This window comes from Carcharodon carcharias, chromosome 21, assembly GCF_017639515.1.
Source record: "Carcharodon carcharias isolate sCarCar2 chromosome 21, sCarCar2.pri, whole genome shotgun sequence".
In the NCBI taxonomy this organism is placed as follows: Eukaryota; Metazoa; Chordata; class Chondrichthyes; order Lamniformes; family Lamnidae; genus Carcharodon; species Carcharodon carcharias.
Genome location: NC_054487.1, coordinates 38625377 through 39118677, shown reverse-complemented (window position 1 = coordinate 39118677; position 493301 = coordinate 38625377). Strand labels below are relative to the sequence as shown.

The following is a 493301-nucleotide window of genomic DNA, read 5'->3' as shown; positions in this document are numbered from 1 at the left end:
GCTTGCAGACAGACCGAAGGTGTTCTGCAAAGCGGTCACCCAGTCAGTGTTTGGTCTCTCCAGTGTAGCGGAAACCTGATTGGGAGCAGTGAACGCAGTAGTCTAAATTGAGGGAAGTACAAGTGAAATGCTGCTTCACTTGAAAGGCGTGTTTAGGCCCTTGGACAGTGAGGAGGGGGTAAGTAAAGGGGCAGGTGTTGCACCTTCTGCGGTTGCATGGGAAGGTGCCATGGGAGGGGGGTTGAGGTGTAGGGGGTGATGGAGGAGTGGACCAGGGTGTCCCGGAGGGAATGATCCCTGCAGAATGCTGCCGGGGGTGGTGGGGGGGTGGGGGGGTGGGGGGGGGGGCCGGGTGGGTGGGGGTGAAGGGAAGATGTTTGGTGGTGGCATCATGCTGGAGCTGGTGGAAATGGCAGAGGATGATACTTTGAATGCGGAGGCTGGTGGGGTGATAAGTGAGGACAAGGGGGCCCCTATCATGGTTTTGGGAGGGAGAGGAAGGTGTGAGGGCAGATGAGCGGGAGATGGGCTGGACATTGTTGAGGGCCCTGTCAACCACCGTGGGTGGAAAACCTTGTTTAAGGAAGAAGGAAGACATGTCAGAGGAACTGTTTTTGAAAGTGGCATCATTAGAACAGATGCAACGGAGGCGAACGAACTGAGAGAAAGGGATAGAGTCCTTACTGGAAGCGGGTTGTGAGGAGCTGTAGTCGAGGTAGCTGTGGGAGTCGGTAAGCTTGTAATGAATATTGGTGGACAGTCTATCACCAGAAATTGAGACAGGGAGATCAAGGAAGGGAAGGGAAGACTCAGAGATGAACCATGTGAAAATGATGGAGGGGTGGAAATTGGAAGTAAAATGAATAAATTTTTCCAGGTCCAGACGAGAGCATGAAGCAGCACCGAAGCAGTCATCGATGTACCAGAGAAAGAGTTGTGGGAGGGGGCCGGAGTAGGACTGGAACAAGGAATGTTCCACGTACCCCATAAAGAGACAGGCATAACTGGGGCCCATGCAGGTACCCATAGCCATACCTTTTATTTGGAGGAAGTGAGAGGAGTTTAAGGAGAAATTGTTCAGTGAGAGAACAAGTTCAGCCAGACGGAGGAGAGTAGTGGTGGATGGTGATTGCTCGGGCCTCTGTTCGAGGAAGAAGCGGAGAGCCCTCAGACCATCATGGTGGGGGATGGAGGTGTAGAGGGATTGGTCGTCCATAGTGAAGACGAGGCGGTTGGGGCCAGGGAACTGGAATTTGTTGATATGATGTAGGGTGTCAGAGGAATCGCGGATGTAGGTGGGAAGAGATTGGACAAGGGGAGACAGAATGGAGTCAAGATAGCAAGAAATTAGTTCTGTGGGGCTGGAACAGGCTGACATGATCGGTCTGCCGGGACAGACCTGTTTGTGGACTTTGGGTAGGAGGTAGAAGTGGGCCATCCGAGATTGGGAGACTATGAGGTTGGAAGCTGTGGAAGGAAGATCTCCAGAAGAGATGAGGTCAGTGACAGTCCTAGAACCCTAGAAACAATGGCTTGATGTTCAGTGGTGGGGTCATGGTCCAGGGGGAGGCAGGAGGAAGTGTCTGCGAGTTGACACTCAGCCTCTGCGAGGTAGAGGTCAGTGCACCAGACAACAACAGCACCACCCTTGTCAGCAGGTTTGATCTGAGGGAACGGAGTGCAGCAAGTTCAGAGAGAGATAGGTTAGAGTGGGTGAGAGGAGCAGAGAAATTGAGACGACTAATGTCACGCTGACAGTTCTCAATGAAAAGATCAAGAGCAGGTAAGAATCCAGAGGGAGGGGTCCAGGTGGAGGGAGAATATTGGAGGTGGGTAAAAGGATCCGTTGAACAGGGAGAGACTCCTGCCCAAAGAAGTAAGCACGGAGACGAAAACCGCGGAAGAAGAGTTCAGCATCGTGTCGGTCCCTATATTCATTGAGCTGAGGGCGTAAGGGTATGAAATGGAGTTCTTTGCTGAGCACTGAACATTCAGCATCAGAGAGGGGAAAGTCAGGGGATATGGTGGATACACGGCTGGGGCTGGGATTTGAAGATGGGATGGGGACAGAGGGATGGGCAGGGGTGGAGGGTCCTGGATGAGCATTGGTGTAGATGAGTTGTTGGAGCTTGTGTTCCTTTTCACCTGAAAGAAAGAGACAAAGTTTCTTGTTGAGAAGCCGGATGAGACGAAGAATAAAATGAAACTGGGGGCACGTGCAGCTTTGAAAAAGGGTGCGGCGGTGCTACTGGAGGGAGAGGTCGAGTGTGTTCATATGGCGGCGCATGGCACTGAGTGTGGATCTCAGGATGCGACAAGAACAGCAGTCCGAGGAACGTTGTGTGTCCCGGAGATACCTGTAATCCTGGGTGGGTTCGAAACATGAGGGATGGAACTTCAGTTGAAATTCACGTGGGGTAAGTCGGAGACAGAGACAGTCACTGAGGAAGGAAATATAGCTGTGAAAGCAAGTTTTAGTTAACACCTTGTCAAACACCAGGAGAGAAATGGAAAGAAATGAAGGCAAACAAGGCAAAAGGGAGAGTCGGAAATCCTGTTGGAGAGAAGAACAATACTTCTTCAAGGTAGGCATTCCTTGAAGAGAAGTGGCAGTCAATTAAACGCTAAGATATTGATTGGTTGGCTTCAGAGAAACAGGCTTGAAATGGGCCACTTAACTATGACTCAAGTTAGTAGTATATGTTATAACGATAATTAAAGAATTGGATTAGCAGGGTCAGTGAGACTAAAATAAAGGAAATATAAATGGCTAGATACTTTTTAAATAGTACAAACACCAAAGAGGAGCTTGTAAAGATAATCTGACAATATGAGCAAAAAGACAGGCCATAGTCATTTACTGAAAAATGTTCAGCAACGAACCAAGCATCCACACGTGTGAGACAAGCCACAACTACATCTCATTTGAAAATATTCCTAATTATACATAGGTTGGTCACTCCAGAACAAAGATTACTACCAGAAACAAAAACAAAAATTGCTGGAAAAACTCAGCAGGTCTGACAGCATCCATGGAGAGAAAGATAGAGTTAGCGTTTCAAATCAATGCTCCCAATGCGGCTTCCTCTACATTGGAGAGACCAAACGCAGACTGGGTGACTGCTTTGTGGAACACCTTCAGTCTGTCTGCAAGCATGACCCAGACCTTCCTGTCGCTTGCCATTTCAACACACCACTCTGCTCTCATGCCCACATGTCCGTCCTTGGCCTGCTGCAATGTTCCAGTGAAGCTCATTGCAAACTGGAGGAACAGCACCTCATCTTCTGATTAGGCACTTTACAGCCTTCTGGACTGAATATTGAGTTCAGCAACTTCAGATCCTGAACTCTCCCCTCCATCTTCACCCCTTTTTGATCCCCTATTGTCAAATATTTATTTTTAAATGTTTATATATACATTTTTTTCCCACCTATTTCTATTATTATGATTTAAATTTATTTCCATTCTTGTTTCATCTCCACCTTTTAGCCTATTTTGATCTTTTCTCCCACACCATCCCCTCCCCCCACCCTGTCCCCACCAGGGCCTTCTGTTACTTGCCCATCCTGCTTTCTACTCTTAATGTCACCATTAGCACCTCCTTTAGCCAGTATCACCATCATCAACACCCCTCAACCTTTTGTTTATGACATCTTCTGCAATCTCTCCTTTGCCTCCACCTATCACTGGCCCTCTATCCAGCTTCACTTGTCACACCCCTCTTAAACAGTATATATTTCACCACATTTCTACTTCTCTTTAATTCTGAAGAAGGGCCATATGGACTCGAAATGTTAACTCTGTCTTTCTCGCCACAGATGCTGTCAGACCTGCTGAGTTTTTGGTGAGGTGCGGTGGCCTCCTCCTCCCATCTCTGGGGTCAAGGGTGTCCCTCCTGGCAGCCACCTCCTCCAGTAGGATGACGAGGCACTTGTCGGAAAAGCAGGGGGCCGAGTACCCACCCGACCTGCCTTCCCGCCTTCCATGTCCAACCGCATTCGACTCCATTGGGAACGCTGAACACACGTCCCTCTGTGGCAGGCTTCCAGGGGCTGCCTGGGCCGCTTTCAAACTAGCCGCTGGGTTGCCATTGGACCCAGCGGCTAACAGGCCCCCGCCCACCCCTTCCCGGCCAGTGCAGCGCCACGTTTCACGCTGGGCAGGCCTTAATTGGCCCGCGAGCGTAAAATTTTTGTTTTTGTTTCCGATTTCCAGCATCTGCAGTATTTTATTTTTATATTACTACCAGAAAGTTCAGTCCAAAGTATTCTTCTCTTCAGCCACAAAATCTATTGTGGTTTCCAAACTATCGTATTTAAAAATTAAAATCAGCAAACGATAGAGTTACAGTTCAGTTAGCAACTGTAAAGAAAAGTACTTGTGAGGTAATTCCTTTTCTCAGCCTGTTTAGTTCCAATGCTTTGTTTTTACTTGCGATTTCCAGCATTTGATTTTTTTATTCATTTTATTTCTGTTTCATTCCATCTTTTCATTTGACTACCCCTCTCATCATATACCATGTGAAGTTTTTTTCAGGTAGCTTGTCAGATGTAGTGATTTTCACAAAAGTTTCACAATACTCTTCATTTAGAAAACCCCCAAAATATGCTTGTATAGTACACTGACTTAGGTATTATATGGCTTGCTGTCACCTGCACAGTGAGTTTTAGCAATCAAAAGGAAAGACACCAAATGGAAGACTCAAAAGAAAGAGGAAGGATATACTGTCAGCTGCACAATAAGGCTGCTCAAATGTTTGCCTCAAGGACAAGTGCCTGAAAGACTTGGCTTGCTCTTCCTGTCACTTAAATTGGGAATAATGTTCAAGCACACTGGATTATAAAATGAAAAACGAAGGGACGAAAAATAATAATTATGTCTTTTTACAACTAAGCTGTGGCTTGTTAAAGTAATCTTAATGTGCGTAAAATAGTAAATTACACAATATCTACCTTAATGATAATTGTTTCATGAAAAACATCTTACAGAGTTTGAGGAAAAGCTTCTGGGCAAACTGGAGCTTTGATTTTAAGGATTCAACTTGCCCAGGCTAGCTTTAGAAATAAGAGAACCCAAAAAGGAAGAGAATGATATCATGTTTTATGTCAGAAACCCCTTTGAAGATAATACCTGCAACATCTGCTTGTAAAAACAAATACATTCCTGTGCTCAACTATTATAGTCAAAAATAAGAATGGTGGAATGTTGGTAGAAAAGACTCAGTGGGCAGAATTTTAGGTCATCAGACTGGGAGCACCTGGGAAATGGGCTGCTGCCCATGATCGCAATTTTACGCTCGCGGGCCAATTAAGGCCTGCCCAGCGTGAAACGTGGCGCTGCACTGGCCGGGAAGGGGTGGGCGGGGGCCTGTCAGCTGCTGGGTCCAATGGCAACCCAGCAGCTAGTTTGAAAGCGGCCCAGGCAGCCCCTGGAAGCCTGCCACGGAAGGACGTGTGTTCAGTGTTCCCAATGGAGTTGAATGCGGTTGGACATGGAAAGCGGGAGGGCAGGTCGGGTGGGTACTCGGCCCCCTGCTTTTCTGACAAGTGCCTCGTCATCCTACTGGAGGAGGTGGCTGCCAGGAGGGACACCCTTGTCCCCAGAGATGGGAGGAGGAGGCCACTGCACCTCACCAAGAGGGCATGGGAGGAGGTGGTAACAATGACGAGCAGCCATAATGTGGTGCAGCACACATGGGTGCAGTGCCAGAAGCACTTCAATGACCTGCTGTGCTCAAGAAGGGTGAGTGCCATGTTAGCATGGGTCAGTGTGCAGAAGTGTTAAGGTGTGACCATCCCCCTGTGGACCTCAGGGATGCAAGGGTCTGAGTTCCATATGTCAATGATGCAGGAGCTGGCCAAGGGGGTGAGCCCTTGCAGCTTGGACTGAGTGCCTTGCGGCTCGAGGACCACGACTCGGATGTGCCCTGTGAGGTGTTCTTCAGCTGGGTTAGCCAGGCTGAAATGGCGCTGCAGGTAGAGAGTGGACTAGTCAATGCTCCTCTGTTCTTTCAGGGGAAGACAAGCCATAACCAGGCAGAGAGAGCATGCACAGGTGGAGGGAAGCCCAACCCCCTGTTGCTCAGCAGGTTCAAGCAAGACACCCTGGAGCTCAAGAGCTGGCACGCCACCCCCCCAACCCCATGCAACCGGGCGCGGAGAGGTGGGGGTGCCAGATGAAGGTAAGAGTGCAGTGCACAGAGGTGAGACTTTCAGATTGTGCAACCATTCTAGTGTTGTCTCTTCGTTGATGTGACCCTCGAACCTGGAGTCCACATTGATCATTGAAAGACGATGGCAGCATGATGTAGGTCTCCATGGTGCCGGGCATGCACAGTGACAGTGTGATGAATTTAACTAATGACATGTCATTGCTCTCCCTTTTAGGTTCACCAGCAGGCATTCGCTCTGCGGACCCCAAAGGGCCACCCCTGACATCGGAGGACCACAGAGCTTCTGTTGCACCTTTTCCACACCCACTCTCTGAAGCAGGTGCCAGCGCAGGTACCAAAACCTCGGTGGGCCTTAGTTCAGCGGCTAGTATCTTGGTGCACATTGGTGAGGGCACTTCACACTCGTTTGAGGGACAGGTAGAGGCAGAGGGTGCCCAGGACGCTGGCAGTCAGAGGATGGCAGGGGACCAGGACAATGCTCAGTCGAAGGCTGATGATGAGCCTCTGGGGTCGTCCATTAGGCAGCAGATTCTGGATGTCCAGCGAGGTGTGCGGGAGGATCTGGCATAGATCCATGATGGTATGCGTGCCATGGTCTCCGTTATGGAGGAGTCCATGTAGAGCATCAGCACTGCGTTGACCCTCAAGGGCGAGTGCACTGCCCCCTCCATTGAGAGACTGGTCTGGGAAAGAAGACCTGAGAAGTTTATGTAAATAGTTTGGAAGTGTCAAAATGTGATAAATTTTGTTTTTGCTGTCATGGCCTGAGTGTGCTTCACCTTTTTCTTTTATCAGTGCAGAGTACACCAGTATGTAATGCTGGACTTTATTGTATAGGCATTGAGTGCTCATTATGTTCAAATAAAAGGGTCCTTTCAGACATCCGGGATGGAGGTGGCAGCCATGGCATGTGGTTGAAGCTGATCTTTGGTAGCCTAGCTGAAGGAGTGTTGGATCAGGGCATCCCTGGTGTCCCTGTCTCCCTGGAGGTTACCGAGATCTGGCTTCATGCCCTCAGTGTTCTCCTCACCGTGCTCCTCTTCTGACTCTCTACTGAATTCATCATCTGTGGCCTGTGGAGTTGGGTCAACATCCTCTTCCTCCAGTGGGTTCCCCCCTTGCCAGTGCCAGATTGTGGAGAGCGCAGCAATTGACAACTATCAGTGACACCCACTCTTGGGGGTATTGTAGTGCACACCCTGAATGGTCCAGGCATTGGAAACACATCTTGCAAAGACCTATGGTTCTCTCTATCACCATCCTTGTGGAGGCATGACTCCTTTGTAATATTTCTCTGTCTCTGTTCTTGGGTAGCGGAGAAGCATCATGAGCGTCCTTTTGAGGGGATAGCCCTTGTCACCCAGTAGCCATCCATCCAATCGGGCTGGAGCACTGAAGAGCCTCGGCACCTGGGAGTGTCTGAGGATGTAAGTGTCATGGGCTGCCTGGGTACCTTGAACAGACTTGCAGAATATACATCCTGTGGTCACAGACTATCTGCACCTTCATGGGGTGGAAGCCTTTCCTGTTGATGAAGGCACCTGGCTGACCTACTGGCGCCTTGATGGCCACATGTGTGCAGACAATGGCACCCTGGACACGGGTGAACCCAGCAATCTCTGCAAAGCCTCTGGCTAGGTCAGTCTGGCTGGCCTCATCTGTACAGTAAAGAATAAAGGTCAGTACCCACCTGAACAGAGCTTCTGTCGCCAGCTTGACACAATTGTGGACAGCTGATTGGGAGACTCCACACAAATCCTCCACTGACCCCTGGAAAGGGCCGGAGGCATAGAAATTGAGGGGCAATGTGACCTTCAGAGCCACTGGCATGGGGTGTCCAGCCACACAGTCGGAGCTGATCTCAGGTCCCATCATCTGACAAATGGAGGTCATGGTCTCCCTTGAAGGGCGGAGCCTCCTTCGGTATTCCACCTCAGATATATTGAGGTGGCTGCATTGCCGCCTGTAAACTCTGGCAGCAGGATAGTGGCATCTTCTTCAGCCCCTCCTGCCTTGGACTACCTGTTGGCTCTGCGTCCCTTGTGCCTGCGCCTCTCCTCCCACACGTCCCTCCCCTGGAAGCTGCATTGGGACACCTGGCCTCCTCTCCCTTCTGCCCCTCTCTTCCTCCTCAGGGGAGGTGCCTCCAGTGGAGACCACAATCCCATTCCCAGGGTAAGGGAAGGCTGTCTGATACCTTGAAGGGTCTACACAGTCTGAATCCTCTGGGGGCCTTGGAGACACCAATGCATCCTGAAGTGAAGCCTGGAATTGCTAAGAATGAAGCCCTGAACAGAGATGAAGCTGCCAAATACCAGTAAGTCACTCGCAGCAAACTATCTACCAAACTCCTCACTTCTCACACTGGCAATGCTGCTGACCCTTTTTATCCCGCTCTTGGATAAGGTTTGTGAAAATGTCGGTTGGTCGCCTGCTATGTGTTGAACGCAAAATCCCACGGGCAATGAAAAATTGCTATCGATTGGACTGTTAATGGCCTGTTAACTGATGGCGGGTGCAACTCCGACACCCACGAGTGCCCACATAGCGAGTGCGTGATGGCATTGGGACACTCGGCCAACCTCATTGCACACTATTTTACACCTGATCGGGTCAGGCGCGCGCATGCCCGCAAGACTTCAAATTCTGCCCAGTGTGTTTAGTACTAATCTGAGCAAATGTAGCAGCAAAGGGTTTGAAAGTAAGAAAATTGCCAATTTAAACATGTTAGAAGGGGTTAAAGTTCACTGCTAAGGAACACACAGAATTTGTAGTGTGTGGAGTCTTTTTTTTCATTCTGTTGACCTGGCATTGATGAGCTTGGAAAAGGAAAGGTTTTGAAATATCACTGGTTAAAACAATGGAATAGTTGAGAGGTGCTTCCTCCAAGAATATGAAACCAAAGACCATTGCTGAAAATATTGTACAAAACTGGAGGAAAAGTGCAAATGGCATAGGAGGCGCAGCAGGTACACTCCCAGGCAGTAGATCTCCAACGCAAATGTGCATTTATATGGCACCTTTTGACATTGTAAAAGGCGTTTCAGAGGAATGTTATCAAACAGGATTTGCCTCAGAGTCAGATACCTGGGCAGGTCGGTGGAGGAATAGGCCTTTCAGGCTAACCTGGATGATTACTATGGTGTACCATTTCATACAATTATAGAAACGTACATCACAAAAGGAGGCCATTTGGCCCATCTTGCCAATGCTGGCTCTTAGAAAGAGCAGTCATTATTTAATTCCAAATCTTCATATTTTTGTCCATAACTCTGGGTTCCTCATGGTGAAGTGCCTGAACTCCCTTTTAAAATAATTTATGAAATCAGCTTCCATCACCTTTTCAGGTGGAAGGGATCCAAATCCAGGCAACTTTGAGTGAAAAATTCCTCCTCCAAATCTTTTTATAATGATTTTAAATCCAAAACCCTGAGTTATTGACACATTATTTGTCAGAGGGAACCTTTTTACAATACTTACCCTATTAAAACCTCTCATCACCTTGAAAACTCTTATGTTACCTCTTAATCTTCTCTGTTGTAGAATAGTTTTAAGTAACTTTCCAACCTGTCCTCAGAATTAAAGTCCCTCCCCTGAGTGACATCCTGGTAAACCTCCTCTGTATTTCCAACAGGTTCAGTCAGCTGCTTGTACCTCATTGAAGTGTGATTGCCATAGTGATAAGATTCTGGATGCAACCGCAAACAATTAGGATACACTGTCGCTGAGTGAAATTTCTTGTAAAATATGGTTTTTTTTTGCCATTTTATGTGTATAGTGGGCAAATTTTGAAATGTTTTGTAATGTTCTTTTGGATATTTTATGAATAAAGTATATTTTTGCAAAATAAATGCATTGCTGGCACTTGGCCATAAGAAATCCAGAGTTATGGACAAAAAAATTAAGATTTGGAATTAAGTAATGTCTGCTCTTTCTAAGAGCCAGCAAAGGTATGACGGGCTAAATGGCCTTCTTTTGGTGCTGTACGTTTCTAGAATTGTATGAATGGTACACCATTGTAATCATCCAAGTTAGCCTGTAACAACGATACATCATCAGCTAAAGAGGCTGTACTAGCTTTCCTAACTGGTGCTTCTACTGTGTCTGTAGCCCATAGAGGTGAGTTCAAAGTTGCAGATGTCACTGTTACAATGTACTTAATGACAAACTGTAGTAAAGGCAATGATTAGTCCAACCTAACCATACCATCTTACAATGCTATAAATGTAGAAGTAAAAGCCTCCTGAATATGGGTGTTTGGTCCAACAGCCTCATTTGCAAAATAAAACATGTCCATACATCTTACGACTTAGGAGGGATGACTGCATGCTGATGCAAATAGACGGTTGCAAAGATCAACCATAACCTATGTAACCTTATAAAGAAATTAAAAAGTAAGCAAAATTATTAAAGAGATTGACAATTCAATATGTTTCAGATGGCTTTTTTAAAAGTAAATGAATGAAAACACAGAAAGCCTTCCAACAACCCAAATGCTGAAAAGCTTCAAGAGGACTTATGTAAAATAAATTGAATCAAATGATGATTATACTTATTTTTGGTTTCAAAGTACAACATTTTCCCACACAAGAGCTAAACTTGTAAATAAACACTGTAAGCTAGTATGGGGGCGGTGTCAAACCTTGCTCTGTTGACCAAAGATTTAAGTTGTGACGTGGATAAAAAATGCACTTCTCACTCCAAAATAAAGCATTTCAGGACTAATGTTGACTGAATCCTTGTTTCTCACACAGCAGGAGGGATGGATTTTTGGGAAAAAAGAAAATGAAGTGTATTTATTGTTTTAGTTTGCCAATCCCAGTCGAGATGTAAAGTAAGATTCCTCTTCCCCACCCCCACCTCCACACACTTGAATTATGCACGCAAATCTCTCCATAGAAAAGCCATGTACTCGCAAAACTGTGAAAAGTGCCTCAGGAGATTGTTTCAACAAGAATCCCAGTTGATAAAATGCCTTATGTTATGAGTTAAAAGTTACTCCCAAGCACAGGGGCTTAAATCTCAAGTATTTTAACTTAATAGTTTGGGGAGGAGCAGGGCTCATCCTAACTAAAACAAAAACAGAATTACCTGGAAAAATTCAGCAGATCTGGCAGCATCGGCAGAAAAGAGTTGACGTTTCGAGTCCTCATGACACTTCAACAGAACTGAGTGAATATTAGGAGAGGGGTGAAATATAAGCTTATGGGTGTGGGTGGTGTGGGGTGGGGATGGGTGGTTTTGGGTGGAAGAAAATTTCTTCGGGTGGGTGGTGGGGGAGAAAGTTACCACTTGATGGCACTATTGATGACACATTTCATCACTTTGGTGACGATCGAGAATAAACTGATGGGACAGTAATTGGTCGGGTTGGATTTATCTTGCTTTTAGTGGACAGGACATACTGGGCAATTTTCCACATTGTCGGTTAGATACCAGTGTTGTATCTGTACTGGAACAATTTTGTTAGGGACCTTTCAAGGGCCTTTTCTCTTCCATTGCTCATGGAACTGATTGGAGACTGTCTTATCCCACCTCAAAGAGCAATTATGGTCCTTTTTTAAAAATTCATTTATAAGATGTGGGTGTCATTGGCAAAGCCAGCATTTGCTTCCCATCCCTAATTGCCCTTGACAATGTTATGGTGCGCCGCATTCCTGAACTGCTGCAGTCCACCTGGTGCAAGTTGTTAGGAAGGGAGTTCCAGGAATTTGACCCAGTGACAGTAGATGGTAAACTCAGCTGCTGTTGTACGCCAGCAGTGGAGCATTTGCTGCCCTTCCCTAATTGCCCTTGACCATGTCATGGTGAGCCGCCTTCTTGAGCTATTGCAGTCCATCTGGTGCAAGTAAACTCATAGTGCTACTAGGAAGGGAGTTCCAGGACTTTGACCCAGCCACGGTGAAGGAATGGCGATAAATCTATGTATTTGGAAACTGATGTCAAAATCAAAATTGGCTCATCAACTGAATCAGGTGGATGCCTTAAACATCTGGCAGTATAGGCCCTATTTAAAGTGGAGCTCAGCAGTCTTTGTCTCAAAATCATGCCCCTCTGCCAGTGAAACAATTATCCATATTTTTGTTACCTTTAGGTTGAATTCTGGTCTCTGAAGTTCTGCTCTTCAGAACCGATAACTTTTCCAAAACTTCATTGCCTGGATGCTATCCTGCATTAAGTCGACCTTCCTTATCACCCTTAACAAAAACAAAAATACCTGGAAAAACTCAACAGGTCTGACAGCATCTGCGGAGAGGAACACAATTGACGTTTCGAGTCCGTATGACTCTTCATCAGAACTAAGGAAATAGAGAAATGAGGTGAAATATAAGCTAAAAACAAAAAAACTGCGGATGCTGGAAATCCAAAACAAAAACAGAATTACCTGGAAAAACTCAGCAGGTCTGGCAGCATCGGCGGAGAAGAAAAGAGTTGACGTTTCGAGTCCTCATGACCCTTCAACAGAAATATAAGCTGGTAGAGGGGGGTGGGACAGGTAGAGCTGGATAGGGGGCCAGTGATAGGTGGAGGCAAAGAAGAGATTCACACTACGTCCTTATCACCCTTCCTTGTATTCCCAAACATTTGTTTGTTTTCCTCCATGCATGGATTTCAAAATCATCAATCTCATTTACGAATCCTACTGTATACTTGTTCTCTTAAGTCAATAGCCTCCTTGAGGCCTACTTTCCTAGATGCATCCTCTGTGACCTTCTTAGCTCTTTACTTCACCTTTAGCTGCTGCCTTCAGCTATTTTGGTGTCACATTCTGGAATGGTCTCCCTAAACCCTCTAAATATAAAATGTCAAAAAATTTATCTACTACTTCCATTTACATCAATCTTCTGCTTTGCAAATATTTCCTCCTCTTTTTTATCCATTTGTATCTGTTGTCAATAAAGGAAATATATGCGTATAGAAATGATGGACTAAAGATAATGCATTTGTAGAAGTTAGTTTTCTTTTCTTGGTTGACTTTGATAAGTGGCTCTGTGCTGTATGGAGAGAGAGATCTGTTTCACTGAAAAAAGAGTTAACTGTGAACTTGTAGGTGATAAGAGGTGATATCAATCATCAGAAGAGCAAAATCCAAACAAAATCTGATTAAGTTTACAATCAATGTATGAAAAGATATGGAGCCAAGGCATGTGGATGGAGTTAAGGTACATTCAACACTCTAGCAATGTCCTCTGGCTCCACCCATAGATTGCCCCCTTGGTCCCTTATGGGCCCTACTCTTTCCCTGGTTGTCCTCTTCCCATTGATATACTTATAGAATATCTTGGGATTTTCCCGACTTTTACCAGCCAGAGCTTTCTCATATCCCCTCTTTGCTCTCCTAATTGCTTTCTTAAGCACCACCCTGCACTGTCTGTACTCCACTAATGCCTCTGCTGATTTGCTTCCCTTACCTGCTGAAAGCCTCTCTTTTCCTTCTCATTGTAACCTGAATATCTCTGGTCATCCATGGTTCTCTGGGCTTGTTACTCCTTCCTATCACCCTAGAGGGAACATGTTGAGCCTGTACCCTCCCTATTTCCTTTTTGAACACCCCCCCACTGTTCCTCTGCAGATTTCCTCATAAGTAACTGTTCCCAGTCTAACTTGGCCAGATCCTGCCTTATTTTACTAAAATCCACTCTCCCCCAATCCAAAACATTTTTTTGCAACTTTTTGATTGCAACTGTACCATGTTGTGGTCGCTATCGCTAAAATGCTCGCCTACCACCACCTCAGCCGACTGTCCAGCTTCATTCCCCAGAATCAGGTCCAGCAATGCACTGTCCCTTGATGGACACACTACATATTGACCTCAAAAGTTTTCCTGTACACATTTCAAGAAATCCACTCCATCTAAGCCCTTAACACTGTGTCTATCCCAATTAATGTTGGGAAAGTTGAAATCACCTAATATAATTACCCTATTGTTATTGTTTTTACACACCTCCACAAATCTTGGGCAAGTTTGCTCCTCAATTTCCCGCTGACTATCTGGAGATCTATAATAAACACCTAATAAGGTGGTTGCCCCTTTTTTATTCCTAAACTCTACCCACAAAGCTTCATTCAATGCCTCCTCCAAGATATCATCTCTCCTTACTGCAGTAACTGACTCCTTAACTAATAATGCAATGCCTCCTCCTCTTTTACCCCCTTCCCCTGGCTCACCTGAAGATTCTATATGCTGGAATGTTGAGCTGCCGATCCTGCCCTTCCCTCAACCACATCTCAGTGATGACTACTATATCACAATTTCACATGTCAATCCTCACCCTTAACTCATCTGTTTTACCTGTAATACTCCTGGCATTAAAGTAGAGGCCATCCAACCTTGCCTTACTCCCTTGAAGCTTATTACAGCTATACTCCCTCTGACTTGATTGTTTTACTATATTATGATGTGTCCCGATTCTGCTAACACTCTGTGTCCCCATCCTCTGCTGAATTAGTTTAAACTCCTCCCAACAGCACTAGCAAACCCGCCCGCAAGGATGTTAGTCCCACTCTGGTTCAGATGTAGACCCTCCTGCTTGTACAGGTCCCAGCTTCCCCAGAAACGGTCCCAGTGATCCAGGAATCTAAAACCCTCCCTCCTGCACCAACTCTTAAGCCACGTATTCATCTGCACTATTCTCCTATTTCTGAGCTCACTAGCACGTGGCACTGGGAGTAATCCAGGGATTACAACTCGAGAGATCTTGCTTTTTAGTCTACTGCCTAACTCCCTGAATTCTTGATGCAAGACCTCATCCCTCTTCCTACCTATGACATGTACCATGACCTCTGTCTTATCACCCACCCCCTTCAGGATGCCCTGCAGCCATTCAGCGACATCCCGGACCCTGGCACCAGGGAGGTAACATACCATCCTGGAGTCACGTTGATGGCCAAGGTAGCGCCTATCTGTTCCCCTGACTATAGAATCCCCTATTACTATTGGTCTTCCTTCCTTCCTCCCCTCCTGTACAGACAGGCTGCTTGTGGTGCCACAATCTTGGCTCTGTCTGCACTCCCTGGAAGAACCAGCACCCTCATCAGCCTCCAAAATGGAATACGGATTTGTGAGCGGGACCCCAGGGGACTCCTGAACTACCTGCCTGTTTCTCTTGGACTGCCTGGTGGTCACCCATTCCCTTCCTTCCTCAAGTCCCTTCATCTGTGGTGTGACCATTTCTCTAAACATTCTAGCCACGATGTTCTCAGACTCCGGGATGCTCCACAGTGTCCCCAGCCACCATTCCAGCTCTGAAACCCGAGCTTCCAGGAGCTGCAGTTGGACACACTTCCTGCACACATGCTGGTTCCGGGCACTGGAAATGTCCCCGGCTTCCCACATGGAGCAAGAGGAGCACACCATGGCTTTGAGCTCTCCTGCCATGACTTATCCCTTTAAATTAAACCTTTTAAGTCAATTACTCTAGGGCCCTTCTTTCCTGATCCTCGTTATTGTAGAGTATACAAACTGTAAACCACAAAAAGACCTTAAACTATAAGCAATTAAAGTAGTAAATACCTTACCCACTACTTATCAATGATTCCTTTCCGTTGTAGCCTCTACTGCTATAGCATGCTCTGAAGATTTAAGAAGTTGGATAGCAAGGAAAAAATGCACCTCATCCCCTATGCATTGAATTCCCACTTTGCACCAAATTCCAAATACCCACTCTGGCTGTGCCCCACTCAGGATGTGCTCATTCTCCTGTTCCTGTGCAAGCACACTGTGAGGGTGAAGGTATTGAACTCGGGGAGAAAGACTGCGAGGTTCTTAAGCAAATTGATATAGGGAGTGACAAGGTATTGGAGGTGTTGGCAGGCTTAAAAGTGGACAAATCTCCAGGTCCGGATGATTTGTGTCCCAGACTGCTGAGGGAGGCAAGGGAGGAGATCGCAGGGGCTCTGACCTGAATTTTTAATTCCTCTTTGGACACGGGGGAGTTGCCAGAGGACTGGAGAGCAGCTAATGTGGTTCCGCTATTTAAAAAGGGTTGTAGAGATAAGCCAGGGAACAATAGGCCAGTGAGTCGCACGTCAGTGGTAGGGAAATTATTGGAGGAATTTCTGAAGGAGAGTATCTATCTCCACTTGGAGAAGCGAGGTTTGATCAGGGATAGTCAGCATGGCTTTGTCAGCAGGAGGTCATGCCTAACAAATTTGATTGAATTTTTTGAGGAGGTGACCAGTTGTGTAGATGAGGGTGTTGCAGTTGATGTAGTTTATATGGATTTCAGCAAAGCCTTTGACAAGGTCCCACATGGAGACTTATAAAGAAGGCAAAGGCACATGGGATACAGGGTAATTTGATAAGGTGGATTCAAAATTGGCTTAGTTGTAGGAGGCAGAGGGTAATATCAGAAGGATGCTTTAGTGACTGGAAGCCAGTGTCCAGTGGTGTACCACAGGGATCTGTGCTCAGTCCCCTATTGTTTGTCATTTATATAAGTGACATAGATGACTATTTGGGGGGTAGGATGAGTAAGTTTGCGGATGACATAAAGATTGGCTCGGTAGTTAACAGTGAGGTTGAGTGTCTTGGGTTACAGGAAGATATAGACGGGATGGTCAAATGGGCAGATAAGTGGCAGATGGAATTTAACCCTGAAAAGTGTGAGGTGATACACTTTGGAAGGATTAATTTGACAAAGAAGTATTCAATGAATGACATGGCACCAGGAAGTACTAAGGAACAAAGGGACCTTGGAGTGTGTGTCCATAGATCTCTGTAGGCAGAGGGGCTTGTTAGTGGGGTGGTGAAAAAGGCATATGGGACACTTGCCTTTATCAATCGAGGCATAGATTACAAAAGTAGGGAGATCATGTTGGAGTTGTATAGAACCTTGGTGAGGCCACAGCTGGAATACTGCGTGCAGTTCTGATTGCCACATTATAGGAAGGATATGATTGCACTGGAGGGGGTGCAGAGGAGATTCACCAGAATGTTGCCTGGGATGAAATATTTAAGTTATGAAGAGAGGTTGGATAGATTTGGGTTGTTTTCGTTGGAGCAGAGAGGACTGAGGGGCGACCTGATCGAGGTGTACAAGATTATGAGGGGCATGGATAGGGTGGATAGGGAGCAGCTGTTCCCTTTAGTTGAAGGGTCAGCCACAAGGGGACATAAGTTCAAGGTGAGGGGCAGGAGGTTTAGGGGGGGATGTGAGGAAAAACTTTTTTACCCAGAGGGTGGTGACAGTCTGGAATGCACTGCCTGGGAGGATGGTGGAGGCGGGTTGCCTCACATCCTTTAAAAAGTACCTGGATGAGCACTTGGCACGTCATAACATCCAAGGCTAATGGCCAAGTGCTGGTAAATGGGATTAGGTAGGTAGGTCAGGTGTTTCTCACGTGTCAGTGCCGACTCGATGGGCCGAAGGGCCTCTTCTGCACTGTGATTCTGTGATACAGATCAACCGTGACCTCACTGAATGGTGGGACAAGCTCAAGGGGCGGAATGGCCTTCTTGTTCCAATGCAACCCAAATGGCATTATTCTACTGTCAAAAGCCATATTATGTTGAATAGCTTCCACTAGGTATCTGATCCGGATTGGTTGCAGATATATTCTGGGACTGTGGAAAGAAAGTAATGGAACATGTGATCAAAGAACACATATTTGTGGAAGCTAGTTTCTATTTCTTGGGGAATGCTGCTCTCTTTAACAGGGCCTTCCCTCTGATAGTGTAATGCCATGCATTTTCCTCACTGAATGATAAAAATCCTGTCAAGAGCCTAACCTGTATGTTTAATTGGACCTGATCTTAGCAGACTGTGATAAGAATGATGTGGCAGATGAAGTTCCACCCAATCCACCTCCAGTAGCAAAACTGCTTTGGAAGAATCTTCAAGCCATCTAAGTGCAAGTTAGTCATTTCTCTTGGTACTCTTATTGAATGTACTGTGGCTGTAAGAGGAAAACAATACAGGTCATTATCACTAACTTCGAATTCAGACAGCACTGCATATCCAAAATGATTAAAGACAAGGGACAACCTCAGAATTTGGACTCTGTCCTCCACAAGTATTAACCTACAATTTTTAAATAGATCGAATCAACCCAAGAGGTTCACGCTGAAATGATCAAAAGTGATTTACTAAGTCAACAGCACCAACTGCTGGTCAATAACTGTACTGCTGTATAAGAACATAAAACTTCCTTTTGCCTCCCCAATAAAGAGTGTGTTATACTTCATGACTGACTATTAAACAGCAGGAAAAAACTGACTCTTTGCTGATTCTTAGTAGGAATGACTTACTCTAAAGTGTTCTCATTGAAAAATAAATTTTCCAGAGAAATTAATTGTTTTTAAGTGAGTAAGGTCCATTTGGGTAAACTAAAATAGTTGAATTTGAGTAATGTAGTGGAAGCTTTTTCTATATGAATTTCAATATAGATAAGTGTGAAGTATTAGATTAGAAAATTAAGGAGGTCACATCATACTTGGAAAATAAGGTCGGAGGAGCAAAGGTATCTTGCAGTTCAAATACATAAACCACTTCAAGTAGCAACACAGCATAATAAGACCATTGAAAAAGCAAACCAAGCACTAGGTTATATTTCCAGAAAACTAGAATTGAAAAGTAGAGAAATTATGCTGAAATTGTATTGAACCTTGGTTAGACCACACCTGGAATATTGTGTACCTGGTCACTATATTATAAAAAAGATATAGATTGGAGAGGTTACAAAAAAAAATTACAAGGACAATAGTATGAGGTTATATCTATCAGGAAGGGCTGAACAGCATCACTCTTTTTCTCTTGAAAGGGAAGGCTGAAGGGTGAGCTACTAGATGCCTTTAAAATGTGGAAAGGTTTTTTTAAAGTAAACACAGAGTGCCAGATTTTCAAAACGGGATTGGAAACCTAACACCTGGATGAATTCCGGGTCCATGTCTCAACTGCGACACTCTCGTGACAGTATTTTTGAATGCAAATGCCCCAGTTGGGCGTGAGGTGAACTGTGGAACCAAGCACTTCTGTAAGGCAGAAGCTGCCTCCTTGAGACCGGCAGCAAAGATAGGCGGCAGCCATGTTGGGGCCTGCCACTGTGTTGCAGAATAGAGCAGGCAACTGCTTAGATGGCCAGGAGCTGGAACACAGAGGAGATTGGCCATGCATGCAAAATAAAGTTACAGCACTCAACCCAGCACGAGTTGGCCCATCAAACATTGGTTTTCCACAAACAGAAATAAAATTTCTCATGTCCCCACAATGAGCAGGACATTTGGGCCCTAATGCGTACCAGGTAGATTTGCCGATTTGGCTTTTGCAAATCCCACGCTTGCCCTCCCTGGTCCATTAACAATCTTCTAAAGGAGCTTAATCGAACATCAACTGGAAACAGGCAGGTTTCCCATTCTCTCCTCTCTACCAGCCCTTTGAAAATTTCAAACTGTCCCAGAGGTGTCAGGGTCTATATCAGGATCAGGATCCAGGGCTGTGATTTTGAAGTCATGCCCACACTGGGTCCAGACCTCACTGGTGTTTAAAAATATGACACATAGAGTAGGGCTGGTTTGCTCAGTTGGTTAGACTGTGGCACTTAATAACACCAACAGAGTGGGTTCAATCCCCATACTGGCTGAGGTAGCTCTTGGGACCTATCCTCTTCTATTTGCTCCAAAGTGATGTGGCCTCATGGAAAGACTGTTAGAGATTGAGAGCTGTAGAGAGCCATGATTTAGATAACTGATGATACCACACAAAGAGAGATAGAGAGAGACCCACCCACACACACGAACAATGTTTCCACTTTCAGGGAAAAGCAAAACTAGAGGTAACAATATAAGAAATCAAATAGGGAATTCAGAAGAAACCTCTTTTCCCTATGAGTGGTGACAATGGGAATGTGTTACCACAGAAACAATTTGTGGCGAATAATATGGATGCATTTAATAGGAAGCTAAAGGAGCATTTGAGGGAGAAGAGAATTGAAGATTATACTGATAGGAGTTATTTGAGGAAGAATGGGAGGTGCATAAATGCCAGAATGGACTAGTTTGGTCAAATGGCTTGTTTCTGTGCTGCATATTATATGCAATTCTGTGAAAAGGAAATTCAAATATGTACATGATTTGGTATCTGTTTACTGTTGGTATCTCTCTGTTTGTAGCTACTCCTACCAGGAGATCTGCTGTCATGGTTTGGTCAAGCTCATCTGTTTTGCGCCATCCTCATACATCCACTGTAGCTCATATGTAACCCCTCTGTGGCGTCCATCATTGAACTATGTCTAGGTTGACCCCTCTTTCTGCTGCTCTCCATTTTGCCCTCTGATCAAATGGCCGAAATACTGACATTTTCTTTTCTGGATGTCGCCTTTTAGATTTCTTTTTACTTTTGCGATTTCAAGTACCTCTTTATTTGTCTCATGGTCTGTATATGGAATTTTGAGCATACGTCCTATCATTCACATTTCAAAGGCCTCTATTTCTTCCACAGATCTTTATTTATTGTCCAGGTTTTTGAGGGAAGTGAATGCCTGTATCCACTGAATGTGGCATCTCATGCGTTTTTTCCTTGTGACAAGCTTGCGTTTTCTTGTTTTTAACACATCCTTCATCTTCACAAATTAATTCTGGCTATCTCTATTCTTATTCTGACTTCAACATCCCATCCAGAATCTCTGTTATCATTTGTCCGAAATAAACAAACTTATCCATTTGTTCTGGTGTGAGACCATCCACTTCAATAATCACTCTCAATCCTTCTTAGGTATTCCTTCTGATTACCATTGTTTTTGTCTTATTGGTGTTCATACTCAATCCATATTCTAAGCTTTTAGATTTTACTTGATCTGCGGCATTTTATAGGGCCTCTTCTGATTTGGCAAATAATGTTGTTTCATCAGCATACTGCACGTTTGTTATATTCTTATCTCCAGTTTTTACACCTGGGAGTACATCCGACTCTGAATATTTGTTCTATGTACAGATTGAATAATTCTGGTGTCAGAACATAGCTTTGTCATACTCCTGTCTTCATTTGAAACATGTCTGATTGTCCATCTTCTAGACTGATGCTTGCTATTTGGTCTCAATATAAGCTCTGAATAAATCTCACATCTTTACTGCCAATGTCACATTTCAGCAGCATGTCTATTATACTTTTTCACAGTTGGTATAGCTACTGTAAATATAACCAAACTTTAATTAAGAGTGTGACCACAGAACTAGAGGACGTGTGAGATAAATGAAACAGTTTGGCTTTAATTTAGCTTTTAGGAATTCCTTCAAATCAATCACTAATAACGAATTTTAAAAATAAAGATGCTACAGTCTGAATCTTGATGAACTTAATAAGAAAGTCACAAGCTTTGTCGGTTGTACTTTATTCACCCACCATGTCCAACCTCTCCCCAATCAGGGCCTTTAGCCCTGCTCTCCCTTTCTCTCCTAGCTTCTAACTCCTGCTGTGCATTTCTCTTCACACTCACCATGTACCACCTTTCCTTTCCATGCTACACCATCATTGCCCATGCACAGATCACTCACAATGGTTTCTGAAAGTAATATTATTTATTTACTTCTTCAATCCAAACTAATAAAATTTTATGCTAACATGACTGTTGAATTTCCCCTTGAATCCCAAGTATTAAGTAAAAATCACTGAGCAGAAATATTGAACATGCTTCCACCCCATCCCCCATCTGCTTTTCCCACTCCATTGCCATTTACCCCCACCCACATCCTGGGTTGAGCGATGAATGAAAGCCTGGTGGTAAGGTACAAAAAGCAGTTCTTCGACAGAAGATTAAACTGCTATGTCAAAGAAAACTGCTCTACCTGTCAAAGGGTAGAACATACCCCCTTCCTATAAGTTAAGAGATTTTGGCCCTCATGCTCTTAACAATGAGCAAGATTTCAGCAAGCTGCTATCAGAACAACACTTTGGGCTGCTCTAGGAGGATTTCAACTCATTCATTTTCCTGCTCACCTTTGCTGGTTGTGTTTGCCATTATAACCAACCTACTGTACCCACTGACTGCCAATCACTCCCTACAATTTTCCCTTACAGATAGCCCAACTCTCAAACTGCCTGTATTTCCTCTCCCTTAATGGTTGTTGTTCTTATTGGCTGACCACTATCTATTCTCATTCCTAATGTTAATTCTTTCTCTTCAGCATCTTCTTGACCATTCCCTCGCCCCAACCTTCCTTTTTTCCTCCCATCTTTTTGACCCTGTGCAAATAACACCACAGGAGATCAATTATATTTTTAAACTCTTGCATATATATATATAAAACGCCCACTTCTTGTAAACATCATGCTTACTTCTTATAGCACTTGCTTCTCACACTTGTTCCATCTTACTTGGCTGACACATTTTTCAGTCACAATTAAACATACCTATTCATTTTATTTAGCTCTGATCGAATCCTCCAAACTTCAAAATCAAGGTAAGTGACCCTGTTGTAAATAATGTATGAGACATCCTAGCTTTGGCTCCATGATAGGTGGTGCTATTGTCCACAACATTACACATCTTGTAGCTTTAAAAATCAGATCTGTGGCCGATGCTGTCTGCTTGGTGCTGCCAACTCTGTGCCCTGCAAACCCATCATGCCACCCACTCTCCATAACTGGAACTCACCCCATGCGACCAGAATCTGAACCACAAATCGCAAACCAAGATGAACTTGAGCCACAGCCCTGGACTGAAAATACCTACAGTGCTGGCCATTACTGGGAACCAGTTTAAAGTTTTTCCTTAAAGCACTTTCACCACTCTTAAATTGTCACTATCAAAGAACTTTAAGATGATTTAGGTAAAGTAGGAAATACAACTTTCCTCATGGTGGATGAGGGGAAGTGGGAGAATAGATTGCAAGAAGAGAAGCGCTTGGAGAATCCTGTATGATTTAACATTGATAAAGTTGAAAATTTATTTTAAATAACAGTGGATTTACCTTGATCAGTTATAAACTGAATGCTTTTAGAATCAAGATTTTCTCTTTTCCTCAGATGATTATTGTTTTTGTCACAGTTGGTCATTCAACCAGCAATACCTTTTATTTACTGTTTCACACAGAGCAGGAGATAAAGAATATAAATACATTTACGCATATGCAGTGCATAAGGAAAATTTAAAAATTATTTTCACAAAATCCTTCAGATCTTCTGATTAGATGCAAGCTCAACTGGAAACGAAGTAGACGCCCTATTTGCAGCGCCCAACATAATAAGGAAGGACACCAAAGCAAAATATTGCAGATGCTGGAAACCAGAAATAAAAACAGAAAATGCTGGGAATGCTTAGCAGGTCAGGCAACATCTGTGGAGAGAGAAAAACAGAGTTAACATTACAAGTCAGCAATCTTTCAACAGTTCTGATGAGAAGGGAATAATTGCATTAGTTTTGAAAGGAAGGAGAACGAGCATGGGAGCCAGAACGAGTGAGTAATGGTTGAGTGGGGATCAAAGCAGTAAGAGGTGAGGTCTCATGGAAGAGATGAATGAGCTTCAAGAGGGCAAAATGGGAGAAAAACTGTGAAATGGTGACAGTTTAGGGCTGGACTGGATGTGAAACTGGAGTAGAGAAGTGAAAAGATGTAGTAAATGAATGAACCCGATCTTAGAAATGTAAAAACCCATGAACTCCTCATAATCAGTGCTTGTTAGAGTAAAGGGTAGAGGGGGTGGGGAAAAGGGTTTCATGTAATGGATGGTCTTGGAGGAAAGGAGTTTGGAATTTTGTTTGCCTTCCAAGATGATTTTTCAAGTAATTGGTGTTTTTACCTGAAGAATTGAAGTTCAGGACCGCATCATGGGTATGACAGAGGTCAGAAATATTGATACTAGAACAAGTGCATCAAAGACTGGTGCAAGGGAGTTTAGCAGGAAACAACAGTGGAAGTGTTGTGACAAGGAGATGAAGTTTGGAGTTTGACAGCAACTTAGGGAGGAGCTACGGCAAAACTTTTTCCCTTGGGAAGATAGAGAAATGGTGTGCTTCGGGAAAAGGGGGATGTAGTCAGAAAAAAAGTGGAAATAGTCTGAACTTGGTAATCAATATCTACAGTGCAGAGACGCCACAAGAAATGATGAGGTTTTGCTGTGGATGAGGGTATTGAGGTTTATATGAAAGTAAAATTCAGAGTACAAAAGTGCAAAATGGTTGAGGAGAGGAAGGTTGTGGAGTTCTCAGTACAGAGACTATGGAAAGAGAGAGGGAGGATATCTTGCTCAGGAAATTTGCGAAGGTTTTAGGACAGTAGTAAATGACAAGGATTTGAAATGAGTTGAAGGGATGAAAGACAAAAATAAACGGCCAAAGAAGAAGATGCTAGAGGAATAGGGTAGTGGCCAAGGCCCATCTTAATGATGAGGCAATGCCACCAAAACAGCAGCTTGAATGGGGTATCATTGACCATGGATCATGTTTCTGCCAGTGCCAAGCTATCAATAGATTTGTGAATGGTCTTGTTCATGAAGGAGCAAACTTTCTGGAGAGGTGTGTGATTGTCAAAAGGAGACAGCAGTGGAGGCAGTGAGCAAAGTTGAGAAGAGGTTGGAGATTTTAAAACCAGAGAACTGTGATAGGTTAGTGTAGAATTGAACAGTTGGGCTATTACTCTTGGAGAGCTACTGATTGGCGTCAGTAAAGAATGCCAAGGAAGATGCAGAGGAGGCCCTGGTCTTATTTCAGAGAGACTTGAGACGCACATGGGACTAGGTTGTGTGTTATTCTGGGGAATAGTGTCAGGTGGGAGGAATAATAAATGTTGTTTCCTGCTAAACTCCCTTGCACCAGTCTTTAATGCCCTTGTTCTAGTATCAATATTCCTGACCTCTGTCATACCCATGTTGCAGTCCTGAACTTTAATTCCTCAGGTAAAAACGTGTAAATTCAAGTATATCTGGCACTATGACCTAGCCATTAATCACTCAACCAGGTGCAGAAATGTAGGTCACACTATCTGTGCACTTCAATGTCAAATTGTTTGTGAGATCAGCACACAATTTGTTAAAACAGTTTTCTGCTGAACAGGGATGCTTTGTAATGCAGGCCAGGGACAAGGGTGAAGATTTGAAAGGTATGTGAAGATCTTCACCCATGTCTTGAGGATCTGGGGAGATGTTGTTCTGTTCTCCATGTTCATAGTACTAAAATGGCAGAAGAGTTTAAATGGTCATGAATAATTAGGAGATGTTGCAGTGGACTAAGTGTATCTTTCTGGCTCCATGCTGATATATTTGACGCCACATTTGTGTGTCTTTTGATGTATTGTGATTTAGTGCTGTATGCATGAAATTTAGAGACCAAAGGTAGTAATGGTTCAAGAGTTGTGAGTAAATCACTGTCTATTGTAGTCACAATGGAATGTGGAGTGTGATGCACCTAAGTTCTTACAGTAAGTCCTCACTTAAAGTTGTAGTTGCATTCCAGAAAATCATGAATTTAAGTAAATCATGAATTCCCTTGGGAATTAATGTTAAAGCCGCAGTTAGGTTCCTTCAGATATTTCTGGCCCAGGAGCGTACAAGTTGAAATACTGTACTGTATACTTCAGCACTGTGCATTCTTAGCTGGAATAACTTGCAAAATAAATCACTGAATATAATGAATACAGTGAATCATGACCTCAATAAAGAATCATGTAATCACATTAGAATTATAGAGTGTGATTTACCTGAGCAGTCATGTTGGCTTGTGTAAAATGAGCTTGTTAAAGATCTGATTCTCCGGTTGTTACAACTGATGTTTGTATGATCTGCTGTTTAAAGTAACAAAACAGAACAGGAAAGTAGTCCCCATGGTGCTGAAGAAAGGAAAAGGTGAAGCTGTTGTTTTGTGAAATACAAAGAATACAGCGGGGCCTAGGAATGGCTGAAAAAGAAAAAAAATCAGGAGAAAAGAGATTTGGGTTTGGGTACAAAATTGGTCTCAACTGGTGAAAAGTTTATAATGAAATTTGTAACTTCTAAAAACAAATTATAAAAAGTTACTTGATGGTATTTTGGTTCTATTTTTGTGTCAATCTTCTCTACATTTAAAAATATTTAAATATGTCATTTGCACGGTATCATTATTCTAGAACTTGCTCAGTAATCTGCGTCTTCTATCACTTAATATCTACGTTCATTGTTGTGCAAGTCAGCCTTAAAGAATGGGAACAGTTGGGTGCAATTTGGAACTAAAAATGAACTCCAAACACAAAATCCAGTAAAACACGAACAGCAAAACTAATGACTAAAATGGTGAGATTATTTTCAAGGTGGAAACTCAAAGAGATGAATCAATTCCTCTGAGCAGCAAAATCAAACAGTCAGACATATTTTGTGTCAGCTTCCTTGTACAATTCTTATGGAAAGGTTTAGCAACATTTTACTTCATAGCATAAGCAATGTACTATAAGTCATATCCAACAAATAGCTGAAAATTGAAATGTATTCATCAGCAACAGATTGACAGTAATGGCACCTCTCCAGATAGTTTTGTCCTTGGTGAACAAGACTCTTGTCGTTCACCGATGTATTGACACTTGCACTGGCAGAAGTGTGGCACATGGTGAATGATTCCTTTCCCTTGAAACTTCCCAAACTAAGACCAGGACTTTCCAGCCCTATTGCAGGCAGGACCTGCTGTGGGTGAGGCAGTGCCCCAGCCAGAAGTCCATTGACTTGAGACGGGACCGGAAGACTTTGTCGGCGGGCGGGTGTGGAAAATCCCGCCCTCAGGGTGGAATTTTACCAAATTTGCACTAAGTGCGGTGGCGGCCAGGCAAAATGGTGTCTTACCCACCAACAGCAACGGCAGATTTTCACTCCGTTTCATCCAAACCACCCACATTACTTATGCATTCCCAAGAAACACACCATTTCTATGGCGGGCCGGCTCTGATTTGCCCTCCCGCATTCACCCCACTGCTGCATCACGCCAGGCGCCATGTTTACAAGGCAGCTGCCAGCACACTGCTCATCTCTAACAGCTCACCACCGCTGCCCAGGAGACATGGCCAGCAAAGGAAAAAAGACCGCAGCCCCCCAGCTTCAACAATGGATCCCTCAAGCAACTACTGGATGACGTGGAAGTCCGCCAGGATGTCCTGTAGCCCCGCTCTGGCTGCAGGATGGGCAGCAACATGACCAATCTGGCTTGGGAGGGGGTGGCAGCAGTGGTCAGCGCCAATGCCCTTCAGAAGAGGACGGTCACCCAGTGCCGCAAGAGGATGAATGATCTCCTCCGTTCCGCCAGGGTAAGTCACTCTTCTCATCACTCTCAACTCACACACTCATGAACCCAGCACACATCCACAGGGCCCTCACTCACTGCCAATTCAAGGGACATCACCATTCACTCTCTCTCACACACACCATCATTGTCCTCAGCCCGTCCATGGGACCACTCACCACCCACACAGGCCAGGCACACTTATCATCTGGCCCAAAAGATGTCCTGCTTACACTTTCTCCATCTTTATCGATGCAGGACAAACTGGCACGCAACAAGGGGGAAGGTCACAGACCAGTAGCGGAATGCCCGAAGTCAACGTCCTCACAGACTTTGAATACAGAGCCATCCAGCTAGCTGGCAATGATCTGGACCAGTCCTGTGCTGATGGTGAGATCGGTGCTGCTCTGCCAAGTGAGGATCCAGCGGTGCAACATTCATCAGACAATCATGCCATGAGTGTTGTGTCCTCTTTCACAGGCCTCTGCCATGCACTAATTATCTCTCCTTGCTTTCGCAGGTACATCTGCCAAACAGCTGACAGAGTCCATGACCCAGGGCCTTCAATAAAGCTCCGAAGAAACCGCCAAAGGGAATCTGAAGGCACCCTCCTCGAAGTTCCGTCACAGCGCTCACCCACACCCTCCACCAGCGCAGAGACACACACCTTGGTGGGACCTAGCTTTAGAATAGACATGGGATCACAATCTGGTGAGCACATCACACTATCTGATCCACAGCAGGCAGTGGCAGGGACTCCCCAGGTCCCCAGCATTCAGAGGACTGATGGAGGCCAGAAATGTGCTGAGTCCGAGTCAGATGATGAGCCACTGGTCTTGGTCATGTCACAGTTGCTGAAGCTGCAAAGGCAAGCTTGGGAACACCAGGAATGGGTGTCCGCTGCACTCCTCAGATTGCAAGACATGATGGAGGAGTCCGTCCACCTTCAGGCTGAGATGATAGCACCAGCATGCTAACGCACTGAGGTCAACACTGGTAGGATTTTGAGACCTAGGTCCAAGATGTCACTCTTGCATTGCTGCATGGGCTCAACTCCATTGCTGATGCCATAGTTAGCCTACAACAGTCCGGCGCCCTCCAAGTCTCGGCCCTCCAGAAGATGCCCACGAAAGTCATCACAGACAAGGCGTCAGTCAGCAGGCTGCCTCCACCTCCGCTGTAGCTGTCCGGGGAGCAGCGAGATGTAGAGACAGGGTTAGGAAAGTTAAGGAGAATTAGTTGCACAGCCTGTGCATGGGTGTTAATCACTTGTACATACTGTTCACTATTGTCAACAGGCTCTCAAGAATGTCTCCCTGCCTATGGCTCCTTGTTCTGGTGAGCAGTGTTCTTGTCAGTCAGATATGAAACTTTTCTGCACAAGATAAAGGCAGGTGTCTCAGTCCAAGGCCCCTTCCCTGTGTCGGCATCCTCCTCATCAGAGGAGACGTGCACTTCTTCCATCTCCTCCTCAGTCAGCTCCTCTTCTTGTTGCAGCGCCAGGTTTTAAAGGGCACAACAGATGATGACAATGCATGACACCCTCGGCGGACTGTATTGCGGGGCTCCACCAGACTGGTCCTGGCACCAGAACCTCATCTTCAGCATCCCGATGCTCCACCAAGTTGCGAGCTGCAGCATTAGCCTCATTATAGCATCGCTCTGCTGCAGTCTGAGCCCACCGCACGGGTGTCATCAGCTACGGTCTCTGCGGTAGCCCTTGTCCCTAAGGAACCATCCTTGCAACTTCTGTCAATCCTGGAACACTCTAGGGATCTGTGACTGACTGAAGGTGTAGGTGTCATGCACACTTTCTGGAAACTGTGCGCACACCTGCAGGGTGGTTGCATACCAGCTGCACATTTAGTGAGTGGAAGCCCTTGATGTTGATGCAGCGACAGACGCCTGAGCGTCACATGTGTGCAGTCGATTGCAACCTGCACCTTTGGGAATCCTGAGATCCGGGCGAATCCAATGACCTTTGTATCCTGGCTGTCCCAGTCCTGGGTGAAATGCACAAAATTATGTGCCCTCAAGAAGATGGCATCTGTGACTTCATGGATGCATTTGTGGGTGGAGGCTCATGATGTCCCACAGAGGTCACCTGTTGAGCCCTGAAGGGAGCTACTGGCACAGAAATTAAGCGCTGTTTCACAACCATTGGTAGTGGATGTCCTCCATGTCCCCTTGGCACCAAGTCCTGAAGTAAGTATCAGATTTGAGCCACCAGGTCAATAGACATGTGCAGTTGTCGGCAACACTGGTTCTCATTCATCTGCAGGAATGACAGGCGGCATCTATAGACCCTGGGTGTCACTAGGTGCTGACCAGTCATGGCTCACTGTCGCTCCTGGGCAGCATGCGCAGGAACCCCAGCAACCACTTCTTCCTAAGGTCTCTGCCCCTGTCTTTGCACAGCCAGGGGCCTCAGTCGCTCTCTCCTCTGTCTTCTCCACTCTCTGCAGGCCATCAGGGCAGACAGCTAGGTCACCATGCTCCATGCTCCTGATGTGGTCCTCCTGCAGCATGAGAGACATGGTTAGCATGAGTGAACTTAGCACCTTTTCTGGCCCTGTGTGACGGCCCCTTAAAGCTTCCTGAAGAGTGCTGGTCACCCCTCAGATGGCCACAGATGAGTGCGTTGCATGGCTCACCTGTCAACCTGTGACATGGGGGAGACAGCTCCCAACCGGATTGCTGAGATTGCAAGGGGCTGTGAGCACTTCCAGCAGTGACTGTTACATGGTCAGCATTGTCGAAGAGATTGTACAACATGTGCAGTTCAACTATTCTGTGGTCCAATAAAATGCTAGGGGACTCGCAGTCTGTGCCAGAGTTGGGGTGGGTAGGGGGGCGGTGGGGGTGGGGGGTAAAGTCTGGAGTGCTTGGATGCCTTCGTGTTGCTTGCGTGGGTGGGCAGGCTAGGAGCCCAACCCCAATCTTATCACAGTCGCTGCACCTGACCTGTCTCAGTTGCAGAGGAATGGTCAGTTTATACAGGTGTCCCTACTGCGTGGCCACTTCCCTCACCTACCCTGCCCCCCCACCTTGATTTCTTGTGCACAGGATCCAACGCCAGAGCAGCAGTTGCCCTCCCCAACCCCCGCCGACACAGCAACAGTTGCCTCCAAGGCTGGGCAGCAGTTGCCCTCGGAAAACCCCCTCTCCCGACAACAGTCACCTCCGAGGCTGGGCAGCAGTTACCATCATACCCCACCCCCTGCCCTCTTTCCCATCAACAGCAACAGTTGCCTTCAAGGCTGTATAGTAGTTGCCCCCGGACACCCCCCCCCCAACCCCAGACAACAGTTGCTTCCAAGTCTGGGCAGCAGTTGCCCCCGGACACCACACTGCCCCCCTCCCCCACAACAGTTGCCTCTGTGGCAGGGTAGCACTTCACCCAGGTGTCCCTGAAGCCTGCAAAGCAACAGGCGACCATGGCGAGCTCTGCAGAACGATACTGTTCACTCACCTCTAGTTCACCCAAAGTGAAGGCCACCAAGTGCAAGTCACCTATGTGCTGTTGTGAAACATGTCGATGTGCTTCCCCGCCAATGTGGATGGATGATCCAAGACCCTGGCGGGATGGCTGTTTAATGATATGCTGATGTAATATAATGAGCTCCCTGATAACTATTGGTGGGAAACGTGGCCCGTCATTGGCAGGCTGAGCAGACGATCGCGACCTTCCCACCATTGTGTAACCGATCGCGCCATATTGTCTGCGCACGCCACCTATCACACCCGCTGCCAGCAGGCACGGAAAATTCCACTCTAAGCTGTTGCAACAGTGGCCTAGCCTGTTATGGTACAGTAAGTACCATCAGTTTTAAATATTCTTGATTTTTAAAAAATCTTCCTTTGTAATTTAATTCTATAATCTGAGAGGAATAAGAATGTGAAAGGCATACTGTGCCTTACTTCACTGTGCTCAAGCTCAACAAACAGATAACTCCAGTACATTAAATCATAATAAGCAAGGCATTTGTCACATAACAATGGCCTTGATTCATACAGACTTGAGGGACAACAAGCATTCAGGTTATGACATTGTAAACAATTTTTTGTATTTCAAAGTTTCAAAACAAAGTTGTTCCAAGAATTGTTGCAAACAACTTTTACAAAGTAAGGAATGGAAGGGAGGGCAATAATGGCTTGAATAAGCTAGAAGCCCAATATACCCAGAAAGGATTCACTAGAGTGCAATATTTTCTGCTGTCAGAACCTAGTGATGCCCTCTAATGCTCTCACACCCCTACTCCAGGACACCCCAGTACAGATAAAATTGCAAAACCTTTACCATCACTATTGCCAGATTCAGTTACCACAACTAAACTAAGCTAAGGGTCCCCCACCAACCCCAGAATAATCCCTTAATGCTACTGTCCAACAATACCCATATTACTGCTAGACCCCACAATACCACTATTGCTAATCTCCAAATGCCCATCCCAACTTTCTATATTATTTACTATCTTTCTGTATTTTCTGCAGTTTAAAAAGATAACCAGTGAAAATTAACACTAAAAATATGAAGGAACTTATGATAACTAAACACGTTCAATTACAATTTTTACAGCAAAAAAATAGGCTGAATCACAGAAATGAATGCACAATACACCAGTAAATTTTCCATATAACCATATAAAGAAAAATGAATTGACTTATTCAGTATCATGATACTATATATAGGTTACATGGCATAAGAGCCTAATATAAAATAATTTATCCTCTGGCTCATCATGAGTGTTGCCAGTCTGTCTGTATGTACAGATGTCACATTTTGTTTCAGAAACATTCATGGAGCCAATTAAACTCTTTTTATGATGAGATGCTTTGCCTCAAAGAGACAGGCCAGATTAAGCACATCTCCATTATGTATTAAATGGTATAATACTGCTGCAATTATAAAACAGTATAATGTGCTTCACTGCAAACAAATTCACAGATGATACAGTACTAATATCATGAAAGTTGTACTTCACATTATTTCCTGCATGTCACACTTTCACTATCACAGCCTGATGATTAACAATTGCTTTTTTCTATTACAAATCACTCACTTAGATAATGCCTATTCACATAACTCATTATAGCAGCTGTGATTTCTTTGTTGAACATTAAAAAACAAAACACAAAATGTTTATCAATAATGCATTTCTTTTTGTGATCAGCCATGGCTCAGTGATAGAATTCTTGCCTCTAAATCAGAAAATTATAGGTTCAGATCCCATTCCAGAGAGTTGAGCACAAAAATCTAGGCTGACACTCCAGTGCAATACTAAATGAATACAGAACTGTTGGAGGTGCTATGCCTGGGTGAGATGTTAATCTGAGGCCTCAGTTACTCTCTCATATGGACGTAAAAGAACAGCAGAGCTATTCCTGGAGTCATGGCCTCAATTAACATCACTACAAATAGATTGGTCAGGAGGTGTAATACACAGCCTTTTAACTTCTCCCTTTGTACTGTCCAGGACAGTATTCACTCCTTCCAGGGAAAGCAATTTACTTTTACTTCTTTCAATTGTACCTGCTGTATTTGCTGCAGACAATGTGATAACCAAACCCATATTAGGTGATCACTTTGCAGAAAACCTTTGTTCAGTCTGCAAGCATGACCCTGAGATCCTGGTCACCTGCCATTTAATTCTCCGCCCCCCTCCCACTCTATCTTCAATCTTCCATAATGAAACCCAAATGAGCACCTTACATAATAAATGCAAAATACTATAGATGCTGAAGATCTGAATTAAAAACAGAAAATGCTGGCAAAACTCGGCAGGTCTGGCACCATCTGTGGAGAGATTGAGGGTTAATGTTTCAAGTCCAATATGACTCTTCTTTCCGAGAACCAGTGGGACTGAAATTGAGGAGAATCAGATGAAGTATGGGACTTATTTCGAGACCCCACAGCAGCCATCACTGAGACTGCTAGTTGTCCTAAGGGAGAAATCTGCTGATCATGCCAAAGCCTTCCACTTCACCAGTGGGAAGCAAGTTGTCACAAGGGAGCCAGAGGCTTGGTACCCAGGGCAAGACAAAAGACAAACTCTCATTTCATTGATGTAACCTGGATCTAATGTTGGAGGCCATGAGGGAGAGAGGGAGGTCCTCTTCTCATAGGGTGGCAGGAGGCCACCTCAACATGCGGCAAGGGCACCTTTCAGTTCAGCGTCATCTCCCTCTGCCCCCAATTCCTCCTCCTCTGTCGCCTCATGCTCCTGATAATGCCCTGATGTCTCCCACCAGGGCCTGACCATCCTCAAGGTCCACATTTCTCTGGAGTGCAGTGTCATAGCAAGCAGACCACCACAATAACTGAAACCTTACAGGAAGGTATTGGAGGGCACCGCTTGACCAGTCCAGGCACCAGAATTGCATCTTCAGAAGCCTGCTCAGTGGGTGTCCTGCTGAGCAGTTGGCATTGATTATAATTGTGTCTCTGCCTGGGGCTCCAGGGAGGGACCAAGAGCCATCTCTTCAAAGGATCTCCCTTGTCCCCTGGAATCCATCCATGCACATTGGGGTTGGAAAGAAGATGTGAGGCAGGGGATGAAGTCAAGGCAACTGCCATGAAGGAAGCTCTGGTTGTGGTCACTAACCAGTTGAACGTTGAGAGAGTGGAAGCCCTTTTTGTTGATGGATCTCACTGGCCGGCCACTGGGTATCTTGATGGCAATGTGGGTCAATCAATGATGCCATGCACCTGGGGAATCCAGTGATGGAGGCAAAACCTAATTCCCTTTGTACCTGCGAGGTTGAGTCTATTGTTAAAGGAATGTGCTGACCAGCTCTGGCAAAGAGGGCATCAGTGACCAGTGGGATGCAGCCACTTTTGAAATGCCACTATAATTGTCCTCCTGCCTTGTTTTCCTCTTCTATGCCCTCCTGATGTGTGGGGATCTGACCTTCCTGCAAAGAATGTTGACCTTCCTTGCCAACAGGCTCAGGATCTGACAGTTGTGGCCCCACACTAGCTGGAGCCTTTCTTCTGGCCAATTGTCCTTGATAGCCCCCTACTCTTCTGCCTCCACAATGCCAGGGAGGATGCCAATCACATTTTAAGTCAATGTACTGAGTGCCCAGTGCAATGCCAAGCAAACGTCCTTATTGAGTGCACGGTTCTCCTTTTCCCCACTGACCCTTTTATGGGACCGGTGGAATGCCCGAGGGCAGCATTGACCAGCTCCATGCTTTTCACCCATCTCCCCTTAGCTGTTTTGAAACCTAAGCTTCTACAGCCTTTAAATACACCCCTTTAAATATAACCCCTCTCCATTCCGCTTCCTTGAGCTCGAAATGAGCTTTTAAACTCAAGACACATGCTTTGTTTCTTTACTTGTATGATTACCATCATCCCTATTGTCATTTAAATCTCTCCTAACTTTGACCCTGTAATAGACCTTCACTTATATTCTCTTCACACTCCCAACCCTGCTGACACACTTTCCCTGCCTCTCTACTTGTTTAAAACCTGTTACATCTCTACACTTTCTCAGTTCTAATGAAAGGTCATCAACCTAAAACATTGTCTGTTTCTTTCTCCATGTATGCTACCTGACCTGCTACAAGTACTTCCAGTATTTTCTATTTTTGTTTTACATTTAATAACAGAGCAAGATTCTGTCGCACCTCAAGGATGCTTCTTTTAATACATTAGATTTACTGTTTATGATTATTCCAATCAATGGAAGCACCATTGTTCAATATATTTCTTCTGGTTGTGTTGCTAACCACATTGTCTTCACTATATATAACTCAGTTCCCTTTTTCGAATGCTCATTCAAACTTCACAATTCCTCATGCATTTCCAAGCCTAGTATAGTCAATAAAACTTCATTTGTTGGAATATTACAACAGGACTATCATTTGGTCACTTGAAAGGGGTCTTAATTATTTTAAACTCTGAAAAGAATTGCTTGTTTGAAATACGGAGATTGGAATTCTGAAATGTGTAATTTAGAAGCTGCTAGTATGGTATTCAAAAAATTACAGCAAATAATTTGGAAATGTCATTTGCTACAAACCAGCTACTTGTCTATTATTCCCTCATCACCAAACCCAGGAAGTAATTTTTTGCAATTATCGTCTTATCTCGGATTTAAAGTTTTAGCAAATAAAAAATTCTGCCTTTTACTTTTCAAATAACCTTTTTGGTTAGCAATCAGTGTATTTGGTGACAGATCTCTGCATCTGACATCAATTTCCCTCCAGCTGCTTCAGCGAGTGGTTTCCTAATTTTGAACATCCTCATCAAACCTTATAAAATTAATCATTGTACAGAATAGATCTAGATTATTATTTCAAAGTATGCCAAGAAATTAGGGCAAGAGGATGTCATGGCTCAATGGGGATAGTGCAACGTAACATCAAGCCCCACTGTTCCCCGAGCTGTGACAAATGTGAATAGTTTGACCAAATCACCATATTGCCCCAATTCCACCTAACTGTTTGTAAACTTAATAAGTAAATAGCTGTTTATTGAACAAATTGTCTTTAACTAGTGGCAAAAGAAAGAAATATGAACTGCTAACTTAACTCAATAACTTAAACTCTACCCCTTCTTAAACTCCTGTACACAAACACATGCAGACACATAATACATACAAAACATGGATTTTAAGGGTGAGATAAAACAGTTCAATAGCACTAATCTGAAGTATAGGGTTAGACGGGTTGATTTTGATTGATGTCTTTCAAATTCCTTGCAGTTTGTTGTTAATGACACAAGGTGGTCTCCCAGCACTTTCAATCTGTGGTTCACTGGTTGAAAAACTTGCTTTTCTGCTGGTGATTTTCCCCCCTTTCCTCTTGACAGGGTTTTCAGAGAAAGTAGGTTACAGAGATGTGAGAGATAGCCAGCTAATTATTATGGCAGAATTGCTGGAATCTTACAAACACAGGAGAGAGAGGTTTCAGTTCTTCCCTCTTTGTAGGCTAGGAGCTGTTCCCCCTGCACTGTTACCACACAAAACCCTGGTCACCAGGTCAGGAACCAATTAAAATACTGTCATCAGGCAGTCTAGAACTCCTTTCCAGCACCATCCTGTTCCTATATGGCACCCTCTGTTCCAGGATAGCAACATTGTAGCTATTCCTCATCCTGCTCTAATGAATATGTCTTTCAACTGCAGCCATGGTAGTTTTTAAAGTCACAGTCTAATTTTATAGCCACAGTCCAAGAAAAATAAAAAAATAGGTTCTTTACATGACCCCACCCTTAAAAGAGATGAAATACCATTTCAAAAATGTGTTTCACCACAAGGTATGTGACGCTGGGACAACAAAACATGAGACTTACATTCATTCATCCATCACCTTATACTTGTTTCAGTAATTTACACCCGGGACAATGCACCCGCAATCACATTATCTTTACTGGCAATGTGAACAATCTTCACATTGAATAGTTGAAACAATAGACTCCATCTAAACAGTGTCACATTTTGAGTTTAAAACTTCTCAATAATTGCCAGCGGATTATGGTCAGTGTAGATTAGTGTTTCTTTGTTATCATGTCGGACATAAACTTCAAAGTGTTGAAGAGACAACAACAATGCTAGAGTTTCTTTTTCTACTGTAGAGTACTTCCTCTGATATTGATTTAGCTTCTTGGAAAAGTACACCACTGACTTCTCTATCCTTAATTTATCAGCTTGTAATAGAACTGCACCTACCCCCAAGTCACTAGCATCATTTTGAAAGGTTTGGTAAAGTCAGGGATGGCCAACATGGATTCATTTATTAAGACTGCCTTCAGCTCTTCAAAGGTTGCTTGGCATTCTGCCAACCATACCACTTTTGCCTGGTTTCTTAACAAATTGGTTAGAGGTACAACTATTGTGCTGAAATTAGGCACAAACTTCCTATAAAACCCACACATTCCCAAAAACCACTTAATTTCTTGTTTGGTTTTAGGAATGGGAAATTCTATTAGAGCGTTCACTTTTTGCTGTTCTCGGCAACACCGGCCCTTGTCCTACAATTTGACCTAGGTAAGTTACTCTGGCTATTGCAAATTCGCTTTTGGCCAGATTTATGACTAAGCCAGGCAACTGCAATTGCTTAAATAGGTCCTCTAATTGCTTTACATGTTCTTCCTATGTGCTACTATATATGATGACATCATCTAAATGAACCACAGTTAGGTATCGGTTTAGCTGTGACTCAATTCACAAGTCTCTGGAGTGTAGCTGGGGCACATTTAAATGCAAATGGCAGATCTAGACATTGATAGAATCCACTTGGTGTAACTAAGGCAGGTATTTCTTTAGCCTTTGACGTTAATGACGCTTGCCTTCAATAGGTCAATTTTAGAAAGAAATGAGGCACTGCCCGCTCAATCAATGCAATCCTCTAACCAAAGTATCTGGTGCAAATCTGTCCTTGCTACTGCATTCACTTTCCTGTAGTTTATACAAAATCTAGTGGATCTATCCAACTTAGGAACCAACACAACCGGTGAACTCCAGCTGCTTTGGCTGGACTCGATCAATTTATTTTCCAGCATATATTTGATCTCTGCTTCTAACTGAACTCGTTTTACTGGGCTCAACCGATACAGATGTTGTTTTATCTGCAGAGTCTCCAGCGTACATGTCATGTTTAGTTAACATATTATTGGTGTATCGCTACAAATTTCCTTATGCATCCTAAGTAACCTTATTAAATCTTCCGGCTTATCAACCACAGACATAGGGAGCTTTAGAGAGATATCATCCAACTCTCAAAACCATGATTAAGACCTATTGCTGTGAGTACCCAAAGGATTGGAACAAAGGATTAGATTTCTTACTATTTGCTACCAGAGATTCTCCCAATGAATCCTTCCTTTAAATACAAGAACACAGTGTCGAACTGTCCCATTATTTTCATATTGGCTAGCCAAATTGTAGGCGGTTTGCTTTGTGCATTGTCTACTTCTCCTCCTACCTGATTTTTACTGTCTTTGTCATCCTCTACTACTCCTACCACTTGGCACATCTGCTCTTTCTGATCGTCTCCTCTGCGATGATAGTGTTTCAACATGTTTGTGACTTGACGTTTCTTCTTCCTGCGCTCAGGAATATCTATCAGATAAATCACTGCACTAACTCTCCTAACTATCTTGTGGGGGCCACTGAATTTCACTTTCAGGGGTTCACACTGCAAAGGCAATAATACCAATACTTCGTCTCCTGCTTGGAACGTTCTAATTGCAGCATATTTGTCTGCCCATTCTTTCATCCTGGCTTGTGAGATTTTTAAATGCTCTCGTGCTACTTTACTTGCTCCTGTGAGTCTTTCTAGAAACATGGACATGTAAAGAGGAGTCGTATTTCATTTTCAGGAATTTTTCTTTAATCAATTTTAATGCACGTCTTATTTCATGATCATAGATCAATTCAAATGGACTTAATCCAGTAGATTCATTAGGAGAATCTCTGGTAGCAAATCTAATCCTTTGTCCCAATCCTTTGGGTACTCATGGCAATAGGTCTTAATCAAGGTTTTGAGAGTCGGATGATATCTCTCTAAAGCTCCCTGTGTCTGTGGGTGATAAGCGGTAGGCTTAAGTTGTCTGATACCCAAACTGCTGATCATATCCTGGAAAATTTTAGACAAGAAGTTAGAACCTTGATCAGGTTGTATTTCAACTGGTAGGCCATAATGAGTGAAAAACTGAGTTATCTTTTCTACTACCATCTTAGCTGTAACTGTCCTTAAAGGAATAGCTTCTGGAAATCGGTGGTCATATCCATGATTGTAAGGATATATTGATGTCCTACTTTTGTTTAGGGTAATATTCCTACACAATCTACTAATACCCAAATGACTGATTCTTCAAAAACTGGTATGGGTATTAAAGGCGCTGGTTTGATTACATGTTGGTGTTTACCTACTACCTGACATGTATGATGTGTCTTACAAAATTGCATTATTTTCTTATGAAGCCTTGGTCAGGTAAAATGCCTGTTTATCGATGCTTAGGTTTTCCATATTCCTACAAGTCTTGCCATAGGGATTTCATGTGCTACTTGCAATATCTCCTTACGAAATTTGGGCGGTACCACTATCTGATGAACAACCATCCATTCCTCATCCACAGGTCTGTGAGGGTATCTCCACTTCCTCATCAGAACTTCATTTTTAAGGTAATAGCACTCTGGAACTCCTTCCGCCTCAGCTTCAGTGTGAGCTGACTATGCTAACTTGTTTAACTCTGGATCTGCTTTCTGAGCCTCAATAATGAAGACATGCCAAACACTTCCTTTGAATTATCCTCATCCTTAAAGAAAGTTTTGGCAACTCTAACATCTGCTCGTGGCATTACTTTGACCTCTGGTGATGCACTTTGTTTAGCAATTGCTCTGGTCACCACACAGGATGGCAGGAACTTGTTCTTGTAGCTGCTCTGTCTCTTTAGCCTCTCTCAGACTTTCCGTGATTATGGGCGAAGCTATAATCTTCACTCCTCCCAAGTCATTCCCCAGGAATAAATCAACTCTATCCACTGGTAATCTCTTAACCACTTCTACAGCCACTGATCCAGACAACAAATCACATTCCAATTGCACTTTGTACAATGGAACCAGGATATACTCTCCACTTATCCCATTTACCAATACTTTAGCTTTCATTGAACTCTCTGGAGAGAAAACAAGGTCCTTCTCCAGCAAAACGGTTTGAGTAGCTTCTGTGTCCCTTAATATAATTATGGGTTTAGCTGCATCATTTCATGAAGAAGGGATTATCTTCCCTTTAGACAAAAACCCTTTATAACTATCATCTACCTTATTCACTTCGCCTGCATTCACTACAGTGTTTACCTTCAGACCCTTATTTGTAGTTAAAGCTACAATTTTGTCCAAGGCATTTTCTATTTGAGTTCCCTTTTCAGACTAACTCTTACGAACGCCAATAAGTCCCATTGGCTTTCCTCGCAACTTCCAGCATTCTGAATGAATGTGTCCCACATAGCCCTTCGAGTTTCATCTCCACCCTCAGTACCTTCCTTCCTGATCTGGGGAGGAGATTTCAAAGTATTCCTAGCTCTTCATTCTTTATCCTGGCTACTTGCCTTCCTTTCACTCTTCTACTTCCTATTCTTTTCAAATTTATGCGGGTGATTAAAAAAAGGTTTAGTTTTACGGATCAACTCATAATTGTCAACCATTACTGCTGCTTGTCTAGCAGTTGCAACCCTTTGGTCTTCCATATGGGTTCTTATTACAGAAGGTAGGGAGCTTTAAAATTCTTTCAAGAGAATGGTCTCTCTGAGAACTTCATAGGTAGTTTCAACTCCTAATGCTTCTATCCACCTGTCAAAACTATTTTCCTTAATCCTTTCAAATTCAATGTAAGTTTGCCTAGGCTGTTTCTTAAGTTGCATCCAGGAGAACTTTTTTAGCCAGCATGTAGAAAGCCCAACAAGGGAGGGAGCAGTTCTGGACCTGATATTCGGAAATCAACTCGGTGTAGTAGTAGGGGAGCATTTTGGAGAGAGTGACCATAACTCAGTTAGATTTAGGATAGTTATGGAAAAGGATAAGGTTGGGCTGGAAATAAAAGTTCTAAGATGGGGAAAGGATAATTTTACTAAGATGAGATACGATTTAGCCCAAGTGGACTGGGAGCAGCTACTTGCAGATAAAACCATGACAGAGCAGTGGGAGGCATTCAAGGAGGAAATAATGAGAGTACAGGGCAAATATGTTCCTCTAAAGACAAGGGTGGGACCAAGTCCGGAAAACTCTGGATGTCAAGGGGCATAAAGGTTGGGATTAAGAAAAAAAGTGGAACTTATGGCAGATACCAAGGGTTCAATATGGCAGAGTCCCTAAAGGAATATAAAAAATGCAAGAAGGAACTTAAAAAGGCAATTAGGAAAGTTGAGAGTGCATGAGAAAGCATTGATGGGTGGAATAAAGGAAAACCCAAAGGGTTTTTAAAAAATATATCAAGAGCAATTGAATAACTAGAGAAAGAGTAGGGCCAATTAGGGACCATAGAGGTAATCTGCGTGTAGACCTGGAAGTCATGGGTACAGTCCTCAATGAATACTCTGCGTTTGTCTTCACAATGCAAAAGGACGATGCAGGTATAGACATCAGGGTGAAGGACTTTGAAATATTAGAAGAAATTAACATAGAGAGAGGAGGTACTAGTGGGTTTAGTAGCGTAAAAAGTGGATAAATCCACAGGCCCAGATGAGATGTATCCCAGGCTGTTGAGAGAGGAAAGGGAAGGGGCCCTGGCAGTAATTTTCAAATCCTCTCTGACCACTGGTGAGGTGCCGGAGGACTGGAGGACTGCTAATGTTACCCCATTACTAAAAACGGCAGGGATAGACCAGGAAATTATAGGCCAGTCATTCCAACTTCGGTGGTGGGGAATTTACTAGAAATAATTCTGAGGGACAGAATATATCTGCACTTGGAGAGACATGGATTAATCAGGGATAGTCAGCACAGATTTGTTAAGGGAAGGTTGTGTTTGACAAATTTGATCAAATCTTTTGAGGAGGTAACCAGGAAGTGTTGATGAGGGTAATGCATTTAATGTGGTCTACATGGACTGTAGCAAGGCTTTTGATAAGGTCCCTCATGGCAGACTGGTCAAGGAAGTAAAGGCTCATGGGATCCAAGGCAAAGTGGTATGTTGGATCCAAAATTAGCTGAGAGGTGGGAAGTAGAGGGTGATGGTAGAGGGATGCTTCTGTGACTGAAAGTCTGTTTCCAGTGGGGTTCTGCAGGGCTCAGTGCTGGGGCCCTTGCTGTTTGTGGTGTATATAAATGATTTGGATTTAAATGTAGGAGGTATGATCAAGAAGTTTGCAGATGACACAAAAATTGGTAGTCTGGTAAATAGTGAGGAGGGTAGCCGTAAACTACAGGAGGAAATCAATGGACTAGTCAGGTGGGCAGAGCAGTGGCAAATGGAATTCAACCCGGAAAAGTGTGAGTTAATGTACTTGGGGAGGGCTAACAAGGCAAGGGATTACATATGAACGGTAGGACTCTGGAAAGTACTGAAGATCAGAGGGACCTTGGTGTGCACATCCACAGATCCCTGAAGGTAGATAAGGTGGTTAAGGACAGGTAGATAAGGTGGTTAAGAAGGCACATGGGTTACTAGCCTTTATTAGCCAAGGCACAGAATGCAAGAGTAGGGAGGTTCTGCTGTGCCATTTTTAAACCGGCCACCGAGTCACCATTAGACCCAGCGGCCAACAGGCCCCCAGCCCCACTTGGTCCATCCTGACCAGTGGGGAGCTGCATTTCACACTGGGCGCGTCTTAATTGGCCTGCCAGTGTGAAATCGCTGTCGGGGGCCAATCGCAGGTGGGCAGCCTGTTTCCCAGCCGATCCCGGGCCTGCTGACCATGCCCGCCCACTGAACTCAAAATTCTGCCCTAGATTTCTATTAGTGATCCCCTATTTTTTATTTCCTCTTTATCAGACCGCCTCATGTACACGCATTCCCCCTGCCTCTCTCTCTCCCCCCCATTACCCCGCCTCTCTCTCCCCCAATCCCCCTGCATCTCTCTTCCCCCCCATTCCCCTGCCTCTCTCTCACCCCCCCGTTCCCCCTGCCTCTCTCTTCCCCCGTTCCCCCTGCCTCTCTCTCTCCCCCCGTTCCCCCTGCCTCTCTCTTCCCCTCCCGTTCCCCCTGTCTGTCTCTCTCCCCGTTCCCCCTGCCTCTCTCTTCCCCTCCCGTTCCCCCTGTCTGTCTCTCTCCCCGTTCCCCCTGCCTCTCTCTTCCCCTCCCGTTCCCCCTGTCTGTCTCTCTCCCCGTTCCCCCTGCCTCTCTCTTCCCCTCCCGTTCCCCCTGTCTGTCTCTCTCCCCGTTCCCCCTGCCTCTCTCTTCCCCTCCCGTTCCCCCTGTCTGTCTCTCTCCCCGTTCCCCCTGCCTCTCTCTTCCCCCCCGTTCCCCCTGCCTCTCTCTCACCCCCCCGTTCCCCCTGCCTCTCTCTTCCCCCCGTTCCCCCTGCCTCTCTCTCTCCCCCCGTTCCCCCTGCCTCTCTCTTCCCCTCCCGTTCCCCCTGTCTGTCTCTCTCCCCGTTCCCCCTGCCTCTCTCTTCCCCTCCCGTTCCCCCTGTCTGTCTCTCTCCCCGTTCCCCCTGCCTCTCTCTTCCCCTCCCGTTCCCCCTGTCTGTCTCTCTCTCCCCGTTCCCCCTGCCTCTCTCTTCCCCTCCCGTTCCCCCTGTCTGTCTCTCTCCCCGTTCCCCCTGCCTCTCTCTTCCCCTCCCGTTCCCCCTGTCTGTCTCTCTCTCCCCGTTCCCCCTGCCTCTCTCTTCCCCCCCGTTCCCCCTGCCTCTCTCTCACCCCCCCGTTCCCCCTGCCTCTCTCTTCCCCCGTTCCCCCTGCCTCTCTCTCTCCCCCCCGTTCCCCCTGGCTCTCTCTTCCCCTCCCGTTCCCCCTGTCTGTCTCTCTCCCCGTTCCCCCTGCCTCTCTCTTCCCCCCGTTCCCCCTGCCTCTCTCTCTCCCCCTGTTCCCCCTGCCTCTCTCTCCCCCATTCCCTATCTCTCTCTCCCCCCCCATTCCCCCTGCCTCTCTCTTCCCCACCGTTCCCTCTGCCTCTCTCTCCCCCGTCCCCCCTGCTTCTCTCTCCACCCCGTTCCCCCTGCCTCTCTCTCGCCCCCATTCCCCCTGCCTCTCTCGCCCCCCAATTCCCCCTGCCTCTCTCTCCCCCCATTCCTCCCTCCCCCCACTCCACCTCTCACTCCCCCCGCCCCCAATCCGTCTCTCACTCCCCCCACCTCCACTCCACCTCTCACTCCCCCGCCCCCACTCCACCCCTCATTCCCCCCGCCCCCACCTCTCACTCCCACCACCCTCACTCCAATTCTCACACTCCCTGGCCTACTCCACCTCTCACTCACCCCGCCCCCACCTCTCACTCCCAACACCTCCACTCCAATTCTCACTCCCCCCGCCCTACTCCACCTCTCACTCCCCCCGCCCCCACTCCACCTCTCACTCCCCCCACCCCCCACTCCACCTCTCACTCCCCCCGCCCCCACTCCACCTCTCACTCCCCCCACCCCCCACTCCACCTCTCACTCCCCCACCCCCCACTCCACCTCTAACTCCCCCCACCCCCCACTCCACCTCTAACTCCCCCCGCCCCCACTCCACCTCACTCCCCATGCCCCCACTCATTTCCCCCGCCCCCACCTCTCAGTCCCCCCACCTCCACTTCACCTCTCACTCCCCCCGCCCCCACTCCCCCTCCCACTTCCCTCTCCCCCACATCCCCTCCCCACCCCCACTCCCCCAGCCCCCTGCCCCCACCTACCCCCTCCCCCCTCATTCCCCTCCCCCACTCCCCCTTCACCTCCCCACTCCACCACTCACTCCCCCCGCCCCACTCCATTTCTCATTTCCCCGCCCCCACTCCGCCTCTCACTCCCCCCACCCCTCCCTCTCCCCACTCTCCCCCTCCGCACTCTCCCCCCTCCCACACTCCCTCTCCCACTCTCCCCCACTCCGCACTCTCACTCTCCTCCCTCCCCCTCCCCACTTCCCCCCTCTCCCACCCGCACCCCCTCCCCCCACCATCTCCCCCCCACCACCCCCACCTTCCTCCCCGACACCACCACCCCCACCTATCTTCCTCTTCCTCTCTCTCTCCTCCCACCCCTCCCCATCTCCCTCTCCTTCCGACCCGCACCCCAACCTCTCCCTCCATCGCATCCGCTACCCACTCCCTCCCCAACCCAACCACTCCCTTCATCCCATCCGCTATCCATTCCCCCAACCCCAACCTCCCTCCCCCATCCCATCCCCTTGCCATCAGCCCCCGGCCGACCCTCCCCCTCCCACTCCTCTCCCCACTTCCCCTCCCCCTTTTCCCCCACCCCCTCCCCCTCCGCACTCTCCCTGCTCCCCCTCCCCACTCCTCACCCTCCCCGCTCCCCCTCCCCACTCTCCTCCCCCACTCTCCCCGCTCCCCTCTCCTCACTCTCCCCGCTCCCCCCCTCCCCACCACTCTCCCCCCTCCCACCCCACTCTCCCCCCTTCCCCTCCCCACTCTCCCCCTCCCTTCTTTTCCTCCCCACACTCCCCCCTCCCCCTCCCTGTCCCCACTCTCCCTCTCCCCACTCTCCACTCTCCCCCTGCCCCTCCCCACTCTCCCCCTCCTCACTCGCCCCGCTCCCCCTCCCCACTCTTCCCCTCCCCACTCTCCCCGCTCCCCCTCCCCACTCTCCCCCTCCCTACCTCCGCACTCTCCTCCCCCATTCATCCCCTCCCCCTCCCTCTCTCTTCCCCCACTCTCCCCTTCCCACTCTCCCCCTCCCCACTCTTCCCCTCCCCACTCTCCCCCCTCTCCCTCCTCCCACCCCACTCCCCCCTCCCCACTCCTCACCCTCCCCCTCCCCACTCTCCCCGCTCCCCACTCTCCTCACTCTCCCCGCTTCCTCTCCTCACTCTCCCCGCTCCCCCTCCCCTTCCTCACTCTCCCCCTCCCACTCTACCCCTTCCCCACCCCTTCCCACTCTCCCCCCTTCCCCTCCCCACTCTCCCCCCTCCCTCCTTTCCCTCCCCACACTCCCCCCTCCCCCTCCTTGTCCCCACTCTCCCTGTCCCCACTCTCCCCTCTCCCCACTCTACCCACCCCTCCCTCTCCCCACCCTCTCTCCACTCTCCCCCCTCCCCACTTTCCCCCCCTCCCCACTCTTCCCCCGCCCGCTCTCCACTCTCCCCACCCCTCCACCTCCCCACACTCTCCCCCCTCCCCACTACCCCCCCTCTCCACTCACCCCATCCTCCCCCTCCCCACTCTCTCCTCCTCCCCCTCCCCACTCTCCCCCATCCTCCCCCTCCCCACTCTCCCCTCCTCCCCCTCCCCACCCTCCCCCTCCCCACCCCATTCTCCCCCCTCCTCCTACCCCCCAATCCTCCCCCCTCTCTCCTCCCTCCCCCTCCCACCCCTTCCCACTCTCCCCCCTCGCCACTCTCCCCCTCCCCCTTTCCCCTCCACACTCCCCCCTCCCCCCACCCCTCCCTCTCCCCACTCTACCCCATTCCCTCTCCCCACCCCTCCCCCTCCCCACTCTCCCCACCCTTCCCTCTCCCCACTCTCCCCTCTCTCCACTCACCCCCTCCCCACTCTCACCCCTCCCCACTCTCTCCTCTCCCCACTCACCCCCCTCCCCACTCTCCCACCTCGCCACTCCCCCCTCCCCCTTCCCCCTCCCCTCCACATTCTGCCCCCTCCCCCTCTCCCCACCCCTCTCTCTCCCAACTCACCCACCCCTCCCCCTCCCCACCCCTCCCCCTCCCCACATGCCCCACTCTTCCCCCTCCCTCTCCCCACTCTCCCCCCTCCCCAATCCTCCCCCTCCCCCCCAATCCTCCCCATCCCTCCCCCTCCCCACTCTACCCCCGCCCCACTCTCCCCCTGCCCCTCCCCACCCCTCCCTTTCCCCCCTCTCCCTCTCCTCCCACCCCACTCCCCCCTCCCCACTCTGCCCCTCTCACTCTCCTCCCTCCCCCTCCCCACTCCCACTCTCCCCCCACCCCACCCCTTCCTACTCTCCTCCCTCGCCACTCTCCCCCTCTCCCTTCCCCTCCACCACACACTCCACCCTCCCCCCTCCCCCTTTCCCCGCTCCCCCTCCCTCTCCCTCTCCTCCCCCACTCTCCTCACCACTCTCCCCACTCCCCCTCCCCACTCTCCCTCCCCACTCTCCTCCCCCACTTTCCCCGCCTCCCCTCTCCTCACCACTCTCCCCCCTCCCCCTCCCCACTCTCCCCCACCTCACTCTCCCCGCTCCCCCTCCCCACTCTCCTCCCCCACTCACCCCCTTCCCCTCCCTCTCTCCTCCCCCACTCTACCCCCTCCCCACCCCTCCCTCTCCCCACTCTGCACTCTCCCCCCTCTCCCTCTCCTCCCACCCCACTCCCCCTCCCCACTCTGCCCCTCTCACTCTCCTCCCTCCCCACTCCCACTCTCCCCCCTCGCCACTCTCCCCCTCTCCCTTCCCCCTCCCCTCCACACTCCCCCTCTCCCTTTCCCCTCCCCTCCACACTCTCCCTCCTCCCCCTCCCCTTCCCACTCTCTCCCTCCCCTCCCCACTCTCCCCCTCCCCACGCTGCCCCTCCCCCACCCCACTCTCCCCCTCCCCCTGTCCCCACCCCCTCCCCCACCCCACTCTCCCCTCCCCCTGTCCCCACCCCCTCCCTACTGTCCCCCTCCCCACCCCTCCCTCTCCGCACTCTTCCCCCACCCCCCCCACCCCACCCCCCCTCCGCACTCTCCCCCATTCCCCTCCCCACCCCTCCCTCTCCGCACTCTCTCCCATCCCCCTCTCCATCCCCCTATCCCCCCATCCCACACTCTCTGCACTCTCCCCCAACCCCCTCCCCACCCTCTCCCCCACCCCCCCCTCTCCGCACTCTCTCCATCCCCCAATCCCCCCTCCCCCCCAACCCCATTCCCCCCTCCCCCTCCCAACCCCATTCCCCCCTCCCAACCCCATTCCCCCCTTCCCCTCCCAACCCCATTCCCCTATCCCCCCTCCCCCTCCCAACCCCATTCCACTATCCCCCCTCCCCCTCCCCCTCCCCCTCCCAACCCGATTCCACTATCCCCCCTCCCCCTCCCCCTCCCAACCCAATTCCACTATCCCCCTCCCCCTATCCCTATCCCCCTCCCCCTATCCCTATCCCCCTCCCAACCCCATTCCCCCCTCAACCCTCACCCCCGCAACCCACCCCTACCCCATTTCCCCCACCCCCCAACCCAACCCCTACCCCATTTCCCCCACCCCCAACCCAACCCCATTTCCCCCACCCCCAACCCAACCCCATTTCCCCCACCCTCCCAACCCAACGCCACTTCCCCCACCCCCCCAACCCAACCCCACTTCCCCCACCCCCCCAACCCAACCCCACTTCCCCCACCCCCCCAACCCAACCCCACTTCCCCCACCCCCCCAACCCAACCCCACTTCCCCCACCCCCCCAACCCAACCCCATTTCCCCCACCCCCCCAACCCAACCCCATTTCCCCCACCCCTTTTCTCCCCCCAACCCAACCCCATTTCCCCTCCAACCCAACCCCATTTCCCCCACTCCCCCCAACCCAACCCCATTTCCCCCACTCCCCCCAACCCAACCCCATTTTCCCCACCCCCCAACCCAACGCTATTTCCCCCAACCCCAATTCAACTCACCCCAAATTACCCCCAGCACCACCTCCCCTTCCCCACCCCGCAACCCACACCCCATTCCCCACCCTCATTCCTCCTTCTCTGTTTCTCCCTATCCTCCGAACTCTGCGTCAACCGGGTCCCGACCATTCGGGAATGAACGCTGCACCAAAAGAACCAATAAATCCCGGGCTGTATGCCATCTCTCCAAATGTCTGGGGAGGGAAGGGGGGGAGTGGAGAGACACTAAACTAAAGAGGAACGTTGACTTGATGTGAAATGGCCGGGCAGGGCGATGTAATGTTGAGTGTGGAAGGTGTGGTTTAGTTGACTGTATTCTTTCCCTCCCCCCCGCCCCCAGGCCGGGTGGTGCGCTCCGGCAGCCATGTTGCTTTCCGTTGGGCTGAAAGTTGAGGAAGAAGTTTAAATCGGGGCGCGAGGGAGCGGGAGGAGCCGGCACCAAGAGGCAGCCCCGCTAAACCCAGCAATCATGTCCAGTAGCTGAGAGGAGGAGGGTAGCCGCGGAGAGGAACAAGTGTTTGCGTGTGAAGAAGAATGATTTCCAACCAGCAGAGCAGTAATCGGCCCCGGGCCAGTAACGTCGGCTCGATACTGCTGACCCCGCAGGAGAACGAGGGACTTTTCAGCTGCCTGGGGAGGAAATGCCTGGTGAGTGAGTGAGTGAGTGAGTGAGAGTCCGCATTCAGGCTGGGCCCTGCCCTGGTACCTGCACCTCCATTAGCACCGCCAGGAGGATTGCCCACAGTCGGTGCTGGCCCCCGCCAGCTCTTCGCTCCCTGTCCTGGGGGCTTCACGGGGTTTGGGAGCCCGGGGCCTTTGGTAAAGCAACGCCTGCCATCGAGGCCAGGCCAGCCCAGGAAGCAGCTCCCCTTGGAGTCGGTGCTAAAAGCCACAAGCTGCCTCCAGGCAGCAGCTCAGTTGAATAATTACACTGCGCAATGAGGAGCTGCCCTGGGGGAAAAAAAATCTCCACAATAACACCTTTCCAGCATCTCTCCTTTTCTTAAAGCTAATCGGGACCTAGTGTAAAAATATTCCCCACCTGATTTATGCTTTTACTGAAATCCTGGTACGGTCAGCAAATAATTTTGGGGTTTCCTGTCGGGGCTTTTGGCGTTTGACAGCAGGATTCTTGTACTTGTTTACCGAATGTCAGAGGAGTGTATTTGTTTGCCGAAAATTCAGTTTAAAATTAATTCTCAGTAAATATAAACCGCATGGTGTATTGGCAAAGCTTTACTGGACGCTGTGTTTCAAGGAAATTGGCATCAAAGTGGACTGTACAGAGTCCTTTTTACCGGTGTCGTATTAGTGTCAACAGGAAGATAGTCTTATAGGTTGCCTGGGTTGCCACTTACAAAGTACGGCAAAGCAAGAAGGGAAAATCCCCATGTTTAGAGTAGTTGCTTTCAATAAATAGTAAACCATTTAGTTTGTGTTTAGCATGGTGTTCCTGAGCATATTTAGCAGCAGTTTGCCAGTTTAAAATGCAAGACCTAATTACAAAGTGAAGGGTTTTAAATGTGTATGGCTTGCTTCATAAATTAGTGCAAAAGAGAGTTGCAAAGCATGGGTGATATGTCTAGAAATGTTATTTCTACATCTTCCACGCTGTCATGCCACGATTGGGAGAAACCATGTATTGAGTACACACGTCAGTGTGTTGCATGTTCACGTTTGCTTGTGCTCATAAAATGAGCTTCGCTGAATCACACCCGCCCCTCTAGCTACACACTCATACCATGTACCTTGTCTTATCTCTATCTAGTTTACCATGACCCAATATTCCTCTGGTGCACGCATTCCTCAAGTCTTCCATGACCCAGTTCCCAGCAGATACTCCCACCTTTCCTCTCCATTCTCTGTCACCTCACTGTCCACTGACCCCAACCTCCTGAATCCTTCCACATTTGAACACCCACGTGAATGCTGCAAAAGTTTGTTCACTACCTACCTGAATGGCTCTCCATCTGTGTGCCTGATATTGGTGAGGTTCAGGTGGATTCTTTGCCCACCTCATGTACTATCTTGTTCACCTGTCCCGATTGTTCCTTGGCTTTCCAGCTTGCTTACGTTCTTGCCTCTAGTCATTCTCAGGCTGACCTTGCAGTTAAGTGCTACACTACTGCTTGCCTTCCCTCGTGTGCTTCATATCCCCCCTGTAGACTTGTGTTTTCAGGCTTTTTTGGATGTGAAAGAAGAGAGCTGCCAAGAGTGAGAAGAAAAAGGAGTAGGGCATATGGCCCTGGAGCTTGCTTCATTTAATAAGATCACGGCAGACTCCACTTTCCCACCTAGTTCCCATATCCCTTGGCTCTTATGGAAATAAACAGGGGTGAAAAGAAGACTGGGAGAAAGAAGGGGTGAAACACCTGCTGGTGATGAGAATTGGTGGTGGGTGGTGGGGATTGGTGGTGGGTGGTGGGTAGGTTGGGGGGGGTTGTGGTGGTGGGTAGGTTGGGGGGGGTTGTGGTGGTGGGTAGGTTGGGGGTTGTGGTGGTGGGTAGGTTGGGGGGGGTTGTGGTGGTGGGTAGGTTGGGGGGGGTTGTGGTGGTGGGTAGGTTGGGGGGGGTTGTGGTGGTGGGTAGGTTGGGGGGGGTTGTGGTGGTGGGTAGGTTGGGGGGGGTTGTGGTGGTGGGTAGGTTGGGGGGGGGGTTGTGGTGGTGGGTAGGTTGGGGGGGGGTTGTGGTGGTGGGTAGGTTGAGGGGGGGTTTGTGGTGGTGGGTAGGTTGGGGGGGTTTGTGGTGGTGGGTAGGTTGGGGGGGTTTGTGGTGGTGGGTAGGTTGGGGGGGGTTTGTGGTGGTGGGTAGGTTGGGGGGGGTTGTGGTGGTGGGTAGGTTGGGGGGGGTTGTGGTGGTGGGTAGGTTGGGGGGGGTTGTGGTGGTGGGTAGGTTGGGGGGGGTTGTGGTGGTGGGTAGGTTGGGGGGGTGGCAGTGGTGGTGGGTAGGTTGGGGGGGTGGCAGTGGTGGTGGGTAGGTTGGGGGGGTGGCAGTGGTGGTGGGTAGGTTGGGGGGGTGGCAGTGGTGGTGGGTAGGTTGGGGGGGTGGCAGTGGTGGTGGGTAGGTTGGGGGGGTGGCAGTGGTGGTGGGTAGGTTGGGGGGGTGGCAGTGGTGGTGGGTAGGTTGGGGGGGGTGGCAGTGGTGGTGGGTAGGTTGGGGGGGGTGGCAGTGGTGGTGGGTAGGTTGGGGGGGTGGCAGTGGTGGTGGGTAGGTTGGGGGGGGTGGCAGTGGTGGTGGGTAGGTTGGGGGGGGTGGCAGTGGTGGTGGGTAGGTTGGGGGGGGTGGCAGTGGTGGTGGGTAGGTTGGGGGGGGTGGCAGTGGTGGTGGGTAGGTTGGGGGGGGTGGCAGCGGTGGTGGGTAGGTTGGGGGGGTGGCAGCGGCGGTGGGTAGGTTGGGGGTTGGTGGTGGGGGTTGGGGGGTGGCTGGGTTGGGGGGTTGGTGGCGGTGGTGGGTGGGTTGGGGGGGCTAAGGGGGGGGGCCTGGGGGCTGAGGGGGGTGCCTTGGTGTTGGGGGGGCGGGCGGTGGTGTTGGGGGTGCTGAGGGGGGGCGGGCGGTGGTGTTGGGGGGGGCTGATGGGGGGGGGTGGGCGGTGGTGCTGGGGGGGGTGCGGGCGGTGGTGTTGGGGTGTGCTGGGGGGGGTGCGGGCGGTGTTGTTGGGGGGGCTGAGGGCGGGGTGCGGGCGGTGGTGTTGGGGGGGCTGAGGGTGGGGGGGGTGGTGATGTTGGGGGGGCTGAGGGGTGGCGTGGGGGTGGGGGGGGCGGGGGGGGTGGCTGAGGTGGGGGCACCGGGCGGTGGTGTTGAGGGGGCGGGGGGCGGGCGGTGATGTTTGGGGCGCTGGGGGGGGGGGGGGGGGTGGTGCTAGGGGGGCGGTGGTGTTGGTGGGGGCTGGGGGCCGATGGTGTGCGATGGTGTTGGGGGTGCTGTGGGGGGGTTGGGTGGGATGGGGGCGGTGGGGTTGGGGGGAGCGGGGAGGGTGGGGGGTGTATGTGGGTTGGGTGGGTGGTAGTGGGGGTGGTGGGTGGGGTGAGGGGGTGTTTGGCGTGAAGAGAAAAGAAAGTAAATGAAGGGAGAGACTTTGTGCACCTACCAGTGCTAAAATGCTTAGGGAGAGGTTAAGGTAAGCTATGTTTTAAAGTGAAAGAGGTAGGAGTGAAGTTATTTAGGGAAGAAAGATTACTCAGTGGTGGGTTCATGACAAGAAGTTGTTTGGTATTGCAAGAACTGTAGCTGCATGCTAGTCTGTAGTGTTGGAGGAGATTGCTAAGGTAGGATAAATTGGGTCAGTGTGAAGGATAATTCTGCAATTTATTTGCTGGGACACAGCCAATGAAACAAAAACAGAAAATGCTGGAAATGCATAGCCAGTTTGTCAGCATTTGTAGAGAGAAAAAGACAGGTTAATGTTTAAGCCTGCATATACTTTTAATTTATAGAATGTTGGCAACATTGGTAAAGCTGCATTAATTAAATATCTCTAGTTGTTTTGAGAAGGAGGTGGTGGACAGCTTTTTTAAACCTTGAGGTGATGGTATTCCCAGGATAGTGTTAGGGCAGGAAATTCAGTATTTTGAACCAGCAGCAATGACGGAATGGTGGTCTACCTATATATCCAAGTCAGGATGGTGTGTGACCTGGAGGAGAACTTGGAAGTGATTGGTGGTCCCACAACATCACTACTTTTCTTGATGGGGAGAATATACTGTGGAGGGAGGTAATTTTTGAGCTACATGTATGTCAAAGGTTATGGAGGGCAGGCTAGAGTTAAAAACACAATTAAGATCAACCATGATCATCTTGAATGGCAGAGCAGGCTTGAGGAGCCAAATGACCTACTCCTGCCCCTTTCTTATGATCTATTATTGAAGAAACCTTGATGAGTTGAATATTTTATCTGCTGATTGTAGTCACTGTGCTCAGATGGATCGTGAGTACTGTGGAAAGGGCACCAATCAAAAAGGCTGGCTGTTCTTAGAACTGTCGCGCTCCAGGGTTGGTGAATGTTTCATTACACTGCTAACTTGAACTTGTAACTAGACTGTCGGCCTGCTAGTGAGCCACTTCTCAGTCCAGCCCCAGCTCTTGCTGGCACAGTGCAGTAAGTCCTCGTTTTAAGTTGTTTCATTTTGAAGTCATTTTTGTTTTAGGTCAGTTTTCCCCGATTTAAGTTATGATTTCTACTTCAGAGTCATTGCGTGCCATCATCGCTGATTGTCATCGCGCAAAATGCATTATGGCACATTGGCTCCCTTCACGTAACGTTGGGTCCTGTGACCCGATTGGTGGCATTGTTAAGGAGGCTGTACAGTATCTGAGGCAACATTGATTCTTTTTTTTTAAAAAAGCCCAGAGTTGTTTTTTTCAAGCAAAAAGTTGGATTTAAACTTGATTTGAATTTGGAGTTTCAGGAGTGCCTGCTGTGGGTGAGACTTTTACATTACTTTTAACCATGAGCCAGAAATGCTCAGTAAGTGTTAGTAGTGTGCCTGCTGCTGCAAAGAAAGCAAGAAAAGCCTTCAGCCTAGCAGTGTAATTGGATGTTTTAAAATCTCGAGGCTGGTGGCTTTTATCTAGTTTGAATTTATACAGGATTTCTTACAAAATAAAATAAATGATTAATTATAAGTTGCCTCAGCTGGGAATGCCCATTGCTGCACAAACACAGTACAGTATTTCAACCTGTACATTTTTTTTGGATGAGAGATGTCCGAATGAACCTAACTCCGACTTTAACATTGATTCCTATGGGAACCCATGATTCATGTAAAGTTGTTTCACTTAAAGTATTGATTTCAGGAACACAGCCACAGCCTTAAAACAAGGATTTACTGTATTGATATAGCTGTTCCAGTTAAGAGGTAACCTGTGAGATGTTGTTAGTGGGGATTCAGCAATGTTGGTGCCACAGAAGATCATGAGGAGTTTCTCATCTTTCTCTTTTTTGATACGGTCATTAGTGAACTTCTTACATGAAAGTTGTCTGCCACTGTCGGTGAATGGGTTTCTGGAAGAGTTGTGATGGAGCTAAACACTGGAAACATCAGCGAACAGCTTCATGTCTCACCTTATAACAATGGAAAGTTATTGCAGTTGTAAATGGTTGGACTGAAGATAATGTGCTCTGCAATTCACTCTCCAAACCCCCCTCTTCCTTTTAAGGTTCTGCAACCAAAACATTAACTGGTCTAAAAGCCTTTTCAGGATACTAGTTTTTTCGTGGTATGCACAATAACATGCAGCCCCTTCTATGAATGTTTAATACAGTAAATCTTTAATTGTGTTAGAATCTCTAATATACTATTCATTTTCTTTTTAAGTGCCAATAGATATATTGAATTGCATGCAAGGAGTTCAAAACCAAGCGTAGCAATTTCTCTAAACATCATTGGAGGGTGGGGGAATAGTTTGACACAAGGATGAGAGTAGTGGGGAGATTGGAAGAAATCAGTTGAGGGAACCTTGTTGGGAAAAATATTAGGAAAACTGCTGGCAAGGGTGCCTGAACTTGCACCTTTAGTTGACAGAAGTGTGGATGCACTAAAGCTATTCTTCATTCAGCACCCTCAGTTGCCTTGTTTGGAGGGGGAGTTTTACTGACTTATGGGTTTGTTGTATTTTCTGACCCCCTCAGAGGGTGGGTGAGAAAGAGGTCCTTAATTAACCACCTTGGGGAAGGAGGCAGTTGATGAGGAAAATCTTTAGTTTATTTTATCAAAGTTAACAATAGTATCTGAGACTGACAAAATTCAAACTCTCCCACCTTGTCCTTCTCAAACTGTCTGCTACCTTTGCCACAGTTGACCATGCTATACTCCTCCAGTGCCACTCCACCTTTATCTAACTGGATGGGGCTGCCTTTGCCTGTTTCCATTCTTATCTATCTTATTGTAGACAAGGCATTACCTGTAATGGCTTCTCTTCCCATTCCTACACCATTACCTCTAGGATCTCTCCATGGGGTGTCTCCAATTCGCATCTATGCTGCCCCTTGGCAACATCATACAAAAATACAATGCCAGCTTCCACATGTATGCTGAGAACACCAAGCTTAACATTAACCCCCTCCACAGCACTCTAGCCAGTCTGCCAGAAAACTTGACATCATCCAAAAATAATCTGCCTATGTCCTAACTTGCACCAGGTGTTGTTCACCACCACCCCATGTTTGCTGACTACCTTGACTCCCGGTTAAGTATTGCCTCATTTTTAAAATTCTCATCCTTATTTGCAAATCTCGCCATGACCTCACTCCTCCCAATCTCTGTAATCTCCTCCAAACCTACATCCCTCTGAGATATCTGTGCTCCTTTAATTTTGACCTCATGAGCATCCCTGATTTTTAATAGCTCCACCAGCTGCCATGTCTGTAGAATTCTCTTCACCCCGCTACCTATTTTGAACAAGGTTTTAGTCACTGCGCTAATGTTTCCTTGTATGGCTTGGTGTCGTTTTTGTTTTATAATGTTCCTGTGAAGTGCCTTGAGTGCTTTATCACATTAACTATATAAAGACAAGCTGTTGCTGTCTCTTGATTTCCATTTTATTTTGCATGGGAGGTGCAGGTTGCTTTTCTCCTGGCACAGTTCTTTTCAGCTCTGAAGAAAAATCATATGGAATTGAAACATTAACTCTGTTTCTCTTTCCACAGATGCTGCCAGACCTGCTGAGTTTTTCTAGCATTTTGTTTTTATTTCAGATTTCCAGCATCTGCAGTATTGCTTTTATATTAGATTGCATTGTCAGTGACTTGAGATTTGTTCATTTCAGCTAAGATATCCTGCAAGTGAGGTAATGACATCTTAAGGGTAGGGATACCTGTGTTTTATTTTAAAAGTGTTTTCAGTTTGTGTACTATCACTAAAATTGCAGTTTGGAAGATTGAAAGGGTTTTGGGCTGCTATGAAAGGGGAAGAACAATACCTTTAGCTGTGCCAGATGTCTGAGTAGGCTTTGGTTACATGTGGGAAAGTTAAATGTTCTTCAGGTAACTAAGTCACAAAGACTGCTTTTATCATCAGCTGCTTTACCTAATGTTAGAGTGATATGTTTAAAAAAGAAATCGACCATCTGTAGGCCAATCCTACAGATATAACTGTTAGTGCAAGTAGATGCTGGGAATATTACAATTTTACTCCCATAGATAGAAGTCTAGTGTTGGGATTTTCACTGCATTTTAAAATGGCATTCCTGCAACCCATGCATCTTTTCTAATGTAATACATGGGGACTTTGGCTTTTAGAAGAAATATTATTGTATTCCAACATGATGTAAATTTTATCATGTGGTGTTGCAGCATTACAATTGAAACTGTGTTCGCAGGCCCGTGGTACAAATGTCAATCATCCTATATTGTTAAACTCACTTTTATTGTCCTCGTGTCTTGCTTTTAATCTATAATATTTTTCTGGTTTTTCGCTTTCCTATCCAGAGTCAGTCAGCAACCAAACAAAATTTTCTGCAATATGTTGTTCCTAGTCAGCCGTTTATCTTGCTGCTAATTGCCTGCCTCTAGATCGGCTGTGTTCATGATGACTGACTTAACTAATTGCACAGCCTCTCTCATGTTTTTCGGCTTTGTAGGCCAGTGCTCGTATTGCTGTAATGCTTCTTGCCTGCCATCCTCCACACCCCTTAAAAGCTCTATTAACAAACTCTGCTGCATCTTCTCTGGCTGAATCAACTGCCAGGGACTTGGCGTGGTGCAGCATGTTGTGATGTCCTGCCAGCTATTCTGTCATCTGTATGAAATATGCTCTTAGCTGGCAAAGTCATTTGAATATAACTTTGGTGTTGCAAAATGTCCTAAATGGAGTTTATTCATGCTTGTCAGTTTTATTTTCTTGAAATTTGCATAAGAGATTAACTTCTTAGTTACCCTATTTTAGTTGTCAATGCAATGTTTCCAAAACCATAAATAATTTGTAAGTATTGAATTGCAGATTTAAATAATTATTATGCAGCTTATATACTTGGCTGTTACATGATGCAGTGGCAATTTTGAAATGGAAACGTGCGGAGAAGTTGGGTTGTAATTTTTTTTTTAGAAATTGAGATTGTTTTCTAAAAGTTTGCTCACATTTTGTTCTGTCATTTCATTTTAGAAAAATTCCCTTAATTTTATAACTGAAGTTTCTCAGTTAAGTGGCTACAACAGGTGTATTATAATTGTCGTACAAACTGCATTTACAGCTTAAAGGTTTTACTAATTAATTGTTTTGGGCACATTTCTAAATTCAAATTGGTGCAATCTACACATGCAAAATGTCTATATATAAGCATTTCATTTTGTGTACAGTATAAAGATATACAGTATTTGTTAGCTGGCATTCATTAAGTCGTACTGCAAGGAAACAGTGTTTGAGATTAGATTTGTGGCGAGTGCATAGAGGAATTTTTTTTATGGCTTCTAAAGGCAGGGCAATACAAAGTGATTTTAGAAGATTGGATTGGCCTCTGTTGGCTTCCCTTCAGAGATAAAAGTGAGGTAAACCATTGGAAGAATACAGGAACTTTTTTTTTAAGCCTTTTTTAACGAAGACAAAGGGAACTACAAATAAACAAAGCTGAGCACGAGTAAAATATTCTAGTAGCATAATAGCAATTGGTGACCAAAGGGGTTTTGAGATTCCTTTAGAATGGAAATAGGGTTGACTCGAAGGTAAGATAATAAAAGTTGACACAATTAATATCTTAATACCTGAATGTATTCACGGAAGGAGCATTAGCAGCATCCATTCACCATAGGAGGTTCTGCAACTAAATGTAATGGCTTTAATATCACTTGCTTGTACATTCTAAGCAGTTTAAGAGCTCAAAGCTAAAATCCCTAGAGTTTTGTGCTATAGTCCGAGTGCTAAGTTAGATTGAGAACAAAATATACAAAATGCTGACAGCCATTGAATTTTGGATTCGAGAGAAATGTCAACTTGATGCCTATTTTCAAGAAGCAATTTTTTAAAATAAATAAATAAGCTGAAACAACTATTAGTCGTTCATTAATTACTGAATCAAGAATGGGGTAGTCATTATATATAATTAGGAATACCTGTATGAGCAGAGCATAGCTTAATGAGTTGCAGCTAACTTGGCTTGAGAAGCAGATCTAGTGCCTTGAGATGCCACTTGCTGGAGTGAAACACATGAATATCGGGAATCCCTATGATAAACCTTCTAGAAAGCTTTTGATAAAATTCTTCGTAGAACAGGTTGCTACACAAGCTTATGGCATTGGCCATCCTTGGTAAATTTTAGTGGCAGGGAAAGAAATTGGCTGAAGGAGAGTAAGCAGTAGGTTCTAAAATGTGAAAAGCTGTTTCAGCCTAATCTGACTGACAAGTTTGAGTGCAGCGCTGGTTTTAGATTCCACCCAACTGTCAATAGAATAATACTGACTGGAGTGTAGAACTAATGATCTCTCTGTTTGGTTTTCCTGCCCAATATGTGAAAAGTTTATCAACTTGATTTTTGGCTGAGGAGATGCTTTACGTGGATATCTCAGGGATTGAAGAAGCTCTACTGCTTCTGATCTACAAAAAATTAATAGCTTTGGAAAGAATGCTTGGTCAGATTTGTAGAGCTGCTGAACTATTGAATGAATGAGTATCATCAAGTGGCCGAGGAGTTACAGAATGATCTAGATAGAAAATGACCTGAAATTTGCAGTAAATTAAGTGAGGCTATCAGCACTCACCCTTACTAAAGTGTAAAACTTCTGGTGACTACACATGAACAGTTAAATGTGGAAATCATGAAGTTGCTGTTAACAGCCCTACTCTTCTAGAAGCTTCGCTATAACAGTATCTCATTGAATTGGCATTGAAACACATGGAACAGTGTGAAGTTGCCGATTTGGATGATAAATATGTACTTAAATGCACTTAAAATAATAGAACTTGGCCATTCCATTGTAGGTATATTTTTTAATTGCATGATAAGTCTTGAATATTACCAAATGCTCTGACACTAAAAATTAACTTTTACAAGTATGGAATCTCATTCCTTTAGATTTAGCTATTGGGGAAAAACTTTACAGAGTGAACATGGCTTTATTTAACTTTCCCATTTATTTCACACTTAATCCCATCGTTCTTTCCCTTTTATTGTATGTAATTGTACAATTTTTGTATGTAATTTGGCATTTTGTACTTCCTGGTTCAGTTTCTTCAATGCTGAGTGTCAGTTCTTCAATCTGATTTGGTTAAGGAATTAGACAATTGCTTGTCCTGTTCATACAAGCCACAGATTCTCTTATAGAGGGCGCTACACACACATTTAGGCACCAGTGGCTTTATTAACTTTTTGAAAGCCTTTGTTTAAAAGAACAAAATACCAAAAGTAAAATAAATTCTGCATCTCTAAACCAAATATTTGGCAAATTGCTGTGTCTAAATTTTGCATTTCTAAATCAAATACTTGGCAAATTGCTGTGACTAAATATTGCATTTCTAAACGAAATACTTGGCAAATTGCCAAATGTCTCTTTTAGAATGCATGTACAATATATTGAATTAACGTATCAATAGAAATTAATATAGACCTAACTCTGAATTGTCATGCTTTTTGACAATTTTGTCAGTAAAGTCATCTTTAAAACAAAATACAGTCTAAGTGTAACTAAGACAATTTTTTTGGCTATTGATTCTTGTGATTTTTTTCATAAAGCTTCTAATACCACATTCAGGATAGTTTACCATTTTGGCTATATTAGAAACAATAATGGTTGCAAACATAAAACCTGTACCTTGGACCAAAGGCTTTATCTATAACTATACACTTGAACAGGTTTACTTAAAGCAAAATAACTTCAAATGACTATTTTAATGAGAAACAAAGTACTGTGTAATTATTAGATTTTTAACCCCAAAATACAAACGTAGCTCTTGCTTTTCTTGACTTTAATTTTTAATTTTTTTTTTCATGTTAATGCGATCCAACCAGGATAGGTTGGGAGCCGCACATGAGATATTAAAGAACCACGTGGCTCCGGAGTCGCAGGTTGCAGCCTTCTGTTCTACTGCAAAACATCAGTTTGTGTGTAAACGTAATGAGCAGCTCGTGCCGCAAAATCCTGCCCAATATTTTGAAATGGGCAGAACAATGGTTGATTTAAAAATTGATTTGTGTGGTCTTGCACCTTGAAAGAAAAAAAATTAGAGAACTTTAAAGAATTACATAGGCAAACTAGGGGAGATGCTAAGGGATCTGGGAGTGCCCACAAACTCAATTGACCATGTCAAGTCTCTGCAGTGTATGATATTTGAATTCCCACTGATTTCTAGAAATGGAGGTTGGATCGTTGGTGCTGTTCCTGGTGCATAGTAACAGCTTTGATTGGTCCAGCATTTAAAAATCCGCAGGAATTCAAACATCCATTTTATGCTGAAAACTTTCCATGCAAGGCAGTATCTCTGCATGCTTTTACTTTGAATTTGTAATTAAATTATCTCAGTTCCTTTGAAAGAAATTCAGGCTTTTGATCTACCTCCTGACTACACAAAGTTGAATCGGAGGACCTCCTCCTTGGCCAACCTATCCTTCTTGCTGCCACCCCCATGAAATTTGGAAACCCTTGCCCTATGTTTATGGTTCCAGACATTGACCAATATGTTACAATAGTACAGGTCTTAAAGTTGAAAAGCTTACTTTTGTGTTTTTTTTCCAAAAATTGTGTTCAACAGGAACACAGATTATACACTGCTGTGAATTATTGTTTTACTGCATTCCAAGATCATGCTTGAATGTTAATTTATTATGTGGGCAAGATGGTGAAAATGGAATAACTTAGCCATTTTCCTCTTCCATGTACAGTTCCATGACCTTTCATAGCCATATGAAAGGTGATCTTTTTTTTTGTGGGAGCCTATTTAACAATGGAGGATATCAAATTAAAACATCCTACAATTTTTTTTTTAGTAGGAACTTTACTGAAGATTTTTAATGCAGTCTATTCCTGTTGATTTGTTAGAAAAGAAAATCTTGAATTATCTGACAACGTAAATTAATTGCACATTTAATTTGAATTAACATATAATTCCAAAATCCAGGAGTAGTTTTTATAAACAGTTCTTAAGATATTGCTCTTGATGTCTGATAAGCATCTTTCATGTGGTTAGCAGTTGACTTATAATGTGGTGTTTCAGTTCCTTTCCTGACCACTGATAGCTAATCTTGAAACCATTTGATGTGCTTTTTTTCTGTGCATTTCGTAGCATATGGCATAATTATGTCCTAGCACATTGAGAGATGTTCTACCTTGTGGTTATGAGAAGGAAGTTGAATATTGATTTCTCGGTCACAATTCTGTTAGGGAAAATTTCACTTATGGTATGTTAGTTAAACATTTTTAAATGACAATAGATATCACCCACCACATTTGGAGCAAATCTTTTTATGATCATAATTGGGCAGTACATATTTATTTAAACATAGTACCTATATTCAAGAATACTTAGGAAGAGAATAATGCTGATTTTTTTTTTTTAAAAAGATAGGTATTCAGATGATAAATCTGCCTGACTGTCATCAAAAATCAAAGCACAAATTGTATGGGTTGTCTGAACTAGTGATGCTTTTATTTTGTGGAAAATCCTGACTACATATGCTCCTTTTCTGTAGCCAGCAATTTGAAATAAGAGATTATTGTGTGGGGAAGCAACATTGAAAAGAGATGGTAAAAATCTTTTTTTCCTCTATAAATGTAAGTCTTGAGATTCACATATTGCCTTTCATGAACACCAAATGTCCCTAAGCACTCTACAGCCAATAAAGTACTTTTGAAGGGTAATCACTTGTAATGTAGGAAGCACGGCAGCCAATTTGTGCACAGCAAGCTCCCACAAACAGGAATATGATAATGACCAGGAAATTGTTTTTTTTTTAATGTTTGGTCTGCACTGGAGTGCTGTTGTTGGCTGTGCTTCAGTTGGAGTTTGGTGACTGTGGGAGTTTAAGGGTTAAATTAAGGGTTAAATTCTACCTAAAGTCCAGCCTTTAATTTAGCAATTAATTAACAGTTGCTGTTAGGGTTGGAAAAAGGTGAGTTTTAGTCTAGCCTTAAAACAGGGCTCATGCAGGCTCTGCTTGCAACTAGTTAAATAGGTAACTGGCCTAATCAGGATTTCAGAGGCTAGGTTCGGAAAGTATAAAAGTAGGCTATCTTATAGTGCTGACTTTAAACAGCACTGGAGTGCTGTTTTTGGCTGAAGTTGACTGCTCAGTTGGAGTTTGATGACTGAGGGAGTTTGGTGAGAAGGGAGGAGGTGCTCCTTTTTCTATCCTTCCTCAAAGAAGAGAGGCGGCCTTGGTAAGTAGGAACTGGTGAGTAAATCAGAAAAGCGTGATTTTTTTAAACAAGTTGCTATACTTGGATTCAACTGATGCGCCAGGAATAAGTGAAATTTAGGGCCAATATAATAAAATAATATAAATAATCCCAAGTAGAGTAAAGTTAACATAAGGGAAGTAGAGTTAAGACATAGCATGGCAGCTCAGCTTTGTGGAATACGTGTCCTGTAATATGTGCGAAGTCATGGACGCTACTGGCGTCGTAGTTGACCATGTGTAGGAAATGCTGTCACCTGCAGAAACTTGAGCTGTGGGTTTCAAAGTTTAAATGGCAGCTGGAGTCACTGTGGTGCAACCGCAACGCTGAAGTTATGTGGATCGCACGTTCAGAGAGGTGGTTGCACTACAGTTTAAGGGCCTGGAGATAGAGAATGGGTAACCACCAGGCAGTCCAAGAGAAGTAGGCAGGTCATGCACGGGTCCCGCTCACAAATCAGTTTTCTGTTTTGGAAGCTGGTGAGGGTGCTGGTCCCTCAGGAGTGAAGTCAGAGCCAAGTTTGTGGCACCACGAGCGGCTCGGCTGCACAGGAGGAGAGGAAGAAAGGAAGAGCAATAGTGATAGCCGATTCATTGGTTAGGGGGAACAGACAGGTATTTCTGTGGCTGTAGGTGTGACTTCAAGATGGTATGTTGCCACCCATGTGCCAGGATCAGGATGTCACAGATTGGCTGCAGGGCATTCTTCTGGGGGAGGATGATCAGCCAGAGATCCTGGAACACATTGGTACCAATGACTCAGGTAGGGAGGGGGATGTAGGCCTGCAGTCAGAATTTAGGGAGCTAGGTAGAAAATTAGCAAGCAGTACCTCAGATACTCACAGTGCCACGTGTCGGTGAATACCCGAAATAGGCTAAGACAGATGAGTGCGTGGCTGGAAATATGGTGCAGGAGGGAGGGCTTTAGATTCCTGGGACACTAGGACTGGCTCTGGGGGAGATGGCACCTGTACAAGGGTTGCACCTGAACAAAGCTGGGACTGAGATCCTTGCAAGACGTTTTGCTAGAGCTATTAGGAGGGCTCTAAACTAACTCCAGCAGGGGTGTGGGAACCAAGAGAAAATATTAGAGGAATACTAGGGTGCACAAATTACTGGGAGGGACAGATAGCATTATTATAGAGAACAGTAAGTTAATAGGTAAAGTTGGGGTAAGGAGGAAAGTAACAAAGTCTAAATCAGGGTTACTGTGCATGTATGTGAATGCATGGGGTATAGTAAATAAGATTGGGGAATTACAGGTGCAGGTTGCCATGTGGAAATATGATGTTGGGGCAATAACAGAGACCTGGCTCAAGGAAGGGCAGAAATGGGTGTTAAATATTCCTGGGTTCCAGGTGTTCAGAAGAGATAGGAAAGGAGGAGGGATGGCAGCATTGGTTAAGGAGAGCATTGCAGTGCTGGTGAAAGAGGATGCCCCAGAGGGCTTGAGGACAGAATGAATTTGCCTAGAGCTAAGGAACAAAAAGGGCGCCAGCGTAGTCTATAGGCCGCCAAATTGTGAGAAGGACGTAGAACAAATCTGCAGGGAAATTAAAGGTGCAGCATTATGGAGTAGTTATAATGGGTGACTTTAATTACCCAAATACAGATTGGGACAGTGGTACTGTAAAGGATGGAGAGGGCAAAAGTTCCTAGATTGTGTTCAGGAGAATTTGTTCAGGAGAATTTCTACAGCAACATGTGTCCAATCCAACAAGAAAAGATGCACCATTGGACCTGGTTCTTGTAAATGAGATGGGCCATGTAGATCAAGTGTCAGTGGGGAAACATTTAGGAGACAGTAATCATTGTATTGTACATTTTAGGAAGATAATAAAAGGACGATGGGCAATCCAGAGTAAGAATAATTAACTGGACAAGAACCGACTTCGATGAGCAAGAATGGATCTGGGCCAGATAGACTGGAACGAAAGATTGGTAGGAAAATCTAACCGAACAATGGGCTACTTTTTTTTAAAAAAAATTGGTTTGGGCACAGTCAAGATATATTCCATTGAAAGGGAAAGGCAGGGCAAACAAATCCAGAGCTCTCTAGATGAAAAAGGAGATTGACATTAAGATAAAGAAGAAAAGTGCGCTTATGACAGGTGTCAGGTAGAAAATACAATTGAGAACCAAGAGGAATACAGAAGGTTCAGAGGGGAGGTGAAAAAGCATATTAGAGAAGCAAAGAGGGATTATGAGAAAAGACTGGCAGCCAACATAAAAGGGAATCCCAAAGTCTTCTATAGACATTAGATATAGTAAAAGGGTGGTAAAAGGAGGAGTAGAGCCGATTAGGGACCTAAAAGGGAATTTACACATGGACGAAGGGGCCATGGCTGAGGTGTTAAATTAGTACTTTGTAACTGTTTCTATCAAAGAGGTAGATGCTACCCAGGTCATGGTGACAGACGAGGAAACTCTTTTCGCTAGAAGGGTTCAAAGCTGACAAGGCGAAAGTGTTGAACAGACTGCCAGTACTTAAAGTTGACAAGGCATTGGGACCGGATGAGATGCATCCAAAGATATTGAAGGAAGTGAGAGTAGAAATTGCAGGGGCACTAGCCATAATCTTTCAATCTTCCCTAGACTCAGGAGGTTCCAAAGGACTGGAGAACTTAAGACATTATGTCCTTGTTTTAAAAAGGTTGTAAGGATAAGCCCAGCAATTACAGACCAGTCAGTTTAACTTCACTGGTGGGCTCAATTATTCAGGATAGAATGGAAAATTATGGGTTGATAAGGAAGAGCCAGCGTGGATTTCTAAAGGGAAAATAGTGTTTACCTAACTTGCTGGAGATTTTTTTTGAAGAGGTAACAGAAAAGGTCGATGAAGGTACTGCTGTTGATGTGGTGTACGTGGCCTTTCAAAAGGCATTTGACACAGTGCCCCACAACAGACTTGTGAGAAAAGTTATTGCTTCTGGAATAAAAGGGACAGTAGCAATATGGATACAAAATTGGCTGAAAAATAGGACGCAGAGTAATGGTCAATGAGTATTTTTTGGGCTGGAGGAAGATTTGTAGTGGAGTTCCCCAGGGGTTGGTATTGGGACCCTTGCTTTTCCTGATAATATTATTGATCTAGATCTTCGTGTGCAGAGGGCAATGTCAAAGTTTGCGAATGATAGGAAGCTTGGGAGTGTTGTGAACAGCAAGGAGTATGGTGTGGAACTTCAAGAGGACAAGTTGGTGGAGTGGGCAGATCGGTGGCAGATGAAGTTCAATGTGGAGAAGTGTGAGGTGATACATTTTGGTAGGAAGAACATGGACAGACAATATAAAATAAGGGGTGGAATTTTGAAGGGAGTGCAGGAGCAGAAAGACTTGAGTGAACATAATGTAAAAAGTAGGAGCAGGGGTAGGCCATTCAGCCCCTCAAGCCTGCACCTGCCATTCAATAAGATCATGGCTGATCTAGCTCAGGCCTCAATTCCTCTTTCCATAACCCTCAGCTCCCTGATTATTTCAAAAGTTTGTTTACCGCCTCTTTAAATATTTTCAGTGATCTAGCCTCCAGAACTATCTGGCGTAGAGAATTCCAGACCTTCACTGCCCTGAGAGAAGAAATTCCTTTGCATCTCAGTTTTAAATGAGTGTCCCCTTATCCTGTAACTGTCCCCTAGTTTGAGATTCCCCCACTAGTGGAAACATCTTCTCAGTGCCTACCTTGTCAAGCCCCCTCAGAATCTTGTATGTTTCAATAAGATCACCCCTCATTTGTCTAAACTCTAATGATTAAAGGCCTAATCTGTTTAGCTGTTCTTGATAAGTCAACCTCTTCATCCCAGAAATCAACCTAGTGAATCTCTTTTGACCTGCCTCCAATGTCAGCATATCCTTTCTTAAATACTGGGACCAAAACTGTATACTCCAGGTGTGGCCTCACCAACACCCTGTACAGTTGTAACAAGACTTCCCTATTTTTAAATTCCAACCCCCTAGCCATACAGGCCAAAATTTCATTTGCATTCTTAATTACTTGCTGCACTTGCATGCTAACTTTTTGTTTCATGCACGAGAACACCCAGATCTCTGTGCTTCACTTTTTTTGAGAGCCTCTCTATTTAAATAATAGTCTGTCTTTTGATTCTTCCCACCAAAATGCATGACCTCACACTTGCCTACATTAAACTTCATCTGCCAAGATTTTGCCCACTCACTCAACCTGTCTATATCCCCTTGCAGATTCCTTATGTCCTCATCACAACGTGCTCTCCCACCTATATTTGTAGGTCAGCAAATTTGGATACATTATATTCTGCCCCCTCCTCCAAGTCATTAATATAGATAGTAAATAATTGAGGCCCTAGGACTGATCCACTGGTTGCACCTTTCCAACCTGAAAAAGACCCATTAATCCTGACCCTGTCTTCTGTGTGTTGACCAAATCTCAATATATGCTAATACATTACCCCAATACCGTGAGCTCCTATCTTGTGCAGTAACCTTTTATGTGGCATCTTATCGAATGCCTTCTGGAAATCCAAATATGCTACATCTACCGGTCCCCCTTTATCAACTCTATTTGTTATATTCTCAAAGAGCTCTAGAAAATTTGTCAAACATGATTACCCTTTCACAAAACCATGTTCTCTTTTTGATTGTGTTAAGCTTTTCTAAATGTCCTGCTATTTCTTCCTTAATAATGGACTCTAGCATTTTTCCAACGACATATGTTAGGCTAACTGACCTATAGTTTCCTGTTTTTTGTCTCTCTCCCTTCTTGAACAGGGGATTACATTAACAGTTTTCCACCCTGCTGGGACCCTTCCAGTGAGTTCTGGAATATTTCGACCAATGCCTCCAACTATCTCTGCAGCCACTTCCTTTAAAACTCTTGGATGTAGGCTTTCAGGTCCTGGTGACTTGTCTGCCTTTAGTCCCATTAGCTTGTCAAATATTTTGTCCCTCGTGATAGAGACTGTTACAAGATCTTTCCTCCCATTAGCTCCTTGCTTATCTGATATCTTTGGAAGGTTTATAGTGTCCTCTGTGAAGACCAATGCAAAATATTGGTTTAAACTATGTGCCATTTCCCTGTTCCCAGTTATCAGTTCTCCAGTTGCACCTTCCATGGGTACCGCACTCATTTTAGCTACTCCTTTTCCTTTTATATACCTGTAGAAGCTCTTGCTGTTTGTTTTTATATTTCTTGCCAATTTACTTTCATAATCAATTTTCTCCCTCTACAAACCAAAACAGAAATGCCTGGAAAAACTCAGCAGGTCTGGCAGTATTGGCGGAGAAGAGCCTCATGACCCTTCAACCGAACTAAGTTGAAATAGGAAAGGGGTGAAATATAAGCTGGTTTAGGAGGGGTGGGGGTTGGGGGGAGTTTGTTGGGACAAGCAGCCAGTGATAGGTGGACAGACAAAAGAACAAAGAGGTGTTGAAGGTGGTGATATTATCTAAAGGACTGTGCTAATTAAGAGTAGAAGGCAGGACAGATAAGGTACAGATAGCTCGAGTGGGGTTGGGGGAATACTAAAAGGTAGAAATAAACAATGAGTAGAAATACATTTAAAAATAATGGGAATAGATGAGAAAAGTCTATATAAATTTTGGAAAAAACAAAAAGGAGGGGGAAGAAACGGGAAGGGGTTGGGGGATAGAGGAAAGAGTTCAAGATCTAAAATTGTTGAACTCAATATTCAGTCCGGAAGGCTGTAAAGTGCCTAGTCGGAAGATGAGATGCTGTTCCTCCAGTTTGCGTTGAGCTTCACTGGAACAATGCAGCAAGCAAAGGACAGACATTTGGGCATGAGAGCAGGGTGGAGTGTTAAAATGGCAAGCGACAGGGAGGTCTGGGTCATGCTTGGGGACAGACCGAAATGCTGAGTTTTTCCAGGTATTTCTGTTGCTGTTTTTGTTTTGGATTTCCACCATCCGCAGTTTTTTGTTTTTATCTCTTTTTTTTCCTCCCTCTATGAGCTTTTTAGTTATCTGCTGCTGGTTCCTAAAAAAAAATCCCAATCCTCTGGCCTACCAGTAGTTTTTGCTGCTTTGTATGCCTTAGCTTTTGATTGGATATTCTCCTTGACAGCCTTTTGTATAACCTCAAGTGGTATACATCCTTCTCATCGAGTCTTTCTTTTTGACTGAGATAAATTTTTGCTGAACATAATGAAATACCTGCTTAAATGTCTGCCACTGCTCATCCGCTTAGTCTATTTTCCCAGCCCATTTTAGACAACTCTTTCTTCAAACCACTGTAATTGCCCTTACTTAAGTTGAGGATATTGGTTTGAGACCTGAGTTGCTCACCCTCAAACTGAATTTGAAATTCTACCATTTTGTGATCACTATCCTCTAGAGGATCCTTAACTACAAGATCTCTTATTAATATTACCTTGTTACACATTACTAGATCCAAAATAGACTCTTCCCGGGTAGGTTCTGCACTGTATTGCTCTAAGAACTGATGCACTCTACAAATTCATCTTTCATGTTAGCCCCGCCAATCTGATTTGTCCAAGTCAATTTACAGATTAAAATCACCCATGACAATTGTATCACCCTTCTTGCACGCCTCCATTATTTCCCGATTTATACTTTGTCCTATAGTGAGGCAGTTCTTTGAGGGGCTTCTTCCCCTTGCTGTGCCTTATTTCTACCCAAACTGATTCCACATCCTGATCTATGCCACCTATCACTAACCACCACAGTGATACCTTCCTTTATTAACAAAGCTACCCCACCTCCTTTTCCTTTTTTGCCTATTTTTCCGGAACGTTGAATACCCTTGAGTATTGAGTATCCCAATATTGGTCACCCTGCAACCACGTCTCTGTAATAGTCATGTCCATATATTTCTATTTGTGCAGTTCACTCATATATCTTGTTGCAAATGCTGCATGCATACAGATAGAGAGTTATAGGCTTTGATTTGTTACCATTATTGCACATTCTGGTTCTAATTTCTGCTGCACTCTTTTGCTATTTTCTGCCCCTTCCTGTCACACTTTGATTATCATTTGCCTCTTCACTGCCCTGCACCTCTGCTCTCTTTTTGATTTTTTAAACTTCCCTTCAGTTGAACCCCCGCCACGCCCCTCCCCCCAACCACCACTAATTATTTTCAAGTCCTATCAACAACCCTAGTTATACGATTTGCCAGGACACTGGTCTCAGCATAGTTTAAATGAAGCCCCTCCCAATGGAACAGCTCTCTCCTTCCCCAGTACTGACGCCAGTGCCCCATGAATCGGAACCCATTCCTCCCTCACCAATCTTTGATCCATGCACTTACCTCTCTAATCTTAATTACTCTACGCCAATTTGCATGTGGCTCAGCTAGTAATCCGGAGATTATTACCTTTGTGGTTCTGTTTTTTAATTTAGTCCCGAGCTGCTTGTCCCTCAGCAGCCCTCTTTCCTAGTCCTCCCTATGTCGTTAGTACCTATGTGGTCCATGACAACTAGTTCCTTCCCCTCCCACTCCAAGTCTCTCTCCAGCCCAGAAGAGATGTCCTTAACCTTGGCACCAGGTAGACAACACAGCCTTTGAGACTCTGTCTTTGCTGCAGAGAACAGTATCTATTTCCCTAACTATGCTGTCCCCTATTACTACGACATTTCTTTTTTCTCTCCCCACTTGAATGGCGCTCTGTATCACTCTGTACTGTGGTCAGTTCGCTCATCCTCCCTGCAGTTTGTGCCCTCATCCACACTGGGAGCAAGCACTTCATACCTATTGACAACGGTACCAGCTGAGACTCCTCCAAAGCTAAATTCTGGATCCTCATACCTGCCTCACTCGTAGTCACACCTTCCTGTCCCTGACCACGGATCAAATTTGATGTAAGTAATCTAAGGGGTGTGACTGCCTCCTGAAACAGTGTCCAGGTAACTCTCCCTCCCCCTGATGTGTTGCAGTGTCTGCAGCTCGGACTCCAGTTTAACAACTCTGAGACGAGGTTCTTTGAGCAGCCAACACTTGCTGCAGACGTGGTCACCATAGATCGCACTGGTTCCCACGTGCTACAGCTGCAACACATCGCCTGCCCAGCCGTCTCTATTCTATTTGATTAATTTGGGATGTTAAATATTTTTTAAATGAATTTCTTAACTGTACTCTTTAGCTGTAATAACGTTTCCTGATTTAAACCACTTGGTCAATCAAAAGAGAAATGGAAGAGATACCCACCAATCACCTATTTGATTTCCTGTGATGCCACACTCTGGCTCTGACAGGTAAGAACAGGATGAACGTGCTCTCTGCGGCTGGCTTTTATCTCCTGCTGCTGCTGCGCTTCTCCCGCAGGTCCGCTGTCTGTGTGCTCCCTGCTCTCCTCTTGCTGTTTTAAACTGTATATGTGCATAGAAGGTGGCAGGACAAGTGGAAAGAGCAGTTAATAAAGCATATAGCATCTGGGCTTTATTAATAGGGGCTTGGATTCAAGCGCAGTGAGGTTATGCTGAATTTATATAAGTTGCTCATTAGACCTCAGTTGAAATGTGTATAGTCCTGGTTGCCACATTGTAGGAAGGATGTGAACACATTGGAGAGAGTGCAGAAGAGGTTGACAAGAACGGTTCCAGGGATGAGAAACTTGGGCTATGAGGAAAGATTGTAGAGTTTGGGACTTTTCTTGGAGGGAAGAAGGCGGAGGAGATTTGATAAAGATATTCAAAATCATGAGAGGGCCCGACAGAGTAGATAAGTTGTGCATGCTCGTAAAAGGATTAAGAATGAGAGGTCACAGATTTAAAGTGATTTTGCAAAAGAAGCAAATGTGACGTGAGAAAAAACTTTTTCACACAGTGGTTTGGGTCTGGAATGCACTGCCTAGAAGCGTGGTGGAGGCATGTTCAATCGAGGCATTCAAGCAGGCATTAGATGATTGTTTCTATTCAAATGATATGCAAGGGTATGGGGAAAACGTAGGGCAATGGCACCAGGTCATTATGCTCATTTGGAGAGTCAGTGCAGACACGATGGCCGAATGGCCTCCTGTGCCATTAAAATTCTGTGATTGAAGGATAAATAATGGCCAAGGCACCACAGATAACTTCTCTACATTTCAAAATAGTTCCATGGGTTATTTTACATCTACCTGGGAGGGTAGATGGGGCAAAAACAAAAATAGCCGGAAAAACTCAGCAGGTCTGACAGCATCGGTGGAGAGGAAGACAGAGTTAACATTTCGAGTCCGAATGACTCTTCATCAGAACTTCATTCAGACTTGAAAGATTAACTCGGTCTTCCTCTCCACAGATGCTGCCAGACCTGCTGAGTTTTTCCAACTATTTTTGTTTTTGTTTCAGATTTCCAGCATCCACAGTATCTTGCTTTTATCTTAGGGTAGATGGGGCCTTTGTTTAACATCTCATCCAAAAGATGGCATCTCTGACAGTGTAGCACTTCCTTACCCTTAGTACTACACTGGGAATGTCTGCTTTGATTTTTGTGCTCAAGTCCTGGAGTAGGACTTGAACCTGGAACCTTGAAGTACCAATATCAATGCAGTATTGGTATACTTCGCTCCATTATGCCTGGAATATTATGTCATGTCGGCTTTACCATAGATTTCGTATGAGCAATTTTATATTGACACTTAATAGTTAGAATGAGTGTCTATTGTACTAATAGAATTCTTAAATAGGATAAACCTTGATCTTTGGTTGAAATAAAATTAACAAAACTTGTTATGCTGCTAAAGGTCATGGGTAGATAGCTGGGTTTCCTCTGAAGTGATCTTTGTCGAGCGTATCGAGTGTATCTTTGTGATACATGACACTTGTCATCCCAAACCTGGATATTGTTCAGATTCTACTACAGGGTGGTATATGTTTCGTCAGCATCACACCTGATCTTAGAAGGAGGAGAGATCATTGATGCAGCTGAAGGTGGTTGGATTAATGATGCTTTCCTGAGGAAACACTCCAGTTATGCCCTGGCACTGTGATGATTGCCTCTGACTACCACATTCATCTTTCTGTTATGAAGAATGGGAGCCCATAGGAACAGATCAGTGCATGCTCAGCATAGATTAAAATATTCCCAGCAGAAGAGTATACATTGTAACAATAAACCCCTTGTATGTAGTGGATACTGTGGATTTGAATTTCTGTTGCGTGTTTTGTCTTGTCTTTGGAAGGTAGATTGGAAAGTACTGAAATGAGACACAGTCTATTTGTAAACCAACAATCTGTAGCTTATTTTACTTGGAACACAAATTAACAAAAATACAATTTTCCAGCAAAATGCACCCATGAATAATCGTTCTATGAGAGAGGATTGTAGAACATAACTTAAGCAAGTGTACACCTCTTGATTTTGAAATGGCCTTTGATAGAGTGAGCAGGTTCAAACTAATGAGTTTGACAACATTCCTGCCTCTGAGTCAAGACAGTGGGTTCAAGTCCCACGCCAGGACTTGAGCATGGTGATCAAAGCTGACGCTCTAGTGTCGTACTGAGGGAGTGCTGCACAGCTGGAGGCACCATCTTTCAGATGAGATTTTAAACCATGACCCGTCAAGTGGACGTAGAAGATCCCACGGCAGTATTTCCAAGAAGTGCATGGAGTTCACCCTGTTGTTCTAATCAATATTTATCCCTCAACGTGACAAAAACAAGTTACCTGGTTATTATCACATTGCTGTTTTGTGAGAGTTTGCTGTGCACAAAATTGCTGCTGCATTTCCTATATTACAACAATGAGTACACTTCAAAAGTGCATAATTGACTGAAAAGTGCTTTGGGGTGCCCTGTGGTTGTGATGGGCACTTTGTAAATGCAGTTTTTTTATCTGTGGTTTGGAGAGAGAAATTTGATTAAAGGCTTTGTATATGGGAGCTTGGTATCTGTACTAGTTTTAACAAACATGCAGAAGCAATGTATGGAGAAAGTAAAATGAATGAGCAGCAGTTCTTGTTAGCCTGAATGCCACACGAATGGATAATGAAATGATCATCAATGTGGGTAAGACCAAAATTCTGAAGGTATTTGGAGTGCAGGTGAAATTGAGTTTTAATAAATGTACAGTTTGATCTGAGAAATGTAATGATTGATGCCAGGTGCATAAAGGAGGTGACAGCTAGGATTACAATGGGAAGAGTTGCATTAATGAAAGGCAGGTAATGCTGACTGGACGATTTGAATAGACAACTGAAGCATTTGATATGGAGTGGTGCTGAAACATGCTTGCTAAGTGAAGAGGTGGTCAGTTTTCCAAAGAGCTTTTGAGATGTGAGTTTAGAGATGCATGGAAAAAATCATATATAAACTAATGGTGTTCCCAATGTACTAGAAGAAAAACAGGAAAAGGCAAATTAGATGTGTGTTGGGAGATAATGGGATTTTGAAAATGGTATTAGACTAATGGAAGGAAAAAGAGCAAAAGGAAGAAAAAGGAGGATGCTGTTCAATCATCTGAAGAATAGAAAATCACATGGAGAAGACCATAAGACATAGGAGCAGAAATTAGGCCATTCAGCCCATCAAGTCTGTTCCGCCATTCAATCATGGCTGATAAGTTTCTCAACCCCATTCTCCTGCCATCTCCCCGTAACCTTTGATCCCCTTACCAATCAAGAACCTATCTATCTTGCTCTTAATGACCTGGCCTCCACAGCCTTCTGTGGCAAAGAATTCCATAGATTCATCACTCTCTGGCTAAAGAAGTTTCTCCTCATCTCTATTCTAAAAGGTCTTCCCTTTACTGAGGCTGTGCCCTCAGGTCCTAGTCTCTCCTACTAATGGAAACATCTTCCCCACGTCCACTCTATCCAGGCCTTTCAGTATTCTGTAAGTTTCAATCAGATCCCCCCTCATCTTTCTAAACTCCATCGAGTATAGACCCAGCGTCCTTGAACGTTCCTCATACGTTAAGCCTTTCATTCCTGGGATCATTCTCGTGAACCTCCTCTGTATCCTATCCAGGGCCAGAACATCCTTCCTGAGATACAGGGCCCAAAATTGCTCTCAATATTCTAAATGTGATCTGACCAGAGCTTTATAAAGCCTCAGCAGCACATCCCTGCTTTAATATTCTAGTCCTCTTGAAATAAATGCCAACATTGCATTTGCCTTCCTAACTACCGACTCAACCTGCAAGTTAACCTTAAGAGAATCCTGGACTAGGACTTCCAAGTCCCTTTGCACTCCAGATTTCTGAATTCTATCCCCATTTAGAAAATAGTCTATGCCTCTATTCTTCCTACCTAAGTGCATGATCTCACACTTCCCCACATTGTATTCCATCTGCCACTTCTTTGCCCATTCTCCTAACCTGTCCAAATCCTTCTCCAGCTTCCTTGCCTCCTCAATACTACCTGTCCCTCCACCCATCTTTGTATCATCTGCAAACTTAGCCAGAATGCCCTCAGTTCCTTCATCTAGATCATTAATGTATAAAGTGAAAAGTAGTAGTCCCAACATTGACCCCTGCGGAACTCCACTAGTCACCGGCTTCCATCCTGAGAAGGACCCCTTTAGCCCCACTCTCTGCCTCCTGCCAGGCAGCCAATCTTCTATCCATGCTAGTACCTTGCCTCTAATACCATGGGCTCTTATCTCACTGAGCAGCCTCCTGTGCGGCACCTTGTCAAAGGCCTTCTGGAAGTCCAAGTAGATAACATCCATTGGCTCTCCTTTGTCTAACCTACTCGTTACCTCCTCAAAGAATTCTAACAGATTTGTCAGGCATGACCTCCCCTTGATGAAACCATGCTGACTTTGCCCTATTTTACCATGCACTTCCAAGTATTCTGAAATCTCATCCCTAATAATGGACTAAAATCTTACCAACGACCGAGGTCAGGCTAATTGGCCTGTAATTTCCCATCTTTTGCCTCACTCCCTTCTTAAAGGTGGGGGGGGGGGGGTTTCATTAGCGATTTTCCAGTCGACTGGGACCCTCCCTGACTCCAGTGATTTCTGAAAGATCACCACTAACGCCTCCACTATCTCTTCAGCTATCTCCTTCAGAACTCTGGGGTGTAATCCATCTGGTTTACAGAACTGAAGCAAAGAAAAATAGTTTAGAGAGGGGAGAGCTGAGCAGACCATTGGTGATGCTCTTTGTGCAAATGTAATTTCAGCACTTTTTGGAATCTAATTACAACATCCCTAAACCAGCTGTCTCCTAGATTTCCTGTCACAGACTACACATGTTCAGACAACAACCTGGAATCCCTTCCAAGATGGAGCTCTATATATCTGTCTGCCTCATATTTTCATTTTACAAACAGTCCTTATTTTTTATATAATGTCATTAACTCAAGATGGGTATTCCCATATTAATTTGAAATCCAAGGAGACCATCTAAGTTGTTGGTTGAAGACCTTTCCTTGAGGATATGACCATTTGCTGTTTGCCCTGCAGCTTACCCTATTGTCTCAAAGCCACAGTAATATGCATATACATAGTTTTATGGCTGTTTCCTTGGGGAACTTCTTAATTCTAAATAGTTTTAATCTGGGAGTGGACCTCCTTGTAAAATAAGTGTGTTAAGTGTATCAATAACATAATCCAATATAAATTAAACTAGCATTCCTTCCAGGCCAAATCAAAGCCCCTAAGATACTACAGTAACTTTTAACATAGACAACATTTCTTGTGCTTTTACAGTAGAAGCTGTACTAGTCTGAAATAAATTGGAAGTCCCAAATTAATAAGCTTGAATTTAGATAGTTAAAACTTCTTTGATATCATCCTTCCCCACCCCCATCAATATTTCCTGGATTTGAATAACAGTTGGCGATGCACAACTGAACATATTAGTTTAAAAAATACTACAAATGCTGAAAATCTGAAATAAAAACAGAAAATGCTGGAGATACTCAGCAGGCCTGGCAGCATCTGTAGAGAGAGAGAGAGAAAAATAAACATTTCAGGTCTGTGATCTTTCATCAGAACTGGGAAGTTAGAAATGTTTAAATGTTAAATTAGATTTTAAATTGATTAAATGGGGAAGTGTGGGAAAAAGAACAAGGAAGGTCTATGATAAAAGTGGAAGGGGAGAGACATTAAATAACAAAAAAATTGGTGGAGCGAAGCCAATGAGGAGTAGTAATGGGACAAGTAAAGGAACAAAAGGTATGTCCAGAGGAGGTGTGACGGCAGAATAACAAACAGCTGCCATCCAAAAGTAAAAATGAGAAAAACAAGATTCATCAAAACATGCAAAGTAAAAGTAAATGGGGAGCAGATTAGCCTGAAAGTGTCGAACTCAATGTGCCATCCAAAAGGCCACAAACACTTCATCCAAGTGAAATGGTTATTTGCGTGTCCTTTCAATTTAGTATAATGCATTCTCTGTTCACAATGTGGCCTCCTTTAATTGGGGAGACCAAATGCAGATTGGGTGACTCTTTAGGGAAACCTACGTTCTGTCCCCAAGCATGACCCTGAGCTTCCTGTGGCGCCTCCGTTTTAATTCTCCACTTTATTCTCACACTGACATCTCTGTCCTCGGCCTACTGCAGTCTTCCAATAAAGCTCAATGCAAGGTCAAAGAACAGCATCCCTCTCTTTTGATTAGGTACATTACAGCCTTCTGGACTCAACATAGAGTTCAACAATTTTTGTTGAACTCTATTATTCCCGGAATATTACATCGGCTTTACTGTTTTTGCATCCGGGCTGTTCGTTATTCAGCTGTTCATGTCTCTGGACACGTCATTTTTTTTCTATACTTGTCCCATTACTACCCCTCCAGCTCTGCCCCACCATTCTTTCGTTGTTTAATGTTCCCCGTCTACTGCTCAATCACGTATCTTTTTTGTTCTTTTATCACCCTTTCCCATTTGGTATGTTTAAACCCTATTTCATTTCTAACTTTTCCTTGGTTCTGATGAAAGACCACAGACCTGACATGTTAACTCTGTTTCTCTCTCTACAGATGTTGTCTGACCAACTGAGTATTTCTAGCATCTAGCATTTTCTGTTTCTGAACATTAGTTGAATTATTCAGAAGCAGTTTGTCTCTCCATCCCCAAACTTTGCAGTTTCTGCGTAACATTTGTATGCAGCCAAGATTCTGACTGGAGATTTTTTTAAGCCCCTTATGATCTAGTGACTCAATTAAAGGGCTCCTTTTACAAAGCAGGAATAAGACTGCTTTCATTTTTCAGACATGTGATCTCTCCCAAATTAGATCCGAGACCAAAAATAATCAGTGGCTTGTGAATACCTGGAGACTCTTCCATAAAACGTGGAGGTTAGAGCAATTGAAAATTTCAAACAGAGGTGTTTGTTAGATAAGGCTATTAAAGATTATGGAACCTAGTGCAAGTAGATGGCAGTTAAAATACAGATCAGCAGTGATCTGAATGAATGGAATACACCTGTTCCTATAAATCATTCTAAATTGATATTTGTCACTCTTTAATTAGAGGAAAAGAAACATATAATCAGTTTCCAAAATGTAAAATTAATCAAAAATTGATTAAATTTCATTAGTACTAAAGGCTTGGGAAAGCTGGTAGGATTACATCAGACTATTCTGCCAGATCTCTGTGCAGTCATGGACCAAGGAGTTTTGCATCGCACAGCCTTCCTCCATCTGGTCACATCGCTTCTTTAGCTCAAGATACATATGTGGAGAGTGCTGACATCACTTTCACATTGCTGAAGAATTGTAGGTGCCATCAGCAATATACCATGAACATCTGCATTCTCTGTGATGGCTCAGGCCAGCATGTGAGTTTAAAAAAAAAAGTCAAGGCATTCTTAGCATACTGGGATAAATCAATTAAGTGAACATTCAACTGTACGAAACTGTTGGGCATATATTTATCTTGTCTCTTCACATAAAATTGTAGATTCCCACTCATTTTCTCTCCAATGCAAACCTTAAAATCTAAGACGACCACTTATACTGAAGTACACGCAATCTTTCTCAGTCCTTTTACTGATCAATGCAAAGCTATAATCACTGCATCCTCAGGCTGTTGCCTGTGCACTGAAATACTCACCGCAGCTCTCGCAACATAATTTTATTATTGAAGACCTGTGGCCACCAATTTGACTCTTATCATTAAGTCTTGGTTGGCAGCCAAACTCGCTATACTAGGTTAGAAACTGGTTCTTTGCCCTGTGTCATATTAGCATAGGACCACCTTTGAAATTATACAGATGCTGCATTGCACTTATCAGTGTTAAATAGATTACTAATCCTTGACAATGGAAAAACCTTCCTGTTTAAATTTTCATAACTGCAACTAAATTAGGAACATAAGAACAGGAGTAGGCCATTCAGCCTGTCAAGCCTGCTCCGCCATTCAGTTAGATCAAGATTGATCATCTACCTCAGCACCACTTTCCTATCGCCATATCCCTTGATGTCATTAGTCTCCATTCTGTCTAGAACATGTTCAATGATTGAACTTCCACTGCCCTTTGGGGTAGAGAATGCTAAAGATTTGCCACCCTCTGAAGAAATTCCTGCTCATCTCCAGTCTTATCCTGAGATTATGTGCCCTGGTTTTAGACTCACCAGAAGGATCATCTGCATCCACCCTGCCACACTCTTTAAGAATTTTCTAAGTTTCATTGAGCTCACCCATGATTCTTCAAAACTCTAGGAAATAGAGACCCAGCCTCCTCAATCTCTCCTCATAAGACAATCCTGCCATCCCAGGGATTAATCTAGTGGATCTCTGTTGCACTTCCTCTATGGCAAGTATATCCCTCCTTAGTTAAGGGGCCCAAAACTGTATACAGTATTCCAGCTGTGGTCTCACCAAGGCGCAACATCTTTACTCCTGTACTCAAGTCCCCTTGCAATGAAGGCCAACACACTATTTGTCTTCCTGATAGCATGCAGGTGCAGCAAGCAAACTTTTACTCGTGAACAAAGATGTCCAGGTCCCTTTGGCCACCTACACTTCTGACCCCTCTCCATTAATAGTCTGCCTTTTGGTTTTTTTTCTAACAAAGTAAATGTGAGGTTATTCATGCATGTTATATTCCATCTGCCGTGTTCTAACCCATTCACTTAGCCTGTCCAGCTCCCCTTGAAGTCTCCCTATATCATCCTTACAACTTGCATTCCCACTCAGTTTGGCGCATAACCACTATTTAACCCCGATGGACATCTGAGAACACCTTTCCTTCAGAGACAATGCCCTAAAAGTTAATTAACCTTTATCTGCTATAATGTAATGTATGTTTGCTTTGTAATACAAGGACAGTTGACAGAAAATCAGCATTAATCCTGTACTAACTATTAAGACTATAGAAGTTTAAAAATTCCATGCAAACAAAGGAGGTGCACTTTTGATATAGTGACACCACCTCACTGACGTTTTGGGTAAAGTGGGGAATAGGTTTTGGTTCATAAAAGATGTGCTGCTTCTCTGCTGTTATTAATTTCTTGCTTGCACAGATAAAAATAATTCCCAGAGAATGAATAGCGAAGTAACCATAGCAGAGCAAACCTGCTCTGTGAATTTTTCTGGTCAAGGTATGCAGTGAGTTAGGTCTGTTAGACCCCATAGGTTCTTAACTTAAAATATCATGAGCTGCATTTTATTTGAATCTGTAGTCTTGCCAATCAGAAAGATAAGCCAGATATTCCCCTCCTGCATCTGCCTGGAATTGGCTTGGGAGTATGTAAAGTGAGGCCCATGGAGCCAGATTTTTAAGCTTGCCCTCCATTCCAGACCCACGCTATCATCCCCTAGTTGGGAAACGTGTTGGTTCACAACCTCACGTGCAGATGCTGTGACATTGGGGTCACATTATAAAGTTTTTCTATTCATGGTATGTGGGTGTTGCTGGCAAGGCCAGCATTTGTTGCCCATCCCTAATTGCTCTTTGAAATGACCTAGCAAGGTCATTTCAGAGGGCATTTGAGTCAACCACATTGCTGTGGGTCTAGAATCACATGTAGGCCAAACTAGGTAAAGATGGCAGGTTTCCTTCCCTAAAGGACATTAGTGAACCAGATGGGTTTTTGCAACAATCGATAATAGTTTCATGGTCACCAGTACTGAGACTAGCTTTATATCCCAGATTTATTACCTGAATTCAAATTCTGCCAGCTGCTGTGGAGCAATTCAAACCCATGATCCCAGAGCATTAGCCTGAGTTCAGAGACATTACCATTATGCCACCATCTCCATCTTTCCCCGGGGGAAATTTGAATTTCATCCCCCATGGTATTTTCAGGAGGGATTTGGAAGTGTTATGGCAGAGTGGATGGTAAATACCAAACTGCTCAAATCCCAGAGGGAAACTTGAAACAACTGCCATAATTGTTTTGTAATTTGTATATTTGTTTCAAGATGCATGCCTTGAATTCAGTAGTAATAAGTCTACCAAGTCTTAGAATTTTTTACAAAACTAAATTAAAAGTTTATTAATGAAAGAAATAATTTTAAGCATATACATAGGTCTACAAATTACTACTATGATAACTCCTAGCTCCCCTAATTAATCTGGCTCCCAGTTACTCCCCCGTTAAGGCAACAATAAGAACAAAATAGATTTTAACAGACCCATGCAAAGCACTTAGTACCCTGGACAGTGATATTCACAGTGAATTCTCTTAGCTTCAGTTCATATAGGCAGCAGCTTGATACAAAGAGGCTGGAGGCTTCTCACACTTGTGTAAGAAGAAGGCATTCTAAGATCCAACATAGCCTTCTTTCCTACATACATATTTTCCCTTTTGAATGCAAATTTCATTGTTTCAACATGTCCCTTTCTAATAATCTTTCATAGTACCAGTTTTATCAGTAAGCTTTGGGAAAAATAGGCACACTGTTTGGCTTCTTCTGGCTAAGTGTAACATTTCACCCACTCCTTTGAAGTTCAAACTACCCTGGCTTATCTTAAAAATGCGAATTTTCCTTTGCATCCCACATTAAAACTTCAGCCATGTTTACTTATTTAGCATTTCAAGCCTAGCTTCTCTTCTGATGCATCAAAGCCTTCAGACCAGCTGTCTTTAATTCAATAAAAGCACACACCTGCCCACCGCCCCACCTCTACGTTACAATAAACCCCAACAATATTATGAAAATTATATTTTCATGACAGGAAGCTTGTGGGAACCCTACCAGGTAAATCAGTTCATGAACTTTGGGGGAAACCTGCTGAGGAGTCAGGAACCTTTTGACAGGCAAGCTTAAAAGGCCTTGCCAATGCCTCTTCACATTCCCTCTGTCGCCACCCCCCAGCCACCCTATACATCCTCCATGCCCACTCTTGTAGTATCTACTATGTACAGAATCAGTGAGTCATATAGTAAGTGAGGAGCCTTTGAAATGCTCCTGTTACAGATAAAATAAACAAACATGCTTTTTGAAAGTGTCGTTTGGGGGTGGGGGGAAAAACTGTTCATCTTACTACCTCAAAAGCGCCATTCGAACACAGCTATTCATAGTATCAATAAATAAAGCTTTAATCCTCTTAATCTTTCCAAACAAACAGAAATTTAAAAAAACAGATCAAATAACTTATTACAAATAACTTAATAGAACCTCAAAGCTGCCAATCAAACAAAGCCCCCTTTTTAATCTGTATAAACAGACCCCTGCTGAGCTGAGTCCATTATCCATTCATGGAGCTCGGCCAAGCATTTGTGAGACCATCTGGTGGGATAAAAAAAGTCTGGCCATCTGTTCAAACTGCTTCTGATACAGTTGCTAGATGGCCTCGTTATGAAGGCTTGATTGAGCTCCAAGAATAGCTAATAGACTCATCTCAGGAAGGACCAGTTTGCACAGCTTGAAAGGGAGTGTTTGATTGCCAGCTTTGAGCTTGTGGTAAGTTATTTGTGGTATTTCAATGGCTGTCGGTTCATTTGAATAATAAGACAATTAAAACTTTATTTATTGATACTATGAATGGCTGTGGTTGATTGACACTTAAAGATGAGCAGTTTTTTTTCAAAGGAGATTTTCAGAACCTGTTTATTGCGTCAGTTTCAAAGACCCACCAATGGCTTATTCATTCTGTACATAGTGTATATTGGAACTGTGGGTATGGAGGATGCATGGGGGCAATGAAAGGGTCATGGCGAGGGTGGGGGGTGTCTGAGGGCTTAGAGGGCCTAACAGCTATGTGCGAGACTGGGCTGAAGTGCTAGTTAACAGGGGGTCCTTCTAATCTGTTAGCTTTGCTATTCACCCACCTTCATTCCCACTTCTGCCCTAGCCCACCTCGGGAGGTGGCAGGCTGACCCTAGCCCGTACCTAACATCTAGAGATCAAAATACCGGTTGAGTGGGCTGACTTTTAGAAGTCAGGGCTGTGACGTTGGGAAATGGCCTGACTCATGGTTCCTGAACTGAAGGTGACAATCAGGCTAAAGATGTCAAATGTACAATTGATTAGAACTCCTGAATCAAAACTTGTAGATTCAAGCCTCGCTCCAGATCTTGAGTGCAAAATTATTGCTGAAACTTCATTTGCAGTACTGTGAGCTGTATTTTCAGATGTTATCTTTCCAATAAGATTTTAAATCAAAGCTCTCTACTTCTGAAAGTGAGCTTGCAAGATGCTTTTGCACCATTTGAAGGTGTCCTGAGAGATCTTTGCATTATGGCCACTATTCTTTCAGTATCAAGTACTACCAAAACAATTTGGTTGTTTGTGGGCCCTTCAAGTGCACATTAGTTTATAGTATTTGCTTAAGTGATTATAGTAAGACTTTTTTTATTTGTGGAATGCTTTGGGACATTCTGAGGGCAGGTTCTTTCTTAAACTTGGATCTGAAGGTTTTCTCTCGGATTGAAGTTTTGCTTTACCATGTATCTCAAATGTTTCTTGGCAGTGGTATTGCTTCAGCAAAGGCTGAAGTATGTAAACTAGCTTGAATAATCCTCTGTTTCTTTAATCTTAATTTTCAACTGTCTTCAAAATTTTAATTCTTTTTGTGTTATATGTAGAAGCCATCAATTGTGTTATAAGTCATTGAAAGATTTTAGTGGTTTGTATTAATACTTAGTTTGAAATTGAGAATGTTTGTTTGTTTGTTTCAGATCATACAACATTCCAGGATGACTTAAAAACTATTCAGAGCTGGTGCTGTGTACTTCAGTATTTCATTGGTAGATTTATATTAGGTACATTTCAACAAGGCTGAGTTTATGTTCTTACTGTGTGTTTAGATTACCTAGTGTTTATTTGAAGCTTTACTGCAACACTAAAAGTTTTTATATATGTATTGGTTTTCCTGTGGTGACTCGGGCAGAAGCAGCAGTGCGGAAGTCTTGTGGGTATTTATTCTTTCTCAGCATTTCTGCTTTAATCTGGGCAAAGGGCCAGTGCGCACAAATTGGTTATCAGTAATGCATATCTCCCGTTCCTTCAGTGATCTGTAGTCTTGTCTGCCGGAAGTCGATTGGGTTTTTATTCTGAAAACGCCAGCTGTTCTTAAGCGCAAATATCCAACTTAGCTGAAGTTAAATTGGAAAGGCTATCACTCTCTCGACAAAGGTTGTCATTTAATACACATTGCTTCTATAAATAACTGTAAAAATGTTAGCTTCAGGCCCTGATTTTACCAAACTGTTTAAACATAGGAGAATTCTTGTATGCAGCAGAATTTCATTTCACTGTCAGACTTGGGTATCAGCAAACAGGTGCAAAGTTAATATTTTTGAGGAAAGAAATATGGGTTTATGTTTTATTATATTGATCACTTAAACTTGTGAAATAATGTAATTTTTAGTGTGATGTAAATATTATTGGGTAAATTTTGAGTGTAATCCAAGGTTCTATTATTTTCTTTTTTGTCCTTTTTTTTCAGTTTATAAATAATTTGTCATGTAACTTTCTGCAGTTAACACTAACACTGTCCTCTGCAAAATATTGAATTGTGTGTTACCATGTTCTAGAAAAAGTATATGCTTGTAATACTTTAAGAATCATATACTGATTGCTTCCCTCTCATGTATTACTTTCTGGGAAGAATTGGGTGCCTGCCTTCCTGTTGAGCTGCCTTGGCTCCTAAGTCAAAAATACATTTTTTAAACCCAATTTTATATGTCTGCAATTTTATGAAGTAGGTAAAATGAAATTTATGAAGTAGTTAAAATGAAGTAATCTTTAGCTAGTTGTTCACCTTTTTATTGTGTGACTTTTCCTCATGATCATTAAGCTCATTAGAGAAGGGCAAAGCTGTGAAGAGATTTAAACATGGGGATGAGAATTTTAAATTAGAAGTGTTGGTTAGCCAGGAGTCATTGTAGTTCAGCGAGCAAAAGTGCGATGGGTGAAAGAGACTTGGTGTGAGCTTGGATCATTTCCAATTTATGGAGGATGGGAGGCCAGTCAGACTTTACACTGGTGCAGTTGTATCTCAAAGCATGGGATGACGATTTCGGCAGCAGGGTGGACTCAGATCTTTGACACCTAGAATCAATCATGTGGTTCTTCATTGCACTACATCCAGTCCTTGACTATCTCGCTAACGAGGCCAGGATGCTGAGGATTATTCTGACCTGTGTCCTATAAAGTTTGGTTATGATTTTCTATGACATGTCGTCTAATATTTTATCAATGTAGTTAAACTGTCTATTGTCTTTGCTGCATTACTTGAACATGTTAGCATTGAGTCATCCACTAGGAATCTCTCTCAACTTTCTATAAATAATTAAATATTGTAAGGTGGAAATAGGAAATCTTTCTGATGGAGAACATATGGGTTGGAAGTTGAGCTCTGGACATATGGGTTGGAAGTTGAGCTCTGGATCAAAGACAATGGTTTTGATCATCCCATTGTTTTCACGTCAGCTAGGGCTAGATATTGGACAATCTGACTAATAGCAGAGGCAGTGGAGAGTAGAGTGAGGTGATGGCAGTGAGAGTGCTTGGGATTCTTTAGTGTACATTCAGAACTTGGCATTGCCTCTGAATGGTGTAAACGAGGGGCATTGAGACATGAGTGGGCCAAGGAGAGTACTTTGGGAAACTTGAGGTAACAATGTAGAGACTGGAAGAGATTCTCTGACTATGACTAACTAGATAGAACCAGGTGAAGAACGGTCCCACTTAGCTCTTCAATGGAGAAGAGGTGACGGGTAGCTGGTGTGACCAACTGTGTCCAAGGCCACAGACAGGGATGAGGAGGGATATTGTGCCAGGGTAACAGTCATAGGGTATGTTAATTATGACTTTAGGGCCATTGAGTATTGTGGTATAAACCAGATTTGGGAAAAATTCAAACATGGAATTGTGGGAAAATGGGCATTAGTTTGGGAAGGCAGAATAGTACAAAGGACTGGTTGAGAAGTGGTTCATATAACTTATGTGACTCTTTCTAACTAAAAAATGGTAAGAAAAGTTTGTAGGGATGAACATGTACAGGGACTAACAGTTCCAAACAGCTTGTTGAATATTACAATATAAATCAAATGTACGTATGAATTAGGATTAGAAGTATTGTTCCTGACAATTTTGAGATGCCATAGAAGGCTATTTAGGGTAAGAACCTATCTTGCGATAGGACAATGAAGGTAAGAAGTGATTGAGGTAGTCCTGCAAAGTAAAATGTTTAGATTGTATAAAATTATTGAAATATTTTTGTTGGAATATAGTTCAATTTAAAAGGTCAAGATAAGGCTGGTTCATTTCAATATGCAGTATTGGTTATAGTTTTGAGCAGTAATCAGATGTACTTTAAAAACTATAATCTTTTACAATTGCAATATTCTGGTAGTATGTGAAAATATTTGTCAAATGTTTACAATGGTTCTATGGTGTTTACTTTTAATGAGTTCTCTAAATTGACCTCCAAATCTTGCAACATTGGTTGCTAACTAAACAACAACTCTTGATCCTTCCAATTGAGCTGAGCCATATTGACCAGGAAAGGTCCAGGCTCATTGTAGCATCTGTACTGAGTTAACAGGTCTTAACTGGGGTAGATAAACTCAGACTCAGTGCACTTGAGTTAGGGATGATAAAATTAATCCAGATTCCCACTTCTCTCTATCAAGCATTCCATGCTGTAAGGGAAATGCATGGGGATCAGATGAGGATAAGAACTGGTGAAGCTGTGATATGGCCTGTGGCTGAGTACTTGAATAATCAACCAAGGTCTGTGGATAATGGTCACTGGGAAGAGATATCAGAGAGGAGGGACATCAAGAGAAAGAGCTTTTTTTTTGCTGAAAGGTTGGGAGAGCATTTAGGATTGAAATTCAGACAGTTCTAAACTTCAATTTGATATCGTCTAATTTAGCCTCCTCCCTGTTTTTTATCCTTAAGCTACTGTTTCGCTTATTTTTCAGAAGAATTTTCCTACCTTGCTAAACACAGCTTTACATTATTTTTTCTTCCAGACATTATCGTCAGCCGTTGTTCAAGTATTTGCAGCAGAGCGCAGTTCTCATTGGACAAAAAAATGCTGCGGAGTTGCCTGCCTTATCAAAGACAATCCACAAAGGTCTTACTTCATCCGAGTATACGATATAAAGGTAAGGGCATTTGCGAACCATGTTGACACATAAGCTTTTAATCCTGAGATTTGAGTTCAATATCTTCTAGATGAGTGATAGAAATTTAGATATCCTTGAACTTCAGCCAAGTAAGTCATGACTCTTGGTTTGCAGATCAAAATTGCTCATAAGTCGGTGATCCCAACATGAATAAGGAAGGTCATTCAGCTATTCTCTTGTTGCAAAAAACCATGAGAGCCACTTTTCATTATCCTGTGTTTTATACATGGATTACTGTGTGAAGAATTATTACATGACAATCCTAAATTTACCTTTTACTAGTTGAATCTGTCTCTTTGTCCAGTTCTCACTATTTGAAGTAACATTCTGAAATACCATTTCCTCAACTATCTTATAAAGCTCTACGATTATTAAATGCCTCATTACCACGGTGAAAAGCCTAACCCTTTAGCCTTTCCTCATGATTCCGATCTTTTGATACCTAGAATCAGTCATATGGTTCTTCATTGCATTACATCCAGTTCTTGACTCTCACTAACGAGACCTGAATGATGAGGGTCATTCTGACCAGTGTCCTATAAAGTTTGCTTATGACTTCCTATGACATGTCTTTTAATATTTTATCCATGTAGTTAAACTGTCTATTGTCTTTGCTGTATTATTTGATCATGTTAGCATTGAGTCATCCACTAAGACTCCAAGAATCTCTCTCAACTTTCTATAAATAATTAAATATTCATGGAATGTGTATTTATCTTTATAAGTGCTTCACCTTATCTGAATTAAATTTCATCCACCATTTTTCCACTGAGCTGCTTCATCCATTTCCATCCCCATTGTATCACCTGGAAACTTGACAACTCTTACATTTAATTTTCTGAATATCCATTTATTAAAACTAGAAATAGTAGTCCTCCACTGAACCTTGATAACCCTAATCTTTATTTTCCCCTCCCCATGGTGCTGAGAGTCTTCTAAAGACTGCTTTTTGTTTTGCGCTGGTCAGCCAATTTCTCTTTTCTGCTAAAAGCAAAAAACTGCGGATGCTGGAAATTCAAAACAAAAGCAAAAATACCTGGAAAAACTCAGCAGGTCTGACAGCATTTGCGGCGAGGAACACAGTTAATTTTTCGAGTCCATATGACTCTTCACCAGAACTCTTTTGCTATTTAGCCTGAAGCCCTAATGCCAATGGCCCTTTCTGTGGAACTTTGTCAAACACCTTTTAGAAGATATACCACATTGTAGGGCTTCCCATACCCATTTGGATTGTTGGGGAAGTTAATCAAAGATCAGGCAGGACGTTTCTATGGGTTCTATGGAGCTTTTCCTTCTGAATCCCTGTTGATTCTTGTTTACTACATTGAAGATAATCCTCTGGTTTTCTCCTGATAATTGATTTCATGCTTTCATTCTATATTAAATAAAGACCAATTGTTTTGCCTTTTTTAAATATGAACTTGTATCAGCTTGTCAATCTACTACTATCTCCCTAGTGTCAAGTTATTTCACAATAGTCAGCACCTTGGATCTCGTCTCAAGTACCTCAAATTAGTGTTGGATAAACGTCAATCTTTAGGGATTTGTTTTGAGTCCTCCTAGCCTATTTTGGATTTACATCTTATTTGTATCAAAATCTGATTTTAATCAAGTTATTTATTTGGGGAGGGCATGTCCTCCCTTATGAATACTTAGATATTCATTCTTTTGTATTGTTATTTATTCTTTTGTATTTTACTTCATTTGCATCTTTTCAGATTTTCAACTCTGACTGCCCTCTTACTTTAGCATTGAGAATTGTTTAGCCTGTTTTGCCTCTGCTGCTTTGCTTTCCCCCAAAATATACCTCTGGTCTTCTGGGCACCCTTGTAGCACCATTCTGTTTTTCTTTATCTGAATGAACTCCTTCCTTTCTGCTGGATTTGTAGAGGTCATTCTCCCTCTTCACTGCTTTTAAATTTTATTCATTTAGGCTAACGCTTCTTTCTTCTGAGTTTATTAGTTTAGATGTACTTATTTTGTATGCATAACATACACTTATTAGTTTTTCCCTTATTTTAAATTGTTATTTCTGACCCCGGTCTTTGATATCTCACGTCTCTTCCCAATGAAAGATGGCCATCGATACCCCCTCTGCGTATGCACATTGGTCAATGCTCGCGTAAAAGCCAATGATGTCACTCGCTGCGCCCATCTCATTACTTGAAGAGTGTATGCATTTGATTTATTTAACTGCAGCAAGCCAATAATGTTGCGCAGATTGTTAACATTGAGACCCTGGGAGAAACAGCAACTAGGAATTATTTACTTAAAGATGCTGCTTTAGGCATGGTGTTATCCGCACATCTTTCCCTGTACATTTCCAGTGTTTATGCAACATATAGTCTGCAACCTTAATTGCAGAGCTGATTCTGACCTGGCAGAACCTGGTTTTATTGCCCTGCTGCCAGGGATGGGGAATACTAGTTAAAGAAGCAGAAGTTGTAAAATACTGCCCTACAACTCCAGTAACTGTTTGCTAAATATCTCTGCTCCTGACCACTGCCTACATTGTCGTGCACAATAATGTAACGGAGTAAAACACCAGAACTGCACATGCATGACGTTGGCAACAAACGTAGCCTTTTCCAAACTTGCTCATGTAGTGCTTGTTATCCCTCAGGTGCTATGACTTCAATTTGCTATAAGCTTTCTACGTCATTGGTGAATGCAGGTCAACATGAGTACTGTCTCATGTGACTTTCTTGACAAACAGGAGTATGAAACGTTCATGCATTATGTTTATTTGCTAACTCTGAATTACTTCCATCTTCCATTAAAGCAACTGACGTTCCTGTTCCCCTGTATCCTTTTCTTTCCATAGAGCAAATTGCTTCTTTTTATGCTGACCTGGAGCATAATCTAAATGTAAGCTTGAGCTTTTTTTCCTTTTATTTGCGATATCTCAAAATAGGAGTTCACTTTGTAGTTAGCCACCTCCCACAGGATCAACTTCACTTACCTTCAAAGAGTCCCTGACTACACATCACCTTGTCTGTCCACTGTCATTTCTTGAATACTCTATACTCGTGAATATTAAACTCATTTCATCATGTTTCAGTTCCCATTACATCATATTTCATAATTGCTCCAATGCTTCCAGTTCTGCCATCTTATTTCTGACCCTTCTTGCACCTTAGTACTGATTTGCTTCCTTTTATACCTCTGTTTACATTTTTTGGTCTCTGTTTTATCTGCGTCTGTCTCTGGGTTTCATTGTCTTCATCCACTTGTTCTACCCTGCAATCCATCCGTCTGGAATTCAGTTTCCTCTTCAGATCGGTGTTCTAAAGTCACTTCATTTCTTCTTGGTTTTGGTGAATCTCATCCTAATTAGCTGTTGTGAAAATTGAAAAGTTGCCCAGGTTGGAGCTGTTGTGGGGACAGAGAAGAAATGAATCAGATTGTACACAAAGGAGAAAAAAGGTTTTGTATGCATGCTAATATAAGCCATGATGCTGGCTACTTAGTAGAAGTTTGCATAAGATTGTTTCTGGGGGAATGCTATTTTTCACCTTTCATGCTCCCAAAAATTTGCTAAATTGAACCTTGTTCTACCTTTGCAATGGATTGGCCTTATTTCCTTCCTACCCAAGTGAAGACTCTTGTTTGCTTCAGACCACAAGTTGTACAGGTGAATTCAGTGGTAATGTTTCCATAAAGAGTAAGCTTGCCCTCCAGGTTCATGCAGCATCACAGTCACAGAAACATCAATGCTATTTTATACTTGCAAAATTTTCAATTGATCAAGATCACAATCTTAGTTGACATCAAATGTTGCTGAGCATGAATGTATGAAACCAGTGTGGGCTAGAAATCGGCTCCATTTTAAGCACTATTTTCAAACCAATTTTTTACTTATGAAATAAGATCCAATGCCTTTGTACTTGCACTTTATCTGATCTAAGCTAATGGGTGCCAACAGTGCCATTACTGAAACTTTCTTCAGTTGTGTATAAAACTACTTTAGGTGCTGTGCTCTTAAACATTGATTTATTTCCAATAAGCCTCTTGTGTGACAAACATTCTCTGCTTGCAAGTAAATGCTACCAACTGCTCAGTGCATGAATGAGAGATATTAGCCGTCTGAGCAATTGACTGAATGTTTGGTTTGTACGTGTACAATACAATGAAATCTCTTCAGTCTCTTTGCTACTGCATGTGCCAATATGGATCTGAGGGTTCCCATCACCTACTGCAGTAATGCACTTCAGAGTTTAAAACTATCTGAATGACGGGAGCAAAAACCCAAAATATCAAACTTTGCTCCTCCGTTTCTCTGCATACCCATAATTTGGTCATCATGGCACACTCCTTGGTATCTTTTCCCTTCCACCAATGACCCACAAAAAAAAATCAGAAATGTGCTAATGTGTTCAGTCTGTGCCTCTGCTCAGTTTTTTTTTCAATTTCCTACCAAAAACCTTCCTGCCCATCTCTCTTGGTATTGCCACTGAGTCTTAATTCTACTGTACACTGAATTGTTCAATTAAACAAATGCACATTAAACTAACTATCTAATTTGTACAAAATTTCTGAAGAAATTTGAAGTAATTTTGCAATGAGGGCAGAAGGGGAAGGGTGTCTGCAGCACAAAGTGATGGCCACATTAAAACAAAAAATCTTGGAAACAGGCAGTAGGTCAGGGACAATCTGTTGAGAGAAATGGAGCTAGTACTTTAGTTCTGATGAAACGTCATTAAACTGCAGCATTAACTCTGTTTTTCTCTGCACAGATGCACTGAGTGTTTTCAGCAGATTTTGTTTATTTCAGATTCCTAGCAGCCACAGTATTTTGCTTTTTTAGAAAATATACCAACTTTATTAGCATTTACCATCTTTGATTCATGCTAACTTGGATTTAAGGGTATAAAAGTGACAAAGCTTCAGATATCCAGAGGAAATTTTCAATTAACCAATGAGTTCTTGTTCTCAAATTAACATTTAAACAATTTTTGTTTCTATCATAGGATGGGAGACTAATGTGGGAGCAGGAAATGTACAACAATTTTGTTTACAATCAGTCTCGATTATACTTTCATACTTTTATCGGTGATGTAAGTTATTTTATTGTTTTACTATGTGGTCTTGTGACATTATGCTTTAAAAAGTAATTCAATGGTCATGTAAAATTTTGTGCGATGAAGGATGAATATTCTAAGTTTTTCTGCTGTAACCAAAGTTTCTCAGCTGATCAGAATGTGTGAGTAAACTGTGTTGGCAGGGTTAAGAGGAATACAATACTTCAAAAATAGGATATCACCTGTTATCACTGAATCATGACTGACATTGATATTAGTTGATTACCATGAATTTCCTCACTGGGAATAAAATTTTATGTCTCTCCCTATAACTGTCTAATCAGCATCCATCATCTTCCAGCATTATCGATCTTCTACTCTTAGTATTTTATATTGACTTTGCATCTTCCTTTCTGTAAGTCTTCACATTGTTTTTACATCCAATGAGGAGCTGGAAGCACACTGAAGGATGTGCCACTTAATTGCAGAAATAGCCCCTGTAGAATTGAAACCACTACTTGGATCTGTAAAACCCTGTAATTCCAAAAAGAGTCTGACTACAACAGAAACACTTGGTCATATGACGGGCTTGGAAGCTCTCTCTCAGGCTAACTAGTTGGCATCTCTCCTTCCTACCTAGAGAATTGATTGTTCCTTTTATAGATTATTTTCTTTAAAGGATTATGAGGGTTTGTAGCGCCATGTCCATGCTGATCTTCCCATTGAGTCATGATGCCTGCCACACTTAACTAAACAAGTAAGTTCAAAATGGTTATCTAAAGCCAAACAGCGATTGATATCTCCCCCAACCACAGCAACAGGCACAGGAAGATTGGATCAAGAGTAAGCCTTTCAGCCCCTTGAGCCTGTTCCAGTATTCAGTTAGGTCATTTCTGATCTGTACCTCAACTCCATTTACCTGCTTTTGTTCCATATCCCTTCATACCGTTACCTAACAAATCGATTGATTGCAGTTGGGAAAATATCAGTTAACTTGGCTCCCACAACCTTCTGGGAAAAGAGTTCCAGATTTTTACTGGATCTTTATGTGAAAGGTGCTTCTTAATTTCACTCCTAAATGGCCTAGATCTAATTTTAAGATTGTGTTCTTGTTCTGGATTCCTCCACCAAATAAAATTCTCCTGTCTTCAGAATTAATCCCTCTTAAACCCTACACTGTTTCTCCTCCAAGACAGTATACCTTCTGCAGTTTGGTAGGTAAAACTTCATGGGATCAAGGCAAGGCTCTGTACAACTGAAACAACATTTCTTCAGTTTTGAATTCCAAGCCACTTGAGATAGACGCCAACATTCCAGTAGCCTTTTTGATTACTTTTTGTATTTGCTTTTAATGATCTGTCTATGTGGAAACGCACACATCTTGGCTGTTCCACAGCTTCTAGCCTTTTACATTCAAGAAAATATTTGATCTGACTTTCTCTGTTCCAAAGTGGATGTCCTCACACTTTCCCACATTAAACTCCATCTATTGTAGTTTTGTCCACTCACTTAGTTTGTCTCTGTTGCATTAAAATTTCCTGCTCTCGTCCATTCAACTTTGTAGCTAAACTTAGGGTCATCTGCGGGCCTACAACTCTCTCTCTTCATCTAAGCCATTAATATTTGGTGAAAAGCTGAGGCCCCAATGGGAATGGGACATTGTGGCCCACAGCTTCTTGCTGATATGGTACTAAGTTTTGACCAGAGAGGCAGCAAATGAGGCTGTATGTTGGCAGGGTGTGGATTCCCTGCAAGCAGTGTACTTAAGTCAAAATTAATAATTTTTTTTTTTTGTTTAAAGATGCTTTATAATTTAAATTTGGAAGCAGGTATGCCTCGTCAGTTAGCAATTGCCTAGCCCAGCATCTTTGCCTATTATAATGCTGGGCAGATTGTTTTGAACCAAGGGAAAAACTTGGGAGACCACCAAATGGATTCTGAGGCTTTATAGATGGAATGCATTAAACTGTAAAGCATTGGCGAAGTGAGACAGTTCTGCGCTTGCAAGTTTTACTCATTCAAAAAATAGAAGAAAATGTCATGGAATCACAGAAGGTTACAACACAGAAGGAATTAATTCAGCCCATTGTCTGTGCTGACTTTCTGAAGGAGCATTTCACTTCATGCCATTCCCCTGCCTTCTCCCTGTAACCTTGCACCTTGTTCCTTTTCAAATAATCCACTTCCCATTTTGAAAGTCTCAATTGAACCTGCCTCAACCACACTCACTCCCAGGCAGTGCATTCCAGATCCTAACTACTCGTTGCGTGGAAAGGTTTTTCCATGTCACCACTGCTTCTTTTGCCAGCTACCTTTAAACCTGTGCCCTCTGGTTCTCAATCATTCCACCAATGGTTTCTCCCTAACTACTCAGTCCAGACCCCCCTCAATTTTGACTGCCTCTATCAAATCTCTCAGACTTCCATGAGGAAAACAATCCCAACTTCTCCAATCTGTCTAGGTAACTGTAGTTCCTCATCCTTGGGACCATTCTCATGAATCTGTTCTGCACTCTATAATGCCTTCGCATCCTGCCTAATGTGTGGCAATGAGAACTGGACACGATACTCCAGTTGAGGCCAAACCAGTGTTTTAAATAAGTTTAACATGACTTCCTTGGATTTGTACTCTATACCCTTATTAATAAAGCCTAGAATGTTGTATGCTTTATTAACTGCTCTCTCAACCTGTCCTGCCACCTTCAATGATTTTGTACATACGTACACCCAGGTCCCTCTGTGCCTGCATCCCATTTAGAATTATGCCTTTTGTTTTATATTGTGTCTCAATGTTCTTGCTACCAAAATGAGTCACTTCACACTTCTCTGCATTCAATTTCGGCTGCCACTTCTCTGTCCATTCCACCAACCTGTGTATGTCCGTTTTGAAGTTCTACATTATCCTCCTTACAGTTCACAATACTTAAATTTTGTATTGTATGCAATTTTTAAAATGATGCCCTGTACACCAGTGAATGCCTTTTGGAAGTCCACATACACCACGTCAACAGCATTACTCTCATCAATTTTTTCTGTTACTTCATTTAAAAACCTGAGCATGTTAGTTAAACACAATTTGCCCTTCACAAATCCGTGCTGGCTTTCCTTAAGTTGCATTTGCCCAGGTGATTATTTCATCATGACCTGGGTAATAGTATCTTCCTTGATAAAGACAGATGCAAAGTACTAATTTTAATACCCAAAACATGTCCCCGGTCTCCATGTGTGAATCCCCTTTTTGGTCCCTGATTGGTCCCACTCCAACTCTTGCCGCCTTTTTACTAATTATATGCTGATAGAATTTAGGATTCCCTTTTTATGTTACTTGCCAGTCTCTTTACATACACTTTGCTTCTCTTTTTCAATTTCCCTCTGAACCATCTACATTCAGCCCGGTCCTTAGTTGTATTATCCACTTGGCATGTCATAAGCTTTTTTCTTATCTTAATTTCTAGCTTATTGCCATCCAGAGAGCTCTGGATTTGTTTGCCCTGTATGCACTCTAGGAACTCTTGACCCCTCTGCCCTTTTATGCTATGAATATCTCAATCTATATTTGAACAATTAAAGTTCCCCATTATAACTACACTATAATTCTTGCATCCATCTTAAATTCCATACAGATTTGTTCTTCCACATCTTTCCCACTTGATGGTGGCCTACATTTGAGCAAGCTCCTTAACTCTAGCCAAATAGATTCTGTCCGTGACCCCTCTGGGATATTCTCTGGCTCACTCCCTCTGTGTGGCTCTCTCTCCCTCTGTGTGGCTCTCTCTCCCTCTGTGTGGCTCTCTCTCCCTCTGTGTGGCTCTCTCTCCCTCTGTGTGGCTCTCTCTCCCTCTGTGTGGCTCTCTCTCCCTCTGTGTGGCTCTCTCTCCCTCTGTGTGGCTCTCTCTCCCTCTGTGTGGCTCTCTCTCCCTCTGTGTGGCTCTCTCTCCCTCTGTGTGGCTCTCTCTCCCTCTGTGTGGCTCTCTCTCCCTCTGTGTGGCTCTCTCTCCCTCTGTGTGGCTCTCTCTCCCTCTGTGTGGCTCTCTCTCCCTCTGTGTGGCTCTCTCTCCCTCTGTGTGGCTCTCTCTCCCTCTGTGTGGCTCTCTCTCCCTCTGTGTGGCTCTCTCTCCCTCTGTGTGGCTCTCTCTCCCTCTGTGTGGCTCTCTCTCCCTCTGTGTGGCTCTCTCTCCCTCTGTGTGGCTCTCTCTCCCTCTGTGTGGCTCTCTCTCCCTCTGTGTGGCTCTCTCTCCCTCTGTGTGGCTCTCTCTCCCTCTGTGTGGCTCTCTCTCCCTCTGTGTGGCTCTCTCTCCCTCTGTGTGGCTCTCTCTCTGGCTCCCTCCCTCCCTCTCTGTCTCCGTCCGTCCGTCCCTCCCCCTCCCTCCCCCTCCCTCCCTGGCTGGCTCTCTCGCTTTCTGCCCCTGGCGCACTCCTTAATCTATATCAACCACCACCCCCCCCCCCCCCCCCCCCCCCCCCCCACCTCCTCTTTATCTGTGTTTGCTGAACACTTTGTGTTCAAGAATGTTTAATACCCAGTCCCACCCTATATTCCTTTCAGCCAGGTCTTTGTTGTAGCCACAACATCATATTTTCACATGGCTATCTGTGCCTGCAGGGATCAATCTTGACGTTATTTACCATACTGCATACCCGCATACGTACACAGGAACCTTAATTTAAACTTTATTACTTTCCCCCTTACTCTGAACTCATCCAATAACTTAGTATTTCTGACTTTAGTTCTATCTGTCTCTCCTAGTATCCTGTGCACTTCAGTATTCCTCTCTAATATTAACTCCTGGTTCCCACACCTCTGCCAAGTTAGGTTAAACCCTCTCCAATAGCACTAGCAAATCGCCCTGCAAGGAACTCCTTCTCGACTGTGTTTAGATGCAAACTGCCCAGCATGTGCAAGTCTTATCTTCCCCAGAGTTGATCTCACTGTCCCATAATCTAAAACTCTCCATCCTGCACCATCTTTCCAGCCACGCATCCATCTGCTTTTATCCTCCTAATTCTATACTAATTTTGCGTGTGGTACCAGGAATAATCTGGCGGTTACTACTTTTGAGGTCTTGCTTGCCAACTTCCTACCTAGATGCCTAAATTCTGACTGCAGGACCACATCCCCCTTTCTATGTTGGTACCAATGTGGACCATGACTGCTAGCTGTTCACCCTCCCTCCCACTGCCCTCCCCCTCAGAGTGCTCTGCAGCTGTTTAGTGACATCCTTGACCCCAGCTTCAGGGAGGCAGCATACTATTGTAAGTTCACATCTGTGGCCTCAGACACTCTTGTTCCCCAACTATGTAACCTATCACTATTGCTCTACCAGTTTGTGCCCTCCTGTACGACTGAGCTTCCATGGACTTGGCTCTGACTACACTCCCCAGCTGAACCATCACTCCCATCAATATTCAGAACTGAATACTGGTTGAAGAGTGGGATGCAATCTGAACTACCTGTCTGTATCTTGGTCATCCATTCCCCTCTCCCTGCATATTCTTGAGCTGCAGGAGGACCACATTTATAAATATGCTGTCCACGAAGCGCTCAACCTCTTGGATGCACTGCACTGATGCCAGCTGCTGCTGCAGATCCAAAACCTGAAGCTCAAGTTGCTGCAACTGATGACACTTCATGCGAATACGGTTATTTAGGATGTCAGAGCTGCCCTGCCTTTCCTGTACCTAGTTAAATAATAAACCTTGCTGTTACGAATAAACCTTGCTATTTAAAGAAAAAAGATGTCACTTAAATATAGAAAGTTGAATGCTCTACTTAACTTTATTTGTTTTTAAAAAAAATTTCCAGCTGCTTCGACTAACTTCCAGATCCACCCCAGCTCCTGACCCTCTGCTTGGACAAGTCAAATATGCTCCAAAGACAAGGAAATCTAGGTTGAAGGTGGAGAGAAAATATTTGATGCTAGGGGGCAGAGTCTAAAATTTAATGGAAGACATTTCGGGAGCAAAATTGGGAATAACTACACTCCCAAGTGTGGCAGAAGTTTACAACTCTTTCGCAAACTCCATTGCTTACCAGACCAATTGTAAAATTTAAATCTGAGATTGGTAGCTTTTTTGTTAACAAAAAGTATTAATGGATAAGAGACAACAAAGTTGGGTAATGGATCAAGGGATAGGCTCAAGAGGCTAAATGGTTGTTACCTATTTCTATGGAAGAAATAGCATTATCCCTTCCCCAGCCTTGAGGGCTCATCACAAGAATAATGCCTAATTTTATTGACTGCACCATAGAGAAGAGCTATAAGTTCTACTGAAAAACAGGAGAACAATTTCTTCTGGGAGTTGTTTGCAGTACTGACTTCATTGCTCACTCAAACATTTAAATCAGTTATCTTGATGTAGGTCAGCACATAGTCTCTGCTATCTTGAAGGCTGCTAAAGTCAGATTGAGAAGTTGCATACATGATTTCTGAGCTTCTTTGATTTCAAACCTTAAACTTGCCCTTGCTCACTGGACCCATAGAAAAGGTTTTGCCAGTTTTGGAGAATATGGAGAGGGGGAACAAGTAGCTAGTGCAGGCAGTTCCTTATCCCTTTGTCCTCTACTCCTAAAAGCAAGGGAGATTTGGATCAAGGGCAAGTTCCTTGAGATTTGAAAACAAATAAACTCAGAAATTTGGAATGCAACTTCTGAGCCTGACTTTAGCAGCCTTTGAGATAGTAGAGACTACGTGCTGACCCTTATCAAGATAATCGATTTAAATGTTTCTACCTCCTACATTTAAAACAATGATTGCAAAAGTACTTTGTTTTTAAAGTGCTTTGGAATGCCCTGAGATCATGCGAGCTATATAAGTGCGAACTTTTATCTTTTCAGTAATTGTCCATTACACCACAGCAGTGATTGGGATTTATGGTCAATTTGGAAAACCTGCACATAGCATTATGATATCATGTACAAAGTTGTTCAAAGTCCTACAACTGAATCTCATCACTAATTTGGTTTGTGTATATATTCCATTAGATCAAGGACTATTTAATAAACTGACTCTCACTAAAATAAAAAGAAACACCTTGACCAGGAGGGCTGTGATTCTTGTTATTGGCACCAATATAAACAACCAATGACCGTCTCTTTTTGTGATACTTGGACACAGTTAATGGGAATCCCATGTGTTTACGTACATGTCCCACAGAATCTCCTTCTGTTTAGTGTTTAATGACATGTAGTTAGATGAAAAATTAAACAGCATTACTTTATTTTCGTAACATTGATTTTGCAATTGCCTCTCCAGGTAAGTCAAATTGGGCTTAATTTTGCAAGTGAAGAAGAAGCAAGAAGATTCAGATTTGCAGTCAGTGACATAATTGGAAGACGCCAAAGGAGAACTGGTATGTACTGATTGTGTATTTTAATGGTATGGGTAATGTGCTTTGGCAGTGACTCACTGCTTTTTTTTAAAAGTACTTTCAATGGTTCTAAATTGATTTTCTTTTGGAGGGGGTGGAGGAGATCCTTCGAGGTTCATAGTGGTTTACTAATTGGTCATTAATGTGAATTTAGTTCCCTTTCGTATAAATTTTTAAAACCTAAATTTGCAATTTTAATTTTATATTTTTGTTATTGGGTGGTTCAACAATGATGTTTCTCCTAAAAACTAAACCAGGATAGGGTACTACGTCTTATTACAAGCAAATGTCAGGTTCAATTAAAAGGTATCTATAATCGTTACAATAGCAGTTCAAACCAAAATTTATTTTTTATTTGACAGTTTCACTTAAAGCTCCCTACCTTCAAAATAATGTTCTCCCTTTGCAAGCAATTTAAGCTTTCAACTTCATAGACTGGCTTAACACTTTGACACTGAATTTGGCCTAGAATTGTTTCATTTTATACCCTGAAGGATTCACTTGAGTGACACACTTTTAGTATATTAATTTGTTATATTTTAGTGGAAGCAGTCAAATAGTGTTACATCTATTATAATGTGTACAGAACTATCCAATGTAAAAGTAGGCTCAAAGTCACTTTAATGAAATTTCAATATATATTTTTGTTTTTATTTCAACAGAAAAAAGGCGAGATCCACCACCACTGAATGGTATGTATTTAACTGCAGTTTCCAAAGCATTAACTAATCTAAGCTAAAGCAAAATATTGTAGATGCTGGAAACCTGAAATAAAAACAATTCTAGATAAACACAGCACTTGAGGAATCAGCTGTGGCAGGAGAAACAGAATTATTGTTTCAGATTGAGGACATTTCGTCAGACTGGAAGACATTAGAGATAAACAAGCAAGTCCAGAGCAAGGGAAATGAGGAGAGAGCAAGAAAAGAAGAAATGTAGGGGATATGGAAAGGGTGTAAGGTAGAAGTGATTAAATGACATAAATAATAGTGCCAGGCATTACGAGGCACTTCACAGCCTTTTGGACTCAACATTGAGTTTGACAATTTCACATCATGATTGTCACTTTTTTATTGGCCAGCAGCTTCTGGTAATGATTGTTACTGAAATTTATACCTTCTCTGGACCCGTTTTTTTTCATTTCTTCCATTATCATCTCCCCCAGCTTTGCACAATTGTCCTTTTTGTCATTTAATCTCTCCTGCTTCCCACCTTATTGCAAAACTCCCCTTTCATTCTTTGCTGTCTCCCTTTCCTTCTTTACTTGCTTAAAACTTGTTTTAAACTTTTTCCTGTTCTGCTGAAAGGACAGTATAATGGGCCAAGATGGGGATGGAATGGTGAATTAAAATAGCAAGCAAATGAAAGCTTAGGATCAGGCTTGTGTACTGAAATGAGGTCTTCAGCAAAGTGATTTAGTCAAAATGGGTGACTTTTAAAAAGCTTTTGAAGGAGGTGCAGCTCATCCAAAACTTTGTCAGACAGGCAGTGAAGAGATCGAGAAGTAGTGGAGGGGTAAAGCTGGGTGCCCTCAACGTACATTCAGAAACAGACTTATGTCATCAAGGGAATGCATATATATGAGGAAAATGCGGAGACTGAAAAGAGCTGCTTGGGGGGTGTTCCAGAGATAACTGTGTGGGGCTGGCAAGAGATGCAATTGCTGGAGATACTGGAGCTTCAGTTGGATAGGCAAGAGTGGAACCAAATGGGGTAGCCCTACTAACAACAATGGAGAGAGGTTTCAGAGGAGGATGGTGGGATGGTGCAATTGACTGTAAAAGACTGCAGAGATTGAGGAGCAGTGCATCATGTGCACAGTCGGAGGGTATCATTTGTAACTGTTAGGGCTGTTTAGGGTACTGTGGCAGGAGTCAGATCATGATTGGAGGGATTCAAACAGAAAGTTGCAGGAAAGATGGACACTGATTTTGGGAGTTAACAGCATGTTTAAAAGCTTGAAAAGGAAGGGAGATCGGACAATAGATTGCAGTGACAGTGGGATCAAGGGTGGATTTTTTGGGAGAGTGGTGGTCATTGTAGATTTGAAAGCAAGGGGCAAAATGTTTAAGCAAAAGGAATTATTTATAATGTCAGCTGGTATAGGGACCAGGAAGGGAAGTGGGTGTTCAGCAACTTAATCTCAGCTCTGTTCACCCTTTTGGAGTCAAGATGACCATGGCATCAACTTGAATTCATTGGGTTAAAGTTTCAGGTGTGATATGTTTGAAGATGACTAATGAGTGGAATTTGAGCACAAAGTTTTGTTGCATGTTGGACACATGTCTTGGTAGTGCAGAAGAGATGCATGTTGCTCTGGAGTTAACAGGCTCACATTTCCTGTTGGCCAGTGCAAACCTGTTCATAGGAGGTGACAACTTTGCTGATGAGATTGAACCATACATAGTGATCCTGTGTGTGGTTCTCATGTTTCAAGGCCATGTTGCAACTCTTCAGTGAGACTTTTTAAGGTGTCCTTGAAGTATTTTTCCTGGCCTCCATGTGAATGTTTCCCTTCAATGAACTCACTCTAGAAGAGTTTCCTTGGAAAGCACTCATCAGGCATTCTGGCAACATGACAAAAACAGAATTACCTGGAAAAACTCAGCAGGTCTGGCAGCATTGGCGGAGAAGAAAAGAGTTGACGTTTCAAGTCCTCATGACCCTTCCATAGAACTGAGCGAATATAAGGAGAGGGGTGAAATATAAGCTGGTTTAAGGTGTGGGGGGGGTAGAAGTTGGGGGGGAGAGGGTGTGGTTGTAGGGACAAGCAAGCAGTGATAGGATCAGATAATCAAAACATGTCACAGACAAAAGAAAAAAAAACACGTGTTGAAAGTAGTGATATTATCTAAACTAATGTGCTACTTAAGAATGGATGGTAGGGCATTCAAGGGACAGCTCTAGTGGGGATGGGGTGGAAAGACTAGCGGGGCATAAAAGATTTGAAAATAATGGAAATAGGTGGGAAAAGAGAAATCTATATAAATTATTGGAAAAAAACAAAAGGAAGGGGGAAGAAACAGAAAGGGGGTGGGGATGGAGGAGGGAGTTCAAGATCTAAAGTTGTTGAATTCAATATTCAGTCCGGAAGGCTGTAAAGTGTCATAGGTGGGGGTTGAGGAGTAGGGGGTGATGGAGGAGTGGACCAGGGTATCCCGGAGGGAACGATTCAAAGGATCATCCTCCGCCATTTCCGCCAACTCCAGCATGATGCCACCACCAAACACATCTTCCCTTCACCCCCCCGGCGGCATTTCGTAGGGATCGTTCCCTCTGGGACACCCTGGTCCACTCCTCCATCACCCCCTACTCCTCAACCCCCACCTATGACACCTCCCCATGCCCACGCAAAAGATGCAGCACCTGCCCCTTCACTTCCTCTCTCCTCAACGTCCAAGGGCCCAAACACTCCTTTCAAGTGAAGCAGCATTTCACTTGCATTTCCCCCAACTTAGTCTACTGCATTCGTTGCTCCCAATGCAGTCTCCTCTACATTGGAGAGACCAAACGTAAACTGGGCGACCGCTTTGCAGAACACCTGCGGTCTGTCCGTAAGAATGATCCAAACCTCCCTGTCGCTTGCCATTTTAACACTCCACCCTGCTCTCTTGCCCGCATGTCTGTCCTTGGCTTGCTGCATTGTTCCAGTGAAGCCCAATGCAAACTAGAGGAACAGCACCTCACCTTCCGACTAGGCACTTTACAGCCTTCCAGACTGAATCTTGAACTCCCTCCTCCATCCCCACCCCCTTTCTGTTTCTTCCCCCTTCCTTTTGTTTTTTCCAATAATTTATATAGATTTCTCTTTTCCCACCTATTTCCATTATCTTTAAAATCTTTTATGCCCCGCTAGTCTTTCCACCCCACCCCCACTAGAGCTGTACTTTGAGTGCCCTACCATCCATTCTTAATTAGCACATTAATTTAGATAATATCACTACATTCAACACCTCTGTCTTCTTTTGTCTGTGACATCTTTTGATTATCTGCTCCTATCACTGCTTACTTGTCCCTACAACCACACACACACACACACACACACACACACACACACACACACACAAACACCCGCCCCGCCCAACCACCTTAAACCAACCTATATTTCACCCCTCTCCTTATATTCGCTCAGTTCTGTGGAAGGGTCATGAGGACTCGAAATGTCAACTCTTCTCCGCCGATGCTGCCAGACCTGCTGAGTTTTTCCAGGTAATTCTGTGTTTATTCTGGCAACATTTCCTGCCCATCTTATCTGAGCTCTGCAGAGTATACCAGACATGTAAGTCAGCGAGAGAATCTCAGCATTAAGAAACTGGTCACACCACCTGTTCTTGAGTAGTTTCCACACACTGGTCTTGTGAAAATGGTGTAGCTTGTTTGCCTGCATGGAGTAAACTGTCCATGCCTCACAGCATAAAAGAGAGGACAACCGCTCTGTAAACCTTCTCTTTTGTTGAGAGACTAATTCCTCTTCGCTCCTCAGTTTGTCATAACTTGCCAAAGGCAATGCTGGCCTTAGCTATTCTGTCACTGACTTCATCATCATTGACTTCATCAATGTGGACTATTCTGGAGACAGTGCTGCTGAGGTAAATTTGTCAACTGAATCAAACTTTTGGGCATTTACTGTAACATCTGGCTTCACATACAGTAAATCCTCACTTAATGTTGCTTTGTTTAACATTATTTCACTTTAATGTCAGTAAGTTAATAGGGCCTGTACTCTAGTTGAGCATCCCAAGTCTCGTTTTAATGCCGTTGCCCTGCATGACCCAGTTGGTGTGGCCTCCCCAACTCCCCGACCTCTTGAGTTGCAGGATTATGGTGAGACCGGAGAGCAATGTAGATTCAGGGCCTAGGAGCCTAGGGGAGGTTTGGCTTGGTTAGAATAGGGAAGGGAGGAAGAAACTGAACAGATTATCACAATTGTTAGTAACAAAGAATCAATGAGTGCTTTGCATTTGTTGAAAGTGAGGATGGCGGGCAACAGAAAGTGGTTTAAGGAGGCGGCTGGTAGTAGTGGAGAAAAGAAGCTGTAGGTTATTTTTTATTTCCAGGATGATTCTGGAGTATTCCAGAGTGTTTACAGCCCACAAGCAGGGCCTTTGACTCAACTGGTCTGGAGGAAAGCAAAACCTGATTGCGTTTGATATGGTCCAGCAGCTCTGATGATGAATGGCTAAACCAGCTGCGCGCCAGACATGTTCAAGTCTGCACTCCTCCTGAAGGAATGAAAATGCTAGCCGTATTAGGGGAATGATCTGCAATGAACAGAGAATTTAAGTTTATGATATCTAAAGTTTTCTAAAATTACCAACTGGGGAAATAATATAGAGAATCCAAAACATTACCTATTCACATTTTGCTATTGAAATAATCCTTAGCAGCAAATCACAAGTAAGCCATGAAAGTTACCGTCTAGAAATGAATATTGCGTATGGGAGAGCAGCTTCATTGTAATCTAATTCTGGAGTTTCACTGATCTTAAACTTTAAACCTGCTGGAATAAGTACATGACCATTCAATGGAAAAAATATAATGTTTACAGTTTATTTTACGGAGGATTAATTGTTAACGAGGTGCAGCAAACCAGATACTTAAATTGTCAATGGCCAATTACTGAAAGTGGTTGTGGCATGTGCATTTTGAGCTTTGCGTGTGAGGGTTGCCCACCCTTCATATCAGGAAATCATGGGCAGCAATTTTGTTATGTATGCCTAGTACGGTTAGGCTTTCTGCCAGCAGTGCTGCAGAATTTACTTGTAGAGCATTAAATCTATAAACCCGTAATAATTTCAGATGGCACAGTTTACAAGTTTAAAAATTGTGAATAATACACTTTGTATTAAAATGGCATTGAAAGTATTTTTAATATTGCAGATATCAATGTAATGTAAAGATGCAGATGTTGAATTGATTAGAAAAGCAGAAATTTTACTGCTGCTAATTCTGAAGTCTCTTTGTTTCCTTGTTATGGTACTTGTTTTTGCATAAAGGTAGGCCTGAAAAAATTCCAAACAAGAATTAAATTTGCAGTAGTCTTAGTGATCTTATGCCAACACAATTTGAACTGCAGTTAAAAACTTTCTGCAGTAAAATGTGGCAGGCAATTTTTATGAAGGCCCAACAATGTGAATGAATGACAAGCTGATCTGTTTCTAGTGGTGATTGAGAAAAAAATGTTGGCCCAGTTCAGAGTGTCCTGAGATCTTTTGGCAATCATAAGGGGGTCTTAAGTGTAACAGTCACCAACAATGCTGCACTCATTCAGAACTGCACTGAAGTGTCAGGCTCAGCCTATCATAAAATAATTTGTCGTCTGCATACTAGTTGAGGTCAAAGATTTTAAAGAAAAAGCAGAATGGTAGGATAAGAAAAGATTGCATTGAGTATTAATGATTATGCAAAATGTGCTGATTTTGTAATTTCTTAAGATCTACTATTTTCTAAATGGCACAAGCCAACTACTTAGTTGAATGCTCTGATAGAATAAGCTACTTAAATTAACCAGAAAAAATAATTTTGAGCAGAAAAATGAACTGGTATTATTATGAAATTTATCTTTATGAACTCATGAGTTTTGAATTTAAGAGGCACTCCCGAGCCCTTTATCCCAATCTACAAAGATTCAATATCTGAGAAATTTGAGTGGCAGAATGTTCTATGCAGCATTTTCTGCTACAACTTCAGAGGATTTTGTTTGGTATCATAAGTGTTTCAAACTTATGCCAAGTTATAACCTCGGGTGAGGTTTGTGCTGCTGCTACTTGTTTTGCACTGCTGAAGAAAGTGTTTGATTACTGATTTGGAAAAAAGTTGCTGAGTAAATATGGCTGTGCTTAAGGATAGTGAATGTAATTGCTTCTGCTTGTATCTTGTGCACAGAAGCACAGATACAAACTAAAAAAGTATGTTTTTTAATATGTAACATTTACTATAAGTTGTTCACTTGTGGCCTTTCACCAATATTGAAGCAATTTCATCTGCCAAGTCATCAATCACAATGTGAAACTTCAATAGTCAAGAGACTTGAGTATTGTAGAAGTTCAGTCCTTCAACATTTCCCCCTTGCATTAATTTGAACAAGAAAATTGCCATGTTCGTTGGGTTGGAACTTTTAATAGTGCTTGTTGTGTAAATGTGCATAGTTCTGATTAATCATCTGCTAATCTGCCTCTTTAGATGTAAAATACACATGGTACTGTTGTAGATGTTTCAGAAGATTACTTTTGACTCATTCAGAGAACCACCCAAATACTAAATAGTAATTGGCTTTTTTCAATAGTACACTAAGTAATGATATTTGTTAAGGATTGATTCATGAGATGGAAGCATCACTGATAAGGCCAGCATTTATTGTCTATGCCCAACTAACTTTGAGAAGATGATGGTGAACCACTGTCTTGAATACACCTGAGTGATTTGCTAGGCCATCTTAGGGGCAATTAAGAGTTAACCAATATTGCTGTGGGTCTGGGGTTACACACGAGATCGCAGATTTCTTCCCCTAAAGGAAATTATTGAACCAGATGAATTTTTACAACGATCCAGTAGTTTCATGGTCACCATTACTGATACTAGCCTTTTATTCCAAATTTTTATTTCACCAGCTGAATTTAAATTCCCTAGCTGATGTGGGATTTGAACAGGTGTCTCTGGACCACTCATCCAGTAACAATCACTATCCTACTGTACTAAACTACCTGTTCTCTTTATCATTGTTGAACCTAGGAACAGGAGTAGGTTATTTAACTCTTCTAGGTAATTCTGCCATTCTATGCAATCACAGGTGATCTGTGACCTAACTCCATATACCTGCCTCTCAATCCTTAAAACCATGTTTCATTTTCATAGATTTTTGTTAACCTGTCTGCATATTTTAGACTGCTGTTCATCTTCATCGTGCATATTCTTAAACCTTTCCCTCCATATGCTCTGGCGTGCCTCTGCCCTGACATGAAGCTATTAATATATATAAAATATGATTGGAAAGTATTTTTCTTTCAAAATAGAGGTTCAGTATGTAGGTGTGTCTTAATTGGATTAAAGGCAGATAGTCTGGGTGCTTTGAGTACTAGTTTTGATATGCAAGAGAGTGTGCATTTGCATTTTTTTGAATAGAGCATTGAAGAAATGGGTTGAAATCTGACACCTATCTAGCAGATACCATGCCATATGTTTATATTGCTAATAAAATTGGTACTATGAAAGGGGTTTTATTGTTTGAAGCTAGTGATACAATGAGAATTTACATTCAATGGGCGATGGCAAGTATAACTTCAGTTTTCGAATGTGCAGGGCAGAGGCAATGTGAGATCCAAAGGCAGATGTAAGCCTTCAACTGCCTCCAGAGAAACCAAAGTGAAAAGAATCTCATTTTGAATTTGTACGGTGAAAATGAGTTGTCTGGTGTCTGCTTAAGTCTATTGGGTTGCTGTTGCCTTAATGGATATTAGTTTGGGAATTTGTTAAAAGTTATGATAGTAGTAATTTGTAGCCACGTGTATATATATTTTAACATGTATAAATTAATAAAATGTTTCATTTAGTTTAATGTAAAACCTTGATCTAGTGGTCTGATTCCTGAATTTCAAGTCACATCTCAAACATAGCACTGAAAATTATGGATTATGACAATTGTTTAAATTTTCCCTCTGGGATTTTTAAATAACTCAGCTTTTAACAACTGCATTGTAACAACTGGGGGCTCTTGATGGGATAAATTATATTTCTAATTCCTTGATTGGTTAGGAATTGGTGAATCCTAAGCTTACGAGTGTGAGGGACACTTTGAATTCAGGAGTTGGTGAGGTATTTTAGAAGTGGTGCAACTGCAAGATGGCTTTGGCAATTGCTAAGACTTGTCTGGGAGTAGAAGAGAGAACTCTGATTAGGTTGGAGAAAATAACCAAAAGTAATTAAGAATTGGCAGATAAGTTAAAATTGGGGTTATCTACAGTGACTAGAAAAACATTTATAGTTAAAAGTATAGCACAGCATCTACAGTTGGAAGTGAAACCTGACACTAGTGAGTCACAGCTGGAGGTAGTGAGACTTCAGTTACAAATGAATATTGCTTGAATTTGAACAAGGACAGGAGCTGAAAAAGATTGAATTAGGAGCAAGGGAATGAATTAGAAATTGTGAAGATGGAGAAGGAGAAAAGAGAGAGAATTCTAGCCAAAAATGTTGACAGTTAGGAAAGAGATGTCAGTAGGTAAGGAAGGATTTATCTCTAGAGTAGAACCCAGTGGGGATATGTTAAATTTGTGTAAGCTCTTCCAGAGTTTGAAGAAAAAGGTATTGAAGCATTCTTTATTACATTTGAGAAGCTAGCTTAACAGATGAAATGGCCACAGGAAAATTGGACATTATTATTACAGTCTAAGTTGTTAGGTAGGGCATATGAGGTATATTTCAGAAGAAATGTCAGTGAATTATGATGTGGTGAAAAAAACTATTTTTGAGTGCATATGAGTTGGTTCCTGAAGCATGCAGGCAGAAATTTAGGAATATGAGAAAACAGCCTGGGCAAACTTAAATTGAGTTTGAAAGAGTAAAACAAAAATACAGGCGTTAAAAATAAAGACAACCTATGCAGCTCTTAGGGAAGTCATTCTTTTGGAAGAATTTAAAGATTCAATCCCTTCGGTAGTGAGAACCCATGTGGAGGAACAGAGGATTGATCCTGTAAGACAAGCAGCGGAGATAGCTGATGATTGAATTACTTCATAGAGCTAAACCTTTTTTCTGTCACCCTTTCAAACTAGAAAAGGGTAAAAAGTGGGAAGGTGAAAGGAGGGTAGATAGGGAAGAGGAGGAGTAGCTGGAAGTTCCCAGAAAGTTTTTTCTCAAGGTAAAAAGGAAGGTGCTGAAGGTAGCTCACCTAAAGAAACACAATCAGATCAGAGAAATTTAATGTCACAGATGTTTAAGGAATTAATGAACAGTTTGGGGATAAAATGGTTTAAGTCAACAGCTTATCATCCAGAGTCACGAGGAGCTTTAGGAAGATGGCATCAAACTTTAAAAACTATGATAACAGCATATTGTCAGGAATATGCACAGGATTGGGATACAGGAATTCCATTTTTGTTATTTGCTATTAGAGATGCTCCTAATGCATCCACTGGTTTTAGCTCTTTTGAACTAGTTTATGGTCATGAGGTATGGGGACCACTGAAATTGATTCAAGAGAAATTGGAGGGTCAAATTTCAGAAACTATTCTCCCGGATTATGTATCAAATTTCAGGAAAAGATTGAATAGAACCTGCGAGGATTGAAAAGAAATTGAGTGAAGTAAGTTATTTAATAAATACTCCTGATAAAAGAAAGAAGCAGAGGGTGTGTCATTTAAATATGCTTAATAAGTACTTTGACAGGGAAAAGGAACAAAAGAGGTATTAGTGTTGGTGAATGATGAGAAAGAGGTGGAAGTGCAGGACTCTGAAATTAATTTTCCTCTAATCAAATTGGATAATGAGGGGGTGCTTGAAAATTTAAATAAATATTTTGAGTTACCTTCCAAACAACTGCCAGTGATTTGGAAAAGCTATTGCAGTCACACAAACCTATTTGTGGAAATAAGTTGGGAAAGACACATTTAGCTTTACATGATGTATATATAGGAATATCATCTTCAATAAGGCAACAACATTATAGATTAAATCTGGCAAAGTTATCACAAATACAAAAAGAAATTGATTTCATGCTTCAAAATGATATCATTGAGTCTAGTTGCAGTAACTGGAGATCGCCTATTATACGGTACCGAAACCGGATGGAGAACACAGACTGTGTGGAGTATTGAAAGATGAATGTGGTGACAGAAGCAGATTCATATCCCATACCACAGTTGGAGGATTGCATTGAGAAAGATTGCAATTGAAATTTATCTCTCAGATTGACTTGCCTAAAGGATATTGGCAGGTACCTTTGTTGGAGAGAGCAAAGGAGATTATCAGCTTTTGTAATGCCAAGTGGACTATATCAGCTTGACGTCATGCCATTTGGTATGAAGAATGCACCTGCGACATTTCAAAGACTGATAAAGTAATTGTGGGCCTAAGCAATTATATTGATCTAATTGTTTTCAATCAGACGTGGGAGGAGCATTTACAGCATCTGGAAGAATTATTTACTCAACTACAAGAAGCTAATTTGATGATGAACTTGGCTAAAAGTAAATTTGCAAAAGCGCAAGTTATGTATCTAGGTCATACATTGGACATGGTAAGGTGGCTTTGGTAGATGCGAAAGATCGTGGATTTCTCAGTGCCTACAACAATATGAGCAGTTTTGAGTGGGTTTTACTGGAAATTTGTACCAAATTTTAGCCATGTGGTTGTTCCACTGACTGAAAAATTAAAAAAGGACAAGAAGTTTCAATGGGCACAAGTGTCAGAAGTCATTCGATAGTTTGAAAACTGTATTAACTATGACACCAGTGTTGGCAGTACCTAATTATGCCAAGCAATTCAAGTTGGCTGTTGACGCAAGCGACGCAGGCATTGGAGCTGCACTGATACAAGAGGATGACACTGGAATTGAAAAACCAATCAGGTATTTTTCACCGAAGCTGAATGTACAACAGAGAAGATATTTAGCGATCGAGAAAGAGACTTTGAGTTTGGTGTTAGCATTGCAGCATTTTGAAATTTATGTTGCAAACAATTCATCAGAAACTATCGTTTATACAGACCTTAATCCTTTTAAGTTTTTGGACAAATTTTGAGACAAAAGTGCAAGGCTTTTTAGATGGGGCCTATTATTACAACCATATTATCTACGTATTATACGTATTGCTGGAAGAGAAAATCTGTTTACAGATGCATTATCAAGAGTTTGAAACCTAAAGGAAAGTGGGACATTTAAAAAAAAACCTGGGACGTCTTTCTGGGCTATCCTTTAGAATTATGACAGTTTATTTTCCGATAAGGAGGGGGGATGTCGTGAAGCTATTGATGTATATAATATTATTGGAAAATATTTTTCTTTTAAAAATAGAGCTTTAGTCTGTGGGTGTGTCTTAATTGGAATAAAGCCAGCTAGCCTGGGTGCTTTGATGTGTACTAGTTTTGAGATGTAAGAGAGAGAGAGTGCATTTGCATTTTGTTGAACAGACCATTCAAGAAGGGGAGTAATTCTGGCACGTAGTTAGCAGAGACCAAGCAATATGTTTTATATCACTAATAAAATTGGTACTATGAAAGGGGTTTTATTGTTAGAAGAGACTTGTGATACAATAAGAATTTACATCCAATGGGCGGTGGTAGGTATAACTTCAGCAGTTTTCTGGTGTGCAGGGCAGAGGCAATGTGAGATGAAAAGGCAGCTGTAAGCCTCCAACTGTCTCCACAGGAACCAAAATGAAAAGAACCTCATTTTTGAATCCATAAGGTGAAAATGTGTTGTCTGGTGTCTGCTTAAGTCAATGGATTGCTGTTGCCTTAATGGAGATTAGATTGGGAATTTGTTAAAAATTATGATAGTAGTAATTTGTAGCCATGTGTATATATTTTAACCTGTGTAAATTAATAAAATGTTTAATTTAGTTTAATGTAAAACCTCGAACTGGTGGTCTGATTCCTGAATTTCGAGTCACATCTCAAACATAACACTTAAAATTGTAGGTTATGACAGGTGTTTAAACTTTCCCTCTGGGATGTTTAAATAACTCGCCTTCACCAACTGCATCGGTAACAGTCCCCACTACTGCTTAAAGCTGCAACTGAAATAGTATTTGGAAAAGTACAACGGTAAAGTAAGCCTTTCACAGAATGAACAAATGACCTGTGAAACAGGGTGGCCACTTAGCCATCACTTCCTTCAGACTTGCCAGATCTCTACGATCCTCTGGTTTGTAGATAACTGGAGGGGCAGATGTAGGAGCAGGAGTAGGCCATTTGGCCCCTTGAGCCTACTCCGCCATTTAACTAGATCATAGCTGATATTCTACCTCAACGCAGCTTCCTGCAATATCCCCGTATCCCCATGCTGTAATTGGTATGTAGAAATCTGTCAACCTCTGCTTTGAACATACTCAAATGACTGAGCCTCCACAGCCCTCTGGGATAGAGAATTCCAATGATTCACCACCCTTTGAAGAAACTCCTCCTAATCCTGGTACTAAATGGCCTACCCCTTATTCTGAGACTGTGTCCCCTGGTTCTAGACCCCTCCCACCTCATACCCCCCCTCCCCCCAACCAAGGGAAACACCCTTCCTGCATTCTACCCTGTCAAGCCCTGTATATATAAAAAAAATTGTGCACTTCAATGAGATCGCTTTTCGTTCTTCTGAACTCTAGAGAATAGTCTTGTCGATTTTTCCTCATAGGACAGTCCCGTTGTCCAAAAGGTGCAAAAGAGAAAGTTAACATTTTGAGTCTAATATGACTCTTCATCCATGCTGATGAAGAGTCATTTTGGACTCGAGGTTAACTGTTTCTCTCTCCACAGATGCTGCCAGACCAGCATTTTGTTTTTGTTTCAGATTTCCAGCATCCGTAGTATTTTGCTTGTATAATTATCCTGTTGTTACTCCTCCAATTACACACATGCATTAAAGCAAACCAACCTCCCATACAACATTTAGCTGTATAGTTGAGTTTCAGTCAGCTTTCTTGAAGAACAAACTGCAGTTAAGAGTGGCATGGATAAGGCCATTTATCAGAACTCATCGTCTTTCAATTATTCCAAGGTAGGTAAATTCAACTCAGAATATTTTCGTCCGCTTGGGATACTATAAACCACAGTCAATTGTCTGAAAAATGGAATCTGTCAGGCAATCTATTCTTGTCTGATTTATTTTGTACAATGGAAGCTAATTTTGCACAGACAAGCTTGTTATTAAACCAGTTTAATTCCAATAGCAATTTTCAGTTTTATAGAACAACCCCAATGAGCTTCAGAGCTGAAACTGGACAATGGATAATGTTGGGAGGAAACTTGGATGAGATAACTGGTATCTTTAAGTTTTTGAATGAGGTGATCTAGTAAAATGGAGGGAGAGCTTTATGGAGAATGAGAGCATGGGCCAAGATGGCTGAAGGCCCTGCTACCATGGTTGGGAAATGAGTGGGAAGCATTTAATACTATAAAGGGCTGGAGGACAGAGCAGAGGTAGAAATTATCAAGTTACAGAGGGCCATATACAAGAATGATAAAGGTTTTGAATTTGATATAATGAAGGAATGGGTCTGGACATAGATGGAGAGAAACTGTTCCCACTTGTGAACGATCAAGAATGAGAGGGCACAGATTTAAAGTAATTAGTAAACGACACAAGTGATATGAGAGAATACTTTTTCATGTAGCAAGTGGTTAGGCTCTGGAATGTTTTGTCTCTGTGTATTGGAGGCAGGTTTAATTGAAGCTTTCAAAAGGGGATTAGACTGTTATCTGAAAAGGAAGAATGTGCAGGGTTGCTGGGAGAAGGCAGGAGAATGGAACTAGGTGACTTGGTCATTCGGAGAGCCAGCGCAGACACAATGGGCCAAAAGACCACTACTGCACTATAACAATTCTGTTATTCTGTGAACTATTGGAGATGGGTGAAAACAGAATGATGATGAAAATAACTTATGAAGCTTTTAAAATGTTGCAACCTACTCCAGTTTGAATTTGGGGAAGCTAGCAATGTGTGAAGTATCTGAACATAGAGGTGATGAGCGTTGGTCAAGATTGAAGTAATAATGGGGATCAGATGAGAGTCGAAATTAATCAACTAATTAATGTAAATGGACAGTCGTGGAGGCAACAACTGTAGCGATTGAAGTTCAGTTTGTTGTAAGACTGGAAACATGGATTGCATTCCTTCAAACCCCTCTCCCTCAGTGGAGCACATCGCAGTGTTCATATTTGGCTTATGAGAATAGGCTCAGCATTTCAGAAAGCCTATGTGGCAGAGATGAAGATTGGATCCCACTACCTTTCAGGAGCAATCTGCAATTTCAGTTGGATCAATCATTGTTAGAACTTGGGTCCATCTGGTTGTTAAGATAGTTACTGAAATTTGCTAACTATTGCATCAAAGTCTTCATTTCTAATGGGTAAATGATTTAACTTAATTTCTGCAGGACATGCACCAAAAAAAGACAACACTGGTGCTCTACTAAGTCTGAAAGCTCCCTTTCATGCAATCTTTCATTGTTCAGTGTGGCTTTTAAGATCTAATTCTAGGAGCTTGAGTTGCGGTTTGCCTTTCACAACAGTTTTCCATTGTTAAGAACAAAAAAACTGCGGATGCTGGAAATTCAAAACAAAAACAGAATTACCTGGAAAAACTCAGCAGGTCTGGCAGCATCGGTGGAGAAGAAGAGAGTTGATGTTTCGAGTCCTCATGACCCTTCGACAGAATCATTTGGTCACTTCAGTATAAAGCGCTCTAGATCATCCTTTTTCTTTTCTCTCAAAATATACTTTTGTTTTTCCAGGACTGAGGTGCAAGTTGCATTTTTATTTGTATTACTTTGTGTTACCATTCCCATGCTGAGAGTTTTTATTATACAGTTCTTAATTTTTGAACATTAGATACAATTTCAGTATTTGGGTAGGTTAGTCTGGAGGAGCTGAAGGAGTTATATCTTGAAGTTACTGGAGAGAACAACTTTAACTAGAAATCATAACAATGATTCTTTTATCTATGCTAGACCCAAATATAAATGAGTTTGTTGTCAAGACTGCCTTATCTTGGAGGATGCAATTACAATGCTGACTTAAAATGTTTGCTTCAGCCAAGAGACTAATTGACATTGTGGCTGCGTTGTGGGAAGAGAAATAGTCAAACATCAGGCTCACATATACTGCAGGAATGGAAGAAAGGAAAAATGTGTTCTAGCTTGTATTCCCATCTTCTGCACCCCTGCCCCCCCACAACCCTTTTTCTCCCAAGAACTATTACCTGAAGAAAGAAGTATGAAGGTAGGAAACCACTCAAGTTACAAAACCAATGATGAATCCTGTGTTTTTTTTTCTTCCTCCTCAGGACCATCTCTTCCTATGGCTACAGTTGACATTAAGAATCCAGAAATTACCAATGTTCGATACAATGCACAGGTTAACAATTTTGTATATGCCAAAGATAAGAAGAAAGTAAAAGGTAAAAAGAAGAAATTGACTAAGGCGGACATTGGCACACCAAGTAACTTCCAGTAAGGATTCTTGATTGATCAGTACTTAAATGACTTTCTTAATCCTTTCTGCATGTAGGTTCCAATTTCTTTTTAATGATTCTGCATAGAATGATGACTGACCACAGTACCCTATAATTGTTTGCTGGCTTAAGATTTCAGATCTGTGAAACTGCAAACCAAAGAGGAAGTTGCTTGGTTAATTTGTGCTCATAACTGTTTGTTTTGTAAGCTTCTCCATTATACCTCAGATTTTCTGTTTGCAAAATATTTTTAGCACCACTTCGGTAAATTAAAGAGAGCATCTCATTGGTAATAAAGAACAATGGGTGGAGTTGCAGTTCTGAAAGTTATAATCTTGGAATCGCATGCATACTGACAAAACTTGCCAAGTTATAACAGCGTTTTTGAGGATGGATTTTCTTTTAAAAACTGAAGTGAATAACATGTCTATATTTTTTACTCTAAATGTTAGAGCAAATGTAAGGAGATGCAAAACACAAAATATAAATCATTTCAAATAATTCATTGAGCTCTGCTTGCAAATGCAACATTCTCTAACACTTTTAGTTTCAAAACTGGTTGTGGTATATACATGTGGTTCCTGCCATTTGTACCACTTTTGTGTATCCCTCCACATGCTTCACTATTGTGTAATTACAACAAGTCATCTGTGTCCTAATCTCACTCAGTTGTCATTTCATATTCCTTCTGGGGAAAAAAAGGAAGGCAGTTCAAACAAATTGTACGATGATATAGTAGATGGTGTATAGAAAACACGTTATTCCAAACATGGTTTATGATTGCTGGGTTGTATATCCAAATCTGACTGATGTTTGTCTGCATAATAGTTGAGGACCACCAAAGTGCCACTAAATTACAGCATCTTTAATGAAAGGCTCAAGTGTATTAATGAAGAATTTGTTATTTTTTTCTTTGTTCATTTGAAAAAGGTAAAAGTAATGTTCTTGATGCTTACAAGTCATTGTTTCTTTCCAATAAAGAAAAGCAAGCATTGGTATCACTAAAGTTGAGGTTGAAACTTTAATATGTTGAAATTATGGAGAAGAAAAAGTGTTGATAATGATTTTATGCTAAAAGTCCTAAAAGAATGTTCTTAAATTAAAAAGTCATTTTTACTGAATCAAACTACTCGCTAACCTATTTTAATAAAGACTGCCACAATCATCTTTAATCCTTGAGCTAAAGAAAGAGGGTGGGGGGGGGAAAATCAGCCAGGGTTCCCACTTATGATTTCTTCCCAGCCTGCCCTTACTGCTAGGATGCATGTGAGGATTCCACTTGAAGGCCAGGTTGGTTTCAGCTGTGATTTCCAATAGTCCTTTTGGCCACCAGCAGCAGATGTTGGATCAACATGTGAAGAATAGCCTTTGAGAAAGGCACTTGAGAACCACTGTCCGTGAAATTGTACTGACCCGAGTCACTTCCTTCAGTAGAGAAAGAGAACAGAGGGAGGATGGTCAAATTAGAAAGAAGAAATTATCCTTAAAATGTTCCTTTGAATTCAGCTTAGTACTTTCCTGGTGTGTGCTGCTTTAAAGATGCCTCTTTTAAAATACATCTTGTATTCTGTATTGTAAATTTTCATCTGGTTTGTATCCTTCCTAATTACAGGCATATAGGACATGTTGGATGGGACCCAAATACAGGTTTTGATGTAAGTAATCTATTTTGAAATAATCTGAGGACATGTTTTCTTTTAAATATTTGCAAACCTTCACATATCTAGATATGAAGAGTTATTGTCTTGATCTCCAAATAGAAATTATTTTGCTTTAAGTGGGCACATTTGTTTTGTGTCCTGTTTGTAGGTGTGCTCATAGGCATGCTGTGCCTGGGCTTTATCCCTATGATTCCATGATTCTGTGTTCATGGAGAAAGCAGATTGAAAAATCATTTCTCCTTGACCTGCTTATTGAGATTGTAGAATTACTTTGAATGTGTCATGCAAAGGAATTGGTGATGTTTGATAGTTGGTTGCAAACTTGCTATGAGAAACAGGGATTCTTTCATGTGTTCAAGTTTTTGATTTGAATTAATTATCTTGAACACAGAAACCAACAACCTAAATTATTTTTATTTTACAGAAAATGAAGGAATTGTCACTTGAATTGAAGCCATATGTACTTGTTGCTCCTGTTATAACTTTGAAACAAGTTGCTTAAATACATTGATTCGTTTGGTAGCAAGAATTCAGCAGACATCCCTTGTGTTCAAATATAAAATGATAACTGGACAAACACCGCCCCCATAATTTTACAAAACAGAAAACTGAGACAACTGGAGTGTTGAAAAAGGTTGTACTTGCAGATGAATAACCATCAGAAATGAAAATTTTCTTATCAATATCAAGTATTCATTGGCCAAGTGCTAGATGCAGAGTAAAACAGATTTGCTTAGTTTTAAACCAGAATGCGATCACCATTATTGCATCTTTATAATCCTTCACTTGCCATATATGCTGTTCTTGAGGGCCTTTCCATACTATGGATCATAGTTTGTGATCATTAGTAGGAATGGATTGATGCTGTCGAATTAAACTGAAGCTCCTTGCTGAAAGCTGAGCAAGACTTTTCATGTCTCAGTGAAAGCTGCATTTGAACACACATCATGCAAGTAAAAACGTAACATTCTGGTCAACTGCATTGTACAATCCTTATTACTGAGCAATGCACTGAATTGAATCAGGACTTAGTGTCCAATTCTTGGATAGGTCCTCCAGTAGATTGACCCCTACCTAGCATTGTTGCATATTTAGTGAATGTAAACTCAACAGTTTTATAATATGATAATGAGGCTATGTATGAAAATCAGTACAACTCCTTTTAATTTTCTCCCTGTATTTCTGTTGCGTCAACTTTAATTGCCTAAATATCCATGTTCATTTTATTTACAGCTGAATAATCTGGATCCTGAATTGAAGCATCTGTTTGACATGTGTGGTATTTCTGAGTCACAGCTGAAGGACAAAGAAACATCAAAAATTATATACGATTTTATCGAGAAAAAGGGAGGAGTTGAAGCTGTCAAAAATGAGTTGCGCAGACAGGGTAAGTTAGCTACTTATTCAACTGTATTTTCTGGACCACAGCTTGTTGACCAATTTCAATGTTTGCCAGAGTTTGAGACTTAACAACAATGGTTTATCACAGGTCTTTGAATTGAAATTTTACTTTTTTTGGCACAATCCTCGCATTAAATTTTCTACAATTGTCTAATTGTTATATTTTGGAGGATGGGTGGGGGAAATGCTCAGCTTCCAGTGCCATCCTAGCCTGCTTGATTCTTTTGTGACCTCCACGTTACGCATTGATTTCAATCATAGTGTTATATTTTGAGTGTTTTTCTCTATCGTTCTTGCTCCAGATTTTTTGGACTCTATTTTGGCTCTTGTAGATGAGCCATAAGTCCCAGTACCTTGGAGATTGTCTTCACTAACTTTATGTAATTATTGGTAATGTGTCCTAGGCAACAAACTGAGTAACCTTGCTAGTAATTGTGGAACTGTGAGCTGCAAAGAGATGATGTTTTCAAACCAACTAGAACCCAGCTCCTAGAAAAGTAACACTAGTGATTACTCTATTGCATCTCTCAATTCTCTCAAATTCAGTATTTCAAACTTGAAGCTAATTTTTCAGAGTTTTAAATTATGCCTTAAGTTAGATATTTATATTCTACAATCAGATTCTGAGGGCCAAGCTTTACGAATTATGTATGAATTGACTGTCTTCTGTATTGTGATTTCATTTGGCCCATAAATCTAAGCCAGTTCTACCTTGGATCTTCTTAGTCTGATTCTTTTTCCCTACCCCTTTTTTAAAATATTTCTAAGTTCTAATTCTCTTTTGAATTATTAAATCCTCTGCCTCGATATCCACATGGTGAGCCATTCCATATTTGAATCGTTGAAAGTTTCTGTAAAGGAAGACTGCATGAACTGCAGTTTCTGCTGTCTATATTTGCTGATACAATCCAAAACAAACCCCACTATCCAGAAATTTTCCCCTCCCCTGACCCTGCCAAAGTTCCATGTCGACCTCTGCTACAAGTATTTAGCTGCCTTAATATAAAAGCAAAATACTGCGGATGCTGGAAATCTAAAACAAAAACAAAAATACCTGGAAAAACTCAGCAGGTCTGACAGCATCTGCAGAGAAGGATACAGTTAACGTTTCGAGTCCGAATGAGTCTTCATCATAACTAAGGAAAAATAGAAAAGAGGTGGAATATAAGCTGGTTTAAGCCGGGGGTGGGGGGGACAGGTAGAGCTGGATAGAGGGCCAGTGATAGGTGGAGATTGCCAAAAGGTGTCATAGACAAAAGGACAAAGAGGTGTTGACGGTGGTGATATTATCTAAGGAATGTGCTAAAGGGGATATTAAGGGTAGAAAGCAGGACGAGCAAGGTACAGATAGCCCTGGGGGGGTGGAGGGGGGATCAAAATAGGCTAAAAGGTAGAGATAAAGCAATGGATGGAAATATGTTTAAAAATAATGGAAATAGGTGGGAAAAGAAAAATATATATAAATTATTGGAAGAAGGGCGATCGAAAGGGGGTGGGGATAGATGAGAGAATTCATGATCTAAAGTTGTTGAACTCAATATTCAGTCCGGAAGGCTGTAAAGTGGCTAGTCGGAAGATGAGGTGCTGTTCCTCTAGTTTGCGTTGAGCTTCACTGGAACATTGCAGCAGGCCAAGGACGGACATGTGGGCATGAGAGCAGGGTGGTGTGTTGAAATGGCAAGTGCTAGGGAGGTCTGGGTCATGCTTGCGGGCAGACCGAAGGTGTTCCGGCAAGCAATCACCCAGTCTGCTTTTGGTCTCTCCAATGTAGAGGAAGCCACATTGGGAGCAGCAAATGCAGTAGACTAAATTGAGGGAAATGCAAGTGAAATGCTGCTTCACTTGAAAGGAGTGTTTGGGCCCTTGGACTGTGAGGAGGGGGGAAGTAAAGGGGCAGGTGTTGCACCTTCTGCGGTTGCGTGTGAGAGGGTTGAGGTGTAGGGAGTGATGGAGGAGTGGACCAGGGTGTCCCAGAGGGAACGATCCCTGCGAAATGCCACCGGGGGGGTGGAGGGAAGATGTGTTTGGGGGTGGCATCATGCTGGAGTTGGCGGAAATGGCGTAGATGATCCTTTCAATGTGGAGGCTGGGGGGGGATACGTGAGGACAAGGGAGACCCTATCATAGTTCTGGGAGGACGAGGAAGGTGTGAGGGCGGATGTGGCCGCAGAAGGTGCAACACCTGCCCCTTTACTTGCCCCCTCGTCCAAGGACCCAATCACTCCTTTCAAGTGAAGCAGCATTTCACTTGCACTTCCCTCAATTTATTTTACTGCATTCGCTGCTCCCAATGCGATTTCCTCTACATTAGAGAGACCAAACGCAGACTGGGTGACCGCTTTGCGGAATACCTTCGGTCTGTCCACAAGCATGACCCAGACCTCCCTGTCGCTTGCCATTTCAACACACCACCCTGCTCTCATGCCCACATGTTCGTCCTTGGCCTGCTGCAATGTTCCAGTGAAGCTCAATGCAAACTGGAGGAACAGCACCTCATCTTCTGACTAGGCACTTTATTGCCTTCCGGACTGAATATTGAGTTCAGCAACTTACATCATGAACTCTCTCCTCCATCCCCACCCCCTTTCCAATCTCCCTTTTTCCAATGATTTATATATATATTTTTTCCCACCTATTTCCATTATTTTCAAATGTATTTCCACCCATTTCTACCTTTTTAGCCAATTTCGATTCCCCACCCCCCCCAGGGCTATCTGTCCCTTGCTCGTCCTGCTTTCTACCCTTAATGTCCCCATTATCACATTTCTTAGCTAATATCACCACTGTCAACACCCCTTTGTCCTTTTGTCTATAACATCTCTTGGCAATCTCCACCTATCACTGGCCCTCTATCCAGCTCTACCTGTCCCACCCCCCCCCCCCCCCCCCCCCCCCCCCTTAAACCAGCTTATATTCCACCTCTTTTCTATTTTTCCTGAGTTCTGATGAGTCATTCGGACTCGAAACGTTAACTGTATCCCTCTCTGCAGATGCTGTCAGACCTGCTGATTTTTCCAGGTAATTTTGTTTTTGTTTTATTTAGCTGCCTTTCCATTTTTAATAAAAAAAACAATAGTTTCTGCCTCAAGTGATTTCTTCCAATTCCTCCTCTTAGTCTTGACAATTTTATAATACTGATCTATTGTCACTGGCTCCTTAAGTTGAGGAAATTGTCTTTGTCTGCACACCCAATTGCTACTATTCAGAATATTAAACTCCCTGAAGATTAAAACTATTATCTTCAGTCATACTTAATAATTAGATTCCCATTCCTGGTGAAATTAGCCTTTAAATGTTATCACTTTTTAATGTATTTTTTATAGTAAAGTGTTCAAAACCTTGCACAGTACTCCCTAACTCTGGCTGTTCAATTAGGTGTGTAAATTTATCATTACCTCTGTTCCTGTACTAATATTCAATTCATCTTAAAACTCAAAGTGCTAATGTTCTCTCTTTATGGTTTTATCTGCATTAACTGTTGAGATAATAAGATACTTGAACCTTTAGATCTTTGCACATCTGCACTTCAACATCTTTTATTTTGAAATTTAAACTCTGATTCCCTATTTCCCACTCAAAATGTATCATCACCTCAACATTAACTTCCTTCCGCCACCTGTCTGTCCATATCATTGGACCACCTTTTCTTCCAGCCAGTTTTTACTGCTTACCTGTGGGCCATCAAATTTCAAAATTGTTTCCTGCACACAACGCCTTTTATAGAAATGTTTATGTATGTTTACAATATTGTCTTTAACATAGTAAAATATCTCAAGACATTTCACTAAGTGTTATTAAACAACATTTGACACTGAGCCACACAAGATATTCGAGGACTGGTGACCAAATGTTTGGTCAAAGAGAAACATTTTGAAGAGCGTCTTAAAAGGGCAGGGAGAGGCAGGAAGGTAAAAACATACTTTGTAAAGATGGAGTGATTAGATTCGACAACATGCAAGAGGTCAGAATTGTAAGAGCACAGTAGTATGGGTGGAGGAGGTTAGAGATAAGGAAGGGTAAAGATAAAAGGCCTTTCAGGGAATTGAAAATGAGGACGAGCATTTTAAAATTATGACATTGTTGAACTGGGAATCCACTTAGGTCAGCGAGCACAGGAGTGATCTGTGAATTGGATTTGGTGCCAGTTAGGACAAAGGCAGCAGAGTTTTAAATGAGCTCAAACCTATAGTGGGAGCGAGGTGGGAGGCTGTCTAAGAAAGCATTGGAACTCCAAATTGTCAAGTACAAAATACCAGAACTGGTTACTGGGATACATCACTTCTGATCCTTCTATAATTTGAGACACAGCATCCATCCACCCAAATGTTTTTGTCCCTTGTCTGTCAGCTAGCTTTTTAGCTCAATAGCTACATTCTCCCTGCCACATCTATTTTGTATACAAAAGAAAGTGAGTGTCTCAGAATTCTAAAGGTATTGTACCTTTAGGCATCACTGCAAATATATAATATGACCTAGATCCCCTCACTGAGCAGGAAGGTGTGGATTGGATTCATTTTTATCCACATCCACCAACCCTTTCCCTGCACTGCCTCAAACTTCCCCTTTTTCTTCCTCTCATTTCTTAGTCCTTTCCTTCTCTTGTCCTAGTGTCTCCTCATTAGGGTCCCATTATTCTGTAACCCTGCTATATTTTAAAAATCCAAATGATCTTGACTACCCTAATATAACGTTAATAGTGACCAACTGCACACCTGAGTTTTTATAACAGCCCGATGAAATACCTTATGAAATGGCTTATACACAATCATATGCACGATCGCTCATTTAATTAAAAGGCTAAAATATTAAACAGAATTTGCTTTAACAAATTTACTGCTGTCCTTGATTGCATTTTGAAATGTTTACTAGTGAGTTTGCTCCCGACAGACATCTCACTATCTGTTTTTAACAAGTGTTGCATTGACTACCCTTCAGGCACAAAGTACAATTTCCATAACTAAGGAGGATTGAACTATTGTGGCCAACTTCTGTCAACATCCTCTCTGACAAGGATGCAAGCAACCAGAACTCAGAGTTCTTTTTATTTTAATTATAATACCAATTCCTTTCCTGCAGTAACCTCTGACTGCTCCACATCTTTGTTCTTATTTTGATTCTTAAGAAATAGCAAAATGTTTAATTTATTGCTGCCACCTCCGCAAATAGATTTCCACTTTCATCTAAAAGTAATCCACCCCTCACTTCGAATGTGATTATAAAAGCCGTGCTTTTACCTTTTAATAATATCTGCTAGACATTTTATTTTCTCTTTTAAATGTTTTAATCTATCCAATGCATTTTCTATATTCATTTTCTTTATAACTAGTATATCTTGTGGTGTTGAACACAAGTTGAGACGAAATAAAGTCCTTCAGGATAATTGGATTAAGTGATCTCCATTTTTAAATCAAACTCAATCTTCATATTTCTACTTAAGTTATAATAATTTCCTGTGTTTGCATTTATAATGTAAATTGTCTGTATAAATTTGTCACGCTGTAATACACCCTCTTCGTTGCAATGGTGCTACAGGATCATCACAGAAGGGAATGTACAGTTATAGCATGACCCTTGCACAAGGGCAGTTTTCATTATATAAAGTTAAGGAAAATGTTGACAGGTATATGCAGTGGTAAGATTTTAGAGTGTTATCAGTAGTTTTATCATGACTTCTTTCTGTTTCTGTGATTTTTATATCCCATTTGCCTGCAATCTACTTGTACTCTCTTTGCCTTTTATAGAAATGTATCTAATTCTTCACTCTAACTCATATTTCAAGATTTCCCCTCTCCAAAGACTTAGTTTGCTAACTTTTCCACCCAATTACAGGTCCAATATTTATCCTTCCACCTGAAAACCGAAAACAGCCAAAAACCGAATTTTTTTTTTGAACAGCTATGCAGTTAATCTATTTATTAATAAAACAATGTAATATCATCTTACAGGTGTACTAAGTGTAACCCTACCTCTTACCTGGTATGTGAGTTGGCAAATGGAGAAACAACCTCGTATTTGTAGACTATAGCTAGCTTAGGCTATTTTAACATAAGTAGCCTAGGCCTACTGTATATACAGATAGATCCGCTATCTGAAAATCAAAACGCAATTAGCCCCAGGGGTTTCGGATAAAGCTTACTCAGCCTATAGTTTGAAGCAGATCCTCTTTATCTTGCAGAACTTAAATTTTTTTTCCAGTTTACCACCCTTACATTTTTACTTCATATCCTGTCTGTTCTTAAATTGAATTTAACTATGTTATAATTACTATTTCCCAATTGTTCTCCTACTTACGCAGCAGTTACTTGCTGCCTCTTAATTTCCCATAACTAAATGAGGCAGTGCTTTCCCTTATTGATCTAGAATCACACTGACATGAAAGCAGTCTTGGATGTGTTCTAAAAAGCATTCTCCAATTTTGCACCATGCGTTACCTTTATCCCAGTCTATCCTGTTATAGTAAGCCTATAATAGAATCATATACCCTGTTTGAATTTTAATATTATTTGTCATATCATCTGCACCACTGCTTTTCTGCATACAAAGTACCCAGTTTAATCCTGTTTTCCTCTTTATTCCTTGTATCCTTTAATATTCCTTTTTTGCAAACAGTTATCGAATTCCCATTTTTAAGAATTTATAGATTCTGCTTCAAAGTGGTCTATAGCAAGATCCAATGCATTAGAAGCCGTTCAGAGAAGGTTTACTAGGCTAATACCTGGAATGGGTGGGTTGTGCTGTGAGGAAAGGTTAGACAGGTTAGGCTTGTATCCACTGTAATTTAGAAGAGTAATAGGTAACTTGATCGAAACCTTTGATTCTGAGGGGTCTTGACAGAGTGGATGTGGAGCGGATGTTTCCTCCTGTGGGAGAATCTAGAACTAGGAGTCAAGGTTTAAAAATAAGGGGTCACTCATTTAAGATAGAGATGAGGAGCAATTTTCTCTCCCAGAGGGTTGTGAGTCTTTTGAACACTCAAAAGACAGTGGAAGCAGAGTCTTTGAATATTTTTAAGGCAGAGCTAGATAGGTTCTTGATTGATAAGGGAGTAAAGGTTATCGGGGGTAGGCAGGAAGTTAGTCAGATCAGCCATGATATTGAATGGTGGAGCAGGCTTGAAAGCCCGAATGGCCTACTCCTGCTCTTAGTTTATATGTATGTTCGTATGTATTCAAGTCACTTTCTGGATGAATGTTTCTCCTAACATTATCTTTAATTTAGCATGGGGAAATCATTTGTTTCAACTGCCCCCTTAGTCCTTTTAAATACCAAGTCTGCATGCTAGATTCCACCCAATAGAAATAATCTACCACTGTCTCTTAACCATTCAAAATTTTGGATTGCTCAGTAAATTCTCCTTTCATCTTTTTCTGTTCCATTTATTTAAAAACCCTCTTTTTCATACCTTGCTTCATTTTGAGTCTTTGTAGCTTTTCCACGGCTTTAATATCCTTCCTATAACAGAGTGCCCAGACTGCACGTGAGGAAATTGTGTGCTCCCAGTGGTGTACTATAGGTTGAAGAATTGGGGCGAGAATGTTGTTCTATTTCTGACCCATGCACCCTTCGAGGTGGGGTTTTTCTACTTGGAGCGTTGAATTAACCTAATGATCTGGGTTAAGCCTAACAAATGTCATGTAAAATTTAACTTCTCTGTCTTGTTTTTGTATTTTGTGGTCCATTACATAAATCTCACCTTTTGTATTGGTATACCTATCGTTTTAATGATCAAATTATGTGCAGCTGTAGATCTCTTCTGCACTGTTGGCATATACATCAATTTGCTGTTTTTTCGAAATATACACTTGTTCACCTTCCTCTACATTGAGTTCCATTGTTTCCCCCTCTGCCCAGTCTTCCCTTCAGTCTGTCTTCCTCAAATTACCATGCACCTTTAATTTGGTGTCATTAACCAATTTTGTGGTTCCATATCCATTACATAAACAGAAAACGAGAGCAATCCCAGTACAGATAACTGGGCTACACACTAACCACATCTTGCAAGGACTCTAGTGTCTTACAAGTATGGTAAAACACCTTGGCCTTTAATTTTCTAGCTTATCTGTGTTTTTAGAAAGATGTAATTTTTACCACACTTGAGCCTTTTGCCTAGAAAAAGGAATTATGCCAATGTTGAAAATTAAGGTTACGTTTCGGATATCTCTTAATTTTCTTCAGTATTCTGGGGCCCATACCATCTGGGCCATTTTCATGTTTAGTCTCACTAGCTCTTTAGTGTTCCCTTTGAATACTAAAAGTGGCTCTTAGCATAAAATAAGTGTTTTTTCCCTTTTTTTCTTGCTTCTATAGGTTCACCACAATGGTTTGGTAGGTTTTTGATCAAAAAAGTGTGCTTGCTGGAAGTTTATTTTTTAAAAAATTACATCTATCGAAACATAGTGTGTGAGAAAGGAATGCACTAACAGCTGGATTTTATTTTGAAGGTTCCTGCTTCTTGGCCTTAAAGCACTAATGTTAAATCCTGGGATTTCTTTTCCCAATTGCATAATAATTAGCTTGATTGGTTACTCTGGCTGATTTTTATCAAAGCCCAGTTAATTTTGTTGTTGGTTTCCACTAGCAAAGTATATTTTATTTGTATAAAAACAAAAAACTGCGATGCTGGAAATCCAAAACAAAAACAGAATTACCTGGAAAAACTCAGCAGGTCTGGCAGCATCGGAAGAGAAGAAAAGAGTTGACACTTCGAGTCCTCCTGACCCTTCAACAGAAGGGTCATGAGGACTCGAAATGTCAACTCTTTTCTTTTCTTCAGATTTTATTTGTATATTGGTGCTTTGGTTACACTGATGTAAATGTGCATTTCGACCCTAAAATTGCTGATTTAGCCATCAGCCTAAAGATCAGCATAGCCAGTTCAGCATTGTGGGTTTTGTAATTTTCATAGCTTCTTTGTAGCTTGATTATTTGATTCTTTCCATCCCTGGTCATTCAGAGTACCTGCTTACCCAATGTAATGGGTACACTATCACTTCCCTAGAAACCAAAATCCTCTTTGCAGAAGATATCTCAGAAATTCTAGATTACAATGCGTTTGAGGCTTATACCCGTAAGTATTGTTGCAATTTGCTCACGAGTGAATTCTGTCCTTTAGTATGCTGTAATTTGGCTGATTCCATAGCAACCACTTTAGTGTATGAAAAGGAAATGGAGGAATATACTGTTGAGATGAGGGTCTGTTGAAGAACAGTATTACTGAAATTGGTGCTAGTTTTAGAGTGACTTATGTGGTAGGGTTAGGTGAATTTCTTTTTGGTGTCCTATTATCCCTAGTAAAGTCCTGCCTTCAAATGTTGAAGGCAAAAACTGCCAGACATAAGTGATATCTGGCTTAGTTCTTCATATGACTCTGAGATAGATAGGCAATTGAAATTGTCCAAGTGGAATATTCATCCTCAGCTGATTTTATAGAATAATATAAAATGAAATTGGGGTTTAATCTGTTTGCATTTCCAAAGAATCATCATCTCTGTAGCTCAGTAGGATATTTTACACGTTTAGCTTCCTTCCCCCTATCACCTCTCCAGCTATAGCTTTGCCAATTTTTGACATAGAAGACCCAGTGTTTTGCTGCCTCAGGTGGGGACTGCACGAGTCAGTTTCTGCATCCAGAGCCGAAACTTTTCATCATCCTCTAGGCCTTGGTGGGTTGAAACCTAACTCCATTCTTAAAAAAAAACTTCTACTGTGCAGATTTATATCGCAAATGGCACAAGTTTTCAGAAAAATGTGTAAGTAGGTCTATACTCCCTGTGAGATTCATTTACAGGAATATCAATATGTTAAGTCCACAGCCCAATTTTATTCTTGTACATCTGGTCACCATTACAGTTATGGGTACCTGGATCAGTAGATTCATGCACCTTTGTATCTTTTCTATGTACTGCATGAACGTTGCACCTAAATTGACTTACCAGTGTTTAGAACCCTGTAATTTGAAGATTCTTACCTGGAAGACAACCTTGATGAAACTTTTTAACCTCGACTTATATGGTTAAAAATAATAGGCGTTAGTGTTGGATCAACTTTCTTTTATTTGTTATGAGCATAGAGTATTTATTGGGCTTGGTCAGGATTCCTCTCCAAGGCACTTTGCTTCATTTAGATCAGGGATTACTGCAACCTCTGTTTCCACCCCTCGGTAGGATGCAAGTTGCATGTTTCACTGTGTAGATGTGCACGAAGTTTTTTTTTCTACATGTCCAAGCTCATTTTGTAGAAAGATCTTGGTGATACCAAATATATCAAGGCTGATAAAATAGAGAATATATTTTATCATTTAGCCAGTAAACTTAAGGTCCAGTTAAAGGTCATTTTACATGTTCCACAGCTATTGCTGCTTTTGTCAGGTTTCCTCCACTAACATCATCTGATATGGAGTGTCTCTTGCATGTTTTACCAGACATTGCTCTTTAAATTTGGCCAACACCAGGAAATGTTGGCAGATGTATTTTGACAGCAAGAATAAAACATCACAGCTAATGAGTCTTTCCTTCTACTAAATTGGTACTACTTGGCTGCTATAGTTTATACAGCATGCTTTGATGATTGGAGAAAAAATATAACTACTGGTAGACTGTTTGTTTATTCTTGGGAATCCTTCCCACTAAAATGTTTTGAGATAAGTACCCTAAAAAAATACTGGATTATTGTGAAGATCCGGAGCCTTTATACAGGGTAGGAACAGGGAGGCTACAAGAAGAGGTCATGCCTATCAAGATCATGCAAGTTTCTGTAGTGTAAAAGATTGCCATAATTTGAAGGTTTTCCTGGAAGTTAATTAGATAAGAGAGTTCTCTTGTCTAATTCTGTGGTCATATTTTTGATTCACAATGTTGTGGTTTAGAGAGACTCTTCATATTTCAATCTAACCACAAACTTGTCATTAGACTTCATTAGATTGTAATTTGATTGAGTCTTTTTTGTTTATGTTGAAAGCTATTCAGGTGTAAAGTATATGTATTATTATTGAAATTAGTCTAAAACCCATCTGTCCTGCTTTAAAATTCTTGAGCATGTAATATGTTTATATAGATATAAGCTTGTGTATTGGTATACCACTTGTGATTTCTGAAATGTTCCTCTCTTCTCCCAATCTCCTGTTCCCCTCTTAAAACACTTGTAATAGTGTCAGAGTGCACTATTACATTGCCAGTGCAGTTTATATTTGTTCACATATGATAAACATATCAAAAGTAAAATCAGTTTATAATTATACAAATATATTTTTTCAGTACTTTTAGAGAAGTGTCTTGGATTATATTTTATGCATTATGATTTTTTTTTTAAGTAGGCCTGTGGATTCACTTCATATGATAACTGATAACTAGTTGGAACAAGCATTAGTTCTAAATAAAGCTCCAGCATGCACTGTATGCTCAGTAAATCTAATTCTGTTGCTCAAACGGTAATAACACCATGGGATTTCAGGAGCTTATCTGTTAGAGATGATCGTACCTGGGTAGAAATGTTCCTTTGTTAAATAAACTGAAACCTAATGACTGAAATTATTATAACAATCCTAGTTTGTATTGGATTAAATGAAAACTGAAGTAAAAGTAGTAATTGAATCTCCATTTTAAATGTATTTGATGGAGTTGATTTTTTTATGTAAAGATCGTAGGCCTTATGACTACAGTATCCATTGTTTCTTGGGAACTCAACATATAGAATTATTAAGTGATTCTTGAATTCATACTAACAATTCTGTTGCTTTGTTTCAGCTCCACCTCCACCTCCACCTTCTAGAGGAGGGCCACCACCGCCCCCTCCTCCTCATAGTTCAGGACCTCCTCCTCCACCTCCTGTTCGTGGGCGAGGTGCACCACCACCTCCACCCCCATCAAGAGCCCCATCAGCAGCTCCTTCAGCAGCTCCCCCACCACCTCCACCTACCAGGCCAGGAGTAGGAGCTCCTCCACCACCACCACCCAGCAGGTTATATCCTCCACCCCCACCACCTCCAGTCCCATCAGGTCCCCCACCACCACCACCTCCACATCCTCTTCCTGGAGGTCCAGGAGCTGCTGGACCACCCCCTCCTCCACCACCTCCACCTCCACCACCTGGCCCTCCACCACCTGGCCCCCCTCCACTCCCTGCAGTGGCCATTGAAAATGATAGTGTTCCTTCACCTACTGGTAACAAATCAGCTCTTCTGGATCAAATCCGAGAAGGCACTCAGTTGAAGAAAGTTGAACAAAGCAGTCGGCCAGTGTCTTCCTCAGGAAGGGATGCACTGTTAGACCAAATACGGCAGGGTATACAGCTTAAGACTGTAAGTTATTTTTTCTTTATGATCTGTTTAGTTCAAGTAATGACTATATATCTTGAAGGTTTAATATTTTATGTTTATACTATGCAGAGTAATGTAAATACAGCAGAAAACTAACAAATACAGGGATAAAGCAGAACTTGAATTCTTTTGCTGCAACATATGCTTTGTTCATTAACGTTAAAGTCTGTTTCACTTTCAAAGTATTAGTGACTGGCACAAATATCTGTTGAATGGAATCTTGTCTGAGGTTCCCAGCATCACAGATGCCAATCTCCATCCAATTTGATTCACTCCACGTGATATCAAGAAGTGGCTGAAGGCACTATATACTGCAAAGGCTGTGGGCCATGACAATATTCTGGCAATAGTGCTGAAGACTTGTGCTCCAGAACTTGCAGTGATCCTAGCCAAACTGTTCCAGTGTAGCTACGACACTGGCATCTACCTGGCTATGTGGAAAATTATCTACATCTGTTCTGTACACAAAAAGCAAGACAAATCCAACCTGGCTAATTATGCCCCGTCAGCCTACTCTCGCTCATCAGTAAAGTGCTGGAAGATCAACAGTGCTATCAAACATCTTGTTTAGCAATAACCTGCTCACTAATGCCCAGTTTAGGTTCCACCGAGGTCACTCAGCTCCTGACTTCATTACAGCCTTGGTTCAAACATGGACAAAAGAGCTGAACTTCAGGGGTGAGGTGAGAGTGACTGTCCTTGACATCAAGGCTGCATTTGACTGAGTGTGGCATCAAGGAGCCTAGCAAAACTGGAGAAAACTCTCCACTGGTTGGAGTCATACCTAGCACAAAGGAAGTCGTTGGAGGTCAATCATCTCAGTCCTAGGACATTATTGCGGAGTTCCTCAGGGTAGAGTCCTAGGCCCAATTATTTTCAGCTGCCCCATCAATGACCTTCCTTCCATCATAAGGTCAGAAGGATGTTTGCAGACTGCACAATGTTCAGCACCATTTGCAACTCCTCAGATACTGAAGCAATTCATGTCCAAATGAAACAAGACCTGGACAATATCCACGCTTGGGCTGACAAGTGGCAAGTAACATTCGCCCCACACAAGTGCCAGACAATGACCATCTCCAACAAAAGAGAATCCAGCCATTGCCCCTTGACATTCAATGGCATTACTATCACTGAAGCCCCTACTATCAACATCCTGGGGGTTACCATTGACCAGAAACGGAACTGGACCAGCCATATAAATACTGTTCCTGGTCGGAGCAGGTTAGAGGCTAGGAATCCTGCAGTGAGTAACTCGCCTCTTGACTCCCCAAAACCTGTCCAACATCAACAATGCACAAGTCAGGAGTGTGATGGAATACTTCACACTTGCATGGATGGGTGCAGCTCCAACAACACTCAAAGCTTGACACCATCCAGGACAAAGCAGCTTTCTTGATTGGCATCCCATCCACCAACATTCACTCCCTCCACCGCCAACGCACAGTGGTAGCAGTGTTTACCGTTGACAAGATGTACTGAGAAACTCAGGTTCCTCAGACAGCACATTCCAGACCCATGACAACTACCATCTAGAAGGACAAAGGCAGCAGACACATGGGAACACCACCACCTGGAAGTTCTCCTCCATGCCACTCACCATCCTGACTTGGAAATATATCGCTGTTCCTTCATTGTTGCTGGGTCAAAATCCTAGAACTCCCTAACAGCACTGAGTCTACCTGCATCACAGTGACTGCAGCAGTTCAAGAAGGCAGCGCACACCACCTTCTCTAGGGCAACTAGGGATGGGAAATAAATGCTGACCCAGCCAGCATCGACCACATCCCATAAATGAATTTAAAAAAATCTACTGCAATCTGTCTTGGATGAGCTTGGATAATACTATAAAATGAAACTAAATGTGAATTCACTTGAGAGAGAGAGAGAGAGAGAGAGACTGATAAGTTGCTTAATTACTTTCCAACACAATATTGCTCTACCTTGCTGACTTGAGAATATTAATGGTTATTGATTGCACAGAAGGAGACCATTCGGACAGTCAAGTCTAATATCTAGTTCAAAGATTCACTAAATTCAATGAAGTCATGTTTTTGATTGATTGGTGTTGGGACTTGCATTGTAGGTCATGTCAGTTAGTAAGTAAAACCTGTAGCCTGTGTGTTTACCAAGTTTCTATATGTTGCATATTCTACACTTCAAATAATGTCAATTTATTTATAGGTAAATGACCAGGATTCTTCTTCTCCATCAACACCTACTCCTACAGCAGGAATTGTGGGAGCATTGATGGAGGTGATGCAGAAAAGGAGTAAAGCCATTCACTCTTCAGGTGTGGTTTTTTAAATAGTCACTGTTACTCTGAATCCCAAAGATTATATCTGACTTGAAAATAGCATTTTTAAGGCATCTAATGTGCAAGACCAGCTCAGGAGTACTTCTATTATTGCTACAAGTAGCAAAGAGGGTATCTTAGTTTCATAGGTCTGTGACTAACATTTCACCAAGCATCCAAGAACAATATTTTACTGCAGCAGGCTGTGATAATGCTCTATCCAACCTATACGTTAGCAAGTAACAAATGTTAGGTTGTGTGAGCAGCTATAAACACTATATAAATAAAACCGTACAAGTATTTTGTATGTCCAGTCGATGACCTTTGCATAAAACGTCCTCACTTCTATACACTGAAATCCAGAAAGACACTTTTTCGGTGCTGAGACTTTGTCTTTTTGTTCTCTGGAGCACATGCAGCATATAACTTAGTCTAAGGTCTCAATATGGGCAAAAATGCCATCCCAGAATCAACAAAAAAATTGCCATGTATTTTCATTTTGCTGTCACAATCTCTTCGGGTAGTAGATTTCATGGGTGACTTCCTTACAGAAGGTCTCTCTTTCTCAGCCTAGATATACCACTACCCACTCTACCCAAAACACTGCAGAGGCAGTGTATCCCTCGTCGCCAATTGCTATCTTACCCTACACTGGCACTTTCTCCTTTTAATCACCACTGTCCTTTTAAAATTCTAGTTGCCTACTGCCCCAATCTGAGATATCTTCCCTCTTTGTCCCTTGGGCTCTACACAAAGGCATACCACTATCCTTGGTGATGTCAGTCTCCATCTGAAGAACTCTCCTTACCCCTCTCCACTTAATTTGCTGTTCTCTTCTCGTCCCTAAACCTCTCCATTCATATAAGCTGTTTTACCCATTTTCATGACCATTGCCTCAACCAGGCCATTTTGTGTGGCCCCTCTACTTCAGTGGCCTGGATTTCCAACTATACCCATGTATTTCTTACCACTGGGCTTTCTGTTGCTTCTGTCAATTCTACTTTTTTGGTATTCACAAAGAGGAAATGCAAAAACTCCCTTCTTTCCATTTCCCTATGCATCACCTTGCCTTACACTATTGCCTGTTATTGCACTCTAACTTCTTACTGCCATGACTCAGACCCTCCATTTGCCACAATATTCCTGCAGTTATTAATTTACTGTACTCAGTGTGTGTCTATCCTCCTCCCTCTCTCTCTCAACCCTCCCCATCCTATCTCCTTTTTTCAGACTCCAACTACTTCTCCCTCTATTTTCACCATTGGCAGTATGCTTCCAGCTATTTTGGTCTCAAGCATTGGAAGACCCTCCATAAAGGTCTCCGTGCTTGCAATTCCTTCTCTGTAAACCTATCACCCCTCCCAATATTTTCTCCTTTGGTTTAGTGATTGCTCTTCCTTACAGCTGTATAAAGCACTTTGGGATATTTGCCTCTGCTAAAGATGCCACATAAATGCAAGCTAGTTGGTTCGAAGATGATAAAATGAAATACATTGAAGTATTAGTGCTTAAGAATTAACGTCAAATGGTGTTTGATGTCCATAAACTAAGTCCAACATTGTTTTCAGATGAAGATGAGGATGAAGATGAGGAAGAAGACTTTGACGATGATGATGAATGGGAAGATTAGATTTTCTTAGCAAGACTGTAACCTACCTGTCTTTCTGAATCTTGTAAAATTGTCCTGTAAATGTTCTGCAGATTTTGCTGTATATTTTGTTGCCTTTGCTCTTTTTCATAATCTGTGCAATACCTCATTTAATAATTCATTTGACAAAGCATTGTGGGTAAAGATATTCCCTATGCAACATTTGAGTTGGGACATATAAGAAACTACATATGAATGTGTTCATTCCAACAACAAAAGTGATTGAGTAGGAGCAAAGTTGACATGAACTTTAATTATGCTTGTTCAAAGCCAGAATAGCAACACTATTTTTTCAAAACCATGCAATTTCTGTACCTAAGAAGAAGCAACTCTTATTAATGCTTCGCATAGCACTATTAACTTTTTTAAATATGGCTCTTCTATTCGGTTTCTTCAGTACTTCATGTTGCTGAAGCTGATTAGAATTTTGAAGTAATATGTCACATGAATGCACAGCTTACAGACAACTCATTTGTGTCTTACTGTTCAGCAATACTGTCTTGGAGTGATTCAATGCAAAGATGCACAGCAACTTATGTGAGTGTTTTATACTGTATGCAGCAATACTGTCGATCATGACTATTTTCAGTTGAAATCCCCTTACTTATGTCTGTTACTTTATTAAATATTTATACTCCTGGCTTATTCCATGTCTGTTGGAAATTAGGTCAAGTCTTTTCAAATAGGAATCTTGTGAAAACTCTAAACACAATCGGGGGACAAATATTTTTTTAACCCTTAAAGTGCTGAGTAACAGCATTTCTAATCATTCATAGTGCATATTTAGCAGTGTAAGGGTTGTGGAAAGTAGCCTAATGTTCAGTTTTTATGGAGGTGAAGGCTGTGATTAGGAATTTGCATTTAATGTATTCATAAAGGGCTGTGCTTAATGCTTGTTAAACTGCAATTTGGGGAATATTTGGAAGTAAACTCGTAATAATGAATGTTGACATCAGTATCTTTACATTATAGTCCTTTTGATGACCTTGCATCCAAATCAAAGAGCAAACTCAATACAGATTTGCAATTATGGAATGGAACTTTTAACTGAAAAATGTCTAAAATAAATGTTTAAAAATCACTGATCTCTCTTTCCTGACTTTCAAGATTTATTATTGTTATTGTCTGTCTTTCAGCTGCTATAATTGAGCCTCATTATTTCCCACCATCAGTCACCTTTTTTCCTGTGCAGTCTATTATCTCCCCTTTTTGGTTTTTGTTGTTAGTGCAGGCAATGTATTTATTCTCTCCTAATTTCTGGAATCGCTGCTCAAGTATTTAGGATCTCTGACCATTCACTGTACCTGTGCAAAGTATTGCGATTGTCTTGTCTCAATTCTGGAAACCAGAATAGTTTCCATATTGGTATAATCTTCTTTCTCCCATTTGTAAGATCTTGTCTTCCAAAACTTAAAAATGTTGTTCTTTTTTTGTTTGTGCTTCATTTCCTTAAAGGATAATGAGATTATGCAATGTTAATAAAGTTCCAATGCTATATCATTTTTGAGTTTCAGATGAAATCCAAGTTTTTTAACTGTTACAGTAGTCAAAATTCTGTGAAGCCTGAAAAATCTACATTCCATCCAGAGAGAAAGGAACTGACTTGTTTTAGTTGATTCTTTGCCCTGATGTCTTTGTCTATTCACTTTAATGGAAGCTTTGCTTTTTTGAGTGGTACAGAGTCTAGTCGCAACAATGATGTGCAACAGTTGTCATTTATTTAATTGTTGCCTCCCCAAAACTCCCATGTGGCCATTCTTAAAGGTAATACCCTGATATTGCTCAACCATCATCTTTGTCTGCAAAAGTAGCAAATGTATCATTTAGAAAATGATTTGTTTTGCAGTAAAGGCTACTTCATGTGTTAGGGATTTGCTGTAGTGCACTCAAATCAGATTCCGTTTTGCGAAAAGGGAAAGAAATCAGTCATTCTTTATGTCTAGCATTTTTTCAAAATTTGCAAGGACAGCAAAATGAAATGGTAGACTGGTTTATTTGCAAACTCTATATATCCTAATTGTATTTTTCTCTTTATTTTCTCTTTAATTTCTTGCCTCTATCATCTTCTGTAAGCAGCTCCCGTTGTAAATAAATCTGAGTTGATAGGTTCATGTTACAAAAATTGACTTTCGCAGCTTATATTAACTAGCTTATAAGGTTGCATCACAACAGATCTTATGGTAAAAACGTTATTGGATAGTACATAAGATATATATCATCATCTGAAACATACTGCTTCCGTTCACCATGCACTCTCAATTGTAGGTTTGGCTGCAGGTTAATTTTTAATTGTCTTTTTTCACTTTGCAACAATTTCATAGTCTTTAGAATTTCACATCTCTCAGCAAACATTGACATCTACAGTTCATCCTCCTGTAATGTATTTCTACTGTTCTTATTTGGAATGAAATGAAAAATGCAGTAACACAAAGCTTAGCAATTTTCATTTGAGTGAAAACTAACAGATTAATTTGATAGTAATGGAAGCATCTGTAACTGTTTTAATTTTCAGAACAATAACCAGTGTGTCAACATGCATAACTTTCATGGTAGGATTATGATTCCCCTCATTTTGTACCTTTCAGATTTACTGGTCCATTGACTCGTTCACAATTGTGTAGTCTATCTTTGCCATTTGGACATTGCAAGAATTGGAATAATGTTTTTTCTCCACTATCATTATTGACGACTTATGGTCTGCCTCCTGAAGGTCAAATCCAGTGCTTAATTTTCAAATTCTCTGTTAGCAAAGAGCTATTTGTCACCTCCAGTCTTTTTGAAAGTTTGTGGATTAACAGAACCTTATCCATAATGTGCACCATGTATGGAGCAACTGCTCTGGAAGACTGGAAGACTGCATCCTCCCTTACACAATATCAGCAGGCATACAAATCTGTTAGGAGAATGGCCTGTGTTTTAATATTTTGTGATCCATCTTTTCAAAACTAATACCTTAAGCTATTTAAATAGCGAATCGTAACCCTAACAGGAAATGCACAAGGTCATCATAGGGCTGAAGGCCAATAAGTCCCCTGGACTTGATGGGTTGCATCCTAGGATATCAAAGGAAGTAGCTACAGAGCTAGTGGATGCACCGGTAGTAATCTTCCAATAATCCTTAGATTCTGGAAAAGTCCTGGAGGATTAGAAAACTGCCAATGTAACACCCTGATTCAGAAAGGGAGGGAGACAAAAAAACAGGTAACTATAGGCCAATTAGCTTAACGTGTCATTGGGAAAATGTTGGAGTCTATTATAAAGGATGTAATAGTGGAGCATTTGGAAGTGCATAATATAATCAAGTGTAGTCAGCATAGCTTATTGAAGGGGAAATCATGCCTGACAAATTTATTAGAACTCTTTGAGGAGGTAATAAGTAATAAAGATAAAGGAGAACCAGTAGATGTAATATATTTGGATTTCCAAAAGGTGTTCTAAGGTACTGCACATAAGGTTACTTAAGTATATTAGCATGGACAGAGGATTGGTCAACTAATAGAAGACCGAGTTGGGATAAGGGGGGCATTTTCAGGATGACAACCTGTAACTATTGGAGTGCCCCAGGGATCAGTGTTGGGGCTACAATTATTTACAATATATAAATGACTTGGCTAAGGGAAGTCAATGTACTGTTGCCAAGTTTGCAGATGACAAAGATAGGTGGGAAGGCAAGCGGTGAATGTGACGGTTTACAGAGGGATATATAAGCAAATGGGTAAAAACTTGGCAGATGGAATATGATGTGGGAAAATGAGATTATGCATTTTGGCAGGAAGATTAGAGGAGCTGAATATTAAAGAGAAAGCTGCAGCACAGAGGGATTTGGGGGTCTTCGTGCATGAATCACATCTAGCATACAAGCTCAATGGGTAATAGGGAAGGCAAATAGAATGTTGGCTTTATTTCAAAGGGAATGGAGTATAAAAATAGAGAAGTCTTGCTAAAACTGTACAAGGCACTAGTTAGACCACACCTAGAATACTGTGAACAATTTTGGTCTCCTTATCTAATGAAAGATATACTGGCATTGGAGACAGTCCTGAGAAGGTTCACTAGGTTGATCCTGGGTACGGGAGGGTTTTTCTTATGAGGAGAAATTGAGGAGGTTGGGCCTGTACTCATTGGAGTTTAGAAGAATGAGAGGTGACCTTATTGAAACAAAAGATTTTTAGGGGGCTTGATAGGGTAGATTGAGAGGTTGTTTCCCCTTGTGGGAGAGTTTAGGCCATAATCTCAGAGTAAGGGGGTTGCCCATTTAAGACCAAGATGAGGAGGAATTTCTTCTGAGGGTAGTGAATCTGTGGAATTCTTTACTGCAGATGGCTGTTGAGGCAGGGTCGTTAAGTATATTTGAGGCTGAGATAGATTTTTAATTAGGAAGGAAATCAAGGGTTTTGGGATAAAAGGCAAGTGCTGGAGCAGACTCGACGGCCGAATGGCCTACTTCTGCTCCTTGCTCTTGAGTTCCATATAATGTTTAAAAAGAAACCCAGGCTGAAAGTGCATTTAATAAATAACAATGCAAAAAGAACTCCGACGTCTTCGTTAACGTTAATTTATTTGTAAAGCAAAAAGACTGGACAGAAATGATGTACTTAAAAGGCGTCAACCAATAGTGTTTGTAGCGATTCCAAAGCCGTTTCCTATTTCCAGGCGAAACTGAACTGTTTCCAGTTTTTGCAGTTGCCACGTTGCTTCGCAACTCATTGCTTCACCCGCCAGTGTTCAAAACAGTGTTCTATTTTTGATGCCTCTCCGCCTCTTAGTATCAGATGAGAAGGGTAAAGCCCATCCTCCCACCCAGACGCGCACACATGACACTCGTCCTATCCAGCCCATGTGATCCATTACTTTACTGCCTGCATCTTACCAAAATTGTCGCATATCTGCCAAAATTTGATCTGCTGTCTCCTACTTTGGGTTTGACATTCTTTATATCTTACCACATGGTATTCTCCCAACTCTGCATTGTGCATAGATCCCGAAACACTAACCTTTTTCTTTTCACAGCTGTATATTGCGTTTCGCTGTTGCGGGTGTGAGAATAATACCGCTCACAGTACAAGATCTCAGGCGTAAATAACAGATCTCTACCCCAGATGGCTGTGAATACGCTTGAGTATTTTCAACACAGGTCGAAGGGAATCAAGGGAGTTGCGTATAAGGCAGGAAAGTGGAGTTAATGTAAAAGTTCAAGCATTATCAGAATAGAGGGCCTCCGTGACCTTTTAAATCTCCAAGATGTGGTTGGGACAGGCGTAATGCAGCAGATCTAAAAAAAGACTGGCGATATAATCTACATTTATACATAGCGAGTGTGTATGATACAGAATCTATAAACGGGATGGGTTTAATGTACAGGTCTATAAATAGTGGGGATTGCAATGTACAGCATCTACAAATAGTAGGAGTCGTAATGACCTGACCATGCCAACTTCCTATATGTGTATTGGCATAATTCACTCTTTCATTACGGCTCTTCATTATCTTTTCCCCTTCGAGTCATTTCCCTCCCTCAGTCGTTTTTTAAAGAGATTAAATTTTAAAATAAGTTTCTCACTTTGCACTCTGAACTTCTAAAGACGGGCTTATTTTTGATTTGATTTTGTTTTCTGGCACTGATTTCATAATGTTACTAAAACTGACCAAAAACTTTAATTTAAACTGACCTTTATTTAAAAGTAGAATTTTACCTGTGAAAATGAGCCAGTGAAAGGTGTTTTAAAGCCATGTCAGATTTTAGTGGAGTCTGGGGTGTGGGACAGTAAACAGAATGCTCCTGGGGCTCAGGTGAAATGTAGCTCTGGAAGTTGCGAGCACTGTATTTGGTCAACGGGCGTGGACAATGCGGAGAATGTTGGGCTTGGACCCCCACCCCTTGCAATGGGATGACGTGCCTGAAAACGATGCCGCCGTTTCTTTTCTCTTGTTTTAAGTGCTTCGGGTGACGTGTGTTACTCAAAACGGAACATGCTTTCATACATTGTTAGAGCAGCGAGCACATGATGAACTCAGCCCACCAGCCCGCTTTAAAAGTTACCTGCAAGAACCGAGAGACACATACCGCCGCTTCGTGGAAACTCGAGCGCAGCCGAAGTTGATCAGTCCTTAAAAAAAAGTTAGTTTTCTTCTTCATAAAGTTCGACTTTCTCCTTAAAATGTCGCAGTTCGGTTACAGGAAAGAACTGCAGAAGTATGAGGAAATAGACGAGGATGAAATCCTTGCTTCCCTGACTTCCGATGAGCTGAAGGAGCTGGAGAAGGAGTTGGAAGATATGGAACCGAATGAATTTGTTCCCATTGGGCTGAGGCAGAAAGACCAAACAGATAAAACCCCTCAAGGAACGTTCAGCAGGGAGGCTTTGATGGCGTACTGGGAACACGAAACACAGAAACTATTAGAAAATGAGAGACTTTCGTCCGAACTAAACCAGGTGAGCGCTGAATCCAGAACTTGACATGACATGACAGAATAAGGACTGCCTCAAATTTAAAATCCTAGCACGAAAGGAAGCCATTTGGCCCAACTTGCCTGTGCAAAGAACTATCAAATTAGCCTCAGTTGCGTGCCCTTTCCCCATGTTTCCTTTCAAGTATTTATCTAATTCCCCCTTGATTGTTAAAGCAAATTGCTGCTGATGCCGGAAATCAAATAAAAACAGAGAATGCTGGAAAAACTCAGCAGGTCTGGCAGCATCTGTGGAGAGAGAAAAACTTAACATTTCGAGTCCATATGACTCTCCTAGCAGAGCTCTGAAGAAGAGTCATATAGACTGGAAATATTAACTCTCCTTTTCTCTCCCCACAGATGCTGTCAGACCTGCTGAGATTTTCCAGCATTTCCTGTTTTTATCCCTCTTGATTGTATCCGTTTCCACTGTCCTTTCAGGCAGTGAATTCCAGATCATCAACATCACCACGTGAAAACATTTGCCTTATCTCCCCTATGTTTCTTTTGCCAATTATCTTAAATCTGTGCCTTTTAGTTACCCATCCTACTTCTCTTTATTTATTCTACAAGACCCTGCAATCCCAGATCCTAGTTATCAACCTCAATTAAACAATTGGCTAATTTTAAACAGTGTTTGGAAAATGCACAGCCTTGCGCTTAAACGTAAAAAGAAAACGAAACTTCTAGTTTGAACTATGTGCCCATGTAATAGGTAGAGGACCTCTGTGATTTGTAGCATTATGCTGTTGGGCTGATACAAATGCACTTGGTGTTATAGCTTTGTAAGACAGTGCTCTGTCAATTCTCTGCGGAACTATAGTGCGGAAGAACCTGTAAATACATTGACAGTCTCCCAAAAAAAGCGCTGCCTTAATTTCCAAAGGTCGGTGTTAGCTACCCAAAGGAATCCAGTTTTGTTAACAACCAACAGCAGACTAACTGGTTTCTAACTTATGCAGAAAAATTGAGAAATCTGATGGACAAATCTTGGAGATCGTCACATGAAAGCCTAGGGGAAGAGCTTTGAATTTGATCACATGTGTTTTATCATTGAGGATCTGGTATTTGCATTCATTGCACACCCCAATGTGCATCACTGATTAATGTGAAAATATGAATCTTTACAATAATCACGATTATCAGAATTTTGTGTGTAATGATGAGGTTGCTTACATGAAGGCAACAAAATTATGTGAATAAAATTGATTAAAGCTTTCAATTTGATGCATGCATTTTTCGGGGTCATCTATAATTGCTGTTACTGATTGTTGCTCCACACACACTCACCACTTTTTTGCAAAACATTTTTGATAGGGTCTAAATGGAAAAACTACTTGCATACTCCTATGTAAAGCCTAGTTATAGATGACACCTAGCTTGGTTGTTGTTCTATTTATTTGTGGAATAACTGAAGCCTGAAATATAATACAAACATATGATAACAAATGTCCAGAAAAGACCAGTTAGATAAGCTGTATCTTTTGCATGCCATGGTCCCTATCTGCCCTCTGAACCTCCTGCGTGGCAAAAAAGAGAAAAATAAATAGGCTAATTTTGGGGGGAAAAAAAACGGGAAATTTCTCTCAGAACTCAAAGTCAATCAAAAACGTTCCAAGAGCTCACAATGACACACCCAGCAATATCCAGTTACTTTTTACACACTATTGTGGCCTCACTCTAGACCTCAACCCACTCTTTTTTGAATGTTTATTTCCACTCACTGCACAAGCTGGCTACTTGTTCTATAATCACAACTCAGAAAGCCATGTTGAGATTCTCTAATAGCCCTTTCTTTGTCATGGTACTTATATAATCAATCCCTTCTGGCATTTTGTCTAAAACTGAAGTCAAACTTATGAGTCTGAATAATTGTCCGTGTCAATTTTTGCCACCATATTGGCTTCTCCCAGTTTTAGACCCCAGTGAGCTGTTCAAGATATGGTCAAGGAGTTTGAAGAGTACATCACCCATTTCTTTGAGCACCCTTGGTTGAATGCTGAGTGTTAGCACCCCAATCTGTTTTAAGATGTCTTTGTCTATCCAAGACAATATATGTATCTGTTAGGATTGCTATTAAAATTTTGATAGCAATCCTATAGTATATTGTTGGTAACTCAAGATTCATCTTCAGTAGTGAAGATTGATACAAAGCAGCCATTTAGTCCTCCATCATATCTTGGGAGTCCATCCAAATCTGTTCTGAGAAATCCTCTAAAGGCCCTGTGCAGTCCATTATATCCCTCTGACTATAAATACCATTGGAAAAGTCCTTGTAATTGCTACCACAGCTAAACACTGTCGTCTTCTCCAATAATTCATAATCCACAAGCAATTATCTATAACAGAATAGGGAAAAGTTAGAAATAATTAGAGAGTTTAAAAATCTATGCCAATGGGGGAAAAGTAACATTAATTTTAAGTTGTAATCCAATAGAATGGGTGAAGCAATATGTATACCATAGGACTTACGGTATTTATTTTCCAATGTTAATTTCAGTCACCAACTGAAGCTAGGAAAGAAGATACCGAAGATGACTACGAAACTGAAAGTGAAGGGGACCAATCAGAGGATGAAGTAGACATAGAAGAATATATATCTGAAGAAACCGAAGATGAAGATGACATTGTAACAGAGGAGCAAGAAGAAGAGGAGGCTGAGAAGGAGAATGCACAAGAGGCTGATGACAAAACTTTAGATATCAGATCAGTTAGCAGTAATGGACAGGATGGATCACACTCATGTAATGGGCATGTTGATGACCAACCAATCTTAAACAATATTATGCAGCACAACAAAGAGAAACTAACAGAAGATGATCCAAATCTCAAAGCAACTACCAGCTCACCAAGTGGAAACACAACTTATATTGAGGACACCCTAGACAGCATTAAGAATAATGATTCTGAAAAAACTGAAATCAATCTGAATAATATTGAGAACATAAGTATTGCGACGTTCACACTCATTGCAGAAGCTCTGAAATATAATACAGTTGTCAAAGTTTTGAGCTTGGCCAATACTCATGCTGATGATCATGTGGCATGTGCATTAGCTGACATGTTACAAGTTAACAGAAGCATCACTAATCTTAATATTGACTCAAACTACATCACAGGCAAAGGGATCTTAGCCATCATCAGAGCCATACAATACAATGGCATATTAACAGAACTGAGATTCCACAATCAAAGACACATATGTGGAGGGCAGGTTGAAATGGAAATAGCCAAACTTCTTAAAGAAAACGCAACGCTTATGAAATTAGGCTACCATTTTGAACTGCCAGGACCACGGATGACAATGACAAGTATCCTAACCAGGAACCTGGACAAACTAAGGCAAAAACGCCTCCAGCAACAAAAACAGCAGCAAGAAATGGACAAACTGCTTGGTATTGTGGAGCCAACAAACCGAAGGACGATTGCCTTGCAGAAGGATTCACCAAGATCCTCCCCTTGTGCTTCTCCAAAAGGCTCACCCTGGTCATCTCCTAAAGTCATCAAAAAAATCAATACTCAGAAAGCTGCTGTTCCTCCTCCGCCACCCCCTCCACCTCTTCCTGAGAAACTTGTACTTCCACAGCCACCACCCCCTCCTCCACTACCAATTCAGCCAACCCCCAGCAGAAACATAGCCGAAGCCATTAAGCTTCAAGAGCTGTCCAAGATGAAATCTCAGAATATCCACCAAAACACCAAAGTCAAGAAAAACAAAAGCAAAAACAAGAAACTAAAAGAAAACCATATTTTGAAGGAACTCAAAAATTCTTTAAGACCAATTTCAGACCAAAGATCAGAGAATGGGTCAAGACCAGCAACTCCCCAAAGGACATTCCATGATGAGCTTATGTCAGCTATCCGGTCGAGCAGTATAAAACAGCTAAGACCAGTAAGTTATAACAAGGTGGAAAATTAAAATTGTTGAGACAATTTATGTTACAGATTTATATAATTGAATTTCTGTGCAGTTGGCAGTGTTGTACATTTTAGCAAGGATTGTAAATATGATATCAAATAATTTGACATACTGTCTGATTCTGCTAACACCACTGTAGAGGGATCTATAAACATTTTTATTTCAGTCATGTTTAAGATTTGTTATTACCCCTATCATTGCTAAACAGATAATTTGAAATTATTTAAATTTACTGTAATGTATAATAAATAAGGTTGATCAAATTGAATGTATGATAACAAACGAGGGTTGATTGCTTATCTAAATATCAATTTCTATGCAATGGCCCTGCATTCATTTATTTAACAAAATCATTGTCACTAAATTCCACAGCCTGTTAACATTCTATTTTACACAAATAATTAAAGTGAGGCTTTTGAATATTTATGTCAACTGAATAAGGCTATATGATGTAATGGTTTGAAGTAAGGTCACCAAGTTTCTATTGCAAGGGCAGTCCAGTTATTGCTAAATTGACAGGTAAATAACTTCAGTCCTGTGCTCAGTAACTGTAACATTCATTTAGAAAGAAAGCCATTCAAAATGTATTTTTAAGAAATAGAGTTGCATCTAACCAGAGACATGTGATTAATTGAAAACTCAATTGGGGGAATCAAATCACTTTTTGCCATGTTAGTAATGAACAGTTCAATGCATTTATATGAAATTCTTTGGTCCACTATCGTGCCAACAAAATGCCTTAGCCCCAGCCTCAGAAGAACTTTGCACACAGCACCAATGGAAACTTTTTGCTTTCCATATCAGCAATCCCAGATTATTCACAAAGAAATATCAAAAACCAAATTCATTTTAATCACATCGTAATAATGAGTATATGTTAACTAAAGTAATTAATATAAATTTAATCATGCATTTTACTAAGAATATTAATGATGCATTTTATTTTTTAGGTTGAAGTTCCAGAATGTCTTCGATGAATATATCATTTGTTTCTTTCGTCGTGAAAGAATGATGCAAATCTATTCAATAGTGGACCCTGAAAACGTAGAATGGCTGCTGTTATTAAATAGACGCCAGCTCTGATCTACTCAGAAGCTCATTAAAACATTATGTGCACTTTCAAATGTGCAAGTGCAAGTGCAAGTGCTGAGTATTCTAGCATGTGAAGTGGATATTGAGTTTTTTTTTAGCATTAGTCAATGGATGCAAAGCGTCTTAATGAAAGAATAACTATCATAGAGTAAATGTATTTATATGTAAATATGTAAACAGATGGATTTTCTATTTAAGTAGACAATTTTCATATATTGTTAAGTGTTAAATGAAGGAAATGTTTCAACAATTGCTTTAAAGAATTAAATAATATAAACTCAATGACTTTTAGATGTTAAAACTTTTAATGCTGTCTCTAGAAGAATCTTTGATAAACATGGAATCCATCATTTAATATTCATTTCCATTGCCTTTGATAAATGTTAGGCAGTAATAAAGGTGTCTCTGGGCAATAGCAGTGCCTACTTTCGATGTGCCATTGAAGTATTGCAAGGTTTGTCCTTTATTACTCTATACAATGGTTTGGTCTATAAGCCCTGCCAACCCTCAGGTACCGCATCCATCACATGTGTGCCTAATCAGTGAGTGATGGCAGTTTGTCCAGTAGTGGAGGGATTTGGAGGAGGACAGAGCCAAGCATGATACTGTCTTGGCCAAAACTCATTTTGTTAAACCAGGAAGAACTGCCGCAAGACCACTTCGTTCAAGCAATTCAATTTCATCTGACAGTAATTAACCTGTGGCAAGGCAAAGATTAAATGTGCCAGACCATCAGGAGTTAACACCATGCTTTTTCATGTTGTCCATTAGCCAGTTACTAGGATGGAGGCTAGGGACAATCAGTCACTCTTTTTTTCTAAAAAAAAAATGAATGTATATAATTTTAAGATGGAACAATAACTGACTTTAGTTGTGTTTCATTGCAGGGGTTTCAAATTTCAAAAGAGAGACTCTCATCTGTATAGAATTATATTGTAAACCAGCTATTTGACTACAGTCACTGTGGGTTGTTGAGTGTTTGCCCCTAACATTATGAGTAAAATTTAAAAGCAGCATATATGGTTATTGCTGGCGACAGCAGTGTTTCAGCATATCTTCTGGTTGTGAGTCAATACCTTGCTCTGCTGTGGGCCAATGGTGGCCAATTGTTCTACCTGCTCAATTGTTGGACCTCTCTGAATGCCAGAAAATGTTCTCAACCTGTCCAGTTCTATTTAAAGATGCATATACAATGTGTTGTATAACAATTCTGTTACATAGAAACATAGAAATTAGGAGCAGGAGTAAGCCCTTCAAGACTGCTCTGCCATTCATTATGATCATGTTGAATGCATTAGACTCATTGTGTCTACACTTTGCTGCTATGTGTCTCAATGGTGTTAAAAATGACTGCTGCAGCCAGTCCTGCCGTCTGCCTTCCTCTTCAAATAGCTGAGGAAGATTGCCTTCAGTTAACAGCATCATTATTCCTGCCTATATGAGTACAGGTGAAAAAACCCACACATCTTTCCATTGTAACCTGTGCAGGTGACACAACTCCATCACTGACTTTGTAGCAAAGTGGAGCTTGGAATAGACATAGGTACCTGAGTCTATAAACACCATTTCCATGAGTAAGAGCAGTCTGCAACCGGTACCGTCGCCTCTTTTCCCTCCTCCAAATAATACAAAAAGAGGGAAATCACTGTTGGAATTCTCAGATTCAGAATTTTATTTGTTGTAATTGGAATAAACATATTTTTATTTCTGTTGGACTGTTGTAAAGAACATTTTTTTTACTTCTGTTGGCCTGTGGGTTAAAATTACAATGGCTACAGGTTGAAATACCTGTCCACTGGGACAGGATGAGAGTTTTATAATAATATTGCAGTCCTGGAACAGAGTGTACCATGAAAGACTGGATGATGCGGGAAAGGATCCTGGACCAAGTGAGCTGCCTGACAACATTTTAATTGGCTTTTGACCAGGTGACCAGGTACTTGAAAGCAGTGCAGCTAAATAGCTCCTAGCCTGAAATGAAAAAGACCTAACAACACTCTGTCCAGTGTGTGGAAGATTCCAGTAATTCCACAGTAATAGTTAACTGACTATTTCCCTCCTCATATCTCTATAACCTGCTCTGTCTGAAAACCCCTGTCAAGAGGAAAAGGGGAAAATCACTGTTACAGACATTGAAAGGCAACTGCTCAACCAGTGAACTAAAGACTGAAAGTGCTGGAAGGCCACTTCGTGTCATCAACAAGAACTGAAAGGAATTTGGAAGGCATCAATCAACATCAACCCATCGAATCCTGTACTCTGGAATTGGTGCTATTGAACTGTTTTATCCCATCCTTTTGTGTATCTTATGTATCTTGTGTGTGTGTGTATAGGGATTTAGGAAGGGGTAGAGTTTAAGTTATAGAGTTAGAAATTAGCAGTTCATTTTTTTTGCCACTAGTTAATGGCAGTTTGAATAATAGTTATTTATTTATTAATTTTACAAACTTGGTGCTCATATTCTGTTAACCTCAATTAAACAGTTAGGTAGAATTGGGACAATCTGATGGTTTGGTCAAACTTTTCACATTTGTCGTGGCTCGGGAAACAGTGGGGCTTGAAATTACAGGGCACTACCCCACAGTGGGTCATGACAGAATCATAAATCTGAAAGGCAAAGCCTTCCAAAAATAAACACAATGCCAGACAATTCAGCTGTGACAAACCCAAAATTCAAACCGTTTTTTTTACTATTTGACCTAAATGAGATGCTAGCTCACAAACAAGTGACATCCTCGGCCAGAATGTGTCTGATCCTGCTCACCCATTTTACATTGACAATATTGACTCATTACACATGAGGAAATCAGAGAATTGCGTTTGGGCTAATTTTGATGGTATTGTCGTTCATTTTCATATTGAGAAGAAGCTGAGACCAAATGGGACAGAAGCAGTTTAGGCAGGTTGGTGTCAAGGATTGATACATATCACACAACTGGTGGAGTTCTGATAAAGTTGATTGCTGCCTGACTTCCTGGTTCTTGATCAGCCTTTCCACTCCAGTATCTCTGATTTTAATATTCTAGCCCATTGTTTTGCATTGGTCCACTGGTTAAAGACTCTGGACAATTTGAGGTTTCTGTTTCTCAGTGTTTTTATACTGGGCCTTGATTTTTTTCATTCACATGAGGTTATGTGGATTTTCCACAAATTGTATTTGATTCACTGAGTAACATTCAAGGTCTATTCTAAATTTAATTTGGGAAAGTGTTCCTTCTGATATCAAGCAAATGAAAATGAGAACCATTCTAGCGTGTGATTGGATCCTAATAATTGAAATATCCAAGTGAACGTGACCAGACTGGCTTTCACTTAACATATCAAATGATATATGAAATTTGAGTCAACAATGTTGTGCATGTCAGAGGAAAGCCAGGCCTGTTTTTGGCAGGGCCTCCAACTTATTTACATAGCTCTTCTGTTTAACACCATCAAGTACTCCTCACAAAGTAAATGTCGTGAGAGCCTTCATTTGAATTATAAGTAATAATTTGTCTTAAAATTAGATGTAAAAGTACATCTGAGATGTCAAAGGGAAGACCTGTTGTGTGTCTGTTGAAGCAGAATGTAACAGTTTGGAGATTTTCAGCTACAGTGAACTGAAGTTGAGCAGTCAGCTTTGTGGCTGGTTTCACAGACAACCCACACTTCTGACCTCATTTACAGCTTCAAAAATGATGTTCAGGCTGCCAACCTCATCTAAATCATAATGGCTCAGTCTATGCTGTTATTTCTCACCTCTCCCTTGAACATCTACATGACTTAGCCCACGCATATTGCCTTGGATAACATCTGTAAGATTAGGCAATCCTACAGCGCACTGATAAATCAACTGTTACAAATATGAAGTTTATAAGGTTGTTAAGTTTTGGGACTGTGCCTTTAATTTAGGGTAAGATGGAGGAATGAAGGGGGTCATGTGAGCTGCTTTGAATTTTGTTAACAACAAGCCAGGCTTGGTTGTTAAACGTTAAAGGGGGCCCAGGTTGTTTTACTAGGAAGAAAGTGTAAGATATTCACATGTGTAAACAATGACCAGAGCAGCTGTGCTGACGGTGAATAGAGTGTTATTCTCCAAGATTGACTGGAAGGTTTTTACTTAGTTCTGTTGAAGAGTCATACGGATTTGAAAAGTTAACTGTGTTCCTCTCTGCAGATGCTGTCAGACCTGCTGAGTTTTTCCAGGTATTTTTGTTTTTGTTTTGGATTTCCAGCATCCGCAGTATTTTGCTTTTTGCTTCCATCAAGACTTTATTGTTCATCCTGCAGGATGCGGGTGGGAGCTCAAACTCAGATGGAAGAGATTGGGTTCATGAAGATTTCGATGAAGCTGGAAGATTCACCTAGCTTTGCCAGAGGGAGAACTCTCCAATTTGTGCTAACTATGAAAGACATTTCAGGGAGTAGGAGGAGAAAGGAAACAAGCCAGTGGGAGCTGAGAATAGCTTTGAACTGGCTCTAGAGAATGAAGTGTCCGCTTATGGGACAGTATAAAGTATAATTCAGGCAGGTGGATTTTTAGTCATTGTAAACATTAATTGAGGGATCTTTTCTGTAGTTTAAAGTATAAATTGCCTACTGGAATAGTGTTTAGGTAATGTTGCTTTTCATTCATTTGTTACAGTAATAGTCTTAAAGCTTGAAATCTTGTCATGTGACCCTTATCAGTCATTCTTTGGAAGTTGAAATGTCTTTTAAAAGTTATTGGTCTCCACAATGATCATAACAACATCAGATCACTCATGCCTTGTTTGCCAGTTCTAGTGAATTTCAACAGGAGAGGGCTCTGCATTTTTTCAGGGTGGCTACATTCCCATGAGTGCAGGGCCTCATTGATAGAACTCACATGGCCATATGGGATCCTTTCAACAAAACTCAGGCTCTGAACCAGGGCAGAGCTTCTTTAATTGATACACACATGTGTATCAGCACCGCATTGTGTAGTTGGTTATCAGGTATCCTGGAAGCTCCTAAATCTCTCAGTAGGGTCAGTCTCCATTACTTTATCCTTTTCTTTTTTAATCTCTCCTCATTTTCCTGTAAAGTACACTGCAACAGTTTCTATGGTAATGGCACAGCTGTCTGAAGATTGTAAGAAAGACAAAGCCGTCAAATCTGTTATAATGAAGCAGTTGTTCAGAAGTGGCTGAGAACCCTACTGTTTACTAATACAGCTATGGAGGGTGTGGACAAAAAGAAGATGTCCCCACAATGTGACAACTTTCCCAGAGGACCACAGGACAGCAGTTCACTTATGGTAGCAAGGGTAGCTACATCAAACTATCAGAGGGGTTGGCAAGAATTTTGCTATCTAACTTCAAAAAGTCTGCAAAGTGGTTACCTAGCATTTACCTGTATAAGACAGGCCAAGTATGCATCCCATTTGGAGAGTGTACTTTTATAGAAACTTAGGTATACTCTTATAGGGCTCTCAAAGCTTCATATACCTGACCAAACTGACAAATTTTCAAATGAGTTGAGCTATTGTCACTTTAGCATTTATAAAGGTGAACTCACAAAGGTAACTCCCAACAAAACTTAAGGGGATTGTCATTTTGGACTTAGACTGAGGAAAAGTTTTCTCATCTGACGGTTGTGAAGCTTTGGAATTCTCCACCTCAGAGAGCTGTTCCAATAGGGATATATCCCCAGTCCTTGTCAGTGCTTATGTTTATGGGAAAACCTCCTCTCCATTTTCTCATTGGGTAAGGTTTCTCCAAATGGAAAAGGTGTATCATGTGCAAGAGGTAGCAGTGATCTGGCAGTCCCTTATAGTACAAGGTAATACAGGTCTGAGCTGACCGTGCATCAGAAACACTGTCGCAAAATATATTAGTATGCTATGTAATGATTCTAGTTGACCTTGTTATTTCAGATTTCTAACATTTGCAGTATTGTGCTTTAGTTATATCTGTTTGGCAAGGACTGAAGATCATAGCCTTAGTCTCCTGGAAACGTAGAAATTATCCTTCTGAATCAAATAACCTAGACAGAGAAGGTGATCTTAATATAAAGTAATTCTAACTTATATCTGAGGGTTAGGCATTGACCTTCAGCCTCCTGGATTACTGGCCACCTTACTATTGATGGAGTATTATGACATAGCCGATGGTAAAGACTGAGTTGTTCAAATCCCAGAGGGAAATTTGAAACAACTGTCATGACCTATTTTTGCAATTTGAATGTTTTGAGATGCAGGCTTTGAATTCAGTAATAGTAATACCATTGAGCCTCAGGAGACTTTTTATAAAACTAAATTAAACATTAATTAATACAAGAAAGATTGTAAGCACATACATATATCTACAACATTGCTACTATAAGAACTACAAAAATCCCCTCATTAATCTGACTCTCAGTTGGATCCCCAGTAAGGCAACAGTAAAACACATAGATTTAAAGAGACTCCTGGCAAAGCACACCCTGGACAGTTGCATTCAAAATGAGTTTCTTTCAGCTCTGGGTCCTTGCAGGCAGATTTGAGGCTTACAAGCTGAAGGCTTTAGATCTTAGAATCCCTCCTCCTTTTACCAACAACCTTCTCTTCCTTTATACATATTTTCCTCTTTGAATGCAAATTCTCATTGTCACCAGGTTTTTTTTAAACTTTAAATCTTCTAACAATGAAACCCTTTCATAATACCCACTTTACTAGTAAGCTTTTTAAAAATAAATACATTGTTTCTGAGCTTCACCTGTTTAGGTGTAATATTTCAACCACTCTTTTGAATGGCCTATTTAAAAATGCAAATTGCCCCCTTACACCTCACCTTGTATTTTCCTATATTTATCTAATTACCATTTCAAACCTACTCCTCTTTCAAACATTAAAGCCTCTCGACCAGCTGGCTTTAATCCAATTAAGACACACACATAGACACAGACACCAATAAGTTCTATTTTAAAATAATTTCCAATAACGTTGTAGGCATTATTATATCTTCTTGACATGGAGTTAACATACAAACATACACAGGAGCAGGAGTAGGCTATTTGGTCCCTCAACATTGAATATTTTGCAGTTTTGTAGAAGACCATGGCCTGGATATTTTGGCCGGCATGTGGGAGTGGGCCCCACTCACCAATTTGTAAAATGACATGAGGTAATGTTGGGCCTGCGTCCCAACGTCACCACACATCATTCTGACCTTCAGTTCAGTGGGTGTGCATTGGAGTCAGCTTCCGCCGAACTGTCAAAGGCCTATTAAGGCCATTTAACAACCAATTAAAAGAATTTACAAAGCTGCCTGTCCAACTTTAAGGTTGACGAGCAGATGAAGAGCCCAGGTGGCCTTCACAATTATCATGACACTTTATCCATGGGCAGGATGAGGTTTCATGAAGGCTTTATAAATCAAATAAAATTTTTCGTTAAAATTCATTGCCATGTCCCAGCTCATGTGACAGTGTCACATGAGGGGACATGTCTGAATTTTTTTTTTATTCTTTTCTTGAAATTTTCATAATGAAAATAATCTCCCTGAGGCAGCTCCATGCCTCAGGGAGATTTCCGTGCTCTTTCACCCGCATGCATGAAGGAGTGCAGAACCTGACTCTCCCTCCTCCCCCGACCCGCACAGGGAGCACTCAGCGCTTCTGGGTGTGCGTCACGCTGGGCAGGTCTTAATTGGCCTGCCCATGTAAAATGGCCGCCAGCGCCCGCATGACAAGGAGAAAATTTGCCCCCATGATATAGTATGTAGGAGCTTGGATGGTCAGATCAATGCCATCAATAATGCTCTGGACTTTGGATACTCTTGTTATGTGGAAGAATTACTATGCTCTCACATTTTTCTATCGATTATCCATGGCAAAAGCAATGAAGGCTTTTACCTTAGTGCATATCAGTTGATCTCTTTGATATCTGTTTGCTCCAGGTTGACTGATGTTGTGTTTGACTAAGGGAACTTCTAAGCAGCTGGAGTCACAAGTGCTGTGATAACCATCACAACCATTAGCACTACTGCTGTTGATAACTGCCAGTCAGATTCCAGCAGATGGCACAACTAAGCCACTGACTCCTTGATAACACAATGCAGGTGAAGGCAGATTTCCGCAGCCAGTCTTGGTTCTACTCCTGATTGTGTGGGTGAGAATGGCAGTGGATAGTCCTCCAATGGTGGAAGTAAACCTGCCTTACATTCATTTTCTCCCACCTCCATAAAGCTAAGAGGGGAGCATTCAATCTAAACCCAATTTGAAGTATTAGGGTGTTTGGCATAGCAGAGGTTAATGTGGGACTCAAGAACAGTACCAACCACAATGTGATGTAAAGAGTCATATGACAAGAGATCTGTGCACAGAGCAAACAGCGTAGGACATGGAGCAGACATGATCTAGAGACTTGTGTTGAAGTAAGCATGGAGTTAGCTCAAAGTCTGGGCTATACTTTATATATATGCATAGTTATGCATTTCCAATAAACAGTTACTGTTCAACTTTACAAGTCTCAGAGCCTCTTCTTGAGACTGACTGAACAAACCCTTGCACCACAGTTAAGAATTTATTTTACAACAATGAAAATTCAGCAATTCAGTTTTGAGGGCTCATTTCCTGGAGACCAGAACATCACTGGGCCTTTGTCACACACTTAAAATGGGGTTGCAGAATGCATTGTGCTCTCCCAAGGAGAAGGTCAGAAATTCTTGCCATTAAAATACAGTTTAAACTAAAATGCAGATTATCAAGGTGAATTTGATCAGAAGATGCGAGAGCTGCTTTTGGCTACCCTAAAAAACCTGTCAGAAGATCGCATGCAGCAAAAATTGAGCAGGAATCTGGTGAAATGGAGCATGTCTCATTTCCCAATCCTCTCATGCTAATTCACTCCGGAAATTTCATGCCATGGATTAAGTTGTAAGACTGGATACAAAAAGTGTCTTTGTGTCACATTACTGCTGGTTTACAAATTCAACAATGGTGTAGGACAGGAATTGTCCCTGTTCCAGCTTATCTTAAAACATAGTTGAGATAATTCTGATCAAATTAGAAGCTCTCAATATAACTGAAAGAGGAGCCTGCTGCTAATCTACTCGATGATGCATGCGCATTACTTGGAAGTACATCTTCCACCTAAACCCAATCTGCATCTGTTCCAAAATGGATAAAAATTGAATGTAAACTGAGTAACTACTTGAAATTAGTGCATAGATTGTCCGTTAACTTCTGAGGTGAAGCAAATTATAATATCCTCTGAGTAGCATATTGCCTCTGACCAGTCAGTAATAACTGTAAGTGAAGTGCTCTGTCATCACAAAACAAAAATACCTTCTTTATCTGTACTGAACTCAATTATAGGTACAGTTAGTAAGTGAAGTGGTATGTTGTGCTTTTCTATTTGCCATGGATTAGATGAAGACAAACATTCCATAGCTGTCTCCTTTTGTCACTACATGCCTTTACATTGAGCACTTGTGTAACAAGCCTTTATAAAACTAACCAATTGCACAAGTATAACCAATGCATAACAGTTTCTTTATATAGGCCTAAAATGTTTTAATAGAATGCAAATTTCTCCTTATTTTTTGGATAACACATTTCAGGCTGTTTAACTTAATCGCAAGATTATTTACCTTGATGTTTCTCTCTGTTTTCAGTACTATACTAATGTTATTGCTAATTTGAGAGAATTTTTGGAAAAGGATGTTTACAAGAAAAAGGTGGAAGGAGTGGGTGAAGTAACACCATTTTTTCACATTCAAGAATGGTCTGAAGCCAACCCAGACTAATAGGATGAAGAGCAGGTTTCAGACAGACACCAGGAAATATTTCTTTACATCATGGGGGGTGGGGGGAGGGTTCAGTAGCTGAACCAGGTCACTGGAATGAATGATTGAGTTCAGGAAACAGGACTCATTAAAGAATCAATTGAGTGGAAATGAAAAGAACCTAAATCTGTACTCTGGAAGGATAAGATTAAATAGGTTGAAAGGCCCTTACAAACTGACATTTGTAAGTCAGTTATAAATAACATTATGTTATTTGTAAGAGTCTGTGATTGGTCTATGAATGGGCAACATTAAAACTACTTTAAACATTAAAACTATCTTTCTTAGAGAGGTCACAAGATTGGTTAGCTTGGAAAAGAGGAGTGTTTTGCTAATACAATAGGATGTTTTGTGAGGTTTAGGTTAAATCGCTTAAGAACCTGTCAAAAGATATAATAATTTTCATAATGTTATTGGAATTTATTGTAGAGTAATAATGGGGTCTGTGTGTGTGTGTTGTGGGGGTGACTTAATTTAGTTAAGGACAGCTGGTCTGAAGGCTTTGATGTAAGAAGAGAAGATAGGTTTGAAATGCTAAATAGGTAAACATGGGTGAAGTTTTAGAATGTGGGGTGTAAAGGGAATATTTGCATTATTAAATAAACCAGAGTAGCTTCAGTTCAAAAGAGGGGGTGAAATGTTACACCTAGCCAGAAGAATTTAAGAAACAGTGTGTTTATTTTTCCCAAAGATTACTGAGAAAATTAGTACTATGATAGATTTTTATTATTAATGAGGTAAAGTCCAAAGACATAGTGAAACAATAGGAATTTGCATTCAAAGGGGAAAATATAAAGGAGAGAAGGCTGTGTGTAAGGGCAAGCATTTTAAGATCTAACACAAGTGTGAAAAGCCTCCAGCATCTAAGCCTCAAGCTGCTGCCTACAAGGAAACGAAGCTGAGAAAAACTCACTTTGAATTTGATTATCCAGGTGAGTGTTTTGCCTGGGTCTGTTTAAATCTATTCGTTTTACTGTTGCCTTAATGGAGATGTAACTGGAAGTTAGATTAAGCAGGGGAGCTAGGAGTTATCATAGTAGTAATTTGTAGACCTATGTATGTGCTTCAAATCATTTCTTCTATTAATAAATGTTTAATTTAGTTTTGTAAGAAACCTATAAGACTTGGTGGTCTTATTACTATTGAATTCAGGGCGCATCTCAAAATAAATACAAATTGCAAAACAGTTATGGCAGTTGTTTCAAGTCTCCCCCTGGGATTTTAACAGCTCAGCATTTATCATCTGCGGTGGCATAACAGAATCGGAGTAGGCCTTTCAGGCTGTTCGGCTTGTCTTGTCATTCAGTTAGATCATAATTATCTGTATCTTAATATAATTTACCTGCCATGGTTCCATAACCCTTCTTGCCTGACAAAAATTCAACAAGCTCACTTCTGAAATTTTCAATTGGCCTCATCTCGGCAACTTTTAAAAGAATGTTCTAGATTTCTGCTCTATGCATGAAAATGTGCTTTCTGATATCACCTCTGAAAGCCTAGCTTTAATTTTAAGGTTAATAGCCCCTTGTTCTGGACTTTCCCACAAATAGAAGTAATTTTTGGCGACCCTATCAAATCCTCTAATAATCTTAAACATCTCAATTAGATCATCAATTAATCTTCTTTGCTCAAGGGAATACAATCCTATTCTATTCTATCTGTCCTTAATATATAATCCTTTTAGCTCTGGTATCATTTTGATGAATCTGCACTGCTGCACCTCCAAGGCCAATCAATCACATTGTTAATAACAAGGTAACAGTTTCTGTGCATGCTATATCTGCCTTTGCAATGCTTGATGTTGTGTTGCATTCCTCAGCACTGAAACCACAACACTTAGAAGTATAAAAATATTGACTGAAACCTACAAAGATACAGGGCTAAAAATCTGTTATGGCACATGAACAGGTACAGGGATTGTGATCTGCAGTTTGTCATGATGATGTGACGTGCGCATGTGTAATATTAATCTTTAATTACGTTGATTGGTCCAATATATATTGAAATATTATAAAAGGGCTTTTAAAAAGCAAGCATGGACACTCACTTAAAATGGCTGCCACATGATACCTGATGTCTGGTATTACAAACTGGCTAGTTTCTGGAAGTTTCCAAAGTGGATCACAAATAAGACATGCCAAGACAACTTCTTGTGGAATTTCACACCTGCCGATGTCAAGAATTACTTCAAAGATGAACTGAAACTTTACTGGGACCCACCATTTACATTTCTATAAAGCTACCTTACAGGCAGAAACAGAAAGTCTACTGGGACAATGGCTATATAGATGTTCTTCCCAGATCATCACAGGGAAGAATGGTCCATTTGAAGTGATAAAGAAACTGATCACCTAGACCATAAAACAATAGTCATGGCCCGTCCAGACATGTGCTAATCAATTACCTTCTGAAATCATTATGGGGGAGAGGTCATGTGACCAGAATAACTATTTTGAAATTTCTTTTATTACAATGCCCAAGAGAGTCTAAATGAAATCTGCCAATGGAACAGTAACACCCTCCCTCTCTCCCTTCTCTCTCAAGTTCAAGATCCTGTCTCTGTTATAGTCTGGAATTTGAAAGGAACATCAGGTGCAACAATTGGAAAATACGGATTACATTTAAAAAAGAGACCGTTTGCAGAAATTTACACTGGCTTCAACTCCACTGGAATTTCAAGACAACTGTGGAAAAGATCTACCTCAGCCATGGATACAAGTGAAGGACTCATAAACAATGAATTCTCTTAATTTCTTGCCTTTTATCATTGAAATTTAATTTGGTCAAAAAGTGACTCTCTATTGTATACTTGTAATCTTACATGCTAGTGCATGTGTGTGCGTGTGTGTTGCGGGGGTCAGGACATGAGTTTGTCTTTTTCAATATCTGTATGTCCTTACCTGGGTGGGTTTCTAGCACAATAAAGACTAACCCTTTTGTGCTTAAATTCAAGAATGCTTGTTGGACTGAGTTCTTTGCAATCAGCACATAAATGGTGAAGCACACACATTGAATTAATATCTTCATCCATATAAATTATAAGAAAAACCTGTTACAATCAATCGAGGAGTGGGAAAGAAAGGGCAAGTCCTGACACATGCCCTCACCGGTCATAACAGAGTTACCCCACGCCCAGTCAGAGTGATGCTGCTCATTTCTATCATTGTCAAGTGTCCCCTAACCCTAAATGTGCTGTTTTCTGGCAGCATGTTCAGCAGGGAGACTAAGTTAATGTGAGACTAACACCAGTTAAATGCAGTTCCCACAATGCCACATGCATGCAGTCGATGGCTTCCTCCACTATAGGAAAGCCCACTATCCTGGTGCAGACACGATGGGCTGAATGACCTCTCCTGCACTGTAACTTCTCTATGGTTCTGTGTTTAAAGCTAGCCTATAATCTATCCTCCGAAAGGTTACAAGACCTCACCCCAGGGAGTGGCAGTTGTTCTGTGCTGCACAAAGCTGCTGCCCTCTCTCAGGATGACAGCATTGGTGTGCCCACCACTGCCACTCAGCCAGTGCCCTTGCTGTTTTCTGCCAGCCAGCCGGCCGAGACTGCTACCATCATGCCAAGATGGTGTTGAAGCTGATCCCTCAAGGAAAGGGTTTCACTGTGTAGGAGAATTAGGACATGCAAAGACAACTCAAGGGAATGAACAAATATGAATCATTAGATATTGTAGGGATCATTGGAGGTGTTGTAAGATAACATTTATAGGAATAGTTGCTTTGTGGTGTCTTTTTATTTCAAGATTGTGTCTGAGGATACTCCTATGGTCGGTAATGCAGAGACAGCAAGATGGGAATGTGTTGAGCAATGGGGATCTTTGGATTTATTCAGGGGAACTGGAGACTGATGAGATGCTCATGGACTGCATGTATGGAGTGTGGATGTGTCAACTGCTTCCTCACTTCCTCTGTCTTCTTCCTCCTCCTGAGGTAGCTATCAAAGCCCTGATGTGAAAGGGGCACCCTCATGCTGGCCAGGTTGTGGAGAATGCAACAACCCATGAATTGGGAGACAATCTCCAGTGAGTACTGTGCCCTCCAAATTAATTGAATAGTATCCTTTGTGGTTTCAGTATATCTCTCTACTGAGATGCAGTTGCCACATGTGAGGTGAGGTGAGAGTGACTGTCCTTGACATCAAGGCAGCCTTTGACCGAGTGTGGCATCAAGGAGGCCTAGCAAAACTGGAGTCAATGGGAATCAGGGGGAAAACTTGCCATTGGTTGGAGTCACGCCTGGTACAACTACAAAGTTGTAGTTGTGGTTGTTGGAGGTCAGTCATCTCAGTTCCAGAACATCACTGCAGGGTAATGTCCTAGGTCCAAACCATCTTCAGCTGCTTCATCAATGACCTTCCCTCCATCATTAGGTCAGAAGTGGGGATGTTCGCTGATGATTGCACAATGTTCAGCACCATTCGCAACTCCTCAGATACTGAAGCAGTCCATGTCCAATTGCAGCAAGAACTGGACAATATCCAGGCTTGGGCTGACAAGTGGCAAGTAACATTCGTGCCACACAAGTGCCAGGCAATGACCATCTCCAACAAGAGAGAACCCAACCATCGCCCCTCAATGTTTAATGGCATTACCATCACTGAATCCCCTACTATCAACATCCTGAGATTTACATTGACCAGAAACTGAATTGGACTAGCCATGTAAATACTGTGGCTACAAGCATAGGTCAGAGGCTAGGAATCGTGCGATGAATAACTCGCCTCCTGACTCCCCAAAGCCTGTCCACCAACTACAAGGCACAAGTCAGGAATGTGATGGAATACTCCCCACTTGCCTGGATGAGTGCAGCTCCCACAACCCTGAAGAAGCTTGACACTATCCAGGACAAAGCAGCCCACTTGATCGGCACTACATCCACAAACATTCACTCACTCCACCAACGACACACAGTAGCAGCAGTGTGTACCATCTACAAGATGCACTGCAGGAATCCACCAAGGCTCCTTCAAACCCTCGACCACTACCATCTAGAAGGACAAGGGCAACAGATAGATGAGAGCACCACCAACTGGAAGTTCCCCTCCAAGTCACTCACCATCCTGACTTGGAAATATATCGCCGTTCCTTCACTGTTGCTGGGTCAAAATCCTAGAACTCCCTTCCCAACAGCACTGTGGGTGTACCGACATCACATGGACTGCTGCGGGTCAAGAAGGCAGCTTACCACCACCTTCTCAAGGGCAACTAGGGATGGACAGTAAATGCTGGCCCAGCCAGCGAAGCCCACAGCCCGTGAATGAATTTTTAAAAAATGTGTGTATTTGATGGCTCCCTTCGCCATAGGGAAGTCCGCTATCCTGTTAACAGGACCTCTATGATTTATCAGATGAAGCGATGGACAGCGAACTGTGAAGTGTTGGTGATGATGCATGCTCCAATATGGAAGGATCTGCTGACATGGAAATCGAGGGCCACAGTTGTCTTGACAGCCATTGGCATTTGAAGTTGGTGTGCAAGCATTATCAGAACACATGTTGGTGAATGTTCCCTATCCTGGCAGCAGTCGTGATGCTTTCATCCTGCGCTAGTTCACATAGCTTCTGCTATCTTTGAGCCAGTACATCAAATTAAAATGTAACTGCTCACTGTACATGTGGCTAATGACTTGCTTCAGTAATCCAACCACACATGGCCAGCAGTCCTACAATGAGAACAATGCTGCAATTAGGAATGCTGTGGGGCAGACCATCAGTGTCCTGAAGTAATGGTTCCCCTAATTGGCTGCTCAGCAGGAGCCCTCCAGTACTCGCTGGAGAGTTCTCACCCTGCTATGAAGTTACAGTCAAAGTCAAGGAGGTGACACCGGTCTGTGACCCACCTCCTTGGTGAAGCACAGCCGCCAAACTCACTGCTCCTGGCTGAGTTGTAGGAAGGAGAATACCTCTCTGAAGACCCTAGGTGGGTACGGCATCCTGATGAGAGCCCTCCTCCTCCTCTCTCTGCAAGTAGCTTGTCTTCTCTACTGACTGTCCTCATTTCCCAGTGATACGAAGCCCAAGGGGGTTTATCTCTACAGCCCACATGTTTCAAAGCAACTGGGGTCCTCAGAGGCTGATCAAAATAGTTGTGCACAACAATTTCTAAAGGTCCTGCACCACTCCTTTCTGACTTACAGAAGTTCTGTGAATCCCTCCAGCAACATTGTACTTCCACTAACTCCTTTTGGAGCTGGTGGGAGCTGCCACATGCAGTTGAACCTAGTTTCATCTGTGACTCTTTAAAAGAGGGTGTTAACAGAAATGACAAGGTCCAAAATTGCAGATCAGGTGTTAGAATGCTGACTCATATCATGATGTGCTCAGTGGGCAGGCTTCTGGAGTGTGGAAGGGACGCCTGCACTCCCACCCCCTAAAACATGGTGATCCCTGGGGGTTGTACTGGAACTTGTCGCGAACAGACCCTATGTTATTTTTACCTCACCTGACTCCCACAGCATCAAAACCAGTGGGATATAGAGTCGAATTTTGCGACCACTAAGTGAATTAAAGTAGAACCAATCTGAAGATAATGAATCAATTGTGTATATTTGTATTCTGATATGTCAGTTACTCTACTAAATGGAATAAAAACCCATATCTTCAATAATTTTGATTTATTTCCACAGAATTTAGATCCCTGGCAGTTTGTACCATTTTTGACCTTGACTTTGTCTTTGTTCTGTATGTGGCAGCAGCTTGCTGGAGCCAGTCAGCAGCTGTCATTTCTGTTGACAGAACATAGTGTTACATTCCTTCGCTTAACATGTTTACTCAACAGCACAAGCCAACTTTCCAGTGAAAGTAAGGCGCACTAATTCCTGAGGAGAAAAATGTTAAGTACGGGGTCTGTAGTTTTGTCCCCTTGAGTGGCATTAAGATTTAAGTGATGAAGAGTGCAATTCTTTTCTGTGTATTTATCTATGAACTTTGTGCTCCTTCAGTTAAGGGATTAGTGCTGGGGAATGGAACATTTCTATTTCAGGGGTGAAACTTGTCCGGGGCAGTAGCATAAGGGGTGATAGCAAGTAGCGGCCATCTTCATGAATCAGGGCTTTGCCCACCTGTTATTTTGTTTATGAGCTACTGTAAATTATATAAGAAATCACCATTTACATTACTTGTATACACCATGTTATAAAAATGATTCAGGGCTGTTCTGGTTCTTTTCCAGTAAAAGTATAAGCTGTCAACTACTTTGTTATAAAGATTGGGACCAAAACTTTCCTCCTCCTATTGCCTGAGAATCAGGTGGTATTTGGGTGGCAGATAGGGACAGCAAGTGAGGCAGAGATTTGTTGCCATGTTTGTTTGTTCCCTTTAGGTCCTTTCAGTCAGACAGAAGGAACGACCATCCTAAAATGGTGGTAGAGATATTTCCCTGTCCTTATCACCTCACTTACACTCAGCGGGAATCACACATGTATAAATGAGGCATGCAGATGTGCTAGGTGCTGGGAAAAAGAATCCTTTTGTGTCTATCGATTTGTGCCTCCTAACTGCTTTACCACTGCACTTTCTGTCCCCTGCTGTGATGCTGCCCCTCCTGGTTCCCCTCGGTCAAGTCATAATGGAATTCCCTTCTAGATTTCCTTCTACCTTTGCTTCCTACTAGAAAAGAAAGTACCAACAGAGACCAGGCCCTTGAGGGTGCACCAGAGATTTATAGGAGTGCAAGGATAAAGTCGGCAACTACAGACCAGTCAATTTGACTTCAGTGGTAGGGAAACTTCTGGAAACTATAGTTCGGGACAAAATCAACAGGTACTTAGATACATGCAGGATAACTAAGGAAAGCCAGCATGGATTCAGTAACTCTCCGAAGAGACAGGAGCAACAGTGTTTGTATATGCCAAATCAGTAAAATCATGTTTAACTAACTTGCTGGAGTTTTTGAGGAGATAACAGAGAAGGTTGATAAGGGCAATGCTGTTGATGTAATGTATCTGGATTTTCAAAAGGCATTTGATACAGTGCCACACAACAGACTTGTGAGCAAAATTCTGGCTCATGGAGTAAAAGGGAAGCTAGGCTCTTGGTAAGAAATTGGTTGAGTGGCAAGAAACAGAGAGTAGAGAAAAATGATTGTTTTTCAGATTGGAGGAAGGTTTTGTAGTAGAGTTCCCTAGGGGTCAGTGTTGGGACTCTTGCTCTTCCTGATATATACCAACAATGTAGACTATGGTGTTCAGGGCATGGTTTCAAAATTTGCCGATGATACAAAAATTGGAAACATTGTCAACTGTGATGGGGATAATCTTGAACTTCAAAAGGACATAGATATGTTGGTGGTTTGGGCAGACAAGTGTCAGATGAGGTTCAATGCAGAGAAATGTGAGGTGATTCATTTTGGCAGGAAGAATATGGAGAGACAGTATAAAATAAATGGAAAAACTCTATTGGAGGTGCAGGAATAGAGGGACCTCAATGTATATGTATATAATTCATTGAAGATGGCTGCACATGTTGAGAGAGCAGTTAATAAAACCTATAGTTTCTTGGGCTTTATTAATAGGGACATTGAGTACAAGAGTAAGGAGGTCATGTTGAATATGTATAAGAAAGTTAGGCCTCATCTGGAGTACTGCATCCAGCTCTGGGCACCATACTTGAGGAAGGGTGTGAAGGCATTAGAGACAGTACAGAGGAGATTCACAAGGATAATTCCAGGGATGAAGAGCCAAAGCTATGAGGATAGATTGGAGAGGTTGGGACTGTTTTCCTTGGTGAAAAGAAGGCTGAGAGGAGACTTGATAGAGGTATTCAAGATCCTGAGGGGAATGGACACGGTAAATAGTGAGAAACAGTTCCCATTCAAGAAAGCATCAAGAACTAGAGGGCACAGATTCAACATAATTGGCAAGAGGAGTAAAAGTGATGTGAGGAAATTTTTTTTTTACCCAGAGAATGTTTGGAATCTGGAACAAACCTCTTGAGAGGGTGGTGGAGGCAGGCTCGATTGAGTTATTCAAAAGGGAATTGGATTACTATCTGAGAAGAAAGAATATGCATGGTTACATGGATAAGGCAGGTGAGTGGGACTAGGTAGAATGTTCTTTAAGAGAGCCAGTGCAGTCTCAATGGGCTGAATGGCCTTCTGCACTGTAAAGATTCTGTGATTCTGAGAACCCACTTAGCCAGTTCCCCCGCATCAGCGGGCGCAAGCATGGGTGTATCTCCTGTACTTTTACCTGGTCCAGTTGTTTGTCACCCATAAGAAAAGCTTCTCCTTACTTAAGCATTCAGCCATGACATGAACAGTTTTTTGTGTGCACCTTCCGACCATTAACATGCCATCATCTATAGAACCTTCACTATTGCATTGAATATTACAGAGAGCATCCAGCAGATAAGAGGAATTCTTCAAGTTTAGTAAACCCATTTAGTGCGACCAAAATTTTAAAGTAGTGTCTTTTCATGAGACTGCCCATCTGGTCTGCACAAACACATTTCTAGGCCATTCTCTTCTAATCAAGTGATTGAGGCTTTGGCTTTAAACTGTAGCTCATGACTCAAATGACAAATCAGCAAGTCTTAGTACTGGAGAATTTGCCATATTCACATATTTCTGGGAATTCTTACAGATATGGGACAGATAATAAAGGAAATTGACAACGTATGTGGAGATAAAAATAGACAAACAGATTGTTCTGGTGTGTGATTAATATGTAAATCCTCTGTAGATTTCCAATCGCCATAGAAAGGCCTCACTGAAAGCACCACTTGTGTGTTAATGTGGGTGTGCATCAGCTGAACTATTACATGTTTTACAACACAGAACAAATACATGAACAAAATAATTCACAGTTCTGTTCTGAATAAATTTTCACCCATTAACCTACAGAAATAAATGAATGGAAAATTATCAAAGAGGTACAGAAAAAAATCATATAGTCAACAAAAATAGTTTGTTCATGATTTGGCAACATTGACATGTCACAGAACATATGCCAGCACATGAATATTCACAGACTACATGTTTGAAATTTCAAAAATGAGGGGCAGATACTTTGATTTCATTGGGCAGATCAATGTTCTGCTCTGGGAAATGCTGAGATTGCTTTGTTGTCTGTTGTATCCTTGACAACATGATAATACATTGTGGACTTAAATTAATATCAAGCTCATAGGGCAAAGAGCAGTCAAGTAAAATAAGGCAGCAAGACGTTTGTATTATGAACTTAAGTCTTTTGAAAGGAATATTTTGTAACACCTGCTCAGTTAGCTTTAAATAAATGCCCTCGAAGCTACAGGGAACCTGTTTTCTTCTGTTTAAAGGACATGCAATTGCAGGAGAATCATGCAGGTTATTTTATAAATTAGGTCGTACCTCACCTTTGAAGGTTAAGCATTAGCTGTGAGCCTTTGGCTTCATATCAAACAAACTGCTTAGGTTAAAAATCAAGGGCTTGAAATAACACTGTTCATGTAGGAGTTATACATTTTTTGTAAATATGAATTTATTTTAACGCAGTGATTAACAAATTTAAAATAAAATGGTTGACCTTTGTTAATTGTGTATCAATTGTATTTAATTATATGCAGGTGAAGAACATTAAATGGGGTTTCACTTATGTGCATAAAGAGACACTTCTTCTGTGGCTATGCTCACGGCCGGGCATCCTTGGAGAGGGAGCATGTGGTGTCCACTGGCAAGCTTGAGGCCTTCCACGGCTGGTGGGCACCGCGGGGGCTGGAGTGCTTCCTCAACCCCCAAAACTAAAATTTAGTTTAACTTGATAAGGTTCCTTAAAAAATTTTCCCTCTTTGTTACAGTTCCTCTTTAAGGGGTTATCACTTTAATTTGTTTTGATCTGTTGAATTAATTTGATCTGTTCACCTGTTAATTTACCAAATTAGCTACAGGTATAGGAGACACTTGCTGAAACTGTAGAGTGGTTGAGTTTGGAGGTGTGCATTTGTAATGATTCGCTCTGTAACTAAGTGTAAGACTGAATAAAGATTGGCTCCAGTATCTGCCTTCACTAACTGGCTTACTGGACCATAACAAACATTACCATTTACATAATAAACAATAGAATTTAATAGAAATATGTCAAGCAGCTGCATACAGAAGTGCCAAATGTTTGAAATAGTTATTTTAATATTTTATATTTAAGTATGCAAACTTAAGAGGCAATCATTTAAGAGTTTAAAGTCACACTTATAACATTTACATTATCTTTAATGATGATAAGATACCAGCCCAAGGCTAACAAATACAATTTTTTGAACCCTTTTTCATTATTTCTTTGAGGATTACATTGAAATTATATGTAAATGTTTGAACATAAACATTTTCAATAAGTATATATTAAACATCTGGTTTGTTTTTATGTATTAGGCAGATTTTTTTGGTAAACTAGGTGTCTGACATGAGTGGAAATTAATCACAATATTTAAGAGTCTCCAACAAAACTACTGAGAATTTCATACAGATAGTTCGTTGTCTGCAGGGATCATTTACCTAAATCCAGAGAGCTTAGGTAGGGCCAAGCCTCATTGGACCTCAAATGTGTGCAGGAGTACTAATGGCATTTAACCAGCTAACAACATGGACATCACTAGTAAGCTTCTTGCTGCCTGAAGACCTCGAGCCATACTAGTCATTAGAATATTGACCGTTAGCAAACTAGGCTGGCAGCTTAATCATTAAGTATAAGATAAAGGTAGAGAGATTCTTGTTAGGCAAGGGAATCAAACGTTATTGGGGTTAGATGGGAATGTGGAATTCAAAGCACAAACAGGTTAGCCATGATCATATTGAATGGCAGAGCAGGTGTCAAATGACCTACTTCTGCTGCTATTTCATATGTTTGTATGTTCACAGTGGCCAGAAATATAGCAGATTTGCTTAACTCAAGTGTCAGCTTATCAGGTGTGCTACAAAGGATTGACTTAGTTCTACATTTCAAATGCTAGCATTAGCTTTTGTATCAGTTTGATTCCACAGAGACACAGGTTTCCCACTGGATAGCAGGTACCTGGAACTCCACACAAGGATCACAGCAATTACAGTGCCACTAATCATCCTGATCCTGAGCATGGCCACAGTCCATTCTCCATCAAAAAGAAATTCCACCAGTTGAAAATGTAGATCTTCAGCAGCAGTTGATGAATTATTGTGGGAGCAGATCTACATCTAGAGGATATGGAAGAAGACACAAAATCCATGTAGATTTATTTCATCAGCGCTATAGATACTTGATTTCTTTAAGTCTCTTCAATAAGTTCTCCTTTTCTCCTTGATTTCCTCCATACCACTTGGCACATTTATGTGATTTAAAACCCCTCTTTTCACTACCTTATGCTTCCATATACTATTTGTCACCTCTCCCTTCTTTGAATTGTGTGGTCTCATTTTGCCCTTCTTCCAAATCAGTGCTTATCAGATACTTGTTGTTTTCTGCAGGTCCAGGTTCGATGTCTTAAAAGTCTCAATACAGTTACTATTTGCCACCATAATGGGAGACTCACACTGTGACAGTGATGAAGGTGTATAATCTGAGCTCTCCCCACCATGATGCAGAAGATGGTGAAGGGCTGGTGCTAAAATTCCCTTTGTTCCTCTGGATCTGCTGCTGGCTGGTAGAGACCCAATGGATGGCAATGTGTAAAAATCACATTAAGCTGTATAATGTTCACCAAATTAGAGAGCTTGGGGACTACATGTAGAAAAAGGACATTGACTGGTCCACAATGATGTGTTTTGTTCATGCACCTTCTGGTATAGCTATTCATACTAGCATTAACTAACTTCAACTGATATGGTATCTCTGACTAGGTGTGTGAAAAATCAGACAAGATTTTCACAACTGATTGGTATCCAGTAACCATGGTTTTATAACATATGGACAGAATTTTATGAAACTGGTGGAGGCAGGGCTGGAGGTGGAATAGGGAGGAAAAAGCTAAAGGTCGCTTTTGGATCAGGGGGATGATATGTTTCCATCTCCAGCAGGCCAGGCCAGGGGGGCAGACCATCTGTTGGGAGGGAGGGGGTATTCCTCTCTACAATGATGGCCTGGTACCTGGGGCCACAAATAATTTAAATAATTTCATATATCGTCCAGGGCTGTCTCCATTTTGAGGCACCCTCAAGTTCTCTTGCCTGCTGCAGCAGCACCCACCTCTCCTGGTGGGACTGCCTGCAGGACGTTGCTGTGGGCCCTTCCATTGGCTCAGCTGAGTGCCTGTTCTACCTGCTGTTCTTAATTGAATGGCGCTCTCAGGGGCAGTCTCTTGTTTGGCCACTTCTGGTAAGATCACCCACATGTGGTCACAAACTCAGAAAATTTTCAAAGGCAGCAAGATTCCGTGCATGGAATCTGATGAGGGCATGATCAGTCTTAGGTACCCCAGCCTTCAGGAGGTGGGGAGCAAAATTGAGGAGTGATAAGGGACATGCATGTCTGGTGTAGGTCAACTGCTTTTTCTGCAGTGGTAACTGAAGCATTAACTACGATCCTCTGTACTCCCTTATATCCCGGTAATGAAATATTTGGAAATATGATTTAGAAATAGAGGGCCCACATTAAAGCTTGTTCTTTGTATATGGTCTTATGAAAGCATCCACCATATTAAAACTACGGCGGGATTTTCTCCTCCGTGGTCTAAGTGCGGTGGCAGGCGGGAAAAGCAGCGTTTTCACAACCGAGCACAATGTCGGGTTTTGGCGCCATATTGTCCGCTCACCGCCTCATCAACAATGCAAAAACCAGCCGTGGTCAGATCGTGGGTGGGAGGCCTCTGATTCGCCTGCTCTGCTGTGACCTCAGGGGCTCTTTCCTCTGGACACCACGTTTAAAGTGCACCCGCACACAGCCTCCTCATTGTCTACAGGCCAGGATAGCCCCATGGAGGAAATGGCGCTGAAAGGCAAGACGCGTGCACTCCCAAGTTCAATGACGCTCCGCTGGGCCATCTGCTGGACACTGTCGAGGCCGGGCGGGATGCCCTGTGCCCCAGTGATAGCCAGAGGAGGTCCACCAATGCCACCATTCTGGTTTGGGAAGGTGTGGCTTTGGCATCCAGCGCAAACATGGCACAGAAAAATCTGAAATCCAGTGCAGGAAGAGGATGAATGATCTCATCTGTTTCAGCAGGGTAAGTCAACCATCTCATCACCCTCAGCTCACTCATTCACAAGCTCATCAGGACTCGGCAGAAATACACTCCACAGGGATCTCACACACTGCTAGCTGAAAGCATATCACCACTCACTCTCTCACACACACCTTCACACCTCATCTGGCCTCATGTCCTGTGTACATCGTGTGCTCATCCCATCCACTGCTTTACTCACCGTGCACACAAGGCAGGCATCCTTATCATCTGCCTTGCCATGTGTCCCACTCACAATCCTCCATTTGTTTTCATGCAGGATAAGTTCACACACAATATGAGGGAGAGGTCCCAAACTCGGGGTGCATTGGCTCAACTTTAAGGCCCTCAATCCATATGAAGAGCATGCCATCGTGCTGACTGGATAGGACAGGGATCATGCATGTGGTGACAGTGAGGTGGGCAGTGCAAAACCAAGTGGAAGAGGAGAGCACCGCTGAAGACCCAATACACTGCTCACCCAATACCCTCCACCTGTGGAGAAACATACAGTTGGGTGGGACCTAGTTCTAGAATAGTCTCGGGGTAACAATCTGGTGAGCACAGCACACCATCTGATCCACAGCAGGCGGAGGCAGGGACATCCGAGATAGCTGGTGCTCAGAGGGCTGCTGGAGGCCAGGATTCTGCTGAGTCTGAGTCTGATGATGAGCCTCCAGACTCGGTCCTAACACAGTTGGTGGAGTTTGGCAGATGGATCTCCATGAGAATTGTCAGACTGAAAGCATACAGCTATGAGTACACTGAGACTTGTAGAGCTGCTCCTGCCTCTATTATCCGTGGTGACTGTGATGCTGCAGAGATATTACAAGAGGCTGTGCCCTTTGACGTGTGATGCGGAATGCCCTTATCCAGATTGGACCTCCTCTCAGCAAGGACACATGCTACCGAGCCTTCATCGTCCTTCAAAGGACCAGGACAATGGTTAGCAAAACTCTCAGATTGAAGTGCATGGCTGCAAGGAGAGGGTTAGCAATTCTGGTGTTCATGTGGGTCCATGAGAGAGGACACTTGACCAAGAGGATGCAGACTATTACTCGTCATCATCCGCATTGAATCTGGTTGCTATGAGGGCCTCATCTGCATGCCTGCCTCGTCTGGCCCATGCAGCCTTGGCCTCCAGCCCCTAAAACCCTCGCTATCTGTCACCTCTTCAATCTCGCTATCTCTCTAACCTCCTCCAGGCCATTCAAACCTTCCCATCTCTCTAACCTCCTCCAGCCTCTACAGCCCTCCATCTCTGTAACTTCATCCAGTCCCTACAGCCCTCATTAACTGTGTATTTTCCTCCAGTCCCTACAACCCTCCCTATCTCTGTAATCTCCTCCAGTCCCTACAACCCTCACTACCTGTGTAACCTCCTCCAGGCCCTACAACCTTCCCTCTCTCTGTAATCTCCTCCAGTCCCCTTAACCCACCCTTATCCCTTTCAATGTCCTGCTCATCAGAGGAGATGTGTAGCCCCTCCATGTCTGCATCTGGCAAGTCCTCCCCATTTGCAGCAACAGGTGACAATGACCCGGGAGATCCTCTGGGTGTGTACTGGAGTGCTCCGCCAGATCTGTCCAAGGATCAAAACTGTATCTTTAAGATGCCAATGCTCTGCCCTACCAGTGTTTAGGTAGTGATATGAGCATCGTATCTTCTCTCTGCAGGGTTTTGTGGCCACTGCACAGGCATCATCAGCCAGGTCCGTTGCGGATACACCTAGTCACTGGGGAGCCAGTCCTGGATTCTTTCTGGTCCTTCGGAGATGTCAGGGATCTGCGATCTGCTCAAGATGTATGGGTCATGGCAGCTCCCTGGGTATCTCGTATATACCTGCATTATTTGCTTCTTATGGTTGCAGAGCAGCTGAACATTGAATAACTGGAATCCTTTCCTGTTTATGTACTGCAGGATCAGGGAGCTTTTATAGCCACATGAGTGCAGTCAAAATCCACAAATCTCAGCAAATCCCAGTGCACTGGCCGGTTGGTTCTTTTGATCTCTGGTGAAGTGCATGTTATTGTGGGCCTTCACAAAAAGTGTGTCCGTCGTCTCATGTAAGCATCTTGAGATGACACTCAGGAGATCCCGCAGAGGTCCCAGGTGCAGCCCTGGAAGGAGGCACTTGCATAGATGTTCAGTGCAGCAGTGAATCTCAGAGCCCTGGCAATGGATGCCCTCCCAGTCCCCATGGCACCAGATCCCTGGACATGCGGAGGCGTGGGCAACACTGTCTCTCGCTATCTGTAGATAGACATGCGAGTTCCGTGTACCCTTGGTCTCGAGAGCCACCTAGGCACCACGCTTCTGTGAACATCATCCTCTGCGACTGGATGGAGGCCTGCTACCCCTTACTACTGGGAGTTTAGCTCCTCCCTCTGGTGAGCCTGGCACCACGATCACAATCTTCTCTCCTGCCTGTGTGTGAGAATGCAGGCCACAACAAATGCAGCCTCCATCTTCCTAACGTTTCCCTCTCTGCGGTATCAATGAGAAAAAAAAAATGAGTCAGCATGAGCCTCAAAAGCTCCAATTTCTGTATGTTTCTACTGGGTGGCTGTGGGTTCAAGGGCCACCTATTCACCACTGAAATCCTGGACAGCGTAAAGAATGTTTGTTGGTACACCTTCTCCCTACCATCCCCGCACCTCCCGACCCCCACCCCCAACCTGGCCAGCTGCTGAGAGATTGGTTTGGCCAGGAGGTGCTGGGATCCTCAATCACTGCACTGTCATACTACACTCTCTGTGGAACTCATGAGGTCTAATGTTCATTGAGGAACTCTGATTATTGGAGGTGGCTCTGAGGCTTCTCATCTGTGATCCTGCCATCACCAAGACTGAGAGCTCCTGCTTTCAAGATGCACCTGGAGCTTATCCAGTTGCCAAAATGGTCTAGACCTCATTATCACTGTGGGCAATTGACATGTTTGGAACATGGTTAAAGCAAGGGGTTCTATTACTGCCATGACTGGTCACTAATCTCACATTAATGCGCTTCATTGCTTCAGTCACCTCATTCCCTGCAATAACATTGAAAGGCTCCTAATGTGTTTCAGGTGTGCATCTATTCTCAATACACAATTCACTTTAATTGGACCCCCAGCACAGAGCACCAGTCCTCCAAATGGCCCTCAGAGCCCTCACCAGCTGAGCTATTCCTCAGATTAATTTTGTGCTGTGCCATCCCTTCAGGTTGCAAGATGGTGGTGCTAAGACCTCACTACCAGGCCAGCTAGGACCCTCCCTTATGTGAGTCTGGTAATCCCTGCCATCGTCCTGGGGATGTCTTATGTTCAGGTTGCTCTCCCTCCAAGGATTCTCAAGCCTTCCTCTCCAAAGCTTAATGCCATTTTGATTGTGGAGGACATCCCTATGTAACCCACTTAGTGCATTAAGGCAGACATGCCTATGCCCCATTTGCAGATGAGCCCACTACTTCTTGAGCCCTATTGCAAAGTGAGCTTTTGAGCCAACCCACCGCCCCCTCCCATGAAACCTTCGAATGGCCCTACAATTCCTTTTAACCAGCTACAGCCTACCTTGACTGAGAGTGTGTCAACCATTGAGCCAGCAATGCGCCGAACCAAGGTGCCCATTGTAATGACCATGTCCTGCACACAACATGCTGGGCATGAATGACAGTTTTCTTACATGTCCTCCTCCTCCCTTGTCTAGGATAGGGACAGTCCTTGCAATGTCAGCGCAGTAAGGCTAAGCGCTTCATCACTTAGCCATCTTCCAATTCAGGCCCCAACTCACTTATGTCCCTCTCCATTCTGGCCCAGAGGATGCTTCCAACCCGCACCCACTAGTCATGTGTTGGAATACATCCTTTGTTACATTCGCACCCCCCCCCCAACTTCCCCAGGCCTTTCCCTGCGCCCCCTTCCACAACTTCTGCCTCCATCCCAGTGGACGCCTTGCCATGTGGCCTCTTCCACAGCACCCCTGCCTTACCTCTGGTCTGGTACAGAGAGCCTTGCCTGTGATACCCACCAGAGAGCGATGTGGTGCTGCCTGCGAAGCCTGGTGCTGAGTCAAGGTGCTGCGAGTGCTGAGTGATGAAAGGTAGGTGAAAAAGCTTGGAGTCACGAGCGAAGTGCTGGTCGGCAGGTGCACATCTCCTATACACCGTTGTGAAACAGTGGCCTAATTAGGCACTGATGTTACCTCTTGAACCAGCATAGGAGGATGATATTGGCAAGCAGGTTTTATAATGAGTATTCATAAGATTTAAATGTATTCAAATGGCCGTGCCGATATTGCACTTCAGGAAATGTGCTCTGCCATTGAAGTCCGGAGCGGACGACAGGACCCTGTTTTCCCACCAACGTAAAACGGACTTTTTTGCTCTCGCAATATTTTCGGCTCCTGCCCACCATGACATCCGCCATGGGTGGGAATGGAAAATCACAGCCAATCAGTTTGCCAGTGGAAGAATTCTGGTGAACTATTTTTAAACCCCTTGAACACAAAAAATGAAATGCTGCAGATGCCGGAAATCAGAAATAAGAACAGAAAGTGTTGGAAATACGGCAGCATCAATGGAAAGAGAAACAGTTAACGTTTCGGGTTGATGACCTTTCATCAGAATGAGGTTTTTTTTTGGGCTGCATAAGGAAGATCTCCAAAGGAGATAAGGTCAGTCACAGTCTTGGAAATGATAGTTTAATGAGCAGTGGTGGGATTACTGTCCAGGGGGTGGAGGTAAGAGTAAATGTCAAAGAATTGGCATTTGGCCTCTGCTAGGGAAAAGTTGGTTTACCAAACAATAACTGCACCCCACTTGTCAGCAGATTTGATAACGATGTTGGATCTGAGGGAATGGAGGGCTGCAAGTTCAGAAGGAGATAGGTCAGAGTGAGCGAGGGGATTAGCGAAATTGAGACAGCAAAGGTTATACCGACAGTTCTGAATGAAAGTATCTAGAAAGGGTAGAGGGAGGAGGCCAGTTAAATGAGAATTCTGAGATGGGAGAAAGGGTCCACGGTGCTTGGGGAGGGCTCCTGTTCAAAGAAGTGGGCACAGAGGGAATAGCAACAGAAGAATAGTTCAGCATGTGCCAAGCTCAAAATTCATTGAGGTGTTGATGTAAGGGGGTGAAGCTGAGGCCTTTGCTAAGGACTGACCATTCATGATCAGAGAAGGCAAGGTTGTTCTATTCTGGAAAGCCAGTTGGTGAAGGATAGGACTGGAGCTAATCTTTATTCAGTCTTACATTTATTTCCAGAGTACAACATTACAATCATACTACTTCTAATTCAACCACATCACAGTTTTGCTAAGTGTCTCTAAGGAAACCCTGAAGTAATGCCCATCACCTGCATAAAATTAAACACAATATACAGGTAACAAAGGTCAAAGGGGATAGTGAAAACATGGCAAGGCGTGAGAATGGAAGAAGGGATGGAGTCAGAGGGAATTGAAGGGAAAAAGCAGCTAGAGCAGTATTGGTACCAATGAGTTGTTAAAATTTGTGATCCTTCACACCTGAAAGATTACAAAAAGGTTTTTTTTTAAAACAACGCATGAGGTGAAGGGAGAAATGAAACTGCAGACCAGGGCAGCTTTGATCTAGAGTGAGTCAGTGGTGCTGAAGAGAAGCCGAGAATGTGTATGTAGTTGTGCATAGAATCAACCTTGGTATGTGGCTAGAACAACTGCTTGAGGAATGCTGAATCTCTATGAGATATCTGTAATTGCATGTGGATGCAAAAGATAAAGGGTGGAATTTTAGTTGGAATCCATGTAGAATAAGTCAGAGCTGGAGACAGTTGCAGAGGAAGAGAGATAGTTGTGAAGGGGCGTTTTGATAGATACCCGATCAAAACACAAGAAGGGAAACGAAAAGCAATGAAGGTGAACAAAATAAAAGAGACAAATATAAATTCAGACAGAGAGAAGAACATAATTTCTTCAAGGCGTGTATTCTTAGAACAGAAATGCCAATGAGTTAAACACTAGTTTAAAAGCAAAATACCATAAGTGCTAGAAATCTGAAATAAAAACCGAAAATTCCTGGACATTCTCAGCAGGTCAGGCAGTACCTGTGGAGAGAGGAAGAGAGTTAATATTTCAGGTCGATGGCTGACAGAAAGTTCTGTGTCTCTCTCTATAGATGCTGCCTGACCTGCTGAGCATTTCCAGCATTTTCTATTTTTATTTCAACTTCTTGAGTACCTTGGCAACTCTATTAGTAAATGGAACAATGCTTGAAAAGGCCACTAGATTATATTTAATATCTCCTCATACTCAGGGAAACATAGTTGTGCTCTGTTCCAAAGCTTACTGGTGCACTTACACAACAGTTCGAGCAAAACTCAGTAGAGTTTAAATCTGAGGACAGGGCATGAGTTATTGCCATGAGTATGTATTTTTAAAATTCATTTATGGGATGTGGGCATCGCTGGCTAGGCCAGCATTTATTACTCATCCCTAATTGCCCTTGAGAAGCTGCCTTCTTAAACCGCTGCTGTCCATGTGGTAAAGGTACCCCACAGTCCTGTTAGGGAGGGAGTTCCAGGGTTTTGAACCAGCGACAGTGAGGGAATGGCAATATATTTCCAAGTCAGGATGGTGAGTGGAGGGGAACTTCCAGGCAGTGGTGTTCCTATGTATCTGCTGCCCTTGTCCTTCTAGATGGTAGCAGTCGTTGGTTTGGAAGGCACTGTTTAAGGAGCCTTGGTGAGTTCCTGCAGTGCATTTTGTAGATGGTACACACTACTGCCACTGTTCGTCGCTGGTGGAGGGAGTGAATGTTTGTGGATGGGGTGCCAATCAAGTGGGCTGCTTTGTCCTGGATGCTGTCAAGCTTCTTGAGTGTTGTTAGAGTTGCACTCATTCAGGCAAGTGGAGAGTATTCCATCATACTCCTGACTTGTGCCTTGTCGATTGTGGATAGGATTTGAAGAGTCAGGATGTGAGTTACTCACCACAGGATTCCTAGCCTCTGACCTGCTCTTGTAGCCACGCTATTTATATGGCTAGTTCAGTTCAGTTTCTGGTCAATGGTAACCCCCAGGATGTTGATGGTGGGAGATTCAGCGATGGTAATGCCATTGAATGTCAAGGGGCGATGGTTAGATTCTCTTTTGTTGGAGATGGTCATTGCCTGGCACTTGCGTAGTGCAAATGTTTCTTGCCGCTTGTCGGCTCAAGCCTGGATATTGTCTGGGTCTTGCTGCGTTTGGACATGGGCTGCTTCAGTATCTGAGGAGTCACGATGGTGTTGAACATTGCGCAATCATTAGCAAACATCCCCATTTCTGGCCTTATGATGGAAGGAAGGTCATTGATGAAGCAGCTGAAGATGGTTGGGCCTAGGACACTACCCTGAGAAACTCCTGCAGTGATGTCCTGGAACTGAGATGACTGACCTCCAACAGCTACAACCATCTTCCTTTAAGCTAGGTATGACTCTAACCAGCGCAGCGTTTTACCTGATTCCCATTGATTCCAGTTTTACTAGGACCCCTTTATGCCACACTCGGTCAAATACACTCACTCTCACCTCATCTCTGGAGTTTAGCTCTTTTGTCCACGCTTGAACCAAGGCTGTGATGAGGTACCAGTGATCTGGCAGTTAAAATGAGCCCCTGTGTTCCTCTTGTGGGAAAGAGCAAACTAGAGGCCATCAATATCAAATAGTCACCAAGGAATCCAATAGGGAACTCAGAAGAAACTCCTTTACCCAAAAAGCAGCGAGATTTTGGAACTCGCTATCACAGGGATAGGTTGAAGAAAATATATAGATGCACTTAAGGGGAAGCTAGACATGCATACGAGGGAGAAGGAAATAGAGGGTTACAGTGATAGCTTTAAATGAGGAAAGACAGGAGGGGGATGAGTGGAGCATAAACACCAGCATGGGCTGGTTGGGTTGAATGGCCTGTTTCTGTGCTATATTGCCTATGTAATCCTATTATGGGACAGCTGGAGGATTTGAAGGTGTAATAAATGATTGTTTCCTTACACAGCATGTTAGTTAGGGAACAAAAGGTAATCAGACACTAGATTTAACTTGATACTGATGCAGTGTTATAGAGTCATAGAGGTCTACAGCACATCAAGTCTGTGCCGGTCAAACATGTTCCTAACTATTCTAATCCCATTTTCTAGCACTAGGCCCATAGCCTTGTATCGCAAGTGCACATCCAAATACTTCTTAAATGTTATGAGGGTTTCTGTATCTACCACCCTTTCACGCAGTGAGTTCCAGATTCCTACCATCCTCTGGGTGAAAAAATTCTTCCTCACATCCCCTCTAAACCTCCTGCCCTTTACCTTAAATCTATGCCCCCTGGTTATTGATCCTTCCACCAAGGGGAAAAGTTCCTTCCTGTCTACCCTATCTATGCCCCTCATAATTTTATACACCTTAATCATGTCCCCCCTCAATCTCCTCTCTCCAGGGAAAATAACCCCAGTCTATCCAATCTCTCATAACTAAAACTCCCCAGCCCAGGCAACATCCTGGTAAATCTCCTCTGCACTCTCTCTAGTGCAATCACATCCTTCCTATAATGCGGATTCCAGAACTGCACACAAAATTCTAGCTGTGGCCTAACCTGCATTTAATACAGTTCCAGCATAACCTCCCTGATTTTATATTCTATGCCTCAGCTAATAAATGCAAGAATCCCATTGTTGGACATTGATGTGGAGGAATACCTGGGTAACAGTGAGCACAATATTATTAGATTCAACTTGATCAGCTAAAATAAAGCTGCTGAAATTGTAACGCTAGTACCAGACATCAAAATGGCCAGATTTGCCAAGATGAGATATAAAAGTGCCATTAGACAGAGACCTAACCGACACTTAAGAAACATGGAATGCCCTCACAACCATCTTAATGCAAAAGAAAACCACACACACATGGCAGAATGGCATTTCTGCTAAATTTCCATCAGTTAGGGCAGTGGAGTGAGAGAAATCCAGAGGATGTTCACCTGTTTTGCACTGTATCAAATGCATAATAGGAAAAGGTAACTTACACAAAACCTTTATTTTAAAATGGTGAACTTAGCAATGTCAGGGAAATAATTGAACAATAAGATATATTTCTTAACACAATTATACCAAACACAGGTGAGGATGCCATTGTGTTGTTTTTATGCATTGGGTCATAACAATGTTCGTTATGTGCTGTAATTCATGTCTCCTTCCAAAAAAGAACTAGTACTTATTCTTTGTGGATCAATGTAAGTAATACAAATTTTACCTGAATGGCACAGCATACTTTAAAAGTCTAATCACTTTAATGGAAAACTTTTTTTTGTTAAGTGCTTATCTTGTTTTTTTTTAAATGGGCTTGTTTGCAATTTGTTTTTGATTACAATCTGTAGAAGTCCTGATCCAGGCATAAAGGGACCTGGCAAGTTCGTTATTGAATTAAATGTCCTGTTTTCATAGGGAACTGGACAGAACAACAAAGACAAATCAACACATCAGCTCATTGATTGCTGGAACTAACAATCCAGTAAAACAATCGGTGACTTGCAAAAAATCAGAAACAAGAAAATAAAGGTCTTTTAGCACAAAATAAATAATTTCTTTTTAAGAGGTTTTCTACACATATTTCTTGACTACAAACAAAAATAGTATAAGAGATAATTACACAAAACTATGAAGCAAGACTATTACACTATTCTTTGAAGAAATCAGAACAACTTTTAAGAAAAAAACACTAATTCAGAAACAGCGCTTAAAAGGACAAGTCTTGTCTTTCTAAACATTTCATCAAAGATTGTGGATGACTAACTGTTCCTGTAGACTACTGGCACCTCAACATGATGCAAATGGCAAAGTGAGGAGTGATTTGCTGGGACTACATTGCTATTAGGGGACTTGTTGAATGAAGGAACTAAATGAACCACAAGATATAGTTTCAGCATGGCATCCCAGTGACTGCACTGGTTGAGCACTTGGCTTCTCTACCAGCTTGAATTTTTATCCGCCCATGGGTGAATTTTGGCTGTTCTTGGCTAGGGGGGCAAGTCAGTCAAATGCCAGCCTTCTACCAACATGGAAAGGTACAATCTTGTTTTTTTACATTAACCAATAGGAAATGGCATTCAAGCATGGGAAATTTATTGACAACTGAATCACCAATATCAGTAATTGAATATCATTAGGGCTTTGTTATTTATATATACTTCTAAATATACAAAAATAAAAGTGATGAGGGTTAGTTTGCATTCATATGGAACTGGCTAGAGTGATGTGGAGATTGAAATATAACTTGGGTCTGCAAGGCCCCCATGTCAATCTATACTGGTGTTGGTGCGATAGTGGTAACAATAGTGGTGACTACATTTAAGGAATACTTAATTGTTGTACAGTGCATTCATATAGTCTTTTATATTGCTTTTCATGACCTCAGGGCATGCCAAAGCGCTGTACAACAATTAAGTATTCCTTAAATGCAGTCACCACTATTGTTACCACTATCACACCAACGCCAGTATAGATTGACATGGGGGCCTTGCAGACCCAAGTTCCATTTCACGCTCCAGATCACTCTAGCCAGTTCCATATGAATGCAAACTAACCCTCATCACTTTTATTTTCGATCATTATCCTAAAATGAATTTTAACCAAACCTCCATTAGTTTGAATATATAATGGAGTAAAAGTGCCACTGAGGGTCCAAAAATACAGTGCTTGTGTGTGAACATCTAGTAAACATGGCCTCTACATTCCTGTTATGCCAATAATCACTATCAGACCTCACCCATATAGACAAGGATCTGAGGGCAATGGCAACCTATAGAACCACATTACAGCACTAGTAGTATTGTTTTCAACAAAAAAAGGGAGAAAACCAGAAGCAGAGTAGAAATGGAGGGGCCAATTACTCTAGAAGAAACAATTTATGTACTTGAGCTGTCACATACAAAGCTAACTTTGAAAATTATATCAATAAAAAGCATGCACCAAAAACTTTCACCAAATGAAAGGGATTGTGTATGACAGAATAATGTTTATAATGAAGCTTCAAATTTAAGCTATGATATCTTATCAACATTTAATACTGCAAAAATACAGGTGGAGGTTTTTCTCTGCTGGACATGCATAACGTTTAAAAAAAGTTTTTGGTGTGGTCAGTTTTGCATTTGGAAAGCCCTGTATTTTTAATCTTTTGCAAGACTTGCAAATATTTTAATTGCAAAGCAATTCAACCAGAATTCCTCCAACACTTAAAGCTGTGGGGATGTTATTTGTTGTACTGTGCTAGCTTATTCAGCAAGATGAACATTCATCCATTACTGCAGTTGGCAAACCATTCATTTTATGACAAATGCTCTCCTAAATTTAACAACGAATATGAACCTCAGCACCGTACTGAAATGACACCAACACACAAATGATTAGTGTTCATATTACTAATACTTTAAGTCAAGACCTCTTCCATATAGGTCATATTCCTTATACAAGATGTAGTTCACCAGTACTGGAGGCAGGGGAAGCAATGCTAAACATGCAAGATCTTGCAGTTGTTTTTGCCCCACATGTTTACGTATTTTCAGTCGACACAGGTGCTTCAAACAACGAGGGTTTTCTGCAAGAAAAGCAAAGTTTTTCCAATTTTATTTTTCCAATCAGTGAATTTTAACCAAACCTCCATTAGCTTGAATACATAATGGAGTAAAAGTGCTACTGAGGGTCCAAAAACATAGACCAAAATCTGAGTAAACACTTTTGTAGTCAGCATTGCATTGTGAAATAGCAAATTATCTTTGCATAGCTTTGAAAGCAAATTCAGGAGCAATTATTGAATTCTTTGGCTTGTTAAAGCAGACCACAATGGCATTACAAGTCAAAAATGTATTTTAAAATTATCTTAAAGAGAGCTGAAGTTCTTTTGATGGTCTTAAGTGGTAAAGATATCTCCTGTGTAAAACTGCCCTTATATTTAATTCCTTTTGGGCTTTGCTTTAGTTGGTCTTAGCAATATCATCACTAGAGCTGCTAAAATAAGCAAGCTGGACAAAATATTAGAGAGAGCTGCCATCACCCACTGAATCATATCCTGTGCTTCCAGGGAAGGTGGTAGGTAGAAATGATTCTGGCCATCAGTGCCTCAGTGCAAAGGGTGATTAATTTGAACATTTTTTAAACAGTTTTGTTTAGCCATTGACTGCTAGTACCAACAGAAATGACATAGAATTATACAGAAACAAGTCTGCTCTGCTAGAGATCATGGCTGATCTGCGTTCTAACTCCATATACCCAATTTTTCTCAAGATCCCTTAATACTTTTGGTTACCAAAAATCTATCAATCTCAGTTTTAAAGTTAACAATTGGTCTAGCATGAATTGTTGTTTGCGGAAGAGGGTTTCAAACTTCATGGGCTGAATCTTCCGGTTGGCATGCAGGGCCCGACACACCGACGTGTAAAATGACGCGTGGTGACACTGGGAATGCATCCTGACATCATCGCACACCATTGCGATATTTTGTTTGGCAGGCGCATGGAGTTGGCTGTGCACCCACCAAAATGCCAACGGCCTATTAAGGCCATTAAGAATGTAATTAAACTAGTTAAGAACACTGCCTGTCCAACCTTAATGTTGGCGGGCAGCCGAAAAGCCCAAGCAGCCTTTGCGTTTTTCAGGAAAACTCATCCACAGCGGGTTCAGGTTCCCTGAAGTTTTTATAAAATCAATAAAATAATTTCCTCACCTTTACAAACACATCCCGATTCATGTGACAATGTCACATGAGTTGGGACATGTTTAAATAAATTTTAACATCATTTATTAAAGTTTTTTATTGTCTATTCAATCTCCCTGAGGCAACTTGCTGCGAAAAAGCGCAAGCCCTGACTCTTCCCACTATCCCCACCTGCACAGGTAGAGCTGAGCACTACCGGCTGTGCGTCACGCTGGGGGGGCCTTAATTGGCCCGCCCGCCTAGAATGGCGGCGTGCAGCTGATCGCAGGCAGTGATCGGCTCCGCGCTCGCCCCCACCCGCCAGCCCGCCAGCCATAGGAAAAATCCAAGCCCATGTGTAGAATTGTTTCCTCATTTTACTCCAGAAAAGTCTGACTCTATTTTTTAGACTATATCCCCAGTCCTAGACTTCTCAACCAAAGGAAAAACTTCCTCTCCATTTACTCTCTCTATTCCCCTTAATATCTTGAAATTTTGATTAAATCATCCCCTAACCTTCTAAATTCCAGGGAATACAACACTAGTTTCTGTAATGTATTCTAATAAATTAGTGCAGGTATCATAAATATACACTGCATTCCCTCCAAAGCCAATATATCCTTTCTAAGGTGTGGTACACAGAACTGCTTACAATGCTCCAGGTGTGGCCCAACATAATGCTTATGTAGTATAAAGCAGAATAAAGGAACAGGGTTTATTTTCTCTTGATAAACTCAGATAAAAGACTGTTGCCTTGTTCTACTCTTTGTTTTCACAGTAAAAAAAATCCAAAGTTATCAAAGGGTTAATCGTCCTGCAATATACCAGCCTGAGCAATACATTCTTCAATGAAAAGGAAGTATAAATACTTAAAGCATGAACTAAAAACAGGAAATGCAGGAAAGCACAGAAGCTCAGTCAGCATTTGAAAGAGATATGGTAAGTTACTGTTTCAGTTAGGGACCTTTCAGTAAAAATAAGTTTTGAAGAATGTTTAACTCAGAAGAATAGCTTGTTTTGTGTTCTTTTGCATGTTGTGTTTCTCTACCATTTTCTGTTTTCTAGCAAGGAAAGGGAATGAAGGCAGATTTACCAATGATATCACGGATCTCAGGCCACTCCTTTTGCTTCTCAAGAACAGGTTTTAATTTCACGCAGAAGGAAACGTAATCCACGTAATCTATCAGCACACGCACCACCCTGCCGACCAAATGACTTAACCAGGAAACGGTGATGAACTCGCAGAACTACAAACAAATTTAAAGAACAGGAGAACGTCGAGAGCATGTCAGCACATTAATCAGATAAAATTAGCATCAAGCTAAGGATGGAGATATTAGGGCAGGAAACTAAAAGCTCGGTCAAGGAGGAAAGTTTTCAGGAGGGTCTTAAAGGAGAAGAGAGGTGAAGAGTCAGAGGTGTTTAGGGAGGCAATTCTAGAGTTTAGGGCCCAGAAGTGCTGAAGACACAGATAGCAATGCGTTGGGCATTGAATATGCATAAGAGGCCAGAATTAGAGGAATGCTCAGTTCTCAGGGGTTATGAATGTGGAAGAAATTACAGAGATAAAGAGGGAGCAAAGCCATGGAGGGATTTGAACACAAGGATGATGATCTTAAAATTGAGGCATTGGTAGATTGGGTGCAAATGTGGTTCAGTGAGTGGAACTTGGGGCAAATTAGGGTATGGGCAGAGTTGTTGATGAGTTCAAGTTTATGAAAGGCAGTCAAGAGAGCACGGGAATAGTCAAACCTTGAGGCAAAAAAAACATAGATGAGGTTTTCAGCAGCAGATATGCCGAGGAAGAGGTGGAGGCAGGTGATGTAATGGAAGTGGAAGAAGGCAGTCTTGTGATTGGGCGGGGGGGGCACTCATCTCACAAAACGGAGGTTGCAAACAGTTTGGTTCAGCCTGAGAGAGTGGAGAGGAGATTGAATCAGTGGTCAGGGAACAAAGTTTGTGGCAGGGATTAAGACAATGGGTGGAATTTAGTTGTATGACGGAGGTCCTGCCCACTGTTTAGAGAACCAATGGGAGTTGGGTATCATTTTTCCACAGGAGACCCGATGCTATTTCAGGCACTTACCTGCAGAGTGTCAGGCGTCCCACTGAATTAAGGCCCCATTAGGGTGGAAATCTCATCCCTGAGAGCTGCTGGCTAACCAAAGGCCAAGCAACCCTGCACTACTGGCTGCGTCACCAGAAACAATGGCCAGTGCCATTATTGCACTGAGGCCTAAGCAGAGGATCAGCAATGGATCCTCCGGAGTCAGGGGAGTGGAGTGGCGTGTAATGCCTATGGAGGGGGGCACTGGCCAGGTAGGGAGAGAAGATTGACTGCAAAGGCAGGGTTGGCTTCTGGTGGAGGCCTGACTTCCCAATGCCAGGTCCCTAAATTGGGCACAGAATGCCTAAGAATGAGCCCCCCCCCACCCCGGAACGGCACAGGCAAACCCAATAGGGTTTGCTGAGCAGCCTCCCAGATGGCAAGTCCCCCACTCGCCACTTGTTAAATAACAGTCACGGGTGCATAAGGCCCTTAAGAGACCACTTTAGTGTCCACTTAAGTGCCTCAATTCGCCTCTGGGTGGGAAGACTGCCCACAAGCCTTGACAGCCTGGACTGAATCAGAGAGAGGCAGGACGGCAGTGGGATCTCCACGCACCTTCCCACCTGATTACATTGCACCCCTTCCCTCCCATCTCCAAACTTGCTTCTAGGACGGGGCATTAAATTCTGCCCAGTGGCCTCAGTCCAGGTTATGGTATTCTCTTCAAAAACAAGCAACAACATAACATCGATATGAAAAAATAACACAAATCATATGGAAATTAGCATACAAAATCAGACATGTCCTGAACAGAGAAAGCTTTCATTTAAAGGAGCATACTCGGATCATTTATTGAAATAGTTTGAGACAACTGAATTTTCAATGTTTGTTTTTAACAGTTTGGTTGTTTTTGGAGTGTTCTAACTCAGAGTTTTGCCAGTGAGGTTTATCATTGCTACAATCTAAATTTTAGACATCTGAATTCCAGTTGGAATTCCACTCTATTCCTTAGAGGAGAAAGAAGAATATAAGAATCATGAATAGGCCAGAATGCCCCTTTCAGTAAGATCATGGCTGAATTTTTACATCAATTTCACTTTCCTACCTTATCCCCATATCCCTTGATTTCCTAGTGTCCAAAATCCTAGTGGTCACAGTCTTGAATATATTCATTGGATGAGCATCCATAGCCCTCAGGGGTAGAGAGCTTAAGGATTTACAACCCTCTGAGTGAAGAAATTCTTCATCTCAGTTCTAAATGGCTGATGCCTCATCCTGAGTTATGACCCCTTATGACAAGGTAGAGTCTCCTTGCCAAGCCCGCAAAGAACTTGAGATGTTTCAACGAAATAACCTCTCATTCTTCTAAACTCGAGAGAAAATAAGCTCATTCTACTCAATGTCTCTTTCATTGCACCTTCTAGGGCCAGTATATCCTTCCTTAGGTAAGCAGACCAAATCTGTACTCAGTACTCCAGGTGTGTTCTCATCAAAACTCTATATAAGTGTAGCAAAACTTCCTCACTCTTAGATTGAAAACTTATTGCCAATAAAAGCTAGCATTTCATTTGCTACACCTGCATGTTAACTTTCTGTGATTCGTGTATAAGAACCCTCAAATCCCTCTGAATCTCAACATTTATCTTTTAAAAGATTCTTTCTTGGAAGTCCTTCCTTAAAGTTCTTCCTTAAAAGTGGATAATTTTGCACTCTCCCACATTATGTTCCATCTGCCACCTTCTTGCCCAATCACTTAACTGTCTATATCCTACTGTAGTATTTCTAACTCCTCCTCACAAGCTTACTTTCCCACCTAGTTTTGTATGGTAGCAAACTTAGAAAGTGGTGTAGTGGGAAATTTTGACGTGCTGGAGCTCTAAGAAAATGTATTGGACATATAATTTCTAAATCTATTATCGCGTTGTTTTCCTATGTATTAACCATTTGAGTCTCCAAAAATAAGTAAACTATGCTTTTCAAGTGAAAAACATTAATGCCAGTAAGTGGTAGACATTTTATTTTGAACTGTATGGTATTTTGAATCATTAGTGTTTAGTGTAAGTCAAGTATCCATTATCCAAAATCCTCAGGGCCGATCACATTTTGGATTTCAGACAATTTCGGTTTTCGGATACAGCATATAGGACCAGGCCTACTTACATTACAATAGCCTAAGCCAAGGCTGGCCATAGTCTAAAGTCAATAAAATGGTACCTGTAACAAGTTCCCAACTATGGTACTATCTTTGATTCTGCTTGTAGGAGAGGGTTCAGACTATTAATGTATTCTGCTGAGAGACATTCTTGAAAAGCACTTCCAGTTTCATCTGCCTCAACAGCATTGGTTTTTGTTTCATAAGTTTGTGTTTTATTTTATAGATTGACATTATTCCTTACTCACTTATAAATACACATTGCTAGAGTGCATCTATTAATCTGTCACACATCTTAATAATATCGTCTATGGGCACTTTACCGAATTCACTACTTCATCCTTGTCATCACTGTTTTTATCGTTTAGATTTCATGACCTGAAAATTGCCTTGGTCCATCGGCTGAGTTAATGACGTTACATCGGGGAGGGGGAGGGGTGGGGGGAAGTTGGGAAGTAAACAGTGAAAACATTATTCTTCACCAAGAGCTTGGCAGGGGGATGTGCTTAACAATTGTCCAGGAGCAACATGATTTTACAGTTTTCTTTCAAGTCCAGCTACCCGACAATGTGCATGTGCCTCTGGTACAAAGTGGTTGTGAAACCAATCAGATAATGTGTCCTTGGTTACCCATGCTCTCTTATTGGCATAATAGTGAACAGATAATGTTTGAATACCCTTGAAGCTCTTGGGGAATTGCTCTTCCCAATTACAGCTAATTTACATTTGTGTATACCAGTTGCACTGGCACAACCAAGGACTTGTAAACCTATGCTTAGCATCCTTAACACCTGTTGGTGCACTCTCCTCAATTGTTGCTAGCTTTTTCAAGAGCCAAATGTTGGGAAAAAAAAGAATATGTAGACACTAAACAGGCAACGAATGGCATACAATGCAGCAATGCCAGAAACAGAAAGTAGTTTTGACACTTTGTTCAGTCTCACCTTCTGCAATTACTCTGCATCTGCACGCACACTCAAGCTTCACCTTTCAAGCACACTTCCAGATCTTCTACCATGTCAAGCAAACACTACTGCTCCAAAAGCCTGCAGTAAGGAGTCACCAACATCAGGCTGCCTCCTCAGATCTTCATGGTTTCCTTCAAGCCCACTTTGCTTCAAGTCTCCTCCTTGTGCTGCTCTTTCTTTAACCTGGAGCTTTCTTTAACCTTACTCCTGGAAGTTCTGGGACCTTTCTCCTATCCCCTTTGCTGTGTGGGCCATATCCTCTGTAATGACACTCCTGCTCAGGTCACCTGACCTGTAGTTTTACACCATTTGTTGGGGGTTTGTCCCTTTAAGGCATTTTCTTCTGCACATGCACACAGGAAAAGATAGAAGACAAACTGCGCACTTCACAAATGACTTCAGAGAGGCTGCAGCCTGTTGGGAACTGTAATTCCATGGCAGCAGCAAGTTCCATGGGCTCAGCGGGAGTCAGGGCTGTTTGGGGGGGAGACTGGGCTGTTTGGGGGGGAGCTGGGGTATCGGGAGGAGTCACGGGGCTGTTCCACGGGAGTCGCGGCTCATATTTGGGAGGAATCCCGGCTGGGAATTCTGCTGGTTAGAAGAGGAGCTGGAGTGGTGCTCCAGCGTGCTCTGGCAGCACTACACCACTAAACTTAGATATACAACATCCTGTCCCCTCACCTAAGTAATTAATATACATTGTAAACAGTTGTTGCCCAAGCATTGATCCTTGTGGCACTACAAGTTATGCCTCACCATCCTGAAAATGATCTGTTTATTCCTATTTACTATTTTCTATCCGGTAACCAATTCTCAGCCCATGCTAATACATTACCGACAATCCTTAATTATGTAACAACCTTTTCTATGGACCATTATCAAATGCCTTCTGAAAATTTAAAAATACTGCATCCACTGGTTTCCCTTTATCTATCCTCCTAGATGCATTCTCAAAGAACTCTAATAAATTTATCAAACACCATTTCTCTTTCATACAACCTGTTGACTCTGCCTAATCATATTATGATTTTCCTAGTGCCCTGTTATTGTGTCCTTAACAGTTAATAAATTTTTACATTTTCCTACTACTGATGGCAGGCTAACTGGCCTATAGTTCCCTGTTTCCTCTCTCCCTCCTTTCTTAAATAGCAGGCTTATATTTGCTACCTTCCAATCCACAGGCAATTCTGGGAGATCAAAACCAATGCATCCATTATCTCTGCAGCCATCTCTTTTAAAACCCTAGAATGAAGACCATAAGGTCCAGGGACTTGTTGGCTTATAGCCTCATTAAGTTCTCCAATACCTTTTTTTAACAAGTATTACTTAAAGTTCCTTACTCTCATTAGACCCTTCCCCACAATTTCTGTTATGTTCTTTTGCTGCAGGATTCAATTGCATAGGACCCATATTGTCAGCATTGCAAGTGTCATTTTGGGTCCAAAGGTCTCTGTGCTGCATATGCAAATTTCTGGTGCTAGCTGCGCCAGACATCATTTTGGTGAGTGCATTAGTGCAAGTGCTGGGAGCGAGTGCCAGAAATTATCTAGAGTAGGAAGATTGAGATTTCAGTGTGTAATGCTGATTTGACTCTGAGAGTGTCATTTTTGATCTGAACGTTCAAGCTCATGCCCTGTCTTAATCTTGTACAGCTGAACATCCATTCTGCAGGAGGAAGGATTCTGAAAAATGCTATTTAAAGGCACCATCAACTACTTTTAGGTCACTTGTTGATTAATTTCTACTGGCTGTTGCTTAGTTAGTAGAAGTATTTGAAGATTTGTATGACTGGGAGAACGAGCAAGGCGACACAGAGCAGGATAAGATCCTAGAAGAGGAGAGACAAGGAGGGGGAGAAGGACTCTCAACAGGAGGCCATAACAATCCAGGGTCTTCAGGGAGAAATTATCGCAATTTCAGTCTGGACCTGCATGAACACCATCCCCATTTCATTTAGCCACCTGTTGGAGGCAGGGTGGCACTGTTAGGAGCTGTAAAGGTGACTATGGTCTTGAGCTTTTTAGTGCTGGCAGCTTTCCAGGTTGTAGCAGGTATTATCTACAACAGCTCAAAGTTCATTGTCCATTGTTGTATTAGGGAGGTTACTGATGCTCTATATGCACAGAGAAGGGAATGCATTACATTCACTCTTTCCACAGAGAAGAAATGGAGCAAACATGCAACTTTGCATCCTCAGTGTACAGCTGATGTGAACACTGTGCAGGTCAATGCCCTGCTAACCTGGCAGCAGTCATGATGCTTTTATTCTGCACCAGTCTCCTGTGCCATCAGCATTTTAGACACTATGAGAAATTAGAGGGTGGCTCTTTGGTGACAAAGGCTATCCACTGACCACCTGGCTCATGACTCTGGTGCTCAATCCACCTGTACATGGAGAGCAGCCACAAAACGACAGCCAGGCTGCCACACACAATACCATTTAGTGAACTATTAGAGTGCTTAACAAATGCTTCCACTGCCTGGCCCTCTGAAGAGGCATCCCACAGCACTTATGTCATGATTCATTGTTGGCTGCTGTAACCTGTATCCTTGCCATCATGAGGGTAACAGAGCTGCCACCAGCTATATGGCAAACAGTTAAGGAGGAGGAGAAGGAAGACGAGAAGTTGGTGGAATGGAGGAGGCCATCACTTTACTACCTTTTCTGGTTGGGCTGTCTATGATCTGCTCTTCCATTTGTGATATCAGTGAACACAACCCCATTCCCCATTCACTAACAGTCCCACACCTTATTTTCCCTCTGTCACTTGCCATCACAGTGTCCACTTGGATGCAATGCTGAAATAAAAGTCACCACAAAACAAACAGTCCACCAACTTTATCAAAAAAACCATCCAATATGCAGTACAAAAGTAAACTAATTATTCCTGTTCAATCCCTTGGTGTCTGTCCTTTACGTGCCTTTGCCCAGTGTTCCTACATGGTGCTACCCTTGTGGATACAGCATGGCTGGTGGAAGGCTGCTAAAATTCAGCCGGGGAGACTGCAGGTAGTCTTCCAGGTCAACCTCACGCAGCTCAGCACTAGAAGGCTTGGCTTCAGATTGCGCTACCTTGCCAAGTGTGGCAGCATTCTGGACTGGCAGACAGACAGCAGTAGGGCAATTGCAAAGTGGCAGTGGTGAGAGGACGAATACTGTCATCCTGAGACAGGACAGCAGAGTCAGGCTCCACAGAAGCAGTGCCAGTCCCTCACACTTTAACAATCCTAGCAATGTGCTGGAAGACAGATTGTTGGATTACTGTGAGACACATCAAGCCCCTGTGAAGATTGGTATCTGCAACCATGAGGGCATCTGTGACAGGAGGGTGACCTTGCAAAACAACAGTCTGAGCTTCCCCCCACTGCCTGGCCAGGTTGCAGTTCTTGGGGATCTGAAAGGAAAAAGGCGCACAGGTAAGGTTGTGATGAGAGAGGTGGGGTTGGGGTTGCGTTTGCAGCGGCGGGGGGGTGGGGGGGGGGGCGGTGCGGGTGAACTTACAGTATTTGCAGCTTGTAAATCAGAAGAGATTGTTGGATGAGGGGAAATGGGATGTGAGAAGGAGGATTAAGTATGAACAGATTATTATTTCCCATGCTTTCAGCCCTGTTGCTGGTCACAGCCTCAGGCATGGCTGCTCAAATGATGGTCAGCACCATATCCTCCACTGGGGTGAAGAAATGCAGGCATGTCTGTTACCTGCTGCTTAGCTCCTGCTCCTCTGGTTACGTGACACTTTGTCCTACAAGAGGTAAAGAAGTGTGTCAGTGAGTGTGGTGCAATGTGTTTGGTTGATGTGGCTATCATGGTTGAATAGGTGGCAGAGTGTGCAAGCTGTGAGATGTGGGTGTGAGGCTTGCAGCAATGCGAAGTGTGTGAGGGCGAGGATGTAAGGTCTGAATCCTGATTGATAGAGATTGTTGTTAGGTGAGTGAAGGGAGTGTGCATGAGTGGAGTGTGAGGTTAGTGGCCCAGTTGATGAATTCGCTGACCTAGACCACTTGGATGAACTTGTTGAACTTCTTGCAGCACTGCATCCAGGTCCTTGGGGCTACACTGCTGGCATTGATTGTGACAGCTATCTGCTCCCATGCCTTAGTAGTGTCTGTATGGAGACCCTACTGTCCCACTGTGGATAGAGGACCTCTCTCCACCGGTCCACCTCCTACACCAAGGCTTTCACTACTGTATCAGAGAACATTGAAGTCTGCTCGCTCCCCTGTTGCACCTTAGTTACTCTTCCTGCAGGTCAGATATTCTTCTCCAGTCACTTCCAGCACCTGTTCCAGGTAAAATGTACCTCCCCTTTAAGAGGCTAGCTTTAAGCAGTGAACGCTAGATTGAATTTGTGTTAGCCTCTAACGAATTTGCTCCTTCGCTCAAGGGTGCAGCTACGCGACAGTGCTTTTAGTGCTAGCTGCACATTGCAAACTTGTAAATGAGCAGACAGCAAGAAGTTTGTGTGCTGCCTGCATCGGAAGCAAAGGGCACAGGTTAGTTGTGAATCATGATCCTTGCACCTGATTTTAGGCCTTATTGAACTTTGTGGCCTTTGTGCCTTCTACTGTGAAGACAGATATAAGGTATTTGTTTAAGATTGCTGCCATTTCATTATTACCCATTATAGTTTCTCCTATCCATGCCTCTGAGGGACCCATATTTACTTTCATTAATCTCTTCCCTTTTACATGCTTATAAAACCTCTTACAATCTGTTGTTATATTTCTTGCTAGTTTATTCTAATGTTCTATTTTCTCTCTATAAATTTCTTGGTCATCCTTTTTAAAATTGCTCCAATCCAGAAGCTTACTACTCTTTCTGGCAACATTCTAAACAAGTTCTTTCAACTTAATACTATCCTTAACTTCTCCACTTATACATGGCTCTACTACTTTACCATTCCTTAAGCGAATGGATACTCACTGAGAATGATGAATTATTTATTTAAATCTTGGTCATTGCTAATTTGTCATATCTTTTTATCTACTTTCCCAATCTTCCTCAGCAAACTTGCATTCTGTAATTGGCTTAGTTTAAATGTAAGCCCCTAGTTTCAAACTTATCCAGATCACTTTCAAACTTAATATGAAATTCCCTTATATTATGATCACTCTTCCCCAGAGGATCCTTTACTATAAGATTATTAGTTATCCCAGGCTCATTACACAACAGAAGAAGATGAATATGATGGATGAAGTGAGGGAAGTTAATTACACCAATGCATACTGACAATACCCAGCCTCACCTAATCTGTGGTAACCTCTACTTGAGAATGTCTAAGAAAATCTGCCTTCGCCAGCATTGCTTCACCAGGGAGGCTAACCTGCAGCCACCCAAGGCCAGTGGCAGTCCAGGTAGACATAATCCAGAACTTCTCTGTTTCTGGCTTATTCCAAGCCATCTAGGGGACAGTAGCAACATTAATCAATCTGCAGTACATTATGCCAAATCAAACAAATTCATCAGTTGTCAGCTTTGGCTCAGTGGCCACCTGAGTCAGAAGGTTGTGGTTTAAACTCCAACTCTAGGGACTTCAGCGCATATCCCAGACTGGCACTCCAGAACAGAGTTGAAGCTGTGCTGCACTGTCAAAGGTGTTGTCTTTCGGAATAGATACCTGTCTTTCCTCTCAGGTGGGTTAAGGGCCCACAATACTATGAGCAGGGGAATTTTATCAGTGACTTGGCCAAGTATTAACCCTCAGCCAATACAGCTAAAATATTTAACTGATATTTATCTCATTGAAGGTTGTGCAAATAGACTGCTGTGTTTTCCTATATAACAACAGTGATTATGCTTCAAAAGCACTTCCTTTGCTGTATAGCACTTTGGGACATCCTAGGTCATGAAAGGTGTATTATAGATGCAAGTTAATTTTTCTTTCTTTTACCTTATCATATCACTTAGAAACTTCTCAAACACTCCATGTGCACCAAATTACATTGAAATCCAGTGAACGGTGTCATTGTATGTAAAGGTATTTCAGAACAATTCATTCTAAAAGGATTTTCTACAATTCCTTTCTTCATGCATTACGAACCAGGAGTGGGTCACTTACTGAGGTGATATAGGACGTTGGTTCAATCATAGGCCAGGGAAGAAGCCTTCCGTAGCTGTCAGAGTGTACACAGTCAAAACAAATCTGCACATTGTAGCCGTTATTGAGCAAAAGTCTCAGCATCATTTCATCATTTATCGCATACTGGATAGCAGTGGGAAAGTGAGTGTCATTAATTAGCAAGAAGTAGCTGTTCACATTGGCCCCATGGCGTAGAAGTAAACGCACTAGTTCATGACTTCCTGCTCTTACTGCCACAAGGAGGCAGGACAATGGATCGCTGTTTGGTAATGCGCCCCCTTTCAGCAGGAGTTCAGTACATGCGACATCATTATTAGACACAGCAATAAACAGAGCGGTCCTCCGCTTGTCATCATAGCTTTCAGATATTTCTTCATCTAAAAGTGCGTTAACGTCAAATCCACTTTCAATCAGTAATTCGAGGCATTGGGCATTGCCACCTTCAGCAGCTGAATGGATTGGATTTATCCCACTTTTCTTTATTGCAGATTTTCGAGTTACTAGAATGAGAAATTTCAGGGCCCTGCAGATAAAAAATATAGCATCAAACACAAATTTACAGATGAACTAACATTAGATCTTTGCAGAAAGAATTAACTTTTCCAATATCAAGGGAGTTCTCTGATATCTGACTGCAAATGGTATCTCAGTGATATACAGATTGGATAGAATATACAGCCGAAATGACTCTATGCTGGTGTTTATACTCCACACGTGTCTCCTGTTCCATCAAACTCATCTCAGCCTTTCTGTTCCCCTTTCTCTCAGACAAGTCTAGTTTCCCTGTGAAAAATATTTACTCAACAACTTCCTGTGATAGTGAGTTCTGCATTTTACCTACTCTCTGAGTAAAGAAATTTCTCCTTATTTCCCTATTGGATTTATTAGAAACTATCTTGTGTTTATGATCCCTAGTTTTTGATTCTTCCACAAGCAGAAACATTCTCTCCGCATCTACTCTGTCCAACCCATTCTTAGTTTTAAGATTGCCATCATGTCTCCTCTAAAGAAAAAAAGCGCAACATCTATAATATTTCCTGATAGCAGTAATCTCTCAGTCCTAGTACCATTCTTGTAAATAACTTTTGCACTCCAGTGCTTTTATGTCCTTTTCCTTACAGAATGCCGACTGGTACTGTGCACAGTACCCTAAATGTGACCTGACCAGGGTTCTACACAAGTTTAATATAACTTCACATTTTTTTAGATTCTATGCCCCGAGAAATAAGTCTCAGTACTTTATTAGCATTTTTAATTGTTTTGCTGGCCTGAAATGCTACATCAATTATTTCATTATTGCTCACCAGTAACATGCATCAAATGAACAGTCCATGTCCCTTGAATAGAACCATAGAACCATAAAAAACTACAGCATAGAAAACATGCCATTCGGCCCTTCTAGTCTGTGCCGAAATATTATTCCGCTAATCCCATTGACCTGCACCCAGTCCATAACCCTCCAGACCTCTCCCATCCATGTATCTATCCAATATATTCTTAAAACTTAAGAGTGAGTCCGCATTTACCACGTCAGATGGCAGCTCATTCCACACTCTCACCACTCTCTGAGTGAAGAAGTTCTCCCTAATGTTCCCCCTAAACCTTTCACCTTTCACCCTAAAGCCATGTCCTCTTGTGTTTATTTCTCCTAATCTAAGTGGAAAGAGCCTACTCACATTTACTCTGTCTATACCCCTCATAATTTTGTAAACTTCTATCAAATCTCCCCTCATCTTTCTACGCTCCAAGGAATAAAGTCCTAACCTGTTTAACCTTTCCCTGTAACTCAACTCCTTAAGACCCGGCAACATCCTAGTAAATCTTCTCTGCACTCTTTCAATCTTACTGATATCCTTCCTGTAGTTAGGCGACCAGAACTGCACACAATACTCCAAAGTTGGCCTCACCAATGTCTTATACAACCTCACCATAACATCCCAACTCCTATACTCAATACTTTGATTTATGAAGGCCAGTATGCCAAAAGCTTTCTTTACAACCCTGTCCACCTGTGACGCCACTTTCAGGGAATTATGTATCTGAACTCCCAGATCCCTTTGTTCCTCTGCAATCCTCAGTGCCCTACTATTTACTGTGTATGTCCTACCTTGGTTTGTCCTTCCAAAATGCAACACCTCACACTTTTCTGCATTAAATTCCATCTGCCATTTTCTGGCCCATTTTTCCAGTTGGTCCAGATGCCTCTGCAAGCTTTGAAAGCCTTCCTCGCTGTCTACAACGCCTCCAATCTTAGTGTCATCAGCAAACTTGCTGATCCAATTTACCACATTATCAGCCAAATCATTGATATAGACAACAAACAACAATGGTCCCAGCACAGATCCCTGAGGCACACCACTAGTTACAGACCTCCAGTCTGAAAAGCAATCATCCACTACCACTCTCTGTCTTCTCCCACACAACCAATTTCGAATCCAGTTTACAACCTCTCCATGGATACCAAGTGTCTGAACTTTCTGAACTAACCTCCCATGTGGGACCTTGTCAAAGGCCTTACTAAAGTCCATGTAGACAACATCCACAGCCTTTCCTTCATCTACTTTCTTGGTAACCTCCTCGAAAAACTCTACAAGCTTCGTTAAACACGACCTACCACGCACAAAGCCATGCTGACTATCCTTAATCAGCCCTTGGCTGTCCAAATAATTGTATATCTGATCTCTCACAATGCCTTCCAATAATTTACCTACTACTGATGTCAGGCTCACTGGCCTGTAATTACCTGGTTTATTTTTGGAGCCTTTTTTAAACAACGGAACAACATAAGCTACCCTCCAATCCTCCAGCACCTCACCCGTGGCTAAGGACATTTTAAATATTTCTGCCAGGGCCCCTGCAATTTCTACACTTGTCTCCCTCAAGGTCCGAGGGAATCTCATGTCAGGCCTGGGGTTTGAACAGAACAGGCCACTGTTTGAACAGAAATTCACCCCAAAACAAATAAAACATCTGTCAAAAGGGACAATAGATACTTTTTAAAAATGACACTTTAGTATTATATGAAGATAATAATGTTAACTTAGAGATCAGGTGACAAATATAAACACACAAGCTAGATCATCTGGCGCCATTTGATGCGATTACTGTCTTATGATTATGTTCAGGAATCCATTCTTAAGATATATCAAAGGGTTGAGGTTTCTGTTGCCTTATTTTCTTCTCTTTGCAATATGCAAATCATGTTATGAGACCCAAACTTACCTTGTTGGGCAGAGGTTGGGAACTACGAGTTTGCGTTCATGCACGGACTGGGAACGTGATGCGCATTTGTAATTCTTCAGGCTGAAGGCAAGGGCCCAGTGCGCCTGCATGAAGAAAGGGAGAAAAGATCATGTGACCCAGGAGCAGGGCACCACATCAAGGGACAGGGAGAGGGGATGGAGAAGTCACAAAGAGGGAACCAAAATGAGATTGCTAGAGAGGTCCCAGTTAAAGAGAGAGAACCGGGGAAGGAGCCACGGGGAGTAGGATACCATCAATAGGAACCTCCAGGGAGAGGAGCAAAGAGGGTCTCCAAGTAGTAAAAGTGCTGCGATATGCAGGCTTTAAGTAAAGAGGGCTTGGGAGATGCCCTGAGATCTGAGAGGGCAGCGGAATGTTGTTGATTCCATGCTACAGGCCGTAAGGGCAAAGGTAACCCTTTGGCGCAGCAGTATTCTGCTCAGTATGGTGAACAGCTGAATCTGTGCTTGTGAGTTGGTACTGGAGGGTAGACTTGGGAATCCAGGAGAATGGAGTTCCAGGAGAATGGAGTCCCAGGAGATGAGATCAAATCCCTGTGAGGCTCACAGTCATTGAAGCAGTCTGAGTCAGAATGGCTTTTAGGCAGAATTCTAAGGCCAGATCTTTAGAATTAAAGACTGGAATCCCTTGTGAAAGAGTCAGAGTTTCAATGGCCAGAATTTTCGGGTCAGCGTGCGGGGGGCATGCCCCGCTTGACAACTCGTAAAATGATGCAGCCCAACGTCACTGTGAGTCATTCAGATCTTCAGTTCAGCGGGCGCGCACCAGAGTCGGCTGTGTGCCTGCCAGACTGTCAAAGGCCCATTAAGGCCATTTAAATAAAAAATTAAACTAAGTAACAGAGCTGCCGTCCAACCTTAAGGTTGGCGGGCAGGTGAAGAGCCCAGGCGGCCTTCACATTTATCATGAAGCCTCATCCACGGGTAGGATGACGTTTCATGCAGGTTTGTAAAGTTTAATAAAAATTTTAATAAAATTCATAGACATGCCTCAGCTCATGTGACACTGTCACATGAGGGGACATGTCTTAAAAATTATACTTTTCTTTATTTAAATTTTTCAAATTCAAACTAATCTCCTTGAGGCAGCTCTATGCCTCAGGGAGATTTCTGTGCTCTTTCGCACAGGCCCCGACTCAACCTCCTCCTCCGTACAGGGAGGGCTCAGTGCTTCCGGGTGCACGTCATACTGGGTGGTCCAAAATGGCGGCACACCACACCCGTTCCCACTCAGTTGGCCCGACAGGGAGAAAATTCTCCCCATTGAGATTGGTTGACTCTCAGTTTTTACTGACATCTGGGTGGGTTACTGAGAAATCTATGGGATCTGTTTTGGTCACATCTGACATTTATTGTGCAGTGTAGTGTGTTCGCCCACAGTCTGTCTATTAATTTACATGTACCTCATATTAACCCTGAATGTTAGAGTATAGGATAGATTTTGTAAATTGTTTTATCTTTCTGACCTTCTATAGTAAAGTTTATTTTGTTTGATCAAAAACCATGGAATCTTGTGGCTTTATTCTCTTAGTAAGTGTCTTGGATCTCAAACTTTGTCTATTTTAAACAAAAAATTACTGGTCCCTAACTGGGTCATATCAAAAAACTTGTGTGGGGGAGGGGTGGGGTGTGGGATTCTGGTCCAGGATCATAACACACAAAAAAAGTGAGTTGGTATTATTGGTGACGATGAGCTGTGATGAAAGATTATTGTGCCAACAGTGCTTGACCCTGTCTCAAGTTTTTTTTTTCCCTGTGTGATGCTTCACATACTGGGATGAGCAAAGGGTTAATGACAGATCTTCAAACCCATTGAGTCCAATAGGTCAGGGAGTCAGGAAGTCCACAGCCATCAACTCCTGACTCAAAACCTCATTCTTTTATCGTCAAAAACTATGGAAGAGATTTTAACCTAACATATCAGTCAGGAAGCTAATGGGATTGAGTGGGATGCTGTCTGATTTTGCTCTGTATTGAAGTCAATGAAGCAATATTGGGTGAGATATAAAACCAGTGTCCAACCCAATCCTGCGGACATTGTGCCCAGTGGATTTAGTTAAAATCACCCCCAAAGTGTCGGGAGGGAAGAATCCTAAACTTTTTGTTGCTCAATTTCCTTTTTAATGTGAAACATGTAATGCCCTGTAATGGAGATATAAATAGCTGTATGCTACTCGTGATTATTATTTCTCAAAGGATTAGTGATAGATGTACATGCTGACCTCCACTCTGATGTCCTTGGCTGCTCTCAATTCATAGCTGCTGCTGGCCTGCTGAGCAGCCTTCTGCCAAATGATTCACAGTCTCAGATAAAATCTGGTGATCAAATTAGCTTGATTCTTAACTTTGATTCACTGCACTTTTTTGAAGGTACACATTAAGGATATATGAACCAACATCCAAGCAAATATAATATATGATATTTTTACTAAAAAAAGGAGTTTGACAAATTGTTTTGTTCTGTTTTTCCATCACATAATTAGAGAAATTACATGATATTATTGCATCAAAAATGGTGCAAGTAGACACTGGTTCATCTTTAGATCTGTCAGGAAGATATAATACTGTTAATGGTATTGTAAAATAATGGTATCTGTGTCTGCATGTGTGTCTGCATGTGTCTGTGTGTGTGTGAGACTTAATTGGATTGAAGGCAGCTGGTCTGAAGGCTTTGGTGTTTTGGGAGATAAGCTAGGTTTGAAATGTTAAGTAGGTAAACATGGGGGAAGTTTAGAATGTAAGGTGTAAAAGGACATTTGCATTTTTAAATAAACTAGATTGTTTTCAAAGGAGGGGTGAAATGTGTCACCTAGCCAGGTGAAGTTCAGAAACAGTGTGTTTATTCTTCCCAATGATTACTGGTAAAATTAGTACTATGAGAGATTTTTATGATCAGGGAAGTAAGTCCAAAGACATAGTGAAACAATGGGAATTTTCATTCAAAGGGGAAAATATATTTAAAGGAGAGAAGGCTGTGTGTAAAGACAGGGAATTCTAAGATCTAACAACTGTGAAACGCCTTCAGCATCTAAGCCTCAAGCTGCTGTCTACAGCGAACTGAAGTTAAGAAAACTCACTTTGAATTGGATTGTTCAGGGTATATCATGTTTCTTTGCCTGGGCCTTTTAAAATCTATATGTCTTACTGTTGCCTTAACGGAGGTGTAGCTGGGAGTCAGATTCATTAGGGGATTTAGAAGTTATTATAGTAGTAATTTATAGACATATGTATGTGCTTAAAAATTATTTTTTTTGTTAATAAATGTTTAATCTAGTTTTGTAAAAACCTATAAGACTTGGTGGTCTTATTACTACTGAATTCAAAACCCACATCTCGAAACATACAAATTGTGAAATTAGTTGTGGTAGTTGTTTCAAGTTTCCCTCTGGGATTTGAACAACTCAGCATTTACCATCGGCTATGCCATAACAGATCAAAAATCAAAAGCAGTTTCATCAAACATGAATGGAGTAAGAAGGAAAATGATCTGATCCAAGGAACTATATAATAAATTTCCCTATCCCGAATGTGAAATTCTTTTTATTAAACAACCGTTCTCTACACACACTTTACTCGTCAATGTCATCCATCAGTGATACAGTTTTTTTTTTCACTTTGCTCATTAATATATGCACTTAGCTTCTCTTTGTCAGTTTCTCTCCTCTCTCCTCTCCTGAGTAGTGTCACCTAGCTGCAGTATGATTTTGTGTCCTTCTTATGGTACTTGCCCCAGTGACCAGTCATCATGTGTGAGCTTTGATAGTGGGTTTCAACAAGCTACTCAATTATAGGGCATCAAGTCAAGCTCAGCACTGACTTCACTCAACAAATGCACTTGCAGCAGGAGTGATTGGTTAGTGACCAAGAGTGGGAGATTGTGCTAAATTACAGCTCCTTAGCCCAAGGGAGCAGAGGCCAAATAGGGCCTCTACCTAGTTAACCCAGCACAGACCAAACCTGGAATCTTCCTAATCTGTATGGTTTAGCTACTCACTGAACAAACTCATTGAGCCATCAGAGCAAAGACCCACCAAGATTTCATAATAACCGTTAACCAACTGAGCCAAAGCAGGGTATTGGTTTCAGTGCATGTACTTTAATGAGATGCTCTATTACTCACAAGTAATGTCCCTCCAGTGCCGCCCTGTGGATTGGAAGGTGGCCTGAGTTGTCTGGTTCATTGGGATTGGCTCCGTACTCCAGCAGGACAGTGATACAATCTGGATTCCCACCTTCAGCTGCTTCAAACAATACAGAGGCGCCATCATCCGCTTGAGCATGCACATCACCCCCTGCAGGCAAAATAAGGCATTCCATGCTGAAATAAGCATCCTGCAGGTTCACTAGATTGATTCCAGGAATATAAAGAGCAATTGAGCCTATATTCTCTGGAGTTTAGAAGAATGAGAGATGATCTCATTGAAACTCTAAGGGAGTGCGACAGGATAGATGCTGAGAGTTTGTTTCTTCAGACTGGAGAGTCTTGGTTTCAGGATAAGGGGTCAACCGTTTAGGACTGAGGTGAGGGGAAATTCCTTCATTCAGAGGTTTGTGGGTGTAGGTTTTCTCTACCTCAAAGGTTTGTGGATGCACGGTTTCTTGAGCATATTTTAAGACAGATCGATACATTTTTAGGCAATGAAAGGATATAGGGATAGAGCGGGAAGGTGGAGTGGATGTAGAAAATTCACCATGATCTTACTGAGTGGCAGTGCAAGCTCAAGGGGATGAATGGCCACCTCCTGTTCCTTATGTTCTTCTGTAAGCCATATTAATACAAGTGACATTTTCTTACGGTACCTTTATGAATTAGATGCTCCATTACACTGCAGTGTCCAAATGTAGCAGCAATAGCAACAGGAGTTGCTCCGTACCCATCCTTCTGATTAACGCTCCCATTGTTTCTCAGCAGGAGTGCCACCATCTCATCAAGCCCTTGTTTGGCTGCTTCATGCATTGCCGTCCACCTTCTAACACAGGGCCGGTTTATGAGTGCCCCATGTTGTAGCAGCATTGATACCATCTCAAGGGAATTTTTCCTCACAGCTTAAAAATAAACAGCAGACAGAAAAACTAGAAGAAATGTAAACTTTTTTTTTGAAATACTGATTGAAACTGAATAAATATGTAGAAGATTCCTAATGGATGAACAGTTAGTGCAGGGTCACTTCACATTTCAATGGGGTTTGATGATATCAGAAACAGTGACAACAAAGCCCAAGGTTAATGATGGTAATTGGAAGCTCAAGATGCTCTAACACACTCAGAGACATTGGGGAGAAGTTTAGCCCCCAAAAATGGGTTGTTTTGGGACAGGTGAGGAGTGAAAGCTTTAAAAGAATCTTAAAACTGCCTCCAAACTGCCCGGTTTCAGATTTTAATGGAGGTAGGATGGTAAGACTGCTGCCAACCTGCTCTGACGAGATGGCTTGGCCAATCATACATTATAATTAGGGGGCATGTCTTTGATTTAACCTATCGTTTTGGTTTAATCCTGGTTGGCTGGTTTTCCCATGCAACTGGAAACCAGGCAGCTGAATGGAGGATAGGACTGTTTTGTACACCAGGTGGAGCAGGAGTCCTCCCTCCCAGCTCACCAAGCTTATCTGAATTCTTGACCACCATGGAGCTGTGCTCTCCGTGACCACCCTTTCCTGTTCCAGGATCACCAACCACCCTAAGGACCGGGCAGCCTCTCACTCCCCACACCATTCTCCCACTAACTCAGCTGGAGTTTCTTTACTTCCTCCTGGTCTGCGGCCTCCTCCAGATTCTCCCCATACAACAGGGAGCCAAGCCTGGGAATCAGGTTGGCTTCTGGGTGGCGAATATGTTGAAAAAAAAGACATATGCTGTGCTGTTAAAATTGCACAGACCAAAACTTTTCCCCACCTTGCTCACAAAACTTGTCCCAGTCAACATTGAGGCTATTATTCATCTTTTACCATGTAACATATAATCCCCCTTAAATAATTTTTCATAGATTTGAAAAGCACACTCTCCATAAGCACAGTCTGTAAAGGACCAATGAATGCTCATGCCAATCCCAAATATTCTGGTTGAGTACTTTGTGTGGTGACAGCACTTAACTGTGCCTTAACGTCCCCTTTGACAAGGATTTCAAGATGTGCAGTGGAATAATCTTATATATCTCAGTCCTTTTAGTACAAGACTGAATATAGCCAATACAGGGCCTCATTTCCAGTATGATATTCTATGCTTGCCAATGTTGCATTTTATACTTTATGAAATAGGTATGCATAGTCTACATTCTCTCTAGAACTATTCAATCGATGCTTCTTGACTAGGGAGAAGCTGGAGTACCATCAATTTGTTTTTCATGTGTTAGCTAGCTTTGTGGTAATGTCTGTTGCTCTAAATAATCTAAATAATTCAAAGACATGGCAAACCTTAAAGCTCAAATGTTACACTGAGAAACAATCTTACTTACGTATTCAGGGCTTGCCAATGATGTACGCTATGAGATAATGAGATAGTTCTACTTTTTATATGGGGCTGTGATATCCATAAACTCAGGCTTGAGATTGAAACATACAGTAACAGATCGCCCTCTATTGGGTGATTTACAAATTCAGTCTTAGTGATCTCTACCACTTATGGTGATTCCAGTGTAAATACAAGGTTTTAAGAATGATTACAAATAAGTGAGAAAACATTGATTGAAGAGTTATGAGTTAGAACAGTGAACAAAAAGAATAACCTTTGTCGTTCCAGGCTCTACTCCACCAGGCAGGAAATTTATCCTGAAAAAAAGAATTTTCCAATTCTCCAAACTCTCTGCAGAACCTGTTCCAATCAGTAATTGCGTGAATAATAAATCTGTAAGTTATGATCCATATTTTTCTGTAGACTATGCAGGGTCTCAAAAATACATTTCATGACCAACAACTCATCCTGCTGTCGCCTGTTAGGGAGGAAGGATGGTAACGCTTCCACTTCAGACACTTAGCAAGGCTTCGGGTTCAGCCTTAAAGATTCAAGTCACCCTTTGGGTGCTGCAACACAGCACTTGAGCATTTCCTGCAATACAGAAGAGACTGGTGCATTGGAAAAAAAGGAGTTTTCAAGGAATTAGTTGAGACAATGGATGCCATATAACAATTAGTGGATGGTTTGATGTGTAACTTCTGATGTAGTCCCATTTTCAATCATATTTGAGCTTCATATTTACATTGCATGGTGCCACAGTATTCCCTCAGTGAGTTTAATGCCTTGTAGTCCACTAAATAGCTTTCCACTATCCTCCATGATATAGACCATAAAGAAAACAAAGAGGCAGACAGCAGCACAACAACCGTTTAATGATAGATAATTGCAAACTGAAAAATCCGACAAAACTATTTCCACAAAGAGAATCAAGCAATGGTGTGCTGAGTGATTTGCATTACTGATGCCGTCCGACCAGTTCCATCACATTTGTTTTAAAACCAATATGAAAATAAAAACAAAATCAAACGTAAAACATTTCAGCAATGTTATATGTAGTTTTTGTGAATTTGCACTGCAAATTATTCCATTCCCAGAAGTTCAAGATTTGAGTCCTCAAAACAGGGTTTCCCAGAATTCAAACCAGGCTGAAAACCACCCACTAAAGTAACCCTTTTAACTGCACTTTGTAATAATTGTGGCAGACTTTAGAATGAGGCTGGAGAATGAACGCTGTCCTTTACACTGCTGTTATTGTTCCGCAGTTGTAAGTCTTTTACAGTTGTCATATTTTACACTGTATTCATAATATGTTAATAGTTTATGATCCCTCAGCCGAAGTTGTTCAATATCACTTTCTGTTGTGGACAAGTGCAATAATGCAACACTGTTCATCTATAGAACAGGGTGTCTATTCAAAGATTAGCAGCTGCATTTAAATCCCATGGGATTTCAAATGGCATAACAGATGGAACAAATTTCAGGCAGAGCAATTGCTAATGGCATTATTTTAGTATATATATGCCCGGGACAGCAAATTTGAATTATAATCAACTGCAAATTCGTTTTGGATAAAGCCATAATAATGATCTATTTGATATTTTTCTTGGGTGAATGTTATCACGTGTCATAAGACGCGATTGTTCCGCATAACCATCATGATCTGTACTGACATTGGTTGTTAAATATAACTTCTGTTCGATAAATAGATTGGCCTTAAAATTAGAATTAAATTATTCACATAAGAGTGTATTTGCAGTGCAAGTTTAACACTGGTGTGAAGAGAATGTAGGCCCATACTGTCTGTGTGATTCAAGTGCCAGAGCCCAATCACAGAAAGGAGTAGTCTCAACTCATTTTGGCATGACATTACATTGAGTATAAGTCCAGTGTCATGTCAAACCTGCTTTATAAAATGTTCACAAAATCCAGGGTCAACTGGGTCCTAGGGACTTTGTAAACCCACTTAGCCTTAATGGAAATATTTTGAGAATGTCGGTTCCCTACTTCCATCTAGAATTTCATGGGGCTTCTCCTGATCTAATTTTGACAGAAGATTGGCTGGAAGCTCTGTTAAAACAATGTAAATGACCATTTTTTTTATGGAGTTCCCATCGACCTTCAATCAAGAAATAGAATGACTGTGTCTTTTGCCTCCCAATTTGCAAACATTAATAAGGCTCCACCCATTTCTGGCTGGTTTTTAATCGAAAGGTAAATCAGCAGCTCTGCTAGAAGTGCACATGTGTGGATGTTAGGTGAGAACACGATCAGTTTGAGTTTGAAGTGCCCCTCTCCTAGCATTTAGTCCATACCCCAGCAAGAAGACAGGAAAGGAGGGGATGGGGAAAAGCAAACTAACATTCAAAAGGGGAAAAAAATCTACTTACCAATTAATAGTGGTGTTTCTCCCCTGTTGTTTGTGACATTGGGACAGATCCGCTTCTCCAAAAGAGCTTGCACATTCCCTAATATCCCAGCTGTAGCAGCCAAAGTAAGTGGGGTATCCCCAGCTTCAGTCCTCTGTTGCCAAATTGTTTTATAAGATGCTGCAATTAACAATTTAGAAAAATAAATGGATAAATTTATATACTGAACTGCGTTTTTATCTAACCATACTTCCCATTAATAACAATGAATATAGGCTCATATTGGCTTGAGAGAGTGGGAACCAATGTACTACAAAAGGCTACCCAGAATAGATTCAAATACCAAGGTTATGCAGTGATTTTGTGATACCAGTGAAAAAGACATCACAGCATTTATGATACAGCAAATTGATGAGGTGACAATTACAGAAATATGCAATTAAAAGTGCAATATAATGATATCCCAATGCTTGGAAAATGTCACATTTCAATCAAAATCCTATTGTTCTTCCAGAGGTAGGATATGATCCCTAAGCCATACGACCAGGGGCATCCCAAGTTTGATACCTTTTCATGTTGATTGACTTTGGGTGGAATCGTCCCAGGTTCGCACTAAGTGCAGTAGCAGGTGGGAAATAAAGGACAGCCACCCAGTGCAAAAAGAGGATGATGGTAAGTTCTGATTTCTGTACGTCACACTTGTCAAGACATGTTCTGCACTGGTGTTTTTCCGTTGACCTGGGTTGTAAATTTGATGTGGGGGTCTGATTCTGGCGAACAGGGCTTATAATGGTATGCATATGTATTAAAATGAAGTTCCCGATGTCCAGTGGCAGGAAAAGCAGCCGCCATTGACAGACAGAGCAGACCATCGCAAAGTGGTTTCGCAAGGGGTGAAACCGATTTTTGGCCTTCCTGCCATATTGTCCACTGACGCCAACAGGCATGGAAAATTCCACCATTTATTGCAACCAGGGCAGCTGTTAATCCATAATTTGCAGTTGCAGTGAATACCACTGATTAAAGGGAAGCTAGATAAGCACATGAGGGAGAAAGGGATTGGAGGTCATGCTGATTGGGTTAGGTGAAGAAGGATGGGAGGAGGCTCACGTGGATCTTAGACACTGGCACAGACCAGCTGAGCTGAATGGTCTGTTTCTGTGCTTTGGACTCAATGTCGGTATGGTAGTTGGTTTCAACATCCGGGGGACGGTGTGGTTAGTAATGTATTTTATTTTAAATAGAAAGAGATTCATAATGTTCCACCACATTATGGCCTGGTATCTAATGTCAACTCACAGTCCAGTACAATCTCAAGCACTTGTTGAATGGGCTGGACAGCAGCTTCATGCAGTGGAAACCATCCTTTCTCATCTGCTTCATCGAAAGCAAATTTATGTTTAATCAACTGTTGTAGAGCAAAGACTTCTCCTGGGAAAAATGAATGGAAAAGCTTTTACTGTTAGTCATCATCTTATTGAATGGCAGAGCAGGCTTAAGGGGCCAAATGGCCTATTCCTGCTCCAAATTCATATGTTAATATTATTAAGAACTACAACACGACAAATCCCATGGCATGCAGGTCAGACGCTGTAACACTGTACCTTGCCTGATTGATTCCACTATTTGTCTGTTTTCTTGGCTGGGTGATAGAAATCTATAACAGAAATGGCACAAGGTGAATGAGGTCCCCAATTCTGAATTGATGAAGATGGTTACAATGAATAAACAACAGTGGAACAGGCTACACAGCTTGACTAGTCTCTGCTGGTGGTAATACTCCAATCAATTCTCCTCCCATTCCATCTACCTCAACTTAGCCTTTCAACATATCTTTCTATCCCTTTTGTTCTGTCATGTACTTGTCTTTGAAAGCATCTTAAACTATTTGCCTCACCCACTTCCTTTCATAGTCATTTCCACATTCTAACCTCTCTCTGAGTGAAAGAATTTCTCCTTATTTCCGGATTGAATTATTAGTAACTATCTTGCATTTATGGTCTCTAGTTTTGAACTCTCCCACAAGTGAAAACTTCTCTCCCTATCTACCCTGTCCAACCCATGCATAATTTTTAGGATCTCCACCATATCTCCTGTAAGTCTTCTCTTTTCTGCAGAAAAATGTGCCAACCTGATCAATTCTTCTCTGGTGCCAATCTTGCATATTTTTTTGTTGCACTTTCTCAAGTGCTTCTATATCCTTTTTAATAGGCCAGAATTTTGAGGTTGTCGGGCGGGCGGGCCCAGGAATGGTGGGGAAATGGTCCGCCGCCCATGATCGGGGCCCGACAGCAAATTCACACTGGCGGGCCAATTAATGCCCACCCAGCATGAAACGCGGCTGCGCACTGGCCGGAAGGGTCGAGCAGGGACAGGAGCCCATCAGCCGCCCGGTCCAATGGTGACCCAGCAGCTGGTATAAAAGTGGTCCAGGCAGCCCCTGGAAGGCTGCCATGGAAGGACATATCCTGTACTTTCACTGTGAATTCAAATGCAATTGGACACACCAGGCAGGAGGGCAGGTAGGGTGGGCACTTGGCCCTCCGCTTCTCTGATGAGTGCCTCGCTGTCTTCCTGGAGGAGGTGGCAGCCAGGAGGGACATTGTCCTCAGGGATGTGAGGAGGAGGCCACCACACCTCGTCAAGAGGGCACGGGGGGAGGTTGCAGCAATGATGTGGTATAGCACACCTGGGTCCAGCGCTGGAGGTGCTTCAATGACCTGCTGCACTCAGGAAGGGTGGGGACCATGTTGACATGGGTCAGTGTGCAGAAGTTTTAAGGTGTGGCTGTCACCCCTGAGGACCTCATGGGTGCTAGAGTCTGAGTGCCAACTGTCAATGATGCCAGAGCTGGCCAAGGAGGTGAGCCCTGGCTGCTTGGACTGAGTGCCTTGCGGCTCGAGGGTCATGACCTGGAAGTGCCCTGCCAGGTGTTCCTCAGCTGGGTTTGGCCAGGCTGCAATGCAGCTGCAAGTACAGAGTGGGCTAATCAGGAGAAGACAGCCACAACAATATTGAACGTTTGTGGACCGGCAGAGGCCCCACTAACCTCCTAAACCTGTCCAGATATGAGCAAGATGCCCTGGAGCTTAAGAGCTGGCACGTGGCCCAAGCAACCGGGCAATGAGAAGTGGGGGGGGCAGCCAGGAGGGACATTGTCCTCAGGGATGTGAGGAGGAGGCCACCACACCTCATCAAGAGGGCACGGGGGGAGGTTGCAGCAATGATGTGGTATAGCACACCTGGGTCCAGCGCTGGAGGTGCTTCAATGACCTGCTGCACTCAGAGGGTGCAGGTAAGAATGCAGTGCAGAGGTGAGACTTTCAGTTTGTGCAACCATTCTAATGTAGTCTTTTCATTGATGTGAGCCTCAAACCTGGAGTCTCCATTGATCATTGGAAAACAAGGGCACCATGAGACATGTACAGTGACAGTGTGATGACTTTAACTAATGACATGTCCTTGTTTTCCCTTTTAGGTTCACCAGCAGGTGTTTGCTCTGCAGACCCCGAAGGGCCACCCCTGACACCGGAGGACCACCTCCCAGCTTCATTTACACCTACATCTGAAGCATTTATTGCCCTTGTTGAGAGGGCATTTTTAAGAGTTTACCACATTGCTGTGGGTCTGGAGTCACATGTAGGCCAGACCAGGTAAGGATGGCAGGTTTCCTTCCCTAAAGGACATTAGTGAACCAGATGGGTGTTTACAACAATCGACAATGGTTTCATGGACCCTTAATTCCAGATATTTATTGAATTCAAATTCCATCATCTGCCATGGTGGGATTGAACCCAGGTCCCTGGAGCATTAACCTGGGTCTCTGAAATACCAGTCAAGTGACAATACCATTATACCACTGCCTCCCAATTAGCCTAGCTAAAAGAGCGTTGGATCAAGGTGTCCCTGCAAGTTACCAAGGTCCAGCTCCATGCCCTCAGCGTTCTCCTCACCGTGCTCAACTTTGGACTCATGACTGGACTCATCATCTGTGGCCTGTGCAACAGTGTTAAAATCCCTTTCTTCCAGTGGGTCCCCCCTTGCCAGTACCAGATTGTGGAGGGTGCAGCATGCAACCACTATCAGTGACACCCGTTCTGGGAGGTATTGTAATGCTCCCCCTGAATGGTCCAGGCATCGGAGATGCATCTTGAGAAGACCTAAGGTCCTCTCTACCACCGCCCTTGTGGAAACATGACTCATTTTGTAACACTCTCCTTCTCTGTTCTTGGGTGGCAGAGGTGCCATGAGTCACCTCTTCAATGGACAGCCCTTGTCACCCAGCAGCCATCCATCCAGTTGGGCTGGAGCACTGAAGACCCTTGGCACCTGGGAGTGTCTGGGATATAAGTGTCATGGGAGCTACCAGCGTACCTTGCACAGACTTGCAGAATCTGCATCCTGTGGTCACACACTATCTGCACGTTCATGGAGTGGAAGCCCTTCCTGCTGATAAAGGCACCCAGCTGTCTGGCCGGTGCCTTGATGGCCACATGTGTGCAGTTGATTGCACCCTGGGCACAGGGAACCCAGCAATCACTGCAAAGCCTCTGGCTCACTCAGCCTGGCCAGCCTTGTCTGTACAGTAAAGAATAAAGATCAAGACCCACCTGAACAGAGATTCCATCACCAGCTTAACGCAACTGTGGACAGCTGATTGGAAGATAGCACACAGATCCCCACTGACCCCTGGAAAGAGTCGGAGGCATTGAAATTGAGGGACACTGTAAGCTTCAGAGCCACTGGCATGGGGTGTCCACCCACACAGTCGGAGCTGATCTCAGGCCCCATCATCTGACAAATGGCAGTGACGGTTTCCCTTGAGAGGTGGAGCCTCCTTCAGCTTTGCATCTCAGACATACTGAGGTAGCTGCATCACTGCCTGTAAACCCTGGCAGCAGGAGAGTGGCGTCTTTTGTGGCCCCTCCTGTCTTTGACTGCCAGCTGGCCCTGCGCCTACTGTGCCAGCAGCTCTTCTCTCACAGGTCGCTCCCCTGGAAGCTGCATTGCGACACCTGGCCTCCTCCCCTTTCTGCCCCTCTCTTCCTCCTCAGTGGAGGTGCCTCCAGTGGAGACCACAATCCCCATTACCAGGATAATGGAAGACTGTCTTATACCTGGATGTCACACAGTCTGAATCCACCAGGGACCTTGCAGACATCAATAAGTCCTGAAATGAAGCCTCAAACAGCGATGAGGCTGCCAAGTACCAATAAGCAACCAGCAGCAAACTATCTCCAAAACTCCTCACTACTCACACTGGCAATGCTGCTGACCCTTTTTATCCTGCTCTTGGATGAGGTTTTTGAAAATGTCGGCTGGCCACCTGCCTGTTGCATGGGTAAGGACAATTTGCTGTCAGTTGGACTGTTAAGGGCCTTAAATGGCCTGTTAATTAATGGCAGGTGTGGTTCCACATGTACCCGCCGTTCAAAATATTACATGAGTGCATGACACTGACACGCACGTAATTTTACGCCCAATCTGGTCAGGCACGCGTCCGCCCACAGAATTCTGCCTATAGCTTGGAAACCAGAACAGTGCACAGTCCTCTTAAGCGCTACCTCACCATGATTCTATACAAGTTTAACACAACTTCACTTCTTTCGAATTCTGAAATAAATCCCAATACTTTGTTGGCATTTTTAATTGTTTTACTGACCTTCTGATTTTAATGATTGGTTCACTTGTATCTCTAGGTCCCTTTGGTCTTCTACTACATTCAGGCCTTTAGTTTATTTTCCAAGCTTTAGGTTTCTCCTGCCAAAGTGCATCACCTCACATATATCTGTGTTAAAATCCCATTTGCCAGTTAGCTGCCCAACCTGCAAGTTTTCTAATGTCTTCTTATATTATGCTGCATTCTTCCTCGGTGTTTGCCATACCCTCAAGTTTGGTATTACCTGCAAATTTTGATATTGAACTGCTTATTGCCAAATCTAAATGATTAATGTAAATTATGAATATCAATAGATCCAGTATTGATCCTTGTGGAACACTGTTTTCGATCTTCTCCTAGTCTGAATAACTGTCCCTTAGCCTTATTTTTTCTATTTTTTAAGGTAAACTAAATGGAGTCAAAGGAAGGTCTTGTAGCACAGTGGGTAGCATCCCTGCCTCTGAACCAGACAGTCTGGGTTCAAGTCCCACTCTTAAACTTGATGGCTATGGAAGCTATGTTCATAATGTGGTCAAACAGGTTGAGTATCAACTTGTAAATCCTGCCAACATATGCCTGTGGCAGGTGGTAAGAACAGGAGAGATTCCTAGTCAGCCACCTTTGGAAAGCAAAGGCAAAATCACTGCAGTACGTTGCCAATCATAACCATAGACAATACATGCTTGCCAACACAGTCTGAGGGCATGGCACCTAGATAAAGGGAGAGAGAAATGGAGTCAGAGTGATGTATCATTTGTCACAATATGCTCTGCATCAATTACCTGTCATTGTACTGAGGTGATGAGTTATTATTGGCTTCAATACTCTCTTCGATACTCAGCTGCATTGCATACTGTGTCAGTTGGTCGTTGATTGAATCAGTGGTTGCATCCATTATCTTGTGAACTGGACAATCTGCACTAAGACCTATCAGGGAAGGGATAAAATAAGAGAGTAATGGTTAACTTATGCATCAGAAAACAGATGCATGACAATGAATTATCAAGCTAGAATTCAACTGAATAGTTCCCTGACATTATAAATGGCCATTTAGAATAAGAGCTTTTAGCAACAAGGGATCATTTCGCTTACACAAGCCTATACTTTTTAAAATAAACTTACCCCACTTTCTCACCAAATCTCTCTCCCAAGGAATATCTCCAATAATTCTTTGAACATATGTCTGCTTGGATTTTAAACTTATGTTCACTTTGAAAAGTTTTTCATCTTGTCCTTTCTTACAGTAACAATGCCCATTTAATATAATAACATGCTCCAAAGCACATTATAGAAATTAAAATAACTGGATAACAAGCATTGATTGGACAAGAGTTAGGGAACATGACTAATGAGTCGATTAAAGGGTTATGTTTTGAGGAGGCCCCTTGTAATAAAGAATTTTTGTACTCCAAAAGTGCAAAGAGCTAATGGACTACTTTGTCACTAAGTTTAAGACAATCCATTCATACACCCTTCTGCTTCCATCTGTCTCCCACAAAACCCTTCTCCTATGCTGTTGCTTGCCCTAGCCCTGAATCAATTCCGAGTCTTGTTTCATTTTCCATTATGCCCTCTCTCAGAGATTTACCTCTCTATTCCTTTTACCCTATTTCTACTAAACCACTGACCACCAACTTCCTCTCCAGATGCTGATATTCTAAGTGATTTTCTGAACTCAGGTATTGCTCCCCCTCTTCAATGTTAACAATGCCATCTTAACCAGTTTCTCAGAAAACCCACCCTTAATCCTTTGGTTCATGCAAACTATCCCATCTCCAGTTTCCCTTTCTACCTCTGCCACTTAACTGAAAAGGCACTAAATAAATCAAAAAATCGCAGCCTCTGTGATTGCGATCATAGTGCATTATCCCTGTTCTCCATAATCTTTGACATGGAAAACCAAACCATCCTCCTCCAATGCCTCCCCTGTATTACTCAGCTTAGTAGGACTACCCTCTTACCCTGATTCTATATTTATCTATATATTTGTACACAGAACAGTTCCAACTATTTCCAACTTTTACCTTTGGAGGTCCCCAAGAATCTATCATTGGCCCCTTCCCTTCCTTATCCAGGTACTGCCCACTTGCTGACATCAAACACAGAATAGGGTTCAATACCAAATATATTCTGACAATATCTAGCTTCATTTCTTTACTATCTACCTCAATCCCTCCACTGTCTCCATGTACTCAGACTGCTTGTCCAATATCCAGTCTTGGATGAGTAATAACTACTTCCCCACAAAACTTCAGTTAAACATCAGTAAGACCAAAGCCAGCATTGACTGCCACAAACAAAGGTAGCCTTGCCACTGATTCTATTCTCCTCCCAGGTTATCTCCATCCTTCAGGAGCTTCTCCATTCCTTTCATGCAGCCTCTTATGCAACCTGCTCCCTTTACCCCTTCATTGGGCTTATGCCTTTGGCTGCCTTGACTCCATGGCCTGGAATTTCTTCCATAAACCCAACAGCCTCCCTCTCCTCATTAAAGACCATACTTAAACCTACTTCTTTGACCATGTTTTTGGCCACATCTCCTATCTTCAGCTTAGGCTCAGTATTCGGTTTTCTTGTGCTGTCCCTACATATGTTGTATAAATCAAAGTTGTGGTTCAAAGGATTTATTTTTGGTTGAATGTAATTGATGAAACTGTGGGTTAGAGAGCAAAAATATACAGGCACAGACACTTCACCAATCAAAAAGAGGTTATCTACGTATTGCATCAGTTTTTTTTTCATTCTGCCATTCCTAGAAATCGTATTTCTGATTTTCTCCTCCTCCTGGGTTATGTGGTAATTATTTAATAGCTTTGCTAGTTCATTGTTCCCAGACTTCAGCAACCCAGCCATTTTCAAGAGGATTAACACTTGCACTACTGTGCATCTATTTGAAAAAAAATTAATCTTATTCAAGGTGTTTCTAGCAACTTTACAGTCAATGTTTCTATCTGTGTCTCTTTTTTCCTCTCAATACCCCTGCCTATGGATTCCTTGGTTATTTTTGGAAAGTACTTTTTTGTTTATCTTTAATGTTATTCTTTACAATCTTACTTCACATCAGCCCAGGTTTTGCAATGGCACTCGCCATTTGCCTTGAAGAAACCTGCCCATGAAGATATCTGTGGCATCGATTTCACCTTCTTAACCTTAATTTGAATCTGGTGCCAAGTCAGTTGGATCTCCCAGCATTCAGAAACAGATATCCCAACACACAGTGTAAGCAGCCAATCACATTGAAGTATTCTCATAGACAGCAAACCACGAAATAAAATGCATTGATTATCCTTCATTTTTTAAAATAAATTTCAGAGAGCAAAATAAAAATTGAGGCATATACATTTGTAACCAAAATACCATAAACACACTTTCAAAAAGAATTGCATTAAAAAACTATGGGGTTATTATAATGGAGAAATTTGCCATTCCACAAACATAGAATTAGTTTTCCAGGGCCAGGGAGGTCATTGAGTAATAGTTGTGACATGGTATGTCTCATTACTAAGGCATAACTTTTACAGAACCTTTTTAATAGCAGTTTAATGATTTCTAAAGATGTCTGTGGGGGCATCATCAGCATACCCAGCAGTGGAGCAGGGAAGGACTGACAGCAGCTTCCAGATTAATTAATATGCTTAATTGCGTATGTACTGACACCAGAAATTGCTGTCAGTTTCACAGGTGATAGTGAATGATGGCAGTTTCGCTGTCATTACAACCAATCTCCACTTTCATTTTAACTTCGCCAGCATATATTTCAACTGTAGCCTCACTAATATTGCCTTAATTTCCACCTGTCTGCCATCAGTGTCGCAACCATTATGTTTTGACTAACTTTTTAAACCTCATTTTATTGCTTTAAAGTGTGCTCTTTTGAAGTGCAACATTTTTGTGTCACTATCCTGCTGGTATACTTGCATAGGCCTTTTAATTCCAACAATATGTAGCAAGAGTAGGGAAGCAATTTTACATAATATCTGAATCTTAACATAAATCAAGTATATATTGTATCAAACTGTGATAGTTAATTGTCATTGTGTGTATTACATTTTGAGTAGATTATTTTCTTCTAAGATTGGTTTTGGCTTTACACAATGGATGAAGTATAAAGATGAAGGCCCTTACTTAAGAATTTTTATCATCAACAAATAATCAGTAAACAAAATGCACGACTAAAATATACATTATGAATAATAAATCCTCTGGGATGATAATGCTAGGCATTATTATCCTTACAGAATTTACGTATTTGCAAAAGGAAACTGTTCCTAATTAGGAAAATCAGGCTCATCAACATTTCCTCCAAAACGAAATATCCTATGGTACAGTAGAAAGGAACTTACTTGTGATACAGATCCATTTTTTAAGATTGGATTTTGAATTAAGGATGTAGTCAACAGTGCGATGACCACCAGTACTGGAAATGAAGTATAAACCAAACTGGGCCAAATGTTAAAATAGGTGTAGTCTTTATGAACTGCATGTAGTTTGTGCGGAAAATGTTTCCTCCTCTTTTGGCATAGTGTTTCTATTTGTAAATGCATCTATGTGATTAACATGTCAATTCGCGACAATGAGACTTAGTTTTAGCACATGCTAATCTTCTCTGTGTTTTCAAATAAATGAATCTGATTCAAAATAATGAAGTGAACATTCTAAGTTCTTTACTGTCATTCTTTAAATAACCAGAGCGAAGGGAAAAGATCCTATGACAATGTTTGAAGAGCACGATGCGGTGGTCAATACCAACATCAGCAAAACAGATCGACTGGCAATGTATCTTATTGTTGTTTGTGGGATCTTGTTATTCTCAAATTCAAAAATATATAATTAACTACAAAAACACTTGAGATATCTATGCTGTGAAAGTTGCTATATAATTTTTTTTACTGTCATCCAATTTTTGTGAGATTATACATATTTTAATATTAATAAAAAGATGTTCTTAAAAGTTGCAACTGGCTTTTAAGTTTCTTAATATCAGAAGGCAAAATAGTGAGCAGATCCATTAACATTAATACACATTACACTACTGATCTCCATACAGACTGGCAAATTCTCAGCATGCACAAATGTTGCTTCATTCACAGGTGAAAGCTCTACATCAGTGCACATTTTTTGACATTTGCAAAACTCAACGAATGCAAGGAAGTACAGGGAGTCTTTAGCAAAAGTATATCAGGCAGTTAAGAAACAAATGCTGTATGCTGATCTGGGTTAGGAAAACACTGCCAACAAAAGGAAAGCAAGGCTGTAAAATGCTGATGGTTGACACGTGTGTATGTAGTTCTGTATTAACAAAGTACTGGTGAAAGTGGGAAAGGAGATTTCTTGAGACAAAGAAGCAAAAAAACTCAGTTTCCTGCACAAACAACGGGAGAGGGTAGAAAGATAGCCACATTCTTTTAGCCATTCAGCGAGAATCAAGTAGGTCCAAGGAAGCCCTGGTCAGATTTATCTGAGGAACGCAGGGTTTGCACTTGAGTCATTCCTCACTACTGGGTATCACTATCAGAGACAGTGCTGCTGACGTTTCAGGGGCATTAGCGGAGATGGACTGGTTCAGTCATAGTCCATCGCTCTCCCTCCAAACACTGTCCATCTTACCAAGACTTCAGTTCCCACCCTCTGCAGCTAACACCCAAGGGTTTGTGTTCTAGCCCATTTTTAATGCATTCACAGGATGTGGGCTTCGCTGGCTGGGCAGGCATTTATTGCCCATCCCAAGCTGCCCCACCCCTCTACACCAGGCACCACCACCTGACCTCTCTACTTTGAGCTATGCCCAGTCTATCCCTGGCCCTACCCCAAGCCCAAGTCCAGGCCCTACCCCCACCCCTCTCTCACTCCCACTCCCAACCCTCTCTCACCCCCACCCCTCTCTGATCTCCAAATCACTTTAATCACTCCAGATAGATACTTGATGAAAAAGGGGGTGAAAATTTATTGGGGGTAGGCAGAAATGCGAGGTTGAAGCCACAATCAGGCAGACAGGCTCCGGTGATCCACCACAGCCAGTGGAATACGGGGACCAGGAGCAGGCCATTCGGCCCTTTGAGCCTGCTGCACCATTCGTTAAGGTCAGACCTGATCTGATTATAGCCTCAACTCCACATTCCTACCGACCCCCCCGAATAACCTTTCACCCCCTTTCCCGAGCGCTCAGCCGTTATTATTCGTCTCTAATCCACTTCCCGCTCTACGCCCCTATTAACATCCGCTTCCTCCCCTACACAACCGCTCCCAGCTCTGATCCACCAACCGGTGAAGCTGAGGTCACTCCAACCCTCAGAGTTCGGAGGTCTTCTGATCGCGTCTGGATCTCGCGATGACTCGGAGCTCGATGAACCGGTCTGGAGCCATTCCCACAGTGCACCGCGGCGACAATGGCTGGAATACTGAAGAAAGTGAGTGGAGGTCATAGAGAGAGGGAGGGAGATAGATAGATAGATACAGAGGCAAAGAGAGAGAGAGAAAAAATATACGGGCAAAGAGAGGGAGAAATATACAGGGGAGAGAGAGAGAAAATATACAGGGGGAGAGAGAGAGAAAATATACAGGGGGAGAGAGAGAGAAAATATACAGGGGGAGAGAGAGAGAAAATATACAGGGGGAGAGAGAGAAAATATACAGGGGCAAAGAGAGACAGAAAGAAATATAGAGGGGTAAAGAGAAAGAGAAAGAAAGAAATATAAGGGTAAAGAGAGAGAAATAAATATACAGGGGTAAAGAGAGAAATATATATACAGGGGTAAAGAGAGAAATATATATACAGGGGCAAAGAGAGAGAGAACTATATATACAGGGGCAGAGAGAGAACTATATATACAGGGGCAAAGAGAGAGAGAACTATATATACAGGGGTAAAGAGAGAGAGAACTATATATACAGGGGTAAAGAGAGAGAGAGAAATGGAAATACAGGGGTAAAGAGAGAGAGAGAGAAATGTATATACAGGGGTAAAGAGAGAGAGAGAGAAATGTATATACAGGGGTAAAGAGAGAGAGAGAGAAATGTATATACAGGGGTAAAGAGAGAGAAATGTATATACAGGGGTAAAGAGAGGGAAATGTATATACAGGGGTAAAGAGAGAGAAATGTATATACAGGGGTAAAGAGAGAGAAATGTATATACGGGGGTAAAGAGAGAGAAATGTATATACGGGGGTAAAGAGAGAGAAATGTATATACGGGGGTAAAGAGAGAGAAATGTATATACGGGGGTAAAGAGAGAGAAATGTATCTCCGGGGGTAAAGAGAGAGAAATGTATATACGGGGGTAAAGAGAGAGAAATGTACATACGGGGGTAAAGAGAGAGAAATGTACATACGGGGGTAAAGGGAGAGAAATGTACATACGGGGGTAAAGGGAGAGAAATGTACATACGGGGGTAAAGGGAGAGAAATGTACATACGGGGGTAAAGGGAGAGAAATGTACATACGGGGGTAAAGAGAGAGAAATGTATATACGGGGGTAAAGAGAGAGAAATGTATATACGGGGGTAAAGAGAGAGAAATGTATATACGGGGGTAAAGAGAGAGAAATGTATATACGGGGGTAAAAGAGAGAGAAATGTATATACGGGGGTAAAAGAGAGAGAAATGTATATACGGGGGTAAAAGAGAGAGAAATGTATATACGGGGGTAAAAGAGAGAGAAATGTATATACGGGGGTAAAAGAGAGAGAAATGTATATACGGGGGTAAAAGAGAGAGAAATGTATATACGGGGGTAAAAGAGAGAGAAATGTATATACGGGGGTAAAAGAGAGAGAAATGTATATACGGGGGTAAAAGAGAGAGAAATGTATATACAGGGGTAAAGAGAGAGAGAGAAATGTATATACAGGGGTAAAGAGAGAGAGAGAGAAATGTATATACAGGGGTAAAGAGAGAGAGAGAGAAATGTATATACAGGGGTAAAGAGAGAGAGAGAGAAATGTATATACAGGGGTAAAGAGAGAGAGAGAGAAATGTATATACAGGGGTAAAGAGAGAGAGAGAGAAATGTATATACAGGGGTAAAGAGAGAGAGAGAGAAATGTATATACAGGGGTAAAGAGAGAGAGAGAGAAATGTATATACAGGGGTAAAGAGAGAGAGAGAAATGTATATACAGGGGTAAAGAGAGAGAGAGAAATGTATATACAGGGGTAAAGAGAGAGAGAGAAATGTATATACAGGGGTAAAGAGAGAGAGAGAAATGTATATACAGGGGTAAAGAGAGAGAGAGAAATGTATATACAGGGGTAAAGAGAGAGAGAGAGAAATGTATATACAGGGGTAAAGAGAGAGAGAGAGAAATGTATATACAGGGGTAAAGAGAGAGAGAGAAATGTATATACAGGGGTAAAGAGAGAGAGAGAAATGTATATACAGCGGTAAAGAGAGAGAGAGAAATGTATATACAGCGGTAAAGAGAGAGAGAGAAATGTATATACAGGGGTAAAGAGAGAGAGAGAAATGTATGTACAGGGGTAAAGAGAGAGAGAGAGAAATGTATATACAGGGGTAAAGAGAGAGAGAGAGAAATGTATATACAGGGGTAAAGAGAGAGAGAGAAATGTATATACAGGGGTAAAGAGAGAGAGAGAGAGAAATGTATATACAGGGGTAAAGAGAGAGAGAGAGAGAAATGTATATACAGGGGTAAAGAGAGAGAGAGAGAGAAATGTATATACAGGGGTAAAGAGAGAGAGAGAAATGTATATACAGGGGTAAAGAGAGAGAGAGAGAGAAATGTATATACAGGGGTAAAGAGAGAGAGAGAGAAATGTATATACAGGGGTAAAGAGAGAGAGAGAAATGTATATACAGGGGTAAAGAGAGAGAGAGAGAGAAATGTATATACAGGGGTAAAGAGAGAGAGAGAGAGAGAAATGTATATACAGGGGTAAAGAGAGAGAGAGAAATGTATATACAGGGGTAAAGAGAGAGAGAAACGCATATACAGGGGTAAAAGAGAGAAACGTATATACAGGGGTAAAGAGAGAGAGAAATGTATATACAGGGGTAAAGAGAGAGAGAGAAATGTATATACAGGGGTAAAGAGAGAGAAAGAAATATACAGGGGTAAAGAGAGAGAGAGAAAGAAATATACAGGGGTAAAGAGAGAGAGAGAAAGAAATATACAGGGGTAAAGAGAGAGAGAGAAAGAAATATACAGGGGTAAAGAGAGAGAGAAAGAAATATACAGGAGTAAAGAGAGAGAGAAAGAAATATACAGGGGTAAAGAGAGAGAGAAAGAAATATACAGGGGTAAAGAGAGAGAGAAAGAAATATACAGGGGTAAAGAGAGAGAGAAAGAAATATACAGGGGTAAAGAGAGAGAGAAAGAAATATACAGGGGTAAAGAGAGAGAGAGAGAGAAAGAAATATACAGGGGTAAAGAGAGAGAGAAAGAAATATACAGGGGTAAAGAGAGAGAGAGAGAAAGAAATATACAGGGGTAAAGAGAGAGAGAGAGAAAGAAATATACATGGGTAAAGAGAGAGAGAGAGAAAGAAATATACAGGGGTAAAGAGAGAGAGAGAAAGAAATATACAGGGGTAAAGAGAGAGAGAGAAAGAAATATACAGGGGTAAAGAGAGAGAGAGAGAGAAAGAAATATACAGGGGTAAAGAGAGAGAGAGAGAGAAAGAAATATACAGGGGTAAAGAGAGAGAGAGAGAGAAAGAAATATACAGGGGTAAAGAGAGAGAGAGAGAGAAAGAAATATACAGGGGTAAAGAGAGAGAGAGAGAAAGAAATATACAGGGGTAAAGAGAGAGAGAGAGAAAGAAATATACAGGGGTAAAGAGAGAGAGAGAGAAAGAAATATACAGGGGTAAAGAGAGAGAGAGAGAAAGAAATATACAGGGGTAAAGAGAGAGAGAGAGAAAGAAATATACAGGGGTAAAGAGAGAGAGAGAGAAAGAAATATACAGGGGTAAAGAGAGAGAGAGAGAAAGAAATATACAGGGGTAAAGAGAGAGAGAGAGAAAGAAATATACAGGGGTAAAGAGAGAGAGAGAGAAAGAAATATACAGGGGTAAAGAGAGAGAGAGAGAAAGAAATATACAGGGGTAAAGAGAGAGAGAGAGAAAGAAATATACAGGGGTAAAGAGAGAGAGAGAGAAAGAAATATACAGGGGTAAAGAGAGAGAGAGAGAAAGAAATATACAGGGGTAAAGAGAGAGAGAGAGAAAGAAATATACAGGGGTAAAGAGAGAGAGAGAGAAAGAAATATACAGGGGTAAAGAGAGAGAGAAAGAAATATACAGGGGTAAAGAGAGAGAGAGAGAAAGAAATATACAGGGGTAAAGAGAGAGAGAGAAAGAAATATACAGGGGTAAAGAGAGAGAGAGAGAGGAAAAAGAAAAATATATTGGGGATAGAGAGATGGGGAAATAGAAAAATATATGTATGGAGCAAAACAATTGCCGGAGAGGTGGATCTGGGGAGAGAGAAAAATATAGGCGGATGGTGTCTGAGAGAAGTAGGGGGAATATAGTGGAGGCCAAAATATGCTTGCGGAAACATAACACATTAATTTTAAAATAAATGCAAATGTTGGTCTGAAGTAAAAAGAGAGTGGTAGAAAACTCAGCAGGACTAGGGGGCATCTGTGGGTAGTGAAACAAGAGTTAACATTTCGAGTCCAATATGACTCTTCTTTGGAACCAGAACATATTAATCTTATTTGTTTTCTTTCCTGCAGACCACTGGGTTGGTGGGTCTTGCTGTGACCCAGAATCCTCATGAGGTATTTTTTTTTTGTATATTTTTGCCTTGAGTCCTGTAACATGTACAATTCCATGCGTTGTAAAGTGTACCAACTGAGGTGTGATCTGGTACAATCCTTGTCATTGTTAAATTTCTCACAGTAAAGCCTCAAATATGATTGGAATTCAAACATCAGCTTCCTTTTGAAAAGTATATTTCATCAGTATTGATCAAGGAGAGAGAGAAAGCAACCTTTCTGTTGTATTGAAAATGACTGGACTGGCTGGTCAGAATAATCCTTGGGGAAGTAACTAATCTAGGCTTGTAATAAATTAACATTGAGACTTCCAAAAAATATTGATTCTGTAACTTAATTTATCTGAGAGACAATCCATGAGGAAAAATAGTGAGATGGCATTGATGTTGGTGCAGAATTCACAATTTTTTTTCCCCAAGTTCTTTTATTGAACATTTAGTGGTATGCTTCCCAGTTAAAGACTGAATCTGTTATTTGTGTGATATTCAAAAGCTAGTGCATGCGCTAGATGTGGGAGTTCTGATCTTAGAAGAGAATTTTCTGTTGTGTCTGGAATATGTTTCTTCTTTGGTGTTAATATATTAATTGCCTGAGATCTTTCATGTTGATTTCACCTGGCAATGTTTGGGATTTCATTCAAGGCAACTGCCAGCTTCATCAAAACATTAAGAGAAAGGTTAAGGCTAATTCGAAGTACACTGCGCTGGAGCTGCATTGTGCAGTGTCAGCGTGAGAGGATGAAAATTTGTGAACACAGTTCTTCTCACACACCTGGGAAAGACAAAGAAACTAAGCTGATTTAGTAAAAAAAAACGCAAAATTACAGCTACCTCTCCATTTATCTTCCGTAACTGGGGATCTCCTCAATTGTCCAGTTCCCTCTTTGGACGACTGTAGTGAGTTCATACCACCCGTAATTACCACTTGTTTTGGTAATGGATGACTCTGTGAAAAAAGTACATCTGACACTTAACCTGACCCTCTTTCCATATTTTATTCTCATACCACTAGTTTTCCCCTCCCCATCTAACTTATCCACCTAAATAGAACCTATTGCTATCACTAGTTTGGAAACTTAATTATATCACCCGAGCAGTCCCAAATTTCAAACTGGTACAGCAACTGGGCGGCACCATGTAGAGGATGAATGTTCCTTGACAAAAGGAAAAACTGAAGTCGACTAAACGATATAAATAGCCATTTGATGGGATTGCAACCTTGCAGTCTGTCCTGCCTGCTAGAGAGAGTTTGGGGAGACTAAAAGAAGAGAAATAAGCCACAAAAGAATTAATGCCCCAATGCTTTTTGTATTGTTTACTTTCAGACGTTGAGAATCCTGTACACCAGAATTCTTGCTGTCCTGCAATCCATCCCTCAGGATGCAGCCTATAGGAAGTACACCGAGCAGATCGTCAATGAAAGGTTTAACTTGGTAAAATCGGTAAGCCAGCTTGATTTAACTGTTTTTAATCAATGGCGTATTGTTTGCCAAATGGATCAGTTATGTTTCATCTGAATATTTTTTCAATGCCCATAACTGTCTTTCTTTTGAAATTCTTAATCTCGGTAAGATTGATTAAAAAAATAAATATAATGTATTACCTATGGTATTACATTAATTAAGGGTAATAAATATTATGCAACAAATGAAAGACATTTTTTCAATGTTTATAGGGACACAACATTTGAATACTGCATACTTTTCAGACAATTGTAGTGATCAAGGATAATAAGGTGATACCAAAACCTATAGGTAAAGATATTTAAGGAATGTGTTTTCTTAATAGTAATGCTCACTTTACTGGAAGTATACTTTACATTCTAAATTGAGTTAAGTTTGCCTTGTGTTACGCTGTGTGCTAGGTGAAGATTTTTTTTTGTTCCCCCCCACCCCCCCTGCCAATGCAGTGCTGCTTGCGCAAGACCTGGACAACATTCAGGCTTGGGCTGATAAAGTGGCAAGTCACATTCTTGCCACACAACTGCCAGGAAATGAACATCCTCAACAATAGAGGATCTCACTATCTCTGCTTAATGTTGAATGGCATTACCATTGCTGAATCCCTCACTATCAACGTCCTGGGGGTTACCATTGACCAGAAACTTAACTGGACCAGTCATATAAATATTGTGGCTACAAGAGCAGATCAGGCACTGGGAATGTTGTGGGGAGTAGTCTTCCCAAACATGTCCACCATCACAAGGCTCAAGTCAGGACTGTGATGGAATACTCTCCACGTGCCTGAATGCTTGCAGCTCCAACAACATTCAAGAAGTTCAGTACCATCCAGGACAAAGCAAGCTGCTTGATCAGCAACCCATCCACCACATTAAACATTCCCCCACCACCACCACCGATGCACAGCGGCAATAGTGTACACCACCTAAAAGATGCACTGTAGGAGTTCACCAAGCTTCCTTCAATAGCACCTTCCAAATCCATGACCTTTAACACCTGGAAGTGCAGCAACTGCATGGGAACACTACTACCTGCAAGTTCCTCTTCAAGCCACTCACCATCCTGACTAGGAACTATATCGCCATTCCTTTACTGTCATTGGGTTGAAATCCTGGAACATCCTTCCTAACACCTACAGGAAGTGAGACCTTGTATACAAATGTTCATTTCAAGTCACCTGTATTGTATATTGCAGGAGCATGATGTTCAAAAACTGGAAGACAAAATCAACTGTGGGCAGATAGAGGAAGTCATTTCACAGGTATGTCACTGCTGGAGTATTTAAGGCTTTACATGAAAATCAGTAGAATGTATTTAGTACAGACTTTCAGCAGTAGAAGGAACTATTATGTCAGGAATTTCCTCTCAAAATGGAGAGGACTTCTATCCTTCAATATCATTGCTATCCTGTGTCTTATGTTTGAATTTTGCACATATTTGGTCCAGATTCTGTTTGTAATGCATTTTCTTCTGTTTTCATTGTATAACTACACATTCTGTAACATTGGCAGCCTACCCAGCTCATAATATCAGTGGAAGGCACACTCTAGGTCTTGGGTGCTTCGTCTGTGCTTGGCTAGCTGATCTAGGCTGGGGTGATTGCACTTGGCCTCATCTACCTAGGGCTAGGGAGGTGCAGCTTGACTTCTCCTGCATAATCGCTATTGGATGGTCATTACTAGAAATCCAATATGTAGATTTTGGATGAAGTTGGTGTTATGATCCCAGTAAAGACCGATAACTTTTAGAAAGATATTCAAATTTCCAGTGACTGACTGGAAGGATCACATGACAAGATTTGAAGTTTAAAGACTTTTATTGTAATAAGCTAAATAACATTATCTAAACACTCTTCAATAGGCAACATACACTCTAAAATACAGAAAAGACACCCCCCATTAACTTTTAAAATGGCAGAATATCCCCCTCCTTGGTTATACTTTACTCTGTCCCTTAATTGGACACCACATTCTCCAGGAACCAGTCCAAAACTGTTCTCAGCTCCCTATGGCTTGTTTCCTTTTTCCTTTTCCAGCTGGATAATTTCAAGCCCAGCTGCATGGCAACGTGAATCACATGGGCCTTTTATCCAGGTAGAAATGCTAATAAGCTATCCCCTTGCCCCCAACTCCATTCTACCTTAGAACTAAATAGATAGCTTAAAGTATAACAGTTTACCAAACCTGACATTCCTAATGCCTCTCTATGACTTGGAGACCAGCAGTCTATCCACCATCAGCACAGTTGCCCTGTTTATTGTTTACAGGTGTGAATTTCTTGCAACTTCAGAACAGGTCACATGACACCTTCATTCTTGCATTTTACCCTAAATTAAAGGCAGTCCCAAAACAACAACATCTTACAAACTTCATATTTCTAATAGTGGGTTTGGTCTTGGTTGTGATGCATCCCACAGTTGAATACGTAGTCTACACCCACCATCCAGCTTCATACATACAGGAACATCATTTAGATGAGGTACTAAATAGTTCTAAATACTGTGGAATTACACCCTAACATGAATTGGTACTTTGGCAGAATATTTCTAATGTGTATATTTCATTATCGTATTCCTAGAGTAAAACACATTATTGTGTTAACTGACTCAGCTGTTAAAGGATATCACAGTGGTGGATTGTAAATTATAACACTTGCAAATCAACAAGTGGGATTTCGGAAACTTGATTGTGTCCAGTTTGAGATGAAAGAAAATCACTACCAGTGCCATTCTGTATATATTCAAGGAGAGCACAGATTGCACTGATAGTAAATTAATACCCTAGTCTTTGAAATGTCGGAAAAGGTAAAAGAATGATTAACAGTGACGTCCTGTAGAAATACAGAAAACAGTAAGAACATATTTCATTAAATATATTATTAATACATTATTACAAGTAAACATCTAGAGACTGTTCTAATTTTGCGAATTAATTTCAATTAAGCCCTGCCATCTTGAATTCAGAGCAGTATTCCCAATTTATAGAATTTTTCCAAAGGTAAAGTCTACTTGGAGTTACAGCACTTGAACCCTGAAATTATCTTTTTGCTTTATAATTCCTATTCTGATGAATGAATAGCTTTTGTATTTTGATGGTCTTTGATACCACATTTATGTGTTAAACTTTGCGATAAAAATGCATTAATTCTCTCCAATTATTGGAGGTAATGTGGAAAAAACATTTAGCATGACTTTTATTTGGATCTTTGGAATTTATAATAATTTATTGCACTCTAATTAGAAGCAACAACAACGTGTATTTACATAATTCCTTTTAATATAGAGGAGATGGTGACATAGGGGTCATGTCACTAGATTAGTAATCCAGACATAAGTTCGAATCCTACCACCGACAGCTGATGGAATTTAAATTCAATTAATAAAATCCAGAATTGAGTCTCGGCAATGCTGACCATGAAACTATCACCAATTGTCATTAAAACCCATCTGGTTCACTAATGTCCTTTAGGGAAGGAAACCTGCTGTCCTTTCCTGGCCTGGTCTACATGTGACTCCAGGTCTGGTCTACATGTGACTCCAGACCCACAGCAATTTGGCTGACTCTTAACTGCCCCCTGAAATGGCCTAGCAAGCCACTCAGTTCTAAGGCAATTAAGGATGGGAATCAAATGCTGGCCTTGCCTACATCCCATGAAAGAATAAATAAAAAAAACACGATCCAAACTGCTTCACTGGAGCATAAATAAACAAGATTTTAAAAGGCACATAAATGTACAAAAAAATTGACACCTTTGAGCATTTGTGGCGTTCTGCAAAATAGACTGATCCTGAATTTGACTATTTGTGTCTGTCTAGCTGATTTTCAGGTTAGGAATTATGATGATGGGGCTGTCATCCATTTGAGGCACTCAGGTGAAGTGCAGGCAGTTTATAACTGGCATCTTAGGACAGTGCAGATCACAGTGTTTAATCACTTTGAAATAAAAATTTCAGTTATGTATTCAGATGACCATGCTCGTCAAATATTCAACATTCTTGGTGTGTCATGATACAGCATTATTGACAGGTGGTGTCACTTCAGGTTTATTCATCAATCCATGTTAATTAAAGGGATATTCTTGGTATGAATGTGACATGCAAATTCTGTCGCACTCAGAATAACCAAAAAGACCATTACACCCTAATGTTGGCAGCTGAGAATAACAGAATACTTATTTCCTGATTTTAGTTTGTAACCACTTGCCCAACTTTCACTTTGCCCTTTTTTAACCACTGTATTGCACAGGTTCATCATTGAAAGCAAGACATTATGGGATCAAAGAAAAAGTAATTTAAACACTTTTCAGCATTATTTTCCTTTTTGTTTTGAGACTGTTGAGTTATTTATCTCAGCAAAATAACTTTTAAAAACTGCCAGGCTGGAGCAGAACATGTACAATTTTTTTTTCTGAGAAGCTCCTTATGAAAAGAGGCATCTTTATCAAACATGACTTAGTGAATGGCTAAATATGTTGTGAAATATTTTTGGAGGGTGATGGCAAATATTGGAATCATAGTCCCTGATATCTTTCTAAGCTTCCAATTGTTAACACTAAGCTAGTGGTTGGGAACAGTTAGTCTTAATTCTTTGGCAGGAGTTGAAAAGCATAAATCAATTGAAATACTAAAATGTTGTGTTTGAAATGATATTATAATACCGTTGGATACTGATTTATATTTCAATTCCAGGCTGAGGATGAACTTTCTCTGGCACATAAAATGGCCAAGTGGAAACCTTGGGAACCATTAATAGAAGAAGCTCCTCACAACCAATGGAAATGGCCAATTTAAACTTTATGTAAATTACTTTGCTTTATTTGGGAAACGGTACTGTCTGTTCTGTCAATTCCAACCTGTATAAATGTTATTAAAATGAATCTCTGACATGTTATTTGCTTAATTTTGAATTTTTCCATGCCACAATATCTGATGTGAACTATAAATGCACCTTTATATTCCTGTGCACATTGCAGAATAATCCACTTTGCAATGAAGCAGCATTTCCTTTCTGCCAGCTTGCTCCTCATTTACTCACATTGACCTCTTGCTGGGTGGGATTTGGATACCAGTTTCCCTCTGTCATTTTGCCCAAGTTGTCATTCTCTTGTGAATGAGCCTGGACAGTGAGCAGTGAGTTTTAACCATGGAGGGCATTGCAGACAAACCAATTCCTGCCCTTGCTCGACATCCAGGTGCACTTAGCGGAGAGATTACTGAATAACATTCAGAACCTTGCCTTCCCCTATTTCTCTCAAACTCGGGAGAAATTGGGCTTTTTTTGGGAACCAGCCCTAAATTTGTAGCGTGTTGAAATGTACACCGAAAGGTGGGATTCCACAGCCTGCTGCAAACTGGACTGCATTTCAATAATACCAGTGAGCTATAGGTGCCAACTGGACTTCTGAATGCAATTTACTGTATTGGGCCTCCCCAACATCATCCAGCTTGGATGTCGTGCTGTCCTGCAGATACATCCTGGGAAAGTAGTGGAGACAACACAAAGTGAAAGAATTGTTGTGGAGCTAGGAGAGTCAGCCCCTTTCTAGTTCAAGGTAAGTTCAAGCCTGCCTGTTCCTCTGCACCCGGTTTGCGGTGTTAGGCCCCTGATTAGTATATTGGAGTTCACCTGTTTTAGGCAGTTTTCCAAGGCGCTTAGAAGTCACTGTCAGCTGATGCACCTCTGGAGCAAATAGCGAACTGGGGTCCTTGTGTAATTCAAAAATAACCCATTGGCTATAAAACATTTTGGAATGCACCATGGAGATAGTGGTGTTAAAACTATAAGCTTTTTCATTCAAAATGCACCCCAACTGAAATTAGTGACATGGACATTTGCACAGAGTTCTGATATTACCCAATTTCTGCCTCAGAGTTGAAAAGCTAACAAAACTGAATAAATTTTACAATTTTGGCAGGAATAAAAGAGAAGCATATTATCTAAATGGTGAGAGATTGCAGAGCCCTGAGGGATCTGGGTGCATGAATCGCAAAAGGCTATAGGAAGGTACAGCAAGTAATTAGGAAAGCTAATAGAATGTTATCATTTATTGTGAGGGAATTGAATACAAAAGTAGGGAGTAGACTGCTGAGTTTTTTCCAACATTTTCTGTTCCAAGCCTGACACATCTCCTGTCCCTCTTCCCTCACACCTTCCTCTCCCCTCCCAGAACCATGATAGGGTCCCTCTTGACCTCACTTCTCACCCCGCCAGTCTGCATTCAAAGGATCATCTTCCGCCATTTCTGCCAACTCCATCATGATGCCACCACCAAACACATCTTCCCTTCACCCCCCCCCGTCAGCATTCCATAGGGACCATTCCCTCTGGGACAGCCTGGTCCACTGCTCCATCACCTCATCTCCCTCCCATGGCACCTGCCCATGCAATCACAGAAGGTGCAACACCTGCCCCTTTAACTCCTCTTTGTCCAAGGGCCCAAACACTCCTTTCAGGTGAAGCAGCACTTCACTTGCATCTCCTTCAATTTGGTCTACTGCACTTGCTGCTCCCAATGCGGATGTAGGCATTTTGTTGCCCATCCCTAATTGCCCTTGAACTGAGTGGCTTGCTGGGCCATTTCAGAGGGCAGTTAAGAGTTAACCACATTGCTGTGAATTTGGAGTCACATGTAGGCCATACCTAGTAAAGATGGCAGATTTCTGGCAGATATAAGATCCTGAGGGGTTTTGACAGGGTGGATATGGAGAGGATGTTTCCTCTTGTAGGAAAATCTAGGACTAGGAGTCACTGTTTAAAAATAAACCATCACCAATTTAAAACGGAGATGAGATGGAATTTTTTCTGAGGGTAGTGGAACTCTTCCTGAAAAGTCAGTGGAAACAGAGTCTTTGAATATTTTTAACAGAGGTGGATAGATTCTTGGTAAGCAATGGGTTATTGGGGTAGGCAGAATGCAGATTTGAGGTTACTATCAGATCAGCCATGATTTTATTAAAGGGCGGAGCAGGCTCGAGGGGCCAATTGGCCTACTTCCTGTTTGTATGTACAAGGCTGGCAAAATAGTTTCTTGCTGTGGGATCGGGGTGAAGGGGATTTTGTCATTTCACGTGTCTCCAAAAACTACTGTCTAATTATTTTTATGGTTGCATGTGCTTCAGTTTTTTATGGTAACTCTAATACTCAAATTTTTACTACCCCACATAAGTTTTTGATAAAAGGTAAAAAATGCTACCTGCAAAAGATGCTTAAGGACCTGCTGTTTGTTTACAACTTTTTCTATTTTGTTTAGTATTTTTGGCATATGCTGCATTTTGCTTTTCACTTAAGATGTGTTGCTCAATAGTGAGTGATGTTTATGATATTTTGGAAAAGGGATTTGGAAAAACAATATGGAGAGGTAGTGTCTAAATGGTACTATTTTGAGGATAATGCAAGAACTGAGGAACCTGTGTGTACATATAAAACTTTGGAGGTGGCAGGGCAGGTTGAAGTGATTAAGAAAGTGCATGTGTTACTTAGCTTTGTAAAGACAGTCATTGAATACAAAAACAAAGAAGTCATGCTAAACCTTTACAAGTCTCTAAGGGCCCAGCTGGACTACTGTGTATAATTTTGATCACCACACTTTAGGAAGAATGTCTCTGGAGAAGGTAGAGGGGAGGTTTACCAAAATGAGACTGAGGATGAGGGAGGTCAGTTATGTGGTGAGACTGAAGAAGCTGGGATTGTTCTCCTGAGAACTGAAAGGGGAGACCAAATAGGTACAATTCAAATTCAGGGGTTTTGTTTGGGTAAAAAGGGAGAAGCTATTTCCTCTGGCAATATTTCCTCTTTTGAGGAACACAATGGTGGAATGGGTATGTCACTGGACTTGTAATCTAGAGGCCCAGACTAATGCTTTGGTGACATGGCTTCAAATCCCACCAACAGCAGCTGCTGGAATTTTAAATTCAATGAATAAAATCAGGAATTAAAAGCTAATCTCAGTAATGGAAACCACAAAACCAACATTGAATGTTATAAAAACCCATCTGGTTCACTAACGTCCTTTAGGGAAGGAAATCTGCCAACCTTACCGGCTCTGGCCGACATGTGACTCCAACTTCACAGCAATGTGGTTAAATCTTAACTGCCTGCTGAAATGGCCTAGCAAACCACTCAGTTCAAGGGCAATCAGGGGTGGGCAACAAAATGCCCACATCCCATGAAAATAAAAAAGTGAGTTGGTAACCAGAGGTCATAGATTTAAAATAATTGGCCAAAGAATTAGAGGGAAAGTGAGATATTTCTTCATGGAGAGGATTGTTAATATTAGGAACAGGATACCTGAAAAGGTGGTGGAATCAGCTTGCAAGGGATCTTTTAAAGAACAACTAGACATGCATTTGTGGAGTATTAATTTGCACAGTGATAACGAATGAGATGTGGGACTAAAGTGGACTGAACTTTCAAAGTTGCAAAGTTTATACATGCAAGTTGTTTCTTTCAAAGAGTCCGCACAGCTACCTTCTGTGTCATATGATTCTGAGGCACTTCCTCTAAAAATTGCCTCAAGGTAATTGAGTGGAGAGGTATCATTTCTGGCCACGACTGTACTTCACAAACATGAGCTCAGGTCAGCACCCTCACAATGGGGAACGTGTCGGCAGAGCGCAGGCGCAGCTTGAAGGCGCACGCGCACGGAGGTTGCCATGGCTCCACTCACAACAGCTGAGCTCCAGTACAGGAGAGGCAGACAGCAGGGAACCCGACTCGGAGGTCAGCAAATACTCGGGGACATAACCCCGCCCCAGGTTGGGCCTAGGGTCAAGTTCCAGGTTATATAGTGATTGTAGTTTGGTCGCTGCTTTGGGATTGTCTCACCTCAGGACACCGGGGATATCTGGGGCTGTGTCACTCAGGGCTGCAGAGAGCTGTGGCCTGGGGCTGTGTCACTCGGGACATCAGAGATATCTGGGCCTGTGTCACTCGGGGTTGCAGGGATATCTGGGTCTGTGTCATTCAGGGCTCTAGAGAGCTGCAGCTTGGGGCTGTCACTCAGGGCTGCAGGGATATCTGGGGCTGTGTCACTCAGGACACTGGGGATATCTGGGGCTGTGTCACTCAGGGCTCCAGGGATATCTGGGGCTGTGTCACTCAGGACCCTGGGGCTGTGTCACTCAGGACACCGGGGATATCTGGGGCTGTGTCACTCAGGGCTGCAGGGATATCTGGGGCTGTGTCACTCAGGGCTTCAGAGATATCTGGGGCTGTGTCACTCAGGGCTGCAGGGATATCTGGGGCTGTGTCACTCAGCGCTGCAGGGATATCTGAAGCTGTGTCACTTAGGGCTGCAGGGATATCTGGGGCTGTGTCACTCAGGGCTCCACGGATAGCTGGGGCTGTGTCAATCAGTTCTTTAATTGGTTTGGAATTTGTGAATCTAAAAGATACGAGTACAAGGAGAATAATAAACTTAGGAGTTTTGTGTTGAGGAACTATGATGTGGTTGGACTGCAAAGTGTCTTTGGCCATTGCTACGATTTTCCTGGGATTGGAAGATGTGACTGTAGAGTATTTGAAACTTCTGACTAAAACTCAGTTGAGAGAATTAGCAGACAAAGTGCAGATAGAAATAAAAGCAGAATTCCATAAGGCTGATATAATTAAAGTACTTGCTCAGCATTCAAAGTTGAAAGAGACATCTGAAACTAGTGTGTCACAGCTGGAATTAGTACGACTTCAGTTGCAAATGAAACAGCTTAATATAGGAAGAGATAGGGAAAAGCAGAAGCTGGGAAATGAAATGGAAATGGACAAAAACCTGAACTGTAAGAAAGAGAGAAAGAAGGATGAAAAGAATTGAACTGAAAGAAAAAGAGAAATGAAAAAACTCGAGTTAGAAAGAAAGGAGAAAGAAAAAGAAAGAGATAGATTGAAAGAAATGGAAATGAAAAAGCTTCAATGGGAAAAAGAGGAGCAAGTAAAAGAAAAAAAGCACAAGAAATGCAATTGCGAAAGCTTGAGCTTGAGTATCAGAGAGAGAAGGAGCACTGACTAGGGAAAAACTTAGAAGAAGGTGTCATAGAAATATAATTTTCATAATATTTTTGTGATTATTGTAAAGGTAGGTTAATAGTGGGGTTTGGACTAGTTTCTCTGGATATGTGTGTGTGGTGGATTTAATTAAATTGGAGGCAGCTGGTCTGAAGCTTTTGAGTTATCAAAAGGGAAGCTAGGTTTGAAATGCTAAATATGTAAACATGGCTGAAGTTTTAGAGTGAGGTGTGAGGAATGTTTGCATTTTTAAATAAATTAGGTTAGTTTAAATTTCAAAGGGATGGTAAGATGTTACACCTAACCATAAGATGTTACGCCAAACAGTGTGTTTATTTTTCCCAAAGGTTACTGATAACATGAGTACCATGAACAATTTATATTATGAGAAAAGTAAAGTTACAAAGACATATTGAAACAATGGAATTTACATTAAAAAGGGAGAAACATATATAAGGGAGATGAGGTTATGTGTAAGGGAGAAGGAATTCTAAGATCTAACAAGTGTGAAAAGTCTTCAGCCTCTATGCATCAAGCTGCTGTCTACAGGAAACGAAGCTAAGAAGACTCACTGTGAATATCACTGTCAGGATATTGTGTGCTTTGCCTGGGTCTGTTGAAATTTATTTGTTTTTACTGTTGCCTTAACGGAGGTGTAATTGGGAGTCAGATTAATTAGGGGATTTGGAGTTATTATGGTAATAATTTGTAGACCTATGTATCTGTTTAAAATCTTTTCTTCTATTAATAAATGTTTAATTTAGTTTTGTAAAAATCCTCTAAGACTCAGTGGACATATTACTACTGAAATCAAGGCATGCATCTTGAAATAAAATAAGAATTGCAAAACAGTTTTGGCAGCTATTTCAAGTTTCCCTCTGGGATTTGAGCAGCTCAGCCTTTACCAACCGCTGTGCCATAACAAAATGAAGAAAGGAGAGATAGTGATTCAGACGGTAACTTTGATTCCTTTGAGGAATTATATTCAACTAAAAATCTTTGGTTAGTGCCTAAATTTACAAAGGATGGAGTAGAAAGATATTTCACCTCATTTGAAAAGATAGTTATGAAATTAAATTGGCCAAGAAATGCTTGGACTATAATGTTAGTGTTTTGTCAGGTACAGCAATGAGTGTGTATGCTAGCTTATCAGAGGAATAATCTGCAGACTAACAGGTAGTAAAAAGGCAATGCTAAACGTTTATGAACTTGTTGCTGAAGCTTATCAGTTGAAGTTGAGGACTGTAAGAAAGCGACCTAATCAAACATTTGGAGAGTTTGCAAGAGAAAAAGAAACTCTCTGGGATCAATGGTTTTGGGCATTAAAATTAGACAGGACTTTTGAAAATGTAAGAGAGATTATGAAAGAATTTAGACATAATATTCCAGTAACTATCAAGACATAGTTTGATGAAAGACAAAGTAAAAAGGTCAGGAAAGCTGCTGTTTTAGTTGATACTTATGATATTTCACATAGACTTGAAAGTATAGGAAAAGGATTATATGGGGCTCAGCAAGGAAATTAGAGGTATAGAAAACCTAGTGATGGTAAAAGTGTTAGTAACAAGGAGCCAGTTGAAGTACACCAGTCTATTAAAGATGGAAAGGTAGAAGGCAAAGTTGAAGAAAGAAAAGTAATATTGTAACAAGGCTGGATATACAAGATCACATTTTGGAGATTAAATGGGAAACTGATTGCAGTGACAGAAACTCAGAAGAGTTCTGTAAGGAAAAGTGCTGTGGGCTCTGAGTCCCAAGTGCAAGACAGACCAGTAGCCTTTTTTCTACAAGTGAAAAAGGAAGAGCAGTATTAGCCAGAGAGGTGGGAATGTGTTCGCAACCTACTCAAAGAAGCTCTGAAGGGCAAGTTACAGAGATGTTTAAAGATTTTATATGCAAAGGGAAGTATATCCATATTTTAAAGGAAGAGCAGGAAAACTCTTGAGATCTTAGGAGATAGCCAGTCATTAATGTTATGGGATAGTGCCACCTGCTGTCCAGAAGGGTTTTGCAGGAGAAAGTGTTAGTTAGTGGAATTCATGGGGGCTCAAGTTTAAACTAAATTTAAAAAGTGATTGTTGGAGTGGTAGAGAAATTGCCTATTGCCTATTTATTCTAGGAAATTATATAGTTGGATCGCAAATATTGATTATGCCTACTGTAGTAGAGGAACCTGTTGAGGGGCAATCAACAGAGGTTTTACAGAAGGAGCATCCTGGATCTTTTCCAGATTGTGTGGTGACGAGGCCTCAGACACACAAACTTAAACAGGAAGAGGGAGAATCAAAGAGACGGGGATGATACTGAACCTCAGTTGGCTGGATCTATCTTTGAAAAGATTAATCAGGGAGAGAAGGTTAGAAAGGATGAGGATGAGGTTTTTAATTCCTTGAAGTTAGTGGAGTTATGGCAGCAGGATCCAGACTTAAAACAGTTATACCAGACTGCTTATTCTGAAACAGACACAGTATAAATTCCAGAATGTTATTACCTTAAAAACAATGTGTTAATGAGGAAGTGGAGACCACCTCATGTCCTGGCAGATGAAAAATGGTTGATAGTGCACCAAGTAGTGACTCCATCTGGGTACCGGAATTACATTTTGAGAGTGGCTTATGAAATTCCAATGGCTGGACATTTGGTAATTAGGAAAACTCAAGCTAAGATACAAAAAACATTTTTATTGGCCTGAACTACATGAAGATGTAGTTAAATTCTGTCAAACGTGCCACACATGTCAAGTGATAGAAAAACCTCAAGCAGTAATTAAACCTGCATCTTTAATTTCAATTCCAGCATTTGAGGAACCTTTTAACAGGGTCCTGATTGATTGTGTAGGACCCCTCCCTAAGACTAAAAATGGAAATCAGTATCTACTGACAATCATGGATGTGTCCATGAGATTTCCAGAAGCAATACCTTTAAAGAAAATCACAGCAAGGGTAATTATAGAAGAGTTGACCAAATTCCTTACAAGATATGGGTTACCAAAAGAAATATAGTTGGACCAGGGTTCAAGTTTCATATCACAGTTGTTTAAAGAAGTAATGAACAGCCTAGGAATAAAGCAATTTAGGTTGTCAGTCTATCACCCTGACTTACGAGGCACCATAGAAAGGTGGCATCAAACCTTAAAGACTACGATGAAAGCAGATGGTCAAGACAACCCACATGATTGGGATCAAGGGATTCCATTCTTATTGTTTGCTATTAGGGGCATCTCTAATGAGTCAACAGGCTTCAGTCCTTTTGAGTTAATTTATGCTTATGAAGTAAGGGGCCCACTCAAGTTGATTCAGGAGAAATTAGTGAGTCAAAGTTCTGAAAAGACTCTCCTGGATTATGTGACGAGTGATTGAGTAGGGTATGTGAGATAGCTAGGGAACATTTAAAGATATCACAAAAGTGATGAAGGCAAATGTGGAATAAAGGGCAAAGGCTTGTAGCTTTGTGGCTGGGGAAAAAATTGGTGGTATTGTTGCCAATGTCAGGCGAACTGTTGAAGGCAAGGTTTAGCAGACCTTACCAGATTGAAAAGAGACTTAAATGAGGTAAACTATGCAGTGAATACCCCAGATAGAAGAAAGAGTCAATGGTCGTGCCATGTAAACATGCTAAAAAAGTATGTTGATAGAGAGGATAAACAGAAGGAGATACTGGTGGTAGGTAGGTAAGGAAGAGGAAACAGAAATTAAGGATTCTGAAATTGACCTCCTTCTGATTAAATTGAATAATGAGGAAGTACTTAAATTCTAAATGTGATATTAAGTTACCTTCCAGAAAACTACCAAAGTGATCTACAAATGCTGTTGCAATCACGCAAAGCAATTTGTGGAAATAGACCAGGGAAAACAGCTTTGGCTTTGCATGATGTTGATGTGGGGGTTTCAGTTTCACCCATATTGAATAATTCCAGTAAAATTGGCTTATGCAGAAAGAAATTGAATTTATGCTTGAAAATGACACCATAGAGCCCAGTCACAGTAATTGGAGTTCACCCATTGTAATGGCGCCAAAACTGGATGGATCATGAAGACTATGTATTGATTAGCACAAAGTAAACACAGTAACAAAGTCAGATTCATATCCTATTCCACGATTGGAGGATTGTATTGAGAGAGTTGGACAGTCTGCATTTATCACAAAAATTGACTTGCTGTGAGGACACTTATCGGAAGGGCAAAAGAGATATTAGCTTTTCTGACGCCAGCTGGTTTATATCAGTCAAAAGTAATGCCATTTGGTATGAAAAATGTACTAGCAATATTTCAGAGACTAACAAAGTGATTGAAGGACTGGACAATTGTGCTGTCTATATTGATAACTGAGTAGTATTCAGTCAAACCTGGTAGGAACATCTGCGACATTTAAAGGGACTGTTTGACTGATTACAGGAAGCCAATTTGGTGATAAATTTGGCTATAAGTGAATTTGCAAAAGTGAAAATTACATATTTAGGCCACACTGTTGAACCTGGTCAAGTAACCCCACAAGATGCGAAAGTAAAAGTTATTGTAGAGTTCCCAGTGGCTACAACGAAACGGGAAGTTTTGAGATTTCTGGGCATGAGTGGATTTTATCAGAAATCCATGTAGTTGCTCCACTGATTGATTTATTAAAAAAGAACAGGAGATTCCAATGGACCACAGGAGTGTCAGACTGCATTTGATAGCTTGAAAGCTGTACTAACCACTACACCAGTTCGAGCAGCACCTGATTATACAAAGCAGTTTAAAATGGCTGTTGACACCAGTGATCTGGGTGTTGGTGCTATGTTGCTGCAGGGAGATGAACTGGAACTTGAGAAATCAATGGGGTATTTCTCACAAAAGTTGAATGTGCATCAGAAGAAATATTCAACTATAGAAAAAGAAACTAAGTTTGGTTTTAGCATTGCCGTGTTTTAAAGTTTATGTTGCAAACAATTCTTCAGAGACAGTTGTATATACGGACCAATCCTTGAAGTTTCTGGAAAAGTTTTGAGATAAAACCGCCAGATTGTTCCAGTGGAGTTTGTCATTGCAACTGTTCAAATTAAAAATCATACTTGTGGCTGGACGATAGAATTTAATTGCAAATGCGTTGTCAAGAGCTTAAGTTCAAAAGGACTTGGATGTTCAGAAATTGAGAATGGACTGGAATAAACTTTATTCTTACGAAAAAATTCTATTTATTTTCATGGTTGATGCATGTACACCATAGTGTAAGTTTTTTTTTGATAAGTATAATAAAGTAAGATGAAATGGGTTGAGAAAATGAAAATGTCATTTTGAAATATCTTCATTTTTTTTCCATTGAGGGAGGTATGAAGTTGGATGTTATTTTTGGGAATATAGTGGTATTCTGTTAAGGTGTGGGTGTGCGCATGCGAGCATGTGATTAAATTGGGGGAAGGTTAATAAAGACAGCTTGTCTGTGGGAGCAGAGAGATTAAAGGTAAAGGGGCTAGATGTATGCATTTGTAATGTGAGGCTATGGTGAAGTTGAATGTACAAGTAAATAGGTTGGGTATTAAAATTTTCATTAGGTGATAGAGAAGGGCTTGACTTTTCAGTTGCTAACTTTCAAAGGGACTTTTAAAACTTACAAAGGTTTTGTAGGTAAACAAGGGAAGGTTATTAAATTTTATTTTACCCGAGAGTGGAAGCAATAGGAAAACATGAAAGATTTTTTTGGAGAAATTGAGTTCAAAGAGGCGCTTAGAAAAGTGGAGTCTAAGATCAAAGGGAAAAAGAATATTTAAGGAAAGATGTTTAGTTGAGTTGTGTTGGCTCTGTAGGGGAGATGTCCTGAGACCAGCTCTGTGCTGAGAAATGTTGTGAATTTGAAGCAGCCATCCAGTTTCAAGGCAGAGAAGTCTTTGGGCAGAATATTGCCGTCAGTGTGTGGGGGCGGGCCTGACATGCCGACGTGTAAAATGAAGTGCGATAATGTCGGCGTGCGTCCCGATGTCATTGCACGTCATTTCAATATTTTGTTTGGTGGTCGCGCACTAGAGGCAGCTGCGTGCCCACCAAATTGTCAAAGGCCTATTAAGGCCATTAAAAAAACTAATTTATTTTATTAACAACACTGGATGTCCAACCTTCAGGTTGGTGGGCAGGCGAAGAGCCCAAGCGGCCTTTGAGTTTTTCAGGAAACCTCATCCACGTGTGGGATGAGGTTTCCTGAAGGTTTTATAAAATAAATAAATAAATTTTACTTACTTCACAAGCATGTCCCAGCTCATATGACACTGTCACACAAAGGGAAATGTTTAAATACATTTTCACTTCATCTATTAAAAAGTTTTCACAACCATTTAATCTCCCCGAGAAAGCTAGCGTAGGCCCCGACTCTCCCTCCTTCCCCCACCCGCACCATTAGCGCTGAATGTTACCAGCTGGGCAAACTTTAACTGGCCCACCTGGGTAAAGTGGCAGCGCACAGCTGATCACGGACAGCAATCGGCTCTGCACCCGCTCCCGCCCAGCCAGCCCACTATAGGAAAAATTCCCCCCTTTGTTTCCAGTAAGCAGTCTGTTTCTGAACTTCCTTCTGTTTTCCACAGCACAGTGGAAGAGAGCGAGAAGTCGTGTGGTATACTTTATTAAAGTAGCAGCAGTTATTGTCTTGGGTAATATTACTGGATTTTTATGGGTAAAATCTATAAGGGAGCTATTGCTAAGTAGTTTACTTGTATGTTCTGACCAAGTGTGAGGAATTTTTGTAAGGCTGTTTTAACTGTGTAATTTTAATCTTGTGTGTTTAAGTATTTTTTCCTCTTGTTAATAAATCTTTTAATTTTAAAATTCTAAAAGTGTTATTGGGATTCTATGTTTTGAGGATCAGTAGTTTTTTCCCTCGTATTCATAATATAATAAAAAAGTTATGATCATTAAGACAAGTTTCCCTCTGGGATTTGGCTAGATCATTGAATAACATCGGCTGCGGTCATAACAGGTGCTCTGATCTGATCCCATGAAGTCAGGTATCTGGGCAACAAACGATCATCTGAAAATTTGAAAATATGATATCAGCTGATTTTAAAAAAATAAAATGGCCTTTGGCTGAGGACAGGCGTGACACATGCAATGATTTGGCGATGATTGGGAATATGTTGGAGATGGGACGATGGTTAGGATCTAATGGGGTAATCAAATGTTGGGGCTAAGATGGGTGGGAAGGACATGAGCCGGTAAAGTAGGGCGACAGCAGGGTATGACTTGGGTTGTTAGGGACAGAATTGTGTTAAAAATAACGACAGGCTAAACACTTCATCCATTTTGATATTTAATTACAGATTCTTAAAATTAATATCCATTGATGTTAAGCCAAACAGCGCATAAATTATCTAGTTTAGCCCTGTATCCCTTTTGTAAATCAGTATAACATTTGTCACTCTCCAATAGTTGAGCATGCATCCACTCTCTGAAATCAAACCTCTAAGGCCTTGTCTATTTCATCCTTATAGCTTTCAAGAATTTCAGATGTATTTGATCAGGTTCTGCAGCTATGCCCCCTCTAGCTTAACTAATTTCTCTAATTCTTTCCTTTCTTTATAGTATTAGCAAAATTGAAGCCTATTAGATTCAATGGGTTAAGAAACAGAAAGCAGAGAGTAGTGGTGATCAGTTGTTTTTCACACTGGAGGGGTGTAAACAGTGGAGTCCCCAAGGAGTTATTATTAGGATTATTTTAGATATTTACTAATGTCATGAATTTGGGCGTACAGGCATAATTTTAAAGTTTGCAGATGCCGTGAAACTCAGAAATGTAGCGAGGACAATAGCAACAGACTTCAGGAAGCCATGGATAAATTGGTAAAATGGAGAGATGCATGGCAGGTGGAATTTAACATAGGGAGGTGTGAGGTGATGTATTTTGGTAGGAAAAATGAGGAGAGGCAATATGAACCAAATGCTACAATTTCAAAGATGGTGCAAGAGTGGAAACCTAGGGTATATGTACACGAATCCTGGATGGCAGGACAAGTTAAGAGGGTTGTTAAAAACATATGGGATCCTTAGCTTTATAAATAGAGCCATGGAATAGAATAAGTAAAAAACTTATGCTAAATATTTATAAATCATTGATTAGCCTCAAGTTGGAGATTATATCCAATTCTGAGCACCACACTTTATGAAGGATGTCAAGGACAGGGAGAAGATGCAGAAGAAATTCACTAGAATGATACCAGGGATGTGGGACTTCTCTATGTGGAGAGACTAGAGAAGCTGGGGTTGTTCTTCTTTAGAGCAGGGGCGATTTAACAGAGGTGTTCAAAATCATGAAGGGTTTTGATATGGTGAGTCAGTAATTGGAAGACACCGATTTAAGGTAATTGACAAAAGAACTGAAGACAGCCTGAGAATTTTTTTTTATGCAGTGAGTTTTTATGATCTGGAATGCACTGCCTGGAAAGATAGCAGACCCATATTCAGCAATAACTTTCAAAAGAGAATTGGATAAATACTCCAAGGAGAATCATTTGAAGGGCTATGAGGAAAGGAGAATGGAGTGGGTCTAATTGGATAGTTCTCTGAGAGATCTGGCAGAAGTGCAATGGGTCAAATGGGCTCCTTCTGTGCTGTATCATTCTATGATTGTAACATAGGTATGAGATCAGGGTTATGTGAGAGCAAAAATGGGTGTGTCAGGTCATCTAAACTCCAAGCTCCAATATTGCACTATATTGAAACTGTTAAACAATAATTAATCTTCCTAATTTCCCCTGGGGAATGTCTATTCCTTGGTACGAAGTTTAGGAGTAAGGGGAAGAGTCCCATATCAAGAAACCTCTGGCTCTCCTTTCCTTGCCGTGCTGCATCATTTCTTGAGTTTCCTTGGAGACATGGAGCTGGGCGTGTGTCTGCAGTAGGTGCAGGTCCAGCAATGACATGTATATGAAGGAAGAGGGGACTTTCTGTAACATGTTTTTCTTGGCCATGAAATACCCAGTCACTAGGGTTTCCCAAAAATGTCATTGGGTTTGCAATGGAAACCCCCTCCATTGAGAAGGCCTGGGGTGAATGACAGGTCAACTAAAGAGAAGTCATAAGTTATGGGCGGGATTTTCCACACTCACCTGCCGCTGAACTTCTGACTGGGGTGCCGCCTCGCTCACAGCGGATCCCGCCCGTGACGGGGCTGGAAAATCCTGGCCTATGTTTTCTCTCCTATCCAAGCAGATTCTTGGCCTTGGAGCCTTCTGGCTGCTGCTGTCAAATTCCTGCCCTTTAAAGAGTAAAGAGGAGACTGAGTTTAGGACATTCCATCAGTGGAATAAAGATTTTTCTTGGTATGTTATCCAAACCCAAGATTCTACAGCACTGGTGACATACCTGCACACGAACCTGCTACTAACATCCATTAGCTTTGAAAAGAGTTAACAAAGAAAAAAAAACTTGCATTTATATAACTTCCATGACCTTAGAATGTTAGAATGAACCAAAGCACTTAACCAAAATAAATGAAGTACTTTAATGAAGCACTTTCGAAGTGTAATCTCAATATATGAAACACATGTAGAAGAAGATTCGTATTTGGAATAGGCCTTGCAGGATTTCATCCCAGTGGAAATATATGATTAAAGATGTCTGGTTTGGGGAGGTTATTCCTCCTTTCTACATTTTAAAGGCACTGTGCCATTAAATGAATTGACAAGTTTATCCTCAGGCAGGTCAAGCCAGGAGTAAGATAGAATAGTCTCCCCTTGCCTAGACGAATGCAGCTTCAAACTCTCAAAGCTTGACACCATCCAGGTCAAAGCATCCCACTTGATTGGTACCCCATCCGCCACATTCACTTCCCTCCACCACTGGCGCACTGTGGCTGTAATGTGCACCATCGATGAGATGCGCTGCAGGAACTCGCCAATGCTTCTTCAACAGGATATTTCAAATCTTCAGCCTCTACCACTTGGAAGAACAAGGTCAAAAGGCACATGGGAACACCACCACCTGTAGGTTCATCTCCAAGACACACACATTCCTGATTTGGTAATGTCTTCACCATTGCTGGGTCAAAAGCCTGGAACTTCATCCCTAATAGCTCTGTGGGTGTAGCTTCACCACAGGAACTGCAGTGGTTCAAGAAGGTGGCTCACCATCAACTTCTGAAAGGCAATTAAGACTGGTAAAAAGCAGTGAATAAAGAAAAAAAAATCCGTCTGCACTCAGCACTTAATTGTTGTCTTAAGGATTTAACCTTTCTATTTTATGCAGACAAATGGCAGAAAATGACGGCCACATCCAGGAAGCTAAAGAACAAAGCAATGCACCTGAGAAAGAGGAGAACCCTTCTGACCAAGCCACAGAAGTTCATGAAGTGTCAGAAGAGGGTCCTCCTGTAGAGCCAGCAGTTGGAACATCCGATACAAGACCTATAAAATATGATAATGCTGAGTCACCTTCAGGTAAAACTGACTATAAAATATCTTAAACTTAACTTTTACTTCCTACTAAAAACTTGCACAATTTTCTAGTATAATAAAGTATGTTATTTTACTGCTGCACAGAATCAATTCAAGTGTTTAAAAGCGAGATGGATACTTGGAAAATGAGGAATACGGAGATGGGTTTGCAAGTGGGACTAAAAGGATAGATCTTCCATTGCTGACAAATTTGACAAGGCCAAATGTGCTTCTTTTGTTCCTATATTTCTACATCATGCAGCCTGCAGATCATTTACTAAGTTTTTTTACTTTCCTATTATTTTGTTCCTTAACAATGAACCCATGGAAAAATTGACTGCCACACTATGCTCCCTTACCCATCTTTAGCTTAGCTAACCATGGGCGAAAACAGGTACCCTTCTGCTCTACAAAGAATGCTAAATAAATTTAATTTAGTGCTTGGCATTTAAAAAACTTTTGATTTATTCAGTTTCGTGCCACCAGATAGAATGTTAATAATGTAAGTGCTAGTGTCTCCACAAGTATTGCATTAGAGTAGTGACAGATTCTCTCTTTTTTAAAATTGGCATGAACCTTCATTTTCCTTTTTCAATTAATTTCTCCTCACTTCCCTTTAGGCCATTTGATGCAATATATTATTCCTTAACTTGGGCCAGAAACAAATATACCTTTTCTCATCCTCTAGGAGGTGCATGAGATCCACAAAGGATGGCCTTTGTTTTGTTTCAATTGGGGAAAATAGCTGAATTGCTGTTTTTATATGGCTTGAGATGGACAGAGTAATGTGAATTAAATTTGCCTTTTGTCTCTTGGTCTAAAGGTTTAGCTCCTATGAAAAATTGTCTTATTTCAGCTGCATCTAAAGGATGCATCTGCTTGACTAGAGGGAGAAATATCCAAAGTTTGCAGTTCACACAAAATTGCTTGTGGTGATATTGTGAGAAAGGCTATGAAAACACTAGGAACACATCGATAAGCTAGTTATCTGGGCAAATATGTAGCAGGTGCAGTTCAATGTAGAAAAGATGCAAAGCAGTACATCTTGGAAGTAAGAATAGAGAAAAGGAATATGTAGTAATTTGAAGTGTCAGTTGTTGACAGGAAGGTTGTTACTTACAATCTCAAATTCCTCAATGTGTGAAGATGGCATCTTTCAATAACTGATAGCCCAGCGTGTCACTCTAATATTTCATTGGCACAGTGGAGGACTTAGTTAGCAAACATCTAGGAGCTTCCTGATCCCAGTTTAAAGATTGTGTTCTCATCTGAGGGAATAACTTTGATTCTGAATTATTTCTGAGTCTTTTGCTGAAAGAGATATACCGTTGGCTCACTGTAATCTACTTTGATTGACAGGCCAATGGGCAAAGCCTCCGTCTCATAGATTTAAGGGGGCAGTTCACCAAGTTAGTCTTCCTCTGTCTATTTTTCATAATTTTGTGGCTGTCAGAAAAAGTCTGGGCAAACTTAGCATTAAAGAATCAAGCTCGAATGACTGATCTTCTGTCTTAAGATCATTTAATATGTTTAGAGAGAAAGTAAATTATATTGTTATTGTTTTCATTAACCAAAGTGTATATAGTTGGAAACTGTATATGCTTTGTTTGTGTATCTTATGTAAATTAGTTATGGATCCAAAGATTATGTTTCATCTCAATAGAGTTTGTATTAACTCCACATCTATAAAGAGGGGACAAATTATATTGGAGCACATGCCATATTTCAGTAGTCAGTGTTCCAAAGTAAGTATTCTTCATTTCCTTCTCTGAGTCATGCAATTGTTTAACTACACGTTGTGCAGAACAAAAGAGCACTTTGGATCATAAGTGAACATGTGGACTTCTGACAATGATCTCAAGGGATGTCTAGTCCAAAAACTGTGTCATCCCTAAGTGCAATATTGAAATGTCATAAAAATTCTCATACATTAGGAAGTCTAATTTTTGTAAAACTGTAAGATTTCAACACAAGGAGACTATTGGTCCACCTGTCCATGTTCTAGCACCTTATTCCTATATTTATATTAAATGTTTTTATGTTCATCCTGAGATCAAAAATTCAACATGATGATGAATTTGAACATTGATATATATATATATAAAATCTACTATGACACTGGATTGTTTTGTTCTTATGTGATTGGACAATTTTTTCCCCCAAATATGTTGTATTCCAAAAGCCATATATTTCACCCTACGTATATGTATGATAATCTATTTTTCTCCTTTTCACACTCAATGCTACAACATCAACCACGCAAATGTGTTGATTTGCTGTAATAGAAAGTTCCGAATTTTTTAATTATGATACGGGAGAATCATCTGCATCTGCAGCTACTCTGTTTGATGAAGAGACAGCAAATAAAACATCACACGAGACTGTGTCACTGGAAGTTGCTGGTAGTCCAACAGGTATTGTTCTTTGCTAATAGAATAAAATTAGTGTTCATGGACTAGTAACGTTTTATTTTTTAAATTACTGGTGACATTTCGGTGGAAAGATTGTGGGTTGGTATCTCAGTACTAATTGCAGAAATGTGGTGTAACCATGCAAATTGTTATCATTAATATTTTCTCAGAGTTTTATAATTTTTCCAACTGCATCCTTTTGGAGTCCACATATCTTGCATCAACCCTTATTCAACACTGGATAAGCATGTTATTTCCAGGTTATTTTCCTTACTACATAGTAACTAACTGCAATAGATGCACAAATGCACCTCAGAGTAGCTCACCTTATTTTTGGCAGATCGTAGGCCTCTCTTCCAATTATTTCCCCCCCTCCCCTCCCCTCCCCCCATCCCCATTAAAGTTTTGGCCAACACATGAAGCTTATGTGGAATTGTGGACTCAAATCTACAACACTGAGTGGAGATGCCACTGCAATCAAATGTCAGTGGATTTTGCTACCATTATTCAATTATTTATATTTGAGATGAGGTGAGATATATTTCAATCATGCTTGAAGAGATGGGTTTTTACGAGCCTTTTTAGAGTAGATAGGAAAATAGCAAAATTGTTTTGTTAGTATTCTAGAGAGCAAGGATATTATGATTGAAAAGTCAGTGTCCTTTGGTAGAAAAGAGGGACAGAGGACAACCTCAGACAACAAGGAAGAGGTTTTGGTGGAATATATGGGTGGAAAAGGTTCAGATTGAGGGGAGCAGAGTCATAACTGTGCAAGGATCATGATTTTTCTCAAATTCATTTGGTAGAGTAGAAGATTCTGAAATTGTCTTGGCACAGAGAGCCATTGATTACATGAAAATGAAGGGTGTATGGAGCTCAGTGCAGTAGGAGACACAAGCTAGGAAGTTCTGGATTTGCTGAAATTCATGAAGACTGCAGGTGGGGATGCTGGCAAGGAAACCAGCAAAGGAGTCGATCTGGATGTGTGCATTACAATCCACTGTGTCCCAATCCTCTGTATGATGGACTTCTTTTAGATTGATGTTAGACAATCCACTCCCTCCATCCCCATCCCCATCCCCCATCCACCCCTTACAAAGTAAGTGGCTTTCCAAGCAGGTTAAAGGGAGGGACGGAGCAGATGGTAGGGGATTGGTATTGGGAGGGATCAGTAAGAAGGGGTATGAACAGAGGCAAATATGGATAGGCACTCAATCTCTCAAATAACACAGCGACAAGATGACTTTCTTCCTTTATGCAGCTGGAAAGTAAATTATGCACATAAATGGATCAAGCTGATTATTTTGCCCATACTTCATGTGGGGAAAACTCTGATTGGCAAATCAGCATGGAGAGGCTCGTGGACACAAATGTATCCTAAACTCGATAGGGAAGTATGTAATCATCTTAATTCATGTGGCCCACAACTCAACATGCCAATCAATCTGGTTTTATTTAGTTAGATTGTGTTTGATCACAATGGCTTTCAACAACCAAGCATTTATTCTATTTTTTACTACAACCTAATTGTTCTCATTTACTTGGAACAGAAGATTCTGAAACTGTAGGCCATGATATAGGGGGAGGTCCAACTGATGAAGTCACAACAGATGAAACAGTGGGAGTAAAGGATGTTACAATACAAGAGGCAGTGCCACCAGATCATGTTGATATAACCAAACCAGGTAGTGTTGACTTTTTCACAGAATGTAACATGGTGTCCATACCTATAAAATACAATTTCCAGGTTGCTAATTATCTTTCAAATTACTGGTGATGTTTAAGTAACAAAGGCCACGTGTTATTGTCCTTGTATTGAGAGCAACATATTTAATGATCTCTGAAATCAATTCTTATTGGTGATTTTAAAATCCTGTTTATTCAAAGACCAGGAGAATATCAGTAGAAATAATTTAAAACCATAATCTGCTCCTTAGAAGAAGAGGGTACGTTTGGAGAAAATCAGATTTTGTTTTGAACATCATTAAACCTCAAGAAATCAAGAGACTAATCACAATATATACTGTTGCAAAAACTGCAAAATAACATTTTACAGGAATTTTTATACATTTCAAACTTTAAAAATATTTTGACTTTGTGATGCCATAATGATTTTGCAGTGCACAGTCATCCACAAATACCATAAATTATGACAACCAACATTTATGTCCTCATTGGCAGTTCTGAAAGGAATGCAATATGTTTCCATGATCACAAATACTACTACTTTAGCAATCAAGCTACTTTAACAGTTAAATACATTTATAGTATTTGTGGATGACAGCGCACTACTAAATCATTATGGTAGCACAAAGCTAATTTTTTTTTAACATTAAAACGTATAATAATTCATGTAAAATGTAATTTCACAGTTGTAGAACAGTATATCTTGTGATTATTGTATGCAACGTATCCATTTTGTTAAAAGCATATTTCGAGTCACCAAACCAATAAGTGGAGGGGATGATGGAGGGTGCTATAGATGATAACTTGGTTTAGTTCTGTTGGTTGTTCTTGACGATCACCTTTGGACACACGAGGAACATGTGTTTAACAAGAAAAGGATGGTAAACGCCTTGAGCTTGAGGGAAGCTCCTGGCTTCACTATCCTCACTCCCTCCATGCTCTTCCAAGATATCAAAAATGGTCTTTTTGAATAAACTTAAAAGGTTTAAAGTTCCACAGCCATTGTCTTGTGCAGGCTTGCTTGCTTCCTGTTTTGTGCCACCTTGTCCTGCAAGCAGAAAAGTAGTGTTGAGGTGTTAGAAGAACATATGGGGTGCCACCCAAGTGAGTCTCTTTCTGCAACCCAATGAGTGCAAGAGCAAATGAACATGCATTATGTTACCAGATATTGATGGTAGGTTCCTTTGTGAGCTTACAGGTGCTTAGGTACCAATAGTACCCATTCAAATTTGCATTTAGCAATTACACCTTGCTGAAGAATGAACACACATGTGAAGCTATGATAAGGTTGTCAGTGCTTTTTATATGGCCTTGGTCAGGATGCAACAAGATGAGAGGAAACTCTTTGTGCCGTTTATTCTTTGTTCATCAACTTTATACATGTAAATTCTCGGTAGCCTTACCATGGCAGATTTTCTGAAATTGCCAAACTTATTCTCCATCTGCATTCAGGCCCTGTTAATCTGTTGATCTGTGTTGACATTTTTCAACTTTTGACATCCTGTGAGGGACAAAATTTCCATCTTCTGGCAAACCAGGCAAATTTCCTGAAAGAGCAGCTCCACCAATGTGTTAGTAAATGCATAATTCATTCTAAGCAGCGTGTTTTTTATATCAGAAACTCAAAAGATTTCTTGACACAGATAATTTCACTCTTGCTGCTTTGGCTTTTAAAGAGTTACTGCTCTATCAGATTGTTTCTGCCCAACTGAACAAGCTCCCAACAGGAGGCCCAACGCAGTCAGGACATCGTGTTGAATAGACTATTTAACCAACCCTTTAAGATTCGAGTCAGTCAGCCATTCTTAATTAATGAGAATGCACTGTTTTCACAGCCCAAGTGTCAAGACAAGAAAGTTTCTCTTAAGGACTGTATTAAAAATTTTATTGTGCTCAAGAGTTTTAAAAATGGTGTCTGAGTTATGAAAACCATTTTGAAGGATTCTCACAGAACACTTGCAGCAGCTTCCAGTGAAATATCTTTGCCGACTTTGTGTTCCTGATGCTTAACCTCATAAGTTATTGACCAGATGTGACTGAAGACTAAAAGCAGTCACTGACATTAATTGCTGAATAGCTAATACAGAGGGACGCAGGCATGAAAATTTGCACTGTTAGCCTGCATGCCTTTTTGCTGGCACCATCTTACTCCAGGGTAATTTTCCCCGAGGCAGATGAGGGTCAGAAGGGGAGTTAATGGCCTATTAAAGCCTATCAGCGTAGTCCAACTGTAATCTTTCAGTCAGCCTACAGGGCCCCGAGACTTTGGGGACTAGGCAAGCTGCATGGAGGCGCCTCCTGGCACCAGTCTACGAGGCCTGTGCTCCAGGCAGGCTTTGAAACCATCCCCATCTACCTGGCTGCCACTGTGGCCATAAGCTACCTTGTGGAAGACATTCCCCTCCCAGAGTGGTGGCCCAGGTGCTGAGGTTATTTTTTACTCTCCTTGTTTTTACCTGAACAGCAGGTTGCTGCACCTTCTGAGCTGGAGGATCTCATATTGGCCCTCCAGCTTTAGGAATCTGCCCTCAATTAGACAGCATGCCTGATCTCTGGCCACTAATTGGCCAATTTGGGAAAAATCACTGTTGGGTGACTTTCCCATACAGTGCAGGTCATGACGCCGTTTGATTCCGACATTGAGTCCTGGCCCAAACCCAATATCCTGCTTGATATTGTGAATCAATGTGATAATTTATTGTATAACTTTTTAGTTTTCTTTTCTTTGCATGATTCCCTGACTTTGAAGATAATCCATTTCCATTTACCTGTTGTCCTATGACCTTGCAACAATTACTCGATTGACTTGACATGAGAACATGTCTGGCCTTGGGTATCACTAAACCCACATGTGTGATATTGCGTCAAACCCCTAACACCTCAAAGGTGTCTGGTTTCCCAGGGTTATTTCTTCATTTTCTGTTTAATTTTCTTCCAGCATTATACTTGAAAACCTGTTTTTTCTGCCCTGTCCTTTGGTTTTGCCACAAATCCTTGCAGTGGAATGAGACAATGGTGTTTCTGAAGAAGCTGTACAGGTGATTCAGCTATTCGCCATGTATATTCATAATTTGAATGAAGGGAGAGGATGTTGTATATTCAAGTTTGCAAATGACAATAATTTAGGAGACACAATAAATTGTTTGGATGGGATCAGGAAATTACAAAGGGGTATAGACAGACTAAGTAAGTTGGCAAAACAGTAGCAGATGGAGCTTGATATGAGGATCCACTTTAGATTGGAGAAAGACAAATTTGAATATTTTCTGAATTGTGAGAGACTAGAAATTGTGGAGAAACAAAGAGATTCAGGTGTTTGTGCACACAAATCACAAAGTTAGCGTGCAAGTACAAAATGTAATCAAAAGAACTAATGGAATGTTGGGATTTATCATAAGGAGGTTGGAGTGCAGAAGTGAGAAATACAGGAACATCAGAAAAAGGAGCAGGAGTAGGCCATTCGGCACCTCAAGCCTGCCCCACTATTCAATTAGATCATGGTTGACCTTCTACTAACTTGAAATCTGTCGATCACTGTCATGAGCATACTCAATGGCTGAGCCCCCACAGCCCTCTGAGGAAGAGAATTCCAACGATTTAGGGAAGAAATTCCTTCTGATCTCAGTCCTAAATGGCCTACCTCTTATTGTGAGACTGTGACCCTGGTTCTAGACCTCCCACCCCCAGCCAGGGGAAGCATCCTTCCTGCGCCTGCTTGTCAAGCCCTGTAAGAATTTTGTATGTTTCAATGAAATCACCTCTCATTGTTCTAAATTCCAGAGAGTACAGACCCAATTTCCTCAATTTGTCCTCATAGGACAATCCTACCCTCCCAGGAACCAGTTTGGTGAACCTTCCCTCTATGGCAAACATATCCTTCCTTAGGTAAGGAGACCAAAACTATACACAAAGGGCAGAATTTTCTGCATGTCGGGTGGGCGGGTCCAACCCAATCTCCGGCAGGCAGGGAGCTGATCCCCGCCAGAGAAGCGGGCCCCGCCGCCATTTTAAGTGGTGGGCCAATTAAGTCCTGCCCAGTGTGACGCCCGGCGGGAAGCGCTATGCGCTCCCTGTGCTAAGTGCTGCCTCAGGGAGAAGGCTGATAGCTTTATAAACTTTAAAAATAGAAAAATTAAAAAATCCTTAACATGTCCCTCTCGTGTGACATTTTAATAAATTTCACTGAAACTTTAATAAACTTTTTTAAACCCTGTATGAAACTTCATCGCGCCGGTGGATGAGGTTTCATGTTTTTTCAGAAGCCCGCCGGGGCTCCTGGCTCGCCGACCAACTTTAAAGTTGGTTGGACAGATCATTTAATTGTTTTAATTATCCTGTCAATGGCCTTAATTGGCCATTGACAGGTCGGTGGCAGACCGCTGCTCTCACTGTGCCCCCGCCTTCCTGAAGATTTAAATGGGGCGGGATTACGTCATTTTCGCGTTGGCGAGTGGGCCCTGCCCCCTGCTCGCTGACGGGAAAATTCAGCCCAATATTCCAGGTGTGGTCTCATCAAGGCTTCATACAATTGCAGCATGACATCGTTACTCCTGTACTCAAATCTTCTTGCAATAAAGGGCAATATACCATTTGCTGCACCTGAATGATAGTTTTCAGTATTCATGAACAAGGACATCCAGGTCCTTTTGGGCATCATTGCTTCCTAATCTTTCACCATTTAAAAAATACTCTGTATATCTGTTTTTCCTACCAAAGTTGATAAATTCACATTTTTTTCACATTATATTCCGTCTGTCATGTTCTTGCCTGCTCTCTTAGCCTGTCTAAATGCCCTTGAAGCCTTTTAGCATCCTCCTCACATCTTACATTCCCAGCTAGTTTTGTATCATCAGCAAGCTTGGAAATATTACATTTGGTCCCGCATCCAAATCATTGATATAGATTGTGAAAAGCTGACGCACAAGCACTGAATATTTTTAAGGCAGAAGCAGATAGATTCTTGTTAGGCAAGGAAATCAAAGGTTTCGGGGGTAGATGGGAATATAGAACTCGAAACAAAAACACATGAGCCATGATCTTATTAAATGGCGGAGCAGGCCTGAGGGGCCGAATGGCCTACTTCTGCTCCTAGTTTGTATGTTCATATTGTCATGAAAATATAATAATTTTCCTAATGTGATTGTGATTTATTATAAAAGTGGGTTAATAGTGGGGTTTGGATTAGTTTCTCTGTGTGTATGTGGGATTTAGTTGAATTGGAGATAGTTGGTCTGGAGGCTTTGAGTCATCAACAAGAAGCTAGGTTTGAAATGACAAATACGTAAACATGGCTAAACTTTTAAAATGTGAGTTGTGAGGAAAATTTGCATTTATAGATAAATTAGGTTAGTTTGAATTTCAAAGAGATAGTGAGATGTTACATCTAGCCAGAAGAAGCCAAGCAGTGTGTTTATTTTTCCCAAAGGTTACTGATAAAATTAGTACCATGAAAGATTTATATTATGAGAAAAATAAAGTTGCAAATACATATGGGAACAATGGAATTTGCATTAAAAAGGAAGGAACATTTATAAAGGAGATGAGGCTATGTGTCAGAGGGGAAGGAATTCCAAGATCTAACACAAGTGTGAAAAGCCCCAGCATCTGTGAATCAAGTTATTATCTACAGGAACCGAAGCCGAGAAAACTCACTTTGAATATCACTGTCCAGGGTATCGTGTTGCTTTGCCTGGGTCTGTTTAAATATATATTTTTATATTGTTGCATTAATAGAGGTATAACTGGGAGCCAGATTAATTAAGGGTTTTAGGAGTTATTATAGTAGTAATTTGTAGACCTATGTGTGAGCTTGAAATCTTTTCTTTTATTAATAAAGGTTTAATTTAGTTTTCTAAAAACCTCTGTAGTTGTGGTAGTCATATTACTTCTGAATTCGGGGCATGCATCTCGAGATAAAATACAAATTGCAAAACAGTTGTAATTACATGATCATGTGTCCCTCGTGGATTTGATCTGCCTGGCGCATATCATTTGCCACATCGTGTGTGCTCATATGATCCTTGCGGTACCATTCTAGTCATAGTCTGCCAACCTGACCTGTTTGTGCCTACTCTCTGTTTTCTGTCTCAATTAATATATTAACATATTCTCAATTCACGCCAAAATATTACCCCTAGTTGCAAGTGCTCTAATTCTGTTTTCTAATCTCTTATGTAAGACCTTATCAAAATCTTTCTGAAAATCCAAATACGTTATGATGTGACAGTCGATGTGTGCCAGGCAGACCAAACCCACAAGGGAAACTTGGTCACGCTTTCACAGTAGTTTTGCAGTTTATATTTATTATGAGATGTGTGTACTGAATTCAGAAGTAATGACCTTTAGAGATTTTTAAAAAATTAGATTAAAATATTTATAACAAAATAAAAGATCTCAAGCACATATATATGACTATAATTACTTACTACTATAACAAATGCTAAAATTCCTAGCTGACCTGACTCCCACTTACACACTCTCTTTAAGGCAACAGTCCAAAATAGATTTTAGATTTAAAACACAGCCAGCAAGTTAACACAATACCCACTTGACAGTGGAATTCCAAATGGTTTTCCCAAACTTCAGTTACTTTGCTTAACAAACTTATGCACAAATGGTTGGAGGCTTCTTGAAGGCTGTTTCACAAACTCCTGTTGGATCTTACTCCTTACATAGCCTTTCATTCTCCTTTTATATGTTTCTCTCTCTTTAATATGTAAATTCTATTGTTCCATGTCTTTGAAACTGTATCTTCCTAATAATATAAAAACTTTCATGTTGCCAATATTATCAGTGACCATCAGGAAAAATAAACACACTCCTTAGCCTTGCTTATCTGGATAGTCGTAAACAGACTAGCATCCCTTTGAAATCCCATAATCCCTACATTTATCTAAATGCACAATTTCCCTTCACACCTTACATGTTAAGCCAGCATCCATGTTTACTCATTAGCATGTCAAGCCCATTTCTACACCTAGCTTCTTTTGATTATTTCAAGCTTGCAATCTACTTGACTCCAAATGTAATTAAATCACAGACAGAACCACCTATACTTACCCCCATAAACCTACTTCACAATAAACCAGAAAAATATTCTGAAAATTATTATACTTTAGTCATAACATCCACTGGTTTCCCCCTTATAAATTCATCTAGTTACATCCTCAAAAGCCTTCAACAGGTTTATCAAACATGATTTCCCTTTCATAAATCCATGTTGAGTCTGCCCAATCACATCATTATTTTCTAAGTGTTAGGTTATCACATCCTTTATAATAGATTCTAATATTTTCCTTACTACTGATGTCAGGCTAACAGCTCTGTAGTTCTGTTTTCTCTCTCCTTCCTTTCTTAAATAGTGTGGTTACATTTGCTACCTTCCAATCTGCAGGAACCATTCCAGAATCTATAGAATTTTGGAAGATGACCACCAATGCATCCCCATCTCTACAGCCATTTCTTTCAACACTTTGGGAGGTAGATAATCGGGATTTATCAACTTTCAGTCCTATTAATTTCTCCAGTACTAATTTTTTACTTATACTGATTTCTTTCAGTTCCTCATTCCTACTAGACCCTTGGTTCTCTAATATTTCTTGGATATTTTTGGATCTTCCTCCATGAAAACAGATACAAAGTATTTGTTTAGTTTTGCTGCCATTTTGTTATTCCCCATTATAAATTCTCCTGGCTCTGCCCACATTTGTGTTTGCTAATCTGTTGTGTTATGATAATTTATTCTCATATTCTATTTTTCCTTTTTTTTATTCAGTTTCTTGATCCTCCTTTGCTGAATTCTAAAAATCTGTCAAATCCTCAGGCTTGCTACTTCTTTGGGCAACAATTATGAGCCTCTTCCTTTGATCTAACACAATATTTAACTTCTGTTGTTAGTAATGGTTGAATCACTTTTCATTTTGGGTTTTTGTGCCTCAAAGGAATGTATATTTGTTGCAAACCAAGTATTAGCTCTCTAAATGCCTACCTACCATTATACCTTTTAAAGTAGTTTCCTAATCACTCACAGCCAATTTGTCCCTCACACCTTTGTTTAGATTTAAGATCCCAGTTTCTGACTGGACGATATCACTTTCAACTTAATGTAAAATTCTATCATATCCTGGTCACTCTTCCCTCAAGACTCCTTTACAACAAGATTATTCATTATGCCTTCCTCATTGCAAAACCCTGGATGTAAAATAGCTCATTCTCTTGTTGGTTCCTCAACATTCTGTTTTAGAAAACCATCTTGTATACATTCCAGGAATTTGTCCTCCACAGCATTAGTGTTAATTAGATTTTCCCAGTCTATATGTAGATTTAAGTCTCCTGTGATTATTGTATTACCCTTGTTATGTGCACTTCCAATTTCCTGATTTATAACGTGCCCTACATTATCACTACTGTTTGCTGGCACCTGCTGTTTCTTAGCTCTATCCAAACTGATTCAACATCATGATCTTCCGATATAAGATCCTGTCCCACTAATGTACTAATCTCATCCTTTATTAACAATGCCACACCATCTCCTTTTCCTTTTTGCCTATCCCTCCTAAATGTCAAATACCTTTGAATATTCAGTTCCCAGCCTTGGTCACCCTGAAGCCATTTCTCCATAATGGCAATTAGATCATCCCCGTTTACTTCTATTTGTGCTATCAATTCATCTACCTTGTTGCGAATACTGCATTCATTCAGACTGCCTTTAATTTTGTCTTTTTAACAATTTCCTGTACTTCAATCATTTATTTCAGCTGACTTCCAATTTCACTTACTACTTTTCTTTGCACTATTACCAGCTTTGTTTTTCTGCTATCTGAATTCCCTCACTGGTTCCCACCCACCTGCCAAACTACTTTAAACCCTCCCCAACAGCACTAGTAAAGGTCCCAGTCCTGCTAAGGTGTAACCTGTTCTCCTTATGCAGGTCCCTTCTGTCCCAGAACCAGTCCCAATGTCTCAAAAACTAAAGCCCCCCTCCTGCATCATCTCTCCAGCCAACCGTTCATTTGCTCAATCTTCCTATTTCTGTACTTATTAGCACATGGCACTGGGAGTAATTCTGAGATCACTGCCTTTGAAGTCCTGCATTTTAATCTCTCCTGGTTCTCTAAAATGTGTTTACAGGACCTCACCCCCGCTTTCTACCTTTGTTGTTGGTACCAATGTGGACCACGACCTATGGCTGATCACTATCCCCCATAAGAATATCCTGTAACTGCTCAGTGACATCCTTGACCCTGGCACCAGGAAGGCAATTTACCATCCTGGAGTCACAACTGTGGCCATAGAAATGCATGTCTATTCCCCTAACTGTTGAATCCCTCCCACTATTGCTCTTCTGCTCTTCTACCTCCTTCCTGTCTAGCTGAGCCAGCCCTGGCGTCACAGATTTGACTCCGGCTGCACTCTGTTGAGGAACCATCGCCCTTACCAGTATCCAAAACGGAAAACTGGTTAGTGAGTGAGATGGACTCAGGAGATTCCTAGACTGTTTGGCGGTCACCCATTCCCTTTCTGTGCACACTTGCTTAACCTGCGATGTGACTACCTCCCTAAATATGCTATGCATGTTGCTCTCAGCCTCGCAGATGTGCCACAATAACTCCAGTCATTACTCAAGTTCTAAAACCTGAAGATTCTGCAGCTGGTGACACTTCCTGCCCATGTGGTTGTCCTAGGCCACATGAAGCACCAATGATTTCCCTCATGTTACAGGATGGGAATTCCACATAGCTGAGCTGCCCTGCCATGCCTTAACTTTACTTACTGTAAGATTCTAGGATTCAGGGCCACAGATACCTAAATAGGCAGTCGACTAATCATATGTAATTTTAAAAAAGTTTATTGAGTTTATTAAGAAGCAACAGTTTAGCTATGATACATTAACTAATTAGACAGAGAAAAGTATCTGACCTGTAACAGTTGAGAGCGATTTAGTGATCCCGGAGGACAAACAGACAGTTACCAGTGTGTGTTGATCTCAGTAGCTTGTAATAACAGCATTCTGTTCTCAAGTCAAAGTGTTAGGAAAGTTTTCCCTTGATCTTCCTCCCCCTCCATTGGTCCATCTTCCACCTGAAGAAGGCAGCTGTCCAACGAGCACTGCCACCTCACCAGCACCACCTAAGCAGAACTCCTCACCAGTATACGACCTAGTCCCTGTGCCTGAGCACTTGTTAATATACCCTTTTTCTGGGGGTTGGTAGCTTACGCAGTGTCAATCATCTATCCATCTATTCTGATCAATGGGCACAAGGCAGGTACCCAAATTGTCAGGGTGGTTACCACCTCCCTGTTCATCATCCTGCTCGAGATCAGCCTTTTAGTTTACATCATACTGAGGGTTATATCCTTGTCCTTCGAAACAATTGCACAGATAATGGGGTGCACAGGACGCCATCCTACCAGCTTAGGGATGTCACATGGCAGCCTGAACTAAGACTGTCAAAGTATCTAAGAGGGTCAAAGTGTTTAGAAACCCTCTTTCCAGAGCTAGAATCAATGCTGTTTAGAAAATCCTATAAAGGTTCTATAATCTGAGATGAGGAGAAATTTCTTCACCTGTGGAATTCATTACCACAGAAAGCAGTTGCGACCAAAACATTGTATGCTTTCAAGAAGGAGTTAGATATAGCTCTTGGGCGAAAGGGATCAAAGGGTTTAGGGAGAAAGTGGGAGCAGGCTATTGAGTTGGATGATCAGCCATGATCATAATGAATGGCAGAGCAGGCTCGAAGAGCCAAATGGCCTACTTCTGCTCCTAGTTTCAATATTTATATTATGCAGAAAATACCTGTTTATTCAAGACCCCGATTTCTTACATTACTCTAACTTTATTTTGCTTTATCTTAACTTTTCTTCCCTTTGGCTTGCGTCAATTAATTAATTTTAAGCAGCTGCTTTTACTTTTAAAGATTTCAGCTATTTCCTGACACGCCCTAACAGCAGTTTCCCACCAACCAATCAGCTTACAATTTTCCTGTGATGTCACTATGATTCCCCCCCCGCAAACACTGTCAGCTCCTGGAAGCTGCCAATTAAAGGTGCTCCCAAGTAAGTCCAGTTCTTCTCTGCTCCCTGAAGGAAAGTGATGCTCCAATTGTACTTTATCAAACCCTATTTTGAGAACTGCATTCAGTTTTTGAGCACTGAAATTCAGGAAAGATCTATTAGTAGGGGTTAAAATATTAAAATAGGAGGACAAGTTGCATAAACTTGCTTTGTATTCTCTTGAATTTAGAATGTTAAGGTTGAAAATCAAGGTTTTAAAATGATAAATTGATTCATTAGGGTAGGTACGGTGAAACAGTTTCCCCTGGTGCAGGATTCTAGAATAAGAGAGCGTAATCATAAAAATAGAGCTAGGCTGTTAGGAGTGAAATCAGGAAGCAATTTTTCCACAGAAAAGTTACAGGGGATCTGCAGCTATCTTCCTTAAAATGTGGTGCCTACTGAGATAGGGATTTTTCTCACACAAAGCTATCAGATGACATGGAGAAAATGCCAGTAAGTTGAGTTCAGCTACAGATCAGCCCTGATCTAATTGAATTGCGGGACAAGTTCAAGGGGTGGTCAATTCCTGTTCCTATCTTCCTTATATGTTAGACTGGAAAATCAAAGTTACACATAATTCTAACTACTGAATGATTAACATTTAATGTATACTTATCACCAAAACAGTTTATTTAAATTATCAGTAGAGCTTTATTTGTAAGTCTCGTTAAGCTGTGTCCCCACACCACTGCATGTTTCTATTGTGAAACTCCTTGATGCTTTGCTTATTTATGTTTCTCCTCATGTTTTAGTAAGTAATGCCCCATTCACTTGTCAGGTGTTATGCATTGCCATAAACCTGTATTGACATAAAATTATTTCCCCGAGTGGTATGCAAGAATGGCATAATTTAGATCACTTCCTGATTTTCTTTCCTTCCCTACCCCTGGTCTGAATTTGGCTACAATTGATGCAGCCCATATGAGATTAAAAGCCTCAGTGGATGTGGAATGTGGGATCAATGATTTGCAGGCCAATGTATCAGCCCATTAATCTATGACGTTACTACATCAAATCAGTTTGCAATGATATCCAGTTATATAAAAATCTACTGTATTGAAACAGCAATGTATCTCACAACATTTATTTTTAAGTAACGTTTTCACTTCACCCTTTCTTTTCCCATTGAAATCTTCTAAACCAATGAATGTGAATAAAGACATGCCAAGAGAAGGACTTATTATAATTGACTGTAGCAAAACTGGTGTGGGAGAAGGCACTAAAAGTTTGGACAGCCCTTTACTGGTTCTCTGTGATCAATCAAAGGAGAAGCCAGAAGGTAATGTATAATTTTACTTAGTAGCATGTTCGGATTTACTACAGTTCAAATTATTAGCCAAGGTTTCGAAGAATTGTGAGCTTGTGTCTTCAATGAGCACCGTATATTGAGTCATTACTGTTCAACTTCTTCTTTTCTTCCAAACATAAAATATATTACTTTTCTTTCCTTTTTTGTCAATTATTCTATCCAATTCCCTTCATATTATTTTGCCGGATGGGTTATGAAGACTTTACAGCATTTTCTGGGAGGAATGAGTTTTAAGTGGCTTGGTCAATATTCCTCCCTCAAGTACATCAGCAACCAGAAAAAGGTTAATTCGTCATTCATTTCAGGCTATTTGTGGGATTTTGCTGTGCACTAAAAAGCTGTTTGCTTACATCGGTACATGACAAAGTAATTAATTGTATCGGAAGTATTTTAAAATGTGTTTTAACAGGCAAAATAAGACTTTTCTTCCTGTTCCTAAGCATCTGCCCATAGTTTTGTAGAAATGCCACTGAGGATTCATGAGAGCTGTTCAGGAGTTCAGCGAACAATTCTCATTTCCATTCTGGATAGGATAACTTCCTAGACTTGTTCTGTGTAACTGGCTTTTTCCCCGATTGCTTAAAATATGCTGAGCCCTCAAGTGGTAATTTTTAAAATTCATTCATGGAATTTGGGCATCGCTGACTGGGCCAGCATTTATTGCCCATCCTTAATTGCTCTTGAGAAGGTAGTGGTGAGCTGCCTTCTTGAACCTCTGCAGTCCATGTAGTAAAGGTACACCCACAGTGCTGTTAGGGAGGGAGTTCCAGGATTTTGACCCAGCAACAGTGAAGGAACAGGGATATATTTCCATGTCAGGATGGTGAGTGGCTTGAAGGAGAACTTCCAGGTGGTGGCATTCCCATATGTCTGCTGCCTAGATGGTAGTGGTCATGGGTTTGGAAAGTGCCATCTAAGGAGCCTTGGTGAGTTTCTGCAATGCACCTTGTAGTTGGTACACACTTCTGCTACTGTGCATTGTGGTGGAGCGAGTGAATATTTGTGGATGGGATGCCAATCAAGCGGGCTGCTTTGTCCTGGATGGTGTCAAGCTTCTTGAATGTTATTGGAGCTGCACTCATCCAGGCAAGTGAAGAGTATTCCAGCATACTCCTGACTTGTGCCTTGTAGATGATGGACAGGCTTTGGGGAGTTAGAAGGTGAGCTACTTGCTGCAGGATTCCTAGCCTCTGACCTGCTCTTGTAGCCACAGTATTTAAATGGCTAGTCCAGTTCAGTTTCTGGTCAATGGTAACGCCCAGTTGATAGTGGGGGATTTAGCGATGGTAATGCCACTGAATGTCAAGGGACGATGGTTAGATCCTCTCTTGTTGGAGATGGACATTGCCTGACACCTGTTTAGCACAAATGTTACTTGCCACTTGTCAGCCCAAGCCTGGATATTGTCCAAGTCTTGCTGCATTTGGACATGGGCTGCTACAGTATCTGCGAATGGTGCTGAACATTGTGCAATCATCAGTGAACATCTCCACTTCTGATCTTTATGATGGAGGGAAGGTCATTGATCAAACAGCTGAAGATGGTTGGGCCTAGGACACTACCCTGAGGAACTCCTGCAGTGATGTCCTGGAACTGGGATGATTGACCTCCAACAAGCACAACCATCTTCCTTTGTGCCAATTAACTCCAACCAGTAGAGAGTTTCCCCCCTGATTCCCATTGACTCTAGTTTCCCAGAATCACACAGTGCAGAAGAGGCCCTTTGGCCCATTGAGTCTGCACTGATACGTGAGAAACACCTGACCTACCTACCTAATCCCATTTACCAGCACTTCACCCATAGCCTTGAATGTTATGACGTGCCAACTGCTCATCCAGGTACTTTTTAAAGGATGTGAGGCAACCCGCCTCCACTACCCTCCCAGGCAGCGCATTCCAGACCGTCACCACCCTCTGGGTAAAAAAAGTTTTTCCTCACAGTCCCCCTTAAACCTCCTGCCCCTCACCTTGAATTTATGTCCCCTTGTGACTGACCTTCAACTAAGGGGAACAGCTGCTCCCTATCCACCCTATCCATGCCCCTCATAATCTTGTACACCTCAACCAGGTTGTCCCTCAGTCTTCTCTGCTCCACCAAAAACAACCCAAGTCTATCCAACCTCCCTTCATAACTCAAATGTTTCATCCCAGGCAACAACCTGGTGAACCTCCTCTGCATTCCCTCCAGTGCAATCACACCCTTCCTATAATGTGGTTGGTTTGATAGGACTCCTTGATGACATATTCAGTTAAATGCTGCCTTGATGTCAAGGGCAGTCAGTCTCACCTCTGCTCTGGAGTTCAGCTCTTTTGTCCATGTTTGAACCAAGGCTGTAATGAGGTCAGGAACTGAGTGACTCTGGCGGAACCCAAAGTGAGCATCAGTGAGCAGGTTATTGCTGAACAGTCCCACTTGATAGCACTATTGATAACCTCATCCATATATACTAATGATTGGGAGTGGACTGATGGGGTGGTAATTGGCTGGGTTGGATTTGCCCTGCTTTTTGTGTACAGGACATCTATGCATATTGGAGCTTTGGAGAAGATGCAAAGAGGAATTTCCAGAATGACACCTAACATTTGGGCTCTTACTTATGCAGATCAGCCTCAAGGGTTAGGCTTATTTACTTGGAATAAACAAAGGCTTAGAGCAGATATGATTAAAGTTTTTAAATGCTGATTAAATTTAGTGCAGTTGGGTTACTTGAGATGAATAGGGATTGTAGCGCTAGAAGGCATAAAGTTGTCTTGATGGTCAGGATTGATACACCCTGATAGTCTTTACTTGCCCTTTTTAATATGTTTATTTTTGAGCCCACTTGTTAGGATGAAGTCACTAACTCCTGATTTCCTTGGTTTACTGTGTTTGTCCAGGTTACTCAAATTATTTACGCTGGCAGCTACGGGCTTTGCCTTCCTTTTGTGAGTTTTTATTGAAACCATGCTGGTTTCCCACCTACTATTTTACCCTGAACAACACCCAGTAATTTAACCTTTTATTATTTGCAAAGAATTAAGAGAGCAACTGGAAGCACAGATGCTTGTTATCAAAGCAGTGCATGCAAAAGTAGGACCAGCAGACAATGATTTGTAAGAACAGGGGGAAGATTTTAACCTCCACGATAAGCAGGCAAGGGGAATAGTTTAAAATTCAAAAGGGGAAGTCGGAACCTAACCCTCCTCCAATGCATCACTTCAAGTTTTATCAAAGGTTGGTTGGGTGCAGGCAACAAACCTGCTCTCCAGAAACTGGCCTACTATTTAAATATACCTATCGCTGGCCTTCTATCCAGCTTCACCTACTCCACCCCCCTTAAACAGTGTAAATTTAATCACATTTCTCCTTCTCTTTAGCTCTGAAGAAGGGTCATATGGACTTGAAACATTAACTCTGTTTCTCTCTCCACAGATACTGCTAGACCTGCTGAGTTTTTCCAGCATTTTCTGTTTTTGTTTGTGTTTATTTAAATATTTTAATCTGGTTGGTTGCGAGCCGGGAAGAATGCAAGAAATTTAAAGAGGATCTCTCAGAAACCCACAATACTGAGTTCAAACGCGCAATACTTCCCGGCCGCTACGTCTCCTCTGCTCCCCCACAACTAATGAGACCCAAGTTGCTAGATCTTAATACAGTTTCAAAAACGAGGTAAAGTTGACCAATTGAAGGGTTTGTATTTACAGACAGTTCATATATGAGCAAAATATAATTGAATCGTTCAATTTTATTGGTACTGTTTTTAATTAGTTGCAAAACTTCGTAATATATTGTATTTTGGGCAGATCATTTTTTAAAATATTTTCTGCTCGTAATTTTCCTGCACTTTGTAGAGCACTTTGGGAAGTTTTGTTACGTTAAAGGTGCTACATAAATGCAAATTATTGTTGAGTTCTTGGAAGTGTCTTACTTTTAGAACTGGATACCAATTATGCTGTTTTTGTGTAAATGTACTAGGTAGCCGAATTGTCCCCAAGTTTCCTTTGCTTTCAGATGGTTGGAAGTCCCCAAGAATGGAATTATCAAATAAATTGCTTTTTTATTCGTTGTTCAAGGTGGCTCATAGGTTATAAAATTGTTTCCTCCCACTCCACACACGCATACACAAATTTGCAGCTTTTCAAAAATGCCAGTTCTGCATTATTCAAACTGTTTGAAGTGCTCAATTTGAAGGTTTGATCAGAGTATGTATCTGTGTGGAAATTTTTGATCGTTTGCTGATTTATGTTTTCCCTTGTGCTTTAGTAATTCCACTTTGGCCATGCACCATTCTTTTGTCAGATGTCTACCTGTATTTGTCGTAAAACCATCCCTTAAATGTTGTGCAGGAGTGTCACAATGTAGTTCAGTTGTTGATTTTCCCTCCTTCCCTGTAGAGAAACATCTGGTCTCAAATTGGCTACTATGGCTAACCCACATGAGGTTAAAAGCTCAGCGGATATCGAAATGGCGGGGGGGGGGGGGTGGAGAACAAATTGTCTCTATGTATTAGCCCATTTATCTGTGATGTCACATCACATTGCTTTGCTATATCCAGGTGCTTAAAAATTAACCATAGTGAAACAGCAATTTATCTCTAACATTTTTTCCTATTACCCTCCCCTAAACAAATAGATATGACAGTGGACGAAGACATTATAATTTTGGACTGTACTAAATATACAACAACAGAAAGCCCTGTACCAGTTATCTCAAAAGAGAAGCCAGAAGGTAAAGTATAATACTAATTAGAGACAAGAGTTGTTTAGTGACTATATTTTGTCTTACGTGCTTTCTGCACACAAACTCAATCTCACACACACACACACACACACACACACACGGCTAGTGAACAATAAAGTAGGTTCTTTTATTTGAAGACAGAACTAATATATACAAGATATAGGGGAGCTCTACAAACAGATCTTAGATGTGGTCAGCCCACAGCTTGCTAAAGTGCAAACAGAGAGGGAATGGGTGACCATCAGTCAGAGGAAAGGTGTCAGACAGGTAGTCAGGAAATCCCCAGGGTGCATCTCACTCGGGAACCATTTTTCTGTGCTGGAAAATGATGAGAGTGATGGTTCCTCTGGTGAGTGCATTCACGCTCATGGCACTGTGAGTGGCTCAGCTGCACGGTGGGCTAGGAAAAAGAGGGGAAGAGCAATAGTGGTAGGAGACTCAATAGTAAGGGGAACAGACAGGCGTTTCTGCGGCCGTAGACATGACTCCAGAATGGTATGTTGCCTCCCCAGTGCCAGGGTAAAGGAACTGAATGGGCAGGGCATTCTAAAGGCGGAGGGCAAACAGACAGAGATCATGGTACATATTGGTACCAATGACATAGGTAGAAAGAGGGATGAGGTACTGCAATCAGAGTTTAGGGAGTTAGGAAGCAGATTAAAAAACAGGATTTCTCTGGATTACTTCCGGTGCCATAAGCTAGTGAGTTTAGAAATAGGTTAGTCCAGATGAATGCGTGGCTGGAGAGATGGTGCAGGAGCGAGGGCTTTAGATTTCTGGGATATTGGGACTGTTTCTGGGTGTGGTGGGACCTGTACAAGGTGGACGGGTTGCACCTGAACCGGAATGGGACCAACATCCTTGTGGGGAGGTTTGCTAGTGCTGTTGGGGAGGGTTTAAACTAACTTGGCAGGGGGATGGGATGCTGAATGGAAGTTAACTAGGGGAGATGCACAACCAAAATTAGAAAAGAGAGCAAGTGAGTCTGGAAGGCATAGAAATTATAGGCCAATTAAGGCACAAGGTTGGATGGCATTTATTTTAATGCGAGGAGTCTGACGAATAAGGTAGATGAGTTGAGGGCACAAATTAACACATGGAAGTATGATGTCATTGCCATCACAGAGACATGGTTGAGAGAGGGGAAGGATTGGCAGCTCAATATTCCAGGATATAGGGTCTTCAGGCGAGACAGGGAAAGAGGTAAAAGAGGAGGGGGTATCGCAATATTGATCAAGGAATCAATTACAGCAGAAAAGAGTAATGACATCTTAGAAGGCTCCTCAAATGAAGCCATATGGGTAGAACTTAAAAAAAAAATAAAGCAATCACATTGCTGGGAGTGTATTATAGGCCCCCAAATAGTCAGAGAGAAATAGAAGAGCAGATATGTAGGCAAATTTCAGAGAAGTGTAAAAATAATAGGGTAGTAATAGTAGGGGATTTCAACTTCCCCAAAATTAACTGGGTTAGTCATAGTGTGATAGATTTAGAGGGAGCGGAATTCTTAAAATGCATCCATGATAGCTTTTTAATCCTGTACGTAGAAGATCCTACATGAGAGGGGCAAGTCCTGGATTTAATTTTAGGGAATGAAGCCGGGCAAGTGGTAGAGGTATCAGTGGGGAACATTTTGCAGATAGTGATCATAACTCTGTTAGATTCAAGGTTGTTATGGAAAAGGACAAGGATGGGCCAGAAATTAGAGTTCTAAATTGGGGGAAGGCTGATTTTAATAAGATCAGATATGGTTTGGCCAGAGTGGACTGGGAGCAGCTACTTTTAGGTAAATCTGCGTCAGAGCAGTGGGACTCATTCAGGAAGGAAATAGGGAGAGTACAGAGCCAACATATTCCAGTGAAGATAAAGGGTGGGACTAACAAATTCAGGGAATTCTGGATGTCAAGGAATATACAGGATTGGATAAAGAGAAAAAAGGAGGCTTATGGCAGATACCGAGGGCTCAAAACAGCGGTAGACCTGGAGGAGTATAGAATGTGTAGGGGGAACTTAAAAAGGAAATTAGGAAAGCAAAAGGGGGACATGAAAAAACATTGGCAGGTAAAATAAAGGAAAATCCAAAGTTATTTTACAAGTACATTAAGAGTAAGAGGATAATTAGGGAAAGATTAGGGCCCATTAAGGACCATAGTGGTAATTTTTGTGTGGCGCTGGAAGACGTAGGTAGGGTTCTAAATTAATACTTTGTGTCGGTGTTCACAAGTAAGAAGGATGACGTGGGTATGAAATCAGGCAGAAGGACGTTGATATAGTTAAATAAATTAGCATAGAAAGGAAGGAGGTTCTAAGGGGTCTGACAGGCTTAAAAGTAGATAAATCTCCAGGCCCGGATGAAATGTATCCCAGGCTGTTGAGTAAGGCAAAGGAGGAGATAGCAGGGACACTGGCAATAATTTTCAATACCTCTCTGGCCACAGGAGAGGTGCCAGAGGACTGGAGGACAGCCAATGTGGTACCGTTATTCAAGAAGGGAGGAAGGGATAAACCAGGGAACTACAGGCCAGTCAGTCTAAACCTCAGTGGCAGGGAAACTATTGGAAGCAATTCTGAGGGACCAAATTAATCTACACTTGGAGAGGCAGGATTAATCAAGGACAGTCAGCATGGTTTTGTTAGGGGGAGGTCATGTCTGACCAATTTGAATGAATTTTTCGAAGATGTGACCAGGTGTGTAGATGAGAGCAATGCATTTGACATAGTCTACTTGGACGTCAGCAAGGCTTTTGATAAAGTCTCGCATGGGAGACCGATAACAAAGGTAAGAGCCCATGGGGTCCAAGGCAGTTTGGCAAATTGGATCCAGAATTGGCTGAGTGGCAGGAAGGGTGATGGTTGAGGGGTGTTTTTGTGACTGGATGCCTGTGTCCAGTGGGGTTTCACAGGGATCAGTGTTGGGTGCCTTGCTGTTTGTGGTGCATATAAACGATTTAGACTTGAATGTTGGAGGATTAATCAGTAAGTTCGCGGATGACACGAAAATTGGTGGGGTGGTACATAGTAAGGAGGATAGCCTTGGATTTCAGGCGGATATAGATGGGCTGGTCAGATGGGCTGATCAGTGGCAAATGGAACTTAATCCGGTTAAGTGTGAGGTGATGCACTTGGGCCGGACAAATAAGGCATGGGAATACACAATGAAGGGTAGGACCCTGGGAAGTACTGAGGATCGGAGGGACCTTGGTGTGCATGTCCACTGGTCCCTTAAGTAGCGGGAACAGGTAGATAAGATGGTTAAGAAGGTATATGGGATCCTTTCCTTTATTAGCCAAAGCATAGAATATAAGAGCAGGGAGGTTATGCAAGAACTGTATAAAACACTGGTTAGGCCACAGTTAGAGTATTGTGTGTAGTTCTGGAATCCACATTATAGGAAGGATGCGATTGCACTAGAAAGAGTGCAAAGGAGATTTATTAGGATGTTGCCTGGGCCGGAACGTTTTAGTTGAGAGGAGAGATTGGATAGACTGGGGTTGTTTTCCCTGGAACAGAGGAGATTGAGGGGGGTCATGATTGAGGTGTATAAAATTATGAGGGGCATAGATAGGGAAGACAGTAGATGGAACTTTTCCCCTTGGTGGAGGGATCAATAACCAGGGGCATAGATTTAAGGAAAAGGGCAGGAAGTCTAGAGGGGATGTGAGGAAGAATTCTTTCACCCAGAGTTTGGTGAGAATCTGGAACTCACTGCGTGAAAGGGTAGTAGAGGCAGAAACTCTCACAACATTTAAGAAGTATTTGAAAGTGCACTTGTGACGCCATGGCATACAAGGCTATGGGCCTAGTGCTGGAAAATGGGATTAGAATAGTTAGGTACTTGTTTGACCGGCGCAGACTCGATGGGCCGAAGGGCCTTTTTTTGTGCTGTAGACCTCTATGACTCTGAGATCTTACTCTCGGACTTGGCACATAAACACCAGCTAGTCACATGGTGCTTTATATCACTTCCTGCAGTGATAAGAAGTGTACACTATTTGCATATTCTCTTGAAGAGATACCTCAATACTGTATATACTCGAGTAAAAGTCACATTGAATGGAGAAGGTGACCTCTGGTGGCTAGGAAGCTGAGGTATTGTCAAATTAATTTAAATACTTTTTAACCCATTATAAGAGAGGGCTGAAGTCTGTTAAATAAACTTTCCAAACTCGATCTCTGTTCAATACTTTTAATCATGTACTGCTGCAAAATGCCTAGTCTGTAACTGCACTTCAACTGCATTTTATAAACATCTCCTTCCTTTGCTATAGTCTTTGAGTGAAATGTCAGTGAGTCCACCTTCTACTCTCGCACTATGAAAAGTTCCAGATAATATTCTGACTCTTTTAAAAAAGAAAATAAACCAGCATTTATAATTTCATCTACTAACCCATCATTGTAATTAGCTTTTTGTAACTTTTGTAACGGCTAGGATTTATTTTTGCTATTGTTACCTATGTAGAGAAGTATTTGGTTGGTGTCAATCTTACCTTTCAATTGTAGCCCAAGCACTTAAAGCAATGGCTTCTTTCTTCCCAACCCCACATACCCTTTGCTTCTGAAATTTTTGGGCTTTGATTCCCGAAAAATGAGGGTTGACTCCTACACGAGGTGTGTGGAAAATTATGCGTTTTTTTAGGCCACATATCATGGGATGAACTTTTACATGAGATTGGCTTTTATGCAAGTATACTAAAATTATAAACTGAGATTTGTAAGTGACTATTATAAGCTTGAGCTTGCACTGAGCACCGTTGCGATTGTACAGCTTTGATTTCTCGACCAGGTAAAATATTGATTTGGGTTTACTTTTTTCAATTATTCCTTCCCGTTCCAGCATATGTTGTTTTGCCAAAACTTAGATTGGTTCATGTGGACTTTAAAGATTCCATGGCATCTTTTTTAAAAACTGCGAGTTTTTTCAACGTCTAGGCCAACAACACACTCCAACATGCAGCACCAAAAACAACCCCAGATTAATTGATCATTCACTTCAATGCCATTACTGTAAGCAAAATGGCTGAACTATTTGCTTACATCAGTACAAAACAAAGTAATTCATCATACCTGAAGAGTTTTAACATGTTTCTGAGACATGATCAAATATTCCTCTCAAATATTGCCCATGTGATTATGCAAGATCCAGGAAAATGTGGACCACTTTCCATATCTTAGGAGCCTCTTCCCAACGAAAGTAGGCATATACAGCAAAATTCATCATTGCCTTGCATGTGCCTTTGGCTGACTGAGGAAAAGAATATTTGAGGACCAGGACATTAAACCCAAGATAAAGGTCATGATTTACTGGGCAGCAGTGCTTTCCAGACTTCTGTATGCTTCAGAGACTTGGACAACCTACAACAGACACCTCAAACCACCAGCAGTACCTTTGCATGATCCTCTAAATCTGGTGTCAAGAAAGGCAGTCCAACAGCAGCATCCTCTCTCAAACTAACCTGCCCAGGATCAAGGCATTAAGCACTCAAAATCAGCTCTGCTGGCTGGGATATGTCATTCATATGCCTGACACCAAACTCCTTAGATCACTTTTCTATTTGGAACTTGGTCATGGGAGGATACTCCCAGGAGGACAGTAGAAACGCTTTAGGGAGGTCCTCAAAGCATCCTTGAAGAAGTCAAACATCCCTGTTGACTTACAGGAGACCCTGGCTTATGACCGAGCAAAATGGAGAAAGCTTATTCAGGAAGTCACCTAAAACATCAAGAGGCTTAATTGGGAATGTACAGATGCAAAGTCGAGGCATCAGAGGGAGAGCACAAACCTCAAAACAAACCATCTACCGAGCCCTTCAAGCACTACCTGCATGTGGCAGAGTCTGCAGACTGCACATTGGACTTATCAGCCATTTCAGACCCCATGAAACCAAAGTAGAAATGAGTTATCCTCATTCCGGAGGGACTGACTAAGGATTCATGAGATTTCATTAGGCTTTAGCTAACAATGTTCATTTTCACCTTGTAGGGGATAAATTCTTCATTGCTCTGTGTGACTCGTCCATCTCCCATTGCTCAAAATATGCTGATACCCTAGGGTTGGCATTTTGCTACAGAGATGGGAAGCAGGAGTTTGGCTGTTTCTGTGTCAGATCTTTTTCTGATCTCACCCTTTCAGGCATAAACCTTGCTGGGGTGCCTGGTTTTCTTGGGCAGCAGCACAGCCTGGATTTGGATGAAATATTGTATGTTTTCAAGAAGGAGTTAGATATGGCTCTTGGGTGAAAGGGATCAAAGGATATGGGGAGAGAGCAGGAGCAGGCTATTGAGTTGGATGATTGGCCATGAACATAATGAATGGTGGAGCAGGCTCGAAGGGCTGAATGGTCTACTCCTCCTATTTTCTATGTTTCATGACACCACCCTGGGCTATGGTGACCCTTCCCAGCAGCTTATTGTGGATGGTGAGCTGCAGGTGGTGGGGGATGATGCAGGTCACCTTGTTGTCCAGGGCTGCACTGCCAGCCAGCTTGAGGATCACGGCAGACAGGAACTCAAGGATGGCAGCCAGGTAAACGGGGGCTCCGGCCCCCACAAACTCGGCATAGTGACCCACTATGACCACGGCAGCCGGTGGATATGGCCAATGGGGAACTGGAGACCAGCTCAGGAAGAGTGAATCTTAGCCTTGGCCTTTCCCTCAAGTTTTAATACAACTGGACATTTTGGTGCTGCGTTGCTGAAAATCTTCAAACCCATCTCTTGGTGGGGTGGTGGGGGGGGGAATTGAAGTTCAGATTTTCATGAGGACAAGCCCTTAAGTGATATGGAGATGAGTTTCCTGTCCAATTAGAGCCAGTGGGGTCAGGAATGAAGGCAAGTCAGATGAAGTCTGGGCCTCATTTTAGACTCCCCATGGCAGTCATCACTGAGGCTGCTGGTTGTCTCGAGGGAGAGATCTGTGGTTTGTACCAAAGCCTTCCACTGTACCACAGGGGAGTGAGATGTCATAGGGGAACCAAAGACCTGGCACCGAGGCAGGGCAGACGTTTACTTCATTGATGCTGACCTGGTACTAATGCTGGAGGCCATGAAGGAGAGGAAGGAGTCCTCTTCCCAGAGAGTGGCAGGAGGAGGTTGCCTCATCGTGCAGTAGAGGCGACTCTCTGTTCAGTTTCTACTCCCTCTGCCTCCAATTTCTCCTCCTCTCTAGCCTGACGAGCTGTCTCCTTTCAGGGCCTCACCGTCCTCAATGTGCACACCCCTCTTGAGGGCTATGTTATGGAGAGAGAGGAACTGCTGAGACCCTTGCAAGAGGGTATTGCAGGGCACAACCTAACCAGTACAGGGCACTGGAACCGCACCTTCAGAAGCCCTATGGCCTGCTCAGTGGTTGTCTTGCTGAGTAGGTGATATTGGTTCTGTAGCCTCTCTCCCTCTGTCTGGGGGTCCAGTAAAGGGCTCAGTAGCCATCTCTTCAAGGTATTTCCCTAGTGGCTTAAGCTGCATCCATGCACTTTGGGGCTTGAGATGAAGATCTGAGGAACCCTGGATGGCGGAGGATGAAGGAGTTATGACAGCTCCCAGGAAAGCGAGCACACAAATGGAGGAAGCTTTTGTGGTTGCAGGCATTGTTGAACGTTGAGGGAATGGAAGTCCTTCCTGTTGATGGGTTTCACTGGTTGGTCACTGGGTGCCTTTATGGCAACATGCATGTAGCCGGCGATGCCCTACATGGGAAAATCCAGCAATGGTATTGAAGTCTATTGCCCTCTGAGTCTGCGACGTCCCATCAATTATGAATCTGATGTGTTGTTTAACCTTGGCAAAAAGGGCATTTGTCATCTGGGTGATGCACTGGTGTGTAACCTCCTGTTAGATGTCACAGAGGTACACAGCTGACCCCTGAAAGGACCCAGTGGCAAAGCAATTCAAGGCCACAGTTACCTTGATTGCTACTGTCAGGGCATGGTGATTAGTGGGGTGAGGTCTGCACTGATGAGAGCACAGATGCCTGTGACCATCTGTTCAGAGAGTCAAAATGTCCTTTGGCACTGGTTCTCTATCATCTCCAGGTATCTTCTCTACTGCCTGTAGATTTTGTGCTCAGGTAGTACCTACTTCTCCCTTGTGCTCCTCTGGCCTCCTGATGCCTGGGGTCCCCCCCTTCCTGAGCAGGCTGTTGCTCCTTGTCTCCTTTCTGTTTCTTGGGTGGAGTGCAAACAGCCTTGCCTATTCCTCTCTTACCACACAATTCCAGGAGAGTGATAACCAGCCCCCAACCCACGCCACCCCTCCCCACCGACCCTGAACTGGCAAAGTTCTTAATACTGTCCCATCCCCTGACCTGTGATGGGCTGCTTGGCAAAAGAAGTAAAAGCAACGTGAGGAAAAAAATCTCAAGCAGCGAGTGGTTAATGAAGAATCCTGCTTTGGGCACCATGAAGTAGGCTTCATGGTCTTCAGTATATCAACAGCAAGTCTTTATTAACAATTCATAACTATATACATATATCCAGTAGAAGGTACAGGTATGGAGTTGACTCCATCCTAGGTCTTTACACATCTCTCTTCATCTCTAGACTGCCCTTGGCTCTGGGTCATGTGTCTTCTTACATCATTGTATAGGTGGTACTGTACTAAGTCCCACATTAATCCTGTATGTACCAGACCCTACTTCTACACCTCCCCTCTGTCTTTATCTCATGGATATAGAGTTACTTCAGTTTACTTCAAGTCTTACGTTGATATCAGTCTTGTGCATTTACTTTATTGTTACAACCTTAATGCTATTCCAGCATTATTGCTATTACAGTACTAACATTAACAACAGTCTCGATAGTCCATCACCCCATTCAAGTCCTTCAAGTTAGAGGGTTAGATGGTCTGCAGGCCTTATAACTCTTCCACATCTCTTTCCTTGGGAGAGTGGTATGTTCTGATGTGTTTTAGTTCATACTGTTGGCTTGGAGGTTAGACTGGTATTTGGGTGTAGTTTCATCCGTTTCTTCCATTGCTTGATGTTAAACCACACATGATTGTTCTGGCTGGTTTGGCAGCGCGTGGTTTTTGTTACTCTTGATTGTTCTTTACGGGTTGGACGAAAATGGTATTGGCTTGCTGGGCGGTGTCTTTTCTTCTTTTTCTGTTTGGGCCGTTGGGGAGCTCTCTGAGGATGACCTCTGTTTTTTTGTTATTTATGGTACAAGAATGCTACGAGGCTCCAGCATCCCATGTGGTTTTGGCTGGAAGTTGCTGTGTGTATACAGTGGTTGGTGCATCTACCAACTGTGCCATCATCGTACTTGGAGGTAGAGGCTCCTCAGACTATTGACCCTTCCCTGGTACCACTTAAATAAGAGGTGCTATGGTAATCTCATGTGCGGTAGGTTGGTCTGTCCATGGGGGATTTTCCCGGATCTGGAATGATGATGGACAAACCTGCTTCTCAAAAAGAGGAGAGATTACGGGTGAAATTAGTCTGAATATTCTTTTGTGTTTAGGACTCTCAACTGTGCTGTTCTGGCTGGCTAATGACAGTGGTAGTCTTGATATCTTCCTGCGTCTGGAGGGGATCTAGGGATATGCAGGTGTCCCCGCTCAGAAGAGAGGCTGACTCCAGACAATGTACATCAGTTCAAAGATCTGTTTGTGCCATTCCTCAGTGGTTCAAGGATCATGCCAATGACTGGAAATTGGACTCCCATGAGTCCACGATTGGAGTGTCGACTGTTCGAATCCAAAGGCCTTGGAGACATGGTTCTTCATCTGACAAGAATGTCACGCTGTCACCTGTGGCTAATTTAACATTTGTTAGATGGCCAATTACAAGGATGTCAACGTTCCAAAATGAAGAACTGCATTCTCTGATGTCATTCAAGAAGCATAGTTGTACGCCTTCAGGGTTTTCGATCTAGACCTTGTGAATTACCCTTGTGATGTCCGTATGGTGCTGGGGTTTTGACTTGCACGTTTTTCGAAACTGTCCCTATCAGTTGCAGTGAAAGCATTGGGCATTGCTCGCAGGACACTGATCTTCCCTGTGAGGGCGCATCACACTGCAGTGCTGGCAAGGTCACTCTGCTGGGCTGCTCAGGAATTGCTTTCCTTGACTTGGAAGGTCCCTGTATTTTTGTGACCTGATATGGTGGACTGAGGTTATTATTGAGGTTACTCTGCCCCAATTAGTATTCTCTCCCCTTAGGATGGTCCTGTGCTGTTCATGTTGCTCAGTCTAATTAGCTGGATTGCCTTGTCTAGGGTAAGATCATCTTTAGCTTGTAGGAGGTCAGAGAGTGAATCATCTGCAACGCCCACCATGATTCTGTCTCTGATGAGCTTTAAATCGCCATATTCACATCCCTCTACCAGTCTGCAGAGATAGTTTATGAAGGAATCAACAGGTTCCCCGGTCAGTTAGGCACTCTTATTAAGACCATAAGACATAGGAGCAGAAATTAGGCCATTCAGCCCATCGAGTCTGCACCGCCATTCAATCATGGCTGATAAGTTTCTCAATCCCATTTTCCCGCCTTCTCCCCGTAACCTTTGATCCCCTTACCAAATAATGATATTGTCACTGGACTAGGATTCCAGAGACTCTGGGTAATGCTCTGGGGACCCAGGTTTGAATCCCACCATGGCAGATGGTGAAATTTTGAATTCACTAAAAATCTGGAATTAAAAGTCTGATGATGACCACAAAACTATTGCGGATTGTTGTAAAAATCCACCTGGTTCACTAACGTCCTTTAGGGAAGGAAAACTGCTGCTCTTACCTAGTCTGGCCTACATGTGACTCCAGACCCACAGAAATGTAGTTGACTCTTAAATGCCCTCTGAACAAGGGCAATTAGGGATGGGCAATAAATGCTGGCTCAGCCAGTGAAGCCCACATCCCACAAACAAATAGAAAAAGGGTTAATTTATTTGCACACACTCAAACATGTGGCCTCCTTTTCATTCACCCAATAAAGGGGCAAGGCAAAGACTACAGAGAAAATAAAAATTATTGTTTCATATGAGTCCAGAGTCCAGAATCAAAGCCCAAGGTGTATTCTTTCACAGAGCCAGCAGGTTGAAGACGGATGATGGATAATCCACTTTTCTAGTGAAGATGACTTCTATGATCGGATTGGCACATAATTATTTCAATGCACGATGTACAAATTAAATTTTACAAAAGAAAACAAAAAATAGCAGATGCCAAGTGAGGGCAAACCAAAGCTTGGTTTTATCTGGTATAATATACTCTGTAATAAACGGATTTATTCTTGCAGGTGCTAGTTCAGAGGTTCCAGTAGAAACAGTGTAGATAGGGGCCAGGCATTCAAACCTGAAACAAAGCCCTAGTCTCCTGCTGCCAAGTAGTTGGAAAAATGGCAGGCTGAGCCTTTCTCAGTTCCACAAAGCAACATTACAGGTTCTAGCAGCTTGGGAGGGATGTCATGTGACATGACTCCCACTTTTCCACCTTGGTTTGGACAAAGGATATATATTCCTTATCTGGATTCTTGAGATGGTTAATGCTTCAACCATTAATATGCTTAACAGAGGTTTCAGGGTCCTTTTGTCCCTGCAGACTGATCATTCCATTGGCCAGGGTCTGGCCTTAACAATGTAAATGGCCTTTTTACAGTTCCTTAGGATTTGATCTCTACAGTCACAGGGGGCATTAGTGCCTCTTTAGAGATAACAAAGCTGCTGTTCTGAAAGCCAGAAATTGTTTTTGTGTGAGTTGTAGCCAGTCATAATGCAGTCATATTAAAGCCTTTGTCCAGCTTTAAAAAATCATCTTTATTAACAACTCATAACTATATACAGTAGAGGGTACAGGTACAGAGCTGACTCCATCCTAGCTCTTCACACACCTTTCTCCATCTCTAGACTGCTCTGGGTCTTCTTACATCGCTGTGTGGATGGTACTGTACTCAGTCCCACATTAACCCTGTATGTACCAGATTCTATTATTACACTTAAGGTCTGGAATGAACTGCCTGAGTGTGCATTGGAGGCAGATTGAAGTGTTCAAAAGAGAAATAGATTGTTATCTGTAAAGGATGAATGTACAGGGTTACAGGGAGAGGGCGTGGGAATGGCACAAGGAGAATCACTTATTCAAAGAGTTTGTGTCAACATGATAGGCTGCGCTGTAATAATTCTGTGATTTTGAGAACAAAAGCTGGACATCCACACCATGTTTTTCGGTCACCCACCTCTGTTCTGACACGATTTGGTGCACAAAGATGCAGCTCCTAGAATGGTAAGATGTGGATATTGAAGTTTTGGTAAAGATGCAGAAGGGACCAGAATCACGCCTAGTCTTAGGTCTTTTACTTAAAAGTATTGGCTTCAATGTTTAGACATATTTACTTTAGAGAAACCCAGGCTTAGTGCAGATATGATTAATGTTTTTTAAAATGTTGAAGAGATTGGACTTAGTGCAATTAAGTTATTTGAGATTAATAAAGATGGTAGGACTAGAAAGCACTAGAGTACACTACTTCTTGGAGGGGTAAAGTTTGATGGACCCTGATGGACTTTGTTTGGTCTTTTTTATATTTATTTATCTGTGAACCCATCTATTATGATGAACACACTGGATTGTTTTGGTTTCCTGTATTTGTCTATGTTCCTCAAATTAGTTACAACAGCAGCTATTGACTTTGCCTCCCTTTTGTCAGTTTTCGTTGAAGCCATATTACATTATATTTTCATCTACTGTTTCACCCTGCAGAAGAACAGGTAACTGAACCTTCAATGACTTGCGAAGAATTGAGAGAGAAACTAGAAGCACAGATAGCTGCTATTGAGGCAGTACATGGTAGAAGTGAAGTAGAAAAGCCCAAGAAAGCAGTTTCCAAAGGAACAGGTAAAGTTGATAACTAAAGCTTTAATTTACAGTACATTAATGAGCAAAATACTATTGGATTGGTCAGTTTTATTGCCATGTTTCAAATTATTTTTAGAACTAGTTATCTCACACACACACCATTTTCTAGTGAATGTAGTTAGCAGCTAATTTGTTCCCAAGTCTACTCTACGTTCAGAAGTTGGCAATGTCAGAGAGCAGAATTTATCAAACTAATTGTTTTTTTTTATTCATTTTTGCAGTTGGCTCATGAGGGTTAACCAGTTTCCTCCTGCTCCACAGCGTGACATGTGCAGATTAGATTTTTTCAAAAATGGATGTCAGTCCTGCTTTATTCAAACTGCTTTTGAAGTTTTTTTTATTCATTCACTGGATGTGGGTTTCGCTGGTTGGGCCAGCATTTATTGCCCATCACTGTTTGCCCTTGAGAAGGGTGGTGAGCTGCTATGAGTTGGACTGCTGCAGTGCATGTGGTGTAGGTGCACCCACAGTGCTGTTAGGAAGGGTGTTCCAGGATTTTGACCCAGCGACAGTGAAGGAACGGTGATATATTTCCAAGTCAGGATGGTGAGTGACTTGGAGGGGAACTTCCAGGTGGTGGCGTTCCCATCTATCTGCTTCCCTTGTCCTTCTAGATGGTAGTGCTCATGGGTTTGGAAGGTGCTGTTGAGGGACATTCCTGCAGTGCATCTTGTAGATGACGCACACTACTGCTATTATGCATCGGTGGTGGAGGGAGTGAATGTTTTTGGATGTGGTGCCAATCAAGCAAACTGCTTTGTTCTGGACAGTGTCAAGCTTCTTGAGTGTTGTGGGAGCTGCACTCATTCAGGCAAGTGGAGTATTCCATCACACTCCTGACTTGTGCCTTGTAGATGGCGGGCAGGCTTTGGGTAATAAGGAGGTGAGTTATTCGTCGCAAGATTCCTAGCCTCTGACCTGCTCTTATAGCCACAGTATTTATATACTATAGCCTGATAGCACAGTTGATGACCCCTTCCATTACTTTACTGATGATTAAGAGTAGCCTGATGGGATGGTAATTGCTGGGTTGGATTTGTCCTGCTTTTTGTGTACAGGACATACCTGGGCAATTTTGCACATGGCTGGGTAGATGCCAGTATTGTAGCTGTACTGGAGCAGCTTGTCTAGGGTCGTGGCAAGTTCTGGAGCACATGTTTTCAGTACTATTGGCGGACTGTTGTCAGGGCCCATAGCCTTTGCAGTGTCCAGTGCCTTTAGCTGTTTCTTGATATCACGTGGAGTGAATTGAATTGGCTGAAGACTGGCATTTGTGATGCTGGGGACCTCTGGAGGAGTCTGAGATGGATTACCCACTCAGCACTTCTGGTTGAAGATTGTGGCAAATGCTTCAGCCTTATCTTTTGTACTGATGTACTGGGCTCCTCCATCATTGAGGATGGGGATATTTGTGGGGCACTTGTGGAGTGCTTACTGTTGTTACTTACTGTTAAAGTTACTTACTTACTGTTGTTAGATTGAAAATTGCCACCATAAATAGAAATCACCGAAGCTCTAGTTCTGGGAAGGAACTTTTAATCTGAGCCTTTTGAGTCACAGGATATTACTGTTTAAAAGCATTAGCAAATGGAATTTGTGTAGATGATGGAACTTCAGACCATATATGTACACTTGGCTCACTCACATTTTAGAGTCAATCATTGATAGATAACAATCAGCGAAATGGTTGGTCAGAATGCCTGATGTTTCAAAACTTGTTCTGTTTTTAGTGGAAAACTGGAAACCAGTGTAAGTGGGAGGAAATTGAGGTTGAATAAAGTATCAGAACTGGCCAATTTGACATCTGATAGCAATTTGTGTATGTCCACCTCAGTGCAAACTATTAAGCAGCTATTAAATCTCCATTTTTTGGTGGTTGCTCCCAATCAAGTGCAAATTTAATTGCTTTTAACGTTAAGAAGTCAAAAAATATGCTGCCTTGACTGGTCTGCAAGTTTATTCAATGAGCAACTGATCTTTGCAAATCGAGTTTCCAGGTTTGCTCCCCAGGTCTTCCTTGATTTAGTTATCGTAGCCAGGCCAATGATTGAAGCATTACAATTGTCCATAAGGATAGGGAAATTCAGCCAGGATTCTGGCTTCTGTTGGGGCTTCCAATGATCACAGTGTGAAAATCCGGTAAGGACAATATAAAGCACAGCCATGTTTTCTCCCATAGTTAAATAGCATACTGAAACTTTGAATCAAGAGTCACCAAAACTTGAGTCTGGTGCATAGAACCCAGCAAGGAGTCAACTATTGCTAATAAAAGCCTTTCACAAAAACAGGAGAGGAGAAAATTAAGAAGAAAGACATAAAAACAATGGAACTATGATGTTTTGTGTTCATTTCAGTCAATTAAGATTTGGAAGGAGACATGTATGAATTAATCATTGCAAACAACACAGATCTACCAATCTCCAGAAATACAAACTTATAGGATATGAATTAAAGGAGTCTGTCTCACTGTGTTGCCTCAGCTGTGCGATTCTTTATATTTTAAAAAGAACTTTCTCCCGATTGCTGTTTAGATACTGCTGAGTGCTTGGTTTATCGAACTCCACCAACTGCTGCTGACAGAGACTTAAAAAAAAGATCAGTACTGCAGTCATATCCTCCACTACCAAAGACCCCATCACCAGACATTGCAAGTAGTACAGCCACAGGTAATGACTACCAATGAATGATGAATTACCAGAAACATATTGTGTGTGCTTATGTGTTTTACGTTATTAACTGATCTGACCGCAAGAGTTGTAAATGTATTTCACAATTTTAACCAGTATTATGCTTGGCTGCTGGATGGTATACAATGGTTTGAAAGATTTGCCAAAATTTATAATTTGCATAAAACTACTGACTATTCATAAATTGATTGTCCTTCTATACATCAGAAAGCCAATTAAGCAATGATCTAAATTGTATAGAAACAGAAGGATTTTAGATTCTACAAATGTGTCCTTAAAGTTAATTTTAATTATGAAATCAAAGCTTTTCTCTTAAATATGCATATTTTTGGAGGGGCTATTGATGTACTTGTTTCATTAAATATTAGCTGCTTATAATATAAATAATGACTATAAATAAATAAACAATTAATCAAATTTTAATTCAGTAGAACACTACTAGTTTTATTTTAGGCGTTCAAACTAATTTATTGTGTTTTTCAATTTAGTTAAAGTTGCCCTACTTCCTACTGGTGATGTTATGACCGTGGCACTTCCCATCTGCCTTACAGTAGGAAAGCTAAAAGCGCGATTTGGAAAAGAATTGAAAGTACCGGCATGTATACTGCAAATGACATGTGACGGTAAGCCTGTAGCAATTGAAGAAATTGTGTGAAAGAAATCATACGTGTTTCCTGAATTGCTAACAAATGTATTGTAGGTCATGGAATGTTCCAGCATAGAGATCAGTTATTTTGCCCATCAGTTTTGTGCCAGTGTTTTTATTGACACGAATCACCTCTAAGCCCACTACTGCTTACTCTACAAATATTCTTAGTACTACACTATTTCAGGCAACTTCCTTTTGAAAGAACTCATGGACTCTGCTGGAACAGCAGTTTGTGGCAGAAAATTCCACATTCCAAGCACCTGATTTTCTTAACGTTCCATTTAATTCTTCTGTGATTACCTTAATCTGTGCCCTCTCATTACCACCCTACAGGTTAATCTTTCATTTTCTTGATGCCTTTTATCAATTCAATAACCAAACCCTTTGCGCCCCAGTGAAGAATATCCTAACTGCCTAAGTCTATGTACGTAGTTGTGTAAACCCTCATCCCTGATAAGACGCTAATAAATGTGGCACCTGTCCATGCCCTCCCCAACCCACCCCAACCATCTTTGTATCCTTCCATAACTTGTCTCAGTCCGGACTGAAGAAATAAAAATCAAATCAAATTAAATGAACTTGACGTAAAATTTCAAGTGGAATGCTTGCCAGAATCTTTTTGGTGGATTTGGATTGCAGTCAGTGCAAGGCACTTTTTTTTTCCTGTTTGTATTGGGTCTGCACCCTGTACCAGAAATACTGGGACTTTGTAGCATTGGTGTGCAGCTCTTACATTCACTGTTTTGCAGCTTGAAGATACAGATGCAAAATTACATTATCAGCCACTCCTATTTCTGGTGCCACCAACATATTATGTGGTTGAAAATGCTGATAGTGAGCTGTTGACTCCATTACTTTGAAGTGGGCCCCATAGGATTTTGTAAAATCGGTTTCCCTTACTGCAGCTGGTCTCAAAGTGATCAGTAACTTTCAAATTTCCTGCTGATATTGGGCATCTTTCCATTGAATTGTGATAGGGTTAGGCACAAAAGTAACTGGCATGATGGAAGCCCATTGATTCCTCCTTTGCCATTGAAACAATGTCTTTTGTAGCCATAATTTTGAAATTACTTAGGTCTGACTGATATGGAGCTCCTGACTTTAGATAAATTAACAGAACTGCAGATCTAAAGCCCCACTTCAATGTGGGAGAAGTGGGTTCCAGTTCGTAGGGCACTGGCACCAATATTGAGGAAAGTGGGATCTGTACCATTTGGACAGTCTACATCTGAACCTTGCTGGGACCAGTGTTCTTGCGAGCTGCATAACTAGGGAAGTAGAGAGGGTTTTAAACTAAGTAGTGGGAGCAGGAATACAATTTTGGGAAGATGTGTTACATCAAAGAGCAAAGACAAGGCAAAAGAGAAAGATATTATTATGGGAAATGAAAAACAGATCATGACAGGAAGGATAGAGAGTACAAATCTAACAGTAAATCAACAAATGAGACTAGAAGTTATAAAAAGAATAGAAGGATAAAATTAGTGCTCTGTATCTGAATGCACAAAACATTCAAAACAAAACAGATGAACAGAGCACACAGAAATAAATAAGTACGATTTGATAGCCATTACAGAGACATGGTTGTAGGAGGACGTGGATTGGGACCTGAATATTAAAGGGCATAGGACATTTAGGAAGGACAAGAAGTGAGGAAAAGTTGGAGGGGTGGATCTGTTAGTTAATGATGATATTAGCACAATAGAGAGGGATGACCTAAGTTCAGGAAACAAGGATGTGGAAGGAGTTTGGTAGATATAAGAAATGGTGAAGGCAAGAAGTCACTTATGGGGGTCATATACAGATCCCCTAATAGTAACCACATGGTAGGATGGAGCATGAAGGAAGAAATAATGTGTGTGTTATGACACAGCAGTTAGTAAAGGCCGAGTTATTTAAAATCCCAGAGGGAAACTTTAAACAACTGTCATAACCTATATTTTCAATTGGTATGTTTGAGATGCAGTTCTGAATTCAAAAATGAAACCCACCAAGCCTCAAGGGGTTTTTATATAAATTAAATTAAACATTTGCTAATTTAACAAGCGATTAAACACATACACATGTCTACAAAATACTATTGTTTAAACAAATCCCCAAATTAATCACTCCCAGGTAATCTTCCCCAAGGCAACAACAACCCATAGACTTAAGCCGACACCAGGCAAAGCACATTTTATCTTACAAATTCAGAATGAGGTTCCTTTCAATTTGTTCCTTCACACAGTTGTAGGCTTACAGACTTAGATCTTACATGCCTCTGACTCACACACAAAAACTCTTTTCTGTATATATCTAGCTTTCCTTTTGAATGCAAATTCTCATTGTATCACCAGGTCCTTTGAACTCCACCTCTTCTAACAATAAAACCCCTTTCATAGTACCAATTTTATTAGTAAGATAAACATATTGCTTGGTGTCTCCTAGCTAGGTGCAAGATTTCATCCCCGGCTTTTGAAATGGTTTATTCAACAAAATGGAAATGTACCATCTACCTTACTGTTTATATCTCAAAACTACTACACTTCAAAGCACCCAGACTAGCTGGCTTTAATCCAGTTAAAACACACTCACTCACACCCACAGGTACAGACCCCACTATAAGTCCTATTTAAAATAATTTCCAATAACTTTATATACATTAATATCTTCATGACAGGGAGCCTGTCAGAAAGCACAGCTATTATCATGGGAGATTTTAACCTACAGAAAGACTAGAAAAGTCAGATGGGAAAAGATAGCCTAGATGAGGAGTTCATAGAATGTTTCTGGGATAGTTTCTTAGAATAGCATGTTCTGGAGCCAACCAGAGAGTAGGCTATGCTAGACGTGGTATTGTGCAACAAGATGGGATTAATTAATGACCTCACTGTGAAGGCGCCTCTAGATAGCAGCGACCATAATAAGATTAAATTTTAAATTCAGTTTGAGGGAGAGAGGAATGGGTCTGAGACTATGTTTTTAAACTTAAATAAAGGCAATTATGAGGGCATGAAAGCAGAGCTGTTTAAAGTGGCAAATATTTAACGGGATTATTTAATATTTTAATATTTAAGAGCCTCACGAGATGGGGGAGATCTTAAACAGTTTATTTGCATCAGTATTTACTCAGGAAACTGGCATAGTGTATAAGGAAGGAAGGGAAACAAGCAGTAGTGTCATGGAACATATAGAGATTAAAGAGGTGGATGTGCTTGCTGCCTTACAGCGAATAAAGGTGGATAAATCCCCCGAGCCTGACATGATATTCCCTCGGACCTTGAGGGAGACTAGTGTAGAAATTGCAGGGGCCCTGGCAGAAATATTTGAAATGTCCTTAGCCACGGGTGAGGTGCCGGAGGATTGGAGGTTAGCTTATGTTGTTCCGTTGTTTAAAAAAGGTTCCAAAAATAAACCAGGTAATTACAGGCTAATGAGCCTGACATCAGTTGTAGGTAAATTATTGGAAGGTATTCTGAGAGATCGGATATGCAAATATTTGGACAGCCAAGGGCTGATTAAGGATAGTCAGCATGGCTTTGTGCATGGTAGGTCGTGTTTAACGAACCTTGTAGAGTTTTTCAAGGAGGTTACCAAGAAAGTAGATGAAGGAAAGGATGCTGTCTACATGAACTTTAGTAAGGCCTTTGACAAGGTCCCGCATGGGAGGTTAGTTCAGAAGGTTCAGACACTTGGTATCCATGGAGAGGTTGTAAACTGGATTCGAAATTGGCTGTGTGGGAGAAGACAGAGAGTGGTTGTGGATGATTGCTTTTCAGACTGGAGGTCTGTGACTGGTGGTGTGCCTCAGGGGTCTGTGCTGGGACCATTGTTGTTTGTTATCTATGTCAATGATTTGGCTGATGTGGTAATGTGGTAAATTGGATCAGCAAGTTTGCTGATGACACTAAGATTGGAGGTGTTGTTGACAGCGAGGAAGGCTTTCAAAGCTTGCAGAGGCATCTGGACCAACTGGAAAAATGGGCCAGAAAATGCCAGATGGAATTTAATGCAGAAAAGTGTGAGGTGTTGCATTTTGGAAGGACAAACCAAGGTAGGACATACACAGTAAATAGTAGGGCGCTGAGGAATGCGGAGCAACAAAGGGATCTGGGAGTTCAGATACATAATTCCCTGAGAGTGGCGTCACAGATAGACAGGGTTGTAAAGAAAGCTTTTGGCATACTGGCCTTCATAAATCAAAGTATCGAGTATAGGAGTTGGGATGTTATGGTGAGGTTGTTTAAGACATTGGTGGGGTCAACTTTGGAGTACTGTGTGCAGTTCTGGTCGCCTAACTACAGGAAGGATATCAGTAAGATTGAAAGAGTGCAGAGAAGATTTACCAGGATGTTGCCGGGTCTTAAGGAATTGAGTTACAGGGAAAGATTAAACAGGTTAGGACTTTAGTCCTTGGAGCGTAGAAGGATGAGGGGAGATTTGGTAGAAGTTTATAAAATTATGAGGGGTATAGACAGAGTAAATGTGAGTAGGCTCTTTCCACTTAGATTAGGAGAGATAAACACGGTAGGACATGGCTTTAGGGTGAAAGGTGAAAGGTTTAGGGGGAACATTAGGGGGAACTTCTTCACCCAGAAAGTGGTGAGTGTGTGGAACGAGCTGCCATCTGACGTGGTAAATGCAGGCTCACTCTTAAGTTTTAAGAATAAATTGGATAGATACATGGATGGGAGAGGTCTGGAGGGTTATGGACTGGGTGCAGGTCAATGGGATTAGCGGAATAATATTTCGGCACCGACTAGAAGGGCCGAATGGCCTGTTTTCTGTGCTGTAGTGTTCTATGGTTCTATGGGATATTTCAGAATGCACAGAATAGATACATTCCAACAAGTAAGAAAAAGTCCAAGCGCTGGACACACCATCCATGGTTAACTAGAAAGGTTTAAGATAGTATCAAACTTAAAGAAAAAGTATATAGTCATGCAAAGATGAGTGGAAGGCCAGAAGATTGGACAGAATATAGGTAATAGCAAAGGATGGTTAAAAGATTAATAAGGGGTGAAAAAATAGAGTACAAGAGAAAGCTAGCCAGAAATATAAAAACAGATAGTAAGAGTTCCTATAAATACTTAAAAAGAAACGAGTTACCAAAGTGAGTGTTGGTCCTATAGAAAGTGAGTCTGGAGAATTGAAAATGGAAAACAGGAAATGGCGGATGAATTGAATGGGTATTTTGCATTAGTCTTCACTATAGAGGACACAAGTAACATCCCAGAAGCAGCTATAAATTAGGAAATGGAAGGGAGGGAGGAACTCAGGAAAATTACAATCACCAGAGAAGTGGTATTAAGTAAATTGTTGGAGCTGCGGGATGACAAGTACCCGGGTCCTGGTGGACTTCATCATAGGGTCTTAAAAGAAGCGGCTAGTGAGATAGTTGATGCATTGGTTTTAATTTTCCAAAACTCTCTAGATTTGGGAAAGGCCCCATTAGATTGGAAGAAAGCAAATGTAACTCCATTATTCAAAGAGGGAGGGAGACAGAAATCAGGAAACTAGAGGCCAGCTTAACAGCTGTCATAGGGAAAATATTAGAAGCTATTATTAAAGAAGCTATAGCAGGGCACTTGGATAAGTTTAAGGCAATCACTGGTGTCAACATGGTTTTGTGAAAGGGAAATCATGTTTAACCAACTTATTAGAGTTCTTTGAGGAAGTAGCATGTGCTGTGAATAAAGGGGAACTGCTGGATATACTGTATTTATATTTCCAGAAGGCATTTGACAAATTGCCACATCAAAGGTTATTGTGGAAAATAAAAGTTCATGGTATGGGGATAACATATTGGCATGGGTAGAAGATTGGCTGACTAACAGGAAGCAGAGGGTAGGCATAAATGGGTCTTTTTCAGGTTGGCAAGGTTTAATAAGTGGTGTGCCACGGGGATCAGTGCTGGGACCTCAACTGTTTACAATTTATATAAATGACTTGGATGAAGGGATGGATGGGATGGTTGCCAGATTTGCTAATGACACAAAGATAGGTAGGAAAGTAAGTTGTGAAGAGGACATAAGGAGGCTACAAAAATATATAGATAAGTTAAATGAGTGGGCAAAGGTCTGGCAAATGGAGTATAATGTGTGAAATTTGAAATTGTCCATTTTGGCAGAAAGAATAAAAGAGAAGTATTTTATCTAAATGGTGAGAGTTTGCAGAGCTCTTAGATGCAGAGGGATCTTGGTGTCTTAGTGCATGAATTGCAAAAGGTTAGTATGCAGGTACAGTAAATAATTAGGAAAGCTAACAGACCAGGCTTACTGATCAATAGGTATCATCAATGCAATGAAGCCTCCCTTCTCCCTCTAGGCCATCAGTATTACCTATACTATGGGATGTTTTTGCAACCTTACAAACTTTGTGAAAATATTCGGGGTTGCTGGCAGGGCAGTATTTGCTTGCATGCCCTACCAATGGTTTTGTGATGGAGCTTTGCTCAGGATAATGATTGAACTTGTGGAGGCCAATCCTGTTTTGCTGCTTGGAGAGTTGAAGTCTGCATTTTTATTCTTGGATACCTACTGTCCAGAAAAATCTGAGACATATGTTGATTAAAGACCCAAATTGTTGTGCCGGAAACTTACGGTATCTGGAAGAAGGCAGAAGCGTATATTCCTTTTTAGTGCTGCTTGTACTTAGCAGAGATATGAGAGCATTTGTCTTATAATCTGAAGGTTTAGGAAGCCTGAATCTTATGATCTTAAATTGCTTGGAGGTAATAACATATCAGAGTTCCAAACTCTTGTGACGCACAGCCCTCTGAGATACTTACATTGCTGTAATTCAGGCCTTTTGATTATTCCAGATTTTAGTTGTTTCACCATTGGTGGGCCTGCCTTCATCTGCCTAGGTCCTAAACTCTAGAATTCCCTCCCTAAACCCTTCTGCCTCTCTATCTCTCTTCTTTAAGAAGCTCCTTGAAACCTACCTCTTTGACCAAGTTTTTGGCCATTCTGTTTAATATCACCTTATGTGTCTGGCTTTATAATGCTCCTGTGAAGTGCCTTGGGATGTTTTATTATGTTAAAGATGCTGTAAAATACAAGCTGTTGTTGTTAAACTTCAAAATATTATGAAGAATTGAATTTTTAGCAATTTTTTTAAATTATATTAAGAATGTTGTGTTATTTTCATGTTGAATTAATGTATTATAGAAAGTTTTGAACGTCTGCCTGATACATATTCCTAAGGCTTGAGCATCTAATGAAAATTTGAGTGTTGATAAATTAACATTCTTCTGTTCTGTTTTAGGCAGAATGGCTAAGGATTCTGAAACACTTGTAGATTTAGGAGTTAGACCACATGGCTCTATCCAGCTTGAACTGGCATCCAGTGAACCTGAAAAATACCCAATCAAACTCATAAGGCCACAGCAGGAATCTGCCACATCTGATGTGATAACTGTCACAGTTCAAAAAGGTAGTGCAAAACAGGCATCCCTGTGGATATTAAAGTCTTTGACAAACCTATTCAGATTTGTACAAGAATGCATATATTAACAGCAATTACTGTTATGATGGGAGAATTGGGATTCTGGAAGAAATCGATGAGAAAAATTGATCTTTTTTCTTTCATTCTTGATATTTTTTTCAAGCCTTGACCTTTTTCTATTTTTTTAATTATTGTAGATGAGGAACATTACTAGAGACAGGGAAGGATGGTAAGAGAAAATCAAAGTGTAGGTTTCACTCACCTACTCAAGCTGCGTTTCGTCTTCTGTTCTGTTGGGGTTCTTTAGGGTTTGTCTATTTCCCTAAGAAAGCTACTTAAGACTGTATTTCTTTAAACAAACTATTTATTTACGGCTTTACATCTCAGTAACTCTGCACGAGGTCAGACTTCTCCTTTCCTCCAGATCCCTGTTACTTAATTATGTGACATTGCATCATACTTGCATCAGTATCAGGTGCTTTTGATGTTAACCCTTCACTCTACATCTCCCCCCAAGTCTTTATCCCAATTATATACATTCTCCTATATCTCCCCCACCAAAGTCTCAAAATTCACAAGATTAGTCTCTGAGGTGCCTTGACCAATCTCTTGTTCTGATCTCATTCTGAGGTTGAGAACTGTCTGCACTCACTCTTCATTCAATATGCCCTTCTCCTGGAAGGCTGTAGAGCTTTGGCTTGTTTCTTGGTCCTTATTTCTGTTTGGATCTGAATAGTAAGCCCAAGTTTCCATTGGCTTATTTTACAAGGATATCAAGGCACTGATATCCTTATATTTCCCTGATCCGCCTTAATCCTATAAGATCTTGGTTGTGGAGCTCCGATTTATTATGCCTTCTTTCTGTTAGTCTCATATCCACACACTCTTCCCTGTTGCATTGTTAAGTCTTGTGTTCTGTGCCTGAAGTTGAAGTTATGAGCCTGTTTGTCTCTGTTGTTCCTCATGTTTTTTAAACTCTGTCATGATCATCTGAGATAGTATTAGGTTTAATTTCTGTTGCAGAGCTGTAACTTAGGATCTTAGTCGTCTTCCCGTTAACAACTCTGAAGTTGAGAACCCAGTGAGGTTCTGTAACTAAGAAGGGATAAGTTTAGATCTTCATTCTTTTTCATCAATTATTTGATGGTTTGTACACCGCTTTCAGCTTCTTCATTCGCCTGAGGGTAATGAGATGAGCTAGTCACACGCATAAACCCATATTCCTTTGCAAAGCTGTAGAATAACTCATTAGCAGACTGTGGACTATTGTCTGACACTGCAATGTCTGGGATACCAATTCTCACAAAGATTCTGTTCAGTGAATGAATGACTGCTTCTGCTGGAACGCTGTGCAATCTATTCACTTCAATCCATCTGGAGTAGTAATCTATGAGAATAATAAATACCTTCAATTTTAAACTACAGTCCCATCACATAATCTGAGAATTTCTCGCACGCCCATGTTGCTGCTAATGCTTCCTTCTCAATTGTTGCATACCTATTCTCTGTTCTGTGAGTGATCTTAAGCTGGCCTTTTTTTAACCATCTTTTTGTACTTGGAACAAAACTGCACCAGACCTGTAGATTATGCTTTTGCTGCTACTATAGTCAGCAGTTCTGGAATCATAGTGTGCTAGAATTTCAGGTGAAATTAAATGATTTTGATCTTGTCAAAAGGATTTTGCTGGTCCACATTCCAGCACCACTGTTGATTTTTTCTCAACAGCTCAATGATTTTTGCCAAATTTGGTAGGAGCTTGCCTACTTGGTTGACCATCCCAAGGAATCTTTGCAACTCTGTAATATTCTTGGGTTGTGAGAAATCTCTAATAACTTTAGTTTTCTGTCAGTCGGCTGTTATTCCTGAAGCTTGCACAATGTGCACTGGGAATTTAATCATAGGCTTGCAAATTCACATTCCCCATTCAATGTCAAAGCTGCATCCTGTAGAACTTTGAGGACTTCTCTCATTCTACAGTGATGCTCTTCCCTCAAGGAGCCCTGTACGAGTATGTTATCCATATGGCATAATACTCCTTTCATACCTTCTAGAGTCTGAGACATTGTGCTGTGGGATATCTCTGGTGCAGAAGCAATTCTGAATGGTAATCTTTTAAAGCAATCATGACAAAATGGCATTATAAAAAGTGATTAGTGGCCTGGATTCATTGTCCAGAGGCAACTGCCAAAAGCTGCTGTTTGCATCTAATTTGATGAATAGGGTACTTTTAGCTAGTTTGGCAGGTCTCTCATCCACTGATGCCATTGGGTGGATCTCGCATTACACTGATTTGTTTAATTGAGCCAAGCCCATGCAGATTCTAATTGAGCCATTAGGCTTTGGGATTGTGACCATTCCAGAACATCGAAGAGAGAGCCCTGGATGTAACATGTGCTCAGTTTCACTCTTGACTTTGTCCAAGAATGGGTGGGGGACTTTTCCTGGTATGAAGAGTCAAATTGGTTTTGCATCACCTCTCAGGGTTACATGATATTCAGTCTTCAGCTTTCCTAAGTCTGTAAATAATGCTGTAATTTCATTCCTGAAAGTCTTACTGTACTGCTCATCAGCAACTTCGTCAGCCTCAACTGTAAGCATGCCCTCCAGCTTAATAATGATGATTCTTGCTTCTGTAAGATACACAGGGGTTCAATGATTTCTCTATTCTTGTATTTTAATCTTGCCAAGTGTTGATCTATAACTTTCAGTCCTGCCCAGTCCTTGTAGCTGGATGGATGAATGTGCTTAAACTACTTTTACTTCATCAGATAAGACTGAAGCACCTGCTCCTATGTTGAACTTTAAACCCTGTGAGTGTCTGTCCACTTCTAGTTTAATGCTCCAGTAATTCTTTTCTGTTTCATTCCCTTCCTAGGAAAGTTATTTGCTATTTCTGTGGTTGTTCCACTTGTATCTGGTTTGGCCTTGTTAGCTTTCTTCTTTCTTTTTGCAGGCTGTTTGTGTTTTAAATCAACAGACAATTTTAAAATGTCCTAACTTTTCACAATTGTGACGCTCTGCTCCCCTTGCTGTGCATTCTTCCCGCTTGTGCAGGTGTTTCCCTCTACATTGAGATGCGGGTTGGTGTGCATTTCTCCAATTTTGTGGGCTTCTGTCTTAGTGTGCTTTCTCTCTACTGTCCAATATTTTGAACATTTCCATGGGACATCACTTTCCCCACAAATAACTGCTCTCTTTTGCTTTCTGAGGGCGGTCTGTCATGCAAATTGCACTGCCTCCATGGGAGTTAGGTCTTCTCCAGTTTGCCAGAGATCTGATACAGCTTCATTTAGGATCCCAACTACTAAGCGATCGCCAATTAATTCATTTCTCAGTATTCTGTGGTTGCAATTTTCAGCTAGTCTGTATAGATCATTGATGAACGAATCCCTGCATTCACCCAGTTTTTGTTTGCTCTTATTAAAGTTTACTCATTCAATGATTTAAGTTTATTGAACACCTGAAATATGAATTGATGCCTGGGAGAGGACTTCATCGTAAGAGCTTGAAGCTTCATCAAAAGACCATAAGACATCAGAACAGAAATTAGGCTGTTCGGCCCATCGAGTCTGCCCTGCCATTCAATCATGGCTGATAAGTTTCTCAACCCCATTCTCCCGCCTTCACCCCGTAACCTTTGATCCCCTTACCAATCAAAAACCTATCTATCTCGGTCTTAAATACACTCAAGACCTGGCCTCCACAGCCTTCTGTGGCAATTAATTCCATAGATTCACCACTCTCTGGCTAAAGAAGTTTCTTCTCATCTCTGTTCTAAAAGGTCTTCCCTTTACTCTGAGGCTGTGCCCTCAGGTCCTAGTCTCTCCTACTAATGGAAACATCTTCCCCATGTCATTCTATCCAGGCCTTTCAGTATTCTGTAAGTTTTAATCAAATTCCCCCTCATACTTCTAAACTCCATCGAGTATAGACCCAGAGTCCTCAAACGTTCCTCATATGTTAAGCCTTTCATTCCTGGGATCGTTCTCGTTAACCTCCTCTGGACCCTCTCCAGGGCCAGAACATCCTTCCTGAGATACGGGGCCCAAAATTGCTCACAATATTCTAAATGTGGTCTGACCGGAGCCTTATAAAGCCTCAGCAGTACATCCCTGCTTTTATATTCTAGTCCTCTCGAAATAAATGCCAACATTGCATTTGCCTTCCAAACTACCGACTCAACCTGCAAGTTAACCTTAAGAGAATCCTGGACTAGGACTCCCAAGTCCCTTTGCACTCCAGATTTCTGAATTCTCTCCCCATTTAGAAAATAGTCTATGCCTCTATTCTTCCTACCAAAGTGCATGACCTCACATTTCCCCACGTTGTATTCCATCTGCCACTTCTTTGCCCATTCTCCTAAACTGTCCAAATCCTTCTGCAGCCTCCCTGCCTCCTCAATACTACCTGTCCCTCCACCTATCTTTTTATCATCTGCAAACTTGGCCAGAATGCCCTCAGTTCCTTCATCTAGATCATTAATGTATAAAGTGAAAAGTTGTGGTCCCAACACTGACCCCTGCGGAACTCCACTAGTCACCGGCTTCCATCCTGAGAAGGACCCCCTTATCCCCACTCTGTGCCTCCTGCCAGGCAGCCAATCTTCTATCCATGCTAGCACCTTGCCTCTAACACCATGGGCTCTTATCTTACTGAGCAGCCTCCTGTGCGGTACCTTGTCAAAGGCCTTCTGGAAGTCCAAGTAGATAACATCCATTGGCTCTCCTTTGTCTAACCTACTCATTACCTCCTCAAAGAATTCTAACAGATTTGTCAGACATCACCTCCCCTTGATGAAACCATGCTGACTTTGCCCTATTTTACCATGCACTTCCAAGTATTCTGAAATATCATCCTTAATAATGGACTAAAATCTTACCAACGACCGATGTCAGGCTAATCGGCCTGTAATTTCCTGTCTTTTGCCTCACTCCCTTCTTAAACAGGGGGGGTTACATTAGCGATTTTTCAGTCGACTGAGACCCTCCCTGACTCCAGTGATTCCTGAAAGATCACCAATAACGCCTCCAATATATCTTCAGCTATCTCCTTCAGAACTCTGGGGCGTAATCCATCTGGTCCAGGTGATTTATCCACCTTCAGACCTTTCAGTTTTCCTAGCACCTTCTCCTTGGTAATGGCCACCATTCTCACCTCTGCCCCCCAACTCTCTTGAACTTTGGGGATGTTACTCGTGTCTTCCACTGTGAAGACTAACGCAAAGTACCTATTCAGTTCCTCCGCCATTTCTTTGTTCCCCACTACTACTTCTCCAGCATCATTTTCCAGCGGCCCAATGTCCACTTTTGCCTCTCTCTTTATATATCTAAAAAAATTTCTTGCAATCTTCTTTTATATTACTGGCTGGTTTACCCTCATATTTAATCTTCTCCCTCCTTATTTCTTTTTTAGTTGTCCTCTGTTGGTCTTTGTAGGCTTCCCAATCCCCTGGTTTCCCACTGCTCTTCACCGCAATGTATGATTTTTCTTTAGCTTTTATGTGTCCCTGACTTCCCTTGTCAGCCATAGTTGCCTTGTCCTCCCTTTCATATGCTTCTTCTTCCTAGGGATGAATTTTTGCTGTGTCTCCCAAATTACTCCCAGAAAGTCCTGCCATTGCTGTTCCACTGTCTTTCCTGCTAGGCTCATCTCCCAGTCAATTCTGGCCAGCTCCTCCCTTATGCCTCTGTAGTTGCCTTTATTCAACTGTAAAGTTGACTCCCTGTCTGGCTATTACATTGTCAGCAATAGCTACAACTTTATAGAGTAAATACTGACCTGATCCTTTTGTTCCTTTTTGTGCAAACCTGAAGTTGTTCTATATCTGGAAAACCTCTTTCCCTAGTTGTCCCAGTGTTAAGCCTGTTGCGAGCCTTCACCACTTTGGAAAGGTTCTGGGAGTGGCGGTGTAAACTCCATGCTTGTCCCAAGCTCTGGATCTGGTTCTGCTTCAGTGATAGGGCTTATTAATTCTGGCCTATGCTCACTGCGGTGGGACTTCAGGTCTGTGTCTCAGCTTGCATCTGCCGTAATGCTCCAAGTTTTTAGGTAAGTTATCGATCATTTTTCTTTTTATCCTCCTTCTAAGGATCTGTAGATCTGTTTGGTCTGTAGTCTTCTCTTGAAGATTTTCCCTAGGTCTTTTACTCGCTGTCCACTGCCATCAATTATGTTTTGTTTCTGTTTGGTGTCTAGGTGGGGGTTCTTTAGGGTTTGTCTATTTTTCTTAAGACTGTAGTTCGTAAAAAATTCTATTTATTTACAGCTTGCATCTCAAAGTCTGCATGAGGTTGGACTTCTTCCCTTTAAATCTCTGTGATCATTAATCATGTGATATTACATCATAGTTGCATCAGCATCAGGGGCTTCTGATGTTAACCTTTTATCCTACAAGCCACACAGGCAAAAAGCCTGGGAGACAGCTATAACTGCGATGCTAGTACTTGATTAATATAGTTAATTGTATCCAAAATATTTTGATCTTTTTGTAGAACTAAGGTTATGGAATATGACCACATGTGACCAATTGTGCTATTATACGAGTGTGGGATGGTATATCAGGTGACAGAAACCTTATTTGGATGGGCTAACCCCTTGATCACTTCCCCCAAGGAGGACTGCACTTTATCCATCTTGTATTTGTCACTGAAATGAGGCCCATTAGTGATGGCAGTAAATGACCATAAGCTCCTGCACCTAATCCCCCAGATTTCATGAACAGCAATGGGTTGGATTTAATTAGTTCAATTATGTGTATACAATTATGCTCTTGATTTATAGTGAGGTATTTATTTCAACAAAATAAGAATGTAAAATGCCATTTATACAGTCATTAAGTCTAGTATGCAAACTTCATTAAACCAAATTATTGAAGAAAACATACTGGTTAAAAAGGGTTGCTTACAAACAAATGGATATTCTGAAAATGTTTTTTTCAAGAAAAAAGTAACACCGATTTCTTGTAGATGACGAGACCTGTTGCTCTGTGGTGGTAGAAATTGAAAGACTTCCCTATCACAAGCCTTTTCTGGGTGGCTACAAACACAGACCTACAGGAAAAGAATTCCATCATGCAGGAACACAGACTCCACTCAAAAGGAGAACAAACTGTTGTGTGGAGAAGTTCTGCAGGGAGACACAGGTAGAATGAAGCACTTTGTGTAATAGGTTTGATTTAAGAAATAACTTCTAAAGCTTTAATCTGTTATTCTGCTTTGTAAGTTTAGAAGAATAAGGGGCGACTTCATTGAAACATATAAGATCCTGAGGGGCCTTGATAGGGTCAATGTGGAGAGGATGTTTCTTCTTGTGGGAGAATCTAGAACTAGGGGTCACTGTTTAAAAATAAACGGTTGCCTATTAAGACAGAGATTAGAAGAAATTTTTTCTCTCAGGATAGTGAGTCTTTGGAACACTCTTCCTCAAAAGGCAGTGGAAACAGAGCCTTTTAATGTTTTCAAGGCAGAGGTAGATAGATTCTTGATAAATAAGGTGGTGAAAGGTGGGAACTTACAATCAGATCAGCCATGATCTTATTGAATGGTAGAGCAAACTCGAAGGCCAAGTAGTCTACCCCTGCTCTAGATTGTATGTTTATAATGAGTTTATTACTTTTATGAAAAGTTCCATGTTCTTTTTAAAAGTATTTTCCTGTTAGGAGACTCTTAAGGAATGGGCATCCAGTTTCCATGCTAATTTTAATACTTCTATTTTAAATAGTGAAAGGAACTTTATTTCAAGTAACGAGTATATTTGTTTTAGTTTTCCATTGTCTAGATGAAATGCTGTATTCCCATGCAAGTCCAGCCAATAAACTGTTGAGAACTTTTTGCCCTACTAGAGCAGGTAAAGTGACAGGAGGTTCTGTCATATTGATTTGACGCTGAGATGAGCTTCCTACCACACATCCACACCATCCCTAAGACCACCTGTTTCTCCGTAACATCATCTACTCCAAGCTTGCCTCTATTTATCTACCTCTAGACTATATCTCTAGACTATATTATTTCAATGCACTCTTGGCCAGCCACCCACATTCTACCCCTGGGAAACTTAAGGTGATTCAAACTCTGCTGCTCGTGCCCCAATCTGCACCAATTCCCGCTCACCCGTCATCTCTGCACATTACTTTGTTAATTCCCAGCCAAATAATGCCTCAATTTTAAAGGGTCTGAATGATTGACACTTTAATTGACCTGCAGCAAATATAATTCTAATGAATGAATGACGTTTTTAACACATCATATTGTCACTATAGGGTACATTGGTTTTTTCAGAGTGCATAAGTGGATGAATGGGATGTAAGCGCTGTTAGTTGTCATGGGGGTGGGTGGTGGGGCAGCTTGGTATAAGGGGCCATTGGGGGGTTAGTGGAGGGGCATAGTTTGGCATAGGAAGCATGCTAACCTTTGAGCTTACCTTTCAAAAGGTTCCCTCATCCAGATTATGGCCGATGCAGTTGGTAAAGTGGAGTTATTGAAAAGTCCCAGAGGGAAACTTTAAACAACTGTCAGAACCTATAATTTTAAGTTTTATGTTTGAGATGCAACTCTAAATTCAGGAATCAGACCACCAGTTCTCAAGGCTTTACATTAAACTAATCGAAACATTTTATTAATTTACACGGGTTAAAATATATAGGCATAGCTTCAAATTACTACTATCATAAATTTTAACAAATTCCCAAACTAATCTCCATTAAGGCAACAGCAACTCATAGACTTAACCAAACACCAGGCAAAGCATTTTCACCATACGAATTCAAAATGAGGTTCCTTCCTGTGGAGCCAGTTGGAGGCTTTCAGCTGCCTTTTGATCTTACATTGCCTCTGCTCTGCAAACCTAAAAACTGTTGAAGTTATACTTACCACCACTGATGGAATTCAAATTTTCATTGTTTCACTAGCCTCTTTGAACTTCACCTTTTAACAATGAAACCCCTTTCATGGTACCAATTTTATTAGTTAAATAAACGTATGGCTTGGTATCTGCTAGATAGGCGTCAAGTTTTCAGCCCACTTCTTCAATGCTCGATTCAAAAAATGCAAATAGATGTTATCTCTCTTCCATATCAAAACTAGTACCCATCAAAGCACCCAGACTAGCTGGCTCTAATCCAGTTAAGAAGACACACCCGCAGACTAAACGTCTATTTTAAAAGAAAAATATTCTCCAAAATATTATATACATTAATAGCTTCGTGACATGCCATGAACCATGACTCTCTGAAAAGCCCCCCAACTCCATGAAAATTGCGGAGGATGAGGACATGCCTTTCGCTGCAATGGAGCTGTCCAGCTCGGTACTGCAGGGCCTGGGCTCGTGACCTAAATCAGCCCACACCCTTAATCAGTGTGTTAAAAATTGGAAACCCCAAGAATGAGGCCAGGAATCCTGGAATCGTGCCCTGGCCACTGTTTTCACTCCTCCATAGATTCTCCTGACTGCATGAATATCCAGTCCTAAATTCTGGAATTCCTTCCATAAACCTCTCTACCTCTCTTTCCTCCTTTAAGACATTCCTTAACATTCACTTATTAAACTAATCTGCCCTAATATTGCCTAATGTGGCCCTGTGACATATTTTGCTTTGTAATCATCCTGGCAAGTGCCTTGGGACGTTTTATTACATTCAAGGTGCCATATAGATATAAGTTGTTGCTCTTGTTCTTCTTTGGTGTGCTTTTGGCCCTCAATATGCTAACTGCTTGCCAGTTTCGGAAAATTAGCTCTATTGTTCCCAGAGTTAATTAGTATAATTATTAACAGGTGAAATATGCTAGGAAGTAATCTGTTGAGAAAAGCAAAAAGTGGATTCATAATTTTGTTTTCCACAAATTTTACTTCTTGTAATAAACATTTATTTTCTTGTACTGTTTTGCAAATTTCCATAATAAATGTTACCTTTTCCATTTAGACAGTTTCTGACAAGAATCAGTATCAACAAACAGCAAATGACACCTCCACACAGATGACCAAAATTGGCTGTTACGTGTCCAATATCACAGATAAGTTGATTACTCCAGGAAAGTATTTCACTGCTGCAGAATACTATGCTTGTAGGCTGAAAGCGGTGAGTTTTAATTAAGTTTACTGCTACGTTGTAAACCACTTTTAAATTTCTAGATCAGATACCTAGCTGCATAATTATGGCACTCTGGCCTCAAAGGTGACAATTCAAATATCAATTTGTTGATTTAGTTACACCAAATAATCCTCATTGATAATAGTTACACAAGTTATATTTAACATGGTTTCAAGGTGTTAATACTCTAATGTGTTGTGCCACAATGTGGTATTGTGCCAACGATCGTCCATGTGGTGAATATCCATTTTTTTGAAACATCAAGCAAAAATTAAATGGTCCCACAGGAATGGAGAGAAGATCAGTGGCCACAACTATTTTTTGTGCAGCCCTTAGTGTTTTGCTGCCTGACTGGCGGTGCAGCATCTTATTTCAAAGTCTGACTGCCTTTTCATGTGCCTGCATTTTTATCATAAAAGCTTCTCGATCTGCACTAAAAACTTGTCACTGTAACAAGTTAAGAGAGATAAATGGGTTTTCCAACACAACCCTGAAAGGTGTATTTTCAAATACCCAGGCAAACTAATGGATCATTTATTGATTAGCTTTTGGAAAAAGCAACTTCCAAACAGTAGGTTAACCATCCTTTATCTAAGGAACTATTTTCATTTAAGCATGTAATAATGTCTATAGCTTTTAAAAAGCCATTATCAGAAGTAAATCTTATTCCAACTTCATTCTTTAGAGAAAAAAACCGGAAACATTGCAGCCATGAATGCAAGGATTAGGACCAGTTAGTTTTGCAGCAATAGTGGAGGAAATACTTTCAGCATTATATGGTGTGCTGCCAGTGTTCACCTGAAGGGCTTAAGGGACAATACTTCATAATCCAGTGAATGATAACCAATTCAAAGTTTAAAAAGCTTCTTGTAAAGCCCCATATGTGAAACTCATCAAGGAAATGAAGGCTTATGGAACTAGTGGATGTTTATCCATATGTGCTGCTGGTTCCTTGACACCAGCACATTCTTGGGAAATTTCCTTCCCATAAGGCAAAACAAATTATTCTAAATCTGTATAAATCACTGGTAAGGACATATTTGCAATGTAGTATGTATATTTCAGAGACTACTTCAAAAGAAAATTAATGAGTGGTAGAAGGCTCAGAATAGAACTAGAGGGATAATTCTAGAATTTAGATCTCAAGTTCTGAATGTACTTACATGGTGAAAAGCAGACAAAGTGGGTATGATATGATTTTGAGTTTATGAAATGAGAGTACTGGATTACCCAGGTGCATGCATACTACTAATTTTGTGTTTTGAGTGTTTAAAACCCCAAGATCCCAGTCTAAAATTGCCAAATCTCAGCAAGGTTTAATGTAACAAAGAACTTCCCCTTCACCACATTCATAGTAATGGATATGTGGAATAGACTCTCAGCTAAACCATTAAATATCCTTGTCATTTTAGACTTTTAACAAAAGTACAGGCTGAACCTCTGGTCAGGAATGGGGTTGTATGTTATAAGACCAAAGTCAAGAAAAAACTGAATATCCAGAATTTTTGTTGAGAGCAATTTGCTTCTTCGTTAAATATCTAACTTTTTGTCAACTGTTTAGAGCTTGAGGGATACCTATAATATTTTTTTCTGTGAGTTTATTAATTTTCAGCAGTGAAATGGCAATAGAGCAAAGATGGATAAATTGAGTTGAGGTACAGATCAGTCATGATTTAATTGGTAACTAAATGGCAGAATAGACTCAAGAAGCTAAATTACCTACTCATGTTCCTTTGTGAAAAATTACATAGAAGCACGTAAAATAAACTGCGCAGAAACAGGCCCTTTAGCCCAGCAGGCCCATACTGGTGTTCATGTTCCACATGAGCCTCCTTCCACTTTCTTCATTTAATCTCACCAACATATCCTTCTATTCCTTTCTCCCTTATTTGTTTATGTAGCTCCCCTTTCAATGCTAACCTACTACCTATGGGAGCAGGTTCCAACTTCTAACCACTGTCTAAGAGCCTTCTCCTGCATTCCCAATTGGATTTATTTGTGTGACTATCTTAAATTTATCGCACCTAGTTCTGGTCTTGCATAAGGACACAAATGCCTGCAAGTGGAAGCATTTTCTCTATATCTACCCTATCAAACCTTTCATAATCTTAAAGACTTCCATAAGGTCATCTGTCAGTCTTATCTATTCTAAAGAAAATAGTTCCAGCCTGATCAATCTTTCTTGATAGGTATAGGCTCTCTGTTTTGATAGCCTTCTCGTAAATCTTCTTTACACCTTCTCCGGTGCCTCAACATTCTTTTTATTATATGGGGACCAGAATTGTTCAGTGTGGTTTAACCAAGATTTGATACAAATTTAACATACTCCATATGAGTCTACTCCCATTTGATTTGCCTCTCTATTTCAGCATATCTTTTTATTCCTTTTTCTCTTACATAATTGTCTAGTTTCCTCCAGAAAGCATTTAAGCTGTTTACCTCAACCAAGTAGAAAGTTGCAAACTCTGACTACTCTGAGTTAAGAAATGTCTCCTTATTCCCTATTGGATTTATTACTAACATTCTTGCATTTATGCATTTCTCCCACAAGTGGAAACATTCTCTCCACATCTACCCTGTCCAACCCATTCATAATTTAAGGGCCTCTTCAGTCACCACTAAGCCTTTCTTAAAGAAAAAAGCTCCAACCTGTTCAATCTATCCCAATAGCTATAATCTCTCAGCTCTGGTACAAATCTTGTAAATCTTTTAAAACTTTATCCAATGCCTTTATGTAATTTTAATATATATGCAAAGCAATTCAGAAGGTTTGTTTTAATGGATTAGGAGATTGTATTTTAATGTGGCACCAGAGAGAAATTCTAGAGTGAAATTGTATTTGAATATTGATTGAAAAGGGAGAAATTAATGTGTTTTGAGATCACTTGTACTGTTAATTGTGTTTGAGTATTAATTGCACTCACAAAACTTTGTCCTTCTGCTCCAAAATCATGGAAAGTTAAGCTTCTGAGAAAATTATTAAACAGCATGCATTTTGTACAGAATTATGGTAACTAATGAAATAAGAAGAGCTGTTACCATAGCAGTACAGAAATAAGCTTTATCACTTTTACAGAAACCTTATTCTAGAAAATGTCGGCATTAGTGGAAACCTACAATTTACTGGTCAGAAATGCTATCAAAAGTTCATTTCTGGTGTTTAGCTATACTGTTTGTTTCTCTTTGTAGGTAATTGTGCTGCAGACCTATTTTAGACGCTGGGCTGCCAAGAATTATGTTCAGCAACTGAGGATGCAAAAGAGTAGGAGGGTGCAATGGGAACTGGAGCAAGAATTGAAAGTTAAAATGGAAAAGCAAAATTACATAAAGAAGCAGTACGAAAGAAGGATGAACCCTAAGACAAAAGAAGATTTTGATCTACTTTTTCATGCATTGGAAGGTATGTTATGGTTTCAAGGCAGGTATTGATTGTTCATGCTGCCTGCAGTATGAACATAATCTTTTTTGTTATAAATGTCATTGTATTCTTAAATTCGGAAATTTTGTCTAAAGTCAGAGGTAACATTCACTTTCAGTTGAAAATTCTGGTTCTGTGTTTTTTTATTTTACATACTTGTTCTGATTATTTTATTTTGTTGCTGGTGCTTATGGTTGCAGTGAGACTGAAAAATGAGATTACCTTTATGTGCTTTGTCTATGTATATTTAGTCTGGAAGCAGGAGGAGCTGAGTAACATAAACCGCACCCTTACTGGACCAGAGAGAAAAGCAGCTCTTTACACGCTTCTGGAACAAGAAGCACAGCTCATTGCGTCAATTTCTCGCCATAAAGTTGATGCTGCTAAGGAAACTGGACCAAAACTAATTCAGAACCTTCTGAATAAGGTCAGTATTATTTAAATATGTTAAATAATTTTGTACACAATCACATTTTATTTGAATCACTTTGATCAATTAAGGCAGTGAATTATTTGTCAGGAACTAGTGCAGGGAAATTAGATATTCATTGAACTGTACCCCTTGGAACAGTATAAAAGTAAGTAGCAACAAGCAAAAGATCATTAGACAGTTTTTCATCTAGAGCTCTTGTTCTTGTATGCAGGGGCTTTGGTCACTTACTAATACTAAAGTAGCTCAAACATATTAATGTATGGAATATTACATTTTGCTAATTGGCCTTTAAATCTTTCTTTACCCCCAGCAACTAACAGCATTCAATTTATTAAACATTTTTGGCTGAATTTTTGGGGGCGAGTGTGGAGCTGGATAGGCGTGAAAGTTCACGTGGTTGGCCAGCGTACCACTTTCCTACCACCATCCCACGCTTTGTCCATCTTCCTGAGTGCAAGATGTGGGGCACAAGTGGTGAGTGGCAAGTATAGCCAGTCAAGGGCTAATTGGAGGTCTATTGTCAGAGACCAACTGGTTCCCTGGGAGTCAGGGATCTGGCCAGCTGCCTGCTAGTGATAGACCGGGGGACAGTGCTCCAGGCAGGCTTTGAGGCCCTCCCCGCGATTTTGGAGGATTCCCCTCCGCAATGGTGGTCCAGCTGCTGAGACACATTTTAAATTGAAGTTGGAGTGAAGGCACCTCAAGATGGAGGCACCTTTTTCCCTCCCCTGAACTACAGGCCCACTATTTGGCCTCCAGCTTTGAGAACCCACTTGCTATTCCTAATTGGAAAGCAAGCTCGCCCTCTAGCCACTAATTGGCAAATTCTGGAAAAATCACTGACAGGAGCTTGGTTCCCACACAATGGGGGGTCATGACCTCCACTTAACCCCAACAGCAGTTTCAGCCCAAAACTCAAAATCCTGTCATTGAAGTCCAAATTCCACAAGAGCACTGTGTGGTAATGAATGTAATATTAAAATAAAAATCCAAAGTATGCAAATTGCATATACCGGATAAGTGACACAATTCAAACTACCTCAGGTTAGAAATATGGTTCAATTATTAAAATAAAATTTCTATTATAGTTATGAAAAAGTAGTCAGATTCACGTCCCATCAGTTTTGAAAAATAATGGGGTTCCAGTCCAGTCGGTTGAAATGATGCTGACATCTGCTCTTGCAAAAAGCTACACATTAATTTCTTACAATGCCAGCCAACCACCATTCCAACATTGCAAATGAGGGAAAGTTTTGAGAAAGCTGCGATCTTCACCTTGCAGCAACTGTATTGTGGAAATAATGCTGAATTACTTACTACATTAGTAAGGACCTGGTATTTGATCTTACGTTAATTTCAGTCTTCCCTCCTCAACATACTTCTGTTACTTTGTTTTGTTTGCCTTGGGTGAAATTTTTGCTAACCTGTTGTTGATTATTGAGATAGCCTTCAGTATTTTCATCTGTTAGCCTCAAAAAATTGCTTCTGTTTAATTAGGAATTTGTGTTAAAGAAATTGTATCACAAACAATTATTTCACCGCACTCTTCAAATAAACTAACTGTACTGCTCTCACTCAAAGCATTAAAATAATATGATGGTATGCATCTTATTGACCACAAGGTGTCACCAAATTGGCTGATTCCAATGTCAGAGAAGTTTTCATTATAAATTTTTTGTGGATTTTTTTTTTAAAAAGCACTTCAGTGTGAACTGTGAAAATTGTTTTTAATTGTTTTTTTAAATTGTTGTAGTGTGCAGACCCCATAAGGTGGAAAGCATATGATGGGAGAGTCACTGAAATGGACACACCGTTCACTATCCGGGCCAGAGAGCTACGTGATATTTACAACAGTATTAACATGAAATACCTGACCCAGGATGAGAGGCTGGATGCTCTTTTAACACTAAAACACACAGTCAAGGTATTGAAGTACTTAAAATAATTAGAGAACTGATTATGTTGGTGCCTATCAGACATTAAACTAGTTGTTCTTTTTCAGTTTAAAAACTGAAGGCAAGCCTGGAGAAGTTTATTCAGGGATGAGCAGATAGGACAAGGTTGAAATGATTTTTTTTTAAAAAGGCTGGCTGTTGAAATGGACGGTTGAAATTACTGTCATTTCTCAGAAACATATATATTGAAAATCACACTGGAAATAAGTGCATCTATTTAAAGTGGTTTACCTTTTGACAATGAGTGAGCATTCTGGCTTTAGTTAGGAGCTAAATGCTCTGCAGTAGGCTTTATTAATTTTATGCTACTAATTGATTTTATGCAATTTAGGAATAAGTGCAAGCATGAAAATTATTTACACATTCTTTTTCAAGATGTGGAAGCCAGAAAAGTCTGCCCATGTAATTGTAGACATGAAAAATACAGCTTTTAATGTTCTTTGTTCCGGTCTAACATTAGATGCAATTGTGCTATTTCTTTACTGAATTGCTGTCAACCAGACGAAATAATTTTCTCCTATTCACTTTCTTAAAACTCTTCTCTAAAATATTCTCTTTGCATTTAAGAACATAAGAAATAGGAGAAGGAGTAGATCAAATGGTCCATCGAGCCTGTTCCACCATTCGATATGATCATGGTGAATCTTCCCCTTCAACTCCACTTTTCCGCCTGCTCCACGTATCCCTTGATTACCTAAGAGACCAAAAAGCTATCTATCTCAGCCTTAAGTATATTCAATGATGGAACATCTTCAATCATCTGAAATACAGAATTCCAAAGATTCACAACCCCCTGACTGAAGATCCTCCTCATCTTAGTCCTAAATGCTCAGCCTCTTATCCTGTGATTGTGCCTTCATGTTCTAGAGTCGTCAGCCAGGGGAAACAACCTCTATGTCTACCCTATCAAGTCTCTTCAGAATATTGTATGTTTCATTGAGATCACCTCTTGTTCTTCCAAACTCCAGAGACTACAGGCCCAATTTACTTACCTTCTCATCATAGGACAACCCTCTCATCCCAGGAACTAATCTAGTGAATCTTTGCTGTATAACCTCCAATGTAAGTATATCCTTCCTTAAATATGGAGACTAAACGACATACAAAATGCTCGGTGTGATCTCACTAAAGCCCTTTACAATCGTAGCAAGGTATCTTTATTCTTGTACTCCAATTCCCTTGCAATGAAGGCCAACATGACACTTACCTTTCTAATTGCTTGCTGGACATATATGCTAAATTTCTGTATTCTTTGCACGAGTACAGCAAAGCAGCAGTCCCTCTAACCTTTTCCTCCATCTGTTTGTGGAATGCATTTTGTTATGTGCACCAATATCAAGGTATTGTGTAAATATATGCCACCAGTTGAAATTAAAGAAACTATATATTTTTTAAAAAGTTACCATAGGTATGAAAGAAGTAGGAAAAATATTAAAACAAGGGATATTTAACAAGTCCCACTGATTAAGATGTTTATTTAATATCATATCAAGTAAGAAAACTAACACTGCAAAATGTTAATGTGCAGAGCAGGAATCAACAACTTGTGCGATAATGTCCCTCACAATGGAAAATGAACCAAAAACTTGCTGCTGATCATTCTGTGTAGGTGACAGTATGTTGAAGGGGCTAGCTGCCATGGTCATATTGGGGAGCTATTCAGTGCTCACTTCTTGCTCTCTGGTAAATTCTAAATCTGTTCCACACTTTTCTCTCAAATCCAGCTAACGATCTCCATGTTCTGAAACAATCTTAGAATTTCACAGCATCCCCTATCCCGGCCTATGCAGCTGCATAGGTGCGTGCTAGAGGAACATAGTACCCAAGTCCCTCTAAACATCAATATTTACAATTTTCATGCCTTTTTTTAAAAACAAAGTATTCTGCTTTTCTATTCTTACTGCCAGAATTGGATTTTCCTGGTTGCCCATTCCATTAAACTACTTGTTCTCCTGAAATCTTTCACAATCCTCTTCACTGTTTGCCAAGACCCCAACTGTTGTGTCATCAGCAGATTGAAAGATCTATTCACTTTGCCAAAGTACAGATCATATAAGACAACACTCATTTACCCTTGATCTTTGCTTTCTAACCACCGAGGAATTTTTAATCCATTCTGCTGCATTTCCTCTAATTCCATGTACCTATATTTTTCCAACAAACTTTAGAGAGTCACCCTATACGTACATTATATTCCCTTTATCTATCCAATTAAGCCACCTCTTCAAAAACAAGTCTGATCAAAATTTACCAAGCACTACTTGCTTTAACAAATTTACTGGGATCTTGCAGTGCACAAATTGGCCACGATGTTTCCTACACTACAAGAATGATTACACTTAAAAATACTGCATTAACTTTTGTAAAAACACAACTGAATGCAAGTGCTTTCTGTCGTATTTTATTTTGATTTATGAATTCTAAGAGTATGCCTGGTTCCTTCTTGAGCAAAGGTATTATGTTAATTATATTCCATTCCCGTGGCACAGTTTGAATTAAATTGTAAAATATTTCTGTTCTAGTCTTCAAAAGCTTTACAGTGTTTATGGTTACATCATTTGATTCTTACAGTCAAGTCCTAAAATCAATTATTATTTTTCTATACAGGAACATGACTGTAAGTTAACACAAGAAATTGTGGAATTGATTGACAGAGAGGCAGACCTTCTCATGAGACAAGTAAAGGAATCTTACCTGGAAGGACTCAGGCAGAGAATATCAACACTCTTTCTTCAGTATATCAAAACACCAACATTTAACCCAGAAGTTGCCAGATTCCTTAAGGTACAAAAAAATGCCAGTTTGTTTTTAATCAGCAGGGGTTGATTCAGATATGAACTTATCTGCACTTATGCTCTTTTATGTTACAAAAATTATCTCACATGCTTCAATTTCCACTGTCTGGTTAAAGACAGCAAGAATCTTATACACTGGGTCTTTGCGGAGTTACATGCACCTGTCCCTGCGGACTCTGTCAGGCTTCAATATCCATGCATAACTAGCTTTTGGAGATACTCAGCACGAATTTATGAAGGACAAGTCATGTTTGACTAATCCAGTTTTTTTTGTGCGGCAGTCACTAACATAAAGGATAAAGGAGAGGCTATGGAAGTTGTCTTCCAGAAAACATTTTATAACATTCCACACAACAAATTATTCACAAAAGTAAAAGCTCATGGAATTAGAGGTTACCTTGTGACATGGGTTGGTAATTGGTTGGGAGGTAGGTGACAAAGCATAGAGATAAAAGGAACAATCTCTGATTGACGGGATGTAACAAGTGGTGCTTGCCAGGGATCGTATTGGGGCTTCAGCTTTTCACCATAAAAGTCAGTAACTTGGATGGAAGAATTAAGCTTTATATTCATGTTTCATGCTGGTTAGTTATGAAGCACAATAAGTTGTGCAGATAGGAACAGGAAGTTTCATAGGCTCAGTAAGTGAATGGGCAAAATGTTGGAAGATGGAATTTAGTGTGAGGTAACCACTTTGGATTCAAGAAAAACATGTCATACTTTCTTATTGAGAGACTAGGAACAGTGGAAGAACAAAGGAATTTGGATGTTCAGATCCAAAAATCAATGAAAAAAAAAACTAGTGCACAGACACAAGAAGTAATCAAAAGGCTGAAGGAATTTATTTCAAGGGGCTGGAATACAAAGGGGAGGAAGTTATGCTCCTTGGTCAGGCCCCATCTGGAATACTGTGATCAGTTTTGGGCACTGTACCCAAGGGAAAATAGCATAAGAAATAGGAGCAGGAGAAGACCATATGGCCTATCGAGCCTGCTCCGCCATTCAGTATGTTGATGGCTGATCTTTGGCATCAGCTCCACTTTCCTGCCTGCTCCCCATATCCCTTGATCCCCTGAGAGATCAAAAAATCTGTCTATCTCAGCCTTAAATATATTCATAGATGGAACATTCTCAACCCCCTGGGGTAGAGAATTCCAAAGATTTGCCATCCTTTGAAAGAAGAAATTCCTCCTCGTCTGAGTGCTACATGATCACCCCTTGTCCTGAAACTGTACTCCCGTGTTCTAGATTCTTCAGCCAGGGAAAACATCCTCTCAGTGTCTACCCAGACAAGCCCCTTCAGAATCTTGTATATTTTCAATTAGCTCCCCTCTCATTCTTCTAAACTCTTCTAAACTTCTAAACAGAGAATATAGATGCAACTTACTCAGCCCTCTCATCCCATGGACTAATCTAGTGAACCTTTGCTGAACCACCTCAAATGCAAGTATATATTTACTGGCCCTGTAAGGTATTGCATTTCTGGATGCAAATTCATCATTCACATGCACAAGATTGGTAAGCTGTAGATAAAAGCAAAATACTGTGGATGCAGGAAATCTGAAATAAAAACAGAAAATGCTGGAAAAACTCAGCAGGCTTGACAGCATCTGTGGCGAGAAAAACAGTCAGACCTGCTGAGTTTTTCCAGCATTTTGTGGGGTTTTTTTATTGTAATTATTGGTAAACTATAAGCATGTTTGATTTATTTGAAGACTGCAACTGATATATTAGATATATATAATTTAGGATAGCTGTACAGACAGGTTCGCTCTAGGGATTCAGCAACTATCATTACTCACAGCAACAACTGTAACTACTCACTAATGCATACTTAGTATATGGTAAGGGTATGCAGTCTTATTATGGTCAATTTTGGAACGGTCCTTAAAAATGATGCAGATCTGCAACCAGGATTCCGAAGCATTCACTTGCAGCATCACTTCCTCCAATGTGCTGTGTGTCCACATATCTGTCCCATGGATTAATTGCTTTCCAATGCTTTGAATATGTTGTTCACAAAAATCTTTGAAATGCTGCTGCAGGAGTCTAAATTCCTTTCACATCATTCCTCTCTCAAAACGGTGAGTTCCCAATTGCTGACGCATTCCATGTTGAGAACTCACAGGAACCTATAATTGTAATTCAGCCCCATGAGCCACTCACTATTACACATTGCTCACTGGCTGCTGGTCGCATGCCACTTTACATCCTGGTTCATTGATCATTTGCATATTCACTTTGTGATATCACAAAACAAGGGGTCCAGTATAGATACAATAGAATTATACTGGAGCTTAAAAGATTAAATTATAAAGACAGGTTGCATAAAATTTGCTTGCATTCCCATGAGTTTAGAAGATTGAGGAGTAATTTAATTCGAGTGTTTGAAATGGTAAAAGGATTCAACAGATAAATTATTTCCTCTGAATGGGGAATCCAAAACAAGGCTCTGAATGCTGCGTCAATTAAAGAATTTCAAAATTGAGATTGATTTCTGTTACATCAGTGGGACAAGAATATAGGTTATACTGTTGGCAAAATTTTTATCTTGGTGGGCAGGCGCGCACCTGACCTGCTCAACCATAAATTGACGTGTGTTGATGTCAGGCGAGTGTCCCGATGTTGATGCACAGTTGTGCGATATTTCGGTTGGTGGGCACGCACTGGAGTCGGCACTACGCCTGCCGACAATTAAAAGGCCTGTTAAGGTCATTGAAACAAATTTTTTGCTGCCATTCCAACCTTACGCTTAGTGGGCAGGCGGAAAGGCCAAGTGGCCTTTGCATTTTTTTGGAAACCTCATCCACGGGTGGGATGAGGTTTCCAACATCAAATAAAAATAAAATAAACATTTTTAAATTTCACTTATAACATGTCCCCTACTCATGTGACAGAGTCACATGAGGGGATGTGTTTTATAACGTTTTTAAAATCTTTCTTTCTGATTTTTAAAGCTGTTCATCTCCCTGAGGCAGCTCTGTGCCTCAGGGAGATTTTCAAGCGTGCACTCATGCACATACACTAAGTTTGCACCTGCCCTCCTCTCCTGCCTGTACAGGCAGCACTGAGTGCTGCCGCTCGCACTTCACATAAGGCCTGCCAGCGTGAAATCGCGGTCTGGCCCCGATCGTGGTCGGCTTCCCAACTGGCTCAGCCTGCATTCACCACCGAGCCCACCCAACAAGACCAAAATTCTGCCGTGTCCCCTGCCAATGCAAGGTGGCCACCGATACCATTCTGCACATGTACACTTGTCCACGCATGCGCAGAAAACCAAAAGCTGATTCTTACCCACAATGGAAAACAGGTACACAATTTAAATTGCTACTCAGAATTTGAGGTTAGATAAAACATAATATTGTATTCTCATTGACTTTTTTTTTAAATTGACGCAGATTTTGTGTTCCTAACTTGGGCATATTGAATCATCCAGATACAGAACACCAAGGAAATCGGGTGAGGCGGATCACATACCTATAAGGGAGCCAGCCAATTTCCCAACCCATTTTTAATCTTTGTGCTGTGTCCAGGTGTTTCAGTAGCTTTAGAAGCAGGAACATAAAAATGTGCTGTATTGCTTTTTATAGGGAGTTTGAAGTCTCCAGCCTCTATGTATTTGCTCGCATGTTTGAAATAGCTGCATGCCATAGGGAAAGATAAAGCTAAAGGAAATTATCTAGGCAAAAATGTGTATTGTATTTTATTCTGAATAAAATTGCTGTTTCTGTTTCCAAAACCCTAAAAAAAAAAGCGAGAAACTAAATGGAGAGTATTACACTGTGGTGAAGGAATGAGTAGAGTTCTGACTGCCAACGCTTGCAATGACATTACGGAGTGAAGTGGTACAACTGCACGTGCTCTGCATTGGCAGCAAATGCAGCCTATACAGTAAAGGTAGATAAATGAAGCTGGGTTACAGATAAGCCAGGACCTGATTGAATGGCAGAATAGGCTCAGGGAGCTGAATGTTCCTGTGAGCTCCCAACATGGAATGTGTCAGCAATTGGGAACTCATTGTTTTAAGAGAGGAATGATGCAAAAGGAATTTAGAGTCCTGCAGTTTCAAAGACTTTTTGTGAACAGCATATTCAAAGTTTTTGCTTGGAACAGATGTGGACATTGAGAAAGTGATGTTCCAAGTAAATGCTTCAGAATCCTGGGGCAGAAGTTGAAGAGCGGAAGCGTGGAAGCTGTTCTCATTAGAGAGAGAGATGATGGGTGGTAAGTTTATCCTGAGGGTCACCTCACTTCAGGCAAGGGGCGAGGTTGAAAAGGGTTGGATGATCTCAGCCAGTATGGGAATTGAACCCGTGCTGTTGGTGTCACTGCATCACAAACCAGCCATCCAGCCAACTGAGCTAACCGACTCCCTCATATCTTGCCACATCCAATGACTCCACCTGAAGGACAAAACAGAAAGTAATAGCAGGCACCTGCTAATCAAAAAAGAGCCGTAACATTAAACCCTTGAGTTCCTTTGAAGCAACTAAATTATGAATCTTTTAACAAGCAGCACATAAATAGTGGGGTATCGTGAAGCACGCGTCTTGTTCTCTTGATGGGCCACAAGAAGCAGTTGTAGCTGCTACCAGCTCCTAAGAAACTAGCACTGTGCATCATTCATTCCACCTCTCAAAAGCACCAATATAATTTTACAGGATTTGGGTAGTTTGAGGTGGGCACACCAGGCTAAAAATGGAGCATGAGTGAGCAAATGTACGTGGAGGAAGAAGTGAAAGAACAGGAACCTGCTGGCTGGATATTCAGCTACAGATTACAGGGATTCAAACCTTACATACCCTGGATATAAGTGAGAGATTGCATCTGAACATCAATGTTTTCTGCTGTTAATGGAGAATTGGAAAATTATCCAGCAAGGTTTGACAGAAAAAGTCCATTTGTCCAATTATGCAAAAAAGCTTCTCTGCATTAAAATCTATCAGACTATAGGACAATTTGAGGACTCTTTATCACAGAACCCTCAGTGAAATAGCTTATTTGCTATATCAGAGTGACTATTGTTAATGCTTATGCTGCTGCTATGGAGGCCTTGGATTTAATTCTCCTGATTTTTCTGTCCATTTTCAACACATTGGAAGGCTGAATCACAAGGACTTCTCCATTCTCAGTGTTGCCCAGAGACCTCCTCTTGCACAGACAAGTGAATGGGCTGAAGGAATACCCGGTAACAGGAACATGGCTTTAGATGAGGTTGTTCTCTCTCTTAAAGTAACATCATGGCCAGAATTTTACAGCCCTGTTTTGGCGGGGACGGGCTGTTATAAACCCCATTGACTACAGCGGGGACGTAAAGGCCCGCTGTCGTAAAATTCTGCCCCATGTCTCAAATGGAGGATAAAGAACACAAGAATTGCAAACAGTTGTCAGGCTATCTTGGAACAGTTGCGATGTACTTTCCCAGCAAGTGTAATCAAGTCTAATGTCTGGGTAACGCCAGAACTGGCAACCCCAATCACTCACACTGAACCTTCAACTATCTCCCACCCACCCCCAACCCACCCCCTGTCAACCAACCCACCCCTGTGATTACCCCCAAGAATTCACGACTGCCTCTCTTGACCACCTGACTATCTCCCAATACAACCCTACTAATCTCACGATGACCATTCACGGCCTCTCCGATTCACCCATCCACTTACTGACATTCAGAAACTGGACATTTATCCTTACCACATGGCAGCTCGTGCTGTAAAAAAGAGAAGTGTCCTGTCTTCCTCTGACTCTACTCCGCTTTGGCGGTGATTTACGCTTCTTAGAAGATCTGGGCCAATATCAAGCTTTAAGGTAATTGGGGCTTGTCAAAGGGTGTTTATGCATCTGTCACCTCTAACTTCTAGTTGGCTACCATGGTGCATAAGTAGGTGAATGACAGGTCTCTTTTTCTTTAGGGGTTTTCCTGTTCTTCTGAAGTCTTGTAATGACTTTAGCAGTTGGTCATCTTGACCAACCTTGTCACCTTGTCATCTTGGAAACAATAATTCTGATCCTTATCTATTGGTAGAAGTAACAATAAGCTAAATAATTTGAAAAGCACAATCTGCCTAAAAATGTTTTTTATAATTTTAGTTGATTTCTACAATATTCATACAGCTTGCCTTCAATGCCTGGTATGAATGGGTGGAAGTAACACTAGGTGGTAATTCCACTTGAATTTGGTCTATTACCAGTTTCTGCAGATCTAATAATTATCGTGTTAGATTGAGCTGTTCCCTGTAAGTCAATTTGTAGCAGGGCATCCGTCTAACCAAAACCTATTAATTGAAGAAGCAAGATAGCGGAATTGAGATTATTGCTCACATCAACACTTGAATAGTGAATGCAAATAGATCATAAAATATAACGATATATCAATTTGGTTTACAGCTCTCAGGTTAGTTACACTGAACAGATCCATGATTGATGAAACTTGTGCACTAAAATTTTTTTTTCTCACAAATGGCGGAATTCTTGCAGGGGCAGTTGATGGGTTCAGAAATGCCACAAGACTCAGACATGCTAGAATCCTGCCCTTTTTGCCCTGCACAGTAAATTCTACCTCAGAAATGCAGAGCAGTGGGTGCAATTCCTGTTTGCTTTTGTTAGACTGGGCAGCAGTTTTGGTGCATTCCTGTGAATCTTTCCTTATATTCCTCTGGTAGGCCTAACATCACATCGCTGCTGAAAGCAAGCATAGATAAAATTCTGGAATGAAAGTGGGCCCTCCAGTAAAATTCTAATTGGATTGTGGACCTCAAATGCTCACTTTAATTTTCAACCTGATTAATCCATTGCTCCCCCTCTTAGTGGAGCACGGTGCCACTCCAAGGCTTTACTGTTGATGTTGAATGTGACAATGCGAGCATTGGACTCGCCCCTAATATGTTATCAATCCACATCAACTGAAATTTGGGACAGGCTCGTGAGAAGATCCAAGTATTGGGCTATGCTGCACTTCTGGTAACATTGCTGCACTGCTTTGATTTCTAATTTAATGGCTCCAGAATTGGTTATGTTGTTGTATTGTGATTAAGTGTACTGGAATATGTTAAGTAGAATCAACACAGTGACAGTTTGATCATTGTACTAAGAGTTTTACAAAGTTTTTACACTGGTCTGTACATAAATGCAATGTAAAAATCCTAATATAACTTTATTTGATGTTAGAGACTTGTAATACTTAGTTTTCATTTTTGTTGGAAGGTAAATCTAATAGCTCCTTTCATATTGCTGCGTAAATAGTAACAATGGAGTGATTTCTTCCTTTTTATTGTTGATTTTCATGCAGTGAGAGGAATTGGAGATTTGTTTTAACTGTGAAGTGAATTTTTCATCTCGTTTATAGGTTCCACAGGATCCAATGCAATTGCGCAAAAATGTTTACTTCTGTTTAAGCTGTGGAAGCTATTTACCATCCACAGAGTTCCCCTTGTCGCTAACTTCACAGACTCTTCGAATGTGTCGACAATGCTTTAAGCTGAATAATGAAGCTCGTCGCCGTGAAGAAGTGACCATGTACAAACTGATGCTTAAGCGGCTGAGAAAAACTGAGGCAAATTTTGAAGATGGATCACAGCTGGCATTCTTATTACAGGTGCAGTATAACCTTTATTGCAGTAAATTTAAACAAACACTCTTGGGTACATTTTTTCCACCTAATATTAACAAAAATATATATGAATATAAAGCTGGTATGCTCATTTTATGCTATCCTGAAATCTGTTTTCTAATATTGAAAAATAATGAAAATTATTTCTAGTGGTTGGAGGTAATTATAGCGGCATGCACTTTTGATGTCAAGTTAATGGTTTTATGTCCAAAAAACCAAAATACTGCTGATTTGGAAATCTGAAATAAAAACAGAACGTATTGGAAATACTCAGCTGGTCAGACAAATGCTGACTGACCTACTGAGTGTGTCTATCAATTTCTGATGCTCCGTCTCATATCCCAAAGGCTTGTGCCTTTGTGCCATATAAAGCACCTCATCACTTCTCAAGTACTTCACATACAGTGAATTACTTTTAACTTGCAATGACTGTTGTTAAAAAAAGTAGACATATAACATTTTTCACAATACATGCTATTATACAAAAAGCAGAGATGAATGGCCAGTTATCTACTTTTTTGTGCTCGAACATTGGTCAGGCTAAGAGTTTCTCTTCGACTGCTGCCTCCATAATAAAATTAGTTATGCTACTTTTTTTAAATAAAGATTATGCTTTAACATTTTTGAACCATTATTTTAAAAACGATTTTTATTTTGAAATAATGTTACAAGCCAGGTTTTATATTGGCAGGAACAAGATATGAAACATCTTGTTGATAGTATTTGGGGTACACAGTCTGCACTGAGTGCTTCGAACAGTCTGAAAGATCTAACAATGATAAGGTGGGATAAAAGGTTTGAGTGGTCACCATGGAACTGTATTCTCCTGACAGAAGAGGAAGCTGTGGCACATCTTAAAATCAGTAATATTGAAAAGGTACATCTCCCCTGTTTTTTTAACCTGCCATTCTTCCAATATTTTAGTATTTACTCATTATTGTTCCTTGTTTATGACCCACTGCAGTTTCCCCCTTTAGTCCTTTGTCTTTTCTCTTGTCTTCCCTGTCTAGACTTAGGCCTTGATCGTCTAATGTTTCCTGTTTTATTTTTATTCCATGCATTCATTGTCCTTTCATTCTGTAGCATCCCTTGCTCTTCTTGACAGCTTCAGTACTTTTAACATCCATTTTTAACAAATGAAAAATACAGAGATGTATTTAGAATGTGTCAAAGAAAACCTCATCTCTTAACCTTCAACTTGAAATCTCAGTGACTTACACAGGTTTATGTTGTTATTCACCATGCAGGACTATGAAGCCACATTTATTCGCAAGATCAAGCACCGACACACTTTGGGAAAGACCTATTTTTCCCGGATTCCTGAAATAGTGAATTATGCGCACACTTGCTTGATGCAAGACTTGACTTCCAAGAACAACCTCAGAATTACAAATTCATTTAGTTCTAAACAGAAGTCATAGTGTTAGACAACAATGTTTCGATGTTTGATTTCAATTAAAGATTGCAAATTTGTTAACTTAAATGTTGTAATGCTATTCCATTATCATAGATTATAAGTATTAACAAAACTTTCTAATTGATATCTACATAGTTTATAGTCGACTATTTTATTTCAAGCTCATGGACTGAAAGACAAATGAATTGAAGTGTAACTAGAATCAAATTTGAAATCCTTTTTGTATTAAGTTTTATTCAACGTAACGTAGTGGTATTCATTCCCACTATTTTCTCAATACAAGTTATTTCCACAGACACTGGAACTGCACAAAGTATCGGGGTGGTGTTCTCACAGGTAAAACAACAAAGCTTTCAGTCATTTTGGTATCCACTGGAAATAGTGTGGGCTACCCAACTTGTAATGCAGATGTCTTCAAATTAGTGAAAAACACTACATTTCTGCTCAGTATAAAAAAGTATAAGGTACATTTATTGACAAATAAAATTATACAGAAACAAAAAATTGTCAATGTGGTCCTTAACTCTGCTGTTCATGATGCTCATTTATGGAGTCACATCAGTCTATAGTAATCTATACATTTGCTGGATCTCTGAACTGAATTAAAGAACTAGCGAAAGCTTATTATATTTCTCAGGCTGAGGTATGTCAAATATAAAACTGTCAATCAAAACTCAGCTCAAAGATACAAAGCATATCATGTTGATAGGCAGTGACATTAGTTCTGTGATGACCCAAAAAGCATGCCTTTGTTCTGAGCTGTTGTTTCTCAAGGAAAATCATAGTTCTCATTTTAGCACTAGGCACTTCAGAAAAAATATTCATCTGATCCCTGATATGTTATAAGGATGATCCCACTATGCGGCAGTTCCAACTGGGAGCACATCTCAGGAAATTACAAGGGTGCAGCCTGTGATTTTCCGGCCATTAACTTTACTGGATAGAAAATCACCAGTTATTGTCACCATGGTTTTCCAAGATACAGCCATTGCAATTGCAGCTTCCTGTTGGATGTATGGGATCTCTGAATCAGCTCTAATGTTTAATCAAAGATTTTTTAAAATATGCAAAACCACAAAATTATAATTTGAACGAGGACAGAACTGCACCAGGCAAACTACAATTTTTGTCCCTTGCACATTATTACAGGGAAACTTAAAATCAATTAAAATTTGCCACCCTTTAAATAGTTCAGTCTTGCATAAAATCCCTTGTGTGTTCTGAAAACACATTCTCAGCCAGTTGATTTTAGTCCAGAAATGTTATCATCACAGTCATTTTACACTATAACTTTCCATTGAATGTGATGTCAAAATAAAATGTACATTTTTAGTTCTAAAGTCAAGGAAAATAGAATGACACAGCAATGCCTGAAAAACACAGATAACTTGAGCCCTTTCCAAACATCCTGTTTTATCAAGAAATTAGATTTCAGAGTGGTTTTTGCCATAAAAAGCAGATATTAACTTGGAAGATCTATCGGTGATAGCACCATTCTTTAAGGAGACAGTCCATCAGTTTGCAGCTCATGCACAAGTCTGAAAGTGTTAGGGCTGTGGACAAAAATACATTACTGCATTTGTTATATGGTTTTATAGTACATAGTTCTCAAAGATTTCAACCAGTGCTATGAAAAAGGAAAGGGAATATAATATTACTGTGATGATTCAATATAAAACAGAAGAACCATAATGCAAAATACTTTAGTTAGATTTGTTCCCTCACATTATGGGTAATATAGAAACTTTGGATGAAGTTCATGGGTGGGTCACAAGAATGATCTGCATTACCATGATGAGCTTAAAAACCTGTGTGGGTCTATTTACTTTTAGGGAAGCATAGACCTCTTAGTCAATTGATTAGCTTAAAGATTAGTTTGTGTTTATTGGCATGCAGATACAGACCAATGGAGCTGATTTTTGCATGATTGTGGGGGAATGTTTCTTCAGTGAGGATGCTAGAGTTTGTTTGCCTGTCTTCCCACTTGACTTTGAGAATCCTGTGGAGGAAATTCTCCAGTGCCCTGAGGTGTCTTTAATAGGTGACGAAAGTCTCACTGCTATATAGCAGGGTGGTGACAACAACAACGTTGTAGATGAGAATCTTTGTCTACTGATGGAGGTCTGTTTTCAAAGACCTGATTGTACAATTTCTGGAAGGCTATGCTGGCACAGCTGATTCTGTGCTGGATCTCCTCTTTGATGGTGACCTTTTTGAGAAAGCTAGCAGTCAAGATAGGGAAAGTTTTCAATCACTTCCCAAAGCTTCCCGTTAATAACAATAGCTGGAGGTTCATGTGCTTGTCTGGGGGAGGGTTGGTGGACAATTTTGGCCTGCTGATGAGAGAGACTAATCCTTTTCTTTGTGAAGGAGAAGAGATTTAGGGTGGTCTGAATGTCACTTGCAGTGGGCCACAACTGCACTGTTGTCTGCATGTTGTAAGTCATGAATATGCTTTCAGCCAAAACTCAATCATGATCTCTTGTGGAAGTTGGTCACAAATGAGTTCCATGACCAAGCTGAGGTAGATAATGGAGAGAATTGGTTCAGACACACAGTCATGTTTCACAGCAGCCCTGATACGAAAGAACTCAGTCTCCCATCCATTGCAAAGCACAGTTGCTGTCATACCGTCATCCAGGAGTTGTAGTATGGTAAGATTATCTAGCATTTCTTTTCTCAGGGAATTATAGACAAAAGGGACAATGTGCCATCTCATTTAGTGTAGGTTCGCTGCCTGCTGTCAGAAGTTCTAGCTGGAACAGAAATCACTGCATGCAAAAGGTAGGTGAGGCACTAAATGATATGGTCATTGTGGTCTCCAGGGAAAGTTTTAATTGTCTTAGGCGTTCACAGAGGAATTCTCCAGAATTTTTTTTTACCCAACATTGGCTTTGGTTCTTTTATAATCTTTTGGGTCTCTGATGATGCTAAAGGCAATAGGTCTGTGTAGAGCATGTTTGAAGTTCCAGGAGGTCAATTCCTGTCCATCATTTTTTTGCATGTTTCTTATGGCTACAAAGATTGAAACAATGTCACAAATGAAGCATTTTATGCACCAAAATCAGAAAAGTCCTGAGCAGTGGATTTCTAATGTATGCTGTGTAATAAAATTATAGACCATTTATGGAGTACAGATTTATGATTTAGTTACATATGGCACACAGAGGAAATCTTCACCACCACCCCCCTCCCCCCTCCAAATTTTTAATCTAAGTTGTTCTGAAAATATTGTGCACTTGTTATGGATTTGTGGATCACTCAACTCTCCTTTATTCCAAGAAATCAGTTTAGAAATAAAACTCCAAAAAATGGAAGAGGCATTACTTACTTTTGAAGCTAGTAGCTACTTGGTGGCTTTAGAGTTAAGCAGCTTGTGTTCTCATTACTGATTACAAAATCACTCACACCCTTTATGTCATTGCTTCATGGCACATTAGGAAATACTATATTATTTTTATATCTTTTCCTTCTCCTAAATGCCCTTTCATTAAATTTTCTTTTCCTGCCCACCTGCTTTATCAGTGTTTTCTCCAAAACAAGAGCATACCAAACAAACCTGATTGGTTCTACTCATTACGAAGGTCTGACTAAAAGAGGTTTTTTTTAAAATATGTTTTTATTTTCAGTGATCTTTAATTGGAGGTGAGTCCCTCTCAAAGTACCATGGCTCAAGATCATTGTTTGCAGCTGCTGCTCTACTGTACTTTAGCCAGCTTTTTTCAGGACATCTCTGCTGTGGATCACATCCCTATGCTGATGTGGTCAACTTTCAGGTGAGCCTGAGACCAATATTTTTCAACCAGAGAAATTACCAGGTTGTAAGTTCATTATATTTCCAGCAACCTACATGGATAAGCATTCTGCTATAAAATGAAGTCAGAGAACGTGAGCTTTTAAGTTAAACAGAAGTAAATTCCTTTTTGTGAGTAGGTTCCAAGTGATTTCAGGAAAGAAATTCAAAATCTGCTATCATGAAGGTTATATACATGTGGGCGAATTCCCTTTGGGGAAAGTGCAATTATTAACTTAAAAATGTTTTTGTTAAAAAAATTCCTGTCTTTGCACAGTATCTCTAACAATTGGGTTGTTTTTACTTTCTACATCACAGTTAACCAAAATAAATTAATGGGAAGAATAAAAGGGCAGTAATCTCTAGTTAATGTTTGAATTGTACATGAATACTTGTTACAGGTGTGTAAAATTTATAATGATTATGTATTAATTTTGAGATTGTTAAAGCTGAAAGAAGATAGATCACATTTTACAGCTTTTTAATTGGAATACGGTTTAGTGTTTCTTTTTTCGAGTCTCCTTCAGTCAATAGGTGCATCGCCAATTATGGTTGTATGTTTGTAAAATACTGTGGTGTGTAGTGAGTGTGTCAATGACAATCCAGGGGTGCTTAACTAGAAATGTAAGATCAGCACACATTTTCTTCTGCGGGAATGTGATTCTACACTTGTGAAATTAATTCTTCAAAGTCAGAAACGTTGCCGTTTAGAAACACTGAACAGAAGCCTGATTTTTTCATCAGTCGTTTGTGCAAGACTAGAGGGTAAATGCCACAAGTTCATGCTATTATAATATTTTCTGTGCATATTCTCCTGCTGAAGATTCCAACAATGTTAGTACAACAAAATCCAGACAGTTGTTTATTTTTCATTTCTAAAAAAGATTACAAAACACAACTTATTACTTCTTTTGGAACTTTTTAAAGCACTTCGTGTACAGTGAATACTGCTGAATGTAGCAGCAAGGTTCCATGACCATGAATGAGATTAAATAAATAATGATCTATATTTTGATGGTGTTGATTGAGAGAGAATTTAAGCCTTGACATGCAAAGATCTTTCCATTCTTATTTAAATAATACAATGGGATCTTTAATATGCATCTGAACTGGCAGTTGGGATTGTGATTTTACACCTGATCTGAAGGACAGTGTATATTTTTGATTTTAAAAAGTCATAGTAAATGTGATTTAAATTTAGACAACAATATCTCTGAATGAGGTTTATTGTTGATGATCGACTCACTTAATCCACTGCTGAGTCAAACTGTGGCATATGGAGGTGCGTATCCTGGTGCCAGCACCTCGGTTCAGAAATTAATTAAAACAAATGTTGCTTGATGTTATAGGCTGAATACAATATACCAAGGGTTAAGCATATGTAATAAACAAAATTGCTGAATCTTTAAAGCCAGATGTCTCCTGAAAGATAGCTTTACCCAGACCTGTTCCTACAAAGTGTGACCTTTGGTGTGTAAGGGTGCCATTTTGGAACTCAACACTCCATCCATCACCATCTCTAAACCTCACACAGTTGAACATGTGTTCAACAGTGGGAAAGACCGTCCACCTGTACTATGTAAAGGGACTGTCAGCTACTTACTGGTTAGTTGTTACTTGATTTCTTCTGGCTGTTGCTATGATTAGATAACTGTTTGGTGTTTTCCCTAAATGTTTAAAGTTGCAAATGTCTACAAGGAGTGGTGTGGCAGCTACTCAAGTAGATTTTGCTGACTTTAAGTCTTCTGCATGAACTAGTTGCTTCCAAGCATGGGTGCATTAATAGGCCTTCCCCATTGAATACAGCAAGACTTACAGAATAAACAGAGGTCCATACAGAACAGGGCAAGCTGCTCAAAGAGGAAGGAGGAGGAGAAAATTCCTCGCAGGAGACCATACCATCCAGAGTGTTCAAGGAACAGCTTTTCTACATGAACCTCAACAAGGAACAGTGTGTGAGGTGTCTACACTTCTCTCTCTGATGTTCTCTCTGAAATCTGCCACTTGCTGCCATAACTGCAACTGGGGCAAGGACTGCATTACCAGTGGCTGTTAAGCTGATTGTGGCGATGAACATTAATGGATCTGTCTTTTTCCAGGTTAGACCTGGAGATATTTGCAACATTTCATGTTTTACCCTCTGCTTTATAAAGCTTTGGTTAGACCACAATTGTAGTATTGCATCCTGTTCTGGTCACCATACTTTAGGAAAAATATGAGGGTCCTTGAGAGGGTGAAGTGGAGATTTACCAGAATGGTTCCAGGAATGAGTGATATTAGCTACAAGGTTAGATTGGAGAAAATGGGGTTGTTCTGAGGGATTGAGGGGACATTTGATTTAGGCCTACAAGATTAGGTCAGGTTTGGATAAGGTAGAGATAAAGAAACATTATTCCCATTAGCTGATGATACAAGGACTAGGGTACACAGATTCAGGTTTTGTGGAGAAAGTTGCAGAGAGAGGATGTCAGGAAGGACTTTTTTACACAATGAGTGGCAATGACCTGGAACTTGCCGCCTTCAAAGATTGTAGAAGTGGAGGTGATTAACAATTTCAAAAGGAAATTGGATGGGTATTTGAGAGAACTAAACTTGCAGGACTACAGGAATAGTGAAGAAGAATTGGGCTGATTGGATTTCCTACAGATAACTTGCATGGACTGAATGGGCCAAATGGCTGTCTTCTGTGTCATAATGGCTCTATGACAGTGTTGTGTGATGGAGCTACACTGACACACTCTATTGCAAAAGAGCTGACTACATTTCATTCTCTTGTACCAGAAAGAAGCAGGCACAGTGAGCATGCGGCTTCCCCAAGATGTAGATTGCTATTGATTGCAGGCAAATAGCTTTGCTGGCACTGCATGTCAATCCTGCCCTATGCTGCAAGCGAGAGGGATTCCACTCCCTCAATATCCAAATGATGTGAGACCATTTGTAGAGAATCACACAGGTCTATGCCTGGAATCCTGACAACATGAATGATGTCTTCCTTGTGTGGCACTCTGCTCTGCCAGCTGCATTTGAGCCACTATGACAAGGCAAAGGGAAGTTACTGGGCAACAAAGACTATCCACTGACCACATGGCTGATGACTCTAGTGTGCAACCCACTCACCTATGCACAGCATTCATACGTTGGGATATTGGGAATTTCAGAATTTCATTGGGACACTGCAGTCCAAAGAAAGAGCTGTCAGCAATAGAGTAAGGTGGAGAATTAAAATGACAGATGACTGGAAGCTCAGGGTCAAACTAGCATCCTGAGTGTAGGTGTTCCACAAAGTGGTCACCCAAACTGCGTTTGGTCTCCCCAGTGTTGAAGAGACCACTTCATGAACAGCGAATACAATACACTAAATTGAAGGAAGCATAATTGATCACTGTTTCATCTAGGAGTGTTTGAACCCTTGGACAGTGAGGAGAGTGGAGGTAAAAAGGCAGGTGTTGCATCACCTCTGTTTGCATGGAAAGGTTCATAGGAAGGGGAAGGTGTGTTGTGGGTGATTGAGGAGTGGGCCAGGGTGTCATAGAGGAACAGTCCCTCTGGAGTGCTGGAAGAAGGTGGAAGCATGATGGCGTCATGCTTGAGGTGGTGAAAATGGTGGAGGATGATCTGTTTAATATTGGAAGCTGGGGGTGTGGAAGGTGAGGACAAGGAGAACCCTGTTGTGCCTCCCTGAGGGTGTGGAAGGGGTGAGAGCAGAAGTATAGGAAATAGAACTGACATGGTCAAGGGCCCTGTCAACCACAACCATGGTGGGGAGCGAGGGTCAGGAATGCTTGGTTGAAGAAAAAAGAAGACATGTTGGAAATGCTAGTATGGTAGGTTGTATCATCAGAATAGTTAATATGGAGAAACTGGGAGAATGGAAGAGAATGGAGCAGGAAACCAGGTGTGAGGAAGTGTATTTGAGGTAGTTGTGGGAGTCAGTGGGCTTATAGTGAATATGCATTGATAGCCTATCCCCAGAAATAGAGACAGAGAAGTCAAGGAAGGGAAGAATCAGAGATGGACCACATGAAGGTGAGAGCAGAGTGGAAATTGGAAGCAAAGTTGATGAAATTTCCCAGTTCAGGATGAGAGCAGGAAACTGTACTGACACAGTTATTAAAGTATCAGGAAAAAGAGGTGAGGGAGGGACCCCAAGTAGGACTGGAATAATGAATGTTCAACACATTCCTACAAAAAAGTCTAGGCCTATGCAGGTATCCATTTGAAGGAAGTAAGTGGAGTTGAAGGAGATGATGTTCATAGCGAGAACAAGCTCAGCCAACTGGAGGAGGGTGGTGGTGGTTGGTGGAGGCTGGTTGGGCCTACATTCAAGTAAGAAGTGAAAGACAGTTCGACAGGTGGGGAAAGATTTGTAGAGAGATTAGATCCATAGTGACTAGGAGGCAGTTAGGGCCACAAAAGGCGATGGAACACAAACTCAGTATCATGCCGGACTTGAAATTCATTCAGTGGGAGGCATAAGGGAATGAAGCCAAGAGATAAAAACAAAAAACTGCGGATGCTGGAAATCCAAAACAAAAACAGAATTACCTGGAAAAACTCACCAGGTCTGGCAGCATCGGTGGAGAAGAAAAGAGTTGATGTTTCGAGTCCTCATGACCTTTCAACAGAACTGATTTTTCTTTACAATGAGAGGGGTGAAATATAAGCTGCTTTAAGGTGGGGTGGGGGGGAGAGAAGTGGAGGGGGGGGACGTTGTTATAGGGACAAGCAAGCAGTGATAGGAGCAGATCATCAAAAGATGTCACAGACAAAGGAACAAAAAAACAGAGTTGTTGAAGTTGGTGATATTATCTAAACGAATGTGCTTATTAAGAATGGATGGTAGGGCACTCAAGGTGTAGCTCAAGTGGGAGTGGGGGGGCATAAAAGATTTAAAAATAATGGAAATAGGTGGGAAAAGAAAAATCTATATAAATTATAGGAAAAAAATACAAAAGGAAGGGGGAAGAAACAGAAAGAGGGTGGGGATGGAGGAGGGAGCTCAAGACCTAAAGTTGTTGAATTCAATATTCAGTCTGGAAGGTTGTAAAGTGCCTAGTCGGAAGATGAGGTGCTGTTCCTCCAGTTTGCATTGGGCTTCACTGGAACAATGCAGCAGGCCAAGGACAGACATGTGGGCAAGAGAGCAGGGTGGAGTGTTAAAATAGCAAGTGACAGGGAGGTTTGGGTCATTCTTGTGGACAGACCCCAGGTGTTCTGCAAAGCGGTTGCCCAGTTTACATTTAGTCTCTCCAATGTAGAGGAGACCACATTGGGAGCAACGAATGCAGTAGACCAAGTTGGGGGAAATGCAATTGAAATGCTGCTTCACTTGAAAGGAGTGTTTGGGCCCTTGGACGGTGAGGAGAGAGGAAGTGAAGGGGCAGTGGTTACATCTTTTGCGTGGGCATGGGGAGGTGCCATAGGTGGGGGTTGAGGAGTAGGGGGTGATGGAGGAGTGGACCAGGGTGTCCCGGAGGGAACGATCCCTACGGAATGCCGACAGTGGGGGTGAAGGGAAGATGTGTTTGGTGGTGGCATCATGCTGGAGTTGGAGGAAATGGCGGAGGATGATCCTTTGAATGCGGAGGCTGGTGGAGTGATAAGTGAGGACAAGGGGAACCCTATCATGTTTCTGGGAGGGAGGAGAAGGCGTGAGGGCAGATGTGCGGGAAATGGGCCGGACACGGTTGAGGGCTCTGTCAACGACTGTGGGTGGAAAACCTCGGTTAAGGAAGAAGGAGGACATGTCAGAGGAACTGTTTTTGATGGTAGTATCATCGGAACAGATGCGACGGAGCTGAAGGAACTGAGAGAATGGGATGGAGTCCTTACAGAAAGCGGGGTGTGAGGAGCTGTAGTCGAAGTAGCTGTAGGAGTCGGTAGGCTTGTAATGGATGTTGGTGGACAGTCTGTCACCAGAGATTGAGACAGAGAGGTCAAGGAAGGGAAGGGAAGTGTCAGAGATGGACCACATGAAAATGATAGAGGGGTGGAGATTGGAAGCAAAATTAATAAATTTTTCGAAGTCCTGACGAGAGCATGAAGCACCACCGAAGTAATCATCGATGTACCAGAGAAAGAGTTGTGGAAGGGGACCGGAGTAGGATTGGAACAAGGAATGTTCCACTTACCCCATAAAGAGACAGGCATAGCTGGGGCCCATGCGGGTACCCATAGCCACACCTTTTATTTGGAGGAAGTGAGAGGAGTTGAAGGAGAAATTGTTCAGTGTGAGAACAAGTTCAGCCAGACGGAGGAGAGTAGTGGTGGATGGGGATTGTTCGGGCCTCTGTTCAAGGAAGAAGCTAAGGGCCCTCAGACCATCCTGGTGGGGGATGGAGGTGTAGAGGGATTGAACGTCCATGGTGAAGAGGAAGCGGTTGGGGCCAGGGAACTGGAAATGGTTGATGTGACGTAAGGTGTCAGAGGAATCACGGATGTAGGTGGGAAGGGACTGGACAAGGGGAGAGAGAAGGGAGTCAAGATAACGAGAAATGAGTTCCGTGGGGCAGGAGCAAGTTGACAGGATTACAGGTATCTCCGGGACATAAAACGTTTCTCAGACTGCTGTTCCCGTCACATTCTGAGATCCACACTCAGTGCCATGCGCCACCATATGAACACACTCGACCTCTCCCTCCAGCAGCACCGCCGTACCCTTTTTCAAAGCTGTGCGTGCCCCCAGTTTCATTTTATTCTTCGTCTCATCCAACGCCTCAACAAGAAACTTTTTCTCTTTCTCTCAAGTGCAAAGGAACGCAAGCTCCAACAACTCATCGACACCAACACCCATCTAGGGCCCTCCACCCCTGCATGTCCCTCCGTCCCCCACCCCATCTTCCAATCTCAGCCCCAGCCCTGTATTCACTATACCCCCTAACCTTCCCCTCTCCAACGCTGAACGTTCAGTGCTTAGCAAAGGACTTAGTTTCATACCCTTACGCCCATATCTCAATGAATTTCGGGCTCGGCACGATGCTAAACTCTTCTTCCGCCGCCTTCGTCTCCGGGCTCACTTCTTTGGGCAGGAGTCCTCTCCCCGTTCAACGGATCCTTTTACCCACCTCCAAAATTCTCCCTCCACCTGGACCACTCCCTCTGGATTCTTACCTTCTCTTGATCTTTTCATTGAGAACTGTCGGCGCGACATTAGTCGTCTCAATTTCTCTGCTCCTCTCACCCATTGTAATCTCTCTCTCTCTCTGAACTTACTGTACTCCGTTCTCTTAGGTCCAACCCTGACATTGTCATCAAACCCGCTGACAAGGGTGGTGCTGTTGTTGTCCGGCGCACTGACCTCTACCTCGCGGAGGCTGAGCGTCAACTCGCAGACCATTCCACCTACCTCTCCCTGGACCATGACCCCACCACTGAACATCAACCCATTGTTTCCAGGACTGTCACTGACCTCATCTCTTCCGGGGATCTTCCTCCCACAGCTTCCAACCTGATAGTCTCCCAACCTCGGACGGCCCGCTTCTACCTCCTTCCCAAAATCCACAAACAGGACTGTCCTGGTAGACCGATCGTGTCAGCTTGCTCCTGCCCCACAGAACTCATTTCTCGTTATCTTGACTCCCTTCTCTCTCCTCTTGACCAGTCCCTTCCCACCTACATCCGTGATTCCTCTGACACCTTACGTCACATCAACAATTTTAGTTCCCTGGCCCCAACTGCTTCCTCTTCACCATGGACGTCCAATCCCTCTATACCTCCATCCCCCACCAGGATGGTCTGAGGGCCCTTAGCTTCTTCCTCAAACAGAGGCCCGAACAATCCCCATCCACCACTACTCTCCTCCGTCTGGCTGAACCTGTTCTCACACTGAACAATTTCTCCTTCAACTCCTCTCACTTCCTCCAAATAAAAGGTGTGGCTATGGGTACCCGCATGGGCCCCAGCTATTCCTGTCTCTTTATGGGGTATGTGGAACATTCCTTATTCCAGTCCTACTCCGGCCCCCTTCCACAACTCTTTCTCTGGTACATCGATGGTTACTTCGGTGCTGCTTCATGCTCTCATTTGGACTTCGAAAAATTTATTAATTTTGCTTCCAATCTCCACTCCTCTATCATTTTCATGTGGTCCATCTCTGACACTTCCCTTCCCTTCCTTGACCTCCCTGTCTCAATCTCTGGTGATAGACTGTCCACCAATATCCATTACAAGCCTACTGACTCCCACAGCTACCTCGACTACAGCTCCTCACACCCGCTCCCTGTAAGGACTCCATCCCATTCTCTCAGGTCCTGCGCCTCCGTCACATCTGTTCCGATGATGCTACCTTCAAAAACTGTTCCTCTGTCATGTCCTCCTTCTTCCTTAACCGAGGTTTTCCACCCACGGTCATTGACAGGGCCCTCAACTGTGTCTGGCCCATCTCCTGCGCATCCGCTCTCACGCCTTCTCCTCCCTCCCAAAAACCTGATAGGGTTCCCCTTGTCCTCACTTATCACTCCACCAGCCTCCACATTCAAAGTATCATCCTCCACCATTTCTGCCAACTCCAGCATGATGCCACCACCAAACACATCTTCCCTTCACCCCCCCTGTCGGCATTCTGTAGGGATTGTTCCCTCCAGGACACCCTGGTCCACTCCTCCATCACCCCCTACTCCTCAACCCCCACCTATGGCACTTCCCCATGCCCAAGCAAAAGATGTAACACCTGCCCCTTCACTTCCTCTCTCCTCACCGTCCAAGGGCCCAAACACTCCTTTCAAGTGAAGCAGCATTTCACTTGCATTTCCCCCAACTTAGCCTACTATATTCATTGCTCCCTATGCGGTCTCCTCTACATTGGAGAGACTAAACGTAAACTGGGCGACCACTTTGCAGAACACCTGCAGTCTGTCCGCAAGAAAGACCCAAACCTCCCAGTCGCTTGCCATTTTAACACTCCACCCTGCTCTCTTGCCCACATGTCTGTCCTTGGCCTGCTGCATTGTTCCAGTGAAGCCCAATGCAAACTGGAGGAACAGCACCTCATCTTCCGACCAAGCACTTTACAACCTTCCGGACTGAATATTGAATTCAACAACTTTAGGTCTTGAGCTCCCTCCTCCATCCCCACCCTCTTTCTGTTTCTTCCCCCTTCCTTTTGTTTTTTTTTCCAATAATTTATACAGATTTTTCTTTTCCCACCTATTTCCATTATTTTTAAATCTTTTATGCCCCCCCACCCCCACTAGAGCAATACCTTGAGTGCCCTACCATCCATTCCTAATTAGCACATTCGTTTAGTTAATATCACCAACTTCAACACCTCTGTGTTCTTTTGTTCCTTTGTCTGTGACATCTTTTGATGATCTGCTCCTATCACTGCTTGCTTGTCCCTACAACAACCCCCCCCACCTCCACTTCTCTCCCCCCTCCCCCCACCCCGCACCCCCACCTTAAACCAGCTTATATTTCACCCCCTCATTATAAAGAAAAATCAGTTCTGTTGAAGGGTCATGAGGATTCGAAACGTCAACTCTTTTCTTCTCCACCAATGAAGCCAAGACCTTTGCTAAGGATAAGATTAGTGATGGAAAGGTCAGAATAGATACAAACCTTCCCTTTATTCATTTTCACACCTTACCAAATTTCACTTGCTCAAATCTGTTTCATCAAAGCTGGGAAAAGTTAGCGATGTAAGGTCATTAACCTGAATCATTAACTTTGTTTCTCTCCTCACAGTTGCTGGATGACTCACTGGGTATTTTCAGCATTGTCTGTTTTATTCTAAATTAGGGGTAAGCTTCACAGGAAGTGCAATGCTGTCCAAAGTAACCAAACTCATGAATTCCATCTTGTAAACCGTTATCCATGGTATAATTTATAGAATACTAACTACCTTTAATTAGACTTTAACTGCAAACTGTAGTAGAAGGGCTTGGCACATACAGGCTTATGTGGGACCAAGTGCAGTACCACCCACACAGTGATGTAAGAAGCCACATGACCTAGACCTAGGGTCAGTGTAGTGTTGGCTAGAGTCGTGTTAAGACATAGGATGGAGGTAGCTCTTTACCAGTACCCTTTATTGTATATTTATATGTATTACAAGTAGTTCATAACGACATGATGTTAACATACAGAAGACTATGAAGACTTATTTAGCAGACACGTTCTACAACCAACACTATCCCAGCACAAACAAGAATACATTTTTTTTTAATGTTCAAGTCATGTTTGAATTGTAAACATGTTTGTATCCAGTTGAAGCAAGATTTTTTCCTGGTCAATGCAGTTGTTTCAGTGCAGCCAGTGAGTAACTGGTAACAGGTGGTAAATGTGTACAGTAACTGCTTTTACAACCTTATAAATCCTGCCCAAGAACTAATGCCTGAAGGCCAAACAGAAAGATTACATGACCTTCATAAGCACAGTTATGACAATGCAAAAATTTATTTCAAGTATATACAGGGGTGAGACATGTTAGAGGAATGGATTTGTCTGTATAGCTTGTGAAGCAACTGTTCCCTCCTTTACCTCTTGTGTTGTCTGATTCTTTCCTTTCACTTCATTTCTTTTCAACAATTATTTTGTTAATAAAATGTTCCTGCCTTTGTTTTTCCTTATTCTTGAGGCTCTTCTTTTCAAATTCTTTCTGATGCATATCTGTTACTGTTTTTAAAAGCCTTATCTAATTTTCCATCGTTTATACCTTAAATTAAAACAGCAAGATACATACAATTGTTGATCTGATCTGTACCATAAGCCAAAATAATTAAGGAGATGCTGGACCGGAGTTTCCTTTGAAACTGAAAGCTGAAACCCCACATTGTGCGTGTAAAACAACGTTTGCAACACATTCCCGATGAAGTTACGATGGTAGAGTGGCAGTAATTCCAAGGAAACTCACTTCTGTTAATTTCTTCACTGGAACTGAATTGTTTCTCTATTTTGTTCAGTGTGTTGCTCCAGCATTGTATTTGTTTATCAAAGTTAGTATGTTGCGAAATTCACCCACATTTGCAAATGCTGTTTGATTTTGAGAGGGGGGGGGGGGGGGTGGGGCGGTGGGGAGGGAGGAAGGGCAAGAGTTAAAATGATCACATATTTATCACCCCCTATCCTTAGAATATCATTGAACGGTCTCAGAAGGATTCACAGAATTACTTTTCGAATGCAATGTTTAGATACTAGGAGATTATGGGGTAGAGTTTCTGTTCATTTATGATGGTAATATCAGTTCAATCTAGGCAAAATCGGCAGAAGCAGCTGAAAAAAAATCAGGCAATTTTAAACTATAGTTTTCCACTGTCTTTAATTTAATTTTCCTGGATGAGGCCCTGCCTAGCATTAGCCCAGGTCGACTTTGCAAGATTGTGTTGGTTCGGGAAGGCTCTTCAAATTGGGCTCAACACCGAATGGGCATGTTTCAAACTATTATTTATATAAAAATGAATTTACTAAATAACTGACTATGGGGTCCACCAATGTAATTGGTAAATGGTTTAGTATAGTTTTTCTTCAAGTCATTTTGAATGATTTTAAATTGGGTTAGTCAGGTAGAGGACTGGACATTCTCATTAAAAAACTTATTTTCGGTGCTAAACCTATTTTCAGCTGTATTAGCAAAACTGCAGCAGGTTTCTTAAATATTTCAAGGAATAGGTTTCAGTTGAAAGAAAAATCAAGTAAATGATCACATTGTATTACAATGCCTGATTGCACTGGTTCATGAACTATTTCACTTTTGTGATTGTGCAAACAATTTATATTAGCAACTTGAACTGTGACCTAACCACTGCAATTTCCAGCACATTTTGAAAGGTGGAGCTCTACCCCATGAGTAAACCTCAATAGTCCCAGTTGCTCTGCTGAAATTGAGCATAATGTAAATGATCAGCATCATGGATCAAACTTCCAGTTTTCAATTGTTGCAGTACTTTTCAAAGTATTAAACCTTCAACCTCCTTCGTGTTAAACCTTCACTTGAAATGCCCATGTTTAAGTTTGACAACTGTAAACAAAATGGAATTTAACAGAAGATAGATCCTTTGTAGGGACAATTCTGTAATAAGTTAAAATTTCATGCACAAACACTTGCCTAATCTCCTTGTACAGATATTTGGCATACCTACCTAAATACTTGAACACACTACTGTCTGTTCTCAGAAATAGGAGTATCCAAATGAACAAAGTCCTTAACAGGATAATCATTTTGCTTCCTCCACAGAAAAGTATATCTACACAGGAATAAACTCTCAACCTAGCCAGATTTTAAAATGCATTCCACATGACGAGGTAAATTGAATAAATGTGCATAAACCAATACAAAAATCAATACCTTAGGCCGCCAACAACACCTTACATTCATACAACACCTTTAATGCAGAAAAATGCCCCAAAACACTTGACAGCTGGTCAATTAAAAAATGGACACAAAGCCAAAGATGGTGATGTGAACAGAGATTATGGGCAGAATTGTCTCAGATTTGCAAGAAGTGCAGTCGTTTTACCCCGCTGGCCACGATGGCGGGTTTTCACGCCATATTATCCCAACCCCACCACATTATTTATGCATTCCTGGGAAACACGCGATTTCCATGGCAGGCAGGTTCTCATTCACCCGCCACACCATCATCTCCCTGCTTCATCATGCCGGGTGCCTTGTTCAAAGTCCAGCTGCACGTACACATCTCAGTGCTTCCAGACTAGGACTACTGCAGGGCAGATGAAAGCTAAGGAGACTGCACCCACCAGGTTTACTGACACATCCCTCGAGTGCCTTTTGCGTACCATGGAGTCCTGCTGGGCTGTTCTCCACTCCTACTCTGGCTGCAGGATGGGCAGCAGAGTTACCACCTAGACTTAGGAGGCAGTGACAGCGGTGGTCAGTGCCAATGCCTTTCAAAAGAGGACAGCCATCCAGTGCCACAAGAGGATGAACAATCTTCTTCATTCCACCAGGGTAAGTCACTCTTCTCATCGCTCTCAACTCACACTCACAAACCCATCAAACACCCACAGGCATCTCACTCACTGCCAGTTTGGGACATCACAATTCATTCTCTCACACTCACCATCATTGTCCTCATCCTGCCCATGGGGCCACTCATCACCCACATATGCCAGGCATACTTCTCTTGCTCTTTTCATTGAGAACTGTCGGCGTGACATTAGTTGTCTCAATTTCTCTGCTCCTCTCACCCATTCTAACCTGTCTCTCTCTGAACTTACTGCACTCCGTCCTTTCAGGTCCAACCCTAACATTGTCATCAAACCCACTGACAAGGGTGGTGCTGTTGTTGTCTGGCGCACTGACCTCTATCTCGCGGAGGCTGAGCGTCAACTCGCAGACAATTCCACCTACCTCTCCCTGGACCATGACCCCACCACTGAACATCAACCCATTGTTTCCAGGACTGTCACTGACCTCATCTCCTCTGGAGATCTTCCTTCCACAGCTTCCAACCTCATAGTCTCCCAACCTCGGACGGCCCGCTTCTACCTCCTTCCCAAAATCCACAAACAGGACTGTCCCGGCAGACCGATCGTGTCAGCCTGTTCCTGCCCCACGGAACTCATTTCTCGCTATCTTGACTCCCTTCTCTCTCCCCTTTCCAGTCCCTTCCCACCTACATCCGTGATTCCTCTGACACCTTACGTCACACCAACAATTTCCAGTTCCCTGGCCCCAACTGCCTTCTCTTCACCACGGACATCCAATCCCTCTACACCTCCATCCCCCAGTGGGATGGTCTGAGGGCTCTCAGCTTCTTCCTTGAACAGAGGCCCGAACAATCACCATCCACCACTACTCTCCTCCGTCTGGCTGAACTTGTTCTCACACTGAACAATTTCTCCTTAAACTCCTCTCACTTCCTCCAAATAAAAGGGTACCTGCATGGGCCCCAGCTATGCGTATCTCTTTAAGGAGTATGTGGAACATTCCTTGTTCCAGTCCTACTTCGGCCCCCTCCCACAACTCTTCCTCCGGTACATCAATGATTACTTCGGTGCTGCTTCATGCTCTCGTTGGGACTTGGAAAAATTTATTAATTTTGCTTCCAATCTCCACCCCTCCATCATTTTCACGTGGTCCATCTCTGACACTTCCCTTCCCTTCCTTGACCTCTCTGTCTCAATCTCTGGTGATAGACTGTCCACCAACATCCATTACAAACCCACCGACTCCCACAGCTACCTCGACTACAGCTCCTCACACCCTGCTTCCTGTAAAGACTCCATCCTATTCTCTCAGTTCCTTCGCCTCCATCACATCTGTTCCGATGATACTATCTTCAAAAACAGTTCCTCTGACATGTCCTCCTTCTTCCTTAACCGAGGTTTTCCACCCACAGTGGTTGACAGGGCCCTCAACCGTGTCCGGCCCATCTCCTGCGCATCCGCCCTCACGCCTTCTCCTCCCTCCCAGAAACATGATAGGGTCCCCCTTGTCCTCACTTATCACCCCACCAGCCTCCGCATTCAAAGGATCATCCTCTGCCATTTCCACCAACTCCAGCATGATGCCACCACCAAATACATCTTCCCTTCACCCCCCCCTGGTGGTATTCCATAGGGATCGTTCCCTCCGTGACACCATTGCTACTCCTCCATCACCCCCTATTCCTCAACCCCCACCTACGGCACCTCCCCATGCAAACGCAAAATATGCAACACCTGCCCCTTCCCTTCCTCTCTGCTCACCATCCAAGGGCCCAAACACTCCTTTCAAGTGAAGCAGCATTTCACTTACATTTCCCCCAACTTCGTCTACTGCATTCGTTGCTCCCAATGCGGTCCCCTCTACATTGGAGAGACCAAACGCAGACTGGGTGACCGCTTTGCAGAACACCTTCGGTCTGTCCACAAGCATGACTCAGACCTCCCTGTCGCTTGCCATTTCAACACTCCACCCTGTTCTCTTGCCCACATGTCTGTCCTTGGCTTGCTACATTGTTCCAGTGAAGCTCAACGCAAACTGGAGGAACAGCACCTCATCTTCCGACTAGGCACTTTACAGCCTTCCAGACTGAATATTGAATTCAACAATTTTAGGTCTTGAACTCCCTCCTCCATCCCCACCCCCTTTCCGTTTCTTCCCCCTCCCTTTTGTTTTTTCCAATAATTTATATAGATTTTTCTTTTCCCACTTATTTCCATTATTTTTAAATGTATTCCACCGATGGTTTATTCCACCCCACCCCGACTAGAGCTGTCTGTACCTTGCGTGTCCTGGCATCCATTCTTAATTAGCACGTTCTTTTAGATAATATCACCACCTTCAATCTTTGTTCTTTTGTCTGTGATATCTTTTGGTTATCTGCTCCTATCACTGCTTGCTTGTCCCAACAACACCCCCACCTTCTCCCCTCCCCCCCCCACCACACACACACTTAAACCAGCTTATATTTCACCCCTTTCCTATTTCTACTTAGTTCTGTTGAAGGGTCATGAGGACTTGAAACGTCAACTTTGCTCTTCTCCGCTAATGCTGCCAGACCTGCTGAGTTTTTCCAGGTATTTCTGTTTTTTGTTTTGGATTTCTAGCATCCGCAGTTTTTTGTTTTTATATTTATCATCTAGCCTGGCAGGTGTCCTGCTTACACTTTCTCCATCTCTATTCATGCAGGACAAGCTGGCATACAACAGGGAGAGGCCGCAGACTGGTGGAGGAATGCCTGAAATCAAAGTCCTCACGGACTTTGAAAACAGAGCCATCCAGCTGGCCGGCAATGATCTGGACTGGTCCTGTGCTGACAGTGAGGTTAGCAACGCTCTATCAGCTGAGGATCCAGCAGTGCAACATCCATCAGACAACTATGCTGTGAGTGATGTGTCCTGTATCACAGGCCATGCACTAATTATCTCCCCTTGCTTTCACAGGGAAATCTGGGAAACAGCAGACTGAGTTCATGACCCAGGGCCTCCAACCAAACCCCGAAGAAACAGAAGAGGAATCTGAAGGCACCCTCCTTGAAGTCCTGTCACAGCGCTCACTCACACCCTCCACCAACGCAGAGAAACACACCACAGTGGGACCTAGCTTTAGAATAGCCTCGGGACCACAATCTAGTGACCACATCACACTGATTTATCCAGAGCAGGTGGCGGCACAGACTTTCCTGGTGTTTGGCACTCGGAGGACACCTGGAGGCCAGAAATTTGCTGAGTCTGAGTTAGATGACGAGCCTCTGGACTCGGTCATGTCGCAATCGCTGGGGCTGCAAAGACGAGCTCGGGAACATCAGGAAGAGACGTCTGCTGCATTCCTCAGATTGCAAGGCACGATGGAGGAGTCAGTCGGCCTCACTCTTAGGTGATAGTGCCGGCATACCAACGCACCATGGTCAACATTGATAGGATGGGGGCCGCAATGGAGACCTTGGTCCAGGACTTTGCCCCTGCACTGCTGCACAGATCGAACTCCATCGCTGGTGCCATAATTGGTCTCCAACAATGTGTACACGTGAGGGGTGCTGGGCAGCTCAAATCTCAATCCAGACTCATGCTCTTCAAGGAGTCAGCCTAGGGCCCTTGAGCACCCATAGAGAGGAGGATCAGCAGGTGATTCCGGGAAAGTCCAGCCCCTCCAAGTCCCCTCTTCCTGTGACCTCCAGTTCCACAGGCCGAGGAGGGTGCCACTGCCACACAGCAGGACCCGGAAAGCAGGCTGGGACCCCCCAAGTCTCAGCCCTCTACAGGACGCCCACCAATGTCATCGCAGACAGGGTATTGCAGTCAGCAGACTGCTTTCACCTGCGCCGTGGATGTCCAGGCTGCACCAAGACATAATGGCAGGGTTAGGAAAGTTAAGAAGAATTAGTTACACAGCCTGGGCATGGGTGGTAATCACTTGTACATACTGTTCACTGTTGTCAATAAACTCCCAAGAATGTCTCCCTGCCAGTGGCTCCTTGTTCTGATGAGCAGTGTTCTTGTCACTCGGATGTGAAACCTTTCTCCACAAGATAAAGGCAGGTGCCTCAGTCCAGTGCCTCTTCCCTGTGCTCTGTGCAGCCTTCAGACCAAAGTGATGGTCCAGCCTCACACTCCCTGGACACATTACTGACACCTGTACCTCAGCAGTGCTGGTCATTGCTGTTAGAATGTCGTGGACAGGCGTCACAGAGTTCCATCATTCTCTCCGAGTGCTTTAAGCACCTTTAAGGTGGGTCTGGCCCCCATCTCTTCAGCATCTGTGACCAGTGATGCTGTGCTCCTGAAGGGCTCAGGTCTGAAGGCAGATAAAGGACCAGGTGCTTCTAAAGTTTCATGGCTGTGTCTCTACGATATGACAGCATCTGTGGAGAGAAAGACAGAGTTAACGTTTCGAGTCGGTATGACTTCTTCAGAGCTAAAGGGAAGTAGAAATGTGATGAAATATATACTATTTAAGGGGGATGGAACAGGTGAAGCTGGATAGAAGGCCAGCGATAGGTGGAGGCAAAGGAGAGATTGCAAAAGATGTCATAAACAAAAGGTCAAAGAGTTGTTAATAGTGGTGGTACTGGCTAAAGGAGGTGCTAATGGTTACATTAAAAGTGGAAAGCAGAATGTGATAATGGCAGCACTCTAGAAAATGAGGGATGGCCCAAGTGTGGGTGGGGTGGGACGAGGGGATGGGGGAAGGGGCGATACTGCAGGAAAAAGGCCAAAAGCTGGGGATAAAACAATGAATAAAAATGGAAATAAATTTTACAAATAATAATAATGAAAATAAATGGGGGAAAAAATTAAAGAATAAAAATGAATAAGAAGAAAAGGGGGGGGAATCAAAAAGGGGTGTGGATGGAGGAGAGAGTTCATGGTCTGCACACTCTCTGGAAACCATGCGCATACCTGGTGCACGTTCTATTAGTGGAACCCCTTGCAGTTGGTCTAGTTCACTGCATGTTGCAATGGAGATCTGAGCGCCACGTTGAGTGCAGTCGATTGCACTGTGCACCTGTGGGAAACCCAAAATCTGGATGAATGCAATCGCCCTTGCATCCTGGCTGTCCTGGTCCCAGGTAAAATGCACAAATTTGTGTGCTCTTGCAAAGATGGCATCCATGACCTCATGGATGCATTTGAGGGTGGCGACTTGTGATATCCCACAGAGGTCACCTGTGGATCCCTGAAAAGAGTCACTGACATAGAAACTGACACCACGGCCACTGGCAGTGAATGCCCTCCATGTTCCCGTGGCACCAAATCCTGCAGTAGCTGGCAGATGTGACCAACCATTTCCCTAGACATATGCAGTCTTCGGCAACACTGCTTCTCAGTTATCTGCAGGAATGAAAGGCAGCGTCCATAGACTCTGGGTGTCGCTAGGCGCTGACCAGCGACGGCTCGCTGTGGCTCTTTGGCAGCATGTGCGGGAGCCCCAGCCGTCCCTTCTTCCTGAGGGTGCTGCTCCTGTCTCTGCACAGCCAAGAGCCTCAGTCCTGCTCTCGTCTGTAGTCTTCATTCTCTGTAGGCCATCAGGCATACAGCTATCTCACCAGGCTCCATGACCCTGATGTATTCCCCCTGCAGGATGAAAGAGAACGACATGTGGTTAGCATGGGTATACTAAGAACCTGTCCTGGTTAAGCGTAAAAGTCCCTTAATGCTTCCCAGCCACCACTTGGATGGCCAGAGATTAGTGCGCTGCATGGCTGCCCGAAACCCCACCCACCTCCACCCCAGTCCACCTGACCAATTGGCGGCAGCTTTGCCCATTGGACTGCATGCTGTGTTCTCAGCTCAGGCACAGGCATTCTCCTAACCCACACTGCAAGGCTGCACTGTTAGCTTGAACCATCAGGGCGACTGGACCAAACTGGGTCATTGGACATTGCAAGGGACTGTGAGCGTCTCCAGCAGTGACTGCTCCAAGGAGATTGTACAATGTGTGCAGTCTTCCAACTGTTCTGCAGTCCACTAGAACTCTCATGACCTTGCAGTCTATGCCGGGGGTGGGAGGGGTGAAAAGCTTTAGAGCACTTGGTGGCACTTTGATACCCCTGCATTGCTTTAGTGGGCAGATAAACTAGAAGCCCCACCCCGGTAATATCAAAGTGCTTGTTCCTGAACTGTCTCAGCTGCAGAAGAATGGTCACTTTATACGGCTTCCCTAAGGCGTGGCTGCTTCCCTTGACCACCCTACTCCCCGCCGAATGTTTGAGCACTGCATTTGACGGCAGGGCTGCCCTTGCCTCCCCCCCACAAGTCGCTTCAACCACTCGGCAGCCCTTGCCCCCCACCTGCCAAAAGTGGCCTCCATGGCAGAGCTGCCCTTGACCTCCCCCCACCGCCAATGCTTCAAATTTGAAGTCCAACAGGTGACACTTGGCACATCATTGTGGTATATTCACCTCCGAGTTTCCCTCAAAGTGCAACCCACCGAGTGCATGTCTTTTATGGCTGCTGTGAAACATGTTGGTGTGCTTTCCCGCCAACATGGATGGACAATCCAGCTGCAAAGAGAGGAGACGATTCCGACAGGCTGGCCTAATAATGATATGCAGATGCATTACAATGAGCTTCCCAACTTGCGAAGGTGGGAAACGTGGCCCGCCACCGACAGGCTAAGCGGATGATTGCGAAATGGTTTCACGCTGTTGTGAAACCAATCGCTCCATATTGTCCACTCACACTGCTGAACATGCCCAAAGCTGGCAGGCATAGAAAATCCTAGCCTATGAATAGGTCAGGGAGGTGACCTTTTAAATAGGGTATTACATAGAATAAGTTAACATTAACAGCACAGGATTAGGCCATGCAATTCCCACTGGTTCGTGCTACTGTTTATACTCCACAAGCCCCCTACCATCACTGATCATCTCAATTTACCAGCATATCTTTTCCTTCTCCTTTATCTGTTTATTTGGTTTTGCCTTAAATGCTTCTATGTTATTCTCCTCGCTGTCTTTTTGTTGGTTTAACTGTTAAAACCTCATAAAATCCCACCAAATGCATTTCAAGTTGACGTTTACCTTAAAACTACTAATTCTTACTTTATAACAGTGACAACACTTTAGAAGTAATTTATTGGCTGTAAAGTGCTTTGATACATCCTGGAAAAAGGCTATATAATTGAAATCTTTTCTTTTTATAAAACACATTTGCACCTTCTCAAAGCCAACCTGAGCTGCTTGTGCATTTGTATTATTGCCTTGGAGCTGCGTTTCCCTGCCCTGTCAAATTGTTAGGAAATAGAATTTGCTTTGCAAGTGCTTTCTGCAAGAAATTGGCCTCTGGAATTTACTTGGCTTCTTCAGAAAACCTAGGACATCACCACCCAAACCCACAGCCTCTACAACTTAAAAAGACAAGAACATAAGATGCATGGGCCCATACATAATAACATATGAAATAGGAGCAGGATTAGAACATTCTCAAGCCTGCCCTGCCATTCAATTAGATCATGGCTGATCTGCCCCTGGCCTCAATTCCTCTTTCAAGCCAGCTCCTCATAGATCCCCTCAAGATCTCCACCTCCAAGATCCCCTTAAAGTCACACACCATCTTGACTTGGACAAGTATCACCATCTCTTGATCATTATTAGGTTAAAGTCCTGGGCCTTCCTAATTAACAGCATTGTGAGAACATCTTCATTACACAGATAGCAGCGATTTAAGAATTCGGTTCACTGTCACCTTCTCAAGAGCACCTAGGGATAATAGGCAATAAATACTGAACTTTATAGTGCCAGCCAAATCCTAGGAATGAATAAATAAAACCATTTTAAAAACTAGACTTGAGGTATAAATCAGCCATGAGCTAATTGACTAGTGGAGCATGCTCGGGGAATTGAATGGTCTGCTTTGTTCTTACCTTCTTAAATACCTATCATTGTAAAATTTAGGGTGCCATGGGATTGCATTGGTGGTGTGAGTTGAACGCCTGCAGATATAATAAACTTGTGGAATTGATTGAATTCAATTGTTTTGAATATGTGGAATAGCCTCCTTCACAGTGTAATAGACATAAAAAAAATAAACTCCCATTTGTAGATTTATGGGAATGGAATTTGCTATGAGATGTAATTGTAAAATTATACATGAAATGATGCCCCTTTATGCACCCATTTTGTCAATGTTTACTTGTACCCAAAGTTTCTGCCAACCAGAATGTAAAATGTGTGTAAACAATTCAGTGTGAATAATTAGGGCTCCAGGAAATCACCAACATATTGCCAACAGACTCACAACATAAATTCTTTTTTTTTAAGTATAAAAATTGAAATTTCAAGCCACCTAAATATAATTCATGCACATGAGACACTGTCCTGTGTATTAAAAGGTGGGGAAATAGTGAGGCTGTGGTATAATTTTGGCACTGCAGCATTGTTACATTGTCAAGGGAGCAGTCATATCTCAAAACTGTGTTTTTCAAGGTCAGAACAACTTCTAGTATTCCAATATAGTTATAATTTAATTAAAAAAGTAAGAACTTAAGACAAATGTTGATGTAAATGTTTTGACATTTACTGCATGAAAATTTTTACACAATCCCTTTATGGAATGTATTGTGATTCATTTTCAGCTCTTTATGGAATATGAAAAGTGCAATATATGAAGGTCATACCATTAAAAATCATGAGCTGCAGACATTCCTGAAACCAATTTTTAACCAAGGCTCTCAGAATGTTATTCTTTTTTTTCAGAATGAGGTTAGTGATAGCTATTTATTATGACCATAGTTCATGAATCAATCTTTGTTAAATGATTTCTGATACGTACTCAATCTTTTCATTTGTTTCTCAGCTTAGTATCGAAGACTTCACACGTTATGGTCCTGATGATGGCGAAAAAGAAATATTTTGCAATATCCAGGTAAGTACAGCTAGGTCATATAGTACCTTGCAACATAGGAATCTGAATTGGTATAAATGAGATTTAGGATTACATTTCATGCATTTGGTTCAACATTGGCAACCACAGTCATTTAGAAAATTGAACTCTTTCCCAATTTTGCTTAGCTCTCGTGCTTGGACAACATAGGATGAACTTCATATTCAACTGCTTTGTTCAGTTATGCAAGATCTACACAAGTTCTGTTATATCTGTTGGGTTTTGGCACCCAGACCATCCTCAAGCACCAGCTTGTTGGATCTTCACAGGTGAAATAGTCCCTTGCTTTAACATAGAGGCAATTTCCTTTTTTCACAATGGTAGCTGATCCCAGGCCATGGTGACAGAAGATGAAAGTCTGTCACTAGAAGGATCCAATATTGATAAGGAGGAAGTGTTGAATAGACTGTTGGTACTTAAATTTGACAAGGCACCAGGACCAGTTGAGATAGATCCAAGGATATTGAAGGAAGTAAGAGCGGTAATTGCTGGGGTACTGGCCATAATTTTTCAGTCTGCCCTCGACACAGGGGAGGTGCCAGAGGGCTGGAGAATTACAAACATTATGCCATTGTTCAAAAAATGGTGTAAGGATAAGCCCAGCGATTACAGACCGGTCAGTTTAATTTCAGTGGTGGACGAGATTCTAGAAACAATTATTTAGCATGAAATTAGTAGTCCCATGGAAAAATATAGGCTGATAAGGAAGAGCCAGCTTGGATTTATAAAGGTGAAATAGTGTTTAACTAACTTGCTGGAGTTTTTTGAAGGGTTAACAGAAAAGGTCAATGAGGGTAATACTGTTGATGTGGTGTACATGGACTTTCAAAAGACATTTGATGCAGTGCCACACAAAAGACTTGTTACACTTACCATCAAGCCAGGGGATCAACCCTGGTTCAATGAAGAGTGCAGGAGGACATGCCAGGAGCAGCACCAGGCATACTTAACTATCGGTGTTAACCTGGTGAAGCTGGTGAAGAATATATGTTATAACACAGGACTACTTGCATGCCAAACAGTATAAGCAGCAAAAGATAGACAGAGCTAAGCAATCCCACAACCAACATATCAGATCACAGCTCTGCAGTCCTGCCACATCCAGTCGTGAATGGTCAAGGACAATTAAATAACTGGAGGAGGAAGCACCAAAGATATCCCCATCCTCAATGATGGGGAGCCGGGCACATCAAATAAGCTGCTATTATCTTCAGCCAGAAATGCCGAGTGGATGATCCATCCCAGCTTACTCCGGAGGTCCCCAGCATCACAGATACCAGCCTTCAGCCAATTCGATTCACTCCACATGATATCGAGAAACAACTGAAAGCACTGGATAGTGCAGACTATGAGCCCTGACAATATTCCGGCAATAGTACTGAACCCTTGTGCTCCCTACTTGCTGCGCCCCTAGCCAAGTTGTTCCAGTAGAGCTACAACACTGGCATCTACCTGGCTATGTGGGAAATTGCCCAGGTATGTCCTATACACAAAAAGTAGGAGAAATCCGACCCGGCCAATTACTTTCCCATCAGTCTACTCTTGATAATCAATAAAGAGATGAAAGAGGTCATGGATGGTTCAAACAAGCTGCACTTATTTACAATAACATGCTTGCTGACGCCCAGTTTGGGTTCTGCCAGGGCCACTCAGCTGCTGACCTCATATCAGCCTTGATTCAAACTCCAATGTGAGGTGAAAGTGACTGCCCTTGACACCAAGGCAGCATTTGACCAAATGTGGCATCAAGGAGCCCTGGCAAAACTAGAGTCAATGGGAATCAGAGGGAAAACTCTCCATAGGTTGGAGTCATGCATAGCACAAAGGAAAATGGTTGTGGTTGTTGGAGGTCAATCATCTCAGCCAGGATATCATTGCAGGAATTCCTCAGGGTAGTGTCCTCAACCCAACCATCTTCAGCTGCTTCATCATTGACCTTCCTTCCACCATAAGGTCTCGAGTGGTAATGTTTGCTGATGATTGCACAATGTTCAGCACCATTCGTGACTCCTCAGATACTGAAGCAGTCCATGTCCAAATGCAGCAAGACATGGACAATATCCAGGCATGGGCTGACAAGTGACAAGTAACATTTGTGCCACACAAGTGCCAGGCAATGGCCATCTGCAACAGGAGAGAATCTAACCATCACCCCTTGACGTTCAATGGCATTACCATCACTGAATCCCCCACTATCAACATCCTGGGGGTTACCATTGACCAGAAACTGAACAAGACTAGCCACATAAATACTGTGGCTACAAGAGCAGGTCAGAGGCTAGGAATCCGCGATGAGTAACTCATCACCTGACTCCTCAAAGCCTGCCCAACATGTAGAAGGCACAAGTCAGGAGTGTGATGGAATATTCCCCATTTGCCTGGATGAGTACAGTTCCCACAACACTCAAGAAGCTTGACACCATCCAGGACAAAGTAGCCCGCTTGTTTGGCACCACATCCACAAACATGCACTCCCTCCACCACTTACGCACAGTGGCAGCAGTGTGTACCATCTACAAGATGCACTGCAGAAATTCACCAAGGCTCCTTAGACAGCACCTTCCAAACCCATGACCACTACCATTTAGAAAGACAAGTGCAGCAGATAGATGAGAACATCACCACCTGGAAGTTCCCCTCCAAGTCAGTCACCATCCTGACTTAGAAATATATCACCGTTCCTTCACCGTCGCTGGGTCAAAATCCTGGAACTCCCTCCCTCACAGCACTGTGGGAGTACCTACAGGGACTGCAGCGGTTCAAGATGGCAGCTCACCACCACCTTCTCAAGGGTGACTAGGGATGGGCATTAAATGCTGGCCCAGCCAGCGAAGCCCACATCCCACAAATGAATTAAAAAAAACTTGTGAGAAAAGCTATTGCTCATGGAATAAAAGGGACAGTGGCAATGTGGGTACAAAATTGGCTGAAAAATAGGAAGCAGAGAGTAATGGTCAATGGATTTTTTTTTACTGGAGGAAGGTTTATGGTGACTTTCTCAGAGGTCTGTATTGGGATCCTTGCTTTTCTTCATACAGATTAATGATCTAGATCTTGGTATGCAAGGGACAATTTCGAAATTTGTGAATGATACGAAGCTTGGGAGTGTTATAAACTGTGAGGAGGACGGTGTGGAACTTCAAAAGGATGTAGACAAGTTGGTGGAGTGGGCAGATAGGTGGCAGGTGAAGTTTAATGCAAAGAAGTGTGAGGTGATGCATTTTGGTAGGAAGAACATGGACAGACAATATAAAATAAAGGGGTGAAATTCTGAAGGGGGTGCAGGAGCAGAAAGACATGGGTGTTTATCTGCATATATCATTGAAGGTGGCAAGACAGATGGGGGGAACAGTTAATAAAATATTTAGTATCCTGGGCTTTATTAATAGAGGCTTAGAGTACGAGAGCAAGGAGGTTATGCTGAATTTAAAAAAGACACCTATTAGATCTCAGCTGGAGTATTGCATACAGTTCTGGCGCCATATTATAGGAAGAATGTGAACACATTGGAGAGAGTGTGGAAGAGTTTTATAAGAATGGTTCCAGGGATGAGAAACTTCAGTTATGAAGATAGATTGGAAAGGTTGGGGCTGTTCTCCTTGGAGAGAAGAAGGATAAGATGAGATTTAATAGAGATGTTCAAAATCATGAGGGGGCTAGACAGAGTAGATATGGAGAAGCTTTTCCTGGTTGTAAAAGGATCAAGAACAAGAGGGCACAAATTTTAAGTGATTTTCAAAAGAAGCAAATGTGACGTGAGAAAAATTTTTTTCAGACCCGTGGTTCAGGTCTGGAATGCACTCCCTGGGAGTGTGGTGGAGGCAGGTTCAATCAAGGCATTAGATGATTATATGAAGAGAAACAATGTGCAGAGGTACAGGGAAAAGGCAGGGGAATTGTACTAGGTTATAATGCTCATTTGGAGAGCCAGTGCAGATATGATGGGCCGAATGGTCTCCTTTTGTGCCATTAAGATTTTGTGGTTCTGTGATTCTTTACTTTGGCAATAGTGGTTGAACTTTTCTGGATGGAAATAGACACATTGGGCAGAATCTTCTGGCTGGCATCCAGGTGGCAGAGTCTGCATGCCAGCGCTTAAAATGTCGCGCGATGAGCCCGATGTCAGTGCGATATTTAGGTCAGTGGGTGCGCTATGCAGCAGGACACGTTAAGGCCCGTAACTTGCCAATCATCGACGATTTTGAAGGGTCCGTGTGAATTTCAGCTTGGCACATGGGCCCAACGGGCAGGCGGGTAGGTGATTTTTGTACAAACCTCATCCAGTGGTGGGATGCGGTTTTAAAAAAGTTTAATAAAGTTTTTGTTTATTTCATTAACATGTCCCATCTCATGTGACATTTTCACATGAGGGGGACATGATAATGAATTTTGTATTGTTCTATTTTTTATTTTTGCCAGCCTTTCAGCGATCTGCCTGAGGCAGCACTTTGCATCAGGGAGATGTGTGCACTCTGACAGTTGGGGAATCCCTCCCCCCACCCCCCAGCACAGGAAGCGCATAGTGCTTCCTGTCGGGTGGCCGGCCCACTTAAAATAGCGACGGGGCCCGTTTTGTTTGCGGCAATCGGCTGCCCACCTGCCGCCGAGTTGGTGAGCCTGCCTGCTCATCAAGGGCAAAATTCTGCCCGTTGGCTTTGTTTCAGCATGTACAGTTATGTGGAATGCTGTCATCAGCTTTCCTAGTCCTGTGAACAGCTGTGGGAATTCAGCACTGAAGTTTCTGGGCTGATCTTCTCGGTTTTGCAGTTCCTCTATTCTGCAAATCAGATGCAAGTCTGTACAGGCTTTCCTGCTCAAACATGTGCAACTCTGGTTTTGAGTCACGTATAATGTTTCTGTGATTTCTTTCTCTTGATATTGGAGGTGGGGGGGAGGGGGTGGTGGGGTGGGGTTTGCTTCAGTTCTCCCATGACCTAGAGTTCTATGCCACCTGGCCCACAAAGCTTTGTGCATGATGGCTGAAGAGAGCTTCTCTCCAAACATGGTTCCGGATCAGGAAGAACAGAAAATGCTGCACCTTTGTCTAACTTAAAGTGCATCTTGCTCCCATCAACCAGGATATTAGCACTCCAGTAGACCAAGTTTCACGATGTTGTGAAACCAGTTTGCGATCATCCGCTCAGACCATCAATGGCAGTTTGCATTTCCTGCCGTCAGATGTCAGGAACCTCATTGGAATACATCTGCATAAGGCCAGCCCGACGGAATCATCCCCTCATGCTGGATTGTCCACCCACATCGGCGGGAAAACACGCCGGTGCAGAACTTTTCTTGACAAGTGTGACGTGCAGAAGTCGGGACTTACCACCAGGGCCTTGCTCATATCTGAGGAGCAGAAGATGCTGGAGCCTGACAGTAACAGAACCCTGGAGGTACGTCCATGGTTAGATTGTCATGGACATGGTTACACCACAAAGCGGCTCATTTAAGGTGGAAAGTCACCGTTGAGGGTCTGCTCACAATGGATGATGCTTGAGGGGGTGGAGAGGAAGGTTTAGGATTGACTGGGAAGCAGTGTCGGATGGGGGTGTTGAGGTTGGGAGGGGGGATTGAAGCTGTCGGGGGGTGAGGTTGGGGGGTGACAAAACTATCAGTGGGAGGGGGAGGGATTATGGGAAGAGAAAGGGGTAATGGGGAGAAGGTGGCAACCAGGGAGGTGGGTGTAAGGGGGGGATAGAAAGTGTAAAGGATGGAGATCTGGGGGAGGAAGGAGTGAGGGGAGGGGGAATGGGTGCAGGAGTCTAGGAAGGAGTGTAGGGGTGCTAGGGAATGAGTGCCAGGGAAAGGAGAAGTGCGGGGGAGAGAGGAAGGAGTGCAGGGAAGGGAGGAAAGAGTGCGGGGAGGGGAGGGAGTAAGGGTGGAGGAAGAAGTAAGGGTGCTTGAACGAGTCAGGAAGGGGGAAGGACTAAGGGGTGGGGAACCTGTCAGTTGGTTGGGGGGGGGTGGTGTGGAGTGGGTGGGGAGGGGATGGGAGGGGGTGGGGGTGCAGGGGTGGACTAAAGTGGGAGGAGTAAAGGAAGGGGTTCCAAGGAGGAGAAGGAGTCAGGATGGGGGGAAGTCCAGATTTACGTGCAAGGGAGGGCTCTGATGAGTCCACAACTGCCTCCTGGGGATTGAACTGAGGGTGAGCGTGGTACGAGGGAATGGTGAGAATGACCAAGGGCAGAGTGAGGCAGTAGGATGAAGGTTCAACGGTATCAATAGGAGGGATAGCTGGGGTAGATGGTGGGGACTCAGGGGCAGACACGGACCCTTGTGTTGGGAGGGAGGAGATCAGGGAGATGAACGTGGATGGGGGTGTGGGATTTTCGGAAAGGAAGGGAATGTGCACATTCACCTGGACATCTCCAAAGGAAAAGGGTTGTGGCTGGTAGGTAACAGAGGGGAGGTGGAAGGTGATGCTGAGGGGTTAATGGTGATGGGGGAAAGGAAATGGGTGATTGGGGGAGGGGAAAGGACAGTAGAGCGAAAGAAAAACTGTAGCGCTACCATGCTGGCTAAATCAAAAGTGGAATGAGAGCCATGGTGGGTGAGATCAGGTGCTCCAGGGGGGTGTGATCGGGGGTGGGCGGAGATGCAGCTCAGCTCAGATGGACAACTGAAAGCGAACCCCAGCAGGCAGCATTGAAAATGCTCAGGACATTGTGATGAGTGTGATGCGGGAAGGATCCACATGTGTGGGAGAGAGATTGCACGTGGCTCCAAAAGGCCCTGCCACACACACACACTTCTCCCTCTAGAACCACTCATGGGTGGCCTGTGTGCAGCTGAACTGCTAGTGGGAGGGGTGGGGGGTGGGGGGGGGGGAGGTGGTGGCGGGGGGAAGACTCATAAAGTCTGTCAATGAAGCTGAAAGACACCGTTACACATTATTCAGTGAAAATGAATATATTTCCAGATTATAAAGTGACAAAATGTGTTCACCTATAGAACCAATTGTGATCAGAACTTTTGAACACCTTAGACTTTAGTTGCTGTCCTGATATCCGCAACAGGGGTGGAGACAGCCTGTGCAATGGTTAGCCCTGTTGCCTCTGATAACTTCGGCATGGGTGCCCTGGAGAGCCAAGGCCTTGAGGGCCCCAGCTTGCTTTGCTGCCCTCCTGTGGGCCAGCTGCTCCCTCTGCGGTGACAGAGGATGAGGTTGAGGGGGTCACAGGCAAAGGGGGCATGGAGGGAGAGGACAGCCTCTGAGATTCCTGAGTGGATGACCCAAGGGTGCTCAGCTACCACTCCTCCTCCCTTTGAGTGGCTGGAGGCCCTGGCCTGACTCCTTGAGGGGAAGGAACACTTGGGGGGCTGTCGAGGTGACCCACTTCCCTCTCGTGTTGCTCATGCAGGAACTCACCTATCGCTCATGTGATGGAGTGCAGGTCTGCACACATCTCCGTGTTCTGCTGTGCCAGGGTCTCCATGGTGTCCGCCAACCCCTCCATAGAGACCTCCATACACACACATGTGGGAACCACTTAATCAGAGAGCAGGCGGACACACTCCTCCGACTCGCATGTCACTTTGTTGAGGGCTTCCAACAGTTCTGAGTGATATTCCCCCGCCTTCTGCTGACCATCCAGGATGAGTTGGAAGGCCAAATCCAGAGGTTCATCATCTGACTTGGATCTCACAAGCACCTCTTCCCGAGCAGTCCTCCAAGTGCTGGGAGCTCAGCCAAACCTGCCTCCTCCTGCTGCAGACACGTGTCCGTGCAGTGACCGCTAGATTGTGAACCCGAGCCTGCTCTAGATCTAGGTTCTGCCAAAGTGTGTGTCTCTGTGTTGGTGGAGGGTGTGGGTAAGCGCTGTGACGGGTCTTCCAGGCTGCTTATTTCCAGCTCTTCAATGGAGGAGGTGTCCTCGTGGCTGGAGGTGAGGACCTAGATGGAGCTGAGGGACTGGCTGGCTGAGGGTGTTGGTCGCTTGGCAGAGCTCCCTGTGAATCATAGTAGAGATAATTAGTGCATGGCAGCAGAGTCAAAAGCAGGAGAGAGAGCACTCACAGTGGCGTTGAAGAGAGGGATGAAACAGTGCAGGATTCTCAGTTGGGTGTTCACAGCCAACTTCTTCATCACTGCAGGCAAGGTCCCTGTCCTCACCATTCAGCATGATGGCACGCTCCTCAAAGTGAGTAAGGGGCCTAATATGGGCCACTCCATCCCCCATGGTTTGGGACTTCTTCCTGCTGTCGTGAGCAGGTGTTTTCTGCATGGAAACAGGTGGAGAAATGGTGAGCAGGAAACTTGGTGCTGCACTGAATGTTTGTGTGGTGAACGGAGACATGGACAAAATGAGGACACGAGCTCCAGATGATATGAGCCTGATGGAGATGTGAGGGTGTGTGTGAGAGTTATTCCCTTCAGTTGCGAGATTCCTGTGGATGTGTGATGGGTTTGTGAGTGTGTGAGTTGAGAGTAATGAGAAGAGTGACTTACCTTGGTGGAATGGATGAGACTATTCATCCTGTTGCAGCCCTGGGTGGCTGTCCTCTTTTGCAGGGCATTAGCACTGACCACCGCTGCCACCGCCTTCCAAGCTGGATTAATGAGTTTGCTGCCCATCCTGCAGCCAGAGCGGGGGCAGATGACATCACAGTAGGCCTCCACTGTGTCCAAAAGGCAGTCCAGGGATGCGCCATTAAACTGGGGGCTGCAGCCTTTTTGCCTTTCGGGGTCATGTCTTCTTCACAACAGTCCTGGGCTGTAAGAGCTGAGAGGTGCGCACACGGCTGCACTTTAAATATGGCACCTGGCGTAGTGAGGCAGCAAGGTGATGGCGTGGCGGGCGAATGAGAGCCTGCCCGCCCGCCATCAAAATGGCCTGTTTCCCATGAATGCATAATTAATGTGGCAGGACTGGGACGATACAGTGTGAGAAACTGCCATTGTGGCCGACGGGTAAAACTTCAGTTTTGCCGCCCACTACCACACTTAATGTAAATCTGAAATGATTCCACCCACCATGTTTAGCTACTCTCTGAGTCAAAATATAAGTTTATGCCGTGTCCTGTATGAATGTTTTATTTGATAACAATGCAAAGTTTTTATAATTGAAATCGCAATATTTTACAATTTTTGAATGCATTTGTTGAATTATAAATATTGCAGTTCATGCTCTTCTTCCAAATCTTTTTATTCATGTTCACAGGTTACAGCAGTTTGCATTATCAAACCCTTGTCACCCATGATTTGCAACTTGCGTCCCAGAAAAGTCATGAGAGTAAAACTAATGTGCCTCAGGACTAAAAAATGCAATTTATTGGGATTTTTCAAACCAGGGGTCACATGACCTACTCACCATATTCTACCATTCTTTACTTTTGTAGAAAAATATCACAGGTCTGAAATTCCATCTAAGTTCTCTTGGTCTCTCATCATTAACATCAACAGAAGATTAGTAGAACCAACAGAGGAACAGCATAAATAGCTGCTTGTTATTCCCCTTGGTGTTCCCCAGTCTCCTAACGAAATTACAGCGGGTGACTAAGGGAATCCCTTGGAAATTCAGGGCTCACATTGTCAAGCTGGATCATTCAGGCTGAAACAGCAAGCTGGATTTATTTGTAAGAATCCTGTTTAAATGAAAGACAAACAAAGTGTTTAGAGAGACTAGAAACTCTGTTACAACCAAAAGTGAACTGAAGCAATGGCCAATAGCCCCACATACAAAACCACTTCTTTTAAATACTCGTCCATCAGATATGAACAAGGCTAGCATTTATTGCCCTTTAGGAGATGGTGATATGCTACCTACTTGAATCACAACATTTCATGTGGTGTGGGTGCACCCACCCTGCTGTTAGGAAGGGATTTCCAGGATTTTGACTGAGCGACAGTGAAGGAACGGCGATATATTTCCAAGTCAGTATGGTGTGTGACTCAGAGGGGAACTTGCAGGTGGCGCTGTGCCCATGCATTTTCACAATTTATACTTTAAAGCGTCAGGTACATAAACTATTGTCCAATGACCTGAGTTTGACTGTTGGCATTTTCCTTGAACATGGCTGGGTCTGCAGGCTGCCTCCCTTGGTTATTCTTCAATTCTCTTCCTCTTCTTGCCAGTTGCTGTTTCCTATTCAGCAGCAAGCAGCTTGTGGCTTCCAGTTATTATTTTCTAGCATGCCCTCAGTTTTTGATAGTTCTCCTCCCCAAACTGATTCTTGAACTTCTTTAGTTACCTTTTGAAGCCTTCCCTGCTGCCTTTGTTTATATCCTTATTCCATATCCACTTTTCGCACTCTTTTCCCACAACACATGAGACTGCACCTGGAGTACTGTGCACAGTTTTGGTTCCCTTACTTGAGGAAAGATGTAGTTGCGTTGGAGGCGGTTCAGAGGAGGTTCACTAGATTGATTCCAGAGATGCGGGGCTTGTCTCATGAGGAGAGATTGAGCAGTTTAGGCCTATACTCGCCTGAGTTTAGAAGGATGAGAGGAGATCTATATGAGGTATATAAGATGCTAAAGGAGATAGACAAAGTAGATGTGGAGCAGATGTTTCCCCTTGTGGGTCATTCTAGAATGAGACGCCATAGTTTTAGGCTAAGGGGTGGTAGATTTAAGTCAGAGATGAGGAGGAATTACTTTTCTCAAAGGGTCGTGAATCAATGCAATTCACTACCTCAGAGTGCAGTGGATGCCAGGATGCAAGACAGATTTAGTTAGACAGATTTTTAATTAGTAATGGGTTGAAAGGTTATGGGGAGAGGGCGGGAAAGTGGAGTTGAGGCTGAAATGAGTTCAGCCATGATCGTATTGAATGGTGGGGTAACCCCGAAGGGCTGAATTGCCTACTCCTGCTCCTAGTTCTTATGTTCTTAACATACTGCTGATTCATTTTCCTAAACTACACTTCATTTTGTTATGCTGTTTTCCCTCAAGTTTCATAGACTTTCCAAAGTCATGTATACATCTGACTCTACTTTGTTCAGCTATTTCCTGTGAAGGTGTAGCATAAGCCTTCTCATTGCCTACTAAGTATCAACAACAACAACTTGTATTTATACAGTGCTATTAATGCACTGAATCAAAGGAGCATAATCATATAAAAAATGAAACTGGGCCAAAGAAGAAGACAGTGGCACAAGTAAAGTTTGGTCAAAGAGATAGGGTTTAAGGAGAATCTTGAGAGCCAGAAGGGACAATAGGCAATAGTGGAATGAAGGTCGTGGGGGATGGTTGAGATGCTAGAGTTGGAGGAATGAGAGGTTTGTGGGTCTGGAGGCAGTTGCAGAGATAGCAAAGGGCAAGGTCATAAAGGAATTCTAAAATTGAGTTGATGGACAGGGAGCAGCCAAGTGTAGTTCAATGAGCACAAAGGTGATGAGTGAATGGGACTTGCTTCATAGTAGGGTTTTGGATGCGATCAAGTTTATGTAGGGTGGAAAATAGGAGACTGTCCAGGAAGGTATTAAAATAATTTCTGCACTGTGCTTCTGCTGGTCCTGAAAGAAAAGCAGTGTTTGCTTTTATGGAAATATTCTTCAACAGTATCCCAAATTACTTCACAACTAATGAGATAGAAGTAGAGAGATTGTTGTGATGTAGGGAATTAGAGGAGCTAATTTACACATAGTGAAAACTCTCAAATAGCTGTGAGCTAGATAAGCAGTTATCTGTTGTTAATGATAGTTGATGGATTAGTATTAGGACACTTGGAACAACTTAGGACACTTGGAACAACTCCCTTGATCTTCTTTGAATAATGCTACATAATTGTTCACTAAGGGAGAAGGTGAGACTTGATTTAATTTCTCATTCCAAAAGACCGCATCTATAACAGGGGAACACAGCACTGAAGTATCAGCCTGGATTACCTGCTCAAGTTTGTGGACTGGGCTTTGAACCCATGATTCTGAGGTGACAATGCGACCATTGATCCAAAGTTGACACCTGTCCCTCCTTAGAACTACAATTACAAGAGTCTCAGCCATTCTGCAACTCTCTTCAGATTTTTTTAAAGCTATTCTGAAATCTTCAAAAGGTCTAAAAGTGCAGCATACACCACCTTTCTGCAGGCCAGATGTTCTGTATGTCCAGGCTAATGTACATAGTTGGGGATTTGGGGTACTGCTCATTATTCCTTCCTTAGAATATGCGCTCAACATCAGGGCAATGTTAGGAGTGAGGTTCTTGATCAGTAAGAGCGAGGTTAATTTCAAGCGCACTGGAACTTTTTTTTTGAAGTAAAACATCTCATTAAACCAAAACAAGTGAATTATTTTCTAAACGAGTGAAATTCAGCAAATCAGTATGCATGCTATCAAGTAATCACTGCATATCTAATAGAAACAGCTGCAGATTACCTTGCAGTTATTATGTCTTGCCAACATGTACCAACTACATTGGCCTCAAACTATTGTCTATGATGATTCCAAAAAAACACACTCAAATCAGCATAAAACTTCTGCCATGAACATGACTTTTAAATATTCATGGGCAGTAAAAGTGATACTATGCTGCTATGACTTGATTACAAGGTTCAAGTCACTGATAAACCAAATGTCAATGGCAGCACAAGATAAGATGATTGATTCCTCACAATTATTCTATGTTTAAACATAAACTACAAATGACTGAAGAGATTATTCATAAACTGCTGAATGCTGTTTCAGTTAACTGTCTAACTTATCATAAACAATTAAATCAACTTCAAGGCAAAAGAATTATTCCTGGCATTGACAGCACAGATAACTGAGGACACCTTTCCTTGGGTTGAGTTCCAGTTGTGTAATGAGGTGTGACTGAAGTCTTCACTTTCAGGTGACCTTTTTCTATGCTGAGAAATTAAAATGTACAAAATGTAACAAAATGGCTTTATGCTGACTAAAAGGGAGCGCCTTGTGGTAATAGGAAAACAAGAGGAAAGGCAAAGATACCCACTCATTAATACTACTGAAATGGTTTTCAACTGTTCATCCCTAATAGAATTTACTTGACAGCTTTTATTAGGACTGCTGTACAGAAAAGGATGCTTCTTCAGGACAAAATGACTGACTTATATTGAAGGGGAAACGAAGATGTAGAAAAGTTCTTCTGGTTTTTTTAATGAAAACGTGTTAATGGACAATCAGAATCTGAGCTGGCAGCAATTTCGCTGTAATTGAAATTGTGATGCACAAATTCAATTACGGGAATGAGAAAAAAAGCAATCACCTGAAATAGCAGAAACATAATAGGAAAAACATGTGAAGGCTGGAAGTCTGATAACACTGACAGCATAACTTTTAAATAATTTAGTTTATGCCGGAACAGGCTCAATTAATGTGTTATTTTGAATTATTTATTCCATTTGTAGGGTGAAATAACTTATCAATCCCAGGGCTTAACCTTCACAGGAAATATGGAAAAATAGAAAATCTGAAGATGAGAAATTAGCATATTCACTTTCCTGTTAGCCTAGCAGTTGTGTGAAGATGGATTTTTAAAAAAATATTTTTAGGAACATAGTGATGTCCTGTAAAGAAGGCTGTGAGCGAGTGTATTTGTGTAATTAAATTTGGGGAAGGTTAGTAAACACAGCTTGTCTGTAGGAGCAGAAAGATGAGAGGTAAAGGTGCTAAATGCATGCATTTATAGTGAGAGGAAAAGGTGAAGTTGAACATAGGAGTAAATAGGTTGGGTTTTAAAATTTGCATTAGGTGATAGAAAGGACTTGACTTTTCAGCTGTTAAATTTCAAAGGGAGTTTAGAAATGACAAGGGACTTTTACACCTTACAAAGCTTTCATAAGTAAATAAGAAAAGGTTATTAAATTTTATTTTACCTGAAAGTGGAGGTAATAGTAAGATATGAAAGATTTTTATATTTTGGAAAAATTGAGTTCAAAGAGGTGCTTAGAACAATGGAATCTAAGATCAAAGGGAAAAAGTTATTTAAGGAAGGATGTTTCGTTAAGTTGTGTTGGCTATGTGGGGGAGATGTGCTGAGAAAAGTTGTGAATTTGAAGCAGCCATCCAGTTTCAAGTCAGAGAAGTCTTTGTTTTTTGAAAGCAGTTTGTTTCTGAACTTCCTTCAGTTCCATAACTGAGTGGAAAAGAATGAGAAGTTGTGTGGTATACTTTATTAAAGGAGCAGCAGATTTTGCCTTGGATAATATTACTGGATTTTTATGGTTAAAAATCTATATAAGGGAGCTGTTTCCAAGTAGTTTACATGTGTGTTTTGACCAAGTGAGGTTTTGGGGGGTGGGGTGGGGTGGGAGTGTTTTATAAGATTGTTTAACTGTGTAATTTTAATCTTGTGTGCTTAAGTTTTTTTTCCCTCTTGTTAATAAATCTTTCAATTTTAAAATCCTAAAAATGTTACTGGGATTCTATGCTACTGGGGTTAGTAGTTTTCCCCACATTTTCAAAATACAAAATAAAGCATTATGATCAGTAAGGCAAGTTTCCCTCTGGGATTTGGCTGGCTCAGTGAATAACATTGGCAGTGTTTGTAACAGTTGTAATCGACCATTTGTTTCTCTTCGAGGATATTTGTCCAGTTTTACCTACTGGAAGATGAGAAATGAGATTCTGATTTGAACTTTGGGCTTAATTGATGTTGGTTTATTAGTTTCATTAGTTCTAATGGTTGTGAATTAATAACTTCAAAAGTAAAATGCTCTATATTTTCTGCACAAAGCTGAAAGTTATACTGAAGTTTACAGACTAAAATGCAAGAAATTAAAGAAAACTTGCTGAACATTTTAAATGTAAGGGAAATGAGCCCCCAGGCGTGAACACTGTAGATGCCTATAATAAATGCTTTAAAACATATGAACATAGGTAATAGAAGTTGCAGTAGGTTATTTGGCCCTTCAAGCCTGCACTGCCATTCAAAAAGATCACGTCTGATCTTATACTCAACTCCATCTTCCTGCATTATTCCCAAATCCCTTATATACCCAACAATCTCTCAACCTTTTTATTGAATACACTGAATGACTGAGCATCTCTCTGGTTGGAGAATTCCAAAGATTTGTAACCCTTTAAGTGAAGAAATTTCTCCTCATTTAGTTGAAACAGATCTTGACCAGACACACAGCTATATTTTTGTTGTATTATTAAAAACAGCGGGGGAAGGGCATCATTGTGACCTTCCATTACTTTTGCATTTCTGTAAAGCGCTATTAAATGTAATACTTGGACAGTGCCACTATTTAAAAGCAGATTGTAAGCTGTGAAAATATAGAATCATATATTATTACAGCACTAAAGGAGGCTATTTGGCCCAGTGCTATCAGTTTGAAAGAGCTGTTCCAATTTAGCCCTAGGCCCAAGCTTTTTCCCCATTACCTTGCAAATTAGGCCTCTTCAAGCACTTGTCCAATTGCCTTTTGCAAGTCCCTATGGAATCTTCTTCTACCACCCTTTCAGGTAGTGGCCTGGGTCTTCCAAGGAGAGGCAGTGATCGTTGAATTGGTGCAGCGTTCGTAAATTTCCCCACACCAATGCTGCTTCACATTTCTACCAGGGTCTTCCAAATCCAGCTGTCCTGGAAATGTGGAGTGCAGCATCCCTCAGAGAATTCCCAATGGACTGTAGCAGAGTAGGGAGAAGACGAGACCCATTTTTATGGCACTTGCTGCCATATGGTAAGTTTAAATGTCCAGTCTGAATGTTAATGAATGGATGTTAGTGAGTAGGTAAGTGAGTAGGCGGGTGAGATGGATAGGGACTAGGTGGGTGATGCAGGTAGTGGGTGAAGTGGGTAGGGCTAAATGGGTAAGTATGAAGGGGATGAGGGGGTTAAATGGGTAGGGGGGGAGGTGGGTGAGTGTGTACAGGGTAGGTGAGTGGGTAGTCAGGTCAAGGGGTGGTCAGGAAGTAGGGTGGTCGTGGGGGCAGTCTGGGGTATTCAGGAGGTCGGAGGTTAGTTGGGGATCTGGGGAGGTCAGATGGCCAGGAGAGGTCAGCAAATGCTTAGGAGGATAGCTGGGAGCTCTGGAGGATGGTTAGGGGTGTAGTTGGAGACGGGCCGGGAAGAAGTCGGATTGTTGGGAGGGTAACCGGTGGTGTGTAGTCAGATAATTGGGGGGGAGTAGCTGGATGGCCAAGGGAGTGGTTAGGGGGTAGTCAGCTGGTCAGGGATGTGGTTTGGTGGTTGGGAGGGGAGTCAGGGAGTTGAGGGAACATAGGAAATGAGGGGTGGTCAGGAGGGTAATCACCGGGATTGTTGAGGGGTTGAGGGAGTAGGGGGTCAGGTCACGGGGGTGATTGAGGGGCCATTTGTGTAGTTACCCCAGAGTTAGACCAAGTTTTAATCTGTCTAACATTTCCTAGGCAACTAACTATTCAGGTAGGTACATCTGATCTGTCCCAGTCTCCAAACATAACTTAGAGTCAGAGACATTCATGGAGGGTCCCAGGGAGCAGGGGAATTGCCGATTGGAAGTTGAAATTCCCGGGAAATTCTGGAGACTGGAAGATTTGTTCCAGTATGTTCCAGATCCCTCTGTGTGAATAAATTTCACTTCATTTCCCTCAAGTTCTTACATCAATTATTTTAAATTTATGACCGCTGGTTACCGACCCACTTACCAGAGGAAACAGTTTCTCCCTATTTGCCCTATCAAAACCCCTGAAATTTTAAAATATTTCTATTAGGCTCCTCTTAACTTGTTCTGCTCTAAGGGAAACAATCTCAGCTTCTCCAATTTCTCTACATAACCGAAGCCACTGAACCCTGGTATTATCCTGATAAACCTCCTCAAAGCCTCCCCCAGGTCTTTACGTACTTCCTAAGTATGTGTAGATCCAGGTCCCTCAGCTCTTGCATCCCCTTAAAATAGTACCATTTTGACTAACTTGCTTCTCTATGTTGTTCCTAAAATGCATTGCTTCCTACTGATCCTCATTAAATGGCATCTTCTATGTGTCTGCTCATTTCCACCATAACATTTATGTTCTTCTGACTTGTACTTTTCTTTATTCTTTCATGAGATGTGGGTATCACTGGCAAGGCCAGCATTTGTTGCCCGTCCTCAATTGCCCTTGAACTGAGAGTCTTACTAAGCCATTTCAAAGGGTACTTAAGAGTTAACCACATCATTGTAGTGTTGGGGTTACATAAAGGCCAAACCAGATAAGGATGGCTGATGTCCTTTCCTAAAGGACATTAGTGAACCAAATAGGTTTCTACGACAATCAGTGAGAGTTTCATGGTCCCCATTACTGAGTCTAGCTTTATATTCCAGCTGCCGTGGTGGGCTTTGAACTGGTGGCTCCTGGGCCTCTAGACGCGCAGCACTATGCCATTGCCCATCCCACCACTATCCTCCTCACTATTTACCATATTGCTAAGTTTTGTATCATCTGCAAATTTTGAAGTTGTGCTTCCTATACACAAGTCCAGAACATTTATACATAATGAACAAAAATGACTCCAATACCAATTCCTGGGGAACTGCATACTTCTCTCCAGTTAAACATGATCACTACTGTCTGTCTCCCATCCATAACCAATTACATACACAAACTACCTTTAATCCCTTCTATTTTCTGAATATTTACATGGTACTTTATCAAATGTCTTTTGAAAGTCCATATATGCATCTACTGCACTACTATCATTTATCCTCTCTGTTACTTCATCAAAGAATTCAATCAGAATTTGATCGGACATAATTTGCTTTAACAAATCCATGCTGGCTGTCCCTTATTCATAACATATTTGTGCATTTTTTCTTTTCTAACTCTTAATTCTGATGATGTCATTTTGTTGTAAAGCAACCATAAGCTGCTCTAAGAAATTCTCTCTTTGGCTCTGCTGGTTTCCTCCAACGAGAGCCTGCTTTATGTTGTGTCTGTTCAAATACTTACTCCTTTGGGTTATATGATTTATTTAATTACTCCCAGATTTCTTATGAACAGAGCTATCAACCCCCAAGTTTTTTTAAACAGGTTAAGTCAGCATATGAAACAGAGTTCCATCCTCAGCCTTGAATCACGTATCCATTCCATAGCTTTCCCAATACTTAGTCTTCAAGCTCCAGTATGACATGTGAAATATGTATTATCTTTGTAACTATGTAACTTTATAAATATTATACAAATCCCACTGTGAGGTCCTTCATTATTCAGTAAATTTAGAGTGGAATCGTCCAGTCCCATTGGTGTCGGGCACAAGTGGATAATATGGCGAGAAGGCCAAAAATCGTTTTTATGCCATCGTAAAACCAGTTTGTGATCATCCGCTCCACCCGTTAATGGCAGGCTGCATTTCACACCACTACTCATTGGGGTCCTAATTTCAATACTTTAGCATCTCATTATAAGCCCTGCTGGCCAGAATCATGCCCCCCATGCTGGATCATCTGGGCAAACACACTGACGTGTGTCACAGCTGTACGTAAGCAACATGCACCTGGTGGGCTGCACTTTGCTTGGGACTTCTAGGTTTGTTTGCCTACCTTGCTCCGGACAGCACTCGTGGTCATCAGCACACATTTCACATGACATACTAGAGCTCCAGGCTTTGTAGGCAGCACCACATCACTTTTTGGGGGGCTCACAGATCAGCTATAAAGCAGGGGTGGCTTTTCAACGGCTGCAGGGCTTGGGCTTGCTTGGGGAAGGGGGGAAAAGTGGCCTCAGGCAAGGTAAGAGCCTGCAGGGCAAGGGCTGTACTGGGGAAGCCGGGTATCCCACGGTGTGTGTGTGGGCGCACACTTTGATCTGTGCAAATGGCCTTAATAAAATGGCCAGATGGAGATGTGAGGCTATGTGCGTGAGAGAGTGAGTGGTGATGTCCCTTGAGCTGGCAGTGAGTGAGATGCCACCGAATGTGTGATGGCCTTGTGAGTATGAGAGTTTAGAGTGATGAGATGGTTGCCTTACCCTGGCAGCACAGATGATGTCATTCATCCTCTTTCTGCACTGGATGGCCAACCTCTTGTGTGCAGCATTGGCACTGACCACCAATGCCACCGCCTCCCAAGCCAGAGTGAGATTGCTGGATTGCCAGCAGCCAGGGTGGGTATGGAGAATATCACGACGGGCCTTCAAAAGACATTCCAGTGATGGGTCACTGAACTCTTCTTGGCTTTCAGGGCCATGCCTTCACTGGAGCAATCCTGGGCTGCAAGTATTGAGAACTGTGTGTGCTGCTGCAGTTTAGATATGGCACCTGGAGTGCAGTAATGGCATGACAGGTCATTCAGAGGCCATCCGCCAACAAGTCGGCATGTTTCCTGTGGCTGCACAATTAATGAGGTGGGAGACGGACAAATACGGAGCAAAAACCTGCCATTGCGGCCAGTGGGTAAAACATCGTTTTTCACGCCCGCTCCTGCACTTAGTGCAAATCTGGAACAATTCTGCCCTTGGTGTCTTAACATCACCGCCCCTATCATAAACATTTATCATATAATTGTTTCCTTCTATCTCGTGCTTCTCTATCCTTACCCTACAATTTTCTAGTTTAAATGTTTCCTAATTAGAGTAAGTCATTTTTTTTTTACATTTAGCCTATTTTCTCTATGTAGCCCATGCTTTGCACAAAACCCACCTTGGATCTAGACCTGAACTAGCTAATTCAAGTGACCAGATTTGCGCACACCACTGGATGATGTTGTTTCACGCTATTGTGTAAATTACAGTGATCATTTCCACCATTATAATTTGTTAAGATGGGTCGAAGATTCCTCACCCTGTTCTTCTTGATAAAATCTGCAAATGCATAGCACACAACCCTGCAAAACAGGAACAGGGCAGGCCAACTGAGCAAAGACCAACTTGGCCTTCCTTTGCACTGCTAAATCCTAATTTTTAAAATGGAAGTTCAGGAGACATTTTTTGTTTTAGTTTCCCTCCATGCATAAACTTTAAAAGTTTCTTAACAAAGGCCTTTCCAGATGTTACACCAACTTTAGACTATGTTCAAAACTAATAGACAGAGTAACAAAGGAATACATGTCTGTTCGGTCTGTGTATTTCTAAATCCATAAATAAGCAGAGAAAATTATACTCTAAAGTGACTTAAAATATGTAAGGAATATACTTTACTCCATGAGGTTTGTATATTATCAGGTGTTTTAATGTTCTGCTTTACAAGCAAATAAATTTGTGAAGTCTGTTCTCTAAATCTGATCAGTGGAATATATCTTTTCCAGCAATTGCTTGAATCCTCAAACTCATCCCTGATTCTGCCAGCAGTTGACTGGAGGGCCATAAAACAATTGCAGGAAAATCAAAATTGGACCAAAGTTCAAATTGACCATTTTGAAGATACAGAACTGGAAATAGATCCTTCGAAACCAAATTTAATCATCATAAATTTAACACCAGTCAACAGGTATGTGTTTAAATTCCTAACCTAATCTGTATGGTACATTGTCACCTACTTTTTAAATTGTGACTAGATAAAGGAATATCTGACTAAGAGCTGTTATAAACCTTACAATAAATTACAGTGAGAGTTTGTCTTTGATCCTTTCATTATCACTGAAAGTAAATGTTAAGTTATTAAATAAACATGCATATCACTATATTCCAGTGTGTCAAACCTGATGATATACATTTGATACTTAGTTCATTTGTTATTTGATTCATAGTTTTGTGTCCAATAATAGATAATGTGAGCAGATTTTGATCCAGAAGACTGCTATGCCAATGAGGAGATGGACATACTGCATCCTCCAAATGTAATCTTCTGAATTTCTGTCAAAGACACATTGCTGCTGAAGAATACAGAAAACATCAATTCTAGTCGCTGTCTAACCTATAAGTGCTTGATACTTATTATAATAGGTTAACGTCCTTCTATCTGATGATGGGAATGCAGCCTCAGAACTTTGGCGAAGCCATCTGCTGCACATTGTTGATGGCTGAAAATGTGATTATGGAAAGGCAAATATGTCACAAGTGAAGTTGTTCCTTGCCAGTGGTGCGGGACGATCTCTACTGATGCTTTGTTTGCAGGGCTGGCATCTGCTTTGGAGCTTCTGAAAACACATGTTGTCATGGTGGCAAACTCCTGCCCACAGAGGGTGTTGCCATTTGCATGGATCTTCAGCTAAAGTTTCTCATTTGTCATGGTTGATGCTGAGGGCTTTCACGTCTCTTTTGACAACATCCTTGAATTGGAGCTGTGGGCACCCTGCTCTCTTGGCATGAGCTACCTCTCCATTTCGCATTTGTTTGGGAATGTGGCCATCTTCATCCTGTACACATGCCCAAACCAGCAAAACCTTCTTTGCTATATGAGCACTTGCATGCTTGGCATGTTTGACCTAGAAAGGACTGTTCATTGGTGACATTGTCTTTCCATGTGATGCCAAGGATGCATCAAAGACACCAGAGATGGAAATTTTATGAGTCTTTGTTCTTGGTGGATGTAGGTCATCCAGATTTTTCTGCCATTTACCAGTGTTCTGAGGATACAGACCTTGTAGATAAGCATGTTGGTCCTGTGGGTTACTTTGTTGTTTGTCCATGCCCGTTTTGTTAGTTGCTGCTTGGTGACTGCCTTTCCAATATGTATGCTGAGCTCTGTGCTAAGAGACAGATTGTCTTTCACCATAGATCCAAGGTAGCACAATTTGCTGCCTGCTTCCAGTGTGTTGTCGAGTCTGATCACAAGCAGAGACACAACACCTTGTTCATAACTACAGTTCTCTTTTTAAAAATTCTTTCATGAGATGTGGGTGTTGCTGGCTAGACCAGCATTTATTGACCATCCCTAATTGCTCTTGAGAAGGGGATGGTAACCCACCTCCTTGAATCGTTGCAGTCCAGGGGTGTAGGAACACCCACAGTGGTGTTAGGAAGGGAGTTCCAGGATTTTGACCCAGTGACAATGAAGGAATGGTGCTATAGTTCCAAGTCAGGAAGACATGTGGCTTGGAGGGAAACTTGCAGGTGGTGGTGGTCCCATGCATCTGCTGCCCTTGTCTTTTGAGGTGGGTTTGGAAAGTGCTGTCAAAACAGCCATGGTGAGTTGCTGCAGTGCATCTTGTTGATGGTACACACTGCTGCCACTGTGAACCACACTGGTGCACAGTGAAAATGGTGGATAGGGTGCCGATCAAGTGGTCTATTTTCTCCTGCATGGTGCCAAGTTTCTGTAGTGTTTTTGGAACTGCACTCATCCAGGCAAGTGGAAAGTATTCAATCACACTTCTGACTTGTGCCTTGTAGATGGTAGACAGGCTTTAGGGAGTCAGGAGGTGAGTTACTCGCAACAGAATTCCCAGCTCTTGATAGTGATGGTGAGGGAGAACATGTCACAAGCATGGGACAGATGAGCCTTTGGAGCTGGTCTTCTATCTGGGCAACTATTGCAACATCATCAGCATACAGTAGTTTTCTGATTAGCATGCCACACTTTTGTGTTGACTATCGGTCTTGATTAGGAGTTTGATTATGTGTACAGGTAACTCCTTCCATGTGGCAGGGAAAGCATAGATCAGTAGAACAGAGGTAAAAATACCAAACAGTATAGGGGCTAGAGATGCAGCCACGATTCACCCCATTCTTAATCTCAAAATTGTCAGAGGTACCCAATTATAATACCCAAAATAAAAAAGTAGTGCCATTTCCAATATTGATACCATTCATCTTCATGAGCCTCATCCTCAAAAATAAAGTTCTCAGTATACTTTTACGCATGCAAAATTAATAAATTTCTCTGCCCTTGCTCTGTACGTAGAATATTGTATTTTTTCCAATACCTTATATCCTACTTAAAAACATGTTGGTTTAAGGCTTTCATCTTTCCTGGGATAACTAACTGGTGCCTTCTGTCTCCAGTGCAGATTTCTTTTCGTTGCACTAATCAGTACAAGTTGTCTGTACTGATCAATTTGGCATCAAACTCCTGTAATAATTTGTTGGGTTGTTTTGAACTGCTGGATACTTGAAACAGTTGAGTCAGATGCTTTCTTTTCTGCATTTACCTGCTTCTATTACATCAAATTTACTTAAAAATACCATTGATTGGTGTTATTCACATAATTGACCTCACTGCCAGACTACAGTCCCCTTCCCTTTGTAATTGCATAGCCCCAGGACACCAGCCTCTGTTTCCCCACTGCCACCCAGCTCTCCATTTTCTCTCTGACTTCCACCCTATTTCCCAGTTAACTTCCCTCTGCATGATTTTGGTACTTATCTCTGACCTGGTAACTCTTCTATATTCAAAACTGTAAGAGTTTAAAAACCGAGTGTATAAGTAAAGGGAGAAAAATAATTAAGTCCATAAATATGCAATTTTTAAATAAAAATGGAGACTATTTAACTTAATCCACAAACCACAGGTAAAAATCCCAGAATACCACATAACAAACAGAATTTGACTGGCTGATAGTCACCATAAGTCATTAATCTGGTAATAAAGTGTGCATTAAATGATGCAATATCCCTATTGCTGTTAAAGTAAATTAAAATGTCAAAGTACATCCAATAATACATATGTAAAAATAAACTGCATCAAGCACATGTTTTCTGTAAACTTGTGAGTTAAATTTACACCTAATTGATTCAGATTGCTTATTCAAAAATAAAATTATATATTGGATCTGACCAATGGGTGACTGTTTTGTAAACAAGTGGGATTAGGAATCAAAACAACTTCAGAGATGAGGAGAAATTACTTTTCTCAAAGAGTGGTGAATCTGTGGAATTCACTACCTCAGAATGCAGTGGATGCCAAGACACTGAATAAATTTAAGGAGGAGATAGACAGATTTTTAATTAGTAATGGGTTGAAAGGTTATGGGGAGAGGGCGGGAAATTGGAGTTGAGGCCGAAATGAGATCAGCCATGATTGTATTGAATGGCGGGGCAGGCTTGAGGGGCTGAACTGCTTACTCTTGCTCCTTGTTCTTATGTTCTAATTATGAAATTCAAAAAAAAAATGAAATGGGAAACTGATACCAATAAAACAAGCTGGCAAACCAATCAAATTGCTGAAAATGCTTTTTGAGTTATCATCTTGCTTCACCAGGGAATCAGCATAAGAAGTAGTTAAGATCATTCCAATTAGATTTTCCATATAAAACGTCGTGAACTGTATAATACACAAATTCTTCAACTTTTTTCTGGGATAACTTTGAAAGAAAAGAAATGGTCTGTAGTAAATACCAGCTGCACATACAATGAGAGAACCAAGCTCAGACAGAGCTAAGAAATACAACACTAAGTGGGGAAGGATTTGGGGAAGTTTTTATATTTATTAATGTCTTCTAAATGGTTATAAAATCTGCCTTTTATACAAGTTCTTATTTTCAGATCTTAAAAAAAATAATTGTTCATAAAAATAAGTAACAAGTACTGGAAGGGCTATATACCAATCTGGAGAAAGATTGAGTCAAGCTCTTATCTTAAACATGGAAATTTATGTAGAATATTTTGGTAATTTAAATTATGCTGCAAAGCATTTTGGCAAAGAAGCAAATTATTTTAATATTTTTTGAAGTTTTATATCTTTCTTGATATTTCTAGTATCCAAAGTCGAGAGAATAATGTTACATGCAGATATGTATTTATTATGAAACTGTGGTTTTACTTATTAATTTTAAATCTATGGAAGAAACATAAATTATTTTCCAGGATCCAACTAAAAATACTTCGGTGACTCTGGGGAGAACTCTCACAAACCTCTTCCCAAATATTTTCTGGGGAAATAAGCATCATTTCCCCAAATTCCATTCCAAACTATCCCCTCCTTGCAACAGTGTTACCTCTGACTAATCAAAAGCAATACCATTGGGAGTCCAAGTGTCTTCTAGTACTTTTGATGAGGAATATAATTTAATTAAGTTGATGGGTAAGAAGGTGAGCTTTATAAAAAATGTTTTTGATGATGGAAGGAGCGTATGGATGTTTCAATGAGTCTTTGAGAGTTAAGCTTGTTATTCGTCCTTCGGGGTGAAGATGACCATGTCCATCATTTGGGGAGTTTGGTAGGGTTCTGGTGGGTATATAGGTGACTGCTAAGGCTGATCTGCCCCCCAAAGGTTCAACTGCAAATAGAACAGGATACCACAGAGAACTGATTTTTGAGTGAGCTGCTAGATTGTGATTTCTTCTCTTGTATTTTCTCTCTGCCCCTGCTATCTGCTAGCTTTCAAAGGAGGCTGCACTCTTTTTTTATTTGGTTGCACAAGGTGCAACAATCCTGGGTGAGCTTTACCCAGGACTCAGGGTCAACATCAGCAGTCTAAGCAAAGCCTTCAGAGTGTCTTTGTAGCAATTCCTTTGAAACCGCACCCTGGACTCAAGTTCTCCATCAAAGATTCACTTTGCTAAGTGAATGTCAGGCAATCTTGCTACAAGACCAGCCCAACTCAATTGTGACTGTCTCATTATGGTGTCTTGCTTGTCATGTGAGCTCAGGTGAGCACCTCAGTGTCTGGTATGTTGACCTGCAATCTGATCTTCAGAAGCTTCCAAAGGCAGCTCAAATGAAAATGGTTGAGCTTCTTGGTAAGATCCTGGCACGTGGTCCAAGCCTTGCATGTGTAGGACACAAGGCTACTACTCTATAGACTTTAAGTTTGGTAGGCAGACTTACTCCTCCTCATTCCCAGACTGATTTTTGAAGTCTGCCAAAGCCTACGTTTGCTTTGGTAATTCTTGCATGTGCCTCGTCAATATAAACAACCCAAGAGAGTGTGCTGTCGCGATAAGCAAACTTATCCAATGCTGACTGGTTCTGGTCATGGGCTGAAATCTTGGGCTTGAGTTAGAGCTTCCTGAAGCAGGCTAATATATTACTTCAGTTTTCTTCATGATGATTATAAGGCTGAAGTTGCTGCATGCATTGGAGAACAATCCCTGCAACATTGCATGTCCAGCAGGTAGTGCACAGTAATCAGTATTAGGGAAATCACAATGTATGTCCTTGGAGACTTTGGGCTTTGCCTGGAGTCAACTCAGATTGAGTGGCTTCCCATCCATGTGATATTCAGGATCACTATCATGGAAGGCATCGGAGTACACTATACCCTTTAAGGTCACCCAGTCATCCTCAGTGCAGTGTGTTCATTTTTGGTCTATACAGGTGGCTCACAAGTTTCTCTGAGAGAGATTTCTTCATGACTGCCAGGATTGTTACACATCCAGCCAGTTCCTATTCCTGATAATCGATTGGATGCCAAAATGTAGAACAGGGGTGCATCCAGGACGTCTTGTTGTGATTATGGAAAACTGTGTTGCTGATTATGAACTCATGTTCAGCACACATTTTCAGCAAGAGGAGACCATTGCTGTTGTAGCTGCCAACCCCATTTTTTTCCGATGACCCCTGTCCATGCCTAGTGATCAGCACCAACTCTTTGCACTGAAATCACCAGGAATGATAAGCTTGTGTGACTTTGGCACAGCAGCAGTCAAGGAATGGAGGTCATAATAGAGTTTATCCTTGACTTCAGGGCTGGTCATGGTAGTGGTTTTATGCACTGATAGGAGTTGCTTGCCTGTTGGACTTTCAGCACCAGCTGGTGGTCATTAACACCCTTGAGAAAGCAAGTCAATGTACTGACAAGATGGTTCATGAGCCAGCTTTGCACCATTCTTCTTCTCACGGCCATTCCAAAAGAATGTGTAACCTGTACCAATTTCTTTAAGCTGACCCATTGGAGCTTCCAAGTTCCACTTCTGTTTCCTTCCAGTGAAAAATGATCCTATGGTTTGAACTACCTATGTGCAGGTTCATGGCTGCAGCTCCCAGTGAACACTCACATGCTGTTATGTCACTCGCCCATCATCATAGAGCTTGTGACAGCTGCTAGATGACAGATGATGAACTTGACTTGCATGTGAATTGGATTATAAGAGTTGCACATTGTCAGCCTCACACTTTCAGTCTAACCTGTGTTGGTCCAGTGGCAAGATGAATCTAGATGGCTGGAGATAGAACCGGATGTACTGGGTGACCAGGATGTCTTCTGTGTCATTTCGAGCTCGATACATTCCACAGCATGATGCTGACCTGCCTTCAAGGTCATTGGATCTTAGATTGGTCTCACCTGCAGTCCACCCAAGTCAGTCTTCACATGCCAGGGTGGATAAGCCCCTAAGTCACTGAAATTAGGAGACTTACCGGCTACCCTCACCTGGTTTAGCTCACTGTTGAATTGGTTTACTGGGGTGTGGCTGCTGTCACATGATAACAACTACTTGGAGCCACAGGTGAGAGTTGGGTGAAGACGAGGACCAATGAGAATGAGCCATTTCAAAAGATTGCAATATGCCCGCCTGTGAGAGTTGCTACCCCTCGCTTATACCCCTTACGCCCAGAGTTCAGTTTATAGCAGCTATGAATGCATTTTGAAGGATAAATCTTAAAGAGTTCAAGTAATTGAATTATGTTTAGCAATGGTGTTAATTATCAGCGCTACACATTGATAATAAGAAAATGTATTTGTCTTAATTAATAGGACAATTAATTTGAAATTGGCACAGACTCTAGCTGACAATGGTAAGATTGATTTTTACTTTGTTATTTTATCTTGGTTTAAAAATGTTAAAGACTGAATTTAAGTTTATTGCCTACCTGGCGGGTTTTGATAGATGTCCTCAAACAGTCCACAGGACAATTGTTAGTGTACTAGTGAAACTAGAAGGAGGGGAGTTTTACCTGTAGAAGGTAACAGGCCAAAGGTAATAGTGGAGATGTGGAGACAGATAACTAATACAGAGCTTTATATTAGTATTAATGGATAACAATTGCTAAGAATATTAAATCCTTGAGATAAAGTTCATGTTGAAATAGATTATGGAAGTAGCTGGCTTGAAATGCTTTCTGCTAAACATCACATTGTTCAGATTCTTAATGTGTTCACACTTTTAATTGCCTACCTCGCATTAAAGACAACAACAACAAGTGCCTTTAATGTAATAAAGTATCCGAAGCAGCTTACAGGAGCATTATGAAACAAATATGACACTGAATCGCAGAATCACAGAATTGTTATGGTGTAGAAGGAGGCCATTTGGCCCATCGTGTCTGTACTGGTTCTCTGAGCATTTTAAATAGTGCCAATCTCCTGCCTTTTCCCTGTAACCCTGCACATTGTTTCTATTTAAATAATCATCCAATGTCCTCTTGAATACCTCAACTGAACCTGCCTCCACCACACTTCCAGGCAGTGCATTCCAAACCCTAACTACAAGCTGTGTGAAAAAGTTTTTTCTCACCTCTCATTTGTTTCTTTTGCAAGACACTTTAAAACTGTGCCTTCTGGTTTTCGATCCTTTTACGAACAGGAACAGTTTCGCCCCATCTTCTCTGCCCAGACCCTTTATGATTTTGAAAACTTTTATCAAGTCTTTTTTTACCTTCTCCTCTCCAAGGAAAACAATCCTAACTCATCCAATCTTTTCTCAAAACTGAAGTATCTCATCCCTGGAACCATTCTTGTACATCTCTTCTGCACACTGTCGAATGCATTCACATCCTTCCATTCGTATGGCATCCAGAACAGTACACAATACTCCAACTGAGGTCCAGTCAAGTGAATCAATTAACCAAGGACCAAAAGCTTGGTCAAATAAGAAAGTTTTGAGGAGGAAAGCAAGGATCCGAGGCAGAGAGGTGTTGGGAGGGTATTCCAGAACTTAGGGTCCAGGCAATTTATGGTGTAACCATCAATGGCAGGTCAATTAAAACTGGGGATGCACAAGAGGCCAGAATTAGAGGAACACAGATATCTCAGATGGTTGTGGAGCTGGGGGTGTTTATAGAGTTAGGGAGCCATGGAGGGATTTGAAAACAAAGATGAGAATTTTAAAATCAAGTAGTTGCTTGACCGGGAGGCAATGTAGGTTAGTAAGCACAGGGGTGATAGGTGAACAGGACTTGTGTGAGCTAAGACACAGGCAGCAGAGTTTTAGTTGACCTCAAGTTACTAGAGGTTGGAATGTGGGAGTGCATTGGAATAGTCAAGTCTCGAGGTAGTGAGGGCATGAATGACGGTCTCAACAGCAACTGAGACATGGGGCAAAGTTAGTGATGTTATGGAGATGGATAAAGGCAGTCTTAGTTATGGCACATGAATATGAGGTTAGAAGCTCATGTTGGGTTCAAATGTAACATGAAGGTTGCAAACAGACTGGCTTCATCACAGACTGTTGCCAGGGAGAGGAGCGGAGTTGGAAGCTATGGAATGGATTTTGGAACAGGGACCAAAAATAATGGCTTCAGTCTTCCCAATACTTAATGGGAGTAAATTTCTGCAGTCTGATGTCAGATGTGCAGTCTGATAATTTAGCAGCAGTGGAGGAGTTGAGAGAGGTAGTGGTGAAGTAGAATTGGACGTCATCAACATAGCTGTGAAAATTAATGTTGCATTTTTAGATGATGTCGCTGAGGGGCAGTATGTATTTGGGAAATAGTCAGATCCAGGATAGATCCTTGGAGGAAACCACAGGGAGCAGTACGAGAGTAGAAAGAGATGCCATGCAAGTGATTATCTTGCTAGAATTAGGTAGATAAGAATTGAGCAGACCAGCCTAGCTGGATGATGATGGAGAGGCTTTGTAGGAGGATGGTGTGATCAACCATGCCAAAGGTTGCAGGACAAAGGGGCAAAGTTTATCTTTTCACAGTCACATAAGAGGTAATTTGTGACTTTAAGAGCTCTTTCAGAGCTGTGGCAGTGGTGGAAACCTGATCAGAAGGATTTAGATTTGGAGTTCCAGGAAAGATAGTGACAGATTTTGGAGATGTTGATATGTTCAAGGACTTTGGAGAGGAAAGGTTGGAGATGGGATGGTAGTTTGCAAGAACAGTGGGGTCAAAGGTTTGTTTTTTGATGAGAGGTGTAATGACAGATTTAAAGGAGAGGGGAACAACACTTGAAGAGAGAGAATTGATAACAATATTGGCTAACATGGGAGACCAGGAGGGGAAGTTGAATGAACATCAGCTTAGTGGGAAAAGGCTCGAGGAACAGGAAGCGCATCTCAAGGACAAGATAAGCTCAGAGAGGGCATGAGGGGAGATAGGAGAAAAACTAGAGAAAGGTGAAAGATCGGGGGTAAGACAAGGGGAGCATTAAAGAAAGTTTTGCCAGGTGGGCTAGTAGAATGGAGGGATGTGGCAGAGATAGCTGATCAGATGTCTTTTTTTAAGTGACAAAAGAAGACCATGAGCTCCTCGCACTGATTTTTTTAGTAGTGCATGAGAGGGACAGGGGAGAAGGGCTTAGAAAGACTGTAGTAAAGAAAAGAAGCCTGGGGGTTATCTTGCATTCTGGGATGGTTTTGAAATAGTGAGCAGTTTTAGCAGACGAGAAAAAGATTCAACAGTGTTTTAAGTAGTCCAGCCAGATCTGGCAGTGGATGGCTAAACTAGTTGTCTGCTATATTTTTTTAAGTCTGCGTTCTCTTGTCTTAAGGGAGCAGAGATGAAGGTCATAATGGGTGAATAGCCAGGGTAAGTGAGAGCAATGGATTTATTGGGAACTGGGCATCAAAGGTACATGGTTGAGTAAATCAGTAGCTGCAAAAATGCTGTGAACGGAGGGCCAAAGGTTAGATGGTTCAGATTTTGAAAACATGGTTGTAAGTGAATTGGGCTTTAGCTTTTTCCAGGGATGGGTACAGAAATAGTTAGGGTTGGAATGTGGACAGGGGTTGTGGGTGGTGAGTGCTACCAGGAAGTATTCGGAGATTGACTTATCTGTAATTGATACAGTGGGAGTAGCAAGACCAGGCAAGTTGGCTAGATCAAGAGAGCACTGTGAATATGGGTTGGGGAGTTTAGGTGGAGGGAACAATTTATGGAGGATAAGGGGGCAGTGAACTCAGAGCAGAGAAAGTATGCTGAGTTGATATGAAGGTTGAAATAATCAAGAATAAGAAGTCGTTAGTGTAGTGGCTGAGGGAGGAAAGCTGTGAAGACATCTTGGTGAGAAATTTTTTATCCCACTTGAGGGTGGTAAAGACAATGATTTTGAACGAGAGATGAGAGGGTGGAACAAGGTGAGTCTTAAAAAAATGCCATTTATAAACAATCTAAATCATGTTTAAAGATGGATTCTTTTCAATCGTTCATTTAAACAGCTGTCTTGGTAATGTTTTGATATACATTTAGGGAACAATGCTTGAAGAGAGACCAGAAGGGAAAGTTGAGTTATCAGCAGTTTAGTGGGAATAGGATTGAGAGAAAAGGAGTTGCATCTCATGTACATGTAGTTGCTTTGGAAAACAAGTGGTTAGATATTGAGGTGTGCAACAAAGGATTGATTACTTTCTATAAAAATAAATTAATTCAAAAGGTTTGGGGAAAGAAATGTAATTAAGCATGTTTTCAGAGCCTGATGAATATGATTACACATCTTCAATTATCACTGGCCCTGTTACTCACATGTTTTATGGCATAATTTCATATAACTTCAAATATTCTCTCAAACCAAAAGAAGTAAATGTTAAAATGTGTTTAAATCTGTATGAATTATTTTATGGTTAATTACATATTGAGAAGTTGCTTTCTTCACAATGAAAATCCATAACATAATCTTCCACTCTAAAGATAAAAACATGAACTATTCCCTGCCTAAAGATAAATAGGTGAACCATTCCCTGCTGAAGATTGCATTATCTAATTGCAACATTTGCTTATAATTAACTAGTAAATCAGTATTATGGTTCAGCTTGTCACCTTACAAATGTGTTTTGCTGTAATTCAGAATTCTGAGCAAGCTTAAAGCACAAGTTGGAACTGGTTTCAACTGATTTCATGCAGGTTAATTTTGAATTGCATTTTTGGAAATGATCCAAGACAAGTTGGATTGCTGAAAGATGGTATAGACCTGCATAACCTTTCCACTTTGCACTGTACTTATGTATTGCAGGATATGGGCATGCTTGAGTGAATAAAGCAATGAGTGCAATCTTTGTTTATTTTATTCCAGGTCTGCATTCTGGAAGTGAATTTCAGTGAGAACTTTAGGCAAAGTACACAAAGTTTTGTCATCAACATTGGTTGCACCTCCCACCACTATTCATTCACCCACTACCCACACACTCCAACCCCAGTCACCATTGATCTCCTACAAAAATAGTAACAGCTAAAACTGCATTAAAGGTTTAAACTTGCTATTCCATTTCATTCTGTAGCTGGGGCTCTTCAGATAGCAGGGTGGGAATTGTCTCGATAGGCCTGTTGACAAGATCCCATTGTATTATTTTCTTTCTCTTCCTTCCTGCCCCCCCAGCCCCCTCCTCCCCACCCTCACTCCCACCACTGCCGCCCCCACCTACAGAGTTCAATATTTTTACGTGTCTGAGCAAAGAAGGTGTAAATTCTCAAAAAAATACAGTAATGTCTTGTTGGAACATTTAATTAATCAGTATGTAAGGGTACAATCAACAATCCTAGTTGTTCTGATTCAACACTTTAAAAATTGTGTAAAATACAGTAAAATACACAATGTCATGTGCTTGATTTCAAAATAGTGAATGTTAATCTATTATATTTAGGAACTTTCCTGTAAAAATATTTACAAGTGAAAATTCAGCCCAATATCTTATTTCTGATGAGTATTCATTCAGAAACCCAGGCCAATATTCATTCTCCTCATGTTGATAAACTAAATGTAGTTCAACCATATTAGCATTGACTGACCCCTTTTTGTTTTTAAATGTATATGTTCTGGATTTCATGAATCATTTAAATTCCATTTCTAGATAAAATAATTGGGATGGCAACTAATACTTTGAGAAAGAAAGGACTACACTTTTCTGGCATTTATACAGCTCTGAGACCTGGTGTGGTGAGTAATAACATAGAAGCAAGCCTTCTGAGTTCCAATTATTAGCCCTTAATGGTTTATATGCTTTGTTGTGCAAGCAGTTTGAACTTGCTATCTCATTCTAGTTTCTAGCAATGTCTGGATGACAGATGTCTCAAAGGCTTTCTAAGCCAACATTGCATTTTTTTTTAATCTTCTCCCAATCTTGATACTGCTTGGTATCCCATTTAAGAATGTTTTAATTCTCAGTAAGATTACATAGGGCAGAATCTTCTGGTTGGTGTGCAGGAGCGGGCTCCGCACGACTAGGCACAAAATGACACGCGGTGTCACCGCACGACATTCCAGAGTTTAGTTCAGCTGCGCATCAGAGTTGGCTGCACGCCCACCGAGCTGTCAAAGGCCTATTAAGGCCATTAATAATCTAATGAACCAATTGAACAGGGCTGCTCGTCCAACCTTAAGGATGGCGGGCATGCGAAGAGTCCAGGCGGCCTTCGTAGTTTTAATGAAACCTCATGAGGTTTTATGAAGGTTTTATTAATTCAATAAAAATTTTACGAAAATTCATAAACATGTCCCAGCTCATGTGTCACTGTCACATGCGGGGACATGTCTGAATAATTTTATTTTCTCTATTCAATGTTTCATTATGAAATTAATCTCCCTGAGGCATCTCCACGAAAGAGCTCAGGCCCCGGGTCTCCCTCCTCCCCCCGCCCGCACAGGTAATGCTGAGTGCCACCGGGTGCACGTCACACTGGGTGGGGCTTAATTGGCCTGCCCATGTAAAATGGCAACATGCAGCTGATCACAGGTGACAATCGGCTCCGTGCCCGCTCCCAACCGGCCTGCCCAATGAGGAGAAAATTCTCCCCATGATAGTGAAACAACTAGCCAATAGGTTAAAGGTACAAAACTATCGGCAGGAATAGTGAGCTTATCTAAGTGTTCATTACATAATTAGGAGTAAGGAGAGTCATTCCATCCATTTTAGATCATCCATGTAAAAAAGCATATCATCCATGCAGCTAACTCTCTCTTAAATGACTCGAACATTGTTGACTCAGTACTCCACATGGAAGATCTTTTTACATGTTGATCACTCCAAGTAAAATATAATTCATTTTCAATTTGTGGGAGCCACAGAATGTAATGAGGCCTGAGTGCAATAACGTACAAGTGCTAACTTGGGAATTTGACACAGGTGGGAATCTCTGGTAAGTTTTTCTGAAGCTATAATTAGATTAGCTGTCTGACTCTGACTTAGAACTTTAAAACTGCAAGCTAGTTAAGGACCCTAATTAATAGACCCTACCTGGCAGTGGCAATTATCTGTTAATCAACTGAAAGTGAATAGATGTTAATCATGTAGCAGGAAGCTGACTTAACTGTTGCAACTGGGGTGACAGCCATTAGCTCTCTATTAAATTAGATAGGTTTTCCTATGGTACAGAATGTGAGGAGGCCTGAGTGTGACAAACACGAAGGCTAACTTGGGAATTTGGTGCAGAGGGGAAAGGAGGTGCTGCCTTTTTTTTCAGCCTCCAGAAGCTAGTGAGTGTTCAAAGCTTTAATTAGGTAAGCAGGTAGGTAATTGTTTGGTAATATTTTAGGATTTTATCCCTCTAAATGTGGGCAATGGTTTAAACTGGTACTGGGGCAATATAACCAATTTGTAGCTTGCCTAGTTAAGCTACTTGGTATAACTACAGACGATAGTTGAGTGAAATTTCTAAACTTGAAACCTAATTAGTTAAACGCAATGAAGATGACAGGGCAGATGATGTGTTGCAGCTGTAGCATGAAGAAGCTGGTGGACACCTCTGTGATCCACGGTAACCAAATCTGTTATAAGTGTCTGCAGCTCAAGGAACTTTGACTCTGGGTTGAAGAGCTTGAGTCTGAGCATTGAATACTGTGGTGCATAAGGGAGGGGAGAAATTACCTGGACACTTTGTTCTAGGAGGCACTCACATCTACTAAGCAAGGTACTTCAGGTTTGGTTTGTGCTCAGTGACAGGATGGTGTGACTATGAGTGAGGCAGGTATGGGGATCCAGAAACATAGAAAATAGGAGCAGGAGTAGGTCATTTGGCCCTTCAAGCCTGCTCTGCCATTCAATGAAATCATGGCTGATCCTCAACTCAATGCAGTATTCCTGTGCTCTCTCATAAGACATAGGAGCAGAAGTAGTCCTTTCATTCCATCGAGCCTGCTCCACCATTCAATGAGATCATAGCTGATTTGATAGTCCCCAACTCCACTTTCCTGCCTTTTCCCCATAACCCTTGATTCCCTTACTGATTAAAAATCTTTCTATCTTAGCTTTGAATATACTTAGCAACCCAGCCTCTACAGCCCTCTGTGGTAAATAATTCCACAGATTAAAAATCCTCTGAGAGAAGAAATTCCCCCTCATCTCTGCCTTTATTGGGCAATCCCTCACTCTGAGATTATGCCCTCTGGTCCTAGACTCACCCACAAGGAGAAACTACCTCTCAGCATCTACCCCGTCAAGCCCCACAAGAATCTTAAATGTTTCAATAAGGTCGCCTCTCATCCTTCTAAACTCCAATGAGTACAGGACCAACCGACTCAACCCTTCTTCATAAGCAAATCCCTCCATACCTGGGATCTACCTAGTGAACCTTCTCTGGACTGCCTCCAATGCCAGTATATTTTTCCTTAGATAAGGGGACCAAAATTGTTCACAGTATTCTAGGTGTGGTCTAAGTAGTGCCTTGTATAGTTTCAGCAAGACTTCCCTATTTTTATACACCATTCCCTTTGAAATAAAGGCCAACATTGTATTTGCCTTCCCTATTACCTGTTGAAATTGTATGCTAGCTTTCTGTGATTCATGCACGAGGACCCCCCCAATCCCTCTGTACTGCAGCTTTCTCCATTTAGTTAATACTCAGCTCCTTTATTCTTCCTGCCAAAGTGCATAACCTCATATTTTCCCACATTATATTCCATCTGCCACATTTTTGCTCACTCACTTAACCTGTCTATATCCCTCTGTAGACTCTTTGTGTTATCCTCACCACTTGCCTTCCCACCTATTTTTGCGTCATATGCAAACTTGGCGATAGTACATTCATTTCCCTCATCCAAGTCATTAATATATATTGTAAATAATTGTGGCCCCAACACTGATCCCTGTGGCACTCCACAAGTTACAGGTTGCCATCCTGAAAATGCCCCCCCACCCCCATGTCCCAACTTCTATTAGTTAGCCAGTCTTCTATTAGTTAGCCAGTCCTCTACCCATGCTAATATACTACCCCAACACCATGGGCTCTTATCTTATTATGTGTGGTACCTTATCAAACATCTTTTGGAAATCCAAATATATTACATCTACTAGTTCCCCTTTATTTATCCTGCTGTTACTTCCTCAAAGAATTCTAATAAATTTGTCAGGCATGATTTCCCCATCATGAAACCATGCTGACTCTGCTTGATTATATTATGCATTTCTAAATGCTCTGCTATTACATCCTTTATAATAGACTCTAACTTCCCAATGACGGACGTTAAGCTAACTGGCCTATAATTACCTGTCTTTTGTCTCTCTCCCTTTTTTGAATAAGGGTGTTACATTGGCAGTTTTCCAAACCTAACTTCCAAATTTAATGATTCTTAGAAGATTATTACCGGTGCATCCACTATCTCTGCAGCTATTTCCTTTAATATCCTAGGATGCAACCCACCAGGTCAAGGTGAGGTATCAGCCTTTAGCCCCATTAGTTTCCCTAGTACATTTTCTCTAGTGATAGTTATTGTATTTATTTCCTCCCCCACTTTTGTCCCTTGATTATTTAGTATTTTTGGAATGCTATTAGTGTCTTCTACTGTGAAGACTGATGCAATGTATTGATTCAACTCCTCTGCCATTTCCTGGTTCCCCATTATTATTTCCCCAGCCTCATTCTCTAAGGGGCCTATATTGACTTTGGCCTATCTCTTCCTTTTTGTATATTTAAAGAAGCTCCTACTATATGCTTTTATATTATTGCTAGTTTACCCTCAAAGTTTATTTTCTCCCTCTTTATTTTTTTTTTTGGTCATCTTCTGATGGCTTTTAAAACTTTCCCAATCCTCTGGCTTACCACTAATCTTTGCCACATTTTATGTTTTGTTTTTCACTTTGATACTATCCTTAACCATCTTGGTTAACCATGGTTGGTTTATCCCCTTCCTACAATTCTTCTTCCTCACTGGGATATATCTTTGTTGTGAGTGGTGAACTATTTTCTTAAACATTTGCCATTGTTCATCAACCATCTTTTCTGCTAAACTCCTTTTTCAGTCCACTCCAGCCAACTCTGCCCTCACTCCTTTGTAATTACCCTTATTTAAGTTTAGTACAGTTGTTTCTGAACATAGTTTCTCCCTCTCAAACTGAATGCTAAGTTATGGTCATTGTTTCCTAGGGGATCCTTTACTCTGAGATCATTTATTAAACCTGCCTCATTACACATTACCAGATCCAAAATAGCCTGATCCCTTGTTGGATCCACAACATTTTGTTCTAAGAAACTGTCCCGAATACACTCTATGAATTCTTGCTCATGATTACTTCTGCCAATTTGATATTACCAATCTACATGAAGATTAAAGTCACCCATATTAATATACTGCCTTTTTTACATGCCCTCATTATCTCCTGATTTATTCTCTGTCTGCAGCATAGCTCCTATTTTGGGGCCTATAGACTACTCCCACCAGTGTCTTCTTCCCCTTGTTATTTCTTACCTCCACCCATATGAATTCCACATCTTCCGATCCAAGATCATTTCTTGCTATCATACTTATTCCATCTTGTACTAACAAAGCTACCCCACCACCCTTTCCTTCCTGCCTGTCCTTTCAAAATGTCACATACCCCTGAATATTTAGTTCCCAGCTTTGATCTCCTTATAACCATATCTCCACATTAATTCATTCGATTTGTTCTGAATATACATGCTTTTAAGGAAAGAACCATTAATTTTGCCTTTTTACCATATTTTCCTCCTTTGACCCTATTTGCTGCTTTTTTTTATGTTTGTACACTCTGTCCCTTCTTGTCACATTCTGAATATCATTACCTAAGTAGCTGCCCTGCAATGTCGTCATATCCTTTTGCTTTGTAAGCCTACTTAACCCCTCTCCAGAGTCCTCTCCCCCGCTATTTAGTTTAAAGTCCTCTCTACAGTCCTAATTATTCGACTCACCAGGACACTGATCCCAGCACAGTTCAAGTGAAGCCCATCCCACTGGAACAACTCCCTTCTCCAGTACTGATGCCAGTGCCCCATGAACTGAATCCCATTCCTCCCATACCAACCGTTGAGCCACGCATTTAACTCCTTGACTTTATTTACCCTATGCCAGTTTGCCCATGGCTCAGGTAGTATTCCTGAGATTATTATCTTGGAGATTCTACTTTTTAATTTAGCTCCTAACTTCAAATTCTTTCAGCAGAACCTCTTTTCTAGTCCTATCAACGTCGATGGTACCAACGCGAACGATGACAACTGGATCCCTCCCCTCCTGCTCCAAGTTCCTCTCCTGTCCTGAAGAGATGTCCTTAACCCTGGCACCAGGCAGGCAACACAGCCTTTGGGACTCATGCTCACGGCTGCAGAGAACAGTATCTATTGTCCTAATTATACTGTCCCCTACCACTACTACGTTTCTATTTCCTTCCCCCGCTTGAATGACTCCCTGTACCATGGTGCCATGGTCAATTCGCTCATCCTCCCTGCACTCCCCGCTCTTATCCACACAGCTTGTAAGAACCTAGTAACTGTTGGACAATTGCAGGGGCTGAGGCTTCTTGAAAGCTACCCCCAGGGTCCCCATACTTGCCTCACCTGCAGTCGCACCGTCCTGTCACTGATCATGGACCAAATTCGAATTATCTAACCTGTGGGGTGTGGCTGCCTTCTGGAGAAAAGTTTCCAGGTAACTTTCCCCCTCCCTGATGTGGCACAATGTCTGCAGTTTAGACTCCAGCTCCTTAACTCGGATCTGAAGTTCCTTGAGCTGAAATCACTTGGTACAGATGAGTTTGCTCTGGATCACCTTGATGTTCAGCAGTGCCAACTTGCTGCAGCAACAACACATCACCCATCCTGCCATCGCTATCTTATTTAATTTAATTTATTAATTAATTACTCTAGTATCCCTGCTGTTTACACTTGAAGAATCCCCACTCTTTATACTTTATTGAAATTAATTTTTACACAATATCGATCTTATACTTAACAAGCTATTTTTAAGAAAGAGAAAATAAAGAATAGAGATCTAAACACAAACTATAGACCTTAATTTTAATCTAAAGACTAGAAATACTCACCAATCCAACTCATCAATCAGTTGCACTCCACACGCTCTTTTTAAATGAACTCTCCCCACTATCTGTTTTAAATGAAGTCCACACGATCACCTGCTCTCTGTTTTAAAATAAAGTCACATGTTCATCTACTGTTTGCTTTAAATGAAGTCCACATGCTCACCCGCTCTTTGTTTTAAAGTCCACCCGCTCACCTCCCTCTTTGTTTTAAATGAAGTCCACACGCACACTCGCTCTTTGTTTTAAATAAAGTCAACATCCATACCTCTTGATGCCCTTAGAGTCCAGAAATCTATCTATTTCCAAAATGTATGTTCAATGACTTGGCTTCCACAGCCTTCTGAATTCCATAGGTTCGCCACCCTCTGAGTGAAGATGTTTCTCCTCATCTGAGTTCTAAATGGTCTACCCCATGAGACTGTGACCTCTTGTTCTAGACCCCTCAGCCAGAGGAAATATCATGCCTGCATCCAGTCTGTCCATCCCTGTCAGAATTTTAATTGTTTCAATGAGATCTCCTCTCATTCTTCTAAACTCCAGTGAATACAGGCCTAGTCGTTCCAATCTCTCTTCATACGACAATCCTGCCATCCCAGGAATCAGTCTGGTGAACCTTCCCTGCACTCCCTCTATAGTAAGTATATCCTTCTTAGGTAAGGAAACCAAAACTGCACACAATACTCCTTTTGTGGTCTCACCAAGGCCCTGTATAGCTGCAGTAAGACATCCTTGCTCCTGTACTCAAGTCCTCTCGCAATGAAGGCCAACATACCATATGCCTTCTTAACTGCTTGCAGCACCTGCTTGCTTGCTTTCACTGATTGGTGTACAAGGACACCCAGGCCCCTTTGTACATCAACATTTCCCAATCTATCATGATATAAATAATACTCTGCCATTCTGTTTTTCCTACCAAAATGGATAACTTCACATTTATCCACATTATACTGCATCTGCTATGTATTTGCCCACTCACTCAACCTGTCTCAATCCATTGAAGCCTCTTAACATCCTCCTCATGGCTCATGTCCCCAGGTAACAATTGAGAAGCCTCAGCCCTTGCAATTGTCCAACACATTTGAAGTTCTTGCAACTTGTGTGGACAATAACATGGACTGCAAGGTGAGCAAACTGATCACAGCACCATGATATGAGGAGCCAATTAATTGGGGGAGTGAAAAGGAACATAGTTTTAGTAGGGGGCAACATAGTTAGAGGGAGATATACTGATCTCTGCAGCTCAGAGCATGAGTTCCAAAGTCTGCGTTGCCTGCCTGGTGCTGGGGCAAGGACATCTCCTCAGGGCTGGAAAGGAAATTGGAATGGGAGGGGAAGGATCCAGTTGCCGTGGATCATGTGAGTAAAAATGACATAGGGAAGATTAAGAAATGTGCTCTGCTGAAGGAGTATATGTAGCTAGGGATTAAATTAAAAAGTAGATCCATAAAGGCTGTGGGCAATATTCCAGCAATAGTACTGAAGACTTGAGCTCCTGAACTAACCGTGCCCTTAGCCAAGCTTTTACAGTACAGCTGCAACTCTGGCATCTACCCGGCTATGTGGAAAATTGCCCAGAGATGTCCTATACACACAAAGCAGGGCAAATCCGACCCAGCCAATTACTGCCCCATCAGTCTACTCTCAATAATCAGTGAAGTAATGGAAGGGGTCATCAACAGTGCTATCAAGCAGCACATGCTTAGCAATAACCTGCTCACTGATGCCCAAAAAGGAGGTAGGAACTTAAAAACAATCACTATAATTAGAGAATGAGTACTAAGCAAGCTAATAGTATTAAAGGCTACCAAGTCCCTTGGACATGATGGCCTGCATTCTAGGGTCTTAACAGAAGTGGCTACAGAGATAGTGGATGCATAGGTTATAATCTTCCAAAATTCCCTAGATTCTGGAACAGTCCCAGCGGATTGGAAAACTGCAAATATAATAATACTATCCAAAAAAGGAGGGAGACAGAAAGCAGGAAAGTATGAGCCAGTTATTCTAATATTTGTCATTGGCAAAATGCTAGCATCTATTATTAAAGAGGTCCTTGTAGCAGGAATTTGGAAAATCATAGTAAAATGAGGCAGAGTCAATTTGGTTTTGTGAAAGTTTGTTTGACATATTTATGAGTTCTTGGAGGATGTAACAACCAAAGTGGATAAAGGGGAACCGTTAGATGTAGTGTATTTGGATTTCCAAAAGTCATTTGATAAGGTGCCACAAAAAAGGTTACTGCATAAAATAAGAGCTCATGGTGTTGAGGATGGGTCAATTTTAGGTTGACAAACTGAAACTAGTGGTGTACTGCAGGGATCAATGCTAGGCCTCAACTCTTTATGATCTATATTAATGATTGGGATGAAGGGGCAGACTGTATGGTAGCCAAATTTGCTGATGATACAAAGATAGGTAGGAAAATACCTTGTGAGGAACATGCAAAGAGCCTACAAAGGGATATAGATAGATTAAATGAGTGGGTAAACAATTGACAGATGGAGTGTAATGTGGGAAATGTGAGATTGTCCACTTTGGCAGGAAGAAAAGAAAAATAGAATAATATTTAAATGGAGAGAGACTGCAGATTGCTGTGATACAGAAGGATCTGGGTGTACTCATACGTGAATCACAAAAGGTTAGCATGCAGGGGGAAGTGGTGGTGTTGTGGTATTGTCATTGGACTAGTATTCCAGATACCCAGTCCATGTCCAAATGCAGCAAGGCCTGGACAATATCCAAGCTTGGGCTGACAAGTGGCAAGTAATATTCGCTCCACACAAATGTCAGGCAATGACCATCTCCAGCAAGAGAGAATCCAACCATATCCACTTGATGTTCAATGGCATTACCATCACGGAATCCCCCAATATCAACATCTTAAGAGTTACCATTGACCAGAAACTGAACTGAACTAGCCATATAAAGACTGTGGCTACAAGAGCAGGCCAGAGGCTAGGAATCATGTGACGATTAACTCACCTCCTGACTCCCCAAAGCCTGTCCACCAACGGCAAGGCACAAGTCAGGAGTGTGATGGAATACTCCCCACTTGCTTGGATGAGTGCAGCTCCCACAACGCTGAAGAAGCTGGACATCGTCCAGGAGAAAGCAGCCCGCTTGATTGGCAGCACATCCACAAACATTCCCTCATTCCACCACCAACGCACAGTAGCAACAGTGTGTATCATCTATAAGATGAACTGCAGGAACTCACCAAGGCTCCTTAGGCAGCACCTTCCAAACCCTAGACCACTACCACCTAGAAGGACAAGGGCAGCAGATAGATGGGAGCACCACCACTTGCAGGTTCCCCTCCAAGTAACTCACCATCCTGACTTGGAAATATATCGCAGTTCCTTTTACTGTCGCTGAGTCAAAATCCTGGAACTCTCTTCCTAATGGTGGGTATACCTATACCACATGGACTGCAACGTTTCAAGAAGTCAGCTCACCATCAACTTCTCAAGGGCAACTAGGGATGGGCATTAAATGCTGGCCCAGCCAGCAAAGCCCACCTCCCATGAATGAATAAAAAAAATAATTATACAGGGATTGGTGAGACCACACCTTGAGTACTGTGTAAGATTTTGGCCTCCTTGGAATGGAAGCAGTTCAGAGAATGTTCACTAGGTTGATTCCTGAGATGAGAATGTGTCCTATTAGGAAAGGTTGAGCAGGTTGCGCTTACACCCATTGGAGTTTAAAAGAATGAGAGGTGATCTTATTTAAATACTGAAGACTCTGAGGGGGTTTGATAAGGTTGATGCTGAGAGTATGTTTCCTACTTTAGGGTAAACTAGAACAAGGGGACACAGTTTAAAAACAAGGGTCTCCCATTTAGGATGGATAAAAGGAGGAATTTTTTTTTTCTCTGAGGGTCATTGAATTCTCTCCCACAGACAGCAATGGAGGCTGGGTCATTGAATTTTTTCGAGGCTGAGTTGGACAGATTTTTGATTGACAAGAGAGTTAAGGGTTACGAGGGACAGGCAAGAAAGTGAAGCTAAGGACACAATCAGATCGGCCATGATCTTATTGAATGGCAGGACAGGTTCGTTGGGCCAAATCATCCTTTCCTGCTCCTATTTCTTATGATCTTCTTATCATTTTCAACCTATATCCCCTTGAAGCAGTGCACAGGTTTTACCTGTTCTACCCTACTTAATGCCAGTAAGAATTCCCTCTCAATCATGTCTTTTCAAGGCTGAGGAGGCCACATTTCTCATGTTTTCTTCTAACTCAGTCTTCCAATACTGGCAATCTGCCTCACAACTGGTCTTTGCATTATCCACAAATTTTGAATTCAAATTTGCTTTTATTTGTTATCAGTGTCAAATAGCATCACGTTTCCATTGCAATCTGCAGCAAAAGCATTAGAACCCTTAACACGAGCTGCTTGGACCTACCCTTAAGTAAAATGCTATAGGTACAACTTAACATGCTGTACAAATTAGATCAGACCTCCCACTCAAAAGATAATTACACATGTACCATCTGCGATCAGCATTCATCCTGGTGTTAGTTTTTGATCCAAGTTTGAAACCATAATTAATTACTCCTCCATAGTGAACACAATGACAGCTGATGATCATTGGCATTATTCCAGCTTCCAACCCGACAGGTATCCAAAAGAATACCTTGCACCTCAGCATTGTTATTAAAAAAACCCTCACAAATAGGAGAAATTAAAATTCAACATCTGTTTTAGAATTCTGAGCTGTATGACAGATTAACATCCATAATCTTGGGCCCAACCTACCAAAGAATGGCAATCACTGTCAGAGCTCTGCATTTCTGGCCTAGACGTCCTAACCAGGCCTCCTCAGAAATATGGAGTTTACCTGACATCAGAGTCCTCCTTCATAGGGCAGGACCATCAGGGGAAGCCAAGCCAAGCCCTTTTTACAGCACTAACTGCCATATTTTGGTAAGTCTTCATTCACTAACACAGTGAAAAGCTTTGGGACATTTAAATAGCTTTTCAATGTATTAGTGAATGAGTGTGGGCGAAGCAAGTGGGTAGAGTGATGGGGTGGCAGGGCGATAGGGTGCCAATTGGGTAGAGTAGCAGGGTGGGTAAGGGGCACAGGGTGGTAGGTAGCAGAATGATGGGTGGCAGGGTGGGTTGGGTGGCAGGATCAGGTCGGGTCAGGGTAGACGAGGAGGGTCATCTGGAGGGTCTGATGGCAGTTGGTGGTGGGGGGTTGGAGGGGGTGGGGCGGTGTCAGTGGGGTGTCGGGGTGTCAGTTGTATAGTTACCCAGGAGTTAGGTATGGGTTTTTCCTTCTCTAATATTTCCTGGCCTTTTTTTTATGGCTTTGTCTACCAGCATTTTCACTTTCAGAGAATTATGCGTTTGAACATCAGATCTTTCTGTTTATCTAGACCTTTCAGTTTCTTTCCATTAATTGTCTGCTCCCGTTCCTTGGTTTTTTCACCCAAAGTGCATTCCCTTCTGCCTGCCCACTCTGTGAAATTGCCTACATCTTTTTATAAAAGTTACAGTCCTCCTGTTTGTCTACAGGTCAGGAGTGTGATGGAATACTCTCCAGTTGCCTGGATGAGTGCAGCTCCAACAACACTCAAGAAGCTCGGCGCCATCCAGGACAAAGCAGCCCATTTGACTGGGAGCACATCCAACACCTTAACCATTCATTCTCACCACCACCCACATGCTGGCAGCAGTGTGAACCATATACAATGCCTTGACCAATCAGAGTTGACCTGCCTGCTTTGAATTTAAACAAAAGTATGGCAGTTAACTGTGGCTTGGTGCATTTTCCATGACAACGCCTCCACCAATCAGCGTCCACTTGCCAACCAATCAGCACCACCTTCTCATGCAGTATAACTTGTTGGTATTCTTGCAAATCTGTCCTGATAAGTGCAAGACTAAAAGCTTCTACAGCATGTCTCTTTTTTCTGCAAACTCAAATTCTGTGCACTAAAATGACTATTTGTAATCATTGTTTTAAGTGTGAGCTATGAAATGTGACAAGCAATAAGTCAAGTACTGCCAGTACATGATACCTGCATTTTGCATTTCACAAACTCGTATTAGGTGACTGCTGAAATCGGCACATGGGTGGCAAATATCTTCCTTCTCGTGTCTTATTCTACACAGGTTACTTCTCTATCTGCTTGCAGGATAAAACTACACACAACTAGTTCCAGCGTCTGCAGGGTGTGGAGGAGAGGCAGAAGATAGATGGGGGGTTGGGAGGCAAGTGGCGTAGTGATATTAGTCTAATTTAGGAGTCTTGAATCTGCACAAGGAAAAGGCCTCGGAGATTCTGGATCTAGAGGAAAAGGATACAGTTGGGAAGAAGGAGATCCAAAGTCTTCTCCAAACTTATGGCTAGTGTCATTCTTTGCTTCTTATTCTTTCTTTCCTTTTTTTACTCATTCATTGTCTCCTGAACACAGTGCTCAGTCTAGTTATAACCTCTCAGTTCTTGTATCATCTTGTAGCTGTTTTTGCAACTTCTGCAGTGCCTCTGTATTCTTTTTTGTAATATGGAGACCAAAGCTATACACGGTACTCTTACTGTGTATATGGCCTAAGCAAGATTTTATTCCTCTAGAAATGACCCCCATGTGCTTAATTTACATTTAGACTCTTATTTTCCAAATTATATGTAGCATCTTATTCCTCCTACCAAAATGCACTACTTCACACTTAACTAAATTGAAACTATTATTCTAGTTACACAACCAATCTGCAAGTTTATTAACATTTTTCTTGTGTTTTGTCATTACCTTCCTCTTGTAGTTATACCCCTTAATTTGATGTCACTCAAAAATTTGAAATTATATTTCTAATTCCTGAGTCTAAATTGCACAGGTAACAGGTGAACAACAATGGCCCCAGCACTGATCCTTGTGGAACACCACTTCTCATCTTTCACTATTCCGAGGAACTACCTTTAGACCCTACCCTCAGTTTTCTCTTTTGTAGTCAGCTTGCTATCCATTCAGCTACTTGACCCCTGACTCAACATAATCAGACTTTAGGTGTGAGCCTATGATGTGGCATCTTATTGAAGACTTTTTGAAAATCCAAGTGTATAACATCTGCTGCCACACAGATCCCAGGCCATACTGAGGGACTGTCAGGGAACTGACAGGAGCTGGTGCTAACGATGGAGATATCTTGGCAACAATGTACCCATTACAGACAGCCACCACCTTTAAATCACTGTGGGCAAGTATGAAAGTGTGTAAGCCCAGGCACGCACTGCATCAAGCTCCATGGCAGCTGTTGTGGGGCCATCCAGTGATCCAGCATCAGAAGATACTGAGCCACCTCCATACCTAGAGTTAAACATCAATACATCTCTCTTCCTCCTTCCATTGTGAAATACTTAGAAGGAGCAAATAGTTGCACTGTAGAAGACACACAAAGAGGAACACCAAAACTGGGTAAAAAGAAAATGACTGGCCAATCTGACTAGACTGTGTAATAGCCAGTGCTGGGATTACAAGCAGTACCCAAAGATTAAGTGCCATAGATGCTGGAGTTGAGATAAATCTATGGATTTTGGATGGGCCAGCCTAATAAATCACACCAAAGGAGGTGGGTGTGGGGTTTGGGTTTTATTGGTTGGGCCTAACAGATCACACCAAAGAAGGAAGGTGTGGGGCTTGGGTTTTATTGGCTGGGTGGGGGTAGGAGGGATAAAGCAGAGGGACAAAAGACCTTTGTGGGGGGGTGGGGGGGGGGGTGTGTGTGTGTGGGGTGGGGGTGTGCACGTGATGGGCACAGGGCACTCCCCCAAAGGAGGTACTACCTTTTCCTGCCCACCACAGCCCATGCTGCCAGGGTGTTCGCCATTCCTCTGCACCCCCCTGCAAGCCGAAAAATTGTGGCAGAGGCGGGTTGAGGCCCTAAATTGGGGAAAGTGGCTGGCTTGCCACCAGCTTTATTTTATGTCTCCCTCTGCCTTCAAATACACCAGCAGACTGTCCATAAACTTCACTGCATGGATCATGAAGCAAACCTATGCACCATGGCAATGATAGTCTATTTAGCCAAAGTAAGGATCCAGGTACAGACAGCTAGTATATAAGAAAATGAGTCACTTGTTAGGGTCAATGGTTGCTGCTGTTTGTCATCAAATTCCTTTATCAGACAGGGTCTCTTTACTGTTTCAGGTTATTAGAAAGACTAATGATGGAGTGATTCAAACTGGGCGGCGATTAATGACCACAGATTCAACCAGCTCTGTTCCATACCCGCCCCTGAACGTAACAAATGGCACAAACATGTGCATTCTCTTTCATGCTACCAGTCTGCAGCTAACAGCCAATGGAACATTAATTGACTTGACCAACGAAACTTTTATTTCCAATTCAGTGGACTCTAGTAGCTCTGTATGTTCAACCACTAATACCACGTAAGTTGAAAAGTTGAAGAAATTGCAATGCATAAGTTAAACATGGTTTCTTTAGTGTGAGCAGTTGATTTTTTCCCTCAAATTTTGCAATGTAAGGCCACTTATGTGTTTGGAAACATGTTCCTGATTAATTTTGCAACTGTCTGAGGCTTATTTTTTACCAGCATGGAAATAGATTTGTAGCAGCTTATGACTTAATGAAATGAGTGGAGATGCGAGAAGATCCCATGAATCCTGCTATCTTATTCATTTTATATTGCACCTCATATTTAAATAATAACTCTAAGTATGCTCTTCCCCTGCGCTTAGACCTCATTTTATAAAGCAGAGTCTTTTATGGCACAGAAGGAGGCCAATCGGCCCTTCAAGCCTATGCCTTTTCTCTCTGGAGCTATCCAATCAGTCTCATTCCCTGCTCTATCCCCATAGCCCTGTAAGTTTATTTCCTTCAAGTGCCCATTCAATTTCCTTTTGAAATCATTGATCGTTTCTGCTTCCACCAGCCTTGTGAGCAGCAAGTTCCTGGTCGATGTTACTTGCTGCGTAAAAAACTTCTTCCTCACATTTCTCCTGCATCTCTTGCCAAAACCTTAAATCTGTGTCCCCAGTCCTTGTACCGTCAGCTAATGGGAACAGCTTTTCCTTGTCTACTTATGCAAGCCTGCCATAATCTTGTACACCTCTATCAGATCTCCACTTAATCTCCTTTGCTCCAAGGAGAGCCACCCCAGCTTCTCAAACCTAGGGTGGGATTCTCCCCTCTGTGCACTAAGTGTGGCAGCAGGTGTGAAAATCACCATTTTACCCGCCAGCCGCAATGGCGGGTTTTCACGCTGTATCATCCACTTCTCGCCGTATTAATTACGCACGCTGGAAGACATGCCAGATTGTGGACGGGGCCCTCTGATTCATCTGCCCCACCATGAGCTCAGCTGTTTCCCACTTGGGCCGCCATATTTAAGTAGCACATGTGCACAGATTTCTCAATTTCTGCAGCCCAGAACTGCTACAGGTGAGAGAAATGGCCCAAAAAGGGAAAAAGACAGCTGCGCCCAAATTCAATGACCCCTCCCTGGAACCCCTGCTCGATGCAGTTGAGGCCCACCATGGTGTCCTCTACACCCGTGATCATCAGGGGAGGTCCACAAAGCTTGGAAGGGGGTGGTAGAGGTGGTCTGTGCTAACACAACGCAGAAGAGGTCAGCCATCCAGTGCAGAAAGAGGATGAATGATCTCATCCATGCTGTCCGAGTTAGTCAATAATTTCATCATTCTCAACTCTCTCACTCACCAGCCCACCAGACAATCACTGGGATCTCGCATGCTGCCAAGGGACATCACCACTCATTTTCTCTCACACTCCTTCACATCTCCATCTGAGCTCATATCCTGTGGAGTTCGCATCCTCATCCCATCCGTGACTCCACTCAGAACCCACACATGTCAGGCATCTTTATCATCTGCCCTGGCATGTGTCCAGCTCACACACTCTCCATCTGATTTTGTGCAGGACAAGCTTGTCTCAGGCCAGGGTGGAGTGGCCAAAATCAAAATCAAAATCCCTACAAAGAACCAGCCATTGAGTTGGCCAGAGAGGACATGGACCGTGTCTGTGGTGACAATGAGGTGGCGATGCATGCCCAAGTGAGGATCCTGGACCAGCTCATTCCTCAGACAATAATACTGTGAGTGCATTGTCCTGTTTTAGAGTTGCCTGCCAGGCACTAATTATTTCTACTTTCTTTCATAGGCACCTCTGGAAAGCATTGAAGGGCTTCCACAAGCCAGGTCCTCAGCTCCAGCCCTGACGCCATCTCAGATGAGGAACGAGAATAGAGCACCATAAAAGACATGTCACAGCTCTCACCCACATCCTCCAGCAGCATAGAGACATACACCTTGGTGAGACCTACTACTGGAGCAGGCTTGGGGTCACAATCTGGTGAGCACAGCACAGAGCCTGGTCCACAGCAGGCAGAAGGAGGGATATCTGAGGTTGCCAATACTCGGAGAACTGCTGGAGGTCGGGATTCTGCTAAGTCCAAGTCAGATGACGAGCATCCAGACTCGGTCCTAAATCAGTTGGTGGAGCTGCAACAACAATCACGGAAACAGCAGGAAGTGATGTCAGCTGCATGCCTCAGATTTCGACGGACGATGGAGTAGTCCGTCCATGTTCAGCCTAAAGTGATAGTGCTGGCATGCCATAAGACCATAAGACATAGGAGCAGAAATTAGGCCATTCAGCCCATCGAGTCTGCTCCGCCATTCAATCATGGCTGATAAGTTTCTCAACCCCATTCTCCTGCCTTCTCCCCGTAACCTTTGATCCCCTTACCAATCAAGAACCTATCTATCTCGGTCTTAAATACACTCAATGACCTGGCCTCCATAGCCTTCTGTGGCAATGAATTCCACAGATTCACTACTCTCTGGCTAAAGAAGTTTCTCCTCATCTCTGTTCTAAAAGGTCTTCCCTTTATTCTGAGGCTGTGCCCTCGGGTCCTAGTCTCTCCTATTAATAGAAACATTTTCCCCACGTCCACTCTATCCAGGCCTTTCAGTATTCTGTAAGTTTCAATCAGATCCCCCCTCATACTTCTAAACTCCATCGAGTATAAACCCAGAGTCCTTAAACGTTCCTCATATGTTAAGCCTTTCATTCCTGGGATCATTCTCATGAACCTCCTCTGGACCCTCTCCAGGACCAGCACATCCTTCCTGAGATACGGGGCCCAAAATTGCTCACAATATTCTAAATGTGGTCTGACCAGAGCCTTATAAAGCCTCAGCAGCACATCCCTGCTTTTATATTCTAGTCATCTCAAAATAAATGCCAACATTGCATTTGCCTTCCTAACTACCGACTCAACCTGCAAGTTAACCTTAAGAGAATCCTGGACTAGAACTCCCAAGTCCCTTTGCACTCCAGGTTTCTGAATTCTCTCCCCATTTAGAAAATAGTCTATGCCTCAATTCTTCCTACCAAAGTGCATGACCTCACACTTCCCCACGTTGTATTCCAACTGCCACTTCTTTGCCCATTCTCCTAACCTGTCCAAATCCTTCTGCAACCTCCCTGCCTCCTCAATACTATCTGTCAACACACCAAGGTCAATACTTGTAGAATGGGATCTGCCATGGAGACCTTGGTCCAGCATATTGGTCCTGCACTGTGCCAGGAGCTGCACTCCACCACTATAGGCATTGGTAGCATCTATCAGTGGCTACGTGAGAGGGGATAGGGCACCTCATTCTCACTCCAGCCATTCCTTCTCAAGGAGTCAGCCAAGGGCCCTTGGGCACCCATAGGGAGGAGGACCAGCTGCTGGACACCCCCGGGCCAACCCCCCAGATGAATCCAATAATGTTCAGCCAATCCCAATTCCCCCCTCCTGTGATCCCATCACCTCCAGCTCTAGTCTGCTTCCATATCACCAAAGCATGTACCCATTCTCAGATCATTCCCAATATCAGTGATGCTTCATCCTTATTGTAAAGTATGCTTGTGGAAGGAACCATGACCCTGCAAATCATGTGAACATGTTACGTTCACCCTTAGATTGAGGCAGATGTGTTCTCCCATCTCGTCTGCATCTTGATAGGTGAAGACGAGTCGTACAAGGAGAGATGTCTTAAAGCATGGAGAAAGGTCATATATCCTGGAACTCCATGTGCTCTTTGTCATCCAGCAGGGTTTTCATGCTATGAGCCCATACTCGGGCTCGGAGCACTCCTGCCTGCCAAGCGTGCTTCCAACTTTCCGAGTGTACATCTGCTAAGCTCACCAATAAGTGGGAGTACCTTGCCACCTCAATGTGCTGAAGTTCTGCCTCCCTCACTGCCCCCACATTATTGTCTTGGTGCTCATACCTACAGTCTTGAGTGTTTCTCACCCTGCAGTTGTTTGTATTGCAGCCACAAGGCTCCTGTCATAATGTAGGGATACAGCACTGTGCACCCCTTCACCTAGACACTCATCTAGGTCAGTAATGCTAATTCCAAATGGTGATTTTTGATGGTCAATAGAGCCTTTGACAATGCTGAGGGGAGCAATGGGATAGGAGTGAGGAATACTGAAATTGAAGCGTGCTCTTTATTAGCAACGATGCGTGACCTTGAGGGCTTCATGTTGTTTCAGCATTTTGGAGTTTGCAAGGGCCATGGCTGGCCATGAGGGTGCAATGTCTGTGTCAAGGAGGAGGCATTTTAATGTCTAACAGATGTCTGACTTTAAATGTCGTCATCCTCAGTTTACCCACACCCATAGAAAGTTAAGGATAAATGCAGACCAGCATCCCTAACTGAGGGTGCTGGATGTCACTGTGATTGAAAAGAAGGTGACACAGAGGACTGAGTCACTTCCAAATGGATTGACACCTGTGGAACATCCTCGGCTGCCTTGTGTCACCTATCAGTTTCATGATACCCACCACAGGAGGGCACGGAAAATCCAGGCCCTAACCTTGTAGCTAACATCTCTCATCCCTGGAACCATTATGGCAATCATTGTGGTCAAAAATTAAACTTTTTACTTGTATGTAGGGTATTTGTGATGTAACATCAGGGAATGCAAAAGTTGTCTTTATCGTTCAAGCAGAATGATAAGTAATAGATGAAGTACAATTATTATTCACTTTTGGATAGATAGTACACACCTCAAACGACAGCACATGTGCACAGGCACTCTGAAAACCTGTGGAGCCATAGGCTGACCTTGCTCTATAGTGTGAGGGTAGCTCACTATATACTTGACTCTCCTAGCGCATAAAGCACTGGGAGTATTACAAAGTCAAGTACTAATGAATGGATGCCAGTGGCACTTAAAGGATCAGTGATCGCTCTTAAAGTTATCCTGCACAAAAATGGGAAATGTACAAAGGTAAGAACTGACCCATTTGGTTTGATGAGTTTGGAAGTCCAGCTGCATGATATCTTACAGAGAGATGATTATTTTGGAGGTGAGGGCACCCCTGCAACAAAGAGCCGCACCAGATCAGCAGGAATGCATGTGAGAGAACAAGTGAATACTATCTTACCTATGCTCAGAATCTTGGAATAAACCAAGAACGAATTTCTGGCATATACAAGGTTGGTGAGGTAAGTGTGGTGATACCCACATTTATTTTTCACATTGGCTTACAATGTGCATGAGCTGCATTTTACTCTGAATTTGGTGCATAATATCACAGCAACCACAGTCTGCACTTTGCTGGCTTTTTCTTTTGCTAAATGCCCAGGAATGCTCATGTTCTTCCTGGGTACTATATCGCGTTACCAATATCATTGCTGTACTTTCTCAGGTCTGAACTGAAGTATAAGCCTAGGTTATATGTTCTCAAGTCCTGAAGTGAGGCTTTACTCATATAGCTGTTGTAGGAGGATCTAATATTACTTTTCAATAATATTTTTATTCCACTTTCCCAAATTTTGGATTTTATAGGATATTAGTCATTCCAGAGTTTTCCAAGCTGTGCTATCTTGTGCTTTTAAATTTGGACTTAGATCTTTGAACTTCAATTTTAAAGTTTGCTTTAATAAAGACACCTCATATTTTTATGTACCTTACTTTAGGTTATCCCTCAAGTATTCACTGCAAAAAAATCCAAGTATCCGCATTAACACTCTGGAAATCAGGTAAGCCTAGCTACCATTTCTGATTAAGTGACAGAGATTTGCTTTTGAACAATCAAAAGGTTTTCAAAAGCTCTTTAATGTGGTAACAGCTTTTAAACTAGACTGACACCAGGTCTAAAGTTGCACCTGGCTCCTGACATTTATGATAAAAACAAAAAACTGTGGATGCAGGAAATCCAAAACAAAAACAGAATTACCTGGAAAAATTCAGCAGGTCTGGCAGCTTCGGCAGAGAAGAAAAGAGTTGATGTTTCGAGTCCTCATGACCCTTCAACAGAACTGTTGAAGGGTCATGAGGACTCAAAACGTCAACTCTTTTCTTCTCCGCCGATGCTGCCAGACCTGCTGAATTTTTCCAGGTAATTCTGTTTTTGTTCCTAACATTTATGCTTGTTTCCCTGGTTCAGTGGCAGATTTATAGGCCCAGTGCTTCTAGTGAAGCTGAGCTTCTGGGAGGCTGGGTTAACAGGGCATGTGTGTAGGAGCAGCTGAGAAGAAGTGTAGGCCCAAAGACATTGGAGCGGGTTTCAGTAGGAGAGCAGCATGGAGCATGCTGATGACACCAATGAAAAGCTCTAAGTGGGAGACGTAGCCTGAATGTCAATTATAAGAAGCAAGTAGTAGACATGGGCCAAACTAATTGGGATTCCCGCTCATCTGTGGCTGAGAGGTAACTTTTTTGTGGCGGCCTTTGAGAGGGAATAGACAATTAATCAAGTGAGCAACAAGTGATCCAACTGGAGACAATCAAGAGGAGAATGAGGCTAGAAACCTTGGAACCAGAAGCAGGAGAAGAAGCTACTTTGAGGACTGAGGCTCAGGTGGAGCCACCACACACAACCGAAATGGCACCTCTTGTGCAGTAGGAAGGTGGACGGGTTAGAAATCATGTGACTTTGCATTGCCCGCAACAGCATCTCTTAAACAACAGAAACATATGCCTGATCAGAAAGAAGCAATTTTTTAGGGTATAATTTTTTTTCCAGTGTTTTAATTTTCTCATGGAGAGAATAGAGGATTGTTTGGTATTATCTGACAATGCAGCAGCTTCACTGGAAGGATGTGCATTTACAAGTTGCAAATTTTACAAGACATTTCCAATTATAAATATGGACATGGAAATTTATAGTGTAAGAAATTAACAGGAAGTATGTTTAGATGCAAGATGTTTAATATATTACTTGCTGACTTCCCATGTTATTCATCGATCATAAAGACTAAATGTTATCCTTATGTACAATGGGATTAAAGGGCAGGAAATAATAGACCCAAAACTTGCAAACACAATTCTGTCCCAGTTTTGAAGTCTTCATTTTCACCTGAATTTTATATAATACTTTTATTTCATATTATTACTATCCAATGTCATGATATTGTACATAGTGAATCGATGAATGTGGTCCTTTCTTGTAGCTTCTGTCTTTTTGCTGCTATTTCTCTCTGTCTCTTCTCTGCTCCTCATCCATGGCTATTTCTTATATGCTAATTTCTTCACGGTTTTCACTTTTTGAAGTAAATTTGTCACAAGGGCCTAACAATTCTGTTGTTGAATCTGTGTTGAATCTCTCACATTAGTCAGATTTTTTTTGTGGCATGCCAGGGGGAAACTGAATTCTTTAGAACAAATAATTTACTAAGCCATAAGACGTTGCCAAAAAGGGTTTGGATGCTCCGCCAGACCTGCTGAGTTTTTCCAGATAATTCTGTTTTTGTTTTTGTTTTGGATGTTTTGTTTCCCTTCAAAGGTTTTTAATGAGGACCAAGTTCTACACTGGATCAGCACGAAACTGGTTCAGGTTGGATTTTGTTGAAATTGTGCAGGACGAGCTCAATATCGCAATGTTTAATGCGTCCAGTATCTCAGCACCACAGGAGTATTCCTTTCACTGTCAGTTAGTGGGGACCAGTAGACTTTATGGTGCAACGCTTATTCCTGCTAACAAGGCGGCTGAAGCCTGGACCATCACCATTTCTGAATTTCAGGTAAATAGTTGACATTGAACAAATTCACCTGTGTAACTCTGTTAATTATTAACAAATACAATTGTTGATTTAATGATAGATATGAGAGATGCAAAAATGGTTATTCTCTACCAAACCTTACATTATTTATATAAATAAATTCACAATACTGCAGATGCTGGAAATCTGAAATAAAAGCAAAGTGCTGGAAAAAGTCAACAGGTCTGTCTGTGGAGAAAAACCCCTCTTCGGAACTTGAAATATGCATCTCTTTTCAAAGCAATATGTAAATTGACCTGGAACCATAATTATTTAAATTCTCAGTATGCTAAGGGCTATATATTTGGAATCTCAGGCTTGCAAGCTTGCCATTTCAATAGGTTATAAGTGATTTTTCAGGCCTCTTGGTTAAAAACTATGTTTTGGCTCTTTTTCCTTTGTCTCTGTTTAATTCTTTTTTGTATTATTGTCCTGGGATGTGTCATGCATGAATTGGATTAAGAGAACCTGTTTTTTGAACGTGGCTGCACTGTACAGAGCTACATGTTTAATAAGCAAAACCTACATATGGGGAAGATGTAGCAATTTTAACAAAATGAATGGACTTTCAGGATCTGAAGCATGTGCGTTAGGTCTAAGATCTAATTTCATTGCCTGAAAAATTTTACGGATTCTCCACAGTAGATAAGTCCTACTCCTCATCCATCACCAAGTGATGAGTAATGAACTATCTGCTTCTTGGTTATATTAATTTCCAACCAGGTTGGATAGCTGCCATGCTCACAGACTGGCCCAAGACACATGTATTGAATCAACACTGTTGAGGACTGACTTCAGCACTGACCCCTCAAAGCAATGCCTCCTTTCATTGGTGACCATTTCCCAGGTTGCTCACAGCAATTCTAGGAAATCAGACCTCAATTCTGGGAAGCTCCAGGATAATCTGGCAGGGTTAGCAACTCTAATTCATGACTCACTTGCCATATTTAGACTTCAACACCGGGGACAATGTATTTTTGTTCTGTAGGGGCTGAGAGGTCAGTTAGGAACATGGAAACATGACTAGGCCATTTACTCCTTAAGCCCACTCAGCCTTTCAATGAGACCATAGTAGATATGCAAACTAACTCCACCTCTGCTCCATATGACTTGGTACCTTTGGCTGACAAAAATCTATCTACCTCAGTCTTAAAATTAACAATTGACTTAGCCTAGTTCATATGTGAGTGGAACCAAAATAGCAACCTGATGGTCAAGCCCCAGCAGCACAGATGGTATATGTTTGGCATTGTCAACAGTTTCAGTTGGAGGCAAAGCTGGAATCTTAATTCCACAATAGTCTTGCTGTGTTAGGCAAGTTGCCTTAAAATCCACTCTAACTTCAGGTGGTATGAGAGGACAATAAATATCAGGTTGCATCACTGCTAGCAAATGGTCTCATCAGATTTCTGACTTTTCCTTTTGTTACCTGAGAAACTGTAAACAAGTTTGCCCTGAACAATAACCTTTTAGACCACCTTCAACAAAAGGTGCAGTAATGCTACTTCTTGTGCCTGCTAGTGCATTACTGACACTTTCACATCATTATGTGAACAGAAGCTGCCAATGCGCTGTACCCTGTGCAGTAGGAAATGTCAGAATGTGCTTTCCAATGCATGAGTGAAGAACATTTCACTGGCTACATCTGCACTTGGTTTCTGCTAATTAAGATGAATTGAAGAAGTAGCTCTTTAGAGAACTTCATATAGCACATCTCACAACCTTGGGATGTCCCAAAGCATTTCACAGTTAAGAAAGTACTTGCTGAAACGTAGTGATTGTTGTAATGTTAGAAATGAGGCAGCAAATTTACACACAGCAAGGTCCCACTAACAGCAATGATACAGATAATGATCTGTTTCTTTTAGTAGTGTTGGCTGAGGGATAAGCATTGGCTACAGAGAATAGGACAACAGAACTCTCCTACTGTTCTTTGACTAGTGATATAGGATCTTTTACGTCAACCTAAGTGAGCAGGGGAGCCTCAATATAACACCCCATTGAAAAAATGACACCTCCAACAGTACAGGACACTCTCCATACTACATTGAAGTGTTAGCTTCAATTATGTACTTAAATCTCTTAAGTGAGTCTTGTATCATCTGACTCAGGGGGCGAGTGTTCCCACTGAGTTAAAGTTGATGTCTAATTGGTCAAAATTGAATGGTGGCCAGTGAAGCTAGATCTGTGAAAGACCAACTCGTATGTATTATCTTGCTTACATAATGCTGGTCTGCCTCAGCAGAATTGTAAAGTGCTTTTGGGATTGGTGTAGCAAAAATCTTGGAAACTAAAGTGCTGTAAATACTAAGCAGGTTAGGCAGAAAGTGCCTGTAGAAAGTGAAACAGCATTAAGGTTTCAAATCAAAGGAAATGTTAACCCTGCTTCTCTTTCCACAGTTGTAGCCTGACCTGCTCAGTGTTTGTAGCATTTTCTACTTTTATTTCAGATTTTCACCACCTGCAATACTTGGGTTTTTTATAGTGTTTTTGTATTCAATTTTACAGTATATCTGGTGATGTAAGCCTAAAGTTTGTTATGGAAACACTTAGGTGAAGTCTATTCTGAATCAAGCTTCCAAGCTAACTTAAATTACAAGATTTGTTGTGTTGCTCTGTTCAGAAGCCACTGGAAGCCTCTGTTCTCCAAACTTGGTCTTGACTAAAATACAGACCAGTGTTTCAAATGTTCTTGTTTTTATATCTTTTTTTCCCTCAACAGATTCAGGGTTTCAATGTGGAGAACAACCTATTTTCTTATGCAAGTGACTGTACCTCGTTCTTCACTCGTGCAATCTGGATGGCCCTGGTGACATTGCTGGTTCTTTTGTATGTCCTTACCTATGGCATCCACATGATCATGCAGTTGACAACTAATGACCGTTTTGATGACCCTAAAGGCCAGGCTCTAACAGTCCCCCAGACTGACTAAGTTTGTGATTTGAGCCGAATACACATATCTCCTTTAATAGTCTTTTGCATTATCTGAATCAAATTTGTGCAACATATTATTTTACATATTTCACCCTTCGCACAGTGATGAAGTTGGTTATAATTTCAGAGCATTGGATTCAGTCTGGGCATATATTTATACTGAACCTCCTGGAAACTCGGGAAAATTGACCAGAGGAAACACTACCCAAATTGCTCAATGACTGCAGTTTTCAAACTATCAAAAAGTATGAATAAAAACAGCCATAAAAATGTTCACAGGTGTAGGACCTTTTGACAGAGGAAGATAATTTGGATGCAAGAAAGTAGGGACAAGATGGAGGATAAAATTACATGAACAGATGCAAATGACATGTAAACAGAAAATGCTGGTAAAACTCAGCAGGTCTAACAGCATCTGTGGAGAGAGAAAGGGAGTTAAAGAGAAGTAGAAATGTAATGGATTTTATATAGTTTAAGAGGGGGTGGTGCTCCATTGAATTTTTGCAGGTCCTGTAACCATCAGATAAAATTTAACTGCCCAAGACGCCTCTGAATGCATATTACTACATGTCTGCAATACTGGAGATTGTGAATAATATGGAAATCAGTGAAACAGATAGTAGGAGATGAACATTTACTGCTGCAGTAGGGTGTGCTCTTCCATATTTAGTGGTGAACAGTCAGCCCAAGTATCTGAATCCTTAAATTGTGTTACTGAGTCTAAATAGAATATTTTTTCTCCAATTTTCTTGCCACCCTGGCAAGCATTATTAAATGATATTGTACCTTGGTAAAATTGTTTATTTTTCCTCCAATATTCTTGCCACTTTGGCAAGTACTCCTTAAAGAATGTACCTTGGCTAAATCATCTTGTTGGTCTCCAAGCGAGAATGGCGAAATGTGTAAATGAGAGTGCAAAGTAATGAACATATATATGTAAATTTAAATTCAGATGATCTACTTAAATAAAGGCAATTTAATTGAGTGGCTGCTATTAGACAGTTCATATAGGCAGCAGATACTGTGATGTAGTATGGGGTGGAATGCTGCCCAACCACCATATGGATTTATTTTAACAATTTTTGGGGCTATTTGCGCAGGTTTTAAAATGGAAATATAGATTTAGTTGGAGCACTGTCTGGCAAATTTTTTTTCTTTAATTTTGCTCAGAAGGAAAAGCATCATTGGCTATCATCTCTGAAATACCTACTTGCAATCTGGCAAAATTGTATGTAAAACTAACCTGTTAAAGATTTGAATTGGATCATTGGGTCCTTGACTCTCAAAAGAAATACAGAGCTACCAAGGCCACTTCTCAACACCTTTGAATCACAGATGGAACATTTGTCAGTCTATTTTATCTTTGGTGGTGAAGTTAACACAATAATCTGTTGACAGAATGCAGACACATCATACTAATGTACTCATTTGTCAATCTGACTGCAAAATTAGACACAGACTATGCTCAACTTCTTGATTTATCTTAGGTGATCATTTAGCAATATAGAATGTAAGGGTTAACCACTCCACAACTTCATTTTTATGTTTCATTATGATATTTTTAATTTGCCAGAGAATGGAGTGAACATGATAAAAGATGGTGTCTGTTTTAAAACTTGTTATGATATGGCAAGTGGTACTTGCCAGGCTGACCAAATCCCAAAGGGAAACTTGGCCAAACTATCACAACAATTTTGCAATTTGTATTTATTACGAGAAGGTATGTACACTGAAGTCAGAAATAAAGAGTCCACTACCATCTTTAGAGAGCTTAAGGATTAAGTTAAAACATTAACAAAAGAAACAAAGAAGTTAAACACACAAGATCACAGTTACACTGTTAAACTTAGTCTTATAACAATTCCCAAAAGATTTCTACTTAGCTAGGCTCTCAACTACACACCCCTTTTCACGCAACAGTCTAAATAGATTCTTAATCTAAAAAACATCCAGCAATATTACCACAAGCACCCACTGTTGCTATAAGGGAAGTGTTTCACTGCTTCACTCTCCCTCTCACTCGACAACAGAGTTCCAAGGCTTTTAACAAAACCTTTCTCTCTGCAACAAGCAAATGCTTCTCTGGTGACTAGAGGCTACTTTTTCACAGGTCTGTTTCACAGTCCACTTTTCAAGAACTCACATGGCCACTCCCCTTACAGCTTTCCATCTTTCTTTAAATGTATTTTCTCCCTTTTGATCTGTAAATCCCGTTGTTTCACCCTTTCTTTGGAAGGTACTTTTCCCAGAATATAAAAATCTTTCATGTTGTCATTATGGCCTGCACTTTCAGGAAAAAATAAACTTAATAACTTTGTCTTATCTATTTTGCCAGTTGTAAAACACCTTTTCCTATTCCTTTGAAATTCAAACAACCTCTCAACTTATCTACAAATGAAAATGTTAGGCCTGGCCTATTTATCTATCTTACATAGCTTATCCATTTCCATTTTAAAATGCCTGTTTTACACTTAACCCATTTAATGATGCAAACCTTGCAGTCTGACCATATTTATTTTAATTAAATCAGTCTCTCTCACACATACATGCACACGCGCACACACACACACGCACACACACACACACACACTCTCACATACAACACAGCCCCCACAAGCCTGCTTTAAAGTATCTCACAGTAATATTAGGAAAAAATAATATTTCCTTTATAAACTCTTGTACAAATGTAACTCATATATGATAGAGCATTAACGCTCTGCCTCCATAGTCACTGTACAAATTTGGAGAAAAAAATTGGACTCTACCAAGATTCACTTTGCTTAACAGTCTATCTATCTCTGCAGCCAATTTTGAAAGAGGTTTGTCCCTCTGGACTCTCCTCAACATCTGACATTATTTGTGCAAGTGATGGAATTGAAAGCTGGAACGTACTTGGAATGTTATGTCAACTAATGATTATGTGAATCTAAGTAATAAATGCTTTGGCTGGTAATCTATAAAAGCCTTGGAATTTATTTAAAGTGGAAACAATTTACATGACTTTAATTAAAATATGACAAATAAAATTAAACTCTGAGATTTCCAAATCATCCGACTGCCAGTATGTCCTTTCACTATTTTTGAAAGTAAAAGTCATTGTTGAAAATATTGATAATTGGAGAAATTTCATACAATTTTTCTCTGCAATTTGTGATATCATCTAAACTGCACTCTGTTAGTTGGATAAGGTGTGATTATCAGAGGGCAGTTTTAATAATTTCCAGAACTGAAACAATTAACCCTGATGGGAATTTGACTATTAATACAATTACAATGGTTTTCAGAACAAATAATGTAAGTAAATTTTTGTTTATTAATTATTGGATGTTCCTCATTAGCAAGACAAGCAAGTATTGAACATTGCTAATTGTCAGGCAGTTAAAACTCAGTCAATAGACTTATATCTAGGTCAGACTGGGTAAGGATGGCAGGTTTCCTTCCCTAAAGGAACTAGTTAAACAACCATCCAATAGCTCCGTGATCACTTTTACAGATGTCAACTTTTCATTTCCAGATTCTTTAAACTGAATTCAAATCCTCAAATTGCTATGGTGGGATTTGACCTCACTTTTTCTGGATTATTAATCCAAGAACATAACCACGACATTGCCCTTTGTAAAAAGAACTTTAACACTAACCATTTCTAAGATAACAACAAAAGCAAAAACATCACAAAGGGGGATAGATTACCTTCCTCTGTACTGCAAATGGATTTCCTGTTTTGCCAAGGCAGAAGCCAATGCAGTTCCAAATCTTTATTCTCTGTTTTACTATGGGTTTATTTGACAATACACGCATGCTGACCTCACTACACTATCTCTTCTCAGGATCTATGTCTATTTCTTTATTAAAGTGGTTGTGCAGATATTACCCGAACATTGCAAACATGTGGAATTGCAGAGAATGTACAGAACCATTTGGCCATTTGGCTCAATTGGTCTGTGCCAATGTTTATATTCCCTCTCTAATTACATCATCCCTCAATGTCCCTCTTGCTTCTCCCTTATGCAAATACGAAGCCTCCACTTAAATATGTCAGCGTTATTCAAGCTTCAAGCACTCTGTGTGGTGGTAACTTCCACATTCCCAGCACTTACTGTGTTAAGAAATTATTTGCAAGGTAGCTTTGGAAACCAAAAGAATACTGTCTCTAGAACATTATACTGTCTTAATCTAATAATGAAATTAAATTGAAGCCTGCCTTCCCTCTGTTATCCACATATTCTGAAACCCTTTGTAAAATTAATTTGCAATCTGCATGTGTAATTCATTGCCTCATGAGTAATAGAATTGGCCACACTAGTTTAGTAGCAATGTTAAATTTTAGAATATTAGTAAACTTGGATGGTCAGTAGTGGTGGGGGTAGGGATGGGGGTGGGGGTGGTGCCATGGAATGACACAGGTAGAGCAGGAGAGTGAATGATTGTTAATTCCCAAGTTAGAGAACATCGTTTTACATGAAAGGTGCGTGCTGTGTATCAGCACCACAATTCTAAAATTGAAGGGAAACTCCAAAATTTGGTAGCTCCTGGAAATATCATGCGTAATGTGATGCATGATTAACCTGCAGTCGTTGATTGAGATGAAAGCAGCACACCAACTTTGGTTTGCCTAATAGTTAGACTGATTAGTGCGTGCAGCTGATATTAGCCATGCTGTTTGTTAGCTGTTAGCATCAGCAGATGGCCCAAGAATATAACTTGTCAACACGACATAAAGTTCACCTGCATCTCTTACCATGGAGGTGCATTTTGGCTGGAAGGGGTGCTTGGAATCCTCACTGTCTCTGGGTCAAAAATGTGGAACTGCCTTCCTAACAGCCCTGTACCTACACCACATGGGTTGTAGTGGTTCATGAAGATGGCTCGCCACCACTTTCTCAAGGACAATTACAGATAAGCAATAAAGGACTGGCGTTCCCATTGACGCTTGCATCCCGTGAACAAAAAAAAAACTTGACTATGATCAAGGCAAGAGAACATCTTAGGGCTGAGATTACCTTGACTAATTGCTTTAGCTCTATTCTCACGACCCTGTCTCTTGAAGTGGAATGTATTTGTTACACTCTAAAGACTGGACAGGGGGCGGGGGGGTGGGGGGGCAGCTTGCCAGTGCGTAAATTGATGTGTGGTGACGTTGGGCAGGACTCCCGACATCACCCCACCACATTTAAATTTTCTGGTAGGTGAGAGCTCAGCAAAATCAGCTGTGCACCCACCAACCTGTCAATGGCCACAGAGTCATTTAAGTAATTAATAGACCTGCCCGTCCAACCATTAGGTTGGTAGGCAGGTCAGGAGCACTGGCGGGCATTAGAAAAAGTGTGAAACCTCATCCACAGTGTCACAAGAGGGGACATGTCAGGGAATTTGTTTTTCTATTTTTAATAATTTGTACAGTAGAGATGATCTCCCTGAGGCAGCACTTAGCCTCAGGGAGATGAGTGCGCTCTTCTGGTGTGTATGAGTGAAAGAGCGCACTCTCGGGTTTAGGGATTCCGCCCCCCCCCCCCCCCCCCCCCCCACACAGGGAGCACATAGCGCTTCCGCACAGAAGTCACGCTGGGCGGGCCTTAATTGGCCCACCCACGTAAAATGGCAGCACATCCCCGACCCGGGGCGCCAATTGGAGACGCACCTCTGCACGCCCACATTTCAACTTCCCCCCTAACTGGGGGAAAGTCCTCCCCACTATGTTATTCTAATTATGAACTCCTTTTAAAACAAAAATCATTAAGTTCTTTACAAGTAAACTGCATTAGCTTAAATTTCCATGATGAACCTTAGCTAATTTTTTTTTTTATTTGGTGACAGAGCTGCATTATTGAGCCAATGTGATCTTCCATTTCATGTGAGATGTGTTGGCAAATTCATTGGTATCTGTGTGATTGGTTCATTTATTGTTCAGACATAAATAAGTGGCTGCTTTAATTGATCATAATATCTTTACCGCACGCATGGTTACTTAGAATTTGCAACACAAAAATGAGCCATTCAGCCTATGCTAGTGTTTACGCTCCACAGGAACCTTGTCCCAACCTAATGCGTGTAACTCTATCTGCATATCCTTCTGCTCTTTTCTCCCTCATCTAGTTACCTAACATCCTGTTGTATTATGGGTTCATTTGTTGTCGCAATAATGAGATCTTGAGACTTTCATGTTTAAGCATGAACCATTTATTGCTAATATTTAACTATGTATAGATCCCAGTTAATGTCATGCATGGTGCTGCTGCCATGCAGGTAAGCTGTTCCTAGAGTATTCTCTCGAGTCTATTACCATGTGACACTCTACATCATACTGTGGGCAGTGCTATTCTCCAGTCCCACATTAATCCTTGCTCGGCTGAGCACCTTTACATTACAATGGATGCAGGCACATAAAACATCATACAACATCCCCCTTTCTTCTCAAAAGAAAACTTTCCTCCCTTCCAACCGAGTATTAAAATTTATTTGCTCTTCCTTCTCCCTCATCTCAAGTCTCCGACTTTATGAATTCAGACGATCTTGAGGCTTGATAATCCATCCACATCTCGGTCTGTCAGGTTTGGAGGAATGGTAGTAGTACTCTGTGTTTCTGGTATTTGGGGGAAAAAATTTATTCCATTTTCTATCCTTTTCTTTCCCCCACCACTGGCCCCTCCCCACACTGCATCCCCTACCGGGCCATCTGTTTCTTGTTCCATGATGTTCTTTCACACAATGCTATCCTTGTACTGCTATTAGCACATTCTGTTTTCTTACCTTTATGCCACTATCAGCACCTTTTTTTAGCACTAACCACCACCATTAACACTCCCTTTGTCCTTTAGCTCATGACATCTTTGTCAATCTCTCTTTTGTCCCCATCTATCACAGACCTTCTATCCAGCTCCACCTGCCCCACCCTCCTTTAACAGTATAAATTTAATCACATTACCACTTCTCTTCACCTCTGAACGAGGGTCATACAAACTTGAAACGTTAAACCTGTTTCTCTCTCCACAGATGCTGTTGGACCTGCTGAGTTTTTCCAACATTTTCTGTTTTTAACTCCTCATTGGGATTGGATTCCACAGCCTGGAGGTCATTATTCCATGTGTGACCCTTGACAAGAAACAGGTTATTCCTTGTTGGAGGTTGGGGGAGGGGAGCAAAACAAGGTCCTATCCAGCAAGATTACTGATTTCTGAATTTTCATGGATAAAGATTATGGAATTATGGAATACAAAATGTCACTAAGAATCTTAGATTGCTATCTAACAACAGTCACAAGAAACTGAAAACCCAAATTATGTATTGAACGTTATCATTAAACATGATTCAAAAGTATTAATAACAATCCTGTAATGAAAACACAGCTATACTGAATGGAATCAAAAACAGAAAAGACTGTAAATACTCAGCAGGTCAGGCAGTATCCATAGAGAGAAACAGAGTTAGTAGGCGGAACCTTTTGCTCTCGTTGCTGGTGAACTTGGAGGTGGGAAGAACTTGGAGGGAATTTTCCAGCCCATCTGCTGGTGAGATCTTCGGGTCCAGCCAAAGCCAATGGACTTTTGAATAGTTGGCCGCACTTTCCAGCCCTTCCCCTGCTGTAAAATTCCTCCCCATGTAATTAGACAGAGTGGTGGGTACCTGAATCCCACTGCCTTTCCACCTCCACCAGACTTGAGTTCTGGATGGGTAGACCCATGGTCGACCCCCCCCTCCCCACCACCAATTGAGGCCCTTAACTGGGTAATTAGTGACCATTTAAGCCCTCACCCTGCTGCCACTAATCCAGCTGAAGGCAAACTTGTTGCCGTGCAGCACGCACTACAGGTGAACTTGTGTGGGCCGCTTGACACCATGGAACCGTGGGGTGGGCCCCTCAATCAAAGGCAATCAGTGCCTGACCAAGGGACTTGACATTAGGAGGAGGCAGTCCACTGAGAACCACACCCCTGCTCTTGCTTCTGACAACCTGCCTCCCCACCCCCAACCCTCTCTGCAATCCCCACCCAGTAAAACACCACAATTCATTACTTACCTGTGGCCTAGGTCCTGTATGATCCTGGGACCCTGGCGGTTGTCCTACTGGCAGCAGCCACGGCTGCCTCAGTGTCACTGTTGACTGTAACAGCTGCCGGCCTCTGATTGGCTAGCAGCTCACGCTAGGCATGACTTCCGCCCCTGAGGTCTTGACTTCAGGGGCAGGCCTGCTGCTGGCTTTGCTACTGCCCGATTGGCTGTGGGTCTTCCCGAAAAAAGGCAGCTTGGGTCTCTCTCCAGCTCTCCAGCTGGCAGGCAAGACCCCCTCCGCCACAACAAGATTCTGCTCACTGCTTCAGGTTGCCTTTCAGCATTAAAAACAAAAAAACTGCGGATGCTGGAAATCCAAAACAAAAACAGAATTACCTGGAAAAACTCAGCAGGTCTGGCAGCATCGGTGGAGAAGAAAAGAGTTGACGTTTCGAGTCCTCATGACCCTTCGACAGAACTTGAGTTTGAGTCCAAGAAAGAGTTGAAATATAAGCTGGTTTAAGATGTGTGTGGGGGGGGGCGGAGAGATAGAGAGAGAGAGAGAGAGGTGGGGGTGTGGTTGTAGGGACAAACAAGCAGTGATAGAAGCAGATCATCAAAAGATGTCAACAACAATAGTACAATAGAACACATAGGTGTTAAAGTTAAAGTTGGTGATATTATCTAAATGAATGTGCTAATTAAGAATGGATGGTAGGGCACTCAAGGTATAGCTCTAGTGGGGTTTTTTCTTTATATAATGGAAATAGGTGGGAAATGTGTTCATGCCTAAGTGTTCTCAGTGATCATTTCTTATCCCTTGCTAACCCATAACAGGCAATTGGAGTTAAAATAACAGTTATATTCAAGTGTTGTCTTCATAGTGAACAGTGGGTACTTTGCTATGACAAAGGAAGGGAAAGTCAAAAACTCATTTTTGACACTCTCCTGCACCCAGCTGCACAGAGCAGGAGGGGAAAAAATGGAGAATTTAAAATCTAGCATTTGGAGGCAGGTCAGTACTATTTATTTCAATAAAATTCCGCAATGTGAAATAGATTACGCAAATTTCACAAAATGCCTTATTAAAACAAAATTGGAAACCAGTAATGTTGCAATAGTAACAGAGAAATCAGCCATTCATTGGAGAATTTGGCTTTAGACACCTAAGGCAACAAAGATTAATTTTTAACTCCCTGTAGGATCAAGTTCTGCCATTTGTTGCAGAGCCAACTAAAAATGAGGTGCTTCTTAAAGATTAACTCATGGAGGACTATTTAATCTTGTGAATAGCCAGTGGATCCAAGACAGATAGAGTTGTCAATTCAACTTTGACAATGGATTTTCTCAGGAACCTTTGGTGCTATTGGAGGTTGATAATCATTTTACTCACTCCACTGTTGCTCCTGCCACTGCCTCTCATCATTAAGACTAAAGTAAGTGATTTGTTACTGAAATACTTGCTAGGCTGGATAATTATGTGTTGTTTTTCCTGACTTTTGTTTTGTTAATCAGTGCTATGAATTTAGCTTGATACTTCTACTTTAGTTGCATATGTTGAGTTTTTTCTGCATAGAGACTTCCAACACTATCTTAGCTGGTAACATTGATGCACAAATTTAATTTTTAGTTGATTTTAATTTGATTATTAATTAAATTGATTTAATCCCCATCCTCTTTGAATCTAAAAACCTTTGTCAGTTTATTAATGTTCACTTATTTTAAGACAAGTTTTCCGATGTCCTAGTTTGTGTAATGCAGAAACACCTCAGGAACAATAAAAAAAAAACTACAAATGTAAAAATTGTGTGTATTTTGTAAGTTTCTGATTCAAAGAAGATGATGGGACTACAAAGGTATGTATCATATTTTATACAGAAACAAATATTTTAAAAAAGCTCATTTAAAAAAATTCAAGTAATTCTCAAAAATATTACTGCCTGAACATTATATTAGAGCAATCTGTAGTCAATCAGGCATATTTTTAAAGCACTTGTACAGATGGGCAATCGTTTAGCTTGATTTGACGTTGAGGCACTCATTACAGCCTGACTGCTGTCATCAAATGTAATAGATAATATTGCTGGAGTATAATTTTCCATACGCATTCATCTCAAAATCAAGATTAACTAGTCAGCCAATTCTTATTGAAGAAATACAAATGTCTAACCAAAGGGCCTGAGATTTTATTATTTTTATGCACTTTCTTTCCATTTTGCAAATTTTCTAAAATTGAAGCATTTTGATCTGATATAACACAGGAACAGAAACAGAACACAGGAAATGTATCAGAGAAAACTATCTTGTATATGAAGAAATTGAAACTTATGTGGCTTTTCAAAGCAACCTTTTTCCCTCTGAGGCTCTGATTTAATAAACTGCAAAATTGAGAGAAAACCAGATTGCACATACCTGAATCTCAAAGTATGAATTGCACCCTTCTTTCAGATATTTCCTGCTTTAGGTAATAAAATACCTATGGTATAGCTAAAAGTTCGGTGCTGAGTACATATTCAGGGCTCTATCTTTACACTGTCTAAATTAATGACTCCTGCATTTTCCCTTCCAAACATTTTTATTTATATCATGTTCTAAGACCTAAGGTTGAAGTGATCTAGCAGAATAATGGATCAGAGACACAATCTTCAAGTCACAAGAAAGGGCATGTGAAAGCTGAACAGTAGAAGTTAAAAACCACGCCTATTATGTTTGTCTACTCGAGTGGTGTTCCCCTCTGTGATACTGTCCTGATTGCTAAAATTTACAACAAGCAGGGAGTCTCTCCTACACTCATTGAGAGGATAAATTAGGTAATGGAAGGCTTTGAGATTTTTTGTTCAAGGGTAAAGTATCCCCATGCTCATCTGCTGAGGCAAGCAAATTGATCATTATCTTTAGAGATATGGGGCAGAAATTTTTGCTCAGCGGGCGGGCACGCACCCGACCTGCTCAAGCATGAAATGACGTACGTTGACATTGGCCGAGCGTGTCGACATCAATGCGCAGGCGCACAATAGTTCGGCCGTCGGGCTCACGCCGGAGCTGGCAGCGCACCCACCAACAAAAAAAAAAGGCCTGTTATGGCCATTAAGTTCAATTAATCAATTAAATCAAAATTTTCGCAGCCCTTCCAACCTAATGGTTGGCGGGCAGGCAAAAAGGCCAAGCGGCCTTTGCATTTTTTTGGAAACCTCACCCATGGGTAGGATGAGGTTTCCAAAAGCAAATAAAAGTAAAATAAAAACTTAAATTATTCATTAATAACATGTCCCTGCTCATGTGACAGAGTGACATAGAACCGTAGAAAAGTTACAGCACAGAAAGAGGCCATTCGGCCCATCTTGTCCATGCCAGCCCGAAGACATCCAGGTGCCCTTCCTAATCCCACCTTCCTGCACCATAGCCCTGCAGCTTACAGCACTTAAGGTGCAGATCCAGGTACTTTTTAAAAGAGTTTAGAGTTTCTGCCTCTACCACAAACTTGGGCAGAGAATTCCAGACACCCACTACCCTCTGCGTAAAAAAGTTCTTCCTCATGTCCCTCCTACACCTTCTGCCACTTATCTTGAATCTATGTCCCCTGGTTCTAGAATTCTCCATCAAGGGAAAAAATTTTATCCTGTCCACTCTACCTATTCCCCTCATAATTTTGTACACTTCAATCAAGTCGCCTCTCAGCCTTCTTTGATCTAAGGAAAATAACCCCAACTTATCCAATCTCTCCTCGTAGCTACACTATCCTAACCCTGGCAACATTCTTGTGAACCTCCTCTGCATTCTCTCCAAAGCTATTACATCCTTCCTATAATGTGGTGACCAGAACTGCACACAATACTCCAGTTGTGGCCTCACCAGTGTTTTATACAATTCCAACATTATATCCTTACTTTTATATTCTACACCTCTACCAATGAAGGAGAGCATTCCATATGCTTTCTTTACAACCTTGTCTACTTGAAATGCTGCCTTCAGGGACCTGTGTACTTGTTCACCAAAATCTCTCACTTCATCTACCCCTCTTAGTATATTTCCATTTATTGTGTAATCCCTGTAACTGTTTGACCTCCCTAAATGTAAGACCTCACACTTCTCTATGTTAAAATCCATCTGCCATTTTACCGCCCACTCCACCAACCCATCTGGGGGACATGTTTCATTACATTTTTATTTAAAACATTTTAAAAAATATCTCTTCATCTCCCTGAGACAGCTCTATGCCTCAGGGTCGGGGAGATTATGAAATGCTCATTCACGAGCATGTGCCAAGTTTGCGCTCATCCACATGCCCCCCCACCCCGCTGCACACACAGCGCTCAGCACTGCAGCTCGTGTTTCACGCTGGGCAGCCAATTAAGTTCTGCCCAGTGTGAAATCGCGGCCCGGTGCTGATCGTCCAGACCATCCCCCACTGAGGGAAAATTCGGTCCACAGGATCAGCGCGCTTACTAATCTTGGCAGGTGATGGGAAGTTCTCTCCGAAAAGTTTATTGAATTAAAGGGAATTGATTTGGGGTGCGGATGAAATTGTTTACCTGTTCCTTTGTATAAGATTAATTTATGATGTAGCTTAGTTACTGGTCCTGTTACTGTGGTTGTCATTCCTAGTTTATTCATTAAAAGCGTTGATCTCTTGTTAGGAAACAACTTGGCGGGGATATGGCATAGCTCTCGCCAATGATTTCAGGAAAGCCCATTGAGGTTGTTGAAACTGAAGTTGCGCAGTAAAAGTCAAATGACTGAATAGAATCAATGATTTTCTATAATTCTGTTGTGCAAAATCTCATTCTCTCATTCCCTGCTCGCCATGACCCCGCTGTTGCATCACGCCGGCCGCCATCTTTAAAAGGCAGCTGCAGCAAAGCGCTCATCACCACCAGCTCACCACTGCTGCCTGGGAGACATGGCCAGCAAAGGCAAAAAGACTGCAGCCCCCCACTTCAATGACGGGTCCCTCGAGTGACTGCTGGATGCCATGGCAGGCCCGCCAGGATGTGCTCTACCCCCGCTCTGACTGCAGGATGGGCAGCAAAGTCACCAATCCGGCTTGGGAGGCGGTGGCAGTGGTGGTCAGCACAAACGCCCTGCAGAGGGTGATAGCCACCCAGTGCCACAAAAGGATGAATGATCTCCTCTGTTCCACCAGGGTAAGTCACTCTTTTCATCACTCCCAATTCACATACTCAAAAACCCATCACACATCCACAGGACCCTCCCTCACTGCCAGTGCAAGGGACATCACCATTCACTCTTTCACACACACTGTCAATGTCCTCATCCTGTCCGTGGGACCACTCACCACCCACACAGGCCAGACATACTTATCATCTGGCCCAGCAGGCGTCCTGAATACACCCTCCACATCTCTATCCATGCAGGTCAAACTGGCTTATAACAGGAGGAAAAGGTCACAGACAGCTGGATGGATGCTAGAAATTAAATTTTGGATAGAATTCAAAAACAGAGCCATCCAGCTGGACCGGTCCTGTGCTGACAGTGGGGTCAGTGCTGCTCTACAAAATGAGGATCCAGCAGTGAAACATCCATCAGACAACCATGCTGTGAGTGATGTGTCATATTTCACAGGCCACTGTCATGCACTAATTATCTCTCTTTGCTTCCACAGGCACATCTGCCAAACAGCCAACAGAATCCATGACCCAGGGCCTCCAATCAAGCCCCGAAGAAACCTCTGAAAAGGAAACTGAAGGCACCTTCCCTGAAGCCCCATCACAGCACTCACCCACACTCTCCACCAACGCAGAGACTCATTCCTCGGTGGGACCTAGCTTTAGCGTAGCCTCGGGACCACAATCTGGTGAGCACTTCACACTGTCTGATCCACAGCAGGTGGCAGCAGGGACTTCCCAGGTCTCCAGCACTCGGAGGATTGCTGAAAGCCAGAATATTGCTGAGCCTGAGTCAGCTGATGAGCCTCTGGACTTGGTCATGTCACAGTTGCTGGAGCTGCAAAGGCAAGCTCGGGAACATCAGGAAGGGATATCCGCTGTACTCAACAGATTGCAAGACACAATGGAGGAGTCCATCTGTCTTCAGGCTGAGGCAGTAGTGCCAGCAGTGCAACGCACCAAGGTCAAAACTGGCAGGATGGCAGCTACCATGAGACCTTGGTCCAGGACATCACTCCTGCACTGCTGCACGAGCTTAACTCCATCACTGATGCCATAATTGGTCTCCAACAGTGTGTAGGCGAGAGGGGTGCAGGGCAGCTCGATCTCACCCCAGCTACCCCTTCCACACACAGAGTCAGCCAGGGGGCCTTGGGCATCCATTGGGAGGAGGATCAGCAGGTGCACACCCTGGGGCCATCCACCCAGGTGATTCTGGGAGTGACCGGCCCATCTGACCCCCTTCTTCCTGTGACCTCTGCAAATCCAGCTTCACAGGCCGAGGAGGGGGCCACTGCCACACAGCAGGACCCTGAAAGCAGGCTGGGGCCCACCGAGTCTCAGCCCTCCAGAGGACACCTGCCAAAGCCATCACAGACAGGGCATCACAGACAGCAGGCTGCCTCCAGCTCTGTTGTGGATGTCCACAGAGCACCAAGATGTAGAGGCAGGGTTAGGAAAGTTCAGTAAAAGTAGTTGCACAGCCTGTGCATGGATGTTGATCACTTGTACATAATGTTCACTATTGTCAATAAACTCCTAAGAATGTCTCCCTGCCTGTGGCTCCTTGTTCTAATGAGCAGTGTTCTTGTCACTCAGTTGTGAAGCCTTTCTGCTCGAGATAAAGGCAGGTGTCTCCATCCAGGGCCTCTTTCCTGTGCTCTGTGCGGCTTTCAGACCAAAGTGATAGTCCAGCCTCACACTCCCTGGAAACATTACTGATGCCTGCACCTCGGCAGTGCTGGTCTTTGCTGCCAGAATGTAGTGGGCAGGGATCACAGAGTTCTCTCATTCTCTCTGTGTGCTCTCAGCACCTTTAAGGTGGGGCTGGCCCACATCACCCCAGCATCTGCAAGCAGTGACTCTGTGCACCAGCTCCTGAAGGGCTGAGGTGCTGAAGGCGGACACAGCATCAGATGTGTCTAAAGTTTTATGGCTGCATCTCTGAGATGACCCTGATCATTGAGCACGAGTGAGCTGCCCTCAGCCAGACAGGAGTCAGACATTCTCAGAGGTTATGTGAAGATCTATGGAGTGTCCTCACTGCATGTTACCATCATCCTCCACAAATCTGGCAACTATGACAGCCTTCCCAGTGTGCCTGCCTCATCTAGCCAGTGCGAGAGCCTCATCCCCATCATTGTCACCACCGAGGACCCACTCACCCTTATCCCTGTCAGCATCCTCCTCATCATAGGAGACGTGCAGCTCCTCCATCTCCTCCTCAGCCAGCTCATCTCCCCGTTGCAGCGTCGGGTTGTAAAGAGCACAGCAGATGATGACGATGTGTGACACCCTCTGCGGACAGTATTTCAGGGCTCCACCAGACCAGTCCAGGCACCAGAACCACATCTTCAGCCTTCCAATGGTCTGCTCCACCAAGTTGTGAGCTGTTGCATGAGCCTCATTATAGCGTCGCTCTGCTGCAGTCTGAGGCCGCTGCACGGGTGTCATCAACCACGGCTTCTGCAGGTAGCCCTTGTCCCCGAGGAGTCAACCCTGCAGCTTCTGTGGACCCTGGAAGACTCCAGGGATCTATGACCGACTGGGGATGTAGCTGTTGTGCACACTCCCTGGAAACCGTGCTCACACCTACAGGATGTGTTTCTGGTGGTCGCACACCAACTGCACATTCAGTGAGTGGAAGCCCTTGTAGTTGATGAAGTCCCCCGAGTGTAGTGACGGAGATCTGAGTGTCACAGGAGTGCAGTCAATCACACCCTGCACCTGTGGGAATCCCGAGATCAGAGCGAACCCAATGGCCCTTGCATCCTGGCTGTCCTGGTCCTGGGTGAAATGCACAAAGTTGTGTGTCATGGAGAAAATGGCATCTGTGACCTCATGGCTGCATTTGTGGGTGGCGGATTGTGAAATCCCACAGAGGTCACCTGTGGAGCCCTGCAAGGAGCCACTGGCATTGAAATTGAGTGCCACAGTCACTTTCCCAGCCACTGCCAGTGGATGCCCTCTATGTCCCCTTGGCATCAAGTCCTGCAGTAAGTGGCAGATGTGACCCGCCAGCTCCCTAGACATGTACAGTCATCAGTGACACTGGTTCTCAGTCATCTGCAGGAACGTCAGACTGAGTCTATAGATCCTGGGTGTCGCTGGGCACCGAACAGCCACGGCTCACCGTCGCTCCTGGGCAGTGTATGCGTGAGCCCCAGCTACCCCTTCTTCATGAGGTTGTTGCTCCTGCCTTTGCACAGCCAGGACCCTCAGTCGCTCTCTCCTCCGTCTTCTATAGTCTCTGTAGGCCATCAGGCACACAGCTAGGCTAGCAGGATCCATGATCCTGAGGTGGAAGAGAGAGAGGTGTGGTTATCATGGCTGCACTTAGCACCTTTCCTGGCCCTGTGTGACTGCCCCTTAACACTTCCCAGAGAGTGCTGGTCACCCCTCGGATGGCCAGAGACGAGTGCGCTGCATGGCTGCCCTGCCAACGTTTCCCTCCGACGTGGACGGATGATACAGCGGGGTTCCAAGAGCCTGTCCTATTAATTATATGCTAATGTATTACAATTAGCTCCCCGCCGACCGATGGCGGGAAACGCAGCCCGCTGTCGGCGAACTGAGCGGAAGATCGCGACCTGATTTCACGCGATCGTGAAGTGGGTCTGGACACATTTTCTGCACATTCCACCTAACACTCCCACCTCCAGTGGGCTCGGAAAATTCCGCCCAATGTTTCGAGTAAAGATGTGTCCAAAGAGTCAGACGCTCAGTCTGTGAATTTTAAAAGGACATTGGAGTGTCAGGCTGAAATGAAAAAGTTAAAGGCAGTTGGAGATAAGTTAAAGCTGTCTGAATTAAAACTCCAGAAAAAGAATGAGCAAGATGAGGCAAAGTGGATGGCAACAGTAATCAAAGTTATTGATGAAACAGAGAGAAAACATGCTTGAAGGAGAGTGAAAAAGCTGAGTCCAGTGCTGACACAATAGAGCTGCAAGGAAGGTTGTGTGTTCTTGAATGTAAATTAAAACGTCAAAACGGAGAGGCAATTGCTCTTGCTAGAAATAAATTAGACGAAGCACAAACAATGTAGGAAGAGGAAAAGCATAAGAATTTCAGGAAATTTTGTTCAATAAATAAAAAGGAGTATCAAGCTTTCTTAGCTTAACATCAGCATAACCTGAACAAAGTTCTTAAAACAGCTAAAAAGAATTTAACTGGACAAAAAATTGAACACATTTACTTGCACGAAAGGAAGCAGTGTTAAACATGCATTTCCTGGAAAAGAACCTGATGGGTTAAATCATGGCGAAGAACTTGAAGTTAAGAATGATCCTGAACGTAAACAGGATGTGATGAATTCATTTGTTATGAAGGACAACTTGGATCTTTGGTTGATTGAAATTTTTTCCAATTTTTTTCAACATTAAAAAACATGCAGACAGGGAAGAAAATGGAGATCAATAGTAAAAGACTGAACAGAGTGGTTCAGAGTCTATTTCAAACAATGGAAACCCTAATGACAACTTAGTGTCTCACTTTAAAGCAGAACAAAGGAAATTGCTGAGTTCAGAGGGTAAGAAGCAATATGACAGGGGAGTTCTCCTTGGATTCCAATTCACAGCCACCAGCATCCAGAGGCCAGACCATTTGCCAGCACTGAGCAAATCTCTTGACAAAGTTTATCAGTCTGAACCAAATGTAAAACTTTTGAGCCCATCACAAATACTATCCCAAGGTCTAGGCTTTGCAAAATCTAATATAATGTTTAAAAGCAACATGAAGCATTCAAAACCAAGGTACTAGTCTATACAAACCATAAGCCTGGTATCCCTGAAAGAATTTAAAACTATGAACCAAAAGGCTGTTTCACTGGAGTTTGACACTGCAGCCATTTACACTAAAAATTATGCATGTTGCAGGCTGAAAAAATTGATTGCAGATGTCCTGTTGAGAGTAAAGAACGAGGGATGGTAACAATGGCTTAAAGCAAGGCAAATGTATTGGGTTTTATATGATTGTAAAATAACACTATGTAATGATGCTTAGTTTGTAAATATGATGTATCATTGTTCTTAACTATGTAACATGTAATACACTAGTTGTTAAAGTGTTTATGTTAAGAAATTGCTGCATTTGGAACATTGTTGTAAAGAAAACTTTACTACAGTAAAGCTTTGTTTTTTACCAAGGGAGATGACTTTTGACCTGGGCCAGGATTTCCCCCTGTTAGGGGGGAAGTTGAAGAGCAGGCCTGCCTCCGATTGGCACCTGCGATCAGGGGCATGTTGCCATTTTACGTGGGCGGGCCAATTAAGGCCTGCCACTGATAATTGCACGAAAGCACTATGCACTCCCTGTGCAGGCAGGGATTCCCTGACCCGAGAGTGCGCTCTTTCGAGCATGCGCATGAAAGAGTGCACTCAGCTCCCTGAGACTAAGTGCTGCCTCAGGGAGATCGGCTCTACTGTAAAAAAAAATATTAGAAATAGAAAAACAAATTCCCTGACGTGTCCCTTCATGTGATGCTGTCACATGAGTTGGGACATGTCCATAACTTTTAAAAAAACTTCAATTAAATTTTCTAAAACCTACATGAAACCTCATCCCACCCATGGATGAGTTTTCATGCTTTTTCCATTGGCCGCCAGGGCTCCTGGCCTTAAGGTTCGACGGGCAGGTTAATTAATTACTTAACTGACTCTGTCAATGGCTTCAGTTGGCCACTGACAGGTCGGCGGGCGAACAGCTGATTTTGCTGAGCCCCCGCCTTCCTGAAAATTTAAAAAGGGCGCGGTGACGTCGGGAGTTCCCCTCGATGTCACCGCGCATCATTTTATGCGCCGGTGAGTGGGCCGAATCCCTCGCTCGCCAACGGGAAAATCCTGGTCCTGGAATCAGAGCTTTAAGGGACCTGTAATTGTTCTTAAGAATGTTTGAAAAGTACTTTTAAGAGTTTCCATCAATTGTAAAGGAATCAATTGTAATTTTTTTGGATAATAAAAAATATTAATCCATGAGATCTGGTGAACCTTGACTTGGAAGCAATACCAGCAGGAAGGATGTTAACGGACCAGAAACCACGTGGCTAGACACAAAGGAAAGCTACATGCATGAAAGCTGGAGGGCGAAGGCAACCAGCACACAGATGCAGACACAAAAAAAACAGACAGAGACAGAAAAAGGAACACACTGAATTCTTGTGAGGAGAAAAAGCAAAGGTCTCTCAGGGAATGGTCAGTTTGGAGACAGGAGCTCTTGGAGGCAATATGCAAGCTGGCTAAAATGGTCTAAAACCTGGAAAGCTGCATGAATAGCTAGGAGATGCTAAAGAGCTGGGTATTTTCCCAGAAGTAGCTAGCCCATGAATTGAAGTGTTATTGATTGGTTGGTTAGAAATGAACTCAGGAAAGTTACATCATCAGGATGGTTGTGACCTGAGGGAGAGAGGGTTTATGGAAGTGCACATTCCTGATGGAGATTGTACCTGTGAAACTTGAAGGCAAAAGCTATTGTCAGATTGGACCCCTGACCTATTCTGTGTGAATAAAGAACAGCGTATTGTGGAACTGTGTGGCTAAATAGTACCACATGTCTGCGCAGAGTGATGCAGGTGCTTGTGGTTGCGTAAGATGTATCTTTGTTGTATTGACTATTTAAAGTGAAATACACCTTTTTATTTGAAGTGTTAATTTGTGTTTAATTTGCATTGGTTCTGATTTGTGTTAAAGTAAAACTTACAAAAAGTGAAATTTCTTTGATAATTTCTTCATTTGGAGGTTGTTGGGTAAATGTAATTATTTTGGTTTACAGTCATCCCATGGGGATTGTTACACCAACTCTGAAATATAACATTTGAAAGGAAAAAGGAACAAATAATAAACTTTAACAGTTTTCATAAATTCATATCTTGACTAAGCTTATGTTATACCATTTTCTACTGACATATTGTTAATATGGCATTAGTATGTTCAGTATCCAACAAATGTATATACAAAAAGTGACATCTACATTAGATGTGGTCATTTTCTGACAGCGTTAGAACTCTGTCTAGGAAGGGCAGTTGAAAATCAAGCCAAGTTACTTCTGCAGTGTAGAAATTGATTGGGAGTAAGCTCAATTTAAAAGTAAACCTGGAAGACAGGTTTCTGCTAATTCTCTTGCAAGTTACTGCAATCGATGGGTAAAACTCCTGACCAAATTCTCGGCAGCATTTGAAAACAAAGGATTGAGTTTAACGCCTTTTCATATGCTTTGAATGTGGATATGACTGTTTTGCTGTTTATTCTCTTTTGGTCAATAAGAATCAGAATGTGCATACACGATGCTTGTGGTGGCAATGTATTGGCTCACAGAAGCAATGCCTCTTTCTGTAACAGCTTTACTCCCTGCAATCATGTTTCCTCTTTTTGGCATTATGCAGTCCAAGGAAGTAAGTAATGGTACAGCTTTCATAAAAATGAGCAGTGTACAATCTGATAGATGCATCTTTTCAGGCATTTTAATTATTAAAAATCAAAATTGGCACACACTACAGTTTTGTTAATTTCTGCAATATAGTAAAACATAACAGATGAAATTTAATCCAGTCCATCATGGCAGAAACCGTGGCGACCATGCCCATTTAATCGCGGGAGAGGCTGCATGCCAGTCTCCTAGTGGCAGGAAAACCTCCTGCGATTAAGTTGGATGTGGGAAGGGACCGATGCGAGAAACTTACCTGCTCATAGAGGGATGTCAATTAGGCTCATTTATAAGCCAATTGATACCAATTATCCCTGAGTCCACCAGAATTTAATGATGGCTCAGGGTTTAAATGGGAGATGCGTGGCTTTCCCGCACCACCTCAAGAGTTTGCTGGGTGGCCTATCAGGTTGGTTGGGGTGGAGGGGCAGGGTTTATACGTATATGTTCCTCATTGTCAGTTATTCTGTGCCCGATAGAGGGACTCAGCATTGGGAAGGGGGACATGCTGAAAGCCACCCACTGCCTTGCCTCTGATCCCCTTACAGGGACCCCCTACCCATGAGCCCATCCTGCCCTCACTCACCTGAGTCCAGACCTGAGTCTAGCGTTGATCCCTGGTGAAGTCCCTGGAGCACTAGCAACTGCAGCCATTGCTCCCGGTGGCACTGCTAGTAATGAAGAGCTGTTGGCCTCTGACTGACTGACAGCTCTTGGCAATGAGGATTTCCATCCTCGTGGTCCTAAGTCCCAGGGAAGGCTTGATGCTGGCCAGTTAAGCACCGGACAGGCACTTAATTTAGTTGGGCCTCCCATTGGAAGCTGCGCAAGTTTCCTACCAGTTCATGGGACCACATTGGTTGGGCAGGATTTGATGTTCCCAATCATGTTTCCACACTTCACATGGAGCGGCAGAGCTTTCTCCAGATCATTACTCAAAACCACTGTTCAATGTTTTCAGGTTGCACAAACGTATTTCAAAGATTTCCATCTCTTGTTGATTGGAGTTATTTGCTTGGTCACATCTTTTGAAAAATGGAATCTACACAAGAGAATAGCCCTGAAGATGGTGATATTAATGGGAGTCAATCCTGGAAGGTAAAAACTTGTAGAGAAAATAACATGAGTTTGTTTAATGATAAACTGGTCTAATGACAGTAGCCCTACAAAACTAACACAATCCAGAATCAGCCTCACATTAGAAGAATAACAACAGATTGTTTTTTTATCATTCCTTTAAGATCAAAAAAATGTTCTTAAGTTTTTTTAAGATAATTTATTGTGGTGATATGGGCATTGCTAACAAGGTCAGCTATTATTGCTCATCCCAAGTCATTCTTGAGAAATGGGTGGTGACCCTTCATCTTGAACCACTGCAGTCTGCGTGCTGAAGATCTTCCCACAGTTCTGGTAGGGTATTCCAGAATTTTGACCAGCAACTATAGTTTGCCATCTCCATAGAAGAAACAAGCTTAACTCTGGGTCCTTCTAGTAATGATTGAACTAAGCTCAGTCTCAATATTAACTTTATGCTCAATTCAATTGGTTTAGTGTGAAGTGATGTAAGTTAACATTGTGAGCAATTATTAAGAATTAATAGCATTTCAGAGTTTTGCTTTTGGAGTAAATTCTCTTCTTTAGCACAGCTAGTTCAAAGTTTCAAATAGTGATAGTACATGCACGATTTTCTGTCTGTTAATTATTTGACTGTATATTGAAAGAAACTCATATGTTGACCTTGCCGCTAGAATTTCAAAGAACAAAGGTGGATGACAAAAATTCTGAAAATCTACTATCACATACTCAAATGAAGTTCTAATGTTAAGTTAAACTGATAGAAATGTACTAACCAACAGTCTTTGACCCTGGTTGTAAAGTATACATTCTTGTGATTAAGTTATATGCCAAACCATCTCTACTCATTTCTAAATCTTTTCATGGATTGATATTCATTGTTTCCTCATCCTGTGAATGATCTTCTTGCTCCATATACCAGCCCTGGAGTGAGATCAGGCACTCTATCTCCAAGTGTTTTCCAAAATTGTTCTATAGCCACTTGCAAAAGATTGCAAGATAGCTGGATGAAGAAGACAATTCAGCCCTTTTTAGTTCATCAATCCGGAATGACCTTAAAGTCCCCCCACTGCATCATCAAATGGGCTGTTAACAAATATTGACTGGATGTAGTTTAATACACTAGGGGCTGAATTTTACACCAGGGTTGGGGAGGCATCCCCAACCCTGCTGTAAAAGTCAGGGGCAAGCCTGTCTGCACTTAGTTTGCTCACCACGCAGCCAATCACCAGCCAGCAGACCTTTCTGGTTTGAAGTGGAACCTCCACCTGAATGAGAGGAAGTCCCACCTCTGCCAACTGCCAGCCAATCAAATTGCTGGCAGCTCCCCTGTCCCAGCAGTGCCACCAGGAGCGGTGGCCACAGCTGGTACTATAGTGAGTCCCCTGAAGAGGAGGAGCCAGGAGCTTAGTAAAGGTGAGCCTGGGGTCTCAACAGGGCGAGGCTGCCAGTCCTTGGTGAGTGAATTTGGGGGCTGTGGTGAACAGGGAAAGGGGGAGGAGTAGTCCTGGGTGGCAAACCTTGAAAAGGCCTCCAATGGGCCAATAGCTTTAACTTGCTGGGGGGTGGGGGGGTAGTGCTGGACATGTTGGGCCTCCCCCATCATAAGAAAAAACAGACTGACAGCAGGTAGCCATTATTTGGTCACTTAAGGGCAAGTGAGCTGCCTGATGCCTCCCCCACCATGAGTAAAATACCCACGAGGCCAGGTAGGAAGTGGGTGAGTGATGAGCACAGCACCCCTGCCATGGTGCCTGATTTTATGCCCCACCCATTCCCGGGAGAGGGAGGGTGTTGTACTCAGGGCCATAATATTCAGCCCTAGCGTTCTTTATTTTGAACAGATCAGTCTTCTGAGTTAGTCATAAATATCAACCATAAAGAAGGAAAACGTAACATTTTCCCAGAAGGAAAATGCACTCTTTTACCAGCAGTGCAAAGGTTTTTGTTTTACAAAATAATGCGCCCAAGGTTATTACTACCAGTGAATCTTTCTGCAGAGCCTTTCTGTAATAGTTCACTATGTTCTGTATATAACAGGTTAATGATGGGTCTTATGCTGAGTTGTTCCTTCCTGTCTATGTGGCTCAGTAACACTTCAACTGCAGCCATGGCAATGCCAATCGTTGAGGCCGTTCTTCAACAGATTATGAATGCAGAAGCAGTGACTGTTTTCTCTCAAAACACTATGAATGGAATCACAAACCGAGCCTTGGAATCGTATGGTACGTATGGAAGGACTAACTCAGTTTTATGCAGAAGCAGCGACTATTTTTTTGCAGTTAGCTGGTTTTAGCATGCACACTTTTCACTCAAAGCTTCATTTATCACCTTTTGAATCAAAGAAAGGGAATCCAAAATGAAGAAGCTGGAAGCAAAAGAAAATATCGAACTTGAGCTGATCAAACAGGAAATAACGCAGACAAAAGAAGATGAAGTGATGAAACAGGAAACCAAAGAAATGGATGGGTAACATTTCTCTCTGATACTGAAACTAAGCTATTAGCACATGTTTTTATCCTTTCCTGCCTGGTGTGATCCAGTGGGTTTCTGTGTGTATAATTCAAACTTTGTAGGACAACCCAATATATCTTGAGGGTCAGATAGTCTTTTATAAGTTAGAATTTTGAATTGAGTGCACGGGAACTGGAATGGACCATTCAGCCTATTAAGCCTGTAAACTTCGGCTGTTAAAGTTAGTACATAAGAAAGTAAGATAAAGGTGCAAGAGTAGGCTATACAGCCCATCAAACCAGTCATTCAGTAAAATCATGGCTAAATTTCTACATCATGTCCATTTTTGTACCCTGTTGCCTATCCCTTATATTCCCTTAGTGCCCAAAAAACTATCGATCTCAGCATTAAGATTATTCTATAGGGACCAGCCTCCATGTTGTTTCCAAAAAAAATTCATCCATTTCAGCCCCACTGACATTTTATAGAATTTTCCAGTTCAAACTGGTCAAGGTTCTGTTGACCAGTTGCTGTGGTAAAATTGTATCAACAGATAACTATCATTTTGAAGTTGAGCAGAAATTTCTTGGCACCATTTTAAATCAGTAGTGCTAACTAGAAAGTTGGATTTCAGCAATATTTTTAAGACCTTTTTTTATCAATATGTGACTGAAAGCTTCTCTTCATTACAGGAGAACATTTGTGTGCAGAAGAAATTTTTGTCGAGCATCAGTGCAAATAATGTGACTGTGATGGTGATGGACTTGAACTAAATCCTGTGGTGGTAGTTCAGGGAGATAAGGCCACTGAATGCCTTAGACTTAAATCATGTTGGTCAAAGTGACCTAAGAAAAAAGATGAAAAGAAAATTTCTGCAGAAGCAGCATTTAATTTCAAAATTAAACAAACAGTATCTTGACTCCTTAAAGATAAGATTTTCTTATCCAGTCAGAGCAAATGCATAATTATTTGGAACATTTTCATTTTGGCATTTTGATGCTTAGATTTCACCTGCATCGCGATTCCTAGGTTTGATCACAAAGTATCCATTGAGGTTACACTTTAAATACCCAATAATCATTTTAAAATCATAACAAAACTTGAATCAGCAGTACCCACAGATGATTGTGTTTGTGTGTCCAAGTGTAATTCCCATTTGATTGCATCACATAAATGGCATTTATATCAGATGTAGAAAATGAGGCCCGGTTGGAACACATATTTAGAAAGCTGCACAAGAAATTGCATAAGTTCACATACCTGCTTTTAACAACCAGCATTAAAGGTTTGAACCTGCACTTTAAAATCAAATTCAAAATTACCAAACCCATTGTTAAAGTACAGATATGAAAATAAAACATTCCAGTTCATGTCCATTTCAATCCAGAATGTGACAAGATTCAAGAGTACAACTCTAAAAGCATTCTTTTTCTAAAATATCTTTAACTTGCCAGAATACATGGTCTTCAAGTTGGAAAGATGAAGAAAATCTGAACCATAGTGACCTCCATCCTCCTGTGAGGGACCAACAAGTAACCAAATTTAAGTGGGTCAGGACAAACTGCATTAGCTTCTCCTTCACTTCAGACAGAACATTCCCAGGAGATGAGAGCCATCCTTCAATATGTACCTGAAAACTGACTAACATTCCAGTTGAGACAGGAAAGTTCACAATGAGACCTTGTGATTAGCACATGGCATTACTGAAGCTTTCATAGCAAATGCAGTATCTTGCAGGAAATATGTTTGTCATATGACACCATAACTAAGAATAATTAGCACAGCGAGAGGAAAAAGATTTTCAGTGATTCACTGGAACTAGGCCGCACGCTGCCCAACTATGCACTTTGTTTCAAAACTGCCATTTTCATGCAGTACTTTGGGTTTTAATTACATCTCAAATGTGTGATATAAACAGATTATATGGTTAAAAAGCCATATGATATTATTTATACTCACTCGCAGTGCTAATCATAAATCATAGGCCAACCTAGTGCTGAGCTGAAAATTCTGTAAGATGTGAAATTATTGGCACATTAAATAGCTAATTGTCTTCTTTGTTTCCATTCCCCTCCCATTCTCTTGGTGTACCTTTCTTCAATTTGTGTTATCTGAGAAAACATGTCTTTTGAAAATCCATGGCATTTCATTAATATTCACTTATGGAAACAAAAGGAAATTTAATTACTGCTGCCTATGAGTTTTTCAGTCAGCTAACTCGGATGATGTAGTGTAGTTGTCATACGTTCATGTACAACTTCCACAAGCCTACTGCAGCTGAAATTCAGCCTCAACACTAGAATGAACATCTGGGCTGGAATTTTTCCCTTGTCGGGTGGGCTCAGCAGGAGCAGGCAGGGGCAGTCAGGAAGCCGACCGCCACCGGCGATTGGTTCCGCTCCGCAATTTCACGTGGGCGGGCCAATTAAGGCCCGACATAAGTGGATTGTGAGCGGCAGCGCTCAGCACTACCCATGCGGACGGAGGGGAGGAAGGAGACCGGGCCTGGCACACAGTTCGCGCATGCGCGTGGAAGAGCACTTCAATCTCCCTGAGGCACGGAGCTACCTAAGGGAGATTGAAGCACTTTTTTAAAAAAATCAATGAAGACAGTAAAAATTTAAAAAACGTCCCCTCATGTGACCTTGTCACATGAGATGGGACATGTTTTTAATTCAAAAATAAAATTTTCAGTTAACGTTTATTTGTTTTAGGAAACCTCATCCTGCTCTTGGATGAGGTTTCCTAAAAAATGTAAAGGCCGCTTGGCATTTTTGCCTGCCTGCCAACCGTAAGGTTGGACAGGCAGCATAAATTTGACTTTAATGAGCTTGTTAATGGCCTTAACAGGCCTTTCAATTAACGGCGGGCTCGCAGCCGACTCCCGTGTGCGCCTGCCGAACAAAATATCGTGCGAGTGTGTGATGACATCAGGACACGTGCCCAATGTCATCGCGCCATATTACGCTGGGCCATGTTGGGCAAGGGCCCACACGCCAAATGTAAAATTCTGCCCCTGATGATTTGGAGTCAAAACACTCAGCCACTTGAACGACCACACTATCGCAGATAATCTGCTAAAAAGTCATGTTTGCATCAGAAGTCTCATTTATATTTCTTTTCATCCAGCTATTATGTTGAAGTGGACATTTGTGGAGACAAAATAGAATCTGATGAGGTAAACCTTTTTGTTATTAAAATGCTATTAAATTTAAAAATAATATCATGTACAATTCCTCACTTCTCTGAACTATCAGTGCAGCAACTTCAACAACAATATTTGTACAGTGCCTTTAACATAGGAAAATGGCCCAAGGAGCTTCACAGAAGTAATCAGACCAAATTGGGAAAGAAGGAAGTAAGTTTTAAGGAGCATTTTAGATGAGAAAATGAAGATGAAGAGGCGGAAAGGTTAGAGAGGGAACTCCAGAGACTTCAACCACCAATAGAGGTGAAGGAAGTAGGGAATGCATAAGTGGCCAAAGTTAGAGGAATGCAGAAATGTTGGAGTGTTGTAGGGTTGAGGAGGTAACAGGGAAAGGGAGGGACAAAGCCATGGAGGAGAATGCACACCACATGTGCCAGATGTACAGCTATTTTATGGAAATCACATTCCTGTCAAATTTTAATCCATAAATAACTAAAAAACAAAAATTCAGATACAACTTCATTAGCTATTACAGGTTACTAGATTTCACATGGCAAAGAACGGATCCTTATATTTAAAAGTTGCTTTGCCATTGGCCATGGGGAGGTGCTTGCACTGATGGTACTTAATACTGAAGACTTGTTCACCTGATGGTGACCTCTTGGTAAACATATTGAATTTGCTAACACCATCCACTGAAAAGACCAGCAGAACAATAAACCTCTAAGGCCAAAGTAAAAGCAATGAGAGAGACTTGTTAGGTAGTGGAGTCCCTTTGAACTATAGATCATTTCACTAATATGGGCTAAGGTTCACCATTTGATTTTTTTTGGTTCATAATAAATTTCAGCCTTTGCCACTGATGATGGCATGTCAGAAAAAGCAATTCCTCTTCCATTGCCAATTTTTATGTTTTAATTATTGGGAAATCAACCAGAAACACATACTGTATTTGGCTGGATGTTATTGCTATCCATAAGTGGCAAAATATTTACAATTTGGAATCATGGATTGTGATTTTAAAAGAGCAATGTCCATTCAAGAAAAACAGACTTTGATAGTAAGAACACATGTTACAATGCCCTACTCTGTTTGATAGGCTTCAAAAGAAGATGCTGTGAGCAAATACAGAAGTGAGAATGATCACAGTTTATGTAAAGGAATGTGTCTCTGCATTGCCTATTCTTCGACTATTGGAGGACTAACTACTATTACTGGCACTTCTACTAACCTCATTTTTGCTGAGCAGTTCAGCATGTGAGTAAATCACAGTGTTTCTAAATATTCTTAATTGTACTTTCCCAGCCAGTGTTGTTCCCTTCCATATTTTGCATCCTTTGCAATCAAATTCTATGATATTAGGTGAGTTGGCTTTTCCCCTTGGTTTAGCCAATCTTTGCTAGCTACAGAATGTTCTAAGTGAAAATTATTTGGTACAATATCAGAGAGAGCATGAAACCATTGAAATAAAATCATAATTTGTCATTAATTTTCACATACTTTACAATGTTATTTGGAGAGCTCCAAAGGCTGATGGGAAATGGAAATTAGATTCTTAACAAAGTTAGTTAGTTATGGAATCACAGAGTGGTTTCATTGCGACCCATCTTTCCTGCACTGGCTCGCCAAACAAACAATTTGCTTAGTGCCATTCCCTCCTGAACCTCTGCACTTTTTTTTCTTTTCAGATAATAATCTAATCCCCTCTTGAATGCCTCCATTGAATCTGCTTTCAACACACTATCAGATAGCGCATTCCAGATCTTAAGCAGTCACTGCATGAAACAGTCTTTCCTTATGTCTCCATTGCTTCTTTTGCCAATTACTTTAAACCTGTGCCCTCTCACTCTCAACCCTTCCACCAGTGGGAACAGTTGCTCCCTATCTACTCTCCAGACCAAAGTCTCATGACTTTGAAAACCTCTAGTAAATCTTCTCTCAACCTTCTCTTCTCCAAGGAAAAGATTCATAATTTCCCCAATCTATCCACATAACTGACGTTCCTCATCCCTACAATCCTGGACTAACATTAAGTAATTTTTTCTCCATATCTAACACATAATGTAAGTGGCCCATTAGCTACCTTGGGTGTAAAAAGTGGAAGAATTCCGATGTACCCTCTGCTTGAATGTTACACCATAAAAATTGATCATGTGAATGACTGAGAAATATTAATTGAAAATGGAATTAGGTATCAATGTATATCTAATCAGGGTTCCAGTGTAAAGGACATCACTGAGAGGGTACAGATATGTTGAAAGGATTAGTGGAACAGCCAGAAATTGTGGTCATGTGGAAACCAATGAGGAAGGGAAATGGTGGCGATGCTGCAGTCAGAGTTTCAGGGGCTTAGCAAGACATTTAAAAGCAGGATTTCAAAGGTAAAAATGTTTGGCTGGCTCCCAGTGTCATGCACTAGGGTATAGAGGAATAGCAGAATAAAGCAGGTTAACAAGTGGATGAAGAAATAGTGCAGGAGAGAGGGCTTCAGATTCCTGGGGCATTGTTACCAATTCCAGAGCAGGGGTGATCTGTATAAAGCGGATGGATGGCACATCAACAGAGCTGGGACTAATGCCCACACAGAAAGGTTAACTAGTTCCATGGTGGGGGGCGCTGGAGGGGTGATTAACTAATTTGTTAGGGGACACAACAAAACATTATGGGAAAAAAATGGTGCACAGAGGACAGGAAGAGGTAACTAAAATAAATAATCATTCATAAATAGGAGGGATCAGACATAAGGCAGATGTGAGACAGTCCAAGATGGGCTTGGAGTGTGGGTATGTAAATGCACTGAGCATGGTAAAAAGCTTGGTAAGGTGTTGACACATGTAACCACATGGGAGATGATAAAGTGACAATAACAGGGACCTGGTTCAAAGAAGGAGAAGATTGAGACTTAATATTCCTGGCTACAATATATTCATGAGACATAAGGAAGGAAAAAAAGCAGGAGTGAGGGAGGTGGATGGGTGTTCGTACTGATCAAGTAAACTTTTATAGCACTGAGGGGAATGATGAAGTTTAAGGTGTAAGGGGATGTCAGTGTTCCTTTGGAGTCTCACTTAGGTTCGGAGTCATTCTCTGGACATAACAGGAATGAGTGATAATGCCAAGTAATGTGTTAAAGCAACAATTTTATTGAACATTGGATACTTATAACAATAATAATGATAAAATGTCAATTATAATTGATAATATAAAAAGAGGAAGGAGCAAAAATTTAAAAAAATAAATTTATTAAAAGGAGAAAGCACTATATATATCAGAAGAAAAGGAGAAAGGTAAGTTTTTTTTAAAACATAAACAATAATCCCAAATTGGTCTGTTCCATAACAGCTCCCCAAAATGGATAACCCCAATTTAGTCTGTTCCACGATAGGACGCTAAACTGGTAAAAATTACCCTTGGTACATGCATTACCAAGTTTCTGAGTAACCTTACAGGGTGGACTGTTCAGCCAGTCACTCCGGTGTCCCTTCCTCTGTAGTCTTCAATGATTGACTAGTCCACTCCGGCTGCAGCCCCAAATCCTGGAAGCAATGTCTCTTTAAGCCAAATTTCTGGCTGTATTCCAGCCTTTCAACACTTAGTTCACATTTTCTCAAAACAATGACTCTGGAAAAACATGAATCCTTATCAATTCTCCTCACAGGCAATGCAAAGCTTTGCAGACTTCAGAATCCAAGTTGTTTATGCATATTTTGATGGTGTCTTCCCATCTGCCATCAATCAGGTTGTAGTCCATCAATCGAACTCCATCTCCTGTTGCACTCCATGTGAGGTCACTCCTGTCTTGGCATGTAGTTCAAAGGTCATTGGTGTCAAAATACAATAAGAAAGGACTTCTGATAAATAAAAAAAAACAATTGGTGGTCTAGCAGGAAAATAGAAATGTAGAACAAACAACAGCTGTGGATGGCCTGTATGGAAAACAGTCTTGCGAAGGCATATCATCACCGATTATTATTGATTAATTAATCAAAAAACAATCACAGCTAGGTTTAAATCAATGTCTACAAATTGTGTCCAGTTCTGGGCGCCACACTTTAGGAAGGATGTGAACGCATTGGAGAGAGTGCAGAAGAGTTTTACAAAAATGGTTCCAGGCATGAGAAACTTCAGTTATGAAGATAGATTTGAGAAGTTAGGACTGTTCTCCTTGGAGCGGAGAAGGCTAAGAGGAGACTTGATAGAGATGTTCAAAATCACAAGGGGGCTGGACTGAGTCGATAGGGAGAAACTGTTCCCACTCGTAAAAGGATCAAGAATGAGTGGGCGCAGATTTAAAATGATTTCCAAAAGCTTTTTCACACAGCGAGTGGTTCGGGTCTGAAATGCACTGCCTGGAAGTGTGGTGGAGGCAGGTTCAATCGAGGCATTCAAGAGGGCATGAGTTGATTATTTAAATAGAAACAATGTGCAGGGTTAGGGGAAAAGACAGGAGAATGGCACTGAATGATAATGCTTATTCAGAGAGCCAGTGCAGATACGATGGGCTGAATAGCCTCCTTTTGCACCATAACAGCTCTATGATTCTGGTGCTATGGTGGACTGTGGTGAATATACAAACAGGATAGAGTAGATTAAGAAACTCATCTGAAGAATTAAAATGAGCAATGACAGAATTGAATATTAAAAAAATTAAGCCATTTGTATAAATATTTCACAGCAAGCAGATAAAATAGGAAATCATGGAGTGGTTGAAAGCTCCTGAACATGGCATGATATAAATTGTCAAAAGAATGTCGAATGTATTAAAAGGATTTTTCTTTTCTGTGTTCCACAGTTGATAGAACCTATGGAACATACTCAGGTCCTGGATAACTGTGGGTTATTAAACCAAGCACAACTTTGAGATCATCTAATTTTTGTTTTGTTTTGTTTTCATCCAACTGAATTTCTATTTTTTTGAAAATGATGAAGGACTGGCGCAGATAGAATGTTTTTGCTGCAGAATCATAATTAAACAATGGCTTAAATCATGCAGGATCTATTATGAATAAATCTGAAAATATATATCTATAAATGTTTTAAATGTACTGTGGTAAATTTACACATTTCAGGAGACATGGTACATTCCAAATTATTTGATATTTGCAAGGGTATGCATTGAGGAAATGGTAGTCCAGCATACATAGGTCATTACTTGTTCAGAAGAGTTCATGGTCAGCTAGGAATAAAGGGCCATTATTGTTCATCGCACAACCACCCACAGACTTCTTTAGACTTTTCAGTGGCAACATATAGAACTTAGCGATTTCTTACAGCCCTCTAAATTGGATTTATGGTATGTGTAAACAGGGCAAGTAAAAGAGTGCTCTTTAACCAAACAGACTGAAGAGTTCTCACTGGACATGCAAGCCTAAATCAGGAAATATAAATTAGAATATTGAGTTCAATGCAAAACTACTCACAAAAAATATGAAATTTAGGGTTGAATTTTACGTTGATCAGACAGACACCTGCCCAACCCGATCGGGTGTGAAATCATGTGAGATGACATCAGGCGAGCGTCCCGATGTCATCTGGCAGTTGTGCGATATTTCGTGTCTGCCGACAATTAAGAGGGCAATTAAGCCCATAAACGACGCAATTATCTGTAATTTTTCATAGTTATGGGTGAATCAGCCAGGTGGGCTTTACATTTTTCATCAAACCTCATCCAAGGGCAGGATAAGGTTTCTGTTATTAAATAAAATAAAATAAAAATCTGTGGACAACATTTTGATCATTTATATGTTCAGGGGCCTGATTGTGATGCTTTTTTTTTCCTGATTTTCAAAACTTTATTTCATGGTTTTCAGGTCTGCAGCTCCCTGAGGCAGCTCTCTGCCTTCAGGGAGCTTTCTATCAGCACTCGCCCTCGCCCGTGTTGACATCATCGCCCACACTCCTCCCGCACCCACCCCAGCAGCACTGAGCTTTTAAGCTCGCACTTCATGCTGGCTGCCATTAATTGGGCAGCCAGCGTGAAATTGTGGTCAGAGGCCAATCACGGTTGGCAGTCCGTTTCCCAGCCAATTGCGCCCACCAGGCTGAAAACTCAGGCCTAAGAGAGGGAAAGGAAGATAAGATTAAGAGAAGAGAATAAAAGTAAAATGAAACTTTGTAATTTGTTTTCAATCTCCAACAACAATTAAATTTTGAAGGAATGAGACACGACACTAGTAAAATTAAAATTTCAAGGTCAGAAAGTTCACTCAGTTATAATTAAGACTTATTATGCTGTTAAAAGCTTACTTATACCTGAATGCATCAACTCTAACATTTTCTGCCACTTTTAGTGGGTATCTTAGTTTAATGGGTAAATAGCACAAATTCATGCCCTTCTTAAGTTTTAATTCTGAATCAATCAGCAACTTATTGCTGTATCAAACCTTGTGGAGGCCACAGCAAATCAGGCTGCAACTCCCTAATTTCTATATTTAACTGCATGTGTGCAGACACTGGAGGTTGCAGTCAGATTTACTCCAGAATAACTGTGAGCACTGAATGCCTCATTGTTATTCCCACTGTAAAATCCAGACCATTATTAGTGATAATATCTTCAAAAAATACTTTCTTTCTTTCATCATCCTTGGTGTTCCAAACTGGTCAGGATATTAAGAAAAATTTATATTTGCAAGGCAGATTTCACTAGAAATAGTCTAACCAAAAGAGTTAGCTGCATTAAGCACACATTTGTTCTGACTGAATAGCACTGATTGTTCTCACTTCCCAATTATGTCTTTTATTATTCAGGCGTTACCCGGATTGCCAATGTATAAACTTTGGGTCTTGGTTTGTGCTGGTGTTCCCCATCACTGTGATCATTCTGCTTTTGTCCTGGCTCTGGCTGCACGTGATTTACTTTAGCTTCAGGTAAGCAAACTGGTGTAAATTGCACAGTCAGTATTGCTGAAGTGCAATAAATACTTGTGTTCATTAAATTGCGAAAGGATCATTTTCTATCCGCAGGTGTAGTGACAATTGCTGTTATCTGAATAATTTTCACTCAAAGACCTTTTTATTCCTCTGTGGATTCTATATTTTGCTATACTTAGGACCCAAATTATATCTACCTCCTATTAAAACATTTTCATTCTTTTTAATATCAATGTAATCTCAAACAAGCAGCTCAATGAAGGAGTACCATTTATTCTGGTTGGAATGTTTGCAAGAGTTAACTGTGTATCAGCACCAAGATCTGCCCCGAGTGCTGCTTTGAGTGGAATGTGTGTCATGCTGGGACTTCGGTGAGCGAGGGAGTTAGGTGAGGCAGGTGCTCCTTTATCATTCTATCTTTACAGCCCCCCCATAGTTGGCTCTTACTTTGGTACAGCAGAAGAAGCTGATTGATGAGCACTTCGTAAGTTAAGAATAGTTTTCAAAGTACACTATGAAATGTTAGCTTGGCTAAGAGGAATGCACATCCTGTGTAATGTGAGAAGTCATGGACACACTGTATGTCCTAGGTGAACATATCTGCAGGAAGTGTCACCAACTGCAGAAGCTCGAGCTCTGTATCTCAGAACTCGATTCACTGTGGTGCATCAGTGAAACAGAGATATTATGTTTAGGGAGGCAGTTACACCACAGGTTAGGGGTATACAGGCAGAGAATGAATGGGTGACTGGCAAGCAGTCTAAGAGAACCAGACAGGTAGTGCAGGAGTCCCTGGAGTCGATTTGCTTGCTAGTTGGTTGTCCATTCTGGATACTGGTGAGAGGATGGTTCCTCAGGGGAGTGCTACCAGAGCCAAGTCCGTAGCATCATGGATGTTTCAGCTGCACAGAAGGGGAGGAAGAAGTGTGGAAAAGGAACAGTGATAGGGGATTTGATAGCCAGGGGATCAGACAGGCATTTCTGCAGCAGTAAACATGACTCCAGAATGATATGTTGCCTCCCTGGTGCAGGGTCAAGGATGTCACGGAGCAGCTGCAGGACATTGTTCTGGGAGAGGGTGAACAGCCAGAGGTCATGGTCCACATTGGTACCAGTGACATGAGTAGGAAGAGGGATGAGGTCCTGAAAGCAAGTTTTAGGAAATTAGGATGGAAATTAAAAAGCAGGATCTCAAAAGCAGTAATCTTAGGCTTACTCCCAGTGCCACATAGTGGTGAGCATAAGAATAGGAGGAGTGAACGATTGAACACGTGGCTGGAGAATTGGTGTAAGAAGGAGGGCATAAGATCCCTCAGGCATTGGGACCAGTTCTGGGGCAGGTGGGCTGTGTGCAGGATGATGGGTGACACCTTATCAGGACTGGACTAATATCCTTGCAGGGAGATTTGCTAGTGCTGTTGGGTGGGTTCAAACTAGCTTGTCAGGGGGATGGGCACCTGAGAGGAAGCTCTAATTGGAAGGAAGTAAAGCTGGTAACAGGAAGTAGAAAAGTAACAAGCGAATTTAGAAGGCAGGCAAAATGAAGGTAAGCATCAGCTAGGTTTAAGATGTGGAATAATGTTAAAAATATAAAATTAAGGGCACTCTATCTGAATGCACACAGAATTTGCAACAAGGTAGATGATTTAAAGACACAAATCGTGGTAAATGGGTATGATATAATTACCATTACGGTAATTTAGAAAGGACAGGCAAAAAGGAAAAGGAAAAGGAGTTGCACTTGGCAATAAGGGATGTGATCAGTACATTAGTAAGGGAGGATCTCAGATTGGAAGAACAAAATGTGGAATCTGTTTGGGTGAAGCTAAGAAACAGCAAGGGCAGCAAACGTTGGTAGGAGTTGCCTGTAGGTCACCAAACAGTAGTGGTAGTGTGGAGCATGGTATTAGTCAGGAGATTAGAGAATCATGTAGCATGGGTAAACATGGGTGACTTCAATCTGCACGTAGACTGGGTAAATCTAATGAGTACTAATGCTGTGGAGAGCAAGTTTCTGGAGAGTGTTAGGGATGGTTTTCTAGAGTAGCATGTAGAGGAACTAACTAGAGAACAGGCAATTTTAGATCTAGTACTGTGTAACGAGAAAGAAAATTTAGGGATGAGTGACCATAATATGATAGAATTTTATACTCTGTTTGAAAGTGAGATAGTTCAACTTGAAGCCAGGGTGTTGAATTTGAACAAAATAAATTATGTAAGTATGAAGGGCAAATTGGCTGAGGTGAATTGGGAAAATATATTAAAAGGTATGATGGTACATAGGCATTGGATAGTCTTTAAAGAATTATTACATAGTTTACAGTAATTATACACACCATCAAGGCACAAAAATCAAAAAAAGAAAAGTCAGCCAACCATGGCTAGCTAAGTAAGTTAGGATTGTTTGTGATTAAAAGACAAGGCCTATAAAGTTACCAGAAATAGTAGTAAACTTGAGGATTTGGAACATTTTAGAATGCAGCAAAGGAGGACCAAGAAACTGATAAAGAGAGGGAGGATAGAATATGAATGTAAGCTAGCAAAAAATGAAAACGGACTGTAAAAGCTTCTATAGGTATGTTAGAAGGAAACGTTTAACTAAGGCAAATGTGGGTCCATTACAGGCAGAGTCAGGAGAATTCATAATGGGGAATAGAGAAATGGCAGAGAAGCTAAATGATTGGGCATAGTCAACATGGATTTATGAAAGGGAAATCATGTTTGACAAACCTGTTGGAGTTTTTTGAGGATGTTGTTAACATAATAGATAAAGTTGGTGGACATAATGCACTTGGATTTTTAGAAGGCTTCAATAAAGTCCCCACAGGAGGTTGGTTAGCAAAGTGAAAGCACATGGGATATGAGGTAATATACGGCATGGATTAAGGATTGGTTAACAGGCAGAAAACAGTGAGGAGGAATAATCATTTTTCATTCTCGTGTGGGGTAAGGGCCCCAACTGCTCACAAAATATATCAATGAGTATTGCTGAAAACAGAGACATGTCTAAGCTTTTTGTCTTGCTCTCATCAGGACACTCGCAAGAATACCAATATAAGAGGAAGACAACAAGTTATACTGTATGTGAAAAGAATGCTGATTGGTTGGCAAGTGGTATTGCCATGGAGAATGCACCACTGATGGTGACTGACAGTTAACTGCCAAACATTATTTGAAATTTAAATCAAGCAGCTTAACCCTGATTGGTTATGGCATTGCCCTGAGGAATGAGTCAGTGAATGGCTGCCACTTATTTTATTTAGCTGAAACAGGCACAATGTATGTACATATATTAATACATGGAGCTCTATTCTTTGCAGACAGAAAGTACATACATTGCACCTGTTTCAGCTGTAAATTAAGTGACAGCCATTCGCTGACTCATTCCTCAGGGTCAAGCTGCCTGATTTAAATTTCAAACGATGCTCAGCAATGCTTTGGATGTGGGGACCAAATGTAATATTTCCAAGTTCGTGGATGACACTAAGCTAGGTGGGAATATGTGTTCTGAGGAAGATGCAAAGGAGCTTCAAGGGGATTTGGACAGACTTATTGAGTGGGCTAGAACATAGCAGATGGAATATAAAATGGAAAAATGTGAGGTTATCCACTTTGGCAGAAGGAACAGATGTACAGAGTATTTCTTAAATTGTGAGAGATTAGAAAGTGTAGATGTACAAAGGGACCTTGATAAGTCACTGAAAGCTAAAATATAGGTGCAGCAAGCAATTAGGAAGGCAAATGGTGTGTTAGCTTTCATCGCAAGAGGATTTGAGTACAGGAGTAGTGAAGTCTTGCTTCAATTGTATAGAACCTTGGTTAGACTGCACCTGGAATTCTGAGTGCCATTTTGGCCCCCTTACCTTAGGATGAATATTATTACCATATGGGGAGTGCAGTGAAGGCTCACCAGACTTGTTCTGGGGATGGCGGGACTGTCCTACGAAGAGAGATTGAGGAAGCTGGGTCTGTATTCTCTATAACTTCAAAGAATGAGAGATGATTTCATTGAAACCTACAAAATACTTAAAGGGATAAACAGAGTGGATGCAAGTAAAAGGTTTCCCCTGGTGGGTGGGGGTCTAGAACCAGGGGACAAAAATGGGGAAGCCATTTAGGACTGAGATGAGAAGAATTTTTTTTTACGCAGACCGTTGTGAATCTTTGGAATCTTCTACCCCAGAGGGCTGTGGAAGCTGTTATTGAGTATGTTTAAAGCAGAGACTGATAGATTTCTAAATACCAATTATATAAAGGGATACAGGGATAGTGTGGGAAAAAGGCATTAAAGTGGATGGTCAGACATGATTGTCTTGAATTTTTAGGCCAGCATTTATTACCCATCCCTAATTGCTCTTGTTCAGAGGGCATTTAAGAGCCAACCACATTGCTGTGGGTCTGGAGTCACGTGTAGACCAGACCAGGTAAGGACAACAGATTTCCTCCCCTAAAGGACATTAGTGAACCAAATGGATTTTTATAACAATCGGCAATGTTTTCATGGGGCAGAATATTGAGCTTGGTGGGTGGGTGGGTGCGTGCCTGACCAGGCCGAGCATAAAATGACGCTTGATGACGTCGGGCAAGTTGACAATTAAAAGGCCTGTTAAGGCCATTAAAAAGGCAATTAATTTCAAATTTATGCTGCCCACAGGCGGGATGAGGTTTCCTAAAGCAAGTAAAAATAAAATAAAAATTTTGCACTTGAATTAAAAACATGTCAAAGTCACATGAGGAGACATGTTTTATGACATTTTTATTTTGTTCATTAAATGTTGTTAAACAGTGCTTCATCCCCCTGAGGCAGCTCTGTCTTTTGTGTACATGTGCGAAGTTCACATTGCTCAATGCAGCAGAGCCCATTCACTCACCCGTTGCAATCTTTATCAGTACTCCAGCCTAAATTTCATATCCTCCATCTCATCCTCACCCATTTCCCACGGCTGCAAGTCTGACACCCACAAGTCACAGCATTCACATACTTCCAGCTATGACAGGCACATCACACAAACATGTTGCAATATGTTCACTGATGCTCTGTCATCCCTCTTGCAGCACAAGATGGACACATAACAGGAGGGACCAGCAGAGATCCAGCGGCAGATAGGCATGGCTACAATGCCTGAGCCCCTTGAAGAAGATGGTGCTCCAAGTTATTGGTATAGCCGTCACTGAGACCGTGGCAACTGGCAGTACTGAAGCAATCTAGTATGACAGTCAGCTTCTGCCTTATTTGGCTTCTGAAGTTCCACTTCACCTTCATCTGGTATGAAGCACAAACTGCAGATCATATGACCATGCACTGCTTGGTTACTTCCCACTCTGCCTTTCCTCAGCCTTATTTTCCCTTCTGCATTTATGCTTTCAGATCTCCAAGCACTGCTGCCTGGTCAGACACAGTGAGGTGAGTGGCAGAAAAAAGAGTAAATGTCTGATGAAAAAATGACATTACTAGATCTGACACTTGCAGACACCAGCTCAGCTACTGGCACTGTACGTACCTTAGGAGGTTGTAGTAATTATAATTTTATTTAGAGTGTTAAGGAAGATCACATGATCTGTAGTAACCAATAGGAGAGTAGTGCGGGCTACCTCAGGAGAGTAGTGTAGAGATAGAGTTTGAGTTGAAAGCACACATGTAGTAATTGCTGAGTAGCTTGTGAATAAACTTAAAGTTTCCACCCAAGAAATATTTGCAGATCAACTCTATCAATAGTACCAACTTGGCCACCATTCACAACAGACTGGTGACGAGGATAAAACAGAAGAAATCAAGTTGAAAAGAAATCAGCACTGTACCTCGCCCAGTGATTGTAAGTAAAACGCTCTGTTAGAATTGAAGAGGTTATCCTCTCAAAACGCCACAATTCGGGAGAATTGATCCTTTGATCCAGCCACAGATGATTGGTCTCATTACACAGAACACCTCATGTCCTTTTTTTAAGCGAACAAGATTACAGGGGAAGAGAACAGGCGAGCAATCTTCTTAAATACATGTGGAAATAAAACCTACAGTTTGATTCAAAGTTTGACAGCACCAACTGTACCAGATTTGAAAAATCATGATGAATTGGTGGACTTCATGAAGGCTCATTATCAATCAAAGCTCTCAGTAATGATGCAAAGGTTCAAGTTTAATTTGAAAATAAGCCCTGGGTGAGACAGTTACATGCTACATGGCAAATTTGAAGCAGCTAATGGAACATTGTGAGTTCAGTACGTCTCTAAAGGACATGCTCAGAGATCGTTTAGTGTGTGGTATGAATGAGGACACTATTCAGAAAAGATTATTGTCCGAAGTGATTTTGGGAAGGCGCTAGAGATAGCGCTGGCCATGGAAAGCACAGTAAGAGATTCAAAAGCAATCCAGTTGCACATTGGGCAGGAAACCCCAGCCAAAAAGTACACAAAAACGCAAGACTCTGCCAAGAATGGGAAACGGCCCCCATTAGTCAAAGACAAAAGAAAAATAACTTAGAGCAAAATCAAAGAATAATTTTAATAGAGGTGGAAACAATCAGTCTTTTAGTGATTGGCAGTTTAAAAAAATCGAACGCTACTATTTTCATAGAAATGGACATATGATGAGGCAATACAAGGAAAGATGCAAGCAGGCTTGTAAATAAAAGAAGAAGCTCAATGAAATCTATACTGTAGAAGAGCTGGAAACAACAAATTCAGACATTTACTTGTTTAATCTGAAAGTTGGAAAGACAGAACCAATATTTGTCACAATGAAAGTAAATTAGAAGTGGACACCGGAGCTTCCACTACAGTAATTGGGGAACACACTTTCAGATATCTGAATAATGGTGGACATCAATTAAGTTTAGAAGAAACAGCTGCCAAACTAAAAACGTACATGGGAGAAGACATTCAAGTAAAAAGCATAAGCAGAATAACTGTCCATTATGGAAGCCAAGCAGCAAAGCTACCCTTGATAGTGATAGCAGGTGAGGGGCCAAGCATCCTGGGGAAAACCTGGTTAAAGGAGATTAAGTTAGAATGGTCTGAAATTTTCCAGTTGAGAGCAAGTGGGTTACCAGAATTACTTTGAAAGTACGTCACAGTCTTCAAGGAAGAACTTGGGAAAAACCAGGGCTGCAGGCAAAAATTCATGTGGATTCAGAAGCAATCCCTTGGGTTCATGAAGGGGAGACCAGTACCATACGCACAGTGAGAAAAAGTCGACATTGGACTGAACAGACTGGGGAAACTGGGCACTATACAACCTGTGCAGTTCTCTGAAAGGGCAGCGCCAATAGTCCCCGTCCTTAAACCAGACCAAATCGTCCGAATTTGATGAAGACTATGGGCTGAATTTTCCGTCCGTCGGGTGGGTGGGCCTGATCCAATCGTGGGTGGGCATGGAGCCGATCGCCACCATTTTATGTGGATGGGCCAATTAAGGCCTGCCCAGCATGACGTCTGCCAGGAAGTGCTATTCACTTCCTGCGCGGATGGGGGGAATCCCTAAAATCGAGAGTGCGCTCTTTCACGCACACACACACGCATGAAAGAGCGCACTTATCTCCCTGAGGCTAAGTGCAGCCTCAGGTAGATCGCCTTGACTTTTAAAAATAGTAAAAATAGAGAAAAGAAAAGTCCCTTACATATCCCCTCATGTGACAATGTCACATGAGTTGGGACATGTTCATAATTTCCATAACAACTTTATTACAATTTTTAAAACCCTACATGAAACCTCATCCTGCTGCTGAATGAGGTTTCATGTTTTCTCTAGTTGTCATCAGGGCTCCTGGCCTGCCCACCAACCTTAAGGTTGGACGGGCAGGTCCTTTAATTACTTAATTGATCCTGTCAAAGGCCTCAATTGGCCATTGACAGGTCAGCAGGCCCGCAGCTGGTTTTGCTGTGTCCCCGCCTTCCTGAAAATTTAAATGGGGCGAGGTAACATCAGGATTCTGACCAACGTCATCCTGCGTCATTTTACCTGTCGGCGAGCAGGCTCCACCCCCGCTCGCAGATGGTAAAACCCTGCCCTATAAATTGACGGTTAATAAAGTAGCAAAGCTGGACAGACACCTCATTCCACAAATTGAAGACCTGTATGCCAAACTGACAGGTGGAACCACCTACACAAAGCTTGATATGAGTCATCATATCAACAACTAGAGTTAGATAATGCCTCCTGGGAATTTGTCACAAGTAATACCCACAAAGGGTTGTACCAATATACACTATTTCCTCTCGGCGTCTCCTTGGCTTGCACCATCTTTCACAGAACAATGGAAAGCTTAATGCAGGGACTGCCCCAGGTTGTAGTCTATTTAAACAATGTATTGGTGGCAGGATTCACCAAAGAAGAGCATTTGGCAAACTTAGAAGTCTTAAGATCTATCTTGCAAGCTGGAGTGCGTTTAAAAAAAGAAAATGCATGTTCCAAGCGAGGGTGGTAATCTATTTGAGTCACCGGGTAGATTCACAGGGCCTCCACCAGATTGAGGAAAAAGTGAGAGCCGTAAGAGAGGCACCTGCACCAAAGAACGCTTCAGAGCTCAAATCATTCCTAGGAATGATCAACTATTATGAGTAGTTCTTACCCAATTTGTTTACAGTGCTGACCCCCCTGCATTCTCTACTCAAAAAGAACTGTTGGTCTTGGGAGGCGCCCCAGAAAGAAGCTTTCATAAAGGTGAAACAATTGTTGCACTCGTCCAATCTATTGACACATTATGACCAGACGAAAGGATTGGTGCTGACATTGATGTACCTCCCTACAGAGTGGGAGTAGTGCTATCTCATCAGATGGACGATGGCACGGAACAACCTATAGGTTACGTATCAAAGACACTCACCACAATGGAAAAGCGATTCTCGCAGATAGAAAAAGGCCTGACCATCAACTTTGGTGTCAAGAAATTTCACCAGTACGTACACAGCTGCCATTTTACAATCAGTTCAGATCATAAACTATTGCTAGGATTCTTCATTGAGGACAAGGCTATACCACCCACAGCCTCAGCAAGAATACAACGGTGGGCTTTAATCCTGGCAGCATACAAATATACTTTCATACATAGGCCTGGCAATCAAATCACAAATGGCAGTGCTGTTAGTCATTTGCCCTTACAAGAAAATAATGAGCAAGTTCCAGTTCCACAGAACTTGTTTTATTGTTAAATTTCTTAGATTCCTCACCAGCATGCATTCAACAGATCAAAGAGGGAGACGGTGCCATAGTCGTATTATGAGACTCTGGGTAATGCTCTGGGGACCCAGGTTCGAATCCCATTACAGCAGATGGGGAAATTTGAATTCAATAAAAATCTGGAATTAAAAAGTCTGATGATAACCGCAAAATTGTCAATTGTTTCACTAATGCCCTTTAGGGAAGGAAATCTGCCATCCTTACCTGGTCTGCCCTACATGTGACTACAGACCCACGGCAATGTGGTTGACTCTTAGATGCCCTCTGAACAAGGGAAATTGGGGATAGGCAATAAATGCTGGCCTAGCCAGTGATGCCCACATCCCAGGGATGAATAATAAAAAAAGACAGGAAAAGTCAGGAACCAGTCTTACCTCAAGTACGAGAACAAGTATTACATGATTGCTCACAGGAACCAGTTATCTGACAAAATGAAACCATACTTCAACGGAAGGTATGAAATAACCAGCCAGGAAGGTATCTTTTTTTGGGGAGCACAAGTGATAGTACCTCCAAAGGAAGAGGAGCCACTTTTAATTGAACTATACAGCGCACATCCAGGAATTTCCCGAATGAAGACTATAGCACGCAGCTATCTATGGTGGCCGGGATTGATGGTGAAACAGAAAGTTTAGTGAAGAATTGTGCGCACAATTGTCAGCAATTCAAAAGTTGCCATTGACAGCTCCGTTATACACTTGGGAGTGGCCAGGTAGACCCTGGGTGTGGTCACACATTGACTGTGTAGGACCTTTCTTAGGAATAACATTTCTACTCATTGTCGATGCCCATTCAAAATGGCTGGACATATATGAATTGATGTAGGGATGTTTTAGGGGAACCAGAGTCTGATAAATCTTCTTGCACAGCCTGTCCAGAATGATGGTATTCTGGACTGATGGTGTTGCCTCCTTCCTTCCCCTTCCTCCTCCTCTTCTTCCTCCCAAACTGTCTAGACTTTGGACACACACTCTGATGAGTGCAGGAGGGCTCCATCTGAGCAGTCTAGACAGCAGAACCATTGTTTTAGAGTGCCAATGGTTTGCTCCATGATGTTCCTGGTTGTAGCATGGCTTCCGTTAAACGCACACTGTCCAGAGGTGGTCAGTGCCTAAGGAATATCATAAGTCATATGTCTAGCAGGTAGCTCTTATCACCAAGCAGCCATCCTCTGGTTCAACATGGTGTTTTGAATATAACAGGAACAGTTGACTGGCACAGAGCTGAAGCATCGTAGCTGCTGTCAAGCTAGCAGGTGTTCACCAGCATGATGCTCTGTGCATGGTTTCACATCAACTGTCCATTAAAAAATTTGAACCCTTTGTGGTTGTGGTTCTGGTACGTCTCCTTATGTGGTGCCTGCACAGCCACACGCTTGAAGTCAACGGTTCCCTGCACCACTGTGAATCCTACTACCCTGGAAAACCCATGTGCCCAATTCTCCAGCTCCTCTCTGCTTAGAGAGATGAGAATGAAGTCTTCTCTCTTTGTGCACAGGACATTGGTGACTTCCTTAGTATAGCAAAGCATGGTGAACTCAGAAATGTTAGTGATGTGGCTGGCTCTAACTTGGGAAGTATCCTTGAAGTTGAGGACGATAGTGACTTTGTTGGCCTCTGTCCTCACCCTGCAGCTATAAGTCCTGTTGAAGAAAGTGGCACAGTTCTGTCAACATCTTTTTGGTGAATCATAGGCACCTCAGTCGCTACTCTTGGCTGAGGGGGTACAGGAAGACTGAAAGAGCAGTAGTGATGGGTGATTTGATAGTTAGGGAATAGTTAGGTGTTTCTGCAGTCGCAGATGTGTTTGCAGGATGGCATGTTTGCCTCCCTGGTGCCAGGATTAAGGTTGTCATCGAGTAGCTGCACAGCACTCCGTGGGGGAAGACTGAACAGCCAGCAGTCATGGTCCACATGGGTACTGACGACATAGACAGAAAGAGGGATGTGGTCCTGCAGTCAGAATTTAGCAATGCCTGGAATGCACTGCCTCAGAGTGTGGTGGAGGCAGGTTCAATCGAGCCATTGTAAAGTGAATTAGACTTAAGTTTCTTTTCAAATACCAATGTGCAGGGTTACAGGGAGAAGGAAGGAGAATGGCACTAGGTGAAATTCTCACTTGGAGAGCTGATGCAGACACAATGGGCTGAATGGCCTCCTCCTGTACTGTAACAATTCTGTGATTCTGAGGTAAAAATAATCTCTGAATATCCCAGGCAGTTATGATCTCTGTTGAGAGATCGACTCCTTCTCCGCGCAGCTTCTCCTCGGCACTGCTCTTGCTCCATCTCCCTGTTGTGCTGCAGTCAGGCAGGATTCCAACCACAGCCCTAAGAGTGAGAGCAGGCATTGTGCTCAGAAACCTACACAAACTCCAAGCAAAGGTCCAAAACCACTCCCTCCTGACACAATCGGATTGTGTGAAATCCCTCAACAGTGCAGCACACAATTCTCTCACTACTTCTGCAGCAGCAGAAGTAAAAACATCTGAAAGTTGCATAATACTTTTTGAACAGTATGTGCAGCTGAATGCATGCTCAACTGTGAGTGTTTAACAGAGGGCGTTAACAGGACCTGCAAGGTTCAATGTGGCAGGTCAGGTGCCAAATCAGCATTAATTTCTGGTTTGACCTCATAATCTACTGGCTCTATGTGCTTCCAGGGGAGCCAGGATACACCTGCATCATCACCCTTCTAAGCATGGTGACCGGGGGTGCTGTGCCAGAAGCAAACCAGCAGCATTTTATCAATGCTGGATTCCCCTATGGCTGAAACCAATGATGCTACAGAAGCGATTTTGGTAACCATTATCTTTAACCTCAGACCATTGAATCAATCAAATATTCAACCACTGCATCTTGCATTTCTCTGGGGCAGAGTGATGTCTCAAAGTGTTTTACAGAGTAGATACAAAGCAAGAGGTGAGAGTGATGAAGAGTTGTGGATATTTAAAAGTTCCTTAATACCGGATGTAACACATTTTCAACACTTCTGTTTCTCATTTGTTTATTTCTGTACAGAAATCCACCTTTTCCATTTTCTTTGATTTGCGCTACATTTCCGTTTGAGTTTTGTTTTCATATCTTCTCAAATCCAACTAAATCCATTGGAGGAGAAATTAGGCTTGGCAGCATTTCAGCTACAAGAGCCTTTAAAGTTCCAGAATAGCATCCGTGGTTTACACACTTTTGACATGAAGTGCACTGGACCCCAGGCTGGTAATGAGGTTAGCGGTCACCAGATTTATGCAGAGCAGGTGGATCATGACATCAGTCAGCAAACAACACTGATCTGACATGCAGCAGGAGGTCATTTCCACTCAGGTAACTGGGAACAATTCTCTAACCTGAACCTCAGTGAAACCCATGATTGTGATTCCTGCACTTCACTAAGGAGGTCCTGACTGAAATCTGCTGACTGCTGCAGGCACACTACAACCTCAGAGCTGGGCAAGGACCAGTGACTGTGAAGGTAACTATGGCTATGAACATTTAGGCACCTGGTTCTTTCTAGTCTAATGCTGGAAATGTTCATAACATCTTGCAGTTTGCAGTGCAAAGCTGTGTAAGGAAAATCACTGAGAGTCCCAATGCAGCGATACAGAGAGAAGTAGGTGGAGCAAGCACAAAGGTTTGCAACAATTGCAGACTTACCCATGACGCAGGGTGCTATTGACTGCACACTGATAGGATTATGAGGTTTAGAAGATTGATACATTTTGTGACTGTGACTTTAATTTAAGTTAAAATAGAGGTGATGTTCTGAAGTCTGCCTGACAGCAAGCATGTGTGGTTTGATTGCTAGAGTCTAAAGGGGGCCCAGATTGTTTCACTGGGCAGAAGATGCAAGATAAATTTATACTTGGAGACAATGGCAGCAGCCTGTTTTAGCAGTGACTAGACTGTGAGTCTCCAAAGTCCCAGAAAAGTGTTGACAATGTCAGCTTGCAAACAGTTGTCCATTTAAACTGTCCATTTACTTCCAAGTTAAAAGAGAATTGGGATATCAAAGATAGATAATCAGATTTTCTATCTGAATACAGGGTCAATGTGATGGATGTTGCCATGAAGATAGGATTTGAGAGGGGAAGGATCTAAAATATGAGAAGGCAGACAAGATTAATTTGCCAGAGTCCAGAGAGAAAAAGTAGCTAAAGGCTAAAAGTTTATGTGGTTCACTGCACAGGAATGTGGGTGGCAGCTTGGGCTCAGATTGAAAGCACCAAATTTATGAGGAGTTAAAATGAGGATGGAAAATTTGCCTAGTTTTAGCTAGAGGAAGAAGTCTTTAGCCAAATTTGCACCATGAAAGACATTTCTGGAGTTGAAACTTTCTATGGAAAGTAAGCTAAGATTCATTTAGGGATAATTCTGGGAGAATTGAATGTTTACTTAAAAGACAGTATAAAGCATACCTATGAAGTGTATTTTTTCAGCCATGCTGATAGTAAAAAAGTTCTTTTCTGTGGTTTAAAGTACAAGTTCCCTATAAAAATAATGTTTAGTTGATGGTGCTTTTAGTCTTGTGTTACAGTTAAAGTCTTCAAATGTGAAATCTTGTCTTTTTTTAGCTATTAAAAGGAAATCTGAACTTCTAGTTAAAAGGTTGTCAGTCTCTATGGAAATCGTCACAATGCATATTTCTTTGCACGCACCTCATGCCTGCTCTGCCATGTACCTGAACTGAAAGGATTCAACTCACTCGAAGTCCAGCTGATGTGTGATCATTGACTGTGAATCATGCAGGTCAATGCCCGGTATCCTGATAGCAATCACAATGCATTCATTCTGCGGCAGTCTTCTGTTCCAGCTGTATTTTAACTACCACAACAAACCAAAGGGTGGCTACTGGGTGACAAGGGCAATTGGCTGGTGGCATGGCTCATGACTGAGTCCACAACTCTCACTCATGCAGCAGGCAAACACTGAGAGCCAGGTCATTGGTGTTCTGAAGCAATGGTTTGTTGCCTGGACCACTCTGCAGAAGCCCTGCAATACTTGGCTGAGCAAATCTTAAAATTTGTGGTGGCCTGTTGCACTTTTTAAAACCTTTATGATCATGAGACAACAGCCCTTGCCACTACAGAGGAGCATAAGGAGGAGGAGGTGGAGAATGAAGAGACTAAGGAGGGGATGTCATGAAAGAAAAGGAAGGGGAAGGAAGGCAGCAACCTAGACTGATCCTTTTGGTCTGTATGTGAACAAATAATTCAAGGGAGATGTCAGTAACCTCAATTCCAATTGCCCATTCTCCAACAGCGTGTTATGCACCTCTGGTACTGACAATCACATCGTTCCCTTCTAATCCAAATTTAGACACTAAATTGTGTTATATTCTATTAACAATAAACTAATCACCCTTGTGCATCTCTTTTAGTGCCTAGCTCTTCCATGTGCCTTGGTCTGCCCTGGTGCTCCTGCACAGTGCTGTTACAGTGGCTGCAGCATGGCTAGTGGAAGGTTTCTGACTTTCACTTGGGGGGACTGCAGTAGGACTTGCAGGATGTTCTTGAACAGCTCTCGGCCTAGAAGGCCCAGATTCAGACTGCACCCTCAGCGTGGCTCTGATAATGGCAGAATGGCAAGCTTCACATAGGCTGCCCATAAGTAGGGTTCTTTAAATTAATGTGCATTAATTTACTTAAAGTTAAAGGCCTGCCCACTTAAATCACCAATGCACAACAAAATAAATTAAAAGGTACGTTGCTAGGGGGTAGACTGGGAGATGAAGAGGAACCAGGGAGGAAAGTTCAGAGGAGAACTGACCCCAGCTCAATGAAATAGAGAATGGGGAAATGCAGCAGTATAAGAATAGTCTGGGCCAGTGAAGTTGATGTTTGCCCCATTCCAAAATTTCATAATCCTATAAATTACTCATGGTGATATGAGCAAATAAATGGCTTAAGATATAAATTCCTTTATCTGCTATTTTCAGGGCTAACCTTTTTTTAAATGAGTTACTGTCTTTGCTAAGATCAAGGAGGGAAGAATATCTTATGAGTACTTTGAGGCTTTGTCCAGCATTATTTCTGAAATAACTTCAATGTTACTGTTTTAAAGAATCTAACTGGCTTCTCTAAAACATAACTGCTTTTCAGACACATTTCAATTTGGCAAGGAAAAGAACAGCAGAGAAAAAGCATCAATAAAAATAATTGAAGAAGATTACAGGAAGCTTGGGCCTATGGGGTAAGGCACCTTTTGTAATAATTCATTTTAATTACTGATTAAATAAAATATGGCCTAGAAATTATGCTGTGAGGTAATATCATAGAAATGCTTAACTCAATCAGCTGAAATTCATTTGTCTGCTAATCTAGTTGAGCAAATAACTCACTTAATTTAACCAGATTAACGCCACCACTAAATGATGATAAAGGATTTTTAGATAGTGCATTGTTAACCAACATTATAGTTCCAGGGTGTTTTTTCTATTAATCAAAGCATTCTTCCTAACGAATCATATTTTAAATTCTAGTCTAAAGTCTCTATGATATTATTTAGCGTGTTAAACTAGCTTATGACTGTGAGAAATAGCATTGATGTGTTGATCTCAAAATAATTACTTTTTAAATTGATTTAAGATTCAAGCACTGCTTGCGACGCACCATGATCATGTAAAACAGTTATAACTTTGAGAAAGGATTCTATTTTCAACAATTTTGGGAAGCGAAATAGGTTTTGCGGAATATTTTATCTCCCCCACATGGAAAAAGATGTTACCTAGGCCAGAAATTTTCCATTGGCGTGCGGGGCCTGCTCCACAGGCCAACGTGTAAAATGACACATGGTGACATCAGGCTAGCGTCCCAATGTTACCGCGCGCCATTGCGATATTTAGGTGGGCAGGCGAGCCATGTTCTCCAATGCGTGCCCGCTATTAATTAATCATGTAGTTAAGGCCCTTGAGGCAGCAATTGACTGCAACTTTTCGGGGTTCGTGCAATCTTCAAGGCGTCACATGGGCACAACGGGCAGGTGGGTAGGAGACATTTGTATAAGCCTCATCTGCGGGCGGGATAAGAGGGGTGAGTGGGGTCACGAATGTTATCTGTCAGATATTTAATTGTGAAAGTTACTGCTACTTGCCTGCGTGAGCAGTAATACTTCAAAATTCATACCAGCTGCTTGGACAGGAGCAAAAGCCTTCAGGTTAGGACTCTACAGTAAAGAACATTTTTGGGGCCTGCAGGTTTCAGGAAGCCTTCCCTTACCCTTGGAATGGGAGTTGTGCTCTCCACTGGAGGCACCTTCTCTGAGGGGGAAGGGAGGGCCAGAAGGGGAAGGAGGCCAGGAGTCCAGCCTCCATATTCAGCCTCCAGGGGAGCCACCTTTGGGAGGAGAGGCGCGGGCACAAGGGGCTCAGGGCCAATAGGAAGTCCAAGGCTGAGGGGGCCGCAGAAGACACCACTATCCTGCTGCCAGGGTTTACAGGCGGTGAAGCAGCTACCTCAATATGTCTGAGGAGCAGTGCTGAAGGAGCCTCCGCTTCTCAAAGGCGACAGTCAACTATATTTGTCAGATGATAGGCCCTGAGATCTGTGCCAACTATGTGAGTGGACATGCCATGCCAGTGGTGTGAAAGGTCACAGCTGCCCTCAACTTCTATGCCTCCGGTTCCTTCCAGGGGTCAGTGGGTGATCTTTGCGGTGTCTCCCAATCAGCTGTCCACACTTGTGTCAAGCAGGTAACAGACGCTCTAATTCAGGCGTGCATTGACTTTCATATTCACTACCACTGGGACGAGGCCAGCCAGACACAGCAAGCCAGTGGCTTCACAGTCATTGCTGGCTTCCCCCATGTCCAGGGTGCTATAGACTGTACACATGTGGCCATCAAGGTGCCAGCAGGTGAGCCCGATGCCTTCGTCAACAGGAAGGGCTTCCACTCCATGAATGTGCAGATAGTGTGTGATCACAGGATGCAGATTCTGCAAGTTTGTGCAAGGTACCCAGGCAGCTCCCACAACGCCTACATCCTCAGACACTCCCAGGTGCCGAGGCTTTTCAGTGGTCTGGCTCAGCTGGATGGTTGGCTGCTGGGTGTCAAGGGCTATCCCCTCAGAAGGTGGCGTATGATGCCTCTCCGCCATCCAAGAACAGAATCTGAGCAGTGATACAATAGGAGCCACACCTCCACAAGGGCTGTGGTGGAGAGAGCCATCGGTCTTCTCAAGATGCGCTTCCGATGCCTGGACCGTTAAGCCCCTCAGGTCGTGTGTCACTGATAGTGGCTGCATGCTGCACTCTCCACAATCTGGCACTGGAAAGGGGCGACGCAGTGGATGAGGAAGATGTGGACGCAGTTGCTCCGGTTATACACGATGATTCCAGCAGTGAGTCCAAGGATAAGCACGCACAGGAGAATGCTGAGGGGGTAGACGCTGACCCAGTCATACGCCAGGGAGGCAGGGACACCCGGGGGGCTTTAATTCAAAGAACCTTCAGCTAACACACCACAGATGGAACTTCAACACAAGCCAGGGCGGCTGCAGGCTCCACACTCGATAACTGAGTGCAAAATCTGCCAGGGCAGGAACATTAACTAAGGGCATTGTCTATAAAGCTCAATGTCAAACAATTCACTCATAACATCAAGGGTTCCCATCCACCCTCAGAAATAAGGAATTACCCTGAGGCATGGCAACATGTCAAAATTTATTGAAATTACAAAAATAAATTCAGAAACCAAAAAAAAAGCGTTTCACATCACACCAAGTCTTAAATGAACTAATGGTGGGACAACGTAAAACCACCAGTGAGAAACCCGTGGTGTGCCTAAGGTGCCTTAAATTTATGCTTATGGGTGCTTCGTCTAGGTGCTGTCCCCTCACAGGCACCGGAATCTGAGACAGCCTGCTCACTCTGCTGTCCTGTTGGCCTCGATGACCTTGGCAGCTGCCCTCTGGCCTGTGGAGTCTTTGATGGTCCCACCTGGGAGGGAGCAGCCAGTGCCACAGCTGGCATCTCCCCAGTCGCCGCAGCCTCATCGGATCCCACAGTCACTAGCAGAGGGACGGAGGAGCTGCTGCCCTCATCCGAAACGCCCTGAGAGGAGCCCACAGAGATGACAGGCAACTGCTGCACCAACGTGTGGTCGCTTCAGACCTCCCTGTTGACCGTAGATGGATGGGCACCAAGCTTGGATACTTAGTGCCCAAACCATCTCCCACGCTGGCAATGACCAGCTGAGGTCAATGCTGCTGTGAGGGCTTGCAGGTCCGAGCGCAACCCCGGGAGGCCCTGATTGTTCTCCTGGAGGAACCTCTTCCCGAGAGTCACCACTCTCTCCACGGAGGAAGCATGGCGCTCGGCCATGAGGCTCAGTGCATTGGTGATGCTCTGCGTGGACTCCTCCAGCACGGGCACCATGCCACGCATAGCCTCATGTATCTCCGCCAGATCCTCCCGCAAACCCTGCTGCACTTCCAGTGTTCGCTGCCTCACGGACGACTCCAGAAGCACATCATCGGCTATCGACTGAGCATGTACCTGGTTCTCAGTAGTCCTCCGACTGCTGGCGCCCTGACCACTCTCTGTCTCTGCTCGCACCTCAAACGAGTCGGAAGTGCCCTCATCAATGTGCCCCAGGACACTAGCCAATGACCTATTGCCCACTGAGGTGCTAGTATCTGCGCTGGTGTCTGCCTGGCAGAGATGGTGTGACGCTGTTGAGTGGATTTCCTCTGTGCCCTCAGGTGTGAGAGGTGGGCCCTCTGCCTCCTCCTCCCGGCCCTGTTCTGGTGATGCTGAAAGGAAGAACAAGGATATTTGATTAGTTAAAGTGGAGACGATGTCAATGTGCATGCCTGTCCCCTGGATCAGTATGCACTCATCCTTCCATAATCAATGGTCAGCCCATGTTGCAAACTTCAATCACATTCAGCAGTGCCATGGCTGTTGTGACACACATGGTGACCTCAGTGATCAGCAAACATACTTCCCCATGGCACCCCAGCCTCACCACCACCGGTGGACCTGGTTGCATGGCGCCTCTCCAGATCCATCGCCTTCTGCTCAAAAGGTGTCAGGATCACCAACTGGGCCTGGCCTCTGCCAGTCCGCATCCGCTCGGCAGTGTTGTGTGCAGTCTTCTCCTGAAAAGGAGAGAAGAGCATTGATTATCCCACCTTACACCTGGATTCCCATTGCATCCCTGCCAGCCCAGCCAGAGTGGGACATTGCAGGACCCCAGAGCTTCATCACCCCGCAGCTGTCGCACATTCACACAAAGAAGCCAGGGCTGACTCACCCTTGCCCACATGCTGCCTCCTTCACATTTGGCACCACATGGTCTAACCTTGCTAAGCAAGGAGACACAAGCACACAGAGGCCAAAGGCCAGCAGATGGATGGGTGCCTCACCACGTGGAAGCTCCCCTCCCAGCCTGTTTGCACCCTGACTTTGACATGCTTCCCAGTTCCAGCACTATGCCCAGGTACAGGTCCTTGTGTTTCAACTGCATTCTATACTCTGGGTGTCAGTGTCACACATGCTGTGGGTGCAGAACCCATCTTAGCTTAACCCCCTCAGGGTGAACTAGGCATGGGCAATATCTGCTGGCCCACCCAGCGAGGGATCCATGCCGTGAAGGATTCAATGCCGTTACTGTACTCAGAGTTACTGGGGGGGAAGGGTGACGGCTGCACTAAGTGACCTCAGTCAACATGGTACTCACCTTTCCTGAGCACAGGAGGTCGTTGAATCTTTGACTGCACTGGACCCATGTGCGTCACACCGCAATTTGGGAGGTAACACTCTCGGCCACCTCCTCCCATGCATACTTGGTCGGGTGGGGGGTGGGGTGGGGGGGCCTCTGCCTCCTGTCCCTAGGAACATGGACCTCCCGACGTGCTTCCACCTCCTCCAGGAAGGCAGCTAGGCACTCATCTGAGAAACGAGGGGCACACTGCCCCACTGCCCTACCTTCCTGCCTAGCTTGTCCCGCTGGCCTGCCCTCCGGTCTGGCCTGCCCCGCCCCGCTGGCCTACCCTCCGTTCTGGCCTGCCCCGCCCTGCTGGCCTACCTTCTGGTCTGGCCTGACCTGCCCCGCTGGCCTACCCTCCGGTCTGGCCTGACCTGCCCCGCTGGCCTGCCCTCCGGTCTGGCCTGCCTCGCCCCGCTGGCCTGCCCTCCGGTCTGGCCTGCCCCGTCCCGCTGGCCTACCCTCCGGTCTGGCCTGCCCCGCCCCGCTGGCCTACCCTCCAGTCTGGCCTGCCCCGCCCCGCTGGCCTGCCCTCCGGACTTGTGTGATGCACAGTAGCCCTCTGCTGAGCTCTTCTGCCGGCCATTGTGAGCAGCCTTGCAAAGGCTGCCAGGCCTTCATTTAAACAGGCCACCAGGTTGCCATTGGACCCAGTGGTCTGTGAACACTCACCGCCACCCACCTACTCCTGCTATCCTCGGGAGTTGAGAAATATGCTGGGCGGGCCTTAATTGGCTTGCCCATGTAAAATGGTGGCATGGACCTGTGCCCGCCCCTGCTCGGCCCACCCGACATAGTGAAAGTTCTCCCCCTAGTTTTTACACCAGTATTAGTGCTTTCTAAACACAGACCCAGATTAACACCAGTTCTTCAATTTTTCTTTACAAAGTGAGATCGAGTCAGCAATAATAGAATGCTCCAGCATTGGTATCCTCCCTATGCAGCTGAACTCTAAGAGTAAGGATCTGAAGTCATCTGAATGATCCAACCTTTCAGTGTAGCTCTTGAAGCCATTTTGGATAATACTGCAAGCACTATTTTAACTTGCAGGGCTAGGCTATATGGTTGTATGATTCCTTGTATTGGGGGGACGCAGTTATCTTACAAGGAAAGGTTGGACAGGCTTAGCCTGCATCCATTGGAGTTTAGAAGATAGAGGTGTTCTTATTGCAACATATAAGATCCTGAAGGGACTTGACAGGGTGGCTGCTGAAGGATGTTTCCCCTAGTGGGAAAGACTAGGACTTGGGGGTACCTGATCTTATTGAATGGCGGAGCAGTCTGGAGGTGCCGAATGGCCTACTTATGCTTCTAATTCATTTGTTCATATATTCCTATCGGATATACGCTTAACCTGATGGGAATTGCTCTTGTGAAGACAGAATAAAGCCTTGAAATCCTTCACCAAGATCTGTACGGAGCTGTTACTGGTCAGATGCCACATCTCACAGAACCATTGCAAAAAAGCAATTGGCACAAGATGCTGCGTGATCCTGTTGGTTAGCAGACTATTCCTGTGTTAATGAGAACTCCCTTCCCAATTGAACTTAGGACAGGAGTAATACTCAGAAACTTGTCCTACATGATGAAAGGATTGATTTCTCTGAAAACTCTTATTGATACGGGAACAGAATAGACAATTGATAGTTAATTGGGTTTCCATAGCAAGCAAAGCCACCAGTATCTATATAGTTTTTCTTCTCAATGTGTTACACATTTTTAAGTTATTTGCAATTTAGTACAAATTGAACACTACAGTATAAATGAATGTTGAAGAACTGAAATGTGTGTTTATGAAAAAGTTGTTACATTGGGCAGTCTGTCAGTAACAAACATGCATAAGGGCTGTTCACACAGATGGTAGTGTTCCTGTTTCCCACCTTAACGCTCCAGTTAGTCATAGCCACAAATTAAATTTCCAGTTCAGCCTGTCATTGAAATTTGTTGGCAGTACTGGGAGCAGGATTGCTGCATGAAATGACTTACAAGAAGGCAATCTGTATTATGAAGGGTCGGAAAATTAATAGTGTGCTCTGTGATCAAGTGCATCTCTTATTAACCAAACATAGAGTAACATTGATGGCTGTCATAAGAGGAATCTAGCTGGGCTGGTTAATCTCTGCAAAGAAATTTCTATTGTATTAAGCTCCTTCTGTAGAGACATAAAGGTGGAAAAACACATGGTCAAAATTAAGTTGAAGAAGGATTTGTGCAAGCACATTTTATCTTTCCAGTACAGCATCATTGGTGATCTTTTGTCATCTTCCATTCATTACTGCCAGTGATGATGTTCTTTATGGGTCCTATTCACAATTATAATGCTAGAAAATGGTGGAATAGAAGGGAAATTAAAAAGGTAAATCACCATAAGTATGGAGATGGAGAACATCTTGTTTTCAACTTGTCTGATAAGCTTCAGGTTCGACTGGTGGATGGGAGGGGATTGTAACAGCAGAGGAGGCTTTGGAGATACGGCGAACAAAACCATGATGGGATTTAAACACATGCATAATATTAAACTTGAACTGGTGGAACTAAGAGATGATGTAGGTCAGCGAGAACAGCGATCAATGGCAAGGGGAACTAGACGCAGTATAGGGTATGGGTAGTGGAGATTTGGATGAGCTGAAGGTTAGCATGAGTGAAGATGAGAGATCTGCTAGGGAATTATTGAACTAGTCCAGTCTGTAGGTAACAAATGATCGGATGAAGAGTTTTAGTGGTAAAAAGGTTGACAGACATTGGGGTGGGAGGGTGGAGTTAGGGGCAGTAGGGAAGTTCTAGTGGTTGATCAGGAGAACACTAAAGAAAATGTACATTGTTTGTATGTTTTTGTATCTCTTTATGGTTGTTTCATCCCAGACCCCTTTACATCTCTTTCCATTTTCAAGTCTACCCCTTTGACCATACCACTGATCACCTCCTCCACACCTTCTCACAATTCTACCTGGTATTCCTTTCCCTCAGTAATTATGACCCATACCTTGGATGTTCCATTACATTTAACTTGTCATAGAGGAACAAATAAAAATCAAAGATTTATTTTGTATGTTTCAGGTATCAGGAGGTTGTTACCCTGATTATTTTTTTCTTAATAGCATTATTATAGCTTACACGAGATCCTGGATTTTTCCCCAGCTGGTCCTTTCTTTTCCCACAGTAAGTGGAAGCAGAATGATACGTTTCAACATCTGAGAGCTATAGGGGTTGAGATTTTTAGCTGAACAAGAGTGATGAAAAATGTGTTGTTTGTACGTTCATAAAGATCACATTCAACCATTTATCATGATGATGTAGAGGAATCAATTAGTGACAGTTGGAGCCTGTTGCATTGTTTAATATGCAATCTGTTTTTGATCACTTAAAACAAGGGAGCAGGTTTAAACTCAGATCAGATTTCAAACAGGTGAACCTTATGTGCACCCTAAATTTTAGACCTGGAACTCATTAACATCAGATTGGTGGGCTTCCCACTTGATCCCATCAGGAACCAGAAAGACTGCCTGTTTTCTAGGTGTAACTTACAGCATGTCTCCAGAGCCTTGTTAAATGTCAGAATAGATCTCTTAAAAGGAAGCTTGACATCTCTGCTCCCTGGTTGTTCTATAATTTTGCTGCAAGAGGAATTCTTCCAGAAACAAGTTGGACACAACCCCAGGTCTCCCTGGAAGTCTCGATGAAAGATTACAAAGATTGACTTGCACCTGGCTTGGTGATAGATGGTTAAAATCAATTGTGCCAGGTGCATCATTCCAAGAACTTGCAGCACATCAGGCCCCCTGACCTGCCTGCTCCCTGCCAGCTCCCTGCCTCCCCTGCTCACCGCTACCCCTCTCCTGATCCCTCACAAGGTGGAGTGGTGAAAGGCAGGAGAGTAAGTTTGGAGCAAGAGGAGCTTCAAGTTGCAGGGTCATGGATGTAAGCCACAAACTGGAGAGTAAGGGGGCAGGAGGGTCGGGGGGGAGGGGAGTGAGTGGGCCGGAGGGTCGGGTGGAGTGAGGTCGCTGGAGGGTCGGGGGTGGGTGAGCGGGCCAGAGAGTCGGGATGGGTTGGGGGTGGGGGTGGGGGCGGGCGTGGGGGCCAGAGAGCAAATCCCTGTCTCAGTTCTGCCAAAAGGACAGAGATACTGACTTAAGAGCTCCACACTTGAAAAGAAAATTGCTTGTCTCACAAAACCTTTTCAAGGTCTGCCAAGGCTTTTCACAATCATGGCTAATAGAATGGAGGTGTCTGCTTCCAGCTTGTGTGGTGGCATTTCACGTGACATTGCCACTCTGGAGTCTACCTTGGATTGTGAAGCCAACTCCAGGGATGTTGCAGTTAGGAGCCCATGTTAACAGCCTTTGTACCTTTTGTTGGAAGCTCAAATGTTCACAATCCAGCCTCTGGATACCACTTTGGAGATACCGGTAGACCGAATAGCTTTAAGGTATCACCTCCTCTCTTGCAGTCTGCTATTTGACAGATCAGTGATACTGATGAGCCACAGGCCCATGGAAGTGGCGGTGACACAATGGGAGCAAGACATGATGCCCTCTCTCAGGATGTGAGCAATTCTGCACCCTCTCAAACCCAATCAATGCTGTCCATGGTGACAGAATGCCAGCTAGGTCAAACTGCCCTGGCAGCAACCAAAATACTGCCATCTGCAGCCGATGCAATTGTGAGATTGAGCACTCAGGAATCACCAGTCAGTTAACTGAACATGAGTGACAGCAGTCTTTCACCTTGGGAGCACTCCATAGGAGTGGTTATGCTAATAAGTGACCACTTAGACAACAACATAGTATAAGAATGTCCTTGTCATATGGAGATCATGCTAAATATTTTATACCTCAGCAATGTAATGTCCATCTCTGAATTTCAACAATGCCTTGACCCATATCATAGCCTCCCACATAAAGATTGTCATTGGTTTTGAGGTATACTTCTGCAATCAGAAAGGCCATTTATTCAGGAAGATCAGAGAGTTCTCTTTATGCCCTGGCCAAACATTCCTTCCTCCATCAACAGCACAAAAAACAGGACCAGTCATTCAGTTCATAGCCATTCATGAGGTGCTGGATGTTCAGGATTTAATTTGCAAATATCAGAAACAGTAGTTACAGCAGTTCCAATTTAATTCATTGTAAAAAATACTTTTTAATGGGATATAAGACCTTATTTTTATTTTGATGGGATACAGGACCTTATTTTTATTTTTAATGTCGGCATTAATAACATTATTTAATGAACATCTGTAGTTCGGTCTTAGAAGTGATTATTGAAATACCTTTGGATTATTCTGTTCAAATGTCTAAGATACAGGTAGCATTTAAATTATACACTATATAACATGACCAATGGACAGCATGCCAGTAATTGTGAGCATAGAGCTTGGTGTAGTGTGTATGAGGAACAATGTGCATATATTTAGAGGAATACATTGGGAATTTACCCAACAATGCATTGTCTTCTGAGTTGCTACTTCCAGCTGCATTTCTGTAAAGCAACAGTGAGCGGAGGCCAGATACTGGGTGGAATTTTGTTGAGGCATTGGGGGTCTCGTTCCCTCTATGAGAGACCTGCACTGCCTCTTTCCATGAAGGCCCACTGAATCAAACACCAATCAGGCAGTGGAAAGGTCACCTGGAATCAAAACCCTGAGATGCAGAAGCCTCGCCTACTGAGAGCTGCCGGACAATCAAAGGCTGATAGCTCTTGTGCTCAGCAGCACCACTGCGGAGGCTGTGGCTGCTGCCAGAAGGACAGGCACCAGAGTCCCAGGATCGTGGTGCGACCTATGCCACAGGTAAATAATGTGGGGTGGGGAAGGGAGGGGTTTGGCGCTGTGGGGTCTTTAGGGGTAGGGATGCAGGGAGGGTCAGCAGCAAGGGCGAGGGGGATAGCTCTCAGTAGTGCCCTGCCCTTCCTGATGTCCAGTCCCATGATCAAGCACTGAGTGCCTTTGATCATGGGAGCCAGTATCCCCCCCACCCCTAGCCCCAACAAGCTGGCTGCATGGTTTTACCTGTCATGCATGCCGCATGGTGATAACCCAGCTGCCAGCAGGACTAATGCCAGTGGTGATGGGGTGAGACCCTAAAATGATCATTAACTGGCCACTTAAGGGCCTCGATTGATGATGGGGCAGGAAGATCGACCATGGGCCTTCCTGCCCAGTACTTAATTCTGGTGGAGGTGGGAAGGCGGCAGGGTTCCAGTCCATCCCACCCTGCCTAAACACTTCCCAGCTCCAAGCTTGCCACCAGTGGGAACACAAGATTCTATCCACTATCTCACATGGGACATAAAGATGTGAAAAAAAGTTGTCACTGAACTGTGGTTGTACATCAGTGATAGCCCATAACAGAATTAATAGACAGCTCAGAGCAGCTTAGCCACCTTCCAGCTACACCATAACAATGAAAACTTGCATTTATATAGTGTCTTTAATATAGTAAAATATCCCAAGGTGCTTCACAGGAGCAGCATCTAATAAAATTTGATACCAAATCACATACAGAGACATTGGAAGGGTGGGGAGTGGGGTAGGTGCAGAGCTTAAGGCCAGGCCAGTTGGAGGCATGGTACTGAATGTGAAGCAATTTAAAATTAGGGATAAGCAGGAGCCAGATTTAGAGGGGTACAGAATTCTCGGAGAGTTGTAATGCTGGAGAAGGTTGCAGAAATAGAGCAAGGCCATGACTGAATCTTAGAATTGAGGCATTACTAGATTGGGAGTCGATATAGGTCAGTGAGCACAAGGTTGATGAGTGAAGCAGGACTTGCTGCGAGTTAGGACTCATGCAGCAGAGTTTTGGATAAACTCAAGTTTATGGATAGAGAATGGAAAATGAGAGGCCACCGTATGGAAACTAGAACTGGGGCATAGTTTAAGAATAAGAGGTCTATTGTTTAAGACTGAGATGAGAATTTTTTTTCTCTGAGGGTCATTAGTATGTGGAATTCTCTTCCCCAGAAGGTAGTGGAGGCTGGGTTTTTTAATTTATTCAAAACTCAGTTAGATAGATTTTTGTTAGTCAAGAGAATTGAAGGTTATGGGCTGCAGACAGGAAGGTGGAGTTGAGGTGGCAACCAGATCAGCCATGATCTTATTGAATGGTGGAGAAGGTTCAAAGGGCTGAATGACCTACTCCTATCCCTAAGTCCAATGTTATCTATGTGCTTTTTTACCCAGTACAGCATTGGAATAGTCAAGTTAGAGGTAACAGTCAGCAGTAGATGAGCTGAGGAGATGGGAGATGTTACAGAGGTGGAATTAGGTAGTTTTGATGTTGGAGATGATTTGTGGTTGGAAACTCGTCTTCGGACCAAGCAGGGTGGCAAGATTGCACGCAGTCAGGTTCAGCCTCAGATAGGGTTGATTATAACTTGCAAAGTTGTTTGAAAAAACAATCTCATTTTGTATGTAAAAGTTATTTTGGAACATGCCATGAGATATTCCTGCTGCTGTTCATAGCTTTTAGGAGCAAAACTTTTCTGTCAATTAGCAAGCCTCAATGCAAACTAAATGTAAATGTTTCTTCTGCAGGTATAAAGGTTTTGCCACAGATTCCACTGTGTACCTCCTGCTTGGACTCCTTTTTTTCATCTTGCCTGCTGATACACCTTCTTCAGTTTTCAAAGAGAGTTGAGTTCTTATTTCAGATTTTTTACTTAATTCATAAGGTTTAACTACAATCTGAACAGGTTAACCTCAACCTCAATGACTGTTGTTCACTCTCAAAATTCAGACTGTGGTCTGATCCATTAAAATAGAATACACCAGGTTAACTGAGTTTGTAGGTGCTGTATATTGAGTTTATAGGTGAATTATAAACTGAGTTGATAGGTGCTGTATGTTGAGATTGCTTCATAATTTGTTATAACGAGTCAGAAACCCAATACTTTACTTTGCATTCAACAAAATCACAAAGTTGGGGCGAATTAATGGAAAACAAGAGACGAGAAGCTAAGGGCCAAAGTTGGTTTGGAGGAGAAGGTACAAGTGGCCCTGAACCATATTATGAGTCATAAAAGTATTCAAGAGTTGTGAGCTTTTAGATGTAATGTGTGATTCAAGCACACAAACTGCAAGAGGATTATAAAACAAGGATTCTTTTATTTCACTGGCATCAGATCTTCATAAACATTAACAGAAGAACTTAGCTCAGAGAAACAATCTATTTACTATGGACATTCACGGTCAATGCTCCAGATCCACCAGGAAACCATCGAGAGCCTAACTCCTGATTTCTAATCAGATGTACTCCAGGCTGGTGCTCCACCCATAGCATTCCAAGGACTTTGTTTGTTATCCCGAGAGGGCCCCCAGGGCTAACCGATTGCCTGCCTTGGTGTTCTCCTGAGCCAAAGACCCCTGCTGGTGGGGAGCTAGTGCCCCGCAGGGAATGCTACACAGTGGGCAGAGCCCGGCATCCACCCCATTCTGAAATCAGAGGTCAGGACACCGAGGTTCCACTCACGTCTCCCCCTACACCATGCTTCAGCATTGGTATCCTGGCAATGACACATATCACGCAGTGACTGTTTACTAAGCAATCTTGTGATCAGCTGGTTCAATTCAGTTACAATGGCTAGCACGTTCAAATCTGCATTGGTGTCAGGGGGCTAAGATCTCACTCTGTATTTTTTATAAAATATATACATCATCAAGGCTAATTTATAAAAACTGGACAAAGACTTTAAAATGACTGAAGCCATGACTGGCTATGACTCAAACAGAAGGAACTTTTTGGCATTTAGAGAAGTTGCCACCTCCTTATCTCTGAAGAGATGCTAATGGCTCAGTGAGCTGCAGAAGACCAAGTTCCAAGGGAATTATACAAAGGCCACTTTCATTTCTTAAACCAGGCCTGGCCAAAGGAGATTGCTAATCTGCTAGCACAAAGGACCCTGAAATCTCTTGAAGCTATTAACGGTTGAAACATTAATAATTTCAAGGATCCAGGCAGAGGAATACACATCCTTTGTTAAAGCCAAAGTGGAGATTTGGAAGCCACATGACTGCTCCCATATCCCCTCCCCCTCAGGCTGGTGAAAAATGTAATATTGCCTCATGGGAGCTACAAAACTCAATCTGATATCTTCCATCAACCAAGCAGCAGCTCAGAAAAAGAGCTCCATCCAGTTTTAAATGCCTGGTCCCATCTATGCCGTTTCAACTGGAACTTCCTGAACTCCTGTGCCAGCGCCTACAAGACTAATTAATCTCTATGTGCCTATTGCATCATGGAGGTCATCTCTACTGGAAAAGTGAATTACCCAGCATCAGACTTCAGCCTGCCAACCCCTGTGAAAGAATACATCATTGGACTTTGATTCTGGACTCATTTGAAACATTAAGTCTTTGCTGCATAGTCTTTTCCCTATAATTCTTTCCTTCTCTATCCCTCTTTTTATTGTATGAATACACTGGGGTCTACGTAGTGACATCCCTCTCCTGCATTTTTTGTGCGACTCAACTAACCCTCTGAGTTTACCCTATTGCGTGTTTGCTGTGTGCTTTTTAATAAATTTAGATCACTCCAAAACTGAGGGATTGGGAAATACGCCACCATTTATAAAGGGGGAGATCAAAATCAGAACACCATTCTGTTTGTGAACAGATGGTAAGAGAAGAAATTGGGGCTGTTTAAATTAAATCCCCTCCTGTCTGGAACATAAATTGGGAGCTCAAATCCAGGAAAACCCAATGTGAATTTGACCAGAGTCCAAGTTAAGAGGTGAGCCAAGTCTGATAAAAGCCAATTTGAAGCTAAGGGGAAATCTTGTTGGTTGGAACAAATTTTAAAATTCAAATAACTAAAATGAAAATAACAGCAAATTCCTTTTCTCCTAACGCTAAGAAAATAGCAATGTTTGATGCCCAGTTGTTTGTTCAGCAGGGGAATTTAAATGGTGAAACTTTGGCAGCCTTAGCACAGAACAATTGAAAGCTGTAGCTAGGGAGGTATAATTAAAATTGCCCAACAAAGTGAAGAGAAGTGAACTGACCCAGTTGTTGGGAGACCATTTGGATGTCATGTTAGCAGGAGAGCAGTTTGACGTAGAGCTCAGCCGTGACACCAGATCCCCTCCCCTACCCAATTTTGTGCTGGAAATGCTCAAATTGGAGCTAGAATTTCAGGAGCGGGAAAGAGGGAGAGAACAAGAGACTCAGGAGAGGGAAAAAGAAAGGAAAGGAGGAAGAGGAATAGAGAGAGAAGAATTCCAGCTTCAAAAATTGAAAGTAGAGCTAGCAGCTCAAAAGGGCTAGGAAGAACTGACAATTGGAAACTGCGCGAGAGAATCTCTCTTTATCCAGTAGCACCCCCTATCTCCCTAACTGGAAACCGCCCTGTGAGGCCCTCAAATATGTTAGATTTATTCCCAAATTCAAAGAGTGATGTGGAATCACCTTTTGCCACATTTGAGAAAATAGCACAACAGCTAAAAAGGCCGTCGGAGATCTGTCGGGGAGAGCCCAAGAGGACTACTCCATGGTGCCCCCTGAATTGTCCCTGAATTATGAGCAGACCAAAGCTGTCATCCTAAGTGTCAATCAGTTGACCTCCGAGGCATATCACTAACAATTCTGGAATGCTCATAAGAAGCCCACACAAACCTACATCGAGTTTGAACGGCTGAAGCAAATTGCCTTCAAAAAACGGATAAGATCTCAAATAATCCTTAGGGGTTCTATGAGGGTTTGGACGAGTTGGTACTTTGGGGGAATTCAAAAATTGTCTACCCTCCAACCCGTGAATACACCTAGAGGAGCAGGGAATCCCCACAGCCCAGGATGCAGCAGTCACAGCAGACAGCTATGATCTCACCCATAGGCCTAGAAACTCAGGTAGACCCCTCCCATGGGCCTTGGGAAGTTAAGTAGGGCATTCTAGATAGGAAAGGTGCCCCAACCAGAAAAGAAAGCACCAAAGAAGGGTGCAAGAAGCCCAAAAGGAGAACCCCCAGACACCAGTGTGTTCTCATTGCAATAAAATAGGCCATTTCAGACCTGAGTGCTGGAGATTGCGCAGCAAGCCTGTTGGCCAAATAGGGCTTCATATGAGTAGTCCCCTGAAGGACATCCCAACAGGTAGTGCAGCAGAACTGGCAGAGGTTCTCACTATGTGTGTCTGAGCCGGAGAAACTCCCTGAGAGCTTCCAGAGTTTTGTCCTGTCAGGAATAGTGTCATCCTCCCTGTCTCAAAATATGAGCAAGTCTGTTGTACTGTTTCAGGACACGGGCCACTCAATCCTTAATGTTGGTGGGGAATGTTAACCTACCCCCAAGCCCTCCATGAAAGTCAAAGCCCTGATCAGTGGAGTGGGAGGAGGATCTATGTTTGCACCCCTCCATAAGGTCCACCTAGAGTGTGGCTTTGTTTCAGGCCCTGTCATGGTAGGAATTGTCCCTAAGCTACCAATAGCAGGAATTGATTTGCCCTTTGGGAACGATTTGGCTGGTAGCAAGGTGTTAGCCAGTGAAAGAAAAGAGGCCAAAAGAGGTGAAATAGCATCCAGAAACATTGAGCAAGGTCTGCTTCAGTGTAGCAAGGCTGAAGCTGGGCCCGTAAAATTGAGGTCCAGGAAAGGCCCCTAGAATCTAACATAAATTCTGGGATACTTGGTGAATCTAATAGGGCCCAGAAAATTCCTAAAGCAGGGGAAGAAGTAGTGAGGGGGATGCCCCAAATAGCCAAAGAGCCTGAAGGAAGGCAGGTTATTAAGTCTGGAAAGGAAAGGTTAAGGACTTGCCTGAAGTAGGGCTAGCGGAAACCTTCTTTCCCACACTAGATAGGGACAAAGGGCATCCCCAAATGGATGAGCAAATAGGTAGTGAGATGTCTTACCCCGTCAAAAAGCCACAAGGGAATGTGCCTGGAGCCACATATCCACTTGAGGGCAGAAGTGTTCCAGGGAAATGGAACAAGTAAGGATAGTGTCCCCCACCAAAGCCAAGGGCCCCAGCTAGGAAGACGTTAATTGGTCTGGCTAGTAGCTTTAAATTTAAATGTTGGCCAGGAAAGTTCTCACTTGGCCTAGAAAGAGTGAGGGTGATGCTTCAATTAGCTGAAAAGCCACCAGTAGGTACAGCAAGAGCTGACCATCCACCAGATGGCAGTAGTCTCCCAACAGACTCTGAATCTACCATGCAACTGACCAACAGAGGGACCCCCAGCCAGATTGGACCCCATGCTCAACTACATTAATGTTGAATCACAAAGTGGACAGTGTTACCCACCATATTTAAAATGGTCCATAACAACCCATCAGGCTACAGCACTGTAGCCCTACTCGATATGATTGTTGGAGACACCCCTGCCAGAAGGCCATCTTTCATTCATCTGGCCCCAGAAAGACTGACCAAAGTTCAGGAGCCAATTCCCCGCCTGCTGCCATGCCAACCCAAAGCACCTAGCAACAGAAGCTGGAACTCTCCACTGTGCTAGCACCTGAGCCGGACCCTGAACCGGAATCTCCTCGAGGTCAGAGACCCTTTAAAACACCCTAATCTCCAGACAATCAGCCTAACCACGGTCCCTGGACCTGAACAGCTGAGCCCACAGGTTACCAAAGTGGACCGGCAGGAGCTAAACTGGACAAGAGCAGTTCAGCCCCATAACCAAAAGATCTGGCTTTCAGAGTGAGATACCCAGCATTTCTCTGCCAATCGCCCAGAGCAGCTTAACCCTCACTCGCCCCCTGAGTGCTAATGACTGCAAAGCCCCCAGAGCCTTTTGGGGATACTTAATCAGGAGTTGGACAGGCGGAGTCTAAAATCAATGGCTTTGCTTAAGCCTGACCCCCAGCTGAAGGGACTTGGAAATCTAACCCTGAAAAGACTTCCCCAACAGATGAATTTTGAGTCTTCCCAAGTCATCTAAGCCTTTCACATCCCAGGACCAGACAATGTCTTTGCTGCTCCAGGATTAAACCTCAGGACAAGAAAATGCAGGAGGGAATTGCCATTGCCCCCATTAGCTGTGTGTCTGATGTGCCAGTATGAATGATAGAATGCATGTATACTCCTTCACTCCTATTGTTCCTTCTTAAGGCCACATATAAAAAAAGAGATAGAATTCATTTTTTCCCTGAGGCAGCGAGGTAAGTCAGGTGGCTAAGACCTCACTTTATGTTTTTATAAAATATGTATATCATCATTGCAAATTTATAAAATTTTTAAAACGGGACAAAGATTTTAAAATGAGTGAAGCCATGGCTGACTATGACTGTAACGTAAGGAACTTTATGGCATTCAGAAAAGCTGCCATCTCCTTAACTCTAAAGAGATGCGAACAACCTGGTGAGCTGCAGAGGACCAACTTCCAAAGGACAAAGGCTATTTACATTTCTTAAGCCAGGCCTAGCTAATGGAGACTGCCAACCTGCTAGGACAAAGGACCCTGAAACCTTTTTTGAAATTCTTAATGGTTGAAACATTAACAGTCTCAAGGATCCAGACTAAGGAATATACATAAGCACATATGAATTAGGAGCATGAGTTGGCCACTCGGCCCCTCAAGCCTGCTCCACCATGCAATAAGATCATGGCTGATCTGATTGTAACCTCAGTCCCACATTCCTGCCTATCTCTAATAACCTTTCACTCCCTTGTTAATCAAGAAACTATCTTGCTCTGTCTTAAAAATATTTAAAGACTCTGCTTCCACTGCCCTTTGAGGAAGAGAGTTCCAAAGACTTACTACAATCTGAGAGAAAATAATTCTCCTCATCTCTGTCTTAAATGAGCAACCCCATATTTTTAAACAGTGACCCCTAGTTCGAGATTCTGCCACAAAAGGAAACATACTCTCCACTTCCTGTCAATACCACTCAGGATCTTATATATTTGAATCAAATTGCCTCTTACTCTTCTAAACTCCAGCGGATACAAGCCTAGCCTGTCCAACCTTTCCTCATAAGACAACCTGCCCATTCCTAGTATTAGTCCGGTAAACCTTCTCTGACCTGCTTCTAACACATTTACATCTTTCCTTAAATAAGGAGACCAGTCCCGTACACAGTACTCCAGATGTGTTCTCACCAGTGCCCTGTACCACTGAAGCATAAACTCCCTACTTTTGTAATCAATTCCCCTCACAATAAATGATAAAATTCCTAATTACCTGTTGTACCTGCATATTAACCTTTTGTGATTCATGCACTAGGATACCCAGATCCCTCTGCACATCAGAGCTCTGCAATCTCTCACATTTAGATAATAAGCTTTTTTATTCTTCCTGCCAAAATGAACAATTTCGCATTTGCCCACATTATGCTTGGCCCGCTCACTTAACTTATCTATATCCCTTTGTAGCCTCCTTACGTCCTTTTCACAATTTACTTTCCTACCTATCTTTGTGTTGTCAGCAAATTTAGCAACTATTCCTTTGGTCCCTTCATCCAAGTCATTTATTTAAAATGTAAAAAGTTGAGACCCCAGCACTGATCTCTGCGGCACACCTCTCATCACATCCTGCCAGCCAGAAAAAGACCCATTTATGTCCAATCTCTGTTTCCTTTTAGCCAACTAATCTTCTATCCATGCCAATATGTTACCCCCCCATACCATGAGTTTTTATTTTCCACAATAGTCTTTGATGTGGCACTTTATCAAATGCCTTCTGGAAATCTAAGTACAGTACATCCACTAGTTCCCCTTTATCCACAGCACATGACTCTTTCAAAGAATTCCAATACATTGGTTAAACATGATTTCCCTTTCACATCCTTTGTCAAAGCCATAGTGGAGAGGTAACATTAACATGACCCCACCCCACCTCCCCTTCCTTCCTCTCAGGCTTGTGGAACCTGCAATATTGCTTTGTGGAGCTGCAAAACTCAGTCTGCAAACTTCCATCAACCAAGCAGCAGCTTAGGAAAAGAGCTCTGTCCAGGTTTAAATGCCTTGCTCCATCAATGTTGCTTCTATTAGAACTTCTAAACTTCTGTACCAGTACCTACAAGACTAATTTATCTCGACGTGCCTATCCCATCATGGAAGTCATATCTCCCGGAAAATTGAATTACCCAGCATCAGTCTTCAACCTACCCTGTGAAAGACTACACCATTGGACTTTGATTCTGGACTCACATGAAGCAATACACTGGGGACTACCTAGCAACGGCACCCCCCCCCACCACATCTTTTGTGTGTGCGCATCAACTAATCCTTTGAGGTTACCCTTTCTCGAGTTTGCTGTGGGGTTATTAATAAAAGTTGGATCACACCAAAACTGAGGAGTTGGGAAATATGTCACTGCTTATAAAGGGGGAGATCAAAATCAAAAAACCTTTTTGTTTACGGACAGGTGGTGAGAGGAGAAATCAGGGCTGTTTAACTTAAACCCCCTCCTGTTCGTAACATTGGTGTCAGCATTTTCTTCATGCATCACCAATCTGAGCAAATGGTAAGGGTTGGGATGATATACAGCATTCGCTTGAGCTGACATTTTTAGCCTCTCATCCATATTGGTAGTTTTAATAGCACCCAGGCTTCATAACAGATCAACCACATAGGGGCCTGGCTATGTCATGACTCCAGAGATCATATGATTGGCAGCACTTTTGCTTAAGCTGCTGCCTCATGACTAGTCATCTCTACATCTTCTGGATTAAGCCTCCTCATACTGGATGCACTCCTTGGATTCGCAAGACACAGATCATCCAGGATTCCTCGTTACTATCCAAGTCCCCTTCACTAGAGTGACTGTCTGCCAATGCTTCAGGTTCATGGATGTTGTTGAGTGAGCTGCTTACCTCCACATCATTCACCAGACTTTAGGCCTCAAGCAACTTTACTCTGTGAACCATTTTCTGATGTTGCCCTCCCACTAACCGGTTCAATAACATGGGTGTGGCCACAAGTATGGAGCCTCTTGATGACTTTGTGGGGATCAGAATCCCAGACATCCTGTATCTTATTCTGACCTCCTGATATTTCTCTTGTGCTGGTTGGAAGGTCTGCCTTGTCAGCTCCGTGATTGTGTAGCATTTTTCTTCACAGCGCTTCTTTCTTGCTCCTCTTGGATGCCATCTCAAACGTCCAGTTTAGCCTTGAGCGATGCTCAGCTATCCACTCATCAGTATGGCCATCTCCGCCTGAATATATAGTGAGCCCAAGGAGATGTTCCTCAGGAAAGACTGGGTCTCTTCCAAAGCAGAGAGAGTGTGGAGAGTAATCCGTGGAGGAAGGTCAGGTACTATTATAAACATAGACCAGCTCTGGAAGGTCCTCAGGCCACTTTTGTTTACTCTCGGGATGCAAGGTGTATAATCAGTCATGCAGACTATGGTTGAATTATTCACATGCTCCATTATCCTCTGGGTGGTAGGGGGTAGTGCTGCTCTTGGCAATGCCATAAACCTCGCAAAGCCCCAAAGGATCGTACTCTGGAAGTTGCATTCTTGGTCACTGTGGATTCAACATGGGTCACTAAACTAGAAATGCTGTAGTTGAATCTTGCAGGATCAAAAGTAAAACAGCTACCTGTGCAGTGTTTATCAATAGGAGCATCTCAGTTAACAGGGGAGGCCGGATTCAGTCATTGCGGCAGGCCTAAACGTGAGGGGTGGGGGGTTTGCAGCACCCAGGGCTTCATCTTGTCAGCCCAGCTGACACTATTAAGGACAGCTGCCTGCCCCCAAGAGTTGCTAGCCAATCGGAGGAGCAACTGTTCCACAGACTCAGGGAGACCCAGAGCAGTAACCATTCCTGGTACTGCCTGCTGAGAAGCTGCCAAGGTTCACTGGATAGTACCCTCCCCCCACCCCGCCACCTCTCCCCCCCCCCGAGTGGAGGGCCCCTGCCACTGGTAAAAAGCTAGTGGTGGTGGGAAGAGCCCCTTAATTGGCCGCTTGAGTGGGTCAATTGGCCTCTGCGCAGGAAGGCTGTCTGCCACTTTCCCTGCTGGGCAAGATGGAATAGCGGCAAGAAGAATGATGTGCATATCATCCCCTGTCTTCCCTCCCCTTTTTAAATGCTCCCTGCCTCTCAGCCAATCCTCAGAGGACCAGTAAAACCCAGACCAGGGACATTGGCTATCTGAACAGATGAAAGGAGCTGAGATTATTCTCCTTTATAGCCGGGAAGGTTAAGGGGAGATTTGTTTGAGGTATTCAAAATTATTACGGGTTTGATAACGTACAAAGGGAGAAATTGTTTCCACTGGGTCAAGAACCAGAGGACTCAAATTAAGATATTGACAAAAGAACTGCAGTGAGATGAGGAGAAATTCTTTTATATAGCGAATTGTTATAATCTGGTGTGCACTGCCTGAAAGGATGGTGGAAGGAAAAAGAAAGGTAACTTTCCAAAGGGAATTTGTTCTATTCTTGAAAAGGAAAGATCTAAAGGGCATATCAGGAGAGTGGAACTAATTAGATCACTCTTTCAAAGAGCTGGCACAGCCAAAATGGCCTCCTTCTGTGCAATAAGATTCTATGGTTGTATGAACTGTGACATTTAGACTGCTATATAATGACATTTTAAAATAGACTGCTATATAATGACATTTTAAAATAGACTGCTATATAATGACGTAATCAATTGTTATCATTACCAATTGTGATCTTAACATTAGAGAGAAGGCATTTTGAAACCCTAAAAAGCATACTTAATTTCTTTTTAAAATGTTGAGTATAAAGTCCCTTATGAATCGCTAATGCCAACAGTCGGAATACCCTAAACAGTGTTGGGGGAGGCAATGTAGAGAAAGGGAGATGCAAGAACTTTGTTATATTTTAGCTATTTGCATCTTAATGGAATTTATAATCACTGAGTAACATGGATGAATTAAAATTGAAAACATCATGAGCTGAGGCAGGGTGCCCTTTTCTAATAACTTCCTTCACATTCCTTTCATCCACAAAGGTCGTGCATTTGAATTATGAAATTTACAATGGGTCTTTTTATTCCTTAGTAAATATTTTATTGATGAATTTATTCATGAATTCTATGCTCATTTGAATTTCTGTTCGTTTATGTTAGAGGTCCTTGCTTTTTCAAAATGGTTCTGAGGGTGTTTTACGAATACATGAGTGAGGCATATGACTTGTTACAATTCCAGTGCAATGGGTGCACTGAGTATGATACTAGAAAGGTAGGAGAAGTACATAATACTGACTTTATCTATCTACTCCCCTCCCACGCAAAGTGGTGAGCACTTCGCTTTCTCTCAGCACCTCCCTTGGGTGTAGCTCATATTGAATATTTTTTGAACTAGCGTGTTGCAACATGCTACACCAATAGTCTTTGTTTCTGTGTCAACATATTCTTTCAGCTTTTTTCTTATACAATTTATGTCTTGCTTTCCTAGAATGAGCGTGAGAGCCTCAAAGAACACTGTTAAACCAGAAGAAGGAACTGTTGACTTTATACATAAGTTATGTGCAATTTTCTGGTGTAGCCTGGTCAAAATCAAAATCCATTTTCTTTGAGGGTTACGGAGACAGGTGATAGAAATCTACTGAGATTTGTTGCCTATGAACATCAAGCAGTTGGGAAAGGGACAAGGTGGGTGAGGGGTGACGGTTGCAGTACTTGCACAAAATAAAAGAAAAAAACCCTGCTTTTTAGAAAAGATAGTTTGGAATTTCAATTTACCTTGTGTATCTATAACAATGGATTTTAAACCAGACTATTGTCACAGATACATGTATTAGCCAGGATACAAGGTTTTCCCATGGTATTTCCTACCTGCCTTTGATCCTCTTACAGAAGCGAAGGGGTACACTACACTTATTACTTGGAAAGAGTTCCAGTCATGCATGCCTTGGGAAATATCATTACTTGTTGGTGGCGGTTTTGCCCTGGCAAAAGGTTCTGAGGTAATACATTTTGTACCACATCTTTGTTCTGTTAAAGAATGAGGGAGCTCTAATGAACTTTATCTGAAGCCCTTGAATAGATGTTAGCCCTGAAATCATTTTCTGTGCCTTCCTGTTATTTCCAAGAGATACCTTACCTTTATTTGAAAATTTTGCTGTTGTCCATTTGTGCTGTTGCACAGCTATTGACATAGCGCTATTATAATGTCTGGGTTTTTAACAGGGTTTCTAATGCCATTTCTGCAAGATGAGCAAATAATGAACTGTTATCATGCATAAATTTATGTACTAAAAGTGGAAAATGTACCTTTCAGCGTATATTATAAATGAATTATCATACTACCTGCCTGACAGAAGCACCAACCCATAGGGTCCTTGCTTGCATATTGCATTATCATTCCAACTTGGCTCAGTGGTAGCACTCTACCCTCAGAGAGTCAAAAGGTTACAGTTTTAAGTTCCATACAAGGAATTGGCTGACACTTCAGTGAAGTACTGATGGCGATGCCATATTTTGGATGAAATGTTAAACACAGACAGGGTAACCAACTGTCCTGGATTTTCTCGGACGGTCCCATAATTTAGTCTTTCGTCCTGCATCCCAGGTCAGGCCTCCCTGGAATGCATTTTGCCCCAGATTTCTTCTTTTGCCGGAGACTTTGATTCTGCACATGATTTGGGCTTGGTATGTATGTGGTTTGAGTTTTTGAATTCGGAAATATCCTGTCGGTGACTGGAGGGGCAGGTTGAAAGCAGGCAGAATCAGAATTGATGTGCGTGGCTGAGGGTCTTGATTTCTGTGTTAGTCCTATCTTATCTTGGGTAACTTAGATGTGCCTAGGTCAGACCTCTCTTGCACACAGGCTCTACATCTCTGCTCTACAGAGTCTCAGCACATGACGGCTGATGTCACTGTTACATCATGGTACACATCACTAACTCTTTACCATAACCATTAACCCATTATAATACAGGTCTTCCCCCCAATCCACCAACACTACCCCAGCTCTAAGTACTTCTCCTGGTGGCCCACTCTCACAGGCTTGGTTCCCCATGAACCCCGTCCACTCTCTCAGGCTCATTCTTCCCTGCTCCCATGCAAAAGTGTCCCTTAATTTATTCCCTGAGAGTTGGTCACCCTGAACAAAGGCCCCATTTTCCAAATTAGGCAGATGTAAAAAGTCGTATGACATTATTCCAAGAAGAGTGGTGGAGTTCTTTCAATGTCCTGGCCAACATTTATCCCTTAGCCAACATCATCAAAACAAATTAACAAGTGATTTATCACATTCTTGTTCATGTGACTGTGCTGTGATCAAATTGCCTGCTGCATTTGCTTGCATAACAGTAGTCACTATACTGCTAAAAGAATTCATTGGCTGCAGCATCTTGAGGATGTAAAAGGCAGCACATAAATTCTTTCTGTGTCAACTGACAACTATATTTATTGTAACTAGAGAACAGTAGATGGTTGATAGACTGTTAAAGGCTGGACAGGATGAGGCCATGAACCACGAGTAATATTTAAACAGTCAAAAAAATGCTAATATTGAAATAGAGCTACAAATACTGCCCAAACCATAGCAGGCACATTTGTACTAATATAATTTGCCCAGTATATATGTTGAGCAATTTAAAGGTATTGTGCTCTTACAGTATTCTACTGTTGATCAAGAATGTAGTAGATCACTGTTGAATATGTGACTGCAGTCAATGTTTAGTACACCCAATACCATTAAAGGAGATTGGAGAGGATTAAATACATGGGGTACAAAGATAATTAGATCTTAATGAGATGCCATTTCCTTATACAAAAACAAAATATTGCAGATGTTGGAAACCCAAAATAAAAACAGAAAATCCTGGAAATACTCAGCAGATCAGACAGTATCTATGGAGGGAGAGATGCAGATAACATTTCAGGCTGGTGACCTCTCATCAGATCTTCCAAACACTACAATGAATTCAACAACTACAGAGTGCAACAACTGCTCACATTGTTTCAGACAGCAGCTGTTGACAATGGTTCTTTTATTGCCATTTATATCTCCCCTGGGTCCATCTTTTGTTTCTTTATTTGTCCCATTACCATAGAGTCATTTATGGCACAGAAGGAGGCCATTCAGCCCATCAAATCTATGCCAGTTCTCTGCACAGCTATCCAGTAAATCCCACTCACCGCATTCCGCGTAACTCTGCAAGTTTATTTTCTTCAAGTGCCCATTGATTTTCCTTTTGATATCATTGCTTGTTTCTGCTTCCACCACTCTCGTGGGAAGTGAGATCTTGGTCCATTCACGGTGTTAAAAAACAATTCCTTATATTCCCCTTCATCTCCTGCCCCAAGACCTTAAATCTGTGTCCCCTAGTCCTTGCACCATCAGCTAATGGGAACAGTTTTTCCTTGTCCATATTTTCTCAACCTGTTATAATCTTGTATATCTCTATCAAATCTCACCCAAATCTCCTTTGTTTCAAAGAGAATAACCCTAGGTTTTCCAATCTAACCATGCAACTAAAATACCTCATCCCTGGATTCATTCTGGTAAATCTCCTCGGCATCCTCAAGGACCCTCACTTCCTTCCTAAGGTGTGGTGACCAGAATTGGATGCAATACTCTAGTTAGGGCCTCACCAGAACTTTATGCAGGTTCAGCATAACTTCCCTGCTTTTGTAGTCAATGCCCTATTTATGCTTTGTTAACCACTCTCTCAATATGTCCTGCCACTTTCAAAGATCAACGCACTTGCACCCCTAGGTCCCTCTGTTCCTGCACACTCTTTAGAATTGCACCATTAATTCTGTATTGCCTTTCCCTATCCCTTCCACCAAAATGCAAGACTTCAAACTTCTTGTGTTAACTTCCATCTGCCACTTTTCTGCTTATTCTGCTGGCCTATCAATGCCCTGTTTCAGACATTTTGCTACTCCTCCAAGTTTTGTATTAAAATTTTACTCTTTATTCCAGGATCCAAGTCACTTATATTTTGCGAAAACAGCAGCAGTCTGAGCATTGATCCTTTGGAAACATCTCTTTCTGCCATCCCTTCTGTCTGAAAAACAGCCATCCACCATGACTCACTGCTACCTATCATTTTTTTTTAATCCAATTAGTCATTGACTCTCCTATTTCATGAGCCTTAATTTTGTGAACCTGCCAACTATGAAGTACCTTGTCAAATGTTTTCTTCCAATCCGTATAGACAAAATCCACCACATTCCCTTCATCAACGCTGTCTGTTACTTAACAAAAAAAGTTAAATAAATTTGTCAAACATGACCTGCCTTTTACAAATCCATGCTTATAAATTAACTCCAACCTCTCCAAATGGCTGTTAATATTTTTCCCTGATTATTGTTTATAAAACCTAACCCACTACTGATGTTAAACCAAAACAGAATTACCTGGAAAACTCAGCAGATCCGGCAGCATCGGCGGAGAAGAAAAGAGTTGACACCTCGAGTCCTCATGACCCTTCCACAGAACTGGAAACCAAGTGATTTCCAGCATCCGCAGTTTTTTGTTTTTATCACTGATGTTAAACCGACTGGTCTGTAGTTGCTAGGACTGTCCTTACACCCTTTCTTGAATAAGCACAACACATTTACCTTTCTCCAACCCTCTAGCATCTCCCCCATATCTAGGGGAGATTGGAAGGTTAAGGCAAGCCCTTCCAGTATCTAAAGTCCCACTGCCCTTAGCAACCTGCAATGCATGACATCTGAACAAAGTGACTTATCTATTCTAAGCATAGCCAGTTTTTCCAGTGCCGCCTCCCTCTCCATTGCCTCTGCCATCTCCATTTCTACTGATATTTTGTCATGTTCCCCTTCTTTAGTAAACACCATTACAAAGAATTCAATAAGTATCCTAGCCTTACCCTGCACTTCTAAGCATATATCACTGTCTTCCAGTGGGACTATATCCCAAGTGGGACCCACCCCACCTCTTACTACTCACTTACTATTTACATGTTGGTAGGAGATTTTTAGGTGCTCTTTTATGTTGACTGCCATCCTATTCTCATACTCTCTTTTTGCCAGTTTTATTTTCCACTTCATCTCCCCTCCCAAGCTATCGTATTGAACCTGGTTCTTCACTGAAGAATTTACCTGAGATGCATCAAACACCGTCTCTTTTTGTTTCATCATAATCTCTATCTCCCGTAGCATCCAAAGATCCCTGTTTTTGGTTCCCTACCATTTTCCCTTGTTGGAATGCACCAAACCTGTAGCTGAAGCATCACTTCCCTAAAGATCATCCATTGTTCTGTTATAGTTTGTCTTGTCAATCTTTGGTTCCAGTTTACGCGGGCCAGATCCCCCCTCATTGCATTAAAATTAGCCCTTTTCCAGTTTAGATATTCTACTTTAGATTGTTCCTTGCCCTTCTGGATTATTAGTCTAAACCTTCTGATACATGGTCATTCCTACCCAAGCGTTACCTCTGGCCCATCTCATTTCTCAGCAGCAGATACAGCAATGCCTCATTCCTAGCTGTGCTGCTGATCAAGGAAGTTCTTCTGAACACAGTTCAGAAATTCCTCCCCTTCCTTACCCTTCACTCTAACATTATCCCAATCAATATTTGGGTAACTAAAGTCTCCCAATATCATCACTCTATAGTTCTTACACATCTCGTGATTTCCCTACTCTCACTAACTAACTAACGATTTATTCGGAGGCCAATAGAATATCCCGCGTAGAGTGATCATACCATTTTTGCTTCTCAGCTTTAACCAAATGAATTCTATCCTCACCCCTCGAGGTCTTTCAAACACGCCATTCTCACCATTTTAAGCCATGTTTCCATTACTGCCAGTGCATCATATTCACATACTGCTATTTGTGATTGCAGCTCACCAAACTTGTTCACCACACACACACTGAATGCATTGTAATCCTGTCTTTGCATTCCTCATAGTCCTTTTTAGTCCACTCCTATCTAATATGGAATTACTCCCTTCTCTACTACTTCCTAGCACTCACTTTATGCAAGCCTCTTTTCTACTTCTGGTGCTGGCGCAGGTGCCTTTACCCCTGCCAATTTAGTTAAAGCCCTTTCCTACCACGCTAGTGAATGTCACCATTTGGACATGGGTTCCAGACCTATTGAGGTACAAGCTGTGCCCTTTTGAACAGGTGTCTTCTGTCCCTGAATTATTTACAATGTTCCAAGAACTTGAAGACCTCATTTTACTCTGGCTAGTACGTGGCATTGGGAGTAATCCAGAGATTACAAACTTGGAGGCCTGACTTTTAAAAATTTCTCCCTAACTCCAGAAAATATGACAGTAGGACCTCAGTACCCGCACTCTCTATGTCATTAGTGCCATCCCCTTTTGTAATGCACTACAATGTTTCTTGTAATTTAATCACTTGCCTTCCACCCCATTACAAGAATTCCTTTTTGTTCTTTCCTCTCCTCCTCACTTATGATCTGTTACATCTTTAACTTTTTCAGGTTTTGATGAAAGATGATCGACCTGAAATGTTACCTCTGTTTATCTCTCCATGTCTTCACATTGAAGATTCCCCCTATCATGTTGTGTGGCACTACCACCATGCTAAATGGGACAGATTTCAAACAGATCTAGCAACTCAAGACTGGGCAACCATGAGGCGCTGTGGGCCATCAGCAGCAGCAGAATTGTACTCAACCACAATCTGTAACCTCATGGCCCAGCATATCCACCACTCTACCATTATTATCAAGCCAGGGAATCAACCCTGGTTCAATGAAGAGTGCGGGAGAGCATGCCAGGAGCAGCACCAGGCATACCTAAAAATGAGGTGTCAACCCGGTGAAGCTACAGCACAGGACTACTTGCATGCCAAGCAGCATAAGCAGCAAGTGATAGACAGAGCTAAGCAATTCCAAAACCAAATCAGATCTAAACACTGCAGTCCTGTCACATCCAGTCGTGAATGGTGTTGGACAATTAAACAACTCACTGGAGGAGGAGGCTCCACAAATAACCCCATCTCAATGATGGGAGAGCCCATCACATCAGTGCAAAAGATAAGGCTGAAGCATTCGCAACAATCTTCAGCCAGAAGTGCCACTTGGGTGATCCATCTCGACATCCACCAGAGGACCGCAGCATCAAAGATGCCAGTCTTCAGCCAATTTGATTCACTCCATGCGATATCAAGAAATGGCTGAAGGCACTGGATATTGCAAAGACCATGTGACCTGACAATATTTGGCAATAATACTGAAGACTTGTGCTCCAGAACTTGCCGCGCCCCTAGCCAAGCTGCTCCAGTAAAGCTGCAATACTGGCAATCACATGGCAATGTGGAAAATTTCCCAGGTATGTCCTATACACAAAGCAGGACACACCCAACCCGGCCAATTACCACCCCATCAGTCTACTTTCGATCATCAGTAAAATGATGGAAGGGGTCATCAACAGTGCTATTGAGTGGCACTTGCTTAGCATTAACCTGCTCACTGATGCTTAATTTAGGTTCCACTAGGGCCACACAGCTCCTGACCTGATTGCTGCCTTGGTTCAAACATGGACAAAAGAGCTTAACTCCCGAAGTGAGGTGAGAGTGATTGCCCTTGGCATCAAGGCAGCATTTGACTGAGTGTGGCATCAAGGAGCCCTAGCAAAACTGGAGTCAATGGGAGTCAGGGGGAAAGCTCTCCATTGGTTGGAGTCATAGCTAGCACAAAGGAAGGTAGTTGTTGTTGTTGGAGGTCAATCATCTCAGTTCCAGGACATCACTGCAGGAGTTCCTCAGGGTAATGTCCTCAGCCCAAACATCTTCATCGGCTTCATCAATGATCTTCCTTCCATCATAACGTCAGAAATGGGAGGTTCGCTGATGTTTGCACAATGTTCAGCACCATTCGAGACCTCTCAGATACTGAAGCACTCCATGTCCAAATGCAGCAAGACCTGGACAATATCCAGGCTTCAGCTGACAAATGGCAAGTAACATTCATGCCACACAAGTGCCAGGCAATGGCCATCTCCAACAAAAGAGAATTTAACCATCGCCCCTTGAAATTCAAAGGTATTATCATCACTGAATACCCCACTATCACCATCCTGGGGGTTACCATTGACCAGAAACTGAACTGGATTAGCCATACAAATATTGTGGCTACAAGAACAGGTCAGAGACTAGGAATCCTACAGCAAGTAACTCGCCTCTTGACTCCCCAAAGTCTGTCCACCTACTACAAGGCACAAGTCAGGGATGTGATGGAATACTCTCCACTTGCCTGGATGAATGCAGCTCCCGCAACACTCAAGAAGCTTGACACCATTCAGGCCAAAGGAGCTCGCTTGATTGGCACCCCATCCACATTCACTCCATCCACCACTGACACACAGTAGCAGCAGTGTGTACCATCTACAAGATGCACAGCAGGAATTCACCAAGACCCCTTAGACAGCACCTTCCAAACCCATGACCACTACCACCTAGAAGGACAATGTCAGCAAACATATGGGAACACCACCACCTGGAAGTTCCCCTTCAAGCCACACACCATCCTGACTTGGAAATACATCACCGTTCCTTCACTGTTGCTGGGTTAAAATCCTGGATCTCCCTCCCTAACCGCACCCTGGGTGTACCTATACCATATGGACTGCAGCGGTTCAAGGAGGCAGCTCACCACCACCTTCTCAAGGGCAATTAGGGATAGGCAATCATGCTGGCCTAGCCAGCGACACCTAAATCCCATCGATGTATAAAAAATAAGCTGCCTGAAAGTATTTTCAGCAATTTCTGTTTTTATTGTTTATTCTCTTCTGTTTGTCCTTGCATTCTGTTACAGGGTATGAACTAATGACTAAGCATGGCTGTTCATGTCTGTTGTAAGCTGCAACTTGGGAATTAACTTAAACTCAAAAGGAGAATGGTTAGCGTGTTTTGGCTGATATAAGTGATTGCCTGATATTCACAGTAATGGGGACTGTACATTCAATTGTTTCAATTTTCAATTGACAAATTTTGCCCTCTTGATGTGAAGGCATCTATCTTCCACTAACACCTGTTTACTTTTCCATTGGGTGCCTATTGTTTGCCTGAAAGCCGAAGTACTGTAAAGCATTGTGTACCAGCTTCTCCATTTTGGATCATACCTAACGAAACATGCGCATATTTTCTTGCCCCTTCTAGGTATCTGGGCATTCTTTATGGGTGGGAAGCACACTGGAGCCGCTTGGCACTTTACCAGCATGGGTCATTGTACTAGTGTCCTGTTTAATTGTTACCAGTGTCACAGAAGTTGCCAGCAACCCGGTGACTATCACCATCTTCCTACCAATTCTAGCTCCCTTGGTGAGTATTATAGCTGCATTTTACACATCCTATATCTAGCTGTGGTCAGTGTATAGTATCTTGTCAGAAACAGCTGGGTAGAATAGTTACTCCAGAATTTGGACATATATAGTATTATAATGAGATGCTTATCATTAAATGGTCAAATTGAAGTTCAGATATTATAAATAAACCTAAACAGTCCAATTATTTTCAATGACTGGACGGCCAGTTAAATTCACTGCTCCAGTGGAGTGCAACAGAAGTTTCTGGATAATGTGTTGCTCCAAGGTCTTGTTTTATAAGCCCTTGAAATAATGTAATTAATAAAAAATGTGCTTTTCATCAATAGGCTTCACAGAAAATCTTATTTACAGCTGTGGGCAGTGAAATTGGACTAAAACGGGCGTATGAATCTCAGTGTGGGATTACCCCACACTCCTTGCTTCTGAAGCAAACTTTGTGCTGCTATTGTTAAACATGCTGCTGAGTGGTAGCACAGCTGAGCAGAAGATGCAAAACGGTGAGAGGCAAGCACAAGTGAAAGCTAGCCTAAACTATTTAAAGCCAGCTAGCGCCTCTTAAAAGTGAGGTACATTCCATCTGGATCAGTTGCTAGAAATTGGTCTACTACTGATTTTGACAATTGGAACCCTCAATGTTAGCATGGCAGAGAGGAGACTCCAAAATGCATAAACATACATGGTCATGTCAACTTCACACCCATTGGCAATGCTGTGAGATTGTAGTTGTGGCTGCGGCAAGTGGTAGGTTTGAGTGAGGATGCCCTTAGTGAAGTGGAAAACATCTGATATATACTGTTCCTTAGTAATGTTCAGGCAGGAGAATTGCTCCCTGAGAACCCTGGATGGATATAGCCTTCTGCTGAGAACCCTCATTCCCCTCTCACCTCGTCCCTCTTCCACCAGCCTGTCCTGCTCATGACACCTCTGCTCATTCCCCTTGTCATGTTGTAGTTCAATGGAAGTGCCTTTTACAGCACGCAAGTTTTGGAGCAAGTGGTTTGTCCAAAATTGTTGAAGTCATGAAAAGTTCTTCAGCCCATGTTACGCCAGTCTCTGTAAACTTCAGCAACTTTAAGCAACTCTAGAAACCTCCAAACACTTCTCGCAGCAGCTGGCAGCAGAAATAAATCCCTGCAAAACTGAAAGTAGTTGATGATCCTTTTAAATAGTGCTAATAGGGGGCCCATTCTGCTGCTGAATGCATGTTTTAAAAGAGGGTGTTAACTGGAAAAGGGCAACACTGGCATCCAAACAGCGTTACATGATAATTGAGGTAACTATCTGCCTACCCTCCATACTCTCGGCAGGTCCACCCTATGCACATGTTAATACCATCACCAAAATGGCCTTGGGTGCAACTTGCATCTGAAACCATTTTGGAAGCAAAGCTGCACTTGCAGCACCAAAAACCTGGGCACTAAGGAGCCGAGTTTCATGGGTACTATCTCTTAAAGCTGAGGGATGATGAACTATACTAACTTAATCACAAAACGCTATTAAAGCTGTTTACTTTGCTGTTGATTCCATTACTTTTTAGTTATCACCAATTACTCCATACCTCTCTTTTCTCTTTTGCAGGCTGAGGCCATTCATATAAATCCACTTTATTTATTGATTCCTTCAACCCTTTGCACTTCATTTGCATTCCTGCTGCCAGTGTCCAATCCTCCAAATGCTATTGTATATAGATATGGCCATCTCACTGTCATGGATATGGTAAGACTGTGATGTTGGTGTCAGTATTTTCTTGAATGATACAAATTATCTGGCTCAGCACAAATGCATCATTTAGATAATGAAGGGATAATTGTAGGCTGTAGCCTAGCAAAGTATACAAAAGTACCTACTTTTGCAAAGTAATTTATGTCATTCTTTACATAATTTCTTTTAGTATGTTTAAAGTGCCTTCATTGCAGGGTATAATATCCTCAGGGAATAAAGTGTTAAGAAATTTTGGTGTGAATGAAGTAGCAAGGAATGCTCATCTCCACTTTAGTTGGATTGCCAAACACATTATCTACACGACAATGTGCTTTCCTCTCTCGGGTAAAGTGCTGAAATGCAAATTACAGAAGTACAAAAAGAAAGCATGTGTGTCAGAAGTGCATTGCCCACCATATTGGAATAGGCATAAAAATTGTCTTCCAAGGCCCTGCAACTGTAACAGGCTTATTTGAATAGACAATGAATGCTGACACCTTCCTTTTTGTAATATTGAGCTGTCCTTATAGTACAGCTGACACCAGGCTATATGTGATCTAACAGATGATCCTCAAAAGGACGACTGCAGGCTGTAATCAACAAGTTAGCGTTTAAAACATACTTCCCTGAACATGGATTTGGTAGTATCCCACATTCATATCATGTTGAGCCACTGCTGCCCGGTGCTCTCCTTCCTGGTCAAGGTGACCATTAAGTGGTTCTCCATCCTCAAAGGTATTCAGAAGGCAAGAGAAGAACAGAGGGAAATGTCCTGGCTCCAGAAAAGCAGAAATTATCCCTGCTGAAGTTGATGGGGGTCAGCATTGGGGAGGATATCCAAGAGTTGAAGAATCAGCAGGCCTCAATGTTTTCTTTGGAGGTCTCCAAGATCATCTTCTGGTCCAGACTCCATTCCATGGAGCAGGATGAGAAGTGCTCATGTTTCTTTTAAAAAAAAGTACACAGAGAGAGATCTGTGATCAACAGCCTGAATCAGTAACATCATCACAGCCTGACCAGCAAATATTTAATGCTGGACTGTATGACGCGAGCTCACAGAGAGCATGGCCTCCCAGTCCTTCCTATCCTCTATCATGGAGATCTTAAATAACAGTATACAAAAGATTCTAGGCAACCTGCTCACTCTGACGAGCTGACAAATGCTGTTGGGCCCTTTGAGATGAGGTTTACTGGACGAGTTGTATTTGAAGCTGTGGGACTGGATCAGCCCAGTCCTGCTGGAAATATACGAGACAATGCTTCTGGCCAGCAACATGTCAGAATCCATGAGAAAAGGCATCATCACCCTCATCTACAAGTAAAAGGGGGAGAGGGAGGAAATCAGAAACTGGCAATCCATTTCACAACTTAATGTGACACACAAAACTCTGTCCAATGTCATCCCCAATTGAGGGAAATCTGTTCTGAAGTTGGTGATCCGCCCTGATCAGATGTGCACTGTATCCAGCAGGAAGATCTCTGAGAGCCTTGTGCTACCCAGGGGTATGATTGCCTATACGTGGGACAGGTGGTATGGATGCCTACCTCATCACCTTGGACCAGGATAAAGCCCTTGGCAGAAAATCTCTCACTTTCATGATAATGCGCTGTCCAAAATGGAGTTTGGGGAGGGAATCTGCAAATGGTTCCAATTGGTCTATGCAAACATCAGCACAGTTTCAATCAGTGGGCATGGGAATCAGATCAAATCTGCAGTCAGGCAGGGTTGACCTCTCTTTCCTGCCATGTTCATGTGTTGTATCAAACCTTTCATGAATTAATTTCTTCAGGAAGGATTCAGACTTAAGAGGATTGATAATCCCAGGCAATGAAGGCACTCAGGGAGGCTTTGACCTGTATATGGATAATGTTGCCATCTTCTGATTGGATCCGCTGTCCGTTCGCAGGCTGATCAGTTTCTGTGACCAGTTCAAACTGAAATTTGGAGCCAAAGCAAATTGCAGCAAGAACAAGGCCATGTTTTTTGGCAAATGGGTCAACTGATCCTTTGTCCCCATTACAGTCAGATTAGGCTACCTGAAGGTGCTGGGGATATTTGGAGGGGCCCAGGGCATCTGCCAGAAACTAAAATGAGTGTATAGTCATGGTGAAACAGAAGCTGGGCATGTGGGAGTGATGCTTCCTCTCCATTGCGGGTGAGAACCTGGTCACGTGGTGTGAGGTGCTCTCGGTGCTGCAGCTTTCACCCATAACCCTTTCCTGCATCATTGTAATCACCTGAACCATCCTCCACTTTATCTGGAGATCCAAAGTGGACTGTGTCCACAGAGACATGATGTACATACCTCTAGACAAAGATGGAAAAAGCATACCCAACATCACCCTCATCCTGATGGCCATATTTGTGAGTGGCCGCATCAAGCTGTGTGTAGACCCTCGGCATGCCAACACCAAGTGTCACTACTTGCTGAGCTTCTACCCACCCCAGTGTTGCAAAGGATGGTTCTGACCATGCTGCTGCAGAATGGTCCATTTAGTCAGACCATGCCATACTACTTGTCCCTCATGAAAAGTTTGTGCAGAAGAACCCCTTTGACTTCAAGTCCACATCAGGCTTTGGGAGTGGTCTGCACGTAACGTCCTCAAGGCTTTGTGGGAAAAGCAGATGCTGCATCCTGTCGGATGGTTCCATGAGTAGACTGTCAAAGTCATTTGGCAGAATAATCACCAAGACATAGATTGGTTGGTGGTGGAATGGGTCCTCCCTGTCAGACCCTTTGTGCACGGCCTGAGCTTCACCACCTCTGTACATCGCCCTTGCAAGGGCTGTGGTGGCTCCCACCCACCTTTTTCCAGAATGTGCCTTTACAAAGCAGGTCTGGAAAGACATGCAGTGATTTTTGTGGAGGTTCAAACGAAGCAGCTCCGTAATGCAGGACTCTGTTCTACGGGTTGTTCCCAGGGATGCACCCTGAGGTAAATATCAGCTTTTGCTGAAGGACCATCAACTCTGTGAAGGTTACTTTTTTAGTATGCCTGAAACTTGCTGGTCTTCAAGTATAAACAGCCATTTACAAACGTGTGTTAGAGACTGGTCCATTTCAAGACCCAGGAGTACATGCTGAGGAACACAGTAAAGTTTGAGGCAGTGTTGCAAAGGCTCAATGGGGAAAGACCAATCTAAAGCCATCCCGCCATAACATAATGAGGGGTAACATCCCTCGGGCTGTATGCACCAGAGAATGTTTGACAAAATTTACAAGTACATTGTAAATGTAACGTGTAGTATCAAGTGTTGTAAGACACCTCATATGCTGTATTGCACTTTGCACAACAGTTTAAATTTGGAATTATATTATGTACTTATACAAATTTAATAAATAAAATATATTTTTGGAAAACAAAATCCTGATGGCCATTGCAGGAATCATAGTGGCCCAATCTTTGGTTCCACTTCTCCGATTAGCCACCTGCTGATAGCTATTAGGTGTTTGTGGATCATTGGGCCTCAGGGCCCATTGGGCTAATATCACATGTGCCCCAGGCCTATTCATTCAGCTGTGATCCCATAATTCCCGGAGTTAGAGCATGCTCAAACTTATAGACCTTAATGTTCATACTCAAATACATGTGACCTTGAGATTAAGAAGTGCATTTGATTAATTCAAACATGAAAATTAATATAAATTCATTATTTGAAGAAATTAAATCCAAAGAGGTTAAATAATTAATAAAATGCCCAAAGACGTGCAATGCACCATCAGTAATCCCATAAATACCATTAAGAGTCCTCAAAGTTAAAGACAGAAAAAGAGGAACATTCCAGGAAATTGAAAACAGCAAAATTACGAAGGATCAAAGGACCCAATGCCTAAACTTAATTTTTTTCCTCATCACAAGAAACTGATTAAAGGTGCAGGGGAAATGTTGTTGAACAATTATTTCTATTCTGCATTTAGCTCGACAGGCACACAAAGTCCTTACCTACTCAACCATCCTGAAATAAAGGTTTCCAGTAATGTTGTTAAAGACTTGAATTTAGAGTTCTGCCAGCCAAATGTTGATCAATATGTATGCACCAGAGAATGTTTGACAAAATTTACAAGTCTATTGATACAGAACATTGTAAACACTACTATTTTAACATGATAGAGCCGAAAAAGGACATTTATACAATTAACCCAATTTTTACATAATTATCACAATTGTTTCAATACTTTTTTCAGCAGCAGCAGGGAAATCATTTTGATTTTGGTGATGATCAGCAACTTCAGTTTTTGCTTTTACCTTCAAAATGTACATACACAAATAGCAATACATCACACCATTTTAGATGCAAATTATAATGATAACATCTTATAATTGGTTTATGCCATGCTTGTGTATGAAACACTCCCTGTTTTAAAGTCGTCATTTTGATTAGTAATGGGAGCAACACTTATTGAGTGTCCTTAAAGCAATGATATATCCTATGAAGCTTCACAAAGCAGAACAGTGTAATCAGGCACCATGTGGGATATTTGCAGAGTATTTAGTGGGAGTGACCAATGTTGTAGAGGTAGGTCTTGAACAGATCATTGGAAAATAGAGAAATATGCAGCTAGACAGATGAATTTCAGTCAGTAATTTTGAATTGGAAGGCCATTACAGGTGACAATTCTGCCAGTACTCTACATTCAGAGGCTGAGGTGCAAGTTAGGATATTGAGCCATAGTGTGGGAGGAAGATGCAGAGGGAGAGAAGTGAAAGAGCATTAAGGAATTTTTGCCACAGCAAGGGAGTCAACAAATTCAGGAGAGGAAAAGTTGAAGAAATAAGCCAATTGCATGGATAATTGCCTGGATGAGTGCAGCTCCAACAACACTCAAGAAGCTTGATACCATCCAGGACAAAGCAGCCCACTTGATGGGCACCCCATCCACAAACATTCACTCCCTCTGTCACTGATGCAGTAGCAGTAGTGTGTACCATCTACAAGATGCACTGCAGGAACTCACCAAGGCTCCTTAGACACGACTTTCTAAACCCATGACCACCACCATCTAGAAGGACAAGGGCAGCAGAGCAGACACATGGAAACAGCACCACCTGTGGACTTGGAAATATATTGTCGTTTCTTCACTGTCACTCGGTCAAAATCTTGGAACTCCCTCCCTAACAGCACTGTGGATGTACCTACACCACTTGGACTGCAGCAGTTCAAGAAGGCAGCTCACCACCACCTTCACAAGGACAATTAGGGATGGGTGATTAAATGCTTGTCTAGCCAGCAATGCCCACAACACATGAATGATTTTTTTTAAATCCTGACAGTACATGCAATCTTATTAACTTCAGTCAATATTTGGGAAAGTCACTTAATTTCACAAAATCACAGAATCACAGAATTTCACAGTGCCGAAGAGGCCCTTCAGCCCATCGAGTCTGGACCTACACGTGAGACACCTGACCTACCTACCTAATCTCATTTACCAGTACTTGACCCATAGCCTTGAATGTTACGATGTGCCAAGTGCTCATCCAGGTACTTTTTAAAGGATGTGAGGAAACCTGCCTCCCTCACCCTCCCAGGCAGTGCATTCCAGACCCTCACCACCCTCTGGGTAAAAATGTTTTTCCTCACATCCTCCCTAAACCTCCTGTTCCTATCCTTGAACTTATGTCCCCTCGTGACTGACCCTTCAACTAAGGGGAACAGCTGCTCCCTATCCACATTGTCCATGCCCCTCATAAACTTGTACACCTCGATCAGGTTGCCCCTCCGTCTTCTCTGCTCCAACGAAAACAACTCAAGTCTATCCAACCTCTCTTCATAACTTAAATGTTTCATCCCAGGCAACATCCTGGTGAATCTCCTCTGCACCGCCTCCAGTGCAATCACATCCTTCCTATAATGTGGCGACTAGAACTGCACACACTACTCCAGCTATGGCCTCACCAAAGTTCTATACAATTCGAATGTGACCTCCCTACTTTTGTAATCTGTGCTTCGACTGATGAAGGCAAGTGTCCCATATGCCTTTTTCACCACCCCACTAACATGCCCCTCCATCTTCAGAGATCTATGGACACACAGGCCAAGGTCCCTTTGTTCCTCAGAACTTCCTAGTGTCATGCCGTTCACTGAATACTTCCTTGTCAAATTACTCCTTCCAAAATATATCACCTCACACTTTTCAGGGTTAAATTCCATCTGCCACTTATCTGCTTATTTGACCATCCCGTCAAAACTTCCTGTAGCCCAAGACAATCACTATTAACCACCCAGCCAATCTTTGTGTCATCCGCAAACTTACTAATCTTACCCCCAACATAGTTATCTACAACAAAAACAGAATTACCTGGAAAAACTCAGCAGGTCTGGCAGCATCGGCGGAGAAGAAAAGAGTTGACGTTTCGAGTCCTCATGACCCTTCGACAGAACTTGAGTTCGAGTCCAGGAAAGAGCTGAAATATAAGCTGGTTTAAGGTGTGTGTGTGGGGGGTGGAGAGATAGAGAGACAGAGAGGTGGAGGGGGTTGGTGTGGTTGTAGCGACAAACAAGCAGTGATAGAAGCAGATCATCAAAAGATGTCAACAACAATAGTACAATAGAACACATAGGTGTTAAAGTTAAAGTTGGTGATATTATCTAAACGAATGTGCTAATTAAGAATGGATGGTAGGGCACTCAAGGTATAGCTCTAGTGGGTTTTTTTTTTTTATTTTATATAATGGAAATAGGTGGGAAAAGGAAAATCTTTATAATTTATTGGGGAAAAAAAAAAGAAGGGGGAAACAGAAAGGGGGTGGGGATGGGGGAGGGGACTCACGACCTAAAGTTGTTGAATTCAACATTCAGTCCGGAAGGCTGTAAAGTCCCTAGTCGGAAGATGAGGTGTTGTTCCTCCAGTTTGCGTTGGGCTTCACTGGAACAATGCAGCAAGCCAAGGACAGACATGTGGGCAAGAGAGCAGGGTGGAGTGTTAAAATGGCAAGCGACAGGGAGGTTTGGGTCATTCTTGCGGACAGACCGCAGGTGTTCTGCAAAGCGGTCGCCCAGTTTACGTTTGGTCTCTCCAATGTAGAGGAGACCACATTGGGAGCAACGAATGCAGTAGACTAAGTTGGGGGAAATGCAAGTGAAATGCTGCTTCACTTGAAAGGAGTGTTTGGGTCCTTGGACGGTGAGGAGAGAGGAAGTGAAGGGGCAGGTGTTGCATCTTTTGCGTGGGCAAGGGGTTGTGCCATAGGAGGGGGTTGAGGAGTAGGGGGTGATGGAGGAGTGGACCAGGGTGTCCCGGAGGGAGCGATCCCTACGGAATGCCGATAAGGGGGGTGAAGGGAAGATGTGTTTGGTAGTGGCATCATGCTGGAGTTGGCGGAAATGGCGGAGGATGATCCTTTGAATGCGGAGGCTGGTGGGGTGATAAGTGAGGACAAGGGGGACCCTATCATGTTTCTGGGAGGGAGGAGAAGGAGTGAGGGCGGATGCGCGGGAGATGGGCCGGACACGGTTGAGGGCCCTGTCAACGACCGTGGGTGGAAAACCTCGGTTAAGGAAGAAGGAGGACATGTCAGAGGAACTGTTTTTGAATGTAGCATCATCGGAACAGATGCGACGGAGGCGAAGGAACTGAGAGAATGGGATGGAGTCCTTACAGGAAGTGGGGTGTGAGGAGCTGTAGTCGAGATAGCTGTGGGTGTCGGTGGGTTTGTTATGGTTATTGGTGGACAGTCTATCACCAGAGATTGAGACAGAGAGGTCAAGGAAGGGAAGGGAAGTGTCAGAGATGGACCACGTGAAAATGATGGAGGGGTGGAGATTGGAAGCAAAATTAATAAATTTTTCCAAGTCCTGACGAGAGCATGAAGCAGCACCGAAATAATCATCGATGTACCGGAGAAAGAGTTGTGGAAGGGGGCCGGAGTAGGACTGCAACAAGGAATGTTCCACATACCCCATAAAGAGACAGGCATAGCTGGGGCCCATGCGGGTACCCATAGCCACACCTTTTATTTGGAGGAAGTGAGAGGAGTTGAAGGAGAAATTGTTCAGCGTGAGAACAAGTTCAGCCAGACGGAGGAGAGTAGTGGTGGATGGGGATTGTTCGGGCCTCTGTTCGAGGAAGAAGCTAAGGGCCCTCAGACCATCCTGGTGGGGGATGGAGGTGTAGAGGGATTGGACGTCCATGGTGAAGAGGAAGCGGTAGGGGCCAGGGAACTGGAAATTGTTGATGTGACGTAAGGTGTCAGAGGAATCACGGATGTAGGTGGGAAGGGACTGGACAAGGGGAGAGAGAAGGGAGTCAAGATAACGAGAAATGAGTTCTGTGGGGCAGGAGCAAGCTGAGACGATCGGTCTACCGGGGCAGTTCTGTTTGTGGATTTTGGGTAGGAGATAGAAGCGGGCCGTCCGAGGTTGGGCAACTATCAGGTTGGAAGCTGTGGGAGGGAGATCCCCAGAGGAGATGAGGTCAGTGACAGTCCTGGAAACAATGGCTTGATGTTCAGTGGTGGGGTCATGGTCCAGGGAGAGGTAGGAGGAAGTGTCTGCGAGTTGACGCTCAGCCTCCGCGTGGTAGAGGTCAGTGCGCCAGACAACAACAGCACCACCCTTGTCAGCGGGTTTGATGACAATGTCAGTGTTGGACCTGAGAGAATGGAGTGCAGTAAGTTCAGAGAGAGACAGGTTAGAATGGGTGAGAGGAGCAGAGAAATTGAGACGACTAATGTCGCGCATTAGTTATCTACGTTGTTTATATAAATGACAAATAATAGGGGACTGAGCACAGATCCCTGTGGTACGCCGTTGGACACTGGCTTCCAGTCACTAAAGCATCCTTCTGTCATTGTCTCCTACAACTAAGTCAATTTTGAATCCAACTTATCAAATTACCCTGTAACCCATGTGCATTTGCCTTCTTTATAAGTTTTCCATGTGGGACCTTGTCAAAGGCTTTGCTGAAATCCATATAGACTACATCAACTGCACTACCCTATGTAGTGATATTCAGTATCATATTCAAATGTCTTTGAATATGCATGGTAGACAATGATTCAGTAAAATATGGCACAGACACAGTGGGCCAAGTGTCTCTTTCTGTGTCATAAGCTTCCTATGACTTCCTAAGATGAATGTGAAGAATAGATTTACTGAGAATGATCAAATTCAAAATGGAAGTACATTTCTAACCTGTTTTCTTTCTCAGGTAAAAGCTGGAGGGGCTATTAATGTAATCGGTGTTTTAGTTGTGATGATTGCAATATCAACTTGGGCTATCCCTTTATATGATCTCAAAACATATCCTTCTTGGGCACAAGACCTTGGAAATGCAACAATTCCCTAACACTGGCATGCTGTATGAGAAGGCAAAACCTAATTCCAAATCAGATTGTGAGTAACTTGAACTAGAAAAACTGACAGCAGGAAAATAATTTCCTGCACTACACCTGGTCACTGTGTCAACTGCAGCAATTTATCCAACAATGATTTTGCCTATTCAAGTATAATCGCTGTTCCATCAAACATGCAAAGAGCAGCATAGAGCTCAATGGAAGTAATAATTGCAAAACAGAACAGATGAAGGTTCTTTGGAATATTCATTTCTGAAATTTGTAGACACTTGATGCTGTGCAATATTTAATTTGTGATCAAATTTCTGAGGTTTTGTGATAGCAGTATAAGATTTACAATTAATTTGCTGTATATTATGCAATTTATGCAGCTTCCAGCTTCTCAGACTAAATCAAGTTTTTTGCTGATTAACCATGACACATTTCACCAAAAAATTTATGTAATACATGAAGCTACTTAACTGGAGAGACC

At 42.2% G+C, this 493301-nt stretch overlaps 7 protein-coding genes across 10 annotated transcripts; 6 read left to right on the top strand and 1 right to left on the bottom strand.

Moving 5' to 3' along the window:
• The first annotated feature begins 48848 nt into the window (after positions 1-48848).
• Positions 48849-136175, top strand: wasla (WASP like actin nucleation promoting factor a). Of its 2 annotated transcripts, XM_041215686.1 has the most exons (12): positions 49046-49155; positions 83770-83853; positions 87076-87210; positions 92202-92288; positions 99505-99601; positions 100282-100311; positions 115608-115773; positions 117388-117430; positions 118670-118823; positions 130579-131132; positions 133335-133443; positions 135015-136175. In XM_041215686.1, exons 4-12 carry the CDS (start codon positions 92214-92216, stop codon positions 135074-135076), a joined length of 1290 nt encoding a protein of 429 aa, XP_041071620.1. In that variant the 5' UTR covers positions 49046-49155; positions 83770-83853; positions 87076-87210; positions 92202-92213; the 3' UTR covers positions 135077-136175. The 2 variants fall into 2 exon arrangements, with proteins under 2 accessions (XP_041071619.1, XP_041071620.1); XM_041215685.1 differs by lacking the exon at positions 83770-83853 and having other exon boundaries at positions 48849-49155.
• A 4856-nt stretch (positions 136176-141031) lies between these two features.
• On the top strand, positions 141032-148265 carry LOC121293087 (leiomodin-2-like). The gene is made up of 3 exons (XM_041215684.1): positions 141032-141528; positions 144043-145434; positions 146412-148265. Exons 1-3 carry the CDS (start codon positions 141253-141255, stop codon positions 146436-146438), a joined length of 1695 nt encoding a protein of 564 aa, XP_041071618.1. The 5' UTR covers positions 141032-141252; the 3' UTR covers positions 146439-148265.
• A 33563-nt stretch (positions 148266-181828) lies between these two features.
• On the bottom strand, positions 181829-218399 carry LOC121293053 (ankyrin repeat and SOCS box protein 15-like). Its single transcript, XM_041215645.1, has 10 exons — positions 218350-218399; positions 212870-213014; positions 208033-208085; positions 207728-207859; positions 206450-206608; positions 202413-202658; positions 201733-201904; positions 194329-194872; positions 184193-184346; positions 181829-182004 (listed from the first exon to the last, which is right to left on the bottom strand). The coding sequence occupies exons 2-10, from the start codon at positions 212980-212982 to the stop codon at positions 181829-181831; spliced, it is 1749 nt and encodes a 582-aa protein (XP_041071579.1). The 5' UTR covers positions 212983-213014; positions 218350-218399.
• iqub (IQ motif and ubiquitin domain containing) lies at positions 211225-317668 on the top strand. Of its 3 annotated transcripts, XM_041216146.1 has the most exons (21): positions 211225-211235; positions 212512-212515; positions 232974-233040; positions 244489-244679; positions 246962-247090; positions 248638-248772; positions 260991-261110; positions 265753-265848; positions 278549-278683; positions 281236-281370; positions 281880-282014; positions 289289-289456; positions 296435-296610; positions 299386-299541; positions 302743-302953; positions 303223-303398; positions 305158-305328; positions 307967-308143; positions 315500-315748; positions 316455-316640; positions 317011-317668. In XM_041216146.1, exons 4-21 carry the CDS (start codon positions 244493-244495, stop codon positions 317182-317184), a joined length of 2916 nt encoding a protein of 971 aa, XP_041072080.1. In that variant the 5' UTR covers positions 211225-211235; positions 212512-212515; positions 232974-233040; positions 244489-244492; the 3' UTR covers positions 317185-317668. The 3 variants fall into 3 exon arrangements, with proteins under 3 accessions (XP_041072080.1, XP_041072079.1, XP_041072081.1); XM_041216145.1 differs by lacking the exons at positions 211225-211235; positions 212512-212515 and having other exon boundaries at positions 232955-233005; XM_041216147.1 differs by lacking the exons at positions 211225-211235; positions 212512-212515; positions 246962-247090; positions 248638-248772 and having other exon boundaries at positions 232955-233005.
• On the top strand, positions 218384-229175 carry ndufa5 (NADH:ubiquinone oxidoreductase subunit A5). The gene is made up of 5 exons (XM_041216148.1): positions 218384-218494; positions 222788-222832; positions 224154-224270; positions 225484-225549; positions 228976-229175. Exons 1-5 carry the CDS (start codon positions 218474-218476, stop codon positions 229075-229077), a joined length of 351 nt encoding a protein of 116 aa, XP_041072082.1. The 5' UTR covers positions 218384-218473; the 3' UTR covers positions 229078-229175.
• Positions 317669-320715: 3047 nt separating the features above from the next.
• LOC121292911 (V-type proton ATPase subunit S1-like) lies at positions 320716-403708 on the top strand. Its single transcript, XM_041215380.1, has 10 exons — positions 320716-320956; positions 342431-342557; positions 342652-342720; positions 362847-363028; positions 370116-370156; positions 375370-375455; positions 389938-390179; positions 395754-395816; positions 397562-397799; positions 400540-403708. Exons 1-10 carry the CDS (start codon positions 320847-320849, stop codon positions 400747-400749), a joined length of 1368 nt encoding a protein of 455 aa, XP_041071314.1. The 5' UTR covers positions 320716-320846; the 3' UTR covers positions 400750-403708.
• A 17286-nt stretch (positions 403709-420994) lies between these two features.
• slc13a1 (solute carrier family 13 member 1) lies at positions 420995-492822 on the top strand. The gene is given in 16 exon segments (XM_041215644.1): positions 420995-420998; positions 421120-421247; positions 422241-422377; positions 424394-424578; positions 424699-424822; positions 427937-428165; positions 429055-429212; positions 434703-434822; positions 435325-435332; positions 450094-450184; positions 457757-457858; positions 462234-462318; positions 473366-473518; positions 481665-481826; positions 483410-483547; positions 492685-492822. Coding segments are annotated over 16 exon segments (1962 nt in total).
• The last annotated feature ends 479 nt before the right edge of the window (positions 492823-493301 follow it).

What these genes read in the sequence shown, in the direction of transcription:
- wasla (XM_041215685.1), top strand. Translation starts at nt 49,042, where the DNA reads ATGATTTCCAACCAGCAGAGCAGTAATCGGCCCCGGGCCAGTAACGTC. An exon ending in AAGACGCCAAAGGAGAACTG is followed by an intron (nt 99,602 to 100,281) that starts GTATGTACTGAT and finishes TTATTTCAACAG; the next exon opens with AAAAAAGGCGAGATCCACCA. An exon ending in AGATCCACCACCACTGAATG is followed by an intron (nt 100,312 to 115,607) that starts GTATGTATTTAA and finishes CTTCCTCCTCAG; the next exon opens with GACCATCTCTTCCTATGGCT.
- LOC121293087 (XM_041215684.1), top strand. Translation starts at nt 141,253, where the DNA reads ATGTCGCAGTTCGGTTACAGGAAAGAACTGCAGAAGTATGAGGAAATA. An exon ending in TTTCGTCCGAACTAAACCAG is followed by an intron (nt 141,529 to 144,042) that starts GTGAGCGCTGAA and finishes TGTTAATTTCAG; the next exon opens with TCACCAACTGAAGCTAGGAA. An exon ending in GTATAAAACAGCTAAGACCA is followed by an intron (nt 145,435 to 146,411) that starts GTAAGTTATAAC and finishes TTTATTTTTTAG; the next exon opens with GTTGAAGTTCCAGAATGTCT.
- LOC121293053 (XM_041215645.1), bottom strand. Translation starts at nt 212,982, where the DNA reads ATGGATGCAACCACTGATTCAATCAACGACCAACTGACACAGTATGCA. An exon ending in GCTTGAGATTGTACTGGACT is followed by an intron (nt 206,609 to 207,727) that starts GTGAGTTGACAT and finishes TGTTAATTGCAG; the next exon opens with CATCTTATAAAACAATTTGG. An exon ending in GGAGCATCTAATTCATAAAG is followed by an intron (nt 201,905 to 202,412) that starts GTACCGTAAGAA and finishes TTTTGCCTGCAG; the next exon opens with GGGGTGATGTGCATGCTCAA.
- ndufa5 (XM_041216148.1), top strand. Translation starts at nt 218,474, where the DNA reads ATGGCTGGAATACTGAAGAAA. An exon ending in TGGCTGGAATACTGAAGAAA is followed by an intron (nt 218,495 to 222,787) that starts GTGAGTGGAGGT and finishes TCTTTCCTGCAG; the next exon opens with ACCACTGGGTTGGTGGGTCT. An exon ending in TAGAGGAAGTCATTTCACAG is followed by an intron (nt 225,550 to 228,975) that starts GTATGTCACTGC and finishes TTTCAATTCCAG; the next exon opens with GCTGAGGATGAACTTTCTCT.
- iqub (XM_041216146.1), top strand. Translation starts at nt 244,493, where the DNA reads ATGGCAGAAAATGACGGCCACATCCAGGAAGCTAAAGAACAAAGCAAT. An exon ending in TAATGCTGAGTCACCTTCAG is followed by an intron (nt 244,680 to 246,961) that starts GTAAAACTGACT and finishes TTGCTGTAATAG; the next exon opens with AAAGTTCCGAATTTTTTAAT. An exon ending in TTCAGAACCTTCTGAATAAG is followed by an intron (nt 303,399 to 305,157) that starts GTCAGTATTATT and finishes AAATTGTTGTAG; the next exon opens with TGTGCAGACCCCATAAGGTG.
- LOC121292911 (XM_041215380.1), top strand. Translation starts at nt 320,847, where the DNA reads ATGGCTCAAGATCATTGTTTGCAGCTGCTGCTCTACTGTACTTTAGCC. An exon ending in CTGATGTGGTCAACTTTCAG is followed by an intron (nt 320,957 to 342,430) that starts GTGAGCCTGAGA and finishes ATTCATTTTCAG; the next exon opens with CTCTTTATGGAATATGAAAA. An exon ending in TGTTCAACCACTAATACCAC is followed by an intron (nt 390,180 to 395,753) that starts GTAAGTTGAAAA and finishes ACCTTACTTTAG; the next exon opens with GTTATCCCTCAAGTATTCAC.